Source organism: Pieris rapae, chromosome 20 (genome assembly GCF_905147795.1).
Source record: "Pieris rapae chromosome 20, ilPieRapa1.1, whole genome shotgun sequence".
In the NCBI taxonomy this organism is placed as follows: Eukaryota; Metazoa; Arthropoda; class Insecta; order Lepidoptera; family Pieridae; genus Pieris; species Pieris rapae.
This window is the reverse complement of record NC_059528.1, coordinates 7,792,217-8,299,653: the sequence shown is the minus strand read 5'-3', so window position 1 is coordinate 8,299,653 and position 507,437 is coordinate 7,792,217. Positions and strand designations below refer to the sequence as shown.

Genomic DNA, 507,437 nt, shown 5'->3' with positions numbered 1-507,437 from the left:
CGAAGCGATATTTCTCTCTGTTTCGAAGTTAGGTTTTGCTATACGTTGCAAATTAATCGATTTACTAATCACCTCATAATAAGAATGTAACGTCTCGTCCAAATCCTCATTTACTAATCACCGAGTCAGTTTCGTATCTATAATTAGCAAATTACCATGCGCATTTACCTGCAAATGCACCAGGACAGATGGGAAAAGGATTTACTGAACATTAAAAATATGATTTCCGTGTTTTATGTGTTTATTTGCATTATGTTACAATACAACTTTACTAGTGTCATGTCATTTCTTGGCGAGTCATACGAAAAATTTCTGAGGTAATCTTCCAAGCTGAAACCCCAGAACTTGTAGTACAAATATACTACACAATACTCCCCACAAAAGGCAGAATAGATGTCCTGAACGCTAGCTGTATTATAGCTCCATACCCGACAATTTCTTCTTAAAAAATCCGCTATTACTCTAATAGGCTTACGTCCAAATGAATCAAAATATTCTCCAACTTTTTCGTGGTTGATATGAATAGCTACCCAATGAGATCCTGGTTGTGAGTCAGGGTCGAGATTGCATATAATAAATGTGGGTAAGTGTACGTGCATTGGTAGGCGATTCGAGGGGTACACGCTATACTGGATGCTGGGATGTATTTTATGGAGACTCATTTGCAGGTTTAATGTATTCATTTTTACTCCAACGCGTTTGACCTTCTACTCTTATATATTGCACTAAATACAATTCCAATTCCTATCAATCATCCACCTCAACTAACATCTCGTTGTATTGTCATCCCAATATATGTGATATCTTATATGCATTTATTTAGAAAAGTAGGGAAACTATTAATGAGAAACCATATTTTTATTTATTATATTTCATTCCGTTTATTATTCTCAATTTAATCATAAGTACATAAAAGTCATTTCTTAACTACTATAATCCACACATACATTTCTGTTCTTATCTATTTCTATAATGTTTGAAAACTCTGCATAAACTACACAGTTAATTGTTTCAGTCAATGCGTTCTCGAATCTTACTTCCATTCTCACACTACCATGACGAATGAGATTCCAGTGAATATTAGAGTTAGCTGATAAGTCGGGGGTTAAATCAAAGGCTAGTAAACAGTATCCATCTGAGTATTGCTCCCTCGATATCCCATTACCTTCGTTAAGAAAATGTATACCGGTACCTGAGTACAGTGTGTGGTATGCGCTGGCAAATACATCGTTTGGGAATGATGGTTGTAATGATTTTGATGGTATTTGTTGACCGTCTATATATAAACTAAAGGAGCAAATACCGAAGTTTTCAAAGTTGAATGGGTTTTTATTATAACTACCATTGAAGGCGGTATTATTAACAAAACCAATGATACATCTCTTAGGAACCTGTCCTAAAAATATATTGTCCAGTGTCTTACCCTGCACACCAGATGGTATGGTCAGGACTTTCACTTCGCCTCTTGTTATAGGATATTTAGCTGTAGTAGTGGCAAGAACCTTTTGATGGGCTATTAGTATTGATGGATTAATTTTTGCTCTGCGTATTATTAAAGTTGCATCTGTGATACAGACTTTGTACTTATTATCTGCATTCTGTGACATGAGGTTAAATGTTTCTCTCGATCTCACTAATTTTATAGATAGTTCGACCCCGTTAATGAGGAATTTATCTTGATTGAATATATCCCCATGTAAATGTCCAATCATTTCGACATCCTTACCATCCTTTGAAAGTTGTTGTCTTTTGTAAAAGCCCTTATTTGCCTCATTAGTTTCATTCATTTTACCAGCTGTATCCTCGTACCATAAACCACATGTCAAATGTGATTTTTTGGCAGATGATGAATAATTTAATAGAGTTTCTATGAAAGCACGATATGCATAAGTATTATTTGGGGGTGACACAAGTTTTTGGTTTAGGTAAACATCCAATTGGTTAAATAAAGAATGTAACCAATTATTGACTGGTGCCACTACATTAGCTGCATTAACTACAGAACCGTCTTGATTTTTAATTTGAGCCTTGAGATGGAGTAGTGTATGCGAAAGGTCTATGTAGTCGTCTCCTGTACCAGGTACTTGGAATTCGATGGGTCCATCATCGCTTAATGAAGAAATTGGTTTGTAGTGTATCCAGTGCCCATATTCGATACTTGTTTGTGTGGAAGGAAGAGCAAATAGGTCCAATTCAGATTTAACACACTCACATGAATGATTATGAATAAATGACATTATGATTAGTTTGAAAATATATCTTTGGAAATATTAATATTTTTGTTCCTTGTTTTCCTTAAAGCGTCTTTCTTCTTAAGAGGTGAAACTCGAATGAGCTCATTTCTATATTTTCGTCTTTTATTAACACCCGATCCAGTCATAATTTCATCAATTTTGGTATCAACTTTGTGTTTAAGGTTAGAACTAGCACTTTTCAAACGATTTTTAATTGATTCTTTAATGGGGCGACTAGCTACAACATCTGACAAAAGCCCAATACCACTGTTAAGTGCTTCTTTTCCAATCACCTTAGCACCACTAGTGAGTAAAGGTAGCACACTTCGAAATAACCCCCCAAGAAAACTGCCGATACCATGACCACGTTGATGTAAGGCTCCTTTGTAGATTACATTAATACCAGATCCAGCTTGTTGCGAATAATAATGTTCATAAGGACATATAATAGTATCTTGAGGTGTATACATTTCAAAAAAGATATAAAGATTATATTTTTTTAAAATGAAGTTTCACACACGATGTACCGTATTGAAATGGTACCGCATTTCCCGTGGTTGTTCTTATATCTACCTCAATAACATCAAATTCTCTTCTCATAACAGGTAAATAATGTGGTGGTGAAAATATATGCATTTTATTTGAACCATATATGTATTTAGCGGGATCTAAGGGTATAATTCTCAACAGGGGTGTCATGACATCACCAACAATTTGTGGTTCTATAATATCACAATACACAAATAATTGTGATGGTAACCCTAAATGTAGATTAGCAGGGCGTTTACTGATATTTTGATTTACTAGATTGGTATCTGGCTCAAACCCAAGTTGAAAACTCAAATTAGGTGATAGAGATAATGAAATTATTGATGGATCCTTTACTGCAACAGAGACAAACTTTGACACGGTGTCCTGGCGAAAACTAACTTTCTCTTTCGAATTTAAAGCTATAAGAATATTTTGTATATTATCATAGTTGGTGGCCGGTATATGGTTCTTATACATTAGTGTGGTCTCTTCGTTGTTGATGGTAGTTTTTTTACTTATGTACATAATATTTTCATGCTCTTGCACGGAGAACATAGTAGAGGGATATTGGAACTCAACTATACCTACCATCCATTCTCCTTCTAATGTAATGGGCTTAGGTAGTTTTGTAGAAAAATTTGAAGTCATATTTCCCGGAAAATATTGTGTGGAACTATTGCTGAGTAAAGTTAAATAAAAACTTTCCTTCATTGTAAAGTTTTGATAGAAGATAATAATACCCAAGAATTAAATTTGTTTGGGTACCCTTTCCACTTGACTAATGCTTCTTTTCTGAGTCCAGAGTTACGATACCTTAAGATTTTATCAATTTTATAATCAGAAGTGGGGGAAAATGTAACTTTTTGTAATTCTTTCTCATAAAATGTGCCTGTTATAGATTCATTTTCCAAATCCATCAAAGTGTATACAACACATGGTGAGCGATCTATAACTGAAGTTATAATAAATATTTCATCACTCCAATTACTTTCATAACCTTTTTGAAATGTATGTTTTTGTTTAGTAATTCTTACATGGTCACCGACTTTAAACTTGGGTAACTTTTTCAAATTTGAGTTACATGAAATTCCATCAAAATATAGATTCCTCCAAACTTTCATAATGTTTTGGTTATTAACATCACATGGTCTCATTTTTATACTAGAATGCACACTGTGATTATATGAACTAACTAAATCTTGTAAGATATCTATATAGCGATGTGTATTTTTATATGTAAAATAACGCCACATTTTCATTTTTAAAGTTCTCTGAAATCTTTCTACTATACTTGCTTTAATATCTGGATTATTTGTAGTATAATAATTTATATTTTTATTTTTTAAATAACTTTGGACATCTTTAGATACAAATTCTGTACCTTTATCTGATTGTATATGTCTAGGAACAGTTTTAGCTTCATCAAAAATGCTAGTAAAACACTGTTTTATTGTAACAGAATCTTTCTTTTTTATTGCTCTAACATACGCATATTTGCTAAAAACATCAATGACACATAAAATATACTTATATCCATCATTATCCTGTTCGTAAGTTCTTAAGTCACTCAAGTCAGCTTGCCACAATTCATTAAAATTTGATAAAATGTACTTATTTCGCAGAAATCTTTTTCGAACTGGCTTATGTAACGTATATGTTTCTTGAGACTGCAACCACGTCTCTACATCTGTTTTAGAAAGTTTTCCATTCATCGCTTTTGTTAATGTATTCACATTACTGTAACCGGCAGGATGTGAAATATCATAATATATTTGATGAAGCTTTAATATGGGGTCCATTTATCCCAATCAATTTTGTTTTTTATTTTACTGTTATGATTTGATTGAGTCGGAGAAGTGTAATCGATGCTTGATTCTTGGATCGGTAGTGTGTGATGTTTTTTAAGATTGCCAATATATTTAAGTCTTTTGAGATTACCAATGTATGTCAGTGGTATATTTATATCATTTAAAAATTCTGAGAATGTTTCCCAACCGATGGGATCTGCTTTCTTTGAGGGTCTTAATGCATCATTTACTAAATCAATAATATTACTTCCAGGAATTTCTTTTCCACTAATTACCACTGTACCATATTTATTCCATTGTAATTTATCACTATGGTTTTGAATGGATTCCATCAATAATTCTCCTTTCTTTATATAAGTTTTCGGAATCAAATTTAATATGTCCTGTGTTGACAACTGAAACGAGACGTCTTTACCCAACGACGGTTGTTCACCACCTACCACTTTTTCATTTTCATTTTCATTTTCGTTATCAGTGAAATTAATTTTACCATCTTCATAAGTTTTATTATTTACTGTTTTTTCAGTAAATATTATTTCTTGAGGTTGACGTTCTACCATAGAAAAATGAAGGTATCTTTGTAAAATTTGTTGGTAAAGGGCCCATTTCTCACGATCTCCTAATTTGCTTGACATTATTTTTTCCATTTCACTGTCTAATCGACTTCGTGGTGTAACTTTATTTTCATTTTGTTGATGTGTTATTTTATCAACAAAATCGTGTTCAATAATCAGCATTTTTTTAGTATTCATAGTGGTTTATTAGTAAAACAACTTATAAGACTACTTAGAACAGTGCCTAATATTATTGGAAGAAAGGAACCTCCTTTTTGAATTAATATATTTTTTCTATATTCAAAACTTTTTCCTCTGCTTACTAGCTTACGTAAGGTATTTTTTAGGTTTTTAAGTTTAGACTTCTCTGCTCCTTTCAATGATACTTTTCCTTTCAAAACGTTATAAATACACTCACAAAGACAGTTTATTTCTTGATTATTGCAGGTTTTCAGTAATACCTTCCGATGTCTTGGTTTTAATGTGTGTAGAGCTGACAATAAATCTTTATGTGTTGTTACTCGATGATACATAGTTTAAAACTGACTCAAAATCGTTGATTACAAAGATATTTATATGCTTTCATGGTGATATATAATGTACAATAGTGAGTGTTTTCAAAAATGTTTGATTTTATCCGGTGTGTATCATCAGTATTTTGTTTTAAATCAATCATCAAATATCCGTGAGCAACTTTTGTAGCATCTGCATATGATTCTTCGATAAATTTAGTGTTCTCAGGCGAAACCTGTCTGGCTAGAAATTTAATTTGTGTTTTATCACGGGGATTTTTGAAATAAATGATGTAACTTGAATTAAGGGAAATGTCACGTTGTCCTCTTCCTTGATGAAATAAGTTTTGTGTTATATAAAAAACACTTAAATTTCTATGGTGACTTCCTTTTGTAAATATATCAACAACTCTACCGTCAGATTCTCTCATTAAATCATCTATTATTATCAAATGAGGATTTTTACCATCGAACATATGCAAATCAGGCAACCCTTGATGATAATTCACTCCAGGTATATTATATAGTGGCTGCATTTCATCATAACACCATGTTATTTCAGAAAAAGACTCATTACATGCACTACCCCTATGTTTAATGAATTGTGCTACAAAGTTTGATTTTCCACATCCTGTTGGACCTGCTATGATTGCAGCAAAAGGATGAATAAAATGAATCATTTTTTTATACTTCTTTCTTCTTTGGGTATCCAAATAAAACTGAATATTTTTCTTTAAAAGATTTTATTTATACATTAAAGTTACTCTAAAATATAAATAAGGTAATATCTAAATAAAACAATAATATGAAAACATTATCTTACAAAATATTATAAAACACATAAATAAATAATAATGAGTAATGAAATTATCTACAACTAAATTTCATAAACATATTATTAATAATTTAGTTCACATTTTTCTTTTATTTTTTTTACTTGGAATTGCTAACGAGTTTATAATGGCCCAGTGGTATCGTATCTATATTATTTGGTAGAATGACGTGTCGCTTGGTATCATTAAAAGATAAACATGTTTTATTAATTTCTTGGGTGAAAATTGTATGTTTTAACGATTTAAATCGATACATTTTACAAAATTGAATATTAAATTTATTAAATAAACATGACTTATAATTGTCTAACGTTAATTTTTTTGTGACACATTTGTTAACACCCTTCGCCTTAGTAATAATTTTAGAATACAAAGTCTGTATCACAGATGCAACTTTAATAATACGCAGAGCAAAAATTAATCCATCAATACTAATAGCCCATCAAAAGGTTCTTGCCACTACTACAGCTAAATATCCTATAACAAGAGGCGAAGTGAAAGTCCTGACCATACCATCTGGTGTGCAGGGTAAGACACTGGACAATATATTTTTAGGACAGGTTCCTAAGAGATGTATCATTGGTTTTGTTAATAATACCGCCTTCAATGGTAGTTATAATAAAAACCCATTCAACTTTGAAAACTTCGGTATTTGCTCCTTTAGTTTATATATAGACGGTCAACAAATACCATCAAAATCATTACAACCATCATTCCCAAACGATGTATTTGCCAGCGCATACCACACACTGTACTCAGGTACCGGTATACATTTTCTTAACGAAGGTAATGGGATATCGAGGGAGCAATACTCAGATGGATACTGTTTACTAGCCTTTGATTTAACCCCCGACTTATCAGCTAACTCTAATATTCACTGGAATCTCATTCGTCATGGTAGTGTGAGAATGGAAGTAAGATTCGAGAACGCATTGACTGAAACAATTAACTGTGTAGTTTATGCAGAGTTTTCAAACATTATAGAAATAGATAAGAACAGAAATGTATGTGTGGATTATAGTAGTTAAGAAATGACTTTTATGTACTTATGATTAAATTGAGAATAATAAACGGAATGAAATATAATAAATAAAAATATGGTTTCTCATTAATAGTTTCCCTACTTTTCTAAATAAATGCATATAAGATATCACATATATTGGGATGACAATACAACGAGATGTTAGTTGAGGTGGATGATTGATAGGAATTGGAATTGTATTTAGTGCAATATATAAGAGTAGAAGGTCAAACGCGTTGGAGTAAAAATGAATACATTAAACCTGCAAATGAGTCTCCATAAAATACATCCCAGCATCCAGTATAGCGTGTACCCCTCGAATCGCCTACCAATGCACGTACACTTACCCACATTTATTATATGCAATCTCGACCCTGACTCACAACCAGGATCTCATTGGGTAGCTATTCATATCAACCACGAAAAAGTTGGAGAATATTTTGATTCATTTGGACGTAAGCCTATTAGAGTAATAGCGGATTTTTTAAGAAGAAATTGTCGGGTATGGAGCTATAATACAGCTAGCGTTCAGGACATCTATTCTGCCTTTTGTGGGGAGTATTGTGTAGTATATTTGTACTACAAGTTCTGGGGTTTCAGCTTGGAAGATTACCTCAGAAATTTTTCGTATGACTCGCCAAGAAATGACATGACACTAGTAAAGTTGTATTGTAACATAATGCAAATAAACACATAAAACACGGAAATCATATTTTTAATGTTCAGTAAATCCTTTTCCCATCTGTCCTGGTGCATTTGCAGGTAAATGCGCATGGTAATTTGCTAATTATAGATACGAAACTGACTCGGTGATTAGTAAATGAGGATTTGGACGAGACGTTACATTCTTATTATGAGGTGATTAGTAAATCGATTAATTTGCAACGTATAGCAAAACCTAACTTCGAAACAGAGAGAAATATCGCTTCGGGAGTGAGTGCTATCGACTCAGCACGGTCTGTTTAGTGGGGAAAGAGACCAAACTTTTTTTTTTTTTTTTTTTTTTTTTTTTAGTTTCGTGTCATACCGTGACGCTGATATTGGCCACCCACGCGGGGATTCACGGGTTCTGCCTCTTGAGGCAGAACCCGTGAATCCCTACTACTTCCTCCCTCACCTGTTCATCTATTCACCGAATATTTAATGTCATTTTTTAATTTTACCTTGGACAAATTTTCACGCAATTATAATTAACAGAATATTCAAAAAGTGTGATTTTTTAATGAATAAATATTTTCCAATTAAATCATTTAGGTACTTAGTTAGAATGTGTTTATATTATATTTATATAATTTAACTAGTACTTATAGATAAAAAAAACAAAAGCGAAAAGTCATTTTTTTTTAAATTTCAAAGTTCATCGATTATTATTGATATAAATGAAAAATTTATACAAATTATGATGATTTAAGGTAAATAATATAAACAGTCAAAGGACATCATTTATTTCCTACAGTAATCAGCTGGTGCGTTTTGCACAATCCAGTTAAGTAGTTCTGTGACTCTTGTATTCACTCCTGGCTCGTTGGCAGACGCACAGAGTCTTCCCGAGCTCACGATACCAGCGTGGAAGAGCAGACCGGTCTGTGGGTCCGTGTAGAGCAATGGACCGCCCGAATCAAACTGGGGAAAAATCTGTATTACAATATTTATAGGACCTGGAGTTTTTTTATTGGGACAGAAAATATACGAGCAGGAGTGTATAAACTCCTTCAATCGGAGGCTAGGGAGTGTATTTCCTACTTTCCATTGTACACTCTCTTCTTAAAGATGATAATAGTATCTTATTTGAAAAATCTAGGAGCAGGAGGCTCATCTGGTGTCAAGTAATAAGCCCATGTTCACTCTGTCTCAAATGACAGAGGGCTCGTAAGTAAGGTTCTAGAACATACCTGACAGGCATCCTTTCCAGGTGTGTAAGTGCATATCTGTCTTGAGGTAAGACTGGGAACCGCCCATTTGCAAACGTCTTGTTGTATCACATCCACATCCACCTTTTGCAGAACATTGGGAGTTGGACCCCCGATAAAGAGTGTACCCCAACCTATAGAAGTAAAATGATAGCAAAAACCGAATCACAAATCAAAATATGAATTTATACTTAAATTAATTTTACTGTTAAAATGTTAATTAGAATAATTATTAATTTTAAAGTTAATAATTATTCAGATAATTTTATTACCCAATTAGTTTTATTGTTATATGTTGTAGTAACTTATACAATAAATGTAAATTTATATAATGTAATTGCTCTAAAAATTTGACAAATCAAACTAGATATTAATATTTATATATGAATTTACAGAAATACATACGTTATCAATATTCTTATAATACTATTAAATACTTAATATACTCAATATTTCTACTGTTAAGTCACTCTGCGAACATATAAATATGTCGATAGTGTCAGCATTCAAAAGGCGTCAACGTCTTTGTTAACGAGAATGTGGATACAAGTAGCGGCACGAAACTCTAGCGCTGATCATTATTGCACAGAAGTAAAAAATAAGATAACCGAGGGGGGCTAGCGGAATGGCGAGTGTCGATTGGCTCTCCAGACGCATTCCGTCCCCCGCACCACAGTACAATGCCCTCCACGTATCGGCCAGCGCTAGACTTACGTGCCGCTGCCTATAACAGACTAGTTCTAGCCTTCGCCGTTGCACATATCATCTAGGTGCAAAAAACCTGAGTTCTTGAACGTTTGGGTAATAAGTAAATATCTGTTATTATGAATTAGAAATTCCTTTATGTGTTCAATCTAGTTAGCTATTTCCACTAGTTAAACCTCGTCTGAGTAGTTCGTTAGGAAAACACAACACTACAATTTGAGTTTTTATTTGTTAAGTTAATTCCGGAACAGCTTAAAATTAAAAAGTTTGTGTAATTATCGATGAATGTTGATTTTTATACTTACCAGTAATCGTCAGTTTTTGTCCGGCAAAATCGTAGTTTGCAAACTTGAAGGGCAGACAGACAGGACTGGCATATTCGTTGAACTGGATGTTTTGTGCTACCGTAATAATTGCAATATCATAGTCGTAGTTAACGCTGAAAGATCATTTTTACATACAGTAATTTAAAAAAATATATAATAACTTTATATTAAATAATTATTAATCTAAAACCTTGAGCATGAGTTAAAAGGAACCTTTCACTATCTAATTGTGTACTTACATTGTATTTGAATATTAAAAAAACACTTCCACTTATATAAATTTCAGTAATGACTTCATCTAAGATTTAGAAAAAAAACAGATTGCTGTCTTTTTCTCTCTATTGAGTAGCAGAAAAGTAGTAAAATAAATTTAAGATACCTACTCGCTGAATTGAGGATGTATTCGTATGTTAGACACTAGATACGCTTTTGTTCCTGGCGTGTCCGCTGAAAACAAGATACAGTATATACCTTAGCTCAATTTAATTATAAAATATAATTATCATCATTATACATATATTTTTAAAACATAAATCATTCAATTTAATAATAACATACTTAAATGGTTTTTAAAAAATAACCTCCAGAAACCATTCAGCAAGTTTCCAAATTTAGGGCTGGCTAAGATTTGTCGGCTAATCGTATTTTATATTTTTAGGCACACCAGAAAGCTGATGAGTCAGTCGAACGTTAAAAAAGAACGTGAAAGACTCATCGCCCTCAAAACTGTACACTGTCATAAGAGAGGCGCAAGACAGAAACTGGTGGAAACAGATAGTCCGCTCCAGATGTTTCGTTGCAGACCACGACGACGAAACGAAACGAAAACTAATGAAGCAATTCACCTGAAGATATTAGCGATACTCACTGCCAGTAGAAATATCATGTTCGCCAACAACAACTGCTAGATTGCTGGGATTCTTATTGGTGATGCAGTGGGCTGCGGTCAGCACGTATCTGTTGGAGATAATGACTCCGCCACACATAACATTGGAGCTGCCTCTCTCAACGAGCGCTACCATGCTGGGGAATTCATTGGGGAGCGCGTCTTGGCCACCCACAATGCGGGTCTGAAAGTTTATTCAAATATATAAAATAATAAGTTTAATACTTGAGCTGATCTCCTGGCGAAATTTTCCTTTCTTTTAGATACTAGATATAACAGTCCTCTTAACAAACCTACCGCTCGCTTAATCTACTTATATTCCAGTGAATAGGCTATCTCGCGCTTACAACTTGATTACTTACATTAATGAAAATTGAGATATTTAACTAAAATCTACGCACCGTTACTTTGTGTGTGTTTTAATTTTTTCCTTGCTAGACTTATTTAACCTAACATTAGTAAGGTTACACATAATATGTTGCATTAGTTTTCAATAATATCCAATAGATCAGCGATACTTATATTAAGTGTCTACAGTAAGAGCCCTAAAAATACTTCCTTAAATCAAGGTGGAGATACTTGATAATAATTACTAAATTAGCTTTGTTCGTGAATATTATTACTAGAATACTAAATCATGATTTAAGTGTTATACAACAATATATCAATACCAAAATGTTGATGTCATACCAGAATAACTTTATAGTCAAATTAAAGAAGCGAGATTATGTTTGTATTATTATTTAATCTCGCAATTAGGAAACAGTCATTAATCAGAAAAACTTTTTAATATAACTTAAGATAGCAATAACATTTGACGATCACGGATGTGAGTACCCAACAGTATAAAATATTTTGTATACAGAGACATACTATACAATCTTATTTCTAATTTAATATACTCCGCAGTACTGACCGATTTCCTCGCACCACAAGAACATACAGGACTGGGGTCAGGTGTTGCTGCTTGAGCCACCAGCGTGCAGTAATAGGTACCTCCTCTGCTGTAGATTGATGATATCAGACCTGAAAATTAAAAACAGTAAAGTAAAATGCAAAAATCATTTATTCGTGTAGGTAACACAATGTACACTTATGAACGTCAAAAAAGAAATATACATTGAATACTTCTAATTTTACATTTACTGCCAGTTCTCAAGGGCTTCGAACGGAAGAGAAGAACTGGCAATAATCTCTCCACCACTGTTTTTAATCGTCATTACACCATGTTTCACATCAATTCAATCTTTGTTCTCTTGTAATGCCATATAGAGTCATTTGCGTGCTTTGTTTAATTCTATTATTATTACTTGAACGAGTTTACAATCTCATGATTTTAGTTAATGCTTAAAGTGCTAAAAAGGCGTTTCAAAGATTGATTACCTATTGAAAGCGTCTGAGCGACAGAGACCGCACTGAATTGTCCACGGCCGCAGTAGGGATCAGCCGATGCAAGAGTAGGATCCCCGGTTCTGGAGACCAGGAGACGGTCCATGTAACACCCAGAAGTCTAGTGATGAGACAAACATAATTTTCTATTAGGTTTTTGATTACCTGTGTTACTTAAACATGTATGCATATTATTATTATCACAGGCGAGCCCTCAATTGAGAGTGTCCATAGGCGGCGTTAACACTTAACATCAGGTGAGCCCTGCTCTGAAGATCCGTCCGCCCGTGTGAAAATGCCCTGTTCTATAAAAAAAATCTTAAAATTGATAAAAATTTATTTGCGTGCCCACGTACGAAAAAAGTACGCGAAACGTCGGATTTTTTTTAAATTATGTTAAACATTTATAAGTTTATAATCATACATAGCTTCAATCCGGTAAAAAAATTTCTTATTTTTTAACTTGTATCAATGGCCACCAAACCCTTCTTTGTGGTGGAATAGAACATTTGCCCAAATCCTCACATTTAGTTCTTATTCTCAGCCCATCTTATTTTGTCAGTCATCGAAATAACACCGTAAAAGTTCAGTATAAATCATAAATAACATAAACACAAGTATACATAAATCCTTAAAATACATCAATTCCATTAACATATTAATATGTCATTAGAATATACAAGCAAAATAATTACTTAAATTAATTAAAATCTTTATTTGGTTCCAATAGTTTTTGCGAACCTCTTTAATTCGATATATTTCAGTCAATTTACTGTAACTTTCCATATACTTAAACAACTGTTGTACGAGCCAAGGCTGTACATTATGCTCACTCAGGCTTTCTTAGTTTTATAAGCGTGACAATATCCTAAATCATCGGAGTTATGCCCCGAGAGTATAGCCAGACAGGTTGTCTGTTGTTGTTATCTCTTTGACGGTTAAATTGCATTCATTCGTTATATAGCAATTAACATTTTATTATTTCGCTCATATTCTATTATTACACGCGAGTGGTTAATATAGTGATTTATTAAGCACCCCTATGTCCCAGGAATCATACAACTATAGTAAATTTGTATACTAAATCGTCGGGAGCGGTATCGTATCTTACAAAAATCTAAGCTGCTAATTTAAGAAGCAGCTCTCCGAAGCCCAGCCATTTGTTCATCGGTATACAATGACTTAATTTCGTATATAAGGGAAAAGGAAATTGGAAACTTGTACATGATCTTATCAAAGGGGAAATGCGCCCACCAAGTCGTTTAAAAAGTGGCACGTTCGTACCCTTCTTTACTAGAAGCAGTTCAATTATAATATTTGACATATAACTTCGTTGTGGATAAAATTAGATGCCTGAAGTCTATAGTTTTCCAAGTTTTTTTAAATCTACAAATCCAGATTGAAGAGGTTCACAATTTCACGCGATATTTTTCAATAGTCTGATAGTATTTTTCCATAAATACTCTAATTAACTATTAGAGAACGATTTATGGTATAGGTAACGGTATATGGTTTATTAGAAAAATATAAAGATAAAGTTACCTCTGGTATGTTAACTTGGCAGTTTATCCTGCAATTATATCCTCTAGGGCAAGTAGCTATAGTCCTGCACTGAACTCCAGGTCGGTAATTTCTAGGATATCCAGGATTGTACACATAGTAAGTTCGTCCAGGCACCACCTGCAAAAAAAAAATGCACATTTGCCGGATTACTCTACGTTTCATATAATTAATAGGAATTAAGTCATTTCTTAAAATTTAACATAATATACAATATTTAATGTTTCAAGCACTTATAGGCAAACAAAAATACACGATGAGATAAAAAGATTTAAACTAAAAAATTAAATTATGAAAACGAAAGGAAAATTGATCTGAGGGGACACGGCTCGTTTATCTGAATTCCGAATATGGATATTGGTGAGTTTTGGCCAAATCCAAATTCTTCTGAAAGCAGGGAAGATGGAACAGGAAAGATGTTATGCTTGGAATATCTCGATCGTACACGAAATTTAAATTAAGTTAAAAGATTAGGGCAATCAACTGGATTCTTAAATATCCTAAATGCAAAATTCAATAAATTGAATAAGATATTATTAATAAAAAATAAAATATTTTTGGACAGCAGTACCTACTACCAAATGAGAATCAAGAACGATCTTGTGAGCAGAACTCTTTTGATTGTACAAACAATTTTGTACTAAGGGTGAGCATTTAAAAAATATACTAATTTAAGAGGTAAGGACACTTTAAAAAGCTACAACTGTATACGAAAAATATAAGAAATATATAGTAATAAATGTAGAAATATATAAATAGCATACCTTTTGGCTAAAATCGCAGTTTGCATCCTGGGCCCTCACATACGCGATCAAAAATGCAACTACGCATAATATCTGTAAAAGAAAAACAGACAACTCAGGGGACACCCGGATTTGAACCGGGGGCCTATCGATCTGCAGTCGATTGCTCTGCCACTGAGCTATATCCCCTATGAGAAACTATTGAAAATATTGAGTCAAAATATCCTGCAATCTATTCACCGCCCACGATAAGCTGTTTTAGGTAAATTTCTAAGCAGACGTAATTTTACACTGCATTTCCATACCACTCGTTGATATTTATTTAATTATAAAAATACATACATTATCCTTACAGTACTCAGCCAATACGATAATGTATAAAAAAATATGTAACATTAAATACATCATATATATTTTATCGAAACACGTATTATAAAGTTAAATGCTTCTACCTATTATCAGTATACAGTGATTCATAGATTACATGTATTTCTTTCTTAGATTTAAGCATTGAATATCAAATAAAATTGGTTTAGCAGTGGCACCAACTAATCCAAAAAGGTTTATATTTATTTACTAAAACCTTAAATAAATCTTTATTTGTAAAGAAAGTGGTACATTTAGATGCATACGTTGTATGCCTTTCTATAATTAATCGATAATACTACACACAAAAAACTATGCTACTTATTATGCGGCAGGCACTTATAAATAATAGAAAATATCAAGAAAGATTTTTAAAGTGTAAGGGAAGCACAGCTCGGTTCGTGTTAAAATAAGGACAGTCAGATACATATGACATAATATGGATTAAAATAAACATACACATGTTTATGAGGCACAAGAGCTTAAAAATCTCAGCGCTAAACAGATCCATGCATATTTCTCACAATCGATTAGCCCGCAATATCGCAGGCAAACGACTCACGTACTCTTTGTTTTAAAAAGTCGCATAAGTCGGCCAAGCATATGCGAAAGTAGGAATTAAAAAAAATAGCAAACAATTCAAAAATAGCAAGGTTGCTTGAACGACTTGGCGAAAGCCTTCTATTGAGTTGCTGAAAACGCTTCAGTTTCAAAAATCACAGTTTTATTATAATTAAGACTCAATTTGTTACTTACATTAAACGATGAGCATAAACAGGAAACAGACTTGTAAAATAGATATTTTTTCAAGCGAAACGTGACTGTAGTGAGCAAATTATAATTTAGATTATGTTCTGTACATCATCAAAGCCATTTGAAATAAAAAATGGTATCTTACCCATCGATAATTACTAAGACCCCACATCTTTGAACGAAAACTAAATGTTCGCAAACTGTAGGGAGTATTTATCAATTTTATATAATTAATCTTATCTAAATCTAATCATAGATTTGATAATACTAGATAATTGAGGTTTATTTTCTGTTTTAATTAGTATATTATTTGCATATCAATTATCTTGTAAAACAAAGTTCTTGGTGATTAAAAGGTACCATATTTTGCCAGTTCTTTTCGAGTTTTTAATACTTGCCTAAAGCCTCCCTCGGTAAATGGACTTAAAAAATTTAACCAGAATCTACCAAGATGATCGTATTTAACAAAGCAAATAGAAAAAAAACTGTTTAGCTTTATAAACATCAAAAATGCAATCAGATAATTAAAACAAATTAAAAAAAGTTGGTGCCTGTGGTAGTGTACTTACTGCCGGCATTAACGGCAGAATTTCCTCGCTATATTTTTTTTTAATCGTTGAGCGAGGAAAGCACCATCTCACCACCAACTCACCGGTATTATGTATCAGCCTTAAGCCTTTTGTTAACTGATTTCTTTATTTTGAGAAGTCAGAACTCACTGAGTATAGATTTCATAACAGAGAAATATCCCTTACCAGTTTTTATTGGCATAACAATGCACACGAATTTCAGGATATACATACACCTATTATTATCAGAATCTTGTTATCACCACAACAAATATCAATCAGAAGCAATTTACAATCAATATAGATATGTTTAGTAGAAATTATATATTATATAAAGTTACGTTGTGTAAACTTTCCCAATTTCCCAAACAATAGCCTTCAAACAGAAGATAGTTTGGAATAATTTAGTTTAGTATATGCAAACAGGGAAGGCAAGGAAGTAGGTTTTTTAAATAGAGATCTCGCAACTGCGTTGCTGGCTTTTTAAAAACCTTAAGTCGATTTACTTTGGGTTTTTTTAATACTTCAGCAGGTAGCTTGCTTCACATAGTAATCGTGTGCGGCGCAAAATTGTCTTAAGAAACGTTGTAAAAAACTTAACTAAAGTATTTGGTTAAGTTAATGTCGTAGTTATAAAATAACGATTAGGAAATTAGTTTAGATTCACTCATTTATTTATGATTCTGTTAAATAAAAAATATATTTATTAACCATAACAACATTATGCCTACCTATAAAAGGAGGTGCGATACAAACTTACTTGCATTATTAAACACGGCAACACCAGATTTGTTATGGACACAGAATACCACAGACAAAACCTAAATCACAGATTCACTTTTGTTTTAGAATCACATTTCCCGCCACAATAGCCAAGTCGTGTGCGCGAAGGCACGGCTTTAATTGTTTTATAACCATCATTTGCACATTCTGTATAACTGATAACATAGTTTACTATCGTATTTTAACTAGAGCCTGCCCAAGCTTCGTACTTGTTCTCTTATAAATAAAAATAATAATAAAAAATAAATTCATTTTTAAAACCGTAAAAATATATCTTTAATACATCTCGTAAACCAACAATTTTTTTTCGTTTATACTAATAATAACCGTTTGTATGTAATCAGTCATTGGATATCCCGCCCCAATTATCAAATGGTCTAAAAATATATCACTTTTTTTCTAAACAGATTGGGAACAGTTTATTCAAATTTGGTAGGAGCCTGATAGGTCCTATGAGCGAACTCACTGCTTCTTGGATTTCTGTCCGTTCATTAGCCATAGCAAGGTATTCCAGGACTACATGTGACTACAGGGGGCAAACGGGCAGGATGCTCATCAGATGTTAAGTGAAACCGCTGCACATGGACACTCTCAATGCCATAGGCTCGCGAGTGTGTCGCCGGCCGTTTAATAATAGATACGCTCTTTTCTCAACCCTAAGTTGACTTGGTTACTCTTTTCTTTTGTATGCATTATTAAGTTATATGATATAAGGGGTGAGGGGTCTGTGTCTATTTAAAAACTTCAGACAGCATCATGGTAAACTGAACTGAATTTTGAGAGCCTTAAAACTCAAAGGATGTTCGGCATCCTTGTCATGCATGCTTGTCTGCAGTGGTAGCCCTAATAATAAGCAATGTATACATACGAGTTAAGGGTCAGTCTCCATGGATAGGATCAGCTATCGTAAAGGCCAATTCGAGGAGAGTGGAGAAATGAACAACGTATACTATAAGCTATTTCACAATACTTAGAAATTATCGATACTTTCGGAAGTTTATCGATATAAATCTTCAGATAAACGTAATTATCTGATATGCAGGTCAAATAAAACTGTGTTGAAGTTTACTTAGAATTTGCGTTCACCATAATAATATAATATAATATAGGTAGTATTGTCTTAAGGAATAAAGGGACGAAACCCACCACACACCTGGGAAGGCGGGATAAAAAGGATAGCGGGTAAGGATTGGATAAATCGATTAGATAAATCGAACATACTAAACAATTATTGTAACGACATACATTTTGTCGTGACAACAAAACAAAGGACTGTCTTTCCATGTATGCATATAACATTCGCTCGAACGGTGAACGAAAACATCGTCAAGAAACCGACTTTTCTGGGAAACCATAGGCTAGACCCAAAACGTTGAAGGCGTCAGGCACAGGAGGCTGATCATCTACTTGCCTATTAGATTGACAAATGATCATGCTACAGATACACAAATTTGAGGCCGAGATCTAAAAAGGTTGTAGCGCCAATGATTAATTTATTTATGTATGGTCCAAACCTTGAGAAGATTCTTTTATCCGCCCCTATTTCATGCCATTAACCTTTCAATTATCACTTTTATTTACATAATGTTAATACTTCCAAGATACATGAATGAATAATAACTGAATAAATATGTAATTTTGACGATAACCAAAACAAATTAACTCTTATTGTATTCCAAGATTGTTAAGCGGAATAGTTAAAAGCTTGCTATAACACAAATAAATATTTAAAATAATATGTCCCTATCGTTTCGTCCACAAGCGAAATATTCTTAAAAACAGTAACACGAATCAAATTTTTAAACCTCCCGAAATGAATGTATTTAATCCTCCAAAAAGAATTAATATTACAACCGGAAAATTTCTACAAGATCCCAAAAAACTGTCTTCACTTGGCATGTGTGTACCAAATAATAATAAAGCCTTAAGTATCTTAATATAAAAATACATACATATCAAATTGGTGTTAGTTTCGTTATTATAGTTTAGCCTACATTAGTTATTGGTATTTCCGTTTGCAATAGGTAACACTCAAAAGGGGCTTATTGCTTCCTCCATCGATTTATCCCCAGACCTTTATAATACCAGCCCATCGCTGTTATGGACATGCATGCCGTGTCCATTGTAGCTCTAAGGAGTAGGTTAGTGTGTCAGTTTCCGCCGTGATGTGGTGATTGTTAGGATCCTCCACTCCATTGCTCTTCACTCACTTCACACCTTAAACTTCACTCTTTCCCTGAAAGTACTGGATTGGCTCCAGTAGACCAGGCATGGGTGAATGTTAGTTAGTTTTAAAATAAACTATAGACTTAGATTACTAATTTTTACTTAATAACACTGAATATGAATCTCAGAACAATTATGAGTGACAAGCATAAAAAACATATTTTAGAAACCATCCTACCAGAAGTGTGTTCCATACCACATTCAGGATGTTACTATTACTATGGCGTAACAACATGAAGTGAGCCTTGACCTTCGAAGCCACGTTCATAATTGTGGACTTTTTTCATAAAAGCATTCACATTATTCAATAAATATTCAATTTCAAAGTCTTTATTACGAATACTAATAATATAAGAAAGTTCTTTAAGGTTTTGTCGCAGCTGTCCTCTTGTACAGCTTGCCTTTGTGGCACAAAGGCATCCTCCAGCTGTTTCCAGTGCTTCCTATTCAATAAATATATCTGTAGTAAAACCACTACAATTATTTAATTATCGTAAGGTGATACAAAAGATACAAACATGCCCTACATAATTGTGGAAAATTTTGTATTTGCTATGTATGCAGTTTTCTATGAAATTGTTACTTAAAACTTAACTTAAATCGTCAGATTATGAAGTCTCAGGTTCGAATTCCGAAACTTCAAATACGCCATTACATTGCTAAATATGAATGGATAAAAGCGACGGTTGATCATACAGTCGTTCTGAGGATTAACTTCAAGCCTTCAAGGAACCAATCCAAAACGAGAGTACTTAAAAGTGTAAAATATCTCAGTACATATACACAGCGTCGTTTTAATATAGTTTAATTTTCAGGTCGTATCAAAAGTGTCTCTTGAACCTCCGACGCCGCATCCCTATTCTTTTATAAATTATTATTTATGAACATATACATGTAATAAAACGTTTATAAATACTTCAAATAAAGCAAAAACATTCCGATTACTGTTTATTTCACGTGTTACCAAAGGCCTTGGTCGCTACAGAAATGTACGCATTCTTTAAATACAAAACGTAAATTGTATTTATTTAACATAAATAGAGGCCCTTCCTCGGTCAGGGTTGAGATAATGGTTACGGCAAATAAATGCTGTCTCTCTTATCGTTGTATGTGGGTGAAACCAGTCAAGAGTTAATTATTTTACAATTTTAAGAAATCCTGAAAAGGACAACACATTTTAAATTTAAAACACTTTTTTCGTGATTCTTTTTCATCTTCAGAGGCCCTTTGAATGTATAAAATTCAGTAACAATCTTAAACAATAGCTTCCAAACAGATCTAGTTAAACAGAAAATTTTAAGTTTATGTAGAAATGTATGTCAAATATATGTGTGTAAAGGAAGACACTCGACAACACAGGGTAACATAGTATGGAGGCAGGTGCACTTTCTTTTTACCTAAATATCTTTTTTATTATACATAGTTAAGTTATTGATTTATTTATTTCTTTTAAGATATATGTTATGTGATGTCGTATGTTCGTATCACAGCTGTGCACCAATGAATTTTCCTTTTACCTTTCTCGTACTGTGAAAAAAGTCATTGTGAGGAAACCGGAATACCTATTAAAAATGATCAAGAAACAGATAAGAGATCACAGGCTACCTAAAGGTGGTAGTGTCATTGTTTTATTTCACTCATTTAACAAAATTTTGGCAGATTTAATAGCACTATTACTGGTAATATTGCAATTATCCGAAAAAGCTGTGTCCGGTGCTACCTACCAGATCCGTATTACCGATTGATTTTTGTATACTTGGACTTTGAATTATTTCTGCATAGCTAATACTTGATTTAGTTATAAAATAAAATAATCGATATCGTAATCACTGTTGACACGATTATTACGTTGCATTCTCGTGAAAAATGTGTCATTACTGCTAGTTTGTATGTATAGTACTCACTAATTAAAAAAAAAGTTTTTTATTTGTACGAAAATTCTTCAGATGTTTGATAACAGGTTCTATATAACTACAGTTTCGCAGAGCAAGGTAGGGCAGAAACAAATTTGCATATTAATAATCAAGACGAGTAGGCAATCACCCAGTACCCAGCTCTAATTGTATAATTCTATTCAACCACTCGAATTTCTTAGGAGAATTAAAAGACCATAGATATTTTAGTGTTTTATTTTATATATATACTTCTATACATATATAATGTATCAATGTTATCAACGTGAATTATTTTAAAAATTCCGATACAATAACGATCTTTTAATAACAATATTGTAGATAAGGCAACAGAAAATATTTTTATATTTTATACCTGAAATTTTAACATTCAATAATACTATTGACAAGTTTCGACTAGTAATTTAAGTATTTAAACTATGAAGGACCCAGATCATGTCATAAATTATGTCTCAGTAAAGTAGTGAAATCAGAGAGTTAATTGAATCTCTAGACAGTTGATTAAATTTTCAATTCGTTCTTACGAATAGAATTTTCACAGATTAACTAAAACACTACATCTAACTACCACTATCCGAAGCTTTCCTTCTATCTTCTCTTTTACATCTCGTCTCTTCCCTTTTCTTCCTATCCTCTCTGAAATACCCTCCCGGTCCCGGGACTAACTTCGTTTTTGTTTCTTGACTTTTTGACGAGTCTGATGATGAGACGATACCTTGGAGACGATGTGCGTTTGCCTGACTTAACCTGCAACAGATATTTTAAGTGAGTAAGTATTTTTATTATAGACTATAAGATGCAGGTATCACTTATCCCACGTCATTATATTTGTCTCTGTCTTCGTTGCCGATGAGTAGGGATGTCTACCGAGAGAAAAAACCGACGTCAAAAATTCTCTGTACTCTTTGAAAATATCAAATCATCATACAAAATGACTCAAAGTCAATATTCACATAGGAAAAATAAATAATCATTTATTCATATAGGAAACAATGGCAAACAGAAGAAACCAGAAGAAGGGAGATACAGTGCAGCTTCCGGAAGCAGCACCTGTTCACGTATGACGTGAGCCAGCCATCGTTTTAAACGACCCACAACCTACGTTCTAAGGCAGATACAGGGTGTTTTCTATATACACTTACATTATAGTTATGAGGGATGGTTTGGTTGTTCTTTGGTTTGCATGGTGGCTTTTAGTGAATCGATTTGAAAAATTATTTTATTTATTTAATTATAAAAAAGGAAACTTAAAAAAAACAACTCCCTATATCGCGTACGCCTCGGCAACTATTCACAATAGTGCTGTAAACGTACTATAGTTTTATAGAGGATATGATGTCTAACTAAAAATATATATTTTTAATTAAAAAGTCCGTTAACTAAGGAAGGTTTTAGGTTACAAAACACGCTACAAAGAACTATAGTAGAAAAGAGAATAGCAGTTAATATGTTAGTAATTGCTGCCCAAGTGTTATTAGGAAATCAAACAAAACGGTCAATTACAAAAACAACAATAATTTTCCTTTACTTTTAGATCGTTAATGCATATTTAAACGTGTTTAACCATTAGTAGTAATCTCTTATTAATTTTCTTTTGTATTGCATCGCTATTCATTAATCCGTGTGATTGCTTTTTTTATTTTGACTTATTTTTTTGTATTATTTTAGAATAAGGCTCTTTGTTTTTTCTCATATATCATTTGGTTATGCTCTATTGCTTTTACTCGTCGTATTTCTTTTTTTTGTTGCCTGGAAGAGATCGCTTGTTAACGATAAGGCCGCCCGTTGCATCCTTTATAATTTTTATGTAATGTATTTTTTTCTTTAATGCGAATAATTAAAAATAACTGCGAATGAATAAATACATAATTTTACTTTATATTTGTAACTGCGGCCATTAACTGTGCCATTATACCGAACGGGTTTTCGTCTGAAAGTTATAATAGATAACGACTTCACTCTAACTATTAAGTTTAAGTATGTTATTTAAACGTTATCATATTTTTTTACTGCAGTGTTAGCCTAGTAATGACTGTATGTACTATGTACCTCTGGCTTATGTAAATATTATTATAGCAGTGGCCATCAAGAAAAAATCTAATCTAAGGAAAAAAAAGGTTAACAATTTTTTTTTGTCAAATGTGTGTGTGATACCGACCCACGGACAGTCACAATGACAGATTTCCGGCCTTATATTAAACTGTGCATTAGACTGATTATCTATATAAACAAAAATGAATTTAATCCTTGCACTTTAGGGAATCTAAAAATGGAGGTAAGATAAAGAAAAGAAATAGATTTATTTAGTAGTGTAGTTTCTGTGGGATAGCATTTATTTATAGAATAGAAGCCAAACGGGCAAGACATCCTGCCGCCCATGGACAGTCACATTGACAGTAGGCTCGTGCGTTGCCAGTAGAATTGGTACGCTCTTTTCTTGAAGGGCCTTAAGTCAAATTGGTTCGGAAATACTTCAGTTGGCAGAGTCCACATAGAGGTGGTGCATGGCATAAACTGCCTTAAAAGACGCTCAATAGTGGAATGGCGGATGTCAACGGCGAGCAATGATATTTTGTGTTCTGTATAACGACACAGCAAAATGTTCCATATGTTGTAGCTACTAAAAAGGCAAAGTAAAAATCATATTAAAGCGAAACGTTCGCAGGGGCAAGTTTTACAAATATAAGCCTGTTTCACAATGTCCGGATAAGTTCCAAATAAGCTATTTGTTACTTATATGATATATAGTATTTTTGCGTTTCACGGCTGCCAGATAGCGCTATATGTCATGAAATTCGAAGTATCTTATTTGGAACTTTTATCTTTCGAATAATTTATGTGTTGCATAGCTATTTGGCACTTTATCCATACATTGTGAAACAGGCACTAAGTATTTTATTCTAAAAGACAGACAGGAATCGGTCGAACTCACCTCACTTCCTCCACATCAGCCACCTTATCAATCAACGATCGTATGATCTCCTCCTTGTGTTGGAGAGCTAAGGAAGCCCTTTCCAGCGACCTCTTATATTCGGCCTGCGCGTGCGTCGCTCGTCGTTCTTGGGACACAATACGGCGTTCCAACTCTTCTAACGACGTGTACGCTCGAGATTTTACCACCTATAATTAAATATACCTTAAGTCCCTCTTCCTATGGAGCATGGGGCAGACTCATGACATACATTATATGTAAATCATCGTGTAGAATTATAAAACTTACGAATTGAATATTGTCTTGTCATTTATATATATATATATGTGTGTGTGTAAAACTGTAATATATTATAAAGTCTGTAAAGTTCTAATTTTCGCAAAACCAAATCGGTACTAAAAGCGGAATCTGCATTGCCTTACCTTAATCTCGGTTTTAATCTTCTCAAGCGCTGCCAAAGCATGTTTTAGCGGCTCGTTGTCGCGCCGCACCCTTTTCGCACGTACGGCTCGGGCGCTCGCAGAGCGTGCACGTTTGCGAAACACTAACGCCGCACGACGGTACAATCTTAAATCAATAGTAATAATGACTTCAATCTGTGATATTGATTACTCTTATTCTATAGATTTAGATAAGAGTTATTTCAGGAACGCGTTCATATATTATTAATATGTTGCTCATTCAGGATTTTTAGCGTAATAAGCGTGGCGAATTCCTACATCGTTGGTGTTACGCCCCAAGTGCCAGACGTAGAGAAACTCTCCAACATTTCAGTCATTCATTTCATTTTTTCGCTAATATTCTATCGTGTTATACGAGTATTAATATAGAGAAACAATAAAATCATCTATTATTTATAGCACACCGATGACCGTACAATTAAGATAGCTCCATTCTTGAGAACTCGTAAATAATAAAAAATATCATTTTTATATCCATTAAAACGTTTTATTGTTATTATATCTACTTGTTTAAATCAAAGTTTTCACGTCAATACGTGTGTATAGAATTCAAAATCTTTGATCACAATTTTCAGAAAAAAAGTCATATTTTTCTTACATAACAGAGCAATGGACCTTAACAAAATGTCAAATATTTTAATGTAGGTAATGCAATAAAAAGTAAAATAAATGAAAACAAGTATCATCATTAATACAACATCTTACATTACTTCTTTGTGTTTAGTTCAAGAGGAATAAACACATTTCTATTGTAATCATAACAGTAAAACTCACTTAGCATTCTTCAGCGCTGTCTTTAACTCTTCCTGCACAGTCTCTAGTTGCTGGCACACCTTGTCATATCTGCAAATAATATATTATGGCCAATAGTTGTTGGTTGATAGAGCAGTGTTGGCTAGTGGCTTCACCGTGCGACTCTCATCCCTCAGGTCCTAGGTTCGATCCTCGGCTATGCACCAATTGACTTTCTATGTGCGCATTTAACATTTGCTCGAACGGTGAAGGAAAATGGACATGTCTTAGACCCAAAAAGTCGACGACGTGTGTCAGGCACTGGAGACTGATCAAATACTTGCCTATTAGATTGAAATATGATCATGAAACAGATTCAGACATCTGAGGCCAAGACCTAAAGAAGTTGTACCGCCAATGATTTATTATTATTATTTTTAAGTCTTGGACTATTCCTACGTCACTTTTTATTAAATTTAGTTAACTCAGTGATAAAAGATCACTTAAGTGAAAACGGTGTGTTTCAACTATTTTTTTACTATTTCCTTTGCTTCACTTTAAAAATCTGTAGAAATGCAAATAAATAGTTAAATAATGTTTTATTTGATATATCTTCCAATTTACACTAAACAAAACAATACGTGAAATAGTGTTTTTTATTGCAAAATAAATCACAAGGAATGATTTTTGTTCAGGATAAATTACCTCTCATCCGCATAGCACAAATCTTCTTGCATCTTCTTTATTTGCTCATTCTTCCTCTCCGTATCCATGCTGTATTGATGCTTTAACTCTTCTAGAAGCCTGTTGATATTGAAACAGTGATTTACGTAAAATTTCATATTTAAAACTAATTAATTCCTATGTTATCCAAAACTTCTTTTGATTAATTCCCTAATTACCGAATTCGGCTGTGTTGAGTGATGGTGTGAAAGCGAGGGTATGTGTTTAAGTGTGTGTGTCATGAAACAGGTGATTTTGGGCAATGGATTATTCTCAATAATCCTATTAACCATATTTCTCGATAGTTTTAACGAATCAAGGCTTAAATAATAATCGTTGTATGTCCGTGCTGCGCGATACAAAACAGATTTTTGCATAGTTGGTGTTTATGTGAGGAACCTAACACAAAGCACGATAATGAGACTGTTAACCGGGAATATGGAAGAGCAATTTTTCTAGAAGTGAGCTGTAGTTCATTTTATCTGTGATGATGTCATGTTGTAAGATTAAAGTATTGTTTTCGTCAAGCCATATCAGTTTAAAAGCGTTCATACGAGTTCGTTAGTTGCTAATATTAAATAGATAGCCTTTAGTAATAGCAATTCCATAGTAATTATTAATAACAGTAATTTATGAAAATATTATTAAAAGTGATTTATGTAATTACTAATGAAATAAATGTAAGTAATTATTATTAATTATTGATAAAAATTATTTATTTTTAATTATTAATCAAAAATAATGTAATTATTAATAAAAGTATTTAATGGAAATATTCTTAAAAGTAGTTGATGTCATTATTATTTAAAGTAATTTATGTAATTATTATTAAACGTGATTTATGTAATTACTAATGAAATACATTTATGAATTTTTAATAAAAGTAGTTAATGGAAATATTCTTAAAAGTAATTTGTGTAATTATTATTAAACGTGATTTATGTAATTACTAATGAAATACATTTATGTATTTTTAATAAAAGTAGTTAATGGAAATATTCTTAAAAGTAATTTGTGTAATTATTATTATACGTGATTTATGTAATAACTAATGAAATACATTTATGAATTTTTAATAAAAGTAGTTAATGGAAATATTCTTAAAAGTAATTTGTGTAATTTTAAACAAAGTAGTTTAAGTAATAGCGTTATCTGCCACTGCCAACAAAACAAAGTCGGAATAGCTTTATACATCGAGAACTAAACGACCGCTTTTTAATTTTTTCGTTCCGAATAGACAATTTAAATATCAAAAAAATTCATGCATTTATGATGTAAACAATATAGAAAATTTTCTCAATATAAAAATATAGACATTTATTTCATAGACAATTGAGTTAGGACTGTTAGATTACCTTTTGCAATCCTCTAATCTCCTTTCATGAAGGTCAGCCGGTACTGTTCTAGTTCTCAAGACATCCATTTGAGCCATTTTCCCCGTAGAAGCATCTAGAGCGGTTTTCACTGTGAAGTACTCTCGATGTACCGTCTCGTAGTCACGCATCATGGCCGCCACTGAAATTTATTAAAACAAATAATAATTCAGTGGCGCTAAAACATTTTTAGGTTTGGGCCTTAGATTTCTGTATCTGTTTCATGATGATTTGTCAAGCTAATAGGCAAGTAGATGCTTTCTATGCCTGACTTGACGTCGACGTTTTGTCTAAGGCAAGCCAAGGTTTCCTTGCGATGTTTTTTTCAACGTTTGGACAGACAGAAAGACTTTTGGTGCACAGCCAGCCATCGAACCTCAGGATTGAGAGACGCACGCTAAAGCAACTATGCCAACACTGCTTGAAATATTTTTTACCGACTTCAAAAAATGGGTTCAGTTGCTTTTTGGAAACGACTTTTAAATAATATAAAAACTGTTTTTCAGTTGAGAAACTTGTTCAATATTTTAAAATTACGAATATATGCTATTTTTTTTTCAAAACTTCTTTAAAAAACTTCTCTCTTTTTACTTAAGGAAATTCCCGAAGTGATCGCCTAGTACCGTTACAAAAAAAAGAGTCTAGCATACAAAACAGCGAATCCTGGGGCTAGCGAACTTTCTTTTTAACTAAACATCCTTTTTACTATGTGTAATTAAGATTTTTGTTGTTTTTTTCTTTCTTTCAGAACAATTTTTATTTTATTTTTTTAAATTTATTTATTCATATAGGTAACATTATGTACACTTATGAACGTCAAGAAAGAAATATTAAATGAATCTAATTCAATTTTCAAATGGTTTTTGGCACATTACTTGTGAGTTTCTTATTATTATAACAAATATTGTATTAAAACACTATAATAATAATAATAATAATAATTTATTCATTGCACGAATATGGTACACTGGCGATATAACCTCCAAGATGTGAAAGGATTTCTCGCGATATTTTTCTTCAAGTACGTATTAAATATTTAAAAATAAATCTACTCACTTTTATCTTCGTACAACTCGTATACTTCTTTCAACTTAGACTCCGCCCTATCAGCCCTCTCCAAAAGCGAAGCTCTCTCGATATCACCCGTCTCTTTCTCGACAACGAGTTTCTTATAGTTCTGTCTCACTCCCACCAACTCTGTTTCTAAATTAACAACTCTCTCTAATAGAGATTTGTTCTCTGTAACTATTTCTTTAGATTTTTTATTAATACTTTCAAATTGCTTTTCATAGTCCATTATCAAGTTTTCCTTTTCTTGCAAGTTTTCTTGATAAGCATCGAACAGAGGTGCTGAAAAAGTCAACATTATTTTTTATAGACATTATTCATAGGATATATATAGTCCAATAATATATTTATATATTTTAATGTATCTTTATTTATAAATGCATGCATGCAATCTATCCTTATTAATGCACACGCTTGTTTTCTGTTTTATATACATAAATTGTTTATATATGGAATCTGTTTTGGCTTTCTGTATTGTCTTAGTGTTTTGTATTATAATATGTATAAGCTGTTAGATTACTTATAATTAAATAAATACATAAGCATTATACACTATAAATACATTAGACAGTATTCACTGACTAATTTTGTTTAAATAAATAAATAAATTTGAAATTTATATCAATTACACTCGGATTACAATTAAATTTTATGTAAAAATTAAAATAAAATTAATTCGTACCTAATGCCTGTGCACTTAATAAACCTGAGATATCGACAAATCGACTCGTTGCACCATCCTCGACTTTTGTTTGAACTACATCATTTTCTCCATCTAAAATCAAATGAAAAAATTGTTGTCTGTAAAGTCGCGTTACGGACGATGATAATAATAAAACATAAATAAAATGATTGTATAATTGTATGAATAAAATTTAATCATTTTATTGAATCGTAATTATTTTGTATGGATACAAAAGAGTGAGTCCGCGGACGCATAAGCCAATCGAGTGGAAGAGAGATAGATGCAGCGCAAGCGTACAATGAGCGTAACGGGACAATGAGTCATGCTTTTCCGTAAGTGCAGCCGGCGTTCATCGGACGTTGTGACTTCAAAACATTAATACTGAATGTTCAATAAGTAGTTTCATCATCGGGCGTCGAGACAGAATGAAATTCCGCCCGTATCACCTCGACGTCCACCGTTCCACAACTGCGCGTTTTTCTAGGCAGTTTTTGCCTAGTATTTTAGTTTTTGCACTTTGTGGAACCAGCTGCCGACTGAAGTATTTCCGAACCAATTCCACTTAGGGTCCTTCAAGAAAACAGCGTCGGATTCTTAAAAGGCCGGAAACGCACTCGCGAGCCCTCTGGCATAGAGAGTGTCCATGGGCGGCGGTATCACTTAACATCAGGTGAGCCTCCTACCCGTTTGCCTGCTGTATAAAAAAAATCAGTTAATCATTTACCTATGTATTCTAACTGACTTTTAGAATCCTCCCAAAATCTAAATCAAGTAGTACATAATCGTGCCCTTATTAAATATTGAACATACCTTGTTTCTGGCCAAAATTAACTGTTAGAAGCGAATCAAAGCATTCGTATTTCTCACTCTTGAAATCTTTGCAATCGGTTTTAGTGGTACGCAACTTCTCTTGGTATCGAGAGAGTTGCACGTTTAATCTAAAAAAAATTATACATGAAAAGGTAGAGTGAGTTAATTCCATATCAAAAAGTGTATTTTTCACTAATCTGACAATTTGCAAGTGACGTAAAAAAAACTATCTATATCTTATTAATCTGACGCCTATTTCAAAATGGAGTTTTTTTGGCATATTCTAATTATGGCTGCGAGTTAGCATCATTGATAGATTATTAGATAAGAGCTTATTTAGTTCACTTAACATCCCTTTAGAAAATCTGACATGCTCGATTACATTTTTTTTACATTTTCTAACCCTATGCACGACCACCATCATATTAACAAGAAATTTTTTTTTTTTCATATTTAAAATAATACTTGAACACTCCCCAGTTTGCTAGTTCGTAGCTATCAAGGTGATGCTGATGTGTTCTTTAAAACTGTTAAACTTGTACTTTTTACTGTTACAAACAAATTTATAAACTGCTAGCTGACCCGGCAAACGTTGTTTTGCCATGTTTTTGTGCCAAAAAATTAAAGTTTATAATTAACAAAAAAAACATAAGGGATGATTGTAGAGGGATGAAAATTTAGGGTTGCGTGTATTTTTGTATGGTGTAGAGTAAAAAAATAAAAACGAAAAATTTTGTCTAAAAAATAAATAAATAAATTTAGGGGTGGACCACCCTTAACATTTAGGGGGATGAAAAATAGATGTTGTTCGATTCTCAGACCTACCCAATACGCACACAAAATTTCATGAGAGTCGAGCCGTTTCGGAGGAGTTCGGTTACTAACCCCGTGATACAAGAATTTTATATATAAGATTAATTGTTTAATTACTAAGATCTTACCTATAGAGTACATCTTTCATTGCCTGCAGGTCTTTCTGAAGCCTTGTATTGTGATCTTTGCTTTGGTTCAGAACAATCTGTCGACTGCTGCAGCTCATACATACTTCAACTAAAGGTATCGCTTGGGGCTCTGTATCTAAACCATTTCATTTAAACAACTCAGTTAAATTGTTTATGTATTATTTAGTTTATTAAGTTTTATGTTTAATCTTTCTCAATGATAAATATATAAAAAATAATTTTATTTCTTGAAAAATCAAACTTTTTCATATAATTTTCTAATCTTTCTTTATTATTTTAATAATTAATTCAAATACTGTGTTTTGTCATAAATTAATTATTATTTTTAACTGACTATTAGTTAGACAGTTAGCATTGTCTTTTTGTCAACAAACTCTTTTTTTATTTAAAAACTACGAGTTGTTTTGTGTAACTGGATGCAAATGGGCAGGAAGCTCATCTGATATTAAGTGATACCGCCGCCCATGGACACTCACATTGGCAGAAGAGTGCATTGCCGGCCCTTTAAGAATTGGTAGGCGCTTTTCTTGTAGGACCCTACGTCAAATTGGTTTGAAAATATTTCAGTGGGCAGCTGGTTCTACATAGTGATTCTACATATGTGATGTGTTGACAAGTATATTAAGATATTCTTAAAAGCAAAAAAATATGCATAATATATACCTCTATCTGGCACCTGATATTGCTTCACCCTCTCTTCTAACTCTTTACATTTCTTTTCACACTTGCCACTTCTATCCCTCTCTCCTTTAATAACTCTTTTACACTCTTCTATATATTTTACTAATTCTTCATTTTCTCCTTTTAATCTATCATTTTCATCTGCAAACAGTCTGTTGTAATCCAGTATGGCTTTCAATTTTTCTTTCAGCTTTGATATTTGGGTGTCTTTTTCTGATATCTGAAATTACCATTCATACTATTAGAGTTGGTTTCCAACTTAGTTGTGCACAAAGAGATTAGAGGTCTTTGAAAAAATTAACAGAAGATAAATTTAAGTTCATACATTTGTTATACAACTTTAAAAAGTTAAATGTCAGTCATTTAAATAGAAGAAAATAATTTCGATGAATCATAAAGAGCTTCTAGTCGGATATTATTAAAAATTATACACACCATAGTTAAATTTTCTTCACACTTATCCATCAAAGCTGTAACTAGACCTTCATATTTCTTTGTTAGTTTTCTCTTGTGTTCCTTACTTGATTTATCTTTAGATCTTGGTGAAGATACAGCAACAGCATGAAAGTTGCGTTTTCTTGGCGGTTTTAATGGCTTATCTGAAAATTTATGTCATATATGAAAGTTAAGCTAGAAAAAAAACTTATCTGAAGAACTACAAAATTGTTAGCCAATAAAATAGAATAGACCAGGAATGTAGAAAGGCAAATAATACCATGGGCTGATCATATCTACAGATCAGGCAATAAGGGGATGATCTCAAGTGATACACAGCTTCATTCGTAGCTTTGGCCTTGACCTTAAATGTAAATATAACTCTCCAATTTTTTATGTGAAATTATTTATATTACTAAACTAAGATTATAAAAAAAATTGAATATAGGTATGTTTGTAACAAATTGTCTCAAAAAGTACTTAATAAATTCTATCAATTTTTGAATGCTACATTATTACTGATTAACATAAGCTAGTGAAATGTTTCTAAAAATTACCCGTTGATGTCATTTATCTTGTTACCATTTTGTTTTCATCAAGTACCGTACGCAAAGGGAGCTAGCAATAGAGTATTATTTAGGTATGGTGCTATTACTGTATATTTATGGCAAAATGTTTAAAAAGAAGCTTGGACGGGCTGCTAGTGATTTTTACTTAAGTTTATCTTAAGATAAAATAGCTACCTTATCTGTATAAAAAGTGAAAAACTTTATTTTCTTTACAAATACATCCCAATGCAAAATCAGGGTAAATATTTTGTTTAGGATTAAAGACTAAACTGTCATTTTCTATTTTAGGATTGTCTAGTTCCTACGACAAATAATAAATAGGTTACGCAATCATTTTTCACATACATTAACAACTGGTATGAATATCTTAAATTACCTATAACATCCCTAGGGTCTTCATAAAGTGGATTAACCTCTATGTGGGACTGTGTTCTCATCATAACAGCATTTAATATATCTTGTCGCATACTTGCTCTGTCTGCCGTTATATCAAAGTGACGACCACTTTCTGCAAAATTTCCACTGAATATAAGCCTTTGTTTATCATTCTTACTGTCTTTTGAAATCCTTCTTGAATGTGGCTGTAAACAAAGTAACAAAAACCACATCTAAATATACTTGGTTAATTTATTGTATATTGCATAATCTAAAAATATAACATTTTATATAAATCAATTATATATGATGAAGTAACTCAGCAACATACTTACCTGTTCACAAATTTAGTCTTTAATAAACACAAATTGGGAATTTTAGTTATGGACACTTTTGATATAGGAGTGTAAAGAACAGTCAATGCAATTCTTGACCAAAACCAACCTGTACGGTACGCTCACACTCAGACATTATCAGCTTGCTGTACGTAATTTTGATTCCAGAAAAGCCATGATAGGCATAATACAACTTCCCATATTCCTAAGACAAAGAATCAAAATGTAGGTCACGGAGTCAACACTTAGCTGATATTTAGGTCACAATAACTATTCCGTGCAAATTTATTGATAAAACTTGCTGAAAACTTTAACTTGAACATGCTGTTAGAATTATGATTTCTATATTCACATGGATGCTTTATTAAATGTAAATATCAAATGTACAAAAATCAATTTGCAAATAATGTTTAAATAGTTTTGGTAAAAAAAATTTTTTAAAAGAATATTAACTTACAACAGCTACAGCCTACATGTACTTTTCTATTTTGACATTTTCGTTTATTCGTTACTATGACAACCAGGGCTACCAGAACGAAAACATTTGTACAAATTTAGGTAAAACCTGTCTTTCGAAATATTGTATTTTATTAAACTTATATTTATATATAGGTCATAATGTATTCGTAATTTTTTGATCCTTTTATTAATTATCTAGTTTAAATGAGAAACTATCTAATCTATCATTTTTCTATATAATTTTTTTTATAGAACAGGGGGCAAATGGGCAGGAGGCTTACCTGATGTTAAGTGATACCACCGCCCATGGACACTCTCCATGCCAGAGAGCTCGCGAGTGCGTTGCTGGTCTTTGGTTCCGAAATACTTCAGTGGGCTGCTGTTTCCACAAATCGGTGTAAATTACTTTTTTTCTTAAATAATTATCACAAAAAAAATTACTGGCACGTTGACGTATGAGTACTTTTATAAATTGAAATACATACATACATCGATACATTAATACTGTTAAATAATTCAACTAAATCGTTACCTAGGGCACAGACAGTCCGAAAAATGGCCGTGTCTAGTGATACTAATGTGTCACATAAATACAATTTAAATATGCGAGTGCTTTCGCATACTAAGTTTAACATTATCCTCTCCCAGCTTAACCCTGATTAAACGGTTACTTGGAGTGCTGGATGTTGAAAGGCTTAACGTTTTGAGATGTATTATCTGGATGATGAACAATCAACAGGATTTCGCAATCATAATACCTGTGAAAAGTTGAAGCACGCACGTGAATTAAATACTTAATTAAATTGTTTGGAGCCAGTTAGGAATAGTAAAACCAAACTTCATACCTTAAAAAGGACCGAATTCCGCAATTACCTGTGAAAGGTAAAAACTTTTATTTATTTATTTTATTTATGTAGATAGTGCACGTAGACAACTTGAAAAATAAAAATTGAACCGTAAAAAATGTATGCACTTAGTATGGGGATTTCATGTGAATTTGTCATCTGTCCTGGGCAAATACACTAGCCAAATGTAATGACGCAAAAGCACAAAAACTACTCGCTTTGCATCTCTTCTGTCATTTCCACGTGATTTGAAACCACTCCGATACAAGTTGGTAAAATCAGCTATTTCGTGGAAAACAGTGCCATTACTATTCCACCTGGAATCACCATGAATCACCATGGAAAATCGAATACCCTCTGTATTTTATATATATTTTTACCGACCTTTATGTTCTCCACAATAAAAGCGAAGACATAGCAGTAATAAACCTGGCGAGATACTGTTGAGCTAAATTAAAAACAACTTATTAAATTTATTACCATTTCAATAGAAAATGTTGACTACTGAATAATAAAAAATAAATTAAAATAAAAACAGCTATCTCGAACTCTTATTATAAATAAAAATTGGATTTTTTTTGTAAGAAATGGCAATCATTATACTACTCCAGGACTGCTTCGATAATAAATATAAAGATGGCAGCATTACGATTATTAATGTATAATCCAACCAAATTTTAAAGGTAAAACTCATAAATGTCTTTGACATTTATATATTGGTGTTTTAAAAGTAGCAGTATAACGTCGTGTGAGCGTGCGCGGAAACAGCTGAGCGATAGCGGCGACGCGACGGTTATAATCTGAACTAAACAGTCGCATCATGTCTGCCCGCCGGTTCGGTATAAGACGCTCGGTGAAATAACCTAAAACGTTTGCCTGTCCCGTGGGATTTATTATATTTCTTTAATATTACTCGTTAATTAATTAGCGTGTTCAGTTATAGTGTGTGCTCAGAGGACCACCAGTGTACAAATTCGAGATACGCAGTGGCGTATCTTTAGTGATTTTGTATTCGGTATTGATTTTCAGATTTATAATGAAAGTAATGTTTTGTTTACCTCCTATTTGCCTTTAGCGTTGGTTATAGTGTTTTATGGTTCTGTCGACGTTAGGGCTGGATTGGATTGATTCAAGTATGTTCGCGGGTCCGCGCCCGATTGCGTGTTTTGGATGACAAAAATATGGAATTCGAAAACGACTTTAGCTTGAAGGAATGGGCGAAGGACAAGCCTTTGTCCATTCTGCAGCTGGATCCAGCGGATCGTGCAGTTTTAAGAATAGCAGGTTGGTTAAAGATTATTACGCCCTAACGCTCCAGCCATAAATGCCCACTTCCTATAACATTTCATAATCTACTTTCGTTATCAGTGATAATAGTTTTTATTAAGTTCTGTGATTCTGTCATACGTTTTCACACAATTACAGAGCGTGTTTTGTTATTACAAGGTAGTTTTTTATGATTAATTAGGTTTGACCTCGTTTCTTTCGCTTTCAATACCTAATGTTAATGAGACTGAAAATTTAAATTTAATGCCTAAACACCGTGTAGCCGTCATTTACCGTCGCAATACCGATAAAATTTAAAGTGGTAGGTACATTAATTATGATAAAATAATTTCTAATCCTAACTTATTGATTGATATTGAGGGTTGTATGGCAGCTTTTGGCAAGCGACTATAAATGAGAGAATTCTTATATTTTAAAAACCTACACATTATAGCTCTGGCTAAAATCATGCGTGTTGACTGTCGACTGATCTCTTTCTACGATAAAGGTAATACATAACAAACATTTGATACAATTATTTCCACTGGGAAAGTGTTCTGTGTATAAATTCCTTGAGATATGAGATATTATATAACTAGACGTTACAAGTATAACTATTGCTTGCGCTTTTCAATTGCGGTTTATAATCGGTGGCATAGACAAAGATCAGCACATACAGTGAAATTGCACAATGTTGTGGAAGGTTTATTAAAAGTAAAAAAAAAAGAATTCTTCATAAAATAGTTTAAATGCGCTCACGTTAGTCTTAAAATATGATATAAAGATGAAGGGTTCGCAGTGGGGATTTAAACTAAACGGCAGGGGTACCCTACCCCGTAAGTGGTAAGATATCACGCATTTTGGATAAATACAGAATTTAGACTGAGTCTGATATGAAAATCTACACTTCTATTAGTTATTTCATAGGGAATAATCTGTGGAACAACAACCGGTGTAAGAGATATAAGTTACTATTTTTGAATATTATTATAGTACTTATATACATTTTTGTTCAACCAAATATTGGCGATTATTATGATTCGCCATGTTTCAGACAGTTCTTCTCTTCTACACCCTTAGTTATGGTTAATGGTTTATTGTCGATGTAAATTTTGATTCTCCTTTATTAAATAATAACGTTCATAAGCGTAAATAATATACGTTATTGATTACATATTTTATTCTATACAAAATAGTTACACTATGTTTAAACAGCTGCACACTGAAGTATTTCTCAACCAATTCCACCATCCTTCAAGCAAAAATCGTACTAGTTCTTAAAAGGCCGGCAAAGCATTTGGAAGCCTTCTGGGAATGTGAGTGTTCATGGGCGGCGGTGGTATCACTTAACATCAGGCGAGCCTCCTGCCCGTTTGCCTGCTGTTACAAAAAATACATGTTTAAATGAATATAGAAAAGGTTGTACGATTATATACACAATACATCCGAATTTGTAAACGTAATTTGTTCGTTTTGTAGGAAAAATTAAATTGTATTTCAAAACCACAACGTATATAGTCGCAGTCGGGGTTTTCCACGTATTCACTTTAATTTTGTAGTAAGTTTGCAGTTACCGCTAAAAAACCTTAAGTAATTATTACTAACGCGTAAAATAATTATAATTATAATCAAAAACTAAAAGAACATATAGAAAGAAAAAAAGGAATAAGGTAGATTTTAAGTGTGTAATGTGTGTGTGTTGTAGCAGTAACTGGGCCTGGCGCAGCATTATGCTGTGGAGAAGACGAGTTCAACAGCGCTGGTCATTCTGACACAAACCACAACAGACGAAAAAAATTATAACAATTGAATATTTTCATTAAGCTAGAAAACTTGTTGTATAGCAAAAAAAAAACACTTTAAGTAATACCGAATCTAGAATTGATAAAAATAACGATATATTATTAAGAAAATAATTATGGTTGAGAGGATTGTTTATTAAAAGATAACAAAAACATTTTACGATATTTGCTTAATTGGCAAGGAATATAAGAAGCATTAAATACTATGGCAACACAAAAGCCGATTAAATGTTGCCAGGTTACGGTCTTATTATTTTATTTTATTCCAGATAAAATCCTTGGAATTATACTCTTATAACGAAATAATGATTTATAAAACAAGGTACTCATACAGCGTATTAAGTCTATAATACTTCGTCTCTGCCTGTCAAGTTGTGTATACTTGAGAGAGATAATTTGTAATTTGACTTAATTTGTAAGAAATTTATTTAAAGTGTCTTATGTAATTAGTGTATTTAAGTTAAAGCAGATTATACCTACACAGTAATTACATGATAACTAATACACTTATGTACGATATTTACATAACCTATGTAATAATAATAATTAAAATATAATAAATTGAAAATTAATATAAATTTAAACCGTTTGTGCCCTAGGCAGTACTTTTAACGCTGGCAGCATTTCCTCATTGTAGGTAATATACCCTTTTGTAGGTAAATTCGTTTTCTATATAGCATCATTCAGTCCCATCTATACTTTTTGGGTAGGATTTAGTCGGAATTTAGATATCAATATGTCAAAAACCTATTGGATTATGGCATATAGAAGTCTAAAGTTCGCTTTTTAATGGCGTCATCATTGGATAGTGAGTCAAGAGGAAGCCAAGTACACTAATCATAATAATAGTGATAATCACTTTATACTGAATCCATATATTACATACGTACTCGACTGCAAGCAAATTGGGGATAAAAAATCCATTTTCAAAATGTACTTAAAAGTTAAAAAAATTATCGCTACGTCTCGTATTTCACATATACGTTAGTAGGTATATTGATAATCTACGTCTATTCGTTAGTGGAAAATGGGAATGGGGCGTCGTCTCGGGAATACACAAGCTTTCCAATGCGTCATACATCGATTATACTCCCACGCTACAGCCTAGAATCTAGATACAGTCGAGATATATATGGCGTTTCCCGCTTGCATATGAAAATACATGGAAAACTAATATGAAAGTAAGTAAACTATTATTTTTTTTATTATAGTCGACTTGGAAGTTTTGATACAATCGACTACGTATGTGTAACATTTGTTCAAATATTAGTCTTTAAGGTTTGCTGCTGGTGTCTTTGTAATTTGCAAATAATTTTTTTTATAGACAACTACGTTATTGTTAAGTTTTATTGATTAAACATTTGGTCCATCAAGGATCTCTAATAAGTATTTAATACATTATTATTATTTATCTGTTATTGCTTAGAATGCTGCAAACCAAGAATATTTATAACCGGAGTACGAGAGATAGTGCGATTTCAAGGTGATAATAAAATTTATATTAGATCAATGTCTATATATACTAATATAATAAAGAGGAAAGATTTGTATGTAAGTAAGTTTGTAACGAAATGGCTCAAAAAGTACTGGACAGATTTTAACAATTCATTCGCTATTTGATACATTATCACTGATATATATAGGATATTTAAATTGTGAGAAAAAATAAGGATCTAAACTAAAATAATGTGAGGTGTAAAAAATGCATATAAAATATCTTTCATCGCATGCGCTACAAAGGTAACTTATCAGCAATTTGGATTCAATAATCGAATTGGATTTACTGTATTTAAGTTATCCTTGTTTATATCATATAAAGATTTATTTAACAAGACAGTATTCAACATAAAGATCCGAGTTAAATAGCGGACTTTCACCAGCCTTGGTGTACTGGTAATGGTGTATTGTGAGTTCCGCGTCGGGATTCTCAGACGTTCAGATGCAATTAATGTCCGAAAATATCTACTGTTTTTGTCGTATTGTGTATTAAATTGGTACTTTAATTTTAATGTCACGTGTAAAATAAAAAAACATCAGACAGCTGTGTACGTATGGCTTTTGCGTTCTACTCCGTTTTTTTTTCAAGTTGTGTAAAAGTTTTTAAATAACAAGATATAATTGATATAATACTCTGCCTCCATGTCTTAATAGTTAGCTAATTTCATAAATTTACTTACAGAAAACTACGATTTTCCAGGCAGTTTATGCCGCGCACCACCACTTTGTAGAACCAGCTGCCCACTGAAGTAATTCCGACCTAATTCGACTTTGGGTCCTTCAAGAAAAGAGCGTACCAATTTTTATAAGGCCGGCAATACACTCGCGAGTCCTCTGGCATTGAGTGTCCATGGGTGGTGGTATCACTTAAAATCAGATGAGCCTCCTGCCCCCTGTTCTATAAAAAAATTGCAAAAACGGGCAGAAGGCTCACCTGATGTTAAGTGATACCACCGTTGATGGACTCTCATATTGTTTCCAAATGTGTTGCCGGCCTTTTAAGAATTGGTACGCTCTTTTCTTAAAGGACCCAAAGTCGAATTGGTTCGTATTTGTTATTGCCTGTGTCAGTGAGGAAATAAATAAATCTACTTGTTTTAAAAAAATGCCAAGTGCTAAAATGTCTCCCAAGTTGAGGCTCAATTAAGAATTCAATTAAAGTTCAATTAACTTTAGGTACTTAATTCTATATATATGATAATTAAAGTGTAATATTTACATTGGAGGAGGCCTATGTCCTGGTATGGGGTTCTAAAACTAAAGTTAAATATTTGTACTGCAATTATTTAATTATAAACTTTAGAAATCTTGGCTTTATTAAGTATTTATATTTAAGATATTTCTTTCTTAAGATATTTATTCACTTCTTATATTATTATTGCTATTTCTGTTTGATAAAATATACCAATTCTTTGCATAAGCAATTGTTGCAAAGGTCGTGTCATTGACCTTGGCGCTCCTACCGTGGGATCGATATACGCCCGTGTTCACAAATGTGCCTAAAACTTCATTTGCGCGGATTTAAACATACAAATGCTTTATTATCAGATTCTTAAATAATATTCTAAGTTTATTACTCGTTATATTAGTTTTTTTAAATAGTTTTTATAAAAGTTTCAATTTTTTACATAACTTTGATATATATGTTATGGCCGATCTACAGAACGCTTATAATAATAATAAAAGCCCGTATAATTTCCAATCATTATAACAAGTAGAATTTACTGTTAAAATATTTTTATATATATAATTCGCTAGCTTCAGTACCGTCGGAACTCTTTCATAGGTAAAGGCGTCCTTCACCATGATTATATATCCAACTGTTTTTGTCCATGGTTTTCTTTCTCCATTCGCTTCCTGCTACCGCTTCTATTACCTACTCCTATCCCCCTTTTTTGTAGGCGCCCTCCCCTGCTGCCGCTTAGTCCTTTCTATATATGTAGTTCTCTTTTAAGTCCAACTTTTACCCGGGCATCTTGCTATATGCCACGCCCAAGGCCATTTCTGTTTTAGGAAATAATGTATCGCTATTGTTTTTCGTCTTATGTATAACGAATGGTTAACAACTTATAACGAGAATAATCAAATCAAATTCAGCAGTCATACTTTGCCCTTCAATTTACACTTTGGCTGGTTCACTTATTTAGAAATTTTAACACTAACTCTTAATCGTTCTCCTAGGTTTTTTTTCTCCGAAAATCGACAAAAACAAGTCGTGGACGTAATAAAGAGACAAATGCCAACCGTGAGTCGTAAAAAGTATAAAAACAGGTTTAAGGCGTAGGTAATTTATTTGATGTTTGTTATTAAGATCGTATCTCGTAAAATATGAGGTCAATTTTGACGTTATCAATCTTCATTCCAGATGAAACTAGATTAAAAATAAATACGGTTGAAATTTTCATTGTAATACAAATTTTCGCCAAATAAGACATTCATTTGTTTCTTTACAGCATACAAACATCTATTATATATTTACGAATAATTTAATACAAAGAAGAAAACGCTTCATATATTCATAAATCGCCCATATATACAAGAGTCGAGAAAACTCTTTGGCTGAGAGGAAATGAGGGCTTCCTGATACTTGTAGATAAGTTTATTTTACACAGCAGCGATGATTGTCCAGAATTTATCTTTAACCCATATTTGACTAACGCTACGAAGTTTCAGTGAAGCATTTGATGTACGGATGTCGTGGATCTTTTCCTATTAAAAAAAATACCTGTGTGTTTTCGTGTACTATGCAAAATCTGGCCATGTTACGTGCCGAGACTTGTAATAATATACGGTAAACTTAGCGGCGCAAGCTTTTAATACCTATTTCTGAAGTCAAATATTTTATTAAAGAATTTAATTGACACGAATAAAATTATTTTTTATGGAAAAAAAGAAAGAAAGAAACACATTTGTTGAATGTAGTTAAAGCTTAAGACTCTAACATACGCCGATGACTTTGAGGATTTGACCTCTACTACAAACAATAATTTACTAACGCCATCTAGTCTAACAAAATAGTGAATAGTCTAACAAAACTACGTGAATACGAAACCAATTATTAGCTAAATATAAAAATTTATAAATAAATATTGGTCTAGAAAAAATGGTGGCTGCCAATTATTTAACTAGTACATACATGATTTTTTTACATGTTTAATTCGTTCTGAGGTTAAAACTTTTTAATGTCAGTATTGCTAAAATACCGAAACCGAGTCATCATCATCAGCTGACGATGGACTCTGATGGTTGGTACTGGATCTCGAGGATGGTAAGCAGTAGACATACCGTCATTGAGCTCGTTGTAATCAGCTCAGCGAAACGATACTAGAAATGTGACTATATGAACCTGATGATGGACTCCGAAGGTGAGTAGTGGATCTCGAGGATGGTAAGCAGCAGACATACCGTCATTGAGCTCGTTGTAATCAGCTCAGCGAAACGATACTAGAAATGTGACTATATGAACCTGATGATGGACTCCGAAGGTGAGTAGTGGATCTCGAGGATGGTAAGCAGCAGACATACCGTCATTGAGCTCGTTGTAATCAGCTTAGCGAAACGATACTAGAAATGTGAGTATATGAACCTGATGATGGACTCCGAAGGTGGGTACTCGGTCTCGAGGATGGTAAGCAGTAGACATACCGTCATTGAGCTCGTTGTAATCAGCTCAGCGAGACGATACAAGAAATGTGACTATATGAACCTGATGATGGACTCCGAAGGTGGGTACTGGGTCTCGAGGATGGTAAGCAGTAGACATACCGTCATTGAGCTCCTTGTAATCAGCTCAGCGAGACGATACTAGAAATGTGACTATATGAACCTGATAATGGTCTCCGAAGGTGGGTACTGGATCTCGAGGATGGTAAGCAGTAGACATACCGTCATTGAGCTCGTTGTAATCAGCTTAGCGAAACGATACTAGAAATGTGAGTATATGAACCTGATGATGGACTCCGAAGGTGGGTACTCGGTCTCGAGGATGGTAAGCAGTAGACATACCGTCATTGAGCTCGTTGTAATCAGCTCAGCGAGACGATACTAGAAATGTGACTATATGAACTTATTAATATTTAATATTAAATAAATATTAGGTAATATTTACTATAATACCACTATATTTCTTTGAGTTTATTGAAAAAATAATCAATTTCAACGATTCGTCTTCCAGTTGAAATTTTAAATATTTTTCTTGGTTCTGAAACCTACGAGTGCAGCATGTCTAAGCCCGAAAATGAAATCAGAGTCAATCAGACCCAGTACCCACCTTCGGAGTCCACCATCAGGTTCATATAACACATTTCTAGTATCGTCTCGCTGAGCTGATTACAACGAGCTCAATGACGGCATGTCTACTGCTTACCATCCTCGAGATCCGGTCCCCACCTTCGGAGACCATTATCAGGTTTATATAGTCAAATTTCTTGTATCGTCTCGCTGAGCTGATTACAACGAGCTCAATGACGGTATGTCTACTGTTTACCATCCTCGAGATCCGGTCCCCACCTTCGGAGACCATTATCAGGTTCATATCAATTTTACCGACTTTACACATGAGTCGTCTAGATGAGAACCATCCGACATTTGAACTAATACTTCAAACCACTCCTTCTACATTGATTCAGCACACATTGCTTAAAAAACTATGTTTTCGTAAAACTGACTATGAAAGCTGCAGAAAGGATATATTGAAAATTGATTGGGCTGAATATTCATTCAATATGGGATGTGACGAATTTGTTCTGTTATTTTACAACAATATATACATTCAATCATAGAAAAATATACTCCTATGTCTAATGGTCCAAACAATAAATATCCGCAATGGTATTCCAAAAATTTAATTAAATTGCTTACATCTAAAAACAAAGCTCATATTAGATATAAGCGATTTGGTAACCCAAGGGACTATGACGAGTTCTCTATGCTCAGAACTAGAACTAAGGAAGTTATTAAGAGGTGCTTCAGAACATATTATATAGAACGAATTGAAGAGGATGTTAAACTCAACATAAAAGCTTTTTGGCGCTACACAAAATCTAAACGTATCACCAATAATATTCCTGGTCGGATGTGTTATCAAGACAAAGTTGGTACTACGGGTGAAGATATTGTAAACCTGTTTGCTAGTCATTTCTCATCAATTTACTCTTCTAATACCACAAATAACTACTTTCCTAGCTTTCCGTCATCAAACTTCTCTATTGGTAATTTACAGATAACTAGAGAGGAATTGTTAGGAAAGTTACAAAGTGTCGATCTTTCTAAGGGTGCTGGCTTTGACGGGATTCCACCTATTTTTGTTCGTTTTTGCGCTACTGCTCTTGTTACACCGTTATTGATTATATTTGAGAAATCTTTGCACGAGGGAGTATTTCCTAGCCTATGGAAGATAGCCAAAGTTACACCAGTGTATAAATCTGGAGACAAAGGTGATGTTTTGAATTATAGACCTATCTGTATTCTAAACTTATTCGCTAAGATATTCGAGGGTTTCATCTATACCCATATGTATAACCATCTCAAACATATATTGAGCCCACGACAGCATGGATTTGTTACTGGAAGGTCAACCAACTCTAATCTTTTATGCTATTCTACTTATTTATGTTCATCATTTAATGATAAAAAGCAGGTGGACGCTATATATACCGATTTTTCAAAAGCTTTTGATAGAGTGGACCATTTTGCATTGCTTGTGAAGGCTCAGCATGTGGGGATTCATGGGAACTTATATAGATGGTTAAGTTCTTACCTTTTGAACCGTACCCAACTGGTTGCTCTGAGTGGGTACGAATCTGTGCCTTTTTTAGCAACATCGGGCGTGCCCCAGGGATCGAAGCTGGGTCCTTTACTCTTTTTGTTATTTGTGAATGACTTGCTTGGCAAAATAAGCAGTGAATGTTTGGCATATGCAGACGACATTAAAGTCTTCAGACGTATATCTGATGAAAGAGATTGTGAGACCTTACAATTGGATATTAATACTATCTCTGCTTGGTGCAATGAAAACTTTATGGTTCTGAATATTGAGAAGTGCCGAGTTATAACATTTACAAAAAGTAGGAACCCTATCCAGTATAAATATAATGTTAAGGGTATTCTAGTTGATAGAGTTGAGGTGATTCGCGACTTGGGAGTGCTATTTGACTCTGCTATGTCCTTTAGACCTCATTATAATGATATATGTAGCAGAGCTGGCCGGATGCTGTCCTTCATTCTAAGAACTGCTAAACCATTCAGGCGAGCCGACTCCTTGATTATCTTATACAGCTCTCTCGTTAGAACCATAGTTGAGTATTGTTCGGCGGTATGGACCCCGATATACCAAACTCATATAGATAGATTGGAGGCTATACAAAGGCGGTTTGTCAGAGCATTGTGCTATAAGTATGGTCTTAGGAGAAAAATAAACCAATATGACCAGCGTCTTGCCCACTTTCAAATGGTGAGTCTTGAAAGGAGGAGGTGGGTGAGCGACCTGTGCACTTTGCATAAAATAGCAAATGGCTCATTTGACAGCTGCCTTTTGGAGAGGCTGGAGATCAAGGAGCCGACGCGTTCTGTGCGCATCCAGGAATTATTTGTTATACCTATGACTGATAACAATGTTTCCCAGAATGCTCCGCTCGTAAGAATGTGTAAATATTATAATGCTGTGTGTGCTGAGGTTGATATTTTTCACAATAATATTTGTAAATTTAAAAAGATAGTTCATAGTAAATACTTGCAACCTTAATTACTAATTTAATTGATTAATGTATATGTATATAAGCATGTGTGTGTGTGTATGTATAGATATATTTTTTTCTTTTATTTTTTATTTTTTCATTCGGTTTGATATGTGTATGTTGTTTAGTTGATATTTATTGTAAATGCTGTGTACAGATATAACTGGAAGTCAGATTTTTAAATGTTGTTTAGTGTGTAATAATTTTATGTATGTAATTAATCTGTTTTCTGTTTTTGTACCTAAATGTGAAAAATAAAAAATAAAATAAATAAAATATAGTAAAATTTCTTGTATCGTCTCGCTGAGCTGATTACAACGAGCTCAATGACGGTATGTCTACTGTTTACCATCCTCGAGACTCAGTATCCACCTTCGGAGTCCATCATCAGGTTCATATAGTCACATTTCTAGTATCGTTTCGCTAAGCTGATTACAACGAGCTCAATGACGGTATGTCTACTGCTTACCATCCTCGAGATCCAGTACCCACCTTCGGAGTTCATCATCAGGTTCATATAGTCACATTTCTAGTATCGTCTTGCTGAGCTGATTACAACGAGCTCAATGACGGCATGTCTACTGCTTACCATCCTCGAGATCCGGTCCCCACCTTCGGAGACCATTATCAGGTTCATATAGTCAAATTTCTTGTATCGTCTCGCTGAGCTGATTACAACGAGCTCAATGACGGTATGTCTGCTGCTTACCATCCTCGAGATCCACTACTCACCTTCGGAGTCCATCATCAGGTTCATATAGTCACATTTCTAGTATCGTTTCGCTGAGCTGATTACAACGAGCTCAATGACGGTATGTCTACTGCTTACCATCCTCGAGATCCAGTACCCACCTTCGGAGTTCATCATCAGGTTCATATAGTCACATTTCTAGTATCGTCTTGCTGAGCTGATTACAACGAGCTCAATGACGGCATGTCTACTGCTTACCATCCTCGAGATCCGGTCCCCACCTTCGGAGACCATTATCAGGTTCATATAGTCAAATTTCTTGTATCGTCTCGCTGAGCTGATTACAACGAGCTCAATGACGGTATGTCTACTGTTTACCATCCTCGAGACTCAGTATCCACCTTCGGAGTCCATCATCAGGTTCATATAGTCACATTTCTAGTATCGTTTCGCTAAGCTGATTACAACGAGCTCAATGATGGTATGTCTAATGCTTATCATCCTCGAGACTCTGTACCCACCTTCGGATTCCATCATCAGGTTCATATAGTCACATTTCTAGTATCGTCTCGCTGAGCTGATTACAACGAGCTCAATGACGGTATGTTTACTGCTTGCCATCCTCGAGACCCAGTACCCACCTTCGGAGTCCATCATCAGGTTCATATAGTCACATTTCTAGTATCGTCTCGCTGAGCTGATTACAACGAGCTCAATGACGGTATGTCTACTGCTTACCATCCTCGAGATCCAGTACCCACTTTCAGATTCCATCAGGTATCAGGTTCAGCAACTTATTTTACTTGGTTGTACAAGTTGCACTTGAAACTTGACAACTCTAAATTTGAGTTTTGTTTGGGTTGGTACTTATATACATTTATACTTATAACATACAATAATTTCCGAAGTTCATGTCCTCGCCTCACTTGATATTTCTTTTTATATTTTGGCATTTCTAAAAAAATCCGCGGGTAAAAACTAAAATACGCAAATATTTAATTATTATTGGCTTCGACACACAAGCGTAGTCCTCCCGTCGCAAAGCGTTGAGGTGGACTGAAGACAAGCCGCATGCAGGGCTCGCGGGTGTGAAATTGCGGAGGGAAGCCCATTGCGCTTGAGTTTATTTACCTTTTATTACTTTCCATGCCCAGGAAACGAATTAATACAATTTTTTTTTTATCAAAATAATAATATATGCTATATCTAATAATACGTGTAAGATTAAAATAAATCGCATAAACCGTTTTGGAGCGAATTTGTAATTTATGTCTAATCTACGGTTCGATGGTAAATTTTTTTTTGGGAAATTGGTATTGCTTTTATCTTTTTTGATTTTATCAATCGATACAGTAGGCTTCAACCCACAATATATATTTTTTTCAAATGCATATGAGCGACAGTTCTTCCAACAATTTAATTTAAACTAGGGCTAGTTGACCGATTTGAGCACTGTTCAAGCCTTAACATACGTCCTCTATTAGAAAACATTATCCGATCCACCTGTCTTCGACAGCATTTACTATTAATCTAGTATAATATTTTATTAATTATGATTATTTAATTAGCTTTTCATTAGCTCTAAACAGTTTTCCAAAAAAAAAATATTCTTTGTTTAAAAAACTTAGTAAACTTATAACGAAAATATAATTTACGAATAATATAAATTAGAATGGAAAACCTGTTTGTGCTAAATTAAATTACTTACGTTAAGGATTTAAGTACTTAAATGGTGTCATAAAAGTAAATTAGTGTAATAAATAAACGGTGTGCTGAACAAGTTATATGCTTAATTAGTATAACCGATGTTACATGTGTTTCATATATGAACCAGTGGAATATAGGCTTTGAAAAATCTTATTTGAAAAATATATGCATTGTGTTTGGTTAATTTTTTTTTATTTAACTTTTTATACATTCTTATACTGTATACAACGTGAAAACACGTGATTGAAATTACTTAAGAGAATATGATATCACAAATTTTATACATTCAAATGAATTATATTAGAACATAAGCAAGCTTGCAAGGGAAAAATTGTACAACCAACAAAAAATAAACAAAAAGGAAACAAAAAATCCTAAAACTAAATAGAAACTTAAACCTCACTAAGAGCATGAGAAACAAAGTTGGAAAATTGTTGTAAAATATATCAATTATAGCTGACCCTGCGATTAAAAGCGATCAAAAGGCGTAGAAAGTCTTCACGAAATAAATATGCTTAAAAAGGATATTTAAAGCTGATTTTGTTGTGTTATAACATAGGTTAACACCAGTTTTAATAAGACAAAAGAAAAGTCGTGCTCGACTCACGTACCTATAGTATAGTGTAAAAGAAATTATCTCCGTGGGAAGTTGCGAATACATAATGTTTATGAATCTGTTTAATATCAACCATAAAACGTGTTGCTTTAATGCGGGTAGTGCTAATGTGTGGTTTTCATTTGATAAAGATTACTTTTAAAGATTAATACTATTAATTTTATAACTATAATTACATATGTACATATATATAATAAATTTATAAATCGTTACAAGAGTAACTCAACGGCCGGTAACGTACCCGCTTACAATTGGCGTCCATGGGCTTCGGTGACTTCCCTTTTTGGGTGACACATAGCTCGTTTGCATGTCATGGGGGGGGGGGGGGGTTTCTATAAAAGTAAAATATAAATTCAGCGTCCAGCGCCTCTCTTAATCTCTTTAAGTTATATATTTGTGACGTCATAACCAGTCTTAGGTAGCAATCATAATTCATAACCATGTAGGTACCCTTTTCAATAACACATGGTGTAATAATTGAGTAGAGGTGTCATAAATCATGGATTTATCACAAATATATATGTAATAATTATAGTATCAAGAGGTCGCTATTGCTGGCTAGGTGTGGAGACAGGGAAGCTTGCTACAATATTATTTAATCGTAACTTAATAACCAGTCTTTTAGGTTTGTTAGCAGAAATTTATAGCTTTTTTATGAGAGTAGCAGTCTTTTGTTGTTAAATTGCTGTTTCCTTCGTTTCTTTAGGCATAACAGTGGCGTGATTGAGGAACAAATACCTATTCAAACGGTAAAACGGCGAATATGCTTCTTGTCTAACCTTTACCCGCAGTGCGGTTAATATATATCGTATTGGTTGGATGTTCGTGACTAAATCTATTATATTGTTATTATTAATTTAAACTATACTAAATTTCCTACCCAAGTCTCTATTAAATATTTGATTATAACATGGAGGTCACACAATTAAAATGATGTAAGATTTTTTGAATAATGTAAAACAATTATAAACACACCAATGAGGACTTGATTCACTATAATTACGTAACACTGATTTTTGCGTAAACTCTATAACTTCAAATTTGAAGAAAGGACTTGCCCGTGCGCATGTATTACAACCACTTTTATAAGTCGGGTCGAAGTAGGGAATAGCCCTACTCCGACCCGACCATCCTACTTCGGGTCGTTCGTAAAAATTCGTAAACAACCGAACGAGTCAAATAAGTAACTATTGCACATGCGCACTGGTAGCAAGATTCTTATGTTTCATAAGAAATGTTTAGAATTTAGTTAAATAAATATTGAAAGCTAACACAATTTGAAATAAAACTTGACACGTTTTATATGACTGCTCTGTCAAGCAGAGAACTTGCGATTGTGACGAACTTATCAATAAATAGGTTGATTAAAACTGTTGGAACAAAAGACACAAGACATGTATGTGGGTAACGGTCTGGGAACCATTTCCGGCGTACACGATGCGGAACGACACCTGTGGGTTATATATTATTACATTTTTATATGACTAGATATTTGCGGCTTCGTGTAGTTAAAACTGGGAAACGTGGAAGGAAGGAAGATTTTGATTCGTCCTTGACTTAAAAAAAATGTGACACACAGAATATATTTTTTTATACTTAGTTCAGGGAGGTAGGAGGCTCATCTGAAGTTGTTATAGTTCCCATGGAAACTAAGGCATATCGCGTGGCTGGATACCGCTAGGCTGTTACCCTGTCCTGCCTCGGGCGATTCTTGGTGGCGCCGTGGGGTTTTAGTGGGTATGCACAGTAGCGAGTTCCACATATCCCTTCACCACGCGGCACATACCTTGCCATTTCTAAAACTCTTATGTAGGGGACATAACATACGCAATTTTTAATATTAAGTAAAATAATTGCTCACGTAAGTAACTTTAAAAATTATTAGTGTAGGAAGAAATTACTAGAAAATTGTTAGCGAAACAGTAAGTTACTATGTATAAAATACCATAAAATCGATTAGTTCCAGCTGTCAAAACTTAAGAACGTATTGTCAAATGTAATAGCGTTCAAAAGATCTATCCCCTTTATAAAAACTAAATCAGTATAATTGGATTGTTTTAAATGAAACCTGTCTCTTTTTATCACAGTGAAAACAATTAGATAACAAGAGACAAAAGAGGACTTTAGTTTGCATTTACTTGAATAAAAAGGTTAATCTACAAAACTGCTACTGTTTTGTGTTTAAAAAAAGGCCTGAATTTCAACAATATCATGAGATTATCCAGAAATGCGCTTATAAAAATCTGTCTCCCTAGAGTACTTATTAGCAAATTATCTGCCCTATATATATTGGACGGCGACTGCACGACTGGCGCCAGACAAATACAGGATACTGCAGTTGTATTATGTAAGACATTCCGCGGTCAGGGTTAATACAATGACATAGAAATAAATGCTGTTATTACGACATTTGAACTTTTGCTTTGAAAAATGTGCTTAGATACAAATATTGTATAATAAAATCAAAAGCTCGCAGGTGCGTTCTCAAGCTTTTGAAATTGGTAGTTTAATAAACCACACAATGAACACGAGTTCAAAAACAATTTCATAACATCATAACAATCGCATCAGTTCTGACAAATCTTACACAACATCATCAAATTACGTTACCTTGAACTTGTCTTTTAATTCTTAATACCCGACCGTAACCATCTCTTGATGATTTACAATCACGCGAGCACGATAAAGCAGTGCGTACAAGATCAAATTCTGTATCGTTTCTTGTTAATATTTTTTATACTTCTAGAAATTACTAGTTTTTGGATTTAGACCACCGATCGATATGGCGTTATCCGATTGGTAAATTGAGTGACGTGTCTACGATTTGACTTTTCTTTTGACCAATCACAATCAAACGAAGCGCGCTATCGTGTCAAGTCCTTTTCTGCATTCTCAATTTGGACATTGATCAGCACAGGATCTATTTGAACTTGAGAGTTTGATTACATTATTGTTTCTACTGTCAGCGGGTTGTCACTGATACTTAAAATGGTTTTAAAGATTAAATTAATTGACTTAATCAAGTAAAATAATGACTACGAATTACGTCGACGACCAGTCGCTTTCCGAGCGACTTGATCTCTTGGCGTTTCCTAAACATGTAAGGTCTGTACATCTTCTACCACATATTACACTGTTTAGAAGAGTTGTTCAGATTAATACAAGCAGCTGAGTTTCATCATTGAACGCCGAGGCAGAATACGTAATTCCATCTGTTCCACCTCGACTTTCGTCATTCAGTAACTGGGTGTTTTTAAGGCAGTTTTTGCCGCGCAATACCACTATGCTTCCCTTGTCCCAGCAAGAGCGTACCAATTCTTAAAAGGCTGGCAACTCTGGCAATGTGCGGACTGCAGATGACACTCCGTTTGCTCTCATATAAAATAAAAGTTTAAACTCCCATAATGACTCCTTAAAACAACAAGATAAACCTATTTTTACTGTAGATATTTCTCATATCACAATAGACCTTGAACCAAAGAATGAAGAACGTTGTGCACTACTTTATCGGCCTATCGTGGAAGCCAAATATGGACTCGGAAGCCATACTACAATTAGATTTGAAACTGTACACTCAAAGAAATTAGACAATGGATTAGTTCTTCCGACAAAAATTTACAATTATTTTTATGTCAAGAATTGTGTCTTCCTAAATAAATAAGTAACTAAACCTTTATTTCTGACAAATAGGTTGTTACAAAAATCATCTATTGCTAGTGCCGACATTAGAGAGTCCCTGTTTTTATACGTAAATAACAATTGATGTTTAAAACAGTTTTTTTGATAAGAAGTACTTAGTTTAAATAACTAATCAAACACTAGACATTAAGTATAGGTACGTGAATGTGTGAGTGTATAAAAAATAATCAAGTGTTATTTAAATGCTTTGTTTGCATCGTAAGGCATTTAAAATTTGTAAAGAATTAACCTCGTACTCATAATCTATCAAAAAAAATTTTTTATTGAATTTAAGGTATTATTTTAAATAAATATTTATTTTAATAAAACATAGCCGAGGATTATTTTCTAAAATTAAATTCATCCCCTTTTACATTACACAATAAATAATCTAGTAGAACCCTGCCGGTAATCAAGTGACTCCTCACTTGAGCTGGTGAAACGGGTTCAGGACAAAAATAAATTGTACCGGTCTTACCACAATGAGTTCTATAAAAAATTACGCGCTTTGTCCTTGTAACTAACTGTAATCTACCTTCAAGTGAAATTCTTTGATCAGACCATTTCACACGTTTGTAAATCTATGATCATCAAACGTCATCGATCCATTTGTCTAGCTTTTTGATTAACTGAAAATATCTTTCAGGCCGCTAGTTAAAACTGTTGAATTAAGAAACAGTTAATTGAACGACTTATTAAGCTAGTTTTTTTTACCGGCCACAAGAATGTCGAAAACACTAAATACGCCTCAGCCCATCACACGCCCTTAAGATGGACCCTCGGGGTTAGCTTCTATCCCGGGCTTCTCTGGCATTCTACCCAAGGAAGCTAATTATCTGGGTTATATATACTTAAATATATACTTGCCATGCTTTCATTCATACTTATTTCGTATTTGCCCTTATCTAACCTTCATTTAATTTAGAACAACCGAGTAAAACATTTCTTTAAACAGGGAACAGGTTAAGTGATACATAGATCGCATTGATGGTTTGCAAGTGCGTTGCCGGCTTTTAATTGGTACGCTCTTTTCTTGAATGACCCTAAGTCGAAGTGGTTCGGAAGTACGTCGGTGATTACTGAATTTTGTATTCTGCCTCGACATCCGATGATGAAACTCAATCAAAGGTATATTACTAACTAAAAAAGGTATATAACTAACTACTAAAGGTATTTACTTAACGAGGCATGGAAGTGGAACGGACACATTTCTGCCTTTCACACTGATTTTTATAAGGACGACGATCAGTCAATTAAACACAATACACATTATGTCTTCACATTAAATTATTTAACTAATGTATACATATTATATTGTAAATTCTATTTCAAAAGAGTATGTGTTGAGTTTCGTGCCCATTCTTCTCCACGCGAAACTACCTTTAGGCAGGGGAAACTAGAATCATCTTTATGTTTTATTTATCGTTCAAAAGTGCCATTTTAGGTGGTCTAATTGGAATAAATGCTTTTTCTGAGTATTTGACTCTATTTAAAAAAACAAGCAAGCACTGACACTGAAACACGTCTGGACATTTCCGATGTATCCTCCTCCTCATTTATGTGGACTAGATTGCTACACCAATAAATACATTAAATAATAAATAAGTTATTTCTCTTAACGAAGCTGTCTACTTAATATAGGTAGTATATATCTCTTTCGTTTATTACATCAATTTCTCTTCGATCTTGGCATCGACTTCAATAATCTTTTAGTGGACTCGATCCTTGGCGACTCTTCTTCAATTTCTAAACTTCTCCATAATTGACAAATCCTCATCACCTGATTTTTGATTTTAAGTCGAATAAAAATCATTGACATCATCATCATTAATACCTCAATGTATGTTCTTAGGTAATTTTTAAAGAATGGACTTAATAATCCCTTCATTACTTATTTATGTTTTGTTTGCCAGCTTGTTGAATGTAACCACGGCACCACAGCAAAAATCAATAAATTACGACTAAATATTGAGGGCGTCTCGCTGAGTCTAGACTTGACGCAAATAATGAATAGTGGACTATTTACATATTCATTCATACAATGTGTATCCATATATGAACGTTAGCAGATTGATATATTTGAATAATCACAGAAATTTTCAATATATTGTCTACATCTTGCAATTTCAGACAGCGTCGGTATATTAAAATTGTATAGAAAATATTAACTTATTGAAAATATTAATTTATTGAATGTGACAAGCCCTTATTGGCAAATATAACAAACACGAGGAAAAAAAATCATATCAAAGCAAAAAATTAAATTATAAAAAGAAAATTGTTTTCAAAGTGAAGTTTCAAACTAGCTTGTTTATCATATGCTCAATCCTGAGTTTTGGCCAAAACGCGTTCTTCTAAATGTGATAATGGGATACATTATTTATAAGTAATTTTTAAGACAGCTACCGTGTTTCCACCAATCTACGCCGCTTTTGATGTTATACTTCAAGGCATCTACTTAAAATGGGTGTCCATAGGCGGCGATGACTACCATTTTTGGGCGTCCCGTAGCCTCGTATATAGGGAGGCTATTATATGTATAAAATTATCTGTAAGTAATATGTTTCTTCTATGGAAGGTTTTGCATGTGTTTTACCGGTCTTTGTCAGCGGCGAAATATCGTTTAGTTGTTTTTAATACACACAACAAACAGTTGCAAAACTCAATATTGCATTTACATTTCAACGTAATCATAGGAAGCCGTACTTACCAATTGTCTGCATGTCTTACGACAGGGATTGTCGATGGCCGGTGTGCGCTCGAGTGGTTTTACGTAATTTTAACAACTAATTATATGACATTGGGGAATCCTGCATCACATGATATTTATCAACCCGTGACAGAAATCAGTCCCATTAGAAAATGACTTACGAATACTCTAAAAATACTGGTTTAGTTTTAAATACTGGTTTAATTCCCTATCACTAACAACGGCTATTTATAATATTTTTTTATTATTATTTCAATATATTACTTATGTAATGTGGGTTTTGTACCCACGTCACTTAATATGTACATGTAAGGCATGCAACGAGTGGCCTTATCGCTAACAAACGATCTCTTCAAGGCAACCCAAGTAATTCCTTACTAAACTAAGAAATATGTTGGGTAAAATGCAAGAACTATTATGAAAAAAATAGAATCATCATACAAAAAATAAATAAGGAAAAAACTTTTTAGTTTTAAGTTTATTTATTTTCTAATCTCACGGATTTATGTATTGCAACGCAATACAAAAGAATAAGAAATACGAGAATTATAAAGGTCACGATTGAACAGGATAGTTTAAGGTAAATTTCAGCGGATCGATAAATAATTATTGAAGCTTTAAAAACTAACAAATAACATTCCATATACAGGGCGTCCCACGGCGATGCCACACGGAGGGAAAGTACCTTAAATATTAATGATAGGATATTTTACTGAAAGAAGACATCGTTTAAGTTTTAATAATAAGTAGAACTGCATTCACAGATTTTAAAAAAAATTCCTACCTCAACCGGGAATCGAACCCGCCAAATGTGACAGTAAAATTACATGTATTTTATAATAGCGTTTGAATGGGCTACTCATAAGCATTATTTTTTCCTTAGTAACCTAGCATATTAAATGAAACTAAAAACATAAAATTTTACATTTTATTAAAAAAAAAAAATTATCAAATGCTCAAAATGTGATCCGTTCTGTTGTATACAAATTCTCACTCTTTTAATAATTTCTCTCCCTGTCGATTTACTTATTTTTGCATGGTGGATGTTTGAAATAGTACGTCTAAGTTCATTTTGCACCTGCACACTGTTGTACCGGTTCCTGTAAACTAAATATTTTACATAACCCCATAAAAAAAATCAAGTGGGGTTAGATCTGGGGATCTCGGTGGCCATCTAATTTGTCCAAAAGTGCCGATCCAGGAAGGAAAATTCATTAAAAAAAAAATATTTAGTTTACAGGAACCGGTACAACAGTGTGCAGGAGTTACAAAATGAACTTAGACGTATTATTTCAAACATCCACCATGCAAAAATAAGTAAATCGAGAGGGAGAGAAATTATTAAAAGAGTGAGAATTTGTATACAACAGAACGAATCACATTTTGAGCATTTGATAAATTATTTGTTTTTAATAAAATGTAAAGTTTTATGTTTTGAGTTTCATTTAATATGCTAGGTTATTAAGGAAAAAATAATGCTTATGAGTAGCCCTTTCAAACGCTATTATAAAATACATGTAATTTTACTGTCACATTTGACGGGTTCGATTCCCGGTAAAGGTAGGAAATTTTTAAAAAATCTGTGAATGCAGTTCTACTTATTATTAAAAATTAAACGATGTCTTCTTTCAGTAAAATATCCTATCATTAATATTTAAGGTACTTTCCCTCCGTGTGGCATCGCCGTGGGACGCCCTGTATATAATAAACACCTTTAGCCGTGAATACATGAAAAAATCAACGAATTAACAAACAGTCTTTTGGAAATTATTAATGTTCAATACATTCTTATTGCACAATCCATAATTTACATGACAATTGGCAGGTCCAAATCGTATTTTGTCACACACACAGAACCGCCATTTCGTACGTAAACCATTTTTAAATTGGCCCTCCTTTGAAAATGTTCCTAATGGAGAAATTTTAAAAACACTTCAAATGGAACGTTATGTTCAAACCTATTTTTAACAAGAACTATATTTTACATGACAATTGCGATTCCAAGTCGTATTTTGTCAGATGCCCTTCGCCTTTGTTGTGCGTCGTGACTTGTCTTCACAAAGTCATTGTTTTCATTAAATAAATTCCTCTGATCTTTTACAAAATGTCTTAGTTTAATTATGTTATTACTTTTTGTTTGGTTTGTGTTACTATGAAACGTTTTATGTACAGTTTGGATAGAGCAATGTTTCACCTCGTAGGCCCATTTTAGGTTCGTCTGGGTGGGTGAGTGTTAAGTCCGTCGTCCAAGGCGCGTCTGACAGACATTTTAATAGCATTAAAAATGTCGAGAGCGCTCTTCAAAGTTGAGGTCTTACTGTAAAACTTCAATGCAGAATTAATTCTTGCAAAGGGTCATGGGTAAATGATACAAGAAAGCTTTAGCCTTGCTCTTGAAGTGTTTCATTAGGCGCATGATGGTAAAATTTTTATGGATGAAACGTCACAAAGGTATGCAGCGTTTTTGTCGAAGAAAAGGGAGAGAGCGATTGAGACCGATTGAGAGAGAGTGAGAAAGGGAGATCGAGAAAAAATACACACTATTGGTTGATGTATTCGTTTAGTAGTTACATATTAGAACTTTCGATGGCAATTCTGTCGCATAACGTCTTGTGCAGTAAACGCAGTAAATAAAAATCTGCGTTTACTGCGTTGTAACTGTGAGTAAACAGTGTGAATATAGATATACAAATACATATACTGCTATATTGGGGCTTTTACTTTAGTAATAATCAATTTACAAAGAAGTTTCACTTTTGACATGTGTACTTTGGACATACGCACTGTTTTTAATTGATATAATAACTACTAGTAAATCGTAGAAGAAAATGCTTGCGCACCTCACCGTAACATGTAATTTGCATACAAGACATTCATAATTTTTGTATGAGTTATAATTACACTCGCGCTCAATTAGATATATTAATGTGCAGCAATAATTGCTTCTATCAAAAAAATAGCTAAAACTTCTAGTTATGGACAGATTGATTATAGATGAGTATATGTTTTTGAGTTTAGATCTCTGTGTTAAAATATCACTAAATCTGTATTTCCGACGTGGGACCCACACCCCCCCACAAGGGGGAATTTCATTGTTAATGCAGTCTTTGAGCGCACCGTTACTATGTGGAACCAGCTGCCCACTGGAATATTTCCGAACCAATTTGTATACTTAAACAAAGTATAAGGCATGCAACGGGCGATTTCGCTAACAAGCGATCTCTTCTAGGGAAAAACTTAACTAATATTAAATACCTAATAACTTTAATCTTCTAAATTGATTCTATTTACAGTTTTATTTTTTGTGTAGCGATTGTATTTTTTACGCCCGGGTTCGATTAAATATCAGTGTAACCGTAAAATGTTATCAATAGTAAAATATTTCTTATTACGACTTTGGATAAGGAACTAAATCAGTTGAACGATCCTAATACTAATAATCTTGAGAAAATACATGTATTCATGATTTCCCAGTATGTTTTGTGTGAAAGTGGTGTACAATGAACTCGAAACAATACTGTGTGAATTCTTCTATAGTTCTTATCTCAAGGGCATAAGACTTATTATTCGTGTGACATTTTTTTAATTGTTTACGTCGATTTAGGATGTAGCCTAGTTTCCATCATATTAAACTAGGTAATTAGCGACTAAGTGAAATATTAATATTTAGAAATGCCATCAAAACAAGTCTCGTATTTTTAGTATACAACAGGGGACAAACGGGCAGGAAGCTTGGGACACTCTCAATGTCAGAGGGCTCGCGAGTGCGTTGCCGGCGTTATAAAAATTGTTCATTATAACAATGCTTTCCAAGGTGTAACATTTGGGAGACGTTTAAAGTAAAAAAGTATCAACTTCATTCAAATAAAATAATTTCCATAAAATAAAACTACTCGATTTGTTAGATGACGCTTTATTTATTAACATTTCGTTGCAAGTATAGAGAAATATTGTACAATAAACAAAATTTAATAAAGAGGAGAGGAACTTGTGGCCTTTTCGTTATCCGGCGGTCTTTTCCCGGCAACTACTGTGAGCAAATAAAATTAAATTTATTATATGATAGGTAAGCGCAAATATTTATTTTTATTTATTTATTTATTTTTATTTATTTTCCATTAAATTTTCCTATCTTTACAGTTACAACTAATGCGATATAATTCCATTATATTACCCACACCAACTAACCTACATATAAACATTAAAAAATTAAACTAAAATTCCTAAATCTTATAACTAACAATATAGCAAGCAACTCTTGTGAACTCAGCCAGCGTACAAACAAATAGGCCCACCTCAATGGAAATTTTGTTAATGATCTGTATTGCTCGCGTGAGTGGCGCTTTGCTAACCAAGTTGGAATGTGCGCGCGGTACATCCAAAAGCTTAGACGTAAGCCTCAGGTTTCTACCTGGTACCCGTAGACCCAGTCTACGGGTACCAGGTAGATAATAGTGCTCATTTAGACAAACCTACCTAAAGGAACAAATGGAGCAGAGCAATTAAAACATATGGCAAAATTTATTTATTAAAGATACATTATGTATCTTGAGATTATGAGAAAATTATTGTATTAAACACAGATTTACTATGACAATTGCTTTGGCATCAAGTGAATGACGCACTTAACGTTATGATGTCATTATCGATTAAACTTCAAATGTCAAATTGCTATAAAAACTGGAAACCTTATTGCTTACGTAAGCCTTCTTAGAATTAAGATCAATAAGTTTAATCTTGAAGGACATATGCAGAAGTACGATAAGAAGTCAGCTATACTAATTGGAGAGTTTTTCAAGGAAGTTTTTGCCGCGCACCACTATGTGGAACCAGGTGCCCAATGAAGTATTTCCGAACCAATTCGACTTAGGGTCCTTCAAGAAGCGTACCAATTCTTAAAAGACCGGCAACGCACTCGCGAGCCCTCTGGCATTGAGAGTGTCCATGGGCGGTGGTATCACTTAACATCAGGTGAGCCTCCTGCCCGATTGCCTCCTATAGAAAAAATATTTTCTACAATACATTTGATGAGGAAAGTCAGAGAACCGTCGTGAGAGTTGAGTTTGATTACCTTTTTGATTATATTATCTTGATCTTAGAGTATGATAGTATTTCATATGAAGAACTACATTAAATACTAATTGCTCCATTGGTTCTCATTTCTCCCCCTGTTATATAAAAAACAACGACGTCTAGAAACTACTTAGTATTATAATAGATTTCAATTCAAATTATTTAGATAATGATTTAGGACACCTAACGTTGTATAGAACATTAAACGATCCACTTCCGTTGAATTTTAAATGACGTAATTTCCTTTTAACGGAAAATCACCTCGATTGTAGTATAAACCTGTATACTATACGCGTTTTCGTTTTTATAATACGGCATAGTTTAATTCGATTTGTAAGGAAGGTACTAGGAAATGGATGTAATTTAATAGATGTAATTTTAAGAGAAGAGAAAGAAGAGCTATCGTGGAATATGCTTAAAAGGAGTATTATGAATATCCGTAGCGCTAAATCACCTGCACCTGCTGCTTAGTTAAATGTATTTATTCATTTTTATACATGTTTTCTTTATGTAAATGTTTGATACTGTTTTGTATAAAGGGTCGTTCAAGTATGACGTAAGCGGATTTATTGTAATTTATCCCCCCCTAAGCACAGCTCTCAAGAATATAGTGCATAAACGTATATATTTTTATATGAATCTTCGAAAATGAATTTTGTATTTAAACATAGACAATGTGTGGGTAATATGTGTAAAAAAGTAAATAATTATTGCTGACGTTATTATCAAATAAAAATATCTGACTCCCCTCTTTAGTGCTTGCGTATTACTTGAATGTGTACTCCATATTGTGCTTAAAATGTAATTAATATAATTATTTTTTGTTATATATATTTTATGCTGTAGGATTACGAAATAAATAAACATTTGATTTTTCTCATTTTAGGCTGATAAAGTTGCCCAAGATAAGATTCATGTGTAATTGTTTCTTCCTTTGTCCGGCTGGCGTCGCAAGGGACGTATTGATATAATCTTTCATTCGTATACTTTTAAGTGACACTGTTTTACTCACCATTCACAACACCAAATTGTTATTTATTTAATGAGTCAAGCCATCTTGCTGTAAACTTGAAACGTCCGAGTTATGTAAATAATGTTAAAATAACGAGTTAAAGAAGTTTTATTTAAAAATAACAGTTCATACATAATTTCATTAACACGAAGTCAGTCACAGGTAATGTGAGGGAATTAAGTAAATTTAAATTCAGAATGTCATTGTTAACCCTGACCGGACATAAATACGGGCAATGAACCACTTGACTCAAATATTGCACGTGCGTTAGTTTTAATAAGATATCTTTATTTGCAATAGATAAAGAGTTTTATTAGTCATTATAAATATTATCTATGGAATGTGCGAATATGATATTTATTTGAAAATAGAATTGCTAGAAAACGCTTCAATTTTGTCACAAGCCCAATAGTGGAAAGCAGAATACGACATGTCACCCATATCAACTCGACATGCGTCGTTCCACCGCCACTATATATAGTATTCAAAAGTATTCCCAAAATAATTTGACTTAGTGACTTTTACTTCAAGAAAAGACCGTTCCAACCCTTAAAAGGCTGGCAACGCATTTGTGAGCCTGCTGGCATTGTATGTCCATGGGCGTCGGTATCAATTAATATCCTTCTGTCTGTTTACCCTCTGTTCGACAAAGATGATTAGGGTTTACGTGGTACAACTTCCGAAGCTTAATTGGCATATGAAACTGTCTAGGAGGATCCTTCAAATCTGGCGAAACAGTTGATAATACCTAATTAACTAAAATTAACATAGAAACAATGAAGGAGGTGGTTCTTCAAAGATTATACAAAACAAATTTTGTATCTACAAATAATATTTTTTCCTCATCGACAAAATAATCTTCCACTTCACTTATAATACGTTTTTAATTGAGTTAGATGCGGAAGTAATTTTACCAATTAATGAGGATTAAGTTCAAGTAGCATTTTTTAAAGCCCTCACTTAGAGAAAGAGCTTTGTCTATTTTTGTTGTTTACAAATAATCTCTCAAGTAGGATTACATATTTATTATACTCTCTTATGATGCTGAAATTCGTTAAATTCATAAGACGAAACACGTGCAAAATATAATAATGAAAATCAGTATTTTGTAAACATATTTAATGTTTGTTACTCTTTGGATTAACATGGAGGAGGAAGGTTGGTGGACTTAGTTTCTCAGTTTCTCACTAGGTCCTGGCTAAGTAAGCCAGACTGGCTCCTTCCAGAAGCGCAGAAGTCTCCTAGGCACTTTGTAGGTTTCACGGAACGACCTCATTGCTCCGAGGATTTCTGTACGTTTAGTCACTGCCTCACATTCCAGCACTACGTGGGTGACTGATTCCTCTGCGCTGAAACAACCTGCAAATACACAGTGATTACATTAATATTGTACTTGTAATAGTGGCTTCAGCGTGCGAGTCTCATCCGAGTTCATAGATTCGATTCCTGGCTTTGCACCAATGGACTTTATTTTTGTGTGCGTAAGAGGTACAAAAAAATTAGAGCAATAAATATGTACTTTATTGCTCCAATTTAAACTGAGAGGAATGGTAAGATTTTGAGGAGGCCTTTGCCAAAAGAGGCATACAGAGATATGTACCTAGAAAGAATGATATGGTAGAAATAAAAGGCTTTTATTATACAAATACTTATATATTAACGTCGCGTAGAAATTGCGACTCGTATTTCGGATATAGAAACTACATATAATAAATGATTTGTGTTTATAAAGTCCATAGTTAAATGTCAAAATAATATTGTTCTTGACCGTAATACATGAAAATTACGTCGACTGACCTCACAAGTATTAAATAATATTTAATTTTGAATTAGTGGCTGCTTGTTAATATTACATCATCAGCCTTGTTAAACTGCTAATTCATGTGTGTTTTTACTGTTAATTTACGGAAATACAAAACTTTGGATATTTATTTAAATTGAAGGAGTGGAATTAATTTAATAAGTATATTCGATGCTAGGCAGAATGACCCAAAATGAGTCTTGACCACCGAAACTTATTTATTTTAAGAAAGGGACTGCCGATCGCATGCACTCTTCCAAGGCTTTCAGCGCTATTTGGATGATATTTGGTTATTCTAACCGTAAGATTTCAAACAATTTTACCTTGTAAAATTTTGTTGTTGAAATTTTACCGATCTAGTAAAATACACTTTTCCTTCCAAAGGGCCCAGGCGCAGAGGGCTCCCGAAGACAGGGATGAGGGGAGGAAGTTGGCGGCGCCGCTAACACAAACTTTAAATATAAGCTCGACTGAAGAAGACCTTCCTCTCAGGGATTAATTGTTTAATAGAATACAAATGAGCCTACAGGATGGCCAAAAGGGCAGTTATCGCAGCCCATTTTTAGAGGGCGCGTTGCCGGCCTTTGAGGGAGGACTACACTCTAACTTCGAATATTTGGTGGTCGTAATCTTGATTTGAATCTATTTACAGTTTGGTGATGCCAATAACTATAGGTGCTCAGGGTTGGGAGTGGTCTGGTGGAAGTGACTCCTATTGTACTTATTGTACACTGACCTTCGACAACTATTGACTATACAACGCGTTTAAATTACATATGTAGTATGATATATTATTATGAGAGGGCTAAATCTGTTTTTTTTTTGGTCGTAGAAAATTAAATGTAAGACTCTCATTAGTTACATCAAAAAAAAAACAATACAATTTTACAAAGATACGATTTTTATAACTTTAATAAAAAAAATAACTCGACGATACTTTTAAAAATTTAATATCACTTTTAATAACGTACTCAATGCCGGCAACGCGAGGCTTCGGGCATTATCACTTATCTTTATGTCTAAGACATCGTTGCTTTAAACAGAAGCATACTATGAACATTCTTACTTTGGTATTTGAACGTTAAATCTTTAATTTCTATAGAAAAAGCTACAACATATATATAAAAGGTGTAAGTGCTATCATGCGTGCTATTCGTGATTAAAACATCTAGATGGCAGTGATACCAATTAGGAGAAATTCCTAGCAGTTAATTAATCGGTGTCGCTTCAATAACCACCCATTATCTAACAAGTAACAAGTGTCTGCTACACCTGCTACATTGTTTGTGGCCAGTCATGCGTGACTTATGTCTTCGAAGGCTTCTGGGAGACGATGAGCACTTAAGTCAAGTCACATCTGAAGCTAACTAGGATCCCGTTCTGAATAATCATTACAGGTTGACTTACATAATATTATATAGGACTTTAATTTTGTCGTTCCTTCTTCTTCTTCTTCTTTCTTCCCTAGGAATAAAATCGGCAGAATTTTCCAAATTTCGCCTGCAAAAAGCAACCAGGTGTTCAGGGATCTCATTCGAATTCTTCGCGTTAAATACAAATTAAACTTTTTTCTTGGAGCTGGATTTTTCCAGTAAAGGGCTGATCAAATTTAAAGAAAGTATTGTTAAGTGCCTATCTCTTACCTCATCCGCTGCTTTGCTCATAAATAGGAAAAAAATACATGTGTTTTAAAAAAAATTTGGTAACCAAAATTACCAAAATTGTCATAGCTTAGAAAATATAGTTTGTTACATATACTGTAGATATATTTATGTATGATGTGGCAAACCTCGACGAATAAATATATTTTGTAATATAAAGTAGTTGAGAATATCTCTCAGGATTCTAAAAAAATATAACAAGTAACAGTAATAAACAGTTTCTATTAGTATTCTTGTCACCTCCACGGTTTAGCTAACTGTAGGCTGTCATGAACATGTCACTGGCCAATGGCCATATTACGGGTCTAAAGAAAAGTCATAAAGACTTTTTTAGACTATTTATTTATTTATTTGGAAACAAAACAGATACATCTTTACAATAAAAATAAAGTTAAAAATAAAAAAAACATAAAACTAGCGCAACGTACCCGGCAAATAAACTTGTTAACAGCCTAACCAACCTTTAGAAATAAACTGGCATCAGAAGAAGATGTTTTAAATAATTACATAAAAAAAAGAACGTGGATGGTACGGCTGTGGCAGATTTTTCTCTACTAGATAGACATTATTATCAACAATTATAAAAAGTAATTCGATATTAATAATTTTGATAAGTTGTGTTTGAATAACTTGTATAAAATTTAGTTTTTAGTGGTCTAGTATTTAGGGTAAAATGGATATTTTTCCATTTCTATTTTTTTCTCTAAGACTAATATTCTATATAGTGTGGCAATAAACAGGATTCTTACTGAGCACTTTTTTACTCTACTTATCTTTGTTCGCAGGTAAGACGAGCGCTGAGCGGACTGACAATGAGCCATGGGAGGTTAAAACAGGGCTTTGTACCGTTACCTTTGTTTTGGCTTAAAGAGCATTAGCTTGAATAGAATGTGAACAGTGACAATTGACACACTGCAAAATGATCAAAGGTTTACTGTGCATATTTATTTATTTCTTTATTTAGTAATCCTACAGCTAACATAAATTATATATACAAACAAAAACACTGAAACTATAGCCAAAGACCTTTTTTAGTGAAATGTATGATGTTGGAATATGTACATTAAAAGGTTCAAAGATTTTTAAAACGGAACAAACAAACAAAAAGTATTCAATACATTTAACTAAGCCAAATTTTGCTGTTTTGTGTGATGGTGTAAAAGTGAGGGTATGTAGGTGAGGGTGTGCTCATGATGCAGGTGATTTTGAGCTATGGATAATTAATAAACTCTTCTAACCACATTCCGCGATAGCCTAAAGAAGTCAAGGCTTATGACAGGACGTACAATGACCACTGTGGTCATTGTAGGTCCTGTCCTGCACGAACACTGAGGTTTTTGCATAGTTAGTGTTGATGTGAGGAACATGAAACAAAGCATGATTACGAGTCTTGTAGGCAGGAACAAAGAAGGGCAACTTTTCTAGAAGGGAGCTGCAATTAATTTTGTTTGAGATAATGTCATGTAGTAGCAATAAATCTATTGTTTTCGTCGAGATTCTAAAGTATTAATATTAAAATATTCACACAAAATATTAGTGATATTATGTCTCATTTATCCATCTATTATTTATATTAATATATGGACGTAAATATTTCAGATTCATTATTGCGCTTATGATGGAGCCTTTGTTCCTAGGCTTCAGTTTTTTTTATAGAACAGGGGGCAAACGGGGGAGGCTCACCTGATGTTAAGTGATACCGCCGCCCATGGACACTCACTTTAAGGTCCTAATGAAATCCAATTCTTGAATTGGTCTAAAGGCCTTTTGGGTTCACTATTGCCTTATGCATTGATCAAGACATCGAATCGTTAAATAAATAAAAAAATAAAAAGTGTATCACTGTCGTCGAGTAATTAACGAGAAAACAAAAAATATAGCATTTGTAAGCGTTCCGATCTAATTGATATTAGTTCGATGGATTGTCTCGTATGGCGAGAGAGTCACATTCTACGACCATACTGGAATAGTAGAATTTATGCTGAGTTCCCATGTATTACTTACGGACAGACGTAGTTAGGTAACGATAACTTATACATACATATATTAATCGTAAGTCCAAATAGAAATAGGCATATTGGCGTCGGTTAGACTTTGCCTGACGAAATATGCAAGCAGACTATATTTATAATATATTAAAATAGGCTGCATAATATCTACCCGCTTTACAGAACACTATGTAAAAAGACGAATAAATGTGAGACCCAGAACCCAGAAGTGGAGGAGTGGATACTACTGAGATATAACATGAAGTTACACATTACACTCTCCATGCACACAAGCAGATAAAAAAACCAAAATTGTAAATGAAAAAACAATAAATATTATTAACAGGTATTTTTTTTAAAAAAGGTTCATCCAATCCCCATACAATAATAATGCATTATTTATAATGATTAAAAGCATTTATGAGAGAGAAATATTAAAATAAAGTATCAAGGTTAAGTAAACGTAAGAACATTTCATTCATGTTGTATTAAATGTTACAGTTAAAATTGCACTTTAACCGGTTTTCTGATTACTTTATTAAATAAATACGTTTCTGTACGTTTTACGAGCTTGTGGGTACGTGTCTTTAATTGGTCGTATATTTTTTTTAATTTAACAATCGATAAATGATACTTGATTTTTATATTTCAATTTGAGTTTAAAGTTTTATGTTTCGTGAAATAAAAAAATGTAATAAATCCAGACCTGCGAATTATACTTATAAAACTGTATATGTATTTAAATCAAAGATCAACGATCGACAATTTTAATTTGGCGCCCGAGATAAAATCAGTTGACGCCCACATCTTAAGTTCAAAACATAAATTATGTATCTCCGATATCGATTGAGCTTATCGGTCAATGACCTCGATCGTGACATGCGCTCGCGCAAAAAGCGCCCATTCGGTCACTGACCTTCCCCAACGCGAGACGTATTGGGCGTTGGGCCAGATGCCATTATTTGATGTATCGCATTTATTATAGGAGACTAGAGACAGTTGGCCGGTATCGTTAGGAGGAATTGTTTTTGTTACAAAACTCCCAAAAGAGATCCCAGTTCAGCACTAAATATGGTCTTATAACGAAACATAAAATTGTCTAGATTTTACAGTTTAAATGTAAAGCTTATTGATAAAGCTTCTTGAATACACTTATATAAACACATATATTACAGTTTACATTTGGTCAAGATTTCATTTCATTTCAATACATATCTTCGTAAACAGTAATATTTACTTAATATATATTCTCACAGTGTATTGTACGTATACCTACCCAACCTATTTTACCGCCTATTTCAAGAGAGAGATAAAGAAATAAACCAGTTGCCCTGCTTTTCATTTAATTATGATAAATTTTTATATTTATTTATTTAAGTATTAACGATAAAAGAATCGATAAAAGATCGATACACGTCTTAAATGGCGTAGTTTTGCTCTTTCGCGAATTTTGTAAACGTTTTTGACATTCATAAGCATGCCTTAAGTCGCATCTAAACTGAATAAATAAATTTTGATTGATTGATTGGGTGATTGATTAAATAACTTCGCTCGATAGAAAAAGATATCCAAACATTGCCAATTTTTGACACTTTGAATTCATTTCATGATTCAATACACATATTACGGAAATCTATATAGAACATGATTTTTGATGATGAGCAATTTAATATATGTAACTGTTTTAGGATTATTCCAGCTATGGACCAGTTTGTTTAGTCACTATAATAATGAATTATATAAATAGAATTAAGAACAAGAATTATCTTCACTTTTTTCTGAGGAATTTATTTGTAATTACTATATGTGATATAAATGAAAGTTGAAAACGCGATGCGCGAAAGTGACTGAAAACTCGTAAAGTTCATTGTGATATTGTAATGTTAGAGTGAGATAACGTATTGGTGCACGCGATTCAGCTGAGAAAGTGGACGTCACGGTACACTGACGATGTTCTTGCAATCACTTGGTGCGAGGCATAGGAGACAGCGGTTTGTTATATCCGGGAAGAAATTATACAAAAAATGCCTTTATTCGAGTACATAATCAAAGATTTTATTAATTTTAACCACACCGAACTCTTCCACTTGTCATCCTCGCTAACATTTTCCAATGCTATCCCTTTTTTTTCATGGTTCAAGGTGTCTGGTGGGCGTCTTTTTTTCCCCACTGTACCATTCCAAGTAAGGGTCTTTTTGACTCATAAGTCCATGGCCCATTTCCCCTTTAACCTATTTTGAATGTGTTTCATCTATTATGTTTTGTATTACATAGTTTTTAACTTTGTCTTTAGTTTTCAACCGATATTAGAGTCTTATTAAAACTCCATGTTTGGCATCCATATCATATACATGGAAAAAAGGAAATTCTGGCTTCTATAAGACATGATAGTAGCACGAACTGGTTTCATAAGATGGCGCTTTTGTGCTTTGAGTAGTAGTAAGATATTGTTTAAAAACGATAACCCTGCTGCCCTCATTATTAAATTATAAACTGACTTTTGCAACTAAGTGGTAAGTAAATAAATATCTTCCAAATCGCATGCGCTATCCTTTGATAAATTATGTAAATCTGCGCAGCTCGGTCACAAGGCACTTTATAGTAATAAATATAACTTCTGCGCATTAAATTTTGCTGACAATTGCAGTGATTTCCTTGTGCTTTTGTATTATTTTTACCCTACGCCATTGAAGCGTTTGCGCAGCCGCTTTGTTTTATACCTTGTTCCAAACAAAGAGATCTGTTTACTTTGTTTTTTGTTTTACGTGCACTGTTTGCTCTCGTATTTGCCAACAACTTGTTACATAAGTATTCTGTTGTTCTAAATGTACTTTGAAGATGTAATTACTGAAAATTAAATCTGTGCAATCTACTGTTTTGATCTTAATATTTGAGGGTACTTCAACAGCGCGTACCAATTCTTAAAACCGGCAACGCATTTGCGAGCACTCTTGTGAGGCTCCTGCTCGTTTGCCCATTTGTTCTATATCTTTTTATAATAAGTATTGTGATTAACTGCTTAAGTGAAAAAATATCTCATGTGTCACAATATCCATATCAAACACAATGTGTGTATAGGTAGTGTCAGCTTTAATTTTAATTGCAGGTTGCTGTTTTTTGTATATCGCGGATTCCTTCCTTTTTCTTATATCTACTCGTAAAGGGAGTCAAACCGACAGGAGGCTCAGCTAATGTCAAGTGATACTACCACTCAGACGACTGACAAGTGCGTTGCTGGCCTTTAAATACGATTCTATCTATTACTTTATTAATTACTTATTACCCTCATGTTAGGCTAGACCGTAGTGTTGAATTGTGTCTTTGTACAGACAATTTATGAAAAAAAAAACATCTTTTGTTTTATAAATGTTTGTACTTTAAATGTTTAAGTTAATTTATATCAATAATTAATAGTCTAGTAAGTACCTTGAATTTAAATAATGGCTGGCATCATAATCACGAGAGCATAAAGTCAGCAGATAAGATTAAAGGGCCTTAGTAAATAACTGATAACAAGATGGTTAAGCCTTTTGCAAACTCACTTGGTACAGTATAATGTACTCTTAATTCAATGATTTAATTTAAATTTATAACATCACAAATATCTAAATGTTATACATTTTTTTACACATTAGCCTAGAATTTATATTTTGCGAAATCCAATATCAATCGGTTGGAAACTGGTTTCAAATCGTTGATAAGTGACCGCCCACGTTGTTATCATTGTCCATGTCTAAGTTTGGTGCAAAATATAAATTAAAGCGTTTAAATTTTAATCTACAAAATTAACTGTAAGCTTTTAGAAGGTTTTCAATGTAATCTGGGAGAATGAGATTTATTTACAATAACTTAGGTATAACCAAGATTTTTTCTGCTTCCAAAAATTTACAAGTAATTGTGTTTCTTAGGGTGATATATATGTGGCAGTAAATTAGTTGAAATCAGAAAGTTAATTGAATCTCTAGACAGATTTAATATCGATATTCAATTAAGTCGCAGTATGTTCCGTCAGACAAGTAAGTGAAAGATACGTTCAACGAATTTTCTAATCATTCTATGTGGAACCAGCTGCCCACTAAAATATTTCCGAACCAATTCGGCTTAATGTTCTTGAAGACTACTACGCTCCTTGCGTACCAATTCCTAAAGCCGGCAACTCACTCGCGAGCCTTCTGGCATTGGGAGTGTGTATGGACGTCAGTATCGCTTAGCATCAGGCGAGCCTCCTGTTCTTTAGAAAAAAAAAACCTAAATGTAAAAAATAATTGAATAAATATTGCCTCCAATTTACTTGTACCACAATCTAACGTCTCAATTGTATTGGCTCGGGGTCAAACCCGCTTATTACAATTTTACAGAAATCACTCACACCTTTGTCCGATATAATCTATAGAGGAAAACGTTTGTTGTTTAAGCAAATAAAATCCTGAGTTGTGTGTTTACCAAAAAATATTCGAAGCTGTTCTGCCGACTTACAATAAAAATAAATGATATTTGCCAATAACTTTTATAAAGCTATTTAAGAGCGAAACAGACCATGGGCGCCGGTTAGCACTTTATTGAAATTGCTCCTCGTTTGATTCTTGTCTTATAAAAAATTCAGTGTTTGTATCATTCAAATAAATAACATTAATAAAAAAAACAAAACAAAAACGTCTTTCTCTTTCTACATAGATACACAAAAATTAAATAAGTACAATATGAGTACTATCGTGTATGTGGAATCAAAATTCTACATATTTTGTGTTCACATTAAAGTGATATCAAACCGCACTTAGAGTTTAATGTCTTATACATATTAATGGCACGTGCGCGAACGTTCGTTAGCGGACAACGAAAGTTAATTTACAATTACGTATATTATGTAAGTGTTGCGAAAATTTGCTCTACATTATGTATATATTATTCATTATATTTTGGGTGTCCAGTCGAATAATATATTTGTTGACGATGAAACTGCATTTTATTTTATGTAATAGCAGACAAACGGGAAGAAGGCTCACCTGATGTTATGTGATACCGTTGCCCATGGACACTCTCAAAGTTAAAGGGCGCTCAAGTGCATTGCCGGACTTTTAAAGAATTGGTACGTTTTTAGATAGGTTTTAATTTTATTAAATGATGGGGGTGAGGTCTAGTTTGACTGTCAAGTGTTGATCTTCTCCAAGTGCGTACTCCTCCCGGCAACGCACTCACTAAAAATGGCTGTCTATGGGCTGTGATAACTGCTTTTTTGGGCGTCCCGCAGGCTCGTTTGCCCCCTATTATATAAAAAAAAGTATGACTTGCAGTTACTATTGTCTTTTCGAACCAGTGCAACATATTATATATAAATTTAAAATGTCTTAATAAAACTTTTATTGAATTCTTTTTACTGAATATAAATTATTGCCTGTCGTTAATTGTTTAACCGCTGTTTTCAGTGTTGATTAAACCAATGGGTAATATCTACATATATAACAATATAATCTGTAGCTATAAGGATAGGACTGTTCTTTAGATTTTAAGGCAAGAAACCTTGTAGGTATGTCTGCTGATGAGTCCACAATCTGAACCCCGATAACACTATTGGCGGAACTTAACACCTTAACACAGTTCCTGATAACGCAATAAAGCACGTTATCAGTTCAGCCGTTATCTTCAAACAAAAGAATTGGTAATACGGAAGTAGGTGTGAAATGTGGTTAAAAAACTGGTATATTTTATATAAACATACCCATTATTTTCTGTATATAAGTTGGTTTTGTCTAAAGACAGCTCTTATTATAGAAACCCACTATATTATGTATTTAAAACATAAAAAACGCACATATGACAAACCATAAAAATATATATTTGCTTTTCCAAATAACGTTAAAGCAAGTAGTGTATTTATTTATACGTACCTACTAAAACAATGTGTATGCCGAACAAAATACTAGAAATCATGGCATCACAAATTTAACACACATACACAATACCAATTATATTAGAACATACCTAAGTAATCTATCAAAGGAGAAAATTAAAACAAACAAACACATATGCTCTGTTGTAAAATCGATAATTGATTCAAAAGCCATGATTACATTCTGCATCCGTAATGAGGATTTTTTTGCACATGGCCTATTTTGCAAATAAAATCTCACAAAGTGGCTTCAGCATGCGACTGTCCGTCTGTCTGTGAAGAATAACATCGAGAGGTCGTTCTTAAATTCAAAAAGTCGATGGTGTCGAGGAACAGAAGGTTAATCCTAGATTATCAAAAAAGTATTTTAGGTATCACCTATTTGCCTATTAGAAATTATCACAAAACATACAGAAATCGGAGGGATGATATGAGGGTTATAAGCGGGATTCGTATTATTATACATGGATATATAAGAGCATTGTGATAGAGCTAGGAAACGCAACTAGAATTAACCTATTTCGTAATTATATAATATTGTGTTTTGTATTATTAAATTATATTTTTATTTTATTTTCACTTCTCTTCTTTATTATTATTATTTGTATCTGGCGCTCAGAGTCTACTCAAAATAATCTTGTTCTCCCTTAAGACTTGACATGTAACAATAACAAATTATCCAATGAAACGCACAAATTTCCTGACGTGGAGGGAGCCACGTTGACGATCTAAATTGACGTAATTTGAGTTCGTTTGAAAGCTCGTAAATAATTTTAAAACGTCAAGACATAATGCGGTGGTCCATTGATAGAAGTTTTGTGTTTGATGATGTCATTTTATGAGACTCGGTTCAAATTCGTTTATTTCTAGTAATTTTTTGAGTTACCAAGCAGAACAGAGTTTTCCTAGTTTGGGCCGGATACCTCTGATGAAAGCATGTTACAAGAACTAGCCGAGGAGATTTTTTAAATTTGACAATCAATTTTGAATCTCTCCATTGACACGAACAATTTCACACTGGCATTCTTTAATATCCAATTCTTATACTAAGGTTACCCGAGGAATGTTCTCATAGAAATCGCCCGATGCGCCGGAGCATGACGCCAACAACAATCTCACTTTCGCATTTACTATATTAACTGTATTTTTAATTAATGTTGACTAAAGAAATTAAATTTAATTGATAACACTCGTTTACATAACACGCGAGTCAAAAGGAAATAATTGTAATTTTATTGAATGTGAGATTTAAGTACAGTGACAGTTATTTTGTCTTTTTGAAGCTGGGTGTGACTTTAATTTTACGGTAAGAGATAACATACATTTTAACTATATCAGGTCAGGTTGTCAGTCAGTTCTTCACGAGCTGATCTTCATCCTTCCGGCAGATCTCTTGATTTGACGGCCTCTCTGTCTTATCTCTTTAGTAGATTAATTATCTTGACTTGCAAAACAGCGTATACAAAGGAGTAAAACAAACAACGCGTAGCTAGGAAGTGTCCATCAGGTCGCTAATCCCGTCCTGCTAAGTGCTATTGTACTTGTTTTATTGCCTAGAGTTCATTAGACGAGGCGACGAAAGGAAGCTCTTAAGGCGTGTTCACACTGGAACTATTTTCACTAATTCAAGTATTTTTTATACTAGAGCAGTGTAGCGTTTTAGAATAACGATTACCTTTGAGATTTTTAATACTGATTACTTTTAAAACTTAATTATACAATTAATGATTTAAATCCACTTAACGAGATTTTCTATTAGACAACACGAGGTAAACGGGCAGACACATTGTCAGAGGGCTCGCAAGTGCGTTGCCGGGCTTATAAATGATCACAGACTTCGACTGAAAATTTTAAAAATGACATCTAATTAAGTTAATTCATTTGCGCTAGCATTTGTTCAGTTTAGCCATCACTAATAATTTTAAAATAGTTCTTCAATATCGGCACGAGCGTGGCTGTGATCCTTGAATTAGTTACGGTAACTGTTTTAGTTTTGTTCTCAAACATCACACATTTTAAGGACCACAATTAGATACTATATGTTATAGAAAGTGTGAAAATTACATGAAACCTTAAGAAGACGCAACGCCAACGAGATTCATGCGAGTTCCTTACAATCGAATAGTCCGCAATATAAAACACAACTCAACCATCATCAACCATTAAAGAAGGAGCATGGGTTTTCCAAGCATCCGCAAATCTACACTGTGAATACATAATTTATGCAGGAATAAATAAATAAAATAATAATAATAGCATATTATTAACACAGAAATAACGATCAGGCGAAATATATGTATGGAGTTGCTGAAAATGTCCACAAAGTCATTTTTCATTAGTTTTATTGTAAATCCGAAACAATCTGATAACAGGACCATTAAACGATGAGCGCACCACCAATATGTCGTACCAGATGCCCACTGAAGTATTTCCGAACCAATTCAACATGGGAACGCACTCGGAAGAAAAGAGCGTTACAATTATTAAAGGCCAGCAATGGACTCGCGAGCCCTCTAGCATTTAGTATCCATGGGCGGTGGAATCACTTACATCAGATTAGCCTACTGCCCCTTTAGGGGGTTCTATATAAAATATGTCAGACAGGCGTGTAAAATGGATACTTGATTTTAGTCAGAATGTTAGAACTAGCCTTAAATGTAAAATGAGTCATGACTTCCGTAAATACATTTTACTACAAACTATAAAATATACTTTACATACATATGTTTATTTTTATCGTATGGAAAAATATCGTGCTTAAGGACAGTATTCATCGAATTTAACATTTTTAATCATAAAAGAGATTTCGACTTATATGTGACATTGTTGGATTTATTATTTAAGTATTTTTATTTATTATATAACTAGTAAGGCTTTGCGTTTCATTAATGTCTTCAAATTTCTGGGCAACGTAAATCGAGAAATTCGAATTAATCATGAATTTGAATTAAATATATTCCAACTTAAAGGCGCACATCTGATATGCATGGCATTTTTAATAAATTTTGATAAACGTAGTAAATAATATATTTTACATTAATAATAAGGTGATATTTTATCACCTTATTTTTAAAGAGTTCAACTCATAACAAATTAATTGCCTGATTAACTACTTTTGAGAAACAAAGGACAGAGATAAAGCTTTGAAAGTTACAACTGGATTCATCATCTTAAAGATAGTTGTAAAAGGAAACATGTCACCGGAAATTTTTAATATTTCAAACGAGTTTATGAGGAATTGGTTTCATTGCATTTAATAAGTATAATTAAGAAGAGTCGATACATTTTTTGTTTGGCGTTTGCGGTATGCGGAAGATAAATTTATAAATGGGGTTTAATTATGTGCTCGACGTATTTATTGAGAATTATTTATTTTCGGGCATAATACCAAATGGACTCCGGTCACAACAGAGAAATAAAAGAGAAATGGAAAATATGGAGGAGGCTTTTACCTTCAAAATGGCCATAGAATACTAGACCACAAAAACAACTTAAATTTTTACAAGAAAGAAATGAAAAACAGACCAATTTTTTGGATTCATTAATAAAGCTCTAATAATAATTATATATTGGTTGTCAAATATTTATGTGTTATTAAATTTATTTCGTGTAAAGGAATATATCTACTTCAATATATAACAAAATTAAGTTAGCTATGTCAGTAAAGTTGCGTAACTAAAGGATATACTTTAAATATCAATCATCATTTCAAAATTAATAGCAGTAATCAACCTGCAAGTGATTATACTTAATGCACAGTTTACAATTACTATAATTGATATGATTTATTGTTAAGCTCGCAAGATGTTCAATATCTTTGATAAGAAAGGTAATTAAATGAGTTATTTCCTCTAAAAGTGTACTACAGTTCTTCATTCATCTCTCATAGTAGATTATTTCTGAATGGTGAATTAATCTTAGTGAATGTAAGTGAGCTGAGGCCAATTGGATGTATATACAGAGATATGTTCTTACAAAATCATCAACTTCAATTGTTTATTGGTGACGTATTATAACTATTGCCATTAAAAAAAAATAACTAAAACAAATCAAAAAAGTTTGGTTCCTGTGGCAGTGTTTTTTAATCGCTGTATTGTCGTCTTATTTGTCGAGCAAGGAAAACACCAGCTATGGGGTCACCGATATTAGTACATACCAGGCGATAACTGAAATAAAGTTTTTTTTTTCAATAATCTCTACTCTATAGGGATCAAAAAAGTTGGGAGGAAATACTCTTGTATTTTTATTATTTAAATTTTAACATTATATTTTAATTGCGAAAGATGTCTTCGTAGTATAGCATTATTTTAGGCTCAAGATGCAGAAGTTTCACTAATTGCGTATTGAAAATTGATTTTTATTATTAATTTTATTCGCGTTAATTCGTACGCTTTGGTGGATAAACACAAAAATAAACTACATCTAGACAAAATATATTTAAAAACAAACATTTACTTACTAAACTAATATTACTAACAGAGATTTAATTACGTTAAACACTTTAGCCAATGTAAATATTTTGATGATGACAAACTACAACTTTTATATTTTGTTACAGGTAAGATCATCCAAGAAAGAACGAAGACAATAAGTAGGTTATGGTTTGTAACCACCAGGAGGAGAAAAATGAAACATAATTTTTTTATGATTACTACCCTGACCTTATACCGTAATTATCCTTGTAATGTTCGTTATACCTTTATGCTTTAAAGGAAGACACTTTCTGCTATACATTTTAATATACAATTTAATTAAGACTTATGGTCCATTGATAGTGTACGAGCCACTGAAGCTTTCTTAGTTTTATAAGCTATTTTTATTTTCATCTCCGCCTAATTGGCGGAGTTACACTCCAAGAGCATAGCCAGACGTTGGCACTCTCTTCAACAGTTACATTGCAATAATTCGTTACATAGCAACTAACGTTTATAGTATTGTCTTTTATTAACATAACTTTTACACATCAAGAAAACCACTTTTTTACGGATTATAGTTATGTATTATTGTATTTAAACTTATAATTATTTGGACATAATTTTAAATTTAAACCGACGTTTCGCGTGCTTTACAGCGTGCGTGGTCACGGTGACTGAAGACAAAGGTGTTAAATGTCAAAAAGTATTACAGCTGCAGAAAATGTTTGTTATCTGTATTTATTTCCCCGGAGTTGGTATCGACTAAAAGATGTAGGGTCAAATAATTATAAGTTTAAATACAATAATACATAACTATCATCCGTGAAAAAGTGTTTTTCTTTAAACTAACGTTTAATTATTTTGCTTATATTCTATTAAGGAAAAATGAAATCCTATATTATTTAAAACATTCCGGTGACCCAGCCGTACAAATAGGATGTTCTGTGCTACGGTGCACCGTTGAAATATTACGCCGGCAATTGGAAATAGGAACGGAAAATATTTTTTCGTTTGAGAATTCCTTTTTAGGTCAAAAGTGTTGGCGTTGTACCAGGTTTTATACAATTTGTAGTGAAGTACAAACTCCAATTATTATCTATAAATTTGATGGTGTATTTAAAATACACCTGTTATCTGGCCTTGGTAAATGCTATAAATATATATTAGATAAATTTTACAAATCAATAAAACGCAATATAAAACTAGTTTTAATATGAATAAATATATATTTGATAAATATTATTTACAAGTAACACCATCTATCGTCATGATAAGATAGTACAACTACGCGTCAATACCGTGTAAACTAGTGTTATTGTAGTAATGAAATGTGAATATAGATGGCGCAATTTCAGGTATTTAAAGATTTATCATTTTGTGCTTCAGCGACGTATGATTGGATGGCTTGTTTTGTCAACATGACCAGTGGCGAAGACTTCTTTAAGATTGCCACCTGCAAAATTGATTAGTACCGCTGTGCAAATATAGTTTATGATTATTTTGTTGGAATTTAATTTAATATAAGGAAACTCGAAACTACGAAAAATATATTACAGTTATTAATAATATTCGTTTATTTAAATCAATATTAATTTAGGTTCTTTTTAAAAGAAAACCATACACACCTCTAATTCCTTCTCTCCACTCTGCAACTCAACCAACGAGCGGACAGCCAACTGGATGGTGCCATGGTCGGTTGATGTTTTTTCAATACTGTAGTTCTTCTCTAAGTAATCTCTTACAGTCTTTTCTCCTCTTCCAGCTGAACAGGCCTAAAATAAACTTTTAATTAACTGCTAACAATACACGTCTATTATTTTAATAGTTGAACATAGAGTGAAGTTTTCATATGACTTCTACTGAAAATACTTATTTAAATTACATCAAGAATCTAAAAAAAAATACGAGACTTGGATCTCGCGAGATGACGAGATCAAGTCGGTCTATTTATTCAGTTCCTACTTAAACCTTCTCTCTTACCCCAAAATACTTTAAATACTTCTTTGCCAGGAATCAATATTTGCTTCTACATTATTTGTATTCAGATGGTTGTATATTTAATAGTAAAAGCCAAATATACTATATTCCGTCTTACAATATTTTGATTTTTTTAATCTTTATTAGTCACCACCATAACATATACCTTCCACTCATAGAAAGTCCCCGAAGGTTCCGTCTGGAACAAATGCGGTCCATCGGCATCAAACCCAGCAATAATACAGGAAACGCCAAACGGTCTTCTGCCATTGTTCTGCGTGTGCTGCTGCATCATACTGGCGATGTACCGGGATACATATTCCACTGTTATTGAATCTTCCACCGTGAGGCGATGGGATTGACACTCTATTTGTGATCTGTTGAAGTTTTGTATTACTTAAATAAATTATATAAGTTAAGTTATATATAATTTATTTAATACAAAACTATAAATAAAATAAAATATAAGTTAAGATTTGAGAGTTGTTTCTGATACTGTTAGAAATTCCACCCTTATCTCGACGTCCGCCGTTCACCACTATACCTATTATACCTAAAGAGCAACTTGCCTGTTTTGCAAATTTAAACTTTTTTTCTTTCCTTTTGTATAAAATAAATAAAGGGACAAATTACTAAATGACTTATGATTATAGTATGTTAGGAAATCACATCGAATTAGACGATGGTAATATGCCGTATCATGACGATTTTCTTTGCAAACAATTTAGGTACATCACATATACATACTACTGCGTCCCTATTTTCTACATTAAACATCATTAAACCTCAAAACAAGCACTCTTGCATCGGCTCTGACTCCCGCGAAGCCCAGAATAATATGGTCATCCAGTAACACTATCTTCTTTTCTGTTCTTTCCACTTGTAATGCTGGGACTATCCTCTTTTCCACTGCGAGTACCACGCTGTTCGAACCGCGTACGCCGACAACCGCTGACCCTCGCCTCACAGCCTCTTGGGCATATTGCACTTGGAGTAGCTGACCGTCTGGTGAGAATACTGTTATCGCTCTGTCGTAGTTTGCCATAAAAAGAAAATTATAAAAGCAAATAAATTATAAAAACGCTGTCATTGTGTTGTTAGATCTTTGGATGTCAAACTGCCATAGACCACGTATAATTTTTGGCCACTCTAGAGAAGTCTTGTCCACTCTAGAGAAGTCTTGTCTATGACTAAGCTACTGCTTACGTGAAAGGATATTTTAGTTTGTAATTGTTGTAGTAATTTTGTAATTGTGGAATATTTGATTCCTTGAGTTTGTGGTTTAATTTAAAGGTAGCGACTGACATCGAATTTTCGCTAGATTACTCGCGTCAATATTTGTTCGTTGTGAGCATGCTCACAACACCTGAATATTTGCGATTCCCCTGTGCTCCAATTCATCCACAGTTGCAATCAAAATGGCGGACGTGGAGGTGGTGGCGACTGACTTATAATGTAACATTCAAAGGGATTTGCCAAAAAAGCGACAGCCGAGTGGAGCACTCGTCGCTCGGAGCTGCTCGGCGCCACTGACTTGCAGCATATTCGACTTGTAACGTGCTCACATCGAGCGAATAGTCAATGTCAGTCACCACCTTTAAACATGTGGCTCAAAATAATTCGCCATTGTTTACCTCAAAGCCTACATGCGTTAGGCTTCATTTCCTTGAAGATTATTTTCGACTTACGTCTAATCGTGTTTCGTGATAATTAGTAAATATTGCATTACGTACATAGTTTTTTCGTTGAAATAATAACAAATTACTTTACATTATTAAGACTTTATCATTTAGTAGTGAAGTCTATTAATGATCATAATTTATGTTTCGAGTAAAAAAGGTTTATGCCTTAACTTGAAACAGCTAATGCAAGCATAATGTACTGAATATGGTTTGAAAATAATAAATAGATTAGATTTTTTAATACATAAATGATAAGACACAAAAGTATACCCCATACCCCAACAGAGGCTAAGGAGAATAAGCGATAATCAATAAGCACACATAATGTAAGTGTTACATTGTAGTCTTAAGTTACACCCGGAGTTATATTTGGACATGTGGTAATATGTTATTTAACATACAGTAATGAATGTCGGTGAGTAGTAGACAAATAGAGGACAGTAAATATATAATTTTACACCCAATACATCAGGTTGTGCGCGTAATAATTTCAAATGTTTGCTTTGTTTGCGCATGTTTGGATGCTTGTGTGGCTTTGAATTTAGCGGGTGAATATTTTTACAAAATTATGATAAGTATAAATTACAGTGTGTATTGCGAACCCTTTTTAGTAAAAAATATTAGCGCCAGCTCGAACCAATTTCATTCTGTAGTTATAGAAAAATATCTAATTAAGTATTTATTTTATATATACAGATCAGATAAGATTTAAAGTTAACCATAAAACGCAAAATAATAATATGTATATACTTAAATAAAAAATAATCGTAAAATATGTTGCCATCGAAAACCTACATACAACTTTTAAAAATTCAGTTTTATTCCGTAAGTTATCCTTACTGTGAAGCGAGCAGATTCTATTTGGTAGCACAGCAAAAACTTCCATATGTACTACTAAAACTAAAAGGTAGGCTAAGTAAAAAAATTAAGGCGAAACGAAGTTCTCGGCAGTTTTTAATGAAAAAATACACTTTGTATTTTGATCGTCCGACGTGAGATGGTAAGAGAAATTCGTTTCAATTAATAATATGTTACTGAAATAGGTCTTAGTAATATACCAGCTGAATATATAAATATGTTTATTGTAAAATTAACAACTACGTATATTAATAAACTAAAATACCTTTGAAAAAATCGCCTGTCTTATAGCTTCTGCAATATGTAATAAATCTGTCCACTCGTCTTAAACATATGAGTATTAGCGCAGTGCTTAATGTGCACATTATTGATATATTAGCTTATTCAGCTGCAAAAATAAATGCGTGGTAACAGTTTTGTTGGTCAATTTATAATACAGTAGATTTCATATGGATTAGAACTGCTAAGAGAAGAAATGTAGTGTTTCTAGTCAAGGCAGACAAATGTACTAATTTCTATCGAATTTCTTTTTAGTTCCTGTAATCCTACTAATATTATAAACGCTCAAAGTCTTTACTGAATTAAATGCGGAGATACCTAAATAATAATTAATTTAGCAATAGGGAATCACTGGCTCCCTTTGTATACGGGACTTGATGAAAACAAAATGATAAAAAGATACTTAAATGACATCAACGGGGTTTATTTACATTTAAGTGATGTTTAGAATATATATCCTTATTTTTTTTCTTGAAATTAAAATAGCCTATATAATTCAGTAATTGTGTTGCTTTCAAATGGTGAATGATTTTTTTAAATCGGTCCAGTAGTTTTTGAGCCAATTCCTTAGAAACATACTTACATACAAATCTTTCCTCTTTATTGAGTATAGATAAAATCTGTGGAGTTTGTATGCGCATATCTCAGTAACTACTGTTTCGATTTGAGAGATTCTTGTTGCTATTTAACCAAATAACGCTACCGAATGGTGAAACGGATAGTTTTTTATACAACTTAAATTCTTTAACAGAAAATTTCAATTCGGACAATGGTATTATAAAGAATGCATTGAAGAGGTATTTTAAATATTTCGTTTGAAAGTGAATAGAAACAGAAGTGTCGTGTTTGTGGCTAAGTTCAAGTGCGGTCAAGGACTGCGGGAATGTCTGCCGCATACTGATGCGGGCATGTGCTGGATTACACATATGTTAGGTGATGTTACACATATGAGGAAGGAGTAGGTCTATCTTCAGATGCTACTAACGTTTTTATCCTTTTCATCAAGATCTCATTTAAGCACTTGAGTGCAAGTTGTGTATAAGCTCGGGAACGCCTGCTCCGAAATCTTCTCTTGTTCCATTCTGGCCCTGTTCTCTTTTATGGGATATTATTTATTTGTAAGTGACAACAGGTTTTGATACTTATAGATTAAACAAAGATTCTTTCTCTCTAATTTTCTAAATACAATTTCCCATATATAAAGTCTGATGAAATAAAGTAATGTTGGCTTAGTGGCTAAGTGTGCAACTCATCCCTGGGATCGTAGATTCGAACGCCGGCTGTGCCTCAATGAAAAGTCCATTTCTTCTTTGTTCGCATTTACCACACGTACGATGAAGGAATCATTAGAATCATAGTCATTTAGAGAGTAGGGAGTTTCCATGGCATTAAGAGCCTCCTTCCCTGCTATAAATAAACAGTTACAGAAATCTGAGACCAATCAGGCGATGTAGCTCCGCTGGTATTTACTTCAAAACTAGAATAAAAATTAATTTCTTACTCTAAAACGTTTAATGGGTTTGTTATAGGATAGTTTTTTTTTATTTTACGCCCTTAATCGTATCAAATTAGCATATTGCGTAGGTACGGCGTTGGAGGGCCATTGCCAAATATAAATGTAGGTTTTACTCCCGGCTGATGTCATCCAACACGTCATTGTTTGTGACGGATCGATCATGTTTGCGCAAAAGGCTGTAGAGCGCTTTTAATAATGATATCCGAACAAACAAAACATGTCAAATATTTTAAATTTTGCCGTTGTAATATAATAAACAAAACATCTAATTTATAGCTATTTTATTTTTACATTTTTTATTTATCCGCGACAGACAGATTTTGATTAAATATATTTGAACTAATTCTTCAAAAGGCGGCAACGTGCGAGGCTTCTGACATTGAGAGTGTCAATGTATCACTTTTCATCTGATAAGCCTCCTGCCGCTTTACCCCCCTGTTCTAAGAAAAAAAAACCCCGATAATTATTCAGAGTAATCGCTGAACGAAACGCATCGAACGTTTAATTACTTTGTAACATTTTAACTTTATCTTAACAAATTCTTGAGTAATAGATACTTAGTTAAAAGCCCACACAGCAAGTCGCAAGAGGCCAGAATATAAATCGCAAATTTGCATACCGGCCGTCGAACCTGCTATACTTTCGCAATATTTGCAACTCTGATTCATAGATAAGATGTCATAGACATAGTCCTTTTACCTCCTTCAGAATTTTTCATATAGTATAGCTCTACTTAAAACCAATGCGGCGTTCAAACAATGCACACTTAATTGAAATGCTTCTAATTTTACATTTACTACCAGTTCTCAAATCAAGGCCGTAGAGCGGAAGAGAAGAACTGGCAATAAACTCGCGCCACTTTAATCTCCGAGTTTTTTGTTTTACACATTGTAAGGAGCTGCCTATTACACCATGTGCCACATGACATTTTGAGTAATTATTAGTTAATTCGCCATATTTTAGGGAGAGCAAGCAATTGCCTTTTAACAATTAGTACCCTCTTTTCTTGAAGTCGAATTGGTTCCGAAATACTTAATTAGGATCCATATAGTACCTACTTGGTAGCCGCAAAACGCTCAGGTGTGGAACGACGGAAGTCGACATGATACGGGAAATTCCAACTGTAATATATATATTTTATATAGTTTTTGTGCAATTTCTTGCAATATACGTAGCGCTGATGTGAATGTTACATCATCATACAGCTCCTTTAGATTAAGTCTGTAATTACAAATTGCTTACAATTCTAACATATTGAGCAGTATAAAGTGGAATAAATAATTGTAAAAACTTTTGAAAGCATAATTTATTTAAATTTCAGCCTTATTGGTGTGCCCTATCCTGTTATTCCTGGACTATGGAGAATACAATAGGCAATAGAAATTCAACTTTACTGCATACGTAATAAGATAGTTGTGGATCGATGTGCGATCGAGTTTTGAAGATTCATCGCTTTATAATTTATTTGAATAAATATTTCTCCATATTTCCCTTAGGGTTGTGTTGAAATGTGGGGTCTCTTTGTATATTCTACTGCATTTATCATCTTCGCTAAGAGGAGTTGTTCGGATTAATACAAGCATCTGAGTTTTAACATCGGACGTCGAGACAGGATACGTAATTCCACCCGTATCACCTCAACGTCTGTCTTTCTACAACTGAGCGTTTTTCAAGGCAGTATTTGCCGCGCACCACCACTTGTTGAACCAGCTGCCCACTGAAGTATTTCCGAAAAAAATCGACTTAGGGTAATTCAAAGAGCGTACCAATTTTTAAAGGCACTCGCGAGCAATCTAACATTGAGAGTATCCACTGCCTCTCTTTTCCGCCAGTTCTATAAAAAAAACCCTTTAATGGTGAAAGTATTTAAGAAATCGGTAGTAGTTTCAGAGCTTATTCATATCAAACTTACATAGTTCTTTATAATATAGAAACACACAGATTAAAATAAAAGAAATTAAATTTTGATTGGCGATAAAAATTATTTTATAACGGAAACGACATTATTATAATGCCTAAATAGGCTGTATCCTATAAGGCTGTTTCGATAAGCTCTGTCGTTAGGCAATACATTTCCGACGACTTAGATCACTCTCGCCTACGAGTGTACCCACGCGACGCATACAGTGGGCCTATATGTCTTAAATATAAGGGTATATTGGTTGAGCAGGAGATAGTTCTATAGAATCTAATAATTTATAAAGTTAATGTCACTTGTAATTAAAAGCTGTGTTTATGTCAGCTTTTGGTAAAACTCTGTTAACTATGTTAAATGGTTAAAAGTGCTTCTGTTTTTTTTCTATTATGTAGGTTTAGTTATTATATATATTTTTTACAGCAAACATACAAATTTTAACAAATAATATAACAAATACAATTATAATTATAACTAGCTGAAATAATAATGTAAAAAGGAGAACTGGCAAGAAAATTATTAAGTGGCGAAAATAATGAATGTTTTTTCAAGTAGGTCATCTGCATTCGTGCAATACATCGAAGATTTTATTTGTAAGACATGAGGTCAACAGTAACCATAGTAGCCTTTTTAATTTAATTTTATTTTTCTCACACACATGTTAATAAGAACAAATAAATTTTTGTGAAATATGTTAAGTATAGAAAGGATATACATGTGAAAATGACATTAGAACTCAAATAGGCAGCACTAGCCAGATCCTCAAAATATCGTAGCAAAATATTTTGGTTAAGAACTTATGTTTAAAAACCAGTTCTAAATTTAAATTAGTATATTGAACAAACGAAATTTATATAAATGTTCGCATTAAATGTTCTTTTTTGTAGGTTATAGTGATTGTAACTATGGATACGGTGCTTCGGTAACCATGGTAACAAATACAGTTTTAATATGACTACCAGTGACTAATTCTCTTATTAACTGAGTATTTTTTTTATTTATAATAGATTTTCAGCTTAAACCTAAATTATGAAATTTTAAATAAATTCTGTCTTCCTTTCTATGCATTGCTTCAAAAAAAACAGAAAATTAATAACTAACAAAATTATAATCATACTAAATTCTTAGTTGTGTTCAATCCTTTGATATTTCGACTTACTTTTAAAAGACCGGCAACGCACTTGCGAGTCTGGTAGAGTTAGTGTCATCCAACGCTTTCTGTACTATAAAAATCCTGAAAGCGACGCCTACAGATCATTGAAATAATTGTTATTTACACATTTGCGTTCCATATATGGCCTTAACGCCCTTTAACATTGTCTCACGTAAAGATACTACATATGATAACGTCATAAGTACTAATTCCTCAACTCCTACGCATAATTACGGCATCGTTAGCCGCGATCGCCATATAAGGCGACATTTGTTGACATCGACTAACCAACTTCCGATTCTTTTCGCTGTTTTTCAATACCTAACCTTGTTTTTGGCTTTGTCTAAGTGTTTTGTTTTATAATCGTTGTAAAGCTGTTAGATTACTAATATATAAATAAAATTATTTAATATAAATAATTACCAAATCAGGAATGGTAGAATTTTAATATGGATATGTTCGACCATTGATTTTAATTAATAAATTACAGTATATTGTTGTCGAAAAACTTATGCATGAAACAACTGAGTGTTTCGTACCTGGGCCACATGTTACGCCATGACTGCTACCACCTTCTTCAATTATTTATATTAGGTAAAATCCAGGTTTAACGGCGTGTTGGTAGCAGAAAGAAATCATGGCTTCGCAATGTTAGGGAATGGACCAGACACGCTTCAAGAGACTTGACAACCAACCACCAGTAATGGAGAGTAAGAGAAGAAAAAGTATATCCAAGGAAAAAGGAAGTCCTATAAATTGCCCACAGTTAAAGTTGCTGGAATATTAAACAAAATTTATGGATAAAAATGGTGTAAAAATATATGAAAATTACTCAATTCACATAATGTTTAATTAAACCTATAAATACACAAACTAATCTTATTTCATTACATATGTATGTTATATCACTTGTACATCCTTGAGATATAATTAGCCGTTTATATGCAAGTAAGGGCTTTAAGACATACATTTGAAAATCTAATTAATTTCCGTTCATCAGATATTTATATTACGCTAAAGGCTTGTTAAACCTTGAATTAAAAATAAATTGCTGGCGCTACAACCTTTTTAGGTCTAGACCTCAGATGTCTCTATCTGTATCATGATCGTTTGTTAATTTAATAGGCAAGTAGGTAATTAGCCAGACATACGCCGTTGACTTTTTGTATGTAAAGCAAGTAATGAGCTGAGGTCGTAAGTTCCATCCCGGGGATGGAACTTACGACCTCAGGTAGATGAGAGTCTCACGCTGAAGCCACTAGGCCAATACTGCTCGTGAAAACAGTGAAAATACTAATACAAATATATAAAATGTTGTAAACATTGAGTTTCTTACACCGAGGTTGTAGTCTATTCCGTGATTGTCGAATTATTCTTGAGTTAAACTGATTTAGATTTTGTCTTTCCTTATAATCGCAATCTCTGTAGCTTTTAGCTTTAAGTGTTTTAAAATAATGCATTTTGTAAAACAAAAGGCCGGTAACGCACTCGCGACCCGTCTGGCATTGAGAGTGTTCATGGGCGGCGGTATCAATTAACGTCAGGTGAGCCTCCTGCCCGTTTGCCCACTGTTCTATAGAAAATACTAGTCTATGTTGCCATTTAAGTTCTATTTTGTATGTCCTGGTAGATAAACTGAGCTGTGAATGAATGGATTGCTCATGTATTAAACAATAACTATAATATGACTCACTGATTAGTTTGAATCTGAAGGGAGAAAGTTTATAAACATTCTAACTAGTCACTTGCAATCCTGTTATTAGTTATGTAACTAGGAATATTTAAAACACCTCATCGATACGCCTAACAGGTAGGCGGAAATTCCATATTTCTATAGCAATTGTTAGTAATTTAATATCTACGGTATATTGATTATATATATCTGTAATGAAGAAATTTTTCCGAGGTTTTTAACTGAATAATTGTGGCGCCTGTGTGCACAGCCTTGGCTAAAGGCTTTTTAAAGGTGATTGCGTAAGTATGTTCGTTTAATGTATGCGTCACTTATAAATGGAATTTATTTTCATGTTTGGTTGGTGTGTATATGACATAGAGGACCTTTTTTATAGGGTCCGTCTGAAATGACATAAATTTATCGAGTCGTAATTAAACGCGCGAATGTTTAAAGGAAGAGTATCCTCCGCTTTCATAGGCCGACAACGCACCTACTAACATGGGTATCCACGGGCTGTAAGAACTGTCCTTTATGGGCGTCCCGTAGAACCTCATGTTCTGTACCCAGTTCAAACAAAATGTATTTTTTTTTCATATATAGGCTGTATGGTTTAGACTTTAGACATTAAAATATGGTGCATTATTTGGATTAATTATTTATTTTTGGTCAAAATAATAAGTAATAAATTTATATCATTTAAGATTATAACCTAATCAACATTATTTTTAGGTATTCCTTAACAGGTCATAGTTTTTTCCTTATCATTTAACCTTTTTATTATCAGCCTATCAATTATTAAGCCCTTAAGGAAAAAACGCCTTTAACGAGAAACCGATCTGGGTCGATTGGACCATATCAGGCGAATCTTCCATATTCAGTGAGTGAGGTGAACCGCACTAGACCTTTGTAATTATTGTCGAGAATTAATAGCAAGTAAACATCGTTAAATGCTTTTTGTAATACGAAGACAGCTAAACTAGCTGCTGCGGGATTTTTTAAAATATATTTTCTAGTTACCTAATTTACCGACTATATTGTTGTCGGAGGTATTAAATAATATATATATTACTTACGTCTTTTCGTCTTGATTTTGATGTTCTTATTTGGTGATTACGTTGACAGATTTATTTACGTTTTTATTTGTGAGAGCTTTGCTAGAGAGAGAGAGAGGAATGGGGGGGATAAATTGCAGTAAATCTTATGTAATACTTGAACTTCCCCGAAGACTTTATGTGCTCATCCGACAGTGGTCTCTCAACCTTCCGTTAAACTTAGCGGTACCCAATTATATCCTTTAAAATTCCCAATTATTAACAGTAGTCGTTTTTTATGAGCTTTATTGTTAAATGTTTGCACTACTCTTAAATAATTACTTTGTTACGTGTATTATATTATACACCCTATTTGGGCATCTTATACCTATATATGTATTATGAAATACAGGGGAAAGCCTACATATAGGACGCCCAAATAAGGTTATCGTAGCCCATTATTAATATTATTATTTTTTCTGTAGCTTCATTCTTATGGACCCTGTCCTTTCTACTCGGTATTTAAACTCGTGACCTTTTGAACTGCAGTTGAGCATCGAAATAGTTGGTGAAATGAATTCAGACAAATGGGTAGTTTAAAAATATATATTTCGAAAGCAGACGGTGACCTCAAAATGTTTAAGTGTAAAATTACATCTATTATTAACAATTATACTGGAACTGAGTCAACTGAGACATCTGTTTTCGACGAAATTGGTGACGTCAGCCATATAGGAAAAATGGGTATTTTGTAAATCAACAATATAAGGACCATGAGAACTATATGCGCATTCAAATCATTTGCATTTTTTATTATTTATATTTATATATTTATATTTATTATTAATTATTGTACATAATTACAAATTAAAAATACATGATTTTTATTTGGTTGAAGTCACATTTGAAGTTGTTTATCTGTACTTAATATTATAGAGGAAAAATTTGTATGTGGAAGAAAAGACGTGTTTGTAACGAATTGACGCAAAAAGTACAGGGCCGATTTTAAAAATTCTTTCACCGTTTGAATTATCACAAACATTATCACTGATTAATATATGCTATTATAATTGCACGAAAAAATAAGGATGCCTACTAAAACGACAATTTACTGTTCGTTTATGCCAAAATGTTTAATAAATAAATGTCCAGTCAAGCGAAGCCGGGCCGGATCGCTTGTAAATCTTATTATGTGACCCAATTTCTATATTTCTCGGTAGGGATAAATATATTACAATGACGTCTTGATTATAAGTAATTTTAATGTAGGTTAGTATGTTGGAACTTAATTTACCTGTTTGATACGATATAAGGAAACAAGTCACCATAGTAAATTTAATCGCTCAACCTAGGCTGGTGAAGAAATGGGCGCCCCTGATGGAGGCACGAATGACTTTTATCCTGTCTCCCTTAGCGAGCAGATAGGACGCTAGGTTTTAGTGGGTGCTTTCCACTTCCAGGACCGTCACGCTCCCTGCGTCACTCTTAAAACTTACCTTGGCCCTGGAATTTTTGAAATAGACTTATCTAGAGACTGATCGCTGAAAATTTCTGCCATAAGATTGTCCGTCCCTAAGGTAAATAGCATCAGAGGTAACGCGGATTCCGCCAGCTGGCTCAAACGCACCCATAATTATCATGAGGATTATCCGAAGTAGTTGTCGTCTGGTCCTAGCGACGACACCTAGCCTACCAATCCGAAGTTTAAGCTATTGAGTCCTTATGGAAAGAAGACATTTGGCACTCCCCTGCTGCCTAGCTTCTCAGCCTGCTTGTTTCCGTAGTAAAAGTAAATTTCTCCACGTTTAAAAATACTACTGGTCGAAACCTTTCATGTAAAAACAGGTCGGCGAATACATCCTTAACCCTTGTAGTAAAATATCTTCATTCAATAGATCTTTTAAAATGATAAAGTTATTTTTATCATAACAGTCCTTAATACGTTTGTGATTATGATGTACATATATAAAATTAGTATAAATTAAACAGAAATATTCGGCAAAAAGGCGTGCGCGTTTATGTCTAATACAAGATTAGATTTAAATAAATCTCAGTGATATTAGGAACTAGGATAGTGCAAAGTAGGTAGATATATGTTATCTATAGTTATACATAATATTTATTTAGTAAATAACTAAGCCGTTACTGCTGACACCTAATATAATACATATAAACATTTGTTTATGTTACGTAACCTAACTTACATATGCCTCTTCCAGCTGCTTAAATATATATATTAATATTTATTAATAATTGGTTCAATGGTACTATGCTTCTATAAGAGGCAGTTCAGTAAGAGGTTTTGAATATCTATCTATCTTTGAGTACTACTTTTAAAACAAATTAAGGATTTGTTAGTGTTACTAAAAATTATGAGTAAGAAAAATAGTAAAAAAAAATATTTGAAATTAATTTAAAACATTAAATATTATGAGTATTGAATGTAAGAAAAACTTAACATATTTTGAAATTAGAAATCTTAAACATTGTAAATAGCCAAAACAGACCGATGTCAATGTTCTAACATCCTCATAACATGACCTTGGAGTTTGTTTCTTTAGCAATGAACATTTAACTGATTTTTCCTATTGTTATTACATTTTTAGTGTGTTCTAGCCAGCTTCTTATGAGTCGGTGTTCTTGAGAGAAATTAAATATAAAATACACCCACAACCTTGACATTTATCATATCACCAAATTAAAAAATGTATTTTTTACCACCTACTTGATGATTTGAGTCATACAGCACACATAGACATTTTATCAAAGAGTTACGCACACATCGGAACGTAGCCAGTTTGAACGTTCCGAATCAGTTTGCCGCGGTCCGTTGTCACAGGCGGTCGTCTCTCACAAAAGTACCGGGGTTTTTTTAGTGCTGTTCTGTGTACGTTGTCGGTTTTCGACAGGTTTTGGGTACTTCGAAGGTTATATTTACGGTTTTTTTTCACGTGTGATTCGTATATCTATGTGATTGTTTACACTTTTATGCAATTCAACCTGTGGTATATAGGTTACGGTCAATGTTCTGGTAGTTGGTAAGTCGGCGATCGGCAAAAACTTGTTTTGCTGTAGGATTTTGATTATTTTGACATTTGACATATCTAGCGGTAATATGCTGTTACGTTTAAGCATATTATATCTTTAACGGCTAAAGATTACGATGGATAAAGTATATCTATCACTCTCTCACAGATTACTGAAATCATCTGTTGTCTCCTTTTGTAACGTATCAAAAATTTGGCCACGTTTTTGTTGATATTAGCGATGCCGATTCCGTTTCGTTTGTCGTTTCAATGTTTATGTTTTCTCAATTCTGTTGATACAATGCGGGTAAGCTGGTATCGGATTACGTAGTTAAAATTCATGCTTTACGATTGTATATGCATCATACAAAAACTAACTATAATCACCTTTATGATGAAAGTCTTTGAATCGGCTATTTGCAGGTATCCGGATTGGCATCAGCACGATAATCAGTAATTTTATTAGGTGCATAATAATAAACTTATCAGTTTATTGTTAATTAGTTTTAAAGGTGAATGATAAGGTGCGTTTCCGTATGTGAACAGCTGATTTGCATCAACAATATCTATCGAAGTTTTGATGGAATTGTCAGGCTTTCAGATCGCCAGCACATCCTTAAATTTTTATATCTAGTTTTGTTTTGTATATAATTATTATTATTATCACCAATAAAATAACAGTTTATTTAAGGTTTGGTAATTTGGTATCCCCTGTTCTAACAAATATATATTCGTTTAATTATGTTTAAAAGAATTTTGAGGAATTTCGTCAGTTAACATTTGACCCACAATTTTGAAGTAATATGCTCCAAATTACACAACATATATAACAGTTATATCGTAATATATTATTTAGTCACGTTGGGTTAGGAAATTTTTAGCGATTAGGTGAAAATGCGTCGCTATTTTGTGTTATTTTTAGAAATGATTGAATGTAACGTTTGATTCTGTTGAAAAAACGAAATTCTTTAGAATAATATTGGTGAATCTTTTTTGCTTACGATTGTATAACCCTTGGCTTAGTATATTTATTTACTTACGTATTTAGTCACGATAGACCTAAGGAGTCTTTACTACACGCACTGTATTTATTAATGAAATAACGTATGTATCTTAATTAAGATATATTTTCCAAATAATATACAATATTCTTAATCTACATAATATTGATAGTAATATAGGAGAAATAGGTCTTAAACTTAGGTCCCTTTGGCAATGTAACTGTAATATTCGCGTTTTCTCCCTGTATTGCGATACGTATTCGTTGAGCGAGGAAAACACCAGCTGTTGGGTCACCGGCAACAAATACCTAGGCGATAACTTGCGTCCCACGGCCCAAGCGTCTACTGAAGGGAATAAATCTTCCTCCAAAGTTGGAGTAAAGACTTATATTGTAGGCGTTAATTATTATCCGCCTGCTTTGAGGCCGCGCAATCTTTTGTGCTTGTCTGACTTAGACGAGGCTAACGTGTCCACGCAATTATCTTTGTAGTAGTATTTATTACATATTAAAGGGATGTATATCCATACAAAATTGCGTTGTAACGCCATGCTAACTTTAGCTTGTAAACGATTTTTTATTAGTTCCGACATTTTACTCCCACTGCTAATATGGGAATAAATGATTCACATAAGTAATTTAACTTAAACCACAATTCGTTATATAGAAATCATTATGCTAAGTATGACAACACGACATGACATCATCATACAACTCATAACGTTGATAATGTATTGATATTTTTGTTTATTATTGCAATTTTCAAGTCAGGTATAGACTTATGCAACAGTGAGTGAATGCATGTTATCAAAATGTTTTGGATGTTATAAGAGAAAAAAAGCATGGCTGCGCTTTCTCGATTATGTTTTGTTTTATAGCCAACAGGAAGAAGGCTCACCCGATGTTAAGATACCGCCGCCCATGGACACTCAATGCCAGAAGACGGCCCGCAAATTTTCAGGATTTTGGTGCCCTCTTTTCTTGTAGGATCCTTAGTCGAATTGGTTCGGAATTAGTTCAGTATAGAATGGATTGGCTATCCCATAACATCAGACGATACTAGTAAGTTTCAATTAATAAACCTAAATTATTTTAATCAATATTAAAACCCATGTTTAACCGTTAAACGTAATGTAATGGATGCACACTTAGTTAAAGTAAGAAATATCATATAATTGAATTTAATACATCAGTTATTGTTTTTATATTTTAGTTAAAAGAAAGTATATCTGTAATAAGTAATATCCGATTATAAAACTGCACACGCGATACGTGACATTAATTACTCAACGTTTTAATAAAATACAATTATTATTTTTATTGTTACATTTCTCTTTCCTTTTTCGATTCATGATCATTTGATTATCTAATAGCCAAGTAGATGAGCCTTCTGTGCCTGACGCACGCCGTCGACTTTTTGGGTCTAAGACATGTCGGTTTCCTAACAATGTTTTCCTTCACCGTTCGAGCGAGGGATCGAACCTAGGAATTCAGGAATGTGAGTCGCACGCTAAAGTCACTAGGCTCAAATGTAATAAATAGGAGGTAGGAAGAGAACACGGGTCTCCAATTGCTATGGTCCTAACATACCTCTTTCCCTTCATCCATTTATATGACATTTACCTTGTCTGGTCATCGGTTATGGTTTCATTATTTATAATTTATATAAATCGTATTAACTGGAGTTCCTTAATCGTCTAACGGTGACGGGTTCAAATGAGTGGGTCAATATTTACAATAATAACGAATGTACGAATCTACTTTCATTGCTTGAGGCTTGACATGGTACGGTATTGGTGTTAAGTCGTTAGCCAAATTGAGGTGACTGGAAAAATGGATTTAACTCCTTCATCCAATTAAGTGTAGGCATCAGAGTTTAGTTTTTTCAGAGTTGGTACTAGGTGCCATCAATCAAAACCATGTTTTTGATAGAACTATCATATAAAGAATGTTTTTAGAAAAAATATCAAACATATCGAATATGATATGTGTGTTCAATCTTTAAAAATGTATCTATGTTTTTAAGATTATTAATATATCTTTATAAGTCTTTTGTTATGTGTTTAAGTGTGATAATATTACAAAATTTAATTAGTTTATTTTTTTAAAGATAGAATTAATTGAAATAGACCATCTTATAAAGGAGAAAGGCACCATATTGTTATAACGTGTGATTTGATTCAGTGAGATAATGTCAGTTCTGATACACTTTCAACAATGAAGCTAGATATACAAAGTGGTGCTGGTTTGATTTTTGCGTCGTATTTAATTGTATTTTTACCGGGTGTAACATAGTTGTAAAACTAATTACTTATTAAGGATGTAGCAGCATTTGATATTTTATTATTATGACATTTCGTTTCAATTTATAATTTTTGCAGAATGCAGATCCTTGCAATTTTCTTGTAAAAACAATATTGTAGAGACGGAGTTTCTTGTCAGTAACTCTCCTGCCCCGCCTCTTTGACTTAGTTGTACCTATATGTACATTTATATTAAATTTAATGGAAAATAAATAAATAAATAAATAAATAAATATATATTTTTTTATATTAACCTTCATGAGTGTATCTAGTTGCCAATAACGTATTTGATTTTGATTGTTGCATCCCATTTTTTAAACAAATTTAAAGTCCAAATAAATTACTTACGCCGTATTACGCGTCTATTACGAAAAGATTCGTAATAGACGCGTTACTTAAAACGTTAAAGATATGTCGAATTGAATACAAAACCAACATATGTACTTACTTCGGATAACCACGGTACTATCTCTATAGTAAGCCTCTGCTTAGCCTATCTGTAGTCACATTCACTTGCGGTCATTAACCTCTTATCAACCCCACTTGAGTGTGTCAGTAATCTGTGACATAATTACCTGTGCATTGTTTATAGGAAATAGGTTAGGTTTGTTGTGATAGTATGTACCGTACGTTATTTTTACTCAAAGATCAAATTTTTTACTGAAGCAAACCCAAATTTATTAGTAAGATTTTATATAAGTATTTTTTTAGTCTATTTAGTTATTAATTAATTTTGAGCTTCTGCTATCATTATCCCGAAATTATATATACAACCTGGTTAAACCTACTTAAGTAATAGCTCATCAGAACATGAGACCTATATAAATACGTCGAATATTATGTAATTAGAAATAAATTTTATGTATGTAGATAAATGTCTAAGCTAAATAAAAACATGTCAATTTCTTTTGCGATTTCATTTTGAAATATTGTGTTGTTATGTTTATCCGCGTCCACCCGTCTCCAATGCCTTTAAATTTTTTCGTTTCGTTGGAATTTTCTTTATTTTCGTTGAATGATTTTTTTAAATCTTTCAGCCTTACTGAACTTAAAACAACGCCAAAGTTTATAACAGTAATATTACGTGTGGTTTGGCCATTTAAATCGAAATGTATCGTGACGAATGAATTTCACGCGCTAATGGAAGATTGATAATTATTTTAGTATTCTACGCTATTGAATTGATAAAGTTCGACGGGAATTACAATTTATAAAAGCTTGCCACACTGATACATTGGTACAAGAACAATAAATAAAATATTTCATGATTCATGGCATTTATAGGCAAACATATCGCAAAGAGATAATTTTTTTTATAAAATCTAAAGGAAATTTTTGATTTCAAAGAAAGCTCCGTTGTTATCCAAATGCTCAATCTGGATATCTTTTCTGAAGGGATAAATGGGATGATGGCATGCCTAGGATATCTATAGAGGGTATACTAAATTTACATTTATTTAAAAGATTGGGGCAATGAAACTGTTGTATTTAAATATACATTAGCTGGAAAAGCTTGGAATGTCCATAGGCTATAGAGTAAGCTTGCACTGTTATAATAATCTATGCCTTTTAAAATAATTATCCTATAATCGTCTGCAATCTTTGAATACACTGTGTGCAACTATTATACACACTTATGTGAATTCAATTTAGATAAAACAAAAAAAATATCATGTGGACCCTTCAAAAGGAATGAAATTTTTATGATTAGAGTCTCTATCTAGGTTATCTTCTGGAGGTCGAGGTGATATGGGAGTATACCTACGTTCCACAACTGATCGTTTTTTAAGGCAGTGCGACTATGTGACCACTGAAATATTTCCGAACCATCTCCATCTGGCATTACGAGTGCCCATGAGCGGTATCACTGAATATCAGATGAGCCTCCTGTCCGTTTGCCCTGTTTTCAAAACACTTTATTAAACTTTTTTTAATACTTATGTATTACGATAGCTAGAATTCGATTCGTTAATGTATTTTGAAGATGTAATGTATGTACAACTGAATGAGCTAAACAGAGATTTGTATCCCGTTAGGACCGGTTCGCAGTACTTCTGTTTGCATTCCTGTGTCCTTGTCTTGAACTTGCGTCTAAACGCTTTCTCCAAGGGTCTCCTAGACGAGACTAACTGCTTAGTATGACTTCGGTATGTTAACGAATTAGCTTAGATATTTATCAATTACCGCTAGTCTTACAAAAAATCAAAATATATAACTATCTGCAACCATAGGCCCTCTCCGATATTATCATCCAATATCTATTATATATTTTTTTATAAATCGATTTAACTGAATTTCGATAAGAGTAAAATTGTTTTAAAATTTTATTTAAATGCAGCAAGGAAAATTATTAAAGTGAATTGTTTAAAATATGTTAGATTAAAATATTTTCACTATATTATCTTCATATAAGTTACATAGTTAAAAAGCACAAGTTAAAAACACACACAAAATATGTACACTATCCTTACAGTACTAAACCAAAACTATAGTACCTATCGATAAAAAAATAATATATAATACATTAGATTAATAATAACGAGTGAAGTCAGTCTGCGAACATATACAGATGTCGATTATGTCGAAGACAGCATTACGCGGGACGTCTTTGTTAACGGGGATCTGTGCATCAGACTGGTTCTGGCCCTTGGTATTGTAAACAACCTTGGCCTTCACCGTTACACATATCCCCAGAATCAAACCGAGTTCTTAAAGATCACTGGGGATCCCTACCACCTTTAAGTACTTGTACTAAGGTGTACCACACCGTTGTTTATACTACTATAGTGGGTCCGATAGAGTTTTAAACACGGCCTCCAATATTGTTTTAAAACCCAAAGAACATTAGCCATACTAACGGTTATCCGTTAGTCAAATATGGAAAGCGCCTATCATTCAATATCACGGCTAACCCCACGGGCGATGTTCTCGTAACGAGACTCGAGCACGTCAAGTAACGGTCGGTCAATGGTCATATTAATTTTATTATGAAGCGATTGTTCTTAACAATTGTTATTTCTCATGCGTAATTGTTAACTGGAGAAATTTGTTAGTGAAGCTATAATAATTCCAATGAAATCCCGTAAACCACATTACACTTGTTATTGATAGGTAGGCAACATATCTGCTACACGTCGTTTATCATTGAGTCTTGCAAAGTCAAAGTCCAATTTATTGGCAGTTTGGAGTAGGTGGCAGAAAGTAGAACTAAGTTGAAATGATAGGCAAGTAATGCAATGTCATCGATTCAAATCATTTGCCTAGCTGTTTGATAAACTGGCTGTTGCTGCTGCTAAAAGCTAAAAGGCTAGGCCTTTAATTGAACGGCTATTAAGCTGGTTGGCTGCGACATCGATGCCATAGTTTTCCTTCGCAGTACTAGAGTATACAGACGATAAGAGATGTCTTTTGAATCAGTTACATTCATAGCCAAACATTTTCTCCGAAATATATTTAAAAAAGGTTTGCCAAGATATTCCCACGTGCTCAAAGCAAAAACTACAATGTAACCTAAGTACGGCGGTCACAATCAAACGTAAAAGTCAACGAACTCAATGCTCATATTTCAAACAAAAACGTTTGATACAATTTCGATTATTTTTTATACTTTTGCTTTGGCTTTGTACAGCCACAGATAAGATGTTCATGTTAACAGCCGTACATAGAGTCATTTATTTAGATTTAACGGAAGATTTTAAGAATTCCCCATCTATAAGCTTATTATCATGTTAACCAAGGTGGCGTTGTTCAATAAATCAGTATTTAAAATTTAATTGACTACCGAGTATTTTTAAAGTATCTCAACTCTTTCAGTTTCCTCACGTTTTCCTTCACCATTCGAGAGAATGATATATGCGAACATAGTCACAGAAAGTTCAGTCACAGCCGGGGAATGAACCTACGACCTCATGGATGAGAGTCGCACTGTGATACCAGCTCTCAGGTCATTTTAAATTTTCTGCTACTCTACCAAAGAGAAATTATTGATTTCGGTTACAGACAGTATTAGCGCAACACAAATGAAAGTCCCAACTTGCAAAGCAATCCATCAGTATTAAACTATGCTTATGTTCTGCTACAAGGTCATTAAAGTAAGACAATTAATCATAATACATGTGGCAAAAAAGATTAGAAGCTTCGGTATTACTTTCGATATCCGTTGAGTCAGCCATATTGAATATCCGGTGACGTCATTTTTGCGCGATTTTAATTAACTTTTTGAGAGCGAGCTTACGTGTAAAAACCTTCGTTTAACGAAAGCCTCTTTTATAACACTTCGACAAATCGATTGTTAGTAGAACCGCAAGTATATGTACAGTACCTATATGTGTAATCAAGTTTATATTATGTTGTATTAATCAGACATATTATGTTAGTCCAATTCTTTAATAGCTTGGACGCTGGTATAGACAAACGAGCCGACAAATTTGGAAGACGTCAATAAAGTCTAATTGAAAAATTGTGTTCGAATCGCTTTAGCAAGAAACGTTTTTATGTTATTTTTACTTGAAAGTGACCTCGCAATAACGAGATGTTATTGGGGTCCGAAACAAAGTCATTGTTGTCTGACCTTCGTACGGTGGGAATACCAGCGTGTGTATCAGTTAAGCGGATGAGATTTTGTACAAGGCGTATAGTAACAAAATATATAGCGTTGTTTGTAATATTTAATGGTGCTGGGGGCGAATGATAAGAATACGGACTGCTAAGCGCACCCAATCCTGACCAAACTCATACGGAATCGTCTACCATATGACGACAGCGAATTATATCATATTTCGGTCATCAAATGCGCAGAGGCAAATAAATGTAAATTATCAAATAAAGGTAAATTATCACATGACTGTTTACCAAACCAGATGGATTCCTTGAGTAAAACACTCATTTTCCTCAAAACTGAACTGTGATAGAAGAGAAACCCGTGGATTGGGCGTGGTACTTGATACCTCCTGGAGAGAGAAATATTAAAAACTTAAATTAAACAACAACGTCTTGATCTTTGAGCACTATAATTCTGCAGTACGATGTGCAACACTGCCGCACAGTTTAGTACCCTTATGGAATCGTAACTCTAGCAGGCATTCGGCAGGCAGGAAATTGATAAAATTGTATTGTTTAAAAACGCCCACAGGAAACACGTCAAAATTGGCCAATTGGTTTTATAGTTTTATGGTTTGGCGGTTATGGAAAGTCCATGTTCGCCTACACTAGGCAAATAACCATAAAATCTTCACCTTAAATTATTGTTTGATTCAAATGGTCATTTGGCTTGTGATAAATGTCACATTTTAAATCGTCTAATCAGAGCGGACGTTCATAGTAAGGGTTCTTTCCGCTACCGCTGCGACCACACTAAATTGGGTTCCCACGTATTTATTTGCGATGTCCTAAGACCTCTGAATTTCGTTTGTGATGCTTCGTGTGCGAGAACTTGATTCATTTGCTGTATATATAAGAAGGACTAAGGGATCAAGAAAATAGCGTACAATTTTTTTAAAGTAACGCAATCGCGAGCCCTTAAGTGTCCTGAAGCAAATAGTTTAATCCCATTAAAAAAGGCTAAAATCCCTTTTAATCCATTTTTGTTAGAACCTTTCCGAATTTAAATATATTTTTTTCGTTCTTGCAATGTTTAAAAAAAACATAAAACCTCGTGAGCGCGCCCCCTGCCCGTTTGCCCCTGATATAAAAAATATTCAACTAATTTGACAGCTGGATCGTTAATTTTATTTAAATCACATTGAAATATTTTTAAACTCGTTAGGCGCCTCTTCAAGGTCTTAGAAGGTTATGCGGTGCCTGGTGGTGGTATTTTAAAATAGTTGGACTTAGTTATGTGTAAGTGTGTAACTTTAATTTTCAATACATCAAAAAATAAATGTATTATATACAAAGTAGGTGTTTTTGTACCGTACTATTCTAAGGCGATATTAAGAAATATTTAAATTGTATATCAAAACGTATGTATAGCGTTTTGAACAGAGTACGCGCGAACATTTCTGATATTAGACGACGGTATAGATAGTAGTATGAAGACGCGCACCACTATTCCTCCTATAAGTGCTACGCTCGGAGCAAACTCCCCGCGCCCCGCGATACCCTCAACTAAAAATTGGTGGGGCGCGTCTTCCTGTATTTTACTATCCTTGTTAACATCTACAGCCTCTTAGTGGCTTTAAATGACATTCTTTAACAATAAAGGATTTATAAATTGTATAATTATAACATCGGCTACAGTAGATACGTACTTTAACTGTAAAAAGGCGCTACAGCCGTTTTTAGGCTTGAGCCTCAGATTTCTATATCTGTTTCATGATTAATATAATAAGCAAGTAGCCACATGTGCCTGACTCATGACGACTTTTTAGGTCTAAGGCAAGTCGCTTTCCTCACGATATTTTTCTTCACAGTTCGAACGAATGTTAGATGCGCACTTAGAAACTATAGTGGTGCACGGGAATTGAACCTACGACCTGAGCGAATAGACTTGTTTTAATAAATCATAATAAATAAAAATGTAGATATAAAAAAGTCAATAAGTTAAAAAGATATTAAAAGATTAGTATGTTTGACCTTGTCGATTTCTGTTTCGTTATTTTGAAACCTAAGTGTAATGACCTAAGCTCAGGTAGGAATCATTCCCCGACTGGTTTTCGTAATGATCTTTGGAATTCGCGTCTTAATAACAAAATACTTTGTAAAAAAAACTAAAGCAGTTGTTTCGTGTGTTTATACACTAAACAGGTCATGCAAAAGCTTATAGGTTTAATACATATTTTCTCCTCTATTATGGACTAATCATAAATATTATAACAGTACCAGTTTGGACTATATCTTAATTTTTACAGTTCAGATTTCAATGAAACGATTATTTTTATTGTTATTAGGTATAGTTTCCAACACATAAATCTAAAGTGTTTATAATTTTCTGAACCTACATAGTAATTATATTAAATAGCAAATTCAAAGACTGTTAAAAAGTTTGCTCTTTGCCTTTAATGCTGGCATTTACTCGATGTATTGCGATACTTATTCGTTGAGCAAGGAAAACATCATCTCTGGAATCACTGGTACTATCTTCCAGACACCAACATAGGTCTGTAATTAACTGTGTACTCTACTCCAGAAGCAAGAAAATCTAAGTTGGAGTTAATAATTTTGTTAGACTCTAATGTTATGTATTTTGATTTAAATTATGTCAAGCGTTTTAAACTTGTTTAATATGTTATAATATGTATGTTAATTATTAAAAATTCGTTAAACTTGTTTTAAGCTTTATTTAAATCGTAATTATGTAATGATTTACTCATATCGATAAATCCTCGATTAGTGATTTGATTCATCCACTTAACCCATAAATTAGTCAAATGTGGCCAAATATATAAATAGACAATTTACATACGTTTGTAAATTGCCGATTTCTGTATTAGAGTGTTAATTAATGAAACCTATATACCACTTTATTATATTTCATAATAAAATATAAAATTATGTACCTTGCAATATCTTTCGTAAATAAATCTTATTAAATCGTTAAATATAGTTGTCGCGTTAACGGAGAAACATTTATGCAAGTGCCCAAAGCCTTAATAAAACCTTTGAAATAAAAAAAAAGTGTATACTTAAGAGTGCAATAAATTACAGGCAAATGTATGAAGGAGATCGAACTCGATACATTCCATAAACGTTGCCATATTAAAAGTGTGTCAAGGGGTGGCAACATTCCTTTTAAAACGGTTAAGTGAGTGAATTGTGCCCCCATGAGTTCGTAATGTCGACCCAGGCGTACTACAAGGAGCGACTCGGCTTCGACCCCCAAGAGGCGGAGGTGAACGGGGGCTACTTCGATGGACCACAGACGAAGCGACACCGCGGGGACAAGGAGAGTCACGATCAGGTTTACGAGGAGAACCTGACGAAATTCAAAGGTACAACTTGTTGGGGTTTCTTTATTCAACCGGCAGGTTCGTGGTGCTGGTATAGAGAATGCGAGTGGCTTGTGTTGATTTAACACTGTCTGTCGTCTGTTTTTAATTAAACAGTAGTTATAATGAATGTAATTCTAAAGTTTTCGTAGTCTTCATCGTAATATAATTTAGTTTCTCTTGTAGGAAAATACTTTAAGTATCTCTTTAATGTTTTAAGCATTAACTACTGTGGGTCTGATTGTTACAACACAGATCAACAAAAAAGATGAAAGCTCCGTCTCGCACTTATAAGCTTCTATTGAGTAAGCTGAGATATTTAAATAATGCAAGTTAGAAAAAAGTTCAATAGAATTTTTTACATTTAAGTTATATAGTTATACATTCTTATTTCTTGTATACAAATAATTTTCTTTTCGATTTGAGAGTTTGCACAAGTCGTTGTGAATACGAAAATTGACATCCAAATATGGTTGGTTATTGCCAAGTAACTTCAATATAACCTACTTTCAAGAGGTATTTATCATACTTTTTTAAATTTACAAGAGTCATAATGTAGTTGCCCGCGGTCTGTTTTATGTTTCATTTTTTGCCATTTATTAAAAATGTTATTAACATTTTGATTAAGGATCAAGTGTATGACATTTCTGTTTATTCTACTTGTATGTAAATATATTTTTAAAGTGTTAACCCATAATTGTGATTAATAAGCGAAGTAAATATGTTTGTGATTTTGGACTGAATAATAACCGAAGATTATTTAATTAAGAATCCTGCAAACCAAATTATGAGAGACAGAAACCACAAAAAGTATTTACTAAGACGGTAAAATTATACCAATCATTGATAAGGTAAACTACATTAATTCAGCCTCTCAAATATAAATATATATAGTTTATATAGCTACTAAATAAATCATTGTTCAAACGAGATTACTAAAACGTGTTTGTGTATTTAATGTTGTGATTTTTTTTAACTTAATTCAGTGAAATTGCTAAGAATTCTAACACCAGCATGATGTCTGTATATAAAACAGTTTTAACCTTCCACAATTCGTAGGATGAGATTTTGAGTCGAGGCTTAGTACGAAATGTGACTGAATGTCAAAAACGTGTTGGATTATGACATGATTTTTGACTTAGGTGGACTCAATTTCCGCGACTAGACTCAAATTTGGTCAGTGTTGCGTAAAGCCCTGTCTAATTGAGCCAGCCTAGTTCCTTCCAGAAGCGCAGAAGTCTCCTGGGAAATTCACAGGCTGCACGGAGCGACAGGAGTTTTGACTTAATTTTTTAAATTTAATCGAACGAAAAAAAAAGAATTTACTAGAACTTAAAGAAGTATAAATAAGCATACAGTACAGTTTTTAGTAGATTTATTTACCGTTTTGCATATTAAACGCATTTAATATTTATCAGACATGTAAATTATAGCCAGCTCACGTGTGATAACTTTACTGATAACAGATAACGTAAGTATTGATAATTTCTTTTAATGCTGTTATTACATTTCTGTATCCGTTTCGTGATATGTCAATCTGATCCGTCTCCTTTTGGGCCTAAGGCAAGGCGGTTTCCTCATGTTGTTTTCCTTCGCTTCCTCCGTTCAAGCGATTGTTAAATGCGCACATAGAAGGAAAGTCCTGATGTGCACAGCCGGGAATCGAACCTACGACCTCAGAGATGAGAGTCAACAAGTGGCCAACACTTTGTCTTGATTCAGGCACCATAAAATACAATATTGTTTTACCAATATATTATTTATTTATATCCCTATATCTTTAAAAGTATTTTTAAACGACAGCGTATAATCTGAAGACAGTAGAGATATATTTATCAAAGCCAACCGCTCTGAAGTTATGCATAAAATGCGGTTCGGATCAAAACAAAGGACGATCGTTAGTGTGTTTGCTAAATGGATAGATATAACCACTGTTTAATACAGTTAAAGTATAATACAGTTTCATTGCATATTCGGAACATATATAAAATTCGATTACATAAATACGGAGGCAGCGGGCGGCCTTTTGGCTAACCCTAGTAAGGAAAAAGTAATACTAAAAACAGTGAAACAGTGGATAACCAAATTTAAAACGAAATGCAACAATGTAGACTTAACTAATGGCAAAACCAGAAATCTTTTTTTGAATAAATACTTGAAGTTAATCTTAACAGTCTAGAATCATGAATAAAAATTATATATATTAATGATTACAAAAGTAAATTATAATTACAAATGTCACGATAAATAATATATATCTACAGTGGACTCACGATAATTTGAATTTCTCGATAATTGTGCTGACTAGTGAAGTACATATTTCTGAAGCAATTCGACTTGGTGTCCTTAAAGAAAAGAGCGTATCAATTCTTGAAAAGTCGGCAACGCACTTGCGTGCTTATCGTAGGTATCACTTAACTTAAAGTGAGCCTACTGCCCGTTTGCCTCCTATTCCATAAAAAATACATAATAATATAGAAATAAGAAATCACGAATTTTGATCAACCTCTTATTTACTTGAGAATGAAGAGTGGGTATGATCTCTGATCCATTGAGTTGCAAATTATCGCGAGTCGACTGTATTACCCTTAAACAGAACAAATTGCTGCTGTCTTTAAGAGCTATCGTATGAGACAGCTAATGATGAACTAATACAAAGTCTTGTGAGTAATGACTTCGGTTGAAGCGGTCATATTTCACATCATCCCATTCAATTGGCGAAGTTGATTGTTCAAATGAATTGATTCGTTTTGAATGAATGTACCGTCTTGATGCCATTATTGAGTTTAGTGTTTATTAGATGAATTTAAATATTTGCAAACCTTTTTTGCGTGTGGGCTTGGAATATTACGTATTTAATAGTAGCTGAACTGTGGAAATCCATACCGCCTCACGCCTAACTAACCGTTTTTAGTCTAGCCCTCAGATTTATGTATCTGTTTCATTATCATATTTTGTCGATCTAATAGGCGAGTAGATGTTCAGCCTCATGTGCAGATACATATGTCCACTTTTTGGGTCTAAGGCAAGCCGGTTTTCTCACGATGATTTCCTTTATTGTTCGAGCGAATGTTAAATGTGCATAGAAAGACAGTCCATCGGCGCCCTGCCGGGGCTCGAACCTATGGCCTCAGGGATTAAAAGCATGCTGAAGCCACTAGGCCAACAACTACACTAGGTATTAACTTAATTTTGATAATTATGATAATGATTTTATAACAGGAATACAATTAATATACAACAATGTAGCGAAATGGCTAAGCCAATTTTGATTAAAGTGTGACCTCATTGTTCCTAGTGGTTGTTTTTAAATAATTAAAAAAAAAACAGAAAGCGTAAGACAACTTAGAACCTGGATAGAGCTGTAGAAGTACAGTACAGTAGAAGAGTACTTAAGTATGGCCAAAATTCAACTCAAAAGATTAAACAATTAAGTAATTTCTATATAATTACCTGAAAAGCTTTTGTTATCTATTAATCATGTCTAATCTTAAAGAAAACATCTTAAAGAGTACGTAAATACAATTGCGTGTGGTTAAGGACAAATGTCTTGAAGCTTTCGAGAAATTGAAATACAGTTTGAATCAGTTACGACTGATACGGTTTTATGGGTATTTCAACAATTCTAAACAAGTGCTTAGAAACCCAAAGTTTCGTCTGAGTTATGCGAAATGAGACGCTATCAGACTTCCACGAAGGCTGACGTCACTCCATGCAATGGTCTAACCATATAAAGGACATTTGCATACTGTTAGATAAGATCCGACGTGAGTTGTGTTGGTGAGGCGCCTTTGTAACTATAACAAAATAAGTTACTATAAAAAGCTACTAAAGCGTTTAGGGTCCTTCAAGAAAAGAGCGTACCAATTCCTAAAAAGCCGACAACGCTCAACGCGAGGCTTCTGGCAACGTCCACGGCCGGATGGTATTACTTAACATCAGATGAGCCACCTGCCCGTTTGCCTTCTATTATATTAGAATGCCCATGCGCAGCTTGTTTTATATTCTATTACTCACCGACTCGACCATCTTCGGGTGGATTTTTTTTGATTGAGGTTAATCAAAACAGTTGGATAAGTCAAGATTTTTAAGTGTGTTTTTATATATTTCATGAATTTCATAAATCAAAATTAATGAATTTAATGACACTAAAAGTAAACAGTAGGTTAACAATTACCTATTAATCGGAACAATGTAAGAATATAACCATTACTACATAATTACAAGTTCATTGTATATATTATATTCGAAGAATTAGAAAGGTTTTCTTTATTAAATAAATTTAATAAACATATATTAATCTTCTAGATATACAAAAAATGATGTAGATGTAGTTATGTAAAAAAATTATTCTAACTAAAAAACACATTTAAGCTAACTTGTAAATTAGGTAATTATTACTTTAAATATATCACTTTTAAATTTTGTTGTTGCAAATTAGATTGCTATTTCACAATAATTTGAAGTACAATGCAGATAATAAAATGTAATGCAATAGACGGCTATAAACGATTTTATCGTCGACCACAGTTTCAATCTTGCGCGATAGGGTTGCCAACGTGGATAATATAAAATATAATTTGTCTTGTTTCAAGCCTTAAACAGCGTTAAGTAATAATAATAATCCAAAAACCGTTCACTAGGCGTAGGTCTCAACAGTGTACCAGAATTAATTTGTGTAATCCTGATCTAAAGAAAAAAGTTATAATAATAATGACAATAAAAATACTTTTATATTTATAGATGTATAATTAAAAAAAAATCAGTGGCGCTACAACCTCTTTAGGTCTGCGCCTCAGATTTCTGAATCTGTATCATGATCATTTTTTAAATCTAATAGGCAAGTAGGTAATCAGCCTCCAGTGCCTGACACACGTCGTCGACTTTTTGGGTCTAAGACATGTCGGTTTCCTCACGATGTTTTTCTTCACCGTTCGAGGAAATGTTAATTGCGCACGTAGAAAGAAAGTCCATTGGTGCACAGCCGGGGATCGAACCTACGACTTCAGGTATGAGAGTCGCACGCTGAAGCCACTAGGCCAACACTGCACATGTATAATTACACTTACCAATTTATTTGTGCAATTGACGTATTCCTTAGCTTTCCAGTCCAAACAACACAGGTTTTCGGGTAGTTTAAGGAGATTGGCCTTTATTAATAAAATATCTGACATATGAAATTCTCATGTCACGTATTTATAATTAAACTCCTCCAATTTGGCTCTATCGATTTTTGTAAAATTTTATGTGCATATTGGTCAGGTCTGCGAATCGGTCAATATTTTTCATCCCCTCTAATGTTAAGGGTATATTTTATTTTTATTTACTTATAATTTTTTTTGTATGATTTAGTATACATACATAACCTTTAATTTTCATCGCTCTACGATCAATCCCTATTTTTTTATTACAGTAGATAGTTATTTTTATTGAACAGAAATTAATGTTTCCTAGAATTATATACACGGTAAATAAACGTTTGCCGGCTCAGGTAGTATAATATAAACGTTTTAGTCTTATTTTAAATAAAGTGTTAAGAAAATTTAATGCTTTTAATACTTTCATCTATATTTAAATGATCTACCAACCCTACCTATGTGTCCTATGTTTGTGCTAAAGCGCTGAACTATATAAGATTGCCTGAGAACTAAATTTAAGGTTGTCAGTTTAAATGTTTTAGAATTAACAGTAACTGAAGATATAATCTGAAGAAATCATCTCTACTCAATCCAGACTTAAATGGATTCACAGTCAAGTCATGTATTTAGGCGATGATATTTTAGTTAAAAAATCCGCCTCAAAGGCCGGCAACGCATCCCAAAATTATACCCTATAAAAAATCTAAATATGTTAGATTTTTTATAGGTATATAGACTTATCGTGTAGTTATAAAGACACAAGCCAGAAAATTCGGTAATAAATTTAAAGATATGGGCGGTCTTAAAAGCGATTTCTAAAATCTGCGGCAAACTTGAGGTAGGTCGGAATTTTTTCTAAATGCGTTAGACATACACTAACGGTAGAAGAAAAAACATCGCGAGGAGTCCAGGAGTCTAAAAGACAAAGAAAGGAAATATAGACGTTTTCGAGTCTTTCATTCATTGGTTGACAATGAAAAAAAATTGGTTACACGGTCAAGAAACAGATTTGTATGTTGACCATTACAGTAAATTATAGTATAAGTATAATTATACATATTTTTAACCAAAATGCATGTTACCCTTGAGTGAGTCAACAGTTACATAATATCAGTTTAACTGAAGTAATGAAGGTCTTGTGAATAATGAATGAAAAGTACCTTTATGAGTAATATTTTATTTTAATTTTATTTTCACTACATTTTCTATCTTAACAGTAATGACGAGGTATGACGATTAACATTTTGAATGTTCTGTATGAGGCTTTTAACTGCTATAAGCGGTTCTCATTTGTTTCCAGGTGGAATGCAATTGTTTTGTACTCGGTGTCAGACTAATAAGAAAAAGAAAAAAAAAGATAAATATATAAAAGATGTCTCAACGCAAACGGGAAGAAGCCTCATCTGATGTTAAATGGTGCAGGTCATACACACTCAAATTGTCAGAAGGCTCGCAAGTGCGTAACTTCAAAATCAAACTCAAAATAACTTTATTCATATAGCAAGTACACTTATGAACGTCAATAGAAAAGATGTTAAGGTTTATTCTAAATTTACATTTACTATCAGTTTGCAAGCTAAGTACATAGAGCGGGACAGAAAACTCCTTTTTAGAATTGCTACGCTCTTTTCTTGGAGGACCCTAAGTCGAATTGGTTCGGAAATATTTCGGTGGGCAGCTGTTTCCACATTGTGGTGGTGAGCGGCAAAATATGCCATAGAAACGTGCTAAGTTATATCTTAATGTGATGATTTTGTAGGCTACGATTTTATAGCTGATGTAAGGTTTGTGTTCACAATACCAGTAGAAGAATACGTAACCAACTGCCACTGAAGTGTTAAAAACCTAATTCGACTTAGGGTCCTTGCAAGAAAAGAGCATACCGATCCTTAACAGACGCACTTGTGAGTGTCCATGGGCGGACATTAAAACTGACCTCTGATAAATAAAATAAATCTTGGTTGATATAAGGTTGGAAACGAATTTAATTTCCCGCAAATACATGACTACAGCTAGTAGAGTATTTTAATTATCTGTCTGAGAGCTTAATTAAGATGCAGTTAATGCTTAACTGTCTCTGTCTTGATTAAATATTCCTGTGGGAGAAATTTATATTAAACGTGTTTATAGTTTTTTTAAAGTTATTTAGTTTTTTATCTACCTTCATTGCGTATCTTAAAATGATGAATTAAATTCAAAAGAATCGTCAACGTTTTTATGTAATATAGATATGATGTGACAGTCCTCGTCACACCACTCCACACTTTTGCTTCTAATATCGGACTAACAGATGTGTAATGACTTTCGGTTCATTATCCATTTAAGCCGGTACTAGATATAATCTTCGATTTTAATTACGCAAAAACATCTCGCGTCAACATATGGCGAGTTCAACGACCAATCTAGACCTGATGATAGACAAAGTATTTATATCGGAGGTCGTTGCCAAACTATTCTCGTAACGGAAGTAAATCTAGACTTGAAGCATTTTTTTGTAGATTACGTGTGTACGCATGCATCCATTTTACTCTTAAGTTTTTTTTAAAGTCTGATGTAGACAAGATAGAATAATAATTATAATAATAATCAAAAAAGAAAGTAAAATAACAAAAAAATAGGAGTATTTTAAGTGTGTAATTGTGGTTGTAACTGGTCCTGTCTCATGGTTGATAACACAGAAGGCAATTGATCACGTGAAAGATTCTTTCTCCTCAAAACTGAACATGAAGACATGCTCAGACAGTTGCCAACTTAAAAGAGAGAGACTCCTTTTCAATAGTCTGACAAGGCCCGCGGTGTCAACAATTACATTAACATTATTTTATTTTATTTCAGATGAGCGAGATGCGATCCAGAAGAAAACGTTCACGAAATGGGTCAACAAACACTTGAAAAAGGTAAAATTTTAACTTATCCACTCCTAATATATCTTTTTTTAAATTTAATTTAAATGTTGAATGTAAGTACACTAGAATTTTGAAAATATTTCTTTACGTTCTTCGCTACGAATTTTATAATAATCTACCTTATTAGGATTGGTAATATTACTCTGCTCATGGTTTTGTAGAATAATTATATGTGTTAAGATCGTAACGTGCTGCGTAATTGTATATAATTATATGTCTTTATTTATCCACATATTATTTACATATATAAAACTAAATATATATACAATATTATTAACATAAGGTGCGGTCTCTTTCAATGTAATTTGATCTGTAAAAATTACAGAAAAAATATTTTTTTAAAATTACTAAATATCCTTTTACTACTGTCAGAACTAAAGACACAAATTGAACTGTAAGCACGTCGCCAGACCTAATATTCAGGCAGAATCTGTAATAGATTAAATAGGCTGCTTAATGCCGAAAAAAAGGCTTAAACACTGGCACAAATGTACATTTCATAAACTCACTCACATGCACCCACACACTCATGCAATCGAGCGTGTTGGAATCATTTTTTATGGAATTAATAAAATTTTGTTGTAGAAAAATTAGAAAACCTTTCACCGGTTTTTACTCAAACGGGTTCCCGACTTTTACACATAATGAATTGTTTGTCAAATAAATAAATCAAGAACAATAAAATTGTTATTATTTACTTGAAATCAAAACGGATTTCATCACGAGCATTGTTCGGTTTACACATAATTCATAATGATTTATACGATTGCACAACGGAGTTAAGATGATTCAGCGAACATTTGGCGATGTGAAAGTGTATTTATTGCGTCTGAGCAGATGTTTAACACCCTTTTGTATAAGGGAAGATGGCATTCTTAGTAGTGGCGATTCACATTTGGTGATTGTCTTTGTGCGAAAGGTTCCGTACAGGTTCCTTACAGGTGCCTTTCGTGGAAAATGAAATGAAAACTTACTTTTGAAAATACAGGAATATTTGTATCAAAAGCATAATATTTTATGCAAGTTGGAGGTCTGTTTATAACAATTTAAGACGAATAATAATGATATTGAATTCTACTATCAGATTACAAGACATTAGACGGAAGATGGTCCAGACATACTGTCTTACTGTCATACTGTCGTAATGCCTATTAGGAATACAGCAGTATGGATATTAAACTTGGATTACAAACGAGTGGAATCCTGATCTGGAAATTAGGTCTTGACTTGGAATTACCCAGATTTCAATGAAATGAAGAAAGTTTTGTGCTGTCGCCATTGAAGGAAAGTTGCGTATCTGAACACGTGCCTATAAATTATATATAATGCCTAAAATCCAGGGTAAACAGCGTGTTGGAAGAAAAAATCATGGCTTCCCAATTCTAGGGACGGGTATTGCGGCTGCAGAAATGTTGCTGCATATGTGCGTACTGACTGCTTAACCTCCGCTACTGATTAACCTCCAGTGAAGAAGAGGCACTAAAAGAAGAAGAATCTAAAATATATCTGACAAATGTACAATAGGTACAATAGTTATGTTTTGTGCTAATTGTGAAGCAAGTAGAAGAAACTTGTGGACAACTGGGTTTAGATTTTGTGAATGGCCTTATGCTGAATAAGCTACTATATAATCTGACTTCTGACAGCATCAATGTCACTTTCGATAGAAAATATATTTGTATTCATTCGTTAAATCATACCATGGACGTGTGTCAATACGTCAAACTCACCGCGCATGATTCGGTTTGACATGGACTGAATAATGATTATCCCTGATTATTCTTCGGAATACGATGTCGTGGTCACGCTAATACGTGGCATTGGCATACGATATTAGAACTCAAGTAGTCTTGGTGGTAGAATTGTGCTGTTGGTCTACCGTGAGTTATTAACTCAAAAGGGCGTGGCTATAACGTTTTTAGGTATAGGCCTCAGATTTCTGTTTTATTTGTCAATCTAATAGGCAAGTAGATGAGCAAAGAAAGTCCATTGCTGTACAGATGGTGATTTCACCTACGACCTTACTTTTCCCTCGCAATATATTTATGAAAATATTATGTATGTATATAAAATTAGTGATAAGTTTACTAGAGTAGAAGATACGCACAATGACTCGGAACATACGCAGGCTGCAGTTTCCCCGTACTATGTAAAGTTAGTAATTATTTTTTGGGAAAAGGGATACTTTTCTTTAACAAAATCCCAGAGGCTCTGGTCTCTGCTTTTTAATAATTTAAAGAAATGTATTAAAGAAAACCTGTGTAAAAAGGCTCACATTTTTTCTCGTCCTACACCCTCGTCTTTTCCGATGACTAGGGATGCCTGTCTAAGTGATACCTTATATTCCATAATAAACATATTTTATTTTAAGGCTGAAGCTCCTCGGCCAACACGACTCCTTTGCGTAAACTAGATTTATAAACACCCAACGCTTTTCGTCTTATTGTGATTGGTCAACGGCATATATAGACCAATCAAAGACTTGCTTCGCTTGACAAGTTCCGTTACACCAATCACAATCCTAATTATATCCTATCTATCTACAATTCAGCCAATTCCCTAAAATTACTCCCAATAAAAGCAGTTAGCCTAACATAAAATGTTATTAATAAGATGTGCTCATTTATTTTGCATTCCGAACGATGCCCGTTTATTTATCAATGCCGTTATTAATCAACAAACAACCACCCATTTATCTGACTCAGACGCACAGTGGCGTCTTTGTGAAAGTATCATTTTTAAGTGACCCGATTGATACATCTGTTTCATTGTATTCAGATGAAAGTAAATGCATGGTTTTTAAAAAGCTACGCAAAATTTAAAACGAAAATCATAATCATTTACTAATTTAGGTACAGTGTACACTTATGAAGGTTAAAAAAGTAATAGATATCAAATGCTTCTCAAATCAAGGGCGTCGAACGGAAGAGAAGAACTGGCGATAAACTCTCGCCACTTTAAACGCCATGTTTTTTTCAGAATATCTAGTAAATAAATGGAATCTAGATAACAAAATTGGTAATTTTTAATGTTTTCCTATACAACTGGCTGAGTGCGTTTGCTATATCAACTTTAAAAGACGTCTTAGTATAGAAATAGTTTTCACGTCGTAACTGATATTGCATCCGGCATCCATTCACACCCTATTGAAATCGAAATAGCGCAGTCATTGAACTATGAACTGCAATATTGCAAATGTTTATACAACTCAACAAAGGATGTTATGGCAGCCTGCGCGTGAGTCACTGGTAAGGCATCGAGATGTTTGCCTCCCAGGTTAGTCATGCGAAATTCTAAAACCGAATCAGTAACTCATATTTGAAAATTTTGTTTAATCATGACGGCATCGTCCAAAAGACATTGGCTCATCTAATAAATATATAACCGATAATAAGTATATATTTTCGGTAATTGTAAATTACAAGCTTCGTTAACATTAGGTACATTTACTAAATTTCACAGTATCCAATGACATACATTCGTATGAACAGGTTTTACATTGAATAGCCATTGAAATTAGCAAAAGTAGGCAAGTAAGTAACCATGACATAGGTTGTACACTCTATCTACCTTTACGAAATAGATCTTTGATAGCCTAGAACGTATACAATATGTTGGATGAAAGAATAATACAAAAGTTTTAATAAAATTATGTTATTTCTCTTGTGACTTTTGAAAATATAAACAGGATTTATGTATACTTTCATAACAATTATATTACAAAGAATTTACGCATACATTTATTAATATTTGTAATATTTGGTGAATGCAATGCAATCATGTACTATATCGTCAAAAATGCAAATTTTTCTTGGCTTTAAACGATAAAAGGATAATACAAGTATAAGAATTAAGTTGGCGCTTGGTAGACATTTGTGACTGACTGGTGGCTGGTGCTTTCCTAACTTGACAAATCAGTATGGAAATACAGTAAGGAAATGCCAGCATTACACACTGCATTACTGTACACTGCCACAGCGACGAAACTTCTTACATTTGTTTTAATTTCTTATTTATCAATATTAAATTATTATAACTATGTGGATTACGAATATTGTAAACTGTTGATATGTGTGTTGGAAATAAATGTAAGTTAAGTGTAATTAATAATAATAATAAATACTTTTTAATCAAAATTGGCATCTCAGGCTAAAATTCAACACGATTTTGTTTGATTGAAATTCCCTGAACATCAATCAAGTGTGGAAGCGCCGCTAATAATGCATTAATCATATTTAATGAATCACACATTCCTTGGATCCTGATGCGCCGTTATGCTATCATGCCTTTATTGATATATTAAGTGCAATCAATTTTCTTGTCGTTTAAGTTTTATTTATAGTATGAAGTCCCGTAAACAATTTGAGTCGGACGCCTGTGTTCTTACACCTCATTTACATTCAGACGTAGTACCATACTTACCACGAAGTACCGCGTTTACACACCCGTCCTGACCACTTCCCTGCCCTGTTGATTTGTCTATAAGGGGATCTTATTCATTAATAAACCAGTCTGATTGCTACAAATTAACAAGAGTCTTTTATCAGAGAGTAAAAACAATTTGTTAATATACCTTTCAAAGAGTTTAATAAAGCTGTTATTTTAAATATACCAATGGTGATACTTTTTAGTTCTGGGCGTCTGATTGTATGTTCCGTGATCAGCCTGACATATCGTCGACTTCTCGGGTCTATTGCCGCCGGTCTTACGATGTTTTCCTTCATCATACGATCGAGTTTTAAATGCGCATATGTACAGAAAGTACATTGATGCGCCAGAATGCGCAAAAGCCACTACGTAATTGCTGGTTCTAAATATAGCCTTAATTAAGTAAAAATGCCGCGAATGCTATGGGCTACTGTTGATAACTATATACAATTTTGAAACTAAATTTTTAATTTTTTTTTCATATCAATCGACGATTGAGTAACGTGTATTTTACCTATCAAATTCATTTATACAATTATTGTCTCTATGTATATATTGACAGGATGAAGAACCCAGAAGCAAAAACATATGTTAAGCTGTCTTGAATAGGGTCAATGTTTATAGAAAACCTCTACGTTAGATCCAGAGTTACATTTAAATTGTACAAAGCCATGAGCAATTTATAGTAAGTAGTTTTAAGTTATAAGTTACATATATATATATATATGCTAAATGTGTTCTTGTAATTTTTCAACGCTTACCTGGATTAGCACTGGAGGTATTTAAAGGTACTGTATGTAGTAAATAATTGTGTAGACAGTAGATTTTTTAAATTTATTTATTTAAGTTCATTTGTCAAGCAAGGTCTTTTACGACCACTAAATTTTTACATAAAACAATAACAGTTAGAAGACATTTCCTTACATAACATGTTATTTAGTGGTACAGTTATTAAAAAAAAATAGAAATAAAATGAAAAATGATCATATGTCTTGAGAAATTGAATTTATCAATTATTTGCATCTTTAAGTTGTTCGGTAATTTATAAAGTAGGATTTCATGTTTTTTTTTGTTGAAAAGTTCTGTCCATTTCATGATTGCTGTTAAAATACTCATGCGTCTAGGATATCATGAACTCTGTTTTATAAACATGAAGTAATCGTGCTAATAGTCTTTACTTAGGAGACATGCACTTCTACGTGATTAGAGGTGATAAAATCATTAATATTCCATAATATGATCCACATGGTAGAATGTTTTTTTATTCATTGCACCGTACACTAGCTGCATGTTAATCATACATATTTTAATATGTTAATAAAATGTTCAAAATTTAGCTTTTAATTACGTTATTTATATCTTAGTTTCGTATCAAGCATGGATCCTAAACTTTGTTTGCCTACATTAAAAATAAATAAATGCAATGCAAGAAGCGAATGTTAAATGCGCACTTAGAAAGTTTATTCGTGCACAGCCGGTGATCGAACCTACAGTCTCAGAGGGATGAGAGACTCATGCCGAAGCTATTAGCCAAACACTGCTACCCACATTTATGAAACTATTTAATTGAAACATAAACGTTTCGAATGGGTTATTATTGCGTGTCTAGAAACGTCTCGTATTATTCAGGCTTGATACGAAAAATATAAATTCAGGTGTTTGAACTTTTCACGCTGCTCGGACAGACCTACACACGTCTCCATGTCTGCGAGATTGTCAACAACCAACCCTGTTGTCCACCTCAACAAGTAAGTCGGCATGCGCCTTGTTAGAAGCTTCGCACTCAGGATGAATACGTTATCTGTTATTGCTATAGATACAACACTCGATTTATTTTGCTTGATTTAGTCTATATTATTCTACAGGTTTTTATGTTCAATCCCATTTAACATTAAATAATTTTTAATCAATGTTTTCTATTTTTCGTTTCTCCCTTTAAATACTGAAAAGCTACTACATTTGAGCAGTATCAACTCGACGTCCGTCGTTCCACAACTAAGTTTTTTTAAAGTTTTTGCCGCTATGTGGCAATATAAGTGTTGCCAGTTTCGTAGGGTCCTTGAAAAAAACGTACCACTACTTAAAACAATACAACGCAAGTGTCCATGGGCGGCGGCATCACTTAACATCAGGTGTTGCCCGTTTGGCCTCTGTCATGTAAAAAAGCCCTTGCATGTATATTGCCGGTGACTCTTATGTATGTGATGGTCTTTTGTAAGTGAAATAGAAGACACAAAAGACGGAAGAAAGATCAATTAAATATTTATTTGTATCACAAGTCTAATTAGAATTATTATGTGTTTCACTTTTATATTTTAGATATATAAAGTTCTGTAATCGATTATGTATTCGTAAATTTCTTTGTAATTTATGTTGTAGGTGTTTAAGTTGCAATATTTGTTCATGTAGAAATGAATATGTGCGAATATTTCTCCAGTGTACCTAAACTGGAAAATACGGACCTAAATGTATTATTAAATGCATAGATGAGATGTAGCTTTGTACAATAGAGATAGTGAATAAGTTGAGATTTCTTGTTTCTACTGGTCCTTATTAATTTAAATTTGGAGATAGTAGATAACAGTAGATTTCTTTAATATTCTTGCACATTAATGTTTTTTTTAACTTAATTATTAAATGTAAAGCATGCAGCTAGGTTGAGTTGTTATATAGTTGTTTATGCAATTTTGTATAATACTTAACTTTATATCAGTCCAGAAAAAAGGGATTTGTATCATTTGTTAGACTTATTTGGTAGAACCCACTTAAATAAGTAAATAAATTTTATTTTTCTGGTCTGATTCGTGTGCACTTAATAGCACGTAGTTTTAATGTTGTCTGATGTAAATCACATTAAAATTAACTTCTTTTACGGACTTAAACGAATTAATTACTTAATCAAAATCGAGGTTTTAAATGATTGCAGCTGTCATGGTCTGCTATAAAAAAATGTGTTTTACTCCGTCTGAGCTAGTTTAATTTAATGCTTTAGAAATTGTTTGTGCCTAGTTATAATTTAACTAATGTAATGATATATAGATATAGTTCTTGCTTGTATGTAGATTGTTATTTTATGTATTAAATTAAAAAGATGAGGACCTATCACACTTTACTAATTATTATAGGTATACTGATGAGATGCTCTCATTTTCAGGTGAACAGACACGTGAACGATCTTTTCGAAGACCTGCGGGATGGACTCAACCTTATCTCCCTGCTGGAGGTGCTTTCTGGCGAACACCTGGTAAATATTATTATCATTATGATTGGGTTTTAGCGTTAAGTTTAGCTGTTTTTTACCACTGTGCAAAGTCTTGCGGCGTAAAAATTTGATTCTCAGTGACTTTTATTGTTTTGGTTTTGAAGATATGTGAGGAAAATTACTCAGCAATTTTCTTGCTGGTGATGTCTTTAATTTTATTTATTTACACTTCATTACCATATACAAAATCATACATATAAAAAAAACAAGCAGGTTAGATAAGTTACTGGGCGATTTCTTGCAGCCAACCCTTATATGGAACAATAAAAAAAAATAAACAGCTACCGAGGATAAAGTACAAGAAGTGCATAATTAATGAACAAAAATAAACTCAAAATATACATATATATCAAATACTTTATATATTAATTGGGACTTAATTAACCTTTGTATACGCTTTTTATTTACGATTTTTATTTTAGTTAACATGTAACTATAACTAAAATTAAACAAAATAAAATATACAGAAAAATAAAAATAATAATATAAGTATAAACAAAAATGAAAAGCTTATCCAAAGGTTAATTAAGTCACAATTAATATATAAAGTAGTACCTAATTATGAGGCAAAGGAAAAATAATCAAAAAGAAGATTTTTAAATAAACTTAAAGACCTGCCTGTTTGATATCAATTGGTAAATAATTATAGATAAATAGTTTATGTATTTTTTTTACATTATTATAAGTATGGTTAAGGAACACGATAGGAGAGTTAGTTTAGTGTATATTAGTTTGTCCTCAATACCCAGGGTAGGTAGGTAGAGTAGGACGGAAGTACGGAGTAGAAGAGAAGAATTGGCAATAAACTCTCCGCCACTCTTTTTAATCGCCAAGTTTTTTCTTTTACATGACGTTTGTAAGCAGCTGCAACCATTACACCATGTTCCATAATTTGGCATCTTGAGTAATAAAGTATAATAATTAGGTTTATATATCTATTCTAACATATTTCAATTTAATAGTAACAGTTTAACCACACTGGCTATTTTCTAAGCTTCAAAAGAACCTGCATGTCATGTTCGGAAGCCATCGCTTAGTCGGGTGTGTCGTGATTTATGATAACATGAAATTGCGAAGGGCTTGACTATTTTAAAGTATTGCTTGGGTGTGTGGTTCTGGGCTGCCAATTTCAACATACTTTAATTTTTCCGTTAGTATCAATCAATAATTTGCTAAAGGTTTATTATTACGTATAACTTGATTCTTTCTTTTAATTTATCTAAATTGATTTAATTACAATTTATATTACTCTTAGTAATGGTGTATATATTTCATATTTAAATATTAATATCAGCCAATATAGATGTATTAAATTAAGCACGGTTATATTTCAATTCTTCTGTCAGTGTATTTTTGGTAGAGGCTTCCTCCAAACCCCGCCATTCCTCTCTGCACTGTGCCATTCGCTGCCATGTACCTGCTGTTTCTTTAATATGTTCTATCCACCTTCTAAGTGTTCACCTTGTTTTGAGTTTGTTGTTACCTTGAGCCAGTCTTGTTACCAGTTTAGTACTTTTTTGCACGACTTTTCTCCTCCAGTTTGTTTATTTATAAACTACTACTATATATATCTTTCTCTTTAAATATTTACTTTATATTTAATTTTAACTGATCCAACTAAACTATCGTGATTCATTTGTCGTTCTTTTTTTCACGTGCCCCTTTCACTATCTAAATATGTTGCTTTGTTTGGTTCCTTTCTTTATCTCTAAGTGATTGTATATCTTGTATAGTTGCAATTATTGATTTTTTTCCTCACATAGGTAGTGAAAGAGATCGCTCGAAAGCTATAAGGCCGCCAGTTGCTCTCCTCTTTATTTTATTATTATATTTGTATTTCTTGTTACGAATTATAAATGTATAAAATTATTAAAAATAACGATTTTCAATTAAGTTTTAAACGTCACAGACTAATATAACACTATGCAAACTGAGGCAAGATTCAGTGTCCAGAATTATCTGAAATGAATTGGACAATGACATACGGGAGTCACGCTAAGCCTAACTTAAGTTTTACATATTTAGAAATAATGATAAAACTCTCCTTTCAGCCGCGGGAGAGAGGTCGAATGCGTTTCCACATGCTGCAGAACGTTCAAATGGCCCTGGATTTCCTCCGATACAAGAAGATTAAGCTGGTCAACATTCGAGCTGAGGATATTGTCGATGGCAACCCCAAACTTACCCTCGGCTTAATATGGACCATCATTCTGCATTTCCAGGTTAGTGAATTGTTCTTCAAGCCTAACCACGAATGCTGGAATATCTGTTTCTTTATGAGTGGCATTGAAATTTATCATTTATTATTTTTAATGCGGTATTATTTGTGATGATTTTGTTTAAAATCTAATAAATTTAGCACTTTGTTAGGCCAAGTCGAAAGTGACTTCTGAAAACGTAGCTTTTTAGGATATTAATGTTAACAACGTAACGTATACAAAATCTTCTGTCTCTGCACCGAATCTTTGCCGATATAACATTGAAACCTTATTTGGAAAATGTTTATTTTAATTATTTGTTGTAACGTTAAATTGCCTATTTAAGGATACTCCTCTTCGAATGTTTTCCTCAACGTATTTGCCCGTTTCTATTACCTTGTACTACATTTTAATGTGCTTGCGTTTTATTTTGCTAGATTTTGCGACATCTACTTGACCTTAAATATTTAAATTGAGCCAAGTACCGACGAGACTTAAATAATTCAACCGTTTATTGAGACATATTTTATATGGTTTTTATATTTTTCATAAACATTTGCAAATAAAAATAAAGTAAAGTAGAAGTCAGCATTTTTGAATATTTGTCGAGGTAATTATGAAATATGGAAGACAAAATCGAACTGTAATTGTACATAATTCTTTAGGTATAATTGCCGTGCGTGGTTGAATTTGAATAAAACTACACAAATCGTGATATTAAATTTAGAATTGTGGAAGGTTCTTCCGATTAGCTATTATAACGAGCTTTTGATGTGATTTTATGAAATGATGTATATAACATATTGTTACATAATAATTGAATTTAGCTTTAAAAGTGAAGCTATATAGCTAGCTAATATTATTATTATTATATAGCTAACATAGATTATATAAAGCTATGATATAGCCATTAACCATTTTGATTACGAGTCAATATACAAAAAAATTGTTCAGTACGCTACATATAATAATTTTCCTTGTTTATAAAATTTTATTAATGACATTAAAGCATTGGTATTTTTTGCCTACAGTGCGTGAATTATCCTTATTTTAGGCACATATCAGTAATAGTCCTATAATTTGATGAAAATTCTTGAAAATAAATGGATCTTGCGTTAGTATCGTAAATAATTACCAGGTTAAAATATGATTGTTGCGTATTTAAATTAGTTTTTAAGGCTGGTTACTCTTTAAGGCTACTCAGCGTTAATAGAACCTCCTGACCGTTTTCCCCGATCTTTATAAAAAACGACTGATAAACTTTATTCCCATCAAATAAATTATATTGCTAACGGCCAATTTGTATATTTTGTTTGTGGAAGAAAAAAATCTGCGTTTACTGCACTAGACGTTATGCGACAAAATTGCCATCTGAAGTTCTAACATGTATTAACAAAACGAATACATCAACCAGTAGCGTGTTTTTTTTTCTCTCGATCTTTTCTTCGACAAAACGCTGCACATCTTCGTGACGTTACGTAAAAAAATTACCCTCATGCGCCTAGAGAAGTTTTACTTCAAAAAATCATGAACTTAATTCGTGTACCGGTTCACCTCGTCAGGACATTTACGCAATAGAAATGGAAAGTATAAAGTAGATTGAAGTAACGTAATGTGACATTTCAAATGACGCCATCGCATTGAAGACGCCTTATTTGGCTCAACAGCTTTCAATCTCCTAATCATACATTGTATGACAATCAATTCTGAAAATGAATATTAAAGTTGGCAATATAAATATAGCCATTCCTTTGGCTTCTATCTGAACTCAGTTTACGCAGAGTTGAAGACACTCCTGAGACCTAATAAGTTGTTACACATTATACTCACTCACTCACATGTACCCACACACTCATAGGCAAGAATTGAGAGAAGAATTTGTTGCAAACAGTGCCTCTGGAAAGAGCTAGGCAAGCTTAGCCATGACTGTACGCGCAATGGACCTAATGAGAGTCTTAGAGCGGAAACTGAGCCCAAGAACCTTTAACCTTTGTAAACAGTTTAAAAAAACCTAAATTGTATTTTTTTTAATATTGAATTTATTATGGAAGAGCTGGGTACCCTGAAACAGGTATTTTTTCCTTAAAAGGGTTCCCTAATCTCTGTGTAATGAATTGTTATAATGACTAGACACATTTTTATTTATTTAATTGCTTTTGTAAACATTCATTTACAATACGTTTCAGTTTTCATAGTTTTCTATATATTGGCCCAAAAGCTTATTTCGATTTCCCTAAAAAGAAGGAAAAGCTTTCGCGGTTTAGTCCCAGTTGTAGTTACTCTCAAAATCGCTGTTGTTAGAAATTATAATTATTGCAGCATAGAAATTATATATCTGTTATATATTTTTGCTTAATGTTTTGATTCCCGTCAGTCTAAAGATACGTTGTCATATGTGATAACAAAGATTATGAGAGTGATAATCTTATCAAGGATAGAGATATATATAAGTAATATGTTGTTTGATATTAAAGAAGTACATACACTGTTACAGATATATTTTTGTATATTTGTACCAACTCGAAACTTCAAGACATAACTGAGTTAGATAAATTCTTACAAAGAGGTTTTAATTCAAGTAATAAAATGAGTTCTTTTTATTAATGTTAAGTGAGATTTGGCATATTGGAGTATTATTATTCTACGGCCCCTTAAATGAACCATGTCCAGAGAATATAAAATGAGCATAGCGTTTTTACAAGATTTTAAATTTAATTTTTATTTAAGTTAATACACAATTGTACAAACAGATAGTAAGACTTCTAGGGCCGTTTGAAAAGATCTAATGTTAATTTTTTAACCAGTTGCGGAGGCTCAAAGGCTACAGAGATTTCCGAGATGACGTTAAGCGGAGGTCTTGGGTTCGAAATCAGATGGGCTCGGTAATTATGGGGTGTGTGTGTCCGAAGCTGGGTTGATGTTTGCTTGATATTTACGCAAATGTTATATAATGATGAATCTATAATATCTTACATCGGCTATAGGACTATTACGACAACATATACTATATTTATACGAAGTATCGAACTGTAGAATCGACGGCCGGAGGAGGCCTATACTGAGCGACCTCTAAGTGTTTGCAAAAAAAAGCATAGGCCACCCTCAAAGGCTGGCAACGCACTAACTAAACGGGTGTGCTTGGGGTGCGAAGAGTGACCTTTAGGAGCCCGTTCCGTAGGATTGTTTGTCCAATATATGCTATAAAAATGTTAACTATAATACCTCAATGCTATATATTCTTAAGGTTTTTTGACATAATATCTTGCTTTTCCATTCGAAACGAATTTTATTGGAAAATTCAGCTAAAACTTTATTTTAATGTATGGCTGGTGGGAATTGTATAGTTTGAAAAGATTAAAATCTAATTGTTATTTTTAAAATGCTTTTACACATAAGATACCGAAGGAGGTAAAATTGTTTTTAGATGAAAATAAATATGATAATACAGGATAGTCGAACTAAGAGATTTATCAAAGTTGAGGAGACAGGAAAATTGCATATTTCCTCGCGAAACGGATATTTCCTTTAATGCAGTTGGTGATGCTATCGCTGTGATCTATAAATGTTTTTTTATTTTAAATTAAATATGAGTTGGATAGACCTATGATTCGTAGAAACACTACTTCGAATGCGCGAATTGGAAGACGTTCGAAGAATTGCCGTATTTATATATTTTTTTATAATAATTTCGTCTCGTTGTGTCAATTTTTAGATTATACATTATTGTTCATCGTCGTGCGTCCAAACTCCAATGTGTGACATTTCTTAATAACGCATTAACGTCTAAACAGCTAAATTGATTATCATACATATTGGTAAAGAGATACAAATATAGTCTACTTTTAAGCGAACAACTTAATTTGTATGAAAAAGTTTAAATTAGTGAGCGAGGCTGCAGGCAGAACTGGTCAGTTTTAAGTATATTCTCCTGATTTGAGATAATCAATGTTTCCAGATATAGACAAAACGCATAAAATTATGCTAGCTGGATTTCGCTTCTACATATGCCTACATTGTATTGTATACAGGTACCTAAACCTAAACCTAGAATACATATACACACTCTAACAACTCTCCCTATCTCAGCCCACTCTCTAATACACATACACACATTCACATACTCATACATTCACGTATACTTAAATCGTGTAGACTTTTGTTTGACAGGAGGTAACACTAAAACAAATTTAAAAAAATAGTTTTAAAAGTGCGCCATATACCACGGTATTTATAGTTGCCCACAAAACAGAGGCTCTCTAGTTTAGGGAGCAATGTTAGATCAATTTTGTCACAACCATATTTGTGTCTTGAATTTTAAAATAATCAATGTAATTTTACTTAATCGAGCTAACATCAAGAGACGATAATTAAAAATCTTGAAAGCTGCTATTTGTGTGAGCTAAGTGTGTGGGTGGTGCGATTACGCGAACCATATATAGACATTGAATGTCTACATTATTATGACATATGCAACTATATTGAAATTAAAATAAACAGTGTTTGAGTTGTAACACTCGAGGTTGGTGTCAGGTCTATATGATTAAAGGCCATATAGGGAATAGATATTAGTATCCAAATTTGTGGAGTGATGGAGCACTTGACTAACATCGCCAATGCTTTATGACTGACATTGATGTTGTTGTATTTCTGATTGCGCGGTATTTAATCTAAAATCCATACCTAAAAAGGTTGTAGCCACTGATTTATTTTAATTTTGATTAACATAAGAATACACTTAAATAATTGTGGACTATCGACCTTATAAATCGACATCTGTCAGATCATCACTGTAAGAAGAGTCTAGTCTCTTCTTAATATAGAAGTGTAGCAATTGTTTCTTGTATTTCTTATTTTTCCACAACACAAAAACTTTATGGTTTTGAGCTTTATCGAATCGACGTATCGTTAGTCATGCTAGCCACAGCTTTATACAAAGATAAGCGTTAGGTCAAGGGTCTGACAATCTAGAATCTAGGCGGTCTTGAGTCTGGCGCCATTCGCCTTGTCCTTTCCAAGCCAACATAAAGACAATAGATTTAAATGCAATATGAATAATTCGTAAGCTGTGTTTACACTATATGAGACTAATAGTTTTGAATTTGCAACTGCGTCGTAGAATATAATGTATTTAGGGGCAGATATTTCTGCGTACGTTTGAGTGATATTATTTGCCTGTCTTATTAAAATGTCAGGTTAGGTACCACTGTCACGATGTTTCTTCATCAAAATCTGGCGCGATATATACGCACTTAAACATATATTGCAGCGAATATACGACCCCTATGATTAGACTCAAACTGAAAATAAGTTTATTTATATATATATTATATAGATAATCAAGAACATTTATGAACGTCAACAGAAAATATGTTAAATTGATTTTTACTTTTTAAGCAAGTCAAGAGCGTCTCGCTTGACCACTAGGCTGCTTTTATATGTTAAACAGGACAATTTAGGATAAAATTTTCACATACGGGAGTGAGTAATATTTCGCCCCATTATCTCATCTTTTGTAAGCACTTCGTGGAACAGTTAATGTGATTCGTGAGGAAAGACTTAAAGTCTCAGTTTGGAGAAAAATAAACATTTAGAAAGAATACTTACTATTTACGTAACTCAGTCATATACTATTACATCATCGATATATTTAATGTAAGTAAAATATGCATAAAAAGCATTATAAAAAACTCTGGTATCTTTTATCAATAATTGTTATATGTACTTCTTTTAATTTAAATACATATATAATAATCAATTAATCTTGGAATTTATTATAACATTATCATTATTATATACATGTTTTTTGTATAAATAGGTAAAGGTTGTGACTGTCCATTATGCTTACATTTGAATATGTATTCCAATTTTGGCTTTTGTGTATACCTAATTTTTTAGATACTGTTTAATAAGTAGAACACGAATAATCAGACAAATAAGTAAATATTACAAATGTCTGTCCTAAATCGCAGATTACACTTTGTAATTTTTCACTTCAGTGTATACACTCCTAATGCAAAGTGCTTGTTAATTTATTGTGATAGCTACCCGCACTGTTTACAAAACAGTTGAATATATTCACTCATACTTATCTATTAAGCCTTACAGAGCATAGTGTTTTAACTATGTGAATTGTTTAAGTGTATTTGCTCTTCTAGACAGGACACTTGAATATTATTCATAAATACCTATATATCAAGGTGATTATAACGTTGTTTTGACATATAGGGATTGTTACAGTACTAAAAGAAACAAACTCAACTCAAATTTCTGTATCTGTTTCATTTGTCAATTTAATAATCAGCCTCCGGTGCCTGACACACGCCGTCGACTTTTATTCCGGTTTCGTCACGATGTTTTCCTTTACTGTACTAAATATACATATAACAGTACTATAATCGAATTTAATTGGGGGTAGCATATTATGTTTTATTCACGTCAAATGATAAAAAAAATCTTCATTTATAGATGGATTTTTTTAGACAAACAGATGAATTTGAATTGTTGATGAAAGTTATGTTCTTAATATTTGATAATAAAGTAAACAAAAAAAGAAACTTGATAACTTAAGGCACGCCATATGTTAAAAAAATATACGAACTCCTTCAACTAATCGTTTAAGGCAGGTAGACCTAGCAGACGCATGACATAGTTGAAGAATGGCTATGTTTTGGTCAAAGCACCAAGTAATTATTCAGAAGCGAGAGATCCAACATTAAAGTTGCCATGACAAGAAGAAAAGATTAAAGTAACACGATAATGAAAAGGGTTTGAAAAGCGGAGAATAATAAAATAAAATTTGTTGATCGTAAACCTGACCTTATTATTATACTTGTCCCAACACAATTATAAATACATAATATGTTTATATTATGTCAAGCATGTGTTACATTTATAATTACAGCAATTTCCATACCGCATATTTAATTATGCTCCCGCGCATAACATAATCGTTTACATGATATTAATATGTAGTGAACGAGAAATATAAATTGTGTTTTTTTTTAAATCTGCTATGTACACAGATTTTCATGTATTTAAAAAAAATGCGTGCTTCACACATGTTAGTAGTTAAACTTCATTGTAAATTAATCTCCCTTTCTCACTCTCTCAATAGCTCTCTCTCTCTTTTGACAAAAACGCTGCACGTCTTCGTGACGTTCCGTAAAAAAATTACCCTCGCGACTAAAGTTTAAGTTTCAATTCAAAAGGTTGTTTAAGTTCTAACAAGATTTTTTATATTCTGGTGTATATGAAATATTTATATATTTAAGCCACATTTAAAGGCAATTTGGCTAAGGTTGTTGGATAGAGAGGTAGGTTTAGTGAGTTCTTGGACAGCCAAGTGACATATATATATATATAATGAATAAGTGTATCCGCCTCTTAATGAACGTAAGTTTTTATATGCACTACGAGATATCACATCTATTTCCTTAAAGCGCTTCGGTATTTCAGTCCAGTTAACATTCACTTTACCTCGATATGTCACAAAAAGTAGTACTGTACGGTGGGCGACAAGGCCGCAGCACAGATGTTCCAGTCGCCTACAGTACACCCACTGTCCAGAGATTTATTTTCTTACGTAACAATTATACTCGATAAGAAACTTATAGGCCTCCTTTTGCATGTCTGTTCCTCTTGTAATCACGGCAATTATTCCTCTCTCATAAAAACATAAATATAGCAAGTTGGTTTTGGACTATTTTTTAAAGTCACGTGTTAGGTTCATTATGTATTTTTGTTATATTATACTCAAAGCTGAATTCTAATAGTAATTTTTCGAAATTATTATAGGTGATGTTTTAAATGGTTTGTAAAGGTCTAAATGTATTAAAAGCCCCTGTAAACTTTAGATTACTGGGTGTGTATTAAATTGTATGCAGAATGATAGTTTACGTATGATTATCGTAAACGTATTATTTACGTAGTATCTTTATATAGTTTTAACGCCCTCTATCATAGCTTTGTAAAAGTATACTGAGGAATGTGTAAGTATTTGTAAGATATATCGTAGGATTTATTATTGACTAACAGTTACGATATTGTGTATTTAACTATTTATTTGTACACGCACCTCTGGCAGACAATGATGGTAAGTTGTCAGAGAACTGGGCCGCTTGCTTGCTTACCAGTTTATATTAGCAGAGCTAGATGGCGCCAGTATGTGTAAGCTTAGTCAAAGCTTTAAAGCGACGCTCAATAGATGGCGCCAACTATATAAAGGCGAAATATAATCTTGTTGTTTTAATATAATATATGAGTCGTTATCACCCATGATACATTAGATTTCAACATATTCGTAATTATATTCTTTATTATTCCATATAATCATCAAAACTATCGGACTGAAAACTAATACTATCGGCAAAATAAATAAAACTACATATTGTTAGAACTTTTAGAGACTTTTTCAAATATCTCAGAGGTTTCGCTTTATACTCTTTGTTTCTTCTTTGTCAACCCACCCACAGAGGAGTTTAAATATCAATAATTCACACTTCAATAATTATATAATAATCTTCTGATAAGTAAGTTAAACGTAGGCTTGTAAAAGAATGCAGTCGGCCTATAATTAAGTCCCACACAATTCATAAATTATGCATTTTTTTTTTGTTCTAATTATGTAGTACAATGTCATGTTTGCTTTGTCCATGAGGGGACTACGCACCAGTATTGCTTAGAAAAGACGTATATGATGTATAGATATAGGTATTATGGTACTTGTTTTAAAAACCTCGGCGAAAGTAAACAATATAATATATACCTAGCTGTTTTAGGCGTAAACATTAAAAGTCATTCATTTTTTTTAATTAGGTCTCTTAAAAAGGCACTTTCGAAAGCCAAAATCCTTTCTCCATCCAAAAAGTTGTGCCATAAGAGAGAAGAATAGGCAACTCCATAATCACCCTTTTAAAATAATTGTTTGTATGTACATATATTTGATGTATGTTTGTATGATATGTGAACCATGTACCAAGAATAAAAAACCTACTTAACTAAAATAAACGAGGCGCATTGTGCTGTAAAAACAATGTAGCAGATAACTGAATTATTATGTGCTCACATAATTCAAAGATAAATTAGTGATTATCATTATACACATTTTCTTCAGTATAAGTTACAATCTTATTCTAAAATACAGTGATCATAAAATTTTAAAAAGCTACACAAAATGTAGTAAAAACTTAAACTAATTTTAGCGTTTACCTATTTAAAAATATTTCGACTGGTTCAAATAGAACGTATCAATTCTTAAAAGACCTGCAACGCACACGCTAGCCCTCTGGCATTGAGTGTCCATGGGTGGCGGTATCTCTTAACTAACATCAGATGAGGCTCTTGCCCGTTTGGCCAGTGTTCTATAAAAACAATTGTTCTCTTATTTTGGCGAAGAAAAGAGAAAAGTAAATTATGGAATTGGAAGTAGGTAGTATACATGAATCAGAAGTATAAGGCGTTTATAACTATCAAAATAGTATTCTATATATTATTGTTAGGAGGTTCGGTTCATGAAGGCATATTTTAACGTACAAATACATAATATACTTAAAATAATTGAGGAAACGTTTTTATAATGTTGACACATTTACGGCTGATTTAATTTCATGGGATTTTGGATGAGGGTAATGTTACAATGTTATCAATACTGTATATTATTTTATAAGCTACGTTTTAATATATTTAGACTGATAGGTAGTTCATTGACCTTTTAACGGCTAATTTCCGGCTTCAAGAAAGTTTGTATGTCTAATTATTTCCTAAATAACGGATAAAGTCATGAATAATTTAAGTACAGAGCCAAAAAGCCCACGAATACAACACTATTACCGATGTCCCCCTTTCTAAAAATAAGATTATCTGTATTTCTTGTGTTGTCTTTGTTAAGAACCGGTAACGAACATAAAGTCATCTAGACTAAAACAATGAAATACAAAAGAAAACATACCTTTATTCACATTTCCTCGTGAATCGTGAATCGAGTCATGGTTTGGTGCTCTTCGACATGCGCAAGAGAGCAAAGCGCCGACAGTAGTGCATCTTCACTCACTGTTATTTCAGTAGTATCCAACACAAATATACAGTATTCTTAACATACATAGTAATAATAAAAATTAACAATAAATAGAAGAAAAAAACCTTTAATCCGCTGTATTGTGATTCTTATTTGTTGAGCTAGAAAAGCACCAGCTGTTGAATCATCGGTACTATCAGGCACTAAATAAAATCTTTAATAAACGCCTGTGCACTTGAACCTACGGCCCTAGAGTCTCTTCTCTTTCTCTTATGTTTGAAGTTCTTAATATCTAGAGGCAAGAAAATATGATTTTAGAATCCACTTACGACTTTAAACAGACATAAAACAATGAAAACGTATGTGCTATTATTTTCCGATGCTATTTCTTGGTTTATTTCAAAAATACAAGACCATATATAGTGTTAATGATTCATATAAAAAATAAATTTCTTAAACGCTATTTTAAACCAAAAACTTTTTCTAAATATCTACTGTATTCTTAACCGATAATACTGTTATAAACTGGGAACGCTTTCGCGAGCAGACACTAGCCGGCGATCAAGCGGACACCGGCAGTCACCTGCCAGATACCGAACAGCGCGCGCGCAACGACAATCGATTCGCGACAATCGAACGAGATCGTTAAATCGATTTTAATAATAAATCGGATTCGTGTGGTCTGTGATGTGATTCGATACGCGTTAAGCTTTTGTTTTACTAAGTTTAATGAAGTTTAGGTTGTGTAGGGCTGCGCATTACTCTATCCTAAACATTACTTGTTCGTTTAAATTTTCGTAATTTTTTGATAGTAACTACATATATATTTTTGTTATAATATTTATTGGCTTCTGAGTGTCCATGTAATTCAAGTTATCCTATGGAGTTTGTTCAGTACGATATGGTTTGAGTCCTTTGTTTTAAAATAGCGTTTATTAATCTGTCTCAATAGTTTGTATTGATAACTTCAATTACATTAGTATGTATTATTTAATTCTAGCAAAAACTATAAATTTTAATATTCTCCATTAAAGTCAGAATTCAAGGTTACAACGTGAGCCTGTTATGTATGTATATAAATACGAAATTATGTACATAAACAAGCGTAGTACGGCAATGTTTTGTTTGGATTTTAACCTAGGCTGATTGAATTTTTATGTAAATGATTTTCTATGGGAAAAGCAATTCAATATTTTTTTCGTATTGATCACAGTATGTTCATCAAACTGCCTGAATTTTTTTCTTGGGATAACATGTAAAAAGCGCCCTTTAAGTTTCCTGGGGAAATAAAAATTGATAAACAGTTTTCGTATAAATGCAATGTCTTTACTAAACTCGTATGAAAGTTTTTTTTACGATTCTTTCTTGTTTAATCAAAATTGTCACACGTTCATATTTGGTCAACGAAGGCCCCCGTGGGTGTATGTGTGTCCCCCGCAAAAAATACTTACGCAACCCACTTGTTTTATTGTCGCCATGATGTATTGTATATATAATTTAATAGATCGTAATTTTTGCAGCCCACGTCGGTTTTGTAACGAATTGTGCAATTTTTATTGGTTTTTTACTTAGCTCTGTTCGAAACGGAAATTCGACAAAATATAAACAATTTGTTGTATGACATCGTAGGCTGTATTAGACAGGGCCTAAATCATTTTTATTCTCAACATTATAGTGTTGTTGTCGTCTTATATTTCGATGAATTCCGTCAGCGCAGCACTAAGTCAAAAACCTATCTAAATATTGCACAATTATAAAATCGACGTGGGCTGTAAAAATTATGGTGCCGCAAATTATTCTACAGTGATAGTTTGTGAATTGTAAAATCTTACAAAATTGTATCGGAAACAATAAACGTATTGTTGTATGCGAATAAGGTCGTGGCGAGTGTGCACGGGCAATTAGCATCCTTTGCACCGTGACATTTGTACCTACGTCTGTGCATTGAAATTTTAATTTAGAAGATTTTTTTTTGTATTCATATATCTCATGTAATCCCTTTACTAAACGCCCATGGACACTCGCAATGCCCGCGAATTGGTGCGCTTTTTCACGAACGCTTAGTTGCTGAAAACTTTAATGTTTTGACTTGATTTAATTGACGAGTTTTGTTAAAGTAATATTAACAAAACAATAATGATAGCTGTTATTACCTGAACTTAATTATGAACTTTTAATAATAAATAATATATTAAAATAATAAGAGCCTTTATTATAATGCCTACCATAATTTTCAATTTAAAAATTTAGCAAAACTCCTACATAAGCAGCTCTTTGTTAATAAATTCTTGAAGACGTTAAGTTAATCCAAACAAAAATCCATTGAAACGTCTTGGATCTAGCAGTTACGAGGTTTCGCATTACCAAACGTAATTAATTTATAGTTTATCCTTCCTTACCGATTACCATCATCCCTAATAAGGCTTCTAAGGAGTGATATCGCACGATGAACTTTGATTGGATTGAACAATATCCTTTATAATAGATGTATGTATATATGTTTGACACTCTTATACTCTGAAGTATTATTTTAAATAATATGTGCCTCGGTAGGTATGTTATGGATTGAAAACAGAAGACGAAATTGTCAAATCTAGGGAATGATTTCTAGGATAATAAGATATGCCAAAACATATTTGTTTCCATACCAAATAGTTTATGTATGAAGTATATCAATAACAAGTGAATTACATCACCTCATCGTAATTCAAGTTGTGCTTAATTTTACATAACTTACGTCAGTCTAGGTCAAGGTACACTTGTATGAACGCATGTGTCACTGGTTAAATTCGGCAGGTATTTTGCGCCTGCGAAGCCACCAGTTTTTAAAGTAGAGAAATATCGATTTTTATTAATGATTAATCGAAAACTTGGTGCGTCCCAACTCTAAATTACCCTAGGTAACATAATACACCGCACATAGGCGCCGATATTTATTCATAGTTAGGATGTAGCCAACGCGTTTCCTTGACGCAGTCACTCCGGAAGGGCCGAACCATATCTGTACATCTTCCCAAATACGGCGCCGTGACTATAATCCGTTCAAGCCTTGAGTACATACGCAGACATTCACTTTCTTTACCAGTTTAGCTTTTTCTTGATAATATGATACTTAATGAATCGGGTTCCAGTTCTAACAAGCTTTGAGAAATAAAATCAATTTCCTTATAATCACTTATCTCGTCCATTGAGATCACCAGTTTTGTCACACAGTTGTGTTGTAGTGGAACGCGTATCGAATCAATAATGAGTTAATGCCATTATAGTGTGGAGTATGTGCCGGCCTATGAAGGCCTGACGAATCGAGAATGTCCATGTATAGATTTGTGAAAGAGGGCAGCAGTAAGCGCCTCTTTGTTCAGGGAACCCTCGAAGGGGACGAGAAGCCGTTAAAGTCCAGCTTAAAGAAACCACAATCAGAAGTTGGGTCACCTATAACGACGAGTTTGAACTTACCATCAGTTCCGAGAAGTCTTCGAGAGAGTTTGACGAGACACGAGACCGTGTATGATGGGAACTACCCAGGCGTGGAACGTTACCGTTCAGGGTCATACAATGGAAGGATCGTCCACGAGGGAAACCAGACGCACTTCGAATATGACGGTGAAAGCGCGCTCGCGGTGCCCACTTCAGCTGGTGGAAGGGGTATATCGGAAATGCAGGCGATTCACACGAACAAACGTTTGTCGACCGAGGTCCTAGGCTCCTCCCTGGAGTCTACGAAGATCTCGAAGAAGGATGACAGTGGGCAGAGGAGGATTACGACGAGGATTGTCAGGAAGGTGACGACGCTCACGAGGGGTGAAGAAAAATCATCGATTGAGGATTTACGAGGCAGGGAAGTGCGACGGTCTTCGGAGCAGTATAGACATTACGAAGTGGAATCAACGCCACCCAGACGAACCAAGGTATTTCATGCTATGTGGTTGTACGGTTAGGAAATAAGGAATCTGTGCTAAAATGTTTTCACGCAACTTGTTGCTAATTAGTTTGAGTGATGAAAGAGTTATCTAAGTCTCTATTGACGCATCTGTAATAGACCAAATGAAGAAAAGTAAGAATATTTCTTTACACACAGAAATAAACACACAAAATAATATTAATAAAAAAATAACAAAAAAATATTTAAAGAAAAAAAGGTATATTTTAAGTGTGTAATGTGTGTGTTGTGGTTGTAACTGGACCTGGCTTAGCCTTATGCTGTGGAGTAGACGTGTTCCATAGCAATGGTTATTCTGACAAAGACCACAACAGTTGGTACTTAATCATTCTAATACATTCCTTGAATGTAGAGTGATTAAAATACATGTAATGTATCATTGAACTTGCAATACTAATTACGTTTTTTTACTAAAGGAAACTGTATCGTATTTTAACATATCCTTCAAACAAACGAGTTATCCAACGCCGGAAATCCTTAGTTTTAGAACATAACTTTGATTTATGTTCTAGCCTTAATCTGCAGACCCAAAAATTATCATGTTGTTATTGCAGTGTTTTTGTTCTCATATTTTCTTGTTTTAATTGCGTTTTAGATTATTTTTGATGTTATGAAGGTTAGCTATGATTTCTTTTATTATTATTTTTTTTTTTATGTATTTAAGTATTCCTACAGCTAATCACTAAACAATACCCAAACAATTACATTATACACAAAAGCCAAAACGGAATACACCTATAAACAGAAACATAAAGGACAGTTTTACAAAGCACAGTTGTATAAACAGAAAATTTATATCAATCTTTCCTATGATGATCGGTTAGTGATAAGTTAGATTTCTCTTCTCTCTCTGTTTGTTTCTCTTGTGTATCTTGATCTTGATTGATGAGAAGCGTCAGACTCTCTTGGAGTTATTTGATCAGCGGCTGTCCACCAATGGACTTGCTAAAGTTTATTATATTTATGCATAGACCTAAAAAGGTTGTAGCGCCACTGATTTTTATACCTTGATACATTTTAGACGTAAGATTTATATATCTAACAACCACTATCTAAAAAGGTTCATGTTTTAAGTTTATTTAAATCAATCAATTACAATTATGATTCTGCATTTATATTGAAGGCTAAAGCTTGTGGGATGCTTTGAGATATTGATTTATATAAAAGCATGAAGGGCTGCCTCTTCAGATATTTATGGATTAAGTGGATGAGTAACGCATCTTTTGAACATCAATCGTTTAATATATTTGTGTTCTCTTCCCAGATGAAACATTAACAAAGTTTCTTAGGGCTTAAGCTCTAGTTACTGAAAGTTTATTTGTTGACTTACCTGTAAGCGTTTTAAAGGCAGACTCTTTCTATTTGACTGGGAATTATTATTCACTTTGAATCGAACCCAGGAGCTGCACAGGAGTGTGCATTAACTTAGACATTTATTGACAGAAGTTTTTTTTATATAACGGAACAAACGGAAGCTCATCTGATGTTAGATAATATCCTCGCCCGTAGACACTTACATTGCGAGAAGGCTCGCAAGAGCGTAGCTGGTCTTTTAAGAATTGGTACGCTCTTTTATAGAAGCACCCAGAATTGGTTCGATGTTATTAATAAAGTTTATTACCACAAGTCGCGGTTAGAGATAAATTAAAGACGAGACAATTCATTATCACTTTAACTTTAAACTCTTTTTCAAAGGCCGGCAACACACTTGTGAGCCTTCTCGCAATGTCATCGCACGCAAATGCAAGTGTCAATAGGCGGCGGAATTGAATAACATCAGGTTATCCTCCATCCCCTTTGCTTCCTATTACTTACATGAAAAAGCTTTTATATATTTTATATTGAAATTATTCAAGGAAATTCATCACAACGAACAACAACGCGAGTATCTCGAGATCAAAGTGATGAATTTGTAAATGCAAACCGCGTTGCACTCCTGATTGATATCTGTCAGGTGACAGGTGGTCAGCCATTTCGTATTCCTATTCATGAGCAAAAGCGACGCGCGCTTTGATGATTCTATTTTACGTATTTAAAATAGTAAATTAGTTATAGTGCACGTTAGTTTTACGTGTTAAACAATGGTAAATATATACAAGAACAGAGTCTTCTCCTTAATAGAGACTGTAAGTGTTACTGAACACATTCTTTTATTGATATCCCTATATTACAGTACTTACTAGTCTTAAGTTAAGGCTAAAGCAAAATATTTTAAGATTTTTCAGTGAACAATATATTATAAATATATCACGGGTTTAGCCTTAGATTTCTGCATATTTGTGTCTGAACTTGGAAACGTGGACGTACTTTAAACGGAAGCACTGTCCTTTGTATGTCATACCTTCGACCTGATAACTGATATAATACATGCCCGTAGAAACGATAGTAAAATTCGTACTAAGAGCTTTAAGTGTGACGCAATGTTACCCATTATTGTACAATATTAATTAATATATGATTACTAGCGGATCCGACAGACGTTGTCCTGTCTACACGTCTTTAATTTGAAAATTGCAAACTTTTTTTAATAAGCTAAAACATTCTGGACCATTTTGATGAAAATTATTATTCAAATGTTATGACAATATCTAACGATCCAGCACATGGTCTACAATAACACAATGATAACAAAACTTTTTTTTAATTTGATCGCAGCGCTAACTGTCGGGACAGACTAAAATTAAAATTCGAATATTATTTAAAATTTGACAGTGCGATGGTAGCGCCGTCTGTCGGATCCAATGTAAAACATTCCAAAATCAACAACTACTAATTAATTAAAAAAAACATTGTCCAGCGGACAAAATTGTGAATCTAAACCATTCTCGAATCTCCACGAACACACACAAAAAATTTCATCAAAATTGGTCCAGTCGTTTAGGAGGAGTTCAGTCGCATACACACGCACACAAGAAATATATATATTAAGATAGATAGATTCTCCTCGTAATTTTTAAAAGTTCAAGATATTCTTTATAATATTTAAGCTGTAGCCAGCTAATATCTAGAAATCCCAAGCCACTTATAAAGCCAAAGCAATATTTTTATGTAAATGATGAGCGTCTTTGACCGAATGACGTCATTCATTTTATAGTTGACGACTTAGTTGCCTCATTTAATTTTTATTACAAACTGATATCACCGTTGTTGAAGTGTTCAAATCTTCTGTATATAATTTTGCCTTTTATGTCTCGTTCTCAATATATAAAATAAACAAGCAGGTGATCAGCTGCCTGTGCCTGACACACGCTGGCAACATTTAGGGTCTAAGACAAGTCTGGATCTCGCGTTGTTTTCTGTTCGCGTTTGACTGTTAAATGCGAAGGTAGCAAAGCAAGTCCAAGGATGAAAGGCTAACACTGCTTCAGTAGTACTTTTGCACCATTTGACAGTGATTTATTTACCTTATATATAAATGTTATAGAGTATATAATTTACAACATAATTTATGTACTATAACACAGAGCGTTCAATGTCGCTTTTGCGAATTCTGCCATCTTAAATTAAAGTCGGTTTGACTCAAAAACTAATTTATTTCTAAACCTGCCCATCTAAGGCATCACTCCAAAAACGACCGCGAAGATCAATGAACTACCCAACTTAATGTTAGATGAATGTCCTGCATGTAAATAAGATTTTTTTGTTTTAGTGTATAAAAACATACATTAGAAACGTAACAAACATATTTCCATACAATGTAGGACGTGTATTCATTTTCAAATTATGCAAGGATTATATTGAATGAATTAAATATATCTTTCAACAATGTCCTTTAAATACGAGTCATACGTATTGTATCTCTGAAGGTAACAGATCGTTAACAAAAACAAAAGACGTTTGTTTTAGTATTTGTAGGTAAATAATGGCAGCATCCTCTTGCAATATTATGTTCTCCTGGTACTTTAAAATTTGCCTAATTTTTTTGAGGTTTTTCAACTAAGTACATATTCTACAAATCTGCCTTAAATAATAATGTAGCATCATTATTTTTGCTTGTTTGATTAGAGGAATTTTAACTTGAAATTTAGACAACAAATCAGTTAAATAAACGTATAAGGCTTTCAGATTGAAATGTCTCTTATTACGTTACCAAATACATTATCAGAAAATACATATCGAATTTATATCAATTAATGCAAATAGAATATGACGAATAAATGTAATTCAAACGTGATAAATCAAGTTTCACTTATACTGTAGTAATTAGTTTTCAATCGAGCGTAAGATATGCGGCGGCCATCTGCAATGCATAAGATGTTAATTACAACGTCATTGATGGCGTAAATACATGTGCATCCATATTAATTTAAAGTATGCGCTTTTAGATTTTACTTTCCAAGATTTTGAAAAATTATTTAAATGTTAATAAACGAGAATGAATCGGCGTTTTCATGTGATTTCCGGTAGTCGAAGCCAGCAATACATAGGCATAGTCTAGAGAAATTGATTAATATGTTGATAATTTAATTAATAAATATAACAGGTCGGTTTATGGGGTACAAGCCATGGTAGTGATCGTGTTCTAATATAAAACCAAGTTATTGGCATTACAAGCAGCAGAGCAGAATGGCACAGCGCAATGTATGCGAGTGCAATGGCTTAGGCTTTTACCAATAAAAGGCGCGCAGATAGTTAGGAATGAATGAGATGATATAAATATAAAGTATATGTACATATAATATGTGACATAAAATGATTTTATTAATATGAAAGAAGGTAATTATCTAAAAAAAGAAGTGTGATTTAACTTTTTATTAAAACACCTTATAAATGTAGCGATAACTAATAACGACTAGTAGCAATTACGATTGGTTGAATAGTAGAACACCAAACGTAAGTTAACGTAACTAAACGCGTAAACTACATGAGTATATATAAATTACATACAGTCAACTATAGATTTTCTATTCTCCAAGATCTAAATTAACAAGTTAAATGTATTTAGAATAGAATCAAATACAGTTTTACAGCGATATCGTTAACCGTTTGAGTTATTGACGGAGTTTCAGATTTGAACTATGACTCGTGAAGAACGCAACGTTTATTACTGTATTCCTCGCTGGCTCATCATCTATTTTCATATCATCTGAAAGATTTATGAAGCTGTCTAGTCGAAGAAGATAACATACTCTACAGTTGGCTTCACTAGACATTTTCTTTCTTCAGGAGGCTGATCACCTACTTGCCTATTAGATAAACCAACGATCATGAAACAGATAAATCTGAGGATCAGATCAAGCGCGACTTATTTATTTTTGTTTTATTCTCTTAAAAAATTTGGATTGTCTACTGTTTTTAATTATTCTAAATTGCACAAGTACTATTCTTGAACATAGTATAGTCGCCGGTCGAGTAGTTATTATGAAATAGTATAATAATTTATCAGTGTGATTATGAAAATTATTGTTCACTTGATCAAAAGTCAAGTGTTTAAATTTTTACTGATTTCAATTTTCAAGGTATGACCGCTATCTGACGAATCACAAAGTGCGGATATCTGGTCTGGTGAACCTTTTGTTTCCTTGAGACATACAGTTGAAGAACTTAAACATAGAGAATATTACCTAATTGTAAAAGCCTGTTTTATTTTTATATATAGCTTAGATTTGCTATATATATTTCTTGTTGGTATATGATGATGCCTGATAGGCTACTATGTATAGGTCCTATATATTGATTTATAAAAAAAATAAAAAAGTACTTTGTTGTGTTTTTTCAACTTTGAAAAATATATTTAACTACATGTATATCAAGATATAAGTTATTAAATTACTAAATTAATATACAATTACAAACTAAAAATATATCTAATAACTAGCCTTAAAATTTAATTATTAAAAAATATTATTAAAAGGAGTCCCTTTAGGCAAGGTTCCGAAGATACTAGCAGCGTTCCCCCTTTGAATTGCTAGACTAATTCTTTGTGCGAGGTAGCTGCCAGCTCTTCGTTCTTATTTAACTTAAAATATATTTTGATAAGAAGCTATTTCTCTGGTCGTGTAAACTGAAATGCCCGTTACCAAATCTATATTGTGTCTGATACCGTTATGTTGCGATTTATTTGTTCGTGCCAGACGAGAATCAATTTATTCGGTGGATGGTTTTGTGGTCTGAGTTTTATTTTGTGTGTCATAAGATGGATAATATCGGTACAGTAATAGTACTATGTTTAGAAAGAGTTAACAACTGTAGTAGGGGGTATAAGGGAGACAAACTTCGTTATGAATTATATGGTTTCATCAGAAATTGTAAGCAGCACTGAAATACAGTGTTCTTATTTATTATGTTTTTCTGACTGGGTGGGTCCAGAAATCTCTCCTAAAAGCTTTAGTACCCAATGCCAATATAGTAGGAAAGCAGAAAGCATAGAATGCCGTATTTTAAATTCTTAGATGATATTATTTTCAAATAACTTTTTTTCTTTTTTTTTTAATAATTTGAACGAATGAAGGGCTTTTTAAATTCATGGTGTAACGAAAAGCTCTCTTAAATACGGTCTAAAGTCGGAAGTGGAAGATCCATATGGTGTGCACAGGATACATAACAGGTGTGCCTGCGCATCCAAGCGTGCAGTATTCGCAGTTGACTAATTCAACGTGCGTGATTAGTTTCGATATTAAGCTGTAAAAAAGCTAGAAAGTGTTTATAAAAGCAATAATTGTAGAATGTTATTTATTTTAGTACATACATCTAAAATATTATTTACGATGCTTTATATACCAAGATTAAATGTGATCTGATTGGACATTAAAATAATTAAAGCTTATTAAAGTTAGCGATTATCTAGTTGATAAAAGGGCCTGGGACTAGTGCTGGGCAGGCTACTTCTAATTAATTTTGCTATATTTGTTTTAAATATTGTAGAATTGTTTGATGATTTGCTTGGTTTTTAAAAGAGTACCGGCTGTTTCTTTCGGCCTACACCCTCTGTCTTCTTTGCCGATGAGTAGGGATGCTTACAGGTTCAAATTTAATGGCGTGGAATAAGTGATACCTTGATGATCTTATGTTCCAAAATAAACGTATTTTATTTTTATTTTCATGGCCGTGACGAAATAAAAAATAGTAAAAATAAAACATCTCTGGATGTTAATTATAGGAAAGTGGATTAAGTCATCAGTGACAAGTGATCTCTGACTTTCTCAGTTAGCGCCCTTTGCTTTCATACGCGGTCAGGTGTAGAGCTCTCGATGTCGACGAAATGCGGAAACATTATGATTCAGTCACACATGGCTGACCTGGGGTCAATGGTCAGCCAAGCGAGAGGACGAAGTTGTTCATCGGTAATAACGTGCCGATAATAGTTCGGTGTTTAATATAAGCGTCTCTTTCTTTCTATAATATATAGTCGGCCTTCTTCAAATCAAATTTTATTTATTCAATTTAGATGCGACTTAAGGCATGCTTATGAATGTCAAAAACGTTTACAAAATTCGCGAAAGAGCAAAACTACGCCATCCGTTCGCAAGACTACCAAGAGGTCTTGTTCGTTGGTTGGATTCTTTATTTCTGAAAGTGTTGTTGGTGTTGCTTCAGCATTTCTTGCCTATGTTTTAATGCGTGTAAGGACCTTAACTTAGTTGGTCCAACGAGTCTGGAATCTGCTTCATGGGCCTGCCTTCCAGTCACCAGAGAGAGAGAGAGAATTAACATGATGATGTACGATGGAGACACTCATGTCACCTTTTACCGGTTGCAAGTGTTGAACTGTCCTTGTTGATGGTCTTGAGACATATTATCTATTTATTTATTTTTTATTTTCTCTTGAGTTTTTTTACAAAAACTGTATACTGTTAGCAATATTTCAGCAGTCATGCGCCCGGTAAAGCACTTCGTGGAAGTGACTACTGCGCATGCACCGTAATGTTCGCTTTATTACCTCGACTTAACCATATATGTCGCGTATATGATTTTATCTCAGTGAGAAAGGGCGAACTCGTATCTTTCACAGAATTCAGATTTTGCCTCATATATCAACGATACTGTTATTGAAAGAAAAGATTTGTATGTCACGAATAAAAAATATGTATCCCGGCTTCGCGAGGCTTAGTTTTATAGTTAGAATTATAGTTTCTTATAGTTGAAAAAACCCGAAAAATCTTGTTTTTTAAACCATAAATTTCTGTATGAAAGATATGGAAGTAATAAACATATATTAATTAACAGGTATATGTGATGATATCCTGTAATCCCGCTATGAGGAAATGTCTGTTTTACAATGTCTCGCTATTCATTCCTCCGTCGATCTTTGTCCATGCCAGTTGCTTCTAGATGTTGACCGCAGTAATTTTTTTAAAATTCATATTGTTGTTTAGTTATACCTACTACTTACGGCCATAAGAAACTTACTATTAATTCAGCCATAAGAAAACTATTCTTGCACGGGCAGAGTAGGTACGACCAGAACTAAAACAGTCAGTCAATATTCTGTTAATATTGTTTTAACTGATCCAAGTGATGTCATCGTTGTGATGTCATGTATGGAGAGGTCGTTTATTGATTGTTCAGAGGTCATTCCATTGAATTGATTTTGATATTAGCTCATAGGTCTTACTAGGCATAAGTGTAATAAGTGTTTTTCTATGCTTGAACTTAAATGAAGCTTTAAGTTTATCACTTACGTTACTTAGTCACTAAATTATAATTCGCATGTTGATTGTCTAAGTTCTCCTTTTGCGGCATTAGGGAATCTATCTATTATTATGTTGGTCAAATAGCATATGGTCAACATTAATTTATTTAGTTCCTTCTTTTCTATTCTTGTAGTAACTTAATGCTAATACAGAAGAAAACTTATTAATTTAAAAATTATAAGTACTAAGAACATAATAACAAAGCAAAAAAAACTAAACCTTTTTTACTAATTATAAAATAATGCAATACAGCTAGTGTGTAACTAAATATATCTGTGTCACATGGAATAATTCAGGGTGCGCAAGACACTCGCAAATGGTGCTTTTCTGAGTAAAAGTTATACGCGGTCCCAGCTCGGCAAGCAATTGCTTACCACAAGTCTGATTATTTGGACCTCGCAGCCCCAGTCTCTCTAATATTTTCCATCTCTGAGTACTTTAAAAATATAGTGGGATAAGTACCTTACCTCTAACTTGTTGTCTCAAATACCCAAAACAAACAAAGTTGGATACATGTAAATGTATCTCTTTAATTTATTCTGAATTTACTCCACCATTTAAGAATATTTGTTTTCTTATAGGGCCCAAATCATAGTAACATTCCAACAATATATCTATCTCTGTCTATCAATATTTTATTTTAATATCGTAATTGTTACGGGCGTAATTATTTCCGTAAAGAATGTCTAACCATTGTCCAACAGTATAAATGACTCGTTAATATGCTTTCTTATTAGACGCGATAAGGCCACAATAAAGCATGTTCCCAGTGTATCTGCGATCTGCTCTCACTGTTTATGAGGTTTAATTAACGTTTAAGTATTATAAAACTTGGTGGAAAACCTATAAGTAGAAAATCTATACGTACAAGTATTTTTTGTACGCAAAAAATAGTGTTTATATATATTTTTTTACAAAGAAAACATTGGTCGCGTTACATACGGATAAAAGTGAGGCTTACTAAGTGAAGCACGAATACAGCTTAAACTTAACATGGGATGACATCACGAATGCCTGAGTTGTAAGATCACCCACCCACACTTAAAATAACACACATCGACCACAGACTGCATTATCTATATCGTTGGTCTGTGCTTTATGGTGTCAATCAAATTCAAATTCTAATTCGGGTGAGAGTCGCAAGCTAATGCCTAACTATGCCAAAATGGTCGGAATATAAATCGTTTGAATATTCGTAATACATTTATTGATACTATTGTTCAAACACTAATAAGGCATTGCAATCTAAGATATATATTGAGTTTATATATAACACAGAACCACACCATACTTGTATTAGAGAAATGTGAATTGATGTTGCTGTGCGATGCACCATAAAAAATGTTACCGCGTGCTTCGCGCGTTGGTCTAAATAACTGATATGGCGCCGTGGCCGGTGGCATACCAAGAAATCTCTGTTAATGGTCTGAATTTATAAAAAATATATCTTTTACGAATTAAGTATTAAATATATTATAATATAATAAAAATTTTATTGTTCCACAAATTTTTACATCAATAATCGTGTATCGATCTTACAAAATGGATACATAAACTACCCAACTCCACCATATATTTATTCCACTCTTTAAGAAACAATAACAAAAAATGGAAAAATACCATGTACTTTTTTGGCGTTTTTGCCGCGAACATCTATGTGGCACCAGCCATTAACTAAAGTATTTCCTTCAAGAAATGAGTGTATAAAGGACCAGCAACTCCAATCTGTCAATGGGCGGCTCTGAATCACTCCGAGAAGACACTCTATATTTTATTTAGATTATCCATATTTTAGCTTTATCACTCTTGAAAACATCCTTTCGCAAACTTCTAAGCACAAAAAACACTACAAAAGGCTGTGTTCGTTCCATATACCATAATGTTTTACCAACAATTTTATTGATGCAGTCACATCTATACAGTTTACATGTATTTTGTTCACTTGTTCAGTTCCCACAAGTGATTTGCTAAGTTGGTGTTCTCTTGAAGCATGACCATATCTTTTATCTATGGCGGTTGGATTTGGTATTGAATTGTAACAGTTTGAGTTTCTAATACAGTTTAATAGTGGTCATTTATTATCATTGCTAGATTAATTTCTCAAGATATTTTAAATTATGTTTTTTATCGGATTATAGTTTGTAACTGGTATTGAAGCTTTGTTTTTAACGCTGTAGAAAGCTTTGTTTTACTATACTTTTCTAAATTGTATGGAGTTATTATTTAATCGGTCGTAGCATGATGTTCTTTAGCTGAAGATGTTTCCAGAAGATTTTTTTGAAGACATTGATGTCTTCTATATAATTGTAGTACCTCACTCTGCTGTTAAAGTTTCCTAAGCGTACGCGATATAGGAATTTTTATTGATGTTGGGTTTTCTAGAACCCTAACTTTTTTGAAATATATTATGTTCATCAGGGATAAAATTTCACTTTCAGAAGAAATTTTTGAAAAGACTAAGATATGATTCTGAAAGAATTTTTCTAATCCCCTAAATTTGGAGCCTATTTAATGCAAACAATCAAATCTTTATTAAAAAGAGGTATAAAAAGTAAAATAAAATATTTTAAATTTATATTAACTTAATCATTATTACAATTAATTCTATATACCTATTGGTATTATGTAACTGGGATGTCATGAAACAGCTGAAATACAGTTCTCTTTACATTAGGAGCCTGGGATATTGTGGTAACAATAAAAAAAAGAAAACTTTAGGCGCTACTACCTTTTTAGGTCTAGGCCTCAGATTTTTGTATCTGTTCCATGACCATTTGTTAATCTAATAGGCAAGTATGTGATCAGTCTCCTGTGCCTGACACATGACGACTTGGGTCTAATGCAAAGCCGGTTTCTTCTTCTGAATATTTATTTCAGGGTTTATTAAAGGCATTATACCTAATCTGAATCAGTATTGCAGTATTTATAATTGAAATTCACGATGGACTTTTAAACTAACTGTGACAGTTTCAAACTACATTCATTGATTTGGGTTTTATCGAAACAAATTTCAAGTTTAATTAATAATAATAATAATAATTTATTTATTTTTCTCCCTTAAACATTAAACAATAATAATTCTTAATAAATTAGATTTTTGTTACGACTGGGAATCGAACTTCATCTCCAAGCCCCTTTTAATGAGTGGTATAATATAATACAGTAATACATTGATGTCATTCTTCGTAATAAAGAAGAGATGACGCTGTTAACTGTAATGGTCGGGATGATTGATGTTTCTATAATGCTTCAAATTGCTGCTATTAACTCTTTATTAAGATATGATCGTGAAGTATTTATTCAGTTTTAAACGTCAAAGATGTGAAGATTTTTAGATTATTTTAATAGTTACAGTGTGAATGCAATGTTTAATATTTGTTAGAAATTTATATAATAAAATTAAAACAAATTTTAAAAGTGGTAATATATCTTTGATGATGGCATTTCCACGCTGTATTGCGATACTTATTCGTTGAACGAGGGAAGTACCATCTCTGGTGTCACCGGTACCAACTGAGCGGCGAACTAGCGCCTGAGTGTGTTAACCTCATGGCCAATGTGTCTACTCCAAAGTAACAAAATCAAAGTTGGAGGATTTGAGTCGTGTTCAATGTAATATTGCCGTAGGGTTGTAGATTGAACTATGTTTTAGTACGTTAAAGCTTTGTTGAGTACCTAAGGATTTTTAAAGGATTTTCGTCAGATTACAATTTTGCATACTAGATATTTTTGCTTATATATAAATATGTCTAAGACTGTTAATAATTATTGAAGCTATACGTTGGAGTGTATTTGTCTGTACTTAGCCTACTTCCTCATACCGCGGCTATTCTTGCATCTGGAGCATCGCCAGTGAGACAGGACATGACACACACTTGGTATTTCATATACGAACATGTCATAATGACAATTGACCTTCGTTTGAATGCAAGACAGTGTCATTCCAAGTTAGGTTTAAGTTGTAGGCTCAAGTTAGAGTCTATTATTTTTAGTAAACTAACCGTGTTTAACATTGACCTGTATGTACTGGCACGCAATCAGATCAGAAGAATTATGGAATTAATTTAATGTAATACGATTGTTAATAATTTAGTGCTAAGTTGGTTTTTGTATTATTATATTTGAAAATAAAACATTTTTCAAAATTTATTATATAAATATTAAAAGCTGTGCCCTGTACTTTGTGGCGTTTAATTTCTTTTAGCCTGTTTTGTGATCGTAGGTTCGATACCCGACTGGCCACTAATGGACTCTTTCTAAATGTGTATTTAATATTCGCATAAACGGTAAAGAAAAACAAAATAGTAGGCTAATACAAGAATTTTCGAAACCCGTACGATATCAAGTTATTCATGTCAATGTACCGAAATTCTCTTTATTATATTAGTATGGAAATATCACCAACTAAAAACACATTTAGTTTTATACGCGTTAGTGAATGTTGGAGAAAATGTCCGACACGAATTTTAAAGATTGTTATGCAAAATGCAAATCACGACGAATAATATTGATTTGTTATCGCTTGATTGAACATGAAGCTTTTAATAGAATTTGTTTAAATGTTTCTAAATTGTGTCTTCTTCAACATTTATCGTGTTAATAATTCGTGCTAGCTTGATTCCATAGTATACTAGTATAACTATAGTCACATAAATGTTCTCGTAAATGTGCAAACTTGAATGGTATCATATATTTGATGTCTCAAATAATATAATTGAAGAAACAGGCATGACCTGGAGTAACAAACATTGAAGGCAGTAGACCGTAACAGGTGAACATAGTTCGTGTCCAGAACGGGTCTCGCAAAAAATTGCGCCCCGTCTCGCCCATGAGTACTCAAATCATTTATTAAAATTTGACCACCTAAAATGACACTTTTGAACGTTAAATCAAATATAAAGATGCCGTTTACAAAAGAAACAAGCAAGAAAAAGGCAAGAAACTCCACACTTACTCTTTTAAAATAGAATTTACAATATTTGTATACGTTAGTTAAATAATTATATGTGAGTACAATGTACTCCCTGCATAAAATTACTATTTATCTATTATTTTATTGTTAGTGTACATGTTTCTCACATATTTACAAATATCTAAACCGTATAATACATTAAAGAGTAAAACAAAGCAATAATCGGGGCGCATCTCTCCAGGCGCAACTCAAATGAGTATATGTATTTACTGTATACATATTTTTAGTGAGAAAATATAGAGACAAAATTAGGAGTAGTAGCAATTTACAAATAAAATTACATTATATATAGTGTGTTAAATTTAAAGCCTAAACACCATTTCTACGCATCACTTTAGATTTTTCGGCTTAAAGTAAGAAATGATCGCAAATGTGTTTACGTCTGAATGAATTGTTGTTAATAATGCCTTCTAAACCTGTTCACCTAAAAACTTGAAGCAGAGGAAATTGATGATCGTTTGGCATTGTTTTTGCGTTACGGTTATTTTGTTTTACGGTTCGAAAGAGAGAGCGGTTAATTTACGTCTGGTATTTTGGAAATCGATTAATTGAAATCATTTACTTTATTATATATTATTATAATACTGTCTGGGTAAATACACAAGTATTTAAATAATATTTATCCAACCATGCTTTTAGCTTAATACATACATTCAACTACTAGAGAATTTAATGTATTTTAGAGGGATTTTCAGCAACCATCATTTATGGACCTTAAATGGACTGGTTTTATAGAATAATAAGCAATCGTAAAAGAATCCATCACAGTATATAATTTAAATTCCTTATAAACTTAAAGTAAAAAAAATGCATTGAAAACATTATAACTTATATATAGTATTATCTATCAGAAACTTATATATGTTATAGTTATCCAGCTAAATGCGATAGAGCAATAGACCACTTACAAATAGTTTGATATGTTAAATAATGATATATCTCTTGTTTCAGATATCCGACATAGTGGTTGGCCAAGAACCTAACGTAACAGCCCGGGAAGCCTTGCTGAGCTGGGCTCGTCGCTCAACAGCCAAGTACCCTGGAGTCAGAGTATCAGACTTCACGTCCTCGTGGCGAGATGGACTGGCCTTCAATGCGCTGATACACAGGAACCGCCCCGATCTGATTGACTGGCGTAATATCAGGTAGCATTCACGTTTAAGTAACATGTACCGATATAGGGTAGTTCAAATCCTATATTTTTTGAAAGTACTGTTATTTTGATACTGAGTTTATAAGTTATTTATTTACAGTTCATGTATGGCCAAATTTGAAGTAAAATACTATAAGGTTATTCCATCCTACCAGCAACGAATCTCGGAATTTTTTTTTACAATCGATGGAAAAACGGAAGATCCAAAGCTAGATGTGCTAAATGTTATTAAAGTAAGGTTTATGATTTTATTTTTATTACAGATCGCGGCAGGTTCGCGAGCGCTTGGAGACAGCTTTCCACGTGGTCGAAAAGGAGTACGGAGTGACCAGATTGCTAGATCCCGAAGGTAATATATGTAATATTAATAGCAGTGGCTCCTCATGGGCAATCTGACTCCTGTGCTTGACACAGGTCGTTGTGTCTTACAAAGCATATACAAAGTAAATTTTATCTGCGAAGTTCAAACTCACAACCATACGTTCATCTTAGTGTCCATGGGCGATGCGATGACTGCTCTTAGTGGGCGTTCCAAGGCTCGTTTGGCATACTATTATATTTAAAAAAAACTACTCGGCTAAATCTGTCTGTTATAAGATATAACATTAAATATTTTCGTAAAACATTTTCACAATTTTTCAGGAGACTGAACAATTTCTATTTTAAGAACATAATAAGGATTGAATATTTTTATACCAATACACATTGGATTTTATTTTATTAAAAAGAATTCTTTGTCAGACTCAATATTATATTAGGTGTATAAAACCCACACGATCTAAGAATAGATAGTCGGGGCTTGACTCACTCGATTCTAAATGCTAAGGATCAGAAGTGAACGTTAAATTGCAATATCTTATTGTTTTGCCTATCCATTATTCACGCTAGGCCTTTGCCCTTGTGTGTATAAAAGCTTTTAATACTATGTTCATATGTGTCATATTTGGTAAAAGAATTACCAGGTATAATAAAGAACACATACTTTTTTAAATGTGTAGGAAATGAGAATGGAGTATGTCACAAGGGGATAGTGTAGCATTTTAATTATTGTTACTGACATTGCATAATACAAAACCTCTTTATAAACTATATATTATGGTTACAAATAGATTACAAGTATACCTTGCCTGTAACAGAAAAAGATCTTAAGGTCACTTAAATATTTTACAACTCTTTTACCTAAACATTTATTAACTATATCTATCTATCCTGATCAATATAATGTGTAATTCCTGTATTTCCTTTATTTTTGTATTGTCATTCATGAGTCCGTGAGATTAGCTTTTTTGTTTCATTAAAGTTTTTTTGTATTATTAAAGATTAATGTTCCTTCTTATAAGTTTTGGTTATTTACTTTTTGCACTTTACATCATATTTCTTTGTTTTCCTTACTAGTGTTGCCTGGAAGAGATCTCTTCTTAGCGATAAGGCCGACCGTTGCATACCATTTAATTTTATATCTATTCGATATTCGATTATCGTCTAAACCATAACGGTTAAATCTCTGGTGGATGGTGGTCAAAAGATGGTGGTCCCTATGGTGGAAATGTTCTTTGGTTTGCTGTTGTTGATACGTTGTAGTCTTTTATTATTAGTGTGTGATGTTAATGGCATCTGGCTGAAGACTTGTTTTTGGATAGAGTTTTGGGGTTAAAGTTAAACAGTATTTATTAAAGATACATGTTTGTTGATAGTAGTTATTTCAGTACATCATCTTAACCGACATTTTTCCATTGAACAAAGGATTCAACATCTATAGTATACCTATTGACGTCACTGAGCTCCAGTCCTTGTTGATGCGTGAACCATAGCTCAAAACCTGTATGCAACCTGCGCCGCACTTGCTCCATATTTATCGACCTGTTGCAATCTGGGGTTGGGACAGCGCATGCCATTTACGATTTGGCGCCTATAAATATAAGTCCTTAACCGTCCGGGATCTAGAGGAGCAACAGGAGTTGGGTGACGAGGAGCTCCTAAGGGTTCTCTGAAGGGTTTGAGCCGCTTCTTGGGCACTGTACGTATGAAGCTTTTTAATGTTGTTGTGTTTAATTGTGGGTAGAGTTTTCTTGTTTTGTTGTTTACCTTAAACTTGTTGCGTCATAGGAGTTGCGTCTTATCTTACGAAAGTAGGTCATCGATGTGGCTATGCTGAGTCAACTGCTGAGGACAGTTTTTGAATCTTTTAAGATGCTGTTGATTTTTCTATCAGAACCTAACTAATGTATTTCTTACAGATGTCGACACACACGAACCAGATGAGAAGTCCCTCATCACCTACATCTCCTCGCTATACGAGACCTTCCCAGAACCACCAGCGGTTCACCCACTCTTCGACGCTGAGTCCCAGCGAAGGGCCGCAGCGTACACTGAAAATGCCGCGCAACATCGCGCCTGGCTGCACGAGAAATGCTCCCTCATGCAGGTGAATATCAACCTTAGTTTCACAGTAATTAGGTCTAGATTCTATAATCACGTTTTATATTGAAACCATGCAATTGCAGGACCGTGCTTTCCCGTCTACTTTGATCGAGATGAAGAAGCTGCTAAGTGAGAGCACGCGTTTCCGCAACGAGGAGGTGCCGCTCCGTCAGAGGGACAAACAAAAACTCTTCCATCAGTACAGGGAATTGGAGGTGAGAAGTTTTTTAATCTATTTTTTGGTCTTTCTCTGTATATCCAGGGCGTGCCTTTATCAAGGTCATCTAGGTGACCTAGTTAAGGGATCAAAATCTAGACGGATTTCTGCGCATGTGCAGAACAACCACGCAAAATAAAATATTTATTCTCAATTTAGTTTTATCTATTACACCATTCGATTTATTGGACTCAATCCGCTCAGTCGGGTTAAAGTTATTATTTGATATGCCTCGTGTCCTGCCACTCCTCGGCTGCCTTTTTTTCGACTTCTACGCAGTGAGGCTAGACATACGTAATGGGATATATATTATCTATGGATACCACATAGTAAAAGGTAATATTAGAACCATTTCTATGGTTCAGATCTACTAACGCTGATCTGTACATAAATGTGTTAAATATTAATTAAATTTTTCAGAAATATTTCGAAACCGTCGGCGAAATAGAAATAGAGCCTAGTCTTCGGCCAGATGCTTTGGAGCAGTCGTGGTCTCGCCTCATGATGGCGCAGCAGGAGAGAGATCGCGACTTGGCAGACGAAATACGAAGACTTGAACGGCTGCAGCGGCTAGCTGAGAAATTACACAGGTATTGTCTTCTAGTGTGAAGTTCTGGAGTTTGGGAGATAAGATTTTTCCTAGCTGTCTTAATAATTGTCTCTCTATCAACAACTGCAGAAACTTTATTTAAAAATAATGTATAAAATATATACCAAAAGTACATGGTAGACTAAAGATTTTAAATTTCCAGGGATATAAAACAAACTGAATCCGGCCTGGACAACGTTGAAAGACACATCGAAAGTGAGATCCGCCGAGTTGAAAGAGGGGTCCATCCGGCTGAAGCCAAAATGGCGGCGGAACAGATCGAACAGGAGTTGAGGACTATGGAACACACGATTCAAGAGATGTTCCAGGACTCGCAGGCGTTGAGGGAGGGACGGTATCCTCAGGCTAGCGAGTTGCAAAGGCGGTGAGTTTTCCCACGGATTTTTATGCACTCTGGGAGTGCCGGCAGAAGTGACAACTCAAAATAATTTTGCACGAATTGCTTTAATTATCAGTATAAAAGTACTATCATTTATGTGGTAGGATACAATATTTATTTAATGCGCTATCGTACAAACACAATATATATATATGACATTAAATACGCCAGCTGTCTACTCTCCATCCGTCTTATGAATTTTCGATCAGGACAGGTGACCTGACGCGAGTTTAACATTCTTTACCCATTCCAAAAAAGTGTACAACGCCGCTAAAGAAGTTTTCACTTCAAAAATTTACACAGAACAAAAGGGTTTCCAGTTTAGTGCTTTGTGCCTTTAAGATGAAATTGTGGTAATCTTTCAGAGTCCAACAAGTCCACGACAGGTGGATAAACGCACGTCAATCGTTCACGGGGCGTTTGGTACCAAGATTATCAACAGTCCGAATGCCGGTACAGCAGACCACAGTACGAAGGGAGACCCGCACGGTCCTGGAGACCAGGGTGCATGATACCGACCCCAGATTCCAGCAATTGCATGATGCCACTAAGTGGTGTAAGGAACGATTGGTAAGTGAAACATTTTTTTTAATTAGGGTATTTTTGCTGTTTCTTTGTAATATACACAAATCATTACATGTATACACGTTATCACCAGGGGAGCTAGCTGTAAACATTTTATACATAAATTTTTCGCAGATATCATAACTTCGCAATGTTGTATGTTTATTTATTTAATAATTATTTAATTTTTACTAAAATTTTGTTATTTACAGAAAAAGCTGCATGAATCCGAATACGGCTCTGACCTGCCAAGCGTACAACACGAGTTGGACAAACACCAACGCGAACACAAACAAATCGACCAGTTCCATTCTAAGGTAGGCAGAATTTACTTGATATTTGGATAAGTATTAAATATATTTAAAAAGTAACTTGTAATTATTATGTTTTTATATTACAGGTGGAACAGTGCGTACACAACAGAGCCAACTTTAGCGGTGAAGAACTGAATCTATACAACCAACATCTCAGTCAGCTACAGAAGTTGTATGCTGACTTGCTTTCAACCAGCACTAAACGGTAATGTAATACTTTAAAAATAAAAAAATATTTTATTTTTTTTTTCCCCTTTGGCAAAATATTTGTTTGCTACGCTAAACAACAGTGCATAACGCCATCTACCGGATTCTCTGATAAATACTTGTTTTTATCACTATCATAACTTAGGGACATTTCCTTCGAAATTTCACTCCTATCTGTCTCATCGGAATTACAGTAAAGTTTGTTCCAGATTTGTGGTCTATTAGTTTTGGTCTGAGTTGTATAGATGGCAGATTGCTATCAAAAATCAAATTGCAGATAATGTTTGTAAACCCCATCTACCGGGAATGATGTTAACTTAATTGGAAAGTGGTTAGAGTTCATGTTGCTGCTATATAGCATTACTTTCCTGTTCCCTGTTGATGTCCGTCGGTCCGCAACTGACTCTTTAGCCAGTTTTGGTCCAATTCGACTTAAGGTCCTTCAAGAGGGTTCTTCGCGAGCCCTCTAGCATTGAAAGTGCATCGGTATCACTTAACATTAGATGAGCCTACTGTCCAATTGCCCCATTGTATAAAAAATCATTTGTTTTGGGCCCAATATCAGTAATATCAGTACAAAGGCTTGAATAAAACATGTTGCTTTATTAATGACTTATTATTATTTCAAAATTCTCATTACAGTATATCAGACCTGGATGCCCTCCAAGACTTCCTCCAATCCGCGACAGCAGAGCTGAACTGGCTCAACGAAAAGGAACAAGTCGAACTATCCCGCGACTGGGCAGACCCACACATCAATCTACCCGCAGTTCAGCATTATTATGAGGTAATTTTAAACTACCCACATTTGCATGTTACATTCGTTGTCATTCACATGTCCATTGATGTTTGTTCATACTTTTGATGTTTTAGATAAGAAGAAGCAGGTAAAAAAAGAGAGCTATATTTGTAAAAAAGCTTTGATCCTAAAGTTAGATGGTATTTAACTTGTCCGAATGTGAATCGATATATGTTTTGGGTCAAAGTAAATTCTTAAGGGTCTCTCATATGTATTTTGGGGGTATGCTAGAAGGTATAGAGACTGGTAAACGTATGACCATGAGAGTATTTTTATAAAGCAAGTGAAAGCTTGAGTTGAAAGTTTAGCCTTGCGTGTGTTAAGAAATAAAAAGAATGTTTGACCAACAGCTTATTAAAAAAATTAAACAAGACATCTTTGAGCAGCTTGCTGGCAATAGATTGATACTTTTTGACTTGAGTTTTTTCAATTGATTCTAGGGGACATATTATTACAACTATGTCAATTAAGATAATTTTAACTTTGTGTTACTTTTGAGACACAGTTAAATACCATTTCACCCTGTACATTATCACCTCATTGTAATATAGCTGGGTAAGTAATGTTACGATTATTTCTTTAATATTTTTTTTTCTTTCCGCGCAAGCATTCATTCGGAGATGATAGAGAGGTTTGTTTTTCACTTTTCATTTCCTTTTATTTAATTTGTTAGATTATACTGTTATATTTGATTATATCTGAGTCAATAGACGATAGACCAGAAGGTATTTATTATTTTCGGTTCACACTTGGCCACTTTTCTAAATTTACCTACCAGTTCGCAACACTGGCAAGAAGAACTAGCAAGAAACTCCGCCTCTCTTTTTAATCGCCAAGTTCTGAGTCATACCAATTGTTTGAACTGGAGTACATCAATGCCAAACATTAGAGCCATTTCAATAATCGACAAATTTATAAAAAAGCTTAATGGATTACTTTACGTTTTACAAAAGTTTAGAATTTATTCAGTGATTCTCTAATTTTGCTTGAGAGTTTGTTGTAAAACTGAATAAAATTTCCATATAAGGAGTGGTTTATCTTAGAGTCTGGTTAGATTACTCTTTTGAGTATTATACTGGTGCAAGTCTTATCTTTTGAAATCGTTTATATTTTTTTACAAGTCTTCAAAAATATCTTACCCTGATAGTGTCATAATATTTAATTCCATAATCTTATTCCGTACCAACTCCTTTGGAAACATACATCAAACTTCAAAAAAAAATTGAATTGTCTTGAAATTTAAGTAACGAATGGATCTACGAGTTCTAAATACTTCGTTCAAGTTGTATTCTCTTGAATTTGTCATCTAACTAATTACTCTCTTCAGCAACTGATGTCATCCCTGGAGAAAAGAGAGCTGCAGTTCAGCAATGTCATAGACCGCGGCGAAGCGCTCATAGCACAGCACCATCCAGCTATGAAGACGATCGAAGCTCATTTACAGGTAAAATATAAAATACATGTGTAGCCCGATAATGACCTAGTTTTTTGCTGATTTAAAAATATCCTCATTAGTATCGAGTATGAAGTATTCTTTTAAAAATATGTCTTTGTAATACAGGTGATGCAATCCCAATGGGCGTGGGTGCTGCAACTCACTCTCTGTTTGGAGACACACCTCAAACACACGACGCACTATCACAATTTCTTCGAGCAAGTCAAGGAAGCTGAAAAATGGATACAAAAGTATGTGGTCTAGGATTTTTATATATTATAGAATTACTATGATACGCAGGTTTGCGTATATTTTAAGAGTCCATGTTAATAAAGAGGGTAAAAATAAGGATTTTAAAGATGAAAATTTTTCCTTACAATTTGCTTAGCAATTCATAAACGCGAACGCTAAGCAGGCGATTTGTAATAAACAGCTTAAATATAATCTTTGAGCCGTAAGGTTCAAGTGAACTGGTAATTAAAGAGATGAGTGGGTGCCTGATACTTTCCTCGCTATAACCAATAAATATCGTAAATAGGAAAGCCTGCGAGCATTAATGGTACAGTGTCACAGGGACCAAACTTTTTTTTAATTTGTTTAAATTTTCTATTTACCCATTTTAATTATTATCAGTACATAGTATAAAACAAAGTAGCTTTCTCTGTCCCTATGTCCCTTTGTATGCTTAAATCTTTGAAACTACGCAACGGATTTTGATGCGGTTTTTTTAAATAGATAAAGTGATTAAAGAGGAAGGTTTATATGTTTAATAACATCCATTAAATAGTGAAGAAGTACTGTTATTTTTGAGGTTACTACTAAGTATTGTACACATTTTTTTTGTAGTGTATTTAGTATCAGCATTGCACCCGTGCGAAGCCGGGGCGGGTCGCTAGTTATGTCAATAAATAAATTATTATAAAACTGTTATCATATACGTTTTCTTTATTCCTCAATAACAGGCGCGAGGAAGCCCTAAACACAACCTTCTCCCAATCCGAGTTTACCCTGGACCAGGGTGAGCGTCTACTCAAGGGCATGCAGGACCTTCGCGAAGAATTGAACCAGCATGGAGCTGGAGTCTCCCGTCTGGTGGAGGAGTCGCAGGAGATCAGACCTGTGAAGCAACGCCGGGCGCCAATCACAAGGCCGTTGAGAGCCGAAACTGTCTGCGCTTATAAGCATGCTAATGTATGGATTTTTTTTAAATATTACAATAATTAATATTAAAAGCATTTAATTGTGTAAATATTGTGTTAAATTGTAGTCTCTCTCATTGTATAGTTAAACGCTAATAATATATTCAAATCTTCTTTTTTGGGTTCGATTGCAAGATATACACTGTATTGTATTTTATAAAAAGTATTAGATATAATATAAAAATGAATTTCATTAGATATTAATAATCTGTAAAGGACGTAAGCGTATACAAAAACCTTTTTATTATAGAATTTAATTTGATTATTCGAGAGCGATACAACGATTTTAGCGGTCATACAATTTATTTTATAACGGGATATATAAATAAAATATCTTACAGAAAGAGATTCCTGTTGAGGTCTGTGAAAAGAAAAAACGTCGCTGAGAGAAAAAAAGATAGTGAAAAATTAAATACTTTTATCGGCATATATATTATAATGATAACTTAAATATGCAGGTGGCGATAGAAAAAGGTTCCGCTGTGACAGTGGTGGACAACTCCGGCAGAAGCCGTTGGCGTGTGCGCCTGGGAGGGGCCGGCACCGAGGTACAGTTGCCTGGTGCAGTCGTGGCTCTTCCACCTCCATGCCAGGAAGCCATCGATTCTGCCAGTCGTCTGAGGAATGCTTATGATAGGGTAAGATACAATTCTGTTCTATAATTCCAACAGGCTTTAATATGACTTGAAATGTTGTGTTATTGGACCAGCTGCCGACTGAAGTATTTCCGAACCTATTTGACTTAGGGTCCTTTAAGAAAAGAGTATACCAATACTTATAAGGCTGGCAACGCACTCGCGAGTCTTCTGACCTATTAGCCTCATGGGCTTCATTTACCATCAGGCGAGCCTCCTGCAGGAGGCACCTGATACATAGAAGTTCAGCGTGCTGTCTACCTCACCTACTGCCTTACCATTCCATTGTATAAATTAGATAGATTATTTTCTAAATTACATATCCTTCTAATTGCCAGAATGTTATATTAAATGCTTCACTTCAGTATTTTAACCAACTAGACTTGACTGGGTGAATTAAAAAGCTTACCTAAGTTGTATCCCTCAATCTTATACCTTAGACTCAAATACTTCTTGGCCAGGACAAATGAATTCTGTGAACAGTATTTTGCTTAGTAAAAGAACAGTTAGTTATCTACGCAAATATTAATGCAATTAAATAAATATTATGTGTTCTGTTTGACGTCCGAGGTCCATTATGAGAGTACATCGCTTCCGTTTCCGCCCAAATCGCTAGTTACCGACCTTTTCCCACCACGTGACACCGCCGCCAGCGCCCAGCGTTTGAAACTGGAACTAACTTTTTATCGCGCTAAAGCAAGCCGCCAGCATTCTTGTTCATTGTTGCGTCGTTTTTCGTCTAGCACAGTCGCTAGTGCAAACTTAAAAACGAATCAGTATATTTAAAGTTATATCGACCTAAAATTTATTTTCAAAGAGGAAATATTTATATATACGTAAATTGGTGAACTCGGTTTTCACGTTATAAATACAAAATGTTTAATAAAAGTGCTAAAATCGGCAAACCTAAACGACCCGATTTCGAACCATGCGGCTTAAGATTTGTGATTGGAACTGTGTACGTTATTATGATATACAAAAGAAATACGTTGCTTTTCCTGCTTTTACCGATTTCAAAATTAATAAAGACGTTTCCTAGAGGATTCTTTATAATTGTATATCATGGAACGAAGTTTTGCGGTCTTATCGAACGCGTTTGTAGCTCAAAATGAGTTAGTCAATAAGGCGTAACGTAGCGTTTTAGTGGTATTCTCACTTGAACGTGACGCTTATACATGATCAATTGTACGAATGTTTTAGTCAAAGTATAAAGTGAGTAACGGGCTCACGATGATTTACAAATTATTTGCGGCAAGCGGGCCGAAGTCTTAGAATCTCGCTGTAAATCATTGCTAAAAAACCTAAAAAGAATTCCCCCTCTTCGGAATACATGTTCAATCCGGAACTATTATCTACATATTTACATAAAAGTTGGTGGTATTGACAAATTTGGCAGAATTCGCGGGTACCAACCTAAAACAATACGCGTTAAATCACCTGTACGTTCTGAATAGCCTGTAGCTTCAACTTTTCAGGTCAGTCAAAACCCCTTTCTTTGTAACCGATACAACTCAAAACAAGGACAAAAGAGTCACAACTTCGATGATCACGAAAATAAAAAAGGGGGGTGCAAAAATAACAGATGAAATAAATGATATGACGTGATATATAAGATATATGAGTATAAGTGACTCGATAGGCTTTTCGGGCGGTTGTTTAAGGTACTATCACAAAAATTGGGCGAAATTAAAACTAATTATGAGACAAACAATGAACAAGAATTCTGGCGGCTTGCTTTAGCGCGATAAAAAGTTAGTTCCAGTTTCAAACGCTGGGCGCTGGCGGCGGTGTCACGTGGTGGGAAAAGGTCGGTAACTAGCGATTTGGGCGGAAACGGAAGCGATGTACTCTCATAATGGACCTCGGACGTCTTAGGAAACATAATACAAATTTTATTTTTAGGTAAAATTTATATATTATTTGATCTAGTATGACTCATGCAAATAAGCGATTAGGCAGATTTCAATATTGTTTATATTTTATATCATAGTGTAACCGGTATTTTGTTCTTCGGTATGAATTAATTCAAACCGATATTTTTGATTGGTTTTGTACTGTGGATAGTAATTGCTCTTTTTTTAATACAAATGTTTTTACTGAGACATGGAACACATATGTATGTGCCTTACTGAACACTATCTAAGAAGAAGAAATCTAAGGGTATCATTTTGGTTAGTTAACAAATAAAAGAAATAAAATTGTGTTTATTCGTTATAACAATGTTTAAAATTTAGGATCCCTTTTAAAAAACCTGTATCAGGGTTCCCAGCTCTTTCATAATAAACTTTAGTTAATTCGATAACATTTTTTTTTGTTTTTGCAATTACAATTTACAACACTCATGATTATCAAACTTTTTTCTTCAATAAAAGAACAGTTTTCTTTCAAATTCAAGAAATGTCGTTATATCGTTTTCGATATTGGTATTATACAAACCGATGTATTCCCTGCGATACTCAGTCATGTGTTTGTATGTATGCAGGAATGTTTGTTTTGTGTTTTCAATTTTGTTTCTCTGTGTGTTAAAGGTGATACAATTATGGCAGAGGAAGCAGTTACGGATGAGACAGAATATGATCTTCGCGACCATTAAGGTGGTTAAAGGATGGGACTTCCCACAAGTAAGTGAATAATAATAATAAATCGTTTATTTGTTATGACATTGGTATATTCAGATTGATTAATTATAAAAATTTGGTTGTCTGTAAAGTTATATACGATAATTTTCACAATATCGTCAAAAGAAAACATTAATGAAAAATTGCAAATTTTACAAGTTTGATTATTATCACTTAATTATTATTTTGTATAATATAATGGAGATTATTAAATTTTACATTGTTTTCGATAAATAAACACATAATTGCACTCGTTATATAATTTTAAATTGAACTATATAGATTTATTACGAGTAACATAGTGTTTTTAATGACTGAACAACTCGCGAGCCATCGATCGATCTTGCCTTTCTATCCTTTATGAGTCATGTTTCTTGTGCGTGCAGCCGGCGTTGATCGATTTATAAGACGTTATCTTGTCAACATTCACATATCAAAATAGGCATGCAAAATTAATTAATTATTATAATGTAATAATAATAAACGTTTATAATAAATTTAGTCTATATACTCTCCCTATGAAGACACCTTACCCATAAACATTTAATAATTATTATGAAAAATAAATTTTTCTATTCAGGAAATAATCTCAATTAACTATTGTATGATTTTTTGTTAATGTATTTTATGAATACCAACAAAAATGTATCAAAATCAGAAGTTTATAAATGTTAAATTTCTATATTGATCAATGCAAAGAACCATAGTTCTATATAAAACCAAATATATACATTTTTTAAATCACATTAAAATGTCTCCCAAGTTCGTGGCCATGGGCGCTGAGCAGCGTCAAGCAATCCGTCGCGCACTAAACGAAGACGCCGAGAAGCTCTTGGCTGAAGGTGATCCAGCTGATCCCCAGTTGAGAAGACTGAGACGGGAGATTGATGAAGTGAACCGCTTGTTCGACGAGTTTGAACGACGAGCGAGAGCTGAAGGTAAGTGTCATTCAGAAAAGATAGGATATTTTTGGTTTTTATTCCCATTTAGCATGCGGCTTTTATGTCTGAGATCGATGAGGGTTCGATCTCTGGCTGTGTACCAATGGACATTCTATTTTACGTTTTACATTCGCTCGAACGGTGAAGTTAAACATCGTAAGGAAACCGACTTCCCATAGACACAATATGTCGGCGTGTGTCAGGCACAGAAGGCTGCCTGTTACATTGACAAATGATCTTGAAACGATATGAAAATCTGAGGCCCATACCTAAAGAGGTTGTAGCGCCATAGGTTTATTTCGATTTGAAGAACGTTTGGAACTAGTTTCTTAACAATATTAATGTGATAGAAAATATACGTAATTACAGGCGAATTTAACGAAAACCCCATAGATGGCTGCGCAAGCGCATAATTAAAATGACAAAATAAAATGTTCTTGGATTGTTCTCACGATCAAGTTTCTACAGTAACCACGATTCCCAAAAATAAATAATTAACCAATTGGTTCAACAATTATTTCGTTTGTTTAACAACTGTTCTGAAAGCTTTTATTACAAGTTATTTAATGAGTTCCACAAGATCAATTATCTTCTGTCTTTATTCGTAAACTAGCGTTTGGTCCCGGCTTCGCATGGCTGGATTTATTCTATCAAATACGTAATAGTTATTAATATTGTATTGATAGATATTGATGTATCAATAAATTGTGGCACATCTATTTGCTCTGTTGTCAGTAGTTTCTGCAAGTTTTGTGAATAAATAATTTTAAAAATCTATAAATATTCATCAGGGATTATGTAGTACAATAATCAAATATTGTTTCAAATTGGTCCAGTAGTTTTGAAGCCATCTTAATGCAAATAAACAATCAAACTCTTTACGATATTAGTGTGGACGCTCTGCGTTTTGTTTTAAATAAAACATTTCAGTAAAATAATTTAAGGTTTTTAAAAAGCTGGCATCGCATATCCTAGCCTAGAATTGTGTCACCTATATTTTAGAATTTATGTATGATTAATACGATATTTATTTATTTATATTATCACGCCTTTTTCCCGAAGATATAGGCAGAAACCATGAATCTCTTACACATTCCTGACATACCTATCCTGTATCTGCCACTTTCATGACATTTACCATGCATGCTATTTATGGGTATTTTTAACTGGTATCTAGTACCTCCTGGATGTGGTCCAGGTATGTACCACAAAGCCTATCCAACCCGATCTCATAATCTACGGTTCCTATTTGCTAACCGCTTCTCATTCATCCGGTTTCATGGCCAAACTACCTAAGCATTCCTTTTGGTATCCTTGTCTTTACCCATTTTAAACCAGACTAGGAACTACAACTCAAGTATATTGAGAGATTATCGAAAAATATATTAAGGGAATTTTTAGTAAAGAAATATATTATTTTATTTAATAACTGAATTTTTACTAATTGTAGACATTTAAAATAGAGGTCACATAAATCTAAGATGTAGGACCTTAAAGCTTATTTATTATTATTTACAATGTGTCACGATATATATGCCAATTAAACAAGTTAAATTTAGTTCGTCCCGATAGTAAATTATCAAGCCAATTAAGATATGTTCACAAGTTCAAGGGGAGTGACCGATGCGATCATACAAACATGGAATTATTTATTTATTTTGTTCTCTTATAATTAGATAAATTATATATATAACAATTATACTAAAGATATAGCCAAATATGTAATACATATATATTAAATGTTTCAAAAAATCAATAAAAAATATTAAATACTAATTGACATTACTTTATTGATTTTTTAAAAAATACGGGATATTACAAGAATACTCCTACAACGCGATTTCCAACTGTTCAATTCCTAATCGGACCAGCCAATCAGAAGTAGAACTTGATTAGTGTTGTCGTATAAAATTAGAAGAAAAAAAAACATAAATGTCTGTCAACCATTATCTACCACAACATCGTTAAAAACAAAATGTTTCCTGTACACGTGAAGTATTAAAAATAACCCATTGATGTATCATGACGGCGTGTGCGCATCCTACGGGACAATTGTCACTCACAATTAGTACGTCGCGGTGCGTTGCTAAAGAGTTTCTCTTGAGGATTTTAAAAGTATTTCCTTAAATTTAGTATTCTGTCAGTCTTAGTTTAATAATAAAATAGACTTTAAAATAATACATGCTATTATTTTTCAAATCATTATTTATATTTCAGTCTTATTAACAATAATGATTAAAGTCTGAATAGTTCACGATACTAAATCTATTTTGGATAAATCTATCTGCCAAACGAAACAATGAAAGTGGGAAGTGTTGTGAGTAAACAGTGAATAAAAAATTACATTATACATATTTTGAACCTTACGTCAAAGAAATAAGAGCAGAATGAAGAAGATAAAACGAATATTTTCTTTTGGAAGAGGTGGTGAGTTGTTTTTAGATTTATTGTATCCTGGCTGCTATATCATCTTATTAAGCGTTAGCCTGGTGGCTTCAGTGTGCGACTCTCATCCCTGAAGTCGTAGGTTCGATCCCGGCTGTGCACCAATGGACTTTCGTTATATGGGCATTTAAGTCACTCGAACGGTGAAGGAAAACATCGTGAGGAACCGGCTAGTTTTAGACACAAAAAGTCGAGAGCGTGCGTCAGGCACAGGAGGCTGATAAAGATAGAGAAATCTGAGGCCCAGACATTAAATGTTTGTAGAGCTACTAATTTATTTATTGTTTGGCATGATCAGTCTTAAGTGCTATAAAAATAGTACAATAGAACACAATGTCTTCCCTTAAATAGAGACTTTTTTGTTTATAGTATTAAACTTTCTTATGTTAAATATCGTTTGTAGTATGTTATGTTAGATTGAAATTACTTAAAGCCTAGATAGTAATGCTAAATTGTGTCTTTTGAAAGACAGTTTATAAAAAAAACCTGCATGTCTTTGGGATATTAAACACTTGACTGACTTTATTGAGTGTAATAAGTTGTGGCAAACAAAATTTAAAATACTTAATTCAGTTATTAAATCCGGAGTATATTTCTGACTAATTCGACTTAGGGTCCTTAAAAATTTAAAAGGCCGGCATCGCATCAGGTGTGCCTCCTGCCCGTTTGTTATATAAAACAAAAGGTTATGAATAAACAGTAAATACGGAAAGATACTCCGTGCGTGTCCTTAGTACTTGACCCGATAATGGCGCTTACGTCAGGGGACATCTCGTGATAGTAATCTCGTCTAATGGCATATAGCCATTAGACGAGATTACTATCTGGCATAGGCCATTTGTCTATATATACGCAATGTCACATGTCAAATGTATTCATGGAAAACATTTTTCTTGAAAGTAAATCTGAGGTCAAGAGTTGGTTGCTTTTTATGAATTGGACTTTCTTGACCAACTGAATTATATTTTATTTGAAACCATGATAATTTTCGTTTATATGATTACAGTGTTTAAAACAAAACAAGCGCTTTTAACCGTTTTAATAGATTCTTCTTCTTATCCGAGACACTCTTGACAGAGCGGTTGTGATCGCTGTGTAGTAGTGGTAATAGAAGAGGCAGATGTGATGCGCTTCATGACGTTCTGCCATCGTTGCCTGTTAGAGGTTTTAACAGATTGATCTTGTTCTTCTGGTATTATTTCCGAAAGTGAAATCCGTCTTCTATAGACCATTTCTTTTACGCACAACAGACCTAATAAGAAGTGCGGAAGCTGTGTTTACCAAGTATTGTTTCCAGCTATTTAAAAAAAATAACAAAAGTAAAAATTATTGGAGTTTCCTGCCCATATTTTTTCCTTGATGTCATTGTTCACGAAACCTGGATTCATCGTCCCGTTATCCGTAAATCATTAATTATTTATGCCGGTCATTTACCCCTTTCCAGATTTATAAACTTGCGTATACCAACGTTATAATAATTTTGAGTCATGCTTACATCAAAGACCATACTTTTTAAACGGTATGAGATATTTCGTTTGAAATATTTCAAAACTTTTACTAATTGATTGAATAAAAACATATGTTGTTTTAGTCCAGGGAAACAATTAGTGTTTCGATTTGAATTAGCAAAAACCTTGTAACTGATGACGTAGTTGGATGATATGATAGAGGTATACAGTCCAGTTAAATCTTTGGCTTCTAAAATTATGGAGGGAAACAGATATCGAAGTATCTATCCAAGCCTGATAGGACCACTGCTTTTCATCCGCTACTAATAATTCTTTTGGGAGGGAGGATGTCACGGAGAGATCCATAGGTACAGATAGCTACAGCAGCAAAAAGCCAACAGAATATGGAAGAACATAAACGTGTCGAATACCTAAGAGCAGGCTCGTCAGAAGTTCAGTATTTTCCATATTTTCATATGGGAACCGTGGACAAATTGTGCAGCGGAAATTTATAGCGTAGCAGTAGTAGCCGTATTGGAGGAGAATGTTACGGTTTTATGGACTGCAAAAAATGAACAAGTCCATTCTTAACCAACCAATTAACTAACTAAAGGTAACCACCAGAGGACGGTTAACTATCATTTACAGACGGATACTTAGCACTCACCATATTGGCAGAAGAGAACTTGATAGCCTCGACAAAATGGTAGGAATGGGAGAAGTCGGGAAAACCCAACGAGCGTCTGAGATAATTCTGGTTCTCAACATCCCTAATGATCGGAGACAAGCGGAAGATAGAACAGTGAGGAGTGTCGGAGAATCAGTAATGAAAATTACGAAGACGAATCATGAAATTCATGGCCCTTCAGCTAAAGGCTATAAATGGCTTAATTGGTTCCCAAATTTCCACCCACCATCTATTTAAGGAACATCTGATGTCATTTGCTCAATTCGACGGCCTTGCCACTACCGGTGTCTCAATTTCTTATTTGTAAGCGCCTGTGGGAGTACTACAGTGTAGTGAGAATGGTATGCAAAATACGAGCAGTTTTTTTTATCTTATTGGAAATTTTCGTTCAAGAGTAAACAGTGGGGTTTCAGGGGTCATAATAAAATATTATAATACATTTTCGGCTTCCGATACGTTAGCTTGTAAATAAATAAATCAGGTACTAGTCTGGTGCAACCAAAGTAAGATATTTTCTTCTTCTTCTTTTGAGATATTATCTTTATGTTTTAAGGCAACTATTCATGTACAAGATTATAGTGTTTAATTTTTTATTAAAGTCCACAACATCATACATATTCAGTATATATTACAAGCCATTTTTTATAAAATACTTATAATTTTCTTTAACATAAATGTTGTCAAAAAATATAAATAATTCAAAAATCGTTACATATATATTATGCTATATTCTACTGAATTTATTTGAAATATGGAACTTCCAAGAGATGATATAGGGACATTATAGATTTCTACGAATCCTAACACGCATACTCAAGTAAAGCTACGTTAATATTAATTCCCGTGTTAGATAGAGTTCATATCCACTGTATACGTAACTTAACAGAGTCGAGCGTTCAATATAAATCTAAAATAAACGGCGCCATGCTCTCGCAAGTCAGTCACTGCACTTTTTTACTCTGTACGCGTCAGAATTGTTTTGCTGAAACACAAGTTAGTGTTTAATACGAGATGAAACGGATAGTGTATAGAGAGAGAACTCTCCGGAGACGTTGGACCGAGTATCGATTGTCAGGTTTGTCTATGTCTAGAACGTGACCTTGTTTTTTATCTGTATTTTTTGTTTTCTTTTGATTATCGAATTGCATAGTTTTTTTTACATATAAGGCTATTATATAAATTTAATATAGAGTATAAATTCAATAAATATAAATTACTACAAGTAAATTGTTTAAATTCGTAGTCCCTAAAGTGTCTATCTTTATACCTTTATGTCTCCAATCATCTTTGTTAGTAGTTAGGATTAATTAAATGATCAATTTAAATTAAAGCATTCAGGCATCTTATACCTAATTCGCTGTTTAGCTGGTATTCTTTTTATTTTTTGTAACTTAAAAAACATACTTAATAAAATTGTAAAATATGTTAGAAAATAAGTTATTTTAATAACACCAATTTATGGAAGGAATTATCTATGTAGGATCAAAGTGGCTGAGCCCTGATCAATACTAGACACTTGTAGCTTACGTCATAAGTACCGATCTAGCTTTTAAGCTTACTGACGTACTGAGACGTTACGATTATGACTTTATCTATTACTATTGGGAAAAGATTTAAATTACGGTAGATATAATTATACGGAGATTAAAGGCATTTTATTGCTTTATGCATCCTTATATCAACTATTGAAGAAACTTCGTAATCAGTTGCAGAGTATATATCTTTAGAAATAAGCTAATAGACGACCTGGAACATTTTACTATCGACTATTTCTTGTATATAACTATTGCATTTTGATCTTCTAGTAAAGTAAAAAAAAAATATTGCACATAATAAAAAGGGATATTTAGGAGTTAAAGAAAGTGCACTAGGTTCCCGGTGTCATGCGCCAGTCCATCCTTTTGACATTTTGACAAAACGATTTTGCTAAGACTTGAACTGAAGTCGAACCGTTTCTAGTCATTAACCACTAAACCATAGTAGCAGTTGACTGTTAATATTTAAATAAATATTTTGCCTTTGCAGAGGATTCAAAGAATGCCGCCCGAATTTTCACCGAGCAGTCCTCAAACCTCCTGGAACGTTTGGAAGTGTACGAACGTCAGCTACACGAGAGAATCGCCTCACATATACCCAGAGATCTGGATTCTCTGGAACACCTGGTGCTGCAGCATAAGGATTGGGAGACCAGTCTCCTCGCACTATCGTCCGATGTGGAAGAGGTGCAGAATACGTTTAGAGGTGAGAATGTCTTAATTACGAAGTTATTTAATTTAGAAAACTAACATTCGCTCGAACTGTGAAGTAAAACGTAGTAAAACGAGGGAACCGACATGCCTTGATAGTTTTAAAAACAGATTTTAACGTAAAAAGAAATCTTAGAATTTTAGAAAACCAGGGCTCGAGCTTTATATTTGTCGGTTAATAGATCTGATGATGATGATCAGCCGTTGGTGTCCAATACCTGTTGTTATAATATATTATATTTTAACAAGTTTTATCGTATAGGTATTGCTCTGAAAACACCGGCCATGAAGAAGAATCTCGACAAAGTTATGGGCAAATGGAATGACATGCAATCAAAGAGTCAACTATTCGTCGAAAGGTATTTATTTAAGAATTCCTTAAATATTTAATATTGAATATAATTTTTTTTATTAGCTTATCTAGAGAATTATCTTTGAATTTTAGAAGTCTAAAGAAACATTAATTACATTAAATACACACCATTGTTCGTAGCATTATATTATCTAATAGTCAAAAGTTGATCGTTTGACAGATAGTAAATTACAACATAACAAATAACAGAACATAGTAAATTAAAAGATATTATCTTTTACATAATTATATACTTAAACTATACTATAAATATATTTCTTTACAGATTGAAGTTTGTCGAAATTGTGGTGAACAGTATGGAGGAGAATAATCAAACGATATCCGAATTCGAAATCAAATTGGCGCAATTCAACGACCTGCCAAACGATGTTGAGTTACTGAAAGATGTAAGTAATGTTAAAACTTAGTATAGATAGAAAATAATAAAACGAAGAAATAAATTTATAGAATTATTCGTTTTTAAACCCTTTTTTCTGTCTACAGATGCACGAGGACCTGCTTCGTATGCAAGTAGCAGTCAGCAAGCAGCAAACCCAGGTGGACCAGATGAACGATGATGCGGAGAACTGCCGTCGTTTGGTAGAGAGCTCCAGGGCGTCACTACCACACTCCTCACTTCCGAGATCTGGAAAACACATTGACCTGGAACGCCTGGATAAGGAGGTCTCGCAGCTGAATAACCGCTGGAACAATGTTTGCACTCAGCTGGCTGAGAGGTGAGATATGAAGTGTTTTAAAGCTTATTTGTATGAAGCTTAACTGATTTTGCCAAAACCAATATACAATGTACAGTATAAGTTAGCACCAATTTTTTTAAAGCCGGAAACGCACTCGAGAGTCCTCTTGAATTTAGTGTCCATGGACGGTAGGTATTTCCGAATCAACTCGACTTCAATAGCGTATCAGTTCTTAAAATGCCGACAACGCACACGCGAGCGCCTTGGCATTAAGAGTGACAACTGGTAATAAACTTAGGGTCCTCCCATAAACATTACAATTCATGAAAGGCCGACAACGCACTCGCGAGTTCTTTGGCATTGAGAGTCCAAGGCCGACGGTTAACATCAGTTGAGGTTCTTGCCCGTTTACCCCCTGGTACATATATAAAAAATCTAAGAAAATATGTAAATTGGGTTAAATCAAATATTATTGTTCTTCTTATACGTTCTTATAATAAACAGATTGCGTAGCTGTGAGGCAGCGTACCAACTGCTCCGTAACTTCAACGCTGGCTTCGAGAAGGAGGCAGAATGGATTGACGACTCCTTCGGCAAGTTGCAAGCTCAGCCTCCCATTGAGATACGGCCCAAGGAACAGTTTGAGCCGACGAGGGTAAGTACTATATAGCCAAGAAATGTCTTTTGTTTTCAGCGCCATCTGTGTTTGATCTTTTAGGTACCAAGTGTCAAATTTTTATTTAAGTTATTTAATTTTTATTTTTAATAAATTAGATTTTCGTGGGGAGGACGGTTTCAGGAGGATATGAATTCCCAGTTACATTAGTATTACAGTAAAACATTTATTCTCATGGAGAACAATTTTAAATAGATGTATCCTGAGTTGGTGTGTAACAACTAATTTATTAAAGAGCTGCACTTTTGCATGAGAAATGCACAAATAACTTAAACACGGGATGTCTTGTGGTTATTTTGCAGACATTACTCACCAGCGTTGTGGAGCGGACGCCAAAGATTGAGAAGGTTAACGTAGATGGGGGCAGATTCATTCGAGAGGCCAAGGTAAATATGGAGCCTCTAATTGGCATATCTCTGACGTTGAAACTTGACAGTTGACAGCTGTCATTCACGTAACGATATATAATCTGTTTCAAAATTTACTTGTGAAAGTCTTGTATTGTCTTTTTCTATAGGTTTGATACTAGAATACCGTTGTATTTTAGTTTTTGAGAGATTGTGAAAGGTTTTTAGACGAAATCGTCCAGCTATCCCTTTTGTCCTGGATATTTTGGTGTTGTCTCTGCGGGTAGTGGGCTGACTGAATAACGCTTGCTTTGCTTTATTGAACTAACATTAACCCTTTGAATGCGGGATGTGTGTGACCTTGTGTATGGCTTTCCTTAAATCCTTGCAAAGTTACTATAGTAACTATTACTTTCATAAAAAAATATTTTTTGTCAGCTTTAGTGAGTTGAAAATTAAAAAATAAATAAAATCAATATTCATTTAGAATATTGGTCATTATGAACATGACTTAAAACTTGTGAGGTATGCCCAAGGAAAACTAAAGATAGTACAAGTCCATGTTTATATTATTATTGTAAATATTTCGTGTGCACAGCATTTCTCTACGCTCTTCCTAATTAATTCTATAAAATGGTGTAATTAAAGGCACTATATGACTGCCTTTTATATTTGCATGACAACTAAATCAATATGTCTGCAAATTGAAAATTCAGATCATGTTCACAAAAAGAATAGAACTATTTTAATAAGGTCAATGAACTCTAGCGATCATTTTTGTAAAAAAAAAAGTGCGGGCGTACAAAGTATAGTTGTCAGAAGTGAAACTTCTTTGTAAACTAATTAATACTAAAGAAAAAGCCCCAATAGATGATCATGTACTAGTATATGATTACTCCATGTAATGGTATTATGCATATTTACACGGTTTACACACTGTATACGTGCTAATGATAATATAAATAAAAATCTGCGCTGCGTTTACTGCACTAAACGAATACATGAACCAATATTAGTATTTTTTCACGAGAAAGGGAGCTTTCTCACTCGCTCTCTCAATCAGTCACAATCGCTCTCTCCCTCTTCTTCTTTTTGTCGCTGCACATCTTCGTGATGTTCCGTAAAATTTTTACCCTCATGTGCCTAAAGAAGTTTCACTTCAGCAATATAAGTCACTGGCTTTCATTATATGCCGCGATTCAGCCTTAGCTGGTGTTGGCAGTTTGAAAATGGTTGAATCTTTGAAAAAAGTTTTGAGACTTGGGATAAAAAAAACGTAGCTTGCACGCTGGGTGTCGCACGCTTAGAAAACGTTTCTTAGCATGTTCCTAGACTGCCTAGCTGGACCTATAAATTGGCCATTGTCTTCCATGTATGGCAGAGACTAATGAATGATGAATATATGTGCGGTGAGGTCTGTCTGGTCGAAATTTTAAATTAAGCGTGAAAGGCGTGTGAATTTTTAACAATCACAGGTTGCTTTTAAATAGACTGTGCTATTAAAACGTCAAAATAAGGTATTAATTATTGGCATCGATTAAAAGCAGTCTGCTTACTAACAAGACGTAACTTAACCCTAACTCGCTTAGATCCATACGTCAAGATGCCAGCGATACGTGGAATGGCTTTGCGAGGAAATACACCCCTCGTTAGACGTTAAGCAGCTGAAACGTCAAGCTGACATCGACATGGCGGAGCGGGTCAGGAGCAGGGGTCGTAAAGACCTCGCTGGTGCGGAAAGTACCTCAGGAGCGGATGCCGTAGCGAGGGAGTTGGATGAATTGAACGGGAAGCATCAGCGATTGTTGGACATGTTGTATGAAAGATTGAGACGCATTGCGGCGGCTAATCCAGGCGATATCGTAACGTTGGTGAGTGTTTTTATGTTTGTTTTATTATGGAATGATGAACTTTTTGTTTTATTTAAATTTGACATGACCAGGAATCCTTTAATAGCACTTGCAATAACTATTCAGAAATCAAGTAAAAGGCCGTCTAGTTTTAATGCCACCTAGCTCCAAGTTGAGAGCGCACATTTATTAAAAGAAAGGTTTTTAAATGGGTGTCGTCCTTTGGAGTAGAAACTAATTAACTATTTAGTATTGGTCAATGATTTAAATTGTGATAGGTTTTAGATGTGTTAAGTACGTATAATAAAACTTTTATATCGCGTGGGTAAAGTGGAGGATTATTCCAGAGCAGCTTAGTGGCCAGCGTGCGACTCTCTGGGGTCGTAGGTTTGTTCCCCAGCACACACCAATGGACTTTCTTTCTATATGCGCATTTAACATTCGCTCCAACGGTAAAGGAAAATATCGTGAGGACACCTTAGACTTGCCTATAAGATTATCAAATCATCATGAAACAGATACATAAATCTGAGGCCCAAGAAGGCCTAAGAAGGTTGTTGTGCACCTGATTTATTTATTAACAAACGTGAACTGCATACTTAAGCAAAACAATAACTGTTAAATTGGTAATGAAATTATAAATGAATCTTAAACATAATTGCTACATGTATTTGATTATAATTTAACATAACTGCTAATAGCAAAGTATCGAGTAATTTAATTTCCATATTTACCTATTTCTCACTGATGACATCACCACGGACCTCGGGTGACGTTGTTTATTCAGAGATTTGAATTTAATATTAACGGCTGACATTCTTGTGTCAAGGTTTTGAAGGCAATTAGTCTTTCTAGGACAAGAGTGGTCAGGCCTCTGAGATTAAAAAATATATTCAAAGTAGTCTTATAATTTCGTAAATCCAAATTAATCAAAACATTACTTCCGCTCATTCGTGGTTTTTTTATCAAAAATTATAATCCTAGGCTAATTCACACTTCGATCTGTCAAACTTCTATAATGGACACACATTGTCCTGTGATTTGACTTTGACAGTGTCAACAGGTGTTTGACAGGTGGCTTAGGTAAATTGGAGTGTAAGATATAATATTACCTTCTCCATCTACACGACACTGGCGAAGTACCTTGTGCCCAGTTGGCACAAATTAAAGCCATTAAAAAAAAGAAAAAAAAAGAAAAAAAAAGATATAATATAATATGGTATATTCGAACAAATTCTACTAAGAATGTTCAAGAAAAGATCAATTCTTAAAAGGCCGACAACACTTGCGAGCCTTCTGACAATGTGTCCATGGGTATCACTTAAAATCTCGTGAGCCATCTGCCTGTTTACCTACATAAAAAAAACTAAAAGATATCTTTGTCATTTCTTTAAGACCTAAATGTTATCTTAGTCATTCCGCCTTCTCGAACTAAAATTACATAGGACTATAAGCGAATCCACTTCCTTCTAAGGAGCCACCCACGATTCATCAATGCGTAGGAATAAACACGATAACATTGCTCGACTTGTTTTGTTTGCTTAAACAACATAAAATTATAACTATGAAGTCATACATATACCTAGTATAGAAAAATTTCTTCGACTGTATCTGGTTAAGTTTATATTAAAATAAACATAAAATATCTCAATCGGATAAAGAATTGAATATTTCCTTAAAGCAGGAATTGAATTACAGAACAAGTTCAGACTCTGACCCACTTTCAGAACTGGTTGCAGATTTCTATTGCAAGAAAAATACTCGCCATTCCTGTCTGAAACAATGTCTATAACTTCGCTAGCTATTATTCTTAAAATAAATAAAGTAGTGGCGCTGCAAGCTGATTAGATCTGGGCTTCAGGTTTATGTATCTGTTTCATGAACGTGAATCTAATAGGCAGCCTCCTGTGCCTGACTCACGTCGACTTTTAGGGTCTAAAGCAAACCGATTTCCTCATGCTGTTTTCACCGTTCGAGTGAATGCGCACATTAATATTATGTCCATTGGTGCATGGCATTCTTTATTGGCGATTATTATTTTAAAGTTATAAACAATTTAATATATAAAAACCCTCTTAGGTCTACTACGAATGTCTATTGTTGTTAAACCTATTTCGTCACCTTTGGCTGAAGCCCAACAAATGACGTAATTACACGCGCTCTATCAATCGCGACTTCGCGGTTTTTTAGTACGGCGCTAACAACTTCACACGCATGACGTTCGCGCCAATCCGCGATTCGAATTTCGAACGAAACGAGCAAATAGATGTTTGAGTGCCAGTGTTAATAAAAAGGTTTTGTGAGAGTTTTTAGTGCTGTGCTAGTCTGTGGATTTTCGGATTAACGTTTTTAAATTGTTTATGAAGTTAGGACTATTATTGCGCAGTAATAAATTATAATAATTTCGAGTATTGGATTTTTAAGTCTTGATTAAAAATAACAATAAAGTTTTAATCACCAATAGTGTTATCTCGCTAACAAATAGTTAATATTATCGATATTTATCATTGCACTGATAACCTTGAAGATATAGCGTGCAATTTGGTTTAAGAAATAAATAAAGCGTTTAAAAACCGTTTTAATTGGACAACGTATTAACTAATGATGAAATAAAAGAACTAACAAAATATTTTCAACTATCCATTGGATAATAAAAATCGAATATAACATTGATAAAATTTAATTCATAAATTAGAAATGAAAGGAGACATAAAGTAGTAAAATTATTAAAGGACAGATGAAATAAATACAGAAATGTAACTGAAACCGGTCTTCACAGTTATTGTGACCACACGAAATTCATTGAAGCGAAATGGTTTTATTTGTGTCATGGTAGCTGATCGATATAAAATGTCAAATAAAAATAAGAAATAAATTTCTTCGGTTTTAAAAAACAAATTGAAATCTAATGAAAAATTCATGTGTTGTATATATATAAGCGAAATTAGTTAATTGCGGCGGTTGAACAGGCATATCCTACAGAGGCGTGCCCTCCAATAGGCCACATAGGTGTACACTAAACATCAGGTGTGATTGTCGGGAAACGTCGGTCCAGTTCTGTATTCAAAAAAGAATTCCATTTTATATAGTGATTTACGTTGCATATTATTTATTACCTTTTTTGTAGTAAAATTTTAAAATGTATCGTATTTCTTAATTAGATTCACTCGTGTAAAAAATCTTATTCTCTTAATTTGAATTTGGAATTATCTTCTTAAACTTTTAATGATACCCAAACCTTCCAGATACACTATAGTATAGACGAAGAAATTTTATTACAAGTTGATACGTACTATAAAGCGAAAGGACTTTTTCCCCAACATAATATCTAAAAATAATCAAACTAAACTTGATATATTGTACATTAAGTTCATTTTAATTCACTAAGCATTGGCATCGGTATCGTCTCGGCAAAAAGGCGTATCGATGCATCCTTACTTTTTAGTAAATAAATTTCGATTTACCTTATTTCCGTTTATTTTTCCGACAAGGATATAATCATCAATTTATCCTCATATAGCAATAAATCACTTGACCTCGCAGTCAAAAACGGTTTAAATGACATCACGGTTAAAATAACTATTTATGTAATTGTAAAAACATTGCTCCGCTTATCTGACCTTGGATTGTATAATGTCATCATATAAGGGTCAAAATAAGGTATTTATTTATAAATAAACCCCTTTGACAACTTATTCACATTGATAATAATTTTTGGAAGTATTGTAGCAATAATATGGTGAGAAAAAACTACAAATATTCTATCACTTCAACTTAAAAATTAACAAATATAGACTATTTATGCACAGGATTTTTAAATCTCTTTTTTACTATATGAGGCTGCGTTTGAATGTTTAGTAATGTTTTTGCATTGGATTAACTCAACATTGTCCTCAACAAGTGCACAGTTTATTGCTGGATCGTGCGGTGTCTGAATTAGTCAAGGTCTGATGAATATGACCACAGAGAATACAAACGCATGTTGTATGCAATGATGTCTTTTTAGGACTGGTAAAGAGTTCTTCGTTACTCAAGATCTTAGACTTAGAAGTCGTTCTCATCAAAATTAATGGCAATGCCATTTTGGACTGTCTGCAGTATGTTTTGCTACCAACAGTGATTTTAGAGTTCTGCGGATCCAGATTCGGTGAGGATCCAGGCGGCAGCATTCTGAGATCCTCTCATTGCATCTCCTTGGAGGCGATGAAAATCTCTAAGGGATATGTCGATATGCTGCCTCCACACTGTTCTATCAGACAGATGTCTCAGGGAATCGGAAATGTTCAGATTCAGACGATTGATTTGGTCTGACCACCGGGAACGCAATTGAACCCAACATCTCCCACCACACCTTTCTACCATCATTCTGATTTTTTTAATTGTACAAGAATTACATACCGCCTGCAAACATGCCGGTTTTCGCGATTTGTTTTTCTTCGCCGTACGTTTACGATTGCTCAAAAACTATTCGAATTCGATACATACTAAAACTATTTAAAAGTTAATCTATTTTTAGAAATAAAAGAAAAGTTATTTATCAGGTTTATATTGATGTCTGAGTGGATATCGGTCGTTTGGCAAGCGTTATCTTTCAGATGCCAGACCTATTTTTGAAGAGAATGCACTTGTTGTTAAACAATGTGGAGTGTTTTGATGATTATTGTAAATTGGGTTTATATTTAAATGATTATTTAAAGGTTTTCGTATTAACAATAATGTGATATCCTAAATCCCTTTCCCTTGGCGTTGCGTAGAGATATGGGGCGACATCTTATACCGCCTTTACCATGGAGTGTTCAGAGGAGTTGTTGAATTGAACCTAATACCAATAGGTTATCAGCCATCTGTGCCTGACACACGCCGGCGACATTTTGGGTCTAAACCAAGCCGTTTCCTCACGACGTTTTCCTTCACCGTTCAAGCGATTACAGGGGATCGAACCAACGACCCCTGATAAGAGTCGCACGCCAAAGCAAAACATGAATGGACATTTTATATTAGATTTCGTGAAAAATAATGACGTTTTGGCAAAATAAACGTTATTCAAGGTTAGTCTTCTATGACTTCACTCGGGCTTCATGGCCAAGGTTAATGATATATTCGGAATAACAAGTAGATTTGGACTTGTTTTACTTAAAATCTTTTCAATTATATAATTAATTTTCGCAAATCGTCGTTAAGTTTGGTTCTACTGTTGGTCTTTCTATTACATGATTCATGCTGGCTTATCAATGTTTTGTAACAGTAAAATTATTATGAATAATCGATTTTCCTATGGAAAGTAAATCGGATTTTCTTAGTTATTGATAAACACATTCAAAACACACGAAAAAAAGGCAATTTACCCGAGCATCATTTGATTTGGTCGACTGCGGTTACAACACTTGCTGTAGCCGCTTTAACGATTCTAAATTCAAATAAGCAGGTTTAAATAAACTTCTTTACACAAAAAAAGTTTGTATATTACTGAAATTTCTCTGCTATTGAGTGTGTGTGAGCCTCCTGCCTGTTTGCCCACTGTTATATTAAAACAAATGTGTACTCAGTAGTCAGTAGTTTATTAAAGCTTATAGTTATTTGATCCCTTTGGAAAGTATTTTAAATTTCCTTATAAATCTACGGAAGCTAAACGTCTATACTGGTGGTCCATTAGTCATGAAATGACCCTACTTCTATCTTAGGTTCCAATCCTTTAGTCACAAACTTGTTTTGAGCACCGATAAATATGTCGTATTGAACAAATTGTAATAGCTTCAGATACTTAAGTTTTCTTGACTTATAATTTTTTTAATGTAATTTATTGGACGACTCTGATGGCTGTCATGCATTGATGATTAAATTACAATTTATATATGATTTTATCGGTTTAGTTGTCTTCGTATAAATGCGGAATCACATCCGTTTCGCATTTCTTTTTAAATAGAGCGTTTCAAAGAATGTGTAAAGTTTTATGACGAATAAATGTTTGTTTAAATAAAAAATATTTCCTAGACTTTTACGTTTGTTTTAGTGAATATTTTATTACTAATCAATCATTTTTGCCGTATCGGGTGTATGTGAATAGACCTATGTAAAAAACTACAGTTAAACTGTGGCAATATCCTATCTTAAGATTTTAACTTACACCACTTTTTAAAATAATTTAAAGCTATTTCATATGTTGGAAACATAGTCATGTATAATTTAATATTATTTGTACGGTTTTATTTACTTATTTGGTTATATTTATTATCGATATGCGATTAATAAGATACATTACGCGGGCCACGACCACATTATAATAGCCTTAAATAATGAATTTACTTATAGTAGTTATTTGTATGTATGTCTTTGTCCAAATCACACCCACTAAAGCTAATAAATATTGTACGGAAACATTGAATGCAAGAGAGGGCAACGACCTCTGAAATTCCAAGTTTTTGCACTTAGTAAACGCTTGGTTGGATAAACAAAAAGTATATATTGTCATCTAGGTGGGTTTTTAACAAATGCAAACTGTTTGTGTGTCAATCGAGTTATTTATTTTTAATACACTTTTATTTAAAGTGTATACAAGTAATTTAATTAATTATTTATAAAGTAGTATTAGCAAACAATATAATTTTTATAAATCATTTCTTTTAATTACGAAATATTAATAAAAATGTAGAACTATCTAAACTCATTTTTAATGTCTAATTATTAAATTGTATATTGATGCCGGTATAATAACGTAGAAGAATACACCACAATGTACACTAATTCAACTTGGGGTCCGTCAAGAGCGAACCAATTTTTAAAAGGCCGGCAACTCACTTGTGGGCAATGTCAGTGTATGTAGGTGGCGGTATCACTAACATCGGGTGAGTCTCCATCAGGTTTGCCTACTATTATATCACAAAAATACACTTTTTTTTACAAAACATGTCTATATTACTGTATTTACAATTTTTTGATTCTACATAGAAATAATAATAATTAAAAATTGATAATAGAAATTCAAAAGCATTTCGTCACTGTATGGCGATACTCATTGGTTGAGAAAGGAATGCACCAGGTCTGGAATCACCGGTACTATCTTCCAGACACCAACTTAGGTCTGTAATTAACTGTGTACTCAACTCCAAAGGGAAGAAAATCTAAGTTGGAGGAAATACTCTTATATTGGAGCTGTTTATTAGTTTTTCCCTGTTCTGCGGCCGCGACACACTTGACTATGTACAACGATATACGTTAGAATAAAAATATGTAAACACTTCACTGTTTATTTTATAATTGAATTAACGTGTTTATTCTTATGTCTCACCCGCATTAGAAAATAGATATAAGCTATATATAATCGCCTTAGAATCAAGTGTATTGTAATATGATTTAAGTGGATATATTTCTACTTTGAATAAATATAAATCGGGTGATTATAGTAAGCATAAGCTGTCTAGCTTTATGGCTTAGAATAGACTTTTTCATATGTCACTCTATTGCTATGTAATCTTTACTGGGAATCATTATTTGTATGTCATATCTTTAAATTCGAAATTACATTTACTTTTGTTTGGATTAATACGTTCAGCTTAGTTTCATCATCCAACATCATGATGAATTAGCTAATTAATTAATTTCGTATTCGACATCCGTGGTTTCACAACTGAGTGTTTCTTTTGGCAGTTTTTTGCACTCACCACCACTATGTGGAACCTACTGTCCACCAAATCAATTCTACTTAAGATCCTTCAAGAAAACGGCTCAAAAGGCCGGTAACGTACTTGCGAGTCTTCTAGCAATGTCCACGTCCGTTTGTCTCCCGAAAAAAAATATTGCGTTTAAATGCAATATTCCTGTGATACAAGGAAATCTCTCACTTACCACGTTAAGTATAGGTCGCTGTATCGATTGGCCCATTTCGCCACCGCATAGGGTTGCGCGCGCAACATTGAAAAATCGAAGTCCCAGGAACCTTCCTAACCTCGAACCTAAAACAGCTGTTTTAAATAATAATTCGAAAACACGGAGCGCGTGGAGGCGATTACGAAATAATTTAAATTTAGAACCGGCGTTTTTACGTTGTCCAATTCATTCAGTTTTCAGACTTTGGTGATACGTAACGTTTAATGCGTTGTGTTATTTAGGTTACATTAAAGCGTGATTTTAACAATGCATAGTGGTAGTGTTTAGTGAACAGAATGGAAGAGCTCGATTATGATTTCGCGTATGAGTGCCGGGTTGGTATTTTACCTGTTTTGTTGTTTTGCGGAAAACTTTCTTGTCTTTTGTATTTCGCCTTAAATCAATTTATAGTTCTCTTTTTATATTCCATGTTGTTTTTGTAATATCTAGTGGCTCATTTTAAGTCTAGGCCTCAAATTTATGTATCTGTTTCATATATAAATTTTAAAAAGTAGGTAATCAACTACATGTGTCTGACACTTTTAGCGTCTGAGGCAAACCAATTTCCACACGATGTGTTTCATTTACTGTTCGAGCGAATTATAAATGCGCACACAGGAAGTCAATTGGTGAACACCGGGGTTCGAACCACGACCTTAGGGATAAGAGTCGCACGCTGAAGCCACTGAACCCTGCTCTGCTCTTTTATTATATGTTACATGGAATATAAATAATAAAATTCAACCTAAGATTTAATACTAATTATAAACATTAAATTTAATAACACTTTCGAATAAAAGCCAGATAGTTTCAATAGTCCATGGAAATTGTAGTAAATTTAGTTTATTATATTATTATTTTAATTATTTCAGCGCCTTGTCGAGGCAATGGCGCCGCGCTCAGCACGCTCTTTCCGCCAAGAGTTTAATATGCAAGACGTGGCCAGTACAGAACATACCTACACAACTCATTATACCTCTGAAAAGTAAGTAATAGTTTTAATTTTAGCTAGGTTAATTCACTGCAAACGATGATTATTCTCTAACGGCCTCGTTATTCCCTCGCCTGACAGATTTGTGAAAACTTCACACACAACGGAATTAGATGGTCATTCATCTGTTAAGACAATGACCAATGGCAAGCTCCCTAATTACAAAAATAAATCTATATCGCCCGACGAAGACCGACCTGATCTAAGAAATCTTAAACGAGTCCACAAAATGTATGAGGGCCCTAATATAATTGAATCCAGAGGTATTATTCACCCTGAAACAAGGGAAATATTGACAGTCGGTCAAGCGATTAGTATGAGAATATTAGACGTACGAACAGGGAGATTATTATCTTCTCCTGATACAAGGCAAACAATAACAATTGAAGAAGCTGCGAAGGAAGGCCTCATCGACCCCAAACTAGCTGCGAGGCTGACAGGGCCTTGCGGCATGACTGAAGATGGTAACGAAGTCACATTGCTAGAAGCCATCCAAAGAGAACTCTACGATGCAGAACAAGGACTCTCAGATCCGGCGGAGAAGCGCATTAAGGTGACTGTCGAAAGTGAACCAAATCAAGGAATGAGTATATCGGATGCGGTAAATCGTGGTCAAGTTGATTTGCAGAGAGGTCTTTATAGACTGCCTAATGGAACTTATATTACCATAGCAGAAGCCTATCAGCGAGGCTACCTCATATATAACGAGATAATAAAAATAAAATCGAGTGCTTTGTCTTTATCAGACGCGATTAGTCAAGAACTTGTAGACAACAGTGGTTGGATCTTGGATCGAAACTCCGGTGATAGGTTTCAATTAGACGTAGCAATTAATAATGAACTTATAAACCCAAATGTTAGGGAAATTGTTGACCAGAAGAATGATACAAAAGTTACGCTTGCTGAAGCGTTGGAGATGAATTTAATTAATACTAAACATTCTAAATATGTACACAATGTTACAAAAGAAAAGCTATCTTTCAAAGACGCTGCAGCTAAGCGTTTCATTTGTAAACCAATGACATTAAAAGATATATGTGATAAAAGCTTGATGACGAATGATGGTAAAATTTTATCTGCAGCCAATAAGTCACATCTTAGTATTTTAGAAGCAATATCCACAGGTGTACTCGATAGTGATATAATCAAATGCGTTACTGATACGACTTCTGGACAGCTTTTAACCCTATCTGAAGCGTTGGCTGCCAGAATTATATTACCCGACAATAAATATCGCGATAATTTAACCGGTGAAATTTGTAGTATACCAGAAGCAGTAGATCGTGGTCTTATAACATCGGTGTCACAGAGGTCTTTATTCGATATAGACGGTTTTCGAGATCCAAAAACCGGTGAATTCGTATCCTTTAACGTAGCTCTTGGTAAAGGTTATCTTAAATATGTAAATGGTGAAACATTCCTTAAGTCAGAAAGTGGTGATTTTGTGTTTATAGAGGATTGTACAAAGGTATCGATTGTACGTCCCGAGGTTTTGGAAATGTTTAGTCGGAAAATAGGAGTATATGAAAGTGATAATGAACTTTCTGTGTTAGACGCCGTTTTTAAAGGTGTCCTTGATTCTAAAACCGGTTATCTCCTAGAGCCTATTTCTAAAAAGCCCATTCCATTTAATAAAGCTGTCGAATTAAACATAATAACACCTGAAGGAGCTGCATTGTTAAATTCACTTTTAAACATTACACTAACGGTACAGACAGTAACTAAAACTGTTAAGCGTTATGTCACAGTAACAAATACTAGCGAAAGAAACAAATTAGAAACGATCATAACTTTCTCTGAAGCGGTAAGACGTGGTTTAATAGATGAAAATACTCAAACATTCACAGATCCCACTACGGGCACAGTGTTTCCAATTCAACAAGCGTTAGATGAGGGAATTTTAGGGGTTGACCAAAATGACCCGCGCGTTACTAGAATCTCTGACCGAGTGGCGAGAAAAGATTTAATGCCAGGCCAAGTTGTAGAGTTAAAAATTACAAAAAAATCATTTATAAAAGAACTTCCGCCTAGCCCCGAGAGTAAAGTAGAGTACGATAATCAACCAGAAACTATAAAAAGTCCTGACTTTGTCATTGACTCAAAACTCAAGGAAAGCATCGCAAGAGAAGTAAAAACCTCAACATCCATGGAAACTGAACCGTTGGTAACATCCCTGACTATTAAGAAAAATACCATTGAACTACCACGAGGTGGATGGACTCTAAAGGAGGCCATTGAGCTGAACCTTTTTGACCCAGTTAATGGTATTTTTGTTATTCCAGGTACTGACAGAGTTCTTGACCTTAAGGAAGCATTAAAATTAAACCTAATTAATAATGAATCGGCACACGTAGTTGATCCTAAATCTAAAAACAAATTGCTGTTAGATAAGGCAGTAGAACGTCATATTTTAGATAGCAAAGGCCAATATATTCATCCTAACGGAAATCTTACAATGAAAGATGCTATTGCGAAAAATTACATATTATTTATTAGCCTTTCAACATCTTCCCATTCCCAAAAAGTTATAACATTTACATCTATGTCAGGAATGCCAGATAAAATGGACGTAACTGACGTACAAGAACCAAGCGTTGTGTTGACAGAGGATCAATCTGTTCTCGAACCAGTACAAGTAAAGCCCGGGGTCATCTATGATCCCTCAACTGCGTTATTTATTTCTACCACTTCGGGTACCTCCGGCAATATCATTGAAGCTATAGAACAAGGTTTAGTGCCTAGCGATTCCGTCAAAATTTTAGACCCTCAAACAAGAGAAGTAATTAATTTGAATCAAGCTTTAAATAAAGGAATTGTTGATAAAAATACCGCGCAATACCTTCACGAATCTGGTCAGAAAATTAGTTTAAATGATGCCGCTAAAATAGGATTAGTTACGGTTGTAGGGGCTCCCTTAGTTGCCGCCTCAAAAATAATTCAGCTTGTTAAAAGTACTATGGTGGTCGATCATAAAACAGGAGAGGAGGTGCCTATGGAAGTTGCGTATGAAAGAGGTTTAGTTGACACCAATACGTACAAACAATACGAGGAATCATTGAGAGAAAAAACACCCAATGATGAGTCAGTATCTGTTCAAAAAGATGGAACAGATACGTCAATACAACCAAAAACAATCGTTTCTGAAGGGAGATTAACCGATACACAACAAATTACGAGTTCAGATTTTCCTATTAAGATACAGCGTAATAAGAATGTTATCGGTCCTAAAGTTGTCGAACTAACGGACGAACAGTTAAACAATATACCGAAATACTATCCTAATCAGTTAAATTCAATAGGTGAACAAGCGGGGGACTCTAAACCAACTATTTTACAGAAACTAAGAAAACGAGTAATCACAGTGAAAGAAGCATATGATGAAAGTTTAATTGATGAACGCACAGCATCGATTTTGAAGAGAGTTTCTAACAATAAATATGAAGACGGAACACCCTTTACCCTAGATCGGGCGATAGACTTAAAGTGCATAGATAAAGACATGGGTTGTATTCAGGATCCCATACGTGGTGATACTATGGATATAAAGGAAGCACTGAACAGAGGTATGTTGGATGAAAGCGGTCATGGTGAACTACTGTTACCCCTATTTAGACCGCTAACAATACCTGAACTGTTAGAACAGGGACTTTTAGAGGCCACATCTGGTAAAATCATTCATCCTGAAAGTGGTTCTCTCTTGAACTTGAAGGAAGCTATAATATGCGATATTGTTGACCCATTATCTTCAATAACAATTTACCCTGGCGGTGATATAAATATTTCTGATGCAATTTCGCATGGAATAATTGATGATGAAAAAAATATAATACAAACTAGTCACGGACCTGCAGATTTATTGTCAGCAACAAATTTAGGCGTTTTCCCCGAAAGAGAAGTCCTGTGTGACATTCCACCTGCAGCTATAACACTACCAATAGCAATTAAGTATGACATGGTAAACCAAGAAACAGGTACCTTTAAACAACCTCTTACCAATAAATTAATTCCCTTGCACGAGGCAATAGAAAATAAAATAATAATGGCAATCCCTTACCCCTACGATACCAAGACAGCGACGACTCTCGAAAAGGCTTTTAAAGAAGGCTTAGTTAATTTTAACAAGGGCACATTTACTGATCCAAAATCTAATCAAGTTATGTCAATTGACAAAGCTTTGGAACAAGGTTTACTTATCATAGAGCCAAATGAAAAATCCTTAGATATTAAAGGTGTCATTACAACAATCACTGAAACATTTTCTTCCCAGCATACAGTTACAACAAAAATGGTAGAGCTATTATCTGATTATGTTCTGGTCAATGCAAAGGAGGTTAAAAACATAAAAACGGGAGAAATTATTTCTATAGAAGAAGCCCGTCAAAAAGGCATTGTCAGAGACGAACAGACTAAGAAGGAAGAGTTCGTTACCAATTGTTCAATGATTAATTTCAAAGAAGCGCTGGAATTTGGATACATAAACTTGGATGATAATACTTTTACTCATCCTAACACAGGAAATACTTGTTCTATCTTTAAAGCTGTTAAAACGGGCCTTTTAAACACAGCTGCTCCAGAAGAGAAAATGACTGCCGAAAACTTAAAAAATGTGGAGATGCTTGACCTTAATGAGGCTTTTGATCTTTTATTTGATGACAAAACAGGAAAATACAGAGATCCAAGATCTCAAAACAAAATGGTAACATTCGGAGAAGCTTTAGAACAAAGGATTATTAATCCAGAAGGCATTATATATGACATAAATTCTGGCAAACCAGTAACTCTGAAGAAAGCATTAAAAACTGGATTATTAGACAAGAAAACAGGAAAAATTCAAGAGCCAGATTCAGGAAAGTCTTTTGACATTAAAGAAGCTGCAAAAATGGGTTTGGTTGCAATTGTAGGAGCCCCTGTTCTCGCAGGAATGGCTCTCGTACAGGGTGCAAAAATAGTGACTAATAAAATAATGGAGCCTAATGTAAATGAAAAGTCTAATTTAATAGAAAATGATGATGCCGTCAAAACTGTAACCGAATTGTCCACTAGGAAAGCAATTATTTCTATCGACAAGCCTGAAAATCGAGGTGTTGAAAAGGATGCCCAGAATAAAGATACTAAGTCTAAATTAATTGACTTGAATAAGGATGTCAAAGTTAAGATAACGGAAGATAACGGTCAAAGAAGTAAAAATGACGCTGAGTTAGTTACACAAATAGATCAAAAAGCACTTGCGTCTGAGGACGCAGCTGTTACACAACAATCTTCCTATACAGAATCAGAATCTTTTAAAATTATAACAGAATCAACTAATTTAGTATATGAAAAACAATCTTTGAATGATTTTCAATCAAACTTGAAGAATGTAACCACTGAATTTATCAAACATGAAAATAATGATAATTTGGCTGAATCTATGGTAAAAATCCCATCAAAGAATCCAACTCGAGAATCTAAAGTCACTGACTCAGTAACAGCCCCTATATCTATGACAACCAGCGAAAATGGGACATTAGTACAAAATAAAGGATCAAGTGCTGGACCGGCATTAAATATTGTTAACGATAAAATAATTGAATCTTCACAAAGTGATATTTATAGCCATTCGCCACGACAGGAAAAACTAAAAAGCAAACCAGATGAAACCCTTGCAGAGTCTTTCAAAGTTACTGAGCCTGTTTCTCATTTGGTAGAAGTAACACCTGGAATAGTATATGATACAGAAAGAAACGTGATTATATCCACAGAAACAGGAAGAATCAGTGACGTTATATCTGCTGTAAGTGAAGGACGTATTCCACCTGTTGCAGTAACAATTTTGGACCCTAAATCTCAACAGAAAATTAATATAAGTGATGCTCTTAGCAAAGGAATAATCAATAAAGACAACGGTGACGTACAGGACAATAGTGGAAAAAACATCTCTTTTACGGAAGCTGCTAAATTAGGCCTAGTCGCAATTGTAGGAGCACCTATATTAGCAATATCAAAAACAGTAGAACTCGTAAAAGACGTAATGTCTGAGGACAGTAAAAGTCAAGCAAGCCAAGTAATACAAAACACGGAAGCCCTTAGTGGCGCGATACAAGTGAAGTCTTTAGACATACCAGATAATCATGGATCTTATCCAGTCAACATCAAACAGTCTGCTGTACCATCTTCAGTTGACAGGAATACCCTTGACCTGGTACAAGATTTCGAAAAACCTCAAAGGTTAGATGTTACTAGTATACATGATATCAAAAATGAATCAGCTAAGCTAATAGATGCAGAGAAGCAGCCATTAAGGGATACCGAAGAAATAATAGAAAATGCTGCCACAAAAGAAAGAACCGAAAAAACTAAAATTCTTTTTGAAAATATACCATTAATTGATGCAATCACAGAAAGTAAAATTGAACCAAAGATTTGCAGAATTATTGTAAATGGCTCTGAAATGCCTCTTACTGTTCAGGATTCTATTGATCAGGAACAAATTAGCAGATTTACACCGGTAGATGTTGTTTCTAAAAGTTGCGTTGTTGTTAGAGTTTCTCAGCCCAAAACGCACATAGCTATATCATCAAAATTGACTCCAGAAGAACTATCAGAGATGAGAGTATATGATATCGAAAAGCAAGGGTTTGTAAATCCTGAAACCGGAGCCAAAATATCGTTTGAAGAACTTGTTTATGGTCTCCAGGTATTTGATCCTAATTCAATTTTAGTAAAAGATTTAAGTTCCAAATCGGACACGTTTATTCCATTTGACGAAGCTATTACCAAACCAATTATTGATAAATTAACTGGACAAATGGTAAATCCCAAAACTGGGAAACGTGTGTCATTTTTAGAATGTGTACGAATTGGATGGATCGTGGAAAAACCAGAGGACATATCGATCTTAGAACTTGTTAGCATAGAAACTGCATTAGAAAATGGTACATACAATGCCTGCACAGGTGAAATTCAGGATCCTAATACAGGTGAAATCATTCCTATTTCCGATGCTATACAAAAAGGAGTTATTGATCAAGATACGCTGTATATAACAATACCGGTAACAAAAGAAACGATAACGATTTTAGAAGCGGTTGACCGAGGAACAATTGAAGTTTGCAACGGATTTATCACGTTTATTGAAACACAAGAAAGAATAGAAATAAGTGTTGCTATTCAAAAGGGTATTCTTACATTCTCGCGTAGACCAATATCTATTGAAGCCGCAATTGACAATAATATGTATGAACCTATTTCTGGAAAAATTAAGGATAGTGCTACGGAACAATTAGTTACTGTAGGAGATGCAGTGTCACGAAATATTTTACATCCAACTATATCTGAAATAAAAGATACCGCGTTAGAAAAGTACATACCTTTAGTAGAAGCAATAGAAACAAAATTGTTAAATCCAGACACCGGAAAAATTACCGACAAAAAGACTGGTGTTGTGATGCCTTTGGACAGCGCATTACGCAGTGGACTTGTGGCCACTAAAGCGGTTACATTCACTTTATTTGATATAATTGAATTGGGATATTACTCACCAGACACCTGCAAAATATTGAACCCTAAAACAGGTGAAATTGTTTCATTGCGCAAGGCTATTCATGACCAATTGGTTGATACATCGGACGTTAAAATAAAAGATGACAAAACCGAGACTGTTGTAGCTTTTGATCGAGCTGTAAAATTGGGTTTGATAGATTTAGAACAGGGTATTCTAACATCACCACCCTTAAATTTAAAGGATGCTAATGAAAAAGGATATTTACTTAATGACAAAAAGCCCTGGACTTTACAGGAAGGGTTAGTCCAAGGATTTTATGATTCAGAAACTGGTCTGATAACTATAAATGACAAACCAATGACATTAGCAGATTCAATTGAGGTGGGTAATATTAATCCTGAAGCACTTACAGTGAAAAATTCTGTAACTGGTGAAATAATTTCACTTAATGACGCCATCAATGAAGGTATTATTGACTCAAAAGAAGGCAAAGTAAGAGATCCAATACAAGGCGATAAAATTTCTTTGACTGATGCTTCTGAGCGTGGTCTTATTCTTCCAGCGAAACGTAAACTTAGTTTGCCTGAAGCTGTTTTTAAAGGATTTTATGATCCAAAAACAGGTAAATTTTCACACCCACATAGTAAAGAAAAAGTTCAAACCGATAGGGCTATTAAGAAAAGAATGATTGATCCCCAATCTACTCTAGTTCACGTTGGAGGTAAAGTAATTCCTTTCGAATTTGCTGTAGATAAAGGTATTGTGGATGGCAGAACCGGAACAATATCATTAGGTGATGAAAGAGTTGACTTCCGCGAAGCTTTCGAGAGAGGTATTTTAGTTGAAGTTCGTAGACCGCTCTCTCTTATAGAAGCGCTTGAAAAGGGTGTTTACAATGAAATCACCGGTCTCTTTATGGATCCGCAATCGGGTAAAAAATATACATTATCTGAGGCAATAAAGATAAACCTCATTGACCCCCAATCCGTTCACATACAAGATAATAGACTTGGTAAATGGGACAAAATTACTATTTCCGAATGTCTTGAAACTGGTGTAATTGATGACGAAAGTGGTAAGATAAAAAATATAAATAGCGATAATGAAGCAATAAGTCTTCACAAAGCTTTTGAAATTGGTTTGCTAGTTGACGGAAAAGCTCCCATAAGCTTACAGAGAGCATTGCATCAGGGGATATATGACGATGCTTTAGGTAAAATTGTAGATCCCATTACAGGTCGTAAAATAACGTTACACGAGTCGATTAGACGTTCCATCATTAGTCCTAAGTTTCTTTGCTATTTTGATAAAAAATCTGAAAAACCCCTCACATTGGCTGAGTGTTGTCGAAGTGATATAATTGACCGTAGGAGCGGTATGTTTAAGGAGCCCGGTTCTGATGTCCAAATATCTTTATCTGAAGCAATGAGTCTAGGCCTAATTGTAGATATTGAAAGTGCCGGCTTTTCGTTATATGACGCACTTGCTATGAATATGTACAATATTTCGGAATTAGTATTTGTTCATCCAGTCACAGACAGAAAGATATCTCTTAAATATGCAATCGCTGAAGAATTAATTAATCCCGAAACCTCTCTCGTCAAACACATCCAATCGAATAAATATATTAAACTACCTGAAGCTATTGAAAGTGGTATTGTAGATGAAAATAATAGTGTATATATTTTACCGAATGGTAGCCAAATTAATTTACTTGACGCCAAACATCGGGGATTAATCGTCACTTCCAAGAAAAATCTGAGCTTAGAAGAAGTTATAAAGAACGGTCTTTTTAGGGCAGATAATGCAAAAGTAGTTGACCCTACCAACAATGAGTTTGTTGATATCAAAAAAGCTATCGAAATAGGTCTTATTAATCCTGAATTAACTGTTGTTAAAGACAGTTCATCGGGAAAATTCAAACCTTTACTTAATGCTATACAACAGGGTGATGTGGATATTATCAAAGCAAGAGTTCTTGACACTAAGGCGAAGAAAACATATTCCCTTGATATCGCTTTTGATAAAGGACTTCTTATAACGATTGCACAGCCTATCACTAGTCAAACAGTATCCAAACGCTACGTTTCCGAGTTGTCGTCGAAAGAACCTTTGTTACGCGAGTTTACTTTAGACGAAGCCATAAAATATGAATTTATCGATCCAGAAACCGCTTTAATAAAAGATCCTCACAAAAATAAATACATTCCGCTAAAACTAGGTATTACGGAGGGCATAATTGACAAAAACGTTAAAGGCCTCTTTGACACACAGAATCCTAAAACACTTTGCTTTAATTTTGAAAACAGTTTAATCGTTTATGTTAGGCAACCGTTAACTTTCGAGGAAGCTATAGAACAGGGTCACCTGAATGTTACTAACGCTCGGTTTATTGATCCACAATCCAAAGAGGTATTATCCATCAAAGACGCTGCAATTTTGGGATATATTGATTCAGACACTGCGCTCATTAAAGATAATCTCAAAAAGAGGTTAGTCAAGCTTCCTGAGGCTTTCCGTAAAGGGCTGATGGATGCCGAAAAGGGCAACATATTAGATACTGAAACATCCAAACTGAATACACTCAACGCTGCTATCGAATCGGGTCTTCTAATGACCCCTAAGAAGAGCTTTAGTTTGATTGAAACTATTAACTTTGGTATTTATAATCCAACAACTGGAGCTCTGAACGACCCATTTATTACTACAAGCGTTATCGATAGGAAGAAATTAACTTTAGGCGAAGCGATACAGCAGGGTATTGTCGATCCGTCTAGCACAGTTGTGAAAGATCCAGAGACCGGGAAAATCTTGCCATTGGTACAAGCAATCGAACAACAGTTAATAAATCCAGTAGAAGGAACAATCACGATTGATCCGAAGAAAGGCATCAGTCTCGATTTGGTCAAAGCTTTTAAGAAGGGTTACTTACTGCCAGCAGAAACCAGGGTGAGTTTGTTTTATTTTTCTCAATCGTTGTGCTTTAACAAAGCCGAGGTGTTGCTTTTACTTTTTATTTTCCCATTCCTTGGTGATCTTGTTTAAGCGTGTGGCTTAAATTGAGCATGGCACAACGTCACTCACTTTTTTTTATAAATAGGTGGCATAATCATCGTATCATAAAAGCTTTTAGTGAAAATGTTACAATAGAAATGTCTATGACCAGCAAGGCACTAAAATTAATTTTACACTAGATTACACTGTATTCTACAATGTTTAATTTTTTTATTTAAAAATCGAATGTTATTAAAATATAATTGAAATCCTAACTTCGATATTGTTTATTTATTTCGTAAATTTAGATGCCTAAGATTAGGTAATTACACTTTACAACTAATTGCGTTTGTTTATTTTACAATATCTTAGTTTTTACGTTTAAGAATTATAATGAGAAGAATGTGTACTTCAATAAGAAGCAACCAATAAGTTGTAAAGGATTAATGTGCTTTCACATTTGTAATAAGGCTCGATGTATGTTGTTTTTTATTTCCAGCTGTTGCCTGCGATGCTAAAGAGCCCTTTTGAGCTAAATCGTGAATGCTTGCCTTTGAGGGATCATATTAACGACGATTTAAAAGAATCATCACAAAATATCTAACATCCATATTCACTTTGTGCTAAGAATGTCTAGAGAGGTCGAAATAGACGCAATGTCGGCATCGGTCTCTCGCTTTCCTATGTTTGCTTCCTCATTTGGAAACCAGTGATCTATGACAACTGGTTTAATATTGATATCACTTAGCATTATACCATTAAATATACGTTCCGATATACTCATTCCTTGGGGTATAATATTATGTTTATTTTCGATTTTCGGATGCATGAGTGATGCTAGTCGGAAACCCGCGGTGCAAACATTCACAATATCAAATGGTAAAACATTTTCTGCAAACACAAAGGTAGTATTTATACGTTCATTACCGTTGTATTAAGCGTCTTGATGGGAACTTATATCATTTGTTTTGGTGTTTTTTTGCAATTTATTTTCGATGCTTTAATCAACAAATGAAATGAGATCTCCATGTAGTTAAGTGTCAGTGAAATCATATGAATGTACATTTAAATTTAAAACGAAAACTTTCCGAGTTTCAGATATCTACCGAGGTATTTCTATTATTTTATTATTATCTTAACACATAACTCTAACATTAATACAAACGAAGATGTTGATACCATTACCATGCTCGAATTGCAAATTTCATTTGCATTGTACACAGCTTGCATGCCACGCTTTTTGCACCTTTTGTTGACGCACCAAAACAGGATGTGTTTCTTCACACTCATGATCTATGTTGTCTTGTCGTATGTTGGGTATCGTCTGCGCTCTGTAGTTCTGCTTCTAGAGGCTTGGGTAGAACTGTATATCTAGTTATATATAGTTTCACTGTTTATGCGAGAACTACATATGTGAATAAAACTTTTTAACGGATTTAACGCAAATTTATTACTCATTTAAATCGACGTTTCGAATGCCTTAAAGCACTCGTGGCCAGCTAGACTCAGGATCGAGTCTATATCAATTAATATAATACGAGTTTAAATTCGTTAATTTTTTTAATCAATATTCACTGTAGCGCACCTTGTGATCGAAAGGCACTGCTTTTAGTAAGCATTGTATAATATGTAGTGCAAAATATTGTTATGGGTTTTGCCCATTATAGTCGTATACAAGAGTACTAATATTATGTTATTTATGTAGCAAGCAGTCGAAGAGAAATACAGGCTTTGCGATGAGACCCTGTCGAAGTTATTGGAATGGATCGCAGTGGTGGAAGAGAGACTGGCGAACCAAGAAGCGGTGAAGGAGGACATGGATGAACTTCGTAACCAGATAAATATATTGAAAGTATGTTCTGCCATTTAGATAATAATGATGGATACCTGGTGTTTTAGTTATCTGTAAAGGCGAAATTGTCACTGAACACTTGAATACTTGCATATTTATGGCGGCTCACCTTCTATGCAACGTAATTTCTTGTTTTGTAATAAGATCACACGATCCAGAATTCTTCTATTCGTATTTTTTTTTTACTTAATTATTTTTCTTGTGCCACTTTATTGCTGTAGATTCGCTGCTATCAATTTGAATTGCCGGGTATCTTGCATGATACTACCGGTCCACTCTCTTAAGTTCCGAAAGCTCGACTTCGAGTGCAATATTGAAAAATTAAAGTATCTGATTAAATTAACATTCAATTCGATAAATCTCTACTGTCTTTATGTTCACCAGGCTCTTTTCTCTCTTAATAGGACATGTTTCCTAAGAAGTGTACCTTGTCGTGTTCATGCTTTAAAATAGTCTTTCTCATATTTCAGCTCATCAAGGATGACCTGGACAGTCACCAACGTCAAGTATCAGCTTGTGCCGATCAGGCGAAGCAACTTCTGGTCTCTGGAAGTGATGTGTTAGCTCCACATGAGGTAAGCTGTTATTCAGATCTTGTCGTATCATGTAAACGAAATCATCTGTCAAACTTAGATAAAAAAAGTCGAGTGATCGATTCTTTTAATTTACCAGTTTAAAAAAAGACTAAATTATTATTTTAACAATAACTAAAAACAATTGTAATGTTATTAAAATTTTCAACCTGTAAGAACTTATATATATATATTTACAAAATATAATTTGTAGAAATATACGAAAAACTATATCAAACAATTTTAGCGAAAAGTAGTATAAATTAATAAAAATACTTCCGATGTTGTATTAAATTAAAACTAATTGTAAATATTTACCCGATAGGTGGCAGCATTGGAACGTGGAGTGAGACAGCTGAAACAGCGCTGTGACAAATGTACGGACAAATGCGATAAAATGTTGAGAAAACTTGTGGTCGCGAGAGACGAACTTGGGAAGTTTACGTAAGTTGCAAAAAATATATATATAATGTTAAAAATATCTATGTTATGTTGGATTACTTTAATTTAGTTGAAATTATAAATTTGTAGAATGTTACGGTATTTTAAATTCATTTTACCAAGTCTAAATTCGAGAACTTCATAGTTGAGGCACAGTCGTCCTGGATTTGATAACCAGAGATAGAGTGGATTCGGCTCAAATTCCAGTTTAAAATTGTCTTTTCCTTTCAGGAATGAACTTAATGCTTTCAACACCTGGATGGAAGGTGCCTACCGCACTCTCGAAGACAAGGAAGTGGCTTTGTCAAAGGTTGACAACCTGGCAGGACAAAGCGATGATGTCAGAGATTTTGTGTCTGACGTCATAGCGCACCAAGCAGATCTGCGTTTCATCACTATGGCTGCCCAGAAGTTTGTGGACGAAAGCAAGGTGTGTAGCCAATATTTATTATAAAAACTGCGTGAATGTAAAAAAAGGAATTGACGATTCTCTCGGAATCATGGCAGTGTTTATAAATATAACTAGTGACCCGCCCCAGCTTCGCACGGGTGCAATGTTGATGAAAAGCAGGTTTTTATTATGTATTGTTATTTCGCGTTAATATACGCGTTCGATCGCTGTAATGGGCTGTATAGATCTATATTAAATAAACAATGTATTCAAGGTATTTAATTGGTTAAGGATTTTAGCCGTACCAATTCAAAATTTCATTATCATAGACGCTTTCTTGTAAATAAAAACCCTCTACTAAATAAAACTGTTATTATTGTATTTTCCAATTTTTCCGACTTTTTAAGCATCATATCTTCAGATCTTGCTATGGAATGGAAGCCTGGTTATCCATATCACAGGTTCTTACCTAGTTTGGAAACCAGTCTCCCAATACTGTCACTATATTATGAATTATTATTGTTAATGTTTAAGGGAGAAAAATAAATAAATTATTATTATTATATTTTGCGATTACCTTTTACGTAACTTTTCATTGACATATAGTTATAATAAAAATAATGTATCTTTCAGGAATTCCTCAACATCCTGAACGATTATCGTACGTCGTTACCCGCGCGTCTGTCGCACGTGCCCGTGCCCGTAGATAGTGCCGTACGCGAACATGCGGGTCTCGCGAGAAGGAGACACGGAGAGCTCGCCTCTAGGGCCCAACGCCTTTTGGACCGGCTCAGGATGGCCACCGACGGCTCTTCAAGATACAGGGAGGCTGTACAGCGCGCTCAGAGATGGATGCAGTCGGTGAGTACTTTTGTTAATAAACACTTGATGTAGTTTACTGTTCTTTTACTGTTTGTAATATTCATAAATAATTTAAAAAATAGGTATAAATAAATTCCAGAAAAATCTTTTTGGATTAAAAAAAAATAAAATGCTTTAAACTTTTTGAAGTCTTCTTGATTTCATATTAAAACAGTTTATTTTTATTTTTTTACAGTTGGAACCTCAAATCCGTACTGTCCTATCTGAGGGCGTGGCAGGTGAACCCCGAGCTGTGGAATCTCAGCTGTCGAGAGCCAAGACTCTGCACAACGAGATATTGTCTCAGGGAAGACTCATTGACAACGTCAAAGATGTAAGAAGTTTTAGGATATTGTACTTTATTTGGTAGCTTTAGAGTTTTGAGACCGATTCGAATCCCCAGGAAAAACTTTACATCGGTGGAAAAAACAGAAAAATAGATTTTTTTTTACATATGAAGCAGTTTTATTAATCAAAAATCTCTAAGTGGTTATTATTAAAGGTTCTGATAAAAATATATCCATTAATTTTAAGTCAATTTTTTTATGGGTTTTTTAATTAAATTATTTTTTCAGGCTTGCGACCAACTAGTCAAATCCCTTGAGGGTAACCTCACACCTTCAGAAATACGTCAACTGGAAGTTCCAGTCATTGAACTGCAAGACCGGTACAAAGAGATGAGTGACGCCGTCGCTGGCAAATGTGGGGAGTTGGAGTCGGCACTTCTGCAGTGTCAGGGCATTCAGGATGCGGCCGAGACCCAGGCCAACTGGCTCAACCAGGCTGAGAATAATTACAAGTTAGTTTTAGAAAAATCTAATATTTATTTTTTACTTAGTATACAAAATCATACATATAAAAAAATAGGTTACATTATAACAACGGGCGGCCTCATCGCTAACAAGATATTTATTCCAGGCAACCCTAATATAGAACAATAAAAAAAGAAACACCTTCTTCTCTTCTAAAACATTTATATATAACTAAAATTAAATATATACTAATATTTATAAGTAGTAGCTAATCACGAATATTCGACTTTTCTTGAACTTACTTCTAGATGAACCACGTACCGAGAACCATGAGAAAGAGGAAATAGGAGATTATTAATTTGACTAAATTTTTATTTAAAGGACCCAAACCAAACCCGCGTCACTAATTCGTGAGCGGCTTGAGGAGCAAATTCGCGAACAGCGCATCTCTCAAGCGGAGGTGGAAGGCAGAAGAGCGGCGCTTGGGCAGTTGCAAGCCGCAGCCCGTGAAGCCGCACTGACGCCATCCAACGCACGTATCGCGAACAAACTGGAACAGCGGGCGCAGGACATATTCTCAAGGTATATTTTAAGCTTTTGTCAGACACACTTTTGCGTGTGTTTCTTTTAAATCTTCTTTGTCACACACTTTTGTCAGACACACTTTTGCGTGTGTTTCTTTTAAATCTTCTTTGTCACACACTTTTGTCAGACACACTTGCGTCTGTTTCTTTCTAAACTCCTCAACGTGTTCTATGCTGACTAGATGAATTATAAAATGCAAGTATAATGTGTAATGTGAAGATACTGGCTGCCAATGACACAAGGACTCCTAGTCTTTCTCTTTTTACTAAGCATCGTTTTTTATATGGATAGTTAAGTTTTGTTCTTTTTTTTATTTTCTTCTAAATAAAACCTTTTTTAAATAAATTTTCTATCTTTTTTCAACACAGTAACAATTCTTATTTTTTCTTAAAAATATTTATTTGTCTTAGATACGAGAAATTAGTAGAGCGCGTGACGAAACGCGGCCATTTCTTGGACGAAGTGATGTCCGAGTTGAGTCAGTTCAATCAGCTCGCGAGTCGACTCGAAGCGGCGCACGCGCAACTCTCCGAGTTGGACTCGAGGGACCTTGCCCGGATGTCCAGTGATGAGCTGGCTTCGAGATTAGCCGATTTGGCTCATTCTAGGTAAGTTTGAATAATGTTATCTACATTAATATTATAAAGAGGAAAACTTTGTTTGTTTGTAATGAATAGGCTCATAAACTACTAGACCGATTTTAAAAATTCTTTCACCATTCGAAAGCTACATTAACCACGAGTAATATAGGCTATATTTAATTTTGAACAAAAATAGGGTTCCGTAAGATATTAGGGTTTTTCGGACACAAGGTGTAAAAAATCAACCAAAAAAAGGTACTTATTTTGCGTACCCTGCCTAAACTATTAAAGATAGAACCATAAAATGTTCTAAGTAATTGTAGATCTTATAAATGTCTACAAAAAAGTCCGCGACACACTTTACCTATCTATGTCGAGTGAGGCACAATAACCATAAATGATATACAGGGCAAAACGACGTTTGCCATTTCAGCTAGTTATATATAAATGTTTTCATAAACATTTTTGAAACAATTTGTTTCCATCAAATAGTTAATTTTGTTACAAGTAAGAGGGTAGTACGAAAAAAAATTTATTTCAGGGACAAGCAAATGCCGCTAGTAGAGGAATGTCTTCGTCTCGGCAAACAACTGGTTGCTAAGAAGGATGTAACCGACACACACGTTGTCAGAGACAGGATGAAGGTACAATAACATTCATAAAAACCAAAAAAAAATATTAAATATCAATTTAATTTTTTTATAGTAATCATAAAGGTCTGAAGAACTGCACGTTCAATTTTAAATTAAATAAATCATTCTTACTACAACTTGTATGATAATTATTTGTTCAATTATTTGTTTACCTACTTGCTTTTTAGATTGACAAATAATTATCTGTCTGAGTAGTTCAATCAGAGAGTTAATTGAAGCTCTAGACAGTTACCTCTCTCATTTAACTACTTTACTGCGACACATACATATAAAGCACATTGGTGAAGTCGCGACCTCAGGGATGAGAGTCGCATATACAGGGTGTACTATAGAGGTCTTTAAGTTAACTTGGCTTTGAGTGATTATCAATCATAGTAAATATATTATCGCAGGCCATAGAGAACCAATGGCGTGACTTCAACACCTCGCTAGAAGAGAAACAGAAATTGTCGAAACAGAAGTCGGACCAGCTCAACCAGTATGAGACTTTACGCTCACAGGTTTGTATTTCTTTTTTTAAACTTATGTTTCTGAAGCAATGGATGCATTTTTTTGTGTTCAATAACCAAATATTACTAGTTTTTCATTTGTAGCATTATGTTTACAAAAATTTACATATATTTTGGATAACTTGTAAGATATACATATAATGAAAAAAAATTTTTAACGACTACACATCGATATTCCTTTGTTGTAAACAGTCACACCACATCACACACAACGCAAACCTTCATATCAGCTACACAAAAAAAGGAAAATTAAACTTTCAACACTTTTCCTACTCTCCTTTCAAAGGCCTAATATATAACCCTATAAACAAATTCTTAAAAACAAAATTATCACTAACGATTTAAAACTTTTACATTAATTTACTATCTTAAGCAACATTTTCTCAACCTGTCTTTTGCTCAAACAGAAGGTATTCTTATACAGCAGTAGTTTAAAGGATTATGTCAATTGGAAGAGTGTTCTTTGTTTCTTTCTTTCGTAAAAGAATTAATCTAAATGTTGGTTCATCCAGGTCCTTGAATGGCTGCAAAGCATCGAAAATCGCATCAACCACTTGCGTCCGGTTGCGATAGATATGGACGTCATCAAACAACAACATGACGAGCTCAGACCACTGGCTAAGGAGTACAGGGACTACTCTATTACTATCGATAAGGTATTATTCGATTATTTAAATAAATTCTTTTTTGTTTAAACACTCGACACTATTATATTTAATTTTAATTAAGTAATAGAAACCTATATATTTAAAAATTTAAATACAGTATTGTTAAGCGCCTATTTCGTACCTAATCCGGTGTATTCTTGTTTTTTTTTTCTACTTTAAAAATGTTAGTGATATTTTTATTTCACCATGTATACGTATTTTAACGTAGACATAGTATTATGCAAGATGTGGTAAACTTGAATAAATAAAAAAAGCTAAAAGATCTGCCATGCTTAGAGAAGTTATAAACCTTTTTGTTATTTCAGTTAAACGAAGCCGGTGCTGCCTATGAGGCGTTGTCACGCGGTGATCGAGCCGATTCTCCGAGGAGAAGACACGTCTACAGCCCCACAAAGAGACATACTCCTAGTAAGTAGACTAATCATAGCTCTTGTCTGCTGAATTTATTGCAATAACCATTTTTTGAAGTGAAACTTCTTTAGGCGTATGAGGGTAAAATTTTTACGGAACGTCACGAACATGTGCAGCGTTTTTGACTATGAAAAGGGAGAGAGCGATTGAGACCGATTGAGAGAGAGTGAGAAAGGGAGATCGAGAAAAAATACACGCTATTGCTTTATTAGAACTTTAGATGGAAAGTCGCGAAACATCTTGTGCAGATGCAGATTTTTTATTTATTTTTGTTATCATTTCTAGGTCGAACCCTAGATACACGATCGCCGTCACCTGGAAAGGGTGGAGTCATAAGTCCTGCATCAGCTCACTCAGCGTCCAGTGGCTTCTCATCGAGACGCTCCAGCCAGGATGGATTCCATCTTGAAGGTATGATATTTGTATATGTTTATTTTTTCACTTAAAATGTAAAGTAGAATTATTTCAATTAAAATCTCAAAATAAACAATCCGCGAAAATGGAGGACACCGTGAGCAATTTCTGCAAAAACCCTACATCTTTTAGTCGATACCAACTCCGGGGAAATAAATACAGATAACACAACATTTTCTGCAGCTGTAATACTTTTTGACATTTAACACCTTTGTCTTCAGTCACCGTGACCACGCACGCTGTAAAGCACGCGAAACGTCGGTTTAAATTTAAAATTATGTCCAAATAATTATATGTTTAAATACAATAATACATAACTATAATTCGTAAAAAAGTGTTTTTCTTTAAATGTGTAAAAGTTATGTTAATAAAAGACAATACTAGAATAATTTCATTTAATTCATACCTATAAATAAACTAATTTCCCTTATTTAATTTTTTTACAGACCTATCTCCAGTACAGCAACAAGTATCAGAAGTCAACAACCGGTATGAGCTGGTTGGAGCCAAGCTTTCGGATAGACAAAGCGAGTTGGACGCCATGAAGGAGGAAGTCAAACGTCATCTAGATAGCTTCCGAACACTTAACAACTTCTTAGACAAGGTAGGTCTGCAAGGTACCTTAATAGGTCCATTGTTATTCATTATGTATGTAAATGATAAAATTGGTTTTACAAAAACTCTGATTCTTCCATGACATGGTACTAGTGTCAAAGTATATTTAAAAATTGGTATATATGAAAATAGAGAACAAAATAACATTGAACATAATTTTTGGTTTCTGTAGGTACAAAGACAATTGCCAAAGGAATCAGTACCTACCACCAAGGAGGAGGCAGATAAGACTATCAAACAAGCACGCGCTGTCTTAGAAGAAATGTACGAGAAACAGAGCATTCTTGACTCTACTAAGACACAGGTATGGCAAAGAAGACTATATCATCCAAATAGAATATTAATAATATAATTATATGACTTTTGCGTTTCATTGATTTATGATTTTTTAGATTCCCTCACACATTTGCAACCAATCACTCATGTACTCAGGCGTATTGATGAAAAATCAAAAATAAAAATAATAAGAGAAAAGATGTTATTAATTTATATATAAATGTATTTTAAGGAATTTATAATTGAATTTGTCATAGAGAAGCTGGGAACCCTGACACAGGATAAACACATTTTCATTTATTTTTCATATAATTTAAAAAATACTTGTGGTCTATGTGCAGTGTTATGTTAAAAATTATTCCTGTCCTTGCATAATTTAACATAATTTATTCGTTATAGGTGCGTGAATTGTTGAAACGCAAGCAAAGCGTACAAGGAGCCGATCGCTTACACGACGAATTACAAGATGTCGCCTCCAGGTGGAAGGCACTGCATGATGCTTTTAAGGAGAAGTAAGTTCTAGACATAAGGATTTTTATAATTATAAATAGTAAAAAATCTCGCAGATTTACACTTCATCAAAAATACTAAATGAAATAAACGCGTCGTCACAATTCGAACTAATAATAAAACAATCTACTTAATACTGATTTTTATTATATTACACAATACAAAACTATAAATTCCAAGAAAAACATATTTTTTCAAACGAATATTTTGTTGTGAATAAGAACATTAATCATGATATAATATAATATATTGTTATATTTCTCGCGTATCACCACGTTGTTTGCGGAACAAATAATCATGAAACAGATTCACAAATCTGAGGACCAAACCTAAATAGGTTTTAGCGCCACTAATTCATTTACGTCTTTATACAATATTATATTATTGCATTGGAATTTATAACTGATTTGTTATTTAACGTATCAATGCTTATACTTCAATTATGATCAGCTATTATAATCGATGAAATAGAAAAAAAGTTAGCCAAGAGCGTTCTCAGTCCTATTCCTATTTTTCTTGTAAGAAAAATGGTGACCGACGCAAAAGAATGGTTTAATAATTAAATATATCATTAGGATTCAACTGATGGAAGAAATGAAAGATCTGCTCGACACACACAGCAGTCTGTCAGGCTGGCTCAGTGCTAAGGAGCGCATGATGACTGCCCTGGGACCTATTTCTTCAGACTCCAGAATGGTCCAGACTCAAGTTCAACAGGTAAAGGAATATATTGTATACATTCTTGATTAAGAGTGATTTGGGAAAACTTATCCTTCCAAGCAAGCGAGAAAAGTCAATATTATTAATTTCATTTAATTATAATTGAATTAGATTTTGTAAACGTAGCTCGATCGATAGCTATAGATAGAATATTGTTTGTGATTACCAGGTCCAAGTTCTTCGCGAAGAGTTCCGAAGTCAGCAACCACAGCTGTCGCATTTGGTGGATGTGGCCGGATCAGCTTTGCAGAAGCTGCCTCATGATGATCCAGATGTTAAGAGATTGACGAAGAAGGTCCAAGACCTTCAGGATAGATGGAACGATCTGCTTAACAAGTGAGAAATCTTTTTTTAATAATTCATTCTTTCAAATAGAAAGATCTTGATCTCTTTTCAATTCACATTTACATACATTTACGTGATTCATGAAATATTTAAATATATTTTTATCACTTTTGTTACACTTTTGTAACAAAAATAATAATAATTTATTTATAAGTAATATAATATAACAAAAACAATTATTATAAAAATAGCCAAAGATGGCCCTAATAGATACAAAAAGGTTCAAACATTTACGAAAGGAAAAGATAAATAAAAATTATTGTACAAAGTAGTATCTAATTTAAGAAAGTCTAAATTAAATATACTTCCAACATCTAGAGAGAGAGAGAAATTCTTTGGTGTTATTTCTTTAAAAATTGCATGGTTTTTCAAAATAATTAATTTTGGCATATTTAAATGCTTGTCATATCAAATCAAAATTCATTTATTCAATTTAGATACGTCTTAGGGCGTGCTTAAGAATGTCAAAAACGTTTACAAAATTCGCGAAAGAGCAAAACTACGCCATCCGTTCCAGAAGGTCTTGTTCTGAGAAGAACATACAAAGTTAAATGTTTAATTATTTCTTTCTAGACTGGAACAACGCGCAGACAGCCTAGGCGCAGCAGCTGACACGTCTCGCGAATTCGACGCAGGCCTGGAACGGCTGAGAAACGCCTTACACAACATCGCTGATAAATTGGACGATGTGACCACAAGACAGGAGCCGGCTGATCAGCTGAGGGAAGTTGAGGTAAGTAAATAAAAGATTTAAAAGATTTTTTTCAATACAAAACATATCGTATTAGAAAAGAGGTTATAATAATTGACCGTCTAGTCACAGACTACACAAAACAATAACATCGTACTTTGACATTGCCTGATTAATCACATTAATACAGATGAGATGGTGAGTGATATTTAAAACTGTGTTGTTTCGTATGTCCATTTTTTAGACAAGATTCAAATTTCTTTTGAACTTTAAAAAAAAGTAAATTCCCTTTTCTGGTGCCGTGAGCTGTGCATGTCCTACTCAAGGAACTGCTAAGCGATTCCTGATACTTAATATATTTTCCCAGCAGTATAAACTATTCCTTTAATAAGTATTTTATAATATTACGCATAATAATAAATTCTGATTAAATAAGGATGCTAATTTGGACAAACAAGCTTACACCAGCGAGTGAAATGTATTAAGTTATAACTAAAGGTTTAAATATAATATGTTATATTTGTCTTCGCTTCCAGAATTTGGAACGCCAACTGGAAGGCCAGCGTCCCCTACTGGCTGATCTCGAGGCAGCCGGAGCTACATTGGCCGAAGTTCTGGGAGATGCCAGCTCAAGGCAAGACATCCAGAGCAAACTTGCAGCTGCCGTGAGGCAATACGACCAGTTGCAGCGGAAATTGGATAATCGGAAGGCGGAAATTGAGGCAGCACTCAAGTAAGTTCGATATTCACATCTATTAATTATATTAGTATATATTATTTATAATTATTTAGAGCAGTGTTGGCCTAGGGGCTTCAGCGTGCGACTCTCATACCAGAGGTCGTAGGTTCGATCCCAAGCTGTACATCAATGGACTTTCCATGAAGTTCTTTCGGTGAAGGAAAACATTGTGAGGAAACCGACATATCTTAGACTCAAAAGAAAAGTCGACGACGTGTGTCAGGCACTGGAGGCTGATCACCTACTTGCCTATTAGATTTAAAAATGATCATGAATCACATTCAGAAATCTGAGGCCAAGACCTAAAGAAGTTGTAGCGCCACTGTTTTTTTTATTTTTTATTAATTATATTAATTTTCGATTTCAATAATTAAAAGACTTTGCTTTTTGTTATTCGTTCATTAATTCGTTTCAGCCTGTTGACGTCTGTTGGACATAGGCATTAGAATTATTCTGTAAAAATCTACTTTCATTAACAAAAGTACTATAGGCCACACATAGCTTATACGTGTTTTGTCCTTTTCACTCTTGTGTAACTTGGCAACATTTATATCATAACAAAAGCTCTTAAATTCATATGATTCTACCCTATTTAGTGCACATAAGTGTTAAGTGATGAGTGAAAAAATAGCACACAAGAACAGAGTTCTCCCCTTTAATAGAGACTGTTTCATTGGAGCCTTAATATTAAATATCCTTTTTAGCAAATTAGTAAAGATATATGATAGGTTCTGTCCGTTTTAAACAAAGTATTTTCTACAGGGATGGTCGCAACGTAGAAGAAAGCGTTGCCCGTACATTGGGCTGGCTACAATCTGAATTAGGCACATTACCAGCGAGATTGCTCGTCTCCGCCGACAAGCCTCGTTTACAACAGGCCTTAGACACACACGAACCACTCTACAGGGGCCTTACGCAGAGGGAACATGAGATTATTATGTTATTAGATAAAGGTATGCTATAATTATGTATTTAATTTTATTTACCTCTTTAATTCGGATATTTATGTAATCCAATATATCTGTCTCTGTCACACCTATGTTGCGAAAAGAGTGAGAGATAGTTTGTATATGTATTGTCGTATAGGTCGTGAGATGGAGAAGAAACCAGCGTTCAGCGGTCTCCGTAAAGATCTGGACAGGATTCAGAGCCAGTGGGAGAAACTCAAGAGAGAGACTGTCGACAGATACAACAGACTGCAAACTGCTATGGTAAGATTAATTTTACATCTTTTTTAAGCTGTTGATGGCTTATTAGTGAAATAAATTAGGATTTTTTTTAATTGGTGCAATTTTTCTTATAATAATTTCATAATTGACTCGCCGGTTCTTTGAATTTGATGGTTTTCATTTGTGATTTTTTCCTTTTTAAATAATTAATTAATAAAAATATAATAACTAATTCAACATACAGATCTGAGAATTTAAAATATGTACATATAATTTATATTAAATGTTTGTACACAATGAAAGTAAATGCAATCACAAATCCCGAGAATCCAAAACTATAATTTCCGCTGAAGTATGGTAATATATATGTCGTAGTAAAGTAGTTCAATCAAAAAGTTAATTGTATCTCTAGACAGTTAATTAAATAACGATATTCAATCACACAGGGCATAGCCTGGTGACTTGTAGTGATTTGAAGACATTGAGTTATTTTCTTTTTTTATGGGTAAATCTTGGCCATGGAAATCTCGAAATAACACATGAATTTAATCTCCCCAGGAACACTATCGTAAATATAACAAAGCGCAAGAGTCCTTCCTGCCTTGGATGGCTGAGGCTGAGAAGCAGCTCCGGGAATTACCAGCTGTTGCCTTCACTCGCAAAGAACTTGAGAGGCAGCTGAGAGACCTGCAACACATCAGGAACGATGTTTGGAAGAGGTATACTATCTTGCGATATGTCAAATTCGTGAATTTGAAAGATTATTTTGCATTGTTTGAGAGCGTACGTCTTTAGCGCAAATTGTAAGTCTTTTATTTTATTTGAGCAAGTATCGGTTAGATGTTGGCTCGAAGGCATAACTTTTTAAATAGTATATTTGCAAATACTTATTATATGTATGTACTAGCTGACCTGGCAAACGTCGTCTTGCCAAACTACTACCTTTAACTCAGCGCCATCTGTTAGAATTGTATCAAATAATAAACAAATGATAATGTTATCGTAATTTTAGTAAGGATGCCTATTTTTTTTGAAAATGAAATATAGCCTATGTCACTCAGGAATGATGTAGCTTTCCAACAGTGAAAGAATTTTTCAAATCTGCCAAGTAGTTTCGGAGCCTATTCAATTCATACAAACAAACAAAAAATCAAACCTTTCCTCTTTATAATATTAGTATAGATATACTACGTGCTTACACACGTACGAGTTACGGATTCGTGCGTTCCAAATGGGCCCAGGGGCCGCTCAATTTTTGCACAAAAACAATCGTTACTTCTAAATTAAGATAGATATTTAATGTTGCGTTGTAAGAATACCGATTTTTGTAAATACACATTTAATTCTAATCTAGTAGCTCCAAAATAAAATTTCCCAAAATAATCTCCGTTTTCTGGAAAAAAATATCTTGATTTAGACAAGGCAACATATTGTAACACAAATCAAATTTATTATTCTTAAGATAGTAATATTTTTTTTATTAGATCTGGTGAATACGAAAATAACAGGACATTGGGTGAAACCTTCATATCGGCGTGTGACGTCGACCAAGAGATCGTGAGGAATCAACTCGATAGTATGAAGGAAAAGTGGGACAGGATTAACAACGGTTAGTTAATGTCGTCTTGAAACAATTAATTCTGAAATTTAAATTAAAATAAATTTTATAAAAAATAATTCAATAATTAAAGCTATCGAGATAAAAATATTGCGTACTTTCTGGTTGATCCGTGATAAGGCACGAAAAATATAGGCAAGTGGCAATGTAATAGGCATCTCCTGGACAGGCTTGCCCTCCAATAGGCCGCATCTCACATTAGGTGGGATTTTGGCCAAAATGTTAACAAAGTATTCTAAAGTGATAAGTTTTAGAAACGGGGTTCCATTTTTATATGGAAAGCCACAAATAAAACTTTGTTTTTTAATTTTAAGTTGGTAGTAACCAAAAGTTATGAATTATTGGTAAACTGTTTATTCTAAATTGCAGAGGTACTCCAACAAATAGAATACCTGGAGTCCACAAGCCGAAAACTGGGCGACTTCTTGGAGAAAGTGCGAGCTGTGGAGGCCCCCTTGGCAAGATGCGAGGAACGCCTGGAGGCAGCTCTAAACTCAGCGCCTGCTGCTGCTAAAGAAGCCGTCGCCAGACTCACTGACCATGTACACGCATTACACGCGCCTCTACAGGTAACATTATTTTTATTAGCTATAAATTTTATTAAACAAATCTAAAATTTTCTTCATTTCAATTTACTAATGAACATTACATATCCACCGAATGAATATAACAGCTGGTATATATTTTTTTAATACGATTTAAAATTATTTCTGCAATATCGAACAATAAAAGACAAAAATAAAATATGACGGTAGTTTGAAATATTTTTTTGCGATAGATTGTTTCTAACCCTATCTATTTTTTAGAGCGTCAATATGGCAGCAGACGATATAGTGTCGATCGCGAATGAATTCGCCGGACCTGAAGCTGCAGCCCGCGCCCGTCAAGTATTGGACGAAACCACTAAGTCACTTGCTGATCGTCTACGAGACCTGGAGACGAGCACCCTGAAGGCTGGTGAGGAGATGGCTGGAGTTGCTAAGGCCATCACTTACTTCCTGGTGAGTCGTTATAACAAACGTGTTACCATAACTTCCGGATGCAGTATTTATTTTATTGGTTCAGTCTCTTCTTATGGACCTTCAAGGCTGTCTTTTGTGTTATCTGAGATAACCTAACTTATCCTTTAACTGTCCCTTATAAATATTAATAGGCCATATAGTCATAATTTTAGATGCTTTTACACTTTTAACATTTATATTTCTCTTATCATATAACTGTGTCCTCTAAAACCCCTCATTACTATCAGCGTTGTGCGACTCTTCTATGTATCACATGTTTTCTTAATCTGGTCCATTCCACTAAATTGTCTTCTTTTTTTTACTTTAGTACTTTTGTCTTTAATTTAGTACTTGCTCCACTTTTCTGTTCCTCTTGTTTTTGTTGATTGTGACCCGCCCATTTTCAATGTGACATGTGCTACCTTAGTTATTCCTCCTTATTATGTTTTCTTTATTTTATCCATTCTTCTCTTCTCGTTATATCATTCTTTGACACAGCTGTAGTTTTTCCTGCACTTTAGCAAGTGCAAGTTTGAGCTCCATATGTTAGTACATGTAGTTTATAAAGTTTTGAATAGCTTCCTATAATTTGCCATTTTCTTATTTTTCATATCGTCTCCAAACTAAAAAAATACTCTTAAAATAAATATTAATGAAATTAAAAATCAACAGAATAACGTCAAAGAATCACAAGATCTGATATCCAACCTGGAGAAAGAATTCGACGCCATGAAGCCCCCCGGACGAGACCTGAAGACAGTTCGGGCACAAATCGACGAGATCTCCAAATTCTGGACTAAACTTGAGAGTGGGGAAGCAAATGTCGACGAGACGGCTAGGACCGCTGACATCTTTGACGATTCTCCGCATTCGGAATTCGCCAAGCCGCAAGAACATGTAAGTAATACCATCATAGACCAGCAGGGTTGCTCAGTAACACGGTTCTGCTGATTGGCCCATAAGGTACTATAAATAAAAAGTGCTAGAACAAAGTTGGAATTAGAATGAAGTCATTATTATAATGATTAGACTATGTAAAGTGATTATGTCACAAATTTATATTATGAACCATATCAGCAGTTATATTAAGCTTACTTCTATCAGAATAGTTATTTATCGACAAATTAATGAACATAAATCCAATTGGAAATTTAAAAAGGTACCTTACTAATGTAGACATAAATTATTTTTAAACACTGATCAAGAAACATATACAAAAAGAAATCTGTCAACACAGGTCTGCCCAGACCTAAAAATGTTGTAGTTATGAATCATTTTGTAGTTCATCATTCATCATTGTTTTTTTCATCATTAGCTAATGTGGCATTAGAGATTACTTAATGCTTCTAAGTATCGTCTTTAAGTTCTAGGTAATTTTAATCGTGTCGTTGAAGAAGGGTGATCTCAATTCAGATTTTGCGTATAGAAAAATGGTTGTTAATTCTTACAGTTTTATATAACACATCAAATCAATAAACAATTTTTAAATTTGTGCTTTCTATTCTATGTCTCTATGGGAGTTGTGACACAGTTCTGCCTCATGAATTATTTCTAAGCCTACCGTTTATTGCACAAATATCCAATTTCATTTATTTCCTCAGATCGCACCCCTTAAAGAGAAACTAAGGATGCTTCAACAGAAAACTCGTCAAAGAGAACAGGACCTAGATGACACTCACAGCAAACTCCAAGCTTTCTACAAAGTCTACGATGCTGTTATAGACGATATTGATGAGGTAAGTTTCCTAAAAAAATATTTTGTATAAATAATTTTAAAAAATCCTAAAAAATTGAAAGTTTGGTGTGTATAGGGTGCTTACATTAATTGCTTTTTAATCATTTTCCAAATCTATATGTACATATTATAACAAGGGTATAAATTATAGACTACAATCTATAATATATACCAATGTATATTTAATTTTGTGCTATATTAAGCAGACAAAATATGCGATTTTTTGAACTTCTTTTGGCGCGTCGGTAAAAAAAATGAAAGTAAATTTTGACGATGCGCGCGCATACCGTCACAAAAATCCGATACACTGAATTTAGCATAATCATCATAAAAAAGTAACTTTATTTAACTAGATAATCTATGTATTAAATACCCTTTTTCTATTGTTAATATCGTTTGTAGAAAACTTAGAATAAGGCCAAAGATTTTTGAAAAGATTTGAGTCAAAGAAGTATAACCTCTTACTCATATCAATAAGTACATATTTTTAATTACAATTCTGGGATAGAAATCAGTTTTCTAATCTAAATGTTTCACCCAGGCAACAGAACAAGTACGAAACTTGAAGCCAGTTTCCTCCGACCTGGACCAAATTCGGGCACAGCAAAAGGACTTCGCCGACCTCAAACAACGTACTGTGGAGCCTTTGGGTCAAAATGTGTCGCATTGCAACAAGATTGGTCAAGGTCTGGTGAGATCCGCGTTACAAGGGGTCTCCACTCAAGAGCTGGACAAAGATTTGGAGAAGTTGAACGACAGATGGAACAATTTGAAGGAAAAGGTGAGAGTTTATTTACCTTTTTTAATCCTAGGGAAACCCATTCATAGGGCGCTGGGGAAGATGGTAAAATGACGCGGGTAATGGGGGTCAAAGATGCGTAAGTGCAATGGCCCCATAGCCACTAAAACCACCATGATCTATATCCTAGGCTATGAAAGAATACTTTAATATTTTTTGAAGTTATAGCAACTGCTATGTAGTAGGGACAGTTCCCAGTAGGGAAAGAGATATGCTTGGCTGATGTCTATTCACTATTAAAATCTATTTGCCAAGCCATCAGTCGATAGGGATTAGTTAGCGAGTTTTTTATGTAAATTTTAATGAAGTATCAGGAATATGTATGATGTGTTAAAGTAAATTCATTTTCTTTGAAATTGGATGAAAATAAGACGTTTTTATCATCAGATGAACGAACGTGGACGTCGTCTCGACGTAGGTCTACTCCAATCTGGTAAACTTGCTGAAGCCTTGGCTGGTCTGGCTCGTTGGCTTAGTGATACAGAGGAATTGGTACGAAACCAAAAACCGCCCTCGGCTGACTACAAGGTCGTGAAGGCGCAGTTACAAGAACAGAAGGTTAGTACCACACAAATGCACCGAAAAAAGTATGACTCTCTCTCACTCTCTCTCTCTCTCTCTCTGTCTCTCTCTCTCAATATCTAAACAAATTTAAACAAAACAATGTGTAATTTTGGCATTGCACTAATCTGAATCCATATTACAGTTCCTCAAGAAGATGCTGATGGATCGTCAGAACTCCATGTCGTCTCTCTTCGCGATGGGCAATGAAGTCGCAGCTGATTGTGATTCAAATGAAAAGAAGGCGATTGAAAAGCAGCTGAAGGGTCTAATGCAGAGGTTCGATGGCCTGACCGCCAGCGCCCAACAGAGGATGCTGGATCTAGAACAAGCTATGAAGGTATAACATTAATTAAACCGTATACTTAAGTGGAATACTTCAGTAAAATTTATCAAATTTCATTTAGTAATTGAGACTTTTTTAAATATATGAAACGTTTGATTAGGTGGCCAAAACATTTGAGGAGCAATTACAACCGCTTATGGAGTGGCTTGGAGTGACTGAGAGAAAGGTGAAGGCTCTCGAGCTGGTACCCACTGACGAGGAGAAGATACAGCAGAAGATAAGAGAACATAAGGTGAGATATTTACAGCAATTTCAGAAATACAGTTATTGAAAGATTGAAATCAACAGTGCATTCTGTTCTTAGTAACGATATTTTGTGTAAGAAAGAAAATAACCAGAAATAAAACTACACAGGGCCTCTTCTTGAACATTCTTGGTGTAGTTAATATGCTTTAAAAAAAGAGGAGAAAACTTAACTTATTTTCCTTCTGCAGAACATTCACGAGGACATACTATCAAAGCAGCCCCAATTCAAGGAGCTGACCGAAACTGCATCTACTCTCATGAGCCTGGTTGGAGATGATGAAGCGGCTGCACTAGCCGACAGATTACATCTTGCTACTGACAGGTAAACAATCTTCAGACGTCTTCGTTCGTGAATAAATCGTGAGGGAACCGTCTTGCCTTAGGCCCCCGCGTGTGTCAGGCACAGGAGGCTGATCATTTACTTGCCTTTTATATTGACAAATAATCATGAAAAAAATACAGAATTCTGAGGTCCAGTATACCAATATTATTAGTAATCTCTCACTCCTCTGTCGTTTAACATCACTATGTTACTTAAATACTTAAAAGTTCTAGCGTTTTGCATGAACATTGTAAGACGAAGTTTTTAGACCTTTTTTAAACTTTCTTCATAATTACTAACTTATTTTGCAGATACCAAGCTCTGGTGGACCACAGCCTTAACATTGGGGACCTTTTGGACAACTCACGTAAAGGTCTCCGCCACTTGGTGCTGACATACCAGGACTTATCGGCATGGATGGACAGCATGGAGCAATATTTGGCGAAGAGGAAAATTCTACCGGTTCATATGGAGAAACTACTTCGGCAGATGGATGAGTTAGCTGTGAGTGTTACAATTTTTCGACCTAAAATATTTTTTTTGCTATTCCCTCAGTTTGCAGGTGATTTAGCGCTGTGGATATTTTTTTTAATTCCTTTTAAGCATACCTCAAGTTGAGACTTAAATACTGGTCGATATCCGGGCTGTGGAAAACAAATTGAGTTTGCTGATGAGGAACGTAAATCATTGAACATAATTAAAATCCCAAATATTCACAGGCAAAAACGGAAGAAATATCAGATAAGCAACAAGCAGTGGACAGCACAGTGGAGTCAGGTCTCGAACTGATGAAACACATCTCCGGCGATGAAGCATTACAGCTCAAGGATAAACTGGACGCCCTGCAACGGCGGTACAATGACCTCACGGCGAAGGGAGCTGACCTGCTCAGGCTGGCCTCTGACACGTTGCCTCTTGTGCAACAGTTGTACAACTCACATACTAAGTAAGTTTTATTAAGTAGGAGATTTCACAAAAGAGTGCGACTTTGTATGTGCGCATTTCGCTCTAGCGGTGAAGGAAAACATCACGATGTTTTACCTATAAACCCTACCCTAAAAATGTATAATATTTGTATAAGCAAATATACCTGTTTCGGTGATCTCATGAAGAGGAGGGCCATTGGAGCGAGTAAGATATAGTGATACCATTTCACGAAGTTTCTGTAAAAAGATGTTAGTTTAGAATGAGCTTTATTGTTTATAATGTCTGCCTCTATGGTTTGTACAGCGTTTATGGTGCAGGCGTATAACAGAAGTTTGGCACAGCAGGCCGATTACCGATTTGAATATTTGATTGGAAAATGATCATGGAACAGTTTCAGGAATCTGAGGCACAGGTTTTTCTGAAAGTTCATTTGATGTGATGTATATAAAATAATAAATCATTTCAAATGCCACATGTTGATTACCAAAAACGGGTCATATCTGACTAAGATAGGTTATGTAACTTAAATAAGTGTTAATATATTATACTGGGTCAGCAATAAAGGCTATATAATAATATAAAATAAGACGTCATTTTTATCTTTTTTATTAGACTTGTAATTTAAGTATTTAAGTTAATTAATTTTTATAAATGTACAAGAAACATGAGAATAGTTTTGGTTAACATCAAAAACTTTTCAGGCTAACAGAATGGATGGCAAGTGCCGAGACTTGCCTTCAGTCGGTGGAACCCAGGGAACAGGACATCCTTAGACTGGAAGCTGAACTCCAGGAATTCAGGCCACTGCTTGACAATATTAACGTCGTCGGACCTCAGCTTTGTCAGGTATTTATTGTGTTATTTTCATTTCAGTAATAAAAGAGATATAGTATTTTGTTACTTCAAAGAGCGTACCAATTTAATGGCAACGCACATCTGAGCCATCTGGTATTGAGAGTATCTTATCATCAGGTGAGCCTCCTGCTTGTTTAACTCATGTTCTATGAAAAAAAAATAGTGTTATCGACCCTTTAATTTGAATTATTTTTGGGACTAGGACATTGCAGTTAAGTAAAAAAAATTAACTTTGATGATAACATCTACATAACGAAAATACTACAAAGATTATATAATATTTTATTGTTTTAACAACACTATCAGTTATTATTAATGCCAAAGTCTACCAGACTCACTATATGCGATTTTAAGTATCGACGCTTAAAAATCTAATTTCTTAAGAAAATACTAATACCTTTGAACAGGATATACAACAAAATAATAAATGCAGTCGTTCAAATTTTGCGTGAATTCACAGATATCTCCCGGAGAAGGGGCCACTCACGTGGAAGGGATGGTGACCAGAGACAACAGAAGGTTCGATGCCATCGCGGAACAGGTGCAGCGAAAGGCTGAGAGGCTACTACTTAGCAAGAAGGTATGTTTTCTCAATCTATTAACTTTCTTTTGTCATAGTAAATTTTCTGTTTCTTTTCTCCTGAAGAAGTACTTACAATAGTAGATTCTTAAATCTGTTCTCTCGTGTTCGTCATCAAATTCTCTGGAATATGGAACTGTCACTGGTTAAACAGCGCATGATAATTTAATTTTTTTGAAGTAATAATTTTTTGGTAATCTTAATCCAAGTACTGAAAGTCAAACCCTTTCCAGCGCTCCCTAGAAGTAGTGGGAGACATGGAAGAGTTGGTGGAGTGGCTCCGGGCTGCCGATGCCCAGTTGAGGGCCGCCGAGCCTCCGGCCGCATCCGCGGATGTGTTGCGGGCCCAACTCGCCGAGCAAAGGCCGCTCAGTGACGACGTCGCAGCACAACGCGTTAGGGCAAGAGAACTACTCAGTCAGGCTAAGAAGGTATACAGCAGCTTCACTATTCTACCAATCTTGCAGTGTTAGCCCATATTCTCTTAAGTAGGAGAATTTCTTTGAAAATAACTGATGTTAGATCATTTGCCATTTTAAAAGAGACCGAGAGTTTTTGACGCCGGCTTTTTCTCTCGACCTACAGCCTCTGTGAGCCGATGAGTAGGGATGCCTACAGATTCAAATTTAATGACGTGGAATAAGTGATACCTGTATCTTATATTCCATTATAAATATATTTTTTTATGGAAGTATGAAGAACTGATTGGATTATTTTAATTGTAGGTCCTCCGCGAATGCCAATCTGGTGATGAAGCCAGTGTGATCAGAGAGAGGAGTGAAGAGCTGAAGGAGATGATGGAAGAAGTCGGCCAGCTCAGTGCCGCCAGGCTGGCAGCTCTTGAACAAGCTTTGCCGCTAGCCGAACACTTTGCAGATACTCACCATGGGTATGTTTTTAAATTCTTAATACTTATTAATCACCACTTTACACTGAGGCAATATTTCTTGAAGCTAATACTAACAAAGGGATACTGAAAATTAATTTATCTAACTAAAACTCCAATGTTTTGAGGTATTCAAATCAAAATCAATCAAATCGTTTATTTGCATGAATAGTCTTACAATTAGTTACATAAATTACAAAAATCCGCCACATATAAATAGGCATGCAAATGTCATCTTATATTTTATTTATTTACATAAATACATTCAGTTTCATCATCGGATATCGAGGCAGAATACAAAATACCATCCGTATCACGTTGACCGCTTTTTTTTGCCGCGCTCTTCCACTATGTGGCTGCATTACGGCTTTGTTTGGAAAGATTCAATCATCTTGGTCGTGACACCCTAAGCTATTAGAAACTCGAAATAGACGCATCAAGTGATCTACTTCAAAACTTCTAATTGTCAAATTGAATCATACCGATACCTCCTAAGTATACTGAGTCAACTAACAAATTTAGGTATTTGGTTTTTTTTATATAAACGTACATAATTAACCATGATCTTCACGTTAGTGTTAAAAATTTTTTAAAAAGAACTATAGTTACCGAGATAATTTCACGTATACTAAATCAATTTCAACATCTGTTAAAATCGTACATTGTATACTGATCCAAATAACGTTGAATCAGTGTTCGCGGGGCGTGAAAAGGGACGCATTGATACATGTTTATTTTGGCTCAGTATACGATGAATGACAGCCAGGGCGCATGCAGCTTAAGTTAATATGCTCCTTTCATAAGTTTCTTCCAAGCAGTCAAGGAGATAATATTGAGACTACAAAAATATCGGTTTGCAAGACTATGTTCTTGGGAAATCTTCTAAAGCGACTACCGTGAGACAGTATCGAGAAATATCAGTTAATACAAATATCAATATAGGTTTTCATAAACCCAAAAAAGGTGTTTGTGAACAATGTCACATTTATGAAAATAACAAGCAAGTTAACCAGGCAGATAAATAAAAGCATGAAGAGCATTTAAAAGAAAAAGAGAAAGCTAGAAAACAAAAGATACAGCAGCATTTGATCATCAAAAGTGTCTTAATGTACCTCACGGGAACGTTAGTACTTTTTATTATAAACGGAAACTTATCTTCTCACGATATTCAGTCTGGAATCTCGACAAGGTTATTGTTTTTCATGGCAACAACAGTTTATAGAAGATACGGTGGGTGAAGGTGTCAAAGATTACCGGTTTCGGTCAGACAACCGTGGAAGCCAATATAGAAATAGGATTGTTTTCTTAATGTATCTGTTAGCTAGTTCGAAGTTCTGTATACATATATATTAGCCATCGCTTTCTAATAGTGGGTCACACCCAAAATGAAGGCGACAGTATACATGCTTTAATTGAAAGACAGACAAAAGATAAAATGCTTTATACGCCTTATCAATGGTATACAGCTTTTAGATTTGCCATATCCGACGAAAAACCATACAAAGTTATTGAAGTGTCTCAGTATTTAATAAAAGACTTTAAATCAAAGTAAGGACTAAACAACTGGACAACTACTAATGATGGATCTAAAATGCCTTGAAACAAAGTCACGGAAGTAGTTGTTAAAGCAGAAAATGAATTTAGGACATTTTATAAAACAAGTTACCAAGATGATGCTTACAAGTAGATAGATTGTGTAAAAAAACCTAAAGCTACACCAAATCGAAGAGAGTTGAATTTTAACATAGATAATATTTCTTTAGCTTATCAGACCCATTCCTATTTACCAAAATAAGTACAAACACTTCATGGATCTTTGTAAGACACTGGTGATTCCTAAGGAGTATCATTTGTTTTTTTAATAATTTGATTTCAAAAAACTCTAATGGAGCAGATGACAGTGATTCAGACTGATTTTTTATACGTTAAATCTTTAAAATTTTCATTCATTTTGATAATAAACCATAAGGTTTAAAGCTATCCTTTGAGCGTCCTAAACTTTTTATATATTTTTGTTATACATTTATATTATTTTTAATAATATTGTTTAACGTAAGTTACTATTTTTAGTTCCTATTATTTTTATTGATGTTTTTTACTTATTATGAAACTTTAATGATACTACATTGATAATTTGTTTTAGTTGCATTGTTAAACTTGTAGCATTTAGTAAGGCTAAATAATATTAACAAAAAGGTTAAAAATTGAAAAAGTTATAACTAAAAATACATTATAATTCTTAAAATGCGTTGTTTTTGTTAATGAGTCTACTTCTTCCTAGCTTTTATTAATTTCGTAGGGTATTAGAAATAAAATTAGTAATTAAAAAGCCTCGATTAATTATATTAGTCCAGTATACGTTGAGGTTTAAAATTCTAACATAGCTAATAACTTTCCTAGTATAATGAGTCAAGTGATGTAATTTCAATATTTTATTATTAAGTGAGACGAAAAACCCCGAAACTAACCAAAAGTAAGATGATAATAATTAAAAGATAATCATATTCCACAAAATGTTGGTGTAAACTATAGATTTTGATGTACAACGTACATGAATATAACTGGTAGTTAAACCATTTTACTATTGAGTCCCGCCCGTGTATACTAAGTCATGTACATAAAATAGCATTTAAGAACAAAAATCAGCAAACTCATGTTATACCAAAGGAAGAGCTCTCAATCTTTATTATAAAAACATTAAATTTATTCTGAATTAGTTTGAATTCACAAAAATATAAACGATTTGCCTTAAAATGGCTCTCCTGTAAAATTACTAAAATGTCAGTTGACTCATTATACTTAGGAGGTATCGATACCATGGATAACATTACGTATAGCTGTCAGTTGCATTTTGTTATACCATTTTAAAACAGTTTTGGCTGATGTTGTTTGATTGATTTTTCTGTTTCTTTCCTTTTGTTATACCACATTTTAAGTCACGTACCACGGAAACAATAAAAATCCGTCCATCTCCAATTTGCGTCCTCTTGCTCACCAATTTTCATACAAATCAGTTCAGCCATTCTCGAGTCACAACTAACACTAACTATCTTTTATACATAGATTCTTTGTAATCAATTTTGCCACTGAACGAGCTCGTTTTTAAGTTCGTATATCATTTGCGTATGTCACAGTTCAAAAGAACTGTTGGTTTTTCAATGCTTGGAATAACTCGCTCGCACTTTACCTATATTATATTTATATTAACTTGACTGCACGTAAGATTTCACAGGTGTTTTGGCTTATACTAACAAGCTTGGAACTGATTTATGCTAACAAGATCATTAAGGAGGAATCATCCGGCAAGTCTAGCCATCCGCGCTTACAATTTCCCCGGAGTAATACTTCAATCACAGACAGTGCCTACTCCGGGGAAACTGAAAGCGTTGGTGGTGAATTACATCATGGAGAAGCTATTTACTGTACTAATGTTTAAATGTTTAATGTAAATAAATTTGTCTATAGACAATAGGAATACATGATTCAAATATAGTTACATTAAAAAAACTATATTGATGTTTTATGAGATACGTGCAAATTTGGACAAATGCTTTTTCTGTGTTTATTTCATTAACTAACGTTCAATATCAAATATTTTATTTTTTTCCATATTTTGTATATGTAAATGTGGGTTGCCACCCTTTTTGCAGTCAAAGTACATACAAGTAACGTCCGTCTGTCAACCACCCGCGTTTTCAATTTCTCCGGAGTAAGGACTTAAAGTAATTGATATCCTACTCCCGAGAACTTGGTTACGTTGGTGGTAAAATTCATCGAGATGAGACGGACGATACAGTGTTTCCCGAAACAAAAATGAAGTATTATTGTCGTATCCATTACATTCTCCATCACAGATTTAGATACAATCAAATCTATGATTAGTGCCCACCCTGCTTAATAGCTGATTGTGCTTAGTAAAAAGTGCAATTAAAGTACATATTATGAGCGTAAAGTACAATTTGAAGTGCTGGCGAGAAACGAGTGGCAACATCAATTCGGCGCCAATCCATAAATTCTGTTAACAAAAAAATCGACTAGAGGTATAATGCGAACTTAAGTATACAGTACAATTACCTGACATAACGCACAAGACTTAATTATAAATAACAGATGGCAACCCTAAACGTGTCTGTTCAGCGATTAGTTGAGCTCTAGCCATAGGAGGGAGAGAGATTTTTTATATTTATTTTATTGTAATCTAATCTGCAGATTGTCATCGTGGTTGGACGACATGGAGAAGCAGGTCCAAATGTTGGCGATGCCAGCGCTCAGACCCGAACAGATCGTTCAGCAGCAAGACAAGAATGAGGTTTGTTTATAAACGTCTTCGTTAACTTCTCTCATAACTGGATTTCTGTTATAAACTCTATAGACCTGGAATCACTTGGGGCTGAGCAGCTTGACTATTCTAAATATATTTCAATTTCAGATGCTCCAACAATCCATCGCCGGCCATAAGCCACTCGTGGACAAGCTTGTGAAGACTGGAGAAGCCTTATCCAGACTTTGTGGAGAGGATGATGCCGCTAAAGTGCAAGATATAGTAGAGAATGACTGCGAGAGATATAACGCACTCAAAGCAGAGCTTAGACAGAGACAGCAAGAGTTGGAACAGGTAAGAGTAAGAGGGATAAGAGCTTTTGTTTAATGTTTGAAATTTTTAAGGGTGATTGGTTATTTTAAATGCACGTGTCATAATTTTTTAGTTTATAATGATAATTTTAACCTTTTTCAAAAATGTTTGGTAATATACTGTTGTGCCAATAAATAACTGTTTGTGCTTACTAACAAAGTGTTATGGGGATCCCGGCTTCCTTCCACCCGCGCTTCCAATTTCGCCAGAGTAAGAACTTAAAATAATTGACATCCTGCTCCGGGGAACCTGGTAACGTTGGTGGTAAAATTCAGCGAGATGAGACGGACGAAAGAGTGTTTTGCGGAACAAAAATAAAGTATTTTTTTTGTCTCTATAATACTCCCCATGATTAGAATAACCAAGTTTGCCTACTAACAAGTTGTTAAGGGGATCCCAGGTGCCTTCCATCCGCGCTTGCAATTTCTCCGGAGTAAGAACTTGAATTAATGGATATCCTGCTCCGGAGAAATTGTTAACGTTGGTGGTGAAATTCAGCGAGATGAGACGGACGAAACAGTGTTTCGTGAAACAAAAATGATGTATTATTTTCCATAATACTCCCCATGATTGGAATAAACGAGTGTGCTTACTAACAAAGTGTTATGGGGATCCCGGCTTCCTTCCACCCGCGCTTCCAATTTCGCCAGAGTAAGAACTTGAATTGATTGACATCCTGCTCCGGGGAACCTGGTAACGTTGGTGGGGAAATTCAGCGAGATGAGACGGAAGAAAGACTGTATTGCGGAACAAAAATGAAGTATTTTTTTCGTCTCCATAATACTCCCCATGATTGAAATAACCGAGTGTGCTTACTAACAAAGTGTTATGGGGATCCCGGCTGCTTTCCACCCGCGCTTCCAATTTCGCCGGAGTAAGAACTTGAACTGATTGATATCCTGCTCCGGGGAACCTGGTAACGTTGGTGGTGAAATTCGGCGAGATGAGACGGACGAAAGAGTGTTTTGCGAAACAAAAATGAAGTATTTTTTTCGTCTCCATAATACTCCCCATGATTGGAATAACCGAGTGTGCTTACTAACAAAGTGTTATGGGTATGCCGGCTGCTTTCCACCCGCGCTTCCAATTTCGCCGGAGTAAGAACTTGAACTGATTGACATCCTGCTCCGGGGAACCTGGTAACGCTGGTGGGGAAATTCAGCAAGATGAGACGGAATTAAGACTGTATTGCGGAACAAAAATGAAGTATTTTTTTCGTCTCCATAATACTCCCCATGATTGAAATAATCAAGTTTGCTTACTAACAAAGTGTTATGGGTATGCCGGCTGCTTTCCACCCGCGCTTCCAATTTCGCCGGAGTAAGAACTTGAACTGATTGACATCCTGCTCCGGGGAACCTGGTAACGTTGGTGGTGAAATTCAGCGAGATGAGACGGGCGAAAGAGTGTTTTGCGAAACAAAAATGAAGTATTTTTTTCGTCTCCATAATACTCCCCATGATTGGAATAACCGAGTGTGCTTACTAACAAAGTGTTATGGGTATGCCGGCTGCTTTCCACCCGCGCTTCCAATTTCGCCGGAGTAAGAACTTGAACTGATTGACATCCTGCTCCGGGGAACCTGGTAACGCTGGTGGGGAAATTCAGCAAGATGAGACGGAATTAAGACTGTATTGCGGAACAAAAATGAAGTATTTTTTTCGTCTCCATAATACTCCCCATGATTGAAATAATCAAGTTTGCTTACTAACAAAGTGTTATGGGTATGCCGGCTGCTTTCCACCCGCGCTTCCAATTTCGCCGGAGTAAGAACTTGAACTGATTGACATCCTGCTCCGGGGAACCTGGTAACGTTGGTGGTGAAATTCAGCGAGATGAGACGGGCGAAAGAGTGCTTTGCGGAACAAAAATGAAGTATTTTTTTCGTCTCCATAATACTCCCCATGATTGAAATAACCGAGTGTGCTTACTAACAAAGTGTTATGGGGATCCCGGCTGCTTTCCACCCGCGCTTCCAATTTCGCCGGAGTAAGAACTTGAACTGATTGACATCCTGCTCCGGGGAACCTGGTAACGTTGGTGGTGAAATTCAGCAAGATGAGATGGACGAATAAGGGTTTCGCGGAACATGAAGGATCTATGCATATTTATTGTTTTTAATTCAAGCATCGCACACTGAGATAAAATGAAATCTACTATAAGTGATTTTGGTTAGTTCCCGCCCTTAACCAACCTACTTATTAACTGATTGTGCTTACTAACAAGGTGTAAGAGAGAATTTCGTCTATCTACCACCCGCTCTTTCAATTTATCCGGAGTAAGAACATAAATTTCTTGATATCCTACTCCGGAGAACTTGATAACGTTGGTGGTGAATTTCATCACACCGCGCATCCAGCGGCATTTTACTGACACAAAAAGATGTAAGTTTGATGTCCTATGTGTGAGTGGCGGATTTACAAACTTTTCCCAAATTGACGCCCTAGGCTACTCATCTTGCTAGTAAATCTGCCACTGCTGTGTTGCTGTTGTTTAAAAAGAATACAGAATGAACAGATGTTCAGATGTTCTTGCATGGTCTAATTAAAAAATAACAAGCATGTTCGGTGTTTGGGTGTTTCGATCGAAGCAAGAACAAAATTAAATGGATTTATTAATTTCAGGCGCTCCAAGAGTCGTCAGTATTCGCAGAAAGGCTCGAAGGTATGGTTCGGGCCCTGTCTGGCGCAGCTGACCAATTGCAGCGTGCCGAACCTGTCTCCGCCCACCCGCACAAGATACAGTACGTTCTTTGCTTACCTTAATATTTACTCACACCGCAGGCTCTGCCACCCAAAAGTTTCATGGCCTCCAAAACAACCTCCTGCCAATTGCTGGCTTTCTGCCGCAGCAGATTCTCCCCCGCTCTGGTGATCCAGCAATGTAATATTATAATAACTGATATTAATATAGGGAATTGCTTTTCAAATACCCATATATTTTTATATAAAATAAAAACTTTGTTCTAAGTAAAGATTGAGTTATAAGAACTACCGAATAAAAACGACGTTTAAAAATTATGAATCTTCCAAGAATCTTCTAGAATCCAATACGCTCTATATTTGATAGGATTGTCTTACCGATTTTATTTGTTTACAGAGACCAAATCGAAGAGAACAACGCGTTAATCGAAGATCTAGAGAAACGTGAAGAAGCGTACAGAGCGGTGCAAAGAGCGGCGAGTGACGTCATGAGTAAGGCTAGCGCGACTGACCCAGCCGTCAGAGATATCAGAGGAAAACTGGAGAAACTTAATAAGTAAGTAATGAAATATTGACTTTTTTTTTCAATTTTTCTGGTCTTGAATAAAAGTAGTTCTATATTCAAGATGTCCAAACCACTTGGTTTCAACTGATGACTGACTGAGTTGAGTCGAAAATGTTATACTATCCAGATAAAAACTTACATAAAGCTAAAGAAGTTGCTAGCCGAATTGGATTTTGATTCTGAAGAGACTACTGACTACATGATTCTGAGGTTCCAAAGACTAACATGACAATGATTAGACGTAACAGTAGGGTTATTGTTTCTAAAAATATTGTTTTAAACATGCACCAGGTACGGTATAATTCTAATCTACCCACAACACGTAATTATAATTTCCAAATTTATCAACAGACTATGGGATGAAGTCCAACGGACGAGCAACAACCGTGGCCAATCCCTCGAAAGCGCTTTAGAACTGGCTCGTCGCTTCTGGGAACAGCTGGAGGCAGTCATGGGACAGCTTGGAGAGCTGGAGGACACTTTGGCTGCTCAGCCACCGCCTGCTGCCCAGCCCCATCACATTCAACACCAGCAGTTGCAGCTGCAGGAGATCAGACAGGAGATTGATCACACTAAACCCGAGGTATGATTAAAGTTTATGACATTACGGCCACATTATAAGTGAATTTAAAGAATGTTCTTCTCCCACAGTATTTCTTGCTTTTTCTAGGATTTCCTGGAAAATTCGCTTGTTACCTAATCATATATGTTTAGCCGAAATTTTTGTACTCCTATTGCATCGTTGTGTCGCAAATGTTCTTCAATCGGTATCTCATGTCTGAACATTGTGGTCATCAAGAAAGCATCTGGTGCGGACTATCTGATTCCATCGGTGTCCAACGCCTCTCCCGTACAGTGTATAGTTTTGAGGACGATGAGTCTTTCACTTGATCGGTCGACCTAGTTGGTGAACAGCTGATCTTTTGCCTTCTGTGTATTTCCACAACGATCAGTTTCTCCAAGTTCTCATCGCCTCTGCGCAATGCACTATCAGATAATTAATTCTTAGCATATGGTAGACAGGCAAGGCCGTCGTGTGACTTCGAAGTGTTAATTAATATTAAAATTCAGGTGGAGAAAGTCCGGAAGACGGGATCAACTCTGATGTCCATCTGCGGTGAACCGGACAAACCCGAAGTCAAGAAACACATCGAAGATCTGGATACAGCATGGGACAATATCACGGCCCTCTACGCTAGACGGGAAGAAAATCTCATTGACGCCATGGAGAAGGCTATGGAGTTCCATGATACACTTCATGTGAGTATTATTTAGTATAATACTTATTAAAACCAGGGTTTTCTTTGGTCTTTATTTTCAAGTATTTTTTGTCTAGAATTTTGGTGCTTAATTTCATCTTATATTATTCGAACTTGGGTTTTAAATATGCTAACTCACTTATCCCGTCTTAATAACTCTGTCCAAAATTCGCAGAATCTCCAAGAATTCCTGGACACGGCAGAAGATAAGTTCTCCCGTATGGGACCTTTGGGCTCGGACATCGACGCCGTGAAGCGACAGATCTCACAACTTGCAGGCTTCAAAACCGAAGTAGACCCTCACATGGTCAAGGTTGAAGCTTTGAACAGGTAATTAAAAGAAAGACCATATTTTGATCTATGGTCTACCTAAATCTTTCCTATGAGGTTATGGGACCTAACTAATCTCAATTGCACAACATATGGCTTAACGCAAACTTCTTTAAATCTATAGCAAAATTTATCGAAATCGGAGTATCTACGTAGGTAGAGATATTTCTTCAGGAATTAGTACATACATCATAGATTTCATCGATTGTTTAGACAGTCATAATTAGTAATAAATAGCGACGGTTTCCGGTCTCGCAAAACTGGACATAATTTTTTGTTATTGCAATTACTATCGCATATGTGTTTCAGGTTTCAGAGACTTAATCGTATAGTACAATATGTTTCTTTATATATTTGTATCAATTAACAATTATACATAATAAACTAATGATTATGTTTAAAAATTTAAAAGTTTGCGTTATGCCATCGTAGCAATAGTTTTGATAATTTCTCACGATACTAATAAAATGTTTTTTCCCGCTTCACCAACGGCACACCCGAAGGAGTTTAATGAGGCAAGGAATTGAGTTTAATTTTGTGTGACTGCTTTTGTTGTTGTAAGCTTGAACCAATCTTGTTAACCAATACGACAGACAAAAATAAATAATACAGATTGGTAATCTTCTTGTTTTCATGTTATGTGTTGTTTTGACGCGACAACGTCTAATCGATGAACGCCGGCTACACGCACAAAAAAGCACTCATTGTCCCGTTACGCTCATTGTACGCTAGCGCAGCATCTATCTCTCTTTCAACCGAGGCCTATGCGTCCGATAATTCACTCCTTGGTATCCATACCAAATAGTGATACTTTAATAAAAATTATTCAATTTTATTCGTAAAAGTTTGCAATCATTCATCAATGTTTTGTGATGACGTTGTCACGTAAAACTATCTGTTTTTATTCGATGGATTCTATATCATTATACTTATCATTACAATTAAAAATCTCTGATGAGTCTTTCTTCTCTTTCACTCTTGGTTCTTTTATCCATTTCTGTTTTCGTTGCGGTATGTTATTCGCTTATGTGCAAAAATATCTATTACCATATCAATATTCTATTTTTTTATTGTATTAATAAATTATGAAACGTATACTGGTAGCAACACGTGATTTTTGTGTCAATAAATATAACAAATAATTACAAATTCAATAGTACGTTTTGCAGTTTTGCTTATGGGTATAATATTTTTAATAAGAACTATATTTATCCTTCAAGCATTACATATAAAAATTCAATATTAATAACAGGCAAGCCGCGGAGTTAACTGAACGAACATCATCCGAACAAGCTGCGGCAATCAAACAACCCCTGACAGAAGTGAACGGTCGCTGGTCATCTCTCCTCCGGGGTATGGTGGAAAGGCAGCAGCAGCTGGAGAAGGCTCTGTTAAGGTTGGGACAGCTGCAACATGCCCTAAGAGACATATTAGCATGGATACAGCATACAAACGATACCTTGGATACTTTGGCACCGGTAAGATCATGTTTAATAAATTGCAACATTTTTTTTTAATGTTATTTTATTTCAAGTATCCATATTCTTCTTTCAAACTTATTAGGAAATAGATAATAATTAGTATGGATAAAAAAATGTGTTTTAGATTAAAAATATTATTTTCTTAAAAAATTATAATATTGGAATAATTTTACTTTCCTTTTGCAAGAAATAAAAGGTTCTTTATTATTATTTTTTAATAAATAATTGTAGGTAAACATTGCCTATAGTTTACTATTTATTTTCTTTATTTAAATTCAAGGTTTTTATTATCATAACTTTAATAGGTGGCTGGAGATCCCCAAATCTTGGAAGTGGAACTGGCGAAACTGAAGGTGGTAATGAATGATATCGCAGCTCATCAGGCCAGCGTTGATACTCTCAATGAAGCCGGAGCTCACATCGTCCACCATGGTGGGTTTTGAAAAGAGTCTAAAAGACTGTTGAAATTTAATGAATAATTCATTCGTACTTAATAAAAGTCAATCAATGCTAATTCCATTTTCACGCATAAAATAGATATTTTAAACATTTGTTAATTATTGTTACCTACTCTTATCTTTTTTCCACTTGATTGCACCCAAACGGCCGAAGTACGACTCCTATGCATACAAAATAGTGATATTACATTACAATACAATCATTATGATTCAATGTTAAACTATCGGCCGGAAACCGGCTTTACTAACCATATTTTTATACAGGCACAGATGAAGCCGGCGAAACCGCTGAGAAACTGGCAACACTCAACAAGAAGTGGCGCGAACTACAACAGAAAGCAAGAGATCGTCAATCCGAACTCGAAGAGGCATTAAGGGAGGCACAAAGGTAGGATTCTTAAATTTTATTGTTGTATAGGTTTTTACTGTGGATTCGACTCCCTGTAGGGGTCTTCCCTGGGAGATACGACCTCTAGTTAAAGAAAGAGCATACTCTTCTCTCAAAGAGCCCATGAGCTATGATTACTGTCCTTTTTTGATTAGGCTTTTTTAAGTAGCCTCTTTTCTCCCTATTCTATAAAAAAATCAATTGAGAAGTTTACGTCCATCTTTTTATAGTTACATACATACATGTCTCTTTCAAGCAAACTCAACCCAGGTTTGTTGCTGGATTACCAAAAAATCTTCAAAATCTAGGTTCATTATAACAGTGACTACAATAATAACTTCAAATAAGTTAAGAAAAATATTTTCGGTGTTTTAAGAATTAATTTTTTTTTCATAGTTTCAACGCCGAAATTGGAGACCTACTGTCGTGGTTATCTGAAGTGGACAGCGTAGTGGTCGCATCCAAACCTGTTGGAGGTCTGCCTGAGACTGCCACAGAACAGCTCGAGAGGTTTATGGTACGTTTGAGGGTAGATCAAAAATTAGGCCTGTAATCGACATTTTTGGCCATATAGCACATTAGAACCGCTTTTCTTCATTATATTTTGACATAAACTAAACAGGAGGTGTACCACGAGATCGAAGCCAACCGCCCGAAAGTGGAAGCCGTCCTGCAGCAGGGTCAGGAGTACATCAAACGACAAGAGAAGCCCAACCCCACCAGTCAGCTCCATCTCAACTTAAAGAACTTGAAGTCACGATGGGATAATGTCACTTCCAGGTTTGAATACAAGAATTTATTAAGAGTCCCAAACGAATTCAATAGGGAGTATATTAAAAATAATCCCGGGTTTGTAAGTCTGTTTAAAAACACATATTAGTGTTATTAAACAGAAGAAACTGAAAAATTCATTAAAATATTTTTATTAATATGATTTTAAATGCGTAGGAAATTCTACTACTATTTAATATATATATATATATATATACATGTTCCTGAACTCCTCTTAAACGTCTTGACCGATTTGAATTAGCAGAGCAATGGTTTTAATATATTTTGTCCTCATAGAGCGTCAGACAAGAAGATAAAGCTGGAAATAGCGCTGAAGGAAGCGACGGAGTTCCACGAGGCTTTGCAAGCGTTCGTCGATTGGTTGACCTCGGCTGAGAAGACGTTGACGTCTGCCAAACCTGTATCCAGGGTTATGGAGACATTACTCAGTAAGATTCTGTCTTGTATTTGCAGTTCCCTATACAATGTTCTCCCTCTTTAGTATAGCGTCTAATTTTAAAATATCAATTAACTATAGGAATGCTAGAATGACGTTTTATTGCTAGTCAACAGTTCCTATATTCGATTTTATAAGAAATTAATGGTAATTGACAAAGTAAAATGTAAAAAAGTTGGCCAGAAAATATAAATAGAAGGGTACTTACGTGTGTCCATAACTTTATAATTAATAAAATTTTAACTTTGTCTCTCCAGCTCAAGTGGAAGAACACAAAGCCTTCCAGAAGGAAGTGTCCACCCACCGGGAGACGATGCTGCAATTGGATAAAAAGGGAACTCACCTGAAATACTTCAGCCAAAAGCAGGATGTGATCCTCATCAAGAACCTTCTGGTTTCCGTACAGCATAGATGGGAGAGGGTGGTCTCCAAGGCTGCTGAGAGGACCAGGGCTTTGGACCACGGTATCAAGGAGGCCAAGGAGTTTAATGATATGTGGTAGGTTTTTATACGTGAAAACCTGAAATCTTATAAAACCCCAGGTTTTTGTGTAATCTTACAAAGAGTAATAATTATCTCTGCATTGTCTACAGGAACAACTTGATGAACTGGCTTAACGACACAGAACAACAGTTGGACGAGCTCAACGCTGAAGCGAATGTCAACGATCCGGAGAAGATTAAACAGAGGTGATTTAACAATGTGTTTAATCAATTCATTTCATTCGCTTTGTGTTTTTGAAGTGAAAACTTCTTTAGCGTGATTTGAATGATGAAATAGTATAAAGAGACAGACACATAAATTCATTAAATTAAAAAATATGTATTTATATCCAAAAAAATAAATAAGAGATTAATTTAGTTCAATTTTAAAATAAGTTGAAATTTATCAATTTTATTTACATAAAATTAATTATAAAATTTCATGTTGATATAGATAAAGATAAAGATTGATATTAAAATTAGTTTAAAGAAAAATCTACTACTTATAAAAAACTTTTTTTTTATCAATTGTAGTTTTAATCGAAATTAAAAAGTAATATTAAACTTAAAAATTTAAATCACATTTGTTTGAAACAAAAATTTTTGAAGGTTTCACGTCTACCACGTGTGTCTTTACCCTTTATGTAAAAAATATGTTTTATTTACGTAAGTAGAAGTTCAAAATAAACATTTGTAGTTCCAATAACATAACGTCAAAACTGTTGGTAATTTGTTGAGTAAATTTTAACTGAAAAAAATACTACGAAATTGCGGTTTTTTTTTCTTTATATTAAACTGATTTTTTTCTTACAGATTAACAAAACACCGTGAATTACAAAAGGCGTTGGCTTCGAAGCAGCCCGCTTACGATTTGACGAGCAAAACAGGCAAAACCCTGAAAGACAAAGCGCCGAAGAGCGACGAACCCGTGCTGAGGGAGAAATTGGCGGAGCTCAAGTCTAAATGGACCACTGTTTGCTCGAAGGCTGTGGACAGGTACGGTTTTTTTATTTATTTAATAGGAGGCTCACCTCATGTACCGTGGACACTCACAGCCAGAAGGCTCGCAAGTGTAGATATGTTCTATACTCGGGTCAGTGTGTTGCCAGCTATGAAGAATTCCTGCGTTTTTTTCTTGAAGGACCCTAAATCGATTGTAAACAGTATAGCAGCATTTCGATAATTCAGTTTTAGAAGTTTTCGGGAAAGGTTTAAAAAAACTTATAGATGTATAGAATTTTGGTTATCTCATGAATAAAGTTGCTTAATTCATTATGAAACATTTACAAACAAATAAAATTGTGATGGCTTATCGACCTATAACTTTTTTTTTTGTTTTTTTTTCTTTTCGGAATTTTTTCTGGCGTTATAATTAATGATATTTTTAAGACGAACAGCGTTTAGTACCGAAAATATATAATTCTCAGGCAAAGACGTCTAGAGGAAGCTCTTCTATACTCGGGTCAGTTCAAGGACGCGATGTCCGCGCTTCTTGAATGGCTCAGGAAACAGGAGAAAGACTTATCATCAGAATCGCCGTTACACGGAGATTTGGATACCGTTATGGCACTCATTGAACAGCACAAGGTGAATTGAAAGACCGTATATTAAAATATTTTTAATGATTTTATTTCCCTCAGACATTTCTGAGTTACGTATACAAGTTTAAAAAAATCACAGGATCATATGCTTTGTTTGTTTTATTACGAAAAATATGTTTGATTACTTATGTACACGCGTTAGAAATTTATACTTCTTTAGGGTAACAATATTTTCGCAAAAATATTTTTTTTTATTTGTGGAAAAAAACGATACTTACATTTTAAAAACTAAAACGTTGAATATATCTAACTTCAGCCGGTGTCGGTGTTATAGTATCGTATCGTAATGTATCGTAAAAATTTACTCTCATTATTTTTTCCCTAACTCGCCAAAAGAAGTAAAAAAAATATCGTTAAAACAAATTCTACTGTTTAATGAAATATCCACTTTTCAGCAATTCGAGGAAGACCTACACTCCCGCGAACAACAAATGCAGTCGGTGATGAAGACCGGTCGAGATTTGGAAGCCACGGTAAGGAGGAAAATATAATTACGGCATTTAGTTTTCATCATAAAAGCATCTTTATGTCTTCAGAACATTTTCAGAATTTAGTATCAATCCCGTTGTATGTCTACCTGTGTGTGTATCTGTAGACATTCCCACATAAAGCCACAGTATTAAGCTAGTATGTGTATCAGGTGCCAGCGGAGGATGCCCTGAGCATCAAACAACAGTGCAGCGAATTGCAGCAAGCCTGGGACGCCGTGTTTACCCTCAGTGAAAGGAAAGCGCACAAACTTGAAACAGCGCTAAAAGAGGTGAGTTTGAACTTAAAACTCGTTTCACATCGACGGCCGTTGTTCCACAACTGACCGCTTTTATGGTAGACTTTACCGAGAAAAAAAGAAAAGAAAAAAGCGTTTTACAAAGTCGGCAACGCATTTACGAGCTGTGATGGGAATTTGATGAGGAAGAAGAAGAGGTGCGCTTCCTGCCTGTTTGCCTGAAATATATATGAGTGGCGCTTTTTAGGTCTGAGCCTCAGATATTTGTATCTGTTTCATAATCATTTGTAAATCTGTTTGGCAAGTAGGTGATCGGCCTCATGGGCCTGACACATGCCATAGACTTTACTCTGTAGATGATCATCTATTGGTGGTTTTAGTAATAATTTACAAAGAAGTTACACTTCTGATATGTGTACTTTGTACGGACCCACTTTATTTTTTTAATCTATGAATACGTAAGAAATCGATCGTGAAATTCATTTCACAGGCTGAACGTCTCCACAAGTCGGTGAACATGCTTCTCGAGTGGCTCTCCGACGCGGAGACCAAACTTCGTTTCACGGGACAGTTGCCAGAAGGAGAACAAGAGACGGAACAGCAGATCCAGGACCACGAGAGGTTCATCAAGGAGCTGAATGAGAAGAAGAGGGACAAGGACGATACCATATCTCTCGCTCACTCCATCTTGGGCAAGGCTCATCCGGATGCAGTCACAGTGATCAAACATTGGATCACGATTATACAGAGCAGATGGGATGAGGTAAGATAACATAGTTCTTAGTATCCCATACCCCAGATGGGGCACAGGGCGTCCACAATGTGTCTCTACCGCGTTCGGTCAATAACCACTACCTAGACCTGAAGATGCAGGTTAAAAGGTGAATTACTGTCCCTTAAACTAGAATCTTCTTACTAGGGGGAAAAACCAAGCTTATCTTCTGCTGCTAACTTAGCTGTATTAACCTATTTTTGCGGTCTATTTTTTAAAGTTTGAAGTCTATTTAAATGTTAAAGTAGGCTGAGCTTTTTATTACTTAAAAAAAATTTAAATCAAATGACTTGACCGACTGGTTTTATATGGCTTAGTAGTAATTAGTATTTGTTTAAGTTTTAATTATTTAATATTTTATTATAACAAAATATATTTAAATGGCTTGGTGGATAAATAAATTATCAATTTGCAATCAAAATAATTGACCAACCTTGCAAGATTAACACGATTATGATAAATATAGATAAAAAAACATCTTATCCAAAAATTGGACTATTAAACACTCAAACCTAAAGAACAATGCACGCCTATAAGCCGAGAAAATTGATGGTGTCTGTTTTACCAGTGATCAGAATCTTTAGTCAAGTGTCTGCTGGTCAGGTAATGTTTTGTTCTAGGTGACCTAAGTATTCTTGTAGTTGAATGGGTTGTATTGACCTAAGTGACGGGAAATTTCGTGTCTTAATAATATAGAAATCTCTTGTCACGATGTTTGTCCGCGATAGACTCCTGAACTACTTAACCGATTTTAAGTTAAATTTGCACACCGTGAGCAGTCTGGTCCAACTTAAGAGATAGGATAACTTAGATCTTTAATTATAGTCGCAATTTTATTTTATTTGCAAATTATTTGTTTATTATTTGACACAATTCTAACAAATGGCGCTGTGTTAAAATTACCAACGTTTCACATAAGCTATCTACCTTTCACATCAGTTCTCCTACAGTTTCGCTTGAATAGCTTACTACTATGTAATATAACAATAACTACAGCAACGCTTGGCTGAGTCTGCTACTTACTTAAAAATAAAATTAAATCATCTTTTTACGTCACAGATTAATGTACCATTCGAGCGAATGAAAAATATTCCATTGGTGTCCATGTCATTCGAAGTTAAGACTTCAGGGATAAAAGTGGCAGGTTGAAGCCACTAGGCCAACACAATATAGAAGACTAATAAATAGTTAATGAATTAAAAATAATATTTATAAAATTTAGGTATGGCAATGGGCAATGCAACGCGGTGGAAAGCTGGAAACCCACATGCAGAGTTTGAAGGACCTCGACCTGGTTCTGGAAGAACTTCTGCAGTGGCTCAGCGGACTTGAAACAACGCTTATTAGTATGTATACTGTTTATACTGGATTCAATACTATTACAGAATTTGTATTCTTAAACATAACTTGTTGCAAGAGTTGTCATTAATTTAAAAGAGATCAAAAAAGGGAAAATGTATTAGGAGAACAGTCTGTTACCAGTAAACTCAATTTAATGATATATATCGGTTACTTTTTATATAAATAAAATAGGCATTGCAAAATTTTGGCAAGATTTTATGATTTCGATATGAAGCGGATAGTTCGCGCTCTGCATCGCTCAAGCACTGCAGCTGACATGTCAATACTTCTGAATGCAATATTATTAATGGTTTCTCTTTAGCCCTGGAAGCCGAGCCTCTACCCGAATCCATCGAGGTACTAGAAGGTCTCATTGAAGACCACAAAGATCTGATGGAACACGCGCAGAAGAGACAGACCGAGGTGGACCGTGTCTGCAAGGCTTACCAGGTAAGATCCTTTGGTCAAAGGTTCAATTTATAGGTTTTTTAAACATAGACAATGTGTGGGTGATGTGTAAAAAAGTAAATAATTGCTATTGACGTAATCACCAAATAAGCAAATCAAAGACCCCCCCACCCCCACTATAGTGGTTACGTAATACTTAAACGGTCTAACGTAATTACGAAAGACAGTAGGACCTTAAGTAGGAATGAACCGACTTGGATCTCAATTTTTACGGTAGAAGACTTTTACTGCGTTGTGAGACTTGTTTTTTTTTTTAATATATGTTTTTGATGGCATATTTACTTTTAGATGAAGCGCCAAAGTGTAGGACGCGAGTCGACACCACGCAAAGTGTCGGCCAAGAGCGCGACCAAAGGCACGCCTGGGTATGTATCTTGTGTGTCACTCAATACACAAACACAAAAATATAAGTGTATAATTTGTTTTTTAACTTCTGAATTCATATTTATTTTCCTATTAAACGACTTTAAGTTTCCATGGGTTTAGCTACAACTTAGCAATAGGAGAGCCTTCTGCCCGTTTGAGACCCTGTTCTAAAAAAAATGAATGATAAAGGTTTTTAATAAATACGTATAGAATAGGCCAATGTGGTATCTCTATGGATAATGCCGGGTCCAATAATTTGTCTCTATCTCTCGTATTATATTTACGCTCCGATGGAAAAAGACAGAGACGTTGCTGCAATTAGCAATCAAAGATAGGAACACTTATATTTTTGTCGTTGCGTGTGTAAATGTTTGTTTGCTTCATAAATCATATCACAATCGCTCATGTGTTCGGCTTCTCACGTGTATTGTCTCTTTCACTCGCTCGCCGCCATCTTGTGACGTCATTGCACGTGTGACCAATAGACGCGGCTCTCAGCACGACCTTAATAGAGATAGGTCGATGTCACCAGATTATTATGGCAGTAGGCGTTATAGGTGTGTATTTTGAGTTTTATCATTTTCAAATTTAAATTTTGCGTTTTGTTATAATTCTTTCATTTAATTTATTTTGGAAGCTAATTTATACTTACAAAATTTTTAATTCTTATGTTTAATAAAGAACTAAACACTGTTACATCATTGTAAAATAACAATTCTACTCCTAAAAATGTTCTTGTGAATAAAATACTGGTTAATAGCATTTCTTTCGCACCTACGAGCTGTCTCTTTGACTCGCTCGACGCCATCTTGTGATGTCATTGCACGTGTTACTCATAAATATAATAACATTGATCACAAGAACAACTAAACATTGTCTATACACAGTAATTTATTCGTCTCTGATCTATGGAGTAGCTTTGTCTCGCTCTAACATGTGTAAATGTGGCTTTCTGTCTCACCCGTCACGCTTGGTGCAGGTCCCGGATTCACTCGCGAAGTAGGAGAGGAAGGTTTGATGTTACTTTTTAGGGTTTTTTTAGTTTAGTTTTGGCACCTTTTAACTTCAAAGTTTTTATATCTTGTTCTGATATATATAATTCCACTTACGGTCCTTCAAAAAAAGGGCGTACCTGTTCTTAAAAGGCCGGCAATGCACCTGTGAGCCTGTTACACTTATAAACGTTTTTGCTTTTATTGAAGTCGGTAAAAAAATGTAAATATGCAGTAATTAACTTAATAAAAACAATGGTTTGCTCGATTAAGTTATACATATTTAAGCAAATTAAAGCAAGTCCATTAAATTGATCATTTTATAAGATACTAGCGGACCGAAGACGTTGTTCAAATTCACTACAAAAAAAAATCCAAAGAAAAATCATTCAAATCGGTCCAGCCGTTTAATAAGGAGTTCAGTTCATTTGTAGGTATATAAAGATAAACTATACATTAAAGAATTTAAGGATAATATATAATAACTTTGAAGTGTTTTAAGCTTTTTGAGAGTAGTAGTAGTATGTAGTTAGTGCTGATTGGTTTGAAGGTCGTAGTTTGAAAAATCTCTTAAGATTTTTTTATATGCTTTCGTTTTTATTAGTATACGAATACGTCAAATCCTCTCTGTTGGTGGTTGGATTAACACGCTTTTATAATCTGTTTACAATAATCACGTGTCTATAACCACGCGATTCTTGGATTAACTCCGACTAACAGGTAACATTGTAAAATCTATTCACGTTTAAATTATAAAGTTTCATTAGCTTATATAGACGCAAATTTATGAATCGCATATTTACATAGCTCGACGTTTTAGCAATCGTGGTTACATCAAGTTGACACGTGACAGTTAACTTTTTTACATTAGAATCTGTTGACATATTGCATTACTAGCGCCTTTTTACTGTGCAAAAGTAAGCTTGGTTTTGCGTTTATATTGGTTAAAGAGGTTTTATTTAAATGTGTGGTGCTTTCACACGGACGTGTTGGCTTAGCAAATTAACTAACTTATTAATAGAAATTAATTCAGTTTTATGCTTATCATTTTAGTGAACAATTCTTTTTTAAATATAAAAAATTATGTATGTTACATAAGGTGGGCAATTTTAGAAAGGCTAAGGCATGGCACCAAAATCTTTGGAAAACGCTGGTCTAGAGACCAAGCGTGACCATACTCTGACATCTGTCAAAATGTTTGACTTTTGCTGCTATCTTATCTCTGAATCCTACATAAAGTCGTTAGTTATACAAAGTACTAAATTACAGCTGGTTTTAGTTGAGAAATCGCTTTACACATTCCACAATGTTTTTTTGTTTTGGTAGTTGTCAAAGTCATGGTAAATCTACTCAACGAGAAACTCATACTTTTCCTTATCTTCCAATTGCTAAGCTAACATTTAAACGCTCATCTGAAATTGTCAATTGTTTAAATCAAATTTTATAGAAATTTCGCCGCCATTTCTGTTGTTTTCGGGTTAACCAATATTAAGTCGAGTTACTGACAATTTTGGGTGACATTTGATATACTAACTGTAACTGGAACGAGCATGGGAACTAACTGCAGTCTTGGTTTGTATTTCGTGTTTTGATGATTGTGTTGCTTTAGTCGCGTCAGTCCAGGAAGAGATTCGCCTGACCGCGCCCTGCCGCACTACGGTCCCAGGTTCCCGGCTAAGGGAAGGTAAGGAATACGGCCATATTAAAATAATCATTAAAACTTTCTGAATTCAAACTGGAAACTGAACCAAATATTAATCGATATTTAGAGTAATACCATCTTCAAATACTGAAGATGGTATTACAGGGAACATTCTATAGTACCGAGTCATAGACAAATTTCAATCAAACGACACGTCATTTCGTTTATAATGACATGACAGATGCGTATCAAAGATTTTATTAATAAAGCAATCATGTTTTAATAAAATCTTTTTTTTTCGAGCAGTTTTACTTTAAGCCAGTTTCAAGTAAAAGGTAGGGAAACACGAACGAAGTTTCCCGCGTTTTTCATCATATCTTTTCAATTGTCGAGTAATTAGTGTCTTATTATTACTTAGTTAATTTTTTTATATACATCGAACTTTTTCATATACTTGACACCGACACTTTGTTTTCCTTGAATACAATTCAAATATCTAATACACAAAAGACGCTTTGAAATGCAATTTGATATGCTTATTTCCGAATCAAAATCTCTACAATTCTATATAAGTATATTTTTTGTATTTCTTTTTATAATACATATATTCATCGCTCCAAGCGGCTTTTCAATTTTTATGTTTAATCACTTTAATCATTACAAAATATTCTTTTGCGTAATGAGATATAAGATGCCATAAGAAAAATAAATGAATTACTTCTCAACGACTACGTACGAGTTTCCATCTCAACGACTCTCTTCATTGACTTTTGAAGAGGGGTTAGTACGTGGGTGCATTTATAATATTTTGTTAGAGTGCTTCTCAGCGTAGTGAATTGCTTGTTCAGCGGTTTTGAATAAAAAGTTTTTAGTTGTTTGTTTCTAGATTTAGATACATTGTTTGAAGAGATGTTTCAATGCTAGAGGTAATGTTTTATTATAGCGTAGTACATAATATGATTGTGTTTTAGTGTTTTTCATAGCCAATGTGATTTTTAGAATGCAGTATGGCTTCTGAATACACCTTGATGCCTGAGGTTCGATCCCTGGCTGTGCACCAATAGACTTTCTGTCTATGTGCGCATTTAATATTGGCTCGATATGTGAAGGAAAACTTCGTGTGGAATGACTTGCCTTAGACACAGATTTATGACGCTTAGACCTAAAATCATTGTTGCGCCACTTACAAGATTTGTTAATACATGAAATTTATTAATTATCCCCGCATTTTAAATATCTAAGATCACATATCTATGAGAAAAAGTTTCCTTGAATTTTTGATTGTACGATAAAATCTCCTACAGTGTCGGCACCGAGCCGGAGTTCAGGTCTACTCGGGTGAAACAACTATGGGAGAAATGGAGATACGTCTGGCTGCTCGCCTGGAACAGGCAGAGACGGCTGCACGACCGCCTGATGCATCTGAGGGAACTACAAAGGGTTTCGAACTTCAGCTGGGATGAATGGAGAAAGCGGGTAAGGATTTGGTTATCTCTAAGTAACACTATTATTGATATATTATTATTTAAGCACACATTACTTGAAATGCGTGGTTAAATGACTAGTGTATGTGTGTGTTTTCATTATTGTTCTTATTATCACCGGCAATCTACCAGGCGCCAACCTAAATCTTTAATTAGCACTGCATTTGAATCCCACGGCGCAAGAGTATTGCAAAAAAAAGATAATTAAAGTTGGACACTTATATATTAGTGTCGTTATTATTGTCCGCCTGCTTTACTTTATTTTAGAATTAAGTGATGTAATTGGCAAATATGTTTTAATATTCTGTTTTGATATTTATTGGTAACTGACGCATACTCAAAGTCTTATACGTCTTGTGTTTGATTAGTTGTTACAGTAAAATACTTTATCTTAAAAACTTTTGTATTATTGTAGTATTATAGTTGTCGGGTATCATTGAATAATAATTATTGTTATCTAGTTACGCACAACTCATGCGAGTCCCTTGTATGGGGACTGGAGACAGATAAATTTCGTCACAACCCATTTCTGTCATGAATAAATTTTTTAATAATAACATGTAATAGAAAAGGAATATAATAAAACAACTTTTTGACAAGTGCCTTTGTTTGTCCAGTTCCTGAAGTTCATGAACCACAAGAAGTCACGCCTGACGGACCTGTTCCGAAAGATGGACAAGGATAACAACGGAATGATTGCAAGGAACGAGTTCATCGACGGAATTATTAATACCAGTAAGTTACTTAACAAAACTAGGGCTGTCTACTGAAAAAATAATTGCTCATCGGAAATCTCTATCGTATATAATACATATTGATATTGATATAAGGTTCTCATGTAAATAAAATATTTTTTTTGTAATGAGAAATAAAGTTCTTTTAACATAAATTTTATAGTATCCGATAAAATTAACAACGGAAATGATTTTTAGATATTTGAAGATTAAATTTTCAGTATCTACGTAGTCATAGAGCCTAGGAAAAAGGCCTTAAATATAAGCCTTTTTCAAAAAGTTGGTGTGCTTTATGTTCGTTGAAATCTACTTTCCGATGGTAAAACCTCCATTTTGATTTATAGTGACCCACAACTATGAACTGGGTCACACACAGTCTAAATGATCGTTCTTACAGAATTCGACACATCCCGATTGGAAATGGGCGCTGTCGCCGATCTGTTTGACAGAAATGGCTCAGGGCTGATCGATTGGGAGGAGTTCATTGCTGCCTTACGACCTGATTGGGTAAGATACAAATCATCAAATATTTATTTATTTACAAATATACATACGATAAGATCGGAAACAAATAACACCTCACTAACCCTTCCAGACTGTGGTTCAACTGAAAATCCCGTCTTGTTTCTGATTTACCCCACCATCCCTAAGAGAAATAATGTTGGGAATATGAAGGAATAGTAGATGCAGTAGTATAAAGGAATCGTGATTATAAGACTGTAAAAGTTACACACTGTCACGTACAATAATCCCACCTATAATGCGCATTTCCGTCTCCCATATTTCTGTATCGTGTACTTAACTCATTCCTCAAGCTATAATTAGTTTTGCGTACCTGTTTCAATTGTGTTGTTAAAAAATTTAACAAAATAACTTTATTAAAATGCTCAAAATGACTGCTTTACGAGAATATTCCAACGATTTCCTATAACACGGTTCGGGCCTACCGCGTTATATGGGGGATTATTGTATGCTGTTTACAATGCTTTCATACCATCTATTTTATATCATTATACGGTGGTTAAAACTCATAATAAATTAACAATCGCCTAATTTCTTCTTTCCGATTTTTTTCCATCGTCGTTGGTACTAATTTATTAAAATTACCACTGTTGTGTTTAGTATTTATTTAACTGTATTGTGAACGTTTTGGGAGATCGAACCAGTTAAAATTATGTTTTGAATATTTCCTTAATGAAGGTGGAACGCCGAGGTCCCCCAACGGACGCAGATAAAATCCACGATGAAGTGAAGAGGCTGGTCATGCTCTGCACCTGCAGGCAGAAGTTTAGGGTGTTCCAGGTCGGAGAAGGCAAATATAGGGTAAGTCAATATTTTACCCTAATTACAAAGTACCATAAACAAGTTGATCTTAAGAAGTCCTGAGTTGAATTTTTAAGGAGAATTTTAGGAAACGTTTAGAAAATGATGTATTTTTGTAGTGTCGACTTGTTTTAAAAAAAATTGTGTTGAATCAAAAATCGTATCTTTACGGCTTAAAATGGTATTATCAATTTTAGAATAAAAATCTGTATATTATTGTATTTGTAATACAACTAAAATAATACTTTTGCTTAACACGTTTTTATGAATGTTATAATTATTGTTATCTTTATTTATTTAAATTATCGTGTCACAATGTTCAATTCCATACACATCCGATACGGCTCGACCGATTCTTATGAATTTTTATGCATATTTAGTGTGAGAATCGGCTACTATCTATCTTTCAAAGCCCTAAGTGATTAGGAGTGTCCACTCCATTTTTTGTTTTTATTTTTTTATGATACAGCATACAAAAATACATCAACCCTTGATTTTTATCTACGTCTATTTTTTATTTGTTAGTTAAGAACTTATAACTTGAACTCTGAGGTTCATAAAGAGAAAAATCACAGAAAAACCTCAAAGTTTTCATTCCGGAAAACCAACGATTCTCTCGGGTAGCATAGCAAAATTTTCCATATCACTACCTATGTTCTTAAAAAGTAGCTAGGTAATACCATAACAAAAGTTGCTAAGTTAAGTTAAATAAAAACAGTTTGGTGACTCGCAAAAACTACGTCTGGTTCGCATCCTTCGGTCTACTGTGATGGTTCGAGTTGGCGGTGGCTGGGTGGCCTTAGACGAGTTCTTGGTCAAAAATGACCCATGCAGAGGTACGTACTATAGTAACGAAAGTTTGTTTGGTTACTGTGTTAAATTTTTTTAATAAAAGATCTTTTCATAATTAAGTAGTATTCCTATATAATACATAATTTAATTGAATTAACTGCAATGAAATTAGTAACCAAGCAAACGGTGGCAGAAATTTAAAATACAGAAGACTGATTTTTAACTCTTAATATTTGAATTCTAATATAACTTAACTTATCACATTTTCTGGAAATATGATTAAAGAACATGTTTTTAACTCTTCAACTCAAGAGTACTGTACAAACAGTCAAAATTAATCTATAAAAAAAAATTAGTTATATCAATACTTACAAACTTGAGCACTATGAAAAATGTTTGGTTTGGAAGGCAAATTTTGGAAACGCAAAGTTTGTCAATCTGGAATATGAACCTGAGACTTGCTATGATCGCGACAAAGCACTTAATGTAATATTAATAAACATTGTTGTGTGGTTCAAAAAAATTTTTTTATCTAAGGTTTTTACAGAAATTACTTATGTTATGTATTACAATATAAATTATTATTGAAAATTTATTTAAGATTCATAAGCCAAATTGAATTATTTATGTGTTAGCTATATTATTGGAATATGAACTTTTCTATTACATATTCCATTTGGCTTATAGCAATTTGTGACTTTGTAATGTGCAATATTTATTTGCTACATTACAAGTCAATTGGTGATATAAGAAATTCAAAGTGTCAATCCCAAGCGTTAACTTATTTGTGTCTTAACCCTTAACTGTTTTAACGTCCATTAACAGGTTTGACGGGCAAATGCAGCTCATTATAATAAACTAAATAATGTTACTAACATAAAATAGCAACAAATGAAAGAACAATACATTTTTAATAATTTATTTACTAATCACATGCTACAAAATGATACTGGCAACATAGAAAAGAACAATATCACAGAATTAATGGCAAAAATTTAGTCTTAGAATTTGTTAGAAAAATCAAGGTCAAATAAAGACATTATAGCAAAGGTTTTTGCTTATTAAAAATAGCTTGTTAATGATAAATGCATTTAAATATACTTAAGACTAATCTAAAAATGTTATCTCTATTTTCCCATACATGGACAATTTTTAACTTGAGTAATACTGATTTTAATCTCTAAAAATACAATGAGATTCATTAAGTACATCTTACTGCTACATTTTAAAATATTAGTTAAAATTATTTTAAGGTGTGTAAAGATTACACAATTATTTAATCAATAGCTGATTTTGTTATGAAGGATGTGAAGGAAGATATTTCACTCTTTTCTGGCATATGGTTAAATTCAATTTCCTCACTCAAATTCTGCGTGTCAGATGTATTTTCATTGACAGGCCATTTTTTGTGACTCGGAGCATATAATACCAATAAAGCAAAAATATAGATATTCCACATTCCATATACACCTGTGAAAAACGCTGAGGTATATTGCAGTTCAATGTTGTCATCCCACTTCCATTGCCCCTCAGCCACTTGTCCTAGTATAAATCCAATAACAGTCATGGCAGCACAAATCAGAGTAGCTAGCATTAAAAACTTGAAACGATATACAATTCCTTCATAGTGCAATCGGCGTACTGAGCACATAGCTGGTAATGATTGGCGTTTCTGTGATATATTCATAAACACTTTCCACACCATGTAGCTTAAAAATAGGAAGTACATTCCAGTCGAGATACCTGCCAGAATTATGAAAGTCAGAGCCAAGTTAGTTCCCAATTCTGATACCCAGATAGAATAAAACGGGTTCCTCAGTTGTATCCCACGCTCACACATGTCAAAGACAAAAAGTGAGACACAACCCAAAAGTACAGCACTTAAATGTCGCCAATATTTCCTTACACTGTTTTTATCTTTTGATTCTTGTATCAACATGTGTTCTCCAGCAAAAACAAGCCAAAATGAAAATAGGCTTGCATAAAAATATCCTTGACGAATGTCACTTAATAATAACATAAAAGGCAAGTCAAAAACCAGTGTTAAATATTCTATAGGCATGTCTAGAACACAAAGAGCTATGCCCAATGCAAATAACATCTCCTCCAAGAGAACAGGTTTTCTTTGCAATAAATGTATTCTATGCCAGAACCAAACCAATATTCCTACAATACATGGAAAGAAAACAGTTTTCAACGACAGCCATACTTTAGTAAAACCTCCATTTTGATTTATAATAGTGACCCACATGTCCTGTATGTGACCAATATGGGCATTCATATCTTTTGTTTCAACTGGCAGGCGAATGTTAAGTAAATAAAAGTCATGGTATAAGGAACCAAGTTCAAATAAAGGCATGGCAGAGCAATTGTACAAATATCCTTCGGTTTTGACATTTATATCACAGTCCAAGTGCCGCTTTTCCCTTGAAAGCGTGTATAGCTTCCAGGCGTCATCGGGGTCTCCTTTGTTTTTATACGCTAGACGAGCGTCAATAGTTATAGTACTTTGTCTAGTTACCTCCATTGATGAATGATACCTTACATCCATTTGAAGCACCCCAATCAAGTTTTGCTGCCACCTAGAATAGTCGATATTCATGCCCTCGCGCGGCAGTGGCAATTGAAACGCAAAAACAATGTCGGTCTCGGACAAATCGTGATTCAGTTGTGCTTCTGTAAGGTCAACAGTCTCGCATTTACCATTTCCACGATTGTAGAACCATTTTGTCGTATCATTTTTCACTTTAGATCTATCTCTGCATACAGTTCCTAAAATAGTTTGCGAATTTGCGGGCATGGGTGCGACCAAGCCGCCAATCAAGAAACACATCACGAGACATGCTAGTAGAAATGATATTAGTATCGCGAGTTTACGTCCACTGAGATTTTCTAACACCGTTCCAGTCATTTTATTCTTATTTTTTACATTTAATTTACTCAAACAGTCAACACGCCCAAACACAATAGACACAACGCAACCGGCCGAGATAAAACTTGAGAGTGAAGGTCGGAAATGACATGCGCTGTGAGAATGTCAGAGTTGCGCCGTCGTGAACCAGTTGCCAGTATCACGGCTTAGAAAATAAAATATTATAAACTAAATTAAAATAAACTATTACAACGGTTTTAATACAAAATGCAGCGATTACAATGCTTACATCTAGCACTTAAAACAAAACACGATTAATTAAAATAAATCACTTGTTTTATTGCAAGGTTATCATTACATAAGCTAGTTATAGTGATCTTGCTAAGTACAAATATTTTTTCGTATTTTGATGTTGCTACTAATTAACTAATTCGTATTTGCTTTGCCCATTCCATCCCTGATTTCCCTTTTTTATATTATTTCATTGTGTGTTTTCCTAATACCTTGACGTGAGTAGTATCATTAGTGCTACCGCTGCCTGATCCGAGTAAACCGGAACAGCATGAAGCTTGTTGCCCGCTCGGTAAGATAATATGATTTGCTTTTGGAAACTTGACATAGTAATTTCATTGTTTTTTTTAATACGAGTATTAATAGACAAGTTCCATAGCAAGTCCTATTAATTATACGTAAATATTGGTGTTGCTTAAATATTATGTTTGCTATGAATGTATTTTATATTTTGGTATACTAATTTTATTATTTTGTTGATATAATAACTTTATCAAGGTTTTTTAATTTATTAGGTACAGTCTATTTTATTGTCTTTGTAGTCGAATTCCCGTTCGAGGAATATTATAATGATAATAGTTATTGGCTTCATCCAATCTTTAATTATTATTAATTATGCATGTTTTAAAAGTTATTTGCTTAATTAATAAAATTTCACTTAGTAAGTAGATACTAATTTATATTTAAATGAATCAAGTGCAAGGTTGACCTTATCATTATTAAATTGGGGTTTTCCATTAAATTTATTCTTTTTGAATAATTATGATTCTGCGTATTTTAATAATTTTTGGTTGATTAATCTTGCTCTCGATTTCATATTGATGGATTTGATTTGGTGTGAGAATACTAATTATTGTAATTTAACGTTCCTGTTCCTTATTGCACACTTTAAAAAAAATAATGATTTAATTTTTTTTTATATTTAATTGCGTTTTTTGCCTATGTTTGACATGATCTGATTTTTGTTTGTTGTTTTTCCCTCTTCCTCACAACCGATGCACGCTCCTCTTTTTGACACATTGGTGTAATTTTTGTCCCCTCATTTTACCAAACGGTTTTGTTTTGACCCTATTCCATCCTGTCCTTTTAATCCTGCACTGGACGCCGCCCGCATGCAGCCAAGGGACGCACAAACATCGAACTCCGGGAGCAATTTATTCTGGCCGATGGAGTATCGCAAAGCATGGCTGCGTTCAGGCCGCGAACGCCACGCTCAAACACAAATACGCCTCCGTCCACTGGACCAATAACGAAGGTAAGTTTAGCTAAAAATTGTTCTAATGTAATGTTTCTCTCTACAGGTTATGTTTAGTTTTAGTTTCGCACTTGTACTACATATTCGCACAGCTGTAGTTATAGAGGGTCAAATCGGTTTGGGTTTTCTTATTTTTGCTTTTTTCTGTTGAATCTTGTACATGGATAGATGTATCCATTTGCAAGAGGCAATCGCGTCGTGAACAGCATGTAACGAGCTCGTAGCGTTGTCGTATTGCATTAGTGTGCTATGCTAAGCATTCACTGGCTCGTGTAGTGTTTGGTGTTTTTGTCTTCCATTGCAACTTGGATTGGAGGTGGCACGTCAACACGTACGGACGTTCCGGTAACGTATTCTGTTTGTCCTTCCCTCTAGATCCCTTCACACCCGCATTACACAATTATAAGCGTGTCCGTCGACTAGTGTGTGGACTAATCGTAACATCGTTTTGTTAAAACCGCGTTTCTCGGCAAAAGATTGGCACTATGAAAGACTATTTTTCCTGTCAAATACTTCCTTTCTTAATGAGACTTCTACTTCAATTGATGCGTTTAGCTGAAGAGTTTATGGAGCAGTTGAGGCCAATATTTGAGGCTTTGAGACAGAGGGAAGAGCTCCCTTGCTCGTATCCGCTGCATGTGGGCTCGACGCACGGCACAAAGCAGGCTTTCATTTACGGCCATTCAAGATCTCAAGGTTCGACGACTCCGGGTGCCCATCACTATACACACCAACACGGATATCAGCCTTCTCCAGGATATCATTGGGTAATGATTAGGCTGTGTGACAGTTTGCTGGTTGATTGCACTCGATCTAATAGCAGCTGTGATTTGTTTGTATTGATAATTTAATTGTTATTATCAGTGTTAGTATGAGTTAATAGATCATCAAATCATTTTAGTTCAGCATGCACACGACAAGTATTAGCCTCGATGTGTCCTTTACGTTTTTATCGTGTTTATCATTTAACACCATTGTTTGCTATTAAGATATTTTAAATCATTTCAATAAAAATAATAAATATATAGGTAAGGGAACGTACGGCTCGCTCTGTGCCAATGTCGGCTGGAGGAGTTCATGGTCGAGCCTCACGGTCTTCGCTCAGTGCGGGAACACCAGATTCGCTGAGCGACAACGAAGCCGCTAGTGGATTGGGACAAAGATATAGAAAGCCGAGCGTACCCAGGTATGTATTATAAATCTAATGTGATTTGACGGTACACTTTGCAACTTTCTCTTCTAATATCTATTGAAATATTTTTAGATCTACCTTAACACCTGGTGGGTCAAGGCCAGGTTCAAGACCCGGATCTAGAACTGGGTCAAAACCACCTTCGAGACATGGATCCAACTTATCTTTGGACAGCACAGGTTAATATTAGTCATCACACTTATCTATTATTATGTTATATTATTAAATAGCTTTTGACTAAACTAAAATGGGTCTATATACGATGACGATTTTCACATTTCTATCTAGATGACGTTACAACTCCATCTCGTATACCTATGAGGAAAGTGACAAATACGAGGGCATCTCTTGCCCGTGCCGCGGCAACCGCCAACAAACTGGGTGCCAGTACACCCAATGGGGGCTCTCGTCCACGAACACCCACTGGTATTCTGACACCAGCCAGTGGAAGGTGAGATATCTTTCTTTTATATTTCTTAAAAATAGCCGATCGCGTAAGTTGAGAATTAAAAATTTTGACGTTTTTTAGGGAAGTATACAAATGTTTTAGATTTTCTGCCAAAAATCCAAGCCAAGGGCTGCCAATTTACGAATTACCCAAATTTTGTACTTTTCTGTTTAAATTAATATAGTTATAACATACTTCGATAAAATAACATTGAGTGTGTATTCAAAGTTATGTAAAAATATTATTGATTTAAATTATTTGGTAACATGAATTGGTTTGACCGGGTTCGGGCAGGTATCATAGCGGAGCGATGTACCGCACTTCCAGTATTCCTACATTGTCACCGGTGCCCGCTCTAGTGAGGTACACTGTCAAATGCTAGTAAACGTTTTGATTGGGGTGGTGCTAGAGTCCCAATTTGACTTTTTAATTTGGTATTACAAGAAATTTCATTACCTACATATGAATAATATTTTTTGATCAAAGCATCAATTAATATTTTTTTAAATTGAGAAAGAAGTTCAAATTGTGACAGTAATTTGTTTGATTGCACTTGTGAAGCACGAAAATCGGTGGGGTTGTTTTGAGTTTACAGGGCAAAAGTTAGTTTTCTATATTGTCTGTCATCTGATGTATCTGTCCATACATTTGGTGGTGGCAACACTTTCAAACGGCATGCACGGACAAATTTAACCATGCTTTCAAAGGCTATTTTTGTGTTAAATTAACCTATATTATCATGTATTTTTATTGTATCGAATAATATTATAATAAATTTTATATTTTCCTTTCCACATGCATCGATTCTAACATGGATAAACAGCTCTACACATTCCCAGCCATCATCGATGGCCTCTGAACCTCCTAAATCTTTATCCCATAATCATCCAGCATTCCAAACTCAAGGTACCACGAAAATTCCTATTTACGTCGGCAACCGATCGCAGCGATCAGTATCGATTGAACGAGGGGCAAAGTCTGGAAAGTCCAGAGAGACCTCGCAAGATCCCAGTCCCATGTCCCAAGATCCGAAATCCGACCAAAGAAGTCCGGAAGACGATTCCTCCCTATTCAGTATATCGGGAATGACGAGCGACAATGAATGTGAAAGTAATATTAGCGAGTCGAGCGGTGATGCTTCCAAACCGACACAACGCGACGCTAAAGGGTACAGGCTTTAAAGTGTTAGCTTTGTTATGGCCCGATTGTTTTTGATACTCATTTCCTCCACACAATCCATGGCATCTCACATATTTCGGATAGTTTCAAACAATTATTCGATCATCACTTTTTAAATATCACCCAGTTCCATGGATCATATTAGCTTGTGTATTTGTCGCGTGATTATTGCTTGAAACATAATTTACTAATTTTTAGGCTTAGATACTAACATTAGCATAGTTTTTGTTTGCTGCAAATCATAATAAGTGATTTGTCACGTTCACGTATTGTGGACCTTTTCTTCTATCAAGCTTAAATCTGTGCCTTTTGTAATCTGTTTTATTACTGCACATGCACTTCCTCCTAGGTGTTAAGTGAGCACTGGAGCACACAACCTACCTTTTTTACCTCTATCTTTGTTTTTTTTTTAAATTAAATTATCAAAAGAGTTCTCACTACTGAGTAATGCGTAGTCTGTTGGGATCTTATACATGTGCACTAATAAAACTATATTTCTTATAAACTGTTCCTAATGTCTATCTTTGTGCTCGCTAACATCATCTGCATAGGAGTGGGTCGTTTGCCTCAACCGATGGACATACACCTGGCAGAAGTCGTATACCAGTACCTAAGGAGCACATCACTAACACTAATCAATCTAGGTAATCTATGGCTGAGTACTTCGTAGTGTAGTTTGTTGTTTCTAGCATGGGCGTAACAACTATTATATTTTATTGGTTTGTTTTTTGCTATGTGCATAATTATGAGCGTTCGTTATTTCAATTGGCCTACTTCTTTAGCTGTGTTTTAGATTGTCCTGGGTGTTGAGCTTGCTGCATGGTGAAATAGTCTTTCACTGAGTACTTTAAACGTCTTTTGTAACAGGCAAAGAACACCTTCTGGAAGCACAACACCAGTGCGTTCTGGTCAGCAAACTGCAGTGTCCAGATTGCTGCGCAAGACATCAGATGCCTCTGATAGCGGCACGCCGAGTACACCGCTCACTCGACGTACATCGACCACAACACGAACCACAGATAAACGAGAACCATTCCGACTATAGACCAGTTTTGAGTAACGGTTGATGCTGTTTGTCGTTTTGACATTTGACACGCCTGATTTATTATTTGCGAACGTGTAAACTTTTAATAGCTAAAAATTTATCTAACAAATTGTAACAAGCCTAATTGAGTCAAAGTGACATGAAACTAACAAATAACATATTTGCGAATCGCGAAGCTTAAAAGCTTACGAATATGGCTTGTAGTAAGTATAGATGTAGTAATAAACACAAAGTCTGCACTTGTTGCCTTGTATTTTTTTCTACCGAGCAAATTCTATTCGACTAAGTTTATAGTCTATTTGATCGTTTCAAAAACTATTTCTTTATTGTGAATATTCCTTTGTCTTATTTATTGTCAATGTTGCCATAATTGTTAGGGTATAATACGTAATTCGTCTCGGAATAGAGACAAATGTGATTAAATTTTTATTTTTTTTCTTTAGGGACCATATTTTTTGTACATGTAATTATCGATTTCGGTTTTTTCACCGTTATCTGTGACATAGTAACGCCAGACTATACTCGCGGAGTTGCGGTGCTAAAATGGTTGTCGGTAAAAAATGACAGGTGATAATAGGGATAATTTCTTTGTAATGCACAATCATGTTTTTTCGTGTATACAACGTATATTCTGTTTGCGTTTTATTGATTACGTATGTATGTGTTTTTGATTGCACAATATTAATTGTGAATGTCTATAAAGTTTGTACTCGGCGACTGTCGCCAGAGTCGTTGAGTACATAAGCAAAATTATGCTCAGTTTATTGAAATTCCATTGCGGACTTTTTTATTTTTAAGTATACTAAAGTACATTTTGTCAACACAAAAGACATTTACTTAATAATCTAAGACTACTTTTATATATGAAAAGAACGCTTTAATATGTAACCTTCCTTAAAATGTTAACCAACACTCACATTTACTTGTTTTACTTTTTCATATTTCTGACTACTATTAAGCGTCTATTATTAGAATTATAGTTATTATTGTAAAACTATTAATCTGGTCATTTTATTTAAATCATTGTTATATTTGTTATTTATGTAAAATCCAAACTATAGTAAGTTTATTTACAAAAGCTTACTATATTTTTTTGTAAATGTGTCGTGCTGCAGTTAAAAATCTCATAATTGATTTCAAAATAAAATGTAACAATTGCTTGTTTTTTTATTCCTTCACTCAAATGGTTAAACTTTTGATAATATTTTATGAAATATAAGAAACGCATTGAAAAAGTCCGAAGCAAAATAAAGCCGCTGCGCCGCAGCAGGAGATGATGCTTGACAGCTAGCTTTACGTGGCCTAAATCGAAACCCACCACTTTACAAAACTTTTAAGGTACGGTTACCGGGTGTTGTGTGTCTTAAAGTAATAAGACTGTAGATAGAACTAAAAAGTACTGCATTTAAAGTAATTTCGACGAACCATTAAACAGTCACATTTAATTTCGCTGACCTTGGTTAAAATCCTAAAATGCATCGATCATTTAATATTTTTAATCTAAAGTAAAACAGAACATCTATACTATGTAATGTCTATTGAAATTTGTATCCTGTGGTCAAATATAAATTGTGCAAATTGTCAATTGTCATCATTTTATAATTTATTTGTATTTAGTGATTATTTGTATTTTGTGGTGCAACTTTAAAAGTTTAAAACGAATACAAGTTATACCAATTAGTAGCTTTTCCAGCAGCTATAATATTAAATTTAGTATTTGAAGAAAGACGGTAAAAAACTTAACACAACGTTCCCTAGTTTAAATAAGAAAATAACCATAATGGTCGGATTGAATATGGATGGACCAGCGAGAGATAGGGTTTTGAAACTAATGCAAGAAAAAGATAGAATTGAAAGTGAGATCAGAGATCAAACTGCAATTTTGGAAACCAGTAATGTGGGTATGAACGAACCATTAGTGGATCACCAGGGATACCCTCGAAACGATATTGACGTTTATAAAGTAAGACATGCCAGACACCGGATAATTTGTACGTATGGATATTTCTTGTTCCTACTTATTCGTCAATCCTATTAAATCGTTGGATCTTATATTCTTTTATATATATGTTTTGGTTTTTTTTAATTTTTTATTGAAATAACTGTTTCTGGTGCTTGAAATTGGTTGGGGGTGATAAGTAGACCCTCCACCTTCCCTCCCCCCCTCTCCCCTCCCCCTCTGACCTCAAAATCGAGGTACTGAATTGTAAACTTTACCCCTATTAAAGATTATATTTGTTATAAATAATTTCAATTTACTTGTTTCTATGCAACTTGTCCGCCTCTGTTTACACATGAAAAACACCAGATGCAACAATTGCCGAGTCATTTACTTATGAAACATTTTTTAATATACAGGCTTACAGAATGACCACAAAGAGCTTATGAAACAAATTGAGCGTGGGTTGACAGAGGTCCATTCTGGTTATGTGGGGCCAGTCGTGGAGGGAGCATCATCTAGAACTGCACCAAGATACATCAATGGAACTAGCAATGGCCATAATACACAATTCACAAATGGAGATGATACAAGCCAAACCTTTGCTACTGTCGGCTTTGTACAAGAAGGATCACCAGCTGATATTGCAGTATGTCTTGGGCTCTTTTAATATTACTATTGCAGCTGTAAATTTAAATACAAACTCTATGTAGTAATATTGAAGGCACTGTACATTTTAGGTGTTAAAGTTTATGCAAATTATTTTTATAGAACAAGAGAACTAATTACTTAATTTCATGTATTAGTAGCTTGAAGATTTTGTGACATTATATGTAACAGTACGACATATGAATGTAACAGTACATATGTCATTAACATGATCATTGTGTGCAAATAAATAAAAGTAATTATTTATTCCATTTATGTAACACATAACCATATAGCTAAGTTTTATTTATTTCAGGGTCTATGTGAAAATGATGAAATTCTGCAATTTGGTTCAATAAACCATAACAATTTTTCTGATGTCACACAGTTGCATCAAATAGTATCTCATTCAGTGGGACAGAGGATCCAACTTAAAGTAAGACGGGACCAAATAGTACAAAGCATCACTGTGGTACCTAGACCTTGGGCTCAACCTGGCTTACTTGGATGTCAGATACGGCGGCTGTAATCTGATATTACCATAATAATTTAAAGGTCATTTGCATTATTATTATACAAAATAAAAAAAAATATTCTTATTACAGATATTTTCTTCTCCAACTAAAATACTCTTACATCAAAATAATATTTTTTGTTTGTATTATAATAATGTTATATTAGTTTTAAAACTGTAATTGTTTGTATATTTTTATATATATATATTGTGAATTTATTAAGAAGGAATTGAATAAAGAGTATATGGTTGATACTGCTGTTTTAATTTGTCTTCTCAAAAAACCTCTTCTCCTCATTAAATATCATAGTATGTAGGAACTTGTTGCAGAATTTACATAAATTTGCCCTATAACATAAGTAATCTAAAAATAAATTTTGTGATTTATAACCATTGCATTTGTTTTTGGTTTAACTTTCAATATTGCTTCATCAACTCTTTCTGTAAGTGTTTTTTGTTCACTATCATCCATATCATCATTAAAATCATCATCATCAGAGCTTCTATCATAGGTATACTTCATGGTGTAGTCAAAATACAGCTTATCATCCACCAGTCGATAATCAGGCTTTGTAATTGTTCCTCGAAGACAATCATTGTAATAGCATACAGCTTTTTCTTGTTCGTATGTCTCGCAGGAACCTGAAATTTTTTATTCACTTAAGAAAACTAGATACAATAAATATTTTGTAAGATTTAACCTTGGTATCTGTGTGTAATAAAGAGCATGCAATTTTTGTTTATTGCCATAACGGTTGGTGAATAATTTTGAGTTTGGAGCTCGGAGAATTGCTTTCTGCAGATTCGTTAAATACGGAATTTGAAGACGCGTCTCTTTAGTAAAAAAATTCCCTGGACCAACAAATCCAAATTTTCGACATTTTAGTAGAAAAGATCTGGTACCTATTATCGTTTTTCGTCTCGCATTGTTAAACTTGGATCGATAGTCGTATTTATTAATCAAGAATATTAGACTTAAAAATGATTTAGGTATTAACATTTTGAAATAAAATCATTTTGCATTTTAACTTAATTTGGAAAAAGCTAAAAAACCTGATAACTCAAAAATGGTCCCCCTTTGCATATTTTATTATTACAAACTAGAGACCCGCTCCGGCTTCGCACGGGTGCAATGCTGATACTAAATACACTACAGAAAATCTGTCAACGTTGTATATAAAAATGTTTATTTTCGTGTATTTTCGTCTATCTTCGTTTATTTTCGAGTATCTTCGTTTATTTTCGTGTATTTTCGTTTACTTTCGTTTACCTTCGTTTATTTTCGTGTATTTTCGTTTATTTTCGAGTATCTTTGTTTATCTTCTTGGTTAAGGATTAATGCTGTATTATTATGCTGTAATATTAATGTAATCGCTTCGAAAATTAGCCATTATTTGTCGTAAAAAGTAAATGACAAAAAAAGTTATTGTGGGTTATCCATAAGAGATAGACATGTACCATCATGGACTTTTCTGTAGACCTTTTCAATGTGTACAATACTTAGTACATTATTTTGATAAAACTCGTAGGGTTCAGCATGCGTTTGCAATGTAAGCGGAAAAAATGTAATTATTTACGACATCACATTAGAAACCTCAAAAATAACAGTACTTCTCCACTATTTAATGGATGTTGTTATACATATAAACCTTCCTCTTGAATCACTCTATCTATTAAAAAACCGCATCAAAATCCGTTGCGTAGTTTCAAAGATTTAAGCATACAAAGGGACATAGGGACAGAGAAGAGACTTTGTTTTATAATATGTAGTGATAGTCACTCCTTCGAAAGGGAATACGTCGAATTACCAATCAACCTGTATATGATTACTGGTCCAAATAGTCCACCATCAGATCTTACCTGCCACGCTATTGGGAATTATTAATAGCTAATAATAAAAATAAATCAATGGCACTACAACCTTTTCAGGCCTGGGCCTCAGATTCATGTAGCTGTTTCGTGATCATTTGTTAATTTAATAGGCAAGTAGGGGATCAGTTCTGTGCCTGATTGACGTCGATCTTTTATGTCTAAGGCGAACCGGTTTCCCCACGATGTTTTCCTTCACCATTCAGGCGGATGTTAAAAAAATACACATATTGCGTTGTTACATGTTTATAAGTAAGATTTCTCATTCTGACCTGGTCTTCTCAATCGAGTAGTGAGAACGGCTCTTTCTGGAGCCATGTTCTGGAAGTATACAAGGTAGCACGCCAGCATAGTTCCGGTCCGGCCACGGCCGTGCCGACAATGCACACCTACAGTCTGAAATTAAAGTTTTACAGTATGAAATTAAAGTTTTACAGTATGAAATTAATTGACTATTATAGCTTTCCACCTTTGTATGTGAGTATTCCGTGACAAGAATTTATTCTGTCCACGGCATATTGTCAGCCTATGGGCTCGTTTTACCCAGAATGTGTTGGCTTTGATGCATCGTGTTAGGCATAGCAATGGTTTTTTTATAGAACATGGGGCAAACTGGCAGGAGGCTCACGTGATGTTAAGTAATACCGCCGCCTATGGACAATCTCAATGCCAGAGGGCTCGCGAGTGCTTTGCCGGCCTTTTAAGAATTGGTACGTTCTTTTCTTTAAGGACCCTAAGTCGAATTGGTTCGGAAAAACTTCAGTGGGCAGCTGGTTACACAATGTGGTAGTGCGTGGCTAAAACTGCATTGAAAAACGCGCAGTTGTGGAACGAGGGACGTCGAGGTGAAACAGGTGAAATTTCGTATTCTGCCTCGATGGAGGATGAAACTCAGCTGCAGGTATTAATCCAAACAACACGCTACATCTTCTATCGCATTTAACACTCTCCATGGTAAATGCGGTAGAAGGTGCAGCGTGATCCCACATCTCTACGCAGCGCTAAAGGATCCTAAATGTCATAAAGAACGCAATACTTTTAAAGTTTGAAATAGAAATCACAGTTTTTCATGAAATGTTTTGAAATTTACATACTATATTTTATTAACAATTTCTAAGCAATTTTTTACCAAAACCTATCATTTAAGTTTCTTGAGTGAATAATTAAGTTTTAATTGAACTGATCTTAGATCTGATACTGATAAGATAACAAACCTCTCCCATCATCTCTGCTTTCTTACAGATCTCAATAAACTTCACAATTTGCTTCAAAGATGGCGCGCTAAATTCCTTTATCTTTATAAGCGTCCATTTTAATTTCTTGCATTCCATTACTGGAGGTATCCTTTCCGGAGATAGAGTTATAATGTGATTTATACCAGCATTAACCAGGAAGTTTAAATTTTCTACTGTTTGAGGCCACCCCATACCGGCAATCTTTGCTTCTACGAACCATGAAAAGTTGTAAGGAGGGTAGGCGTCGACGTCTGCCTCCGTTTGCATATCATCTTTATTAGTCTCAAGTTCATTTGGAGTTTCTTTTATTTCCGATTGTTGAGCCTTTTCAGTTCTATCTGCATATTTGTAAAAGATTTTAGCCAATTTTACGTTAGGTCCTGCTCGTAGAGTTGACATTTTATCTATAAAATTATTAAACATGAAGTAAATCAAACTATTAAAATTTTAATAATTGCAATACAAAGTAATAATTCTTTTAGTTGTGTTCATGTTAATTCGGTTATGTCAATGTCAATCACATTACACAGCCAATTTTACTTTCGATAAATACTACCTAATTTACTAATTCCTAAATTTTAACAGCTTTACAACGCTTTACGCGTTCTACCAAATTTTTAACCTCTAAAATTTAAACTGAATAATTATGTAGTATTTTTTGTATATTGCCAAATTATGTAATAACATTATACCTATACTTACTATAAGATTGACAATTCACTTTCCCAACCGCTGACACGTTTATGCACTTGTTTCGTACTAATATTTCAAGAGATTGAATCGAAAGTTTGACAAATGTTGGATTCGCGCCAAAATTTTACTTTTTGGCATTCAATTTGGCGCGCCTAGACTGCGACATTGATCGAAATGCATTTAAATGGGGCAAATGAATTGTTGGATATTTTTAGAAGTTGTACCATCAATAATGGATTACTAGGTATTTAAGTTGCTCGGCTTGATTATAATTGAAAAATTCTACACGGTACGAATATATCTTTTGCTCACCTTATCCATTTCTTTTAATTGTCTTAAAACGTATAGATTTTTATTTATCTATGGGAGGCATTAGTATGAACTTCGCTTTATTTGATAAAAAATAATTAGCCTATATTTTAAAACATAAAAACGTTTTTACGGTTTTGAGACAACAACGAATTAAAAACTAAATTAAAATCCAATTAACAATAAGGATTAAAATTAAGGAATGAATAAAACAAAATGATCAAACAATAATATTAACATTTATTATCAGGTACACAACAAAAAAGTGCATCACAGACAAACCTTAGTATAATGTACTTAATAATTATATTATTCCTGATTTTAAATACATACCTATTTTTATTCCATAAAACGAGCGCAAACTTATTTCTTACATAAATATATTCTCTCATTATTATGTCTACAATTTTCGTACAATTAAAATGTTTTTATGCTATCAAAGAAAAATCTAGAAATAGTTTGTATTCGTGCCAAAATAAACAAAACCGTCTCACGTAAAACAGAATTTTACAATTTCCGCAATTACGATCTTCAAACGATCTAATTAATTGCTTACAGTATAAAAAACTATGTTATTTTTTAATTGAGTCTGTATAGCCACTAGCGTTATTGTTTCAATGATAGGTAAATCGTTTTTAATTCTGGAAAAATTTTAAATTAATTTTAAAATCATAAACATATAAAAATGTATTTTACATGTGCTAACCCAACAAATGTGAAATTTAACCTAATTTAATTTACTCAAATAACTTAGACAAAATCCCTCAGCTACAACCCAAACGAGTATATGGAAATTGTCACGTGACAAAATGTGTACAAATCTAAATAAAAGTCCTTTCAAAAGGCTTTAAAATGTTGACAGCACATTATATTCGAGGTTGTTTTGAATACGAATTAGTAGATCTCTCGGCAATGATGCTGATGAAGAGCTTGCAAGGAGATTATCGTTTCCAGCGAAACCAGATTCGCCAAAGAACTCCAAAATCACCGTGGATTGCAAAACGCGGACTGCAGTTCAAAAGTGAAAACTACCAGCTGTAAACCCGCAGATGGCAAAGCGACTTTTAATCCTCCACGGAATTAGTTTGTCATAAAGCAGACTTTTAAATTAATACAACAGCTTTAGCTATTCTTATTTTAAGTTAAAAAACTTTATTTCCGAAGTTTGACATAATTGCAAGTGATAATGAGTAATTAGATTAAAAATTGCAACTAAAGCATTTTCTTAGTATACTCCCTCGCTGCTTCTATAAATTCTTCCATAACATCGCCGCTAACACCAAATCTTAAAGGATTGTTTTCTGTTAGCCGTTCGTAATATCTGCCGACAGCCTCTTCTTGATCGCCAAAGTCACAGGAACCTGTAAGTTAGAGAACATGATCTTAGCTTCTACTAATGAGTAGTCTTGCATTTGTTCTGTGCATTTGAACGTTTGAACCTAAATGTTTCTAAAACGATGAAGGTGAGTACCCTGAGGAAACCGGAAGTTTTTACAAAAAAGATAATTTAAACTAATGAAGAAATTAGTCAAAACTGAGCGTTTTAGCGATATTGGTGACGATTCTTTCACTGATAAAATGTTCTTATCGATCTGTGTGTGGCCAATGGAAAATAATGTCTAATTCTAAATTTAGTGCCATAATAAACTTTTGGCAGACAGTGACAGTGCGTCGTGCGTTTGCTTGAACATGTTTGGATTGTTTTTATTATTCTTGCCACGATGCGCAATAAGCTGTAGGACGCTTTCTGGGGAGCCCTAATATACTGGCGGTAATAGCGGGAGCCCTAATAATATTGCCCTTTAATTTTATTTATTGGTAATACACACACATATTATAAAACGAAACACTTAGACAATATACAAAGCCAATACAGATTACCTACATAGATATACAATATATATGAAACAGAAAACATGAGTAAATACATGAATAGACCAAATAAAAGAAAACTAATTTAACATTAAACAAACGACAATTAATACTTAATATTTCAAAGAAACAACTAAATTGTTACTGCTAAACAGTCTTTACCACTCTTCAAATATTTCCTCTTTGGTGAGGTGGAAAATATCAACATCATCATTATTAGTGTCATTAGATAAAACCAAAGCACTGTCGAATTATGCAGGTAATTCGTGTTCGTACGACATGAAGCAATTGTAAGTATGTATCTTGTCACATGCGGTGGAGGGATTCTTAGATAAATTATTATTCAAATCAGAATAGAGAAATTATTGACAGCATATAGAAGTGTATTCTATCCGCCCATGAAGACTATCTATCGCGTAATAATAATAAATCTTGCTGACTCCGTCGATATTATCATTGAATATACTTTAAAACCCACTAATAAATAAAATAATTAAATATATTTAGGACATATACGGTACAGAATCTTCTTCCTTCTTACACTGTAGAACTCAAAAGGTTATGTCGTGAATGGTAAGAAGTCCCCTGGGTCGGTAAATATGGGGGTACCACAGGGTTCAATTCTTGGCCCTTTCCTCTTTCTTGTTAATAAAAATGTCATATTTATTAACCTTTCATGGTAAAAAAAAACATCAGATAGTGTTATTTGCTGATACATCCTTGATTTTTATAATGAAATACGAAATGCATAAAATTTTGTGTAAATAATGCATGGCATATAAATTCTAGACTTAAATTATCAGTAATTGAATCTGGATGATGCAACTATATTTATTGAAATCACTATGGATTCAAAACTTACCTTACCTTACCTCATACTATCGTATTGGCGAAAATATGATTCCGTATGTATTGAAATTAAAATAATAAATGAATTACCTGGTCGTATCATCCGAATGACGTTTAACGCTTGCTCTGGGTGGAATCTGTGAAAGTGTACCAAATAGCAAGCCAGCATCACACCAGATCTGCTGCGTCCTTGGCGACAATGGATACCGAGTACCTGCCCAATAACGTTATATCATTATATCGACAAAATTATGCTTAAGATTAAGAGACACCAGACGTATGGCAGAGCAAATTTAGTAAATTTGTTTCTGTACCTGAGGCTAAGCACTAGCTGATGACTAAAATATAAAATATAGTAAAATAATAAATAGATAGAAAAATGTAGTGATAAATAAATAAATAAAAAATAAATAAAAATATGTACTCAAGAACGAACGTAGAATGCAGAACGATAAAATGATTTCTATATCTAAGGTGAAGTTTCAAAATAAGACAGTACTTTTTACCGCCAAACAATCCGTCCAAATCATCAACCAATCCATCAACAGATCAGATGGCGAACCAAAATGAATAAATAGATGTCGAGTATACTAAAAGATCATAGAAATTTTGTCATAAAATCTACGCCTGAAACGTTATTAGAAACTTTTTAGTTTGACTAACAATAATTTTTAATGTTTTGCCAAGTTTTTTAATGCATCAGGTTGTTGACATCTTAGAACAAATTTCTTGTGGGTGTTGCCATTTTCCTAATAGATGATTTTATTTTACAGACCATAAACTCACCTCTCCTTTTTTGTCAGCCTTCTTACAAATATCAATGAATTTCTCGATTTGTTCTACAGTTGGTACTCCGAACTCTTCGACTGGTATCTCTGTCCACCGCAATCTCGGTATATCATCTATCGGCGGCTTTTTTCCCGCCGTCAGTGTTATCAGGTGTGTTATGCCTTGGTTAACCAAAAACTGTAAATTCTCCTTGTGTCGTGGAAATGCCATGGCTGCAAGTTTTTCGGGAATTACCCAGGAGTATTTTAGAGGTGGGTATGCGTCCACTTCTTCATCAGGGAACGGGTTTTCGGGTATAATAATGTGCAAATCATTTCTTATTTCTTTCCGCGCGCCCGCTAGGTTTCTATCGTCCTGCTCGGTTATGTCTTCCATCCTTGTCACCACGTGGTAATAATCATCTTCCATTTTTTTCGCTGCCGCCAGAATTTGAAATTCGAATATGTTAATCACAGATTATGATAGAAAGGTGTGATATGAATTTGTTTATTTATACGCACATAAACACTTTTCGCACTTTAGGCGATTGTCCATCTGCGACGATTTTCTTCAATTGACTGACGACACAACGTAAAACTTGGCACGGTTTGATTCTGGAGTAATATTTATTTCTGGAGACCCAGACCTTGGCTTGATGTTATATGCGGCCGAAATTAATATACTTGCTTCTATTACAGTGATTTAAGGTTGAAAATAAAATATTATTAAGTATTAAATACTTGTTTAGAAGACGTGAATGTAAAACAGATATAATAAATTTTACTTTCACGCGTAAATTAGTTGTATTTTCGCTAGTTTCAAACGATTGCGTTGTCTATATAAATAAGACAGGTTGAAATTGACGAAATATACTTGGCACGCCTGAGTTTTCTATTTTGGTTTTAAGTATTAATTATCTTTATACCTTTTAAGGTAACCTAGACAATTATAGGTACTAATTAAATTCTTTCCAGTGATTCATTTTTTAATTATACCTACCCGTGGCAAATTCTTTTGATGAGGCCCTATCAGTAAAAATGGTCACATTGTATATTATGTCCCACTAATGGTCATGGGCCTCCTCTCTTAGGCGAGAGGGAATGGTCTATAATCCCCACGCTAGCCCAATGCGTATTGGAGACTTTGTTTTTTTGTTGGTTTATTCTATTTGCTAGCTTTTCGGTGAAGGAACAACATCTAGATGATTTTTCTATTTCGTCTCTGAAAGTGGATCGAAATGAAGATAAGAATTTATCTGATAAATTCAGATGTCCTTTTTATATAGGTATTTCAACGAATTTTTGAGCTTTTTTATAGATTAGTGTTATTAAATCTTTTAAAGTGGAAAGCTGATAAACATATTTAGAAAACGCGATTTCAGTTACTTTATAATGATGCTCAATACTCGTTAAAATATCTTCTTTAGTTTCAGGACCATTTTTCTGCTACACTATTATTACATTTTCAAATTCACATCAATACCTTTCCAATTCTTCGTTTAGACAATTTTTCTAACGTTTTAAGGCATTTGAAATTTATTTTTGGCATTCGGGGATTCATATCGGCTGCAGTTCCTACCCTTTCAATGTTTTCTATTGAAGATAGAACTCTCTCTATATTCTCCATTATGTCACTTTCGATAAAGCCAGGTCCAGGTCCAAGTCACAAAGCCAGTTGTTTTAAAGTAAGATTAAATATTTGTAAGCTCACACAAACAGAAACAGCAAAAGTGAAAAAGCGGTTGAAAATACATGTTGTCATAACAATGCGATCCGTTCTACATAACAAAATTATTGTCATCTCTGTATTTTACTTTAAAATACATTTTCTAAAGGTTACTTGTAAATTTCTAGTTATTGCAATAATACAATAAATAATTACCTATCAATAAATAAAAGATATATGTATGTGTACCGTTATAGACGTTTAAAAATTTGTTATTATTATACTTTTTTAAAGGATAATACAAAAAAAATACGTTTATTTTGGAACATAAGATCAACATGGTATCACTTATTCCACGTCATTAAATTCGAGCCGAAAGAAGACAGATGTTGGCCGAAAGAAAAAGCCGGCGTAAAAAACTCTCGGTACTCTTTTAAAAAAAAAGCAAATCATCAAACAATTCTACAATATTTTATTTAAAACAAATATAGCAAATTCATTAAGTAGAAGTAGCCTGCCCAGCACTAGTCCCAGGCCCTTTTTTCAACTAGATAATCACTAACTTTATAGTAAGCCTTTTTACACAGCTTTTCTTTAATACATTTCTTAAATTTACTTAATTCCTCTTAGAGCCTCTGGGATTTTATTAAAGAAGAGTATCCCTTTTCTCAAAAAAGAATTACTAACTTTAGACAGTCTCAATAGAAGGTATTCCATGAGATATCACTTTGTATTTTGTCATTTTCTGTCTTAGCTTAATCTCACCGTTAAAATGTCTATAAATCAAAGCTTTTCGTGAGTAAAGATTGAGCAAAGTCTAAGTGCGCTCTATAGATCTTGTCTTAAGACTCTATGAACAATCATATTCTATAGTTTGTAAACTAAAACTCGGCCGTTTGTAAGATTTATAAACTTGGTGTAGCTGCGCTTTTCACACCCAACTACTAAGCGACAACACAACAGTTGAAATTAAAAACCAGCTTCAATAAGAATATTTAATTACATACAACGCAAGTAAATTAAGGTGTAAATATATCTAGTAAACATTATATTGTTTATTCATCCTTATATTTTGACCAATATATTGAGCCAATTAAAAACCACTGTAAAATTTCAATTTTAAGTACATCCAGATAATACAATAAATACTGATTTAATTAGCATAAATGCGTGATGTTTTCTCCAGATTTTATAGATTTTTAGAATACAATAAATGAATAATTTAAGGGCTACAGTTATTTTAAGTTTTCTTTAAAATCATACTAATATCATCTTTGACCCTCAACCCACCAAAACAATACCTACTTAGGATTTTGTATTTTTCTTTACTTATTGCTGAAAGTGAAATCCTTTTTAACTGCCACAACGGATCCTTTATCAGATTAAAGATTAAAGCTTTTCAGCTAATAAAAGCTTAACGTGCGTTAAACAATCTTACAAACGCGATCCTCTTCTGATTTAATGAAAATATTAAAATAATTGTAGGCCCTTAACACAGTAGAGATAGTAATACTTATAAAGAATACTTGAAAAAAAAAAAGCTACAAAATTACAAAATCTTGAATACAAAAAACTTCGCACATGTTTCTGAAAACTGTGCGTTTTTATAACGAAACGTTTATGGAATGTATTCATCGATTCTCCTCATTTTACTTTTATTTAGTCACATCGACATCTAGATCGTAAGGATCAAACTTGGCTGCGTGCCTGCTAAAGTAAGAGAATCACACTTTAATTGACATAAGTACTTGAACAATTGCTTTTCCGATTCTTACTGATATGTGGCGTTACCCTTAAATTCTTAGGAGTATATAGTGATTACTAAAATAAGCTCTAAACTAAAATGCTTTGATCTAAACTAAAGTAAAACTAAATATAAAAGCATCATTGACAAATTCTCGTAAACCCATCCAGTTCACGCTAATATTTGGATAACGTGATTAAAATCCTCTTACAATCTAAATTTGTATAAAACAACTAAGAATATGTGATATATAGTTGTAAAAATGTTTCATATAAATTATTGCTAAGGAGTCTCACAAGGCACAATATTAGGCCACAAACTATACACTGTCTTCAACAATGACGAAACATCTCGAGCAAATCGATTGGCAACAGTAAAGAGATTCAAGGCACTACTAACCTTAAATGGAATGTTATTAACAAATTCGCAAAACTAACATGATTAATAAATTAACGATTACTATAAATTCTTACTTTTTTATAATTTTAAACTCGAAAACATGAACGTTAGCACCTTCCATAGGAAGTGAAGTCTTAGTCTAAAGCATCATTGTCTGTATAATACAATACTTAAGTACAATACGTTTCTAAGTGGTCCTTCCGAGTCGGTGCTTAGAGCTAAGTATGACCCCAAAAATGTATCTGATTTGAGTCATAATTGGATCTAAGTATCGCTTCTGAATCACAGGGTAAGAACAGATGGAATGCTGGAAAACTAATAAAGTAATGGAATGCTTGACATAATTAAATTTATTGTCTATGAAGGACAGACTAATACCTTATTTAAGTTCTCTCAAATTATGACCAATTTTATCAATACGTTAAGGCCATTAAAGGAACTTTTCATTTCTAACCAATGATAAATGCGATGATGATACAATCTGAATGTTTCAGTAATATTTACCGATCATTTTTATTGAAATCCAAGATGACAATAATATTATAACAAATACAATTTCTGTTACTAAAAAACTTGATGACTTGAAAGGAGTTAATATATTTCCAAATGTTAATCAATTGAATCGATAACAATTACGTTTTAATAGTACTGTAAACATCTAGAAACCAATATTTAACTGTTTTTAAGGTATTGACATAGTTACAGATAGAAGTGCAAATACGCTAAAAACGTGACACACATCAAAATTCATCCTAAAATGGACAACAAAATACGGCATAAGATATAGCACAGCAATAAAGAATTTCTAAAGTCACAGTTTTCTTGAGCATGAACTGGAAAACATGGAGTAAAAGTGCAGTAGATGATTTTTTTGTTTCAGGCGGCAAACGGGCAGGAGGCTCACCTGATGTTAAGTGATACCGCCTATGAACATCGCACAGTCAGAAGGCTCGCAAACGCGCTGCCGGCTTTTAAGAATTGGAACGCTATTTGCTTGAAGGACCTAAAGTCGAATTGGTTCGGAAATACTTCAGTGAGCTGATTCCACAATCCACATACTGGTGGTGTGCGAACTGCCTTTGATTTTTATATTAGTTGGTCGTGTCCACAAGATGTTATACAATTTTGAACTAACCAATTTGACTTGACTTTGCTTTGATGATTTCGATCTAAGCTTTTATGAATATTTACATAGATAGCATCATTGCCATATTCAATCTGTGAAAAAGGTTATTTTTATTAATTATATATTTATTTTAAAACAATAATTGTGATTCATGGATAAGCTTATTTTGGGTTAGAGTTGCAGTGACTTTCCCCGTAGTCCTTTCCTCTTCCCCGTAGTCCTTTCCTTTCCTTCCTGGACGATATCTCTTGACAATAAGGCTGATCACTTCTAATCACTTTTGTTTTATGTTACAAAAATTGCTTTACTATGCCTTATAACCAATTTCATTTCATTGAGTACTACCCTCATTTTAGCGTATTAGCACTACCCTCACTTTTCTTCATCCGAAACCTTTGAAGTATGTACTAGAGATGAAGTATCTGGCCATCGTCCTTTGCCAGAGGCTGGTAAGTGTGTTCTTGGTCCTGCAGGGTCACGGCTGTAAGGTCTACTATCTCGTCTTGGTCTTCTTGGTCGAATCTGAAAGATTAGATAGACTAGATTAGACGCTGTTTCCGTTGCATCCGGTGAAATCACAATAAGTCTAAAAAAACTTTTTTTTACTCTTAAAAAAATCTATTTAATTTAATATTCTCCAAATCTAAATTACCTATCTTCATCAGGCTCGCTCGAAGGTTGTGAGTTGCGACTGGCTTCAACGACCGGTAGACCCGCTCGTTGGTTCGCTGGACGAACCGTTATTATTAGATTCGACGAATTCGCTACCATCATGTCTGTCACCTGAAACACATAAATAAAATAAAAAAATGTTCCATCATTTTATGTATACATTACAATGTAATTACATTTTGGAAACCCTTTAAACTAATAAAATCCTGTAAAAGTTAAGTAAATATTCCCGGCTCTTCTATAACAAAGTTATCTAATAATGCAATTCACGAAGACGCGCCCCACCAATTTATGGTTGAAGGAATCGCGGGGGGCGGGGAGTTTGCTTCGAGCGTCAGTTGCGAACCGTTAACGGTTTATTGTAGTGTGCGTGTGTATAACACTCAAATATACCGATAACACTCAAACATAGACGGAAACTAGCACACATATACTATAAACGGTTAGGAGAAATAGTGGGGCGCGTCTTCCTGTACTGCACTATCTGTATATGTATAATGGATTTTTAAATAATAAAAAAATAAGAATGTAATTTTATATGCATTACAAGTTAGGTCTCATTAGCATTTCCAACTCTGCGTAAATGTGTTAAGCCAGTCTCTAAAAGATTTTGAAATTGCGGTTAGCGGGACGATGCAGCCTATTTTAATGTATTATAGATGAAGCGTAAAAATAAAAAAAAAAATAATACATCATATTAATGATTTCATTAATTACAAACACACATATCAGTTGAAATGCACTCATTCCTAGTCTTTCCTTTCTTTCTTTCAAAACATGTTGAAGTGAAACAGTATTTAAGAGACCACTTGATCTTTAATACATCACATCTTTTTGTCATATATTAAGATCGATTTAAATCGAATTACATAATATAATAGAAATACAATTAAACCCCGATGAAAGGAACCGTACAATAACAATTATAGTCTTAGACCTAAATTTATAACATTCTATTGAGTAAGGCAAATGTTGTCACCTGATCCAAGGTCTTATTAGAAACGTCAATTCCGTTGACCTCTAACACTTCATCGTTGACTCCCAGTAGGCCCGTGGACTCAGCCAGCCCCCCAGGCACCAGTCTGGAGATGAAGATCCCCGGGGACCGTTCCACACCATTTGGCGTCACTCGAACCGAGGTTCCGTCTCTGGAGGGACAAAAACATTTTCTAGTTTTCTCGTAAAAAAGTACAGCAGACACAATTTTAAATGATGTAAATGAATTCTATGTACAACAATACAATACAATGTACAAAGGAGATGAGAACTTGGAAAAACTGATCGTAGAAAAAGAAAGACTGATCGATTGGTAAAACAGAAGACAAAAGACCACTAGGTATACACAAACCAGATAAATCGACCGAGTAAAAGACTTCCTCAAAACTAGACACTGTCATACGGAGCTGGAAAGTTTCCTTGACTTGAGCTGCCGACTGAAGAGAGAGGTTCAGGATAAGAGCATACCTTATAAAAAAGCCAAGCGGTCTGTCTGACCCATGTTTGAGCAGCTTCACCCTTCTACATGTTTCTGGTACTATATCAACATCAATAATTGCCGATACCTGAAATAACAATACATTCATTTATTTTATTTAGCAAATTTCTAAATCGAAATGCCTATTTGTGTACTTGTGTGTGTAACTAAAGCATGTGTTGTTGTTAAAATCTCGATTTCGTGACTTTAAATGACGTTTTATGAATATCTTTTACATACGTGTATATATTTGAGAACTGGCAGTAAATGTAAAATAAGAAGCATTCAATGTATATTTCTTTTTTGACGTTCATAAGTGTACATTATATTACCTAAATGAATAAATTATTTTTGAATTGAATTGAATTTGAATAATGATATTTGTTTATATACCAGTTTTCTGCATTAATAGTAAATGGAGTAATGGACACTAAAGTTCTTTTGATTCGACTATTGACAAGAAAAGCTCTTTTAACGCTTCTAACAAGCTTCTATAAAAATCAGTACATCATCCAATACATTTCATTGTCTTGTAATATACATAAAGAAGGGCCAGAACTAGGCTGTTGCACAGTTCTCCGTTACCAATGACAATGTGCTTACTGAGTGCTATCTCAAACACTATCGACATCTTTTTTTACATTTACTTATTTAATCAGTTCTGATTCTGATGACACACAAGAACTGGCCTGGAAGAACTGCCGCCACTCTTTTCAACCGCCAAGTTTTTTTCTAGTAAATACATCCTTGTAAAACAATATATAAATACGGACACCAATGTTTATAAAATCTTTTCACAGCCGGGTTTTAACATAATTTCTAGGAGCCTAAGCAGTACAAAACCTCACCATTCTAAAGTCATGAGGGTTGGATATAGCGAGGCCCTTGTTCTTGGCTGGCGTACCACTCAGTATCGACGAGATTATATTCCTAGGTCGCATCGTACCATAGCCATTTAGTTCTTCTAGACTGTCACCTGGAATTCAAAAGATACATGTCATATACATTACATTACATTATTATTGCATTATATTCTATGTACTGAAAAAACTTTTTTCTTAATTTTTAATTTCTATTTTTTGTAAAACTTATGTTTACTTTAATTGTCATTTTAGATGGAAGATTTTGTAAATTAATCAGTAGATTTAGTACTGTGCATGATGTCGTAAACTTAATAAATAAATAAAAAACTTCGCAGGCGTATTTGAAACAGTGCTACTATTTCTCGTAGACTAGCTGTTGTAAGGACCATATCTCTACATATATAAAATCTGTTCACAATGTTTGTCCCCATACTCCTCCAAAACGGCTCGACCGATTCTAATGAAATTATGCATATTCAGTAAGTCTTTTAAGGCTACTATCTTTTACACCCCAAAATGATTATGGATGTCCACACGTCCACATGTATGCGTTTTCTGTGTCGGTATTTATTACGCTTAAACCTAATTAAATCAAAGATAAATCCCTACCAAGTTCTCATCAATAATGATATCTCCCAGAGAGTTTGCGTATCGTTATTTTCTATGCTTAAACAGAGCAGTGCATATATCATCGGGATTAAAACACACCCGAAGTGAAAATCGCTTAACAAGAGAGAACAAGTATTAATGCCATACCATCGACTATGACTAACAGAATCCAAATTAGGCATTGAACTAGATAACTGTCTTTATTAACTCTCACAGTTAGCACAATATCTAAATCTAATAATATATAATTTATTTGCAAAGAAATTGGTACAGTCTGCTTGATTAATTATAAAACAGACAGCCACATAAAAAAAGGGATGCACATGTCATAATATTGTTTTTTTTATATATTTATTAACACTTCATGTACAATAAAAATATTGTAAATAATCACATAATATGAATAATGTATAATAAACTAATTTTGACGTAACAGATATTTTAGCTATCAAATATACGAATACTTGTCGTATCCAACATTCTGAAATCAATTCGGGTACATATTTCATAAAACAATAAACAGAAAATTACTTTCACTTCATAGAAATATGATTTGTATATTATAATTTAATCTGTATTACGCAACTATCAAAACCTCTTGATCCATGACGTAAAATCTGGGTGACGTCAAGCGTGATGCGCACACAACGATGATCACACTTTCGTGGATTAATTAAAGTAATTTTCTAGGACAAATAATTTAAGCTCTCTATAACTTAGTTCTCAAGCACAGCTCTGCAATATATTGCTAGAGGGCTCTTTTCTTGAATGGAATTTCTTATTCCGATTTAATGATGATGAAACTCAGCTGCTGGTATTTTGTAATACCAGCAGCTGAATTTTGTTTTAAACACATTCCATGTTGTACATGGAATTTGTTTAAAACAATTTTGAACACATTCCATGGTGAATACGGTAGAGATGATGGATGACGGATGAGATGCAGAGAGACCGATCAAAATCAGTTTAGATTTAGAACCTTCCCTGATAAACTATATTCCTCTCTTATGTTTTGTCTTTCTCCCTCTCGTGACACTTTACACGTAACAAAACATTCTTTAAATATGTTAGGCCTGAGGATATATGGTACATAAAAGCCTTTGACCTTATATGTAATAAGTAATGAATGTTCAAGCCCTATAAAGGCTAGTAGCCTAGTCCAACCATAATATTGGTAACAATTAATTTTATCATTAAATAGATATAAATGTATAATGTGCAGTTTTGGCCTAGTGGCTTTAGCGTGAGACTCTTTTCCTAAGGTCATAGGTTCGATGTTCCCCGGCTGTCCCAATGGACAGAATATTAACATTGTCGACCCTTATACATTCCCAAGTTTCAAAATAAAACATTGTGAATATATAATAAAAAATCTCTCTATTTTGTATTAAAACTGATTACAACTATATATGTATAGTTATATAGGTATCCTTTAATTAATAAATATAGCTTTGCTATAAAAGCCTAAACATCAATTATTTAAATAATGTTTAGTATATTTTATTTTGCTAAGAGACGCAAGACACACTAATGACAATAAAAAAACGATGACACTTGATTCTAACCTGTTTAGTCATTAGTGAGTTGCAATAAATGAGTCGAAGAGAGAAGACGTGTTTGAGTTTAATTTAACAATATGTGGTATTAGTATAGTGGTAGTTATTTGAATATTGAACCTTAAGTGACCGAACATTTGGTCTTTAATCGAGCCGGATGAAGTAAACGTGCAAAACAAAAAATAGTGAGCTCGGCCGCATTCCTTAGATAAGGAACCGGTTTTTGATGCATTGAGTGGTCGTTTTGCGCATAGAAAGAATAAATGTGAATAAGTGAAGAATAAAGACGTTTTGAAGTTTTAAGATATATTTAAAATATAAACATTATATATTTAAATAATAATGACGACAACAGTTAGTGCTGAACAGCAGGTGCTTTTAAATAAACTAGAAGATTTAGCCTCAAAAATTAAAAAAACCGAAGTAAATTTTAAGAAAAGTCCGAAGTCAAGAATAACTACTGGATATATTCGTGCGAGGCTGGAATGTATTGAAGATTATTGGAGGTTATTTAATGTAGCACATGAAGATTTGTCGTCATGCACTCCTACGGAACAAAGGGGAATATTACCCTATTTCCTAAACGAAGAATATTATAAATATGAAGAGTTGTATTTGTATTTTAAAGCCGATATGTTGGACTTATTAAGTAAGAATGTAATTGGTAGCCAAGAAAGTTGCAGTAACCACCAGAGGTTAAGCACCGAAACAAATTCATCTTGTGTAAAACTGCCTCAAATCGAATTACCCGTATTTTCCGGTAATTATGAAGATTTCTTAACTTTTCAAGATTTATTTTTAACCCTCATCCACAATAATAATTCGCTTGCCAATGTACAAAAGTTGCACTATCTGAAGTTAAGTGTTACGGGCGAAGCAGCTGCCTTGTTAAAACATATTAGTGTAACAGAAAATAACTATGACCAAGCATGGAATATTTTAAAGAAGCGTTACGGAAATAAGAGAATAATTATAAATTACATATTAAAAAGACTGTTTAACCTACGTAAAATCAACACACAGACATCAAATCAAATTAAAATAATTTTGGATACAACAAGTGAGTGCTTAAATAATTTAAATAACTTAGGAATATCGACTGAGTCTTGGAGTCCGATTATAATACATGTAGTGGTAAATAAACTTGATCAAGATACGCATAAAAATTGGGAAGAATACATATACAAAGATGACTCCGACTACTTACCAACTTGGGAAGACCTAAAGAATTTTCTAGAATCCAAGTATCGAACTTTGGAGCTAGTAAACACAACTAACCAAAACTGTTCAAAAGATCTAAGACAAATAGTACAAAAGAGTTTTTACGTGGCTAAAGAAGGTGTTGATACTAAGCCCTCATGCTCCTTCTGTAACAAAGACCATTACATTCATAATTGCACAGATTTTATTAAGCAAAGTGTGGAAGACAGACATAATATTGCATTAAAAAACAACCTGTGTTTTAATTGCTTGCTACCAAATCACAAGGTGACTGAATGCAAGCGACACATTTCATGTAAGTTATGTGGAAGAAAACATAATTTTCTTCTGCATTTAAAAAGGAAACAAGAAGCTCCTGCATCACTAAAAACAACTTCATTAACATCGCAAGATATTGAAACAAAGGTAGTATCACATTATTCCAGCGAAGAAAAATCGAGTCAAGGTGTTTTATTGGCTACTGCACTAGTTCACGTGAAATCAAGCTCGGGTGACTATCATACACTCCGTGCCCTTGTTGACCAGGGTTCAGAAGCGACTTTTGTAACAACCAGAGTCGTTGAACTTCTGAACTTAAAGAAAGAGAAAGTCAACGGCACAGTTTCGGGTATCGGTGAAGAAAAGCATTGCCTTAAGTCTAAAGTCCAGCTATCTATTAAAGCTAATTCTACTTACATTTACACTGAAGCCTACGTTCTAAAAACTATTTCATCATTAATACCTGCGAAGAAAGTAATTATTAATAAAAGTGATTTACTAAATATTGAGTTGGCTGACCCTACCTGTTTTATGCCAAGTCGAATTGATTTATTATTGGGTGCTGGTGATTTTGCAAAAATAATAGAAGATGGGTTAATCCGTCTTGAATGCGGTTTAGTAGCTCAGAAGACTAGTCTTGGTTGGATACTGTCTGGGAAAACCCTATGCTCCAACTATAAAATTAATATTACAAGTATGCACATTAAAGAAGACAATGATTTACTGAAATCTTTTTGGGAAATTGACAAAGATTTATTTAAGAAGAAAGTTATATACACAAAAGAAGAAGAAGAATGTGAAAGAATTTACTCAAGCACAACCCAAAGAGACATTGACGGTAAATATATTGTACAACTACCACTAAAGCGAAGTAAAGAAGATACTATTAAGCAAGTAGGAGATACTAAAGAACAAGCAATAAAGAGATTTCAGCATCTAGAGAAAAGATTAAATAAAGATAAACAATTAAAAGATGAATATACAAAAGTTATAAAAGAATATATCGATTTGGGTCATATGAAAGAGCTTGAAGATCAGAATGACTGCAATACAATTTATCTACCTCATCATGCGGTAGTAAGACAAGACAAAGATACTACGAAGGTTCGAGTAGTCTTTGATGCATCAGCAAAAGGTTCTCAAGGGTATTCCTTGAACGATACAATGTTGGTTGGTCCTGTAATACAACAAGACCTTCGAAGTTTAATTATCACATGGAGACAACATTATATTTGTTTTGTCGGTGATATAATGAAGATGTCCGAGGAACACACAAAATTACAATGCATCGTTTGGCGAGACAATTCAGATGAAATATTAAAAAGTTACCAATTAACGACTGTAACATTTGGAACGGCTGCAGCTCCATTCCTAGCTGTAAGAACTCTATTAAGGTTAGCCGACGATGAATGTTCTAGTGACATTAAGTATTCTGAAGCTATGAAAGCAATAAAAGAGTCATTTTACGTTGATGATTTAATGGGGGGTCATGAAGATGTAGAGAAGGCAAAAAAGTTATGTGTTGACATTAAAGAGATATTAGAAAAAGGCGGTTTCAAAATAAAAAAATGGTCAAGTAATTCTGAAGAAGTACTACAACACATTCAAGAAAACACCAAAATTGAAGATTCATTGGAAATTAAATTAGACAAAGTTATTAAAATCTTAAGACTTACTTGGGATCGAAGAGAAGATGCATTTAAAATAACAGTTAACTTACCTTTACTTACCTATCCTATAACAAAAAGATCTATCCTGTCTGACATTTCCCGTTTATTTGACCCTTTTGGGTGGTTATCTCCTGTCATCATCATAGCAAAAACTTTTATACAAAAGCTATGGCTTCTAAAATTTGAGTGGGATGATGAACTTCCTGAAAATCTAGTTAAAGAATGGATAGATTGTAGAAATGACTTACCAGCTCTACGACATATTAAAGTGCCTCGTTGGTTTCATATGTCATCAAACACGAAAGAAGTACAAATTCACGGCTTCGCAGATGCCTCAGAAAAGGCGTTTGCAGCTGTTGCTTACCTGCGAGTAGTTGATGAAAATAATGCAATCTATGTATCAATGATTGCATCTCGAACAAAAGTGGCTCCTCTAAAACAGCTTTCTATTCCAAGACTTGAATTGTGTGCTGCTGCATTGCTGTCAGAATTAATGGAAGAAGTCACTGAAATACTAAAAGTTTCCATCGATAATGTTTACGTGTACACCGATTCCATGGTAGTGCTATCTTGGCTTCAATCTCAGCCGGGTAGATGGCACACATTCGTCGCCAACAGAGTGGCAGAAATACAAAGATATCTTAATAGTAGCAAGTGGAATCACGTACAATCATATGAAAATCCAGCTGACGTTGCCTCCAGAGGAGTAAAATCCAGTGAACTTAACAACATTGACTTATGGTGGAATGGGCCAGAATGGCTTAAACATGAAAGAATACAAATCTCAAGAAATTATTATATACCTCAGACCTATGAAGAAGAAGAAGAAGGAAGTGAAAAAGAAGGTTTTTATCATACCAACATATTACAGGAAGACGAAAAATCAATATGGGAACGATTTTCAACCTTAAACAGATTGAAAAGAGTTATATCGTACTGTATGAGAATGAAGAAAGGAAGCAAGAAGTTACATATAACAACCGAATAAATGGAAAATCCATTACAAAGGTGTTCATTTTTATCAAGAAAGAATATATCAAAAGGACATAGAAGACTTGAAGAAAGAAAGAAAAGTCAAACCCAAAAGGTCACTGTCAACATTGTGTCCTTTTCTAGATGGTATATTAAGAGAAGGAGGAAGACTGCAGAATGCAGAAATTTCTGAAGTTAGTCAACATCCAATTATTTTATCTCAAGAAGTGTAAACGTTTCGACGTTACTAGCATAAACAGAAGCATGTCTAAACTCCCGCCCCATATACCAAAAGAGAAAGATTTCATGTAATCTGCATGATATTTTTTATTAATACAGTCCACTATTCGAAAGGAAGTTCTTCAAGTATTGTTACATTTTTTTTATAAGGTTAATAAGCATTGTTATTTTTTGTATAAGGTTAAGTATAAGTTTAAGTTCAATATAATATAATGTAAAGCTTTAAGTTAAAAACAATCTGTTTTGGTGGGCGGTATGTTTAGTCATTAGTGAGTTGCAATAAATGAGTCGAAGAGAGAAGACGTGTTTGAGTTTAATTTAACAATATGTGGTATTAGTATAGTGGTAGTTATTTGAATATTGAACCTTAAGTGACCGAACACTAACCCATACAACGGCTTTTTTTTAATAAGGAAGTTAGATAATAAACATGTAGAGGGAATTGGCACTGCCTTTTTGTTTTGCCTTGACTGACTGACACTTTATTACCAAAGACGCCGATATTTAAAAAAAAATGTTGAAAGCACAATACTGATTACTTAAATCATGTATGCGAGTTATAATTACTAACATAACAGTAATCGTAATCTATGCGCCCGCCGGAGGCTGGAATATTTTTGCATAAACTTGGCGTCCAAGTGTTTACTGTAATACTTTTAATAAATCTATTAAAATACATTAAATACCTGCAAATGAGTCACAGTTTCAAGTGTGACTCTAGACATTAGATGGCTTGTATGATTGACGCTTTATATATTAATCAAAATCAAATTTTGATGTTACTTTGATTGTCAAATTTTCTTATAGATTCCCAGAGTTGTAAAATATAAACACAATGAAAAATTGAATCAGTCTCTAACCGAAGGAACCTTAGAAATTATTAATTTCAGTATTAAATTCGTATCTGACATCTGTGCTGATGATGTTAGGTAACAAGACGACAAACAAACTAATACCCTGGCAAACAGAGTTACTCTAGTGGATCGCTTGGCAATGATGCTGTCGCCGAGCTTGCAAGGAGAGGATGCGGCTGGCCCATACCGGTTACTTAGACCCTCTCGCAAATACAAACTTGGAATCGCCAAATATCCACAAAATCACCTTTGGTCGCAAAACGCGGACTGCAGACAGTCCAAAACAGCACTGCTAACAGCAAACCTGCTAGTAACAAAGCGACATCTAAGCCAAAAAAAAAAAACAACAACAAAAATAACAAAATTATTCTCATAATAAATAGGGCAAAATGACGGTACTATTAAAATAATTCAATGAAAAGGAAGACAACTGGCGGCCTTATCGCTTTAGAGCGATCTCATAGGCAGCCAATGTGAGAAAAAAATTAAATAAGATAAGGTTTGCGCAAGAAATAATGGACCAAAGCAAAGAAGTTAAAACACATGTAAACATATTAAAGGAAAAAAGGACGCATGAATTACTATAATTTCAGACAATTAAAAAATATGAATTCAGTTTATCTGTGGAACCTGTTTGACATGTAGATAACGATACCATAAGCTCATAGGTGTGTCGCATTCTATGTTAATTCGTCGCCATAACAATGATGAACACGCTGTTTACGTCATTTCATTAATGAATGTGGCAAATGAGATTAGAGAGAATCGATGAAGGAAAATTATTCATTATTAAGACAGCAGACATTCACAGAAGTTGTATAAATCTATAAATCTGTTAGAATAATTAATTGAATCTGTAGGTAAATATTAATTGACTCGAGTTAAGTTCGGGGGCGTTTTTTTGCAAATATGATCTGATATATTATGTTAAATTAAACAGTTTGTTTGAAGCTGGGAAACAACTGGCTATAATTATTTAAGAGATGAGAAATTAAGATAACATTAGAGGTAGTGGGGTTGCGACGCTTAGCAAAAAAACTAACTTATTGAAGAGTTCTTATATCCAAGTGACACTTATGTTATTGGACATTATGGGAAACGAGAATGTTAAATTAAAATTTATGAGTGTGGAAAAAACGAAAGGGCTCATTTTGGCTTCAAGTGTGCGATGATTGTTTACATTTTGTTTACGCTTTTATATATTTACTAAAATATATACATCTATATGTAATTTAACTGAAGTTAGGTTACATAACTCTCGCTAAAATTAATCTATTTTTTTTTGTAACTTGTCAGATAACACATACAAACTTTTAAAGCCTGAGATTTCTATATTTGCTTTATAATTATTTGTCAATCTAATAGGCAAAATAAGCCTTTTATGTCTGACTCATGTCGACTTCGGTGTAAGGTATGCCGGTTTCCTCACTATGAATTTCTTCACCGTTCGAGCGAACGTTAAATGCGCATTGACATAGAATGAAACTCGCATAGCCGGCGATCGAACCTATGACCTCAGAGATGAGCTACGCAAGCCGAAGCCTCAAGGCCAACACTGCTCAAATTTCAAATAAAAAAATCAGTGGCGCTACAACTTCTTTAGGTCCTAACCTCAGATTTCTGAATCTATTTCATGATCATTTTTTAAACCTAATAGGCAAGTAGGTATTCAGCCTCCAGTGCCTGACACACGTCTTCGACTTTTTGGGTCTAAGACATGTCGGTTTCCTAACGATGTTTTCCTTCACTGTTCGAGCAAATGTTAAATGCGCACATAGAAACTCCATTGGTGCACAGCCCGGGATCGAATCTACGACCTATGAGAGTCGCACGCTGAAGCCACTTGGCCAACACTGCTTAAAATACGCAATAACACGTATTTTGTGTAAATCATTCATCAATTCCTTTCAATTTAGAATCGATATTTAAATCACTATGACTCCCATTAATATATCAAATCCAATAGATTTCCTAGAATCCAGTGGTTAAGGATACAAGCGATATACAAATAATATGAACCATTTTACCTACAAATATACGTTCACGTCCCGTTAGTTGGGATATATTGTATAAGTACTCTCACAATTAGTAGGTTTATGATTAGCGAACCATGAAGGAGTAGAATGAGTTGAAAATTGAATGGCTGAATAAAGCTAACTGAGGTCATCAAATTTAGGATTGGTGTTCGATATGTCAAATTCATAAAAATTTGTTTAATGGGTCAATTAATCTTTTAATTTTTTTTTAATATGTAATATTTATTTACATATTAAATTTTACACAATGGTTTGACATTAATTTATAAGAGACTAAGGGCCTGTTTCACAATGTATGGATAAAGTACCAAATAGCTATGCAACACATAAATTATTCGAAAGATAAATGTTCCAATTAAGATACTTCCCGGTTCATGACGAATAGCGCTATCTGACAGTCGTAAAACGCAAAAATACTGTTTATCCTACCAATAAGTAATAAATAGCTTATTTGGAACTTATCCGGATATAGTGAAACAGACCCTAATTGTCACTGCGGTATGTCACCTATGTGTATTTTATGTATGATTTTGACATATGGGAGTCATAAGTTGCACTAACTTGTTGCTTATCTCACCCTGACTTTCTTAGATTAACAAGCTACTTTAAAATTATTGCGATTGTGGAGCTCCGGGAGGAATCTTTGTTAAGCCAGCAAGTTATTGAAACATTTCAATAGTAATTTTAGTTGCCAAATATCCTTTTGACAATTTATTGGTTATATTAACCAAAATCATAGGTCCCGGTGGGTAAAAGTATAAGGTAGTTAATAACAACATCATCGGTTATTACGACTATTAGTTCTTAAAACCAATTATGAGTAGTCCGTTCAAGGTCATAATAACAGATTTTAACTGTATTTATTAAAGCTTTAGCTTTTTTATTTATTAAAGTAGGTAAGCAAACTTACTAAATTAGTTAAAAACTTAGTTGTACAATTTTCTATGCAAAGTTATGTAATCCAAATTTAATTATTTTAAAATATCTAAATACTACAAACATAATTAAGTTACCGGTATAATGTTTATATACATTGAAACTTAACTTTTACAGCAAATAGTGATAATTCAATAAATAAAAAATGTAGGCTAAGACATTTGTATGCAGGTTACAAGAAGCAATTCATTCAAAGCATTAAAACAATTAAGGTTCTTAATTGTATACTACTCAAGTTCTGCTATAACACTTCTCAATGTCCATAATGATTGAAAATCAATACACATATTTAAAAGAAATTGGAAGTCCCATAACCACTCAAGGGGAAAAGCAGCTTTCTGTATTTTATTACTATTAAGGCAAGGTACAAACTCAAGTACAAAATCAAGTTGCCAACCTAAATAATATACTAATCTGTCTATAATTGAAAATACATACCTTTTCTTTGAATTATAACCCTTAACAATGGCCGTGCAGTAAGTAATGCCCGAGCCAAATTATCATCATTATTGATTGGAAGAAGGTCACCATCCCGAGGATCAGTATAGCTTATTAAAAAGGTCACATCATGAAGTCCATGTAATTTCTCTATTAATGCTTTAAAATCCTCATATTTCAGTTTTTCTGATTTGTTTAAGGAGAATCGTCTGAATTCTGCATCAAACTGTAACAACAGAGTAATAACTATTTCTTAAAATTTTCATAATAATCTTTATGAAAATAATATACTTAAATTTATATCTAGAATCAGTAACATTTATAACACAGGAGATTAAAATCAATTTCAACAAGACAATCTGACTGTGTACAAGAATAAGTATTCAAGTGGCACATAGACTTCTACTCTCTTTTATCCTAACTTTCTTAAGGTTTAGAGTAAATACAGATGTATTTCTTCCAAGTACTTTGAACGCTAAAATTATAGTTGATTATAAACTTATCTCGCTGATCTATAGTAAATGTTTCACTAACGAAAACTAAGCCTCAAAGTACGTGATCGTTAACAGTAGAGATAATCAACAATCATTGTTTCATCAAGGGCAATTATTTCATCAAGAATACCCTCCTAAACTTGGTAAACAGATACCATATAATGCTTTATCTTAAACAAACAATTTCACCCACTCTTAACACCGTTTTAAGGTAAAAGAAATTAGAAATTTGAATACCTTAGTCTTTACTTCCACACTTTGACTGTCAATACGAGCGGCGATCTTATTCTTCGACATTTCGAAAGCATTTAACACTTACACTGACGAAAAAGTTTCATCAAAATATTTATGCACTTAATACAAGAATAAACATTGTAAAGTTTTAAAAAAACTATGATACGAGATTTTAACACCAACACTCGCGTCGAAAATTATTATAAATTAAAAGTAGACTTCTTATTACAGAATTTTTACAGCATTAGTAATAATCTACCAATAATAAGAACGTTTGTCTAAGCAATAACTAGTTTGATTGGTTAAAATAAACTATGAAAAATTTACAACGAAAACTAGCGTCGTTTCAATGTACGCAGTATAGTAATTTGTTATCAATGAGTTTGAATGTTATTTTTCAATTATAGTTAAAATAACTTCCTATTTAATCTAAGTTTTGATCATCATTATTTTTTATTTAAAAACGTGCGTTAACTTAGGCATAAGGAGTAGGAATATAGTAGATAATTAGATATTGATACATATCATAAATCATCATGTGACGTTCCACTGTTTCTGTCAGTTTTAAATATATAAACTAAAACTTGTCATTGTCAAAATACTAGCAAAAATTACAAAAACAATAGAGTAAATAGCATGTATTTACCTGATTACCCCAAATCAAATTAAGAAAATAATAATCTCTGTTTATAAAAAATACAACCACAATAAGAAATATGCCCTCTTTAAAAAATCCTGATGCTGAGCGCAATAACCCTTGTCTAAAGGTAATACTCTAAATTAAAGCCATTTTAAACCTGTTTTCAATTATATTTTAAATTGCATAACATTTAAATTTCAGGAACAAGAAGCTTCCTACAGGTGTTTGGATAAAAATGGGTTTGACGCAGAGAAGTGTGAATTATATTTTGATAACTACAATACTTGTAAAAAGTTTTGGGTAAGTTTATTTTAATTTTAGTTTCTATGAATATTACTATTTGTTTCTAACTCTGTATTATAAATACTTACATCCCATAGAATTCTTTGTCCTTTAAATTATGAATTTATTAGGGTAAAGTATCCAAAGATCGCCGAGCAAAGGGCCTTACTCCATACCTTCCTGATCTCACGGAGAGAGAGCATGTCAAACAGCAGTACTTGAAAAACGTTTATTTTACTTCATAATATTGATTATAATTATTTATTAGACTAATTAGTTAAATTAAATTTTTAAACAAATTTTGTTTTACATGTATGCCTTGAGCCTATTTAAAACTTAATAGTTATATTTTCATATAAAAGTTTATTTAATGGAAGTTTGTTTATAACGTTTTTAAGCTATCAAAACAACTGATTTATTACAAGGTAAATAAAATATTGTTATATTTTGATGTTTTTATTTGTTCACAAAAATTATGATTGCGCTGAAGCTGTGTTCACCAAAACAAGCCATTGAGGATATTTTCAAACAGCTTCGTCTACAAAACAGAGCTACTATGCTTACTGATGAAAATATTCTATGTTGCAAGTACTAAAAATAAGACTATTTTCAAATTTTCCTTTTCTACCTACAATTTACACTATGAAGGCATGTCAGGAAGAACTTGTTGATAAAATACATGATATATTAGTTATATACAAATATGTATAGTATGCAATAAGTAGTTACAAAAAAACCAATGACTGACCATAACTAATACAAACCAGATGTCATTACCAAATTAAATTCATCCTTTATAAGACCTGTACACAAATAATTATATAACCTCTTTTATATAATTTCTATTGAGTCAACTTAATGAGGTATTGAGGCTCAATTCATATTGTGAATTGCCATAGCTAAAAATACCAATAAATATAACACACATAAAAGATTAAGCATAAAAATATATAATACTGTTTAATTTTATTCTAGCTGTTTCTATACTTTGCACAGAAATGCATGGGCCTATTTTTAATTTTAAATTCTGAACATCTATTGGATGGAAATGGTCACCTGACCAAACTTGAGCCTGTTGCAAAGTATTCTTTTCTAGAGGCCAGGGTAGCCACTAACCAGTAAAGTCAACCTACAATATCATTTTAACAAAATACAATCTCATTGTAAAATCAATTACAATTTGGATATACAGTGTAAACTCTATGTAGCGTCCTTCGATTTAATGACAACCCCCTAAAGCTTCAAAATCACTTGGTTCTGTTGGTTTAGCTTGCATTTTATACAATGATACAGTCTACATAGCATTACATCTACCTTCAATAATTACTGCCTGTGTACATTATTTTCTTGCTTTATTGTCCTAGTCCATATTAAACTTGACTATCAGCATCATACCTACCAAGCTTTCTTCGTTGTTCTTTTTATTACAAATTCGGATTGCTTGTACATGCTTTATCACGAAGATGCCTTAATATCGCAAGATATGAATAAAATAAGTAAAAAAGTACAATATAATTTCTAGGTAATTACCAACAATAGTCTGAAATAAACTTTTTTTAATACAGATTTTTCTTGTTTCCATTTAACGACAAGTCTTTGAAACGTTATAATATGGACGGTCCCTTGAGTGTCGTTATATAGAGTTTACACATACATTGAAATTTTTTTTTTTAATAAACAGTAATAACTAGAATGTTTGTGTGAGTCTGTCAGTTAACCAGAATGTTTGTGTGAGTCTGTCAGTTATAACTAGAATGTTCATGTGAGTATTTAATTATACGATCTGGTACAAGGCTGGCTGCTTAATGAACTTATTTACTTAAAATTCTCCAGTGGAGTAAATTCTACAATTAAAATGTAAAGGCAGCTGCTAGATATGATTTATGTGTAAAGTACTTATAAGGCAATTGTACTAAGCTAGGTCAAGATTAAAAGCTAAATACAACATCTTCATACAACCTTCGTTCTGAATACTGTTAATAATATATGAATATGTAACAATTACCCTGTTAGGTGAAAAGCAAAAAGGCAAAGTATATTGACATGAGTTTGGCAAACATCAACAGCCCCGTTAAATACCAATCGTTATTTCTACGAGACGTTATATTCGTTTGAGTGAAAGTGAACAGGATTTTTGTTACATATTTTTGTTTGCGTCAAAGTAATTTTAATTGACATGACTGCAAATACGAATTCTTTAATGCTTATAAAAGGCGCTGAAAAACCAATCTCATTATCCTATTAATCAATTTATTTAAATCAGGTTCATAAGTAAAATATAATAGCGTAGCTAAATTAACGCGTTGGCAGGTTTACATTCATGAAGAAAATCAACTTTATATACAGATTAAAACATTTATAAAAACAAAATGAGTCAAACTAAGCTGTCCTTTCAAAAATATTGTGGTCTCTTTTTGTCTAATTATATTTTTATATAATATTATATAAATAATACACAAATTACATAATTTAATCGGAATAAATATTTGTTAATACTATATTAAAAAATCTTAAAATAATAACAATTGATTATATGTTTATGTCTTAGTATAAGATACGCGGGAATTCTTTGTCTATGACTTCCATATGTCAAAATCATATAAGTTTTTGACATACAAATCACACTTGGCGGTTAGTCTCGTCTCTATTTTACCCTAAGTTCAAAAGCAGGTTAACTGAATATATCAAACGTTTTAAAGAGCAGTATTTAAAATCGGCGGGAATAAAGGAAACATATGTATTAAGGAAAAACATGCAAAAGTTCTATATGGTTTTCCTGTGAAAAACCGGTCAAATGTTTTTATATCTAAAACCTACATTTTTGTAGAGAAAATGGTACAATGCAATGAGCAACAAAACTGTGAATGTGTGAGTACTATAAAAAATTAATTGAGCTTCTTTTAAAACTATATAAAAGGACCAAGGGGCTTCTACAAGATGACTAGTCGAAAACTTATTTGTATGAAAGTAAATTCGTGCCAAAAATTTTCATACACATTTAGTTTTTGACTGTTAAGTCTTGACTAAGTCCCCAGTACTGTAACTTCCAATAGGTAATAATTATTATATTTATATATATATATAATATATTTTTACATCGAAACATACAGATTCAGTTGATATAAGCAATACCAATTCTATACAAAGGACTAAATATTAAGGAAAAAATCTCGATTTCTATATGCATTTTCTATTTTGGTCAAAAGAACCCATATATACATAAAAAAATATACTTATAACTAATATTATTCAAACTATATGACAATGCGTGCTTTAAAATGTAAAAACTGTAATAACACAGTAACATAACATAAACGCGCCAAAAAATCCGCTTCCACAGATGCACATCAATGTAAGTGTATAATGCCAACCTGCTAATCTTAAATCGTAATCCGGATTTGGCCACAGATAAAGCACATTAAAAATCTAATGAAATTAAATATTTAATTTGTTTAGGAATCCGAAATCACAAAACTAATTTAATTGCACTGTTTTTAATGTCCCTTTTCATCGTAAACACTATATGCACGAATGAGACGAAAAAGGCTTGTTAAAAAGAATGCAATTATTCATAAATATCTTTCATTTTAAAATGTAAATGAGAATAGTTAAAGTAATTGGATAATTACACTTTATTATTGTATGAAAAACTTGAGCGCTCTGTGGGCATAATAGTCGATAACAACAATAGTATAGAGTGCGTATTCGTATAGTTTACTCGATACTATTTAAATATTTGTTCACAGGGAATGTTATAAATTGTGAGCATGAGACAAAAACTGAGTGAACGGTTTAGTTCTACAGGGAATATAAAAAAATCTTTAGTATGTAATGCGGGTCTACGGACAACGTGACGTCGTAACCAAATATTGGTGAAATGATTGTATACTAAGTCTTCGAGTGGAAGAGAGATAGATGCGCAAGCGCACAATGAGTCATGCTTTTCCGTGTGTGCGAGCCGGTGTTCATCGATTTATTAGACGTCACGATTGTCAGGTCAAAAACCAGTTAAAACTACAGTGAAACTTTAAAAAATCATCAAAAGTATCCATTATTAAAATAAACCCGTTGTTAACTGATATGATTAAGTTTTAGTCAAACATAATGAAATTAATTTAATATTCTTTAAATTCATTTCAAAATATATAATAGAAAAGACATGATTGTCTAATACATTGCATTTGACACATGTCAACTGTCATGTATATGTCACATGTTGACAGTAAATGTCTTTGAATTCGAATTTTGAATAAATGCCATGAACGTTATGTTATGTTATCAGCACACATTGTCATCTAAAAGTCAATCTGCACGTTGTTTTATGAGGAAACATCTTATTCTGAAGTGATCACACATTTGTCGTACCTGTAATTCAATATTGTGATTATTTTTTTATATCCAGAGAAGAGGAGTATATTTATTTAAACAATAGGAGATTGTGTCAACCAGGGAAGACCCACAGTTCGCATATAAATAATTCATTTTTTATTAATACATTATATTCCATTCAAAGAATAATAATAGAATAATAGAATAGGGAAAACTACTTTTTATAGATATATTTTATACAGAGATAATATAAGACATACAGGACATATATTTAAAGATGATATAGTAAATTAATATATTCTTAGAGATTTTGATAAATAGCATGACTAACGCACAAATCCCCGAAATCACCAATTCGTTTGATTGCCATCAATATAATGATTTCAGCTAAGAACAATTTTTCAGAACACTGTTAGCAACTTGGGCCAACAACCCTGAGGCCATAGGTTCGATTCCCGGTTATGCAATAGACTTCCTATGTGCTCATCTAACAATGGCTCAAATGGTGAAGGAAAGCATCATGAGGAAACCGGCTTGCCTTAGATCCAAAAAGTTGACATGAGTGAGGCACAGAAGGATCCCAAACAATCGACTAATGATCATGAAAGAAATCTGAGGTCAGGAGGTTAAAGTACTCACCACACAAGCGCCATAATGCACATGAGCAACGATTACTAGCAGCGTCAGAGCGTAGAATATAGGCAGGTCGTATCCCGGGAATACAATTGACGCTATGACACTGCAGCTTAACGGCCATAGGAGCCAGTTGATCGCATCGCATCTCTGATTACTCATTTGACTAACTATCAGCCGGCACTGAAACATTTTGTATATAAATTAAGTTTATATAATGAGTATATAAAAAAACTAAAGTTATGGAACCTAACTAATGATAACAATCATCTTCTCTTTCTCTTCTGAATATATTCGTGGGCTGATCAATTTTAAAGACAGCATAATCTATCTCAAACCTAATCAGCTGTTTTCCTGGGAATTGTTTTTACGTCACGAAGATGTGCAGCGTATTTGTCGAATAAAAGGGAGAGAGCGATTGAGAGAGTGAGAAAGGGATATTTTTGTAAAATAGGGCAAACGAGCGTCGGCCAAAAAGGCAGTCATCGCAGCCCATAGACACCCATTTTTAGCGGGTGCGTTGCCGGCCTTTAAGGGAGGTGTACGCTCGAATTATATATCTGGAAAAAATGAACGCTATGGGTTGATGTATTCGTTTAGTAGTTACATATTAGAACTTAAGATGAAAATTATATCGCCTGTCAGCCTGCAACGCACTTGCAAGCCCTATGGTACTGTGTCTATAAAAAGTATATAAGTGTGGCTTTTGCTTGTTTCCCTCCTATTTTAAACAAAAAATAAATAAATTAAATTAAATAATTATTTCAATTTACCCAGATCAAATTACAACTAAATTTTAGTATAGATAATTTAAAATACTCACAGCAACGTTACTAAACAAAGTGCCTATCAGCAGGAACACTCCTCTTGGCTCTATCTCCACCAAATGTGACTTATGGACCCACACCGATGAGACCAGAAAAACACTCAAAATTGACCAAAGGGGCCGTATCGCCTCTAAGGGATTACGCATTTTGCCGGTTCGAAGTTTGTATGACCTGAAATAAAGGATAGAAAATAGTCAAACGTCCAAAAGGGCTGATCAGTCAAAAAAAACCATTGTCATCTGATACCTCAATCAGCTGTTTTGCTAGGTTTTTAGGGTAAAATTTTTTGTAGATCGTCACGAAGATGTGCAGCGTTTTTGTCGATGAAAAGGGAGAGAGCGATTGAGACTGATTGAGAGAGAATGAGAAGGGAGATCGAGAAAAATACACGCTATTGGTGGATGTATTCGTTTAGTAATATTAGAATTTCCAATGAAGTGAAGTAAAAGCAGATTTAATACATGGAATGATCATAATATACTGGTAGATGATTATGTATTTGGGCTTAGTAAAAAATATTTTACTAAGAGGGTAGCATAACAGAAATATTTTCCTACCATCTAGAAAACTTTTGTGTACTTACAAATAAATATTATACAAGGCAACAGGTAGATTGGTGAAGACACCCGTTCCATATATGACCCACTCGAAGGCATTGGCTAAGGTATAGCTGCCAAAAATGTACTTTTTATAGTACCCTGTTCCCTTTACCCCAGTCCACATAAAGAAAAATGTTGATGCCTGGAAATATAAAAATCTTGTTATATGTATACTAGCGACTCGAGCTACTAGCAAGTGATAGATGCGCACATAGAAAGTTCATTAGTGCACCGGAGTTAGAACCTTTGACAGTCGCACACACACCAACACTTTTATTTTTAAAAACAACACAAACTTTTGACACTTTCAAACATTGACAGCTCGAATGGGTATATTTTTAGTTATTTAGCCCTCGGTGCGCATTATATATTTAAGTTTACATCTAGTAAAGTAGTTAAATCAGAGAGTTAATTGAATCTCTAGACAGTTAATAAACGATCGCTCTTCAATCAAGTCGCTAAAGTTCCATCAGACACGTGACTGAACGACGGATTCTTGACGATCTCACCGAAATAATCATGGCTGAATCGACAACATGTTTACAATTTTAAATTAAAGACCACAATTTTAAACAAAACACACACAACAAACCAATGTTTGCCAAAAGAGGGATAAAGATAATCAGCTGTTGCCGTGACCGCCACCTTGTTTTAAATTATTAATCAATACGCTGGCTTTCGGTCAGACAGATAGTTAAACGTTTAAAGCGCTGCTTTTTTCAAATCAGAATGCTAGCGACTTGATTGAAAATTGATCTTTAATTAACTGTCTGATTTAATTACTTTACTGCAACATATACATAATGGAAAGTTATATATTTAAATAAAATATGGAATAGCTTCATACTATAATACAATATTATTCCATTATAAATTTATGATAAAAATTATAATCAATCTAGTTCTAACTGAATAATAAATTTCTGCAAAATCCATTTTACAAAAAGTCTTACCCACATACTAAAATCGTATCCCCAGGGCAGGAACAATACTCCAGTATTGTATTTCTCCCAATGGCTTATGTAGAAATTCAAAAGAAGATTCCACATCACATAATACATTCTGAAAAAAAAGTTCTTTATCAAAATAAAATATTTATCTGTATAAATCTTGACCATAAAGGATTATAGAATAAAAAAAAGAAAACCCATAAAAAAAATATTGACTTCCATACGTTAGTCACGTGACACTGTCACAGATTAGTTGTATCGACGATAACGTAACACACGTGTTAAATTATAATCTGATTAATTATAGATATAATGTAAAGGTAATCCTAATACCGTCTTGTACTTTTTCACCGAAATACAATGTATATCTATATCTGAGTTTGTGTATGAGAATTAAAATTAACACGTAAAAATTTTAACTGGTGCGACGCCATCTTGCATAGCTTGCGTTTGATGGGTTCTCGATTATTTTTTAAAGCTAATATATATAAGTAAAAATAATTCATTTACAACATTTTTAGGACTGGGCCTCAGATTTCAGTATCTGTTTCATGATCATTTGTCAATCAAATAGGCAAGTAGGTGATCGGCCTTCTGTGCCTGACACACCTTTAAGCATCTATGGCAAGCTGGTTTCCTTGACCTTGACATTAGCACACTATACACAATAATAGAATAAAAAATGTTTTCTAGTTTCTATAGTCACTATTAACTCACCGTGGTTTTTAAAATCTAATAACCTACTACTACTACTACCTTTATTTTGTTAAATCTAACAATACATTTCTATTCTGGGGATGTTCAAACAAAATCAATGTATTAGAAATAGATCAGATACCTTATAGGGGGAATAGAGAAGTCCAGTCGACCAAATATGGAATAAAGACAAGCAGGTATGAAGAAAACTGAGTATGAATCCAGTCCATGGTCAAAGAGTTCACCAAGCGGGCCTGATGTTTGTGTTCTACGGGCCTGTTTACCATCAATACCATCTGAAATATTTATAAAAAACACTACTTTGTTATTTTACTAATCAACAGAAAAAAACTTAAATAAAATATAATATTTTGATTACCAAAATAACAATATGCTATATTTTTTGACTCAGTCATTATATTTTCTTTAAGTCACTAGGAGTGGCATACCATCTTAAAATGTATTGATTATTCCACCCTCATCACATATACCTTAAAATGTATTATCTTAAAATTTAATTAATTGAATTTTTATTTTAAAAACATACCCAGAGTATATGCCAAAAACAGGAACACTGACAGAAAATACCACAGCCTTTGGGGTATTACTTCAGTTCTGCCATTCAGTGGTTCAACCACAGTTTCGTTTTTCACCACTGCACTAGCTGCCGTGTAGTCATAATCATAGTATGACAATAGTATGAAATCGAGTACAGTGAGGAGAAATCCCGAAAATGTTAAAACATTTGGTGCAACCCATCTTGGTACTAGCTGTAAATGAATAAAGTATCTGTTTAACCAAGGGCGGATCCAGGGTAAGGATTTCTTTCCTCTTTCTAGAATACAACATACAACATATGTACAATATACAATCAATGTTTTATAACATTATATAAATTTATCAGAAAAATAATCTTATCTATGAAAAAAATTATCCCTTTCTGGTATATTGAATGTAAAATAGAGAATTAGTGTTTTAATATATGTTTAAGAATTATCTTTCTATGGATATATATGTATATATTTGTATTTCATATATTGCAAAACAACATCTAGTAAAGGACTGGACTTCATAAATTTATTATGCATCTTGGTGTAATTTCACTAAGTTAAATGTAAAGCTTTCTAAAATATCTAAATTAATTGCATTTGGAAATTAGTTTAGATATTTTTTTAATTCAAGTACATACAACATTTTTTTTAAATACAATAACAACATTCTATAACATCTGAAAATATAGTTCTTTCAGCGTTATTTTAATTTTTGAGAGGACTCATACTGAATTATGTTAAAATTACGCATAAAAAAACTTGTTATTCATGGTGTAGCCAATTGAAATTGCCACAGCTTACAAAATATTAAGAAAAAAAAAATGTTCCAATTTTTATGCACACAGAATGAATTTGAATTATGTCTTAAAAAAAGCCTGTTTAGTTCAAGTAATAAACAGATTGCATGCTTTTTTATTATATTATATTAATCTTATACTAAGTTTAGTATAATATCTCTAGATAATTAAATATAGTTATGATTTTTCATTAGATCTTATAACAGGCATGTTGTGTAATACAACTGGTTAAACCTTACAGATTGTAATAGGATTATTATTTAACAAAATGCACTGTATTTCTAAGACATCCGCTCTAAGCCTAAAATGTGCCTGCCCCATCAGCAAATTATTCCTTTTAAGTGTTCTTTGTAACTCTTTATTTCAGTTCAATTAAATGAAGTAAAAGTAAGTTAAAGTAATTAGTAATATTAATATAGTAGTAATTATAGGTACACAAGGGTGTATGAAGTAACTTTAAGAGGTGGAAATACCATGTTATGGCACATTAGGCAACTAAGTTTGTAGACTAATCATCCGTTGTTTCCATAGAGGATAGCATTGTATCCATTGGGTTACCAATTCTAGGCAGAGTACCCAAAACAATTGGTATAAAGGGCCATACCTGAACTATAGCCTAGATTTAGTATTTATTATGGTTGTTTAATATTGAAATTGACTTACCTCTACAACTTTATTCCAAAATGGGTGCATAACATAAACACTGAGAGGACTAGTGTCTTTGGACATGTACTGTAATAGAAAATCATTTTATTTAAAGTTACTTTTTCAGATTGTAACAGAAATTATTTTGTATTTTATGAAATTATCTAAGGAAATTATATTGGTTGACATTATTTTGTTGACAAAAGTTTACAAGTTAATGTCAATAATAACGAGGTATCAGTTGAAATATAAAAAATATGAACTAAACTGTTCATATTTTTTATATTATATATAAGTGGGATAACAATTGTTTCAGAATAAGTTTTTATTAAATTCTTATTTAATATATTTATTATTTAATATTCTCAAAGATAAACTCTTCATATGAAATGGCTTTATAAGAATATATGAATTATGATTCGGATTTTCTTGACATTTTCTGTGACATAACCATAAAAACATAAAAAAGGTCATATTATGATGCGTAAATCGATCGGTTTATTTATAGGTTATCTTTGAAACCTTTGTAAAACTAAAACATAACTTAGGATAATATAATATAACAGTACCTTGTAATTGTCAAATCCTTCGAGATGTTCCCGAGATAAATACTTGTAATTAAACATCTTGTTGGATTTTAATTTTATCAGATCACCAAAATTAAAAGGGCCAAATCTACGTTAAAATAGAACATAAAAGTTTGTAGCACATGATTTTTTAACTGAATGTAAGATATTAAATACTAACTATAACAAGCGGAATCGATTGAAATGTTACATAAATATTAAAACAATTTAAATTCTGTTAATAAAATAGACTTGCCGCTTGCTTACTGCTTACTATAATTACTGTAATTTGCCTACAGATAATTTTGTCGACCTGCTACTATATATACTATATAGCACTAGTTGGGGAATACAGATGTTTAAAATTTTATGTCAGATTGATTACTGTGTAGACGGTTCTGTTAATTGTCAAACAACAGCGAAAATATTGGCTAATCTACAATGGATTGAATGGGATGGGAATAAATGTCTCCTGACTAGGTACCCATCTATCAGGTCAATATTAAAATATTTTTAAAATTCATCTTCTTATATTTCACAACGTTAGAAAGAAAAAAAAAGAACATTTAATCTTAGGCCACATTCGAATCCATCAAAGAATAAATTATGATTGAATTTGAAATTTGTTCGCTGATTTTGGTGACCTTTGGAAATTACTACCGATAGCACTACCAGCGCTAGATTAGCAAATACGGTTGATAAACGATTGAGGGTATCCAATTAATTAGCAACAGATTGTATGATCGGTTCGAAAGTACCCACAAAAAGTTAATCAATGCGTCAAAAAAAAATCAACTGGCAATGTCCAAAAAAGGTAAATTTGCTTACATTACCATACATGCATTTATCAGTTTGATCGGTTAATTTTATATTTTATACCCCGCCCAATTATTATCGGTTGTCATTTCATTGTATATTGCATACTTATCTACAAGATAAGATAGTTTATTAAAGCAGTATTCGATGACAGATCGTAAGAAATAAACGTAACCATGGATTCATGGGAAATAAATTTTCTAAGTGATTCTAATGAAAATGATACGGTAATAACAACAGATGGTACGGTTTATAACCCTCCAACTTACGAAGTCGAAGCGGAACTACAAACCCCGTTAGAGCCATCAGAAATACATCCAGACAATATTATTTATCCTAATACCATTTGGCATAACGCTAAGCCGCTAAATAAATTTGCGAAAACATACGAATTAGAGAAATTCGAGAAGAATTTGTTAATAATATTCAATCAAGAAAACATAATTGGCTATGAACCTAGATTGGGCACGGAAAAGGATGTCAGTGCTTTGATAAATACATTTTCACAATTTGGCTTTGAAATTGAAACATATAAAGATAAAACGAAAAGTTTTGTGCTGGGTGTATTAAGAAACTGTAAGTAAAATTTTTATGTATTTGTTATGGCAAGCCTAGTATGAGTATTTAATTACACAGACGACAATGTTTAACGGTGTTTAAGTTTCTCTAAAAATACAAAGACAATAAACAATGACGTTGATTGTTTTTAAAAATAATGACAGCTGGGCGTATGACACTTCCCGATTCTTTATGAACCCGTGGTTTGATAAGCATATTACCAAGACATTTAACCTATTTATTCTTGAGGAGTGATTGACTCAAAAATTATTCAATACCCAAAAATATTTCAAGATGTCATATCACATATTTACGATAAGGACAAATCAAGCTACATAAATAATAGATTATTATACAACATTTATGTCCAAACATACAGAATGTATATTATAATATTTTATTTAAAATAAAGGAAATTTACTTTCAAGGCAATTCTTTTCAAGTATAATTTATAAAAGTATTAATTTGGGGATTTTATGGCATTTTCCTACATACATGTCTTAATTTTTTTTCTAACTATATGTTTAATTAGATGTTTTTTATACCCACCGAGTTTTCAGACTTAGTTCGTTAACGTTACGCTTTAAAATTTGAATTTTTTTGTCTGTTCCCCCTATAATATTACGAGAGAAGCTGGCTTCTTGAGAACGGGGTGCTGTTTCTGATGGTTGGCTTAAATACTTATAGCCATGATTCTTCTCATCTTGTTTTGTTGTTCTCGCTATATTAAAGGTGTTTTCCTATTCAGCCATACCCATAGCTGCAATCAACTTTTTAAAATCCTGCTCATTCATTGTGATGTGGAAGAAGGTTTTGAGAATTTAAAGTGTTTTGTAAATTAAAATACTTCGCGGTGAATTTCTTGCCAGTTCTCGTTCCGTTGCGTCGTTTAATGTTGTGATGAAACTCTTTTTTATGGAAGAACTGGGAACTCTGACACAAGGATTCTTTACTTGAAAGGATTTCCAAGTCTTACACATTATAATGCATTGTTATAATGAATAAATAAATTAATTTTTTCCGAAAGTTTTACTAACAATCTTAAACAACTTTTTATTAATTCGTCCTATGCGAAAACAGAGAATATTATTATTGTGCAACAATAGTTTAATTATCAAATGTGTTATGTAGAAATTATTGTCTATTTCCGTTAATATGTCAAAAGGAAGACTACGACACAGGGAATCCTAGTGTGGGGGCTAGTGCACTTTTACCTGAAATATATGAAAAGTAAGTACGAAAGAAAAAAACTATTGTTTATAATAAAGTTTTTTATTTCTTCCGTACATTTAATTTATTCACAAAAAATTGTACTTTTATTACGATCGATATAATTACTGTCAAACTGTAATGAAGCGTTGTGAAGAGTAGGACAGGGTGGATGACTCTCTTTGTATCCTGTTTTCATAGATATCTTATCAAATCTAACAGATAATTGTGTGACTAATAAGAATATCCTTAAAAATTATCTTCGATAGACCAACGGAAATGAGACGTCATATATAAAATCCCCGAGAAGAAAGTCACAGTCATCGAATTAAAGTCACAGAAGTATATTACCAGCTCATAGTAAATGTCATTGGACGTAATATAAAATGCTTTTCTACATATTTATCCTCTTATAAGGAAATTCTATCTTTTTTAATACAAAACTGGACAGACGGTACCACAATTCTACCTGATGTTATACATGTGGCCCTTGGGTTACGACTATCCAGAAGATTCCTATTTGACCGACACTTAAAATAATAGGGAATAGTCTATGGAATATGCAAGGAGTTCCGTTTGCTGTTCGTTTGCGTAGTAAGAATGGTGGGGATAATGGAATCCGAGTGTTCCATGGAGCATTCTCCGGAGTGCAATCTATAGAAGACAAAGGCTGACAACTCAACGGCGATAGTTTAAAACACACTTGTAAACGTCTTCGTTGAATGGTCTTGTTTGCAGATTGTGTCGAATTTACATCAACTCCATTGTGAAGTTTCGCCGAGTCGTGTTAGCTGCATTGTATTGTTAATTATTTGCGATTATTATTGTAATTATTCGTACATAATTATTTACATTGTACTGTTGTGTTCTTCGATACAAAAAGTCCCTTCGTTGTATGCTGCGATAACGCGGGCTACTAGATTATGAGGGAGTTGCATGGATTTGGTTGCGCCTTCTTAAGCTTTCATGTCATTTTCACATGTGTATATCCTTTCTATGATATTTGCATAAGTATCCAATTGTCCTTATTTTAATATGCGTTATGTTTGCATAGCACGGGTCGCCATTAAAAATAAATCAGTGGCGTTACAAGCATTTTAGACTTAGGCCTCAGATTTTTGTATGTTTCATGATCATTTGTTACTCTAACAGGAAAGTAGGTGTTCAGCCACCTGTGCCTGACACACGCGTTCTAAGGCAAGCCGGTTTCCTTCACCGTATGAGCGAATGTTAAAAATCAATTGGTGTACAGCCGGGAATCGAACCTGCGACTTCAAGGATGTGAGCCGCAAATTGAAGCCACAAGGCCAGCACTGTTTTTGCGTCGCGTCGCCATAATTGTAACATTTAGTAAAACTATGTCTTGTCTTAGGAACGACTTCTCAAATGATGCATGTAAACTTTTGCAGTCAAATACAGAAATTTCTCCGACTATGGGTGCGTAACGGTGGTTGTACTGACACATGGGACGACAAACGGCTTAATACGAGCGAAAGATCAATTTTACAAGGAGTTTGATGTAATAGACGCATTCAAAACGTATGACAATCCGTCTTTGGTCACAAAACCTAAACTTCTATTTATACAGGTGAGGTATTTTATTATTGTTAACATTTAAATATCTATTTATTTAACAAAACAGATTTACAGATCACCCTAATACGTGTAATGTAACTATAAAATAAAACTGATTAAATAGTCTTTATTCCAGTACTGCATCAGATTACATTAAGTCCATTTCTTAAAAAAGAACTAGGCATAGACAGCGCATGCGTATAAATACTCATAGCTACGCTCTCAAATACATGCGCACACGCACTCTCACACACACTTAATTTCTTATAAGAAATTAAATATTGAACACAAAGTTCAAAAAACTGTTTTAAACATGTATCATGTACCACATAATAATTGTTATCTAGTAATTACGGTAAAACTGTGCTTTATGTTATCCCTTTTGGCTTTGTGTGTAATGTAATTATCTGGATATCAATTAATGAGTAGCTGAAGGCATGTTAGCTATGAAAAAAAAACATTGGGACTCCCTAGTGTGGGGTATAATAATAAGTACCTGGATGGCCGAGCTCTGCTCGGTATTTTTATTTTTTTATAAATTGTGTTTTTGGAAATTATATATAAGTACGAATTACATACTAATAAAATGATGAAATATGAACAATATAGATTACATATGCTGGAATAGCTTTAGTGTTGTTGTGTCGTTAAAGCAATTTAAAAAAAATAGTGTTATTATTCGCCGATAGATGTCAGGAAGATTCATGTTTCAGTTTAAATTGGGACTACTCAAACACCACCTTTTTATTATTTTCTATCATTTATTCTTAGCTAGATCGATTTATCGCCCCCGAAAGCCCCCGTATACTAAATTTCATGAAAATCGTTGGAGCCGATCCCGAGATTCCAATTATATATATATAAATACAAGAATTGCTCGTTTAAAGATATAAGATATTAATAAATAGTTAGTACTCGGAGGGTGTGCATCTCCAATTCCCCCACTTGTCTCTTATTGTAGCCGCAATATTTCAAGCCTTCCCCGCGATTCCTTTTATCCATTAGCCCAGGTTTTGGGCGGGCGTGCTCTTTTTTCACTGGGCTATTTCAAGTAAGGGTCTATTTGACCCATCTCTCATCACAATAGCAACCATGACATGCCTTTTTAGCCGTTTTTAAGTTTGTCATTAAGTTTCCGAAGAATATAATCATAATTATTAGACATAGACATAACAACACAGACATAAAACAATTATCAAAGAAAAACAAATAAAAAGAATAACAATTTTTTTTAAGGAACAAGGTATATTTTAAGTATGTAATGGTTGCCAGTAAATGTAATTTGCTCTTGCCAACATCATGCTGAGTGTTCCACAGCGCTGGTCATTCTGCCAAAGAATAATAAAAACTATTTTATACGTTCCAGGCTTGTCGTGGTAAGCAGTCCGTTAAAGGAGTCAATGTTGGTACTTTAACAACCCTCTCGATAAAAAAAGATGAATGCCATATCGAACCATATACCTTGCCAGCTGAGTCGGATATGTACGTTCTTCACAGTTCATACATGGGCAAACCTTCACATAGGTAGAGTAATCTATACTAATATAAAGAGGAAAGATTTGTATGTAAGTATGTTTGTAACGAATTAGCTCAAAAATTACTGGTCCGATTTCAAAAATTATTTTAACACATTCGTTACATTACAATATAAATAAAAGTAAATTTAATTAAATAAGTTAAAAATATAATTGTAGTTAATCTAATATACCTAATAAGTAACCTTAAAATTTAATTAATAAAAAATATTATTAAAAGTAGCTGCCAGCTCTTCGTTCTCCTGTGATGTCGACTAACCTTTTTGATATTTCCCTAAAAAGCCTTATAGCGCTAGGACCCTACGGACCAAGGGCCTCGATTATTAAATTATTACACCATTTGAATGCTACATTGTTACTGATTCAAATAGGCTAGGCAATTATGACAAAAAAAATAAAAAAATAATAAAATACGTTTATTTTGGAACATAAGATCATCTAGGTATCACTTATTCCACGTCAATCAATTCGAACTTGTAGGCATCCTAGACAAGGTCTGGAATGCACATGGGCATCATTTACTTAACATTAGTCGAGATTACTGGCCCATCTTTTAAAGAAGTGTTGTCTAAATTGTTTCGCAATTATTAAATTACGCCCGAATTTACAGAGACGAATTCAACGGTACATGGTTGATTCAGACATTGTGTAAAAAGATAAATGAATTGGCGCCAACCCACGACTTGGCCAGTATAGTCACTGAGGTGAAGCAAGAAGTGGCAATCGATTTGTGCTTCGAAGAATATAACACTGAAACATTAGAAATGGAGACGAACACACAAGTCCCTGTGGACACGTCGACGCTAATTCGGAAGTTGTATTTCCGGAAGTATGGGGAATCTGTATCGTATACCGACTCGTGTGAAGAAAGAAGAGATTCGACCACGCCTATATTGGAATTTGGGCCTTGTGTCTGCTTCTTAGACTACTTCGCGTATATAAGGGAATGTTTAAGGTAATAATCACATCACACAGAAATACAAATTCTTCATTATAATCAATCAGTGGCGCCTTTTATAAGTGCTTCAGATTTTTCCATGGTGATCTTTTGTCAATCTAATAGGCAAGGTGGTGAATAGCCTCACAGATGCCGTCGATTTTTTGGTCTAAGGCAAGCCGGATTCCTCATGTTTTGATGATGTTTTCCTTCACAGTTCGATGTTGAGCGCATAGAAATTTAAGTCGATTGGTGCACAGCCGGGGATCGAACGTGTGACCTCCTCAACACTGCTCCTTATTATAATAACAATATTTTTTTCTACAATTACATAATAATTAAATTTGGCAAACGGTTGTAGATTCAGAATAATGTTGATCAAGCCTTGGCTTCAGTATATTTTTTTTCGTCAAAAAGCAATGCTTTATTAACATGAAATATCTTTTAATAAATTTTTGTTAATATACAAAAGTTCCTTTACACAAAATACATTTTCTCAAAAACTAATATATTATAGTAGTAAGACAGTTGTCAAATGTATGCACGGGTCTTTTGAAGGTTAACCGTTAGGACTAATAAAAATTCATATTAAATACTGGTAGCGCCATCTATGTATCCGCCTACGAACTTAACAACCTACCAATTATTTAGATAGATAAAAAAAAGATGGTTTTTAAAGTTGTCATTAACAGTTTACGCCGCTTATTCAAATGTCGTTATTTTATAGATAAAATCTACGTTTATGAACTTACAGATTATATTTAGAACACAATCCAGACGATGCAATAGCGCAGTACTTCATCGAAGCGTCAGAAACCATAGACAGTTCCGAGATGAGTGGTTCCAAAGATAAAATGACTAATGCAATTGTTAATTACTTACGTAATCATGCTAAGCAATTTGATTTTTACAAATATATGTATTTTAAAAAATGATTCATAATATTTTACTTAAAACCTTATTATCTGGCCAAAAATGCTCCGACGAAGAATGTTAAAAAATAAGTAATTTTAATTTATAGGTTAGAATTAAAAACTTTAAATTGTTGATTATCTGTTATTTGTTACGTTAACGTTTTATTGATTTTTTGATTGTTAGTCTGTTGAAAACGGCGCGAGTTTTGGTTTGTCATTTGAATTTTTCAGAAAAAATTTTTACAGAAAATTTTGGATTTTCAGTAGGAGTTAGATTAAAATTGATCTGAAAATCTTTTATGAAATAACAAACTAAATATAGTTTGCATTACGATATCTGCAGTTTTATTTTTATCATATTTTAAATACATATATATATGAAACAAAATCGTGTTAGTTACATCACTAATATCGGCTGAAGCCTGAACCGATGTTAGTTAATTCGTTTTTGCTGGATTCTTCTCCGCTCCGAATATCAGAATAAGTAATAAAATAGCGAATAAGTTTACGAATGCAAGCAGCATGTGGTGCCATCTGTTGATAAAACTACGCATCATCAGGAAATGCATACCAGGCTTTGATCTTGATCGCTTGCAACGCTACAAAATTGATTTTCAAAATTATTCTACTGAGCAATTTAATTGTAATTCGATCTATACCGGAACAAAGTTTTTTTTTATAGAACAGTGGGCAAACGGGCAGGAGGCTCACCTGATGTTAAGTGATACCACCGCCCATGGACACTCTCAATGCCGGAGGGCTCGCGAGTGCGTTGCCGGCCTTTTAAGAATTGGTACGCTCTTTTCTTGAAGGACCCTGAGTCGAATTGGTTCGGAAATACTTCAGTAAATCTACTAACTAAATCCAGTTCAATTATAGGTAAGCCCAATTTACCCAAGAATACAAAAATTTGTGTGTTTTTCGCTGAAAAATCTCTCTTGATGACAGTCTTGCGATGGGTGTTGACATCTCGAACGACGTTCAGTTTCGCGGTGGCTAACTAAGTTGGGCGGGAAGGCTACATTAGTCTCTAAGAAGCTTTTTGTACCATGCAAAGCGAGATGCTACTTCACTCCGACCCACAAGCGATTGTGTAAATTAGTTTAAATAGAAAATTAATCCTTGAACTAAATTAACTATCCGACTGTAGGAATGCCAAATGCACTGTCGGTAATTTGATCTCATAATCATTTTAACGATCAGAAACTTTGCGATAGTTTCGTCTAATATTTGTTTGCTTTTGCTTTGTTTACACATTAAATTTTTATGTGTGTAAGCCAAAAGTTGTGTGTCACTGAAGGTTGATTGATTCCATTTTTGTCTGCATTATGCCACTCTCTGCAATAACCTGCTGTTGTCTAATCTACCCTTCTTAATTGTCATCCTCTTCTCTTTATTGTTATTTGAGCACCAGTTTGATACTTTTCTGTTCCTCTTGCCATGTGCCCCGCTTTTTTCCACTTAAGTTTATTTATTGTCGTTATGACATCTGCTACCTTAGTTCATCTTAATGACGTATTCTTAATTTCACACATCTGTAGACTGAATATTACGCTTTAGAAAGCGCCCAAGTTTGAGATCCATCTTAGTAGATACATGAACTACACAGGTATGAAAAGTTTCCTTTTAATTAGCTTAAATTTTTCCTTATAGTCAGCGTAGCTTATAGTCATAAAAATTTAGCAGTTTATAAAATTTCAAGATCGTACATGTAAATAAAAATAGATTTTAAAAATAAGGACACGATTATTTTAATGAACTTGTTGTCCTACTTTATTGTGAATCACAATTATTTGTAACTTTTGGATTGCCAACTCTGTTAATCTTTCCAAAAATTTAAGATTTTCAAAACAGCATCAACAAATATTTTTTATCGTTCTTTATGACTTGTATAGTACCACACGTAATATTATGTACGCGAATGGCTCTGGACCCCTTAAAAATTAACAAAAAACTAATAATATTACATGCATGATGTAATTGATATTGTTTTCAGGTGGAGCTGTGAATCGACAAATTTACCAATAATACTCTGTGGTAGAATAAGAACAAACGATACAGCGCCACATAATTTTATTGTTATTAGTAGGTATTTTTAGTAATGCACTACTAACTTAATAATTTTAATAAAACAATGTATACTAGAAAATACACTTCTAGGTTTTGTTACCTGTACTAATTAATATAATATCTTTTAATATAACTAGCAATCAGAACTGTTAAATAATTAAAATTTCGCGTTTGGAATTAATAATGTAAGGAATAGAAATAAAGATTTAGTTTATTATATATCTAGTATATTTATTATTATTTAGCAGAACAATTTAGTTGGATTTTTATTAGATGTCGATAGATAGGCGGAGGTCTGCAGCATATGCAGTAAAGAAAATCCGACAGTTTATAAGTAAACTACTCAGGTAGGATACGGCTAAAAGTGTACCATAGCTACTTTCACAGCGTTATGTCGTACGGTATTCTACTGTAGGGTTAAGCAGCAGAGGTTGGATTGAACCTCTGTGTTGTAGAAGCCGTTAAGTCCGCCGTAGGAGAAACACTGAATCAGTGCAGCAGGATGACCTCCAATAGGCAGCGGTGGCGGAGCGTCGTGAAGCGCATTACATCTGCGCCTTCTACTTCTACTGCATAGCGATCATGACCGCTCTGCCAAGAGCGTACCGAATGAGAAGAAGCAGTTGTAGAAGCGGGCTGTTCGGGGTATTTGTTGTGTTTCCCCGAGGGAATAAAAGTAAGGAACTAAATATTATGACATTATCCGGTATATAAATTCTTGAAGAAAGAAGCCCTTGACTTGCAAACTGGTAGTAAATGTAAATTTAAAACTAATTTAATATTTTTGACGTTCATAAGTGTATAACGATATTTTGATTGAATAAAATTTATTGTACGCACCATGGTGGCGATGGTACTAATTTCAGCCGACCGTGCCGGCTAAGAAAAGTATGTGGCACTTTGTATAGATTTTAATGATAATTTAATATTTTAACTTCTACTTATTAATTAAGGCTTATTTCAATTTTTTAACTAATAATAATAATAATAATTATCTTTATTTCTTCTCTCACATATACATACAAGGTTACAATGATTAAAACTAAGATGATAACATTTGAAAGTGTATGTGAGAGACTGGTCTCTGTAACAGGAGACCTGAGTGACCGGAACACGTACAATAGGTCATTGTATATACATTGTATATCTATATATATAAAAGAAAGTCGTGTTAGTTACACCACTTATAACTCAAGAACGAAAGAACAGATTTGAGTGAAAATTGGTATGGAGGTAGCTTAGAGCCAGGAGACGGACATAGGATACTTTTTATCCCGTTCGACAGCGTTCCCGTGGGACTTGACATGAAACGTCAGTCACTATAAAAAGTGGTATAACAAATAAGAATCAGACTTGGAATAATAAAACGCAAATGATAGCTATGTAATTGACGTATAATGACAGCTATGTAATGACGTATATATGACAATTTGATATTTGTAAGAAATCAATATTCAAAATATTTCTATTAAATAAATACGTTTAATTATTTTTACAATTTACAATTTAATTATAACTAGCTGACCTGGCGAGTGGCGAACTTTGTTCCGCCTTAATGGCAATAAATAAGCAGTTTGGGTTTTTTTATTGGAAAAAATACAAAAAAATTAAATACCTACATTAATCATTCATTATTATGTCTGTATTTTAGTACATAGGTTGCTCTTCACTTAAGTACCTTGTGATACACATTTTTTCATTTTTTGTTTTATTATCAGGCGCAAAAACAAACAACGCTGATGGTCTTCCGACCCGTGAACATGCCACGTATAATTGACCATGGGAAAAACATGAATGTTCTAGATTTAAACCACAAACTTTTAAGGATTGGCCTTGTGATTTGTTGATGGTCATGGCAAATGCAAGACGTATCGGAAATTGAAGTCTTTTAAATTCAAACGGCATATCGGTTGGGATCATCGGGATCCTCGGAATAAGAACTTCCTCACCTTTGAATTTTCCTATCATTATCGTAGCGTAAATTACATTGTTCTTCAATTTTCTAACCACCAAACGCATACCATTATGTAGTTCAGGTCATCTACATCTTTATTCTTTTTCTTCTTTTTTATCAGTAAGCAATGTAACTCTCATGTTTGTTGTCAGCTGCAGTTTCGTCACATAGCGCCATAGATTTGACGATTTGAGGCAAGCGTTTATTTCGTCGACAGCCGTAGATCTTGGAATTACTGGCAGTATTTGGCGGAAATCGCCAGACAGTAAAATCCTTGCTCCTCCAAAACATCTCGATTCATTGCGTAAATCTTTTAATGTTCGGTTAAGTGCTTCCAATGCACGTTTATGCGCCATTGTGCATTCGTCCCAGATGATGATTTTCGATGCCGCTAAAACTTTGGCCATTGCTGAGTGTTTTGCAATATTACACGTTGGTTCTCCAATAGTTTGAAGATTTAACGGTAATTTTAATTCTGAATGAGCCGTACGGCATCCTTCTAACAATGTGGCTGCTATTTCAGAAGAAGCAACTGCAACCGCTATGTTGGATCTCGCCCGAACAGTTGCTAAAACTAATGACATGAGGAATGTCTTGCCAGTTCCACCAAGGGCATCTAGGAAATATAAACCACCATTTTCATCATCGTTTGCCTTCATTAAAGTATCATAAACTTCCTTTTGTTGGTATTTCAACAGGGGTACATTCGTTTGAACTACTAAATCTAATTCCTGGTGATCATATTCACGTTCCCGTTCCAATACTCGATTAAATGCGTCATTCGACAACAACAACAAATAGAAACATTCATCATTCTTTGGATGAACTGTATACATACGACAATACCGAGTTTTATAGTTCTCTTCACTGTTTATACGAATGGGCAATAGCACTATCATTATAATTAAATTGTAAATTGTAAAAATAATTAAACGTATTTATTTAATAGAAATATTTTGAATATTGATTTCTTACAAATATCAAATTGTCATATATACGTCATTACATAGCTGTCATTATACGTCAATTACATAGCTATCATTTGCGTTTTATTATTCCAAGTCTGATTCTTATTTGTTATACCACTTTTTATAGTGACTGACGTTTCATGTCAAGTCCCACGGGAACGCTGTCGAACGGGATAAAAAGTATCCTATGTCCGTCTCCTGGCTCTAAGCTACCTCCATACCAATTTTCACTCAAATCTGTTCTTTCGTTCTTGAGTTATAAGTGGTGTAACTAACACGACTTTCTTTTATATATATAGATGATAGTGCTATTGCCCATTCGTATAAACAGTGAAGAGAACTATAAAACTCGGTATTGTCGTATGTATACAGTTCATCCAAAGAATGATGAATGTTTCTATTTGTTGTTGTTGTCGAATGACGCATTTAATCGAGTATTGGAACGGGAACGTGAATATGATCACCAGGAATTAGATTTAGTAGTTCAAACGAATGTACCCCTGTTGAAATACCAACAAAAGGAAGTTTATGATACTTTAATGAAGGCAAACGATGATGAAAATGGTGGTTTATATTTCCTAGATGCCCTTGGTGGAACTGGCAAGACATTCCTCATGTCATTAGTTTTAGCAACTGTTCGGGCGAGATCCAACATAGCGGTTGCAGTTGCTTCTTCTGAAATAGCAGCCACATTGTTAGAAGGATGCCGTACGGCTCATTCAGAATTAAAATTACCGTTAAATCTTCAAACTATTGGAGAACCAACGTGTAATATTGCAAAACACTCAGCAATGGCCAAAGTTTTAGCGGCATCGAAAATCATCATCTGGGACGAATGCACAATGGCGCATAAACGTGCATTGGAAGCACTTAACCGAACATTAAAAGATTTACGCAATGAATCGAGATGTTTTGGAGGAGCAATGATTTTACTGTCTGGCGATTTCCGCCAAATACTGCCAGTAATTCCAAGATCTACGGCTGTCGACGAAATAAACGCTTGCCTCAAATCGTCAAATCTATGGCGCTATGTGACGAAACTGCAGCTGACAACAAACATGAGAGTTACATTGCTTACTGATAAAAAAGAAGAAAAAGAATAAAGATGTAGATGACCTGAACTACATAATGGTATGCGTTTGGTGGTTAGAAAATTGAAGAACAATGTAATTTACGCTACGATAATGATAGGAAAATTCAAAGGTGAGGAAGTTCTTATTCCGAGGATCCCGATGATCCCAACCGATATGCCGTTTGAATTTAAAAGACTTCAATTTCCGATACGTCTTGCATTTGCCATGACCATCAACAAATCACAAGGCCAATCCTTAAAAGTTTGTGGTTTAAATCTAGAACATTCATGTTTTTCCCATGGTCAATTATACGTGGCATGTTCACGGGTCGGAAGACCATCAGCGTTGTTTGTTTTTGCGCCTGATAATAAAACAAAAAATGAAAAAATGTGTATCACAAGGTACTTAAGTGAAGAGCAACCTATGTACTAAAATACAGACATAATAATGAATGATTAATGTAGGTATTTAATTTTTTTGTATTTTTTCCAATAAAAAAACCCAAACTGCTTATTTATTGCCATTAAGGCGGAACAAAGTTCGCCAGGTCAGCTAGTATATAATAATACAATAGAAGCAAAAAAGTAAACGCTAAAAGAAAAACTAGTCTGACATCAGGCCCTTTTCATCGCAGAATTACCACTCAGCATTGGCAAGCTTTTATAAACAAATAAATTAAGAGACTCTTGCTGTGGGAAGTGAGTGCAAAGGCGCTGATGGGAGCGTGAAATTTCAATTTATTTTTGTTATTTCCGTCAACAATGTGACTTAGGTGTCAAGAAAAGAGCGTTGGGTCTAAAGGCCGGCAAAGCACTTGCGAGCCTTCTGGCAATGTGAGTGCCCATGGGTCATCACTTAACATCAGGTTAGCCTCATGCCCGTTTGCCTCCTGTTACATAAAAAATCTAGCCTTTACCCTAAAGAGCCATACAGCAGAACAAAAAGTCAAGGAAATAACAATAACTTAACTAGTCGCGTGATATATTATTTTTTAACGGTATGAAATTAGTGGCTTTATTATTATTATTTATTTCCAATCTTTTAGAAATTCAGAATATTCAGTTTATTTTTTATATGTATTTTATTTATATCCTAAAATTCTAGCTTCCTTCCCCATATATCGGAACCGCTTCATGAGTAAAGCATCCAACTTTTTCCAAATATCCATGGCTTTCTTTATCTATTAGCTTCCTTCTATTTCTTCTATCTACGTTTTTAGGGCGCCCTCTTCTAATTTCCCTTGGTCATTTCAAGTAATATTAAGGGTACGATTTGATTGTTTGCATTGAATTGTCTCCGAAACTACCAGTAGTTTTATTATATATATAATATTTTATTCATCAGGGCTATACCAAAATTATAGCCCTGATGAACATAGGAATATATTTTTTTTCATTTTTTTTAAATTTTGAATAAAATTACAATAGTGTAAAAAATATAATAGCTTAAAAGGAATTGGTGTATTACCTACAGTTTTATAGAAGTCACGTAGCCTTCTTACACACATAATTCTTGTTATATTCGTTAAAAAAGTTATATTAATTAACTAAAATGTAATAACTAAAATATATTTTATATAGTTCCGAAGATACTGGCAGCGTTCCCCCTTTGAACAGCTAGACTAATTCTTCGTCCGAGGTAGCTGCCAGCTCTTCTTAGACTAATACATATATAATTATATACAGCTTCCGAACTTTTCCTTTATTTGCTACATGGTCATTAGTAATTGCGGTCTCTGAGTCAAGATAATTCAGGATGAGGTGAGTAATTGTCTTATTTTCAGAGATTCAGGTCATGATTCACGAGAATTCCATTCAAAACATTGATTATGTGTTTACAACACACGTACAGTATGTGAATTCATTTCAGTCTTCGCAAATGTATAAGTAGCTGTATTTTAAATGCAAAAACAAGATTTTTTGGCATGTTATCGCGGACCAGAGATGTCTTCTATAAAACTGTAGTTCATCCTGCTCTATTGTCTGTTTCCGCAGCAATTTCGTTTTTTTTGGGCTTTATCACACCGGGTATCGTTATTTCATACAGATTTATAAGATTATAAAAAAATTATAGCTCTTAATCAGGATAAATAATTTTTCAAATTCTGCACTTGTTTGGCCTAGAGGCAGACAACGCAAACGCCAATCAAATATTTCCTCTTTAACTGTAACTTATTTCAGTTAAAAGTTGGTTTAACTTGGGTTCCTGTTCTTACATACTATAAAAGAGATATTTATTATTATTTTTGAAACCTTTATAAATTCATACAATAAATGTTTAGTTAACATTTTTTAGTTGGCGAGGAGGATTTAGAAGGTTGGGCGAGGACCAGGACCTGTCAAGGCCTGTTAACAAAGACGTTCAGCTTAATGCTGTCTCCGACACTATCACCATCTTGATATCGCAGAGTGAGTTTACAGTAGCGAAAGTATATATCTATACTAATATTATAAAGAGGAAAGGTTTGATTTTTTGTTTGTTTGTTTGTATGAATTGAATAGGCTCCGAAACTACTTGGCAGATTTGAAAAATTCTTTCACTGTTGGAAAGCTACATCATTCCTGAGTGACATAGGCTATATTTCATTTTCAAAAAAATAGGCATCCTTACTAAAATTACGATAACATTAACATTTGTTTATTATTTGATACAATTCTAACAGATGGCGCTGAGTTAAAGGTAGTAGTTTGGCAAGACGACGTTTGCCAGGTCAGCTAGTATTATATATTTATCGTACTGTATTTATTTAACTTCAGCTTTGTAAGCAGCCATTGTAATCTGTCAAGACTTTTGAGGATTTTGTTGTTTTCTTGCTCTAAAAAGAGGCATTTGTCGTATACCTATTATCTATCTTATACGTTCAATGCAATTCGATACAAGTTATCTCTGTCGTAATTCATTCATGATTGTCACCGTTCAAATTACACGTCTTAAATTTCATTTTGAGTTGAGGTTTAACCAAGTTTCTTTTCACCTCCGATAGCAAGTGAGAAAATGTTAAACAATAACATTAAGTTACACATGTAAATAGGTTCATCTGATGTGATGATGCCAGAGAGTTCTCATGTGCTTATAAGAATTGGTACGCTCAATTCTAGAAGGACCCTAAGTCGACTTAGGGTCCTTCTAGAATTGTATTCGAATTAAAAAAACCTTCAATGTATTATTTGAGCTTCTGATATTAATTCTCTATATTCCTCATTACTATTGGCCAAAGCTATTTATGCGGCTTACCTTTGAATGGAATTTATTTTGGGCTACCACGTCGGCGCATAACCATTCGATCATATTTCATATTCGCATTATGCTTTGATTGTTTGACGTATGGTTTATTTATGGACTGAATTTCTTATGTCAAATAAACGTCAGTCGATAGCGGGTTGAGTTTAAACAGTTTTCGAACAAATGTAACAGTTATAATTGTTAGGGCCTGTTTCACAATGTCCGGATAAGTTCCAAATAAGCTATTTGGTACTTATTGGTATGATAAATAGTATTTTTGCGTTTCACGACTGATAGATAGCGCTTTACGTCATGAAATTCGAAGTATCTTATTTGGAACTTTTAACTTTCGAATAATTTATGTGTTGCATATTTGGCACTTTATCTATACATTGTGAAACAGGCCCTTAGACTTTAAAAAATGACATGCACGTCATTAGAAATATAAATATGCCTTATTGTTTAAGTCAGAAGCGTGCGTATGCAAGTTCTCTGATGCAAGATCATCTGGTCTCTATACTATGTAAAATACACAATAAAAGCTGTCGAAAATATATGAAAAAGTTCTCTAGAGATATTACGATAGTTATGCAGGTTCTATCAAAAAGTTAAATTAGACTCATTACAATGTCAGCTCAGGAAGACTTACTAGGTGGATAGCCTATATTTGTCGTCGTTAATTACTCTAAGAATTCCTCCACTGTATGCGACATGATACTTGCAATTACTCCATGTTACTTCTACGAACACTTAATTTTTTCGTTGTATATCTATGACACTTATTAGGATATTAATATTTTTCACCTCACCAAAGAGGATGTGAGGAAATATTTGAACAGGTGGGAAGACTTTGACTTTGTTAAGCAATATCAAACTTTTTTGTTGCAATAATGATAGAAACCACATTTAGTTTGGTATTTCATAAAAGTTTTTCAAAACAATTTTAATGTATATCTAATTTAAATCCGCAAATCTTCTAACAATAAAAAACATTGTGTGTACTATGTATACGCGATAGAAGTTATTCTTTGGCGTAACACATTAAAAACCTTTTAAAAAAATTTAGGTGTTGCCTTATTCTACGTTTGTAGAAAAAACTACACTAACAATAGAAAAAAAGTATTTAATACATTGAAAGTTTTATTATAACGCTAAATTATCTAGTTAACAACTCTATCTAATTTAAATATCACAAAAATTGTTTTTGACATAATTTCAGAAATTTATGTTTAATTTTAAAAAGCTAACTTCAGATTGTCCGTTTATTGTGACGGCGTACGCGCCATCGTAGAATTTACTCTCATCATGTTTCCCTAACGCGCCAAAAGAAGTACAACTTAAAAGAAACTATTCTTACTATTCTGTACTATTCTTGTACAAAGTCAAATGACAACTCAAATTTTTCCTTTTTCATAGATAGTATCTTTAGTAAGTTAAACTTAAAACTCTAGTTGCTACTCTCTCGGCTTCAGATTGTCTAAGCCTGACCTGCCAAAACTTTAAGATTCAAATTCTGACAAATCTAAAGACATTACAATGTTGCATATGATAAATGTAATTCGTTCTGTCATCAATCCGTGTTTATTAAACAACCCTTCAAACCGACACCATAAATCAATTAAAGATGAATTAAAGCAATAAATATTTATATTGTGACCACCCGACCATATTTAACTACTTATTACGTTGGGACAAAGGCAATTTTTTTATATAACAGCTGGCAAACGAGGCTCACATAAAGGTCTCGCAACTGCTGGCGTTTTAAGGATTGGTACGCTCTTTTCATGACGGACCCTTAGTCTAATTGGTTCGGAAATACTTTAGTGGCCAGCTGGTTCCATAGGACTGATTTTGGATTTTTACTTGGCGAGGTTTTATTGGAAAGTCCACGTGTGTGGTAAAATCCCAACAAAACGATTTCTGATATTCATCATATAGTGGTCATGTTATTATTTAATGTCTCATGGTAAGAAAGAAAGAAGTGGAAGAACCTTACGGTTAGAGTCGGTGTTAGACTAACTCCAAGCTTTTTAGTCAAGACCGTATTTCAGTCCGGCCGGGACGAGAGCTCTTCAATTCCAGCTTCTTGCACTTGACCCTATTCAAGGAAGAATGATTCGAATCATCGAAATCCTTTCCGAGCGGCTTAAATCTTCATCCCTTGGCGTTTCGTATATCTTCTACCGCATTTAAACTCAATCTTATATCTTTATAGCTTATGTTAATATTTTACACGTGACATGTTATAATTTATTACAATAAGGACCTTAGTTAGGCATAGCAATGTTGTGAGAGGGCATACTTCACCATAGTTAATTCTATTCTTACATAATACATTATTTAGCAAGTATACCAAATACTTGCTTTGGCGAAAAGAAGAATGTACTTTCTCCTCCTCCTTAATACTCCTTTAAAAATTTGGTAAACCTCAAGTTATTTGTTTAGTTCTGCTTATTTTCTGGTACCCAATGGTCATGATTAATGTAATCCCAATTTGGGTGTAGGTGGAATCAGTTTACCATGGAAAGTGTTTAAAGGAGTTTTGCTGCATCTGAGTTTCATCATCGGAAATCGAGGCAGAATACGAAATTCCACCCCATTGTATACGATACCACTACTATGTATTCCATATTCATATTTCCAAAACTATTCGACTTAGAATATCCAAGAAAATAGTCAACCGATTCTTATAAGGTACTACGTGAGAGTGTCCATGGGCGGCGGTATCACTTAACATCAGGTGAGCCTCCTGCCCGTTTGCCTCCTGTTCTATTAAAAAAAAGAACTACACACTCACAAGCCCTATGGACGGCGGTATCACTTAATATCATTCGACTTTCCAGTCCCTATAATACCCAAAAAAGAGCATAGTGTTCTCAACGTTATTTGAACTTAAAGAATTGATTGCTGTCCGAAACTTCCTACATCAAATCGTAGGTCCATCTTTACCAGGCGTAATGTACCATAGTATTAAACAATACTAATATTATTTTAAATTACGGGAGTCATTAGTACCGTCTCGACTCTGAGTCTTAAGATGTAGTTAATCGTTGAAAATAACACGCCACTTAACATTTTTATTAATACACCGCTTTCAGATGAGTGGGTGTGCATTCATTTCAATCACGCGCATGCCAGAGCCAATATGCAAGATCTTTGGCGCCAATTTTTTCATTGCTTTTAATATCACCTTTTATTATATGTGTTTTACATGATAATAACATCAATCGATACTTTCGTAAAGAAAGTGGTATATTCAGATTGATTATAAACTAGTATAAAAAAAAGATATAGACAACATTTATTACTAACGAAACCATATCCAGAAACACAAAAAAATCAAAAAATTGAATAAGACGTGACAGACGTTTTCCACAGCGCTGATCAATCTGAAAGATACCGGCTCCTCAGACGCAAAAGAAAAATAATATAATTTATAGAAAAATAGTAAAAATTAAGTGTTTATTTATTTAGTACTCCTACAGCTAATATAAATTATATAAAATTACAAACAAATACACTGAGAATATAGCCAAAGATGGAATACATGATACATTTAACAATAAAAAGAAGTCAAGGAGTCTTAGAAGATTTGTGTGTAAAAGTATATTATTGTATAGAATATAATAATAATAATAGGCATGCAAATGTGATATTATCCTAATAATGATAATGATTTTTGCGTCTAATTGTTGTCAAAACTAATGGTCTAAATATTCTTCCTTTAAAGGCATTATTATTATAAATCTTGAAATATTTGTGGAAGTGCCGGAAAAAAATAAAATATAATATTTTGCTGTCAAATGTATTTGAGATAAAAAGATGAATTTGTTTATGTTAAGTGTTTCATTGTCTATATAAATATAACTTTAATTTCTAAAAGTCATTAACTTATTTTGAATTTTTTTTGTGTGAATTCGAGAATCGTTTCATCATCATCAATGACTATATAACCCCCACAAGGGGACCTTGTCTTCTCAAGTATATTTCACCATCGCAATCTATTAAGTGCTTCTTGCGTATTACTTCGAACCCCTATTATTTCGATGACCTGGTCAGATGGACCACCAACTCAGCCTAAATCTAGTGCTTATCGGTAACACTTTTTCTCTTGCCACCAGATTGTGAGTTCACCTTGGGGTACTGTCGTCTGCCATTCTTATCTGCTACTTTGAATGGTCCAGTGACTATATGGCTATCTCTCTCTTACAACTTAATTACAAATATTGATGTAAATATTGATATGTTTTACAACAGTCTACCAACTTACCGTAACTTTGTTTAAGTTTTCATTTTGTTTCTTTATATCTGTTATTTTTTTAGTTTTAGTTATTATTATTTTGTTTTTGTTTATTTTGTGGTTGTTTGTTTGTCCTTCCCTTTGATAAATTGCTAAAGTACTAATGTAATTTATGTGTCTGTGTATGTGAAATTTGTGATGTCATATTTTCTTGTATTTGTTAGGCGAACACATTGTTTTTGAATGTATATGTAAATAAATAAATAAATTCGTTACACATGTCCCAACCGAGAACACAACATTAGCCAGTAAATATTTTTTTCCTGTGTACCTATAGCTATAGGACGTCTGTCAGACCCGCTAGTATTTAACATTTATGACTACCTAAACCATGAAACTGATACCGTTAGAGCCATTCGAAAATGTTTCAATGTTTCCACAACTCAACCTGGCGAACATAAATCTAAATGTGATTTAGAATTGTTCCACCTGAAAGCCGAATTGTTCCACTGTTGCCAAGCACGCTATGCATTCCACATTCAAATATGACGCGATCATAGACAATTATATTTTATGATGATAAGTGTAACCGCAAGGTTGAACAGGTATTACTGATCTGTGACAGCCGCAATAGCAAAATGAATTTATGTATTGTTATATTCTGTGGATCCTAATCTATGCCTCTAAATTTATATTGACGGAATGTTAAGGGGTCAAATGGAGACTTTCGGGAAATTAAAACGAGTATTATATAAGTCAGAACAATGGCGCTGGTATCAGTTCGATTAAGCGGTCGAACAAAACAGCAAAAAAAGAAGAAAAAAAAGTAAAAAGTTTAGAAAAAGTAGTCTGTAATATCTAATAAAACTGAATTATTCATATATTTTGTTTCTCTTCTCTTGTAGTAGATACTCTTGGGCAATGAGGCGCACGATGAAATGCCATGATGAAATGATGGGAGGACGAATTCAAATTAACTGCAGGCTACAACTGGAACGAGTCCGAGAATAGAGAAAAGTGGAATGAGTTAGAGGAGTTCTTTGCCAAGAGGCACACCGAACTCTATTCACTCTATTCACCGAACGGCGAAAATATATTAAAGATTCTATCATTAGGTTTAGGAATATAAAGGCTGTATTATTAACAATGTTGTTAGTAAATACTTGATTATATCTGTCGTTAATCGCTTAATAGACTATATGATATGATATTACGATATCAGATATAACACCTAAATCCTCTTCAAATATAATTACTAACTGTTTTGTTGCAAAAACATGCACGGAGCGTTGTTCTTCTAGCAATTTATTGTTAGTCGAGGGTAAACGGCCTGTTGAAAGAAGAAACAAAACGTAAGCGGACGGGTTGCATCTTGCATAAGGCAAGATACGCTAATTTATTCTAAGTTTGTAGAAAAAACGACAATAACAATAGAAAAAACAACAAACATCGTGAAGACACAGAAGACTAATTACTCACATGTCACAAAATTCGCTGTAATCATTTGTTGAATGTGAATTTCGCAAAAGTGATAAATTCAGTTTATTTATAAAGGACTCGGTATTTGGGCCATGAAAATTTTTATTACTAACCGCAGAACAGTTGGTGTTAGGTTCTTTAACAGCTATGTTTATCACTGATCCAAGTTCCAGGGAGATATAGCAGTTTATAAATTAAAATAAAAAAAACATCGGTGGCACTACCTTCTTCGGTCTGGGCCTCAGATTTCTGAGGAAACAGACACACAAAATAAATATAACAACCTGGCATCGAGAGTGTCCATGGGGGGCGGTATCACTTAACATCAGGTGAGCCTCCTGTACGTTTGCTGTCGTCTGTTCTATAAAAAAATCAGAAAAGAAAAATAACAAAAAAATATTTGAATATTTTTGGGCGGATTATAAATCAGATTTCGTGAATTTTTTGTTGAGTAAGTAGATGTACTCTATATGTGTGTAAATCTAATAGGCAAGTAGGTGATAAACCGACACTCTGAAATAAAGTATTTTTTTTATTTAATAAATAAATAAATATAGAAAATCTTTCGCGTATTCCCAAAAATGTCAGGTCTGAAGATCTGGTTGGAAAACTTTGATTTAGAAACTCTGCTGCTCTCCGACTATTATGAGCTGAAGCTCCATCTTGTTGGAAAATTTATTAGTTTCCTTGCTCGCCGCGGAAAAAAATCTTGTCTTACTTACTTGTCTTACTAGTCTGGCCAGAAATACTTTTCTTTTTTTCAACTTTTTAATTGATTTGAATTTGGAACACGAATATTATTTTAAAAACTTCTTTCGATTTTGCGCCATTCACAATTTTCGGGTTTAAATATCAAATTACAATATGAAGTGTTAAAGAAAATAGGATTACAGTAATGGCCTTGCGCAAAGCCTCCAAGATGGCGCCTTCGCTCATATTCCAGACACTATAAAAGCTTGGTATCAGCCATATGTTCGTTTATCGTACTCTCAACAGGTACAACAACACTTCGTCTGTTGAAGACCAGGAAAGATCGGGGCGACCGCTGCTGCAGTAATATTTTGGACTGTCTACAATGCGCGTTAACATTGATTTATATAATATTATTTAAATATAACTATTAAGGATTATAATGACGCATACAAAGCTAAATAATTTGTGCACATCTGTTTTGTGTTGTACATGTTTCCTGGTATATTGTTTGTCTTAATTCTTGAAATTCTATTATAGTTCTAGGTTAAGCAAATCCTTTGCCGTAATAAAATCAACAATTTACACAAATTAAGAAAAAGTTATTTAAATAATAATTTAATTTCAATAGTATGGTACAAAAATGTTATGGTGGTACAATCTAAAGTACGCGTATTCTGCCGCACAAAATGTTTTGCAAATTTGTCTTAAAAGGAAATTTACATAGAAGTTACACACATTACGAGTCATATCATTGTAGTCAATTCTTATATTTATAGTAACACAATATCACTACATCCTAAAATACAATAATAGCTTATCAAATTAATATTATTTATAATGTTTCACGAAAATAATAATTAAATGCTAAGAATAATAAATTTTTTTATAATACATTTTTTTAAATAAATAAATGTCTTGAATAGACGAAAAAATTAAGGAAAAAAGAAAGAGCGTTTTATTACGAATAGTACGAAAGTGGCAAGAAAAGAAGAAATCTTTTTCTGAGTGAGTGTCTGTCTGTTAAGTGTCTTTAAACACGATTTAGACAAGAATAGAGTATTGTATACTTAATAGTATAAAGTAGTGTAGACACTTAATGTTAAATATCCTTTTTAGTAAATCAGGTTAGACTTAACTAACTTTTTAAGACTTGAACATAATAATAAATGGTGTATCAGTGCAGACAATCAATAAAAAAATATATTCATGTTCCATCAATTTCCAGGTAGAAGACGATCCTTTGTGTGTTTTGGCACTTCCGGTATAAAGCTCTATAAGTCTTATGGTTAAATACTGTAATATATTTGTTTTTATGCTATATTTCTTTATTTCTTTACGTAACTGACTCTACAACCCACCGAAGCTTGTAGCGTCCTTGTAGTCATTTGAACACGGAGAAATTGGCGAGCATCTATTCCTAGGGAGAGTTTAACAACGCTTTCATTTCTGTTTCCCATTTTTTATACATTTTCTCTAGACTGAGACTATTGAACAATACTATATAACCTAACTTAAGACTAATAAGTAATTTTAGTTTAATATTTAACAGTGTCCAATAATACTACATACAGACTCTATTCAGTGGTAGACACTCTGTTCTATTTTTACACTTTAGCACTTTAGACTTACGTACACTAACACTTATTCAAACGGTTTTCTCCTTTTCAATCTTCTCATCCGTAAATTGTATTATGGTTCATATGGAATAAATGTTCTGTTTCTTTGAAGATATTAATAAATTATTGGTGCAACAAAAGCACCAATTGTCTTTAATGAACATCGTTGACTTGTCTCAGTCCCAATTTTATAACCAGACGGTTGGCCTAATTTTTAAGCGTTACTTACAATGAATGTTATGTAGGATCTTTATTAATATGTAATCCTTATTTTTATCAACCGTTTTAGTTCCGGGCGTCAGATTTCGGTATCTATTTAATGATAATTTGTCAATCTTATTACGAGTGAGTGGTGAGCCTCTTGTGCCTGACACACACCGTCGACTGACTCTAAGGCAAGGTTTTCTCGCGATGTTTTTCTTCATGGTTCGAGTGAAAAAAAAAGAGTACCGAGAGTTTTTTACGCCGGCTTTTTCTCTCGGCCAACACCCTCTGTCTTCTTTGCCGATGAGTAGGAGTGCCAACAGGCTCGAATTTAATGACGTGGAATAAGTGATACCATTATGATCCTATGTTCCAAAATAAACGTATTTTATTTTTTATTTTTAATGGTAAATGCGCACGTTGATCAAAAATTGTCTTTTGGTGCACACCCGGGGAACGACTCTATGACGAGTATGAGAGTCGCATGCTAAAGCTGCATTACTAAGATAGGAGGTAAACTGTAATTTATCGCGCATTTACAGAAATATAGTAGCATAATCATAATAATAATCTCCGGTACTGTTCCTGTATACAATAGGAAGTTTTATTTTATATATCTTCTGCAGATCATCAGCCTTCTGTCAAGTCAAGTCACAAATAATATTTCACAGGAAGAATGTTCAGGTTAAAGACATTGAAAAAAAATTGTAGGTATGTATTTTTTCGGAAAGTGACAGGAGATAAAGATCATTGAACCGATCATTTAAAACTTAATTTTATATTTATTACAAAGCTGTTTTATGTACATTTTTAACTGGATTCTTCAACAATGACAAAAATAAACAAATGGAAATATCAAAAAAAAGTGAAATGATTTTGTTTTTAATAAGGAATTGTAACGTTCAATGTAGAAGTTAAGTCCTTCAAGAAAAGAGCGTACAAATTCTTAAAAGATCGGCAACGCACTCGCGAGCCCTCTAGCATCGAGAGTGTCCATGGGCGGCGGTATCACTTAACATCAGGTGAGCCTCCTGCCCATTTGCCCCCTGTTCTATAAAAAAAGAAGTTTTTATTTACGTACTCACTTTAATGAGTTGATTTTTATCATTAATTCAGTCTTTTATTATACTTGTTATAATAGTATGAATAAACATATACTGTACGTAATAGAGTAATTTACCGAAAAATATACAAATGTATTGTATATATTTCTTAAATTGCACTATTCAATAGACAACTTCATCTATTTCATGGTTCACTACTTCAGATGCTGATTGACAATCGAGTTCCAATGAATTGTATCGGAATAAACACGAAAGCTACGTAAGCACATGAATCATGGTACAAAAATTAAGCCGTTACATATATCTTTAATACAAAACATGTATATTTACACCGCGTTATTAAATCAGGTGTTAGTTGGCGCCAAGCGCAGTATCAACTCGACTGGCGCGCTTCACTGACGCTCAAACGTCAAGAGAATTTGCCGCGCAAAGTGACGATTGACATTTTATTTTTCGAATTAATAAATTATTTCCAGCCGGTATGATTATAATGGGGAGATAGATAATAATATATATTGTTTTTTAGGACGTTGGTTATTTTTGCATTTTCGAACTATTTTCTTTGGTGTAGTGAAAGAAGAGTCACCATGGCAAAGACGTGAGTATATTAATATTTTACATGTAAATTAGTTCTTTCATTAAATTTAATTTACATACGGTCAATACCTAGTGCGGAAAACTTGTATTGTACACGCAAATAAACTTATTTGCTTAACTGAAGACCAAGAAATTAAAATGCACATCAAGCACGTTTATTTATAGAACAAAGAATATTATAAATATAATAATATAAAATATATATAGATATATATTATAAAATTTTTTATTCTTTAAAACAATTAGAATTTCTTTAATCAAAATTGAGCAGTACTCAAACTGAAAAAAAACGATTATTTAATTTTGTATGTAATGTAATCACCAATATTTTTAAAGTTTTTTTATACAGCCGTATAGAGGATTTTTTTATAATGATACTTTTACACTCAAAATATTTATATTTGTTTCTTCCCATTTTTACGAATCCCGCCATTCCTATCTGCCCTGTGCCACTCTCTACCATATACCACCTGCTGTTTCCTTTACTTGGTAGAGGATCCATTTATATTTAATTTAAATAAAAATAACGATCTAAAAACTTAATAATGAAATTTAATATCTTTTAATGGCTGACATTTTAAGTAGACAATAACTGTTTTGAGTTTCCGTTTAAATGCTATTTCTTTGATTAAAAACCGTTATTTTACGGTTTTATAATCTTCAAATATACATACTATAGAATTTATTTATTATCCTTTATGTTTACAATGACGTAATGATGCGTCAAGTAAATTATGACAATTAACATAAGAACGAAACACCTTGGCAGAGTTCTTGAATATCGTTTTTGAATGTAAATTGTTATTACATTCATATCGTTATAAACATGAAAGTACTTAACAAATTATGACTTCAAAGCGAAGCCTTATTGAAGTAAAATGTTTGTATTAAGAGTAATAATAGTTTTAGATACTTTTTTCAATTATATAATTAAATTAAATTAGGGATCTAATAAAAAAGTATCTGGGTTTCCAGATCCGAGTCGTATGTACATCGTGTTATATAGTTTCTATATATATTAATATATTTAGCAAAATTAAAACGATAATGTATAGAAGATTCTATGATATTAATTTGTCTTTTAAAACACTTTTGAATATTTATTCACAATAATACATAAACTTTTTATAATGTCAATATAATATTGACTATAATGCCAATAAATAAATACATGTGTTAACAATTTTACATTTACGGCCAGTTCTCAAATTAAGGGCGTAGAACGGTCAAGAAGAACTGCTAATAAACTCTCTGCTACTCTTTTTAATCGCCAAGTTAGCCAATTAAAAAAAGGCTATTCGTCTCAGGCCAATATTACTTATTTATATTTCTATTTTGGCCAGCCTACTTCTGACACAGTCGATATTGTATTTATTTATCCTTTATCGCCTTATACAAAAACACACATAGCAAAAATAAAAAAAAACAGTTACAAAAGTTTGTATTTGTATTTGTTTTTTCGAATGAACTAGTATAAATTGGGCATAAAATACGATATGATGGATGAGAGTCGCTTCGCCACTAGGCTAATCCTCATTTAAATAAGGGAACATTTCACAGACTACAGACGGATATTTTTTATCTGCAGTGCAGAAATCAATCAAATTACCTTGGCTTCATTCCGAATTACAGATGTGTTATAATCTAAATTTTATCAGCCATTAGAAATTTATTGTTTTGTTTTGAAATAAAAAAATAAACCCTTGACCGATTTTAATATTTTAAGTGGGCTTTTATGTTCGTTTGTTTATGTCTGTTTTATTGTTTGTGGTACCTAAGAGGTGCTACACATAGCAAACATTGTAGATTATTGGTTAGATAAAAACACGATTAACTGTCTTGTTTTTTTTAAATAAATTATTACTATTAAACACAATATTTGAAGCATAATATAATTTTAAATATTTTTACAATTTGTTCAGAACAAATCAAATCAAATCAAAATATCTTTATTCATTTAGGTAAACATCTACACTTATGAACGTCAAGAAAAACTAATTAAATTAATCGTATATTTACATTTACCACCAGTTCGCAAGTCAAGGGCGTAGAGCGGGTAAGAACTCTCCGATGTCAAAACCATTTTGATTACGAACTAGGCCTGAATGTCGCTCTCATAGAGATCATTTACTGGTTTTTTTGCCTTCAATCATATTAAGTATGTTTATTACAATAAAACTTATATTTTATAAATATACCAGCCGAGCGTTAACACGCTTTAGTGAATAAAATAAAGCTATAATTATATAATACGGTGGTAGTATTCCTCCTCCTCCAATCTCTTGCTGGAGAGCGTCTCGCTCCCGACCCTGTTCTGGCAGCACTATACTGCTGCTACTCTGACGATATCCAGCCAGAAAATGGATGGCGTCAAAGATCTTAGTCCTTTAAAATACGAATACCTGACCTATTTGCTTTCCGTAGCTTTTGGTAATAACAACGCATCATTATAGAATGAAATTACAATAAGCACGATAAAGTAAATTCACCTTTTATTATGGAACAGTTGTAGATGTATAATTTTAAAAGGCTGGCAACTCGTGAGCCTCCTCCTCATTTATTCTATATTTTTTATTCATTATGATTTTATGTATAGATTCACGTTTCGATTAATATATTTCTACGCTTGAAGTGCTTTCAATCGCGTTTATATCAAAAGGTTATTTCATGCATTCAAGAGAAATATATTTTTTCATTGAATAATTAAAATTATCTTAATAGGTCTTTTGATCTTTATTTTTGTATAATTGTTTTTGTCAGCATAATCACGTATTTGGTCTAAATGGAAACAGATAAGAAGACGTTGTGATTTTCGTTCATCGTTCGAGCAAATGTTAAATCCGCACTTCAGGGATGAGAATCGCACGCTGAAGACACTAGTCCAACATCGCTAAATGCTCTTACATATTTTTCTTATAACGATCTGATGTTAAAAATATTCACCAATGTGCTTACTCTATCTAACAGTTGCAGACCGCCATTTGAGGTTATAAACTTTTTCTTGTTTGTTGTCTATTTTTTTTTTGCATAGAGCATAAGTCACGCTTCAATGACGTAAAAAGTTTTGACTTGCGAAAAGTTTGTTGAACTCTATTTATATTCTGTGGAGCTTTTTATATCTATTTTGATTTTTTGTTAAAAACTGGACCTAAGTCGTGTTAATGTGTCTGGCACCGGATTAACGGTAAAATAAAATTGACATATCTATTTCATGTTAGCTGTTTAAATGTTACAATCGTAAATTAAGGTGGCTTGCCAATTTTATGGTGATTTAAAATTTAGATCAGTCACATAAACAGTAAATTTTAAATAACAAAATATAGTTAATATAAATCAATGTTTATTTTAAATAACAAAAATTACTATCTAAAACCAGCTGTCCACTGAAGTATTTCAGAACCAATTCGACTAAGGGTCCTTCAAGAAAAGTGCGTACCCATTTTACCCAAAAATGTGATATATGTATGTATTATATATTTATATACATATATATAATATATACCATATTGCTTGGAAATATAATTGGAATCCCTTCGAAGTGTATGGCCTTATCCATCTAGACTTCCGTCGCTTGATCTAATTGGGGTTTTTCGAAAACAACATTCCCAGAGTTGTACTGTAAAAACATGTCCATTCTGGGACATAAATACAATTTGAAATAATTGCTAAATTAACGTAAATAGTTGTATTTTTAACATAAGTCCTTCAACATCGGGACTATATGACAATAAAGTTTCAAACAAATAATACTGTGTTCACATTTTTTTAGCCATTTTTTTCTAGTTCTATCTGTTTTTATTATTATGGTAATCTCTAACAGACGTAATATTTACATATCGAATTTCTTATAGACGAATCACTGATAAGAGTGTTTACACACGTATAACCTTGAGATGCCTTTGCAATGTGACGTTACAGGTATGCGAATTTTAATTGCTATATGGCAACACATGACGTATAACTATGGTATTTTAAACGTTTATTGGTACTGCATCTTCGGATAAATAAATTCAAATGGTTATTCGATATTCGAATAGGGATATTTTTTTTGAGGTTTTATATCTTTCATTTTGTTTATGACACCTCTTGGTGGTGTCAGAGACAGAAATTGTATACTATTAGAATGAATTCTTTAAATATTAAATTATTAAAGATACTTTGTGATTATCACATAGTATATATTATGATGAGCAGTTGGTCTATTATCTATAAAGTACATAGGGAAAGATAGATAGGTGATAAATCCTAACAATGAAGTCTGTATCGCAATCGCTATTACAAGTTATATACAACTGAACGTTTTTAAATGAGGTTTCTGCCGCGCAACAAAACTTCGTACAACTAGCTGCATACTGAAGTACTTCCAAACCAATTAGCCCTTCACAAAAGAACGTACCCATTCTTAAAAGCTCGCGAACCTTCTGGCATAATCTATGGTCTAATGGATATCTATGGTCAAATAACATCAAGTGAGCCTCGTGCCTGTTTACCCATGTTCTATATATATAAATAATTATATATATATTATAGTGCAGGGGTTTACCAAATACATGCCACATAAATTTTATAGTTAATATATTTCTTAAAAAAATGTATATCTTCCTTAATTATCTTTGTGTTAAATAGGCTGGTAAAAACTTATTTCACCACATTTTCAGTAGCCACCCGTACCCACGCACTAACGCCCACTTTGGTGACAAACACTTAATTGTATTTGATATTCGTCATAAGTAAATAAACATTAAAACGTTGTCAAAACAATCATAAAAATTCATCCATTGATTTTATTAAATTGAGACTTCTAGATTAAGTAAGTCTGCTTAATAGGTAAGCAAACTATGGCTCCTGTGTGTCAAACATGTCATATTTAATACCAAGTTTCATTTATGAATATGGCACTTAGACCCAAAGCTAAAATTTTGAATCAGTGAGGACATACTGCTAGAATTCGTAAATTAGAAGCTCTGTCCCGAAGGACCAAAATACATGTTTCTTTTTTGTTATGTTTTTTTTAATAATATATCTGGTTTTATTTGATTTAAATTATTAAATATGATTACTAAATATTCAAATGGTTATAATTCGCTTGTCCCTGGGAACAAAGTCACAAAAGCAAGTCAATTTCATTTCACTGTTGAAACATAATTATGGACGACACAGTAATCGCACATTACGACGGTAATTTTAGAATCTAGAACGTAATAATTTATTGACACTCTTTTTATTTTTATTGACACAATTTTTTCATTCATGGTTGTTGCGATCTATTTCAGGAAAGTTTTCAGAAAAATTGTGCACAAAATAATATTCGTAGATAATATTTTATAATAATTTTTTTTCAGAGGAAGGAATACAAAAATGAGAAAAAAATTAACAGGCGTCTCCGGGGCAACCGTTTTATGAGATATAATTTGTTGAATTACATTAGTATGTTCTGTAAAATATGCAACAAAAGCTAATTACGAAATTAGAAACGAACCAAATAATGTATTGCTTCAGCGTTTCAAATTTGACAATATTTATACAAGTGTAACCGCCTTGTACAACAAGAGTATCCGGTTTCTTTATAGCAACGCAAGTAAACATAAAATGTGAAGTACCTAAATACTTCATTAAATATAATTCATGTCGATTGCCTCAAGAAAAATCGCACCCGTGGATCCGGTAAAGGCCTGTAGAAAATTAGATCTATAATACTGGTAGTCATCAACATTTCAATAGGACTAAAACCCTTATCCGCCCTCTAAAAAAAGTTGGCGTGTCAAACATGTTTGGCGCGTAAAATATTTTTTGGTACTGTAGAAATCGTCATCTACCCAAATAAGGCATAAAAAATAAAGGATTTTTGTTATCTTCAAAATTTCATTTGTAAAAACATGTAAGATTCGTTGAACTCATTTAAAATTCTGATTCGCTTTTTTGTAACAATTCTAACGGGTACTGTATAACAGTATGCATACAGATAAGTAAATTGTGAATAAGATTACCTAAATTTCGGGTGAATAAGCTCACGACATCGTCTGTATGGGTAAACACCAGTAATCCACGACATATATAATATATGAAACCATACTCAATGGGTCTATTGTTTAACCACAGATTATTGTATCTCTTTTGCTGTATGTGTGCTGCAAATAGATGTCATGTGACAAAGGCGAATTTTGGTTAAGAACAACATAAAAGAGATGTCAGAGTACTACCGCTGTGCAAGTCATAAATGTCAACAAAACATAATATAAGTAGGTAGTAGTATCGCCTCTAACGTAGCTATACACTTTAGACTAGAGGTTCCCAACTTTTTTGTCACATGCCCAATCTTAACATTTCTAAAATTCTTGTCCCCCCCCTGATACATAAACACTAATTTATAATTAGGTCGAACGGTGAAGGAAAATATCGTGAGGAAACCAGATTGCCTATGCCTGTGCCTAGGCTGATCACCTACATGTCTATTAGATTGCCAAATGGTCATGAAACAGATACAGAAATCTGAGGCCCGGACTTTTATAGCTTTCTTTTAAAGTCTGTTATATAACTGGGCTTATCTATGAATGACGGTATAGATTATCCGCCCGTCAGATATATTTGCATTCCTTATCAGAAAGGTCGTAATCTATCTGCAACAATAATCTGCAATGTCTATGAATAGAATAAAAAACAAACAACAAAGTGTCACTGTCGTTAGTTATTCAAATAAAACTCGACATCAACGAAAATCCACAAAACGACTTTTGGAGATTTATTTTCCATTCAAAATATCATGTTCGAAATTTGAATACGGTTATAAATTTTGACACTTGACGTTTAGTATTTGAATGATTTATGCGAATGTCAAGCTTGGCAATGCCACATAGTTAAGCAGCTTAACTTTAATCTTTTACCGGTTAAAATTTACCTGTTTGCTACTTTAAAGTAACAAATTAACTAGTGCACAAAAGTAATCTATAATAATGTCGCTTATTACAAATAATTACAGAGTAGGGCTGGCAAAAAAACTAGTTACCACCTTAACATTTTGTACCATATTCTTGCAATAAATAAATAAATAATTATTATTATTACCGGTTTTCCACAGATGGACTTTTTATTTGTGCATTTAATATTCGCTCGAACGTTGAAAGAAAAGATCGTGAAGAAACCGGCCTGTCATCGACGTGTTTAGGCACAGGAGGCTGTATGCCTACTTGCCTTTTAGATTAACAATAATAATTTATCATGAAACACATACAGACCTATAAAGGTTGTAAAGCCACTGATTTATTTTTATTACAAAGAATTAATTGAAGAGTATGATTAAGTTTTAATCATGTGACTACGGGACTGGCCAGCTAAACTATTAGTATTTCTGATATCATACTTCTTGTGGAGAACATGTACCACACTTGATGTTGATCAAGTACCTACATAGGCATAATTTACTTGTTTTGTTTAAAGTAAACATAAAAATTATATTAAAAAACTACTTTACTTTGTCAACTCATAAATGTTGTCCATCCTTTTATCCTTGGACTCATTCCGCATATGTTTCAAATGAAAAAATAATTCGCCGAAACGAATCAAATAGATATATGCCGTGCGAATCGTACCACGTGTAGTTGCCAATTATTTTTATTTCTATTTATAGATCTGATGACAATGACCTATAAACAGATACACGCATCTTCATTTCTTCATTAGGGAATCGTAGAAAATAAATTGCCATTGTTCGTGTGCCTTCTAAGTACCCCAGGCATGCCATCATCATATTTGTCTCCAGAAGAACGCGCCCTGGTCGAAACTCAATGATATCCAGATTTAACATTCTGCAACTAATTTTTCTTTAGTTATAAATTTCTAAGTGGGTTTTTTCTTTACTTTTTTGTTTGCCTATAAGTGCTTGTCACATAAAAAATTGTATTTTATTTTTCTTGTTCAAGTGCGCCAAGCGTTGGCAAGCTTTTGTAAATAAAATAAATAATTTAATTTATGAATCACGTATTTGTTTCGTTAGATGAGTATTTATTTTATTTATTTACAATTTCCTTAACCTACAAAGTTATAATAAAAATAAAAAGTTCCCTCCTCTCCTTCTACACATCGGTCGTTACTATATAGTTTTTATGTTATATATTTAAAGTATATAACAATATAGATTGTTATCAAACCAGTATCCAATATGGGACATTTTTATTAATTAATAATTTTTTTGTGCTCTGATTATATGTCTGTTGCATTTTTTTTTAAATCAAAGTTATTGATTTACAATCTTATCTTTACGATTGAAGGAAAATAGGTCGTTGTACTATAGATTGTCAAGAATTGCAGATATGGTCCTTTTTTGTATTATATATAATTATTTCATTGGTATAGATAAAATCTAAATGATACAATATAATCATTACTGATTATCCCTTTCGGGAACCCCCTAAGATTAATAACAACATTTTTTTCGAATACCGCTTACATTATTTATATTGTGGACGATGAAAGGTTTTACTTAAGAAGTTTTGGAACAGTATATTCAATGACTGACAGAAAAATATCGAGTGGGTGGTGAACTGTTCTTCCTAAAGGAAGGATCTTAGATGGAACGTTCGTCTATCACAATACGAGAGAGCGTACATAGAAAAGAATTAATGGTTAACTCAAAAATATTTATATCTATTGAATTTTTGTCTAACACTATTATTCTTTGAAACATTTACGACGACATAAATCATTTGAATTAACCTTATCGTGTGTTTTAAGAAAACAAACGTGCAAATTTAATGACGATTTTATTGCAAAAACCCGCGAAAACTTTAACAATGTTATAACCTGCATGTGTGCCTGCATAATTAAGACTAAATACATAAGAACCAACCTTCCTCCACATGCTACATTGATTACGATGACGTCATACCCCCTAAACGCGCTGTCGAAGTATTTCTCGTAGGTCATAATATATACATCGCGATATTTGGGGATAAGTCCCAATAATTTGGCCAGTCAACGGCCTGAAAGATGTTCAGCCAAACAGCTAAGCAAATGACTTGGATCGATAACGTATCATTACTTGCCTAGGCAAGGCAACAGGCTAGCCTGTTGATTGTAATTTAAATTTAATTCCACTTTCTGCCACTCTCAAACTCGATATGGAACCCTTCAAACTGTCAATATGGCGTCGGCAAACCACAACTTTGATGGTGGTTTCCAAAATTTCATGAACAGCAACAAGCAGAATAAAGAGCAATTTAATTTTAAGTGAAATATTTTTCATATCATATGTTTCAACTTCTTTATTTCTGCCAAATAATTAATTTTGCGTACGAATTGCCTAAGCATTAGCCAGCAGCTTTATAAAATTTTGTAATAAACTGGGGAACACCCCATTTGCCCCCGTTAGGAGACACTGGTTTAAATCGTTTATTCGCAAAGAAAGTGGTCAATTCAGATTGATTAAATTAAAGCAACAAACGGCCATGTAAAAATAGGCATGCATTTGTCATATTATCATTATGTTATTTATAATTGTTGTCAAACTTACGGTCTTAATAAATTTGCACCTTTATTTTTTAAAATGAAAATTATGTGTTAATTATTATTTAACTAGTATTAAAAGTGATACAAGTATGGTCATCGATAATGATTTAATAATCTCAGTTACGATATGAAAAACAGAAAGATAATAAATAAGAGAAAAAGCATTATGCCACAATACGTGAATTTGTTAAATCCTAGGACGGCGAAGCATCGTTTTAATTTCAAGTTTTTTCCGTATTAGTGGAATAAATAGATTTTTAAATGAATATGTCTTTTCAGATTACACATAGTATTATTCACCGCGACCCTATCAGTGGTAGCAGCCTACCACCGCCCTGACTTACCACCGGGGCCGTACTGCGGTCTGTCGACGAACAACCAGTGCTGCAGAGATCGGAAGGATGACTGTTCACATAAAATACTTGGTATGTGTAGTACTATAATAGCATGTTTCAAATGAATAAACTTAAAAACGGTACGATTAAAATATTTGTTGTTTCATAACAATCCTACATGTTTAATAGGCGACATTTATTTATTTATTCACACTTCGTTGCAAAGACAAACAAATAACACAATACGTAAAAATTACAAGGGATGCAACGGGCGGCCTTATCGATAACAAGCGATCTCTTCCAGGCAACCATAGTAAGAAAAGAAAACAATTAATAAAAAATATTTATTTATTGAAATATAATATAAAATCAACGGTTGGAAACCGGGACAGGCCCCTAAAAATATTTCGAAGTTAAACGCCAGCATTTAAATGTTGATTAAATTGCGTATTTTTCGTATTAGCGAGGAAAGGACCAGCTGTGGGGTATCAAATAATAGTATCAATAGTATACTGGTACTATCTGGCTCAATTTTAAAATCAAATTCAAATCCTTTATTTTAATTAGGCCTATTTGGAAGGCAAAATTACAAGTTGTAATAATAAAGAAGTTGCCTCTTTCAATAGGAGAAGAATGTATAAACGTACTTGCAGTATTAAACAGTTTTTGAAGTTATACATCTTTTGCGATGCAAAAAATGAAGAGAGTGAGTTTTTACGATGCGCGCGCACACCAACACCTAAATTCGACATCGTAGAGGTCTAGGTGGCGTGGATAGTGATAACTATATTCAAGTTGTATATTCTAGTATTTTTATATGTAGAACGCGTGTTTCGTAATAGTACAATTAAACAGTGTAAATAAATAAATATTAGATTGGTTTAGAATTAATTTCATATACGACGGTGATAGTATTTACTAATAATTTATTTCTTTGAATTAAATCTTTTTGATTAATTTTAATATTTATCGTTAATCACTATTGCATTTTAGGTTTTTTTTCCGTACGCCAAAGACGTATAACTTCTATCGCGTGTACATTAGTACACTGTATACTCTTTTTTACTATATTTTTTATACATTGATTTGATAATTATAATATCTATAAACCTAGAAAAATTTAAAGTTCATTAAAATTAATTAATTTTATTTATTCCTTTCAGATACTCTGTGCTACTGTGATGAATTCTGCAACCGAACTCGCGCCCATGACGACTGCTGTCCAGATTATGAAGAGGTCTGTCTGGGCATCCAACCAGACCCCGGTTTTCTCATCCAGCCATGTGAATATCGCAATCGGCAGTACTTCCCTGGGGATAAGAGGACAGACAACTGTAATACCTGGTAGGAGCTTACAAATTATTAACACAATTAAATATATATATATTAGTGTGCCGTGTGTGTGTATAAGAGAAAACTTTATTACAAATAATTTAAAAGTTTATAGAGTACTATGTATATGAGTTAAAAATTTCTAAATAACACTTTTTTTATGTAGTGTTGTAGTATTGTTGTTTTTTTTATGTAGTGTGACCCCCAACGGGGTCATGCCCTAGAGGGGGGCAATTTCATTGCTAAGCTATTCAAAAATTTAATCTAATTATTTGGAATATTATTTTTCCTATTACAATTTGTTTTGTAATATTTACTTACTGTTTTTCGTTAATTTCACGGTAATAATAAGAACATTTTTTTAAATTAAAAGTTATATATGTTCGGAGCAAAATTTTAGAAAGACTACAGGGGCACGCCACAAAAATGTATCTAAAAATATTCTTAATTCATTTTCTTACTTCTTACTTTCTTAATAAAATAAATGTTAAATTATATATGTTGGGAAGCATAGTTTTAGAAAGACTACAGGGGCACGCCACAAAAATGTACCTATAAAGGTGTCTATTCAAATATTCTAAGTATTTTTTTATAGTAAAAGACTATGGTTGATTAAATAATATCGCGATACAATACAATATACAAATAGAAAATCTTGAGCAATTACCAACACGTCGACTGTCATATTAAAATTCCTTCAAGTAAATAATAGTTACAATGACCTACATTTGAGTTGTTTTTGGTCTCAAAAAATAAAATTAATTGCCCCTTGCCCTTGAGATCTTTGTTTAGAAGACATAAATATTTTACTCGAGTTTATAGGTTGAATGAATAAAGCGTGAATAATAATAATTATAAAGGTACCTGGGGCAAGGGCGGCAGTAGAAAATAGCGTGTGCAATAAACAAAAAATAATCGCGAATAATTTGAACAATAATTGTTAAAAAAAGTATTTTTTTTCTATTTGCGTGGGGAGGGCATTGGCCAAGCAATGTCCAAGATATTGTAGATGCATTGTTAGTGTGTTTCCATGAATTTTGGAAACAGTTAAGAAAAATTTAACCTATCTATCTCTCATCAATTCATGAAAACTGCACAAAAATCAGTTTCCGAGTCCTTTGCGTTTATAAGTCAGAGACTGAGGGACAAAATTTTACAATATTTAATAACAAAAAACCTGAGAAACTCAAAACGGGAATACATAATAAAAAACGAAGGATGTTAATAGCGTCTTGCTATTTATTTTTAAACGTTAAAACCATAACTGAACTTCCACAAATACTTCAAGATCATCATCAACCAAACCTGTTTAGACATTCTCGAGACAAACAAACAGGAATTTATTTTATATATTAATAGATATTGTACCTAATACTAATTACAAATAATTTTTTGCAAGGATGTGTTACGAAAATGTTATGGTACAATAGAAAGTTCGCATATTCTGCCACACATAATGGCGTGGAAATTTGTCTCAAATCGTAAATTATTTGTAGTGATATAATCATAATATTAAATTTTTTTTGTTATCAAATTAATATATATTACTAGCGGATCCGACAGACGTTGTCCTGTCTACACGTCTTTAATTTCAAAATTTCAATTTTTAATAAGCCATTTTGATGAAAATTATTATTCAAATGTTATGACAATATTAACGATCCAGCACATGGTCACACACGATATAACACAATGATAACAAAACTTTTTTTAAATTTCGGGACAGACTAAAATTAAAATTCGAATATTATTTAAAATTTGACACTGCGATGGTAGCGCCGTCTGTCGGATCCAATGTAAAACATTCCAAAATCAACAACAACTAATAAATTGAAAATTAATTAAAAAAACATTGTCCAGCGGACCAAATTGTGAATCTAAACCATTCCCAGATCCCCTTGAACACACACAAAAAATTTCGTCTAAATCGGTCCAGTCGTTTAGGAGGAGTTCAGTCACATACACACGCACACAAGAAATATATATATTAAGATGTTTCACGCAAATAATATTAATAGAAATACATTTTTCTAACAGTACATTAGTCGACTTTTTAAACTCTAGTATGAAGATCTTTGAATGTTTTTGGTAAATTATTAGACACCTTGATTGCGATAAAAAAGTTTTACATTTATTTAAATATATTGTTATAGCAACGGAAACTGAGCACTGGCTATAATGCAGACATTGTTGTCACTATCACTATTGTGATTATTACTTAGGTCAGGTTCAACCCCGGATAATGATTTTTTGTATTGCTAGAACGGTGTAGGAAAACATCGTTAGTAAAGCCCAAAAAGTCGTCATAATATGTCAGGCACACGATCACCTACTTGCCTATTTGACAAATGACCATGAAACAGCTACAAATTCTGAGGCCGAGACATAAATTGTTGATTCTTTTACTGTTTTTTTTCTTTTACTTCCAAGTCCTTCATAGACAAAGTCACATACAATTAACACAGTTCAGAGATGTTTCAAGTTTAGTCTGTGATTAAAAGTCCTCCAAAACAAATCGGTCAATTAACAAAACGTTTATCAAGGTCTTAATTAAGCTGGCGCGTCTATTATTAGCGAGAATTAGCTGTTTCTAATAAGTTTCTTAGAGGTTATAATTTTTAGTGTAATTTACTAATTGATGGTGCACCAGTGTCGAATTCCTTTGTAACTACACGTCTGTATTAAAGTTAGTAAATAATTCAGAGTAAATATAAGAGAATACCTATGTACTTTCTCATGCACTCAGGCGTGTGAAAAAAGATAAATAAAGTAAGGTTAAATCATGTAATTTTTTTAAGTAATTAAGAATTCAATTTGTTTATGGAAGAGCGGGGAACCCTCACCTAGGAATGAAAATGTACCTATTTAAAATTACACTTTTTTATTTATGTATTTATGTATTCTCTTATATTTTATATTATTTGCCGGTGACTCAAAATCTGGTGCTTTCCTCTCTCAACAACTAAGTATCGCAATACAGAGAGGAAATGCTCCCAGCGTTTAAAGTACAAGGACAGGGACCAAACTTTTAAATTTGTTATATATTTTAATTAGTTTTTTTTATTATAACTATATCAGTACTATACATTATAACTATTCAGAAAATTGAACATACTGTATTGTAACGAATGTATACTTAAATATTGTATTTGAAGCTGGTAGCAATTATTGTAGTTTGTATTTAATGATTCCCTGTACCTCCTGTATGGGGAATTGATTTGTTGATACTGAGCTTGATTAAAAAGATAATCTTCAATAGACACATGTCGCTTCATAAGCTTTTCATTTTCTTTGACACTCGCAATGTCTGATGTCTTGCTAGTTCCGGCATTTTAATAATTGGTATTATCTTTTACCTACGGAGTAATTGTTGCCCTAGTGGCTTCAGCGTGCGACTCTCATACCTGAGGTCGTAGGTTCGATCCCCGGCTGTGCTCTAATGGAATTTCTTTCTATGTGCGCATTTGACATTTGCTCGAACGCTGCAGGAAAATCGTGAGGAAACCGACATGTCTCAGACCCAAAAAGTCGACGACGTGTATCAGGCACTGGAGGCTGATCACCTACTTGCCTATTAGATTTAAAAATGATCATGAAACAGATTCAGAAATCTGAGGCCAAGATCTAAAGAGGTTGTAGCGCCACTGATTTATTTATTTTTTATTATCTTTTACCTGTTATTTACTCGTATATAGTCAATACTATGAGGTACAATTACCTATCGCCTTATTCCAGTAATTAATAATAGGTAAACTGGGTTTTCGTTTCTCAACTTATCAGGATAACCCACGCTTTTGTTTCCGGCTCTCAGATTATTATAATTCAAATAACGCAGCAGGTAATGTATCTTACCTTAATTTCGCAAATACAGGTTTAAAGTTTAATCTTTTAAAGCATAGAGAATAGAAACGTAATAGCAAAGCAACACTTATGAACGTCAAGAACAATTAAATTAATTGTAAATTTACATTTACTACCAGTTAATATAAGCTTTAGGCTACAGAACATACGGCCGGCAACGCACCCGCTCTGTCATTGAGTGTATTTACTATAGTTATACTTGAGTGTATTACTATACTATATTGTATACGATTTAATGCGAGTGCAACCGCAGAGCAGAACTAGTGTAACATATAAATATTGGAAATAAGCATACCACTTAAATGTAAAAATATATAAAGAACATACAACTTTGTCGTTGGGTGGATTTTCATATAAATTGAAGTTAACCTTTAATAAATAGGACAAAGATAATAAAATATCGCTTCAAGCTATTAACGAGTTTGATGATTTTGTTTCATTCTCACCGCTTTAATAACGTTTTATTAATGTTTTATTTATTTATTTTTCTAAAGGCTAACAAAACACATACAAACACTGACGGAGAACAAAAACACAATACATGCATGTGCATCATCAGTTGCAATGCACAACAGATAAAAACAAATAAATTACAATAAACTAGATTAAGAAATTTAAATATGCAATTTAAAAATTGTTATTTCGTTAAGAATAATACGAAATTCGAAATAATAATTGATATAAACAAATTTAAAAAGTTTGATGCCTGTGACGTTGTACCTTTAATGTTGCCAGATGTATTGCGATACTCACATGATTCTAAATCTAAAGAAGAACTAACATATTAAACAAAACGTTACATTTCGCTTGAAATATGCAAAAACTGTTAAAGGTTACCAAAAAAAAACACAGTGGACTTGTATACATTTGAATTTAGAACAAAGGCCGCAACATTGGTATCTCATTGGAATTTCACTCCTTTGTTTTTAAACGCTACGACATTTATGAATACATATGACTTTGTGTTTGGTGTGCTGTGGTCATACGGTCATGTCATGAAATGCCCAGCTTAATTGAGCCAAATCGTTTTTGAAATCGAGATGAAATAGGAGGAGAAGTAGACGAAATTTAATTTTCCAAGCGTATTTGAAATGCATTAATTTTTGTTCTGTGGTCTATAGTATTTATACTAAAAAATATAAATCCTTAGTTTAAAGGTTCGCTTCTTTCTTTATTATTTATTCATATTAGTATGCAATTTACCTATGATGTCACCAAAACGAAACTATGGCGCCGTAACATAATAATGTATTAATTTTGTTGATCACAAATAAATAAGTGGCTCTACAAACTTTTTAGATCAGGGCCTCAGATTTCTATATCTGTATGTTTTCCTTTTGAGCAAATGTTGAATACGCACATAGATAGAAAGTCCATTGGTGCAAATCCGGGAATCAAACCTACGATCTCAGGGCTGCACACTGCTGCCTAACACTGATCACTACGATTAATTATATCATAAAGCAGGCATCATGAGCTATTTGTCAGCCATTTATGAAATAATTAAATCAATATCTTATTCTATCTATCTATCTTATTGTATCATACATTAATAAATAGTTGTAACTTATCATGTATAAAGTTTTTGTGAGAAAATAAATAAAGATTATTATTATTATTATTATTTATGAATTTTAAAATCTGGTCACAACCTAGAAGCTATATGTAACAATTAAAAACTCGTCTTTGTTTTACCGTTAAAAGCCTTCGATTCAGCTTCAGTAATTTTTGCTTATAACAAAAGCTCATTTTGCAACTTAGATCGAGAATACCTTTATTTATTACCTACTCATAAAACTAATATTAATTATATATTTACCAAAAATCAATTATACGAAACATATAATTGATTTTGGCCTAAGATTGGCTGTTTATGGACTCTGGCCTAAGGTTCAAACATTCACAAAAGGATAAAATCAATAAATATTAAATTAACTATTTTTAATCATGGCGTAAACTTCAATTTAATACTTAGATTTAGTTTTAATGACAAAGAGAAGAAGAATTTTCGAGATAAATATTTAGACGTTAGACGGAACAATCATAGTTAATCATTTGCCAATTCTTTCAATTTCTTAGAACGATAAATTGGTACAATTGGAACAAAGCAGCCGAAGGTCTTGATGATTGAAAAAGTGCAGGCGATTTCGTTTAAACATATTAAAAATCAACATCATTGCTACTGTTAGCCACCAAATAAAAAGACCGTACCGAATGCCTTCAAGGCCATCACGACTCAAAAAGAGAATTGAGGTTGCTCCGTCTGAAAGGAAACGAAGAACGAGAAGCGGCGGGCCAAAAAAATAAAATACTTCTATGAAAAGGCCGGCAACGCACTGGCCCTCAGGTAATGTAAATGTCTACGGGCAGCGGTATGACTTACCATCAGATGAGCCCCTTGCCCGTATGCTCGTTTTATATTTAAAAAAAAATTCAAAGGCCGGCAACGCACACGAGACTCATCTGGCATTGAGACTGTCCATGTCCATATCACTTAGCATCAGGTGAGCCTGCCGTTCGCCAAACAAAAAAGTGTTTTTGAGGATTTGAGCTTGGGATGGTGGGAGTAGTGCGATGTGTAACTTTCTCCTTTGGGGGTAAAATGGGGCTCAGCTGTCTCCGCTCTGGCGAGCTGATTGCATCCGTCAGGTTTTAGTGGTTGAAAATTACATGAGTTCAACATGATTCCTGCTGATTGGCGCGTATTTCCTTATATAATCGTTCTATAGTACGTTTTTAAGTAGTACCTTAAATACGTGAGCAGATATTTAGTTATTAGGTCGGGTAAATGTTATTGTCGTGACTGAAAGGAACTGCGAAATGAAGCGATTGAAATATAATGATAACAATTGCGTATAAAATCATTTATTCAGGTAAATGAAGCTTATAAGAATTCTCGTGAATTTACATTGCCAGTTCAGAAATGATGGAGAGATGAGAACTACTATTCCTTCGTAGTAGTAACTAATACTGGCGGGAGCTCCTAAGTACCAGTTCTTTCTATTTTACCGTATACAACGTGAATCCTCGGAAAGTGAATCCAGGACGTCACTTTCCTAGCGGCTCGATTCTTTGGCGTTGCGTAGTGATGTGCGGTCTCTTTACATCTTCTTCCGCATTCAACATGGAGAGTATTACTATTACAAATATAAATAAAAAAAAATGTATTATTCAATAAATGCGTGAAACACAGTAGTTGGTATAAATTTCTTAATTATGTATCTAATTTATGCTATGTACGATACAAAATCTAAGAATTGACCAATTCATATGACTAATAATGTAAAGTTTAAAATTCCTTTTAAAGACGTTGCGCGCCATTGTGTGTGGCAGAATATGAGAACTAACGATTGTACATATACATTTTTGTACCAAATTCTTACAATAAATTATTATTATTATTATCAATACCTGTTGAGTGTCATCATCTGACTACGAAATTCCCGTACCAAGGCGTCCGTCGACATGTACTTTTAGGAATATTTAGTGACAAATTCGTTGGGTATGGGTTATTCAAGGGAGTGATCGTGACACAATAGCTATATTTAAAGTGACAGGTGTTCAATCTACAGTCAATAACATTGGCGTTTCGCCATTAGTAAATGTTATAGGGATGTTCCTATTATATCGATGCTAAGGGGTTATATTGACTGATTTATTGAAGTTTACCTCATCATAATAAAACAAGCTCTATTATCTAAAATATATGACAATTTTGGTATTGGTTACTTAAAATAATAAATAAAAAAATACTAGAATGATTTTTTAAAAAGCAGAATAATTTTTAGAAAAAGCATTGCTAAGTGCCCATCTGATTCCAAATACACCATATTTTTTGTGTACCATAATTGTCACATTTTAGAAAAGATAGCTTGTCGTATATACTGTAGATATTGCGTTATTTATGATGAAATTAACTTTAATATTATAATTATATGGATCTTATTACAGTTTAAATTACTAGTTATTTTTCAAAAAAATCTCCCCATGTAACTGATACTGGCGAAAAATAAAAAATAGGTATCACCACCAATATGTGGAAACAGCTACCCATCCACAATCTCAGATTGAAAACAATCTGAGATCAGACCGTAACAGTCGATCGATCTCCTATCTGCATCCCAAAACCAAACCCTTCGTAGACAATCAATTTGTTGACGGATAGAATGTATGTCATTTTCATACAAAGATCTGTCCCACAAATACCGATCCGCCCTACTATGTATAGCTTGTATTGACAGATCGCTATTACAATCCGTGGATTGGTTACATCAATATTATGATTAAGTTTTCGGTCTCAGATGTCCAAAAATGGTTTGAGATAGGTTTGGGCGTTAGGGTACTTCAAGAATATACCTATTCATAATACCGGCAATGAACTTGTGACCATAGGTTACTAATAGGTATTTGTTTAAATGCTAAATTATATTTAAGAAACTTATATAAGATTTAAACTCGTTAGCATGGTCCCTCTGTTTTTTAACAAGACCGATGATTTATACAGATTTTCACTCGCAAATAATTTAATTATCACGTGAAGATTTTTGGCTTAAATTGGGCTCAAGATAAGCTCACAGAAAGTGGATCGTCGTAATAAATTGTTGTTAAAAGAAAGTGGGCGACAAGGACGACAGTGTTTTGTTTAATACACTCGATAAATAAGACGATTTCGAATACATTCACTTTTGTTTTAAAAAAAATACACCACAACGTTTTTAGGTGTGGGACTCAGATTTCTATATCTGTGTCATCATTTGTCAATGAAATGAAATGAAATCGTTTATTTTCTAAGATAGTGTTACAATTAGATACAATTATTATAAAAATCCGCACAATCTGCCATATATAAATCGGGATGCAAATGTCATTAATTTTATTATGTCAGATAATAAAAGCATTTACATAATGTCGTAATAATAGGAAAGGTAAGTTAATTAGAATTGGTGTTAAACTTATGATCTAGATACTCGCTATAAAAGCACCTTGCCTTTAAAAACCCAATCACCTTCCCCTTGAAAACATTACACGGCAGCGATTTATAACTTCTAGGAAGGTGATTAAATATTCTTACAGCCATGGCGTAATAATTTTTGGAATATAGCATGGTGCAACATGCAGGCACCCGCAGCCGTGTTATATAATCTAATATGATAGTTTTTTTTTATAGAACGGGGCAAACGGGCAGGAGGCTCACCTGATGTTAAGTGATACCGCCGCCCATGGACACTCTCAATGCCAGAGGGCTCGCGAGTGCGATGATTAGGCTCCTGTGCCTGACACGACGTCAACTTTTTGGATCTACGGCAAGCTGGTTTCCTCACGACGATTTCATCACCATTGATGTTAAAATGGCACATTGGTGCAAAGCCAGGGTTCTATGACCTCAGGGATGAGTCTCACGCTGAAGGCATTAGGCCAGCGCTGCTCACTTTTGTTTTTTTTAACTTAATTTAATAAATATTCCATGAAGCGAATTAAAGCGTAGGATATTTACGTGTTACGAATAACAATGGTTTTCCTTCGACTTTGAATTTTGTGCGTCGAAATTTAAATCACGTGTATTAAACATTTATGTTTAACCTTCTCTGTCACTGCGATGACACCATCGCATGACAAAAAGATGTTTTGTCAAGGTGTATTTTACATTTTTTTTGCTTTCCAGTGATTATAATAATAATAAAAAATGGCTATAGACGAAATCTATATCCTTAAAATCCCATCTTATAACTCTGCCTTTATTGGTGAATTCTTTAAAGTTTCTCTCTGCCTCTATGGAATTTACGTCCCGTCTCTAAAACTTAGTTCCTTCTGTATCTTTCCTTGAATCTCTACTGTATATACATTACCTATCCATATATCCATATATATTGCATATCCCTAACCTTCGTACTAATGGATGTGAAACTGATCTAAATTTTACGTGATTCATCTGCACTTTTTTTCATATCTTTTTTTTAATATTGTCATCTAATTGTATTGTTCTTGTTATTACTTTTGTGTTAATAATAACTTTTCGTACTTTTTGCACTTCTTGCTTACCTTATCTAGTTTAATTTGTTTTTTTGGAAGAGATCACTCGAAAGCAATAAGGCCGCCCTTCTTTTCATTTAATTATGTTAATTGTATTATACTTCTGTATGCAACGAATTATTGATATATACATTTTATTTGTGTCTAGACAATATTGCATTTAGAGGTTTTAAATATTGCGGGTTTTATCCCATCTTTGAGAGGCTGATGCCAATAAGATGCCAATTTTTTTTAAATTTATGATACACGATGCATTAAAAATGCCTCAATAGAGACTATCATGATTATGTAGTCACATCAAACAGGCACTTGGGTATGATAATACAAAAAAAAGTCTAACGTTTCCTTGCCTCTTTCTTGCTTGTGTCAATTCATGATGATAATGAAAAATCTTATTCAACCACAGTCACGCGTAGTTGTTGTTTTTATATAAAGATTTCTGTATAAATAGCTATGAAAAATCTATTACTGTCTCGTTAATAGTTTTTGTAAATCTAACTGTACGAAGGTTTTTATACAAATGCTTAATGGCCGTGGACACTGACGTCACTGAATGTCAATTGAACGAAACGATAAAAAATGAGTTACGTAATCGATAATTCCGGCCCATCACTATGCTCGATTGGTTTATTCAAGTAGTAATGCACTAATTGCATAGGCTAAAATATCTAGTATTAAATAGACTTCTCATTCCAGAGGTCGTAGGTTCGATCCCCGGCTTTGTACGGATTTAACAATCAATCGAACGTTGAAGGAAATCTTACCTTGGACCCAAAAAGTTGACTGACATGAGTCAGGCACAGCAGACATCACCTACCTACTTGCCTATTAGACAAAATGATCATGAAACAGATGCAGACATATGCACATAAATTGTTATAGAGCGATCGATTTATTTTTATTAAAATACTTTTACACTATTTGGTTGAAAAGAAATTAACATGCTTTCATCGGAAAGATCAAATATAAGTCGATTTGATTCGGAAATAGCGGGCAGCTGGTTCCACAATTGTGGAACGACGGATATCGACGTTGTAAGAGATATGGTAATACAATAAAACTGTTCCGCTACAAAGGGTTGCCATTATAATTAATTAGTTAAATTGTAGTATTTTTTTTGGTTGTTATAACAAAAAAGATATGAATATTAATATTCTAATTAAGTACATAGAAGGTTAAATATGGTTTTATAAGGAATATTTTAAGCTTAAAATAATAATACAAAATAATAATAATAAATAAATTATAATAGAAAAGAGCGTACCAAATCTTAAAAGGCCGGCAACGCACCGCGAGCCCTCTGGCATTGAGAGTGTCCATGGGCGGGCGGTATCACTTAACATCAGGTGAGCCTCTTGCCCGTTTGCTGTAAAAAATAATAATAATATACAGTCTAGTACAGTGTAGCCTTTCTAAAAGTCTTATGTTATACTCCACACGTAATTTTTGAAATTAAAAAACTATTTATTTTATTTATTTATCAAAGTTCACCACATTATAATGCTATCTATTACTCATTCCCAAGGTCTAAAATCAGCAAATTTTTTCAAATTCCTTCTTCAAAGACCAACAGGAGTTTAGATTCTCTTTCAAATTATTGGATAAGTTATGGTAACATATTTTGTCAGAAACTTAAATTATAGGATTTTTTTTTAAGAAAAATCTTTACGTAACACAGTCTCAAGAAAACAGCCTATCAGATAATAGGCTGGCAACGCACTGGCGGTATCACATAACATCAGATGAGGCTTCTGCATATTTGCTCCCTGTTCTACAAAAAAGATAAGATACATTTTCAAAATAATAAAAACTGAAATTAAAATTTTCAAACAAAATTAAAAAAAACAGAATTATCTTCAGGCCTAACGAACCTTTTTAATTTAACCATAACTTTTGGAATTCGCGATAAAATCTTGATGGGCGCCGGCGCCATTTTGTCGTTACTCGAAGCTTTCATGTCTCGCAAAAATTAAGCCACTCGGTCAGATTGTCAATTTATTACAAATACGCAATACAGCGTGCAAATGCCAGCATTACAAGTACATTAAACATTTATATTTGTTTTAATTTTCTATTTATCAATTATTATTTATTTATTCAGATAAAATAATCCATCATTATGTTAGTATAAACAGAATACTGTTACTATATTATTATTAACAGTTAAAGACTTAGGGCCTGTTTCACAATGTATGGATAAAGTGCCAAATAGCTATGCAACACATAAATTATTCGAAAGATAAAAGTTCCAATTAAGATACTTCACATTTCATGACGTATAGCGCTATCTGACAGTCGTGAAACGCAAAAATAATATTTATCCTACCAATAAGTAATAAATAGCTTATTTGGAACTTATCCGGACATTGTGAAACAGGCCCTTAGTGTTACGATATATGTAATAGTAAAAATTAAATTAATCAATAAATTTATTAATTTGACAGTTCTAACATTTGTATGACTCTAAACTTGGCGATAAAAAAGAGTGGCGGAAAGTTTCTTGCCAGTTCTTCTTGCACGCTCTACGCCCTTGACTTGCGAATTGGTAGTAAATATAAATTTACAATTACTTTCATTTCTTTTTTTTGACGTTCATAAGTGTACTCATTTACTTATATGAATAAAGATATTTTAAGTTTGAGTTTGAGTCTACGTATACACCAGTCGATCTGAACCAACAAATTTACGTACGAAATGCCTCATGATTGGGGAAGACAGAGATCCTGTTTTAATTCTAATAAATTAATAATAGACTAGAAATCATTTATACGGCCTTGGGTGAACATCTACGAAGCACTGCAAAAACGAGGCAGTCCCAAGCATCCTAAAAACATTGTGGCATTAAACACTCATGGCAGTTAGCGACCTGACAGTATAGTCTACCCATAGACGTTAATAAGATTTGACAAAACTCCTTGAAAAGGGTGATATTCACTTATTTACTACAACGAGCAAATCTACGAGACAATAATATTACGTAGGTTAAAAATATCGTAAATACTGTATACTTACTTGTGTGTGTGTTAATTCCATTAACAATAAATAAACTCGTTTTAGCTATAAATAAAATTAATCGCAAAATGTACGCATAACTCGAAGCCTCGAATTTTTATTTATTCTTTGAACTCTGAGGATGTGAAGAGTAAAATGGATTGTTAAGCTTCGTTACCTTACTTAGGTTATTATTTCGGAAACGCTGTCTCTATGGGCTAGCATAGCATAGTTATATGTTGGTATATACTGAAAAGGTAGGCTAGATAAAATATCATACATAATCAACACCGAAACGAGAATCCCTGTCTATTGAAGTCTTATTGATGTAAAAAAAAACAAATAAATAGAAATGTGTTTATATATTATTGAGCTGCAATTTTGACATCATCAAACGTTATGATAAAATGACTCACGAACATTATATAGTAATTTTATATGTGATTTGAATAAGGGTATATGACATCATGGTATGTTTATGTGACCAAACCACTGAATACATAATTTCTTAGTAAGTTTACTAGTAATATAATATGCCTATATAATATCTTTGACCGTTAGAAATTGTATGCAGTCCCAGATAGTGTGGTATTTTTTCTAGGATTTTATCTGACCCATATTAAGTTGAATAGAGCAGTATTGGCCTAGTGGCTTCATGCTGAGGTCGTTCGATTCCCGGTGAAGAAACCAAAATGACTTAGACCCAAAATGCCGCGCATGTTAAGCAAAGGAGCCTTATCACCTACTTGTATGTTACACAAATAATCAACTAATTTAAACAGAAATCTGAGGCCTGGACCTAAAAATGCTGTAGTACCACTGTTTTTTTTTTATTAAATTCAAAAGGGCAGTTAACGCCATCACTTCTGGCCATGTGAGTAGCCGAAGGCGATATCAGGTAACATCAGGGTGACTCCTGACGATAGTATGCTTGGGCAGCCACGGTTGGTCAATCCCCTCAAGGACGGAAGCACACTGGAGTGAGCGAAGTATGAAGTCGTCCCGTCTTTTCATCTGAAGGTTTTTGTCCTGATGAAAGACCCAAATATTGAGATATATACCGACTTGAGTTATTGTAAATGGTTAGGTTAGGTTAGTCTTGTTACCTAGGAACGTTTAGGAAACTCGTTAAACGTTTCGTTCAGTCACTTGACTGACGCAGCTTTAGCGTCTTGATTGAATATCGATCTTTAATTGACTGTCTAGAGGTTCAACTGAAAATGCTTTGATAGCGCGTTGCAGGGTATGACGTCATCATACCGTTTAGTAGCAGTTGCAGGTGTTCAGCGTTTGATTTCACACATAACCTGCATTTCAAGGTCCTGCCTGCATGGTGTGGGCGATTTGAACAATGTCAATGATTGACCGTGATAATGTTTTATTGCCTTTTGATTATATGTCATATGGGAAGGTCAGTTGTCCTAATTTGCAACTTTTCGTGTTCTATTTTAAATACATTTGGTTGGTTTTTAGCGTCTTTTAGTAGACATTTTCATTAGATATGTGGTGCTGGTTTGCAGTGTTTTTGTCAAAACTAATTTCATATAAAAATTCCAATCTATGAGCATACTAATTGTTAAAAGGCTGGTATTTGGTTAATTGGTAATGTGCGTGTTCATGGCAGTATCACTTAACATCAGATGAGGCTCCTGTCCGTTTCCCTCCCTATTAAATAAAAAAAAGTCAAGTAACAGTCTCGACGCGCTGTCAAATGTTTCAAACTTATAGAAGAAACGGTTTGACAATTCATGAAACTAGATTCAAGTATGATTGACGTTCAAGAATACAGCCCATTGTTAAAATACATACATAAACAGACCTTTAACATGAAAACGCCTCAAAAAAGTATACACATATGTATCGTATATATTTTCAGAATGTTTGCTAATTAGGACAATGACAGAATTTATATCGATTGATTTACAACCCATGACGTCACTGATGATCTCAATATGACATCGGTGGCGGAAACCTAAACAATTTATCATCATTTAATTATTAATTTATTAATATTATAATAATATTTAATGCAACATTTGCATATTAAGTCAATATACATTTCGATAACTTAAATTAAGCAAGCAGTAAGCAGCTTATCACTAAAAAGCGACTTCTTTCAGCCAACCCTACTCATTTTTTTTATGTGCCAGCAAACGGGCCTAAGGCGTTAGTGCACAAGTGCGTTGCCGGTTTTTATATTATTTATAACTTCAAATACATTTTTTTCGAAAGCAAGTGATTACCCCGCCCTTAGATACTCAAATTGCCAGAACGCAAGTGCGTTGTCGGCCTTCTAATCTCACAACCCAGAGATCATTGAATCACGGCTATGGAATGGACGCTTGCTTACGCTAAGTCACAGCCCTCACAGATATACTAAGTTTCAAAGATTAAACCAGGAGAAAAAGAAGCATGCAAAAATATAAATATTTAATTTTAGCTAAATTCTCGTTGATAGCCGGCCTTAGTTAAATGAATGGAGAGTTGTTGTTGATACTATTAATAGTAATTACTCATATAATTCATTCATTCTAGAGGATGTGTCTTTTCGGCCAATGCAGGCTAATTATATCTAGTCTATGCGTAATTCTTTACGCGTTTAAAATTTTTATGAATACTGGTATTATTATATAAATTTACTTACCGTTTGTGGGGGAAGGATGGTTTCAGGGTACGTCACGGACGTCATCCTACTAAGACGATTGTAGTAGAGGGTTGTAGAATTATAGATTATTTATTTCTCAAATAACTAGAAGCAATTTCCTTCCAAAAGTTTTGGAGTTTCTCAAATATATAAAAATATAAATATTTCCTTTAGTATTACCATACCTAAATACATGAAATATAACATTAATTCAGATCGAAATACGTTATAAATTGTGGTTTACATAAGAAAGTGTCCAATAAGACTATTAACGGTCTATTAAGTCAAAATCTATGTGAACTGATTTAGACTGTTTCTTTTTTAAATTTACATAGACGATGTAGCTTATATGTAAGTTACCAAAAACGGTTAAAAGCGCGCTAAACGTTTTAAATGTCCACAAAATATTTAAATTAATTCTTTTTGCAGCGAATGCGTGATCATAGACGAACAGAAGATGACAACAGACTGGAAATGTGACAGTGACGTTTGTCTCATCAGCGATGACGTTGTCTTCGGTGTCAACCAGCCCGGTATGACATGGCGCGCGTCGAACTATTCGCAGTTCTTTGGAAAGAAGTTGAAGGATGGATTAATTTATAAATTAGGTATGTCTGGATTTGTTTAGCGTCATTATATGCTGAAACCAAAGCTGAATTAAGCTTGAACGAATTGTGCAATAGTTATGTTAGTTAGTTTGACAGTTCGAGAGTATTGCAGTCCATAGAAGCTTATTTTGTATCAAGCGTTGTGCAAGTTAAAACAAATCTATTGTTGCTATATTCGAGTACAGTTGGAGCAATGGCGCTGGTATCAACTTCCATTGTCATTATATTTTTATTATATCAAAATTATTTCAAAACTGCTCTATGGTTTATTTGAATTGCCAATAATAGATCTACAAAACAGTATATTTGATAGTCTGTAGTAATAACATAATCTATATTATTAATGTAGAAGGAATCTGTCTAATGTCATTATAATTTTATATCATCATCAGCGCCATTGCTGCGACAAATATTTACAATAATAAGATAAACGTCATACTTATCATAGGACTGGAAAATCTGCTATTTTGAAAAGTATTCAAAATGTATAATCGTATAAAAAACCAAGCCAAGACCAAACCTAAACAAAAACTGAATCTGTCTCTTTTCATCAGCGTTAACACCATTCAACCGAAAGAGACAAAATAACTTAAACTCAATTGCATTATTCTTAAACTAGATAGTAATAATAATAATTACGGAATAATCCCAAACAGACGAATCAAATTGATATACCTTCCGATATCCATTTACTTTTCAAAAGCAGTAATATTACGGCAAGAATAACCATCATTATTTAGATACAATTTTTTAACACCGACTAATAAAATCTACCAAGAAACCAAAATTATGACAATTAAACAACTGTATGTATATAGCACCTGTATCTTGATAAAAAAATTTTAAATAACTCTATCCATAGTTGCTTGTCGTTTAAAAAAATCAAATACACAACGACACGCAATACTCGTCGAGCGAGTTTGCTTATCTTGCCGAAGCCGCGTACAAATTATTTGAAGAAATCTATTAGGTATGAGGGTGTGCAATTATTTAATCAATTACCATCTCAAATTCGCAATATTGGAGTGTTTGACAAATTCAAAAAGGCATTAAAGATGCATGTTAGAATGAACATAGCTGACTAAAATTGTTACGGCTAATGGCGACGTGTATCTCGCTCGTATATAATATATACATATTAATATTAAGTTTCTCATGTAAATAAAATATTTCTGTTTTGTAATGAGAAATAAAGTTCTTTAAACATTATAACCGGGCTAATTTCAACAAGTAAACCAGAAGCCTGTGACTTTGCATAGGCTAGTGTACTACTGTATACCAGGATCATGAATAGATCCTGAGCTAAATTAAACAGTTTCCAGATATAATATTTAAAATAATTTAAAAATAATATACGGTATGTAAATATAATAATTGGCGTTACAACCTTATTAGAACTGGGGGTTAGATTTCTGTAACTGTTTTATGATCATTTGTCAATCTAATAGGCTAGTAGATGATGAGCCTTCTGTGCCTGACTCACCCACCGATTCTGCTTACTTAATATGCATAATAAATTTTATAATAGTCGAGCCCTTTCGGAGGAGTATGGGAACGACACACGTCGATTTTTTGGGTCTAAGCCCAAGGTCTAAGGCAAGCTGGTTTCCTCACGATGTTTCACTTTACACCGTTCGAGCTAATGTTAAATGCGCTGTTGTGTAGTCTGTGGTAGTGTCAGTGACACACCGAGTAATAATCGTTGATCTATATGTCATCTGTCATCCTGGTACTTCTCTCTCTTCTAACACGTGCTTGCACGAAATTGTAAGAAGTTCTTAACATAATATTTAAATTATTAAACAACGTTGTGTTCCTAAATAAAGTGTTTAATTACTAATAAAACAGCGCACATAGAAAGTCAATTGGTGCACAGCCGGGGTTCGAACCTACGACGTCAGAGATGAAAGTCACACTCTAGTTGATAAAAGAGCCTGGGGCTAGGTGATGGGCAGGCTACTTCTAATATACTTGCTATATTTGTTTTAAAATAAGTATTGTTTGATGATTTGCTTTTTTAAAAGAGTACCGGCAGTTTTTTACACCGGCTTTATCTCTCGGCCTAAAACTGTCTTTTCAAATTTAATGACGTAGAATAAGTGATACCTTGATGATCTTATGTTCCAAAATACACTGCTCTAAATAGAAATTAAAGCAAATTTAAAAAGTTCTATCTTTGACCGTAAATTTAAATACACAAATGTACGATTTGAATAGTCGTACTTTCTCGTGGGTTATCCTGTATCAAAGCATTTGAATGTGTTCGTGTGTTACAATAATAGTATTTAACCGATGAAAGTCTGTGCCTAGATTAGCGCACTTTCTCTTTAGACAATGATCCACTTTCAACTATTCATAATACAATTTATATTACGATGTCCATTTTTGTCATCTAGAAATTTAACAAGGCTAATTTTATATGGTTTTATTTAATGTTATACACAATAATATATTATTTTATAAATAATATATAATATAATATATATTATAAAAATAATTTTAAAAATAAATCATATAAATAGAAGTTTATAATATAAAAGGAAGCTAGTCTGTGGATCGGCCATTAAGTGTAACTGTAGTCCACGTATTTCATCTAAGGCTGTTCTTTTACAATACAGGCTCCCTTCAGATTCCCTTTTTAATAAAATATTTATTTTAAATAACTGTTATTGTTGTTAATAAAATAGAACAGAATACAAAGAACATTAAATCTAGATAGATATAATCCGTTTAAACATTCAAAAGACATTGAATATAATCAGATTGCAATAAGGTCAGAGCTTAGGCAGGCATAATGGGTATTGTATGTCACCTTTGATGTCCTTTGTAACCATACATCAGTCATACATATGCTTTGTATAAGGATAAAGCTAATGATAATGTTGGTCTATTGGCTTAAGCGTACGCCTCTTATCCCTCTGGTCATAGGTGCGAGGTTGTGTACTAATGGAATTTCTTTCTATGTGCGCATTCGTAAGGATATGTTGCCTTGATGATTCAGGCACAGGAGGCTGGTACTTGCCTTCTTCTTCTTATTCGGTACGCTCTTGACAGAGCGGTCGTGATCGCTATGTGGTAATAGAAGGCGCAGATGTGATGTTGCCTATTAGAGTTCATCCTGCTGCACTGATTCAGTGATTCTTCTACGGCAGACTTAATCAGATCAGTCCAACTTGCCTATTATATTGAAAAATTATGAAATAGATACAGAAATCTGAGATCACTGCTCATAATGTACCTAACTAGTGAATTTTTGAAAGGGGTTTTGTGGTTTTTCGGTACCAATATAGAATAATAAGTCTTTTAATCTTCTAATATATAAAATTCTCGTGTCACAATTTTTTACGATCAACCCCTATTTTTTATTTGTTAGTTAAGAACTTACAACTTGAAGTCTGAAGTTTATGTGGAGTCAAATTAAACCCAACGGTCTCTATGTTCCATATTTGTATGTAGTAAAAAGGTAGACTAAGTAAAATCACAAGCACAGTTAGTACATATATATTAGTGTCCTGCGTATGACAGTTATGATGTTGTGGATTTTAATAGGTGTTCTCTTTCAGGTACATTCCCTCTAAGCCGTGAAACGAAGCGAATGGGAGCAATTCGATACGACAAGAACATACCCTACCCTCGTGACTTCGATGCTCGCAGACGTTGGCCGAACTTCATCTCCCCTGTGGTGGACCAGGGCTGGTGTGGATCTGACTGGGCTGTGTCAATTGCTGGTGTTGCTTCTGACAGGTATGATCATGCATGGTAGAAATACTACGTGATTTCAAAGTGCTAAGTTATTTTTTACAGTGGTACCGCCGTATTTAATGCCGATTGCGCTGCCGGGATTTTAAAAAGATTCTTGGCTGGATGTATTTTAAATATTTTAATGAAACCACCACAATTGTAAATTGTTTAAAGAATTCAAACCGAGGACCACTCCAAAAGTGAATATAGCTGATGTACGCGAAGACAAAACATACTTTGGAATCCGAACTATGTCAGAGAACAACAAACAATGAGGCTTTGAACACTTCAATTAAAAATAACTCGGGCCCTTGAAAAGCCTTCGCTTGCAGTCGAAACCAAACCTTATTAACATTATATAACCTTAATTTTACTATACACTCACTTCAGCCAATTCCTAATGATTACATTTAAATGTTTCTCATGTATAATATGTATATCTTACTAACGAATTTTAATACTTCATAGAATTCTCGTATCCCCAAATATATTCAATTATAAGTAGTTTGTATTATCTGTACCAAGAAATGTCTGAATAAAGTAAACGTCTTATAAGTATAGAACAAGACGAAAGAATATTTTTAAATTATGATCATGAAATCCATCACAATTGAAAGCGTAACTAAAGATTAGATAAAAGTTAGTTACGGCTCTATTTAGTAAATAATATATAAATAGCAGTTATTAAAAAAAATATATATATTTATATATACATATACATTTTTTTACATATAATTAAGTATTTAATGATTAACTGTATCAGCTCAGGTTTAATATGCTCATGATAATACGATACAGGCACAAGCGTAACTTTATACGATAGCACATAAAAATCTATAGAAGAGATAACAATGCCTGGACTTGCCTTGTACCACGAAATCATTAGAATTTAGAAGCTTTTATCTCTTATAAAAGCCTGTTTCAAATTCACACGGTTGGACATACATAAGTTTATATATCCTAGAAACAGTTATATAAACATCCAATGTTTTATCTACACAAAACTACAAAAAATCTACGCAATACTGATGTGATGCATGTTCACCGTGTATTCAAAAAAATACGCCATGGCTAACAAAATATTTAATCACCTTCCTGGAGATTATACATCAATGCCGTGTAATGAGATTATAGACCAGTGCCGAAGCCTTCAAAAATAGTAAAAAACGAAAAAAAATTACAGTAGGATGAAACCCATTAGAAATGCAGGGGAATATGATCAAAATGAAAGGAAAAATAAATTACGGTCGATCCGAGTTCGGGAAGTGGGAGGGGGGTGACTTTTAAGGGGGAAAAATTGTTTATCTTGATTTCCGGCGAAACTACCAGTCCTATGGAAAAAAGTTAAATGGCAAAGTTGTAGGTCATAAAAAGATCTACAACTTTGGTATTTACAATTTTTTCACATAACCTCAAAATTTAGGTGAAAAATTCAAAAAACCAAGTTTTTAGTTTTTTATTTATATCTTTTTTAAAAAAATTTTTTTTTCTACGAAATTTGGTGAAAACTTACCTTATTATGTCCCAAATATACTGTAATTTATTTGATTAAAAATATTTATTTTTTCGCCTCATTTTAACTTAATATCAAAAAAGCAGCCTAATTTTCAATCGAAAATTCTGACGTCAAAATTTCAGCTTTTTTCAAAAAGTTTGGGGGCTTTTTGTTCGTTGAAATATCTACTTTCTGATGGTGTAAAAAAAAATATACATTACTATAGGAAATATTATTAGAAAATGCAAAAAATTGAAAAAACCTCAAATTCGAAAATTTTCTTTTAATTATGTACAATTTTGAGGTATTTATTAAAATTTACACTTTAATTACTCAAAAAACGTAAGATTTCATGCTTCATTGATAAACGAAAAAATTGCAAATTAAAATATACTTCTATAATTAACAAACAAATAAGTTAATAAAGTTAATATTTAATAAGACATCTACAATATTTTGAAAAAGTTGTAGAATCTTCTGTAAATAATATTTGTAGATGCCTATTTATTGCTGTTTTAAGATAATTTATAAACCTGAGTGACCTTCGGTGAATTTTGAATTTTTCTTTGAATAAAGTAAATTTCTCACAAATCACTTAGAGTAACTCAGCCTGCAGGTGTATTTTTAAAAACGATGTTGTACACTACTCTGTATCTCGAATACTGGCTAACGGTTTTTACAGCTGCTACGAAATAGCAGGTAGCAGTAAGGCCCAGACCCTCCTAGGTCCATCCCCACTTCTCAATGAAATAACTTACACTGGGCTAAAATTCACCGAAAGTCACTCAGGTATATAAATTATCTTAAAACAGCAATAAATAGGCATCTACAAATATTATTTACAGAAGATTCTACAACTTTTTCAGCATGAAATCTTACGTTTTTTGAGTAATTAAAGTGTAAATTTTAATAAATACCTCAAAATTGTACATAATTAAAAGAAAATTTTCGAATTTGAGGTTTTTTCAATGTTTTGCATTTTCTAATAATATTTCCTATAGTAATGTATATTTTTTTTTACACCATCAGAAAGTAGATATTTCAACGAACAAAAAGCCCCCAAACTTTTTGAAAAAAGCTGAAATTTTGACGTCAGAATTTTCGATTGAAAATTAGGCTGCTTTTTTGATATTAAGTTAAAATGAGACGAAAAAATAAATATTTTTAATCAAATAAATTACAGTATATTTGGGACATAATAAGGTAAGTTTTCACCAAATTTCGTAGAAAATAAAAAACTAAAAACTTGGTTTTTTGAATTTTTCACCTAAATTTTGAGGTTATGTGAAAAAATTGTAAATACCAAAGTTGTAGATCTTTTTATGACCTATAACTTTGCCATTTATCTTTTTTCCATAGGACTGGTAGTTTCGCCGGAAATCAAGATAAACAATTTTTCCCCCTTAAAAGTCACCCCCCTCCCACTTCCCGAACTCGGATCGACCGTAATTTATTTTTCCTTTCATTTTGATCATATTCCCCTGCATTTCTAATGGGTTTCATCCTACTGTAATTTTTTTTGGTTTCAAAAATTATCGACACTGGTCTATTAAGGCAAGTGTAATTAATGGAAGAGTATACCATACGTTTTGACAGCAATTATAAATATTTATTGTATTTATTTATTAACACTTCGTTGCATTACATAAAAGGAAAATATTAAACATAATTTAATGACAAGCAACTGGCGGCCTTATCGCTTTAGAGCGATTTCTTCCAGACAACCAATGTTAGTAAAGGAAAAAAACCACTATGAGTATATTAGATAATATAGGCAAGAAGTGCAAAAATAAAAAAGGGAAAACAAAAAAAACATACTTAGCAGAAACAAAAAGAAATAAAACTAAACTAAACTGATACAAGTTACATAAATATCTAAACTGTTCCTATATTAGATTTGCATGTCTATTTTTATATTGCTGTAATTTTGCTTTTTTAATTAAGACATCTTTATGTACCACGATTTATTATTTAGATAATAAAAGTAGCTATATAAAATCTTATGATGTGTTTCAGATTCGCAATCCAATCAAACGGAGCCGAAGCCCTGGCTCTGAGTCCGCAGACTCTTCTCTCGTGCAACATCCGTCAGCAACAAGGCTGCAGAGGAGGACATATTGATGTCGCCTGGAACTTCGCTAGAGGACACGGGTAAGAATATTTTTTTTGGCGATGTTACATGATTAGGTAGGGCTAGTAGGCTTTTTATTTTTCAGTTGTTTTTAAAAAAAAACAAGTAGGCTTAAGGGGGCATCCCCCAATTGAATTACATTTGTGCCTAGAACTTTTCTAAGTGCGCATTTAAAATTCGAAACATATCGCAAGGAAACCTACGCATTTAAAATTCGAAACATAACGCCAAGGATCCAAAGTCGTCCATGTGTGTCAGGCACAGATGAATCACAAAAATGATCATTAAACAGATGCAAAAGTCTTGGAACAAGAGTGGGGTAGAAGCACCGCTGGTTTTTTTAAATGGAACTTGCTTGTGCAAAATTTACTATGAATCTGAGTTTTTTCTATCTACGTGTACATAATTCAATAGTATATATATATACCTTCCAATAACGTGAATTAGTTTGGTGTTCGTGTGTTTGGTGTGTGTGGTAGAAGCTAAAACAGAATAAGGGGAGAGGGGAGGCAATGCTAACACAAACTTGGTTTATCTAAGGTTTCATAAAACTATGCCACCCTTTAATACAAGTACAGTCCACCTGTATAACAATTTAAGAGTATGGAAAAATTATTTACTAATATATATATAACTTGATTATTTAGTTTTTGTAAAAGTAATTTCCATAATTGTCGTTATGATGTATATAATGTGGTGTACTACAATAAATACATATCATTCGTTTATTTATTTTCATTAAATATAAGCAAAAGTGTTTTGGATCGGCATCTTCGGTATAGGGCACGACATGATTTTTGATTTTCTGCTGTATAAAATTTGACGAACATATTGTAATATTTGGGTAATCGTAAAATTGTTTTGTCTTCTCAGGTTGGTAGATGAGCGCTGTTTCCCCTACAAAGCAGCCGTTGTACGCTGCCCATTCAAGCCAAGAGGTAATCTCATAGATGATGGCTGCAGACCTCCAGTGAAGCAAAGGACCTCAAGATACAAGGTCGGACCTCCTGGCAGGTTGAGCAAGGAAGAGGATATCATGTATGACATCATGGAGTCAGGTCCAGTACAGGGTAAGTTATATTTTAATAACTCCAGTTGGGTAAAGGAGGGTGGTTTTGGATTATTACTTGCCGATGATGTTGGGTACGAAAATAGACTATATTGTGAAACTCAAATTTTATTTTTCAAGGTAACATAAATTGTATTACCATCATATAATGCATGTCTTTGGTTTAAATAAAATGCAGGCTAAATCTTGGCTATTGTAATCGGAGGAACAGAAATGGCGCATTTGTCATTCTTCACGTTTTTGTGAAATTGATTTACCGAATATAATTGGGAATTTATTTACATAAGTCCCCGCGAACTTCGATTCGCCTTAATGTGATTTACTTAGCTTAACTCAAACCCAATAACCTATCTCCATCTATTTCAGACCATCTGAGATAGACAGCTTAATCCAAATATTGATAAAAGTATGCCAATAAACAATCGACGGATTGTAATAGCCATCTGTCGATACAAGCTATCCATGGTAGGTCGGATCGGTGCATGTGGATAGAACTGAAAATGACAGTTCAACTGTGCCAATATCCTATATTAAGATTTTTACTTACACTTTAAAATAATTAAAAAGCTATTTTATATGTTTTAAACATAGACATGTATATTTAAATATTAATTATCAAAAAGGTTAGTCGACATCACAGGAGAACGAAGAGCTGGCAGCTACCTTGCACAAAGAATTAGTCTAGCAATTCAAAGGGGGAACGCTGCTAGTATCTTCGGAACCTTGCCTAAAGGGACTCCTTTTAATAATATTTTTTAATAATTTAATTTTAAGGCTAGTTATTAGATATATTTTTAGTTTGTAATTGTATATTAATATATCTATAGAGAATATGGTTCTCTGATATTGTGACAATATTAGTTGTACGGTTTTAAATAAGTTATTTCGTTTATATTGATTATCAAATATAAGTCTAAAGAGCGAAGAGATTGCTTTCTATCCGTCGCCAAAAATATATTGATTTCGTATGGTTTGATTATTGGGATGCAAATGGGAGATCGATTGACAGTCACGGTCTGTTCCACACACTCAGATTGTTTTCAATCTGAGATTGTGGATCTCTACAACAACTTTCCATAAAAATACTTTTATTGGTCGAGCCGTCTTCGTGTTTAGCGTAACATATATTGCGATTATATTTTATTTATACATAGATATTTCTAGAATTTTCCAGCATTTTTGGTCAAAAGATGTTAGCTTACATACCACGTGAATATGCCCTGAAAACCTCGTTTAACAATTAAAAACAAGTTTATAAATTAAATACAAACTAAACAAATCTAGGTGTTATCAAAAACAATCACCTCTAATCCTAGAAAGAACATTCAAACAAGAAAAGGCACTTTATCGCGACCTTGTACAATTTTTTTTATCGGAAGCAAATAGTTTGCTCCCATTTGATAAGCGCATCAATGGTGCTTGTTGTGAAAGAACGTTTCTTGTGTTGAGGCATTTTTAAAGGTTAATTACTGGGCTAAAAAGATTACAGAATGTATATAACCTTTTTGTGGACTTTGACCAGATGAGATATAATTCTCTCTCTCTCTTTAGTCGGCAGCTCATGTCTGAGCGTCGTGGTCAGCAACGAAGCATCTAGAGCGGACAGAAACCTGATGTTAAGTGATACTGCCGCCCATGGACACTCTCAATGCCAGAGGGCTCGTTTTTTGTGATAAATACTGATAAATTTTGACAAATTCTGTTCAAAAGGAAATTAATCAATAAAGCTTTTTATAAATTTTACGAGTCCCTTAATGGACCTAATCCTTGGGATTGTTTTGCTCCAGTTCAAACAATTTGTATGACTCGAAACTTAGGGATTAAAAAGAGTGACGGAAAGTTTCTTGCCAGTTCTTCTTGCCCGCTCTACGCCGTTGACTTGCGAACTGGTAGTAAATGTAAATTTACAATTAATTTAATTGTTTTTTGACGTTCATAAGTGTACTTGTTACCTATATGAATAAATATATTTTGAGTTTGAGTTAAAAAACAATGTTATGCTGTATGTCAAAGCACTACTTCGGTTCTCAGTGATATTATGTCCTGGAACATAACGCACCATATACGCAACTATCCCCGTACGTTTCAACTCCTAAACGCCTAGAAGTTGTACCTGAAAGCTGACCACATGTGGACTGTAAAAGTGTAGAGCTTTCCGTCTACAGACCTCATATTATGTTATACGCTCGCTTAGATACACTCAGTTGTGGAACGACGGACGTCAAGGTGATACGGATGGTATTTTGTATTCTACCTTGACGTCCGATGATGAAACTCACCTCAGTATTAGTCCGAACAACTCCATGGTAAATGCGGTTGAAGATGCATAGAAACCGGGGCAAGCGATCTTAAAGTTCACACATCCAATATGGTTATTTCAAGCGTTGATTAAAAAATACTTCCTATTAATGATTAACATAGATAATTAAGATAGATAAATCAAGAATTTAGCGACTGGCGGCGCTTTAAAAGATACGGAAGTGTTCTAGGAATGTTCTTTTATCCTTCAAAAGATATGATGATTAATTGTTATTTAATGACGACGATTTTTAAGATAAGTCGCGAAATACTTTGATGTTTAAAGGTTAATTATTATAGGCACGGTGAATATATATAATTTAACAGTCTCAGGAAAACATTGTAAGAAAACTGGTCTCTTAGGGAGATATCAGTATGGAGATTTGGCGCGAACTTTGACACTTTCGTGTGTCTAAAATACCTACATTTCTGACGAACGGAACTCTTAAATCTCGTTTCTAAAGCTTACTCTTAGTATATAATAAATACAAATTACATATAGGTGTAAAAGATTCGTTAAATATAGCGCGCTATGTATGTATGTATTACAAGACTGACTGTTTATGTTAAGACGGTCGCAATACTGTTTTACTTAAGTTTTTGACTTTAAACTATAAAAGTGGTTTAAAAATGATGCCTCAAACCAGTGATTTGATGGTCTATTTCACAGAAGACGGATCGGGTATATGCCTATTAAGAATAATATCAATAATACTTACTGAGTAATTTGGATTCTGGCATGTCTGGATTTTGGTTTGGGATATTACCATATTGGAGGCTTGCTGAAGACAGGGAAGGGTGGAGGAAGTAGTGCAGCCCTACTTGCGCCTTTCAGAAATGAAGAGCGCAACTGAAGAAGTGGAGTGGAGCATACAGTAAACATGTTTTTTTTTGTCAACAGCTGTAATGACGGTGTACCAAGATTTCTTCCACTACCGTGATGGTATCTATCGACGAAGCAGACATGGCGACAATCGTATGAATGGTCTTCACAGTGTGAGGATTATTGGATGGGGTGAGGAGAGAGGTGACAAATATTGGGTAAGTTTCTAAATTTATTTATATTATTTATACATATAATAAAAAAAAGAAAAGAAACAAGTAATACAAGTTATAATCAATGCGGCTTCGAGAATAGGTAATAATAACAGGGCCTGATTTAGGGGAGGGCAACCGGGGCCACAGTCGGGGCCTCCACGGAAGATGGTCCCCACAAAGGAGGGGATTCCATTTTTAAATTATGTTTGTCTCATGCAAACGTCAGATTTTAATTATGGTATATATTATACTAAGATTATAAAAAGGAAAACATTTGTGTTTTTGTATGTTTGTTTGTAATATTTTCCCACAAAAACGACTACACCGATTTCTAAAATTGTTTTACCATAGGAAGCTGTATCTGCACTGACTGACACAGGGATCCCTGATTTTTGAAATATAAAATTATTTTGCCGCCACAAAACAAAACTAGTACCTACGTCAAATGTTGTGTTAAGGAATTTTCTAAGACACTGAAGTTCTACAAATAAATATCTTCTCTAATATTTTAGAAAGAATTGAATTTTTAATTTTTGTTTTAATGTTTAACAATTTATAATAATCAAACTTCATTCATGGACTGATGAAAAATAACTCCTTGAATTTTTCAACGCCTGCAGATTACAATTAGAAATATAATAATATTTCTGAACTAGATTGGCGTACTCTTCAACATATATTTTTAGATATGCTCTCAGATATCACACATGTTAGAAGGGAGCTAATTATGAAATTAGTATATTATGTTAGACAGACAAAAGAAGAACTGTACATGAAAAGGGTAGCCATCAAATACAGCATCCGTTAATCTTAAAATTGTTTCAGACGGTAGCCAACAGTTGGGGCACAGAATGGGGTGAGAACGGCTACTTCCGCATCGCCAGAGGAGTGGACGAATCTGATATCGAATCATTCGTCGTTACCGTGCTGAGTGACGTCACGGAAGCCAACCAGAAGAAATAACAGAGGATCCACCTCATCACTCCCCTGTGCGTAGTCACGAAGACTATAAAAACCAACAGAGGACTGCTTCTATTGAATACGACACGAGATTTTGGTTAATGTGATATTTTGAAGGTTATCTATAGGGTGACATTTAAGTAGCTGTCAAAAATTATTTTTAGAGTTTAAAACTTATCAATATATACTTTGATTATAACGCCCATTTTAATCTGAAAAGTTGGTATAATTCAATTAATATTCAATTGGTTGCTTTGGTGCTAAACTTATCTTCAGTGTGACTTGTTTTTTATTAAGTTATTACTTAGTACTTAAGATAGACTAAGGAATGCAAAACTTTGTGACAGCTTCTAATGAACGAAAAATATGTCTACGATATATACTTAGTTGATAAAAAATAGCTATAAGTTACAATAAAATCGTGGACCACAAACTGTTATAATATACAAAAATGATGAAAAATGTTTAACTAAGGAAATAGTAGTAGCCAAAAACCTCATTGCCATCAAGAGATGTTTACTAGACAACTGGGGTCTTATACAAATAACGTTGCTTGATATTAATATCCTAAATCAGTAAGTGGTCTACGCTCTACGATACTAAAACCTATATTTTTAGACTATTTAATGAGCACTGCCTAAAGGCCTATAAGCATAGCTTTAATCTAACAATTAATGTTGCGTAACGTTGGTATCCTGGAACCTGTCAAACCGTTCCGCTGTCAAGTTAGACATTTAGCGCCTAAATAACATTTGTCATTTGAGGTCCATTTTAGAAAACGATAATACTTTATAAAATCTACCTTCTTTCATTAACAATTTCCTAGTAATTTCTTCCCACTACCTGTAACGTAACTTTTTAAACATAAAAACAAGATTTTGAGAAAGGTATAGATGGGGCGTGGCACGAAAAAGGTTGGGAAACACTGATCTAACGTTAATGACAGATTCGAAGAATTCAAATTCTCAATGTCAAGAAGTATGTGATATGAAACCATCAAATTGGAATGTTATCTGATAAGGCATTTGAAGACTTCCTTTTATGTTGCCTTTATATCAAAATGATAACATCAAAACTGTGTTTACAATAACATTTTCAGGACTTCCTCAAAGTCAATCTTTAAGTTTTGTTTATTTACAATGTTAAAATATGTTCAAAGAATAAATCATATGAAACGGAAGATATTAGCTAAAAACTCTAAATTTAGGATACAAACTTAATTTTGAATTTAAACAGTTTTTTTAATCACTTCAATTTTACAACTTGCTTCAAACAATTTTTTTAAAGAACATTTATATGCGCACATTACTTGTAAAAAAATGCTTTTTTAGTAATTTATTTAATCAACTGCCATTTACAATCTAATGGTTAGATACTTAAAACTAGTCTTAGTGACAACGTAACATTAGTCTTAGGAAATATATCTCATAGACAATAACTATTTTATTACACAATTTAATGGAATGCACAGTCTTATCACAATAAGGAAATGTATATTTTATTAAGTTTAATAAAAATTTAAAAATATTTTTGCTTTTCAATTCCACAAATGTTATTAACCCTATAAAACAAAATAATATTATTAATACCTAATAACATTTTTATAAATAATTATTCTTCTTTGCAATTAAAATGAGAATCGAACTAGGTAACTAAAAATAAACTATCAAACAGAAAAAATTCAAACTATACATAAAGCTTCTATACACTTTGGATCAAAAATTTATAATGTGTCCATCATGCACTTTCCAGTTTTTAACTACTTTTTGATAGACTTTGGATAGCTCTGCTCTTCGCTACTTTCTCCACATTGGCAGCCCGGGCCTGTAATAAAAATGTATTTTATTTCCATGCACTTAGTGGCATAGTTTAATAATCAAAAATACTAACTTAATACAATATGTGTATTTCACTAAAAAGACAATACCTGACTTGATAAACAATTAATACCTTAAGTTTTCTATGAATAGGAATAGATAAGCATCTTTTTTAAAATACTTTTGTATGGAAAAACAGGAATCAATCAATGATTACCAATGCAATGGGTAACATGCTTAATTTTCTGTACAACAAACAACTGTGACTATTATAGCAATGCAAGAATATATGTATAAGAAACTGGATTTAGTTTTGATGTCATATACTCCTTATTTAGGAACTAAAATTGTTAACAATTAATGGTGTTAGTCCATTTAAAAATATAAGTATACATACTTGTAAGGAGTGCACTCTTTTATGTAAAGTAAGCATTGCATTTGATATTGAATTTAGTTTTTCTTTGCTTGTTGCTACATCCGCCAACTGAAAGAAATACATACAATATACAAATAAACAGCAAAAACCAAGTTTTATTCTATTAAAATTTCTGCAAAAACTTTTGAGTGAAATCTCCACTCCCTATATTAAAACTATACATTATGAAAACAGAATTAAGGTAACCAACATAATATAGTTTTCAAACAATTTATACCTAATGATTATATTTTAACCTGGATTATAGTTTAATTGGATTATGACCAAATTTTATTGTTTACCAAATTAATACTACACTTTGAATAGATAAGCACTGACTTACCAAAGCATCTAGAGTTACATCATTTTGCAGATCTTCCAGCCTTCGTCTCTCTGATAAGAGCATGTTGTGAACTGCATCTTGTTTATCCCTGAAAATAACAAAACGCTACAGAAAACATTCTTTATCAATTTATAAACATTAAAAGGATTAGTTTTTTACTGCTTCTTATAATTATTAATATTGTTACTTACGTTAATTCTTTCAAATGAGTGCTTATAGTTGCAAGTGGAGGTTCATACAGTTCTAAGAGTCCTTTGGCTAATAATTGAACAGTTTTGATATCCTCAGGCTTTTCAGTGCAAATATTGGAATCCATGGCACTAAAATAATATAATATTATTCAAACATTAAAAACACAAAAGGAATAAAAAAAAATCTACCTCGTTAACAAATTACCTCTCTGATGGGATAGCCATTATGAGTTTTTCAAAGTTATATATTTAACTATAACTTCTTTGAAATAAAACCTTATATATAAAATTCTCGTATGTTCTATAAAATTTTATTTTGGAATATTGTTTTATTTTCGTAACAATTGGTAACATATATTTTGTTTTGAAACCATGGTTTTGACATACATAAATTACATATAGCTGACGATTGTCAATTATTACAAAAATCACAGGTTATAGAGTAAAAACCTATGTTTTTCTTACTACATATATTGTTTTAGCGTCATCTGTTGTCATGTAATTCAGTCAATATTTTACACTTCATTTCACGTCAGAAACTTGCATACTGCTATAATTAATCGTTTATGTATTTCAATCAAAATCTTGAATTCATAATCGAAAAGGTATTTTTTAAATTTAAACTTGTATTTCATAGACAACACTTTTTATTAAAGTACTTAGTAAATAAAAAGTAAAATGTTCAAATTTGTAAACGCGTCTATGTTATTACAAAAACTTCGTATATAGGAACCAATTTTTTATGGCCGCTACATTTTCTTGTTTATTTCAGTTCGCAATTGACATTTTCGTATCCGCTTGACCCAGGTGGTGAGTAAAAAAATAGAGGTCTATAATTTGTTCACAAATCGTGTAGCAACGGCTTCAATCTGGAAGTCTTACAAGCAAATCTCGAGGGCGGCGAAATGACGTCCGTGGCTCGAAGACCTGAGCAGGATGATTCGGGTGAATACTCGGATGCCTCGCAAGAAATCGAGCAAAATAATTCTGGAAACGTAAGTTAAACGCTTGCAATTTATGCAATGAACTTTCGTTTAGCCACTAAAAGTATTACGGTCGCGTACTTTCTCCCGCGCTCGCGTGTCGGTATGCTCATTTGACCATTTCTCTGGATTGAGGTCAATACCGTTCACCAGTGTTTAGGCTAAGCCTTAGTTCGCTAATTATTGCCAGTGTAGTTAAAATGCAATTGTTGAAAGTAGCCAACGATTTTCAGGATGCTGCTCAGCAATCGGATTATGATTCCCAAGGGAGTGATGCTGAACATTCTGACAGAGATCCAGAAGCACAGGTAATTTTAGTTTATAGTCAATGTTTTTATATTAATGCTTACAATTATTGAAAGCAGCTCACATGTTATAGCTGTAAAATTACTGCACCAAGTTATCATTTAACAATTGTTATCAAAGCTTAAAATCTATACATTTATCTAATATTTTCAGGAATCTGAGAAGCGCGTAGATGATGATGAGGACCGAAGTAATCCGCAGTACATTCCTAAACGGGGCACATTTTATGAGCATGATGATCGAACAGCGGCGAGGTAATATTGAACTTTTGAAAATTTGGTAGATTAGGTAACATTTTACAGAATTCTCAAAAAGAGACATCTCATCTCACATGGATTTATGTAAATTGGGATTTTTTATTACTTTTAATAGTGATTAATACAATTGTCATTGGAATGAATGTGTCTATGAATCTACAATAATGTTGAATAAAATAAACAAATAAATTTTGGAAACATACTTAATACTTCAATGTGATTAACATCTAGGTCATACAAACCGGTTTTAAACAAAACTTTCAACTCCTTTTATGATTAATAAATAAATCATTTGCTTTATTTTATTGTCTGATTCTTGTAAAAAGAGTGGAATAAAAATTATTTTAGCATTACATAAATTTTTACTACAATTTATTTACTTAAACTATTACATTGTTTTTTAATTCACACAGCATAGCCTAACACTAAGCTTAAACACACACACATTAATAAACATTAAGAATTTTATTATCTTGGCATTGAAATATTTCATTTATGTGTACATCTATGGAACAATTACCAAATTAACCTATTCATATAAATTTTCGCGTACGTCGACCCATCTGCTCATTCACGTGTAGGTAATTCAATATTATTATGTAGAAAGTTACTTTTTCCGTTTCCACTTGAATGGTTCCGATGTATTAGAACTTGTAGCCTAGTTATAAAAACTGTTAGAAATCCTCTGCGTATTTAAAACAATATCATTAAAGTTAATTATAAAAACTTATGGAACTTACATTTGCGGTATTAAGTAAAACCTTTTATTGAATTTGATTTAAGAACAACGCTAAATATCTTATATTACTATACTTCAGTGATACCAAACCGGACTATCTATTCTGTAATACACATTTAAATTCGGGACCAGAATGGCTATAGCACTATACTTACCGCTGGTATATGTTGCCCACCGTTTGTTTTACTCTACTATTGTGACCCTGCAACATCCATTGAAATTAAAAATTTCTCATTCATATATTTTCTACTTTCATTTGATTCTTTATATTTAGCATCAGTGTGATTAATACAGATGCGCTTGAGTTGTTCCTACTCCACAGAGCTTTCTTTGTATTAATTATTATATTAACATTGTCTTTTGGATTTCAAATGAAGACTATTGTTATATTACTCAACATACCTTTTATGGATTACATGAACAACTAATGCAATTGATTCAACAATTTAACTCTGAATATATAAACCGCAAATTACGGACCAAATTTCAGTCTAATTGCAGAAAATGAGTCCACCTACCTACCTCACTCTGAATATAAAATGGCTAGTTAAATGTAAATATCAATAATTATTTCAAAAAATAAAATTTCTTTATTTTAACAGATTGCATGAAGAAATTTTTAAATACACATTCATAGGGATAATTGAGAGTTGATACTAAGTTTATTCTGATATCGATGTTTGGTCATCAAAAAACCCATTGGTGATTCCAATTAGGATTCTAAAAGCCAGAAAAGATTTTTTTTACTGAACAAGGGGCAAACGGGCAGGACGCTCACCTGATGTTAAGTGATACCGCCGCCCATGGACACTCCATGCCAGAGGGCTTGCGAGTGCATTGCCGGCCTTTTAAGAATTTGTACGCTCTTTTCTTGAAGGACCCTGAGTCGAATTGGTTCGGAAATACTTCAGTGGGCAGCTGGTTCCACAAAGTTATTTTGTTTTTTGAGATTTTTGTATAGATATATTTTTTTCTTATATATTTCTCAATGTCTTCAGGCATTGATTCTCTGACAAGAAAAAAAGTATAATATAATAAGTTAGGATAAGTGACAAGATATATAAATTGTTAAAAAAAAAATTGTGTTAAAATATTTAGAACTACCACCATACAGAACATACTCTTTCTATCAAATTATTAACCTTGTGTTGAAAAGAGACTATCACATATTTCATTTGTAGTGGTGAAGAATCAAGCAACACCACATCAGAAACAGCCTCCGAGAAGAAGGAAGGCTCTGAGCCGGCTGCTGAGAGACGTCGTGCGCCTCGCAAATCTGAAACAGTGAATAAATGGTCTCACGACAAATTTAATGAGAATGAACAGGTAATTTAAGTTTTAATTCAATTTAAAAAAAAACAGTGGCGCTACAACCTCTTTAGGTCCTGGCCTCAGATTTCTGAATCTATTTCATCATCATGCGTTCATTTAATAGGCAAGTGAATGATAAAATATCAAATTTTTGGGACTAAGGTACACCGAGAGTATAGCTAGACATAGGCCTGTCTTCAGTGTTTACATTACATACCATTTCATTTACCCTAATATTTTACTAAAGGTCATTGATATTGAGTGAAAATTATATACACTTATACACTATCATTTAAAGCATATGATACAGACGGTTTCTGTATCAACGGGATGCATAAATGCTTTTATATAATACTGGTGACCCGCCCCAGCTTCGCACGGGTGCAATGCTGATGAAAAGCAGGTTTTTATTATGTATTGTTATTTCCGTCGCTGGAAAGCTCCGATAATATACGCGACATATACCATATAGATATAAACCATCACGGACTTTTCTGTAGACCTTTTCAATGTGTACAATACTTAGTACATTATTTTGATAAAACTCGTAGGGTTCAGCATGCGTTTGCAATGTAAGCGGAAAAAATGTAATTATTTACGACATCACATTAGAAACCTCAAAAATAACAGTACTTCTCCACTATTTAATGGATGTTATTATACATATAAACCTTCCTCTTGAATCACTCTATCTATTATAAAAACCGCATCAAAATCCGTTGCGTAGTTTAAAAGATTTAAGCATACAAAGGGACATAGGGACAGAGAAAGCGACTTTGTTTTATACTATGTAGTGATATGAGATTTAATAATTTCAGATGCCAAAATCGAGAGATGAGCTGGTATCCATATATGGATATGATATTCGCAATGAGGACGCTCCGCCTCATGCAAGGCGTAATAGACGTTATGGGTAAGCATACATTCGCATGAACATATAGTGGTTTAGTATTGTCTTTTATTAACATAGCTTTAACACATTTAAAGAAAACACTTTTTTACTGGATTGAAGCTATGTAGTTTTATTGTAAACTTATTATTTAACATAATTTTAAATTTATCCGTTTCGCGTGCTTTACAGCGTGCGTGGTCATGGTGACTGACAAAGGGTGTTGAATGTCAAAAATGTGACACTTTTTATATATTAATATAATATGAATTTCAAATTATGTTAAATAATTACGTTTTTATGGCAGTTTTTGCTGCGCACTTCACTATGTGGAAGAGCGTACCAATTTGTAAAACGCCGACGACGCACTCGCGATCTGTCTGGCATTGAGAGTGCATTGGCGGCGGTAAAAGAAAAGAAGAAAAAACATATAGACTCTCTATGAGTTCTAAAAAATAAAAATAAGGATCACATTTATTCTATAATATTTAATATAACATGCCCTCTGACGGAGTGGAGGCCTCAGAATTCTTCCATTTTACTCTCATCTCTACTAGTTTCCAATCTTTTCTGTATATTTTTGTATATTAATGTATTTAATTGACATAATCCCACGAATTTCGTTAACATGCGAAAAATATAACATAATTTTTCATTTGTGCGTACAAAGGTTTAGAAGATGGCGGTTAGTGGAACGCTTGCATGTCTAATCTGGCAAATTAATAAATAAATAGATTTTACACTGCTTAATTAGCATTGCACAGTAAAGATAATATTCAAAGAATAAACTAAAAGACTCCTAATTCTTTGCAAGTCTCGACACGGAACCTTATATATATATCTATATAATAATAATATAACCTTATATTATCCAAAAAACCCCAGTCGTATGCTTTTGCTCATTTGTCTCTTTCTGTCAAATTGTGTTTGCATTATGGAAAGAGACAACTGCAATAATCGCTTCACGCTGATTTTTGCCGGATTTTTTAAGACATATAATATACATTTAATATAGTCGCTTCTAGATTATTTTAAATGCTTTTCACGCATAGAGAGTAGATATTAAGAAAGCAGAAAAAGCAAAAATTACGTCCAAAGAATGCTTAAAGACTGTTCTAATAAGAACTTGAAGCCTTCCGTTCATTTTTCTCGATCTTGCTTTCTCACTCTCTCCCAATCTCTTTCTCCCTTTTCATCGTATTTTTTATTCGTACCCTAATGCGCCTAAAGAAGTTTCACTTCAAAAATATCAGTCACCACGATTAAGCGGTTCGTCTTTTTCTTTTTTTTTTATAGAACCGGGGGAAAATGAAAATGCATTCCTTATTTTAGCCATTGCATGGCTGCATGACTGCATACTTTAACGTAAATAATGCAGTAATAACGTGTGTATATTTAATGTTTATTTCAGACGGGGACCGAATAAGTATACTCGTACGTGGGAAGACGAAGAGGCATACAAAAGGCAAGCGATTCAGGCAGCACATAAGGTACCGCCCAGCCCGTCTGATTTCCCGGAACTGAATGCTGTTAATAAGCCGGGGTAAGTTAGTAAAAAAAAATGATAATGTTGACTAAAAACGATGTTTGTATATCGCAGTAAAGTAGTTAAACCAGAGAGTTAATTGAATCTCTAGATAGTTAATTAAATATCGATATTCAATCTGTTAGTACATTTGCCGATTTTATTGAGAATTAGATTGAAATGTCGTTTAATTCATCACATATATACACACACACATCACTACATAGTATAAAACAAAGTCGCTTTCTCTGTCCCTATGTCACTTTGTATGCTTAAATCTTTGAAACTACGCAACGGATTTTGATGAAGGTTTATATGTATAATAACACCCATTAAATAGTGGAGAAGTACTGTTATTTTTGAAGTTTCTAATGTGATGTCGTAAATAATTATATTTTTTTTCGCTTACATTGCAAACGCAGGCTGAACCCTACGAGTTTTATCAAAATAATGTACTAAGTATTGTACACATTGAAAAAGTCTACAGAAAAGTCCGTGATGGTATATGTCTATCTCTTATGGATAACCCACATTTTCATATACAACGTTCACAGATTTTCTGTAGTGTATTTAGTATCAGCATTGCACCCGAACGAAGCCGGGGCGGGTCGCTAGTATATATAATATATTTAAATATTTAATAAATTAACAAAATATTTCAGACGTAAACCGCGTGTCCCAAGGCCGCGTTCAAAATCCCAACCGGCCTCAAACGATTCCTCAGAGAATGGTTCCTTACGGCGAAATGCCTCGATAAAGGCCAAATCTAGACCTGGGGCCAAGGCTAACTCCTCGGCCAAAGAGAAGATGCCACCATTGGAGAACCTTACAATAACCACTGTTGTTAATAACAAGTAAGTAACATCGTAGGTCGTGAGTTTGGTTCTTGGCTAATTGGCTTATTAATCAATTTTAATGGCGCGTTTTCAGTTACAGTTTTTGTTTATAATAATAATTAATAATTATAATTACTGGAAACAGAACTAATGTTGACCAACCAGGCTCCAAAAGATTAACTACTGGAAATTGTATTCGTTTATATAATAAGCGAAATAAAAGAATTATTACTGAAATTCAAAACACCTCCTTAAACGTAAATTAATCAATAAATGAAATATTCCTAATCCTTGGGATTCAATTGCGAGTTCAAAGAATTTGTATGAATAAAAACTTGGCGATTAAAAAGAGTGGCGGAGAGTTTCTTGCCAGTTCTTCTTGTCAGTTCTTCTTGCCAGTTCTTCTTGCCAGTTCTTCTTGCCCACTTTACGCCCTTGACCAGTTCGCAACTGGTCGTAAATTCTCATTTAGAACATCGTTCATAAGTGTATGTATATGAATTTTTTTTTTGTACTTTTGTATGAAAAGCAATTGACAGTATAAAGAAACTAATTTAAAATTCACTAGTAAATGAGTTATTGTACTAGTGGTAATAATGATTTTTAATTTTGCTCACAGTCAAAACAGCCAACCGTTACGTAAAGTGAATACGACTATTGGGCAACAGGCGCCCGTGTCCACGGATCTTGCTAAGAGGAAACCACTTCCAACGCAGGTTTTTATTATTTTTTTAATCATATTTGTTAACCTTAGAAATATGTTATTTATAAGTGATCTTAAAATGAAGTAATTTAAAAGAAGTATTAGGTAGTAGTAGTGCTAAATAAATTGATTAATAAAAATAAATAAAAATGATTAATAATATATTGTTTGCGTTTTAAAGACAGATGTCAACCACACTCAATTACAGATTGAATAACGTACATACCCCTTCACATACACACACACGCACACTTAAAGGTTTTTAATATTACGACTACTTTTTAAAAATTGTTTTTCATATAAAATTTATATTTATATTAACTTATATTACAGTCAAACGAAGTGCTCTTCGTACCGTCTTAAGTTTTTTGTTTTCTAGTGGTTAATAAATGATAGAAGATAAAGTAAGTTTCACCTTAATACCGGTATCTCTGATAAACCCTTTCGCTTACCAAATTTCACTTGATTGTATTTGGTACACACCACAGACATGCAAAACGATTCGTTTTATGTTGCATTCTACTGCAACAAAAGTGTAGGATAGGTGAAAAAACAAGCTCCCATTCGCATTTGAATATATAGGAACTGAACTATATCTATATATTTCCTAATGTATATATATATACATACATACATATAATTTATATATGTATGTAGGAAATTTCTTAATAACAATATGTGCATAAAATAAGGTCTCCGTAACACAAGAGTCGATATTGAGAAATTTATAAAAATAAGTTCCGTTTGACCAATTGCTTAAATTCTAAGAAACACCCTCCAAGAAAACCTCAATCTAGCGGGGAATAAAGAATAGAAGATGTGTATAGTTTTGACAATAGTTTATGTTTTGTATAGTTTGTGTGTTGTTTCGCAGAATGCGCAAAGTAACGCCGCGAAACAATCGCAACAGAAACCCGCTCAAAACCAACAAAGCCAACAGGGGACAGGTGAGAAGTTTTATTTTGTCCTTGAAGTGTTTTTTTTATAGAACAGGGGGCAAACGGGCAGGAGACTCACCTGTTAAGTGATACCGCCGCCCATGGACACTCAATTATTTATTTATTTATTTTAAACATAGATAAAAGAAATATATTGGGAACCAGGTGGAATACACACATATAACAAAATATCATAAATTGATTAGGAAAATACAACTAAAATAAAACTAAATTAATTTAATAATAGAAAAGTAATAGGGTTATTTCAAGTTTACCTTTAATACATTACTATATCTACGGAATATGTTATATTCCGTATATCTTTTATGGAAAATGTATAAAGATTTAGTGAAACAGAAATGTTAGAAAAAACATCTAATAACTTGTATGTAACAAAATAAAATAATAAAAAAACAGAAATTGTTGTTAATCAGAAATAAATGCCAGCAAAACAGCGGATTCGGTACGAGATATCATTAGTACAATTTTTTGTATGATTTGGTTGCTCAGAGCCCTTATGGGGATTTGAATCTTAGCCAGAAGCTATGGAAACTTCGTTTTGTATTTTATAATTGAAGTCGAATGTTTGGGCAAATGCAGCTGAAAACTTAACTTCTAACTTAAAATTTTATTTTTTTTATTTGATAACATTTAAGACAATCATTTCACAGAAGAATAAACTGCAAAATACCCAGATAAAAAAGATGTGAATTTTTGAAACCTCGTTGGCAGAAAACATTAACAACACAAAAAAATATAACTGTGAAGTATTTCCGTATACCCCCAGGTGTGAGAAATCTAAAAAAAAATATATGCAGAAGACTTTCAATTGCTATTTCTTCTCTGTTCCGTTTTGTGTTGTGTAACTTTTAATAGTCTGTGCAACATTAATAATATGTATTTTATGTTTGTGTGATTTTTTAGTGTTACAAAAGATTCTTTAACCGTATTTTTTATCTATAGGAAATAATTTTATTTAATATTTATTTTTTAGGTGAAAGCCGTGGGGGCAGCAAACGGTACAGTAGTTTACGACAACGCCCGTTGGCTGAACCGTATTCACCTCAAAATCAACAGCAAAATCAATCAAATCAACAGCAAAATCAACAGAACCAGTTTAGGCATCATGGTGGTAAGAAATTAATATTAAAAGGACCGATAAGAGAAATATTTTTTTATGACGCTTTCCTACAGCTAACATAAATTATACTAAAGATATAGCCAAAGATGGAGTACATATGTCCAAAAACATTCAAACATTTAAAAAAAAATTTAAAAAACAGGAAAAATCAATAAAAATGCAATAGATTTAACCAAATAATATCTTATTCGGCTGTGTGGTGTGGAAGTTTTGTGAAGTGGAAATGGTGTGAAAGTTAGGGTGTGTGTGTGCTCAAAATGCAAGTGCACGCATACACATCCAATTAGCGCTATATATAGTCTTAATATTCCTTTAAAGCATATTAAATACCCCAAGTCGAAGCTTAAATAATGGTCGTAATATGTCCGGGCTGCATGAGCAGTGTTGGCCTAGTGGCTTGAACGTGCAACGTGCTGCTAAACTTTCTGCCCATGAGCGCATTTAAACGCTCGAACCTACTTGCCTATTAAATTGACAAACGATCATAAAACAGGTACAAAAATCTGAGGTCCAGACAAGACACAAAGCACGATTACTAGTCTGGCAGGCAGGAACAAGAAAAGGCAACTTTTCTAGAAGACAGCTGCATGTATTTTATTTGAGATGATGATGACCTTTTGCTTCGTTAATTTGCCACGTATTATTTCGTATCTTTATTTGTCTTATAGTAAACCTGAACGTACACGTTAACGAATACGTACGCGTATACGTACTTTAATCTATTTTTCAGTTTTAATATAATTTCCAGAGTTTGCCCCGGGCTCTAATCAAAATAATACTCAGCATCAAGGCAGTCCGGCCAATCAAATGCATTCACAACAAATTGCACATCAGGTAATATAGCAATCCAACTATTTTGAAGGTTTATTGTCCCCACAGTGAGGTATGGGACAGAGGAAATACTGTTTTTTTTAAGTTTAAGTAATATTAACTTGTTTTTTTTTAGACGCAGTTACGTAACGCGAATACTAACCAACAAGGACATGGGCCATCTCCGCCTCACCAGCCGGTACCCAATCAACCGATCGCTCAGCAGGTGTGTTTTAAATCCCATAAAAAAGTAATTAAATAAGGACGCTAGAAAAAGTATTTATCGAAAATAATATTTTTTTTTTTATTGTAGAATTTGACTCAAACTGACATCTAGTTTCAAAAGATTTTTCCATTGATATTTGACAGCGATCAAGACGAGATTGTGACTTGAGATATGTATTATGGACTTTCGTATACGTACTTGTCTATTAGATTGGCAAATGATAATATGATACAAAAAACTGAGGCCCAGACCTAAAAAGGTAGCGCCACTGATATTTTTATTAATTACATCATGAGACTAGTTTTGGATGTGTCAATAATAAAGAGAGATTTAATACAAAATTATGTATTTGTGGACTCTGATATTATATTTGAAATTTGAACTAGTATTAAAAAATGTGCTATAAGTCATAATTAGTTAGGTAATATAATCTCGTCTAAAGCGACAAATGTGTCAAACGAAAGAAAAAACGTTTTGACAGCTCTTGAAAATTGTTTACGGATGACTTTTTCTTAAACAAAAAAATACGTGTATTTTTTTTAACCACAAGTGTTAAATCTTGGCTGATGGTTTCCAGCAAGTTCGTCTGGGTCTGATGGAGCAGCAGCCGATGGTGCCTCATGCCCATCACGCCATGCACAATATGCCGCAGCAACACAATATTGGTAAGGAAATTTTTTAATAAAAATTGTCGCGGATATTTAATCATCACATAAGATGTGATTATGAGTGACTTTAATTTATATAATCACGTGAAGTACTTGCTGCGAGAAAGGAATAGAATTTTTTTCAAGTTAAAAAAATAAAACATTTTTTCTTAATAATGAACTATTTCAGGTCAAATACAAGCGCCACAAGCATATGCGCCCCCAGCTATGATGCCCGCACAGTACATGCAGGTAAATTTTAATTTAAACGGAAAGGCATGACTCATTGTCCTGTTACGCTCATTGTCCTGTTACGCTCATTGTCATATTAAGCTCATTGTCATATTAAGCTCATTGTCATATTACGCTCATTGTCTTGTTACGCTCATTGTTTTGTTACGCTCATTTTCCCAGTGCGCTCATTGTACGCATGCGCCACATCTATCTCTTCCACTTAAAGACTTAAGTATACAAGTTTTTAAAGGATTTTTGTGTATAACCATTTACATTACATAACTTTATTCATGGGACAGACGTTTTTGTGTGTCTGTTTTTTCATTTCACCGGCAACATTATTTCGTCGAATATTGATTCCAGGATCCATGAAGCTAAAATATCTTCAGTCTTTAAGTGTATAATGATTTTAATAATAAAATCGCTGGAATTTCAGCAAAGCGGTAGCGGGGCGGTGTACGGGGGAGCAATGTACCAGCCTCCACAATATCCGCCTCATCAAATGTATCCGCACCACAATTATGTAAGTCTATAAATACTAAAAGAATTATTCTTAAAAGGCCGGCGACGCACTCACGAACCTTCTGGCTACATCATTGCCTTGCGCTTTTCTTTGTAATTCAAATTATTTCCAAGGAATAGCACTGCGAATTTGTTTTACGATTTTTTTTTTGTTTTTTTTTTCAGCCGGCCCCAGGCGGCCTAACGTACTACACCTGTAGCGAGCAAGAGCAGCCCCCCAGACCCCAGAGGAGACCAACTGCTGCCATTCCCATCGTCAAGCCTGCTATCCCCGAGAGGTACTAAAAAATTAGAGCTGTCACGGGACGCCTGGCAAACATCGACATTATTTTGTAAAAGTAATATGCAGAAAAGGACAGACTGTGATAGGAACTAAATATGTCATAATGATAAAATCAAATATTACGATTTTTTTCCAGATAACGATGACTATTTGTTGAAAAAACATTATTTTCATTAAATATTTTTAATGTGAAATTTACTACTGCATTTAGACTGTATATCATATAGCGTGGCGACGCGTCGCCACGGCATGCGTCGCCACGCCAGAAATCGGTTTTACGTGCGGCTATAGATGTTTCACATCAAAAAATTACCTTATCTATTCAAAGAACTGTCATGTAGACTGTTGAGGTGTGGCTGGTTCGATGACTCCCATCTGAGGTCGTAGGTTCAGAGTTGAATACGTTGTTAAGACCCAAAAAGTCGCCGTGAGGTACAGAAAGGTGATCAATTCTATATTTAAAAAGAATTGATTAGATAAGAAAATCTGAGGCCTAGACCTAAATTTTTCTAGTGATATTAGTGTTTTGAAAATAATTTTGAAAAAATCATAAATATAACCAAACTGATTTTATTTAAGTAGTAATTTTAAATTCTAAGTATTATTTGTAGTTTCAAATATACAATTTTATTTTACTTTTTTTTATTCATCTTTGTCTATTAATGCACTTACTTTTTTTCTGTTTACGTATACATATCTTATATCTTTAAACGAGCAATTCTTGTTTATATGTATATATATATGTATATATATATGTATATATATATGTATATATATATAATTGGAATCTTGGAATCGACTGCAACGATTTTGATGAAATTTATTATACGAGGGGTTTCGGGGGCGATAAATCGATCTAGCTAAGAATCATTTCTAGAAAATGTCATTTTATTCGTGTTTCATTTTTTATTATTCTGTCAGTAAGATCGAAAAATATTATTTATATTTCATCATTTTATTAGTATGTAATTCGTATTTAATTATAATTTCCATGAAACACAATTTATAAAAAAAAATACTAAGTGAGGCTCGGTCATCCAGGTACTATTTATCTATGTATTCTGTTTTGGCTTTCTCTATTGTCTTAGTGTGTGCTGTTACATTACTTTTATTGAAATAAATAAATAAACTGTGAGGGATAATACATTTGTAATTTTTGTATGTGTATATTGATATTACACACTTAATGTATATAGTACCTCCTTCCTTTTTTCTTTATTTTAAATATTTTTCCTTTTTTTACATTTTGGTTATTGTTTTGTGTGTTTCTGTGTGTGTGTGTGTCTGTTATATATAGATAAAATAAATATTGAATGTATTTTCAGGCCGCCGAATTCGGAAAAGGATAACATTGACCGTATAGTGGAGAATATGTTTGTCAGAAAACCTTGGCCGGCCACTCATGGTAAGATTGGATTTTCTTTTTAATTTTGATTTTTCGCGGCAAATACTTACGAGATTTTTTGTTCAGCAATTTGATGAATGTATAATAATTTAATTTAATAGTTTGATCACTGTTAACTTAGGGGCCGTTTGATTATTACGTAAGCACTATTTAGGGGGGGGGGGGGGATAGGACGGACATGGTGTCTGTAGAAGAACAAGGAATTGCTTATGTCGGACTCGTTTTAAAATACAAGCTCTTTCAACTAATCATACAAGGCAAATTGGAAGGTAGAAGGAGACCTAGCCACAGACGGACGTCCTGGTTGAAAAACTAAAGACAAGGGTTTGGTCAAAGCATCATGTTTAGAAGCGCGACATCCAAAATTTAAATAGCCATTATGATCGCCAACCTTCGCAAGGAGATGGCACTTTAAGAAGAAGAAGGACGTAGAGGATGCAGAGAGATACCAAGCCGCTCGGAAAGGGATTGGTCGACGATTCGAAGCGCTCTTCGTTTTTTATAACAGGAGGCAAACGAGCAGGAAATTCATCTGATGTTAAGTGATACCGCCGCCCATGGACACTCAATGCCAAAGGGCTCGCGAGTGCGTTGGCGGCCTTTTATGGAAAAACTTCGGCCGTCTTAAGAAACATTCAGTTGTGGAACTTTTGTATTTTGCCTCGACGTCCGATGATGAAACTTAGCGGCAGGTATTAATCCGAACTACTCTGAACACTCCATGGTAAATGCAGTAGAAGATGCAGAGTGACCCCACATCTCAACGCAACGCCAATAGATTAAGCCGCTCAGAGAGAGATAGAGATAGTTCGAAAGATAGAGAGTAGCCGATTCTCAGACCTACTTAATACTGCATAATAAATTTCATAATCGGTCGAGCCGGCTGGCGTATGGGAACTAACATTGTGACACGAGAATTTTATATATAGAGATATAATCACAAAAAATATTGGCTAAACATTTCGTCAAATAGCCCATTGTCATAGACAATCTGTAGACGTAGAAATTGGTTGATCCTATTAAACCCTTTTTCCCCTTCCCATTTCCTTAGGTCTGTGGAAGAGGGTATATCTCGCTTGGATCAATTCCCGATTGTAAAGGAGCAACCATAAGTGTTACCAAGTTTTCTATTTTAGTTGTGTTAGTATTGTTTGAATGTAGTTTGGATACAACTTTGACAACAAGTTTTGACAAACGGGTGTCATACATAGCGTATTATAAATTTTACACACTGAAGCTATGTGTGATTAACGCCCAAACTCGATAATTAATACACCATCTCAGATTGTTTTCAGCTAAGATTGTGTATTGTCAGACCGTGACAGTTGATCGATCTTCGTCCCAATAACCGAATCCTACGAACACAATCCATTTTTGGCGACAGATAGAATGCAATCTCTTCGCTCTTTACAATCATGTTTCATAATCTTGATTTTCATAAAATTGAGTTTTGTTGTTTGTACATTGTATCACCCGTCAAACAAACTAACCCTTATGTATACACTTATGTATACGAAGTCGCATCACATACAGACAATAGTTATAGTTAGAGATTATGTAGCATATATAATGTAGATATCGATCCAATAATTTTTAGTAACTTACAAGTATACAAAATATTTTCTCATATTAGTATAGATCAGTGTTTACCAGCGAGAGGCCCATGCCCCACTTGGGTGGTAGTTTGGGGCAATTTCTGTGTGTTCGAAAACCTATTTGTAATTTGAATTTCAGTTTTGAAAATTAACTTACTAGAAAATTGTACACATTGTATCGATTACGTATCATTTTCTAAAGATATTTTTCAGGTTATTTTAAAATAACCTGAAATTTTAAAAAATTAGCTATGTGTCCTATGGGGCATGGGAATTTCAGAAATACTCAAGTGGGGCAAGACTTGTACAAAATAATAGTATAGTTGTATTTTTAGATTACTAAAGTATAGTTTGAACACTGCGTTGCATCATTAGGTGTGTCTCTTTTTATCATAGAGTTAACGCAATATGATAGAAAGAGATGCAAGATTATCTTCATTAATAGATAGCTATTAGACGAATGTCGTTGTTACAAAAAGGAAAGTGTATATAAAATATCATGTAAAACTAAGTAATAACTAACTAATAAGTTTTATATTGTATTTCAGATGCGAAAGATAAAGAGAAGAGTCAAGAGCCTCAAAGTAAGGATTCCTCTCAGCCGAACAGTTTGACATCCAGCTCAATATCTACCGATTCCAAAACGGAAGAAAAGAAAGAAATAGTCCAAGAACCAAAAGAAATAATCCAAGAACCGAAAGAAATCCAAGAAGTGCAGAAGGAGACTCAGGACAGCCAGAAAGAGAGTCAAGAAGAGACGGAAAGAGAAACGGAGGCCTGACATGGAAGATTCCGTGAGTGTTATGAGTACTTTAGGAGATAGGGATTTTTGAATTATAAATAAAAACTTTATAAAGTGAATCTTCAAATTTCGAACATAAGTGACGTAATTAGGTTTGTAATCTGTGCTTTTACCATAGTTTAAAAATTCTGTACACTGTTTCATATAGACTATACTTCAGAATAGTAAATACTGTATAGGACTCGGCTCATATTGTTAATGCACCTTTTTATCAGGAACTTTGGGTTAATGTCATACAGTAAAGTGGTGCATCAAAAACATAGACAATACTATGTATAGATTATAATTACTACTATAGGTTTATTCCATAGACTACAAAATCCTATAAGTCGACAAATTTTTGGGTATCAAAATCCTAGTTATAAAATCTAAATTATAAATGTAGTTAGGCGTCTTAAATTGTACAGTTTTGACTGAAAAATAATATTTTTCTTGTAAGTTTGGTGTAAATTACTGCCAATTCAATCATATTTTTCTAAAAATAAATTATGTTGTAATAAATATCATATTTTCAGTAAAAACAATCAAAGGTTTTCCAAAAATATTTCCTCACAAGTGTAAAACTAAATTGTAGACTTAATTGAATTGTATAAATTTTGAATGTATGAAAGATATTGTTGTCTTTTATTTATTTCGCTATAACGTAATATGATTATAGAATATACCTCACCTTGAAGGTTTTATCACCAAGAAGGTTTTATTGACGAATTCAGCTCTTATCTGTGGCGGCGCTTTAACAGTAGTTTCCATATTGACATATTCTGCTATCTATAATTATTAATCTGTGGTTGCGAGAGATTTAACATTGCAACATCCAATGGGTTTGGGTGTTAAATTCTCTGGACTCTATGGACGTTTTTACGCTTGCTTTTATGGACTTTCTATTAACAACATTACATAACATTCGCTTGAACGTTGAAGGAAAATCGTGAGGAAACCGGAACCATAGAGCCAAAAAGTCCAATGACGTGCATAGGAGGAAACGAAGCGATTAATGAAAAATATTTAAATTATTACAAAGCGGCTGGCATTTTAGTTAAATCTTCATACACAGATTTGCATTGACTGTATATGTTCTATATGTGGTTATATTTCCATGAAATAAGCGAGAAATTTCTCCGATGAGATTATTTTTACAGAACTCGACACGCTGTCTAGAACTTCTATCTTTCTATCATTTATTTGCGTAATATTCATTTTAACGTCAGTCATTAAATGTTTCGAGCTGAAGACATGTGTGAGGCATTTAAAACGATAGTCGTTATTAAAGAAAGTTATAGGAGATAAACGGATGTGGGCAGAGTGTTTCAAAGCTGCTCAAAAAAGCGGTGGTAAAAAGCTGAGTGTAAATACTGCTTAGAAGTATTTAGGGCATAAGCGGTGTGGAAATTTGGATTAACGAATGCCATCTCATTCTTTATCTATATGAGAAAGGGAGAACAATACAACTATTGGATTGGCCTATTTTCGTTTGTCAGTTATTACGTTTAGGTTTTACTCAAGTCGTAGGTATGGAAAATGGAGTATCAAAGAAAAGATGATCCAAGCAATAATTTGTTATAGCGCAAGATATTTGTCTCCTACTACTTTGGAGATATCGTTTAGTGGAAGAGAGATAATCGTTGTCGACATATACAAATATATATGTGTATATCAAATTTTTCCTATTCGATGATTTAAACGTTGGTGTTTTTTTAGTGTAATAGTTTAACAATAAAAAATGTCATTACAGTAATTTATCTAATTAGAATGAAGAGCAAAAGCGTTTTTACGATTGTTTCATTGTTCAAACATTAATTATAGTTAGTATTTTTAAGAACGGGCAAGCGATGTTGGGTCTTAAATATTCCACTAAACGTAAGTACGATCCTGCTTATAAAAACTACGCTTCCGTCTCTATCTATCAAATAGCTTTTACACCGTGATGAAAAGAAGCAGATATACATTGATTGGAATATTTACGTATAACAAGAACAGCTTAGTTCAAATATAATTCTTAGTATTTAACCTGTGCTTCATTTTCTGTACCTATGTTGAATGTTCACTAGTCTTTATTTAAGTGTATGGCAGCAATTCTGTTTTAAATTTCTCCCTAAATTTGGAAAATGGCAACATTAAACACAGAATTGTTGTTATCGTATCGTAACTGCGTTATGAAAATTTGTAAAAAATAAAAAATAAAAAAACAGCTTTTGTATACTTCTAGTTATTTATTATCAAGTAAATTTCCTTTAATTGAATTGTGTTTTATTATTTATTCTACTATTTACATTATAAATAAATATATTGCAACAATTACCTGGAAAACACAAATTAATATTTTGGCCAGTAGGGAGTATTATTATGGGAGAACCCATTCATACCCTTGATTTGGGAATTGGTGGAAATGTAATGTTTTTTAAATATTGACGGAATAAGTGTACATATCAATATAAAAATATTGGTAAAAACACTGGATAATGGTTTGAGCAACCCGGTGACATGACATAACATTAACTAATCAAGGATTATAGACTTATGTCAAGTAAAGTCTAAACTTTGCTATAAATTATAAGAAATTATTGTCTATAACAAATTTAACACCAAGAAGTTTTAATATTTTACAACGAGGATACGCCAGGGATAGATGAATTTTTTCACAACCATATTTCTGTCATGAAGTATTAAGTATACGCATACAATAGTGACTCTTCATACTAAACAACTTTTTTCTTACATACAGAATCAAATGTACTGTTTATTAACTAAAACTAAACTAAGCAGAGTATTTTATAAATATATACAGGGTGGCCAAGTCGTGGATCCAACGCCACGGTTAAGTTTAAAGAAATAAAAATTTCTCGAATCATAACTTTAAGTTAACTTCGGAATATCTTTCAGGCCGCTAGTTATTTAGTGAAAGGGCTAGGCTGTTAATCAAACAGCTAACTAACCTAGTTGGCTGTTGTTACATTGAAAAACATACTTTATATTTTTAGTTTTTCTGGGTTATTTCTTACAGTTTTAAATTTATATGCTTCCTACGTAACTAGGAATACAGACAATCCTAGGTATAAAAAATAACGTTCGTCTTATCTAGATTGTCCAGGGCGGCCGTATCATTTAACATCAGATGAACCTCCTGGTTTGCACCCCTATTTTATAAAAAAATGCGCGGCCATGAAAAAATAAATCAGTAGTTAAGTGCTCCAAAATAAATCTATTTGATGATCTTTTGTTAATCTAATTGGCAAAAACCGTGATTAGTGTATGACAAGCTAATTTTCACGATGTTCTCCATCAACGTTCGAGAAAATGTTATATGCGCACATAGAAAGAAAGTAGTGTACAGTACACATTAGTGTACAGCTGGGATCGAACCTACGACCTCAGGGATGAGAGACACACTGAAGTCACTAGGTCAACAGTGCTGCGGTCTCTCTACCCAGATTAATGTAAAAATATATTGGCTTAAAATTGTTTATAGACTAAATCTTAAAATATCTATAAATTAGGTTGATCATTTTTCTTTTTCTTTCGTCTTCTGCCTTCCAAATCTGCGTAAATGTCTTCTAGATTTCTCATTTTGGTCTCAGGAACGCATAATATCAAATAAAATACGTTAGCAAGGCATATAAAGCTAAAAATCCAGAAAGTAGAATGATATCCTATGCAATTGTTGAGTGGTGCGAATAATTTGAGGAGCGCGAAGTCTGTGCCTAATGATATCGCCATTATCAGTGTTGCTACTGTGCCTCGAAGCTGTTGACAAATATGGTAAGGTAAAAACTACATAATATGCCTATATTTTAAAGTTATTAACTTAATTTAAATGCCTAATAGGACATTAATCATGAAACCGTCTCTAGAGTTTTTTTTTGTTAAATATTTTACTCTACTCCCCCTGCCATCGTATCCAGGGACATTATAACTTTTTTTTTCAACAAACAAAAAATACATTTCACGGCTACTATTTGTGAATACGCGTCGGGAAACACGCCCCGACTACATCGGTAATATTTTTTTAAACATTATTCATGGGCGAACCGGGGCGCAATTCCTCGCGATACCCGCTCTTTCTGTTTTGTTTGCCGCCTTTATATATTGTAATTTAGTTCACTCACTATACTATAATTATTAATTTCTTTAATAAATGAATCTTTTGTACCTATATTCAGTTTAACCTTTTTAAATAAACTCGACTCCTCGATTGAGAAACGATGATCTAGACTCTAGAGTCTAGAGTCTAGATGAACTAAGTAGGTATTCAATTATGCAATCCTAGGTTCGACTTTTGAGTTCAGCTATTAATACCTATTGATATTTAGACATTACTTGATTTGCCTTTTTTAAACTACATATCTATCTATCATAAATACTTGTCATTATAAAAATACCAATAGTACCTGGAAGCTAAACATCTCGGTCATAATGACGAATGGTAGAGGTTGTAACCCAGACGCGTCTGCAAATATGCAAAAACATAACGCAGCAATGGGCAGCCAGCCAGGGAGGGCAACACTGATGCTTTGAAGGTAGAACCATACCCCTAGAATACACATACTGAGGCCAGCCACCAGACTTGTAACTGCTAGCAGAGGCTGAAAATAAAATTCACAGTCTTTGAATCAAAATCAGACCATGTCTGCATTAGAGGGCTACACATCATCATACTTCATTATTCTATCATGTAATGGTGATGCAGATGCAGATTTCACCTGTATCACGATATGCGTCATTCCACAACTGAGTTTCTTAAGTCAGTTTTTGCCGCGCGCTCTGGATCCAGTTACCCACTGAAGTATTTCCGAACCAATTGCGCTTTCAAGAAAAGAGCGTAATTTTAAAAGGCCGTCAACGCACTTGCGAGCCCTCTGGCAATGTGAGTGTCCATGGGCGGCAGTATCACTTAACTTCAGATGAGCCTCCTGCCTGATTAGGTACCTGTTCTATAAAACAATAATATATTGCAATAATGTCCCATGTAAAAGTTTTGTCAAGATCCTGAGAAATGTCTTTCATTCATTTTGGATTTATTTGAATTTCCCTGCGTCGATAACTAAACGTCTGGTTATAAGTGGATCACGTCAGTTACATTTATATTTCACGGCAAATGCCTTTTAATGATTAACTGGAATATAAGGACGATTGTTTTAATGAACAATACATAATTGACATCGTCTGCCGTTACTTTATGAGCCCACAGGGCTAACCTTCTAAAAAGGGCACATATGATTCTGTATATTAATTTAGTTAACGAAATACATAGGTTAACGGACCTTTTTCATTATTCCGTTGAGTTAGCTGGCAAAAGTTCTATTATTTGTTAGTGCCTATAATAATTAATTTCTTGTATTTTTTATTATGTAGGTAATTTTGTTTTTCCTAGTTAATTTCATGTTTGTTTTTTTGTTTTGTCTGTAAATTTTATTCACTCTTGTCAATTTAGGGTCACCTGTTAAGGCAGGAGTGTTTTTTGTAAATAAATAATACCAAAAGGATTTAATCACCTTTCTCCCAGTTCTATCTACAAGCTGACACGCCAGAAACGATCCTATTATTTGCACCGAAGCCAATAAAATCGATTGCTTATTTGGTGATAAAGCAATACTAGAATCGGGATCCTTGCCAGCTTCAGCAAAAATATGACTTGCGTAGACCAAGACCGCTATACATCCACAGAATTCTCGAGTCAGGTTCACTATGAGGGCTACCCAAAAGGCCTTCAGCGCTGTTTTGTCGGCAACTGTAACAAACATTATGACTTTAAAACATTTAATAGATAGCAAGTAGGTACTGTGGTTAAAAAATAAAACCATACAGTTATTTGCATCAATTTATTCACACACATTCTTGGTTATATTTTCAAATAAAACATTCATTATGCACTTGCTTATTTGAAAAGCAGGTCAGTGAGCCTTCCTTGCCTAAGTTTTCCTTTTGAGCAAGTCCAAAGGTAAAAAATCTATTTTCGCATAATCTGGTTTCGAATATACCATAAAAAATCAGATTTTTGTATCTGTTTTATGATCAATCTAATAGGCAAGAATGTGATCAACCTCATGTGCCTGACACACGCTGAATTTTTCTGATACATTGGTAAAAACAACAAAATACAATTTTTAATGTGATAAGCATTTGGTAGACGATTGGTAAACGGCGATCGAACCTACGACCTCAGGAACGAGGGTTGTACGTGGAAGCCACTAGGCCAAAACACTTCTCGAATATACAGTCACAGGTTTAACAAACGTACACTTAACTACTAGGATAAAAAACCGAGCCGTTAAAAGAGCAAGTTTGCTGTTAATTTGTGTATTTTAATTAACTTTATGTTTAAAGAGCTATCCAATAACCTTATATTACTTTACACGTAGTGGGTGAGAGTAAAAAAATATAGAAAAAAAAATAGATTACATATGTAACATGTAGATAAAGCAAAAGCTTAAACACGGAAACTAAAATCGTAGAGAACCTGGGATTCGAAACTCGACTAAACCAGATTAGATAGGCACATTCAAATAACGTTAGATTCAGCTAAAGAAAGCCTTAAAATGCCTCAAACTCAAACTCAAAAATATCTTTATTCATATAGGTAAACATGTACACTTATGAACGTCAAAAAAACAAATTAAATTAATTGTAAATTTACATTTACAACCAGTTCGCAAGTCAAGGGCGTAGAGCGGGTAAGAAGAACTGACAAGAAACTTTCCGCCACTCTTTTCGATCGCAAAGTTTTTAATACAAATTGTTTGAACTGGAGCAAATCAACCCCAAGGATTAGGATCATTTAAGTAAAAACCTTCCAAACCGAAACATGAATCTCCATAGAAAACCTTTGAAAACCGGACTCTTGATGACAGTTCAGTAACTAGGTAAGAATAATATTATCTACATACAAACTAATTAAAAAAAGGACGTTACGATGCAGGAAAAATATAATAAATACATTCGTGCTGTAACAGTTGAACGGCGCAATTGTAGATTTGACATTTGACCTAATACGAATAACAAACATTGAATTAATATGCGGACAAATTGAAAATGATGAGTTTTGATATCAAGGACAATGTTCTGTCAGGGGTCACTCAATTGGTAGAATAAAATTATTTGTTTGTTTGCGGAATTGGAGCGTCACCTTCGGAGCTTCTTAGAGGCTAGACTTGTTTGTAAAAAGATGATTGTTTAATAAAATTGGGTTTGAGACAATTCTTTTGTTTACCTTGTATAATACTAACAAATATAAATTTGCTGTTTATTCAAAAAGCATATTAATGCTCGGCACAAGTGTGCCATATATAATTGACCATTAGTCAAACATAACATACACGAACAGATATAAAACGATAAATCAAAAAAAAAATTGTAATAACTAAAGGAAAACTGATGTTAAAGTGTGAGGGAGCAAGGGATATCCAGACCTACCTCGTTTATCAGATGGCCTAATCTGAGTTTTGGCCAAAAGGGACATATGGGATGCCTGCGATATTTAAGAAGATTGATCCAGCTTTTAAAAAATCCAAATAATCCTTATTGCTTTTTTGAGGATATTTTTTTGTAAACGAAACTATAGTGCGTTGCGAGTCATATCACAGAGTTGCGACACGATCGCTCTTTTCGTTTGACAACTGATATTAACAAGCGTGTCAGTACGGCTTTTGTTTTTAAATTCTATCCCATGCCGTTATCGAAAACATGCACCAAATACTAGATTAAGGGCCTGTTTCACAATGTCCGGATAAGTTCCAAATAAGCTATTTGTTACTTATTGGTACGATAAATAGTATTTTTGCGTTTCACGACTATCAGATAGCGCTATACGTCATGAAATTCGAAGTATCTTATTTGGAACTTTTATCTTTCGAATAATTTATGTGTTGCATAGCTATTTGACATTTTATCCATACATTGTGAAACAGGCCCTAAATGATTTGACGATAGAACTCGTGTTAAAAATACATAAACTTGACATCTGTAATGTTGTTGTATAATTCAAAGTAAATTATTTAATATATACCATACTTATATATGTATAAATTTATTAATTTATATATGTATATATACTTATACATATATAAGTTAATAAATTTGTTTGATCCTATACTTTTACATACGCACAGTCTCACAGCAACACTTTCAAAAGAAAACAAAAGCCGTTGCGGAACATACCGTGGCTTATATATATTATGATATATCATAAGCCACGATAAATTATACGAGTGGTTTGTTGCGTTGCTATAATATAGGAAGATAAATCGTATATACAACTGTGTGATACCGCCTACGTTTATGGAGCAAATTTAGACTTAAGACAACATTTAATACTAACAAAACACACAAAACAACAATATTCAAAGAAAAAAAAGAGATAACATTTTTTTTATAAAGATCACCTGTATTTTCTAAGTATGTAATGCGTGTGTGCTGTGGTTGTAATTACACTGGCTCATTATGCTGAGGAGCAGAGTGTTCTATAGCACAGCAAACACTGTATAGAAAAAAACATATTTAAACATTACGACTTAGGGCCCTTTAAGAAAAGAGCGTACCAATTCTTAAAAGGCCGGCAACGCACTCGCGAGCCCTCTGGCACTTAGAGTGTCCATGGGCGGCGGTATCACTTAACATCAGGTGAGCCTCCTGCCCGTTTGCCCCTTGTTCTATTAAAAAAAAAACAGCGCTTCTGCCTCCCGTTATAAAGTTAAAGAAACTTACGTAACAGTTTTGGAGAGAACTTTAGCTCCGATGTACTTTGTTCAATAATCAGTCGATCCACCTCCTCACTTATAGATTTGTCTGTATGTGGAAACGATCGTAGCCAACCCAACACTTTGGCAGCTTCCTGTCAACAAAGATACATTTAATTTCGACCAGACATCTTTCGTTGGCAATAATGGAACAGAATATTAACGGGGTGGTACCAACGAAGTGGGTAACGAAGGTTGCAGGTCTTCGACAGGTTGCAAAATGGTTCGTAAAGCATGTCTGTATTCCTTTTAATTTGGGAACAGAAATTGTATCTCGGATGAGTTTCCTTATCACAGATAGGCTGTGCTATATCGATTTCTAATGCTGCCCATGTCATAGTGTTGAAGGCTGTCTTTTTGCGCCAAAGTGAATTATTGCCGATACAACAGAAAAGCGTGGTAAGCAAAAGAGGGCGGATTCAGAATCCTGTCCAAATTCCAGAAAGTTAGGTATCCCCAGGATACACTATTTATTCGATAACAAAAATACTGCTCCAATATGAAAATTTTCATACCTCATTTTTCCCACATTTGACCAGGTACGATGGCGTCTCCGGTAGCCGCAACAATATACAGAAGTGTACCAATGGTATTGCAAGCAGAATCCATAATACTGTTTTAAATGGCAAGAGGTCACCTAAGATGAAGACGACAAGATTTCCAACTGTCTGCAAAAACATGTTCTGGATAATTAAAAATTCTTTAAAATGGTTGAAAATATATGTTGCAGTGTATTCATACAAGCTAAATAAGTCGTTTTGATTAGTATTATGAAATAAATAAAGATAATGTATTTCCATCCAAATCAAAATAGTACAACGATTCCATAACAAAGTGCTCAGGGGAATAGTCAATGCTCCCTGGTACATTCGCAATTACGACTTCCATTGGGATAGAAATTCCCGTCGAGTACGACAGTACATTAAACAAAAATATTGCTGGAATGCACGATCGAAGGCTCCACCAATACGTGAATGTCAAGCCTATTAAACTTCTCCATACTACGGGCTTAGTGATATTGAATTCAAATTCAAAAATCATTTAATCATGTAGGTAATATAATGTACACTTATGAACGTTAAAAAAATAATTATTAATTAAATGCTTCTAATTTTACATTTCCTGCCAGTTCTCAAATCAAGGGCGTAGTAAAGTTAGGCTAGAACGTAATGTAGAATATGATGTCTTTGTGTGGAGTTAATTATATAAAAATATAACAAATATTTCGATAATATGATGCGTATGATAAAATGGCCGCTCGAACATTTTTTACTATTTGTTCCCATTGGTTTCTTTTTCATAGAGGCAATTTATAAAGCAAACAAAAGGTAAGTAAGTAAATACGGCAGTAAGTACATGTTATGTTTTATAGATCCAATATTGGGAAATCAAATAACAGTTTTGGACTGATTTAATTTACTATATATTGCTACGACATAGCAAATATCGCGCGTAATAAAAAGCGTATGATAGAAGGGCCTCTCAAAAATATTTTATACAATTTGTTCCCATTGGTTTCATCTGCATTATATTAAGAACACAGATATGCAATGGAAGCTCTCAAAAACAAAAGTTTTCTTCGCTTCTTTGCTTCGCTTCCGTGGTGGCGTTTCCTAATAAATCAAGTGATTCCTGTGATATGCGTGTTCAACCAAATTAATTTCAAAGAAGAATATTTTGTTGTCAAGTATAAGCAAAAACCTTTGTATTCATTGAAAGAAATTATACCATAAATGTAACTCGACGCAAACATTCCCTTTTGCTAAATCGAGCACTCAGTGTATTGGAAAAATAGGCGAGATTCTACAGTGAGGTGAATGGCCTACACTTTGTATTATAATCGTAAGTCCTTGATCATTTATACGAATTTCCTTTTTAAGAGGGAAAAAGCTATTGAAGTATTACATGCTACGTCTGGAAGAATTTGCTTTCAGACTTTCACACATATATATTTTTATTTATTTATTAACAAAAAAATTATATCAATAAAATAATGTTACATAGACAATATCGCTATTGTGAACTCTGTAAACATACAAGTATGTATATTGATAGTGTAAGAGACAGCATTCTGTAAGCGGAGTCTTTGTTAATGGGGATCTGTGTAACAGATTGGTTCTGGTCCTTGGTATCGCAAAGTACCGTCATGTTATTTGCATTGTTGCAAATCATAAGTATAAGAAAGTGTGGCCTGTAGGTCCCCGTATAGGCCATTTCCATGCTTAAACCTTGGAGTAGTTGTTATGTGCAACTCTGGCGTCAAAATAAGTTTGAGTATCAATGAAATAAAATTTATTTTAAATAGAATGCACCGATTGTTAAGTGTATGTCAACGGAGGAAGCCATCGTAAAACAGAACAAAATTACATTAAAAATGTTTGAAAGAAATTACTTTTGCACAATTAATCTGACAGTACCGAGAATATTTTTTTACTTCTTAGGTAAAAATTAATTGTATCTCAAATAATTGATAGTTTTATATATTAGATAAGTTAATATAGAATATAGCTAAAGGTAACATCGTGCTAACAATTATCGGCTACCAACAGGGAACGCAGGGTAGTTCTGATTAAGTATTCAGTAGAGCATTGCGGTGATCAGACGTTGGACTGAGTTGGGTCTATGTGATCTGTGGTTGAGTAGATTGTGAATAAAAGTGGGATCGTTGCCTTGAACCCGTTGCTCGTTATAATTTAAGCTGAAGTGTCAATCTAAATTAAATTCAGTACGATAATTATTCGTATTTTTTGTGCTCGCATTTTATTCACATGACGCCTACTAAACCCGCTAATAGCCATATTTATGGAGTGAAGATATATTTATCCGACATATTCATTTATTGGATTCCATTATGGTCGAATGCACTTTTGTCAGACTTTTCTGTACTGACACTGATACAGTATTTTTCAGTTGAATACTTTAAGTATTAAGAATTAATTATATAAATAAATTATTAACTATTAACATAGTTACGGCAGTAATTTATGTTACAGTATTCTTCTGGCGTTCTACGCCCTTGATTTGAGAACTAGCAGTAAATGTAAAATTAGAAGCATTCAATGTATATTCCTTTTTTGACGTTCATAAGTCTACATTGTGTTACCTACATGAATTTTGATTTTTAAATTGTATTTATCCTACTCTGATTTATTATTCCGTAGAATTCTGTCACATTTTTTTTGGTTTGTTTTTTAGCTTTGAGAAATGCCCTCAAATTTAATATTCATACAACGAATGTTTGGATGAAGATGTGTCATTGTGTTGTGAACACTACTGTATAATACAGCGGGTTTTGGTGGGATGACCCAAATATAAAAATCCTCCTGGCGCCCACAACCTATTAGTTAAGGTTAATTTTAGTTTATAAGTTTAGTTAATTAGTTAATGCATGTTAGTATTAATTTCTTAGCTTAAGGTTTATTATAAATATTTTAAAATATGTTTATTTTGTTTTATTTTGTAGTTAAAAACCCATAACATGGCCGTAAGCCATAAGTGTTGCCACTAAACAGTTTGCCACCGAAAAAGGACCAAATTTGACTCGTTTAGGCAATAAAAAATAAAATGCTACATATTTTTATGTTTTACCTACGAAATGTTCTCTGAGATGTCAAAAAATGATAGCTGTCAGAATTCTACGGAATGAAAAATCTGAGTATAGGTGGATTAGGAATGATATAAATACCTGTGAGAATATTATAAATGTCCCAGTCATTCCTCGTATACTGTCCTCGCTGATCTCTTTTACATAAAGAGGGCATACCACAAAGCCTCCACCTGATCCGAAGCCTATGAGCGCACGCGCAGCTATCAACGCTATAGGGTGCGCACATATCAGTTTAACTGCCCAACCGACCTATGAATTAAATTGTTATTACATATTTCGAAGCTTTGTGTGTTTTATACAGAATTATATATATATATAGACTAAAAAAAAAACATTTTTTAGGACTTAGATTTCCGTATCTGTTTCATGATCATTTATCAATCTAATAGGTGATCAGTCTCCTGTGCCTGACACGCATCTATTAGTCTACACCCGGGCTATGAACCTGCTTATAGGCCGTCTATAAGGCTATAAGCATAAGCTCTTTTATATATATGTATGAAAGAGCTTATAGAAGATATACGATCTACAATACGATATACGATATTATATAAACGATCTAATAAACTAAAAAATATATATTTTGGAATAATATGGCGATCGTTGGATTTCGGCGAGGCCTCTGTCCCATTTATTTACACCAATACATACATTATGGTTACATACTATGTTAATACGATAATGTTGAGAAATGAAGAATATAATATAGTGAATAGAAATAGAAATATTATTGGAAAAGTGGCTATGCCAGTTCTCTTCAATTTCAATTTTTTTACTATTTTAATTGACGTAGATTGTATTAACATAATTAATAAATTATAGTTTGATTCTTACAATCTACTATCATCTATGTTTATTTAGTAATTACTCATATATCTGGTCAAAGCCTTTGATTACATTAATTTGATAATTTTAAAATTAACAATTTCAGTTCAATCGCTTAAAATATCATGCATATATATATAGGTAATATATTTTTTTCTTAAATAACTTACAGATATAGGCAAAGTTGCACAGAGCAAAGCATTTTTTCGTCCAAATCTATCCGCAGCTACCCCGTATACGAACACAGCTATCGGTGCAAAAATGAACATGATAGATGCCATCCAGGATACTTCCTCTTCAGTCAGGGGTCTCTCTGAGGGTGAGGATTCCCCCATCAGCAGGGCTTTGTGGGGTGAAATCCAACCCATCGCAGTACCATATGCCAGTATTGGCATGCATACTGTAAACAATAAATTTTATGGTTAGGATTATGGCAAGACATATGGCTAAGTTTGAACTGTCCTGTCATCCAAGGAAATATCTCATTAATTATGGTTTACTATCTATGGTAACTATGGCAACAAGAGTTCCTGCGTCTACAGATATAAGGCTAAAACAATTATGTAGAACCCACTGAAGTATTTCCGAAGCAAGTCGAATTAGGGTCCATCAAGAAATGAATGAATCTTTGAAAAATGAATCTTTACTCTTCTTAAGCCCTCTGACATTCAAATTAAATTCAAAAGTTTATATTTGACAAACAATATCAACCAAATAAAGTAAATAAAAACGTACAAATAATATTAAAATATAAATATGTTTAAAAAATATCAAATAGCTTTTTAATTATTTAAAACAACTGGTTTAAGTTAAAATATTAAGATTTCATATAAAGGTCTTTCCACACCGATCCGACCTACCATGGATAGCTTGTGTCGACAGATGGCTATTACAATCCGTCGATTGGTTATTGGCACACTTTTATCAATATTTGGATTGAGACTTATGTCTCAAATGGGCAAAAATGGATTGAGGTAAGTTATTGGGTTTGCTTCGCTTAACGCAGGATGTTGTAAGTTGTAACAACAGAGCTTTATCCACATCCTGACATGCAATGCGTCCGTTACGTCCGCCTCTTCACCAACTAACATGGCACGCCATTTTTTGTTTGTAAAGATACTTAACACAGAACGTATCCTTCACAGACTGGGCCGATCACTTCTAGTTCTGGATGTATGAGATATGGAACCTTTTAGTTTTCCAAGATTTAGTGAGCACGACATGCAATTAAGGGTCTACGATTTCTTTCGGCTTCAGGACTAAACCCTGGTCCTTTCTGCCTCTTCATTCAACGTAATATTTGAAAATATCCATACAACAACCACAATCGCACTTAGCTCGCTACTATTTATTTATTATACATATAGATTTATTTTTTATAACTAAAATATTGATAAATTGTTTTTCATTTAGACTTTAAATTATCTATATCTTATTGCATCATCTAAGCCATATTTAGAAAAGCACGTGTTAATATATATAATATACATAAATAATTTGGGATAATTTGGCAACGCGTCAATTGAAACATTAATTCGCAAAATTGGATGCATTATTAGACAAGGAAAACTATTACAATTAATTTCCAACATACAATATTAACCTATCTAGTAATAATAATATTTAAAAAATTATAACCAGAAAAAAAGAAAATTTTAAAAGTTTGGTCAAACAAGAAACAAACAGACAAACAAAATATCTTTATTGATCTAGGTAAACAAGTACACTTATTAACGTCAAAAAATTCAATTAATATACATTTACTACCAGTTAGCAAGTCAAGGGCGTAGAGCGGGCAAGAAGAACTGGCAAGAAACTTACCGCCACTCTTTTCAATCGCCAAGTTTTTGATACAAATTGTTTGAACTGGAGCAAATCAATCCCAAGGATAAGTATTATTATTAACAAAACATACTGTTTTTCCTTTTAAAGAACAAGGTACGTTTTAATGTGTAATGCGTATGTTGTGGTTGTAATTGTCCCTAGGTTTGTATCATGCTGAGAAGCAGACACAGAAGAACGGTGGAAGACTTCCAGCCATCAAGGTAATGCTACTGTTCTTTCTTTATGAAAGAAACACATTTGTTTAATTGTCCTTTGACTTACCCACTATAGACATAAGTATTTGATTATGTTTGCTTCCAGTTTTTATATCTTTATCATTCACATTATATTTCTTGCTCACCATTGTGCACTGTTAATGTTTTCACAGAAAATCCGAAGTTTTGAATTTAATTTAAAATTATCTTTGTAGCGATGTGACTGCGCACGCGTCGCTCATAAAAATCACTGAATGAATACATCTGAGTCTTATATTAAATACTGCCTCACTGATCTACTAATACTGGGTTTGATTATATTTCTGACGCGTTATGGAACGAGATGCCTATCAAGGCACCAGTACGATGTCGGCTTTCAAGAAAAAAACGCCGGCAACGCAAACGCAACTCGAGAGCCTTGTGTGTGTGGCTGTAACAAGTTTAATGCTCCAGATTCGATTCCCGTAAAAACAATATAAATATAAGAAGATGATCACGAGATACCAAGCACAGGGCGTCATTTCTACTTCTTTTTCAGCTTGGAAACAACTGCCAATAGAACGTTTAGCGGATGCCAACGACGTAATTGTCCGTAACAATTACGATTGATAATTTGTTTATGGAAACCGAGTGGTTAATAAAGCGGTGATTCCCTTGAGATATATTATAAACATTGACCTCAACGTAATGAATTCAAACTAAAAGCGATTGTGAAGTCCCTTACAAATAAAGATAAGACATTTTGAATATTTATTTAGAAATTTGCACCTCGCATCCAATTACCTCAATAAGAAAAGTGTACTCATAAAGAAAATAACAATCGATAAAAATCTATAAAATATTAATTTATCTTTATAAGTAATTAATTATTACAATCACATGTACAATTTTCTTAACTTACATTGTAATAATTAAAAATTAACTTTCAATAATTATCAAAATAAACTTCGACTTTGTTCCCTCGAAACTCTTGGGCTGTGGGTAGTTTAAGTGCACGGGCGCTAATTAAAGATTTAAGTTGCGCCATTGTTCGTGAGTGGACTGAGAGTTCTGCTTCTTGTCTATTCCTATAAGAAATAGTTTTTTTTTGTAAATATTTTCATCTATTATCTATCAATAGTTTGTATGTGATATAAATGTAAAAAGTTTCCGCATTAGAGTAATCATAATGGTAGCCTATTTTGTTCAATAATTTGAAAATTGATCTAAATAATATAGATATATCTGGCCTATTCTCATACGAATAGCTAAGTATAACATGAACCGTGAATATTTCATACATATGATAAATTAAAGAGTGGGGTATGTGGTGTAAGCCTAGCAGTGTAAGTATTACTTATCACCACGTGAGGGTCCTGCCCCTTTGCCTCCTGTAACATAAAAAAGGCCGGGTGAAGCAAACAGCAGGTACATAGCAGAGAGTGTCACAGTTCAGACAGGAATGGAAGGATTAGGAGGAGGCCTTTGCCAGAAAAAGGGACACAGATATTATCTCAAAAGAGGCGTTCACCTGTAATCTGATATAAAAGTTTTTTATTTATTATTATTATGTAGTCCGCCAGTACTTCAATGACTAATGAATGATATATCAAATGAGCACCTATTTGTTTATTAACTTTCGCATGATCAAACAAAATAATATTCAATGTTACTTTCCCCTTTTGCATTTGTTTCATTGGATTTTTTCCATCAATTGATCTATACATTTTGTCTTTTAACAAGTTGTTTCATAGTATCGCACTTCAACCGTAAATAAAACACTTTGACTCTGAAAGCGAAGAGGGTAAAGAAATTCCATCGGTTGTTTCTTATCAAAAGAATTTTCCTTAAAGGAAAGGGACTTTACCTTCACAATATAAACAAATTTATTCGGGCTAAGAGTTATATACAACCTCATTTATGATAAGTCATGCCGAATCTATGTAATCTTTGAAGAATAATTGCATGTCTGCGCCAATGTGGTTAGTACCGGTCAAAACAGGCGATAATTGAAGTGTTTTTTTGTTTGGTTCTTTGGAGGAATTAAAATTAATTTGGATTTGCGGTGTGTGTGGGCTGTGCACCAATGGACTTACTAAGTTTGACATTTAGACTGAAAAGGTTGAAGGCGTGTGTCAGGCACAGGAGGCTGACATATCAGATCGTTTAATGATCATGAAACAGATACTGATCTGTAGCCCAGACATAAAAGATTGTTTCACCCCTACCTTTTTTTTTCAAATTGAGTTGTGACCTATATTTATATGATATTTGATATTGATCAGGCCTCTATGCTTGCCCGACGCTATCTGTGTCATAGGAAAATAGTCAGAAACGTGAATTAGCACGAACACATTCGTATGTCTAAATCCGATACATCTTTGACTTACGGAAGTGAGACTTTGTTGTAAATTAATTATTTCTAAGTTAAAAGTCTCAATAGATGATCATGTACCAGTATATAAGCACTCCATGTAAATACATGGAGTGCATATATATTATTTATGTTAACACTGTATACGTTTCAATGATAATATAAATACATAAATATAAAATCTGCGTTTACTGCACGAGACGTTATGCGATAGAAATGTCATCTAAAGTTCTAATATTAAGTAACTGCTAAACAAATACATCAACCAATAGCGTGTTTATCACCTCATAAATCATGATGTTTTATTGATTTCTATGGGGTAAAAAAGCATGGACCACCATATTGGTACACCATGGTACACCATTGCCAAGTGTGAAAATATTTAGAAATCTTTGTACCTGTTTAAACATGGAGCACGGATTCGGCAAATTTACCAGAAAAACCTCATAAACAGATCAAATTAGCAAGTGTATTTTCTAAATATACAAAACAAAGTCGTGCTAGTTACACCACTTATAACTCTATAATATTTAAAATATAGCAGAATAAGTAATAAAATATCGAATAACGATTAAAAAAAAAATTTTACGAAAGCAAACAGCATGTGGTGCCATCTGTTGACAAAACTACGCATCATTTTACATCGAATTGTCAGTTCAAGAATTGCGATCTTGAGGCGAATGATGAAAAGAATAAGCAGGCTTTGATCTGGAATATTATATTTTTTTTGCATAATGTCAGAAAGGGCTTTAACATGCAGTATCGCAAGTTACCTTTCGCAACCAAGTTTAACTAAAGTTACGTATTACAATGTTTATGCTTATAATATAGTCGGATCAGCTAGTTATAATTAAAAGCAATTGAATTATTTATTATGTCATATTCTCTGTCAGTATCTTTTCTAACATTACACATCTGCTTTCCCCTTAAGCATTATTTTACCTGTAGGAAGGTGATTAAATAGTTTGATTTTTGATTTAAATCTTTGATTTGTTTTCTAGGTAGGTATTTTTTTAAAAACATGTTTTGCACATATTCAAATACTTAACTGGTAAAGAGAGGCAGAAAATATTCAATAACGTGATGAATCGGGCTTTTATCTTCTATCTAAATGACTTGAACTCTGCTACGATTTGCATATCAGTGACTGGCTAGACTATGATTGTGTTGAATTTTATTTATTTTATTAATTTATTATTGTGTGTGTGTGTTGCCTTAATTTAAAAATAGTGAGTTGTTTTAAAAAAATAGCTTCAGTTGTAAAAAGTGTACCATCTATTAGTGACTTTTTACACTATATCTCTAGCAAACTAAAACATACACACTATGTTTAAAAGGCCGGCAACGCTATATTTTGAACAGACCCATACCAAGGCCAAAGAAGATTCTTGGCGAATAAGACCAACTATGGGTCGCGACAGTTTCGCTGTAAACAGAGTTCTCCCTTACAATTTATCATCTATTATTTTTCTTTTAGATAGCAAATCTTTGTGAGACAGTAATATCACATATACAAAAGACTCATCATACACATTTCATCAACGCCTAGATACAACACGCCTAATTAAAAATGAAAACAAAGTAGCATTCAGTAGTATTACTGCATTTTAATATCAGGCGCTAATTAATTAAAGAAACTGCTGATGTTTGCGTAGTCTATTTACAACGTGTTTAATCACGACATGCTTACCAATAACGAATTTTATTTGTAGCTCCGACACCTACGTATTTTTTTATCCTTGCACATGGGTAAAGAACAATAATTCTGAGTCAAAACCTCCTTTATCGTTACCAAATAAATATTGCTGTAACATAATATTACGCCATTGGCATGTTTGCTGGCCATCAAAGGCCTATATTAGTTAGTTAGTTACTGCTTACAACTTAGTTTCAATTGGATTTTTTTTGGAATTGCTACGCTCTTTTCTTGAAAGACCCAACGTCGAATTGGTTCGGAAATACGTCTTCACTCTTCAGTGGGCTGTTGGTTCCACAAAGTGGTGGTGCGTGGCAAAACTGTCTTGAAAAACACGCAGTCGTGGAACGGCGGACGTCGAGGTGGAATTTCGTATTCAGCCTCGACGTCTGATGACGAAATTCACCTGCAGGTGAACAACTCCTCTGAACACTCTCCATGGTAAATGCAGTAGAAGATGCAGATGACCCCACATCTCTACGCAACGCCAAAGGAACAAAAATGATAAAGATGTATTTATCATGACAAGAAAAAGCACTCACTTACACGCCATCACACAACACAGCCGAATTAGGTATTACTTAGTTCAAAGTATGTATGTATTGTAATGTAATTTAAATTATGTATTTAGTATTATTACTATTGGTTATATTTTATTTATGTTAGCTGTATTACGAAATAAATAATACAATTTGCCAAATTTTTTTGTATTACGAAACTAATATAAATATCATTATTTATTTCTATTTATAGGACACGGGGCTCATCTAATGACAAGTGATACCGCCGCACATATACACATTGCCAGAAGGCTCGCGAGTGCGTTACCGGCGTTTTAAGATACTATAGTGGGATCTTTTCTTTAAGGAGCCTAAGACAATTTTTTTCGGAAATATTTTAAACGGTAGAGTATTGCAGCAATGCGTGGCAAATTGTGCATTGAACACACTCAGTTGATCAATAGTCAATCGTAATAGTTACGTCTTGGTCTAACGGAATTTATTTATTAAACCATTAGTTTGGAATAATGAAATCAAAAGGTTTTATATAACATAGATAGATATATAGAATTATTTGTCCGGATTCATCAAGGCAACGTCTAAACCACAAGGGCTCGGAACATAGTTTGGGCGGTTGATGTATTATTAATGATTTAAACTTATACATATATAAAGATAAAGTATTTCGTCCGGATAATTACGGTCCAGTTAGTAGTAAGTATTTTTAGTGAATATTCAAATACTGCTACGGATATGAACGGCAAAATAATATTTACTTAGATGTATAATAAACTACCCACAAATATAAAAAAAAATATTACTTCTTTCAATACATTCAAATCGAAGCTAAGTGAATGTGTAAAACAAAATTACTTTTAATACATTTCTTATAATTAATTTTTATTCATGACTTCGGTTACTTTTAAATTTAAAAACATATTTTTTTCCTGTAAAATATACTGGAGATGGAACTGAAAACTAGTGCAGGGAAACGCTAGATTTAGGTGAAAGCCTGTATACAGCAGCTTATCCCCAATAATTTCCAGAAAATAAATCTGCAGTGTTTACTATTCGCGTAATAAGAAAGTATGTTTTATAGTATTTTTTTAATTAATAGTAATAAGGGAGTATACGACAACTGATTTACTGCTTTTTATCCGCCCCTCTCTTTTGTCAGGAAAAGTTAGCACAGCTTACAAAAATAATAAAATATAAACGAATTAATTTTTTGTAGGAATCTTAGAAAAGCACTTCGTTTCTAGTAAATAATTACCGTTGGCGAAATCACCAAATATGAAAATCAAAGTACATATTTAATAACTCCATCATTTATGTATGGTTTTTGGTATATAAATTTTAAGTTAGCTGTAGGTGTACTAAATAAATATTGAAATATAAAAAAAATTCCAACATTATATTACAATATTGGTACATCAAAGTGTTGTATGGTGTCTATCGTATAATTTGTTTCCAGGATTAATTAGTGTGTAGTCAAGTCCGCCCTTAGAGGCTTTAATCAAAATAAGGTATTTGGGAACTTTGACCCCTAATAAATGAGATTTTAACCTTTCCCCATACTATTCCTAGAAGAAATTCTTTTGTATTAAAATATCTTTTATATGACAATACTCCTTTGTCTGTACGCATTAGTATTGGATTTCCTATACAACGTTGTTTTGGTAGGAAATAAAATATCGAATTACTATGATCAATGTACTAGTAAATATTTTTTATTAACTTTTACCACAGACTAATAAATTTTCGTTTTTCTCCTGATTTTACGTGTAATCTGTGTAATTTATTTGCCTGTGATAGTATTATTTCTGTGTAATAAATAATTAGGCGCTTTAAATCTAACACTGGCTGTTTATTTTCATAATAGAATAAACGTGGAAATAAACGAGCGAGAGCAGTGCTGGCCTAGTGGCTACAGCATGTGACTCACATACCTGAAGTTGTAGGTTCGATCCTGGGCTGTGAACCAATGGACTTTATTTCTATGTGCGCATTTAACATTTGCTCTAACGATGAAGGAAAAAATAGTGAGGAAACCAAGATGTCTTAGACCCAAAAAGTCGACGACGTGTGTCAGGCACTGGAGGCTGATCACCTACTTGCCTATTAGATTTAAAAATGATCATGAAACAGATTCAGAAATCTGAGATCAGACCTAAAGAGGTTGTAGTATCATTTATTTATTTATCAGAAACGTGGGCCCCAAAGTGAAACTACTACTAAAACTCAGAATGAATTTGCTATAGAAGTTGCGGAGTAAGCGTACTGTGTTTGAACGTAGACGTGTTCAGCGATGCTTTTATTTATCGAAATCACAGATAACAAATATTTGCCAACATATGTATACAGTGACTCATTCTATTCACATAAAGCTAATAAAAATATGTGCTTTAAACAGCTCTTTAAGTCAAGCAGGTTTCGTTACAATGTTTTCTTAACCGTTCGTGCGGATTAAAATGCGCATAGAAAGAGCATTGGTGCACAGCCGGGGATCGAATATACAACCTCAAGGATGAGAGTCACACACTAAAGCCACTAGGCATACACTAGTCGTGCAATTATATTGACATAATAACCTAAATTACATAACATTCTCTTAATCTATAAAATGCAGATGAAACAATGGTTCGTGTCAACGCTTTTGAGTACGGTGCTGCTCTTCCTCAGACCCAAAGACAGTCAGTGAATTCGAGGGTATTCGAGAATATCCTTAGCGGTCGCTCTGTTACCACGATTCGGGTTATGACTGACATTGAATAAAGCAGGCAGTTTTACTGTGAATTTTTCTCTATATTAACCTCGGAGTTCATGATATAACTTTTAAGTTACAAATAAACAGGGGTTGATCGTAGAGGGGTTATATCATAGATATGTTTAAATAATTGAGGGTTGTATATATTTTTGTATGCTGTATCATAAAAAAAAACAGAAAAAATATCAAATAGTAAAAAAAATAATTTAATTTATTAATTCACAAAAAAATTGTTATTAAAACCACGCTGTAAAGCACGCGAAACGTCGGATAAATTAAAAATTATATTAAATAATTATAAGTTTAAAATAATACATAGCTTCAATCCGGTAAAAGAGGTTTCTTTAATTGAAATCTTAATTACTATTAAACAAATGAATGTAATGTAGCCGTTCGAAAGTGTACGTACGTCTGCGTATACTCCGACGATTTCGGTAATCGACACGCTTATAAAACTGAAACAGTCTGAATCAGCAAAATGTACCGCCGTGGCTGGTAAACTTTATTTGAAATATTTTATCTATCATAGAATTTGTAACAATATTATGGTAGTTCTTAAACAATTTTTCTAGGTAAGCGCTATTTTGTGTATATTTTGTTTAGAACACTGTAAACATTAAACAGATAACTCAGGTATTATTATCTCATTGCAAAATAAAACGCGAACTAAGCGGATAATGGCTGTCAAACAGTTTTGCATATCAGCGAGATAAGAAAGATAGCGTTTATGGTAATTTTCTTAATATAGATGTCAGTAAATAAATGCAATAATGTTTCATAATCAAGTTTATTGTTCGATCGCTTATCGGGCAAGCACCATCTGATAACAATAGTAATAATACCGCGTGGTCTCGAGTGAATTTGTTAGGATTTTTGAAGTCAAACTTCTTTAGGCGCATGAGGGTAAAATTTTTACGGAACGTCACGAAGATGTGCAGCGTTTTTGTCGATGAAAAGGGAGAGAGCGATTGAAACTGATTGAGAGAGAGTGAGAAAGGGAGATCGTGAAGAAATACACGCTATTAGTTGATGTATTCGTTTAGTAGTTACATATTAGAACTTTAGATGAAAATTATGTCGCATAACGTCTTGTGCAGTAAACGCAGATTTTTTATTTATTTATATTGTCATTAGCACTTAGCAGTTTGTGTTTCTTGTATTTGTATATATATACATTCAAATACATATATTGGTACATGGTCATCCATTAGGGCTTTAACCTTAGTAATAATTAATTTACAAAGAAGTTTCACTTCTGACATGTGTACTGTGTACGCACGCGCGTTTTTATTTTATTTAATCTTTCTCATTGTTGACTTCCTTTGGCCATGTTCTGTATAAACACGAAGATGTCGGTAAAATATGTTCGAAAATACTTCAGCGGCAGCTGGTTTCGCCTGGTGGTGCTCGCAACTTAAGATACCCTCAGTTGTGGCAGACGAGATAATATTATAATTATCCAGTCTGAACAAGTCAAACCGTTTATGAAGACATCGTTTAGAACCGAAAGAAATATACCGGTTATATTGACTAAAATCAAAGGTCCCGGCGGATAAAAGGTAACAACACCAACGCCAACAAAATAACAACGTCATGGGCTATTACGACTATCGGTTTTTACGACCAAATGAGTAGAGCCTTCGATTATTATTGTCGAGAAGCCGAGTTTGTTCTCCTAAACGCAAACTCTTTTGTATACGACATTTTTTTGTAATTATTGAATAAATATAATTAAAAAAAGTTTACACAATACTAATAAGACAAGTTAAATACATACCATAATATGTTTTAGATTTTGTTTAGGTTACTCTTGCCGATTAATTAAAATCCATTGTAAAGCCTATTTGATTAGACTAATTCGCAGTTTGTCTATTATATTTCTTGTCGTTTATTTTTTGGAACATGTATGTTTACTACAAAATATAGCTAGTTACTTATACTGTAGAAATAGTATTACGAGGCACTAAAAATAGGCACTTAAAGAATAAAAGATTAAATCGCTGAAACCAAATCGAATGATGTATACGCTTGTTATATTGACAAAATTGGACTGCAATACACATTGCGCAGATAAATCCCATTAGATCCTACATAAACCTAAGGTTTCTATTATTAATTTCCGGAATTCAATATATGTTCACAAGCAAAAATATTATTCAGTTCAACATCTTAGTCGAGAATCTATCTTTGAACGTCGCTGAGCAGTCGAGTATTGGGTCGGGCGAGAGTCGCTTGTGTGAAAACGCGCGGGAAAAGCTGTCAATTGTCAATTTGTCCGCGTAAAAAGTATTTAATGTGTTGTTTTTTAATGCGGTAAGTAATATTTGAGTTATTCCATTCTTTTACAAAAAAAAACTAAAGTAGCATTGTAAGAAATATAATACAACTATTAATACACAAATAAATAAAACTACACAACAATTTGTAATTATTTTTTTTAATTTAGTGACGGCAAACGGGCTCACCTATTATGTGATAAGAGCCCATGGACACTCACAGAAATTTCTGGCCAGAAATCTGGCAAGTGCGTTGTCGGCTTTTCAATATATATATAAAGAAAAAATTAATTATAAAAATTGTATTGAAAGTGATACAGATTTACTAAATTCTTTGTCTTATAAATTAAAAATAACTTTATTTTCACACAATACAAAATCGATATAAATTGACAAATAAAATAAATATACTCTTAAATTGATTGCCACCATCATTATTGGTTGATTGGTGTTTTATACAGGTAGAAAAATTTAAATATATTATTTAAATTATTCAAAATTAACGAGTAATTATTCATTTACCTAAGACATCTTAAAATGTATTAATTAATGATTATTTCCGTAAAACATAATTAATATTTATTTTATATCGTAATATTATATTTTAATAATGTGTACTTTATTACTACAAATAATATTAAAATTTCTTGTATACCTGATAATTTTAATAATAATAAAAGAGTACCGAGAGTTTTTTATTTCTTTGCCGATGAGTAGGATGCCTACAGGTTCGAATTTAATGACGTGGAGTTAGTGATACCTAGATTATCTTTTGTTCTAAAATAAACGTATTTTATTTTATTTTAATAACTCATAATCTATGTAACTTCTATTCTACTGTTTAAGGCAAATGTGCACGCCATTATGTGTTGCACTTCTAAACGTTAGATTGTACTACCATATCACATTAATTGTACCATATTCTTGAAAAAAAAAATATTTTTATTAGTATGTTCTGTAAATTAATGAATATTTATAAATAAAACAGCATCTTCTTGTGATTTTATATATAAATTGCCTCTGCACTGGGACATAATTAACTAACGTAACTAGAATTACTTAAAAGGTTATTTAAGATAGGAAAGTGAGTTTAGTTCTCTAAGAGGAAAACTGAACTTTGTTATGTGTACTATTTGTGCTTATATTTAGTTAGTCATTCTTTTTTGGAAAAAAGGATTTTTTTTAATCCCAGAGGATTTTATCTCTGCCTGTTAATATATTTAAGAAATGTATTATTGAAAAGCAAAGTAGCAAGTAAAATGGCTTACTATAAAGTTAACGATTATCTAGTTGATAAAAGAGCCTGGGACTAGTGCTAGACAGGCTAATTTATTTTGCGATAATATATGTTTCTCAATAAGTGTTGTTTGCCATTTTGTACGATGATTTGCTATATTAAAAGAGTGCCGACAGTTTTTTACGCCGGCCTTTTCTCTCGGCCTACACTCGTCTTCTTTCCCGATGGTATCGATGTCTGCGATACAAATTTAATGACGTCAAATAAGTGATACCTGTTTCTCATATTTTATAAAAATATAAATTTATTTTTTATTTTCATACTTGTTGTTTATGTTAAGACTTAAAACTAACATGCACACATACTAATTAAAATTGAGTCCTTTTCAATCTTCTCACTAGGGCCGTGAAGTCAACTAAACAGTATTAAAACCCCAAAATGGTCCCCTTTTGTTCCAACCGGCTTTGACGAACTTCTTAAAAGCTAATTCTGAATTTCATTAGCTTTCGGTATTGTCAGACCCTTTAAGGGATAAAAATAATTAAGGCTGAGGGTATGAAAACAACGTACTATATTGAACAAAATTATTCACTCACGCGAAACAAAATTCTTGATGTAACAAAAACAAGGTCCCGTTTATTGCAACCTTAAACACATTTTCCGTATCTTCTACAGAACTACAGCTGAGTTTCATTATTAGACGTCAAGGCAGACTAAATAACTCCATATTAGATAACACGTATTATCGTTATAATCAACACTAAGACGTGTTATATTAATTCTATTTCCCTTATAAATGAGTTTTATTCGTATCACTGATTCCTTAACGCGTATACGGGTTAGACTAAACATCCATTTAAAACAAAACCAATTCAGTTCTTACCGATGCACGCCTTTTCTAGCGTTTTTTTTATATTTTACAACTAAATGTAATGATATTAAAACGTGGACCTTGCGAGATGTGGAAAGGCAGAAAATAGACGCTCTCGAAATGTGGTGCTGGATGAGAATGCTTGGGGTATAGTGGACTGAGTTTCGTACAAACGTCTCGATACTTCAAGAACTCTGTATTAAGCAGCGTCTATTTTCAACAGTACAATCTCGCATCCTTACATTCTTCGGCCACGTATCTCAGTGTGGTGATCAGTCCTTAGAACGCCTTGTCGTCCAGGGGAAGGTGGACCGTGCAGCAGGTCACCGACACGTTGGACTGATCAGATTAAGTCTGTCGTAGGAGAATCACTAAATCAGTGCAGCAGGATGACATACAATAGGCAGCGGTGGCGGAACGTCATGAAGCGCATCACATCTGCGCCTTCTACCACATAGTTATCACAACCGCTCTGTCAAGAGCAAAACGAAGAAGAAGAAGTAATGATATTATTTAAAATATGAAAGATTAGACAATAGGCAATGCTTTCAGTTCAACGAACTAGTACAAAATTTAGCACGAACATTGACAATGACAAATTTTGTATTGTGTTCAGTAAAGTGTAAAATTTTGGTAAACATTATCAACGCTTCGTTCGAGTTTGTTTCATAGAACATTTATAACTTTGTAACTGTACATTATTGCGCATTTGAACTGTGAAAGTAAATATGAAGAGGAATTGCCTAAACCCCAAAAATTGACGACATGTCAGATCTTGTTTTAGCTTTACAGAATTATTTATTATTATTAATGATCTCTTAAAGTCTAGCATTTATCGGTGATGGAATACAGACGGTGCCTATAGTAAAAATACTTACAATACCTCTAATAATGTTTCATGAATATTTTGTAAAAAAATTCCTGGAATAAATAAAAATGTCTGGTATTTGCTACGCCGTAGCTCGGCGCTACATAATTTGTTTGATCATAAATTAATTGTATGATTATTTATTATACATTTTCATTATTATAAAATAACACTAAATTTTGTTAACTCCGAGGTCAACACCCACCTATAATCAGAGATTTAAATATTGTGCCAACGTTTAATGTAAAATAATTACACAATTATTTTAATAAAAGCTCTCATTTAATTTACGTAAAAAAGGTAAGCTTATTTTTTGTAATAAATTACTGTACTTATGTTTATTGAGTTGTTCACTGTGATTTACTTGCGTTCATTTTATCGTAGCGTTGTATCATTACGAAACAAATTTTTATGATTTTCTGATGATGTAGCTTTATCATCGATTCAGTGTTATAGGAATCACAAACAAGAAATCAGATCTATTCTTCTTTACCACGATATCTGCCCAAAAAAAAATGTAATTATCAATTTTTGAACATTTATTGTTATTTTTTATTTTATTTTCTATACACTTTTACACAAAACTTCATTACTTTTACTAATATTATTTTTCCTAGTTATTCGTTCATAAGCATTAGTATTATTACTTCTTATTCTTTTATTGCGACTGAGGCGCAAACTGCCTTATAAACGCTCGGTTGTGGTTTTTAAACGAAAAATGTGTATATATGTTTCATGACTTCATGAATGCAGGTTCTTGTAAAATAGATGACGATCAAATCAGGTGACAAAGAGATTCTTCCATACATTCTACGATCCGCATCCCTTGATCTAATTTGTACATTGGAGAGGTTCAATAAGTGTGTGAAATTTACTGGCAGTAAATGTAAAATATATAGAGATTCATTCAGTATGTTTTTATGTTCCATAATGTATTCATTAAATTGTTACGTTAACCAAATATAAACCTATTATAAAATTTAAAATCTTGATGCAGCAAACATCAAGCGCAAGGATCTAACAAAATAATACAGAAAAATCGTTTTGATTGAATTTTTTTATTCAATTTTTAATTATGTTTCGTTGACAATTTCCTACAAGTTCTACCTGAAACCTATTACTTTTACCTAGTTATTTAAATTGTGAATATTTTTTTTAATTCGTAAATTATGTGATTTTTAGAGGGCACATACAAATTTTGCAAGCTTACGACAACATGACATTTGCATGCCTATTTTGATATTTGTAGTTATTTTTAACTTTCATTGCAAACGATGAATTATTATTATTATAAAAACTACTACAATAAAACATATTTTATACTTTGACTACCCACAATAAACTATACCTGAATTTATAAAATTATTAACGTATACCAATTGTGACACATTTGTATAACCTATTTCTTTGTTAGACGTCGGAAGTAGTAACTAAACGATCCCTTCCTTTTAAGGAAAACCTTGACGCATTTCCTATTCAAGTAAATATCAATTGACTCTATCTGTCCCCCGCCGTGTTTAATGTTGTCTCTGTAGTAGATAAAATATATCTATTGAAAGATATTTGCAGTTAAAAAGAATTTATTTGAAAGATAATTTATATTGATAAGACATCGTTTAAAGTAGTCACATTAGTATTTCAATTAGGCATATGAAAACAATTAAAAGTTAAAAATATTTAATGATGATTAGTTGCCCCTTCTAAAAGGTTTCGTGTGGAGAATAATGGACAAGAAACTCCATACTTACTCTACTGAAATTAAAAACTTTTTTAAAGTATTATTAGTAGTTAAATGTGAAGACCATGTACTTATAAACAAAAACTAAAAGAAAAATCAGTGGCTCTATAACCTTTGTAGGTCATGTAGCTTAAATAGAAGAACCTGGGATTTGGTAAGACATAATAATATAAGTTTTGTAACCAAATATGATTAAAAAATTCAGTCTAAGATATAAAAATGTATGTTCTAATTTTTTTGTAAAACTTTTTGTCCACGACAAGACGCGGTTCAGAAAACTAACGGCCAACCTCCAGTAATGGAGAGGTCTTGAAGAAGAAGAAATCTTTTTGTAGTATAATGTAACATGTATTCCATCTTTGGCTATATTTTCAGTGTATTCGTTTGTAATTACATATAATTTATGTCAGCTGTAGAATTACGAAATAAATAAATAAATGCTTGTTAAATGTCCAATGGTTTCCCTATTATTAGTAGCTTTTGTTAACATTAAACGTAAAAATAAGAGGTGATTAAAATCCCATCCCTTCAGTTTTACGTGACGATATTAAACTTGAATAGTTATTTTACGTCATAATTTTGGGGTGAGTCGAGGACAAAAATGTTGTTCTGTCGTAAAAAATTCAATAAAATCATTCTGCCATTTTTATTCTGAAGTTGTTGATATACGTCTTAATAGTTAAGCTTTGTTTTGTATTTTATGTAACGAGAATAAGTGTTTTTTTTATATGTAAAAGAGTACTATTTATGTTTGAAAGATTATTATTATATTATGTTGATGTAGGTACTCTTACGAACGTCAGTAAAAAAATCTTCTTAAATTTAATCTAGTTCTCTTGGTCATAGAATGGATTCGTACTGGTAATAACTCACCATTTCATTCGCTTTTTCTAAGAATCAACAACATTTACCTAATGCTCCGCAGCACCTGCTAAAACAGTTCATCATTTTTTCATATGTATATAAGTATTATATAGGCAGTGTTGGCCTAGTGGCTTCAGCGTGCGACTCTAGTACTTGAGGTTGTAGGTTCGATCGCCGGCTGTGCACCAATGGACTTTCTTTCTATGTGCGGATTTAACATTTGCTCGAACGGTGAAGGAAAATATACTAGGTAATATAAATATATTTAAAATAAACGAGTGTCCTTATGACCTATAAGCACACTCGTTTTTTTTTAATATCTTACGTCATCACTGTTTTTTGCTTTGAGTAGGCCTTTTAGAAAACTCCAATCTTCTTTATTAGCACCATATTAAAAGGAAAACTAAAATATAGTTTTACTTTGTTGAAACTGAATTTGAATATAAAGCCTGACTTTCCAATATTTCAACTCTACGTAAATGGTGGTGCCATCTGGCAAGCCGTTGAATATTCCAATCGACAGATCAAAGGGACCGGCTAAACAACCTTTATCGGTATAGAAACGTGATTTACATCATTTATTTTATTGACCATACTATCATTATTCAAATCAAATCAAAATCAAATTAAAATTTATTTATTCAGTTTGTATGCGACTTAAGGCATGCTTATGAATGTCAAAAACGTTTACAAAATTCGCGAAAGAGCAAAACTACGCCAGCCATATTACTGGCCTTAAACATTGAAAAATAATATGGAAATTTCACCCAGTTTCATCATCGAACGCACAGAATACGAAATTCCACTCGTATCACCGCGATATCCGTCGTTCCACATGTGAGCGATTTTAAGGCAGTTTTTGCCGCGCACCACCACTAAGTGGAACCAGCTACCTACTTGAGTATTTTCGAATCGATTCTACTACGAGCCGGTGTATCTTTTCTTCTAGTAGAGATGTTTGAATCTGCAGAATCCGAACAACTCCTCTAAATACTTTTCATGGTAAATGCGGCAGAAGATGCAGAGAGAACTTACAACTCTACGCAACATGAATACGGTTAAATGGAAGGAGCTGATCGTGATGAGCTCCCATCACTCAGCAAAGTGGCCCGGAGTGACGTGCCGACTCGCCTTAAAACTCTTTCTATGGACTTTCTGTGGTATTTCCTGGACATATTCCTTAAGGATGTTAACGAACCCAAACACATGGGTGTTCATGGCCTGTGGGTGCTATCTTTAATGACATATGCACACTGCTGTTTACTTTTTACATTTTCTAGATCACAAAAAATACCTGGTTTAATTACAATTCAAATAAAATCGTGTTTATTTTTACACTTATAACTAAAGAACGGGTGTATTTTTACTTGTTGTGTTTGTTTCCGTCTCGGGAAAACTATTAAAACATTGAAACATAGACGAAAAACAAATAAAGTCCAATACAAAACGTGCGTGGGTTTCGTAGCTGTCAAATATGTATTGTTCCTCCCGTCGATAAGGAAAACTCTCTTATCAAAGAAGGTTTTTAAATAATGTATACGCAATATTCGGGTTCGTATTTTATATTTAAAAAATGTAGTATTCTATCTGTAATGATAAAGTATTCAGATAAACATTGGTTGTCAAATAGGTATGAGTTCAGAAATGTTTTTTGTGTAATATAAGAAAAATATATCAAGCTAATTAAATATATAACAAAACAATATACATTGTAACGTTAAGTATTGCAATTCCGTGTCAAGAGTGAACTTAATATTTTAATTAATTGTATTACATACGAAGAATGATAAATTATGTTAAGCTAATCTATAATAGACTAATCGACAGTTATGCAGTAAGAAGTTCGCCGGATCAGCTAGTTAATCATAAATTGCGTCTTTTTTATTGATGAAAGATTGTCAACGCTCGGCACTCTGTTACATTGGTAAAATAACCTCAAAATACAATTATTAATGTGACAATCACTATGAAACTATGACACACACGAAGAGACCATACAAATAATAAACAAAACAAAAAATACTAATTAAAAAAATACAAAAAAGTTAAACAAAAATGGATTTTAGTGTGTTACATTATATGCTATCTTTAAGTAATTTAATCCATAGTTAGTTTGTTTTATTGATATTTTTCCTTGATACTTATATAATAACCATCACTTCTATACTAGAATTAGTTTTGCGCGATATATGTCGAAGGATACAAAGTTATATTTGCCGAATATTTAACGACTAAACTGACTTAAAAACCAGCTTCGCAGTATTGGCCTAGTGGCTTCAGCGATCGAACCTTCGACCTAAGGGGGTCCCCCCTCGCGGTTCGATCCCCGGCTGCACCTGTATTTTTTAAGTATGCGCATAAAATACTCGTGCGTACAGTAAAGGAAAACGTCTTGAGGAAACCGGTTTGTCTAAGATCTAAACATCAAACATGATTATAGAGGAGAACACAGTAAGCTAATCCTATTTGACAAATCATGAAACAGATACAGAAATCTCTGGCCCAGACAGAAAATGGTTTTAACATTGTTTTACTCAAAAACCAGGGCTGATGAATGATTCAAAGATTCATAATGTAGGTTTAAAAATTTGGTGCACTTATTAAGAGTGCCTCTACATTTTTAATGTGTTCACACAACACGGGCTTAAATATATGAAGAGACTTTAAAAAGTAAATTGCATTTTTGGCGCAACATTCTTGCTTCAATAGGCAAGAATTTGATCGTTATATAAATCAACAATCGTACTTTACAATTATAAGGTACTAGCTGATCCGACAAGCATTTCAAGCAATTAGGATATTTAACAACCAGATATTTAGTTGCAGTATAAATACCGACTGCAGCGCCATCTGCCGCCCGATTTGTAAATCTAAACCATCCAGGACGCCACTCAAACGCATACAAAAAGTTCATTGAAATCGGTCAAGCCGTTTAACACTAGTTCCGTGATATACACACGTACAGTAGATAGCAAAAACAACAAAAAAATATTAGCAAAATCGGTACAACTGTTCATGCGTGATACCGTGACCAAGGGAAACGGGGATTCATTAATACATATATGATATTATTGATTTGACAGTCGCAGAAGTAGCACAAGTAGCACCCAGGGTGAGCTGCAGAACTTTGTGCGGATGAGAAAGGTTTAAATTCAGCAAAATGTTCCAAGTTCCGTCTGCAAAAACTTCCTAGAAGTTCAGACACCTCTCTTTCGAATTTTTCGCGATCATAACGGATTAAACAGCTCTTATATAGCTAGATATATTCGGTAGTGGGCTAAGGAATGTTAAAGAAAGCATTGTTTAACATTCCTCAGCCCACTACCGAATAAATCCAACTGCCTATCTTGTATCTAAGCCACTGTTTTGTTTGTGTTTTTTTCTACTTTGCAAAATATTTCCGGTAGTTTAATATTATCGTGTTTTCATGTATCGTGGTGTCATTTAATTGTAATTTATATTTAAATAACATTCATATATATTATGTGTTTGTAACTTAAATAAATAAATAAAAATAAACAAATGATTTCACCGCCTTATTTCTGAATTTTAACCCTTCCATCTATGCCACTATTGCTTTTCTGTGATGATGTCAAATCGAAAGATATCCTATGATATGCTAAGAATAGTCTGATAGTATTTACAACTTATCGACTTTCACCACTATGGTCTTTTGAATAGTAAATAGTCAAACTGAGCGAGGTCGCTCCAAGTTGGAAGATCTTATTTTTAATTTTTTTATTAGAAGATTATATTGACCGATTATTTTCATTTTTTTAAAAGATAAGATTAATGTTGACAACGACATCGAATTTAATATCACACACAAAAGATTTATGATGACTTTCAAGATATAAATTCTCTAAATATATTGAAATAAACATCGGAATTTCGTTACAGGGTAAGCCTATAGGATACTATCGCAAAAAAATATCTAAAATATTATTTAAACCAATTTATAAAACACAATTCTGTCTTAAGCCCCGTATAATGAATGGCAGATCATATTTCGCAAATTTGTTTGCTCCTAATGATATAATCGATTCTCGTAAACCAGTCGAATAACTCACGAACAAACAGAAAAAAAACGTATTAATGTCAAAACAAGAATGATTTAAAATCGTGACTCATAGGCGAAGATATTTTTTGTTCACTAAATTTAGAACAATTGTTTATTTTGTGGGTTTCAGTTGAAAGGTATAATAACCGAGTGGGTGTGATGGATTTTTGTTATTAATCCACACATCGTAATGCGTAAATCAGAAATTGTGCGACATCAGAAAACAAACGACAGCAATGTATAACCCGAATCTGACATTTGACAACACTTTGACAACCTTTATGCCAACTATACTTACCGATTAGATTGACAATTATGTAAAAGATACAAAAATATGAGGCACAGAACTTAAAAGGTGCCACGAATTTTTAATTTATTTCCAGCTACGTGCAATTTTATAATTTTTATAACTATTGTTAAATCAAAGTGTTAGTATTACCAGCCTAACCTCTCTTATTGTTTGCAAACTTATTCCTTCCTTACAACAGACAATTGTGTGCCTTTAATGTAAAGAATATATATATGTTAACGAGGTATGCACTTATTCATATCTTTATATATATAAAATTCTCGCGCACAGTGTTAGTTCCCATACTACTCCGAAACGGCTCGACCGATATTTATGAATTTTATTATACCATATTCAGTACCCCTAAGCGACCAGCCCAATATATTTTTATAATAGGCATTAGCATACAAAAATACACACCACCCTTAATTTTCATCCCTTTACAATAAACCCCAACTTATTATTTGTTAGTTAAGAACTTAAAACCTGAACTCTGCGGTTTATATAGAGAAAAATCACATAAAAGTGTAGTCTCTGCGCTAGCATTGCAAAATGTTCCATGTTGGTTTGTGCTGAAAAGGTGGGGTAGAAATTAAGGAGAAACGAAGTTCCCGAGGCCGCTAGTCTTAATATAAAATTGTGTATCAACGGCCATCGAACCGCTTGGTACACAGACGCCAGACAATTATCAATAAATTAACTGAAATTGACTTCACGTAAATTTTATTAGGTGCCAGTATTTCGCACTAAGAGTTTAAATGATGCATCTTAAGATGCATCACAGGCCTATGTGTATTCTGGTGATTAGAAAAAAAATACGTTTATTTTGGAACGAAGTATCATAATGGTAATTCCTTATTCCACGTCATTAAATTCGAGCCTGTTGGCATCCCTACTTATCGGCAAAGAAGACAGAGGGTGTAGGCCGAAAGAAAGTGCCGGCGTAAAAACTCTCGGTACTCTTTTTAAAATAAGCAAATCATCAAACAATTCTACAATATTTAAAACAAATATAGCAAATTCATTAAGTAGAAGTAGCCTGCCCAGCACTAGTCCCAGGCCCTTTTATCAATTAGATAATCACTAACTTTTAAGCCTTTAATTTTATTAAATTGTAATACTGGTGTTAATAATTCCGTATATTTTGTTGCCAATAAGATACGTCAAACATACCATACAAATATTATTGGATTGGAGATTAAAGGTTTTATTACTATTTACGGAAAGAGAACGTTAACTTGGAATTAATTCGCGAGTAGTTTATGTTCGTGAATAAGACTTCTTTGATGTTTTAATATAGTCTATGGTTTCCTTTAATCAATACAGTTAATTGCTATTTTTAAATACTGAAAAATTTAACAGTATTTACCACAATTAGGGCCTGTTTCACAGTATCTGGTTAAACTACGAAATAGCTATGCAACACATAAATTATACGAAAGATAAAAGTTCCGAATAAGAAACTTCGCATATAATGACAAATAGCGCTATCTAATAGTCGTGAAACGCAAAAATACTGTTTATCCTACCAATAAGTAATAAATAGCTTATTTGGAACTTTGTGTAAGTGACCCTTAATATATCGTTTCTCTTGTAATAACAACAAACGTTTCCAGATAATCTAATTCTTGAAACTCCTCCTTCACTGTTCAAGTATACTGCTATGGAATTCCTTACCTATTTATATCAGACGAGCTCAGTCTTTAAATTTATTTAAAAATCCTCTTTTCGATCATTCTTCTTTTACCTCGTAATTAGCTTGTACTTATATATATAAATTCTAACTCTTGGATTAGCTTTAACATTTTTGTTTTTACATGTTATGGTTCATTTATCTATTGTTTTTTTCTTAATGTTTTACTTTATAAGTAGTGTTATTTGTTATTTTGAGAGTTTTCATTATTTATTTATGCACTTCTTGTACTTGGGGCGGTGGTATCACTTAACATCAGGTGAGCCTCCTGTTCTATAAAAAAAGGTGATCAGCCTCCAGTGCCTGACACACGTCGTCGACTTTTTGGGTCCAACACATGTTGGTTTCATCACGATGTTTTCCTTCACCGTTCGAGCAAAGAAAGTCATTTGGTGCACAACCGGGGATCGAACCTACGACCTCAGGTATGAGAGTCGCATGCTGAAGCTACTAGGCCAACACTGATCCTGCGCTGTTCTATGTTAACTCTATATACAAGCAAAATTTAAAATATCAGTCACTGGCCTTGAATTTGGAAAAAAAGCTTTGTTTACAGCTTTTGAGAACTCTTAAAAATTAAGTTCAACCCTTTCTATATTTAAAAAGGGACTTAATTATAAAAAGTTCAAACAAAAGCGGAAATTTAAGTATTTTTTCATAAACAGTAATTAGAAATCGATAAAGCTGGACAAAAGTTTTGAAGTATTCAAAGAGTCGTTAGGTGTTATCAATGTAATTTAGTGCCTTTTAGGAAATATATTGCTTGTTTACAAACTCCATTTATCTTAAAAAAGTGTCCTTATCGTAATTCATGATTTTTTTAATTTAATTTCTATTTGAAAACAAAAACTTTTGACTAGACTATCACGTTAATAAAAAAAAAATTTACATTACTTTAAATTACCTATGAGTTTTCATCAACTCTTCTAAAATAAATTATTACGCTAAATCTGTCAAATTGTTTGTGAAATGACTACTGCGTGAATGCAAGTCACAATTTATCTTTTCAAAGCAAGAAGCAAAGTTTACTCGTGTGGCAAAGAAGATTTATTAGCAAGACTACGGCCGTAAAAATGTTTCATTTGTGTTTACAGTAAGTGTACATACAGTCTTTTAGAAGTGATTCTAACTTGAAATTAAAATGTTCAAATTTAGGGTTTTCTTATATCAAAGCTTCATAATGCCCTATTGGCATAGACATAATATGTCTGCATCTGATGATTTGAAGTATGCAGCCCTGAAGTTAAAGGAATAATTGTGCCTCGATTCACCCAGAATATACGTTTAATTTAACTGGAAAACAAACTCGGAACTACACATTCGTAAACAAAGTTATCTGGATACAAATTGTTTTTTAAACTTTCCGATTTATATTGTTACCTCTGGACACATAAATTATTTTCGAAGTCTTTCTTTGTCTAATCTCCTTACACATAGTTTTCGGGGCTAAATAATGCCGGGATAGGAACATATTTTTATACTATAACGAATATACATCTGTTTCTGTTAAAACAGATGTCGCACTGTTATCATCGCTGAGAGTAATATTTAAAATCATTGTCACCTAACTTTCGTTATATTTCTTTATGACAAAAAGATTTATCTCTAGAAATACTCATGCATGTATACTAAGAAGTTTAGAAGGTGTCCATGGGCGGCGGTATCGCTTAGCATCAGGAGGCTTCTTGCCCGTTTGCCGTTGCCTGTTGTTCTATAAAAAAAAGATTGAAAATTTTAACGATTGAAGTTGGTAATTAGCTTTCTGAGTCTGACACATTTCGATTTGTGGGTTCACGTTGTTAACCTTTATTATAGGGGCAAGTTCTAATTACCCACATTCTAAAAAATTCTATTGGTGCTCAGCCGTAATACGAACACACGACTTTAGGTATTTAGAGTGTCCTAAGCAACTGGGTTTAGACTGCTCATATAATATTCTAAATAAATATATTTTGTAGTATTGCCAATATTCCGTAATCACACGCGTTAGCGGGAATAAATATTGGTTAAAGATGTAATATGTTACAATAATAAATACAACCAAGGACGTTTATTTTTGCTTTGCTTGTTTGCTATGTTGAAATAAAATTGGAATATGATAGGTCCATATTAAAGTCCTCCGTCTTTGATGACCTTATTTTTATTTAATTACAAAAGCTTGCTCGCTTGGTTCACTGATACATTGTTGGTACCTAGTGGTAACAAATCGTGATACATGTAGTATCAATTTATTTCAGTATAATTAGTATTATTATCTCATGTAGGCAAGTTTACAGTTCAAGGATAGTCATGCTCGCTTAAATGTCATTGTTTTTGGCGGCGTCCATGCGTCGGGTTGTCTTTCTCCCTAAAACATGGCGACGGGACCGATGGCTGGCCATGCGTCATACTCGTGAACGGGTGCTACTTTTGGTGACTGGTCGTATTTGAATTCGTGTATGCGGTGATGTTAGATATTTCGACTATGTTTCATCATCGGACGTCGAGGCAGAATACGAAATTCCACCCGTATCACCTCGACGTCCGCCGTTCCACAACTGCGTGCTTTTCCAGGCAGTTTTTGCCGTGCACGACCAGTTTGTGAAACTATCTGCCCACCGAAGTATTTCCGAACCAATTCGACTTAGGGTCCTTCAAGAAAAGAGCGTACCAATTCTTCTTTCTCTGGCATCGAGAGTGTCCATGGGCGGCGGTATCACTTAACATCAAGTGAGCCTCCTGCCCGTTTGCCACCTGTTCTATAAAAATATCACATATATTTTTACGATTCTCTAATTACATCTAAAATGGTTTGGTATGTTGCCTACTCTTTCTTCTTTCCAGTGGAAAATAGAAGATGCCACATTTATCTTTTTTGTTACTGCTCGAGTCATAACATGTGCGTTGCATAATACTTATGCATATAAAGCGTACTTATTAATTAAATCTAAATCTGTCCTGTCATCGCATTCCCTTAATACTCTTTCGTGTCTCTCAAATTGATAGCTGCTGTGATAAAATGACTGTTTGCGATTCCTGTCAACACTCCACTTTTGTTTTAGAACTCATGTTTATTTAGCACTCGCATAGACGACGGTTTAGTGATTCACATAATAGAAAATGAATTGTGTAATTAATTTGTGTAGAGAATATTGGACAACAAAAAAAAAATTCCCTTAAAATTGTTTTTCAATTAAGTCAAGTTATTGGCAATTTTGATTCAATGTTTTAAAATGAAATCCAAATTAATTAATCTCTTTGAAGTACACAAATATTCTACAGGCCGAACATCCCATCGATAAAGAGATTTACCGCGAAATTTGACTCGATTTTGAATCAAAAGTATATAATAAAATAATACGAATACAATTATGCCGTGCGTCTTGGCCTCAATGTCTCCATTGATCTTTTTTGTCTTAAGTGCTAAACAAGAAAAGAACACAAGAACAGAGTGTCTTTCCCTTAATAGAGACTGTAAAGTTATTGGAGACTTTCGTTTATTTATTTGTTTATCAGTATTTAAAAAAATACGTTTATTTTAGAACATAAGATCATCATGGTATCACTTATTCCACGTCATTAAATTCGAATCTGTTGGCATCCCTACTCATCGGCAAAGAAGACAGTGGGTGTTTGTTGGCCGAGAAAAAAAGCCGGCGTAAAAAACAGTACCGAGATCTCTCTCAGTGCTCTTTTTAAAAAAAAGCAAATAATCAAACAGTTCTACAATATTTAAAACAAATATAGCAAATTAATTAGAAGTAGCCTGCTGTATTTCAACAGCTACTTATTAAATAGTCAATAAATAGTCAAAAAAACAATTATATTATACACAAAAGCCAAAAACAGATACACTCAAACATAAACTGTTAACAAAAAAAACATAAAAAAAATTCACACGTTTTCCTTATTTGAATTTGGAATTATCTTCTTTAAAATAAGAAGTTTCTAATGATACCATAACCAGCCAGATACAAATAACCAAAGAGATTTAATTACAAGTTGATATATGCGATAAGACTTTTCCCCCTAATACGCGTGAAGGGCAGTCAAACAGTGGAATGGTGGGGTTAGCGGGGGTGAGTTTACTCATCCAGTAGGCGCTAATTGAGTGACTCATTGTTAGTATATTTACAAATTTTAGCCTACTTGGGTCACATTATATTATATTTATGTACATTATATTTTGAGTTATCAACGAGTAAACAAGTAAATCCGGAAGTGAAGTGAAGTGAAGAGAGTCCCGGAATTTGACTCTGAGCATTTAACACTCACTCGTAAGGAGCGGGGTCATAGTAGCGGTGCCGCCCACAAGGATCCGTTTTTTTTTTTATAGAACAGGGTGCAACCGGGCAGGAGGCTCACCTAATGTTAAGTGATACCGCCGCCCATGGACACCCTCAATGCCAGAGGGCTCGCGAGTGCGTTGCCGGCCTTTTAAGAATTGGTACGCTCTTTTCTTGAAGGACCCAAGTCAAATTGGTTCGGAAATACTTCAGTCGGCAGGTGGTTCCACAAAGTGCGTGGTGAAAGGTGGTGCGCGGCAAAACTCGCCGTGCGAGCGTCCCGTTCGGTTTATTAAAGCATTGCCACCCCTTGCTTTCGGATCCGAGTATTCGGCACCCGATGTGCTGTATTCCTACCACTCGGATCCGAAAAATGTTATTTTTAATAACATATAATAATATACATACATATTTACAAACATTCATATTTACTTAATCTAAATTCGCCAGAAAGTTTTTGGTTTCCGCCTATTACTTTGTATCCATTGTTTACGCATTCAATGTGTAAATTCTGTTTTTGTATTCATGCTTTGTAACATGATATATAGTGATAATATATTTTGGGCTTTCTAAATTGAATCATTATGTTCCCCTACATCTTATCAGCGAAGTCATTACCGCTGACACTGTCAATCCTATCCTAGCACTTGACAAATCGAAGCTGTTAAGTATGTGATAAATCTGATGACAGAAGTGCCCATGTGCACAGATATTGTGTTTATTGTATTGTATGGAACTTTAAAAAATAAAAATAAAAAGTTTCTTTATTTGACCCAAAAAACAAATACTACATTACATATATTACAACATTCATTGTGGTCAAACCTTATATAATATACACCTATGAGCACTAGCGTTTAAACTAGGCCTAGCCTGGCCTAGTTTAAACTTGGTGGCTAAAGTGGCTTTATGACCACATTTTTAAAGTGGGGAAACGTGGTGGATGTATATGTGGGAATCGCCTACCAGCCGCACCAGGAATCACCCAAGGTGTCCGCATCAACACGTGTTGAACCACGGCCCTCAAATACCATAAATAATGTATGACTGTCGCGAAGTCGATAACACGATGTTGCATATATATGTAGTATATACTGCAGTTGTAACTTTTTAAAAACAAAAGAAAGGAAACTTATAAATCCCACTTACCATGACACAAGGCCCACTGGAATTTTCTTCCTTTACGCAATTGACAGACGGTAAAGAATAACGAATGGCATACAGCTATCTGAAAAAGGAAATCTTTCAAGTGGTTCTCTACTCTAAATTCGATGGAAAGCCTGTGTAATAATGGAATATTCTTTGTAGGAATGTTTGCGAAGAACCCAAATCAACGACATACGTGTTAGGCTAAGAGGTTTATTATGTATCTGTCAGTAAGTTGATTAAGGAAAGATATTTCTTATGCTTTTTTCATAGAGAATAGTGGGCAAACGGGCCTAACGCAATAACGCGTTGTCGCAGTCCATAGAGTTGTAACACTGCATTTATATATTTTTACACCTCAATTAAATTTTTTAGATTTGGCTGTAAGCTTATTTTTTTTATATAATAGGGGGAAAGCCTGCGGGACGCTCAAAAAGGGCAGTCATTGCAGTCCATAGACACCCATTATTAGTAGTTGCGTTGCTGGCCTTTGAGGGAGGAGTACGCTCGAATTTTGATTAGTTGGAGGTCGTATCTGCCAGGAAAGACCCCCGGGAGTCGATTCCACAGTTCGCTGGTTGGCAAAAGAAAATGCCTTGTCATTCGGACTGTTTCCAGCAATCAAGGTTGCAATCATATTATTTAAACGTCACCACATATATAATGCTATATCTACAGTATCTTTTACAAGCTCACTTTTCTAAAATATATGAGAATTATAGAAAACATAAATGTAACAGAAATTTCATTAAAATTCTAAATCATTTATTAATTATTTAACTCCTAGTTATGTACCGTTTTGATTTCTTATCTATTAAATAGGGATGAAATCTAATATAGCAACCACAATTCACAAATAGAATTTATGATTGGCGCGAAATACGGCCGCCACAGATAAGTCTAAAGTGATGATTTACGGATAAGGGATTTTTAATCTGTATCCTAATAAAAATTTCATTCAAGCAATAACTTAAGATGTCAAGATTCTAGAATTGTTAAGACAGGTTTGAAATTCCTTATATTACAATTAAATAATAGCCAAAAGATTTAGAAAAATTATGTTTGAATAAAATTACTAAAATCAATTTAGTTTTCGTTAGCTATTCAATCAGGGATTCTAGAATTATTGAGACAGGTTTGAAATGTCTTATTTAAATAGGTCTCACAAGCTAGGGATGGATATCCATAGTTGCTCTCCTCACACTTTAAAATCGATTTTTGTTTAGTTTTTTGTAATGTTTGTTTTGTTTAACAATTGTTTCGATTGATATTTGTATGAGCTCTAAATGTATGTCATGTTTGCCTTTAAGTGCTTGTCACATTAAAAATTTTATGTTGTGTTTGTTTTTACCAATGTATCAGTATGCCGAGCATTGGCAAGCTTTAATTTAAGCTTTAATAAAAAAATATTACAATTAAATAATAGACAATAAATTTAGAAAAATTATGTTTGAAAAAAAATCCTAAAATTTATTAAGTTTTCGTTAGCTATTGCATAATACAGCCAATTTATTTTAATGAACGTTGGATTAAGTGGTCTGGTGGATTCAAAATGAATAAGCGAAAATAGTAAACATTTTATAAATGTCACAGATATACATTCGAGTTTAAAGCTAACCGAGAAATAAACTTTTATAACATTATGAATAATATTTCCGAGCGGAGGCGTATTATAACAGAGAATTTGAAAACTAAACTAATATAGTCTTTGACTTACACAAGTACTGCAATTTTCTTCTTAATAATAATAACTTCTTTAAATAAAACATATCTATCCAACGCAAGAGCTTTTGGGAATTAAAAGAAGTCATGAAAACGAGTATGGTAATTAACATAAACCTCTCTATATGGTCTATAATATAAATCTCCTGTCACGATGTTTGTCCGCGTTGGACTCCTAATATCAATCAAATTTGCACACCATGTGCAGTTTGATCTAACTTAAAAGATAGGATAGCTTACATCTCAATTTATACCCGCAATATTATTTTATTGCACATATTTGTTTATTGATACAATCTTAACAGATGGCGCTGTGTTAAAAGTAACAAACTTTCACATAAGTTACTCTACCGTTTGTATAGTTTACTACTATGTTATATAACAAAAACATTAGCCACAGCAAAGCTTGGCCGAGTCTGCTAATATGATCTATATATACTACTTGTACTAACATATGGATCTTAAACATAACTAAAGCGCAGAATACAAAGCTACAGGTATGTCAAACATCGATGAAACGACGCTTTGGTTAGACGATGTAAAATCAATATTAAAAAGAATAATCCAATTGAAAAAAATACAATGCGACATCAATCAAACTTTTAAATTTAGAAAAAATTGTTCCAATTCCATTGGCATTTCATTAATTTCGTCTCGAAATAAATTCTTTAATACTTCGAAATACAATTCAATTATAAGAAAAAAGACAGTTTCCTAGTATACAACCCATAGAAAAGTATCTCAATAAAAGCAGTTTCATTCACGGAAATTCTATTTCTACATAAAATCCCAAAGCAAGGAATGCCAATAAATTTCCTTCACTAAGGCTTTCATAATGCTAGTGAATATACTATCGCTCTAGGGAATAGCCAATGGAAAACATTATCGGGAAAGTAATAAATAAATAATGTTTTTATGCAGTTTCCTCAGTTTCTTAAGCCGCGCCCCACTATTATTTATTTATTTATAATTCAACCGTTATGTATTAGAAATTTAAATGTATAAGCAAAAACCTTGTTTATGTACAGAGAATTTGAAGAGATGTTTTTCAAGTTTGGCAAACGAAAATACTATAACATGAACATATTCATGATGAGAAATTCTTTCTTTCATACCCGGAACGTAGGTATCAATTTGGAAAAGAGTTCTAGTTTAAAATACTTTTGTTAAAACAAATAGTTTACATTAATAATAACCGCTTAAATATAAATATTCTTATGAGTATGGGTTAGTTAAACAAAAACCGTCCGTATCAGTTTGAAATTATTTTATGACGTTCATAAATGTGTATGAATAAATTATATTTAGATTTGATTTAATATATTTCCACTTCAAGTCTCATATAATTTTGATATTTATCACATTGATAATATTATCTGTGTAGATAATGCCGTGATTTCGGGGCATCAATCACCGCTGACCTAACTGTCAATCAAGATAGCAGTTACCTGGCCGTAAAATGCTAATTAATTGTAGGCCTATACTAATTATAATAAATGTAATTACAATAATATCTAATTAAATTTATACTGTATCTAAAATACCAAAGTAAATCCTAATGTGAAAAATGAAATATACATTGCTTCTAATTTTACATAAACTGCCAGTTCTCAAATCAAGGGCGTAGAACGGAAGAGAAGAACTGGCAATAAACTCTCCGCCACTCTTAATCGCCTAGTTTTTACTTTTACACAACGCTTGTAAGGAGCTGCAACCATTATATGTTCCATATGCCATCTTAAGTAGTAAATAATAATAAAAGAAATTAAAAACTAATATCTCCTCTATCAGCAGGTGGCACGGTGAAATAGGAGCACGCATTTACATTCTCGTGGGAACAAAACGCAAATACATAGTCATGCTGTGAAATACCGATAGGACTAGCTGCTTCCACGCTGCCCCATTCTCTGCTAGTCTCAGAGCATTAGGGTCGTTGAGACCCATAATTTTTTTGTTTTGGATACACCAACGGGTGATCAGCCCTGACTTTGGCCCTCCTCTCCTCGCAACATGGAAAAAGTAGCAAGGATTTTGACATACGGGAGTGATATTTTGCGCTAAGTCCACCTTTTACTCTGTCGGAAGTGGTCAGAAATATACAATTCTAGTTAAACGGCAGAAATTAACTCTGGACTTTCAACGCTTCACCTGCGTTTGTTGCAATAACACAATTTATAATTAGACTCAGAGTATTGTAGTGTTTAGTTTTACATGTGAAAATATCCAATAAGCTGTGTTTTTATTTTATTGTTAAAAACTTTTAAGCCCTCTTTAATTCTAAGTCTTGCTTCGAAGCTTAATACCAACAGTTTCTCGTCAGTTTTTTTCAGTGTCTTTTATGTTTGTGAGGCTTATATGCTTAACAAAAATGAAACACACATGGATGATGTTGCTATTATCACATAGGCTTTTTCTAATTGTTGTGATTATATCCCATATAACCTGGAGTTTCAGTTAAGACTATCATATTTAAAAACGAGTTAAAACATTATAAAAAAATATTAATGGGTTTCTGTAAATTATATTACTGTATCTCCTCAGTGTTAAGGCAAATATGGTTATTGAAATTACATATTATATTGTCTTTATTACAAGATGTTTTTATGTCACGGGCAAATAGGCAGGAGGCTCATCTGAAGTGATACCACCCATATACTCAAATTAGCAGAGGGCTCGCAAGTAAGTTGCCGCTAAGAATTGTTACGGTCTTCTCTTGAAGGACCTTAAGTCTAATTGATTCGGAAATACATCTGCCACCTGCTGACTGCCTTAAAAATGTTCAGTTCCAAAATGATAGACGTCGAGGTCTAGGGCGAGTGGAATTTCATAGTATGCTTCGACGTCCGATGATGAAACTCAACTACAGTACTACATGAACAACTCCCCTGAACATTCTCTGTGGTAAACGCAGTAGCAGATGCAGAGGAACCCCTCAATTATATTTAACCTCGGCCCTGTCAAATAAATGCTCTTGACTTGTAAGTAATTCCTATTTAAATTTAAAACGATATTTCTGTTTCGTCTTCGTTGATCTTTTCATTATGCTTTTCATATGAGTTATTTTATAACATACATTATGCATAAAATGTTTATATTCATAGGTAATGCATTCACTATTATTAAAGCACTCTTTGACGTGACATTTACGTTACAACAGTCTTCAATATTAAAATTACATCATATAAAATATTAAAATAAACTAGTGGTACATGTCATTGATCATTTGTCAATGGAATAGGGAAACTGTTAGACACAGGACGTCGACTTTTTGGGTCTTTTGGGTCTAAGGCAAGCTGGTTCATCACGTTGTTTTCCTTCTCCATACGAGCGACAAAGAAAGTCCATTGGTGCCCAGCCGGGGCTTGTAACTCAGTGACAAGAGTAGCACGATGACCGTGGTTCGATCCCCAACTGTGCCACGGCATGCATCAAATCCCAAAGTTGATGACATGTGTCATTCTTTATAAAATAAACATGATATAGACAACGCAATCTGAGGCCATAGGTTTTTATCGCTACTGGATTATTGATTAACCAAAATATTCACAATATATTTTTAAAAGAATCAATTATTCAATGGCTATTCTCTATGATAAGAACGGAATTTTAAGTCGGCTTTTTTTTGTTTTTGTTGTTTTTTTGTTTGTTGGCTTGCCCACCGCCGGCTTTACCATTGATAAAATTGAAATCCAATATGCCTCGTATGCGTATTTATAGATAAAGGATTAAATTAAATTAAGCAATTAATTTGTGATTGTTATTGCTCTAATTAAAAATAAATAAATTTGCGTTGAACAAAAAGAAATTTCGTAAATTTAAGCCGGGTTCTAAGAAATTCTAACATTATTATATGAAATTGTGCGAACCGATGGGCTTTTCGTATTTTTTTAAATAAAGGAGGCTAATTGGCTGAATGTTTTTTTTTTAAATATTTCATGTTTAATATTTGAGCTTTGTATGCGAAAAAATTTGAATTTCAGCTTTTCATTATACTATGAAAATTTATTGTGTTTCGTTAACTATTTCCTAGTAATTTCTTCCTAAACCTATCATCTAAAGTTCGTAACTAAACAATTGATTTGGTTGGTATTAAAATCATTGTACTATACTATGTACTATATACTATACCCATGAGGGGGTGCAGAAGAATTTGAGAAGGGTTAAGTTTGAATTTACTTCTAAACGAAGGGAATAAGATCGAATTGAAATAGAACTATATGTAGAGATGCTATTGGAGCAATAATTAAGTATTATGGAAAACTTAACGATTAAAAATATAACGATTGTTAATCAATTTGAAGAACTGTATTTATCACTCTGTAATATCATAGTGTTTAACTTACTATAGCCATCAAAAACCCTTCAACTGTATATTTAAATTCATTACCAAAATTATATTCCATTAACAAAGTTTTTTTACATCAGTACAAAATTTAATAAAAATGTCGCATAATAACGGCTCGAAAATGCTTTTAATCCGACACTTTATAAAGAAAGAATAATGTGTCCCTTTTATAAGGGTCTGGTGTATAATGCAACATCTGTTTTCACTTATAGCGGGTGTCAAATAATGTTCGTAGAGGTGTTTTCTTTAGTGATGTGAAATAATTTTTTTTTAATTATGTATGTGTGTTAACACAATTTTATGTTTGTACAGATTTATGTGTTTTTTTGCCTTCTTAAAGGTGAATTATTATTATTAATAAATAAACTTAAGTGAAAACAGACGGGGCACTTGGCAAGAGAAGCAAGAAAGTACTAGTCTTGGTGCCCCAAAAGAGAAAGACAATAAATGATGGATAAGCATGGCAGAGAATGGAACAGTGCAGACAGAAATGGCAGGATTTGGAGCACACAAATACATGTAAATACACAAAATATAAATGTGTTTTAGTATCTGTATATGGCTGTTATTATTAGGTAAAAACTAAATAAACAATTCTGTATAATTTTCAAATTAATAGAAAATAATAATAAATGCATGTAAAACACAATGTTCATTAAAGTAAAACATTTGTTTATATTAAACAGTTCAATTTGGTGGTGATTGTGCCGACACGGACGACGACGGATTCACAAAAAGCGCCAAATGTGTTGGAAAATTCCAAAAATTTAATGGAAAGCAATAAATATGATTTTGTTAAATTCAATGCCCAAATAAATGTGAATAAAGATTTTTTTATGAGTTAAATATATAACTACTCGCCTTTATGGCACTCATTTAATTGAACAATAAAATTACTTATGACAGGTCGGTAGGTGGATGTTTAGTGATGCCTACCATTTCGAGACGGATATTGTCTTTCTATTGCGCCAGAGAAGTCGGCTTATTGGCGTAGATTTAAGATAATCCCATAAGAAAAAATCCATAGGGGTTAAATTATGACTGCGTGGAGGCCAATTTATGTCACCTCCAAAATTTCACGAACTGGCAGAGACAGCTTGATTCATACTCGGTATTTAATGTTTGCGTATAACTTTATAAAATTAAAAGAAATAAAAAAATCTTTAATGGTTTTAAAGAAATCATTAAAATACATTTAAAAAAAAATCAATAATTAAACTAACGTCGACGTAAGCTGCCCTTTTTTTTTCAAAAGAGATTATTTCTACCATATCCAGTGTGATACTAAAGTTTGAAACTGCAACATTAGAAGGTACAAATTTTAATACCGCGTCGGACGTAATACATCTACGCTTGAGTGACCTGTTGAGTGAACTCTCTGAAAATGCGAACATTTCCGCAAATGAAATGATTACGAATGTTTCATTTTTGTTAGATTTTAACGAAGTAGGAATAAACATAGCAATGTTTACCTCATCATGTCAAGACAAATATTTTTTGTATATTTGAGCTTCGTATCCATACATACCGAGTAGAAACATTGGTATAGATAAAAGCGAGTATACAAAAGGAAAAATACGCTTTTGCTGTCAATCAGAATCAAAACATCACACACCAAATACCGTCATTGATATTTATTATCTTTAGATTTCCTTTTTACTTTAAGCTTTTAAAATCGGTACAACGACCGTATTGAACGTGGTATTTCAGTACAGTGTCGTTGTACTCCGACATTGTATGTGAAACTCATGCACGTTTTATTTTCTATAGAAATACTAGCTGACCTGGCAAACGTCGTTTTGCCATGTATATCATTTATAATAAAAAATAGGGGTTGATCGTAGAGAGTTGAAAATTTGAATTTATTTTTAATGCTGTTGATGGAGTTGATAAAAAAAATAAAATTTATCTAAAAATTCATTGCGTTTGTGAGCCTTCTGGCAGTGCGAGTGTCCATGGGCGGCGGTGTCACTTAACAGCAGGTAAGCCTCCTGCTCGTCTGCCGTTTGTAATATAAAAAAAAGAACGCAGATTGCGTTGCAAGGCATTGATTTTCTTACAAGTTCCAGTGTTTTGTTAATATGTATTACAAAAATATATCATGAAAACACACTTATGAATTATTGTGTTATTCAAGAGTTAGGTGTCAAATGCAATTTTAATATACCGTTTTATATTCTAACATCCTTTGTGTAGAAGCTATTAAAATGTATCTGCATTGTTCAATGCATGGCTAACATGGGCGTAATTACTTTGAGGCCAGCGCGATTAATTAATGTTATAATATCAAGTATATGCATATATTGTTTCAAGCAGATTAAATATAACTTTTAGGTTTTATTATTTAGAGAATAGGCAAACGAGCATATGGACACACATTTTAGTGTTTGCGGCCTTTGAGGAAGGAGTATGCTCTTTTTTTTAATAAAAACTAAAATATATATATTATGAATACAAGATTATTGTTAAAAATTTGAATCAGTAGACATCCCTACTCATCGCAAAAGAAGAGGGTGTAGGCCGAGAGAAATAGCCGGTGTAAAAAACTCTCGGTACTCTTACGGCGTAAAATACAAAATGGCAAACAACTTACTTTAAAACAAATATCGCAAATTAATTAGAAGTAGCCTGTCTAGCCCTGGTCCCAGGCCCTTTTATAAATTAGATAATCGTATAATAACCCCTTTTTAAACAACTGAAGGCCATTTCTCATAGAGAAGACCTCCATAGGGAGTCAATTCACTAGTTAGCAAAATAAAAGTCGTGTGAAGCGGATCGTGCTAGCCTTTTAGCCATGAAGCTGATATTGTATTTCTGGGCCAGTAGACTATGCAACGTGGACTAATCTTACCCGAGATCGCAACCTAGCTTCAGCAAATGTTAAAGTTGAATCCAATAGCATACGATGTTTGGTTTGGAATTTTCACCACAAAGAGGTAGAACTGCGTATTGCGAAATATGTGCAGTTAAATAATTCTCCAAAGTTAGTTTTGCTTTATTTATTTACTAAAATTAACCACATCATGTATAATGACTCTACAATACATGTTATAACTATCTATTGAAATATGAAATTACAATTAATAATAAAATAAAATTCAATAAACAATTCCAATTTTAGATAATTTTAAATAAAAAAAAAATACGTTTCTAGCGAATATGTCAAGCTTTGGATAAGTAATATTTATTCAGTTATATTCGCGAACACTTTGTAGGACAGGATGATAGGTGTCTGAACGTTTGTTGGTTTTGGCAGACGGCTTTTAGAAAAACAGTGCTGAATTTTTCCTTTCCATTTCCTTATATTCATTGAGACTGATATTAAAGTTGGCACCTTAGATTTCTGTGTTATATCCCTTACAGATATGCTACTGTAGTCATTAAAATGGGTTGATACAAAACATAATTTAGACAAGATAATTACGAAGTGAATGTTTATAAGTAGCTATATTTATTCATTATATATTTAAAATGTGTGTAGAAATTATATTATTTATGAAATGTGTAAGGATGGAAAGACAAATGTTGGGTGTAAATAATAAGAATAGCAAACAAGGAGCCAATAATGTCTATTATGCGGATTTGACAACTGCTCGTACGATGACAGATAACATCGTGAGGAGATGGACATGCCCTAGAACCAAAAAGTCGATGGATTATATCAGAGACAGGTTCTAATAATCACGAAAAAGTCACTCAATACATTCAAAAGTCTCGTCAAACGTAATTAGTCAATAAAGCTTTTGATTTGACGAATACTTAAATGACTCTAATCCTTGGGATTGGTTTCCGAGTTCAAAAAAATTGTATAACTCAAAACTTGGCGATTAAAAGAGTGGCGGAGAGTTTTTTTGCCAGTTCTTCTTGATCGCTCTTGATTTGCGAACTGGTAGTAAATGTAAATTTACAATCAATTTAACATATTTTCTATTGACGTTCATAAGTACTTGTTTACCTTTAAGAATAAATGTATATTGAGTCAGAGTTTGAGTTATTAGAAACCATGATCAGTACATAGGATTACGTTAGTCTGATATACAGTTTATATATATTCATGATTACTATAAATGCGATTGTATAGTGCAATTTATTGTCTATAAAGATTGATTAAGGAATCGTTAAAAATCGTTACAAAGTAGCCTGGTTATTAATTTATTCGAATTCAATGCAAATGAGATTGCATCAGCCCATGTGTTGAATGTCAAATGGTTTAGTTAAGATTTAGTAATCCCTTACTTGACTACTACTACCTTGACTTCCCAGTCAATAATGTCGTTTACGGAAGAATGAAAAATTTCTTAAGGAACATTCAAATTGGGGGAAAAAATGCAAACTTGTAAGTATAGATTACCACAAATATATGTAAGTATGGAAAAATCGCAATATAGGTAAAAACTAAAAAAATGTATTCCGAGACATCTCCATATCCATGGACGGGGCTGAAACTTCAAAAGAAGAAGATATATAAAAATGTGGTGTTGGATGTTCAGGATAGCGATGCATTTCAATTCTGTGATTGGAGAAGAAGGAAGATATTCAACACCAAAATGACTTCAGTAATGAAGAACTCGTCTAAACAAGATGTATTCTGTATGGAAATATTTACCTTAGTACTTATAATAAAAATAAAAAAGTGTTTATTCATTTAAGTAGGTACATTTGCATGTGTGTAAGATTTTGGAACCCTTTTAAGTAAAAAATACCCGTCAGGGTTCCCAGCGCTTCCATTAAAAATCTTACTTCTAAATTTCTTAAAATAATTACATGTTCTGTTTTATTTATTTTTGTTTTTTTTTTCAACTGTAATCAACACAGAGTGCACGAGTGACTGTGTGGGTAATATGTGAATGAGTGAGTGAATCAGTAAGAGAATGAGTAACATAAAGTGTACATAGTAGGTCTCAGAAGTAGCTCTAACACTGCATAGGGTGTGTTCATAAGTCAGTCTTTTAGTCGTGTATTTAGATTGTAGACGGTGAGCGGGTAGATATTAAGCAGCCTATTTAATTTATTACAGATATACAAAACATATGTAGATCTAAAAATTATTCCTTAGTTAAATATAATCACTTAATCTATTATGGTGAGCCTCCTAGACGTCTGCCTCCTGTTACATAAAAATAATAATTATAATAGGATTATTAAAAAGGCTTGTAACATAATTTTTTTTTTCTCAAAGTAGGCAGAAGAAAAATCTCGTTAACTGGATAATATTATTTGCCAAATTACTCGGAATAAAATATTAGCAATTTTTTACCTCTTACAAATATTTATCAAAAACGTTTTATTATTAGTTATAATAAGGACTGATGTTGTTATATATTTACCTAATTAAAATTTTGTCAAAGTGAGGGAAGGAAACGTTACCATGGCAACAGGCTAGCGACAGGAAGGATTTTACATATTACGATGCGTAATTTCCTGTCTATATTTTACGTGACATTACGACGAAAAATTAAATATTTAACAATATATTTAATAATATGTCGTTTAAACAGTGGCTTCAGTGTGCGACTCTCATCCCGTGGGTTCGAATCCCGCCTGTACACCAATAGTCTATATATTTCTAAATTCACTCGAACGGTGAAGGAAATTTTCTTGATGTGGTTTTTCTTAAACCCAAATGTCGACATGAGTTAGGCACAAGTGGTTACTACTTGCCTATTACTTTGACAAATTATTAAAAAGCAGATACAAAAAGCTGAGGCCCAGGCCTAAAAGGCTAGCAACTGGTTTTTTATGATTTTAATATGCGATTTAAACATACAACACATATTAATGAATCACCGCGGTAATTCAGTACGTGAGCCTATCTCGGTTTTGTTTTTTATGTATCCTGTATCAGTTTAGTTTTTTTTTAAAACAGAGACATCAAATATATGCATACGTAAAAACTAAAATGAAATAAAGCTCAAGCGACGATATCTCTAATAAAATTATATTTATGTTTCCACTGTTACACCAACAATTAGTGGCGCCCTTGAACGCGTCAGATTTTCATTGTGTCGGTAAACACATCTGACACATACGAGTAGCTTCTGATCTACCAATGATTTTTTACCATAACAGAATATTAGTGGACAATCGCGATTACTACTTTAGCGATAAAAGCGATGATAAAATAGGTAGGCTAAACTTCGCCCATGGACCTGCAAGGCTTTCTTTTCATTTCTCTTGAAGACTTTTAAGTTGCGATGGCTTGGCTGCTCTATTTTTCATAAAGGAGGCAAACGGGCAGCAGGCTCACATGTTATCGTATTTATGACTTCACTTAAACTAGTTTCACTTATAAGTGGACTGATTTAAGTCTACTGTGTCAAAAGTGAATACAGCTCTCCAGCTCCTTTATGGCGATTAAATCCGTTAAGGCATCATGACATTTGTATATGCTTCTGTAGAATAACTCTCAAAGCCAAGAGGACGGATATCCGATGAGAGCGGAATTTGCAAGATCAGGGGCAGTGTATAATCTCGACTTCCACGATAGACGAAGACTGGTGATTTCCACGATAAATATATGTTATGTAACTTTACATGTAGTAAGTAATTAGCTTTGCCAGACGTCTCATATTTTAGGCCTAGTAAATAATGTCCCGGCGACTATCTTTGTCCCGTATTTGAATCAAATTTGATTGTCATTAAGATAAATATTAATTACGTTACTTAAGGTACATCCATAAAGTCGCGTCTTGGGCGTACCTAGTGTTATATACCTGTGTACTTTTTATAATTGTAGATAGCAAAAGCATTACATTTATTTGGAATTTAAAACACAAGATATATACTTGTTTTGCTTTGCTCGAGATCGTACTACATCATTTAAATACCGGCAACGCATTTGCAAACCTTCCAGGAAAGTGACTGTTCATGGGTGTGGTATCACATGAAATATTGTTTTATAGATTTTCTTAAAATTTAGAAAAACTGTGTACAATACTTAGTACATTATTTTGATAAAACTCGTAGCGTTCAGCCTGCGTTTGCAATGTAAGCGGAAAAAATGTAATTATTTACCACATAACATTAGAAACCTCAATAACAGTACTTCTCCACTATTTAATGGATGCTATTATAAATATAAATAAACCTTCCTATAACCACTCTATCTATTAAAAAAACCGCGTCAAAATCCGTTGCGTAGTTTTAAAGATAGAAGCATACAAAGGACATAGGGACAGAGAAAGCGACTTTGTTTTATACTATGTAGTGATGATACAAAACTGTTCTTGTCATTCGAATGAAATAGTGTTGAATCATTTTTCTATTGTATAGAATATTTCAAAGAACGTTATTTCATCTGACACAATGCTTTACGAACCATAATGGATAGGTATTACGCGAAATTGGGTAGAGAATTGAATGTATTCCAAAGTACTTTAGGCACTCATATGTCTAGTTACCTCTAATAGATTTCTGTTCATAGTACAGTGAACGATTGGGAAATAGTTTTTAAGTTCGATTGGCGATAAATGTGTTTTTTACTTTGTTTGTGCTTTTATCTAAAGCACTTTTACGACTGTTTTAATGTTTTTTTTTTTTTAATTAATAATTTATGTATTTCCAACACACAAATATACCATATTTACAAATTTAACACTTAGTCAAAATGATCGCGGACCGAGTCGATTGCCGTTACCTCAATCACTATTCTGCCCTTTCATGCGGAATGATTCGGGTATGAAAATAATGTAAACCTACTAACACTGTGATTGGGTTGTAATTACTAACATAGTATGGAACCTTCCGAAATAAACAATTAAATTAAAAATTAAACATAATAACAATTAAAAATTATTAAACAAAATTGAATTAAAAGTTTGGTCCCTCAGCGCCCATGTAAGATATCTTGTCTTACACATTTTTCGTGGATTAATGTGGAGGCACCACATCAAATGTAAAAAGCAAGAGCTACAACTCAAGTACAACAGCCTTTACTGTATGCTCGGAAGAAACTCGAGACTTTCTTTAAATAACAAACTTCTTATATATAAAGTCATCCTAAAGCCCATTTGCATATATGGCCTCCAACTATGGGGCAACGCAAGTGATACCAATATAAACATACTCCAGCGACAACAGAACAAAATCCTAAGAGCAGTTGCAAAAGTACCATGGTACATAACCAAAAACAAAGTTCACGAATACCTAAACATGAGAACTATCAAAGAGGAAATCCGCAGAATATTGAACCAATAAAAAACTTTGATGACAGGACTTGAGGTCACGACCTATCGTTTAACTAAGTTAACACTTATTCGCAACATATGTAAGATCATGATTTAAACTAGACATTAACTGCGCAAATATTTCAAACCATAATAATGTATTTATAAAACCAATGTTTACATCTAAAACCAAACATCTTGTCTGGGCCTATTAGTAATACATAAAGCAATCAGAAACATTCGTAAATATCTGCGGCCTTGAAAATATTTTTATCCAAGATGACTTGTCAGCAGTAGTTTTAAATATGATAATTTGTGGAAATGCAATACTTATTGTAGTGAGTAATGATTAGAAAATTGGCTATTTTCAGGTTTTAAAAATGTCTACGAAATTTATGTTTCGAGTGGGTAATATGCTCCAGTCGAGAGCAATTCGTGACCGCATTACACACAATTCTTAAAAGGCTAGCAACGCAATCGCGAGCCCTCTGGCATTGAGTGTCCATGGGCGTCGGTATTACTTAACATCAGGTGAGCCTCCTGCCCGTTTGCTCCCTGGTCTATAAAAAAAAACACGCAGGACTTTTAATGACGTGCATGAGTTTTCTGACTTATTTATTGTCAAATTCTTAATCTTCAACCACGCTAAGCACCCCAATAAGCTCAACTCTAAATATAGAAACTCCTATAGTTTAATTAGTCTTTCCAAGTCTGTAACGAAATATCTCCGGTAATTGAGAAGGTTAAGTTGCGTTACTGAATTACAGGCAGTTCATGAGCTCTTCGAGTTCAATATAAGTGTTAGATTTTGATTGAATTGTTTTCTGTAAACCAAATGTTATTCAAACTTTAATCTAATTTATTAAAAATCTGTCCATTGCACGGTTTTAAACACTGGAAGCACAAATATGTGGGTCCCAAATAAGGGTAGGTGGGGCAAACATGGGGCAGGGGCCTCTGGGTTACAATTATTAACAGACTTAAATGATGAAGGAAGGGTGGGGAGGGGAGGTATATTTTGTTGGGGCAAATTTGTCCTAAACATACAGGAATCTATGTGAATAAATGGGCCTTGGTAAAAAGACCTTTTTCTCATCCTTTCTCAGTCCTCTACTAAAAGGTTGTTAAACTTATTTCTATGGGAACACACATTACACACAAAATCTATCGCTATTTTATTTTATTTTTTTATTAAGTCTACAACATCATACTTATTATGAAATCTACTGGTAAATTTATAAAATCTTATATCTAATATGTACTACAATAAAAAAATAAATAAATAAGTTGTGCTAAAAATAGGAATTAAAAAAATACAATTAAAAACATAAACAAGATAAGATAATAAAATAAAATTACAAAGAATGTTGGTACTTAAAATAGAGAAAAAAAATCATCAGCAAAACAGCGAATTACGTACGTAGCTAGTTAGCGTACCTACACAGGTTTGAGAAAGGCACCCAACAATGCTTTTTCTAAAACCGATCAGCCCACTACCGAAATTATTTAATAATAATACCGCTATAATTTATGTTAGCACGTGTGACTTAATTAACGTCGAATGTCGTTTAATTAAATGGCAATTAATATTCCTCTAATGAAGACATTGCCCTATCATTAATTATTCTCTCAAATTTCCTTTAAGTTTTCCTTGCATTTATGGTACAGATAGAATCATATTTCTTGAGAAAACCTCCGCTGTCATATCTCATTCCATTAAGGCGATTAGGTAATAAATAGAATATAACAATGGCTATACAATCATTTATAATAACCTACTTGGTGTCTGTGCCTGACACACACTGTCGAATTATTAGGTCTAAGGCATTACGGTTTTTCACGATGTTTTTTTTACTGTATCAACGTGCACATAGACTGTACGTCCATTGGTGCCCAGTTGGGGATCGAGCCTACGACTCCAGTTATGAGAGTGGCACGTAATTTTACTAGACACAAACGTCTATAAATATATGAAAAAAATAAATGAACAGATACATTCGATAAACACAAAAGTAAGTTCGCGTGGACTCTAACTTTGTTCTGTAAAATAAATTGTATTTTATAAGTTTTCTGAATTTAAACATGAAGGGAAAATAGCTCAGCTGTTCATTCTAAACGAGATATCCATTTTATTTTTAGTCTGGTGTCCTTTTTTGAAAGCAAATACGGGAGTTATGTAATTCACATTTATAAGTCTACGTTTTTTAATGTCAGTGCTAATTGGCTTGACTTAAACCTGAGGTCAATTTACGGCACTGACGGATCTTGTATTTCATTGAAGTAAAATATCACGATGAGCTGTTAAATTAGACTCAAGAGTTGACTACATGCGTCATGCACAGAAGGCTAATCATTTGCCTTTTAAGAAACAAAAAATACCACAAAACGTTTGACGTGAATATACAAGTCTTCAAATTTGCTCCCTTACGAAGGCAATCCAAAAACTTAATAAAAAATCGGGGAAAACAGTTTGGAGTGAAGTTTCGAATCTATCTTCCATATCCAAAATTAATTTATCACTATGTAAAGCTAAATGATCAAAGAACTTACTACAAAGTGTTATATCATTAAGGGAGATTAGTGACGTAATGCGCGTGTTGGAAGGGAAAGCGTCGCCATTTTGACGGTTATTTTGGTGCCTGTTAAGATTTGCAATTGTAATAAGTTTTTCTCAGGAGACGCTCATCTGTTTCCATCAAAATCTAATCTATACAAACGTATAAAACTCTACATAAACGTATTCTCGCCCCGTATCTGTTTTTATGGCCTAGTCATACTCCGTTTTTCTTTATTCTACGCGACTATAGTAGTACACACGAATTAGGTCCAAATATCGTCTAAAATTTTAATCAGGATAACTACGTATCGCTGAGTTTGATATTTGGAGGTCGAGGCCAAATACGAAATTCTTACAGCATCGATGTCCGTCGTTCCACAAATGAGCGTATTTTTAAGGCAAAAACCAGATGCTAACCGATATATTTCCAATATATATAATATATTTTCCGATATAGTCCAAGAAAATAGCATAGTATTTGTTAAAAGGCCACCGACGAACTTGCAAGCCCTCTCAATGTGAGTGTCAATAGGGCGACTTAACATCAGATTAGCCTCTCGATAGCCCAGAGGGCTTACATAAATAATAATGTGCTTGTACTTAAATAAACTTAACATTGTCAATGTTCTTTTTTAGTTTATAGTTTAATTAATGATCAACGTTTCCAGAAATAGTAAACATATCTATATCGATATTACAATAATACCAAATCTCGTTTGTTACAGATATAATATGGCGTAAAACATTAATTCCGAAAAGTTGCCTTCAAAGAGTACAAAATGAATTGTCTTATTGTAATAGTTATGATAATTATAACGAATAGATGTGATGCATATAAAAATAATGTAATTGAAAATGATCTCAAAGAAATAGATATAGAAACTATACATTTACTTAGCAATGTTAAAGAAAGTAACGTACAAATAGATACTAAAGATGTAACACCAGAATTTGAATATAAAGAATTATTTAAGAGAGTCGCAAAAGATCAAACGCACTCAAGAGTTAAAAGAATAGCAAAAGAAGTTGAGGAGAAGAGAAATCTAACCGAAGAATGCGTAGGAGCCCCAGAGTTTTGTAATCTATCACGAGAAGAGTATGTAACTATGTTGAATGAATATATATATCCGCACACATACGAATGGGTATTGATAGCAACGCACACAGCGGTTTTCGTGATCGGATTGGTTGGGAATGCGCTTGTATGCGTGGCAGTGTATAGAAATCATTCTATGAGGACAGTGACCAATTATTTCTTAGTGAATTTGGCTGTAGCGGATTTTATGGTGATACTCTTCTGTTTACCCGCGACAGTTCTATGGGATGTGACGGAAACTTGGTTTCTAGGTGCTGCCTTGTGCAAGACTCTGCTTTATTTCCAGGTAATATTTTTACTTATTCTTTAAAAAATAGACTTCATCTACATTTATGATGGTCTTATTGAGATGAAATTTTACGAATTGTACTAAACTATACATAGAATAGTTGGAATTGAGTGTGTCCATGGGCACTTAAGATCAGGTGAGCCTCCTGCCCGTTTGCCCCCCTTATATATAAAAAAAAAGATAATGATTTATAAAAAGTAACTTTATAAAACCTACAGACAAACATAATCTACAAAGATCTCTAATTACCTTAAACGTTAAATTAATTAATCAGATACCTAAATGGAGTAGTAAATTTTATTCTTTTCTGGTATTTGTACTTTTTTCCCTTACTAAGGTTGCCTGGAAGAGATCGTTTGTTAGCGATAAGTGCACCCGTTGCATCCCTTAATTTATGTCATAATTTATGTTATTTGTATTTTCATGTATATTAAAACCAGTCGAATGTAAAAGCTATGTTTATCACTTCAAAGGCTTATCTGATGGTCGTAATGGGTTTCCCAACGTTGTTGAAATGGGTGAAGCTCATATCTCTGATGCTGTAGTGTAATTATCCTAAACTGCATCCTTTGGCAAAGGGAAATTGAATGCGTTTGAAACATACCTATCTATATACTAGATCTACAGTGGAATTTCTAGCATGAATGCTGGGATTTACAAATGTAATCGTTTAAGTGTAAATTGCTTTGAAACAATAGACTTGAAAATGCTATAAAAAGTACAAAATGCGAATAATTTTTTTTCAAAAAGGCTTTGATCCGAAGTAAATAACATTGGAACATGCCGGAAAAAAATGCAGTACAAAATATGCTTAGGTTTTGTAACTGTCTATTTATTGTTCACTTGTCGATACAGTAAATAGTCCATTGAAATGTTACATTTTTTAGAAAATAGGGGTTGAAATGGTATTTACGATATATCTCTTAAACTATTTATTCAAGATGTCGGCCGTGGGACAAGGGTGGCGACCCCACAAACTTGGTTTTACGCAGGTTTAAGCTTTACACTGACCCCCCCCCCCTACACATCAAAAAAATAAAATTGCGTCCTCTAAAAAACGCAACCCCAAATGTAACTTTTCAATGGACTAAAATGCTTCTCAAATTAAGAACGTATTTAAATAAAGGTCATACTATCGAGATTAGCGGAACACATGAATGGTGATATAACATTTACACTCAATCTGCAGGCAATAATAGCTTTCAGCCACCCATTTGTTCAGTTAATTGAGACATGTCGTTATTATGAAGTGTACGAGTACAGTTATTTAAGGGTTAGGTAGTTAAGTGGGAATTCAAATTTAGAATGTTCGATAGCGCGTGGCAGACACGATTATGTAGTTTGTAACTGTAGCACTGTTTGTTATTTCCTAACTTCTAGTTTAACGCCCGAACCCAGTAATTAATCCACAATCTCAGATTGAAAAATATGAGGACAAAATAAAGCTATTGTCGAAAGGTGGCTCGTAAGAAAAAAAGTATTGATACATTTTTATAGATAATTTTATGATCTACAATTTTTGTCTAAGGTACTTTTATGATAAAACTTACCGTTTTGCTGAAAATCGCCTTTGACCATGAATTAATTTTTTTCCTTACAGGGGAATGATGGGGAACTTCTAGACATTGTTTATAATAATATTTTGAACAATTTCCCTGAAATTCACCTTGTTGGGACTTTATGTAACTTCACTCTCATTTTTTGGTCTAAATTGACCGGACTAAACGGTGGAGGAAACATAGTAAGGAAACTGGCTTAAAAAATGACACTGTCCATATAATATTTTTTTTGGTTTTATTGTAACAGTTTTTACGGTGTAGGCCAGACTAAGAATAACCTATTTACTCATGTTGTATATAAATAATAATGCAAATGGAATTTGCGTAGGTTGGTCCAATATTTTCAATGCATTATTTTTGACTAGCAAATTCTTTTGATGCTGTTTTACTATGAATAATAGACCTGACTTGACGTAAGTACATCCGCGAATTTGATAATTCATTTAATTGAGTGAAATCTGAAATAGCACCACCGCTAATAAGTTCTATATTAACTCTTGACTTTCAATTAACAGTTAATAAATTAATACTTGTAACATATAGTATTTAAATTTAAATGTTATGTATCATAAGCAAGCTGCACTAGACAACTAAATAATTTATGAGAGTGTGAAATGTAAGAACTTAGCAAACCCCGAAGCCCTACAGATGTACCCTAACATATATATAGTGAATAGATAAGTACATAAATAAGTACAGGACCTTTGAACCAAAGACAAGGTTTTAAGGACTTAAAGGTTCAAGGTGCTGGGATTATCTCAAGTCTTTGCCACTTTGAGAGAAAGCGGGAAATCCTTCCAACTAGCCCAAATAAGGTAGTGATTTATCTTTTTATCTATTTATAGTCTGTCCTGGATTCATACAGTTGAATATATTTCTGACTTGATACTTAGGGATTGGTAAATTTAAGTTTATACGTTACCAAAACACAAAATGTATTCTTTTTAGAAATAAGAAATTTAAAATATTTCCCTGGCATAGTTCGTTATACAAATGAGCCATACATTTATTTCAAATGCCACTTCGAGATTTATTATAGATTCTTTGAATCAAGTTAAAAGTTTCGAAGGAAATTAGGGCCGACGGTCGGCAATTCATAAAAAGTTATATAAATAGGGGCGTAGAACGTTAAATAACCTGTCTTTGAAAAAATCTATTTTATATATTGTAATCTCTGTAGTGTCTTAAATAATAGTTGTTAAGTTTAAGTACTGAATTGTTTACTAAAACCTACCTATAACATTTAAATAAGATTAATTCATGTGCAGTTTTTACTTTTTGTTTTTTATGTATTCTGTATCAGTTTTGTTTATTTTTTTTGTTCCTGTTATTTTTTTTTTCTTTTTATTTTATATAATATAATATGTATTTTTGCACTTCTTAATATTGCACTTATACCTTATGTAATTTAATACATTTTTTTCCTTTACTCACAGTAGTTGCCTGGATAAAATCGCTCTTACCATTTAATTATGATCAATTTTTTTTATATTGTAACGAAGTGTTAATGAATAAAAATAAATAAATAATAATAAATAAATATACAGTATTTACAAATTTCTTAACGTATTATTATAATAAAAATAATTGAAATTAATAACAAGAAATAAAATCAATTTAAAAATGTTGGTCCCTGTGGCAGCGTACCTTGAATGCTTTATTAAAAAACCAGCATTTTCTCGCTGTATTGCGATACGTATTTTAAACATATCACAATATATTTTGTACACGTTTTTAGAATTTATTTAAATAAATAATTACTAAACATTTTGTTTTGTTCTGTGTCTATAAGTGTCACCCCAAGATAGGCTCCACTCAAAATCAGTGTTGCTAGTGACAGCAATTTAAACATAGGTTTGATTTTGGATTGAACATTTTCAATGAATTTAAAAAAAATATTGAAATAAAAATTATTTATTTTGTACAATTGTGAAAACTGACAGAAAATAAATGAAGCATGAATAAATATTGCATTTCCTAAAGTTAAGATTACTGGATCTATTCTATATGAATATGTAGTATGTGACATAGATGAAGTTCCTTCTCGTCGTTCTGCTAATGAATGCTCTTATTACAACTAACTATCTATTTATATTTGTTTATATAACTGAGAACCGCAAGCGTTTTCAATGATGCAAACAAATCATTTATAATATTGTTTTTTTATTATTATTTTAGACTATTAGCTGCGATTGATGTGTAGGTAGACGAAAAATTTATAGGTGCGAGCAAGCAATCAGCACATCTAAACCAAGTTTGTCAGACCATATTAATAAGCTTATAAATATATAGAGTTATCCCTTTTCTGTTTCAGTCAGTATCGGTGACAGTGTCAGTTTTGACATTGACATTTATCTCGTTTGACCGCTGGTACGCCATTTGCTTCCCGCTCAAATTCAAGTCAACAATCAGCCGAGCGAAGACCGCCATTTTTCTAATTTGGACTATCTCATTAACGTTTAGTAAGTATTAAATAATGTTTTATTAAACTGCCTTTTTGGATTTGGATCTGTGTGCTTCCTGCCCCATTTCTTCTGTTCTATAATTTTGAAATATATATGAGAAGGAGATGGCCAGAGGGTTTGCGAGTGCATTGCCGACCAGCTATTGTGTGGGGTATGCAAATAGGGGTTTATTGCAGTGTTTGTTAATTAGGCAGAGATTAATATAATTCCTGGATACATTCTCGAATTTATATATGACTTTTATTAATTGAGCTGGTTTTTTTAATGAAATCGGTATGTATGCATACATTAACTTGGCTATATAAAACATAATATTATGTATTTGTTGACAGTAATGACCTTTCTTTGCACTACGAAACTATTATGAGAAATAGAATTCTTTAAACATTATATACGAGATAATAATTATTTATCTCGTATATAATGTTTTATGAACTCGATTTCTCATTACAAAAATGTATTTTATTTACACGAGAAACTTAATATGTAAGTATATATAAGCGAGGCGTCGCCATTAGCCGTCCCAATAAATTTAGATATAAGCTACTAAAACTTACGCTATTTTGTAATATATATATTTTTATTGCAATTGAATATTAAACTTTAAGAAAACTGAACTATTTTTGGTGTCTCAAGAATTACAATCAATATTAATTTCTACACTGTATAACTGCTTTTTCTTCTAAGTACGCATTTAACATTCGCTGAAAGAAAAGATCATGAAAAAACCGCTTTATACCTAAAAGTCGATATGAGTCAGGCACAAGATATTGATCACCTACAGAAATCTGAGGCCCAGACCTAGATAGGGAGTAGCACCACTGTTTTTTGTCTATGCTTAAATGCATCTAGATGCTTATTAAGTCTTGCTGATATATTTCTTATAACGAATTCAACAGATGCGCCAGAGTTGGTGGTGCTTACTACTGTGAAGCTGGTTCCTCTGCGCTTCGACCTGGAGTATTTAGTTCAATGCACGGCAACTTGGTCGTACACCAGCGACCTAGTTTGGCACATCACAAAAGTTGTTTTCATATATACGTAAGTATATTTATATATTTACAATTTTTTATTACAGCTTGTATGGCATCTAGGGGAAGTCCGGGAGAGTTTACAAATCGGTATTTTAATTTTTACAATTAAAATTAAAATTTAAATTACAATTGTATCTTAAGCTACATTATTTAGCTATACTTTCTTCTTAGAAAGTTTAATACGTCATTATTAGTTTATGAGTATACTTTACCCAACATTATTTCACAAGACGGGACTTACAGTTGGTGGTGAGGAACGCCAGTGTTGTCCAAGAACTCGGTTCCTTTGCATCTATACTCTGATTTTTAATTCCGTAGAATTCTAACATTTCATAAGTGTTGCTACAAAAAAAATTCTCCATCGAAAAAGGGACAAATTTGAAGGGCAAAAAAATGAAACACTACGTATTTTTAAGTTTTACCTACAAAAACGTAAATCTAGATATTTACTAACTCACCTAAACATAAATAAGAAATATTTCAATATTACGAACAATATATCGAATTAAATTAAATAACTTAATTTTATTCTTTAGCTGGCATCACTGCCTACTAATTAAAAAAATTAAATTAAAAATAATAATAATTTAATTTAGAGTATAGGGGATATGTGTGATGGCGAAGGCCAACATTGTATGCGATAGCCAGGGCCAAAACCATTCTGTAACACCGACCAATTTCAAATAAAATATAAATTTATTGACCAAGTGACGTTTTTTGACGTGATAACATCTAATTAATCGATGAACGTCCGCTGCAGGCACGAAAACGCATGACTTATTGTCCTGTTGCGCTCTCGCGCCCTCTACAGGTCTCCGGTCTACAGGATGAGCTACCATCACCAAACCGATCAACCTTCTTCGAACGTATATTTGTATGAACGGCCCTTTTTCATACAAAGTTTGTGTAACGAAATAATATTCCATAGTTCTGAATTAGTGTTTAGTTTAATATGCCGCTGTGCCAACAAAGATACGAGATTGTATCCTCTAACTAGAACCGAGAAACTGATTGTATTGTGACAAGCTTTGCTTTCCTAGCGAAATGCATTATACAATTCAAACTCAAGTTGTAAGTGCTTTATAACTTAGAGGTGGTAAGGTAAACTTTGCCGAGAGCGGAAACGAAAATGTTTACCGTAAGTTTTGCTCACTAGAGCATCTACTTTTATGATAGTCCGGATCTTAGTGACAGAAGCGACAGAAAGGCTACTTACGCTTACAAGAAGATGCAATTTTAAGACTTTGGACTTGCTCTTAATTCATTTAATAAATTAAATTTTAATTAAAATCACTGCGCTCAGTACTTTACTTGCGATTCTTACAAAAATAGTATTTTTTGTGTATCCCGTATCAGTTTAGTTTATTTTTTTTGTTCCTGCTAAGTTTTTTTCTTCTTATTGTATATGTAATATGTTTGCAATTCCTGCCTACCTAATATGCTTTAATACTTTTTTTTCCTTTACTCACAGTGGTTGCCTGGAAAAATTCGCTTAAAAGCGATAAGGCAGCCAGGCCCTCCTTATCATTTAATTATGTTAAAAAAAAATTAAATGATAAGGAGGGCCTTGGGCCTTAATGCAACGAAGTGTTAATAAAAAAATAAAAAATATATATATTCCCGAAACAAGTTACCAAAGATTTTAAGTGACATTGCAGTGACTATATCATAATTTAAAGTTTAAATTTAAAACATCACACGGTCTGCGAATAAGTTTCGCAATATTGCGAGGAAATGCTGCCAGCATTAAAGGTACCACAGGTATTAAAGGTGCCACAGGAGCGAACTCATTAAATGATTTAAGATTTATATTTATCAATTTTATTGTAGGTCAAGAATTTTGTAAATGATTAATAATTTATATTATGACCTTAAAAATTTTATTTTTTATTAACAGCATTCCCCTACTCCTGATGACAGTTGCATATCATCAGATAGTTAGGGTGCTTTGGAGCTCAGAGAAAATTCCTGGACAGGCTGAAACCATGAAGTTAGCTTCTGCTGAACAATGTAAGTACAAAATAAAGTTTTCTTTACCTATACGTACACACATATGACAAATAATTAATTGTAACTAATTGTTGAGACCTTCACATCGTATCGAGGCGACTTTGACAGCAATAACTTAATGGTATAAAATGTTACTAGTGTATGCGTTGGAGGACAATGAAAAAAAACAGTGGCGAGTTAAGTTTGGTGGCGATTGTTTGGATGTTCTAATAAATTTCACTATTTATTCAACTTGTCAACTGGCTTTAATTGTTAAGTTTATAATTAACTAGCTGAACTGGCAAAATGTCGTTTTGCCATGTATATCATTTATGGTTATTGTGCCTCACTCGACATAGATAAGTATAGTGTGTCGCGGACTTTTTTGTAGATATTTATAAGATCTACAATTACTTAGAATAAGTAACTTTTTTTGGTTGATTTTTTACACCTTGTGTCCGAAAAACCCTAATATCTTACGGAACCCTATTTTTGTTCAAAATTAAATATAGCCTATATTACTCGTGGTTAATGTAGGTTTCGAATGGTGAAAGAATTTTTAAAATCGGTCCAGTAGTTTATGAGCCTATTCATTACAATCAAACAAACAAAGTTTTCCTCTTTATAATATTAGTGTAGATGTAGTATTGTGATAATAAGATATGTGTAAATATAGTATTGTGACTCTAACAAACCACACCCACGGTACGACCACGTGGGTGACTGATTCCTTGTTAAAACCGCCTCTGCACAAGGGACTGTTCGTCGCGCCTACGACAAAGAGATTATTAAGGAGACAGTTGTCCGTAAATGTACCTTCATTATTTTGAGATTAGTTCTATTAGTTTGCCTAAGCTCACTTAAACAGACTACATAGCCAGGTGAATGCTGAGGGAATCCAACTTTTTGACACAACTGGTATGGGACGCCTAAAAAGAACTAAACCTTTTGAGTTAATAAACCAAGTGTGATGAATACAAGTGCCATTGCGGTATCTCGCACACATGAAGATAGTGTCAAATCATTACAGAATACAAAGACTGTTATTAAACATTAAGTGCCTAAGTTTAAGTAAGCTATTCATTAGTATTGTAAATAATTACGTCAACAAAATATAACTGGCCATAATTATTGTACATACTAGATTGTAATGCATGTAAAGTCGCACTCTTTTTTGTATATTGAAAAAAAAAGTTATCTTGAAGCGTAGAACTCACTTTGTTACCAAAATAATAGATCGCAGAGCATTGCAAACATATGTTATAGAACATATAACCAAGAACGTGGAACTTTATCTCACTTCAATATAAACTTAGTTTATACTTCAGCGGCGGAGTTATTTTAACTACACCTTTATCTTCAGATTCTATCTACACTATATATAAATGTAGTTTTGACTTTGGTATAAGAAAATATATTATAAATGTATAAGATATTTTTCAGTTTATTCAAACAATTTAAATATTTATAATCGAATTCCCACATAACTGTTTATGGTTATTTACAAATTAGGTAAATGTTACTTCTTTGCATTTTGTTTTAAAATTAATGTTATTTTTTTAAGTTTAGTGTTAAAAACTAAAATCGTGTGAATGCGTGAGTGTATGATATCTGTGAATGGGTGTGTCTCTGTATTTGAGAATGTGGCTGTGATTTTTTATGAGCATGTACTGTGGGTTAGTTTTTGCTACCTGAAAACCTTTCAACATAAGCTTGAAAATAGAATCCCTTAAAAGACATAATCATTAATTAAAATTCATAAATGTGTAAATTAATGTAAGACGATCTTTGTATTAATTATATTATACTCCTTTCTTTTTGTCACTGACACTTTGATATAAGTCTCCCCATAGATATAAGTAGATCATATTATTATACGATTGTTTATGGAATTGCAACACATGTAACAAATAAGCAAAAAGTTTCCTAACTCATAATTTCCCTTGGGGTAGTTTCTCGTGATTATGGTATACGCTCGATTTCCTTACATAATGAGAACTATTCTGTGTATAATTTGTGGAATTAGTACTGTTACGTCAGTATACAACATATATATGTCGTGGCCCAATGGCACAATTTATGATTATTACAATCGTCAAAATTGTAGTTACAAAAAATAAACTAAGAGAATAAAAATTTGTTTGACATTCTTTAGCTCACCGATATCCAGATTGAGCATTCTAATAAACTCACCTCATTCATTAAAATCGATTTTTGTTATTTTATTTAAAAAAATATTTTTTAGACAACTTATTTTTGTTTTTATTTTTTAGTTAAGAACTTATATATAACTCTGTGGTTCATACAGAGAAAATTCACAAAAAAACCTAAAACGTTTTATTCCAGAAAACCGAACAGTCTCTGGGGTATAGGTAAATGTTCCAGGTTGGTATGTACTAAGAAGGTAGGTTAGGCAAGAAGAAACGAAGTTCACGTTACTTAGGTTACTTAGAAATAAATAATTTTTAGGCTATAATTACTCCAAATAAAATATATAATATATCTTTAAAAAAAATTCACTCGTAAAATGTCAGCATAGGCTGCTCGTACAATTATGTCTAATTAATCTATATCTGTTAATTTCTCAGCTCAGCTTCGGTCCCGTCGCAAAGCTGCCAAGATGCTGGTAGCTGTTGTCATTATGTTTGCTGTCTGCTACTTCCCTGTTCATCTATTATCTGTTCTTAGGTGAGTATATTATACAGGTATATTTAATCACTGCGAATTAAAACAAAGTCCTAAAATTCTCTTTGCGATAAAATTATGAACTGTGAATGATCAAATACACACTAATTTACAGTTTATACATTGTAAAATGCTGTCTATCTCATTTTCTTCCCACGCTAAATCTTATGAATTTAATATCGGTCTCTTTTTTAATGTCGCTTTTTCGTTCCATCGACTTAACTTTAATTATTTTAGATTTCATCTTTATTAACGATTTATTGATTTTTTTTAAAGAAAAGTCTAATACTACCTTTAAATAGTAAAAAAAGAGTGTTGTGTATGTACACGTGTTAGAAGTTATACTTCTTTGGCGTATGGAAAAATAACTAAAATGCAGTAGTGATTAACGATAAATATTAAAATTAATCAAAAATATTTTATTTAAATAAGTAAGTTATAAGTAAATACTATCACCGCCGTATATGGAATTGATTTAAAACTATAAAACACGTGTTCTAAATATAAAAATACTAGAATATACAACTTGAACATAGTTATCGATTTCCATGCCACCTAGACCTAACTTAATAATATGTAAATTAGACTTTAAAATTAAACTTATTCGTCTCATTATCTTGAAACCAAAATTTATGAAGGTTTCACTTCTACAACGTGTGAATTGAATTGTTTTAAATGTAACATACCCTTAAGCCTCCTGTCTGTCTGTGGGTGGTTCATGCTTAATATAAACGGCTTATCATCTACTTTATATTCCATAAAAATATTGGTTTGAGTTTATTAATGTAATTTTTTGCTGACCGTATTATATATAGCCAGTGTAAGCACTGCTCAGCAAGTCAATTAAGTGATCATGTCAACACGGGTCACTCAAGGCTAATCAATCATTCGGTTGACGATACATCAAACATTGTCGATCACTCGATAATTTATTCAGTCGGTCTTAAGACAATATTTGAAGCTCTCAATGATACAACCATGCTGATATTTCACCTGCATATCAAAACTGTGATATGGCTTCATTGGCGTTACCAGATCTAGCTAGATCAGCGCATTTTATTTTTGAAAATAAATATTCAGATTCAAATTCTGAGCAAATGACAGTTTATAACTATTAGGGCCTGTTTCTAACATTATTTTTGCGTTTCACGAATGTCAGATAGCGCTATTCGTAATGAAATGTCATGTATCTCATTTGGAACTTTTATCTTTCGAATAATTTATGTGTTGCATAGCTATTTGGTACTTTATCCGTTCATTGTGAAACAGAAAAACAGCGACATAAATGGCAATTTTAATGAGTCACTGGGTGGTAACGAAACGTTTTACTTTTGGGTACAACAGAAAAATGTTACAGCGTGTTACATGGGGGAGGGGGTCAAGACTCTCTAAGAACTGCGTGACGTAATACTTAATCGATCTATTATGGACATTCTGAACGACAATGTATACAGTAAATGAGTGTTTAAAAAACTAATCTAAAGGGAAATTTATAACTATACTAAAGAAGATTGTTGATATTTGCTTAACACTTCTAAATATTAACAACAAATATATGTAACCTAGCAACTCACTACTGATGTTTTTGGAACTCAATATGTCATATGGAGCATGGTGTAGTGGTTGCAGCTCCTTACAAACATTGTGTAAAAAAAACTTGGCGATTAAAAAGAGTGGCGGAGAGTTTATTACCAGTTCTTCTCTTCCGTTTTACGCCCTTGATTTGAGAACAGGCAGTAAATGTAAAATTAGATTCATTTAATATTAATTTTTTTTTAAGTTCATAAGTGTACATTATGTTACCTATATGAATAAATGAATTTTGACTTGACTTGACTTTGATTTATCTAACAGACCTTCAAATACAAATGGCGAGATTAAGTTGTTGAAAGACTTTTTGGAATTAATTTGTTAACATGAACAATATGCTTTAATATCCGAATTTGAAAACACTCGACAACAAGTAGCCAATTACTGTATCATAAAATACGAAAATGGGAAAACGTTTTTCATTTAAAATAGAATATTTTCTTTAGAGAGATAATTTGAAGCTGTACAAAACATGTCATTTTTTTATTACAAATTTATCAAAAATTAGTTATCTATTTCAGAAATACACACATTATAACAACCTATACCAATACGTTAATGTCGAGAAACATTTAAAAAAATATAATAAAGTATAAAAAAAATTAAACACATAATATACACAATATCGCTACTGTGAATTTACTCTGCGAACATACAAATATGTCGAGAGTGTCGGTAGAATTATATTTTTATAACTGCTACACTCATGCCTTCGAGGCTTGCGGCGGTGAATATTGTATAGCCTTCATTAATATAGAAATAATTTTATGAATTCCATAATTCAAACCTTCAGTCATGCAGTAACTTTGTAGTTTTTTTATACAGTTTTGTATTAAGGAATATGTATTTATACCAGATTTGTTTCCATATTGATAGTGTATGCCAAGATGACATCATAATTAACATGTACCAATATTATCTTTAGAAATAGAATCTCAAAAATAATGTACCGGTTTTAATTGAATCACATACTATGTTGGAACCTGATTTAACTAGGGACTTTTACTAGTTGATATGACTTTCAGTTTTCGAGAAATTTTGGGTCAGATAAACGCTTACAAAATTCGTGCCTACTTCAAGGCTTTATCTCAAATAACATCTTCATAATTGAAAATTATTAAACTTTAACAGTATCACATACAAAAACCTAAACCTTTTGAAGGATTTGGTTACAAAGAAAGTTTATAAGGATGGCTACGCCGTAGAGGCGACCTCCACAAATTATAAGTTATAACTGAAATTAAAACAAATTTTACAAACAAGTGGTTAATGCGTAGTAAATGAAAAAATAAGGTTATCTGTATAGTCGGTTTACTGTCGATAGTTGAACGTGACAACGTCATAAGAAAATACTGATGGTTGCATTTTTCAAAAGAAAAAGTTAATTTTATTTGTTTGATAGATATTTTGTATGCATATATATAGGAGCTAAATGGAAATCACAATTTAATCGATCAAGTTACATTTATTTGTACGCATAAATACAATTATGTCAAATTTTTAATGAACGAACGCTACCGAACGTGGAGGCCGATTGTGCCTCTTTGTCGCTTGTTCCGCGCTCTCGCTTGCACTCAAGCCTTAAATGGAACGCCTCAGAGCGAGGCAACGCCGTATGCGTCATGATTTTTCGTGCGTGCAGCCGGAACCATGGAATTAGAAGACGTTGTTACTTAAAAAAAATTGGATTTTGTTTGGGAATGCATTTAAGTTCTATATACAAATAACAAAAACATTACAGTCCCTACCCTGTTATGTAATTAACTTAAAAAGTAACACAAGGCTCTTTTTATACAGCAAATCCAATATATATTATGGACCCTGACACAGATATTTTTTACTGAAAAGGGTTTCCAAATCTTGCACTTTGAAAAGAAAATGTACTTAAATGAATAAAGACTTTTAATTATTATTATTATTATTATATTTACTGAACGCACTTTATTTTCAGATATCTACCAAACATAAAGCAAAACGACGTGCTAACGTGCTTGGCGCTTCTCTCACATGTTCTGTGCTATGCTAACTCCGCCATCAACCCGTTGATATATAATTTTATGAGTGGTGAGTTATTTAAAATACTAAGTTTCTGTTTCACAATGTATGGATAAAATACCAAATAGCTAGTAGATAATACAAATAATAAAAATGAAATTAATACAAATTTAAAAAGTTTGATCCAAGTGAGGCTGGCATTTTCTCGTACTGCGTAATACTTATGATTGGATCATTATCTACCACAATATCTCACGTTCAAGTGCATTGTTATAGTAAATAAACACATTTTTACTATTTATTCTGATATAAATTATTGTGTGTAAAAACTTTGTTTTTGTAAATACTGTTTTAGAATTACACATAAAAGTAAAAATAAACCGGCGGAGGCGGGCAACCTTTTTAGGTATCTGTTTCATGATATTTTTTTTAATTTAATAGGCAAGTAGGTTATCAGCCTATTGTGCACCGACACACACCGTCTACTTTTTGGATAATACGCACATTGAAAGCACATACGCACTTTTTTCATTGATGCCCTGCCGGGTTTCGAACCTCAGATATAACAGTCGCACGCTGAAGCAGCTAGACCGACACTGCTCAAAATTATACATATTTTCAGATATATAAGTACCTCTATGTTGTTTATATAATTTTATATAGTTTATATATTTTTAGTTTACGGACGATAGTTTAATATGACAATAACATAACAAAACATTTATGAAATGTTGCATACTTTTCATCATTTTTGATGGGTCAAAGAGGAAGTGAATCTACGGACGCATAGGCAAATTGAGTTAAAAAGAAAGACGCCAGGGTACAATGAGCGTAACGGGCCAATGAGCGTTACGAGACAATGAGTCATGCTTTTTCGTGCGTACAGCCAACGTTCATCGATTCATGAGATGTTTACACGTCAAAAAATACGATGTTTTTTATTTTTAATAATGTTATACACTGATTTATTTCAGGTAAATACAGACGGGAATTTAAACGTGCATTTTGCTGTTCGACCGTCCCCAGTTTCGAGACCCAAACAACGTCCTCGCGACTTACATCCAAACGGCAGGAAAGGTGTCCCCACATCTATCAACGGCATAGAATGTGTATATGCTACGGCAGAGACTCGTATAGAAATAATTATATGTATTAGCTATGTGTACCTGATACTTAAGATTTTTTTAAGATTCCATATTTCGTCTCTTTCTGGCAAATTGTGTTTACGCTGTGTTGAGATGAGTAATTATAACTTATCTTCTAAAAAAAGTTCCTATGATAATAAGACCAGGATTCTTCTGCAACATCTGGTTATATGTTGAAATTGAATTATTATTTGTTTGATTAATTAATAGCGTATTTTGTTCATCTATATTCTTCGTAACGGCGTATGCGGCGTAATTATGACAATATTCAGCAGCTAAATGAAAAAAAAAAATAGAATTTGTAAGACGGGAGAAATGAATATAAAATGAACTTTATTCGAGAATTACATTCAAGAAAAGAGCGTACCAATTCTTAAAAGGTCGCAAAGCACTCGCGAGCCCTCTGGCATTGAGAGTGTGGGGCGGCGGTATCACTTAACTTCAGGTGAGCCTCCTGCCCGTTTGCCCCCTGTTCTATAAAAAAAAAAAAAAACTTTACATTTCGATAAGTTCATGTCGTTTTAGTACACGACGTCCGAATGAGAGAAGGCCTCTTTAAGATTCTTCCACTTGTTTCAAATCCTCGCCACAATTTTCTTTCATTCATCATTCTTCAAATTCTAGGGAAATAGCGCCGAGTAATTCTCCCGTAGTTCTCTAGTAATTAATTAAAAGTAATTCTCTAAATCATATTCTATTGTCCTCACCACCTAAACCCGACTTGACGATGTTTATTATTCTCCTGGAACTTTCTATGAAATCTTCCTATATTGGAATTAAACTTTATTAAAGACGATAGTTAAATACATTTTATTATAGTTATTCAAAGACTCCATTTACATTCGCTCGAACGGTGATGAAAAACCACAAAGGCACAGGAGGCTGATCACCTACTTGCATATTAGAATGACAAATTATCATGACACACGTCTGAGGCCCAGACCTAAATAGATGGTTTCGCCTCTGATTTCCCCTTTTTATTTTGAGGTCGTTGGGTATCCTTTTTGTGGTGATTATTTTTAAAATCAGGTACACATTGCCATCTATTGAGATTAACCAATCTAGTCTAAATACTATGTATATATTGATGTATTTTAATAAAGATATTTGTAGAAATGTTATTTTTTATTCATAAGACTGTGCATGATCTTGTACCCCAATTGTTCAATAATCCGATGACAAATTTACAAATAATTTTTTTTTTAAATAACAATAATAAAAATAAAAATCGAATTTTACAAAATTTTTTTTGAAATACTGACCAAAATGAAATAAGTTTTAGAGTAGTTATATTATGTATATATTTACAAAAAATATACTGAAGGAAGTTCATACGTAAATTTATAGAGGGCGCTCTTAACAATGTTTATAATATGACGAGAAGAAATAATAATTTATGTAGATAAATAGGGTTTGTTTTAGAAAATACCTTAGCATTGTGAATCTGTTTCTGATCAGAAAAATATACTGAAGGAAGTTCATACGTAAATTTATAGAGGGCGCGTTTAACAATGTTTATATCACTAGAAGAAAAAATTTACGTAGATAAATAGGGGTTGTTTTAGAAACAACCTTACGACGTGAGTCTTATTCTAATAAGAAAAATATGATAGATTGTGCTTACAAATATATAGATGGCGCTTTTAACAATGTTTATATGACTAGAAAAAACAATCATTACAATGTTGGTCCAGTACCATTGGCATGCTACGCTCATCCCTCAGGGATGTCAGACATCGATGACATGTGTTAGACAGAAGATTGATGACATTGTCTATGAAATAAAAAATATCGAAGAAACAGATGCGATCTGACGCAAAGAACCAAGGGTTGTAGCGCCACTGGATTTTTATTATTATTATTAATATTTTTGTTAGCATGTAAAACTCTCGATGATTCTCATAATCAGAAAAAATAAGTCCACCAGGAAACTAAAAAGTTGTCTCACTGCCCATTCCTTTACATCAGTTAATAATCATACAACGTATTCCTGGATTGATCCCTTCTTTAGATATATTAATCTACAGCTGTATTATAATGTGGAAATGACATACGCTCTGAAGTCACAAGCTCTCTAAGGCTACAAGTCACATTGCCAAGCTAACTGGAATACTTTATAAATTATAGACTATTATAAGTCCATATAATATTAGAAGATTAATACTTTTAAGCTTTATAAACCTATATAGACCTGGCAATAAAGCATCATTGCAGAGGCTGGCGTTGAGTGAAATAAAGGGAGCTGCTAAGGCCCGACCAGGCTGGTTTTCTATGATGCATGCCCTCTGCCCCACTTGGGAAACATAGGCCTGTCACAGTTACATTCTGCAGATTCTATAAGTTGACTAATAAATTATTATTGGATATAAACAAAAAACAAACAAAAAAACAAAAATTTCCTTTTCTTTATAAAGTTCCTGGTCTTAAATATACATTTTAGTACATCCCATTTAAGTTCTATAACCTGTGTTAGAGATGCAGATATATATAGGATATAATTTTATTAAAATAGGATATAATTTAATGTAAGGTATCGCAATACAAATGATAACCAAATATACGTAAATTAATTCACGTGTGCTGTACCCAAATAGTTCCCATTAAACCTTACTAATCTATACGGCCATAAGTTGGGACATACTACTTAGTTGTAAGTCTGTACATTTTCTTCACTCAGATTTTCTTAGTTTTATAAGTGTGGCGATTACCTAAATGTTCAGAGCTGATGAATGCAATGTAACAGCCGAAGAGAGTGCCTACATCTGGATAGACTCTCGGGGCGTAACCCCACTCTTATAAAACTAAGCAGGCCTGAGTGAGAAAAATGTATAGCCTAACATCCTACACTAGGAAAGGAAATATAAAGAATAGGTAAAAGCATTGAAACTATGGCTCTATCAAAAAATACTTACAATCAAGTATAGAAGAATTCAAGGACATATCAGATAGAATAGCCTTTATTAATATAAATCAGCCAATGCACAGAAAAATGGTCGATTTTACAAATATGCCCACTGAAATTCATGGAGAACATGTCATATATAAGTTTTACAACCAATTAACAACAGTTATACAAAATACATTCAGGCACAACTTGGATAATAAAAGCTAATATCGGAAAACAATGTTTAGGTTTAAAGACTTTATTTCTCAAAAAAGACAAAAAACGTCACGTATATACTTATAGATAAAGTCGTTCCCAAAATCACAATGAAACGAAAGCCGTACATTCAATAAATTTAAAATAACCAAAGACATGAATAAAAATTAATCATAAGAAATTAAATGAAAAGTAACTTTGTCTAACATATTCACTTAGCTTCGATTTGAATGTATTGACAGAAGTAATATTGTTTATAATGTGGGTAGTTTATTATAGAGCTGTTCGCGTTCTAAAGATTAGTAAAATAATAATCCATACGGCTATTGTATATCTAAGAAACCACCTCTTGCATATTAAACGTATTAAAACGTCTCTAGCACGCTATAAAAATAAATGTTGCCAGTTCAGCAATATTTTCCCAAACTAATGGGTTAAAACGTCTGGGCTTAAGCAAATAGTCTCCTAGCAATAATGCTAAATGGCGAACAGTGAAGTGGAAAGGTTTAAAAAGGATTTTAATATCGTGGTTTTAAAGAAGCAAGGATGTCGGTGCATTGATTTAAATATTTTATTTGTATTCATTCGTGGATAGGTAAATAATAAACGTATATTATATAATGATGTAAGACTAATATTGCAGTTAAAAGTACAAACTTTAATTATGTAAATGAATGTTAACAAGAAAAAATATTGGAGCCGTGGAGTGGGAGCCATTTCTATATATGTATTTTCATTGATGTTTATACGGTCAGAATAACTTAATTTCTCATAGGAATAAAAAAAAAATTCGCTTACTGAGAAAAAAACATTACAAGAGACTAAATAATTATTACTAGAACGCACAGAAGGTACCTATACAAAAATTCAAAAACAAATACAATAACAAAAATGCAGGTAGACACAACAGACTCGAAACAAAAACATAGGTTTAGGATATTTTGATTTTATCGTATGATTTTTTTAATTAAGCTTTAATTTATAATGTAATAGCTGACCCAGCGAACTTCGTCCAACCTTGCAGTCTGATAATAATATAATGTTTTTTCCAAATACAGAAATGTTTTATTGCTTGCCGTTGCAAAAGAGAAAGAGAAGAATAGCAGTTTTACACATTAGGCCTCTTCTCTCTGGCAATATTTCCATACTGCATATTAAAGCACTTTCTGATGTACAACATTTTTTGATGAGGTAACACATGTCTTCGATCAAGATATGACAATGCCTGGTTATGTATCTTATCAATTACTTTAAGATCGGAATTTCTTGAACACTTTTCACAAATTCGGTGTAAAATGATGCATAGTTTTTTTCAACAGATGGCACCACATGCTGATTGCATTCGTAAAATTAATTAATTAATTAATTGTTATTCGATATTTTATTACTTATTCTGCTATTCAGAGCAGAGAAGGATCCACCAAAAAAGATAATGATACATATATGTCGCAGCGAACAAGCTTAATAAGTCGTTCATTTAACAGCCTAGACTCTTAACTAACCACCGCCGTTTAACTAGAGGCGACTTGACAAAAGAAAACCAGGATGACAAATAAAAAGGTGGGAAGATGATATAAGAAGAGCAGCTGGCTCTATGTGACTACGTAAAGCTAGACACCAAGAAGACTAGAAGCTCTTAGAGGAGGCCTACGTCAAAGACAAGTTGTAAAATATAAATTAACCGGCTAACATATGGATATAATCTTTCATAAAGAAGTTATCTAAATTAAAAGGCTTGCCTGAAAGAGATCGCTTGTTAGCGTTAAGGCCGCCCGTTGCATTCCTTGTAATTTTTTGCATTGTGTCATTTGTGTTTCTTTGCAACGAAGTGTGAATAAATAAATAAAATAAAAACTTATTTAAATATATATTATATAACTAAATGAAATTGTCATCATAATCAATTCCGTGCTTCTTAGTTACTTTATGGCCATGTATAGTAGCGTGTATCCACGAAGTGATATTCACATTGGAGACTAGAGTGACGAAGGTTGCGCCATTTTCCAGTTGACAGTCCTCGGATCTCCAAGACGATACGATGCCCCATAGGATTCCATTTAAAACCACTGGAGCCCCCGTGTCTCTCTGAAATCAAGTGAAAATACCACTTAGTACTTCGGCAAAGGGAATTCATTTGATCTAGTGTGCGGTTATGCCATCAAAAACATAACTTTTAAAGAAAACAAGACTCGCATCGCAGTTCTTCTATCGTCAAAAGTTTAATTTATTCATTTATTCAATATTTTCACATAATTATTATTTCTTAACAATTTCTACTAATGCGATTGAATGACACAATAATACATATGTTGCAGTAAAAAGGGGTATTCAGAGAGTTAATTGAATCACTACACAGTTAATTAAAGATCGATATTTGATCAAATCGCTAAAGTTCCGCCAGAATAGCTTAGTCTTGTTGCCGTTCGGTCACTTGAACGGCAACAAGACTAAGCTATTCTAACATAACCATTTAAGCACACTACACCACAATAAAACAAAACATGGAATTTCCAAGATCTCCTGGTTCTTCACGATCACACCGAAATAATCATAGCGAAGTCGACAACATGTTAACAATTTCACCAAAGACCACAATTTCAAACAAAAACTCTAAAAGTCGGTCGGTCAGATAAATAGTTAAACGTTTTAGACTCTGCTTTATTTGAATCAAAACATTGAATTCTTCTTGATTGAATAAAGATCTTTAATTAACTGTCTAGAGATTCAATAAACTCTCTAATTTACCTAATTTACTGCGAAACATACAATGCAATATATGTCATAGTCATAGTCATTCGTATGTCAGCCAGATAGGGTGGTTATGATATAACAGTATCAATTCTTCAAAGGTCGGCAATGTACAAGCGAGCCTGCTGATTGTAAAAGTGTTCTTAGTCAGTTTTTTTACTTGGGGAAATGCATTGCGCATACCCTTCCGCGGCGCGACTGCTTGGTGCGGAAGGGTTATGTAGAACCCACTAAAAAGCTATTGTGCATACCCACTAAAACCCCAAGGCGCCACCAACAATGGCCTTATGCGGGATGCGTTAACAGCAGAGCCTTATCCGCTTCTTAGTCAGTATCACTGAACTTCAGATGAGCTTCTCATGTTTATTATTAATCATTTTATTAAAACTCCTTACCTGACATGGATCTCCGTCAACCGGTGGGTCCAAACACATCACACCTCCCGTATTGTTCATTCCCTGGGCTTCCAGGTGATCACCACATTCCTCCTTATCCAAAGGATGGACGTGTGATATTGTTAGCATACGTCTTCTGAACAACTCCTCGGAATTCAGGCTTGTATGATTCTTTGAAACCTAGGTTCAGTGAAAAAATAATTTACAAGAGTCCAGTAATTTGGTAGACCTAACCAAAAAATTAACTACGTTTTAACGCCTGCTTCGGTTGATATGTGCATCGGCAGTTAAAACGCGCCTTGTTATTTAAAAAAAACGTATGTATACTCATGCACACGCTTAGAAGTTATGTGTAAGTGTGTGCATCAGTTTAAATACTTATTTGAAGGAACAAGATAAAAACCTTTAAAAAATTGTATTCGTCGTTCGTAGAAAAAACGACACTTTCAATAGAAAAAGATATTGAATACATTAAACGTTTTACTATAACGCTTATTTAAATATCACAAAAAAAACTAAAATTTTGACTATAACTAACTTCAGGGTGTCTGTTTTTGTGACGGTGTGTGTGCGCATCGTAAAAATTTACTCGCATTGTTTTTGGAAAAGAAGTATAACTTCAAAAATCTTTCATATTTTTTATGTGTTCTTTGATTATTCTTATTTTCTTTGTTATAGCAACATTACTATATAAATATAACTTCAAAAATCTTTCATATTTTTTATGTTTTATTTGATTATTGTTATTTTGTGTGTTTCTGTCTGTAAATAGTATAGTAATGTTGTAGCAACATTGCTATACAAAAAACTTAACATTGAACCGCTACCAATACACTTAAAACTTAAGTTTACCTAAATACTTAACAAGTAAACGACAATAAAATCCTAATTATTTATCCCCAATATGGGAATCGCCAAAAAAACAACTTGAGGTACTCGAAGGCAGCCGGGCAGCCGATAAATGCATAGCTTTTTTATAAATTTATATAATTATATGTATTTATTTAAGCAGTATTTTTTTTTCTTGAAATTAAATAAAAGCTTTTTCTGTGACATTAATTCAATCTACGACAATAAAAGAACCATACCTGAAGAGGTGCAGGCCAGGCTGTTACAATAAAATGAGTAGCAGTTATTTGTCGTGGTTTCTTTAACAGCTTGATTGGGTTCATGTTGGGAGTCAGCCGCAAAGGAGTGGCTAGCTTGATTAATGCTATGTCAAACTGAGGTTTTTTGTCATCGAAGTGTGGATGTATGTGAATGTATTTCACTGGAGAGAGAAAACCTCCTTTTTTGTAGTTGATGCTGCCCAAGCGCACGCGAAGAATACGAGAAAGATCTCTGATCCTGAAAAATAATATCTTCTAAACTGAACTTGACTTTTTGCTGTCTTCCAACGATACTAAACCGCACTTTACGCTAAGATTATAAAAAAAGTGTAGCACTCGGGGACTATTGCGGCAAAGCACTAAAGAAGTTTTTATCAACGTATGTATTTATAATTATTTAATTATAATTATAATATATCTTGCACCGGCTATCTATGAAGCGACAATGTTTCAATTGTTTTATTACGTTGTTTGTGCAATTTTTGATGGTTTGATGGTTGAAATGTTTTATTGTATATTATGTCACTGGTCTTAGTATGTATATAAGTTAATTATCTAAATATTTTGGACGTCCTGGTGGATAGAAAAACTGTGTCCAGTTTGTGTTTCCACCACACCAACTTCTTCTATTTAAGATTATGTATACAATACATAAATAAATATATTTTTTTCATTGATATTAATTCAATCTACCACTCTACCAAACTCAGACTAACACATACGCACACTATAAAGTCTGTCTCACTGTACCGCGTATCGGATGCACGGGCCGCGCTTACGCTACGTCACCGATCTCGTAATCGTCATTGTGTGTTAGGTTTTTTTCGTTACGGAATTTCTTGATTCGGTCGCCGTGCTTAATGCCCGCGATAAAATCTATGCAAAAGTTTAAAAAATACAAAGAATAAATAATGAAAATATAACCTTTTATGCCAACGATATTGTTCAGTTTTTAATATAAAAAAGTACATTTTTATATTAAAGTACGATATTTTAGTATTACGATATAGATGCGATAGTATTGCGAATGCAGAGAGACTGATGAAGGTAGTTCCGAAATTTACGTACTGTTACTGTTCTATTAGGCATTAACTGAATCCTATTTGAAATGTAAAAATCATTTGCCCTTTTAATAATGAAACGAGTTCTTACATATATAATGAATCAGCTCCAGTTAAAATCCAACTTTCATCTATCAAAGCGCCTGCGCTTATATATGAAGTCTTCTTCAAAATGGCCGCCATGTATGGAAACAATTCATTACTTGATACCATTTTATGTTCATCTGTTATTATTTTTCCAGCAACATGTTGCATAATCATAGTTATAAGTACGTGAAAAATCATTATGATTATGAAAAGGCTGTAAAATAATGTTCCGTTTATTCGATATTAGATAAATATTTCTTAAAGTATTAAGAGTGCGCATTAATGCCTAAACCCAATAATCTATCTCAATCCATTTTTAACCACCTGACATAGATATCTTAATCCAAATATTAAGGATGTAATAAAAATGATATAAAAGGATGCCAATAACCATGACAGATTATAATAGCCATCAGTCGATACAAGCTATACATGGTAGGTCAGATAGACCTTTGTATGAAAATGACAGTTCAACTGGGCCATTATCATATCTTAACGTTTTAATTAACACCAGTTTTTAACATGATTAAAAGTTATTTGACAAGTTTTAATCATAGACGATAGACATGTTTATTTTAATATTATTTGTACGGTTTTATTTACTTTACTTGGTTCATAATGATTATGAAACATAAGTGTAAAGAGCGAAAAGATTGCATTCTTTCCGTCTCCAAAAATGGTATGGTGGGAGAGTTTGGTTATTTGGATAACTAGCGGTCTGATATAAAAACAATCTGAGATTGTGGATTAATTATTGGGTTCGGGCGTTCAAGACTAAGTCTGGCATACATCTCAGCCATCTCTTAACGGTGATCCTGCAAGTAATAATTTTCTAATACGTTTTCCTTAGATATTATCCCAAAATGTTTTTTAAAAAAAACTTAACAATCGAACAAAAACACTACTTACTTTCCAAATCAAAACCAAAATTCTAAAAAGAAGTATTCACTAATATTATTGTTACATATTTTATTACACACCAAATGTATTAATTTATTTCTATGTCAAACAATTATATCATACAGTACAACAAAATTAACGTATCACTATGTTTAATTTGAAATAACTAAACAGAAAATTTCAAAATGTACAGAAGTTGTTTAGTATTGACCTCAGATTGTGTAGTGTTTTTAAAACAATAGTTATGGCTGTAAGGGTTGTCAAATTTATGTTTGAACGTTGTTAAATTCCTAGTAAGTGGTATATGAACATTGTTCTACGTGTTTCATTATGTTTTCTTCTATTTGCGAGTATTAGTTCCACTGGGAATCTACTCTATCGCATTGGCTTAGTACTAAAATATTTTATTTGTTTATTAAAACCGAAAAATAGCAATCAATACAGTATTTACAATTTCCATACATAGTAGTAATAAATATATTTTAAAACGAAGAAAAAAATACAACCAATTTAAAGATTGGTCTGTTTGGCAGTGTGCCTCTAACGCGCCTGTGTTCTTGAACCCCACGGCCCAAGTAACAAAAAAGGGAACGAAATCGGAGCTGTAGGTTAGTAGTAGTAGTAGGCTCTTATATATAAGCCGTTATCTATTCTAAAATACATGAAAATCATTAAAAATAAATTTGGCAAAAATTTTAAATATTACACATGCAATTTTAGATTTACTAGTATTTTTTGCTTAACAATGCATTATCAGATAGGCACTTAACAATGTTTTAATTAAACTTAGACTACTAACAAATATATCTATCTCTGAATAAGTAGTGTTTATTCTGTTGATTTCGCGAATTCGAATGAGAGCTGCCTAAACCTATGTTGATTTTGAACCTTAGGAACGAATAAGGAACGACAATCTTAATATTCTGTAAGAGTCTACTATTTTGTATTTGACTATTTAAAGATTTGTATAAGAACGTAACTGATTATGAAGGCTTTTTAGTATCCAGTTGAACTACATTTTATTATAAGTATTTGTTTCCTTATTGTATATTTTGAGTAGCAGCCCTATACACCTGGAATGTTTAATAACAGTATGGTAGAAAGCAACGAATTATCGTCGGCTTTATTTGCGGTTTAGTAACGGGTTGCTTGAAATGTTAACCTTTAGCCTATAGAATTCGAAAAATAGTTTGAGCCAGATTTGTTCATACTGACTATGTATAGGTGCATGACTTTTTTCTTTCTTAGCATATCTAAAAGAGCAGTGGCCTAGTGGTTTTAGCGTGCGACACTAATCCCTGAGGTCGTAGGTTCGATCCTCGGCTGTGCACCAATGAACTTTATTTCTATGTGCGCATTTAACATTCGCTCGATCCTTGAAAGAAAACATCCTGATACAAGATTGCCTTAGACCCAAAAAGATTAACAAATGATCATGAAACAGATACAGATCTGAGGCCAAAGTGGGAAAAAGGTTGTTACCACTTTTTTTTAATTAATAAATTCTATATATACCCAAATATATTAAACCAAAATATATTAACAAATTATTATTTTTTGCATTACGGAAAACAATAATATAATTGAAAGCATTCGAGATCTCGGTTCTCGACGTCCATCGTTCTACAACTGAGCGTTTTTTGCCGCGCACTATGTGGCCATTAAATTTGCAAATCAATTCAACTATGCCAGATGCACAGAGAAAATTGCAACGGCGGGCGATCTCAGCTGTAGATATACATTTATAAATTGTAGAAAGCCTTGGATGAGGCTTTTACCGTTGTCTATTTACATATATACACATCATTTTATTTTTATATATCTTAAATTATAAACGTATATAATATCTTGCTAATCGTGTTAGGCTCCGAGTAGATTGGACCTTAAAAATTTAAAGGATTCCTGAAACGTCAGTGTTAAGGAGTCTTTAATTTATGCATTTTAACGGATGTATACTAGTTAAGAAATGTTTAATTAGTTATTAAAATATAAACATAACCATCAAATATACAGTATCTAAAATTTTCTTAACCGACAGAGTAGTAATAAAATAATTAAAAACTAATAAAAAGAAAATTTAAAAATTTTGGTCCGTGTGGCAGTGTACCTTTAATATTGGCAGTGTTTAAGTTTAATCTCTTTCATTTCTAAAAATATCACTTACAGGAGAATAATAATACTTTATAATATATTTAAAAAAAAAACATTTCTTCGCTGTATTGTGATACTTACGTATCGGATCGTGTCAGATCTGGGGCTGGTACTAACCAGGCTAAAATTTAAATCTTTAATTAGCGCCGCTGCACTTGAACCCTTTTAGTTATTTAATTGTAATTTAAATAGATCTGCACTGTACTACCTCCGATATTTACAGCTTAAACACACAAATGAAAACAGCTGTGTAACCCATCCCGTAGGTTCGATGCCAGATTGCATATCAGTGTACTTTTAGGCATCAAACACTCGTTCGAACGAAACGAAAACATCTTGAGGAAATCGGTCTTTTTTTTTTTAAACTAAAACTAGGCATCTCAAATCATAATGTGCCAGAGTGCCTGCTCACGCACTTGACGCTGAAATTTGAAAATTGTGGCGCCACTCATGTTCATACAGATACAGATATAATTATCTGTTTATGTTTGTGTATAAAGAAGTCACGATTGAATTAAGCGCTAATCCGTCGTACCTTCTTGAGCGCGGGATAAAAGATGGACACTTGAAACAACGACATGGACTGTACTAACTGAAAAAAGATGTATAGGACGACAAAAGATGAGATGGACAAATAACGTTATAGAACTAGAAAAAACGAAAAAGAAGAAGAAAAAGAACTAGAGGGGTAAAATGGAGGAATGTTGTTGAGGACAAAGATAAATGTAGAAATGTGGAAAACTAATCACGAATGATCTCAATTTATCAATCTTATAACACAACTAATCATATTAAGAAATTAAACTAAATAATTAGCAAACCTTTATATTAAGACGTCGTAGGTTTTTCACTTCCGTATTCGGGGCTTTTTGTATACATGTGTATTATGCTCTCCGAAAAATTATTGGCCAGTATCATTCATATCTCATATAAATCTGATTATAGTGATTTATTTTACCCAACGCTGAACATAAATAACAGAATTGGATTATCTGTAACCTTTCTGTAACGTTATACAGGGATTGAATTAACTTGCCTCTGCGGGGACTCTGCACATCAACGAAATTTGTGCATTAATACTTAATGATGTTCAAGTGGAAATAGTTATGAAATACTGTTTCTACTAATAGCTTTACAATTTATGAATATTAAAATAATTTAATTAATAAAAATTAGAAGTAGCCTTTATTCGTGTACACTATAGTTACACTAAGTCCATGTCATTTGACACACTCACACATACACATAGAGACACACAAACGCATATGCACACACGCACCAAATTTAATTTTACAGCTCCGTTTGCAATTTTTTTCTTTTAGCGTTTACTTTTTTCTTCTATTTTATATTATGACAATGATCTGATTGTACGTGTTCCGGTCCGGTGGCTGGCTATCTGGCACTCAGGTCTCCTGTTAAAGAGACCAGTCTCTTACATACACTTTGTATATGTGAGAGAAGAAATAAAGATTAACATTATTATTATTATTTATGTTTTCACTAGTACTTGGCCTCCAACGGAGTGAAGCCCTTCTCCAAATTCTTCCACTCACCCCTATTCCTTGTGACGATTCACACTCTTCCTTCTTCCACTATCTTTTTTATTTCATCTTCCCAAGTTTTGGTGGGAATCCTCTCTTTTTTTATCCCACTGGGCCATTCCAATTAAGGATATTAATTTAATTATCGTAATATTCTTAAAAGGCTGGCAACGCACTTGCGAGCCTGGCATTGTGAGTAGCCATGGCTGGCGATATTTAAGATGAGTTTGTTTTGTTGTATGTAGCATGGAAATACTTTTCCATTCTTCTCCATATTAAACTACCTTTTGTTTGCTAGTTAAACGGCGCTGTTTGGTAAAAAATCTAGAATGTTTATTGAACAGCTAAATAAGCAAGTGGGCTGCGGCATATAATTTATGTCAGATGTGAGTCGTCCCTAAACTGCACACGGTCTAAGAGTTCGTTAGTTCGATAACTTACTCAATTTCCGTGTAGCCGTTTTGACGGTTCATTTATAGAATTTAATATCGGCCCTTACTAAAGTGGGTTTTTACTAGTCTGTATCTGGGTATGTTCTGGACTGTTCAATAAAAACATTATCTCAAAAAGTACTGGACTGATTTTAGAAATTCTTTTAACATTTGAGTGCTACAATATCACTGAATAATGCCTAAATAGGCAATTAATTACAAGAAAAAATAAGAATCCCTACTAAATACTACAATAATGTTACCAAAGGTACTATAAAATATATTTCATCGCACGCGCTGCGAAAACTATTGATGATAGAACAAAAACTGTTCCATAATATTAAAGAACATATCAATATCTACAAAATTATAAATGACAATTTATGCGAAGCCGAAACGTGCCGTTAGTTAATTTATAGGATTAATAAAATCACATGCAGTCTAACGCAATGACCCATTTAGGTCTTTACTTGCCCCCACCTCGTAATGCAACTATTCGTAATTGTGGTTAATTTGCCTTGAATTCAATAATGTGAAGCTCGCAATATCATCGTTTGGTGTATGCTAGCTTCTGGCCTAACTATGTTCCCGGGATTTTCCCTTAACCTGGAATATACTCTTGTCTAATATTATATCGAATGGTCTTATATCTTAATCTTACAATAAATTTATTCCTAAACACGTAGATGTATTGAACTAAATTTAATATTCATCTCAAATAGCTTATAATACCATTCAATGAAGAGTATTACCATAATAATAGAGTAGGACTGTGTTTGTTTTATAGAATAAAATGATAGTTTATCCACATTTTTACGGGACAAAAGGTGTAGAAGGCAGGGCATTTAGTAAGGTGCTAACTGCAGCCTTACTTGCAGGTGATACGAGATGGTATCTTAAAAATGCTTTATTTATTACGGTGTATTGCTTACAAACATTTTGTTAAAACTTTGGTGATCGTACAACCGTGACAGTAAAATAAAGATCTGTTCTTCCCGTTTCCTACGTCTTTGAATTATTAGATATTAATTAAGAAACATTATGTTTTTATTCTGAGCTCGTTGTGCCCACAGAACCAAAAAATAAGGTCGAAAAATTTATAAAATATACGCCTTAATCCTGGAATTATGCTGCAAATGATATCATATCAATAATAGCGCATCATATTATAACACTCTCACAGTAGTTTTGCCCATTTCCACCACACCACAAGGGATTATTAACTTTGTTAATATACGCCTCAAAGCGTATGAGTTAATGTTACCGTCGCTTACTTGCCATCAGATGGATCCAGAGTGATGAATGAAAAAGTCCTTATCTAATTATAAAGACGGAAAGTCGTTATCTAGGATATGTGACTTATAATAATGGGTAAAATTTAAGACAAGAGACGGGCTGGTTGAAGGAAGGTCGTGTTTGCGGAAAGTTTGAGAGTTGACCGGCATCTGCTGAGGAAGTTTTTATTCTAACGTAAGATACACGGCAGTTCAGTGGTTAACAGCCAACCATTAACAATAAAGTGGTACGAGAAGAACAGTTCCTATTCGCGGTTAAAAAGTAACAGTTGCTGGGTCACTGGGTTTTTTCTTAGAACTATGTAATTGGCCCTTGCTATCTTTAACTTTTCTATCTTGGTGGGAAACCACTGATACATTAAAGATAGTAAATGCGGATTTAGAGGTCTGGAGGCCTCGGCATTAAAGTAATGGAGGCCCAAAAAAAGTTTCAGGCGAGTTTTTCAATGACTGATTAATTGTAAACCCAAGAAGATTCATTTGTATTTCACATATAAAAATATATCAAAAGAAAAGTTGTTTACTAGCGTTTACTATCGGAATTTGAAACATATTTTTCCGAAGTCTTTTGTAGAGGAACCGGTAGTAAACGTCCCAACTTTAACATATAAAGTTTTTACGTTCTCTGTGTCCACAAGAAAACTGCAGTGCCATTACAAGGCAATAAAGTATGCAATTAGCAATAAATCGTGCATAATTGCTACGTTGTGTATTTAGTTAGGTTTTCAAGTATTTTACCTATTTGATACGAATAGTTAGGATTATATCGACTATGCAAGATGCACCTGAGAAAATGGGTTAAGAAAGGGCAATGCAGGCCTACCTGAGCCTATTGTGTTGCTAGATGTAACATTTTATTGTATTGTCCGGTACATGAATGGCACAGGACACGTTGCGGTGGAAGATTCGAAGGTGATCGCAGTCCAATTGTTTCTAGGTAGATAGGCATGTAGGTAGGTAGAAGTGGGGAGGTAGATAGGTAGGTAGACATGTAGGTTGATAGGTTGATGGGTAGTGTAGGTATTCTTCTAATTAATTTGCTATATTTGTTTTAAAATAAGGGTTGTTTGATGATTTGCTTTTTAAAAAGCGTACCGAGAGTTTTTTACGCCGGCTTTTTCTCTCGGTCTTCTGTACCGATGAATAGGGATGCTTACAGGTTCAAATTTAATGACGTGGAATAAGTGATACCTGTCTATCTTATGTTCCATAATAAACGTATTTTATTTTTTATTTTACATTGTCAGTTATTTATTTATTTATTTATTTATTTATTAACACTTCGTTGCATTACATAAAAGGAAAATATTAAACATAATTTAATGACAAGCAACTGGCGGCCTTATCGCTTTAGAGCGATTTCTTCCAGACAACCACTGTGAGTAAAGGAAAAAACCACTATGAGTATATTAGATAGGGTAGACAAGAAGTGCAAAAATAGTAAAGGGAAAACAAAAAAAAACATACTTAACAGTTAGTTAGTTAGTTAGTTCTGAATGATCCAGGCCAGTGGATAATCAGAGGCGGCACTCAGATTGAACGCGGCACTTGTTTGTTTAGGATTGTGGACTCAGAAGGATTGCCTAACCCAACAACAATCAAACTTATATATTAGTAGTATTTATTTTTCTTAGTTTTGAAATAATTTAAAGTATTTATGCTAATTATTAACTGTATTTACTGATTTTTCTTATAGAACAGGGGACAAACGGGCAGGAGGCTCATCTGATGTTATGTGATACCGCCGCCCGTGGACGCTCTCGATGCTAGAAGACTCGCGAGGCCTTTTAAGAATCGGTGCGCTCGTTTCTTGAAGGATCCTAAGTCGAATGGGTATATTATATATATTATGTATTTTTACAATTCCTTCACTAATTAACCGAAAGGAACTTCTTTCCATCCGGATGTCCCTTGACACCTCTCATGTTTTAATTAGTTACAAAATGGTTTAGGTTTTAAGTTTTTTTGGTATTTATATACATAAACTAATAATTACTTAGAGATGTCATTTTGAACATGAAGTAAGTTGTAGCTCAAAAATAAAACTGTTTCAAACTAATATGTTGTTTCTTTATTATACATTTTCTGTATCCGACATTAAAGAAAACATCGTTGAATTTTCAACCGAGCAACTTTATAATGGCTCCATCACCTTGCGAAGCCAATTTGAATACAATCAGTTCCCATAATTCACTTTAATCTTCGTTAAACCATTTTTCTATTAATGGATCCAATTATTGGAAACTGCAATTAAGATTTCTATTATTATTAAAATTGAATACGTGTATACAAAAGAAAAAAATTTTTGGTGTTTTGGTAGATTTATACTTAAATAAATAAAATTAATCAGTTGCACTACAACCTCTTTAGGTCTCGGCCTCAGATTTCTGAATCTGTTTCATGATCATTTTTAAATCTAGTAGGCAAGTAGGTGATCAGCCCCCAGTGCCTGAGACACTTTTTGGGTCTAAGACTTGTCGGTGTCCTCACGATATTTTCCTTCACCGTTCGAGCAAATGTTAAATGCGCACATAGAAAGCAAGCCCATTGGTGCACAGCCGGGGATCGAACCTACGACCTTAGGTATGAGAGTCGAACGCTGAAGCCACTAGGCCAACACTGCTCAGATTTATACTTAAATACATTAAAACAATTTGATTTTCATAATAAATAAGTGATCTTTTATTTTACACACAAATTAAGAGTAAGTATTTATTTTTAACCTTGTCAGAATAATAGCAATTGAAAATGAAAGAAAATTAATCACTTGCCATTGTGGTTCCAAAATGGTGGCGAGAACATCCGCCTGCACTGTTTTGGCAATGGAGGCGAAGTCCAAGGCTATTCACATCACTGCTCGAGCCGAACTAGTTCCATGTTTCATCTGCACCACCTGGAGTTGGAAACCTTCCTCAGCTCGCTTTGATAGGCATTTCCTTTTGTGAATCAGTTCCCAGTGGAGGATTTCCTATAGGATATTTTAAAAAAAATCCTCAAAGGCTGGCACGAACTTTCAACATGGGTGTCATCCCTGGGGTGCTGTAGCTGATTATGGTCATACTGTAGGCTCGTAATTCTATATCGTATGAAAGAGATCTGGTCCCTTTGGTTTAGAAATACATGCCTTGAAGCGCGTCGTATTATCTATAGTAGTATACATCGATAAATCTTTGAAGACGTAAAAGTGTCTTTTAAAGTCATTATAACTTTAATCGAAAACAATGTTCAAGAACTTTTGACTTATTGGTTTTACTAACAGTCTTAAGAAATAATATTGCAATGCCCCGCGATTTCGTTCGCGTAGATACTGATCTCGATGGAAAGTCTACTAAGTCTGACTATACATAGATATATTTATGATAACAAAAGATTTATTTTACTTACTTCCTTTCACATTTATATATACACATTATATAATCTAATCAATATACAGATCTTACTTTACTACGAATATATTTCTAATACATTTTTAAATTCGTTACAACATTTACGTAAATGTTCAAGTGAATTTAAAAATACTCTACAAGTACTGTTACATTATTGATTTCAAGTGGGTGATGACATATTTTTTATCAGTCGAGAAATGTTTAGCTTGATATTATAATTGTTACAAATTAAAAAAAAAAAATGCAAAACTTTCTTCTATTATATTAAAGAAGAGATTTATTTGTAGAACTTCACTCTCTTTGAACTTCAAAGACTTATAGACCAATACACAATATTCGATGTACGTATTTTGTAGCACAAAAATTTTCATCTTTTGTAAAAATCCTACCGCTTAAAAGATTCTATTCTAACAAAAATAGCTAAATGTGATATAAATCAAGACATTTTTCTGCGTCCGTATCACAGGTCACGTTCAACGCTTGAACCGAGTGCAAGATCACATATTTAATACTAGAATAGTTCTAGTTAATCTAAAATCTTTCAACGCCCCAATAACGCACTTCAAAATGACGCAGATATTATGACGCCTCTGTAAAATTAAAAAAGATATTTACTAAGGTCAATCTATACTAATAGAGCTGCTTTGTATGCAGTTTTGATGTAGTCGGTAATGCTTGGTCGCATCGCTCAAATACAGAATGACGTCATTGTCGACGTCAGAGAAATATAGAGTTACTATGTTTGATCAGTCAACGATTAATGCATTCCGAGGCCTCATCAGTGTCTTTATTGACCTTTCCTACCGTTACAGACTAGTTTGTCTACCATATGCCGACAGCAAATTATGTCCTATGTCGGCTATAATGTGTAGAGACGATGATAACTTGGAGAAACCCACCAGATGGGCCGATCAAGCGAAAGACTCATTGTTCTCAAAACTATACACTGTTATAGGAGAGGCACTGAAAAGAAACCGGTGGAAATAGTACGTCCACTTCAGATGTTTTCTTGCTGACTCAGTATACTTCTCCCTCAAAGACCGGTACCGCACCTACTAAAAATGGGTATACAAGCTGCGATGGGCTCTGTTTGGGCGTCCAGTAATCTCTTTGCCCCCTACATCATAAATATATGTATATTTGAAAAAAAAATTTTTATATAAAAGTAAATCTAAAAATACGTCTTTATTCTTTAAAAACGTCTTCTTCCGTCTTTCTCTTTCGTCTTTCTCCACCGTTAAAACGATACATTATCCAAAATATTTTACAAAAACAAATACCGTGCGTAGACAAATCACAAACTTTCTCATATTTAAAATTCTCGCTCGGCACGGATCCTTGCTCTAATTGATATTAAATTTTTAAAATTAAATAAACATTTTAAGGATCGTAAATTGTCAAAGTCAATTCGAAATGGGAAACGACGGATGTCGAGAGAGTTTGCTTATACGTTTGAAACAATTATACTTATGTATTCGTAAGGAATTATTTGGTGTGTGGAAGATATTAAGCGTCTATTTTTTTAAGAGATGTACATTTTTCATTGTTTTTCACCATAGGATTTCAAATTTCCATCTAGTATTGTCTTATATTAACATAACTTTTACACATTTAAAGAAAAACACTTTTCTAACGGATTGAAGTTACGTATTATTGTAAACTTATAATTATTTAAACATAATTTTAAAACATAAGTTCAATCCGTTAAAAAAGTGTTTTTCTTTAAATTACCATCTGTTTCATTAATCATGCGTTATGTTTACTTCTATACGGTTTTTTGTTTTATTCTATTCTGTAGAACGGTCAAATCAACGGATCCTTTACAGCAAAGTCAAAGCTGATGCAGTCTTTGTGGGATCACTCCTTGCTTTTAGAGAGTACTTTCTGCCGAAACGCCGTCAAATACTTTTATCGTTCCAGCGAGTGACAATGTCAAAACTTCTCGCGATGTACTAGCTTAAAACAACAGGCCTAAAGCGAATTTCTTTAAAGAACAACACCCAAAATTAAAGGGCGTGTTACAGGACACAGGGTCCAATGCAACCCTGTCAATTGTCTAGATTGATGGTATAATCAAACACCAACGAATTATGAAGTCTGGAGTATGGAACCGATCTCGTCTTGCTCAATAGATTGCGATGGCGTAATTTACTTGAGGAGGCTTTACGTCCCAAAAGTCTGTATAGCCATTGTTGATGATGATTCTATTCTAAGACTTATTCTTTCTCTGACATTGTGCGTGTCAGGACGGCGCTATCAGTGGTAGGTGAGCATCCTGCCCGTTTGCAACATCTTAGAAAGAGGCCAAAGCGTCCAAACGAACAATTTTTGGGTTGAGAATCGCGCTACTCTTAATACATAGCAGTATTAAACATAATACATTTTCTGATTGACGAGACGTGAATACGAAAACTTATTTTATGTGAAGTTTTATTAACTTCTGTGTTCATCTGAAATTATTAGTTTCTGAAGTTAACTTAAATTGAAGACTAACTTTTATTACCTTTTGAGTTAAAATCAGTGTCAACTCTATTTACTCACTACAATTTCACTATTTACTTATATAAGAAGAAGTAGTTTAGAATAGAAGATGTTGTTAGATAGAGAATACGAAACTCGTATTACGACATCCGCCGTTCCACAACTGAGTTATATAAGACTGTTATCGCTACTCACTACTATAGAAAAAGCTACCTAGTAAATTATTTCAATATATTATATATTATATCTGCTAACATATTTTATTTTGACAACAATTATAAGTTATTTATAACTTTTGTCAAAATTATGGTCTTAAGACTCGGGCACCGTATATAGTCACCTTGCTTTTAAAAATGTTATCACCTTCCCCTTGAAAAGCATTACACGGCTTTAACTTCTAGGATGGTGATTACAGAGTTTGATAGCCATGGCGTAACAATTTTTTGACTAAATCGTGGTGCAACATTCAGACGGCCGTATTCCCTCAATATATATAGACAACTTTATTGTGCCTTGAACAAATTTGGATGCTTCTTTGCTATGCATCCCACAGTGCGTGCATTACCCACAAAGTTTTTCAACTTCTTGCAGTACTTTAGATGATTCGCCAACTTCACTTAGCTAATTATATTGACACTTCCATAATTTTGTAGCGAGTTAAATTAACTTTATTCAAAGTATATTGGAAGATTTTAATTAATTTTATTACTTAGGCACGGTATTCACCATTTTCTTAGATATCTAGATAATAGATTAACAATTATAATAATTGTGTTCTGTTCTAGTTCCACTGTTAGCTTTATTTTACGCAAGATGTACTGGTTTGTTTGATTGGTCTATTTAAAAGATGCAATTTAATATGGTGATACATTGCTGAGACGAAAGCGGCTGGTTGGAATGTCTTTGATCCTTTGACTGAGACTGGGTTTGGTATGGAATTCTACTTGTGTGGACGCGTTAGCACCGCTCCCCCCCCGTTTCACCTCCCTTGAACAAGAAGAAAAGCTGGTGAAGCAGTAGACGGCTCAAAACAGTACTTTTCTTCAACTTTGATTTTTCCCTTTGGTGTGGACTATTGTGCCTGATAAATTTAATAAAAACATTGTTAAGTGTCTATCTGATATTCCGCATTGTTAAGCAAACAATACTAATCAAATCTAAACATTTAATATTTTAATTCAAATTTTTTTGTCAAATTTATTTTTAACATGATTTAGATAGCTAACGACTTAAATATTCCAACTTCGATTTCGTTCGCTTTGGAGTAGAGACTCTTGGGCCATGGGTTTCAAGTGTAGTGCTAATCAAATATTTAAGTTGGCGCCTGGTTGATAGAACTGGTGACCCCAGAGCTAGTGTTTTCCTGGCTTAGCGAATAATTATCAAAATACAGCGCGGAATTGCTGCCGGCGTTAAAGCATCATTGCCAATGTACTATATAGTACATACATTAATCAGCGCTGTTTAGTAAAGAGGCTAGACTGATTGAAGGGCTAATTAAGCTAGTTTGGCTGCAACATGTAAAATATTATATCAATCAAATACATGATTTTTAAGACTCGATTCTTGAAATTGTGATTTTGCTATCTTTTACCCTCGGAACAATAATTCTGGGTACCCATACCCATTAATATTATTGTAACAAATATCCTTATGTCTTAAAAAATGTTCAATTAAAGAAAATGTTCCATGCCTCAAAGTAATCTGGATTATACATAGATCTAACTATACATAGTCAAACAAAATAGCATCAAGGTGAATCGCTAATAAGACTTGATGAACACATCCGTAACACTATTTGCTACTGTACCGTGCTGTGGGTATACATTATTCAATTTTTTTCTCTAACGCGAAGTTTCTTAAAAGAAGTGGAATGTCGAATAAATATATTCAGACTAATGTTTATTTGTGTTTACCGGAAAGTTGCGTTGCGTTGCGTTGCGTTGCTGGGCTACTTGTTGCGCCATGACCGCCACCTCCTTCAATTAAGTATAATGGGAAAACGGCGTGTTCGTGGAAATTATGACTTGGCAACATCAGCAAATGGACAGGTATAGCGACTGCGGAAGAGTTGCTGCATCTGGCCCAGGACTAGTGAAATGGATAAAAAATTGATTTCTTTAGAAATATTTTAGTTAAAAACTAACTAAAATATTTATTTATTGTTGAAACTTGTTTAATATTATGCTGTATTGAAAAATTTAAACCCAAAGCCGTGTTGTTATTGAATAGTTTACTGGCTCTACAAAATGTTTTTTTTTATTAAAAAAACATGGTAAAAATAAATCGCTTACTATTATATTTTATATTTCATAGTGTGAAGGTAAACTATATCTAATAGATAAACTATAACTATATAGATATCAACATTACTTCTCGTTTCTCGATATTCTAACTTCTGTACCATTGAACGGATTGGAATCAGGTTAAAGCATCCTTTAACTTTTTTCAAATATCTCAATTCATGACTTTCTTTCTCCATTCGCTTCCCGCTTCTACATGTTATATGCACCTGTAGGTCATCCTCTTCCCGATCCATTCCACGTGCCTCATATGAAAATTATCGAATAGGGGCAGTAGTGCTACACAATTGCACAATGTTAGTCTTATTAAAGGCCGTGACCGAATTACCTTGAAGAACATTAGTTATCTAGTAACCTAAGCCAGTAGCTAAACGGAGCATTGAGCAAAATCTCCTTTCAGTCAACAAACGCGTACCATCTCACGTATTATTGACTCTACTTGTCGCTTTATTACTCACAATTTATCCATTAAATTTATCTTTTATTACTATAATTTCTTTGTAAACAGCTCAGTGCGCTATTGAAGTATCGACTTTCTTTTAAGGTGATAGAGTTCATTTTTTACTGTATGATTTGTGTTCATTTAAATATGATTACTCCATAGAATTTTCAGTTCGCTTTTCGTGTTGTCAGTGTATAGTTTTAGATATGGTTTTCACAATTACGAAGTGTGAAAATGTGGAGAATAAAGGTAGTTGTTGGAAGCAGTATGCATTATCTTTTATGGGTATGTTTATGAATAGTTTTATTTTCACAAATGTTAAACCAACTATTATTCAGACGTTTTAAACTGTATTTTAATTGGTTTTAAGGCAATAAAAATAAAAAAGTCTTTGTTGTTTAATATTTTTTAGTATTAAAGCAATTATTTTTTTGGAAAACACTTGCTTTTGTTGTGCCTTTTATTATCAATTTCGATGTTTATTTTTTTAATATATTTTGAACAACTAAATCAAGTAAATATTGTCTTTGATCTTCTCCCCTGATAATAATTAACATCGACGTCAATAGACAGCGAAACTTTAAAAGACTAGCAAGAACCTAATAACGCAAATGATTTAACAAATTCGTGTTTATATTTATATTCATGTACATAAAGTTGTTTTTTGATGCAAAAAGTTTCTAGTTTATGTATAATTCTAAAGAACAAATATATAATTTATCAAACTTTAAACAACAAAAATACACTAGATATTTGCTGAGGCAGAAGAGACGGGTATCAAAGGGGGTTGCCAAATTGTATAAAATGTATTTCTAACGTGTTAAAAAAAGTATACAGAAATCTTCTTTAACGTATTTTTTGCTAATAAAAAAATATCATCAACTCGAGAATGAGAAATGAACAAATGAAAATGATTGCGTTCTTTTTTATTTCATTATATATTAAACATTAATTCAATTAATTGTCGTTAAATTCAATATTTATAAATGTAATGATGAACTTTAAATGAAAAAAGTAGTACAAGTATATCACCCAAGGTTTTTTTTATTGCATTAATTTATGATAATGTCTTACATTTTCATTCATGATAAATATGTTATTTTCGTATTTTTAGTAAAAATAAATATTTATTTTATTCGTAAAGAAATGTTATTAAACAACATTATAAGAAGAGTAATTAATAATCTGTCAAATCCACAAATCAATTAAAAATATAGTCTTGAGAGTTTTTTGCCATTAAAAAATTATTTGATTTATATCGAGAGGGCGTTCTTTTTCTGCTGACGAAAGAAAAACAAACAATATGTGTGTACTTATGTACACGCATTAAAGTTATATATTATTTTGCCGTAACAAGATATTTTTAACATTTTATCGTTACCCTAATTGAACGTTTGTAGGAAAAACGATACAAACAAAAGAAAAAATTATAAAGTTAACCATAGCTAACTTCAGGGTGTCGGGTTTTTGGGACGGTGTGCGCGCGCATCGTAAAAATTTAATGTCATGATATTTCCCTAACGCGCCAATAGAAGTATATATATAACTTCAGTAATTAAAACAGTAATATATTGTAAATTTACGTATATGTGTAAACCGTCTATGGTACTTTTTATAGAGACAAATCTTTGACAACACATTCATCAAAATGTGCACAGACCATCGGTCTATCCGTGGTAAGCATAAAAACATATTTGATTCTTTGTTGTCGGTTAAACATTTGGATGCACTGCAAGACTTAAAAAGAGGCCTTGTGTTTGGGATATTGAAGTTAATTAATCTTTATATCCTGTAAACGGAGCGAAGAGATTGCATTCTTTTCGTCGCCTAAAATGGTCTAAATAAAATATGTCTTCGTTGGGTTTGGTTATAGGGATGCAGATTGGAGATCGATTTACTGTCACGGTCTGTCAATCCACAATCTCAGATTGTTTTCTATCTGAGATTGAGGATACATTATTGGGTTCGGGCGTAAAACAAAGTGACTCATGAACATAATGAGTATAAGTGATGTCGACCTGTCACACATGAAGAGTATTTATTAATGTATATTTTACATTAATAAATACAAAAACCTATTTATCATTACCATTACATCGTTTTACAATTTATTATTACAATTGTAAGATTGTTAACAATTTGTTTGTGCTTTTCATTATTAAAAAAATAAATCAGTGGTGCTACAACCTCTAAATGTGTTTTATGACAAATATATATTTGTTTTATGTTTTAAATCTAATAGGCAAGTAGATGATCAGCCTCCAGTGCCTGACACACGTCATCGACTTTTTGGGTCTTAGATATGTCAGTTTCCTCACGATGTTTTGTTTCACCGTTCGAGTGAATGTTAAATGCACACATAGAAAGAAAGTCCATTGGTGCTAAGCCCGGGATCGAACCTACGACCTCAGGTATGAGAGTCGCACGCTGAAGCCACTAGGCCAACACTGCTGTTTTTTTATTATTAAAAGACATCACATAAATTAGTGACGTAACAACTTTTCTATCTCTAGGCCTCTTTTTATCTGTTTCATGATCATTTGTTAATCTAATAGGCAAGAAGGTCATCAGCCTCCTGTGCCTGATGCAGGCTGTTGTTTTGGGCTAGGCCAAACCAGTGTCTTCTCGATGTTTCCCTTCACTGTTCGAGCGAATTTTAAACATCGAAAGACGATGAAGCTACTCGGCAAATAAATAAAAATAAAATAAAAATAACCTTTATTCGACAACTATAGAACATTCGATACAGTATAACTACAGGACGTACCATGACTTTTAAGTTTTACACTAGTACTCGACCTTCGATGGAGTGAAGGCCTCCTTGGCAAATACTGATATTTATATACATATACATATATATATTTACAAATAGTAATATAACACTCTCGTAATAGAGCGACGTAATGCTTTCAGCGTAAAGGAACTCTGCCAGGGACCACTTTTTATGTTTGTTTATAATTTTATTTTTATGTTTCCGTATTAACTGGTTTTATTGATCAAATAAAAATAATGGTAATACATTATGTTGATAAGTGCACAGTTACTAATTATTGGTTAGACATAATGTCGATGAAGTTAGTTGGCATGCGGAAATTATTATTTAATGATTTTGAGGTTTGTCTTTGCCTAATTTGACTCTCTTATATGCTAAGCTAAGGTTCATATGAACGTGTGACCACACAGCCCTCGCTAGGACATCGCAGTCTTAGTCACTCGTCTTCCTCATCACGTCGAGAATGAAAATTATTTATGTGGGGTCGGAATTGTAAATACTGTTTTTGATTGTTATGTTTATTTGAATAAATAAAGTACTAAAACGTATTAACAGATGCCCACTGAAGTATTTCCGAACCAATTCGACTTAGGGTCCTTCAAGAAAAGAGCGTACCAATTCTTAAAAAGCCGGCAACGCACTGGCGACCCCTCCGGCATTGACTATCCATGGGCTATCACTTAACATCAGGTGAGCCTCCTGTCCATTTGCCTCCTGTTCTATAAAAAAAAGAAACGGAACAAATGTGTTACTTAATACATACAAGAGGTTTTTGTAAGTAAGAAATGAAAGTCAAGATAAACATTGCGTATAGATAAGCAGTTAATACTGGCATCACTTGTTTATCTTATTTAGATAAGTATCATCATTTCGAGAGCACTGAATTTATCTTCGTTTATCTTTAGCTGCCGGTATTAAGATCAAATGTGTTTTACGGAATGACTGGCCTATAAACACTGAGTTGGAGATGCTCCTGAGACACGTTTCACATACATGCACCCACACACGCACTCATACACACACACTCATGCACTCACGCGTATTTTAAACAGTTTAAAAAAAGAAATTGAATAAAGTTGTATTTACAATTAAGTTGGTTATCGCAGTGGTATTTTTTACTTAAAAGGGTTTCAAAATCATAATGAATTGCTGGTAATGAATAAACATATTTTTATTATTATTACACGCATTTCCCAGTATTACACATAAGTAAACATGTTTACAGGGTTAATAATTCAAACTGGCTCTGACTGACTCATAAATATCAAATATCATGAGGTTATTTCCTGAGTAGTTGTCGCCCGGGCCCGGTGGGAGACGCGAAGCCATACCTAAGAAATTTGACACTGCTGCCTAGCTTTTCGGCCACCTCAGTAAGTGATACCGCCGCCCATGCACATTGCCAGAAGGCTCGCAAGTGCGTTGCCGGATATAGATTCTATATATTTCAAAACTCTGTGACCTGTGATCTTTAATATATTTTCACTACAGTACATCTCGGAGTAGGGTGTGCCTCTTGGCAAAGGCCCTAACCCTTTCCACTGTTCAAAATCCTTTGCGCCTCATCTTCAGTTGTACCCTGATTTTCATTTGAGTTCATCCTCCCATCTCTTGCGTCTCCTCTTAATTTTTCGTCTCTAGGTACCATTCCATCAATATTTGTCTTCATATTTTATGGCGGCTCCGTAGTATGACCCGTTCATCACAATTTCACTTAATTACTAAGTCAATTAAGATAGTAGGCAAAAATATACTAGAAAAACTATAATTATGAAGAATTTACAAAAATTAAATTTTATAAACCTACAATCAACCTACTATAAACCCCAATCACTTAAGCAATGTCTTGACATTTATATTTATGGCACAAATTGTGCCCTTTAGACGATACTTAATAGTCACTTGACTTTTGTTAAATAAGTGTAATTGGCCATTAATTAGCTAACAATTAGTTAAAAACCCCATAACGTACTAACATACCAATATTAAATAATATTAAGTTGTCTCATATTTAGACTTACTCGGTACGAAAAAATTGTATAGAAATCGAAAAATGTATAGACTTTTTAGTTTAAATTATATAATATGGTAACTAAACTACCGAAAACGCCAGTTATAAGCTAACATATAATACGATACATCAGATAAGTAAATTTGTCGAATTCGACTATTAAACTCCAGTTTTTTTATCGTTCTTTACGACTTGTATGTAGTTTTTTTTTCTTGGGAAAATGTATTGCGCATACACTACCGCGGCGCGACTGCTTGGTGCGGAAGGTTTATGTGGGACTCGCTATTGTGCATACACACAAAAACCCCAAGGCGCCACCAACACACACACAACGCGCCTTATCCGCTTTTCAACATACGCTATATATATATATATTTGCAGGGATGGGTCATCATCCCTCCTTTTGCATGTGATACCCCAAGTAATATTAAGTAGGTGTTTGAATCACTTGAAAAATATTAAAAGCTGAAAATATTTATTGCATTATATTAGTTTAGACTTTTTTAATCTTAGAAGCGTTTCAGATCAAGTTAGGTTAGGTTAAAGCCAAAACTGTGAACCTTAAATAATTTCACAAATCAGGATTTTTTATTTATATCTATGTGGTTAGGACTGTCTTTGGAGGAGTCCTTCACCGATAGAGGAGTTTTTACAGAAGAATAATAGTTTAAAAGTAGGAAAAACTAACACAACTTAATTTAGGATAAAAATTTAATTCCTAACAAAACTAACACTAGTATTAAGTAAACTGACTTCATCCAAAATAATGTTCTGCTGTAAGAATTAAAAGGATTTTTTTATTATTCTTTATTATTATATGTTGTTGAAGAGCATGCGCCCTACACCTTTGCCTAGAGACGAAGATATTAAAAAAAAAATTGGAGATATTTTAAGGTGATTCGGCAAATATAACCTACATACATATTGTTGTGTTTTTTTCGGTTTATTCATAAAAAACTCATCGCTGGTACATTAGAATTTGACATAATAAAAATAAGTAATTAAATTCTATTTTATTCTCTTTCAGTAAGCCTACCGTACATCACCCACGGTATTGAAGCAAATAACCTCACTATAACATCACATTCCGGTCACTTCTTGGCGAGATTCAACGATGTCCCACTGAGTACCACTATGCTAATCATCAGCGCTGGTATATCCGCGCCTTTACTTAGTTTGATTATAGACCGACTTGGACGCAAGTTTGGAGTGTATTTAATTATTATGTTACAAGGGGTGAGTACCAATAACAGATAAAGATATGTATTTTGTGATGAATAAAATCTAAAACTACTGGACCAATTTAAAACATTTTAGCATCAGTATAAAGCTCTACTATCGTTAAGTAACATGGATTAAAAACATCAGGTCTCAATGAAAAACATTAAACTAAAAGTCTTCTATAATTACCTACGTAAAATTAAAGATACCTTCAGTTTAGTTACCGCGTGGAACAGCTCATCATTTGATAAATGCGAATGGTCACATAGTCCTGTGGCTTAGCAGAACTCAGATATCCTGTCACTTAATCAGGAAATAGTGGAAACTTTTCTTCATACTACTTGCCCCTGGACGAAAATGGTTGCTGGCAGTTTTAGAAATCATATCTAGGGAAGGATACATCATACAAATATATAAACAATACAAATTGTGTATACGCTGTAATGGGGATATAACAAAATTTTGCTTACTTAGGCGAGGTTATGAAAACGAGTCATTGAAAATGTCTTAATTAATGCATTATTTATTAGAAGTAGACTCGTTTTTACTATACTAATAAAAACGAGTCTACTTCTAATAAATAATCTATGATGGCGAGAAATTAAGCTACATTTGGCGCACTTTTTCGTCTAAATTAACTTTTAATACTAAAGTATTCTTTTTTCTATGTCAATCTGTGTTTAGGAGATAAAAAGATATCGAGATCAGTTCTCTAGATATAGTGTTGTTAGGTTGATTCATTTTTACAAATATATGTAAAATTATGGATGAGAAACCTCGTAAAAGTACAACTAGGTAAATTTTAGAAGTAAGCATGACTTTTGATTCAGTCGGTTAAAACAATACAGCTTTAGTGATTTGATTGACGAAACACAAACATTGACTGTTCTGTACAAACACGTTCGTTTGATGTTTTAAGCAAATTTACACCTACTATCAAATGCATGAGTTTTGCCGAGTTAAATCTGGCTTGTTATATCTATACGTCTCTTAGCCTAAGGTGACATTTTTTTAATACAGAATGGGACAGACGTTTGTCCACAATTTCACCTGAAATAAAGTGAGATGAGGCCTATAGGACGCCTGTCCAGAAGATTCCTGTTTAACCGTCTTTTTTTTTTATAAAAATTCGAAACAAACTTCATAATTCAAAATCATTTATTCATGTAGGTAACATAATGTACACTTATAAACATCAAAAAAAGAAATATACATTAAATGCTTTTTATTTTACATTTACTGCCAGTTCTCAAATTAAGGGCGTAAATAATGCAGTGCCGCACCTGGTGATGTCGACGACGATGACTGAAACTCCAGCATGCTTTTAGATCTGCGTAGTTTCCGGAGTGCAATCTATAGAAGAGTGAAAAGCAAGCAATTGAATGGCGAATGAGTGAATCGTCGTCTATAAGTCGCTTAACCCGCCTCTTAATAGCATCCAAGGCACCGAGATAACATTTGGAAGCTCCGGCCTATAGGAGATTGCAGTACTCGATACACGAACGGACGTAAGCTTCAAAATGAGAAGAGAGAGAGACTTAGCGACAAGAAAATCATCACTTATGTTCTGCACTTATATTTGTATTCAGAGATACGTTAGCACTTGAGATGATTTTTAAACTTAACAGTGTTAACTAATAAGTAATCTTCTGCGGTATTTATTTATTTACTTTTTAGTAATCTTACTGCTAATAAATAAAACAACGACAAAACAGATTACACAGATAAATAATATACATATATGAAACCGATAACATAATCTATTTGATTAATAGACAAAACTTAATTTTTTTTTAAGAAAACTGAAAACTTAAATAATAAAATTAAAATATTTCCTTACATCCTCTTTGGTGACGTGGAAAATATCAATATAAGGGCCTGTTTCACAATGTATGGATAAAGTATAAAATAGCTATGCAACTATTGCTATATATTATTTGAAAGATAAAAGTTCCAAATAAGATACTTCGCGTTTCATGATGATTAGCGCTATCTGACAGTCGTGAAATGCAAAAATACTGTATATCCTACCAATAAGTGATATTTGGAACTTATCCGGACATTGTGAACCAGACCCTAAGTGTCATAGTTATATAAACCCCGAAACATTCGCGAATTATACAGGTAATTCGAGGCGAGTTTATTTTCCTTAGAGCAGTGTTGTTGCCTAATGAGCATGCGACTATCATCAGTGTTAGCATTAACACTGACTTGTATGGGAGCATCGCGCATCGTGAGGAACCATGGGTTCTAAAATTACGGCCTGAGACAGCCACTGAAGAGTGATCACCTACTTGCCTTTAAATCTCACAACAAATAAAGAAATCTGACGTTAAAACCTAGAGCTTTTTGTTATAGGTTTTATTTTATTTTATTATTGTTATTTTGTATGTTTTGTTAGTTATAAACATTATGTCTATTTCTGTCTTTATCTAAAGCGTTTCATTAAGTATATATTTTTCCAGATATGCTGTATACCACTACTCCTACCACCAAATAGAATAGCATACATCATGACCCACTTCCTGGCCGGTTTATCATCAGCTGGACTCTTCACCGTCATCCCAGTATACATACGGGAGATCGCACCAGCATCATCAAGAGCATCGCTTGTATCATTGATAATAATAATGACACCATTAGGTTATTTGACAAGGCTGGTGATGGATGATGAATCGATGATGTATTTAATGGCAGCGATGGTGATGCTGGAGTTTGTAACTGTATTCCTGATGATCGAATCACCCAGTTATTTGGTGAAAGTTGGGAAATTTGATGTAAGTTACTGTTCTATTATTCAAGTTTAATATACAGTAATGTTTTTATATTTCCTGTGGGGCTATTTGTATTTAAGTATCTGCTTTGTGAAGATCAGGCAACTCCATCCAATCCCTTCACACTTTCAAATCGATTTTCCTTTAGCTTTTACAATTTAATGTTTGTTTATCTCTTCGTGTTTATTATGTTTGTTTATAGAGCTTCTCAGATTAAATATTGTATTTTGTCTTATTTCGTACAAGACAGTTGTATAAGTGTGCCGAGCGTTGGCAAGCTATTATAAATAAACTCTATACATAATAGTCTTTACGATCACTTTAAAATTATTTTATTAAAATCGCATAATGTTTCTATTATTTTGACAGCGTGCAAAGACAAATATAGCGAAGCTGAAATGCCTGCAGGAAACGGACAATTACGTGATAATGGAACTCAAAAGGTTAAAAGAAGAGAGTGATAGAACTAAACCATGGAAATACGTTGATTTGTGTAAGTTTGACTTAAACAATTTTTATTTATAAACCAGAACAATCACAGAATTATTTATCAACTGTATTAACTACCGAACAGCTGTGTTGGCCTAGTGACTTCAACGTGCGATTCTCATCCTTGAGGTCGTTGGTTCGATCCCCGGCTGTGTACTAATGGACTTTAGATGTGCGCATTTAATATTCGCTCGAACGGTGAAGGTTCACATCGTTCCGAAACCGGTTTTAGCCTCCAGTGCTTGACAGATGCCGTCGATTTTTGGGTCTATGCGAAGTCTATTTTCCTCGTGATGTTTACCATCCCCTTTCGAGAGAATTTTAAATGCGACATAGACAATAAGTTTCTGTAATAATCTGTATAAGCTATAGATCTGTTTTACTTAAATGATTTTTATATTTATGGATTTTACAAGATTTACTATATTTCAATCTGTTTTTAAAGTTATATTCTAAGGATGTAATAAAATTACATTATTAAAGTTTCGTCTAAACGTTATATGAACATATTTCCAGTAAAAAAAACTAAAGCATTCTGATTCAAATGGAGAGTTAGACTATAGTCATAATTGTGTTCCAGTCAAAAACAAAATCTGGCGTGATGCGTCCAAAATCGGCCTGGTACTTTTTACAATTACAACTCTGAGCGGAAGCAGTATGTTTCTGGACCAAGCAAAGGCACTTGCTCAGCTAAAAACCTCGATAGATCCAGAGCAGATGCTAGTGCCTTTGGGATTGCTTGCTGGAGGTGCGTCTTCGGTAGTCTTAGTTCGATTTGTCGACCGAAAAGTAAGTAAGTATTTTCTTTTTAATTGAAGTATATAAGAAATATACTTGTCGTGACATATAATCATGTTTTTGATTAATGTGAGTCATACTTATCGCTCTGAATACCCTTAGAAAAGCACAGGGAAATGCAAAATGAAGAAATCTAAATTATTATTATTTTTTTACTTTAAAAAGGCAAACTAACGTAACATGTATATACACTAACAAAGAACACAAGTGTGCACAACAATACAATTAACAAAAACAATAAAACAAAATAAATTAGATTATGAAATACAAATAATAATTATTATGTACTATACGAATATTATTCATTACGTTAAAAGTTGTTCATTTCCAGTGCAAATGGCGCTATCTATGTTAAGGATTAGTTTTAATTGATAGTGAATAGATAGGCTTCTGGTAAATTCTGCCACCGGATCATGAGTTTTTGAGACCTTTTTTTTTATTTATTTGTAATGCATTAGGACAAATAAACAAATATGATAAGCGAACACGACCGGCTATATCAAGTACAATGAATTAAACTATTTTCTTACTTATAAATTCCCTCAATTTTCAAAAGTTTAACTGTACCTACCATTGAACAAATTTTTAAATGTTTCAATTTCCTTTTTATAATTTTTAATAGTTTCATTATTATGTAGATTAAGAAAATTCTATATACTGTATATTAAATCGAAATAATAATTAAAAATTTCTACAGTACAATAACATTATATTTTATGGCAATAATAACCTTCAATTAAGTACAGGAAAATTTGTTTCAAAATTAAGAAATATTTTCATAATATAAATTATATATTACTTTTGTAGTCCTATATTTTAAATTCATCTACCTAAAATCAGAACCAAATAGGGGTATATATAATCTATTTCAGAGCGATATATCGTCGATATATAGTCTATATAACGGCCTGCCTCACTCCTCAAAACTACACTTTTTAAAGATAATTTTAATATCTCCAAACATTTTTTTTTCAGTATCTCCTTACAGTGTCGTACTCCTTGATAGCATTGTCTATGGGAGTATTGGCTGTGGACACACTACCTGATTTAACAGTGAAGACACTAAGATGGCTGCCTGTGGTGTCATTGATTGTAGTGGTCTTCGCGTATGGCATGGCGTGGGGGTTGCCAACCGTAATTATGGTGGAGATTTTGAATTTAGAGGTACTTTTTTAACATAATTCCTATAAAATAATTTCTAATATATAATATATAATTATGATCCACACTTTCAAACGCTTTAGCATAATCAATATTAATAATTCGACTTAGGGTCCTTCAACAAAAGAGCGTACCAATTCTAAAAAGGCCGGCTACGCACTCGCGTGCCCTCTGGCATTGAGAGTGTCCATGGGCGGTGGTATCACTTAACATCAGGTGAAACTCCTGCCCGATTGACCCCTGTTATATTAAAAAAATTAAGTATAATAATTTTCCTTTTAAGTTTTTTATATTCGCTCAAGATTAACTTTGGCCAGAGTTATTCGTTATACTTCTGCATAATTTGTCTGATTTTTTTGTCTAATGTATTATTTAGTTTTCGATATATTTTGACCATAGTTATTATTGAGCCAAGTTACATCAAAAAGTTCCTGCTCTTGCTAAAATAATCTAAATTCCTGAATGGTAAAAATGTAAAACGTCAATTTGTGCCGCTAGAAATGCTGACTAATCACAGGCAATAATGATTAATATTCATATTAATTATTATTAATATTAACTAAATTAATCAATAATAATGATTCGTATTTAGTTTTATATTCTTACCCTCGTTGTTTTTATTTTTTCATACTACAACAGATAACTTAAATTATATAAATCTTTTAATTTACGAAACTAAGAAAAAAAATTAAATATATTTAACTAAGTAATACCTAATTGGGATGAGGGTATGTGGGGTATGTAGGTCATTTAGTGCTATGGATATTATTAATACTCCTTTTAAGCATATTCCGCGATAGCTTAAACGAGTTGAGGCTCAAATAGTGATGGTTGTATGTCCGGGCTGCGCGATAGACATTTTTTAAAAGTTTTTGTGAGGAATGTGAAACAAGACACGATTGGTAGGCAGTAACAAAAAGTGCAATTTATCTTGGATCGTTTGTCTCAGGGCTCTGTGTGTGACAGACACCATTAACTTTTGTCTCTTATACCAGTTTTCTCATGGGATTCACCTTCACCATAATATATCCGCGTGTTAATTCCCCACTTAGATACAAAAAAAAGTACTCGGGCGTAAGATTTATTCTGCATAAATGTAAAAGTATAAAGCAGTATTATATTCACCTATATACAAATAAAATGCAATTAAATGCATTTGTACTAAACTTGAACAGTTGCTTCAGTAAATTCAATGTGGTAACGTTGCGGTCTGGCAGATATTATCTGAGCAGACGATACAATTTGGCTAGAAATAGCATTTGGCTATAGAATAGCTTATGGCTAGTCTAATTTGCCTCACTCGACGTTTCAATGTTGACAATCGTTGCCTGCGTTTCTTTGTATCGAAATATGTTTTTAATATGATATCTTAAATATTGGAATGCTGATTTATATATATATTTATGATTTTGTCATAATTTGCAAATATAGGATTTTATTTTTATTTCTATCATAGTAAATTATAAAATGGATGACATTAATGTTATTTTATTAGTAGATACACGATAACCGACGGATAGGCTTCCTCCCAATTCTTTCATTTGTACCTCATCTTCACTACTGTCCAAATCTTTCCTCGCTATCTTTTATTTCATCTTACCAGCTTTCTGGTGGCGCCCTGTTCTTTCTTCCCACTGCGATTTTAGTAAGCGTCTTTAATTGACTCATCTATTATCACAACCATGGACATGCCCACATCCCTCTTCATCTTTATTGAATGTGTTATGTCTGTTATGATTGTGAGGCTTCGTGTTACTGTTTTCTTTGTGTGATTATAAAAAAACAGTGTCTGTACTGTGTGGAGAAAATCAGTGGGAGGCAAACAGGCTTCTGCCTGATGTCAAGTGATACCGACCCGCCCGATGTACATTCACTTTGCTAGACATAGGTCGGAAATACTTTAGTGGGCAACTGACTCAACATAGTGCTTGTGTGGAACGACATTGAGGTGATACGGATGGTATTTTGTATTCCGCCTTGACTATATTGAAACGCAACACTTTTCTAACTATGCCTATAAGTTTCAACCGAATAAAAGCACGCTCTATAGTCCTTTGGCAAACTCCAATCTTCTTCATTAATTTGAGGTGTTTTTTCAGATAAGATCAACAGTCCTGGCCTTAGTGTATGCATATTCGCAAATTATTAGAATGGCGCACGTTCACACGCTAAAATACTTCGAGGATCTGATGGGAACACACACGTTATTTTACGTGTTTGCTGGTGTTAATTTAGTAGGAGCAGTGTACAGCATCATGGCTCTACCACATATTAAAGATAAAAGTGTCAAACAAATTGAAAAACAATTGAAACGAGTTCCTGTAATAGATAGAATTTGATATTGGTATGAGGTTTCATTTTCACTCCTATTTTTAAAATAATATTTTTTATATTTATTTAAAAATTAATGAATAGAAAATTAAAACAAATTTAAAAAGATTGGTCTCTGTGCAGTGTATATATGTTTATATATAGACAAGTAATTTATGAATTTCGAATTTCTTATGCGCGAAGGGTTGAATTGCTATCTATAACAGCGTGATATGTTAATGTAATACGTAATAATAAGCAAATAGTGATTAAAGGTACACCACAATGAGACAATGTCCGAAGCCAAAAACGGATCCTAGCTGGTTAGAATAACATGCGTCTTGTGTCTATGGAAAGAGATAAGAGAAAAAACATTACTTATAAACAAAACATATTTTTATTCGTCTTACATTCTTAGTCTTGGTTAGTTTTCGTCTTTATTACCGCAACGGCAATAAATTTTCTTTCATTTTAACGACCATTAAATTGTATTTTGTATATTACCTATCTACTTGAATTTGTCACTTACCCAAGTAATTCTGCTGACAATAAAATACTTCCAAACCATTTCTAAAACCGTTGATCTACGTTTATAAGACATATACGGGTATGTAATACCCAAGAGAATACCTCTGAAATAGTTAAAACACAATTAGTTGGGGTATACGCATAACGTAAGCAAATGGTTGACGCTCTTAGCGATATGAGGGGAAATTTCTAGTGATGTGATATTGTTTTACTAGCTTATACTAGTTACATATACTAGACAATAATGGAACACCACATAAAGATAAATTTAAAATATTAAAACGAATAAAAGTTTATTTACAAAAATATATACAGTAATAAGCTAATACGATGATGTAGAAAAAATTAAACACACAATATACACAAAGATATCGAAGGGTCTGGGCAACAGACTGCCGACCCCCCTATATAACGAATATCCATCATTTGTCATATAAAAAACATAAACATAATAAAGCTTTAAATATAGCATGTCTCTAGATTACCATATACACGACAAAAAGAAGATAACTAATGTTTGCACAATTTGTTGCAATGATCAACGTTATATTCTATTTGTTCTGCCAACATAATTATAAGTTCGCTGGAAATCTATATGTGATATGTATGTTACCATAACCACGTAGGTATATATTAACAGTTCTATATAATATAGAACTGTATATGTATATGTGTGTGTTTATATGTTAGCTATAATTATAGGTTAAGAGTGTATTAAATATGCTTAAAACACTCTTAACATATAATTATAGTAAAAATAAATATGGCAGTATACTTTTAATGCTGGGATATTTTTTGAGAGAAATAATACCAGCGCTAAGGTCACCGTCTTTTATTATAGTGACTGTACACTTAACCCCACGGCCTAAGAGACTCCAAAGCCGTTTATACTTTCCGCCTGCTCTGAGGCTGCACAATTCTTTTATGCTTTAGGAGGGAGGTGAGGCTAACGTGTCCACACATATAGCATGCCAGTAGCATTACATATATAAAATTTTTTTTAAAAAATAAACAAATGGTTCATATTAATATTAATACTAGGCAGATACTTTACGTATACCAGGAAAGTTTGATACTAGGCAGAATATTTTCATATAGCGTACTGCCACCCCTTCACTAATACAATATGTGATGGATCTCAAGATGTATGATAAATTAATTAAAACGAAGAGCCCTGCTGATGAGATTTAGACAAATTGAATCTTTTGATTGGCTTCGCTGGTTTCTGGTATTAATTACATTACTAATGGCTTGACAGTTTAATATTGTTATATCTTTGTACCCTAAATCTATAACATTAGATTTATTAGTATAATAAAAATTTGAATAAAAAAATAATAAATAATAAAATTAAAAATTAGAACGTACCGATTCTTCAAAGGCCGGTAACGCACTGGCGAGCACTCTGGCTTTGAGTGTCCACGGGCGGACGTATCACATAACATCATCTGAGACTCATGCCCGCTTGTCCCCTGTTCTTTAAAAAAAGGATTCCCTATGCCGTGGACGTGGTCTTTTGACATGTTATCTGTATTACTTGACAATCAATTCTACATAACACATTTTATAAGTAAGTAAGCTTTCTGTTTCAGCAGGGTCAGAAAATGTTGTTTAAGCAATTAGTATTATTCTTATATGCCCATCATATTAGTTGCTAACCTTCAAATATAAAAACTAAAATATGTTATTAAAAGGAGTCCCTTTAGGCCAGGTTCCGAAGATACTGGCAGCGTCCTCTTTTGAAAATACTTAAGATGGTAGTGAACGTATAAAGTTTTAAATCGTTAGTGAAAATTTTGTTTTCAAGAAAGCAGTTATTCAAAGGGCGTCTGAAGGCGTTGGGCGTAGATAGATCCCTGTGGGTAGCTTATGTAGGTTTGTGTCGTGTATACATAATACAGGTGTGGTTAGTGTTTGTTTCCAAAAAAGTCTGCATATTCCAATAAAGTATGTCTAACCGAATGTTTTTGATCTTTATTCAATCGACCATTTTTTATGACTGGACTGACCATTTAATCAGGAAATAAACAGATCCAGAAATGATTTCCCCTTCGCCTCAGGTAAAAGAAAGTACTCTTTTAAGTGCCTATTACAAGTAAACTTGCAAATAAGAAGAAACTCATTTACTTTTTGGTTTAAAGTTTTCATTATTTCAAATATCGGTCGGAAATAAAACACATGCATGTCAATATACCTCTGAGGTGAAATAAAATAGATATTTCATTCAGGGGCCGATCGTAAAACGACGATAAAAAGAAATTGAAATCTATTCTCTTGATTCTAGTTTTGAACTGATTTAGAATGTATGTTTTTATGACAGTATTAAAGTGAAAAAAGATATCCGATGTAGGGAAGTGGAAACAAGAATGTTATATTGCAATATAACATTTTTATTTCTATTCATTCTCTCATTAGTGATTCTTTTTATAATTTCAACGTTTAATTATTATTTTTTTTAATAACTAGTAAATATTGATAAATAAAAAAAACAACGTTTAAAATTAGGTTTGTTGCATTTCTTAGTTCGATACTTATTATTTGAGCGAGGAAAGTTCACCGGTACTGAAACCCGCCAACTGAAAAAAAATATTTCTATCAAATTTGCTTGTGGAACTGAGATGGCTGAATTTAACTAATCCCTCGTTTGTCTCAACTGTCGTCCACCACTATCTTAATGTATTCAACACATTCTCCTAACAATTAATCTAAGAAACAAATAATGTTTTGGTTATATTCGTGTTAGCCTCTGATAGCTATTGCATATAAAGAAATGCTATTCATCTAATTCAAGTTTATAGTAAATGTACGGTTCCTGTATTATTGGGGTGCTTTAAATAATAGAAGATTTGAAGAAAACGCTTTTTTAACGGATTCAAGTTATGTATTATTATAAACTCATAATTATTTTACATAATTTTAAAGTTATCCGACGTTTCGCGTGCTTTACAGCGTGCGTGGTCGCGGTGACTGAAGACAAAGGGTGTTGAATGTCAAAAAGTATCACAGCTGTAGAAAAAGTTATAATATTATCTACATTTATTCCCTCGAAGTTGATATTGTGTTTTCTTTAAATGTAAAAGTTATGTAAATAAAAGACAAGAAGATTTGGTTTACTCAATATTAATTATTAACCGCTCTCGTACAACAATAGAATATAAGCGAAATAATGAAATGTCAATTGCTATGAAACAAATGACTGCAAAATAACAGTTGAAGAGAGTGTCTGTGTCTGGCTATACTTTTGGGGACTAACTCCGGCGATTTAGAAAATCGCCTTACTTGTAAAACTAAGAAAGCATGATACATGCCGTTGACCATTTGGGCAAGCATTTCCTCACAATGGTTTCGTATAATGTCCTAGCGAATGTTTAGAACATAGAAAGCACGCATATGATAGAACCTACGAGCTCACATATGAGTCACAGGCTAAAGCCCATAGGCACAAACTGTTAATAATTATGTGTTATATACATGAAAATGTTGTGTTTGTTTTCCAGCGAAAGGGGCCGTTCAAGTATTACGTAAGCACTATAGCCCCCCCCCCCATTCTATTTTATTTTCTTATTTGGGGCTACGTCGACAGTAATTTACTTTTGACACATACCTATCACCCACTCATTGTCTATTCTTGAAAACGAAATGCATTTACGAGAATTCCATGTTAGAAATGTTATGGAGGACATACAAGAGGAGGAGGGGGGGATAAACGGCCCCAAACAAGTTTGTTTGAACCCTTGAAGTCTGATCGCCATGTTGGTTGCTTGATCTAAAACAATTATTATACCTACTAATTCTATAACATAGTTATTAAAATTATATCATCATCAGCCTCTTTATTTGGTCCTTTTCTGGACGTAGGCCTCCTCAATATTCATGTTTTGACTGTATCCAAGTATACCCCTTCTTAACGATGTCGTCCACCCAGTCCGCCACCACTTGATGATGATGACAAAGTTATACATGAATTTCTATAAAATATAAATACCTAATCGATAAAAACTTCAACCCCTACAGTTCTACACAAACCCCTTTGATTTATTAAATTTAACGCCAAAAATGTTCATTTATCGCCAATACGTCGAAAATGAATTTAAATACCTTCGTAAATGGCCTGAAAATTGGTTTTACGGCGAGATTGAGGCCGTTTTTACACCGAAGTGTAATAACAACTCCAGAATAAAATTAAGTTTGAGATGTCAAGGTACACCCGGATGGAACGAAGTTCCTTTCGATTAATTAATGAAGGAATTGTAATAAAATTTTAATTTTTTTAAAGTTATAATAATATTTTTTTATTTATTCTCTAGGGAGACGTGTACAATAAGCGAAATATATGTTTTATTATTTAAATTTGTGCCTATTGTACCAACTTATTTATACTTATATATTATTAGGACACCGAAATAATTATTGTTACACATAGTGTGTGTCTTGGCGCCTCTCAGCGCTGCACACTTCACACAGGAGAGGCGCGGCCCTGTTCAAAAGTTACAATTTCTTCTGTTACTCAGCGGTGTAATAAGGGTCTAAGGCTGTCTAGTCTCAAAAGGTTCTAATCTGAATAAATTATAGCGATGCTCATCTGTCTTTTTGGCTTCGGCCAAATTCAATTTCAAAATTGAATCTCCGAAGAATATCTTTAGTGAAGTATTGTTAGACTCGTAAATGATAAGTCTTTGTTGAAAGTTGGAGTTATAAAAATAAGATAACAGGAAAAACAACATATTAAAAAAAAATCTATCTCGCATGCAATTGGTAAGTTTAGCTTCTTTTGGAGCGATGGAGAAAAATGAGAGTGATTTTTTACGATGCGCGCGCACACCAACATCTTAATTCGACATCGTAAAGTTAGGTCTAGATGGCATGGAAAACGATAACTATGTTCAAATTGTATATTCTAGTATTTTTATATTAAGAACACGTGTTTCAGTACAATTAAACAGTGTGAATAAATAAATATTATTTTGATGTTTTCAAATCAATTTCATATTCGACGGTGTTAGTATCTACTAATCATTTATTTATTTAAATAAAATATTTTGATTAATTTTAATACTTGTCGTTAATCAGTACTGCATTTTAGTTATTTTTTAAAAAATAAAAAGTAATTTTAAATTGCCGAAATTAGTCAAAACTGTCACTTTATTAACATAGCCCGTAATAAACCTGATTATCGGTATCATACGTACGGAACTTTCTAAAAAATCCTGACTTTTATTTACTAATGTTTTCTCAATGTTTTCAAAACATTATGAACAAGAAAAGTTCATCTTTGCTAATGAAAATCTAGCAGGCGTTAATTTCTATAAAAATTAAATTTTTAAACGAAATCTAGAAAATGAAATTCCTCAGATTTCTATATCTGTTTCATGCTCATTTGTCAATCTAATAGGCAAGAAGATGATCAGACTCCTGTGTCCGACACAGCTTGCATTACAATGCAAGCCGGTTTCCTCTCAAACCTATGACCTGAATGAATGAGTCTAAAGTCACTAGGCCATCACTGCTATCATACGAAGTCTAGTATCATTACTAGACACTCTCTACGATTATCTTCGCTATTCTTTAACAATTAGCTTCTATGCAATTTATACTTATAGTAAACATACTAGTATGCTGTAGCACATACAGAGTGAAACAAATATTTGTTAACGTCTAACGATAATGTATGTCGCTGACTATTCGAACACTTCTTTTTATTCAGATACAATTCAATTTATAGCTTCTTTCATATTTTTACTATTTCTGTAGTTTATAAAACATGTTATAATATATATGTATAAACATTGCTTTTATATATAGTTATTCAACTAATATATACAATTATTGTAAATTCTTTAAAAAAAAAAAAAGAGTAAGTGGAGTTTCTTGGCCAATATTTTCCACACAAAACTGCCTTTTGGAAGTGGCAACTAGAATCATCGCTATATTTTCTTTAACGATCAAAAGCGCCTTTGTCTTTTGCCTCTGTACTACATTATGTTTCTTAACATATAGAATATATAATATACAAAGTTACGAGAAAACATTTCTCGATCCGAGTGGTCGTCATACAGCACATTGGGTACCGAACACTCGAAGATTGCAATGGTTTAAAAATATGAACGGGACGCTTGCACGAATCCGAGCGGGTGGCACCGCTACTGTGACCCCACTCGGATCCGAGAGAGCACTAAAAATGTTAAATTTGGTATATCCACTTTCTCAGTTGTCTTCCTCTTTTGCTGTACCTTATCTACGATTTACGATTCACCAATTATGAGTACATTAATACCTAGCTCTACAACATATAAATAGTTTTAAAAGTTCAACGTCAAAGACAGTCCATACCTTCATAAGTTCTATCCTCAAACTAGGAATATTTGAACTCTGGCCAAGTATTTTGAGTAAGTCAATAGAACTTTGAAAAGTTCCATATTTAAATGTAAATTCGTCTTAAGGATTACAAGCTCCTACGTAGCTTAAAAGCTCCCTATCTTCAAATTTCCGGAATTTATTTCGCGCTCAGAAAAATATGCATAAGTGAACATATTGTTGCGAAATCTGTACGTAATCTTTAAATAACAAACCGGTAACATTTAGCTTGCGTGTAAATGAGAAATAGTCCGAGATCCCACTGCAGGATTGGTGCGTTCATCGAGTTTTTGTTTAAAACCAAATTTTTATGTTTATTTATAATTAGGAGAATATATATTTACTAGGTTGCCTGGTGGCTTAAAAGCGTCGCACAGTCGGCAACCGCTGTCCTTGTCTGACAAATGACGTTACGCGCTAACTCTCTTTCACTCTACCTCAAATATTTATCATCTTTAACCGCCAGCAACCCTTATTTGCGGCCAGATATAATTAGGCACCCTTATATGAAATTAATAGAAAAAAATTAGCTTCAATTTGACATATAATTAATAGATATCCGTTATAAACGTATAAATATATCGAAATCATACCTGTTTACACTTGGCTGCAAAGAGGTGCGGCCATGTGCGCATCGGCAACCGTGATTTTTTAGAATCTTCATATTAATTACCGTGATGTAGACGTTATTTTATTTAAAAATTAAATGAACGTAATCTTTTACCAAAAATCAATTCAAAATAATTAAATTAAAAATATTGGCGGCCAAATTTTGATAGGCAACCTAGTAAATATATATTCTTCTAATTATAAATAAACACAAAAATTTGGTTTTAAGCAAAAAATCCTGCAGTGGGATCTCGGACCAAAAGGTAATAACAAAAATCATTTATAATTACTTAAACGTATATTATGAAGCAGTGTTTGTCTAGTTACATTCATGCTACTTTTATCCTTGAGGTTGTGGCTTCAAACCTTATAAACCAAAGGTCTAGGTTCTGTTACGATGAATCTGATCGATTCATACTTATGATCAAGATACTTGTCCGTTAATTTTTAAAGTTGCTTTTTTATTATTAAGTTTTTATAGTTTGGACTTAACGAATATAAACGACTAATCATATTTTAGTAAATGCCTCGAGTAGGGTTGTAGGGCCATCTTGACTTTGGATAGTTCAGGGAACGCAGGACTGTATTGATTGTGTATTCAGTAGAGTATTCTGGTGTTGAGAGCTTGGACCGGGTCTAGTAAATTGTTATTTAAAGTGAGATCGTTATAATTTAAGTGTAATGTTATAAGGATTCAATCTTAAATAAATATTATACGATAACTAATCTGTCTGTTGTATAAGCCATATTCTATCGCCCATAAAACCGGGTAATCGATATCCATGGAGTGACCATATTTTGCTTTCATACGTTTCTGTTTTTCTGTGAGAAAAGTGTAGCATCCTAATGATATAATGATTCGATTAGCTGCCTCCAAACCTAGTGCAGCAATAAGTTACAAATATAAAGATTTTTTAAAAATAAAGTAGTATTATTACATATTTCGTGAAATTTTTAATTTGGTAAAGAACATTAAAGCTTTACCTACGTATCGCGACAGAAGGCGTTTTGATCGATCCACTCTCTTAAATTGTAAAAATTGATTTAGGACATGTCCTGATTCAGGTCTACGCAACAGAGTCCTAGCAGGAATCTACATCTTTCGCAATAAGATATTTTGCTTCCTAATGGGGTTCTGGCTATAAGAGAATTAACAGTCTTTGTACTTGTAACAGCACGCGGCCTTTTCTGGTCTTCGGCAGATAATGTGTTGTAACTGTTGATAGAACGATATACAGCTGATACTAAGCAGTTGAATTGTCTGGAATGCGGCCGATGGCTCTGAACCTACTTGTGCAAGGTGATCAATGCAACCCTATTTTGTTGAGCTCGTCCTCATTCCATATTGTAATTTGATAAAGGCCTGTATTTACTTTGATCAGTGCCAGTGCAAATGATTAGTGCAATAAACATTCTGATTAGTGCAGGTGATTAGTTGTCTGCGTAGTAAAGTGATTAGAAGGGTGTTCTATTTTTTTGCGAGTGAACTGCGAGTAGTGACGTCGCGTGCGCCCTCCCTTCCCCCTCACTCGCAGCGAACCTGCCAAACTATATTATGACAACATGAATTTACTAAACAGAGTCCTAAACAATAGTTGGAGACTTCTTGTACTACATACCTGCACTAATTACTCGCACTAATGAAAGTGAATACAGGCCTTTATGAACACGAAAATATATGGGAAATTGCGCGAAATGGATAGATATTTTAAAAATAATTTACTTGTCCCAAATTTAAAATAGTTTTGAAATTGAAAAAAAAAATTTTTTATGTAACAGTAATTATGGCCAGATTAAGTTATATATTTAATAACTGTAATTCAAATAAATATCGTTTCTTCATTTGACTACTAAATGTTGTTTTACATAATATATTCAAACTCAACTTATTCCTTTTGATAAATAAATAGAATTATCCGTATATCGAGAGTTTGATAAATATTTAAGACAATGTTTGTTTGAGATTGCTTTGTTAAGAAATCCTTTTGTCTCGAAATCCGAAGGCATTTTTATTTCTAAGTATTATAATTCTTAAATCCAACTTGACTTGAGAGTCTTGGCGCTTTAGCACTTCTATACTCGTTTAATAACTTCTTAGAAAAATATATTAAAGTAATTGAAGAGCTGCAAAATGTAAATTTAGATGCTTAAATTTATAAGTAATGTTAATATTTTGATTTAATGTTTTTTTGCAAATTTGTTTCAATGGCATAATAATCTCTATATATATACAATTTTCGTGTCACAATGTTCTATGATTCTTATGATTAAAAGTTCTAAAACTTTTTTCACAGAACACATTCACATGTGAAAAATTCAAAAAAATAAGTTTTTGGTTTTCTTTTACAAAAAAAATATGTTTGTGTAAATGTCAGTGTAATTTATTTGATTTAAAATATTTATTTTTTCACCGTATTTTGAATCAATATAGAAAAAGCATCCTAATTTTCAATCGAAAATTCACCCGTCAAAATATCATCTTTTTACAAAAAATTGGTGTGTTTTCTGTTCGTTGAAATCTCTACTTTACGATGTTAAGACCTTTAAGAATGGCCTTTTATGATTATTTTTAAAAGAAGAGTTTGGAACACTCTTCTTTTATGGCAAACTATTGCCTCGACTTGAGTCTAAGGCATGCGTGGGTTCCTCACGATCTGTTCTGTGTACTAGCGAGTTTTAAATAAGAACATATAAAATCAATTGGTGCTCAGCCGGGGAATGAACATACGACTCCAGAATGAGAATCGCACTTTGAAACTATTACGCCAATACTGCTTTAACGACTATAGAAATAAGTTATAACATAATTAATTACAAATTAATAAAAAGAAATGTTTAAAGAACTTTATTTCTCATTACAAAAATAGAAATATTATATTTACATGAGAAACTTAATATTAATATGTATATATTATATACGAGCGAGATACACGTCGCCATTAGCCGTAACAATTTTAGTCAGCTATGTTCATTCTAACATGCATCTTTAATGCCTTTTTGAATTTGTCAAACACTCCAATATTGCGAATTTGAGATGGTAATTGATTAAATTATTGCACACCCTCATACCAAATAGATTTCTTCAAATAATTTGTACGCGGCTGTTAAAAGAGTATTTGTTTATTTACTTATTCACACTTCATTGCAAAGAAACACAACACAACACATTAAAATTACAAGGGATGCAACGGGCGCTAATAAGCGATCTCTTCCAGGCAACACTAGTTAGAAAAGAAAAATAAAAAAGATGAGTGCAAGAAGTCCATAACAAGAAGTATTATAACATTTAAAAAGTTTAATCCCTGTAGCAGTGCACCTTTAATGCCGGCAGCAAAATAAATACATTTAAAGAATACACTTTTTTACGGATTATAGTTATGTATTATTGTATTTAAACGTATAATTATTTAGATATAATTTTAAATTAAAACCGACGTTTAAAAATGTTAATTTTAATGTGTTAATTTAAATTTAAATTTTTAATGTGTAAAAGTTATGTTAATAAAAGACAATACTAAAATAAATACACCCCATAACTCACATGAGCAAATGCACATTACACGTTGCAACCTTATAAAAGAGAACGATGCGTTCTAATTACATAACAGTTGGGTGATATTTTATTTATCTTCCTAGTAAGGTATATCACATCATACATCTACGGTAAATAAATAAATGTATCACAATTTAGGTAAACATAAATGTTACAATGAAATCCAATTAAATAGTTATTAGATATTTAAAGGGTGAAAGCTGCCAGTATCTTCGGAACCTTGAAAACGGAATCCTTTTATTAATTTAAAAATACCGGAAATTTTTGTTAAGCAGTAAAAATAAGCAGCAAAACAACGGATCAGGAATAAGATAGGCACTTATCTTTTGTTGTAAGACCTATTTTACCAAAAAGTAATGAAGGAAAAAAGGCTACAGCTTTTCTTAAATCAACACGAATCGATTATGGTTGTTATTATTACTTTTATCAATAAAAAATTGTGAGATGATCTATGCCGACTAGAGACATATAATTTAAAATAAATATTTCTTTTGGAGTGGAGATTCTTGGGCCGTGGGGTTCATGTGCACAGATTTAAGTTGGCGATAGTTAGTACCGGTGACCACAGACCTGGTGCTTTCCTCTCTCATTGAATAAGTATCGTAATACGTTGAGGAAATAATGCAACTGCCAGAAGGCCCAAACAAAATTTATTATTATGTGAGCCAGGTTGTTTGCCCCCTGTTCTAAAAAAATATTACAATGTATGTTAAATTTTTTTTAAAAGCTGTATATTTGTGTTGTATGTTTAATAAAAGTTATAACGTTGAAGATATCTATTATATTTGTTTGTTATTTTTTACATGGGATATACGCTAATATCAAATTTAATTTTATGATGACTTTTAAATTTTAATGGCCTTCATATAAAATTTGTGAAAATTAATTAAAGAATAAACAATCGCAGAAATCTGTCTCAGGCCCAAGTTTGTTTAATAAAATAAAACAAAATATTTGGCTAATCAAAAGAGTGGCGGAGAGTTTATTGCTAAATCTTCTCTTCCGTTCTACACCCTTGATTTGAGAACTGGCAGTAAATGTAAAATTAGACGCATTTTTTTAAAGTTGTGTTACCTATATGAATATACGATTTTGAATGATGTACCTTATTTGCTAGAAAACTGAGTTGTTTTTTTTTAATATTTCACATTTTAATAAATTTCTCCTGAGGAGGGAAATTTTCTCCTCTTTAGAAAGCTCTATAAATCTCCTAGATCTATGTCTTATCTCCTAAGCCTGCACGATTTATTTCAGACCAAAACTTTCCACCACTTTTATATGCAGCACTTAAATAAATTAATGTTTTCCTAATTTTCAGTAAGGTTTATTGATATTCTTTTGAATAATATAGACAAGATGAAAATAACACAATAGTATAAATAGACTTTTACTGTTGTATTTTTATGATGTTTTTACATTGAACGGAATTCAGGATATTGGAGACCCTTATCATACGTCAATACATCCTTTGTCAAAGTGGGGTTGAAATTAATGCCGTGCTTCTGTTGAACTTTACCAATTTCTTATTAAAAAAATGCATTTTAAAATTATATTTATTACTAAAATTTTATCGAAAAACGATGTCTCTCTCGGCATATCAAAATGTTCCATATTTTGTTGGTATGAAACTACTAAAAAGGTAGTCTAAGTAAAGTAACAGTAAATACATATATAGAAAAGTTCGCGGGGGTTGATACATGCAATATTATAATTTTAACATATTTAAATAATAATTTAAATAATTATATGCACATAATATGACAATTTGTAAACATAAATGTTACAAAAATATATTTGAAGAAAAATTAAAATATATACAATTTAAATAATGCATACAATAAAAATACCAGGTAAATTGTTGATAAGTAGAAAAAATAGAAAAACAGCCAAAAAAGTTTTTATATGAAGGTCATGTGAGATTATTTTCTGAAGACGGGGCCAAAAATCAAAGTTAATGTAGCGAACATCCGACAAAGTAATTTCGATTGAACGTACAAAATAATACGCCAAATTTCAAACTAATTCTTTGAGAAAAAATTATCTTTGAACTTTTTCAGTTTTTGGCGCGTTATAGCAAAATAATGGGAGTAAATTTTTAAGATTGGCGCGCACACCGTCTTATAAACTGACACCCACACACTTCACAAAAAACCGACACCCCCTTTTTTGTAAACGTGCATTATTTTCAAATACAAAGGTCGCAGGAACATACATGGGTAAAGGAGAGGACACTGATTTTAATGTTAATTTCAACACAGAAAATGCTGGGGAATTTATGGGAAAATCTGTCACTCAATAATGATCGTGCACTTTCTACGACACGACATAGTCAAACTATTGATACTGTATTTATACAATATTTGGACAATGTTTCTCCAAGAATATTTGTATCATATTTTAACTTTCATAAGCCTCTTGTAACTGACATGTCTACTGAACTCCAACCACTGGACGTGTATTAAATAGTAAATATCAATTTGTATAAGTTGCATTCTAAATAAAAAATGTCGATTTCTTTAATTATGAAGAAATATATCTTTTGGGATATTTAATCTTCTTATCCTTATTATCTTCTTATTCTTATCCTTCGATCTTAATCCTTATTTAACTAGATAATGCGTTATACTAACGCTTTCAATGTATTTATATATTTTTTTCTATTGTTACTGTCGTTTTATCTACAAACAGAATATGGCGAAAGACAAAATTTTTAAAAAGATTTTTATCTTACGCCAAAGAGGTAAAACTTCTAACACACGTGTTTTTTTAAGTCAATTGAACACGCAAGCATTTTATACGTAATTTCAAATTTCCTTTCACATTCATCCTATAATATAGTATAGTATAGTATAATAGGTAAAACGTAACTATTACGCCCAGATGAACTTAAGACTACACACGGTCACGCCATAAGCTGATTACCAGCGTCTCAAAGTTGCTAATTGAATTGACCCTTTGGCAGCCCTGAAATGATTATTACAGACAAGCGTTTTCTGACTTTGTCTGTGTAAAACTACGAAAAAAATAGATTAGGTAACCTAAAATATTACTAGGTCATTTGTATTTTGTACTGTATACATATAATAAGTAGAATTTGCAGAATACAAAATACCATCCGTATCACCTTGACGCCCATCGTTCCAGTGTTTCTTAAGGCAATTTCTGCCGCGCACCACTATTCTGTGGAACCAGCTGCCCACTGAAGTTTTTCCGAACCATTTCGACTAAGAGTCCTACAAGAAAAGAGCGTACCAATTCTTAAAAGGCCGGAAGTGCACTTGCGAGCCTTCTGGCAGTGCGAGTGTCCAAGGGCGGGGGTTCACTGAACATCAGGTGATCTTGTCTGCCTCCTCTAACATAAAAAAAATAAAGTCTGTAGAGGTCTCATGTTCGAATCCCATTTTTCATTGGGCATTTCTGCCCATTTTCGTAAGTACCTTATACTTGGTTAGATATAAATAGCAGCTAGAAGTATTGTAAATATTATATGGTTACTATAAGATGTTGTTAGGTTAGCTAATAACGTAATAACTTAGGACAGTATTTCCTTTAAGCAGGGACTGAATTAACCGACCTGGATCTTACGGTAGAAGAACTGCGTTGCAAGACAAGATGTTAGTTCTGCCTTTGATGAATTCAAAGAATGTTTGGTATTCGCCACAATGAAGAATTTTATAACATCCCATAACATATAACATCACACAACTTTAATAGTGAATGGTGAACGACAGAATCATAGGTCCTTACTGAACTTAGAACCTGGAAACCGAAGCTGCGTTGTTGGAATGCAGTTGTCAAGGACCTGGAAAAATGGGGGTTTGTAATTGGACGCGGGAAGCATTGAATATATTGCGATGGCGAAGAGTATAGTATAACCATTGATTATGGTGATGATATGTTTTAGATGACTTATGACATATACAGTAAATCCATAATAATTATAAAATCGCATTGTTTCTATAATGTTTTTAAATAATAAAAGCTCCAGGCGTTTGTAAATACTTCTAATTGCATGTTTACAAGTAGTAAATACAAACAGAGACTTCACAATGTTGAAATAATAACTTACCTACATAAAGGAAAACTGAGGATACTTGAGTTAGGATGACTATCATTTAAATGATTCATAAGATTATTTCAACTTCAGCATGCTATTTCTGAGGTAGGTAATGGGCTTTCTATGTGCACATTTAACTGTTGCTCGTGTAGAGATGAAACCAGCGTGCCTTAGTCCAAAAGTCCACGAAGCCCTCAAAGGTCAGAAAGAACAAATCTGAAGAACAGAAATCTGAGCCCCAATATTGGTTGCAGCGAGCCTGATGAAAAACTTCCAGCCGGAGAAAGTCCTGTGCCATCTCCCGCCTCCATTTAATAATGATTCCCTCGTGATAAGTGAAAGATTGGATTCAAATCATTTGAATCGGAAATTTTAATCGAAATGGTGTTCTATGACAATTTCCTGCAATTTCCAATAATTTAAAATCCATTTCCCAAGTGTGTATTTATTACTTGTTCTGTGAATTTGTTTCCTTAAGCCGAAACAAGACACGGAGATCATTCGCCGTGTTCTTTTAGAATGTTTCCTGTGTTAATTTGTCTTCTATTACTGCTATTATCTTTATTCGTACATATATAATAACAGTTGTTATATATGTAGCTATTTATGCTTTTTATAGCGAGCTACGCGATTATAATGAAGTTGCATCGTTAGCGCTACGTTTAGGGCCTATTTCACAATCTATGGATAAAGTGCCAAATAGCTATGCAACACATAAATAATTCGAAAGATAAAAGTTCCGAATAATATACTTCGCATTTCATGACAAATAGCGCTATCTGACAGTCGTGAAACGCAAAAATACTGTTTATCCTACCAATAAGTAATAAATAGCTTATTTGGAACTTATCCGGACATTGTGAAACAGGCCCTAAAACTTATAATATGACATTTTCACACATGTATAGTCTTTCTATAACATATAATATATACATTAGTATCTGATTGTCCTCCATGTAACATGTGACACATTCAGAGCAAAAATATTTAAATTATTCTTAAATATTCTATTCTTGGGATTCTCTGTTCACTGTTCGTGGTTTATGTAAGGGACTGCACATCTATATTTTTCTGAAGTTGACTTGAATTACTACTATTTCATAGTCACCCTATCATTCCTCACTCAATTAGATTTCTCAAAAGGAATCCACGCTCTGCAGATCTCGTATAAGATTCATTATTGGAAAATTACTTAGAAATATATTATTATTGAGAAAATGCGTTCTATTTCGATATAACGAATCCCATAAGACCCTTAATTTATATTTTAACTAAGTTCTGCTATATTTAGCAAATTAAAGCAGTAGATAGTACTGACTGTACTATCTACCAGGTTTGCTTGGTATATACATTCTCCATATTATAAATATATATAAATAATCCTGCAGTCGGATCTTAGACAACTGCAATTTAGTACAATATTATTATAATCTAATAGATATGTGCCGCTGATCTTGATAGGATATGATTTCCGCTGACTTGTTGAGTATCCGACAGTCCATAATACTAGGTCTATTACTATTCGAGATTACAATACCATATTTAAAAATACACTCGTTATTAAAAAAAACTTACGAGTATATTTTTAAACTTATTATTATTTAAAAAAAATAGGTATACCTATACTTTAAAGATCGGCAGTGCATTCGCAAGCCGCCTGGCGTTGCACATCCATCTGTGGCCCCCATTTTATTCAAAGTGTCTGCCGTCGTTTGCTGTCCCATAAAACAATGTCTAAACATGTCCATTCGAATTCTTTACATCATTTGTGGATAAGCTGTACGCTTTATTTAATTGTATATATACTCACGTATCAGATATAAGATTAACAGACGTAATTGGAGTCTAATAACTTCGCTTAAGATCCAATCTAAAGGGTCCTTCGCTGCCCCCTCCCCCCCACAATACGTCCAATTCCATATTAGTATCGAACCTAAACCGTTGATTTTTTTAGCAATTATACTTTATCTGTCCTATTGATAAATCTTAATAGGAGATTATTGATAAATCTGAGTATCTGACACAAGTCGAAAATCATTTATTTTGAAATGGAGCCGATGTTGGTCTAGTGGCGACAGCTAGCATCTCTCATTTCTGAGGTCGTAAGTTTGATCTCCGGGTGGACCAACAGACTAATTATGACCGCTTGCACTCGTTCGTACGATGACAGAAAACATCGTAAGGCAATTTTATTCAAAAAGGCCATACTGTGAGGCAACGAAGGCTGATCATCTACTTCCCTATTGGAATAACAAACCACCACACCACACAACAATAACCTATACATACATGTCATGTGGGTTAAAAAAGGACTTAATGACAAGTATACAAAAGGGAAATGCCACGAAGAACTTGTTGATGGTGAAATCTGGTTAGGTAGACATGGTCGTATCTAAAATCCAGCAGGTACTAGACAAGGGACAACATAAGTACCCAAAACCGACGAGCAACACATGCATGGTAAATGTCATCATAGCGGTTGAAGCGAGAGAGAGGTATGTCAGGACTGTAGGAGGAGATCTGATCTCTACCTACCTCTTCCGGATGGCATAATAATGTAAATAAAATATAATATAAAATGCGTTAAGGAGATTAAAAATTAACTGACATTAAAATGTCAGTTAATTCTACATCAGTGGTGCTAGAACCTGTTTAGGTCCAGACCTCAAATTTCTGAATGTGTTTCGTAAACATTTGTCTAATAGGCAAGTAGGCAGCCTTCTGACACAAGTTTTTGCGGCTAAGCCAGTTCTTGCGATGTTTTCCTTCACCGTTCAAATAAATGTTAAATTCGCATTGAAAATCCATTGGTGTACAGCCGGGATTGAACCTATGACCTCAGGGATGATAGCCGCACGCTGAAGTTACTACGCC

General features: G+C 33.4%; 20 protein-coding genes and 1 non-coding gene across 57 annotated transcripts; 9 read left to right on the top strand and 12 right to left on the bottom strand.

Annotated features, from left to right (window-relative positions):
- Positions 1-8,922: 8,922 nt before the first annotated feature.
- Positions 8,923-17,598, bottom strand: LOC110999007 (venom serine protease). 2 transcript variants are annotated; one of them, XM_022267849.2, is made up of 10 exons: positions 17,461-17,598; positions 15,034-15,105; positions 14,252-14,389; positions 12,704-12,830; positions 12,237-12,346; positions 11,303-11,504; positions 10,818-10,881; positions 10,414-10,547; positions 9,386-9,537; positions 8,923-9,116 (listed from the first exon to the last, which is right to left on the bottom strand). In XM_022267849.2, the coding sequence occupies exons 1-10, from the start codon at positions 17,464-17,466 to the stop codon at positions 8,937-8,939; spliced, it is 1,185 nt and encodes a 394-aa protein (XP_022123541.2). In that variant the 5' UTR covers positions 17,467-17,598; the 3' UTR covers positions 8,923-8,936. The 2 variants fall into 2 exon arrangements, with proteins under 2 accessions (XP_022123541.2, XP_022123540.2); XM_022267848.2 differs by lacking the exon at positions 17,461-17,598 and adding an exon at positions 16,277-16,337.
- Trnac-gca lies at positions 15,130-15,201 on the bottom strand. The gene has a single exon. It is a non-coding gene; the product is annotated as a tRNA-Cys (tRNA).
- A 4,326-nt stretch (positions 17,599-21,924) lies between the features above and the next one.
- LOC110999011 (protein Cep89 homolog) lies at positions 21,925-34,263 on the bottom strand. 2 transcript variants are annotated; one of them, XM_022267853.2, is made up of 15 exons: positions 34,221-34,263; positions 33,873-33,968; positions 33,430-33,634; positions 32,485-32,648; positions 32,032-32,269; positions 31,348-31,483; positions 30,407-30,534; positions 29,594-29,686; positions 28,900-29,193; positions 27,826-27,985; positions 26,453-26,551; positions 25,790-25,858; positions 24,977-25,121; positions 24,555-24,742; positions 21,925-22,369 (listed from the first exon to the last, which is right to left on the bottom strand). In XM_022267853.2, the coding sequence occupies exons 2-15, from the start codon at positions 33,897-33,899 to the stop codon at positions 22,183-22,185; spliced, it is 2,133 nt and encodes a 710-aa protein (XP_022123545.2). In that variant the 5' UTR covers positions 33,900-33,968; positions 34,221-34,263; the 3' UTR covers positions 21,925-22,182. The 2 variants fall into 2 exon arrangements, with proteins under 2 accessions (XP_022123545.2, XP_022123547.2); XM_022267855.2 differs by lacking the exon at positions 34,221-34,263 and having other exon boundaries at positions 33,430-33,561; positions 33,873-34,153.
- A 1,628-nt stretch (positions 34,264-35,891) lies between these two features.
- On the top strand, positions 35,892-251,845 carry LOC110999013 (dystonin). 32 transcript variants are annotated; one of them, XM_045632558.1, is made up of 112 exons: positions 92,513-92,618; positions 103,665-103,948; positions 111,919-111,980; positions 117,188-117,205; positions 118,103-118,165; positions 119,572-119,661; positions 121,731-121,901; positions 150,386-150,579; positions 150,851-150,936; positions 152,825-153,012; positions 153,092-153,223; positions 153,646-153,815; positions 153,978-154,199; positions 154,580-154,784; positions 154,991-155,095; positions 155,179-155,297; positions 155,942-156,086; positions 157,426-157,542; positions 157,660-157,784; positions 158,496-158,724; positions 159,191-159,370; positions 161,896-161,988; positions 162,749-162,923; positions 169,533-169,748; positions 170,016-170,112; positions 170,392-170,512; positions 170,610-170,842; positions 171,308-171,458; positions 171,782-171,865; positions 173,416-173,697; positions 182,412-182,524; positions 182,612-192,962; positions 194,713-194,859; positions 195,330-195,434; positions 195,757-195,875; positions 196,104-196,302; positions 196,897-197,124; positions 197,321-197,458; positions 197,700-197,923; positions 198,258-198,458; positions 198,872-199,069; positions 199,584-199,686; positions 200,088-200,195; positions 200,717-200,860; positions 201,178-201,280; positions 201,569-201,694; positions 202,144-202,301; positions 202,485-202,616; positions 202,988-203,100; positions 203,674-203,815; positions 203,988-204,154; positions 204,737-204,896; positions 205,391-205,587; positions 206,356-206,546; positions 206,680-206,804; positions 207,321-207,481; positions 208,247-208,371; positions 208,750-208,949; positions 209,187-209,381; positions 210,054-210,278; positions 210,983-211,117; positions 211,658-211,897; positions 212,303-212,473; positions 212,622-212,816; positions 212,923-213,054; positions 213,257-213,390; positions 213,702-213,894; positions 214,110-214,336; positions 215,019-215,163; positions 215,633-215,752; positions 215,986-216,183; positions 216,478-216,641; positions 220,848-220,947; positions 221,068-221,253; positions 223,896-224,014; positions 224,371-224,529; positions 224,890-225,121; positions 225,610-225,798; positions 225,973-226,127; positions 226,631-226,642; positions 227,380-227,605; positions 227,914-228,040; positions 228,331-228,454; positions 228,851-228,971; positions 229,077-229,234; positions 229,523-229,674; positions 229,940-230,180; positions 230,276-230,371; positions 230,978-231,160; positions 231,592-231,751; positions 232,161-232,238; positions 232,406-232,525; positions 232,983-233,255; positions 234,487-234,610; positions 234,928-235,055; positions 235,362-235,438; positions 235,925-235,996; positions 236,419-236,451; positions 238,041-238,115; positions 239,378-239,549; positions 240,175-240,292; positions 240,689-240,798; positions 241,492-241,614; positions 242,333-242,450; positions 246,688-246,824; positions 247,853-248,010; positions 248,089-248,195; positions 248,305-248,467; positions 248,759-248,827; positions 249,288-249,632; positions 250,195-250,287; positions 250,511-251,845. In XM_045632558.1, the coding sequence occupies exons 2-112, from the start codon at positions 103,792-103,794 to the stop codon at positions 250,686-250,688; spliced, it is 26,793 nt and encodes an 8,930-aa protein (XP_045488514.1). In that variant the 5' UTR covers positions 92,513-92,618; positions 103,665-103,791; the 3' UTR covers positions 250,689-251,845. The 32 variants fall into 32 exon arrangements, with proteins under 32 accessions (XP_045488509.1, XP_022123559.2, XP_022123564.2 ...); XM_045632553.1 differs by lacking the exons at positions 92,513-92,618; positions 103,665-103,948; positions 246,688-246,824 and adding exons at positions 35,892-36,351; positions 247,380-247,591; XM_022267860.2 differs by lacking the exons at positions 117,188-117,205; positions 246,688-246,824 and adding an exon at positions 247,380-247,591 and having other exon boundaries at positions 92,513-92,578; positions 118,073-118,165.
- Positions 78,897-80,651, bottom strand: LOC110999016 (proteasome subunit alpha type-7-1-like; the record flags this gene model as incomplete). Its single annotated transcript, XM_022267891.2, has 4 exons — positions 78,897-79,058; positions 79,231-79,377; positions 79,749-79,959; positions 80,368-80,651. Coding segments are annotated over 4 exons (744 nt in total), but the record flags the coding sequence as incomplete, so codon positions are not given.
- Positions 243,319-245,404, bottom strand: LOC110999015 (protein wntless). The gene has a single exon (XM_022267889.2). It carries the CDS (start codon positions 245,315-245,317, stop codon positions 243,683-243,685), a length of 1,635 nt encoding a protein of 544 aa, XP_022123581.2. The 5' UTR covers positions 245,318-245,404; the 3' UTR covers positions 243,319-243,682.
- Positions 251,846-252,290: 445 nt separating the features above from the next.
- LOC110999000 (26S proteasome non-ATPase regulatory subunit 9) lies at positions 252,291-254,042 on the top strand. The gene is made up of 3 exons (XM_022267839.2): positions 252,291-252,679; positions 253,047-253,276; positions 253,592-254,042. Exons 1-3 carry the CDS (start codon positions 252,469-252,471, stop codon positions 253,802-253,804), a joined length of 654 nt encoding a protein of 217 aa, XP_022123531.1. The 5' UTR covers positions 252,291-252,468; the 3' UTR covers positions 253,805-254,042.
- LOC110999005 (dual specificity protein phosphatase 23-like) lies at positions 254,022-257,697 on the bottom strand. Its single transcript, XM_022267846.2, has 4 exons — positions 257,596-257,697; positions 256,873-257,297; positions 255,931-256,054; positions 254,022-254,431 (listed from the first exon to the last, which is right to left on the bottom strand). Exons 2-4 carry the CDS (start codon positions 257,290-257,292, stop codon positions 254,154-254,156), a joined length of 822 nt encoding a protein of 273 aa, XP_022123538.2. The 5' UTR covers positions 257,293-257,297; positions 257,596-257,697; the 3' UTR covers positions 254,022-254,153.
- A 418-nt stretch (positions 257,698-258,115) lies between these two features.
- LOC110999012 (dual specificity protein phosphatase 23) lies at positions 258,116-261,962 on the bottom strand. Of its 2 annotated transcripts, XM_022267856.2 has the most exons (4): positions 261,906-261,962; positions 261,403-261,821; positions 260,707-260,830; positions 258,116-259,256 (listed from the first exon to the last, which is right to left on the bottom strand). In XM_022267856.2, the coding sequence occupies exons 1-4, from the start codon at positions 261,937-261,939 to the stop codon at positions 259,108-259,110; spliced, it is 726 nt and encodes a 241-aa protein (XP_022123548.2). In that variant the 5' UTR covers positions 261,940-261,962; the 3' UTR covers positions 258,116-259,107. The 2 variants fall into 2 exon arrangements, with proteins under 2 accessions (XP_022123548.2, XP_045488698.1); XM_045632742.1 differs by having other exon boundaries at positions 261,403-261,955.
- A 2,068-nt stretch (positions 261,963-264,030) lies between these two features.
- Positions 264,031-281,064, bottom strand: LOC110999002 (partitioning defective protein 6). The gene is made up of 7 exons (XM_022267842.2): positions 280,849-281,064; positions 280,118-280,343; positions 269,313-269,440; positions 268,455-268,552; positions 267,970-268,138; positions 266,971-267,101; positions 264,031-266,840 (listed from the first exon to the last, which is right to left on the bottom strand). Exons 1-7 carry the CDS (start codon positions 280,906-280,908, stop codon positions 266,726-266,728), a joined length of 927 nt encoding a protein of 308 aa, XP_022123534.1. The 5' UTR covers positions 280,909-281,064; the 3' UTR covers positions 264,031-266,725.
- On the top strand, positions 272,058-276,153 carry LOC111003086. The gene is made up of 2 exons (XM_045632563.1): positions 272,058-274,812; positions 275,200-276,153. The coding sequence occupies exons 1-2, from the start codon at positions 272,126-272,128 to the stop codon at positions 275,627-275,629; spliced, it is 3,117 nt and encodes a 1,038-aa protein (XP_045488519.1). The 5' UTR covers positions 272,058-272,125; the 3' UTR covers positions 275,630-276,153.
- A 374-nt stretch (positions 281,065-281,438) lies between the features above and the next one.
- Positions 281,439-282,213, top strand: LOC110999009 (coiled-coil-helix-coiled-coil-helix domain-containing protein 7). The gene is made up of 3 exons (XM_022267850.2): positions 281,439-281,612; positions 281,687-281,785; positions 281,899-282,213. Exons 1-3 carry the CDS (start codon positions 281,562-281,564, stop codon positions 282,010-282,012), a joined length of 264 nt encoding a protein of 87 aa, XP_022123542.1. The 5' UTR covers positions 281,439-281,561; the 3' UTR covers positions 282,013-282,213.
- A 389-nt stretch (positions 282,214-282,602) lies between these two features.
- Positions 282,603-292,665, bottom strand: LOC110999006 (ethanolaminephosphotransferase 1). The gene is made up of 9 exons (XM_022267847.2): positions 292,364-292,665; positions 291,813-291,881; positions 290,349-290,571; positions 289,944-290,097; positions 289,109-289,217; positions 288,140-288,297; positions 287,553-287,727; positions 286,736-286,912; positions 282,603-286,132 (listed from the first exon to the last, which is right to left on the bottom strand). The coding sequence occupies exons 1-9, from the start codon at positions 292,418-292,420 to the stop codon at positions 286,070-286,072; spliced, it is 1,185 nt and encodes a 394-aa protein (XP_022123539.2). The 5' UTR covers positions 292,421-292,665; the 3' UTR covers positions 282,603-286,069.
- Positions 292,666-293,298: 633 nt separating this feature from the next.
- On the top strand, positions 293,299-300,235 carry LOC110999004 (caspase-1). The gene is made up of 5 exons (XM_022267845.2): positions 293,299-293,752; positions 296,353-296,531; positions 297,885-298,042; positions 298,664-299,008; positions 299,745-300,235. The coding sequence occupies exons 1-5, from the start codon at positions 293,353-293,355 to the stop codon at positions 299,923-299,925; spliced, it is 1,263 nt and encodes a 420-aa protein (XP_022123537.2). The 5' UTR covers positions 293,299-293,352; the 3' UTR covers positions 299,926-300,235.
- An 18,599-nt stretch (positions 300,236-318,834) lies between these two features.
- On the top strand, positions 318,835-360,644 carry LOC110999017 (tubulointerstitial nephritis antigen-like). Its single transcript, XM_022267892.2, has 9 exons — positions 318,835-319,085; positions 328,865-329,010; positions 330,084-330,264; positions 346,208-346,386; positions 349,950-350,130; positions 353,639-353,773; positions 354,627-354,823; positions 358,022-358,161; positions 358,984-360,644. The coding sequence occupies exons 1-9, from the start codon at positions 319,075-319,077 to the stop codon at positions 359,119-359,121; spliced, it is 1,308 nt and encodes a 435-aa protein (XP_022123584.2). The 5' UTR covers positions 318,835-319,074; the 3' UTR covers positions 359,122-360,644.
- Positions 360,353-362,249, bottom strand: LOC110999018. The gene is made up of 5 exons (XM_022267893.2): positions 362,090-362,249; positions 361,885-362,013; positions 361,694-361,781; positions 361,333-361,419; positions 360,353-360,942 (listed from the first exon to the last, which is right to left on the bottom strand). Exons 1-5 carry the CDS (start codon positions 362,107-362,109, stop codon positions 360,874-360,876), a joined length of 393 nt encoding a protein of 130 aa, XP_022123585.2. The 5' UTR covers positions 362,110-362,249; the 3' UTR covers positions 360,353-360,873.
- A 116-nt stretch (positions 362,250-362,365) lies between these two features.
- Positions 362,366-378,288, top strand: LOC110998999 (protein CASC3-like). Of its 2 annotated transcripts, XM_045632729.1 has the most exons (19): positions 362,366-362,489; positions 362,657-362,879; positions 363,101-363,175; positions 363,327-363,427; positions 365,351-365,495; positions 366,299-366,393; positions 367,781-367,912; positions 368,557-368,748; positions 369,350-369,446; positions 370,308-370,380; positions 371,366-371,503; positions 372,261-372,346; positions 372,459-372,548; positions 373,126-373,213; positions 373,386-373,447; positions 373,866-373,952; positions 374,117-374,229; positions 375,560-375,639; positions 377,783-378,288. In XM_045632729.1, the coding sequence occupies exons 2-19, from the start codon at positions 362,790-362,792 to the stop codon at positions 378,013-378,015; spliced, it is 1,977 nt and encodes a 658-aa protein (XP_045488685.1). In that variant the 5' UTR covers positions 362,366-362,489; positions 362,657-362,789; the 3' UTR covers positions 378,016-378,288. The 2 variants fall into 2 exon arrangements, with proteins under 2 accessions (XP_045488685.1, XP_045488684.1); XM_045632728.1 differs by lacking the exon at positions 362,366-362,489 and having other exon boundaries at positions 362,610-362,879.
- Positions 378,289-379,860: 1,572 nt separating this feature from the next.
- LOC111002289 (facilitated trehalose transporter Tret1-like) lies at positions 379,861-393,520 on the bottom strand. 2 transcript variants are annotated; one of them, XM_022272436.2, is made up of 8 exons: positions 393,304-393,520; positions 391,368-391,597; positions 390,451-390,621; positions 387,281-387,433; positions 386,734-386,860; positions 383,526-383,761; positions 382,422-382,616; positions 379,861-381,777 (listed from the first exon to the last, which is right to left on the bottom strand). In XM_022272436.2, exons 1-8 carry the CDS (start codon positions 393,383-393,385, stop codon positions 381,520-381,522), a joined length of 1,452 nt encoding a protein of 483 aa, XP_022128128.1. In that variant the 5' UTR covers positions 393,386-393,520; the 3' UTR covers positions 379,861-381,519. The 2 variants fall into 2 exon arrangements, with proteins under 2 accessions (XP_022128128.1, XP_022128129.1); XM_022272437.2 differs by having other exon boundaries at positions 393,383-393,512.
- Positions 393,521-402,743: 9,223 nt separating this feature from the next.
- Positions 402,744-452,815, top strand: LOC110993446 (orexin/Hypocretin receptor type 1). Its single transcript, XM_045632735.1, has 8 exons — positions 402,744-402,865; positions 437,374-438,030; positions 441,907-442,054; positions 442,957-443,098; positions 444,989-445,101; positions 447,669-447,768; positions 451,307-451,419; positions 452,325-452,815. The coding sequence occupies exons 2-8, from the start codon at positions 437,428-437,430 to the stop codon at positions 452,504-452,506; spliced, it is 1,401 nt and encodes a 466-aa protein (XP_045488691.1). The 5' UTR covers positions 402,744-402,865; positions 437,374-437,427; the 3' UTR covers positions 452,507-452,815.
- A 4,635-nt stretch (positions 452,816-457,450) lies between these two features.
- On the bottom strand, positions 457,451-462,020 carry LOC111000415 (trypsin-like). Its single transcript, XM_045632667.1, has 5 exons — positions 461,905-462,020; positions 461,000-461,209; positions 459,827-460,085; positions 458,739-458,918; positions 457,451-457,680 (listed from the first exon to the last, which is right to left on the bottom strand). Exons 2-5 carry the CDS (start codon positions 461,191-461,193, stop codon positions 457,474-457,476), a joined length of 840 nt encoding a protein of 279 aa, XP_045488623.1. The 5' UTR covers positions 461,194-461,209; positions 461,905-462,020; the 3' UTR covers positions 457,451-457,473.
- Positions 462,021-475,893: 13,873 nt separating this feature from the next.
- LOC111000414 (solute carrier family 2, facilitated glucose transporter member 2) lies at positions 475,894-489,497 on the top strand. The gene is made up of 7 exons (XM_022269834.2): positions 475,894-476,210; positions 481,737-481,945; positions 484,396-484,707; positions 485,074-485,197; positions 485,774-485,982; positions 486,967-487,155; positions 489,252-489,497. Exons 1-7 carry the CDS (start codon positions 476,132-476,134, stop codon positions 489,489-489,491), a joined length of 1,362 nt encoding a protein of 453 aa, XP_022125526.2. The 5' UTR covers positions 475,894-476,131; the 3' UTR covers positions 489,492-489,497.
- The last annotated feature ends 17,940 nt before the right edge of the window (positions 489,498-507,437 follow it).

Excerpts from the sequence above, each read along its gene's own strand:
- LOC110998999 (XM_045632729.1), top strand. The coding sequence starts at position 362,790 with ATGACGTCCGTGGCTCGAAGACCTGAGCAGGATGATTCGGGTGAATAC. Across the intron at positions 372,347-372,458 it reads CACAACAAATTGCACATCAG|ACGCAGTTACGTAACGCGAA; the intron begins GTAATATAGCAA and ends GTTTTTTTTTAG. Across the intron at positions 373,214-373,385 it reads GCCGCAGCAACACAATATTG|GTCAAATACAAGCGCCACAA; the intron begins GTAAGGAAATTT and ends GAACTATTTCAG.
- LOC111003086 (XM_045632563.1), top strand. The coding sequence starts at position 272,126 with ATGTTGGACTTATTAAGTAAGAATGTAATTGGTAGCCAAGAAAGTTGC. Across the intron at positions 274,813-275,199 it reads ACTTTTATACAAAAGCTATG|GGTAGTGCTATCTTGGCTTC; the intron begins GCTTCTAAAATT and ends CACCGATTCCAT.
- LOC110999006 (XM_022267847.2), bottom strand. The coding sequence starts at position 292,420 with ATGTTTAATTACAAGTATTTATCTCGGGAACATCTCGAAGGATTTGAC. Across the intron at positions 289,218-289,943 it reads TTCTCTATTCCCCCTATAAG|AATGTATTATGTGATGTGGA; the intron begins GTATCTGATCTA and ends CTTTTTTTTCAG. Across the intron at positions 286,133-286,735 it reads TGCATTATGGCGCTTGTGTG|GTACGACAAATGTGTGATCA; the intron begins GTGAGTACTTTA and ends ATTGAATTACAG.
- LOC110999012 (XM_022267856.2), bottom strand. The coding sequence starts at position 261,939 with ATGGACAATCGCCTAAAGTGCGAAAAGTGTTTAT. Across the intron at positions 261,822-261,905 it reads AAAGTGCGAAAAGTGTTTAT|CGAAAAAAATGGAAGATGAT; the intron begins GTGCGTATAAAT and ends TTCTGGCGGCAG. Across the intron at positions 260,831-261,402 it reads AGGCTGACAAAAAAGGAGAG|GTACTCGGTATCCATTGTCG; the intron begins GTGAGTTTATGG and ends GTTATTGGGCAG.
- LOC110993446 (XM_045632735.1), top strand. The coding sequence starts at position 437,428 with ATGAATTGTCTTATTGTAATAGTTATGATAATTATAACGAATAGATGT. Across the intron at positions 442,055-442,956 it reads GACTATCTCATTAACGTTTA|ATGCGCCAGAGTTGGTGGTG; the intron begins GTAAGTATTAAA and ends CGAATTCAACAG. Across the intron at positions 443,099-444,988 it reads AAAGTTGTTTTCATATATAC|CATTCCCCTACTCCTGATGA; the intron begins GTAAGTATATTT and ends TTTTATTAACAG.
- LOC110999011 (XM_022267853.2), bottom strand. The coding sequence starts at position 33,899 with ATGTCTGAGTGTGAGCGTACCGTACAG. Across the intron at positions 30,535-31,347 it reads ATGAAAGATGTACTCTATAG|ATTAAACGTGCAACTCTCTC; the intron begins GTAAGATCTTAG and ends AATTTTTTTTAG. Across the intron at positions 24,743-24,976 it reads AGATTAAAACCGAGATTAAG|GTGGTAAAATCTCGAGCGTA; the intron begins GTAAGGCAATGC and ends ATTTAATTATAG.
- LOC111002289 (XM_022272436.2), bottom strand. The coding sequence starts at position 393,385 with ATGGTGAGCAAGAAATATAATGTGAATGATAAAGATATAAAAACTGGA. Across the intron at positions 383,762-386,733 it reads GTTCTCTCCAAAACTGTTAC|TTGCCGACAAAACAGCGCTG; the intron begins GTAAGTTTCTTT and ends TGTTTGTTACAG. Across the intron at positions 381,778-382,421 it reads CCGAGATGTTTAGCTTCCAG|CTTCGAGGCACAGTAGCAAC; the intron begins GTACTATTGGTA and ends ATTTGTCAACAG.
- LOC110999007 (XM_022267848.2), bottom strand. The coding sequence starts at position 16,303 with ATGTGGGGTCTTAGTAATTATCGATGG. Across the intron at positions 11,505-12,236 it reads CTTGTGGTGCGAGGAAATCG|ACCCGCATTGTGGGTGGCCA; the intron begins GTCAGTACTGCG and ends ATAAACTTTCAG. Across the intron at positions 9,538-10,413 it reads ACAAAAACTGACGATTACTG|GTTGGGGTACACTCTTTATC; the intron begins GTAAGTATAAAA and ends TTACTTCTATAG.
- LOC111000415 (XM_045632667.1), bottom strand. The coding sequence starts at position 461,193 with ATGATTTTTCACGTACTTATAACTATGATTATGCAACATGTTGCTGGA. Across the intron at positions 460,086-460,999 it reads GGAGCTGATTCATTATATAT|GATCAGAGATCTTTCTCGTA; the intron begins GTAAGAACTCGT and ends ATTATTTTTCAG. Across the intron at positions 458,919-459,826 it reads CCTGGCCTGCACCTCTTCAG|GTTTCAAAGAATCATACAAG; the intron begins GTATGGTTCTTT and ends CACTGAACCTAG.
- LOC110999004 (XM_022267845.2), top strand. The coding sequence starts at position 293,353 with ATGGATTCATGGGAAATAAATTTTCTAAGTGATTCTAATGAAAATGAT. Across the intron at positions 296,532-297,884 it reads CTAAACTTCTATTTATACAG|GCTTGTCGTGGTAAGCAGTC; the intron begins GTGAGGTATTTT and ends TATACGTTCCAG. Across the intron at positions 299,009-299,744 it reads TATATAAGGGAATGTTTAAG|ATTATATTTAGAACACAATC; the intron begins GTAATAATCACA and ends ATGAACTTACAG.
- LOC111000414 (XM_022269834.2), top strand. The coding sequence starts at position 476,132 with ATGGTTTTCACAATTACGAAGTGTGAAAATGTGGAGAATAAAGGTAGT. Across the intron at positions 485,198-485,773 it reads ATGGAAATACGTTGATTTGT|TCAAAAACAAAATCTGGCGT; the intron begins GTAAGTTTGACT and ends ATTGTGTTCCAG. Across the intron at positions 485,983-486,966 it reads TTCGATTTGTCGACCGAAAA|TATCTCCTTACAGTGTCGTA; the intron begins GTAAGTAAGTAT and ends TTTTTTTTTCAG.
- LOC110999000 (XM_022267839.2), top strand. The coding sequence starts at position 252,469 with ATGGTCGGATTGAATATGGATGGACCAGCGAGAGATAGGGTTTTGAAA. Across the intron at positions 252,680-253,046 it reads TGCCAGACACCGGATAATTT|GCTTACAGAATGACCACAAA; the intron begins GTACGTATGGAT and ends TTTAATATACAG. Across the intron at positions 253,277-253,591 it reads GATCACCAGCTGATATTGCA|GGTCTATGTGAAAATGATGA; the intron begins GTATGTCTTGGG and ends TATTTATTTCAG.
- LOC110999015 (XM_022267889.2), bottom strand. The coding sequence starts at position 245,317 with ATGACTGGAACGGTGTTAGAAAATCTCAGTGGACGTAAACTCGCGATA.
- LOC110999017 (XM_022267892.2), top strand. Across the intron at positions 350,131-353,638 it reads GCTGGTGTTGCTTCTGACAG|ATTCGCAATCCAATCAAACG; the intron begins GTATGATCATGC and ends GATGTGTTTCAG. Across the intron at positions 354,824-358,021 it reads GGAGTCAGGTCCAGTACAGG|CTGTAATGACGGTGTACCAA; the intron begins GTAAGTTATATT and ends TTTTGTCAACAG.
- LOC110999018 (XM_022267893.2), bottom strand. The coding sequence starts at position 362,109 with ATGGCTATCCCATCAGAGAG. Across the intron at positions 361,782-361,884 it reads ACTCATTTGAAAGAATTAAC|GGATAAACAAGATGCAGTTC; the intron begins GTAAGTAACAAT and ends TGTTATTTTCAG. Across the intron at positions 360,943-361,332 it reads AAAGAGTGCACTCCTTACAA|GCCCGGGCTGCCAATGTGGA; the intron begins GTATGTATACTT and ends TTTTTATTACAG.
- LOC110999013 (XM_022267857.2), top strand. The coding sequence starts at position 135,198 with ATGTCCATGTATAGATTTGTGAAAGAGGGCAGCAGTAAGCGCCTCTTT. Across the intron at positions 198,459-198,871 it reads GCGCAGGACATATTCTCAAG|ATACGAGAAATTAGTAGAGC; the intron begins GTATATTTTAAG and ends TATTTGTCTTAG. Across the intron at positions 211,898-212,302 it reads GGAACAATTTGAAGGAAAAG|ATGAACGAACGTGGACGTCG; the intron begins GTGAGAGTTTAT and ends TTTTATCATCAG.
- LOC110999005 (XM_022267846.2), bottom strand. The coding sequence starts at position 257,292 with ATGTCAACTCTACGAGCAGGACCTAACGTAAAATTGGCTAAAATCTTT. Across the intron at positions 256,055-256,872 it reads AAGCAGAGATGATGGGAGAG|ACTGTAGGTGTGCATTGTCG; the intron begins GTTTGTTATCTT and ends CTTTAATTTCAG. Across the intron at positions 254,432-255,930 it reads TACTCGATTGAGAAGACCAG|GTTCCTGCGAGACATACGAA; the intron begins GTCAGAATGAGA and ends AAAAAATTTCAG.
- LOC110999009 (XM_022267850.2), top strand. The coding sequence starts at position 281,562 with ATGCCCTCTTTAAAAAATCCTGATGCTGAGCGCAATAACCCTTGTCTA. Across the intron at positions 281,613-281,686 it reads GCAATAACCCTTGTCTAAAG|GAACAAGAAGCTTCCTACAG; the intron begins GTAATACTCTAA and ends TTTAAATTTCAG. Across the intron at positions 281,786-281,898 it reads ATACTTGTAAAAAGTTTTGG|GGTAAAGTATCCAAAGATCG; the intron begins GTAAGTTTATTT and ends TGAATTTATTAG.
- LOC110999002 (XM_022267842.2), bottom strand. The coding sequence starts at position 280,908 with ATGTCGAAGAATAAGATCGCCGCTCGTATTGACAGTCAAAGTGTGGAA. Across the intron at positions 268,553-269,312 it reads ACCCTCATGACTTTAGAATG|GTATCGGCAATTATTGATGT; the intron begins GTGAGGTTTTGT and ends TTGTTATTTCAG. Across the intron at positions 268,139-268,454 it reads CCGCTTGGCTTTTTTATAAG|AGACGGAACCTCGGTTCGAG; the intron begins GTATGCTCTTAT and ends TTGTCCCTCCAG.